This window comes from Trichosurus vulpecula, chromosome 4 (assembly GCF_011100635.1).
Source record: "Trichosurus vulpecula isolate mTriVul1 chromosome 4, mTriVul1.pri, whole genome shotgun sequence".
Taxonomy (NCBI): domain Eukaryota; kingdom Metazoa; phylum Chordata; class Mammalia; order Diprotodontia; family Phalangeridae; genus Trichosurus; species Trichosurus vulpecula.
The window spans coordinates 153,852,701-154,285,848 of NC_050576.1; the positions used below are offsets into that span (position 1 = coordinate 153,852,701).

At 40.0% G+C, this 433,148-nt stretch overlaps 1 protein-coding gene across 1 annotated transcript; it reads left to right on the top strand.

The window, feature by feature from the left end:
- The first annotated feature begins 117,400 nt into the window (after nt 1-117,400).
- GALNT2 (polypeptide N-acetylgalactosaminyltransferase 2) lies at nt 117,401-376,288 on the top strand. The gene is given in 20 exon segments (XM_036755282.1): nt 117,401-117,588; nt 253,964-254,057; nt 280,759-280,913; nt 322,191-322,288; nt 322,375; nt 322,443-322,476; nt 322,479-322,508; nt 322,715-322,731; nt 322,733-322,760; nt 322,763-322,780; nt 325,677-325,798; nt 329,633-329,720; nt 340,709-340,796; nt 341,670-341,773; nt 346,864-346,990; nt 353,104-353,196; nt 353,931-354,014; nt 357,106-357,232; nt 364,959-365,078; nt 373,049-376,288. Coding segments are annotated over 20 exon segments (1,713 nt in total). The 5' UTR covers nt 117,401-117,459; the 3' UTR covers nt 373,205-376,288.
- Nucleotides 376,289-433,148: the final 56,860 nt, after the last annotated feature.

A 433,148-nucleotide genomic window follows, 5' to 3' on the forward strand; every position in this document is an offset into this window, starting at 1 on the left:
AATAAGCCTCCAAGAAAAATATGAATTGGTCTGAGGCCATGGAAGAGCTCAAAAAGGATTTGGAAAAGCAAGTAAGAGAAGTAGAGGAAAAATTAGGAGGAGAAATGAGAGTGATGCAAGAAAACCATGAAAAACAAGTCAAAAACTTGCTAAAGGAGATCCAAAAAAAATACTGAAGAAAAGAGCACCTTAAAAAATAGACTAACCCAAATGGCAAAAGAGCTCCAAAAAGCCAATGAGAAGAATGCCTTGAAAAGCAGAATTAGCCAAGTGGAAAAGGAGGTCCAAAAGACCACTGAAGAAAATACCACCTTAAAAATTGGATTGGAGCAAGTGGAAGCTAGTGACTTTATGAGAAATCAAGATATTATAAAACAGAACCAAAGGAATGAAAAAGTGGAAGACAATGTGAAATATCTCATTGGAAAAACCACTGACCTGGAAAATAGATCCAGGAGAGATAATTTTAAAATTATTGGACTACCTGAAAGCCATGATCAAAAAAAGAGCCTAGATATCATCTTTCAAGAAATTATCAAGGAGAACTGCCCTGATATTCTAGAGCAAGTGGGTAAAATAGATATTGAAAGAATCCACCTATCACCTCTTGAAAAAGAAAACTCCTAGGAACATTGTTGCCAAATTCCAGAGTTCTCAGATCAAGGAGAAAATACTGCAAGCAGCCAGAAAGAAACAATTTGAGTATTGTGGAAACATAATCAGGATAATACAAGATCTAGCAGCTTCTACATTAAGGGATCAAAGGGCTTGGAATACGATATTTCGGAGGTCAATGGAGCTAGGATTAAAACCAAGAATCACCTACCCAGCAAAACTGAGTATCATGCTCCAAGGCAAAATATGGATTTTCAATAAAATAGAGGACTTTCAAGCTTTCTCAGTGAAAAGACCAGAGCTGAATAGAAAATTTGACTTTCAAACACAAGAATCAAGAGAAGCTTGAAAAGGTAAACAAGAAAGAGAAATCTTAAAGGACTTACTAAAGTTGAACTGTTTTGTTTACATTCCTACATGGAAAGATGATGTGTGTAATTCATGAGACCTTTTTCAGTATTAGGGTAGTTGAAGGGAATACACATATATATAGACAGAGGGCACAAGGTGAGTTGAATATGAAGGGATGATATCTAAAAAAATAAAATCAAATTAAGGGATGAGAGAGGAATATATTGAGAGAGGGAGAAATGGAAAGATAGAATGGGGTAAATTATCTCACATAAAAGTGGCAAGAAAAAGCAGTTCTGTTGGAAGGGAAGAGGGGGCAGGTGAGGGGGAATGAGTGAATCTTGCTCTCATCGGATTTAACCTGTGGAGGGAATACCATGCACACTCATCTTACCCCACAGGAAAGTAGGGGGAAGGGGACAAAAAAGAGGGGATGATAGAAGTGAGGGCTGACAGGGGGAGGAGGTAGTTAAAAGCAAACACTTTTGAAAAGGAACAGGGTCAAGGGAGAAAAATTGAACAAAGTGGGATAGGATAGGATGGAGGGAAATATAGTTATTCTTTCACAACATGAGTATTGTGGAAGCATTTTACATAATGATACATGGGTGGCCTATGTTGAATTGCTTGCCTTCTTAAGGAGGGTGAGTGGGAAGGGAAAAGGGCAGAGGATTTGGAACTCAAAGTTTTAAAAGCAGATGCTCAAAAAAAGTTGTTTTTGCATGCAACTGGGAAATAAGACATATAGGGAATGGGGCATAGAAATCTATCCTGCCCTACAAGAAAGTAAGGGGAAAGGGGATGGGGGCGGGGGAGTAGGATTACAGAAGAGAGTGCTGACTGGGGAATGAGGCAATTAGAATATATGCCATCTTGGAGTGGGGGGGGAGGGTAGAAATGGGGAGAAAATTTGTAACTCAAAATCTTGTGGAAATCAATGTTGAAAATTAAAATATAAAATAATAAAATAACTGTTAAGAGAAAAAAAGAAAAACATGGGTTGGAGTGGGCGAGATTCCTAGTGAGTCTGCCCTATTGACCAGATTTTAAGCATTTGTATCGCTAATGCAAGTGGACCAGATTCTTAAGGAATCTGAGCATTTGGTAGATGAAACTAATCTTTTTTATAAGGAGAAAACATGTGGGAAGATTTGGATGGAATCAAGGAGTGGCTAATAGCCTGAGGTGACCTAGAGGTAACAGAGAATGAAGGGTTAGGCGTGGAGCCACAATGAAAAGACAGTTGAAAAAAATTACTGGAATGGGCAATGTCTCAGGGGAACACCAGAGACTTGGCCATGTGGGAAAGTCGAGGGGCTTTCCCTTTTTGGGGTCCAGATCCCAAAGACATGGTCTTTTCCTTTTAGGGGTTCAGATCTCATCCCCATCAGAGTCATCCTCAGTGGGGAAAAGTAGGTGTTGTGTAGAGCAAGAACGTGTGTGTGTGTGTGTGTGTGTGTGTGTGTGTGTGTGTGTGTGTGAATGTACAATCATAAGGACAGGAAGGGCTGAAGAAAAGATAAAGTAAGTTATTGCTAAGTTGCTATTGACAAGTGTGTTTACACATACTTTAAGTTATAAAATTGATTAAATGCCAAATAAAAAATCATATACCAAAAGATTGTCAGTTGGGGAAAGCTTTGTGTAGCTTACCCTGTATTGCACACATCATCTCATCTGCCTGGGAATGAGAGACCTTCATAGCTCTACTTGTTGAAATTCTTCTCTTCTTCTAGGGCCCAGTCCAGGCATTACTTTTTTCCCATGACGTCATCCCTGACCTAACTCCTCTGAAACATTTTCACTTCCAGATGGAGAATGCAAATCTCTCAGGCCGCTTTGACTTTACTTCATCATAATCTATTGTTATTACTATATGTCTTCAAAAGATTGCATATTCCCTTTGGATTGTAAATGCCTTTATTTTTTATTTTTAATTTCCCAGCACAATTCCTTTTACATAATAGTTCCTTAATCAATGTTTGTTGAATTGATTTCATTCTATGAATAAGGGGTAGAAGTCAATGATTCAATTAGAGAGGATTGTTGAATGAAGTGGGAACTTGGACTTGACCTTGAAAACCCCTTCCAAATCAAAAATTCTATGAGGCATTTGAAGGTTTTCAAATTCCCAAAGGTCCTTTCCTTTTGTAATTGGGACCATCTCCGAAGATGCACAAAGCTTATCTTCCTGCTTCTAGCTGATCTCAAGTGTGCGACAACACCAAGGGGACTTGACACTTAGAGATGATAAAGTGGTCACCTTATTGGATTCTGGGTGGGAAGAGGTGGTGACTCTGTGGATGCTTAAAAATAATGACCTCACTCTCAGTTGTCTCTTCCCTTCCAGCTGTATATTGTGTCAAGATTACATTGAAACACTTCAAGGAAGGAGCTGGGCAGGGTCAATAAGCATCGTTCCCCACCCCAGATGCCATGCTGCCATGAGCACATGGCAAATGAAACAAATGTCCTACCTAGGCAAGCCTAAGTCCAGTCTTTGGGATGCCCCTTTTGTGTTTATTTTTTCCTGATGTTAGGTTAGTAAGTATCTGTCTCAGGGTAGACATGCATAACCTGGAGGTAACCTTGTGGTTTGAGAGGTCTGGAGATTCCAGGTCCTTTTGGACAGAGCTGTGTGGCAGCAACTTGAGGAATCAACTACCCAGTTTTCATGTTGAGGACAACCACCAATGAAAGGATGAACTTAAGTCTGACTCATTTTGCCAGAAGACACGGACTGGAAGCTTTTTCAATAGGACAGAACTAAAATAAAATATGGAATACCTTCTTAGTACCCCACAAGCTGCTTTATGTTCTGATCAGGTTTAAGTACAAAGACTCCTGTCTAGGTATAAGAGTAATTACAAGATGTTACTGAATCCTTTTTGAGTTATTCTGTCAATGTGCACTGTGAGTCTTTTGTATCTTTTAGAATTTCTTTCGTGTATAGGAAATAAATATCTGTCCAATAACTGACCCATATTATACACGGAGTGCCTTTTTTACTATCCCCTTTGGGGCAGCCCTAGCCAGGAGTTACGACCTAAGCTTTAAATTGTTTCTAGGGAAAAGGTGTGGGGAAAGGTAGTAGAAAGGTTTAATGAACTAGGGAGAGAGAGAGAGAGAGAGAGAGAGAGAGAGAGAGAGAGAGAGAGAGAGAGAGAGAGAAAGAGAGAGAGAGAGAGAGAGAGAGAGAGAGAGAGAGAGAGAGAGAGAGAGAATGTCCAACCCTCTCATTACAGGCAAATTCCCCCAGGACTAAACTGAAGTAGGAAGAATAGCTTTGAGTATGCCCACAGATGGCCTCAGTCATACTTTCTTGACAGTTACTAAACTAGCATAGTAGGAGAATGCCGTATGCAACATATTCCTACACTTCAGTAGGGTACTTTCAAAGCCTCTTACAATAGGCTAATGAACAAGTTAGAGAGAGAGGCTTTGGCTAAGAGTATGGCCAGGTGGATTCTAGAACTGGCAGAATGAGTAGACTGATGCCAACCTGAAGAGAGGTTTCTAGTGGAGTACCCAATTCGTCTGTCCTTGACCTAATTGCAGAAAAAAAAAATGAATCCTTTCTTCATCAGTAACTTGGGTGAAAGAACAGATGGCAAGCTTATCATCAAATTAGTGGATGACACAAATCTCAGAGGGATAGTTTATACATAGAATGATAGAACTGAAATCTAAACTATCACAATAGAACGATGGGGCAAATGTAACATGATAAAACTCAGTGGGAATAGATGTGAAGTCCTGAGATTGGATTAGAAAAATTAACTGCAGAAGAATAGGGTAGGGGGAAGCATGGTTAGATCTCAGTTCCTATGCAAAATACAAAGGGGTTTTAGTAAACAACAACAGCAAGTTCATATAAATCCACAACATGACATGGCAGTCAAAAAGAATAATATGAGATTTTGTATATATATATATATAATTACATATTATATTTCAATGGATATCTAGTGGAACTGAAATGAATATCTAATGGATACTTCAATGGGGCAGATCACAGCCCATCCACGCCTTTTTATGCTCCAAATTCAAGAGAGAGTACTAGAGTACCTAGCTGCTGTTAATGACTTCAAGTCACTAGGACCAGATGAAATTCTTCCCAGGGTAGAAGGAAGAACTAGAAAATATGACTACTAAGCCACTGTCAATGATTTATGAAAGATTAGAGGGAATGGTAGAGGTCCTATAGGAGTTGAAAAGGACAGATATCCTGATTTTCAAAAAAGAGAAAAAAGTAAAGTCTAAAATAAAGCTAGTTATCTTGCTTTTTTTCTCTTTGATAGATGATAGAGGAGTTTTCCCTCAAATTTTTCAACAAATCTTTTCCCTTATGTGTACGAACATGCCTATTGGCACCTTGTTAAGAGGACAGTCAACTACTGTTTGGTTTCCATGACTGGAGTCTTCACTGATTGCCAGTGACTGGGGTCACTTGGGCAGATAATTGGTTGCGGGTACTTATCCAACCAGTGACCAAGATTAAAACCATGCACTAGGGTCCTCCAAAGTTCTGGACTCACATGGACTGGATCTGACATTGGGAGCTGACTCAAATGGTCAGTACTTTCTCTTGGGCACATTGCTTTCACCCAGAATTTACTCTAGGAAAATCATCAAATATAGCTTTTGGCTTGGAATCTACAGCTGTCCATAAAAGGGATTCTCCACTCTTGTACAAGGACTAGAGGTAACATGTACTGTGTATGGAATAGTTTTTTTCCACCCCACAGAAAAATAAAAAGACACAAAGGACTTACATGAGCCAATAAAGAAATAGAGAAAATACATAAGGCACTCCAAGAAGTATCCTCAAGCACTGGAGACACAAAAACAATCAAACAAGACAGTCCCTGCTCTCAGGGAGCTTACATGTTAATAAAGGAAGACAAACCATAAAGGGGAGCTGCAAAGGAGGAGTAATGGGAGAGGAAACTAAAGGCTAGGTTGTTAGTGAGGGATGGAGTAGATCAGAGAGTGACTTCAGCTGGGAGTGAAATTCTCATCTCATTAATTCTCCTCAATCAATCAATCAACATTTATTAAATGCTTGCTACAGTACTAAGTGCTAGGGATACAAAAAGAGGCAGAAAAACAGTCCCTGCCCTCAAGAAGCTCACAATTTAATAATAACAAGAAGCTCACAATCCCAAATAGTCCTACACAGTCCCTTCCAATCTCATAATGCAACCAGTTGTTTGAATTCATCCTGAAAAACAATCATACTTTAGAGCAGAGGTGGAGAACCTGTGGCCTCAAGGCCACATGCCTTCTAGGTCCTCAAGTGCAACACTTTTGAAAAAAAAATCCAATTGGAGTCAGTCAGAGGGTGGCACTTGAGGACCTAGAAGGCCACATCTATGTCCTCAAGTGAAGCCCTTTGGAAAAAAATCCAATTGGAGTCAGTCAGAGGGTAGCACTTGAGGACCTAGAAGGCCACATCTAGGTCCTCAAGTGAAGCTTTAGGGCTATAAAACAGTTGCATCTCCACTACTAGACTTGCACTAATTAAATAATCCACTGTAATAGTGAGGGTTAACAAGGTCTCTATCTCTTTCCCTTCACCTCCCTCTTCCTGTCCATTAGTCACATTAAGTCCCCTACTACTCCTCCAGTGTAGAGGTCACATGACCCCTCCTCTCTCCAGGAGGGAAGCTTAAGAAGCTTCTCTTCTTGGGCTGGAAGGATGAATTTCTTCTCTCAAAAAGGAAGCTTCTCCTTCTCTGGCTAGAAAAATAGATCCTAGGACTTTCAACCTTACACAAGTCTCAAGGCTGACAGTGCCAAGCAAATCTCCCTGTTCTTATCAGAAGGCTACAATCTGGCATCATGACACTTAGGCAATTGAAATTTGTCCTCCACCCCACAGAAGGTTTGTTCAAGAATATTGTCCTTGATCTGAGTTCAATCTGGTCTCAGACATTTGACACTTACTAGCTGTGTGACCCTGGACAAGTCACTTAACCTCAATTGCCTCACAAAATGATAATAATAATAATAATAATATTGCCCATGAACTCCATTCTCAGGCAAGCACAGATCTGCTTCTGCCATGTACTTTGGTAGGAACTCTATTAATGCCCAGACTGCTGGTATCTCTTGCTCTGGGAAAGTACACTCTGAGAGCTGCAGCTCCAACCTGCATGCAGAAAGTTGTACAGGAGTGTATGTAACTCCTGTTTGTTTCTGACCTATAGCAGCCTTTATTAGTTCCTGTGAGGAGGATATTATACAAATGTACAGGCTTCTCCACTACCCCCACCCCGACTCCTCCTTAGAACAAAGGAGAGTAGTCTATCATTCTCTTTAACAGGCCAGCATAGAAGAGCAGCTACTCTGATTAGACTCCATCCTCCTCTTCCCTAGTTCCAGCCAACCAATCATCTTAGGAAAAACTCCATTACCTAGAAACAAGTCAGGAGTTATCTTTGCCCTCTTAACAAAATATCAATAGGCAAGTCCATATTCTATAGGGGGTCATATATATTCATCAAATTTGCCAGCAGACAACTTCTATGTTGACATAAAATCATTAGTTACTACTCTTTCGGAACAACCGTTCAACCAGTTACAAAACCAATTAATTATTCTAGTCTTATACTTCTCTCCAACTTTTCTTCAAGAATACGTAAGACACCTCATCAAATGTTTGTGAAAGTCTAGGTAAATAATTTCTAAAGCGTGCTGTCGATCTTTCAATTTTATAATCCTTTCAAAAAGGAAATAAGGTTAGTCTGCCCTGACCAGTTCTTGATGAAACCATGTGGGCTATTTGTGATTAACACTTCCTTTTCTAGGTATTCATTAATCATCTCTTTGATGATATGTGCTAGAATTTTGCCAAGAATCAAAGCAAATCTCATTGGATTAAAAATTCCATCTCTCTCTCTCTCTCTCTCTTTCTTTCTCTCTCTCTCTCTCTCTCTCTCTCTCTCTCTCTCTCTCTCTCTCTCTCTCTCTCTCTCTCTCCCCCCCTCCTCCTTGCCTCTGTCACTTTGTCTCTCTGTGAATCTCTTGGTCTCTATCTCTCTGTCTCTGTGTCTCTCTGTCTCATTCTGTCTCTCTGTCTCCTTCTTTCTCTCCCTCTCTCTGTCTCTGTCTCTCTTTCTCTCTGTCTCTGTCTTGCTCTGTGTCTCTCTGTCTCTGTCTCTCTCCCCCCTCCCTTTCTCTCTCTCTCTCTCTCTCTCTCTCTCTCTCTCTCTCTCTCTCTCTCGCTCTCTCTCTCTCTCTCTTCTCCTTTCTCTTTTTCACTCCCACTCTCTCTCTCCTCCCTCTCTCCCTCTGTCTCTTTCTCTCTGTGTGTGTCTCTCTGTCTCTGTCTCATTCTGTCTCTGTCTCTCTGTCTCTTTCTTTCTCTCCCTTTCTCTGTCTCCATCTGTGTGTGTGTGTCTGTCTGTCTCTGTCTCTCTCCCCCCCTTTCCTCTCTCTGTCTCTTTCTCTCTCTGTGTATCTCTCTTTCTGTGTCTCTCTGTGTTTTTCTCTCTCTCTCTCTCTTTCTCTCCCTCTCTCAGTCTCTCTTCTCTGTTTCTCTGTCTCTGTGTGTCTCTCTCTTTCTTTCTCTCCCCCTCCGTCCCTTCTTCCCTCTCTTTTTCTCTCCCTCCTTCCCTCTTTCTCAGAAAGTAGGACATTTGCCCTTCTTCAGTCCTGCTGTACTTCTTCCTTTCCTCACAATATTTGTAATATCATTGATAATGACTCAACCACCACCTCCATCAGTTCTTTCAGTAACTGGGGATTCCACGTGACTTGAACTCATCAGTGGAACATACACTTCCCTTACTTATCTTTGATCTTAGATCATATAAGCCATTTTTGTTCCATCCTTTCCAATCCAAATCACCACCTTCAATAAGCATGTATTAAGCACTTACTATGTGCCAGGCACCATGCCAAATGCTGCAGATACAAAGAAAAGTAAAAATACAGTTGTTTGTTGTTGTTGTTGTTGTTGAGTCATTTCAGATTCTTCTTGACCCCATTTGGGTTTTCTTGGCAAATATAGTGGAGTGGTTTGCCATTTCCTTCTCCGGCTCATTTGGCAGATAAGGAAACTGAAATCAACAGGGTTAAGTGACTTGCCTAGGGTCACACAGCTATTAAGTGTCTGAGGCCAGATTTGAACTCAGGAAGATGAGTCTTCCTCATTTCAGGCCGAGCACTCTATCCACTGCATCAACTAGCTGTCCTAAAAATAGAGTCAAATACATCACATTCTAAGGGGAGATGTAACACATGAACAACTACATACATATAAGATGTATATAGTGTAAGTAGAAGCTAACCTTAGAAGGAAGACAGCATGGGGGGCGGGGGAGGGAATGGGAAGGAGAGATTGGCAAAGGCTTATTGTAGCAGGTGGGATTTGAGTTGAATTTTAAAGGAAGCCAGGGAAACCAGGAGGAAGCCCTGAGAAGGGATAGCATTCTACACTTCGAGGACAAAGAAAAGGCTCAGAGAGAGGAGATGGAGTTATTGCAAAAAGGCCAAAGTTGTGGTATTACGGGGTATATGGAAGGGAGTAAAATATAAAAAGACTCAAAAGGTAGGAAGAAGCCAAGTTAGGAAGGGCTTTGTAAGCCAAATGGAGGATTTTATATTCTATCTTAAGAGTAATAGGGAACCACTGAAGTTCATTGGGAAGGGGAGGAGAGTGACATAAGTCAGATCTGAGCTTTCTGGCAGCTGAGTAAAAGAAGCAATGCAGTGGGGAGATACTAGAAGCATGAAGACAACCAAAAGGCTGCTGCAGTAGTCCAGGTATGAGGTAAGGAGGGCCTACACCAGCAGGGTGGCTATGTACATAGAGAGGAGACTTATATGAAAATGTCTATTTCCATTCTTGTAACCCTACTTCAGGTCTTTATCATTTTCTGACTTTTGACTATTGCAATGGTCTCCTAATTGTTCTCTTCAACTCAAATTTCTCTCCTCTCCAATTCATTGCATACATAGCTACCCAAGTGATTTTTCTTTTTTTTTTTAATGCAATTTATTTATTTAATATATTTGGTTTTCAGCATTGATTTTCACAACAGTTTGAATTACAAATTTTCTCCCCATTTCTGCCCTCCCCCCCCCACTCCAAGATGGCGTATATTCTGGTTGCCCTGTTCCCCAGTCAGCCCTCCCCTCTATCACCCCCCTCCCCTCTCATCCCCTTTTCCCTTCCTTTCTTGTAGGGCAAGATAAATTTCTACGCCCCATTGCCTGTGTATCTTATTTTCGAGTTGCATACAAAAAGTTGTTTTTTGTTTTTGAACATCTGATTTTAAAACTTTGAGTTCCAAATTCCCTTCCCTCTTCCCTTCCCACCCACCCTCCCTAAGAAGTTGAGCAATTCAACCTAGGCCACACATGTATTATTATGTATAACCCTTCCACAATATTCATGTTGTGAAAGGCTCACTACATTTTGCTCCTTCCCAACCCATCCCGCTTTATTGAATTTTCTTCCTTGACCCTGTCCCCTTTCCAAAGTGTTTGTTTTGATTACCTCCACCCCCATCTGCCCTCCACTCCATCATCCCCCTGCCTTTTATTTTTTTTTTATCTTCCTCCCTCTTCTTTCCTGTGGGGTAAGATACCCAACTGAGTATGTATGGTATTCCCCCTCAGGCCAAATCTGATGAGAGCAAGGTTCACTCATTCCCCCCTCTCCTGCCCACTCCCCTCCTCTCCTAGAACTGCTTCCTCTTGCCACCTTTATGGGAGATAATCCACCCCATTCTATCTCTCCCTATCTCCCTCTCTCAGTAAGTTACTCTCTCATCCCTTAATTTCATTTTATTTCTTTTAGCTATCTTCCCTTCATCCTCAACTCACCCTGTGTCTGCTCTCTTTCTTTTACATATATATATATATGCACACACACACACACACATACATATACACATATATACATGCATACATACACATTCACTTATATATATACATAAACATATATATATGCATATATATATATGCATATTCCCTTCAACTACCCTAATACTGAGGTCTCACAAATCATACTCATCATCTTTCCATGTAGGAATGTAAACAAAACAGTTCAACTTTAGTAAGTCCCTTGCAATTTCCGTTTCTTGATCACCTTTTCATGCTTCTCTTGATTCTTGTGTTTGAAAGTCAAATTTTCTATTCAGTTCTGGTCTTTTCACTGAGAAAGCTTGAAAGTCCTCCATTTTATTGAAAGTCCATATTTTGCCTTGGAACATGATACTCAGTTTTGCTGGGTAGGTGATTCTAGGTTTTAATCCTAGCTCCATTGACCTCCGGAATATCGCATTCCAAGCCCTTCGATCTCTTAATGTAGAAGGTGCCAGGTCTTGGGTTATTCTGATTGGGTTTCCACAATATTCAAATTTTTTCTTTCTAGCTGCTTGCAGTATTTTCTCCTTGATCTGGGAGCTCTGGAATTTGGCAACAATATTCCTAGGAGATTTCTTTTTGGGATCTATTTGCGGAGGCGATCGATGGATTCTTTCAATTTCTATTTTGCCCTGTGGCTCTAGAATATCAGGGCAGTTCTCCTTGATAATTTCCTGAAAGATGGTATCTAGGCTCTTTTTTTGATCATGGCTTTCAGGTAGTCCAATAATTTTTAAATTATCTCTCCTGGATCTATTTTCCAGGTCAGTGGTTTTTCCAATGAGATATTTCACATTGTTTTCCATTTTTTCATTCCTCTGGTTCTGTTTTATAATATCCTGATTTCTCATAAAGTCACTAGCTTCCACTTGCTCCAATCTAATTTTTAAAGTAGTATTTTCTTCAGTGGTCTTTTGGACCTCCTTTTCCATTTGGCTAATTCTGCTTTTCAAGGCATTCTTCTCCTCATTGGCTTTTTGGAGCTCTTTTGCCATTTGAGTTAGTCTGTTTTTTAAGGTGTTGTTTTCTTCATTGTATTTTTCAGTATTTTTTTGGGTCTCCTTTAGCAAGTCATTGACTTGTTTTTCATGGTTTTCTCTCATCCTTCTTATTTCTCTTCCCAATTTTTCCTCTACTTCTCTAACTTGCTTTTCCAAATCCTTTTTGAGTTCTTCTATGGCCTGGGGCCAGTTCATGTTTTTCTTGGAGGCTTTGGTTGTAGGCTCTATGACTTTGCTGTCTTCTTTAGGCTGTATGTTTTGGTCTTCTTTGTCACCAAAGAAAGAATCCAAAGTCTGAGACTGAATCTGGGCGCGTTTTCGCGTCCTGGCCATATTCCCAACCAACTAACTTGACCCTTGAGTTTTTCAGTGGGGTATGACTGCTTGTAGATTACAGAGTTCTATGTTCTACGTTTGGGGGGGAGGTGCCAGCTCTGTCAGAGCCACACTCCTCCTTCCCCAAGGACCCCCAGTCCAGACTGGGCTCAGATCTTCGGCAGGCTGTGCACCCCTGCTGTGATCCGCCACTTAATTCCTCCCACCAGGTGGGCCTGGAGCCGGAAGTAACAACAGCTGTAGCTGCCCCACCTCCGCTGCCCCCGGGGCTGGAAGCCGAACCGCGAACTCCTTCCACTCCCGCAGCTTTTCCCACTAACCTTCTCCGCAGTCTTTGGTGTTTGTGGGTCGAGGGGTCTGGTAACTGCTCACGTATTCAGGGCGCTAGGGCCCCCTCCGCCCGGCTTCCGGTCTGGATCGTCCACGCCGCTCAGGCTGGGCTCTGCTCCACTCCGTTCCCAGCTCCCAGCTCCCAGCTCCCAGCTCCATGTGGAATAGAGCTCACCCAGAGACCATCCGGGCTGTCCTGGGCTGAAGCCCTGCTTCCCTCTGCTGTTCTGTGGGTTCTGCCGTTCTAGAATTGGTTCAGAGCCATTTTTATAGGTTTTTGGAGGGACTCGGGTACGGAGCTCACTCTAGTCTGTGCTTACCAGCCGCCATCTTGGCTCCGCCCCCCCAAGTGATTTTTCTAAAGTACAGATCTAACCATGTTACTACCCTCCCCAATAAATTCCAATGGCACTCTATCGCATCTAGGATCAAATATAGACTCCTTGGCTTGGATTTAAAGCCCTTTATAATATTTCCCCAACCTACCTTTATATATTACTACCCTTCTGAAACTGTGGTCTAGTCAAACTGGTTTTTCTACTGTTCCTTACATATAAATCTTCCATCTCCCATTCCCAGATCTTTTCATTGCCCAGCGCCCATGCCTAAAACACATTCCCCCCTCATTCCACTTTGAAGAATCCTTTGATTCCTTCAAAATTCTGTTCAAATGCCACCTTCCACATGGAACCTGATCATTCCAGCTGTAGCACTCTGCCACTCTAAAACTTATTTGTTTATGGTTTTACATTTTTCACATTCTTCTTGATATACATGTTGTCTCTTCTCATTAAATGTAAGCTTCTTGAGAAATGGATTGCTTCTTTTTTTGGTTTTAGGTTCCAGGGTCTTGCCAAGGGTCTGGCATCCTTAAAATACTTGATTGATTGATTAACAACCAAAACTGGAAACGCTTTCTCATAAAATTGCCAATTCACTGGTCATCATGGGGGAGTTGGAATACACCTTATTCCCCATTGTCACTTCCAGGCTTTCCCTCTACCAAATCCAAGCTGCCTTGCTTCCTAGATCACACGTGTGCCTTCAGCCCATGCCAATGCTTTCCAAGTCTGGAACTATAATCAACCAATACAGCCATCACTACTGGAAAATAACCATCAATTTATTTCCCTGTGTCTCAGTTCACCATCCCTTAAACTTTCCATAGCAAAATGATCCTTCTTAGAAGACACAAGCCCCTATATATGCTACCTCTCTTATTAGAATGTAAGCTCCTTATGCTTTGGTATTCCCAGTGCCTAGGACAACGTTTGGCACATACTAAGTGGTTAATAAATGGTTTTTTTCCTCATTTGTTCATCAATTATTTACTGTACCTTTCATCAATTGTGTGACTATAAAGATGTGGTCTGATGAAGAAAACTATTTTTGAAAGTTGGCCTATTTATTTCCTTTCCTTTCCTTTCATCAAGAATGTCCCTGATGTGCATGTAAATTATTGTAAAAAATTTTAGATGGGCAGAGCCAAGATGGTGGCTGAAAAGCAGGGACTAGCTTGAGCTCCCTGCCGAGTCCCTCCAAAAATCTATAAAAAATGGCTCTGAACCAATTCTAGAACTGCAGAACCCACAAAACAGCAGAGGGAAGCAGGGCTCCAGCCCAGGACAGCCCGGATGGTCTCTGGGTGAGGTCTATCCCACACGGAGCTGGGAGCAGAGCAGAGCGGAGTGGAGCAGAGCCCAACATGAGTGGCACGGACAACCAGACCAGAAGCTGGGAGGAGCGTGCCCTAGCACCCTGAATCAGTGAGCTGCAGCAGTTACCAAACTTCTCAACCCACAAACACCAAAGACAACAGAGAAGGTTAATGGGAAAAGCTGCGGGAGTGGAAGGAGTTCGCGGTTAGGCTTCCAGCCCCGGGGGCAGCGGAGGTGGGGCAGCTATAGCTGCAGTTGCTTCCGGCCCCAGGCCCACCTGGTGGGAGGAATTAAGTGGCGGATCAGAGCAGGAGTGCACAGCCTGCTGAAGATCTAAGCCCAGTCCTGGTTGGGGGTTCTTGGGGAAGGAGGAGTGCCGGTGTGGCAGAGCTGGCACATCCCCCCCAAGTGTGGAACATAGAACTCTTTAGTCTACAAGCAGTCATACCCCGCTGAAAAACTCAAGGGTCAAGTTAGTTGGTTGGGAATATGGCCAGGCAGCGAAAATGCACCCAGATTCAGTCTCAGACTTTAGATTCTTTCTTTGGTGACAAAGAAGACCAAAACATACACCCTAAAGAAGTCAACAAAGTGCAAGAGCCTACACCAAAGGCCTCCAAGAAAAACATGAACTGGTCCCAGGCCATGGAAGAGCTCAAAAAGGATTTGGAAAAGCAAGTTAGAGAAGTAGAGGAAAAATTGGGAAGAGAAATGAGAAGGATGCGAGAAAACCATGGAAAGAAAGGTCAATGACTTGGGAAAGGAGACCCAAAACAATACTGAAAAATACACTGAAGAAAATAACACCTTAAAAAATAGACTAACTCAAATGGCAAAAGAGCTCCAAAAAGCCAATGAGGAGAAGAATGCCTTGAAAAGCAGAATTAGCCAAATGGAAAAGGAAGTCCAAAGACCACTGAAGAAAATACTACCTTAAAAATTAGATTGGAGCAAGTGGAAGCTAGTGACTTTATGAGAAATCAAGATATTATAAAACAGAACCAAAGGAATGAAAAAATGGAAGACAATGTGAAATATCTCATTGGAAAAACCACTGACCTGGAAAATAGATCCAGGAGAGAGAATTTAAAAATTATTGGACTACCTGAAAGCCATGATCAAAAAAAGAGCCTAGATATCATCTTTCAAGAAATTATCAAGGAGAACTGCCCTGATATTCTAGAGCAAGTGGGTAAAATAGAAATGGAAAGAATCCACCGATCGCCTCCTCAAATAGATCCCAAAAAGAAATCTCCTAGGAATATTGTTGCCAAATTCCAGAGCTCCCAGATCAAGGAGAAAATACTGCAAGCAGCCAGAAAGAAACAATTTGAGTATTGTGGAAACACAGTCAGAATAACCCAAGATCTGGCAGCTTCTACATTAAGAAATCAAAGGGCTTGGAATACGATATTCCGGAGGTCAATGGAGCTAGGATTAAAACCAAGAATCACCTACCCAGCAAAACTGAGTATCATGCTCCAAGGCAAAATATGGATTTTCAATAAAATAGAGGACTTTCAAGCTTTCTCAGTGAAAAGACCAGAGGTGAATAAAAATTTGACTTTCCAACACAAGAATCAAGAGAATCATGAAAAGGTAAACAAGAAAGAGAAATCATAAGGGACTTACTAAAGTTGAACTGTTTTGTTTACATTCCTACATGGAAAGATGATGTGTATGATTCATGAGACCTTAGTATTAGGGTAGCTGAAGGGAATATTCATCTATTTATATATATATACATATATATATATATATGTATATGTGAGCGTGTATGTATGTATATATGTATGTGTGTGTGTGTATGTGTGTGTACATATATATATATATATATATATATATATATATATATACAGAGAGAGAGAGAGAGAGAGAGGGCACAGGGTGAGGTGAAGATGAAGGGAAGATATCTAAAAAAAATAAAATTAAATTAAAGGACGAGAGAGGAATATATTGAGAGAGGGAGATAGGGAGAGATAGAATGGGGTTAATTATCTCACATAAAAGTGGCAAGAAAAAGCAGTTCTGTAGGACGGGAAGAGAAGTCAGGTGAGGGGGAATGAGTGAATCTTGCTCTCATCAGATTTGACCTGAGGAGGGAATACCATACATACTCAATTGGGTAACTTACCCCACAGGAGAAAAGGAGGAAGAAGAAGATAGAAAAAAGGGGGGATGATAGAAGGGAGGGCAGATGGGGGTGGAGGTAATCAAAAACAAACACTTTGGAAAGGGGACAGGGTCAAGGGAGAAAATTCAATAAAGGGGGATGGGTTGGGAAGGAGCAAAATATAGTTAGTATTTCACAACATGAGTACTGTAGAAGGGTTATACATAATGATACGCATGTGGCCTATGTTGAATTGCTTGACTTCTTAGGGAGGGTGGGTGGGGAGGGAAGAGGGGAGAGAATTTGGAACTCAAAGTTTTAAAAACAGATGTTCAAAAAAAACAACAAAAAAGTTTTTGCATGCAACTCGAAAATAAGATACACAGGCAATGGGGTGTAGAAATTTATCTTGCCCTACAAGAAAGAAAGGGAAAAAGGGATGGGAGGGGAGTGGGGTGACAGAAGGGAGGGCTGACTGCGGAACAGGGCAACCAGAATATATGCCATCTTGGAGTGGGGAGGAGGGTAGAAATGGGGAGAAAATTTGTAATTCAAACTCTTGTGAAAATCAATGCTGAAAACTAAATATATTAAATTTTAAAAAATTGTATATAATCAAAATTTTAAAAAAATTTAGATGAAAAAATAGGCATATGCATTGATATATTTTTAATCACCTCTGAAAATAACAGTTTCTATGATTTTTTCTAATTTTTTCAGTTTTCTCCCTCTTTCAGATATCTTAAGAATCAATCCTTAATACCCTCAGAACTAAGTCACTTCCAACAAAAATTCTACTGGGTATGCTTGCTTCACTTTTTCCATCCTTTTTTTTATTTGCACCATTTATAATGCTTCATAGAATCTAAGTATGGTAGCTCCGCTATCATTGACAGAAAAAATAATTTATTATAGAGACATTAATAGATTTTTTTTTCAGTTTTCACCTGTTTGTTGTACATCTTCCAGTTTCATCCCTAAATGGTCTCTATATGTCAACAACCATTTATTAAGCACCTACTATGTGCTCTAATTTTATTCTGTTTCATACTAAACATTCTATTAACTTATTTTCCCTTTCACTGCTTTTCCCACTTTATAAGACAATATTACTCACAAGCTGCATCAATCCTCCTCCATATGGTTTCCCAAATCAATGTATATTCTAAATTTATGTTGCCCTTGACTACCACATCTTTCCACCTGGCCAAAAGATCAAGCTTTTGCTTGCTCAAGCAATTTGCAGGTTCATTTTTTCCTATTCATTACAGCAATTGCTTTATGCTGGTTAAATTTCCATAGGAAATGCTAATGATCAATGTCACTATCTGTTCTTTTATCCAATTTTCATTTTTCAGCATCAAGGCCTTGTTTAAATAGGTTAAGCATTATCTTAGTCTATTTTAAAAGAGGCTTAGAGTCCCGAATAAAGAAGGTGACTCAATCTAGAATAATATGCTTGATCTTGTTTGCCACATTTTAAGAAGGCTACTGACAATCTGGGGCTCATATATAGATAGTCAATTAGGATGGTGAGAAAGAAATAAACAAACAAGGAAGAAAGGAAAGAATGAATGAAAGAAGGAAAGAAGGGAGAGAAGGAAAGAAAGAAAGAAAAAGGAAGGAAGGAAGGAAGAGAAAAAGAACAAGAGACAAAGAGAGAAAGAAGAAACAGGGAAAAAGAAAGAAAGAAAAGAAAGATAATAGCCATTTAATATGAAAGATGGCTTAAGACCTGTTTTGCAGTTACAGAATCACAGAAGCTTAAAATTTCAATGTGAAAGGAACTCCAGTGATCATTTCCCCCAGCCCATTCCTGAAAAAGAATCCTTTCTGTGATAAACCAGACAAGTGGTCATCCAGCCTTTGCCTGAAGACTTTTGATGAGGATTACCTTCCTTATCATGACTCCTACAGGTAAGATGCACACAACAAAAATTAAATTTAAAAAAAGAAAACAATGCTCTTGCGTCATTTATCAATAAAGGGCAGGAGCAAGAAGTAAAGAATAACCAGGGTTTCAAGTAGCAAAAAACATTTTGAGGTATTTGTAAAGTTAGAAAAGACAAATTACTATAATTTTCAAGTAGTTTATTTCCTATCTAAACTTCCGAAGAATTGGAGCTGTCCAAAAATGCAACAGACAACTCCGATAAATAGTAAATTCTCCATGACTAGAGGATTTCTCCTCAAGCATGTTCCTCGAAGGTCCTTTCCAACTCTCTAAATATGGTACCATTTAAGGAAAATTGTATTATTTTCTTCTTTATCTTGTGTGGTCCTTTCAGAAATTATAGTGCTTTTAATGACTCTAAGTTTCTTCCTGAAACAAAGGCCCACATCTTTTGCACCAATAACCCTCATAGTTCTGAATCACAGAATTGTCTACAAACAATTAGTTGTGGACTACCCAAAGGATAATGGAAAGATATATAGTGGCCATATTACGGACAAAGATAGCATTGGAAGACCATGGGGGATATAACCAGAAAGAAGTATGACCAGAAAAAGAGGTGGGTTGGTCATGCAGTGAAGGTGAGGGATGGTTGATAAATAGCAATGTGTTTGATTCACGCAATGTGGAAAGTTCTCGAGGAATGTTCCCAGTATATTGGAGTAGGCTCTTTCTGGAAGGCTTACAGGAGGATGTGGACATGAATTACATAGAATAAGAAGGCATGCATAGGGTTCCATTGGAGAAAGTGCCCATATTGATAGGTGGTCCCTGGGCTCTTCCCTGCATTCTTTTAGAGGGACAGAACTTCATTAAAGCTGCATCAGAGGACCAGCTATTAAACCAAGAAGAGCTACCCATTCAGATCTTAAAAGGAGTAATTCTATCCTTTGTCTCTCCCTTTGTTTCTCTCTGAAATGAATGGCATCATGTAACCTTGAGACATGCCATCAACATCTGGGAGAGAGGTGCCTTTCCCCAACCTCTTGGTAATGTGTCTGCAAGAACTTGCTAGCAGGCAAGTGTCCAGTGTAGGAGAGTCTGAGCTTGGTCCTTCAGTCTCTGTCCATCTTTTCTACTTTGTATTTTTTTTTGTCTGAGCATAGGCGAATAAACAACAATCCCAAGATCAATTCATCTAGGTCTTAATCTTCAAAAAAACAATGAAATGCAAAGCAAAACAAACATAAGAAATGGATTTGGAGGCCCGTCAAGATGCCTGCATGGTAGAGAACAGTACAACCCGGTTTCCTCCCTTTCCCGTCACCCTGCCATCAAACATACGACTAACCCAACAAAGGCCTAGAAAACACACCAGACCAAGTGCTGACCAGAAAATCCAAATAAAAAAAATCACAGTGACTCATATTTCTAGCTGAGATTTATATAGGGAGGCAGATAAAGGTCTTAAAATTCTGCCTGAGGACAAGGTCTAGCTAGGAAGACATCACACAGAGCTTTCCAGAATGGGGAATGAACTGGGCTATAGCTGTGCTCTATGGTAAAAAGACATCATAGATCCAACACAGAGGAGCTTCACACTGTGCAGGGAGTAGAAACAGGTGCAAACTGGCAGCTCTGTTGCTCATATCACAAAGCTAGGTTGCAGATCTGGTGCAGACTAGAAAGGAGATCTACACCTGGGGTGGTAGCACAGGGTAAGGAGTGGTCACTGGCTGAAGTTGTGAACAAAGTAAGGAGCACAAGCAGAAATGAGCAGCTGCTGTGTGGTTATGAACCTGGCATGAGGTCTTGGATCTAGCCCCCAGCCAAGGCTGAAGCCTGAAAGGGAATAACAAAAGCAGAGAGCTCAGACCAAGGAGGAACCTACAATTCTGATACTCTGAATCAGTAGAGCCTTCCAGCTAACTGATAGTGGCCAGGGCCAGCAGCAGTCTAGTAAAGATCCAACCAGAGACAAGCTTACAATTTTGTTGCCCAGATGCAATCCCAGACAGGGAACTTGCAAATCTCAGACCAAGACAGCAGTGTTCAGTTTTTTCCCTTGATCAGATAGCTTTCGGCCTACTAAAAACTTGCGAGTCCCCTTCCTGAGATGGCCCTGAGATCCTTGAAGAACACAGCACTCAAAAAAAGCAGAAGCAAGATCCAACAGGATACAAAAAAGGAACAAAGGTTAGACGTTCCTTCCAGTAGTTTACAAAGCCTGGCCCTAACACAAAGTCCCAATTTAGGAATTCAAGCTGGAAGAAAGAGTAAACAAACAAACAAAAAAGAACCCCATCATAAAAGGCTGTTATGGTGACAGTGACACCCAAGACACAAAACTAGAAGAGAATGACTTCAGAACATCTACAAGCAAAGCTTCCAAGAAAAATAGAGTATGGGCACAAATTCTACTAGAATTCCTTTTATAAATAAAGTGGCTGGATATACAGGGGCGGAGCCAAGATGGCAGCTGGAAAGCAGGGACTAGAATGAGCTCCCCGCTGAGTCCCTCCAAAAATCTATAAAAAATGGCTCTGAACCAATTCTAGAACTGCAGAACCCACAAAACAGCAGAGGGAAGCAGGGCTCCAGCCCAGGACAGCCCGGATGGTCTCTGGGTGAGGGTTATCCCACACGGAGCTGAGAGCTGGGAGCTGGGAGCGGAGCAGAGCAGAGCCCAGTGTGAGCTGCTCGGACCAACCAGACCAGGAGCCGGGCGGAGCGGGCCCTAGCGCCCTGAATCAATGAGCTGCGGCAGTTACCAGACTTCTCAACCCACAAACACGAAAGACAGCGGAGAAGGTTAGTGGGAAAAGCTGCGGGAGTGGAAGGAGTTCGCGGTTCGGCTTCCAGCCCCAGGGGCAGTGGAGGTGGGGCAGCTATAGCTGCAGTTGCTTCCGGCCCCAGGCCCACCTGGTGGGAGGAATTAAGTGGCGGATCAGAGCAGGAGTGCACAGCCTGCTGAAGATCTAAGCCCAGTCCTGGTTGGGGGTTCTTGGGGAAGGAGGAGTGCCGGTGTGGCAGAGCTGGCACATCCCCCCCAAGTGTGGAACATAGAACTCTTTAGTCTACAAGCAGTCATACCCCACTGAAAAACTCAAGGGTCAAGTTAGTTGGTTGGGAATATGGCCAGGCAGTGAAAATGCACCCAGATTCAGTCTCAGACTTTAGATTCTTTCTTTGGTGACAAAGAAGACCAAAACATACACCCTAAAGAAGTCAACAAAGTGCAAGAGCCTACACCAAAGGCCTCCAAGAAAAACATGAACTGGTCCCAGGCCATGGAAGAGCTCAAAAAGGATTTGGAAACGCAAGCTAGAGAAGTACAGGAAAAATTGGGAAGAGAAATGAGAAGGATGCAAGAAAACCATGAAAAAAAGGTCAATGACTTGGGAAAGGAGACCCAAAACAATACTGAAAAATACACTGAAGAAAATAACACCTTAAAAAATAGACTAACTCAAATGGCAAAAGAGCTCCAAAAAGCCAATGAGGAGAAGAATGCCTTGAAAAGCAGAATTAGCCAAATGGAAAAGGAAGTCCAAAAGACCACTGAAGAAAATACTACCTTAAAAATTAGATTGGAGCAAGTGGAAGCTAGTGACTTTATGAGAAATCAAGATATTATAAAACAGAACCAAAGGAATGAAAAAATGGAAGACAATGTGAAATATCTCATTGGAAAAACCACTGACCTGGAAAATAGATCCAGGAGAGAGAATTTAAAAATTATTGGACTACCTGAAAGCCATGATCAAAAAAAGAGCCTAGATATCATCTTTCAAGAAATTATCAAGGAGAACTGCCCTGATATTCTAGAGCAAGTGGGTAAAATAGAAATGGAAAGAATCCACCGATCGCCTCCTCAAATAGATCCCAAAAAGAAATCTCCTAGGAATATTGTTGCCAAATTCCAGAGCTCCCAGATCAAGGAGAAAATACTGCAAGCAGCCAGAAAGAAACAATTTGAGTATTGTGGAAACACAGTCAGAATAACCCAAGATCTGGCAGCTTCTACATTAAGAAATCAAAGGGCTTGGAATACGATATTCCGGAGGTCAATGGAGCTAGGATTAAAACCAAGAATCACCTACCCAGCAAAACTGAGTATCATGCTCCAAGGCAAAATATGGATTTTCAATAAAATAGAGGACTTTCAAGCTTTCTCAGTGTAAAGACCAGAGGTGAATAAAAATTTGACTTTCCAACACAAGAATCAAGAGAAGCATGAAAAGGTAAACAAGAAAGAGAAATCATAAGGGACTTACTAAAGTTGAACTGTTTTGTTTACATTCCTACATAGAAAGATGATGTGTATGATTCATGAGACCTCAATATCATAGTAATTGAAAGGAATATGCATATATATATATGTTTATGTATATATATATATAAGTGAACGTGCATGTATGTATATATGTATGTGTATATATATATAAAGAGAGAGAGAGAGAGAGAGAGAGAGAGAGAGAGAGAGAGATATTGAGGACACAGGGTGAGTTGAAGATGAAGGGAAGATATCTAAAAGAAATAAAATCAAATTAAGGGATGAGAGAGAAATATATTGAGAGAGGGAGATAGAGAGAGATAGAATGGGGTGGATTATCTCGTATAAAGGTGGCAAGAGGAAGCAGTTGTGTGAGAGGAGGGGAGAGGGCAGGTGAGGGGGGAATGAGTGAATCTTGGTGTCATCAAATTTGGCCTGAGGAGGGAATACCATACATACTCAATTGGGTATCTTACCCCAAAGGAAAGAAGAGGGAAGAAGATAAAAAAGGGGGGGATGATGGAGGGGAGGGCAGATAGGGGTGGAGGTAATCAAAAACAAACGCTTTGGAAAGGGGACAGGGTCAAGGGAGAAAATTCAATAAAGGGGGATGGGTTGGGAAGGAGCAAAATATAGTTAGTCTTTCACAACATGAGTATTGTAGAAGGGTTATACATAATGATACACATGTGGCCTATGTTGAATTGCTTGACTTCTTAGGGAGGGTGGGTGGGGAGGGAAGAGGGGAGAGAATTTGGAACTCAAAGTTTTAAAAACAGATGTTCAAAAACAAAAAACAACCAGATGTTCAAAAACAAAAAAAAAGTTTTTGCATGCAACTAGAAAATAAGATACACAGGCAATGGGGCGTAGAAATTCATCTTGCCCTACAAGAAAGAAAGGGAAAAGGGGATGGGAGGGGAGTGGGGTGACAGAAGGGAGGGCTGACTGGTGAATGGGGCAATCAGAAAATACGTCAACTTGGAGTGGGGGGGAGGGTAGAAATGGGGAGAAAATTTGTAATTCAAACTTTTGTGAAAATCAATGCTGAAAACCAAATATGTTAAATAAATAAATTTAAATTTAAAAAAAAAATAAATAAATGAAGTGGCTTATTGTTTTTTAAGACTTTTAAATTGATTTTATAATGAAGTGAGATTGCTAGGGAAAAGGATTAGAAACAAGGAGGAAAGAATGAAAAGGAGCAGGCAACGCTTGAACCTCCCTTTCGTTTGGACTGGTCAAAAGTGGACAGAATACACAAACACGGTAAGGTGCAAGATAGATTTCACCCAGGTGAGGAACAGGAAGAAAAAGGGGATATGGAAGAAAAGGAGAGAAAAGAAGAAGAGTGGATTCCAATAGAAATTAGTCATAATGAAAACAAACTCTAACAATGAAAGGTGGATCACAAGAGAAGTTTAAAAGGTGAGAAAGAAAGGGCAAGAACCTGTGACGAGGTTCTAGGTAAAGAAAAGAAAAGAGGGATCAGTAAACAGAAGCAGAGTGCATCAAGCATAGAATACTGGTGTTCAGCACACTCTCATCCATCACCCTCTTGTTTGTAGAGTGGAGGTGGAAAACAAAGAGGAAAAAAACATAAAAAGATAGATGAAGGGAAATGCACGACTGTAGAACACATAACTGACTGGGAATGGGATGAACTCACACATAAGATGGAAGAGGACAAAATAATAGATTATTCAGCAGAATCTAATGTTGTTCACAAGAAATACATTCTAAGCATAAAGATTCACGCAAAATTAAAATAAGAAGCTAGAGTAAAATTTATTTATGCTTCAGCTGAAGCTAAAAAGGCAAGAAGAGCAATCATGATCTCAGACAAGGCAACAACAAAACAAGCTTAACTAAGAGGGATAGGAAAATTACATTATACCAAAAGGTGTCATAAACAATGAATTAATATCAATACCAAACATGTGCACCATGTGGCAAAGCATCTAAATACTGAAAGGAAAAATTAGAGTTACAGGAAGAATTAGGCAGTGAAACTCTAGTGGTAGAGGACTGTATCCCAATGTATCCCTTTCAACCTTTGATAAATGTAAGCAAAAATAAATAAGAAAGAAGTTAAGAGCATATAATGAAATTTGAAAAATGTTAACTATGGTAGATCTCTGATAATTATTGAATGAGAATAAAAAGGAGCATACATACCATCAGTTGTGCTTGGAAACTTTACAAAAAATAACCAAGTATTAGGGCATCAAAACATCACAAACAAATGCAGAAAAGCAGAAATATTAAATAAAATGCAATATAAATTATATTCAGTAAAGATATTGTAAAATCAGTCCGGGGTGGGGGGAAATTTATATTTCTAAATGCTTTCATCAGCAAAAGAGAGAAAGAATAGATCAATGAATTTGGTATGCAAATAAAGTAGATAAAATATCTATACCTATTGACCTAAAGATTCCACCTCTATAAATATACCCCAAGGAGATCATTGATAAAAATAAAGACCTTATATGCATCAAAAATAGTCATAGCAGCAAAGAACTGGAAACAAAGTCACTACCCATTAATTGGGAAAAGGCTAAACAAATTGTGGTATATGAACACAATTGAATACTACTGTGCTGAAAGAAAAAACACATATGATTATTAGAAATGGACAAACACAAACTGATTCAAAGTCAAGTAAGCAGAGGCAACAAAATGGTAAACACAATGACTGCAACAATATAAGTGGAAAGAACAATCACAAAACAACTGAAAATTGAATAAATATTGCAAAATTACAAAAAATAAGCTTAGTTCCATACAAGAAATATAATAAGACACCTTCTCCCTACTCCTTTGCAGAGGTGATGGGTCCATGGATGTAGAACACTGTCAGATTTTTTTAATGTTATGATTGATATTAATAACTTATTCTTTTTTTCTTTGCCAAAGGATGACTCTTTGAAAAAGGTGAGAGGCAGGGATATGAGGGATAGGGGGAATTTAGACTATATAAAAAACAAAACCATAAATAAATTTTATTTAAGAATATAAAGTAACCTTATACACCTTCTAGTCCAATCAGCAACCCTTTCCCAGAATCACCTCTACAAAATTCCAGCATTTCCAAAGATAGGTAACTAACCACTTCAGAGCAATGAGCCTCAATTCAGATTTTTACAATTCTCTAAAGCATTCAGGGAATAGAGGTTAGACAAACCCAAAGTTCCTTTTAAGCCACAATGAAATAGGATTGCCAAGTCAAAGTTCTAACCCCTGTCCCTTGGTTTTTAAACAAAAAAGTGAACATTCCAATATTAATAAAAGAGGAAACAAGAAATTAGTATTAAATCACTACTTTTGGATCAGGCACTCATCCTGGCAAATCTTTCATTTTCTTAGCATGACTCCTGCCAAAGGGGAAAAACAATGCACTATGACTTTTCTTTTCTTATTTCACTCTCTCTTCTAAAGGTCAAATGCATTAGCCAAACCTCCTGGAGAAATACTCTTCTTCCACTAAAAGCTTTAACTGTCATCACTGAAAATTAGGTAGGTGAATTAAAGCGGAAAGACTAAGGCCAGTGGGGGTCATCATCATCAACTTCTAGCTGAAAATTTTCATTCTTGATAAAGGCTTTCTAAAAATATTGGCCAAAGCAAATACTGTAATTAATTTTGTATGATTTCCACTCCCCTTTGACTACATAGTTGATCTGAGCCCAGTGGTGAGCTTTCTTTCTTTTTTCCTTTTTTGTGGGTGGAAGTAAGAGAAAGTTGAAAAAAATCTACTCAGCCTCTGTGGACTAATGAACATGTAAAAAGATATGTATGGCAAAGAATTTTCACAAATGTAAAAGAGAAAGCATAGTTCTAGCTCTTAAGATCTTGTTAAAGTATAGATAAAAATCAAGAGATGGTTGTCAGTTATACGTAATACTATAAATATCATTAATGAATATTATACATAATAATATAAAAGCTTATTTCCTGCTTCTCTCTCTTCCCTCCCTCTCCCAACATCTGGCTTTTGTGTAATGGCTTAGCCATCTGCTAGAAAATATGAAAATGTGTTGGCATGGTGGATAAAGGGTTACAAATATTATCTCATTTGATCCTCGCCATAATTTTGGGAGGTAGGTACTATCATTATCCCCATTTTACAGTTGAGCTAACCACAGGCAGATAGAAGTTAAATGACTTACACAAAGTCATACAGTTAATAAGTCAAATTTGAGGTCAAATTTGAACTCTGCTCTTCCTGACTCAGGGTCCCATACGCTATGCCACCTAGCTGTCTCTAAGAGCTGAGTTTAAATCCTGCCTTTGATTCTTGCTAGCTGTAGGACCTTTGACCAGTCACTAAATCTCTCTGAGCCTGCTTCCTAGCCTTTAAATGAAGGTGATATTTATAGTACCTACATCATAGTATTGTTTTGAAGCTAAAATGAGAAAGAGGTCTATCTGCCAAGACAAACCCAGGGCCTACATGAACATAATTATAAAACACTTCTCATGCGAATAAAGTCAGATCTAAATAAATGGAAAAATATCAGTTGCTCATGGTTAGGCTGAGCTAATATAATAAAAATGACAATTTTACCTAAATTAATCTATCTATTCAGTGCCATACCAATTGAACTACCAAAAAATTATTTTACAGAGCTGGATAAAATAATAACAAAATTCATCTGGTCCAGAATATCTAGGGTATTAATGAAAAGAAATGCTAGGGAAGGTGGCCTAGCCATACCAGATATTAAACTGTACTATGAAGTAGCAATCATCAAAACTACCTGGTACTGGCTAAGAAACAGAGGTGTGGATCAGTGGAATAAGATAGGAATACAAGATGGAGAAGTCAACGACTATAGCAATCAACTCTTTGATAAACCCAAAGAGGCCAGCTTCTGGGCTAAGAATTCACTATTTCACAAAAACTGCTGGGAAAATTGGAAAATGGTAGGGCAGAAACTGGGCATAGACCAATATCTTATACTATATACCAAAATAAAGTCAAAATGGGTTCATGATTTAAGAATAAAGGCTGATACTATAAGCAATTTAGGAGAGCAAGGAATAGTTTACCTATCAGATTTATGGAAAAGAAAAGAATTCATGACACACAAGAGATAGAGAGCATTACAAAATGCAAAATAGATAATTTTGATTATGTTAAATTGAAATGTTTTTGTATAAAAAAGCCAATGCAACAAAGATTAGGAGGGAAGCAGAAAATTGGGAGAAAATCTTTACAACTAGTGTGTCTGATAAAGGCCTTATTTCTAAAATATACAGGGAACTGAGCCAAATTTATAGGAATACAAGTCATTCCCCAATTGAGAAATGGTCAAAGGATATAAACAGGCAGTTTTCAGAGGAAGAAATTAAAGATATCTAAAAGCATATGAAAAAATGCTCAAAATCACTATTGATTAGAGAAATGCAAATCAAAACAACTCTTAGATACCACATCTCTCCTGTCAGATTGGCTAAAATGACAAAACAGGAAAATGATAAATGCTGGAGAGGATGTGGGAAAATTGAAACATTGTTACGTTGCTGGTAGAGTTGTGAACTAATCCAGCCATTCTGGAGAGCAATTTGGAGCTATGCCGAAAGGGCTATAAAAATGTTCATACCCTTTGACCCAGCAATACCACTTCTAGGGTTGTATCCCAAAGAGGTCACACAAGTGGGAAAAGGACCCATATGCACAAAAATATCTATAGCAGCTCTTTTCGTAGTAGCAAAGAATTGGAAATCAAGGGGATGCCCATCAATTGGGGAATGGCTGAACAAGTTGTGCAATATGAAGGTAATGGAATAATATTGTGCTATAAGAAATGGGGATGATATGGACTTCTTAATAACCTGGAAAAACCTACACGATATAATGCTGAGTGAGTGGAACAGAACTAGGAGAACATTATACACAACCACAGATATGTGGATTCTGTGATGACTAACCCTGATTGACTTTGCTCTTCTCAGCAACATCAGGTGCAAAGACAACTCCAAAGGACTCATGATGGAGAATGCTATCTACATCTGGAGAAAGAACTATGGAGTCTGAATGCAGGTTGAGGTACACTTTATGCTTGCCTTTTTTTCCCCTTTCTTTTTTTTTTCTTTCTCTTTTGTTTTTGTTTTTGGGGTTTTTTTTTTGATTCTGTTTCTTCTTTCTCATGATTCATTCCATTGGACGTAATTCTTCTTTACAACTTGACTATTGTGTAAATTAGTTCAATGCAAAGTTATATGTAGAAGATATATCGGATTCCATGCCGTCTTGGGGAGGGGGGGGGTATTAGTGAATAAAAAAAATGAATAAAGAAAATCTGGAACTCAAAATTATGTAGAAAAGAGTGTTGTAAACTAAAAATAAAAAATTTCAAAAAATGAGAAAGAGGTAAAGTACTTTGCAAACTTCAAAATGCTATGTAAATGTCAGCTAGTATTGTTATTACTGGAGTTCAGAGACTAATGGTGTATGTGTGAGTTCTAAGCCCTTCTTTGCTATTCACCTACTTTGTGAAAATTAAATAGGTTATTTGAGTTACTTGAACCACTATTCCTATAGAAGAGAGATCTTACTAATCAATGAGTCATTAAAAACAAAAAACAAGTAAACTATACAAATTATAAATTATAAAGTATATGGTTTATTAATAGGAGACATTGGTATGTCTACATAGATGATGAATATCCCTTTAGGGAACCTCTAGTCCTCAATTTGTCATCCCAGGTGACAAAGTCATGTGGTCCTGGAGAGGATTGTGGGAGATTTCCCAATTGTTCGGCTCAGCTTACTTCAACATGTCAAGTGTCTGTGATTTCACTGAATACGGGCACCCATGTCAGAGATGCAACTTTCCATGGCTCAGTAGGCAGCCTTGATGAGTCACTGTGACCAAAAGCAATCATCAGTTGGTGTCCAGCTGTCTGGTGGTGAGCCTGTCCAAAGTAAGCCAACCTGGTCTTTGGACAAGATGTACAGTCCTTTTCTGGACCTGCACTCAAAACCTTTTTGCGCTTAATAGAGCTGTCAAAGCTTAGGTTCTGCTGGCATAGCTTTTGAGAATGATAATTGTTCATATCTGTATATATTAGCTCATTTTATCTGCACAACAGCTCTTTAAGGTAGATGCTATTATTCTCATTACAGAGATGAAGAAAAATAGGCTAAGGGAGGTTAAGTGATTTGCCTATAGTCACTCAGCCAGTAAGGGGTCTGAGATGGGATTCAAACCCAATCCTATCTACTAGCCTACATTGTCTCTAAAACATAAGGTTACTTCCATGTCACTACAAAGTGCCCAAATAGGATTTTGATGGAAGCTTATTTTCTTACCCTTCTTAATTTAAAATCCAAAGTACATGTCAAGCTATACATAATCAAGAACCAGAGTTTCACGTACAATCATATTTTTCTGCTCTATTATGTATATGCAAATGATCATTTTATTAGGTGTTTATTAAAATTTGGAAGAAGAATAAAAATGCAGTTTTCAAGTGGTAAGATTAAAATCAATAAGGAAACATATTGCTTTTAGATTTAAAAGATGAGATTTCAATGACACGGAATTTATAAGTATTAGTTTAATGTAAACACTGCATTTTAAAAGAAGGTGCATTCTTCTATATCCACAACTTGAGTTTTGTTTGGGGTTTTGGTGAATGATCACCTACTCAACTTATTGTTCAACTGATTTATAAATAAATTTTATTTTGGCAAAATGAAACAAAATGCATAGTAATATGAGAACGAAAGCACTATAACAGCATAAATCACTACTGTTACTCAGATTCCTCATGTAAGAGGCTATGGTTTTGATGGCCAAAAAAAATGTTAACTGGTGTTTACAACCAACAAAAACAAGTTAATACTGCAAGTAAAACAATAAGCATTTAATAAATTCTTAATCTATGGCAAGGATTGCACTAAGCTCTGGGGACATAAATAAAAATAGCCCTCAAACCTTGAGGGCTATTTTTATATCTGTTTTGTTTATACCAATATATACCAAAAATGCCCTTTTCTTCATTTGTCTCTAATAGTGTGTGTATATGTGTGTGTATGTGTGTGTGTATGTATGTATTATATATATATATATATGTATATGGAGAGAGAGAGAGAGAGAGAGAGAGAGAGAGAGAGAGAGAGAGAGAGAGAGAGAATGTTGTGTGATGAATGAAAAAACCCAAGATGGAGTTTCCATTCTTGGGATGGAATATACATTCCATTCAATTGTCTCTAATAGTAGAAAGGGGGGGGGAATATATATATGTATATATATATAATATGTATATATATATGTGTATATATATGTGTGTGTGTGTGTGTGTGCATCTATAATATATCTACAGAGAGAGAGAGAGAAAGAGAGAGAATATTGTGTTATGAATGAAAAAACCCAAGATGGAGTTTCTGGGTAATTAATAATCAATTTATTAATTGATAGCTAATAATCAATAATTGATGGTTAGTGGTTTCTCTCAGCAACCAAAAACAAAAACATGGGAAGCCTAAAAGCCTTAAATATTTTTTTAAAAGAGAATGCCCTAGACAAGTGAAAATCAACCCTGATTAGTGGAAATGAGGAGGTGAACTAGAAGTCTTCAGCTCCTCCTGCTGAGAACATGGTGTTAGAAATACACTTGACACTGAAATTCAGATATCAAGGGCAATGTATTATTATTGAGGAATTCAAAGGAATTGGCCAGGAGGGGATTCCACCCTTCTTTAGGAAGGGGGGGTGGAGTATACAGGAGTAAGACCAACTTTATTCTGTTAGACTGACATAGATTGATACACCATCAGCTCATACCTCCCTTCAGAGAATGGATTGGTCCACTCCCTTCTGGGTTACAATCTTCCCTACGCTCCCCCAACATGCAACTCCTTGGTATCTTCCCCCCTCCTCAATGTACATCCCATGTTCAAAAATGGCGGAAAACTCCTCCCTGTGGGTGTGTGAGGTAGTATTCAATTAGCCAATTAAGCATGCGTGGTAGCCATTTGACCCAGTTTTCTCTTCAACCCTGACCATTATCTGGCCAGTTTAGACCAGTTTTCCTAACATCCTGAAACTGCTGTTTCTGCAAAACCACAAACTCTATTCCCATTGGCTGGAGACCCTCATCCTGGTTCATTTTTACTCCTTCTTTATTCAAGCTGACACTTAATTAATTATTCTGTGGAACTCAATTAGCTCTTCTGTGGAAACATAACTTTCCCTAACTTTTACTCATCTCTCACAATGGCTTGATCATGAGACTCAGCCACCTCCAGCAATCAGGACCAGGGAATCCATCTCCATACAGACCACCCTGGTTGGTTTTCTCCTTCATGAGCTGGGTCACGCTAAACTCTAATGGATGAGTACAAGGACAGGGGCTCATTTCCTCGGGGCAGGAATTCACCTAAACTGGATTCTGTTTACATTCTAAACAGAAGTAAGGTCTCTTAGGTGGGGTCTGGCACAAGACCAAATGAGCATGTTCTCTGAGGGTTAGGGTTAATCTCAATCAGCTAGTCCTTCAGAGGTTGACTTTTTACAGAGGCTGGGCCTGAATTGAGAAAATAAAGGAGAAAAGTCTGGATTCCAAATAAATAATTGGTTATTAAAGTAATAGTAAAATATCTTCTCTTGTTGTTTAGTCAATTAGTTTTGCCTGACTCTTTGTAACCCCATTTGGGGTTTTCTTGGGAAAAGATACTGGAATGGTTTTGCTATTTTCTTCTCTAGATCATTTTACAGATGAAGAAACTGAGGCAAACAGGGTTAAGTGACTTGAACAGGGTCACACAGCTAATAAGTATGTGGAGACAGATTTGAACTCAGGTTTTCCTGACTCCAGGACCAGCACTGTATCTATTATTGTAAGGGATGATTGAATTTTGTTTCCACAGAAATTATATGAAACATGATTTGAAGTCATACTGGTGGCTAATGTAAGAGATAAAACTGCTTGTAGAGTGGGGGATGTTGGCCACCTGATAATCAGTATATCTAAGAGCAGACTCCTTTTCTTTGTTCAGAGAAAGCCTTTTTACTGGGTATAAACAAACTGTCCACCATATTCGATTCACAAAGGATGAGGACCAAGGTCCATTAACCCAGAGGCTGTCTTAGATAATGGGACTCTTATTATGGATATCTTGGGTTGGATATGGATATGGATATGAATATCTTCCACACACAACTTTTGTCAATTCTCCTAGCAATTGAGAATATTCCTTTCTCATGCTACCTGATGCGGACAAACTGGGAGAAAACTAAAAAAGCATTTATTAAATAAAGGACAGAGTATGAAGATAACAGGGGGAAGGGAGAATTGAAATGTGGAAACGGGAAGATGTAATCCGCAGGTGTAGACCCATGTGGGGGTGGGGTTTAGGTGTTTTCAGATAGGCTGTGAACTCTGACCTAACCAATAGGATGCAGGAGGGAAATTCAAATCAGGATGGATTATAAAAGGGCTTTTATAATTGTCTTAAGGTATGCTTGCATCTACAAAGCGACCCTTTTTCACAAGAGGTTAAAGGCCAGGTCACCTGTCAGAAATGACATGAAATAAAAATCTTTTTTTCTAAATTCACTCATGACCAGGTGGAATTCTTGGTAAGATGATTATTTCTCACACTGTGCCCCACCTAGCTGCATGAATAAATGTATATATATATATATATATGTATATATATATATGTATATATATACATATATACACACACACATACATACACATATATATTATAATATATAAATAGAATATATTTAATAATTCAATATATAAATATAATGTTTAATAAATATATAATAATAATAAATAATAAATATAATAGTGCATAAATAAATGGCTGAATACAAGACACATAGACTGTAGATACAAGATAACTTTTGGAGGTCAGAGGAGCCAATGGCAGACATGAAATCTGTTTTCTATGAAGGTAGTCCTTCATAAGACTACGCTATGATTTGGAGGCTTCCTTATGCAAAAGAACTTTCCATATCCTATAGAACAGCACTATTTCCTCAACTTGGTTCACATCTCCTTTTATCTTTCCATTAGAATGTCTAGCTTTCTACAAAACTCACCCCAAGCACCACTTCCTATATGAGGCTTTGACTGATTTTCCTCATTCAGCTGCTAGAGCTTCCTCTCCAAATTGCCTTGTGTTGTATCTGTGTGTACCTTGTGTGTATATTTGTATTGTACATTTTGTCTTGTTCAATAGAGTGCAAACTCCCTGAGGACAGGCAGGAACTGTTTCCGTTTTTTTTTTTTTGTCTCAGTAACCAAGGCACCTGGCAGGGTGCCTAGAATATAACGAGAACTCAATAAATGCTCGCTGATTGATTTGTTGATTTTAAAATTGAAATAAATTTTCCAGTTATCATAGGATAATAGATGTAGAGATGTGAATACAGTGTGAGGCTCCATTAAGAGGGACAAGGTTTCTGGGAATAGGGTGGCACTTTGCCCTCATCGGTCCTCATTTAGAGTATTGTCTTCACTTCTGACTACCACAGCATAAGGATACTGATAAGTTGGAAAATGGCCAGGGAGTGTAACCAGAATAGTGAATATATATAAGTCCATTTCATATGAGGATTAGTTGAAGGAACTGGGCATGTTTGGACTGAAAAAGAAAAGAATCAGGCAGGACGTGATGACTGACTTTAAGTATTTGAAGGGCTGCATAGGGAGAAGGAATTAGATTTATTCTGACTGGCCTGTGGAGGCATAGCTAGGAGAAATTGGGTACATGTTGCGAAGAGGCCAATATTGGGGGGAAAACAAAAACTTCTCAACAATGAGAGCTGTCCAAAAGTGAAATGGAGGTGGGGTGTTCCCCAAAATGGAAGTCTACAAGCAAAGGCATCTGACCACTTGTCAAGTACGTCATGGGAGGAAGTTCCTTTTCTTGTACAGATTGGACTAGACGACAACTAAGTTTCCTTCCAACTCACAAATTCTGTGATTTATGACAGAGGCAATGAGACAAATTGCTTCAGTTTTACTAATGAGCAGAAGCCGCTGTTATTTTTGGTCTCAAATTTCAATGTTTGAAAAACATTAGGGAAAGGACTACTGTTTTCACTCAGGCTTTTGTTTATTTTCTCTGCAAATGCTACTTTGTTTTATAAACAGAAGTAGGGGAACACTGAGCCCTGGGACTTTAGCGCATGGAGCTGGAGGGATGACCACAGCTGGGTTGACAGGACAAAGGAGGCCCTGTTGTCTCTTCATGATTCACCAAAGCAGAGAAAAAGGGAAGCCAACCCTGACTGAGAATTAGGACCCAGACAACTGAGGTTTCTTCCATCCCTTATGTAACTTGCTTATTTTCAGCTTATAAAGTTCATTTAAAAATATTATTAAAAACAAAAACATAATGTATTTATCACGTATTTTGTCTTCATCATATTGTGTAGTGTAATGGAACAAGAATGAGATTCAGAACCAGAGGACCTAGATTTTGAATCCTAACTTTACTACTTACCACCCAGGTGACCCTAATCAAGTCATTTCACTTTTATGACTTCTGTTTCCTCAACTGTAAAATGGAGGAGAACTAAATGACTTTAAGATCCCTTCCAGCCCTGAGCCTATGAACCTATGTTGTTGTTTTTTTCTTACAGTATCAAGCAACAAACATTTATTATATATCTACTATATAACAGGCACTGTGCCAGGTGCTGAGGACAGAGACAAAAGTGGAAACAGTCCCTGCCCTCCAAGAGCTTATAGTCTAGCCAGGGGAGATAGCATATATATATGTATGTGTGTATATGTGTGTGTGTGTATACATATATATAATGTGTGTATGTATGTGTGTGTATACACAGGTATATGTATATAGTGTGGGTGTGGATGTGGGTGTGCGTATGTATGTATGTATATACGTATGTATGTATCTACAAAAGAGATTTAAGATGATTTTGAAGAGAAGGATCTAGCTCTGGGGCCATGATGACTCTCATATAGAAGATGCTTGCACTAAGCCTGGAAGGAAATTAGGGATTCTGAGAGCTAGAAAGAAGGGAGTGCATTTCAAGCAGGGAGGAGTGCAAACACGGAGTGCAAAGGCACAAAGATGGGAGACCATTAGTCATGTACGAAAATCAGCCAACGAGCCAATTTGACTGCACCCCATTCTGCAGAGAGGCGAAGTAATGTACAATAAGGATAGAAAGGTAGATTGGGACCAGGTTGTGAAAAGCTTTAAATGTCAAAGAGAGAAGCTTATATTTGATCTTGGCGATAATAGAGAGCCACTAAAAATTTTTATTGGGTCAGATTTATGCTTTAGGAAAATAATTCTTCATTCCAGGGCCTTCTTAGTTTGACACGTACTTGGCTGTGTGACCATGGACAAGTCAGTTAACCTCTAAGTGCCCAAGCAACTCTTTAAGACTGTAATTTACACGTGGGTGGTCAAGTCACATCAGTGGAGGGAATTTCCATGCTGAGAGTTCCCCACATTGATTAAAACATAAGACCAATTTTTTTAAATGGAAAAAAGAACTTGTTTCCCTAAAGTCTCATTCTATGTCCTGGCTACCTCCATACCATACTGCCTTCACACTGTCTATCATCCTCATCCTTCTCCTACCAGAACTTTGGGCTCTGCCCCTGGATCCCTGGATTCTGACAGGGTAACTTTCACTTTATCTTCTCTGTAACCAGGCCTCCATGTGCAGGACTTCCCCCCTCTTCTGGCTTTCCTCATTAGAATGTAAGCTCCTTAGGGCAGGGATTTGCTTGCTTGTTTGTGTTTATATCCCCAGTGCTTAGAACAGTGCCAAACATATAGAAGCACTTAATACATGTTTATCTATCTCTCCACCTATCTATCTATCTATCCATCTATCTAATGTCAACCATTTACCAAAGGTTTTGTCCAAAGAAACCGAAAGAATCAATTTCCCCCTTAACCAAAGGTTTGTCCTAAGAACACACAGAATGGGGTTCTCCTTTACCAAGGTTTGTTCAGAAACAAAAAGAATGGAGTTCAGCTTACCAAAGTTGTAACCAAGGAACAAAGAGAATCAGGCTGTGCATATGCTATAACATGCTTATTTATTCTCATTAAGCCAGAGAATCATGCATTCATGGAGTCAGAAAATAATTCTAAACTCAGAGGTAAACAAGCTAAAGGAGATCCTTTATAAACTTAGAGTAATCCCAACTCAGGATGCCTGTGTGAACCAAAATTATAGTCTCTATATGTGTTACCCATAATATGAGAAAGTAATTTCTTTTTTCTTTCTTTCTTTTTGATGGGGGAAGGCAGGGCAATTGGGGTTAAGTGACTTGCCCAAGGTCACACAGCTAGTACATGTGTCAAGTGTCTGAGGTCACATTTGAACTCAGGTCCTCCTGACTCTAGCGCCGGTGCTCTACTCACTGCGCCATCTATCTGCACCCCCCCCCCCCGAGAAAGTAATTCCTTAATAGGATAGGTGGTAAATACAACAAGATAAGAGAATGTCAAGGTGTCCATTGAAATTATAGGTCCAGGATGTGAATTTATCATTATCATGGCTATATACATAGCATAACATGCATCCATAAAATACCAAGATAAGAAAAGTCTCATCATTCAAGGTAGTGTTCAAGGCATCTTGCCCTGGACGGTCATAAAAAGAAGTATGCTCCTGATCAGCTTCATCCAGCCTTGTAGTTGCTGACACAGGAAGGGGCATTTTGGGTTCACTCAGAGAGCAAAGCAAAGCATGTTTGTTATGCCAGAGAATGCAAGGCATTATGGCAGGTTAAGCTCAGAGTGGGCGAAAAATAACTTTCTCCTGATTGGCCAATCCAGGTATTAGCCCATTCTCAGGTGATGGGGGATCAAAACGGTCCACAATTATCTATCTATCTATCTATCTATCTATCTATCTATCTATCTATCTATCTACCTATCTATCTATCTATTATCTGTCTGTCTGAATATCTGACTTTCTGTCTGAACATCTATCTATCTTGAAGAAGGAAATGGCAAACCACTCCAGTATCTTTGCCAAGAAAACTCCAAATGAGGTCGTGAAGAATTGGACATGACTGAAATGAGTGAACAAAAGCAACAATATGGGATGCGGAGGTGACTCTGGATTCTTGAAAGCAATGCCAATGAAACATAAGCTCTGGCATCCCTACCAGGCTAGAAAGGATTTAAGTACAGCCCTGGGGACAGAATATATGCCATCTAGTTAAATTCAGATGGGCTCATTTTCAGGTTGTCCAGAGGGCGATGAATTTGACCACAACAGCTTTTATAGACTGCCAAGGCGTAGAGGAGTTGTAATCTATGATGTTGCAAAGACAGTCACACAGATGAATTCATAGATCCTTGATTTATTGAATTATAGAAGACTTGTAATTAGCACAATATAATTCCTTCCTAGAAATAGTGCTATTGAAGGCTCGTTTGGATTTTCCACTTCACCAATCTATCTTTCAAATTTCTCTGAGTTTGGAGCAATGACTGGATGGGAAAGAGGACAAGCTCTAGAGTCTGAGGACATTCAAATCCTGTTTCTGATATTTAATACAAGTATGACTTTGGGCAAGTTACAATTTCCCTGATTCTCAGTTTCCTTATCTATAAAATGGGGCGATTGGCCTAGGTGGTCTTTGAGGTCCCTTTCAGCTTTAGACCTAGGATCTCATGATTAAAGATGCTTATGTTAAAAATGACAAGCTACTTCTTAAATGCTAGTAGCTTTGGAGAACTAAAGAGTTTTAAGCTAAAACAAACCTAAATTTAATTTATCCACAAAGAAAGGAAAAGGAAAGAGCCAATGAACAACAGCATCCTCGTAAGAATGGGGTGGAAGTTTCCTGATGAAGGCCCAAATCGGACAAACTATATCTGACTTTCACTGCTGTGCTGGCAGCTGCAGGCAAAGAGGGAATTGGCCTGTGTAACAGCCAGTTGGATTTCCATATGTGAACCAAACTCACACTTGTTCCTTGTGACATGATCCTGGGGGGTCCTGGCATGAATCATTGCTCCATGTGGGAACTCAAGGAGAATCTAGGAAAAACCAGGCTCAGTCTGCTCAGTAAAGCAGAGACAAAGTCAGGTCAAGCACTAAACCAGAAGTTAGGGATCTTGAAACTTGGCTTCAGACACTTTTCCTACCAACTTACTCTGGGGTCTTGGGTGAGTCATACTATTCCCAGTCCTTCCAGATACATATGTTCAAGGAAAAGTAATTTATTTCTCTAGGCCTTTGTCTTCTCATCTGCAAAATGAAGTTACATAATCACATTATTTTAGAGTTGGAGGGGACCTCAGCAACCATGTAGTCTACCCTATGTCCCAAAGGAACCCCACAATATTATAGGCCCTTCAAGCAGTCATGTTGTTATTCAGTTGCGTCCAACTCTTAATGGCCTCTTTTAGGGTTTTCTTGGCAGAGATACTGGAAGTGGTTTGCTGTTTCCTTCTCTCAGTCATTTTACAGGTGAGGAAACTGAGTTAAAGAAGGTTAAGTGACTTGCCCAGGGTCACACAGCTAGTAAGTATCTGAGACTAGATCTGAACTCAGAAAGATGAGTCTTTCTGATTCCCAGCCCAGTGCTCTATCCACTGCACCAATGGTCACACAGATTCTGAAAAGCTCAGAGGAGGAGGAGGAAGCCACTATGTCCCCAGGCAGCCAATTCTACTTAGGAACGGCTTTAATTGTGAAGAAAGTCTTCCTGACATCGAGCCTAAACTTGTCTTGGCGGTTTCCAACCATTGCTACAGTCACAACCCTGGGGGCCAAACAAAATGTGTCTTAAATCTCTCTTCCACGTGACAGCCTTGCAAATACTTGAACATGGCTATCCCATTTCCAGAGTCTTCTCTTCTTTGGGCTAAACATCCCCAGCTCTCTCAACTGATCTGCCTCTAACATGGACTAAAGGCCTTTCACTCTTGTGATGGCCCTCCTCTGGGTGCTCCCCATTTTATCAAAGTCCTCACTAGACTACAGGGCCAAGAGCTGAGCATGACACTCCCAGTGTGGTCCAACCAGGGCAGAAGACAGACATCCTTATTCCTGTTGACTCTGGCTCTCTTAGTTTAAACTGTTTATACTGATCAATACACTCACCTGACATCCAAGGTATATGGGCCAATCTAAGCCAGCAAAATAACTACTAAAAATAGCATTTATATAGAACTTTGGGGTTCAAAAAACATTTACATATGTTATCACATTTGTTTCTCATAGCAATCCTGTGTCATGTGGGCTATCATCCCCATTTTACAGATGAGAAACCTGAGGCTAAGAGACATGAAGTGACCTGCTAGCATCACTCAGCTAGTATCAGAGGAAAGATTCAAACTCAGGTCTTCCTGAGTCAAGTTTAGCCCTCTATGTATTGCCCCATCTAGCCACCTTATACTGGATCAGCTATGCCAGTCTTTTAGTTGAGGTTCAGGTTTAGACAAAGAACGCATCCCTTGGTTGATCGAGGCTATATGTTGGCAAGGATGCCTTATAGAAACATACATACAAGAGTACATAGTCACCATTCCCAAACACTGGAGAAAAGCAGAGCACAGAGCCACTACATAGGCAGAGATTTTCCATGAAGTGTCCAAATGCACCATTGAGAGGGCCTGTAAACACAGTGTCCTATCTCCTGGTGATGTTATAGCTCTCAGCAGCACCACAACTTGGTCTAAGAGTCTAAAGCCACAAGGTATTTTTTTTTCTAGCTCTGGTACAGCTTGGGAGTCTCCTGCTCAAGTTGAGGTAGAACAAAAAAAGGTTGGTAAATGTACAGATTGTGGTATAATTTCTAGTAACATGAGCCATCAGAAGCCATTGTTTCAAGCCATTTAACCTCACTATTACAAAATCATCTATTGTTCAGCTGTTTTTCTGTCATGTCCAACACTTCACAATCCCATTTGGAGTTTTCATGGCTGAGATACTAGAGTGGTTTGATATTTCCTTCTCCAACCGTTTCAACAATCTGCTAGTGGCTGCTGAAGAGGTGTAAGACCCACCAACAACCAGCACACAGAAAGCTGCCAACACAGGTTCTTTTGATCTGCTTTACTAAGGAAAACAAAGTTAAGGGATTAACAATCTTACTTTAATCTAGCATACAAATATCATTCACTTAGTTCAGGGGGAAAAGCCAGCACCCTGAACTTCAGAACAAACACAAAAATTACAAACATCAACAGACAGACCTTGTCTGATTCAAATCTCAATGCATAGTTACCAGGGTTTAACAAAGTCTGAACATCCTGGTTTACAAGCTGGAGGGCTTTTAACTGCAGCTGCCCAGAGTCTCCACATCAGCACTCCACCAAAAGTGAGAGCCCCCTGCAAATAGCTCTGCTCCCCCTTTTTATACACTCTTTAACTGTCATCAAACGTCATCTGAGAGACCAGGATTTAGGCTCCTACTATTGGCTCTAGTCTTAGCAACTCCCCTTAGGACCCTGAAGGCTTCATGCCCACATAGGCTTAGCACCTAGTAGATAGGGGTTTGGGCCTGGGTTTAGCACCCAGTAAGACTCAAAGACACCTAATTAATCATTTTAAGACAGTAAGAAAGTCCCACCTTAATTGATATTATACCAACTCATTTTATAGATGAGGAAACTGAGGCAAACAAGGTTAAGTGATTTGCCCAGGGTCACACAGTTAGTGTCTGAGTCCAGATTTGAACTCAGGAAGATGAGTCTTCCTGACTCCAGGCCCCACACTCTTTTCAGTGTGCCACCTAGCTGCCCCTACAAAATCAACTAGTCCTAAGCAAAGCATTACAGAGCATTTCAATAATTGGCAAGCAATATGGAATTCTGCAATGAGAACATGCTCTTGTCTTCATCTTTCAGATGAGCTAATCAGGCCATAAAATACAAATGAGTAGGGTACATATTATTATACCCAATAGGACTTGTGTTGTGTTGGAGGCCTTCTCTGGGCCAGATATATAAAAAGAATTCCTAAAAATGGCAGGCCAGTTGACATAAGTGGGAGTTTAAATACTTGTCCCACCACCCCAACCTGCTACACTGCTGCTTGTAACAACTAGAGCCTGAAATTGGAGCGACTGAAGAAAAATCTGTTAATGCCTGAAATGAGGGTCAGAGGTGGGAAAGAGGAGTTCAACAAACATCCTGCTAAGCCCAATGTTAGTGGGGGAAGAGGGGATCCAGGAGACCGTACCACTGGTGATCAGGCAGCCAGAACAGACCTGGGCAGGAGGCAAGGACTTGTACGAACCTGAGCTGCTGATCCGTACACCCAGCAGCAGGTTGACAAGAATCAAGAGAGTTGGGGGAGGGAGATGTCTTAGGGAATTGATTGGAGATGAAGAGGCATCAGTAACAACTCCAGACTGAGAAAGACGGGTCTCATATTTCATTAGAGAATGAGAAAGAACAGAGCAGTTCCAAGATGAAAAGGACTAGCTGCGTTAAAAAACCAACAGAAAAAGAAGGGAGCAGCCGTAACATCTGGCTGAATAGCAGTAATAATAATAACAGCTAACATCTATATAGCACCTTTTATGTGTCAGGCACTGTGCTAAGTGCTCAACAATTATTATCTTACTATGATTGTCTCCATTTTACAAAAGGGGAAACTGAGGCAAATAGTGGTTAAGTGACTTGGCCAGGGTCACTGGGCTAGTAAGTTTCTATGGCTGGATTTGAACTTGGGTCTTCCTGACTCCAGACCAAGGGCTCTATCCACTGCACTGCCTAGCTGCCACCCAGTAGCTGGTGCTGGAGAAAGAAGTTACAATAAGAAAGATGGAGGTCACTGATGAGGCATCAGAGGCATCAGGAACAACTACAGAATAGAAGATGGTTGACAATGGAAGGATGTGCTGTGAGAAGTATAGGCAACGTGTGAATGTAGGAAAACATTCCTTCAGCACAAAGCACTATTCAAACATGTTGAAATAAGCTCTGGATGTGTGGAAAGGGTGCCAATGTTTTCTTTGGTGTCCTGTCCCTAGAGGAAGGATAGAATATTGGGAACTTTGTTACGGTTGGAATTTTAAAGTATAGGTTGGGTTGGATCGCTATTGAAGTCTCTTCCAACTTTAGAATTCTGTGATTCCAATTCCCCTTGGGGGAAGGCGGATAGCTATGCGGAAATAACATGCTATTTGTGCAGCTTTCTGCAATTATTAATTACCCTCAGGTCTATAAATAATATCAGGATATTTTCTAGATGCTAGTAATTGGTAGAGTGGGCATAGTTATAAACAAGACCAGTACAGGACCTAGCCAGTGAGCTCACATATGATCCGGGTGGTAGTATCAGTCCCCATGGAGTGATTCTAGCATCTGACGACAGTAGTAACAAATCTGACAGGTGGCATATTTCCAAACCCTCAATCTTTGTACCAAGGAAGAGAACATTTTGGAGAAAAGCAACAGGGAGGACACAAGTGGACTAAATACCCAGGGTTTGATCTCAGGGGCAGTGAAGAGTGAGAAGGGGCCCATGGTAGTTGGCAAGCATCAAAATCCTTTTCATCGCCACTAATCTACACTAATAATCTGACACATTTTAGGACTATTATTATCTTTACCCACTGCACATGGGGGAAATTTGTTGCTTGGGTTTACTACAGATACATTTCTGAATCTTTCAAGCAAACCCAGGTAGAATTTGAGGCCTTGGAGCAAACGCTGGGGGTAAATTGGCAGGGAGGAGAGACTGTGCCTGCCAATGTGGAGCTCAGCCAGATGTCTGGTAAGAGTAATATCATACATTTGTATAGCGCGTTTATCTATTTGCCAAGTCCTTTACAAATATCAATCTCATTAAATTATACTGGCTATAACAGATACATTAGTGATCAGCAGGTGAACAATGGGCCAGGGCAGGGGTGACAGGCTTGATCCTGACAGGTGTGTAATAAATAACAACAACTAACATGTATGTAGCACTTTAAGATTTGCAAAGCGTTTTACAAATATTATCTCATTTTGTCATCACAAAAAAAGCTGGGAGACAGATGTTAATATTATCCTTATTTTGCAGATGAGGAAACTGAGGCAGACAGCACTCAAGTGACTTTCCCGGGGTCCCATAGCTAGTAAGTGTCTCAGGCCAGAAGAAACTTCCCGACTCTAGGTCTACTGCACCACCTTGCTGCCTCCATTTACCTGCATATCTGTTTAACTCATGATTTGTTTATACAAGTGCTGATCTTATCACCTGAATTCATCAGCACTTTCTGGTTTCCCTTCAGAACATCATAAGTAACAGGTAGTTTCCATGTTAGATAAGCCTCACCTTGTAGGGAAGTATGTTTAGATGTCCAATCTCCTAAAATCAAAATAGTTTCTATAATATGATTAGATTCGCATCCTGAAGAGAAATTAAATAAGAATATTAGATTTCTCCTGTATACCACATTGTGCAGATTAGAAACCTGGAAACAGTGAAAATTTCTCCATCAGGAAAGCAAAAATGATTTCTCCTTGCTCCTCCCCGCCCCCCATCCCTATCATATCCCTATCCATAGTTGCCCTGATCCTTCAGGTTTCTATCCTCCTCTGCCCTCACATTCTAAAGCACTTTGGAACCTTTATTCTATTGTTAACCAACTCCCTTTCAAACTAGGTCTCTCTTATGAACAAAACAAAAAGAAGCATTTTAATGCTTTTTTTTTAACCCACAGACACGTCCTGAATACCCCAACCCCAACAGAATCCCACCTTGTCACAAAGTAAAACAGCTTAGCAAAACCAAGCAAGTGACCATTTGACAGTGTTTCAAACTCATAGTTCCCACCACCACCACTAAGAGGGAGGTGTTCTTCAACATCTGTCTTTGATTACCTTCTTTTTTCATTCTGGGTGTCTTCAAGATCTGAAACTAACATGACCTGGCTTTCTCTGGGAGATAATGGCATTCCTGAATAACCTCTGTAGTTCTAGGTACTCCATCTTTTATGTTTCTCTACTCATTGGGCCAGAAAGAAGAAATGTAGTCATTGATCCTTAAAGCCTCTTTTAAACCATCCTTCTGTCATCATCACTTGGCAATCCTTTTTATTTTGATGTTCATTCTATCTGGCTACATGACTGGATTCAAATCTTTGTCATTGTCATCTGCCCACCTCCAGGTCTTTTCCTCTGCTTCTTAAGGATTTCAGTAAATGATTTGTAGTCTTCTTCTCAACCCCCAACTCCAGCACTCATACCGGGGATTTTAATATGCACCTTGATTCCCAATTTATCAATATCCTCAACTCCCACGATCTATATCTTCACTCCATCTCAGCCACCTACAGAAATTGTCACATCTTAAGTATCACCATCTCTTAGAAATGTGCTACCACCATTATTCTCACTCCTCAGATTTCTCTTTTCTGTCATAACCTCCTAAACCTCTCATTCTTCTTCTTTTATGTGCCTTCCCATTCTTCAATTTAATCTCTCAAAAAACATTGATTCATCTGTAGGTGGCCATTGTGAGTTTTAGTCCATGATCTTTCAGTCCTGCTCATCTGCCTGTTCTTCCATTTATGTTCTGATTTCACTTTTGTCTCCTTATGTCTTTTTAAAAATAAATTTCTTAATGACCCCTTGGTTGTTACGTTGTTGTTGTACATAATCCTATGTCTCTCTCTTTCTAGTTTGTAGGGGTTTTTTTTGAGTAATTTATATGTTACTTGTGCCATCCTTGTTTGCTATGTGTGTTTACTTTTCTTATATTGCTGTTGTCTGCAGTGTTTGCAGAGCAAATAAGATGCTCATATCTGATTATCTTTGTAGGAATACAAGTGCTTTTTTATTGAAGATTATTTTTTTCATTGATGATTACACTCAGAGTTTGCATCTTAAGTTGCTTTAGTTCTTTGGAACGCATCATTCCATTATTTCTTGTGTTTCTGGTTGGTAAAACATAGTCTTGTGTTATTTGAATTTCCTTTCCTTTATACTTCAAAGTCATTCTACTAGTTACCTATAGAATTTGTATTTTATCTTAGATGAAATAGGAAACCACAGAAGATTCTTAAATGAAGATGTGGCATGATCAAAAGTGTTTGGAATCTGTAATGTTTTCTACTTGGGGAATATCATAAAGGGTGATCCCTTTTCTAGGTTGGCCTATAATTGCCCATTTGACTTGTAACATAGTTGATTTGTAGGCTGGAATAATGGAATGGAAAGACCACTGGATTTGGAGGTAGAAGACTTGAGTTCAAAATACAGTTCAGCAACTTACTGTGCATGTGACCTTGGGGAAGTCATGGCCTCTTGGGACTTTGTTTCCTCATCTATAAAATGAGAGAATTGGACTAAATATCCAAGGTCCCTTCCAGCTCTATGACTCTGCCTAGGACTAGTCATGGAACACAATCATGGCTAAATCCTGGTATGTACTTGTAAAAATGGTCCTAAGTTGTACCTTGGGAAGCCAGAAGCTGCCTATCCTGCTTCATATAGCAATCATCTGCCTATTTGCCACCAGCAACATGCTATTAGCCCAAGGTAATTTAATGAGGGAAGCCAAAAAGAAAAGTAGGGCAAATTTAAGTTTTGAGTTAAAGCCCTGACTCTGGGCTTTAGATTACATATACCACCATCTTCATTTGATCACCAGCACAATTAATCAAGAAAATTTTTTTTCATATTTTTGTTCAAGATGACTTGATTTTTTTCTCCCTACTCTTTTTTCAGGAATAACTTCTAAAGATAAACTTTGTCCAGACCATTTGTCTCCCACGTAACCTCTTCCCCATTAGACTTCCACTGTAATTTTCACTCTAACCTTGAATAGAGGTAAATTTGTTAGAGAAAAATTAAATATAAAGAAAACCTAAAAGAAAAAAATTCAGCTACATTTCCCCATTTCCCCCACTGCCTAATGGTATTGCTGCTATTTGTCATTTTTGCTGTTCCTCACAATTTTCCCCCTTTCAGAGGGGAGTCAGGAATAGTACAGAGCTCAGCAAATCATGTGTTTGATGGAAGGAGAAAGTAGTAATTCTTTTGTGGAAGGGAATGAGGACAGTGAGAACATAGGCAGTAAGAGAAGATCTCTGTATCTTTTCTTGGAGTGTCTTCTACAGCAACTAGAAGCACTGGAGGAGGGGATATGGAGCTCAGCTCACCTGATGGACTTTCAAACTATATTTTCATTGCCTGGACTGAATGAGCCCTTGTAATAGAGAGTAGGTACATAAGGCTAAGAGCCAGGGCCGAGATCAAGAGACATGAAATTATGAAATAAGTGCAATTTGGCCTTTGTTAAACCCTCCTTTTCTAATGCCACACATTACAACTATTCTTTCAATCCTCCATCCCCTTTTTCATTTTTAGCAGGTGTTTAATGTCCTCACATGCTTCCCCCTCACTTCCCAGGGTGGCATCCAACTTAGTTTGTCCTCTCCTAGAAAGCATTTTGTGCTGTGGATGTTTCTTTGTCCTCTCCTACCATGCTCATCATTATTATATCCCAACTTCATGGAGCTTTTTGCTTCCTGCTTTTAAATTTTCACTGATATCTTTTGCTTTTATATCACCTTCATTTCCAAATATATTTCCCACTTTCTCTTCTCAGATAGCAATCCTTTGTAAGAAAGAATAAAAAGGAGAGGGGGAAAACAGATCAGCAAAACTAACTGTCAATTAATTTTGACATTATAAGCAATTTTCACATCCAAACAGCTATAGTCTCCCACCTTTGCAAAGAAAGGAGAGAAATGCATTTTCTCTCGTCTTCTTCAGGGTCAAACTTGATTATTAAAATTACACATCATTTAGTTTCTTTTTTCTCATTTTACATTATTATTTGTTCTTGCTCAATCATTTCAGTTGTGTCTGACTCTTTATGACCCTAGTTGGGGTTTTCTCGGCAAAGATATTCCAAAGTTTACTGTTTCCTTCTCCAGGTCATTTTATAGATGAGGAAACTGAGGCAAACAGAGTTAGGTGACTTGTGCAGGATCACACAGCTAGTGAATGTCTGTGGCCAAATCTGAATTCACATCTTCCTGACTCCAAGCCTGGTGCTCTAACCACTGCCCTACCTAGCTGCCCTTATACTAATGAAGTCAATGGCTATATTGTTTTTCTGATTCTGTTTACTTCACTTTGTATCAGTTAATATATCTATTTAAAATGTCTGTATTTTTATATTCAACATTTCTTTACAGCACAGTAATATTACTTTATATTTATGAGTCCCAATTTGTTTAGTTGTTCCCCATTCAATGGACATCTCACTTGTTTCCAGTTCTTTGCTACCACAAAAAGTGGCTCTATAAATATTTTCATATGTATGTTACCTTTTTTAAAATCATTGACATCTCTGGGGTATATACCTAATTATAGGCTCTCTGAATCAAAGAGTATGGATGGTTAGTTACTTTCTTTCATAACTCCAAATTGCTTTCCAGAATAATTGGACCAATTCACAGCCTTACCCACAGTATGTTAGTATGTCTGTTTTCTACAACCTCTCCAACATTGATTATTCCATCTTCCATTATTTTGCCAAATTGTTGGGTGTGTTCCTACTTTTAAAAATGTAACTTAATCCATGTTAATGTGTTAGTGAGAATTAATAGTCATGTGTCATAACCATTTGCCGCCAAGTAACACAGCTGCCTTTTAACAGGATCTCTGAAAAGAGTGGCTTAATCCAAAGGAATGGTTCTTAAGGATGGGAATTTTAGGTCTGTGGGAAGCCTATGGAGGAGAAGTCAGGACTATGGCCAGAATGAGTAAAGGAGATAGAACTATGGTAAGGGAAAATACTTAACAATTGAACTTTTACACTAACACTATGAATTTAAGGGAATGAAGTGTAAGCGTAAATGTAAAGAAATGGGGTGGAGCCAAGATGGCGGCTGGAAAGCAGGGACTAGCATGATCTCCCTGCCGAGTCCCTCCAAAAACCTATAAAAAATGGCTCTGAACCAATTCTAGAATGGCAGAACCTACAAAACAGCAGAGGGAAGCAGAGCTCCAGCCCAGGACAGCCTGGATGGTCTCTGGATGAGGTCTATCCCACACGGAGCTGGGAGCTGGGAGCTGGGAGCTGGGAACGGAGTGGAGCAGAGCCCAGCCTGAGTTGTGTGGACCAACAAGACCAGCCACCGGGCAGAGCATGCCCTAGCACCCTGAATCAGTGAGCTGCAGCAGATACCAGACCTCTCAACCCACAAACACCAAAGACTGCGGAGAAGGTTAGTGGGAAAAGCTGCTGGAGTGGAAGGAGTTCGCGGTTCGGCTTCCAGCCCCAGGGGCAGCGGAGGTGGGGCAGCTACAGCTGTTGTTACTTCCAGCTCCAGGCCCACCTGGTGGGAGGAATTAAGTGGCAGATCAGAGCAGGAGTGCACAGCCTGCTGAAGATCTAAGCCCAGTTCTGGTTGGGGGTTCTTGGGGAAGGAGCAGTGCTGGTGTGGCAGAGCCAGCACCTCCCCCCCAAACGTGGAACATAGAACTCTCTAGTCTACAAGCAGTCATACCCCACTGAAAAACTCAAAGGTCAAGTTAGTTGGCTGGGAATATGGCCAGGCAGCGAAAACACACCGAGATTCAGTCTCAGACTTTGGATTCTTTGGTGACAAAGAAGACCAAAACATACAGCCTAAAGAAGTCAATAAAGTGCAAGAGCCTACACCAAAAGCCTCCAAGAAAAACATGAACTGGTCCCAGGCCATGGAAGAGCTCAAAAAGGAGTTGGAAAAGCAAGTTAGAGAAGTAGAGGAAAAATTGGGAAGAGAAATGAGAAGGATGCGAGAAAACCATGAAAAACAAGTCAATGACTTGCTAAAGGAGACCCAAAAAAATTCTGAAAAATACACTGAAGAAAACAACACCTTAAAAAACAGACTAACTCAAATGGCAAAAGAGCTCCAAAAAGCCAATGAGGAGAAGAATGCCTTGAAAGGCAGAATTAGCCAAATGGAAAAGGAAGTCCAAAAGACCACTGAAGAAAATACTACTTTAAAAATTAGATTGGAGCAAGCGGAAGCTAGTGACTTTATGAGAAATCAAGATATTATAAAACAGAACCAAAGGAATGAAAAAATGGAAGACAATGTGAAATATCTCATTGGAAAAACCACTGACTTGGAAAAGAGATCCAGGAGAGATAATTTAAAAATTATTGGACTACCTGAAAGCCATGATCAAAAAAAGAGCCTAGATATCATCTTTCAAGAAATTATCAGGGAGAACTGCCTTGATATTCTAGAGCCACAGGGCAAAATAGAAATTGAAAGAATCCATCAATCGCCTCCTCAAATAGATCACAAAAAGAAATCTCCCAGGAATATTGTCACCAAATTCCGGAGCTCCCAGATCAAGGAGAAAATACTGCAAGCAGCCAGAAAGAAACAATTTGAGTATTGTGGAAACCCAATCAGAATAATCCAAGAACTGGCAGCCTCTACATTAAGAGATCGAAGGGCTTGGAATACGATATTCCGGAGGTCAATGGAGCTAGGATTAAAACCTAGAATCACCTACCCAGCAAAACTAAGTATCATGCTCCAAGGCAAAATATAGATTTTCAATAAAATAGAGGACTTTCAAGCTTTCTCAGTGAAAAGACCAGAACTGAATAGAAAATTTGACTTTCAAACACAAGAATCAAGAGAAGCATGAAAAGGTAATCAAGAAAAAAACAAGAAAAAGAAATTGCAAGGGACTTACTAAAGGTGAACTGTTTTGTTGATATTCCTACATAGAAAGATGACAAGTATGATTCATGAGACCTCAGTATTGGGGTAGCTGAAGGGAATATGCATAAGTATATGTTTATGTATATATATGGGTGAATGTGTATGTATGTATATATCTATGTGTGTGTGTATATATATATATATATGTATACATATATATATATATATATATATATATATATATATATATATATATATATATATATATATATATATGGAGAGAGAGAGAGAGAGAGAGAGAGAGAGAGAGAGAGAGAGAGAGAGGGAGAGAGCGGACACAGGGTGAGTTGAAGATGAAGGGAAGATATCTAAAAGAAATAAAATGAAATTAAGGGATGAGAGGGGAACATACTGAGAGAGGGAGATAAGGAGAGATAGAATGGGATGGATTATCTCCCATAAAGGTGGCAAGAGGAAGCAGTTCTGTGGGAGGAGGGGAGAGGGCAGATGAGGGGGGAATGAGTGAACATTGCTCTCATCACATTTGGCCTAAGGAGGGAATACCATACATACCCAATTGGGAATCTTACCCCACAGGAAAGAAGAGGGAAGAAGATAAAAAAAATAGGGGGGATGATGGAGGGGAGGGCAGATGGGGGTGGAGGTAGTCAAAAACAAACACTTTCGAAAGGGGACAGGGTCAAGGGAGAAAACTCAATAAAGGGGGATGGGTTGGGGAGGAGCAAAATATAGTTAGTCTTTCACAACATGAGTATTGTGGAAGGATTATACATAATGATACACATGTGGCCTATGTTGAATTGCTTGACTTCTTAGGGAGGGTGGGTGGGAAGGGAAGAGGGGAGAGAATTTGGAACTCAAAGTTTTAAAAACAGATGTTCAAAAATAAACAAAAATGTTTTTGCATGCAGCTAGAAAATAAGATACACAGGCAATGGGGCATAGAAATTTATCTTGCCCTACAAGAAAGGAAGGGAAAAGGGGATGGGAGGGGAGTGGGGTGACAGAGGGGAGCGCTGACTGGGGAACAGGGCAACCAGAATATACGCCATCTTGGAGAGGGGGGAAGGGTAGAAATGGGGAGAAAATTTGTAATTCAAACTCTTGTGAAAATCAATGCTGAAAACTAAATATGTTAAATAAATTTAAATATATATATATAAATGTAAAGAAATGAGAAAAGTTGATTTCTATTGGCTTATAGCAGATTCATTGATTGGGAGGGGGTGTGACTATATTGTTTTGGATCCAGGGGAGTCCTCTCATCACATTCATGAACCCATTGAAAGGCAGTCAGTCAATGACAATTGTTGGAGGGTCTGTGGAAAAACAGGCACATCAATGAATTGTTGACGGAGTTACGAATTGGTCCAGCCATTCTAGAAATACTTTGGAACTATGACCAAAAGTTACTAAATTGTATTATTTCACATTTTTATTAATAATTCTTAAAAAGGCAAAGATGGCACAGGCCATAAAATTAGGAGTGGTAACTAACATATTTGGTGATAGATTCAAGATTTAAGGAGATCTCGACAGGCTAAAACATTGGACTGACTCTAATAACATGAAATTTTTCAAAATAAATATAAATTATTATTCTTGAATTCCAAAAATCAAATGGAAGGGGTGTGGTTAGACAAGACGTCCTGTGAAAACAAGTTGGGGAATTTAATGGACTGCTAGCATGAATAGTGTGATACGGTAGAAAAGATGGCTAATACAATTTTAGTCAGCACAAGAAAGACCTAGCTGGAAGGTGTTACCCCCCCTGCACTCTGTCCTGATCAGACCACATGTTGGGCATTATGTTCAGTCAGTTCTGGGCACCACATTTTAGGAAGGATATTGATAAGCTAGAGAGTGATTATCAATTAGTCTAGTGAGCAGTTAGGATATTGAAGGGTCTTGAATTCATACATACCACATGAAAATCATTTGAAGGAACTGAGCATGTTTAACTAGGAAAAGGAAAGACAAAAGGGTGTCAGAGGGGAGCAGATTTGAGAGATGTCTTCAAGTATCTGAAGGGCTCTCATATTTAAGAGGTATTGTATTTCTTTCCCAATTCTAAATCTCTGATCTTGAGAACTGGGAGAAGATGAAAAGAGGCCAATTTAGACTTGATAGAAGGAAAACATTCCTAACATTTAGACCTATCAAGAAATAGAATGGGCTACCTTGGATGGCAGTGAGTTCCCCCTTAATTTAAGCCTTAAAGCTGTATGACCATTTCTTTAGTATGTGAATATTCTCCTTCCAAAGCAGGTTGATCGAAATGGCCTTTCAGGTTCTTTACAACTCTGAATTTCTAAAATGCCATGACCTGTCTTCGGCCCTCTCCTGTTCAACATTTTTATCAGTAGATGCATAAGATAGCATACTTGTCCAAATTCCTAAATTTTAGAACTATTCCAAAGTAAAATGTGCTTCCTTGAAGGGAGTATATTCTCTCTCGATGGAGATTGACAAACAGAGCCTAGGCAATCACTTGTTTGAAATGTTGTAGAAGAGATTATTTGTCAAGCATAGATTGGGCTAGGTGGCCTCTGAGGCCTTTTTAGCTCTTAGATTTTGTGATTTAGTCTGTTGTTCATTAGCATCATAAACAAGATGAAGGCATCTTAATCTATCCAGCATAACCCCTACCCAAAGCGTGAATCAGCTCTATAACAAGACAGACAGGTGATCATCCATCTTCTTGAAAACTTCCTGCAATGAGGCAGTTCATACCATTGCTGGGCCACTTTCATTGTTAGGATGTTCCAGAGGCCCTGGGAAAAAATTTTAAAAAGAGGAGACTCAAACTAGTCAATTCGATTCTTTGTTGACAGCTTAGTGGAAGGCATTTGGGGAAGTGATGTTAGAAAAGTTGAAGTTTTTGGCAAAATGAGATTTTTGGATTATTTCTGGGTTTCAATTATCCAAGTTACATCTACCCCTTATCGCCCCTAACCCCTACCATTCCACAGGCAAGCAAGATCTACAAGGTTCCAAAATCTGAAACTCACAGTCTGATTTTATGAAGTCCTTCACAAAGGAGGACTCCAGCACTTGGCATGGAGGTGAACCTGGATTCTTGAAGGTTAGAGAATCAGAGCCCAAGCTGTGGCAGGTCCCACAACAGTTTCAAGTACAATCCTAGCTGTGCCTATTTCCAAGATCATCCCAACTAAAAGAAGGGTCATCCCTGGGAGACTGGACACTTGGTGATGAATTCTTTAGTCCATCAGTTCTCAATATGTGATCCAGATACCACTCAGGGGTCCCCAAGACCCTCTTATGGGATTCACAAGGTCAAAACTATTTTCATAATAATGCTAAGATGCTTTAATTTCTAATATTGTAAATATCAATGGATATAACTAAAAAAACCAAAATTCATTGGTCTCTTTAATAATTTTTAAGAGTCTAAAAGGGTCCTAAGACCAAAATTTTTGAGAACCATTACTTTAAACACAGCAACTCATGAAGCAAAGAAAAATACAAAATGGCCTGAGTTTTGAGATGACTCCTTTGATTTCTGTAGTGATAATGTCAAGATGGCAGAAAGTGAGGCTCACAGGTTATAGGTTTTGATACTGCCTAGAAACTTAGTTTTTAGTGCTCTAATCTAATGACCAGTAAGTGGACATCAACTATAGCAATTTCCAAAGAATCTTAAGCAATATGAATCAATAGTCAGAATGAGAAGCACAAAAGACCCCAGAAACCACTTCCTCCAGAAAACACTTGATCTCCTTGCCAAGACAGTGGTAATAGCAGTTAAGAATGCTAGTTTGAAAATCTTACAGACTATGATGGAAGACTTGAACAATAACACCTCATAACAGTGAGAAACTAGGAGGGAAAAAAAACACATAAAGAAAGGTTGGCAGGAGACCCAACTAAACAAAGTCACCCTGAGGGCATTTAGAGATGGACCTGGAGGGAGAAAAACAAACAGATAAAAACTGGAAAAGAGTTGTAAAGATTTTTATAACATCCTTTTCACTGTCAAGAGAAAGAGTCACCACATTTGGAATTTAACATCACAGTTAATGTGCTTATAGAGGAAGTAGAAATGACCCTGAAACAAAGAAAGATGGGAAAAGATGCTGTAATAGACAAAGCATACACAGAAGCAGTCTTTGCTGAAGGCAGTACAATTCTGAGTGCAGTGAGGGATGGATTCTCAAGGTGTCTGAAATGGAAGAAGCTAACAAAGGCATGGAAAAATTCTCAGACCTAAATTAACTCTCCCACCTCAAAAAATAAAAATAAAAAGATGACTGGAAGAACATCACTACACTAATTCTTTTCCCATCTTTAGAAAACTTTTATGTGCCTCCCATGGATAGATCAAAAATCATATGCATGTCCTTTAGAGGTGTAACAACAAAGATAACTTTGTTCAAAATATTTTTAGCAGCTCTCTTTGTGGTAGCAAAGAATTGGAAATCAAGGGGATGCCCTTCAATTGGGGAATGGCTAAATAAGCTGTGATATATGAATGTAATGGAATACTATTGTGCTATAAGAAATGGGGAAGATATGCAATTCATAATAACCTGGAAAGAACTACGTGATATGATGCTGAGCGGGAGGAGCGGAACCAGGAGAACATTGTACACAACCACAGACATATTGATTCTGTGATGACTTTCATAGACTTGGCTCTTCTCAGCAATACAAGGCTCAAAGACAGCCTTCATGATGGAAAGAGCTATCTACATCCATAAAGAACTATGGAGTATGAATGCAGCTTGAAGGAAACTATCTGCTCTCTCTTTTTTTCTACATCTTCTTTTTTTGGTTTTGTTTCTTCTTTCTCATGATTCACTCCATTGATCATGGTTCTTTATGACTTGACTATTGTGTAAATATGTTTAATGCGAAGGTATATGTAGAACATATATCAGATTCCATGCTCTCTTGGAGGAAGGGGGAAGGGGAGGGAGGGGAAGAAAATTTGAAACTCAAAAACCTGTGGAACTGAGTGTTGTAAACTAAAAATAAAAAATTAAATATTAAAAAAGATAACTTTGTTCAATGACTTGCTGATTATTAATGTCAAATGAGGCATAAAACTGGAAAATGTATACTTGCCAAGGGCATTTACTACTCTCATGGAAGAGTTCCAGTGTAGAATCCAAACTGAAAAAGGATTACCTATAGATGATGGGGTTCTTCAGACGGTCTCATTTGCATATGACAAACAATGCTGATTGCATCAAACCCCAGAACTTTGTAGAATATCCTAAGTGAGATGCATAATCTTTCAAAAGAATTCAACCTAACTAGTCACAAAAGGAAATCCAAGAAAATGAAGAATGCTTATTATCCAGACTATGCTATGAAGCTGGACAACCTATAGAACTCATCCATGTGTGTGTGTGTGTGTGTGTGTGTGTGTGTGTGTGTGTGTGTATCTTGGATAGACTTTGCAAATATATAAGGAGCTGGGTCCAGAACTGAACAGAAGGAGAATGGGATATATTGCCTTGCCTACATAATGAGAAGACAGGACTCATTGGAAAAGATTCTGATGTTGGGAAAGATTGGAGGCAAAAGGAGAAGCGGATGGAAGAAAATGAGATGGATAGATAGTGTCATGAAAGCAATAAATATGAGCTTGGACAGACTTTGGGAGACTGTAAAGGATAGAAAGACCTGGTGTGCTATGCTATGTGGGATCACAAAGAGTTGACTGCAACTGAATGACTGAACGACAGAATAACAACACCACTTATTTTAATGGCCCTATCTATGCTTCTTGAAGTGAATGAATGAATGATTGAAAAGTATTTATTACGCGCTTACTGTATGCTAAGCAAACAATACTACATACTAGGAATACAATTATAATCAAAAAAGGCAGTATCTGCCTTCAAAAGTTCTAAGAGGAAAAGGCTATACATGTAGCTAGTGGTAAGTAATATGGAAGGGAGAGGGTGGTACAGGATCACAGAGCATGGAAATGTTTAGAAAGTGGCATGCTGGGCCTAAACTTAGGATCATGGGGTAGAAGTCCAAGTTCTGGACAAAGGAGGAGGACAAGAAGATTGGGGCTACAATAGTCTTTATATCTTACTAGATAACTACAAATCATGGAATATTAAAGTTTTCAAAGAACTGTAGTTGAAAACCACCTGAAGAGTAACTGAGAAATTCATGGTGGGCATGATCAGGATACCACACATTATAAATAAGGAATTATGCAGAAATAGAATAAAGAATGTCATCAATGAAATGTATAGACAGAGAAAAAATGCAGCAAGAGCAAGAGATTGGGGAGGGGGGAGCTGAGGGGAGACAGCCCACCTGCTCCACTGGTATCCATGTACTATCTCCTATGGAAAATTTATTAGAAGACATAGGTAAGAGTGGAATAGAACAGATAAGGATGGATCCAATGTGTATTGTTGGAGGAAAGGCCCACATTAATGAAATTATAGATCCATGAAAAAGTCCATTGATACCCATATTCATTAAGGTTACTAGAGCTTATCTGATCCAATTCACCTTTCAAAAAACTTTATATAATCTGACACTCTTCCTGATGATTTTCAGTTTAGCTTTAGGGCACCTGGTTTAATTGCCCCAACTAGGAGCTTGTTGTAACAATATGAAATTTTGGACAGCCCTGAGTCCTCATCCTCTTTTAGCCGTGGCCTCAATTGCCCTGGGCCTCTCAGATTCCACCCTTTTGTTGATTCCATCTCTTGATACAGGGCTGCCAATCATGTCTAGAATGCCTTAGGCATGCCAGTGTTCTATGATATGCAGTGGGACATTTCTTGGCATGCAAAATCCGACACAAATCTTTTGGAGCCAGAGTGAGTTTTTGTGCCAGGGCAAAGTATTCCACCACACCAGGCACCACAGGGCTTGAATTGTCCAAACCCCAGCCACTGTTTCTAGCTTTGTCCTCGGTGACCTATTTCCAGAGTCAGGACAGGTTTTATTGTGGTTGATTTTAAAAAGAAAATATCTACCACTCATGGCAATAGCTGTTTTGGGAGAGGAATCAGTGTGTGAATACGCCTCCTGCTCCTGAAGAAGGCTGTGGCCTTCTTTTCAGGAGGATCAGAGGATTTTAGAGCTGGAAGGGACCTTAGAGTTATCTATTACAAACCTCTTATTTCACAGGTGAGGAAACTGAGCCCCAGAGAGAAACAGCGAGAAAGACAAAAAGACAGAGGCAGAGAGAAACAGAGAGACAGAAAGACTGAGAGAAACAGAGAGACAGAAAGACTGAGACAGACAGAGAAAGAAACAGAGGAAAAGAGAGAGACTGAAAGACAGAGGCAGAGAGATAGACAGAAAGACAGAGAGAAACAGAGAATAGAAGTCAGAGAGAAACAGAGGCAGAAAGAGGCAAAGAGAGACAGAAAAACAGAGACAGAGAGACAGACCCAGGTGAACTTTATTCCATTCTACTGGAAGGATTTTCAGATGTCAGTTAATCAATAATAAATATACATTTATTAAAAATACATTATTAAATATACATAAACATACATTTACACAGCAGATTGAGCACCAGCCTGGAATTAGGAAGACTCATCTTCCTGAGTTCAAATCTGGTCTCAGATACTTACTAGCTGTGTGATTCTTGGCCAGTCACTTAACCCTGTTTTACCTCAGTTTCTTCATCTGTAAAATGAGCAGGCGAAGGAAATGGCAAACCACTCCAGTATCTTTGCCAAGAAAACACTGAAAAAGGGGTCACAGTAAGTCAGACATGACTGAAATGACCAAACAACAACAACAACCAATGAATTAAACTGAATGGAGTTTATTTTGTCTACTCATTTCAGCAAATTACAATGATCATTTTAGCTATATGATTTCTCCATAAGGTTTGAAAATATCTTATTTTGGAGTATTAAGTCTTTTCCAAGTTGAGCATTTTTTGAACATATGGCCTCTTTGGCCATTCCTGGAACCTCTTGAGCCCTTAACTCAGATATACCATCTTGGGTCTCCTAGAAACTGTTTTGTAAGCCAAGATTTTCAGTCGATTTGCTCCTTTCTCATGAATAATTAATAATAATAATAATACCCTCCAGTCCCCATTCTTGATCTGGCCTCTGAATTCATTCCACCTTCCTCATCAGTGGTTTCCTCTCAGTGGGGAACAATTATTAGGCACTTTGAAAGTACTACTTATCCTGGTAAATATATTTTTTTCCTATTTGTACATTATGCAAAGAGTGGAAATCCTGGATTTCCATAGTGAGTTGATTGCTTCACCTGATTAAGTTTAAAATTAAATTTAGCCACTAGTCAGAGGGAACACAAATTAAACTGATGAACTGATTGGTGAATATATTGAGGATGTTTAGACGTTGATGAAGAAGGATAGTATCTAAGAGAGCAATTCCCTGTCTTTCTTACCTAGACATGATAATAATAACTAACGCTTATAGAGAGCTTACTACATGCCAGGCACTGTGCTAAGGTCTTTACAATTGTTTCCTCATTTGATCCTCACAGCAATGCTGGGAGGTAGGTGCTATTAACAATAATAGCTAACATTTACATAGTATTTACCATATGCCAGGCACTGTGCTAAGTGTTTTTCAATGATTAGCTCATTTAATCCTCATGACAACCCTGGAAGATAAGTGCTGTTACTAAATCCATTTTACAGATGAAGAAACTAAGGCAAACAGAGGTTAAGTGACTTGTCTAGGGTCACATGGCTAGAAAGTATCTGAAATAGGAACTGAACTCAGGGCTTCCTGACTTTAAGACTGGTACTTTACCCACTGTACCACCAAGCTACCACAGATACCCTGTTACTTTGGGTTTGGCTCTACAGGTAAACAGACTAGGACTGGTGCGATTTCAGAGTTGACGAGAAGACCCTTGGCGGAAAACATGCTCCATCATCACTCCTACCGAATAGCTGAACTATCACCACTAGAACATCTTTCCTTTAGCCTAAGCCAGATATTCTTAACTTTTTTGGTGTCATCAATTCCTTGACAGTTTGGTGAAGACTAAGGACCCCTCCTCAAAATAATGCTTCTAAACGTATAAAACCAAATGCATGAGATTAAAAAGTAAGCAAATTATGTCAAAATATAGTTATCAAAAAAATTAAGTTTGTTAAACCCTGTTAAGAATCACTGACTACTCTATTGATTCCAGTTAAAAATCCAAATACTCCCTGAGAATAACAACTTGTAGTTAATCATTTTGGTCTTAATCTGAATGAGTTTCAGATCCTCCTTGAGAGCAGAAAAAAATTTTGACAAAGGGATGGGTGAGAAAGCTTAGAATTACTGAATCATAGGATTTAGAGCTCAAAGACGCCCCTAGTCCAAAATCCTCACTCTACAAATGAGAAAACTGAGGCAAAAATGTTGAGTGCTTTTCCCAAAGTCACATGGTGGTAGGCAAAAGAAGCATGCTTCAGGGGCATGCAGTGCCCCTGAGGGATAAACAGAGAGATGCAGACAGATAGAGAGAAAGACAGAGACAAACAGAAATAGAGACAGAGAGAAACACAGAATAGAAGTCGGAGAGAAACAGAGACAGAAAGACAGAGACAAAAAGAAACAGAGAAAACATAGAGACAGAAAAACAGAGACAGAACAACAGAGACAGAGACAGACAGACCCAGGTAAACTTTATTCCATTCTACTGGAAGGATTTTCAGATGTCAGTGGCTCAGTGAGTAGAGCACTAGCCCTGGAGTCAGAAGGACCCCGAGTTCAAATGCGGCCTCAGACACTTGACATTCTTAGTAGAGCTTTGTGACCTTGGGCAAGTCACTTAACTCCAGTTGCCCTGCCTTCCCCCCTCAAAAAAACAAAGAAGAAGCATGCTTCAAATTCAGTGTTCTTCCCACACAACTATGCCCTGAATACCTGATAAAGAAAGGGAACTACTGAAGGAGAAAAGGAGGAGGTAGAAAAGGAAAATGAGGGAAAGCTGAAACAGACAAATGAACAAAAATTTTACTTCACAATTTTTCGTAGGGCTAGCCTTGATGAGATGACAATGTTGATGGTGATGATAACTAGCGTTTAAAGAGTGCTTTAAGATTCACAGAGCACTTTGCACAGATTGTGATTTCATTTGGTCCTCAACAACTGTGTGAGGTAGATGTTATCCCCATTTTACAGGTAAGGATACTGAGACTAAAGGGGGTTAAGCATTTGCTTGATTTGCCCAGGGTCCCATAGCTGGTATCAGGGGTAGAATTTGAACTCAGGTGTTCCTGAAACCAAGTCCAGGAACCAAAGGAAATATTTAAATAGGAAAAATCAACAAGTATATGATGGGGGCCCTATCCACTACACCCCCTGATACCACTCTTGAAGGTTACAAGACCCTTTTTGATACATTATCTCATTTGATCTTCACAATAACCCAGGAAATAGGCAATACAGACACTGTTACCCCCCTCCCCCATTCTACTGGTCATGAAACTGAGGATCAGAGCAATTAAGTGATTTGTCCAAGGTCATACAGCTGGTATTATTAAAGCCTGGACTCACCTGGAGGACACAGTAGGCCCATTACCCATAAACTTGGCTTCCATTCCAGGGAACAGCATGCTTTCCCCTTCCCCTCACCCCTCCCCCTCCCCCTCCCGAATAAGCAGATCAGCTGAAATCTCACAACCACGAAGAATGACTCAGGTTTGTACACTCTACACCTCCTCCACTCACCCTCACTTACCTCTTTCCTCTGATTAGAGGTCTGGAGGGTTGAGCGCTGAAGTCCTCCCAAAGCCTTCCTTTATAGAAGTCTCATAATTTCCCTATGTTGTTGTTCACTTATTTCAGTCGTGTCCAACTCTTCAAGACCCCATTTGGGGTTTTCTTGTCAAAGACACTGGAGCAGTTTGCCATTTCCTTTTCCAGCTCATTTTTACAGACAGGGAACTGAAGTAAATGGGGTTAAGTGACTTGCCCAGGGTCACACAGCTAATAAGTGTCTGAGGCCACATTTGAACTCAGGAAGATTGAGTCTTCCTGACTCCAGACCCAGCACTCTGTGCACTACGATTCCACCTAGCTTCCTTACAACTCAATTTTCCATCAACTGCTCTGCTTAGTTTCCTCTCTACACAGCAACATGGTGGGTGCTGGTTACCCCCTCCTCCCTTATTATCTTCTCCTGTTAGATTGTAAGCTCCTTGAGGCCATCTCCAGTCTTCCTGGTGAATATCAGGCCACTGGATCAGATGGTTCTGGAGGAGAAAGTGAAGCTGGGGACCTTGCACAGCCCTCCCTCACTCAAATAAAAGTCAGCTGCAAATCACGTCATCATCTCCCTGATGTCCTGGTCCTCTTGGAGAACAAAGGACAAACACAACAAGCTCCTTGAGGGCAGGGACTATCTCTTTTTCTTATTTGTATCCCCAGAGCATAGTACAAGTGCCGGGCACAAGGGGGAATCCCATTGAAAGTTCACAGCTCTTTCCACCAGACTAATAGTCCAATCATGCACGTTTTCCATTTTTCATACCAGACCATTTTAACAGGCCTTAGGTATAGCTTAATTGTATCTTAAGCCAGATTGTCCCCAAAGCTATTTCACTTATACTTGTCTCTCTTATGATGGCTTCTCTTTCAAATGCAATTTAAACAAATGCTGAATTTAACCCATGTGTTCACAAATCCTTCATTTGCCAGTCCCTTCATACAACTGTATCTCTGCCTGCCTTTCTAAAGAATCTGCTTTTCATAAACTTGTCCAAAGACTTCATGTCCCATTGCTCTACTATAGCCCCCGTTAGCTTTAATGACCATCCAGGATTGGAGGCAGACAGGAAAGAGATGTTTTGACTGCCTTACTGACTGTCAGAAGAGATTTGATTACTCTATTTGTAAAATTAATAGAGCCACCTCATAGAACTGTTGAGGTTATCTAACTCAACCTTCTTAGTTGATAAATGAGGAATCGAAGGCTCAGAGAGATGAAGAGATTTGGTCCCAATCACTGAGTTAGCTGCAAACCCAGGACAAGAATCCCAGGACTTCTGACTCCCACCTTGTTTAGGGATCTTTCTACTACACCAAATCTTTAGCCACTCCCAGTGCCCTCCTATGTAGCACCAAAATGCCTGATTGGCAAGTACACTTCTAAGGCAGGAGTTCTTAATCTATTCCTAATATTAACCCCTTTGGCAATCTAGTGAAGCCTTAGGACCCCTTCTCAGAACAGTGCTTTTAAATACATGGAAAATAAAAATATAAGAGACTAGAAAGCGAACCAATTATATTGATACAGTTATAAATTAAAAAAAAAAAGTTTATAAACCTCAGGTTAAGAATTCTTATAAAGTGGGCAGCTAGGTGGCACAGTGAGTGGAGCACCAGACCCAGAGTCAGGAGGACCTGAGTTCAAATCCGACCTCAGACACTTGACATACTTACTAGCTGTGTGACCTTGGGCAAGTCACTTAACCCCAATTGTTGTACCTTCCCCCCTCCAAAAAACAAACAAACAAAAAGAATTCTTATAAAGTAACTGGTACTCATATATAGAATATGTGCTTATTTATTTGTTTTAATCTTGCATCATAACAAGTCTGTAATGTCATATATCAGGGTCTCTCATTCAATTTTAAATATCTTTAACTGTACGCATGGAAAGGAAGGATGACCTGATTGAAAAGAACATGTCAGTGGTAGAAAAAAGAATCAATCAATGAATCAGTAAGCATCTATTAATTGACTGCCACGTGTCAAACACTGTGAAAGGCATTGGAGATTCAAATACAAAGAATGAAATAAGTCCTGTTCTCAAGGAGTTTACATCCTAATAGGCAGAAAACAAACACATACATATGTTCATACACACATCTATATGCATACCCGCATACTTATACACACACATAGACACACACACACACAAAGAATAAATATGAAGCACTCCTTCTGGGGTCACTTAGATGGGATGTGTCCTCAGAGAGTAGCTGACTACTACAGTAGTCAATGGCTTCTAATATTGTGGTTCTTGAGCCCCCATCAGTGTGCTCCCCATTAACAATTAGTCAGACTCCATTAACTTTTAGAAAGAAGATTTACTGAAAAGGCATAGCAAAACAGTTGGCACAAAACATTCTCACTAAACTAGGGAAGCACTACTTCCTTAAACACCCAAAGTCCCCATGGAGAGTGGGCTCAAACTTAAAGTACAATGATAATAAGGTCTGCATTTAAGAACACGTGACAAAAGAGTACCCCCGGATTCCTGGTGTCTGAAATCCTTTTCTCCCTTTGTAGAATCTTTATGATATGTTATTAGTATTAGGTGTAACTCTCAGCTGGATGTGTTGGAATGGATCTAGCTAGGCCACTTTACTCCTGATGGTACTTTCTCCCCCACTTCTGCTCAGGTGCTAGAGAAGGGGAAGATACCAGCTGACACCCAGCTACTGCTCTGACTCCTTGATGGGTGTGGCTGGTGTTGGGCCAAGCCACACAGCTGGCATCTTGCAATCTCTCTAAAACTTGCAATGCCAACAAGGTTGCTCCTTGTGCATGCCCATCTCGTATTTGCAGGTAATCATTTCCCAATGCCTCTTGCTACCGCTACCATCTCCTGTGAACTCTGTGGCTACTTCTGATCATTGGTGGGATCTCAGGATCTCCCATACTCACCATGACATCTATGCTCTCCCTTCTCAGAATACACATTCACCCGAGATCAGGAAAGAACAAACATAAAAGAAACGAAGCTACGATACGCTCCGAGACATGTAACTAGGTGGGGGAAATACAACCAGCTATCTCTCTTCTATGCAGCAACTCAAAGCAGTCCTTCTCACTCCAAGCTTCCAAGGAAAAGACTGAGAAATGGGTAGATAATACCTTTTGTACTTTTTTCCTTTTTTTAACCTTTATTTAAAATTAAATAATATTTTTAAGTAACAAAAATTTGCCTTCTTTTCTCTCATCTCCCCATTCAAAAAATGTTTTTAAAAGCATAAGTATTTGTAACAATTATGTATAGAGTAAAACAAATTCCAACATTAGCCACATCTGTGACTAAATAAATACAGATAGAGGGAGATGAAGATACAGATATAGATTTCGAAGACAAAACTTCTAAAACATCCTATTCTATTAGAAGATCACTTTTATTTTAGAAGTATGCCTTCAAAATCTTCATCTCTGTATCCATCTCTAGCTCTACGTCTTAGTTTACACTCTGAGTACATCGCTTCTCTATCAGGAGAATGTGAATCCTCCAGAATCATGGTCAGTCATTGTATTATAGATGAAAACTTTTGTAGCTCTGACTCAGCCACTCTTGAATCATTGTTTCTTCTGGTTTTATAGCCAACTAGGAGGTCTGGGGTTTGTTTGTTTGGGTCATCATATAGTATGAGGCCTGCCAGAAACTTGTATGGTCACTTGGACTGAAACCAGGCAGGAAATATCTATATGTGCTCTGTATAAGCCACTAGTAAAGGTTCAATCTAAATGCAATTGAGGTGACATTCCACTTATCTTCCAGTCCCCATTACACACACAAGCTTCCTCTTACAAATACAAAGAGAAAAATACAAGGTGTTTATGTGATAAAGAGGCCAGATGAGAGAAATGTGATGGAGAAAAGAATGGGGAGATACGTCAACTGATTGTAAATGTGAGATGAAAAAGAATATAATTAAATAAACATCATGCTTTTCCTCATGAAGCATACAATCTAGTAGGGGGATAAGACATATAGACGATAACTATAATTGGATATATAAATGCATAAGTAAAGTTGTTTGAATAGGGAAGTTATTACTGACTGTGGAATGGGCAAGACCAGTGAATGCTACATGGAAGAGGTAGCCTGTGATTTGGGTTTTAAAGAACAGGCAGAATTTCCCCAGGTAGAGTGAGGGAAGGAGAGGCCATTCCAGAAATAAGAAATAGAATGAAAAAATGCTCCCAGGCAGGAAAGCATAACACACGGATGGGAATATTGAGTAGTGCAGTTTGGTTGAGTGTAGCAGGCACAGAGAGGAGCAGCATGAGATGAGTCTGTCAAGGCTAGTGGCAGATTGAGGATGCAGCAGAATGTCAGGTTAATTCATGGGGAAATTCAAGGCCTTAATTTAGTAGGTAATAGGGAGCCATTAAAGGATTTTAAATAAAGAAGTTCTATGAATAGGTCTATACTTAAAAAGATTAATCTGGCAGCAATACGAATGATGGTTTGAAAGTAATAAGGAGTAGAGATATGAAAACTGTCTACGGAAATGGTCCATAGGAGTGGTAATGAGGCGCTGTACTGAGGTGGTGTCAGTGGTATTGGAGGGAAATAGGCCAGACGTATATGAGAATTGGTGTGGGACAAGAGTTGGCAGGACTTGAAGATTACCTGGAGGTGGAAAGATTCAAAGATATCACCAAGGTTTTAAACATGGGAACATGTATAGGATGGATGGCAGGGAAGAGCCTAGAATCTGGAAAATCTGTCAGGAGTTTATTGTAACGGTCTAGGTGAGAGATAACAAGGTTGTGAACAATGTACAGTGAAAGAGGGGGATGTGCTGAGCCATCTGGCCCCACTGTCAGGACAGGCTCAGGGACGGGGGGATGCAGCTGAGAATTCACCATGGTTCTCTCTGATGGATATAGTACCTCCTGCGCCAGGAAGAGGAAGTACTATATCCCATCAGGAGAGGAAATTTTCTTGGTTTGTAATAATAAATTGATCCAGGGAATAAAGCCAGCATTGCTAACTTCATTCTACCTTGTATGTGAAACAGAACTTTAATAATAGTAATCGTTATCAATTATATAGTGCTTTAAGGTTTGTAAAGTGTTTTTATAAATATCTCATTTTGTCCTCACAGCAACTCTGGGAGGTAGGTACTATTATTATCCTCATTTCACAGATAAGGAAACTGAGGCAGATGGAGGTTCAGTAACTGGTGCATAGTTATACAGTTAGTAAGCATCTGAGGTCAATTTTGAACTCAGATCTTCCTGACCGCAGGTCCAGCACTGTGTCACCTAGCTACGCAGAATCTCTCTCATTTGTCTACAGGGAACTAGGAACTAAGCACCTCTAAAATTTATTAGGAGGAATATGTGTTTCCCTAAATTTCTCTGTTGTAGTTATACTTCTGATTATATAAAAGCCTGCACTTGCACTCACCCACTGGGTCACCTCAGTCAGGACCATGACTGATGCTTCATCATCACCTGGTTTGGGAATGTGCTAATGATGCTTGTGCCACTATATTTTCCAGAGTTTGGGATTTCCAGAACGGGAGGGAGTGACCTCAGCAGAGATAGCACGTGTACTTTTTGTTAGGAAACTCATATTCCTCTAATTAATTTTTTTTGGCGGTAAATAGATCCCAGCTTTGACCTAAGATCCACTCATGGGAAGATAAATATCGTGGATTCCTGGCAGCTAGGTAGCACACCAGACCTGCAGTCAGGAAGACCTGAATTTAAATCCATTCTCAGATGCTCACTAGCTGTGTTAATCTAGACAAGTCATCTAACTTCTGTCTGCCTCAGATGCCTCGTCTGTAAAATAGGTGTAGTAATTGCAGATAGCTTCATGGCATAGTAGATAGAGCTAGACTCAGAAAGAATCATCTTCCTGAGTTCAAATCTGGCCTCGGACACTTACCAGCTGTGTGCCCCTGAGCAAGTCACTTAACCCTGTTTGCCTCAGTTTCTTCATCTGTACAAGGAGCTCAAGAAGGAAATAGCAGCATCTTTTCCAAGAAAACCCCAAATGGGGTCACAAAGAGTTGGTCACAACCACATCATCATCATCATCATCATCATAGCACCCACCGCTTGGGGTTGCTGGGAGGATAAAATGTGATAATCTTTGTAAAGTAATTATATAATGCTAGCGACTTACTCATAGCGTTGTTGTGTTTGTAAACAATTACTGCATAAGTGTATGTTATTATTATTATTAACTACCATCTTCCTTTTCTGGGAGTTGTTTGGAATTTTTTTTCTTGTAAGATTAATTAATTCCTATGGGCAACAGGCGCTGTAGAATTCCAATCAGACACTAACAGCTCATGAATGGTCATGGCTGGTCCAGAAAACCCAAGTAGCAACATTATAATTCCTAGCACATGCGGGTCCCTCTGCTAAAAAATTGTATTTCCCAGAGAGATTATAACTGCTTCTGATTGAAAATAAGTAGAAATACAAGTTGATTAAGGCAAGGCGAAACAACAAGCATTTATTAAAAACGAAATCGTAAACTTGGCTTAGGACATTGAACATAGAATCTTAGCTAGGATATTTCATAGACTGGGCTAAGAAAAGGCTATGCTCCAATGGACCCTCCCAGCTTAAAGTCATAGACATAGAATATTAATGATAGCTTCTATTTATATAGTTCCCCAAGGTTTGCAAAACATTTTATAACCATTATCTTGCTCAGTGCTGTAAAGAACCCTGTGACCTAGATAATTAAAGTATTATCATTCCCATTTTACAGATGGAGAAACTGTGGCTTAAGTGCAGTTTTTAAGAGACTTGCCCAAGGTCCTATGACTAGTAAATAGTGGATGTAGAACTCAAATCCAGGGCTTCTGAATATGAATGCAAGCCTGGGGCTCTTCCCACTACACCATGCTGTCAATTTTAGGAACTTTTAAAAAACAAAAAAATCTAAGGCTGACTGTTCTTTTTAAATAAGTTTCTGGAATCATATTATCTTAAGATAGCAGGTCTTGAATTTGTTTTTGTTCTAACTAAAAACAACAACAACAAAAAAAACCTTTAGCTGAATTGGATGTTTTTGTCCTGGTTGTTGTAGAGGTGTTTTAACATCCCATAATGGACACCAGACCTGGTTAAGATGGGAAGAAACTTTCTCCTTCAATGCCTTTTTTGAAAAACTGGAGTAAGAGGCATTTATCTGCTACTGTGAAAATGAGAAAGATTCAAGCTTTACCCTTGTGACTTTTCTGTTTCAGAAAATCTAGTGTCATGGCATGAAGAAACATTAAATTATTGAAGTTTGTGCTTAAGAAGCCTGGAAGGAGGGATAGCGTTTTACAAACACTGTGGTGACCATTCAATCCACTTTACTGTGGGCTGTGATTTCATTTTCTTAAATTCATGGTGACATGTTACTTTTGAATCAGGAAAGATAAGAGCCGTGTTTTTCTTGGGCTATAGCCCTAACCTATAAACAGGGGACTCAGCAACAAGGATTGGCCCGGTTCCTTGAAAACACTCAGAGGTAGGTGGTTGCTTCATACCCACTGACATATGCTGAGAAGGTTCAGCTTCATCTTTAAGAAATGATGGAGTAGACAGGATAATCTGGTGGCTGCTGGGTTTAAGAAGAGAAATCCAAGTGGAACTTGACTTTATCTTCTCTGACACTACAATAGGAGACAAAGAATTTATCTGTGTTCCTCTAAAGCTTACTCCCAGGGAGCATTCTGTTCGACAGCGATTCCTAACCATTTTGGAGTTACAAAACAAATGTTAGTTTGATTCTGCTATAGCACTTCATCTCTAGCTTTCTCTCTCTCTCTCTTTCTCTTTCTCTTCCCTCTCTCTCTCTCTCTCTCTCTCTCTCTCTCTCTCTCTCTCTCTCTCTCTCTCTCTCTCTGTCTGTCTGTTTGTCTCTTTTCCTCTCTCTCCCTCTGTCTTTTTATCTCTCTCTCTCTCTCTCTCTCTCTCTCTCTCTCTCTCTCTCTCTCTCCCCCCCCCTCTCTCTGTTTCTGTCTCTTTTCCTCTCTCTCCCTCTCTGTGTTTTTATCTGTATGTGTGTGTCTCTCTCTGTCTCTCTCTGTCTCTTTTCCTCTCTTTCCCTCTCTCTTTTTATCTGTCTCCATCTCTCCTTCCCTCTCTTTCTGTCTCTCTCTCTCTCTCTCCCTCCTTCCCCCCCTCTTTCTTTCCCTCTTTCCCTCCCTCCCTCTCTCTCTCTCTTTTCTACCAGCCATTGGTTTGAGGGAAGGTATGTCACTTCTCTGAATCTCAGTTTCTCTATCTATAAAAAAAGGCTTTAGATGGATTAAATGACCTCTAAGGTCCCTTCTAGCTTCCCCCTACTGATACATGGTGTGTCTGTAAGTGAATTAAAATTGATTTCCTTTGAGATTGTTTTTCAATCAATCTATCTCTCATCAATCAACCAAGAAGCAATTTATTAAGCACTTGCTACTGTGTTCAGGGATTTCTTGACATCTCTTGAGAAAAATGAAAACATTTTAGGTCAAGTAGTGGGTCCACAGCTCTCCAAGGGGTTCATGAATAGATTTCATGAAATCTCTGAACTTGCATGAGAAAAAAAATACATCTTTTTCTCACTAATCTCTAACCAAAATCAAGCATTTCCTTCATTTATTTAAAAATATTATTCTGAGGTGTCCATAAGCCTCACCAGACTGCCAAAGCAGTGCATGACACACACAAAAAGGTGACTATCCCTGTTCTAGGAGAAAAATGGAATCATGGTTATAGGATACATGCACCATATATACAGCTGATGCAAATGTATTTGTGTTCTTAGCTCTAAGAGAAAAGGAAGACCCATGAAAACCAGTCTTCCCATAACTCCAGTGGTATGAGGAAGCCCTGTTTATACCCATCCCTTTTTACTAAGCTCCCCTCAGTTGAGCCAGTCTTGTGTATATTGGTCAGTGTATGGAAATCTTTTTCTCTGGGCTGTTCTGCTTTTGAAAAACATTGTAAAGAAGTGCCCTAAAATGCTTAGTCTTGTACCTTGCTCTGAGTTCTGTGGGTAAACCTTTGGCAGTGGTTTTTCCAGGGTGTTAAAACAGAGCTGAATTTTTTAGTAATGGCTTTTTACACACCTCCTAAACAATTCTAGTAGTTGTCTTCAAATGAAAAAGATAGCCCAAATAACCAGGGCCTTCTGATTCAGGGACCGGGTCTCTTTTTCTTCTCCTTGCTAACTATGATATTGGGTATCTCACTGCCAAAACTTATAAGGTGGACAGAAGAGAAAAAAAGGTAGAGATCATGAAACTTAGATCAGCTAATTTTGATATTTGTGAGTTCTCCATTTTATTTTTTTTCAATTGGGGTGGGGAGAGATGGAACAGAGAGGAGGAAATTGATGACACTAAGGATTGGGGATTATTTATAAGCAAGAAATCTGCATTTATAGTTAATAGATCTGGGTTTGAATCTCAGCTCTGTTACTTACAGTCTATATGACTGACCCTGTACTTATTCACTTACTTCTGTAAGGTCAATGGTTCATCAGGCAATTTAAGCATACCCTTCCCCTTATAGAGAATGGACATGTGCATTGATACCTTGTTTAGGGGCAGCTAGGAGGTACCATGGATAGATCTTGGAATCAGGAAAGCTCATGTTCATAACTTTAAATCCAGCCTCAGACAATAGCTGTGTGACCCTGGGCAAGTCACTTAACCTTGTTTGCCTCAGTTCCTCATCTGTAAAATGAGCTAGAAAAGGAAATGGCCTATTACTCTTGCAAAGAAAACGCTAAATGGGGCCACAAAAAGTCAGACAAGACTGAAATGACCAAGCAACAACAAATCTTATTTAGAGGAAATAGATCAGTCCTTATTGATTATCAATGATTGTGGAAGAATATGAGATGGTTGGAATATTACGGTGCGCTATTACAAACTTTTTTTCAGAAAAACTATCAATCTTTCCAATTGACAGACAACTCTGCCTTTGCCTCTCATGCAGAGAAGACAGATCAGCATGCAACAAAATGAATCTGATCCTAGAGGAAGGGAAGCCTGTGCCAGGACAGTCTCATCTAAAAACTGGTAATGTCTACCTTGGGGCAGAAACACATGGAAGTTACATGTGCTCAACCATGATAACTGGAAACCTAAGAATGGGCTTTCCCACTCCAAAAGATGGCTGTAGCTGGGGGAAGGTGACAGATTTCCTCTATCAAAGCACATGGCAATAGTAGCTATGTATGTGCTCACTCACCTTGCTCATAGATAATTCTCCTGAACCCAAATCTCCTGTGTAGAAAAGGGAAATTCTAAAGTAGCAATCGTCCTAGAAAAGCTTAGATTAACTGCCTTGAGGAGAGGCTTAAATTGTTAAAGACCCTGAAAACTGTATTTCTTTCCAGCTCTGGAAGAGAGGAAGCTAATATAGGATCCAGCAGAGGATTCCTCTCTTCTGGAGCTGGGAATAACTATAACTCTCAACTTGGGCCCCTCTGCAAGGTAGCCAGTCCAAGCCTTGACAGAAAGCCTGTTTTACTGAACTAGGCACCATGATCTCAGAATCTAGCTATTTAGGCATAGAAAGATTTCCTGGGCGGCATCAGCCAGTCAAACTCTTGAAAACCCTCTTTGCTACCACCGACATCAACCTCTGACCAGTTGCTGTGTGTGGATCAGCAGGAAAACCCTAAAGAGTAGTAGTACCTCTGATAACTCTGGTCCTGTTTCCTGTCCAGCCTCCAAAGACATTAACTGGGGAAGCAGCCTTGTGGAAGTGCTCCCTGCCAACTGCTTCTGCAGGTGCTGTCGCCTCTGCCTCCTCCCCAGCTAATAAAAAAAGAAAAAGAGATCAAAGTCCTTGGCTCTCTCAAATGGTTTAAAATTAAAACAGACATCCTTTTATCAGTGAAAACAACAATAAAGATGCTGCATTACTATCTGATTTGCTGATGTACCTAATGGACCATGTTGTCTTTCCATCTGGCACAACTCAAACCGCTTGTATGTGTTGTTCCCCCTATTAGAATGTAGACTCCTTGGGAGCAGGGACAGTCTCTGCTTTTCTATTTCTATCCACAGCACTTAGCATAGTGCTTCTTGTTGTTCAATTGTTTTCAGTTGTGCCCTACTCTTTATGATGCCTTTTGGGGATTTTCTTGGCAAAGATACTGGAGTGGTTTGCCATTTCCTTCTCCAGCTCATTTTAGAGATAAGGAAAGTGAGGCAAACAGGGTTAAGTGACTTGCCCAGGGTCACCCAGCTAGTAAGTGTCTGAAGCCAGATTTCAACTTAGTCCTTCCTGACTCCAGGCCTGGCACTCTTATCTACTGTGCCAACTACCTGCCTGCTTTATACATATTAAACACATAATATATTATTTTTCATTTATTCATTTCTAATTGCTTCTGTGTCCTGTCCTGAGTCCTTTGCATCCTCTGCATTCCCTGCATTTCCTTTGAGGTGAATGCTTTCTGGGCAGTTGTATTCCATGCCTAAATTGAATTTATTATCATTAGCACTTATACTAGAGTTTGGGAACTTCCCAATCTTGGGATTGCTCAAAAGGCAATTTGTCTGTGTTCTGTAGGTGTGCATACATCCACAATGTCCAGGGAGAGAAAGAGGCTCCAACTGATTGTGGGATTTCCTGATCAAGCCCCACCCCACCTCCCTTATACATGACTGCTTTAACCTCAGTCTCTTCATCTGCAAAATGAGGGGGTTAGACCAGATGATGTCTGAGAGCGATTGCCCCAGTTAACTGAGAGCTGGCAGTTTATGCGCCTGATCTCCTCTGTTCAGTGCAAGCAAGTAGCACCTGTTCCTTTGCAAGCAGGTCGGTTGAATCTTTAAAAAAAAAAAAAAGAGGGAAAACTCTTGCTGATTGCATCTCTGCGTTTCATCCCAGATTGTACTCAGAAATGATTGATCTCCTTCTTTGTTTAACATGCAGCATTTGATACTCAGACATTTTTATTCTCCAACCATTCCTAATAATGTTGCTCTTGAAATATGCTAATAATTTCCTTTGAAATAACTGGCCTACTCATTTCAAAATGACATGCCTTCTCTTTCAGTCTTTTTGCTGAGTTTTTCTTTTTGATTAAAGGTGAGCTTTATTAAAACACACACACACACACACACATTCTCTCTCCACTTGCAAAAAGACTGTTGTCAGAGGAATATCAGATTTTTAGATGATTAACTCCATTCCCGTGCAATTGTTGGGCCTCTTACGTGACTGATCCAGAAGAAGAGCTTGATCCAACACTGAGCCTCTGTCTCTGTCTCTGCACACAGAGATTCTAAAACACAGGAGCTTTTTAGCAGGAGTGAATGTTCCTAGGGATGCCCATATTGATGCTCCATAGTGAGAATGCAAAAGGGGCAGAAGAGTTGGTGACGGCTTTGACGACAGGAAGAAAAACCATAGTAGCTATGGGGTAAAATGGTTAATGGGCCAAGATTGTTAATGATGTTCATAAACGATGTTTATGAGAGAACAGAGTGATTTGTGAGGCAGAGGGTAGGAAGGGAGGGAATGAGCATTTATTAAGCTAGGTGGCGCCGCAGTGGATAGAGCACCAGGCCTGGAGTCAGGAAGACTCCGGTTCAAATCCCAGCCTCGGTCACTTACACCTATTTGTCTCAGTTTCCCTATCTGTAAAATGAGCTGGAGAAGGACATACCAAACCACTCTGTCAAGAAAACCCCAAATGGGGTCATGAAGAATAGGAAAAGTGACTGAAGAAGCACCTACTATGCACTAGGCACTGTTCTAAGCACTTTACAACTATTTAATTTGATCCTTACAACAACTCTGTGAGGTGAGTGCTATTAAGATCCCCATTTTACAGATGGGGAAACTGAGGCAGACAGAGGTTAAATGACTTGCCCACGGTTACACAGGTAGTAAGTGTCTGAGGCTAGATTTGAACTCAGCTCTTCCTAATTCCAAAGTCTGTGCTCTTTCCACTGTGTGGTTGTTCAGTCGTGTCCAACTCTCTGTGACCTCATTGGGGTTTTCTTGGCAAAGATGCTGGAGTGGTTTGCCATTTCCTTCTCCAGATCATTTTACAGATGAGGAAAGTGGGACAAACAGGGTTAAGCAACTTCCCCAGGATCACATAGCTAGCAAGTGTCTGAGGCTGGATTTGAACTCAGGTGTTCCTGACTCTGGTCCCAGTGCTCTGTCCACTGAGCTATATGGCCACCTCAATTGTTTTCTTCCTCATTAGTATAGTTGCCCACTCTCAAGCAGAGAGTCAAGACACATTAGGATAATAAAACCAGGATGCAGGCAGAGGTCAATATATCTTAGAATAGCGAAATCAAGAAAGCAGCGTCTTCATTTACTCATTCAACAAATATTGGTTGAAAGTGTGCCCACTTCTTGTAGTAGCAAAAAAATGGAAACAAAGTGGATGCCCATCAATCAGGGCAAACGTAGTATGTGGATCTCATCAAATATTATTGTGCTGAAAGAAATTAGAAGAATTCAGGGAAACATGGGTAAACGTCTATGAACTGTTACTAAATGAAGAATACAGAACCAGGAAAACAATATAAACATCGGCTACAATGATGAAGTGAAAAGAACATTTGCAAAGCTGAATGCTGCGCAGTTAAAATGACCAATTTCTGGCCCAGAGAAGAGGTAAAGAAGTATAATTTCTATTTTTCCTTGGCGAGGCAGGGTACTACGTGTGCAGAAAGTTTCATTCATAGTCAGATGTGGTTATTCTAACATGTTGTTGGCTTTGCTTTATTGATGTTTTATAGTTATAAAGGAAAACTCATGGTGGGGTGGGGTGGGGAGGTATATCTGGCAATGGCTGATTTAAAAACCAAAGACACACGTAGTATTAATTACTGTTTTAAAAAAGAGTATGTTCATTGGTTTGGGAAGAACTGAACAAACTGTGGCACATAAATGTAATGGAATACAATGGCACAGAGGAAGAATTCAGAGATTTGTATGAATTGATGCAGTGAAATAAACAGAACCCAGAACAATTTTCATAGAGCCTACAATAATATAAAAACTATAACAATAATCAAATGATTATAAAAGCAATGACATAATGATCATAATAGGCAACAATCGCAATAACAAATTCTTAATGTTGAGAACAGACGATAGAAATATTCTCTACTCCTTTGTTGTTGGGGCTTTTTTTTTTGGAGGGGGGAATGCAGGGCAATTGGGGTTAAGTGACTTGCCTAAGGTCACACAGCTAGTGAGTATGTCAAGTAAATCTGGATTTGAACTCAGGTCCTCCTGACTCCAGGGTCAGCGCTCTACTCACAGCACCACCTAGCTGCCCCTTCTCTACTCTTTTGGGTTGTTGTTGTTTATCCTTCGTTCTTGAAGAGAACCATGACGTCAGGGAGGTGATGCCATGACATGCAAGTGAATTGGATTTAAGTGATGAAGGGCTATGCAAAGTAACCAGCCTCACTTTCTCCTCCAGGGCCAACTGGGTCCAGTGGCAAGATATAAGTCAGGACAACTGGAGATGACTCTAGATACAGTGGAAGACCTTGGCCTTTGAAAGCTAAGGTTTTCAGTAGGTCTCAGTTTGACTTAGGCAATGCCCATTCAGTAATTAAGGTTAGGTTAAAAAATGAGGAAAATAATGACCTCTTTAACCTAGTCCCCTCCCACTCAAAAAAATCAAACTGGGAAGGGAAGACCCTCAGGGTTTCTGACCAAAACAGAAATAATTCCTATTTGCATTCACTCTGAGTCAATCAATAGTCCTGATGAGTATCTGGCCACTGGGCCCAGATGGCTCCAGAGAAGAAAGTGAGGCTGGTGATTCTGCATAGCTCTCCTTTACTTAAGTCCACTTGCATGTCACAGCACCACTTCCCTGATATCATGGTCTTCTTCAAGAACAAAGGACAAACAACGACCCTGTGAGTAGTAGGAGCTGCTCCATTGGGGACCCGACTGTAATTGGCCAGTCAGGCCATACAGTTCCTCTCTCTCTCTCTCTCTCTCTCTCTCTCTCTCCCCCCACCCCCTTCAGAAATGTCACAAGATATCTTAACAACAATGTTGCTTGCCGCTACTATAGCTGTGTAAGGCCAATAAAACCAGCACACAGAAAGGCTTCTAGATCTGCTTTTCTAAGGAAAGCAACTTTAAGCAGTTAACAAGCTCGCTTTAATCAAACATATATACATACATACATACATATATATTATATATATATATATTATTCACTTAGTTCAGGGGGAAAAAGATAGCACCCTGAACTTCAGAGCAAATACAAACAAATTACAAGGACAGAAAGTATAAACAGAGCAAGTAACAAATTCAACAGACAGGCTTTGTCTATCAAGAGATCATGTACATAGTTAACAGAGAAGCATCAACATCTGGGTGTTTTCAAAGCCAGAGGGCTCCAGCGGCTACCCAGAGTCTCCATACCAACACTCTTCCAGTGAGTGAGAGCCCCCAAAGGCAAACCGCCAAGCTCTGAATTTATATACCCAGTTCAGGGTCAAAGGACGTCAGAACGTGTGACTCAAACCCATGTAACCTGAAAGTTTCTTTAGGGTCAAAGGGTATCACAAACGTGTGACTCAAACCCTTGTAAACTAGGCTTTCCCTTGAGGTAATCAGGTCAACAAAGACTCCCAATTTAATCAAAGAAACAAAGGCCAGACTCATCAAAGGCACTTGATTACCTAAGTGCTCCAAAAGAGAAAACAGTGAAAAAGTCCCACCCTGCTGAACACCACAATATCTTGGGGTTTACAGGCTAGATTTCTTTCTTAAGGACCATGCCTCAAACCCAAATCACTCTGGCTTTCACTGATTGGGCAACAACAGGTCTCAGGCCAAACCCCACTTGGTCATTGTTTGGGCCCTAATTGACTCAGAGTGAAAGTAAACTCTTTTGTGTAAAAGTGTGAAGGTCTATAGCAACAGATATATATATATATATATGTATATATATATATATATATATATATATATATATACATATATATATATATACACATATATATGTATATATATACACACACACATATATATGTATGTATATATATACATATATATAAACATATTTTGCACAATTTAAAGTACTATAAATATAACCAACCAATCAACAAGCATTTATTAAATGCCTACTGTGTGCTAAGTACTGGGCACACAAATCTATAAGTAATTCAATTGTTGCTTTTAAAGTATTTTACATTCTATTCAGAGGATATAATATGGTCACAGTTAAGTAAATACTGGATATTCTGCAAAATAAATACTACGTGATGGAGTGGAGGGCACTAGAGGTACCAGAAGAGGCCTTTTGAAGAAGGAGACATTTGAGCAGAACTTTGAAGGAAGCTGAGAATTGCAAGAGGTAGGAGAGAGAGAGAAAGGGGAGAGAACTCCAGATATGGGAGACTCCATGGGCATAGTGAGGGAAGGAGCAAGACGGAGAATAACAAGGTACAGAAAGTAGGGTAATTAGGCTGCCCCATAGAGTGAGGGAGGGAACCCCTAATCATCCCGCAAGATAGATCACCTCCTCAGGGAATGGCTGAACAAGTTGTGGCATGTGATTATGATGGAATGCTATGGTACTATAAGAAATGATGAGCAGGATGCTCTCAGAAAACCTTGAAAGACTTGCATGAGCTGATGCAAAGTGAAATCTACTGTGTACAAAGGAACAGCGATATTGTAAGATGATCAGCTGTGAATGACTTAGCTATTTTCAGGAATACAACAATCCAAGACAGTTCTGAAGGACTTGTGTTGAAAAATGCCATCCATCCTCAGAGAAACAACTGTTGGTGTCTGGATACGGAATGAAGTATACTTTTCTTTTTTTTTTTTACTTTATTTTTCTTGAGTTTTTCTTGTCTATGTTTTCTTTCACAACATGACTATTATGACTATGTTTTGCATGACCACACATGTATAACCTATATGGAATTGCTTGCTTTCTCAATGGGGGTGGGGGTGGGAAGGGAGGGAGAGAATTTGGAACTCAAAGTTTTAAAAATGAACATTAAAAATTGTTTTTACATGTAACTGGGGGAAAATAAAATACTAAATAATAGCTTTAAAAAAAGATCGATCACCTCTTGATAGTGAATACCAAACTGAAGGAGTTTATATTTTATCTTAGAGGTCAATAGGAAGTCACTGAAAACTCCTGAAGGGAGTGGGGGGATCATCCATGGTCAGTCTTATGCTTTAAAAATATCAGTATGGCAGCCAGGGGGAGGGAAAATCATCACCATCATCATCATTATTTAATCACTACCCCTGGTTTGGTTTCTTTAGTAATTTCAACAACCCTATTTATCATCACTGTTAAATATTTTTTGAAACCTATAAATATATTTTGTTGCATTGTAATCATCTGAGATTATAGAGAAGAAAAATGCCTATTGGTCTAAAATCACCACTTGTATTTTTTTTTCCAAAGTAGCTTTGGACAAAGCTTGTTTTCTTAGAAGAAAGCAATAAAACAACAAGATAACGATAACACGTCATTTCTGCAATTTAAAAGTAGGTCACATTTTAAGTGATAAAATAAGCCTCTCCTTATCTAGGTATCTGTCAAACAAGGACATTGAGCTAGTGATCTCTATGGTCCTGTTCAGTTTTTTTTTCAATGAGCAAAAATCTACCTTTTACAACTCCTTCCTACCTCCCTTCCAATTGAAAAAGAAAAAAAAAATCCCAGTTATAAAAAAAATGTATAGTCAAACAAAACAAATTTCCTCTTTAGTGCCATGTTCCAAATGTGTGTGTGTATGTGTGTGTGTGTGTGTGTGTGTGTGTGTGTGTGTGTGTGTGTGTGAGACCCTGCTCTCGGAGTCCTTTACCTCTCTATCAGCAGATGGGTAGCCTGTTTCATCATCAGTCCTCTGGAATTGCGGTTGATTATTACACTGATCAAAGTTGTTTGTCTTTACAATATTGTTGTCATTGTATAAATTGTTCTGGTTCTGTTCATTCTGCATCAATTCATAGAAAGCTTTCCAGGTCTCTCTGAAACAGCACAATTGTATTCTATCATATTGGAGCAATTTTTTGAGGCATTCCCCAGTTTCCAATAGAGTTTGTTTTGCTTAGAGCTAACTCCTCCCTTAATCTACTCTCCCTCTAATTTCCTTCTCCCTTCTCCCCTTTACCTCTTATTTCTCTGTTTTATTGTACTCACCTATGTGTATTCTTGCTTCCTTTGACCACTTCAGATGAAAATAAGCTTCAAGTGCTAGCCATTCCCTTAACCCCTATTTCCTTGTTTATATAGATTTCTACTTGAATATCCTGATTTTGTGAAATAATTTCCCTAACTTTCCTCTCCTTTTCTTCCCCTAGTATATTCCTCTTCTTCTCCCTTTCCATTCTTTTAAGATCAAGATATAACAGAACCACTCTCAGGCCTCTGTCTAATTAAACTCCCTCTATGATCTTTCATGGAGCTAGGATTTTATCCTTGTTTGAGTCCCTCCCGATTGTTCATTTGTGTTTGTTGTTTTGTTTCTCTTGACACCTGTGTTTGTGCTTTAAAGTTTCTACACAGCTCTGGTCTTTTCATCAGGAATTCTTGGAAGTCCTCTATTTTGTTAAAGATTCATTTTTTTTTCTCCTATAGGATTATATTCCGTTTTCCTGGGAAAGTTATTGTTTGTTGTAAGCTTATATTCTTTGCATTCTGGAATATGATATTTCAAACTCTCCACTCCTTTATAATGGTTGCTGTTAAATCATATAAGGTCCTGATGATGGCTCCGCAAAATCTGAATTCCTTCTGGATTCTTGCAGCATTTTTTCTTTGACCTAGTGTACTGGGAATGAAGATGGGCCCTTAGCACTTATTCAACCAAGTGCCCTTGAAGAGTTTGGCCTTTGTTTCCTTGATCAGATTAGGAGTCCTTGATGACTTTCTTGCCTCAAGGGAAAGCCTAGTTTACATGGGTTTGAGTGACATGTTTGTGACATCAAAGGCTTTTAGACCACATGGGTTTAAGTCGCATTTTTGTGACTATTTTAGGTCACGTGGGTGAGTCGCATGTGTGACTCTCCTTTGACCCTGAACAAGATATATAAACCCAGAGGTTGGCTTTCTCTTTTGGAGCTCTGAGCCACAGCAGGAGTGGTGCATGACTCTAGGCAAGCCATTGTTATGAGCTCCCCAGCTTTGAAGAAAACCCAGATGTTGATGCATCTCTGGTAACCGTATGTTATGATTTTGTCAGACAGAAATCTATCTGTTGAGTTGTGTTTATTTGTTCTGTTTGTATTTGCTCTGAAGCTCAGGGTGCTGGCTTTTCCCCCTGAGCTGAGTGAATGATATTTATATGTTGGATTAAAGTAAGATTGTTAACCCCTTAACATTGTTTTCCTCAGTAAAGCAGATCAAAAGAACCTGGGCTTGCAGTGTTCTTGTTGTTGGGCCCCTTTTGGTTTTTCACCCCCAAAGCAGCTGCTAGCCAAATCGTTGAAACACCTGTAAGCTCTGGATTTTGACTATCATGTTCTTGGGAGTCTTTGTTTTGGGTTTCTTTTGGGAGGTGACTGGTGAATTCTTTCTATTTCTACTTTGTCCTCTGGTTCTAAAAAATCAGGGCTGTTTTCTTTTAAATATTCCTTGAAATTTGATGTCTAGGCTCTTCTTTCATAATGACTTTCAGGTAGCTCAATTGATTTTAAAAATTTTTTCTCCATTATCTGTTTTCCGCATTGACTGCTTTTTGCTATGAGAAGCCTTACATTTTCTCTTTTCAGCCTTTTTACTTCGTTTCAGTATTTTTGGTTGCTTCATGGAGTTATTAACTTCTGTTTGGTTGATTCTAATTTTTATTAGGGAGTTTGTTGCTTGAGTAAGGTTTGTCTTATGCCAAGCTGTTAATGATCTTTCCAATTCTTTCTTCCATAGCTCTCATTTCTTTTCCAGTTTGTTCTGGGGTCCCTACCCTGGTTATCTCACTGAGAGCTAGAGGCTAGATCTGAGATGGCATTCTGCCCCTAGAGTATGAGTTACGGAGACTCTGCCTCTAAACTTGATCTTCTCTTAGTACACAGCCTAGAGTCCTTGAACCTTCCTTGAGGTCACCCCTAGGCACAGGCCTCCCCTCCCATCAGATCCCAGATCTGTGACTTGGAACTGGGTAGTGAGTAGCAGAACTACTAGATATCACCTGTTCTTGAATTGTGCTCAAATTTAAGCCTCCTTGTACTGTATCTGGAACATTATCTGTGTAAGAAAAGATAGTATGGTATCTGGTTTTCCTCCCACAGAAGCTATCCATATAGCTGAGTTAAAGTTTATTTACCAAGACAATGGCCATCCTGGTGTCAGGGAAGCTAGAGAGGCCAAACCAGTTGAACCAGTACAAGCTTATCATGTCAGTTCAAGGATTGGGTCTTGGTCAAGTGTCCAGGCCTACTGATCTGCATAATTTGCATATATTAAAGAGGGAAGGTAGGGAAATAAAGAATGTAGATTAATCCTAACTCAGACAAGGAAGATAGAACTAATTAACTTCACTTTCGCTTCTGTATCCTTACTATCCTACCTATGTAAACTGTATAACTTAAGAAAAGCATGTAGAAAAGTAAAGAATGTAAACTCACCCTAACTCAAACAGGGGTGGAGGAACTGGTTACCCTCACTCCTGCTTCTGTATCAGTGTGAGTGTTTCTAGTGAGCACTGCACCTGTGCTCTCTCTCTCTCTCAAGGAGCATAATAAATGCCTTCTTCTGCTCACTTTGGTCCTGAGTTCTTTGGGTGAGAATGGGGAAATCACATGGATCTTCCTAAGGTTGCACTATCAGGAAAGCAATGAGCTATGGAAGCACGTCTTGGCCTTACTTCCTGACCCTACCTTGGAGAGTCCTGTGATCCCCACATCGGTGTTAAGGGGGCTACCACTTGGGTATTCCTCAGGGAGCCCTGTGGTCTGCACAGACTTCTTAAGGGGCCATCACTTGGGCCTTCCTCAGGGTCTATCCCTGCCTGGGAAGCCCTGTGATCCCCTCAGATTAAGGGGGCCTACCATATAGTCTTCCTCAGGGAGTCCTATGGTCTGCACAGCCTTCCTTAGGCATTATCACTTGGGTCTTTCTCAGGGTCCAACCCTGGGGAGTCCTGTGATCCCCACAACCATTCTAAAGGGCCATCATGTGGTTCTTCCTCAGTGTTTGGCCCTGCCCAGGGAACCCTGTGATCCCCATAACCATGTTTCAAGAGCTCTATGAGGTATCTCGCTGGCTAGATTCCATCCCTAGCATTTACATTTATGTGCTTCTCTATCTCCCAAATCTATCAAGGACTGGAAAAAAATGATAAACTGTGGGGGGCTTTCATTGGATTTCTCAATTAGGATTCAATATGGCACATTTTCCAGATATGTTTTGTAGGAGTTTGGGAGGAATGAGGAGTTTGCTGTGTTTCTTGTTACCCTGCCATCTTGGTCCTCCCTCTGCTGCTAAATATTAAATGGCTGGACAAGATCACCTTTAGTTGATCTGCCAGTGTTGAGGCACGGAACTCTTCTACAAGATTTGTGCCAAGAATAGTCCACAGCATATGTCTAAACTGAAGTTCTTTGGCAAGGAGGACCCAATAAAGGCTTTGCTATGGGATCACAGGCTACATCATCTGGCCCTCAGTTCACCACCCTGAAGCTTGAACACTAATACCTCCCTGGATGAGTTTCTGTGCTAACCCATTCAAGCTCCTTCTCTGAAGATTTAAGGATAAAGAACAGTTGAAGAGCTGGGAAACAGGGTTAATCTTCTAATTAGCATTTCAAAGGGAAGTGATAAGAGATAATAAGAGCAATATTATGGAAATTCAACTGTTTATAGATAGGGCCTATTTGTGAATGGGGTGATCAGCTCAGTAAGACATTAAGAGCCATTCAAAATGAACTGAAATGTCAATACACTTTGAAGAGGTCTTTTAGGGATGCAAATGGAAAGTTAGCTGCACTTTTGATAAGCACAATAAACAAAACAATGAAATCCATTATAATGCCTCACATTTGTATAGTTTTACAATTTTCAAAGCTATATTTGTTCTAATACATTCTCATTTTATCACCAAATTACAGAATCACAGAAAAGGATCCTCAGAGGCCATCTGGTCCAATCCATACTTGAACAAGAATCCCCAGTGCCATGTCCTTGACAAATGGCCTGTAATTTGCAGGGAATCAACCTCCTCCTGCAACTACCCATTCTATTCAAGGATAGGTCCAAAAGTAAAAATCACTGAATTTGGAGTCAGAGGACAAATCTCAGCTCTGTCACTTACTAGTTTTACAAACAGTTCTCCCTTCATATAAGCAGACCCTTCTATAGAACTCTAAGTAAAGCTATTTTTATGTAAGGGCCTGTACAGAGTTCAAGGACATGTGGGGGCAAAGAAGCAGGAGCAGGAGAAGGAACATGTAGAAGCAATAACAGTTTGTCATTTTTTTCAGTCCATGATAACATTGGGAGACAGACAGAGAAGCATGTAAATGCTGGGGATGCAATCTAGCCAGGGAGACACTCTGACATATGTGAGGCCTAGATGAGAGAGGAAGAACATGCAAGGTGGCAGACGCATGGAAGTGGGGCACAGACACAGACAGCATCAATAAAGCTCCCAATGGTTACAGAGAAGGTCTAAATGAATTCTTTCACACCTGAACCAGCTCTACCCACTCCAAACTTTATCAGTCTCTTCTTATATGAAACAGAGGGGCAAGAGTGGAGAGTTGGACGGAGCACTACACGGTAAAGTTCACATAGGTGGGGTCTTTTTGGAATGCAGGTTTATTTCAGAATTCTTTACATAACTTCAATACCCTGTCAGATTTTTTTTTAGGCATATGGATTACAATGTGTCTAAATTCAAATACAAGTTTACATAATCTGTCTTTAAATTTTTTTAAATTCTTTACCTAAAGTCAAATTTATGTAAAGAGAGAACTGTGTATATGATCTTGTGCAAATTACGTCACCTCTCTGGTTCTTGATTTCATCATTTGTTAAATGAAAGGTTTGGACTAGAACACGAGATTATTTCTAAGGTGTCCTTGAATGCTAAATCTGGGTTCTTCTGATCCTAAGCCTAAATTTGCCTCTTTTCAGCTTCCACCCATTGCTTCTGTGGAAGCACTCTTGCCCTCTGGAGACAAGGAGCACAATTCTAATACCTCTTTCACATGTCCACCGCTACAATACTTGAGAAAAGGCATCATTCAATCCAATTTAGTAAACATTTATTGGGGTCAATAGATAAAAAGAAACAGTTTTCAATGGAATTGCAAATGATTAACAACCATTTATGAGCAAATGCCTCATGTTTTATTTTTGTTTTTTGTTTTTCTTGGGGGCCAAGGAAATCAGGGTTAAATGACTAGCCCAGGGTCACACAGCTAGTATGTGTCAAGTGAGGCCACATTTGACCTCAGGTCCTCCTGACTCCATGGCCTGGTGCTCTATCCATTGTGCCACCTAGCTGCCCCCCACCCCATATTGTTGTTCAGTCATTTTTCAGTCATGTCCCGCTCTTCATGTACTGGCCTCAGATGCTTATTAGCTGTGTGACCCTGGGCAAGTCCCTTAACCTTGTTTGCCTCAGTTTTCTCATCTGTAAAAGGAGCTGGAGAAGGAAATGGGAAACCACATTAGTATCTTTACCAAGAAAATCCCAAATGGGGTCATGGAAAGTTGGACATGACTGAAACTACTGAACGACAACAGTAGGGCAGTGATGTGAAACTCAAATGGAAACAGGGGATGTTTAACCATAATAAGGATCCCTTTGGGCCACATATCAATTTAGAAAACCATGTTTGGGGAGGAGCCAAGATGGCATCTGGAAAGCAGGGACTTGCCTAGGGCTCTGCCCCAGGACCCTCCAAACACCTATTAAAAATGGCTCTGAACAAATTCTAGAACTGCAGAACCCACAGAATAGTGGAGGGAAGCAGGGCTCCAGCCCAGGACAGCCTGGATGGTCACTGGGTAAGGTCTATCACGCACGGAGCTGGGAGCAGAGTGGAGCAGAGACCAGTGTGGGTTGCGCTCGGACCAACCAGACTGGGAGCAGGTCGGAACACACCCCAGCGCCCTGAATCAGTGAGCTGTGGCAGTTACCAGACTTATCAACCCACAAACACCAAAGGAAACAGATAAGGTTATTGGGAAAAAACTGCAGAAGAGAGTGAAAGGAGTTCTCGGTTCAGTCACCACCCTAGGGGCAACGGAGGAGGCGCAGCTACAGAACTACAGCTGCAGTTGCTTCCAGGCCCCAGACCCACCTGGTGGGAGGAATTAAGCAGCAGATCAGAGTGGGAGTGCAGAACCTGCTTAGATCTGAGTCCAGTTCAGGTTGGCAGTTTTGGGGGGAGGAGGAGCGCTGTTGTGGCAGAGCTTGCTGTGTAGAAATAGCTCTGAAAACAACAGCACAGCCCCTCAAGCTTGGGACAAAGTACTCTTTACTCTACAAGCAGTCATAGCCTGATAAAAAATTCGGAGGTCAAGTAGTTGGCTGGGAACATGGCCAGGCAGTGAAAATGGAGTCAGATTCAGACTCAGACTTTGGAATCTTTCTTTGGCGATGAAGAAGACCAAAACATACAGCCAGAAGAAGTCAACAAAGTCAAAGAGCCTACATCAAAATCCTCCAAGAAAAACATGAACTGGTTTCAGGCCATGGAGGAGCTCAAAAAGGATTTGGAAAAGCAAGTACGAGAAGTAGAGGAAAAATTGGGAAGAGAAATGAGAGTGATGCAAGAAAATCATGAAGAACAAGTCAATGACTTGCTAAAGGAGACCCAAAAAATACTGAAGAAAATAACACCTTAAAAAATAGACTAACTCAAATGGCAAAAGAGCTCCAAAAAGCCAATGAGGAGAAGAATGCCTTGAAAGGCAGAATTAGCCAAATGGAAAGGAGGTCCAAAAGACCACTGAAGAAAATACTACCTCAAAAATTAGATTGGAGCAAGTGGAAGCTAGTGACTTTATGAGAAATCAAGATATTATAAAACAGAACCAATGGAATAGAAAAATGGAAGACAATGTCAAATATCTCATTGGAAAAACCACTGACCTGGAAAATAGGTCCAGGAGAGATAATTTAAAAATTATTGGCCTACCTGAAAGCCATGATCAAAAAAAGAGCCTAGATATCATCTTTCAAGAAATCATCAAGGAGAACTGCCCTGATGTTCTAGAGCCAGAGGGTAAAATAGAAATTGAAAGAATCCATGATCACCTCCTGAAAAAGATCCCAAAAAGAAATCTCCTAGGAATATTGTTGCCAAATTCCAGAGCTCCCATATCAAGGAGAAAATACTGCAAGTAGCCAGAAAGAAACAATTTGAGTATTGTGGAAACACAATCAGGATAATACAAGATCTGGCACCTTCCACATTAAGGGATCGAAGGGCTTAGAATATGATATTCAGGAGGTCAATGGAGCCAGGATTAAAACCAAGAATCACCTACCCAGCAAAACTGAGTATCATGCTCCAAGGCAAAATATGGATTTTCAATAAAATAGAGGACTTTCAAGCTTTCTCAGTGAAAAGACCAGAACTGAATAGAAAATTTGACTTTCAAACACAAGAATCAAAGAAGCATGAAAAGGTAAACAAAAAAGAGAAATCATAAGGGACTTACTAAAGTTGAACTGTTTTGTTTACATTCCTACATGCAAAGATGATGTATATGATTCATGAGACCTCAGTATTAGGATAGCTGAAGGGAAGATACATATATATATATATATATATATATATATATATATATATATATATATATATATATATATATATATATATAGACAGAGGGCACAGGGTGAGCTGAATATGAAGGGATGATATCTAAAAAAATAAAATCAAATTAAGGGATGAGAGAGGAATATATTGAGAGAGGGAAAAAGGGAAAGATAGAATGGGGTAAATTATCCCACATAAAAGTAGCAAGAAAAAGCAGTTCTGTATGAAGGGAAGAGGGGGCAGGTGAGGGGGAATGAGTGAATCTTTGTCTCATCAGATTTGACCTGAGGAAGGAATAACATACACACTTGATTGGGTAACTTACCCCACAGGAAAGAAGGAGGAAGGAGATAAAAAAGGGGGGACAATAGAAGGGAGGGCAGATAGGGGGAGGAGGTAATCAAAAGCAAACACTTTTGAAAAGGGACAGGGTCAAGGGAGAAAATTGAATAAAGGGGGATAGAATAGGAAGGACCAAAATATAGTTAGTCTTTCACAACATGAGTATTGAGGAAGGGTTTTGCATAATGACATACATGTGACCTATGTTGAATTGCTTGCCTTCTTAGGGAGTGGTGGTGGGGAGGGAAGAGGGGAGAGAATTTGGAACTCAAAGTTTTAAAAGCAGTTGTTCAAAAACAAAGTTTTTGCATGCAACTAGGAAATAAGATATACAGGCAATAGGGCATAGAAATCTATCTTGCCCTACAAGAAAGTAAAGGGGATGACAGGGAGCTGGGTGACAGAATGGGGGGCTGACTGGGGAATGGTGCAGTTAGAATATATGCCATCTTGGAGCGGGTGCGAGGGTAGAAATGGGGAGAAAATGTGTAATTCAAACTCTTGGGAAAATCAATGCTGAAAACTAAAAATATTAAATAAATAAATAAAGTTAAAAAAAAAAGAAAACCATGTTTGAATATTATCTATTTTATATTTTTATTAATTTTTAAAAATATTTCCCAATTATATTTTACTCTGCTTTGGGTCTTACTTGGGAGTTTTGTGGGCTGCACCCAAACTTTGGGTCATCCAGGGGATGAAATTTTAGGTTTAAGCTAAACTCCTGAACATGAGTCAGGGAATAGTGGGACCCCCAGATTTATATCAAAGGCTTGACCTCTTTCCTGTCAGACACCCATTCCACAATGAACACACATAGGAAATAGTAAAGAACCCCCTTTATCCAAGTTAATAGCAAAACAGAATTCAGAAAAAGCATGCACTTGAAAGTATTTACCGAACAATTCAGATCGATAAGTCATGCCATTGGGAGTGAGGTAATTCAGCTCAACAAAGAGAGAAAGGAAGAAAGAAAAAGAAATCCAGAATCTTATCCAAAGGGGAAAATTTCCCTAAAATTGTAGTATAGTAAGTGTGCTATAGAGATGTGATAGAGAGTGCTAGCTCTTCTCATGTTGGCATCTTCCTAGAGTCCTTCTCCCTTCATGACCCTGAAGAGAGGTTGGAATTCCTCAAGTCTTCTCTCCTGATGCTGAAGGCCAACAGAACCCAAAAGGATTGACAAGAGCACATTTTTTTCTCTCCCACTCTGGTCAACAGCGCCCCACTCTTTATGCAGGTTGTGGGCATTGATCTCCACCAATGAAGTGAGAGACTCATACCAATAGGCTTGAAGGCTCAGGTTACACTACAGATGTGATCTGATTAGAGTAGAATTCAGCAGAAATACTTCCATCCTCATTTTGTAGTATGCTTCACAATGCAGATTGCATTGGATTTTTTTGGCTTCTATACTAAACTATTGACTCATGTCGGTTGTGCAGTCCCCTAAAACCCTCCGCCTTCTTCAGAAACTTTTGTCTAGCTTTATCTCCATCATTTTCTGCTTAAGAAGTTGATTTTTTAAAACCCAAATACAAGACCTTACATTCACTCTTATTGAATTTCATCTTATTAGTTTCAGACCAACATTCCAACCTGTCAAGATATTTTGGTATCCTGTTAGTTTTCTCATCTGGCTTTGTTCAATTTCAGATAAGATAGGAAAGTCATCTATGCAAGTCATGGAAAGAAATGTTAACTAGTATAGTTCCCTAAAACACTCTATGAGAGACCTTCTTCAAAGCTGACTGAACCATTTCTGATTATTCTTTCAGTATGATCATTCAACTTAATTGTACTCTCAAAAGAAATGTGGGATATGTGAATTTAGAGAATCCACCCCAAATGGCCTGTTTGTGTCTGACCTGTGGTAGAGCTCCAGAGCGCATATTGGTCTGATCAAACACAGTCGACACACACAGTCTAGGATACTTGCATAGTGATGCCATTTTGGTCCTCTCTGAGAACAAAGGACAACCACTGACCATTTTCTGGCCCACATCCCTCCTTCTTGTCTAATAGTACTAGGTATTTTGTCAAATGCTTTGTTAAAATCCATGTAAACTAGAATGACAATATTTTCCCTATCTATCAGTCCCGAAACCTTGTCAAAGAAGAAAATGAGGTTAGTGTGATGTAACGTCATAGGGTCAGTAAGTGGTATGACATGTACTTCATGAAGCCATGATACGTATTCTTTTTCTAGATTAACAACAACTACAAAAGCCAACAAACACAAGTAACAACAATCAACCACATTAATGTTGAGCTCTAAGATTCACAATGCGCTGTGTATATGTTCTCTCAATTCTCGAAACAACAGTACAAAGGTAGATTCTCTTCTTTTGATACAAGGAAATCGATCCCCGAAGGAGTTAGGTGAGTTGCTCAAAGTCCTAAAGCTAGTAAGTGTTTGAGGTGATTTGAGTCTAGATCCCCTGAGGACCTCACTATCTGGCCAGCTGCTCCAAACCTTTACTCCACACCACATTCCTTACTTTACTCCATACCATCTTCTTGCCAAGTGCCTTGCCATCCTTTCAGCTTCAGAATGCCTGCCCCGGTGTCCCAGGAGTCCTAACTGGTGAATGGCTCACATATAGACCATTATATGAGGCCAGTGACCCTGGTCAAGCTTTACTTTTCTTTCGCCCCCCTTCTTTTTTTAACTTTTTATTACCTTGACATCTTCTTATAAGCCTCCTTGACACTATGTATTCCCCCTTCTCAAACTCTCATCCTCACAGTCCTGGAGCCATAATCAAAACAGTACTGCCATTGCTACCAGAAAGGGAATATCCATCTTCTCCTATACTCTGCTTATCATTCTTGAAGACTTCCAATTCAAAATGCCAGTCCCTCGTCTGGTCTCCCCATCTTATAGAATGTAAGCTCCTTTTGTGTAAGGATTTTTTCATTCTCTGTATTCATATCTGTGGTGCAGTAGATAGAGTGCCAGGGCTGGAGTCAGGAAGACTCATCTTCCTGAGTTCAAATCCAGCTATAAACACTTACTAGCTGAGTGACCCTGGGCAAGTCACTTAACCCTCCTTGCCTTAATTTCCTCATGTGTCAAATGAGCTGGAGAAGGAGATAAATTACTCCAGTACCTTTGCCAAGAAAATCCCAAAGGGAGCCGTGAAAAGTCAGACATGGCTGAAATGACTGAACAACAAATTTATATCCCCAGCACCTAGTGAGCTATTTGTCTATTTGTAAGTTCATTCATTCATTCATGCCTGGCTCCAAGTTCATTGGTTCTATCCACTATCACTACTAGGTTTTTAATCAACCCATCAAACAAGCAATTCTTAAGCACCTGCTATGTACCTGGCACCATACAAGGTACCGAGGATACAAATACAAAGAACGAAACAGTTCAAGAGGAGCTTATGTACTAATGGGGAAGACAAGTATACTTTCATAATGCTTTAGGGAATTTTGCCAGGAATAAAAGTCAAGCTTACTGAACTATAGTTCGCAGACTGTCTTCTCTTCCTTGCTTTGAAAATAGGGTCAACATTTGCCATGTTCCATTCCTATGGCACTTCTTCCTTTCTTTACAATATTTCAAAGACCACTGTCAGCAGTCACATCTGTAAGTTCCTTTAGTACTCTAAGACGTAGCACATCTGTGTCTAGTGAATTAAACTCATCAAGGGCAAATAAGTGCCTTCTCACTACAAACCTACTTACCTTGGGATTCAATGATCTGTTAGTTATTTTTGTTCTGTCCTTTCTAGTACAAGGTTAATCTCTCTGGACCTTGGTTTCTTCACTTACGAAAGAGTCGGCTTAGATCATCTCTGAGGTCCTTCTAACACTAATTCAATAAATATTCTCTTTGGCAGAGAAAACAGAAACAGTGAGAATTAAACAGCTATACTTTTTCCCCATTGTCCATTATCATTGTCTCATTTAACTTGAGGAGTAATCCTATTCCTTCTTTTCTCTTCCTTCCTTCATCTTCTCCACAACCAAAAAGTTAGATGGCTTTTTTGTTGTTGACCTTAGCTTTCTTTACTAGGTCATTCTCTCTTGACACTAGGCAAGACACTATGACACATCTGTGCATCTGTATTCTGTTACCCATCTTTGCTTGCAACCATAAAGTAGGCAAGTCAAGTGTTCAGGGACTACAGTAGAATGTAGGCCTTCTGACTCTGTCAGAAGATTACTTGAGAGGAAGCCAAGTTTTTTAAACGTAGAAAGGCAAAGTAATATAGTAAAGCAAGTTCTCACTTGGGCAGAGGTTTGTGTTCTCTGAAATCAGTGCCAGTAATTCTAACATTCCCAAATATTTCTCCATCTTTAGCCAGAGCCAACAGGCATCAGGGGATCATAGAAAGAGTGCTATATTTGGGATCAGAGTTCAAATTCTCACTCTTTTTGCTTGCTACCTGTGTGATCTTGGCCAAAGCATTTATCGTCTTAACTGAAGCCCCTTAGCTAAGGGCTTGGAATCAATCACCTCTAAGTACCTTCCAACAATAAATCCATGACCCTATGATTAAGGGGTCTTCCTAATAATGTGCCAGTTTCTTCACATAAATCGTAATATGTTTATGTGCAAGTAAATAAACTTACAGGCAGTTAGGTGGTGAAGTGGTTAGAATGTTGGACATACTGACAGAAAATTCTGAGTTTATATCCTGCTTCAGCCACTTACTAGCTGTAACACTGTCTACTCTGCCCCCACTTCCTGAAGGCCAGAGATGTTACATTTCACCCATCCTCCAGAGTTCTCTATTACCTTTAAGGGAGTTTGGAGTCTCTCTACCATTGTCTTAAGCACCCATCAATGCTGTTTCCCCAGTTCTAGGGGTCCCCTGCATCCCAATTCCATTTAACCACTTAATAATCCAATTAGCTTTTAGAAAGGAATATATATTTCAATGGTATAGCAAGAACAAACACATAAACAGCCCTCCCCCCCAAGAGAGGATCATAATCCCCTGATGCAGAGTTCATTCTCTGGAGAGGGGATAGGAATTAATTAGGTTCACAGCTTAGCTCAGTTTCTGTATGGCACAGTCCCATTAAGTTGCTAGTACAAATCCCCTTCTTGGGCTCAAGTCCCAGTCACTCTGGCTTCTCAGGATTTCCTTGTTGGCCTGGCAGCAACATCTGGCATAGAATCCTTCCTCCAGTATTATCATAGTTCAAGTCTGGGTCCTGTGTGGGTTCCACTGCCTGCATCTAGAACTGAAAAGAACAAGTGAAAGAGAGGACAACAAAATCCCAAGCCCATTTCTTGGTTTTTGTTTTGTTTTTTTTTGGAGAGGGGAAGGCAGGGCAATTGGGGTTAAGTGACTTGCCCAAGGTCACACAGCTAGTAAGTGTGTCGAGTGTCTGAGACCAGGTTTGAACTCAGGTCCTTCTGACTCCAGGACTGGTGCTCTACTTGCTGTGCCACCTAGCTGCCCCCCAAGCCCATTTCTTGGGGCTATGGGGCTTAAAAGATGGGGGACGGGAAGGTAGTCCTTCTGATCCAGTTCAGTTCATGGTACCCATCTTTGGACGAACAAGGACTTTACCCTTTCTGGAAGCAAGTTGGGGTGGGGAGACAGAGAGAGAGAGAGAGAGAGAGGCAGAGACAGAGGGAGAGGGAGAGGGAGAGGGAGAGGGAGAGGGAGAGGGAGAGAGAGAGGGAGAGGGAGAGAGAGAGGGGGATGGAGAGGGGGAGAGAGAGAGAGAGAGAGAGAGAGAGAGAGAGAGAGAGAGAGAGAGAGAGAGAGAGAGAGAGAATGAAATAGAGGTCCTAGTCTGGTAGTTTTAAAGCATGTTCCAGCTATGGAACCAATGGAAAGAGGCTGGTTCCACCCACACAGGAGGGAAACACAGAATGTCTTTTCCTAGAAGATTGTCCCTCTGTCCTAGGTGATCTAGGCATGCACAAAGCCCTGTTTCAGAGCCATGTAAATGGACACATCAATTAACCTTTCTGATCCTCAGTTCCTTGATCTGTTAATTGAAGGTAACAATGTCAACTGCTTCAGAGGATTGTTATAAGGACCTGATAATATTTGTAAAGCATCTTGTAAATTATAAGGCATGAGATAATATATGCATGTATTTACATACACACATATATACACACACATACATATGTACATATACATACACAAAGAAACCAGTTTTTATATCATGGATATACCAAAAATTGAAGACTGCATTCTCTAGGATTCTCTTACACATTCCTGCAAGTACATAAAAGGAACTACTATAATAGAAACAGGTCCGCACTGGAGGGGGCATCCTTGGTTCCATGACCTTGAATATGTCACTTTACCTTGATTTAGTGCTCCGCGAGGGGGTTGAACTAGAGAAGGGGTTCTTAACCTGGGATCTGTGAACTTTTTTTTAACAATACATTTCCTTGGCTATATTCAATCTAATTGGCTTCCTTTGTAATCCCACATAGTTTAGTTTATACATTTAAAGGCATAATTCTGAGAAGTCTATATATGTTACCACTCTGACAGAAAGGTCCAAAACACTAAAAAGTTAACTCCAAAACTAGAGTAATTACTCTTCAGTAAAAAATCTCACAGAAATTATTATGCTTTAGGACCTGTCCTGCTCTAGATTGTGGTTCAATTTTTTTTTAAGTTTATAGTATATAGAGTTAATTTTAGTTTGGTCCTTTAAATCTCAGAGGTTGAACTAGTTTCTGTCTTGTCCTGTCACATTACATTCAATCATGTATAGAACTATTGAGAATATTACCTAGTCTAACCTGTCTCATCAGCAAAAATTTTACTTTCTGTTTCTATATCTTTCTGATTCTTTGCAGACCTCGCCTTTGGCACTATTTGATAAGTTTCTACTTCATTAATTCCCTGGCTCATTTCCCCACAGTGTTCATTCCAGTCTTTCTTCTTTCTCTTTAAATCCCTAACGCTCCCTTCTTTTCTTTTCCCAGCCCCATTTCCTCTATTTTCCCACCCCACCCTCAACCAACACCATTTCACTTTAAGAAAAATGAAGAACACTGTGAATGAATTCTACCTCATTTATCCCTAGCTTTCCTTAGTGTATCTCTTCCTTTTTTTTCTTTTCTATCTTATGTTATAGTCTCTTCTTGACCCCTGAGGAGTCTTGCTCCATATTTTCTTCTGAATTTTTGACATCTCCAGCCACTCCCTCCCAAAATGTCCCTACCTTCTTCTCTTCAAACATTCACAGGTCTCCCTATCTTAACAACAGCAACAATCCATTGATAAATATTTGTGAAGTGCCTATTGTATGCCAGTGTAACAATAATTTGGCTAGCAGCAATTGTGGCTGTGTAAGACCAATAACACCAGCACACAGAAGGGCTGCCAGCACAGGTTCTTTGATCTGCTTTTCCAAGGAAAACAACTTAAAAGGGTTAACAATCTCACTTTAATCAAACATACATATATCATTCACTTAGTTCAGGGGGAAAAGCTAGCACCCTGAACTTCAGAGCGAATACAAACAGAAAATACACACATGCATTGTACAAACAGAACAAATAACACAAACTGGTCTATCCATAGTAATATATAGTTACCAGAGAAGCACCAACATCTGTGTCTTTCCAAAGCCAGGGGCTCTTAACAACGGCTGCCCAGAGTTTCATCTAGTCAAAGCACGACACTCTTCCAGGGAGTAAGAGGCCCAAACAAAATGCTAACCTCTGAGTTTATATACCCTTCTTAGGGCCCAAAGGCTTCATACCTAAGCAGCAAAAGGGTGTGGGCATGGGGCTTCGCACCTAGTAAGACTTAATCAAAGGTACTTTATTACTTTAGCATTCTAAAAGAGAAAACAGTAAAAAAAAAAAAAAAGTCCCACTTTAATTACCAATACAGCCAGGCACTGTGCTAAGTGCTGGAGAGGTAGAAGAGAGTCTCTGCCCTCAAGAGATTACAATCTAATGGAACAGCATTAATAACAAATTTCATAACTTTTTGATGATTTCATTGACTGACACTTGCTTCAGATGGTTCCTGAGATCTTCTTTCTAAAAGAGGGGCGGAGCCAAGATGGCCACATGAAGGCAGCGTCTTACCGGAGCTCTCTCACAAGGTCTGTCAGATTCCCGTAAAAAAGTGAATTTGAACAGATTTGAGAGAGTCAGAAACCGCGAGCAGTCTGCGTGGGGCCAATTTCCGAGCTGGGAGAGTCTGAAAGGCTGAAGACACGATCCTGTAGGCTCGGAGAGTGCTCGGCTGCGGAGCTGCTCCAGACCAAAGCGGAAGCGGCCGGCGGGGAAATCCACGTGGGAGACAGATGGGGAGAAAGCTGGGCGCCCGAAACCGGCAGAGATCCCCAGGACTCCCAACACAGGACGGCAGTCTGTGGGAGCGACGAGAGGCAGCGCAACGCCACAGGCCGTGAAAACACCCACTCCTGACGCTTGTAAAACCCAGGAACTCGGCTTCTTGAACTTCCGGAAGACTCAATGGCCAGGTAAAAGGCTCTAATCCCTCCCCCCCTCACCCAGAGAATTCCTCGGAAAAAAAAAAAAAGAGAACTGAAACAAAGGAGAAAGTAATGGTGCCTCACAGGACAAATACTAGAAGCTCATTAGTCCCAGAGGGGCAGAGTCAGCAGGGGTCAACACCGGGAGCCCAGACGTAATCTTGCTCCCCCAGGGGAAGTGCCAGTCATCAGCTCAAACAACAAACAGCTGAGACCATTGCTGAAAAGCAAGTGCTGGAGAGCACCCATAGGGAGTGAGACGCCAGGGAGCCAGACCCCTCCCCCACACCTCAGGAAACTGAAGGTTATAATTCTAGACTCACAAGCCCCAGAACAAGAAAGCTGGGACAGAGAGCCCAAAGCTAGAAATTCGGGGTAAAGTCAGCAAAAGGCAAACCAACATGAAGAAGAACACAAAAAAACCTAGGACAATAGATTCTTTTTATGGAGACAGGCAGGATCAAAATACCAATACAGAAGAGGATGGTAATGACACTATAGACGTGTCTGATACCTCAAAAGGTAATGTGAACTGGTCTCCAGCCCAAAAAGCATTGCTGGAAGAGCTAAAGGAGGATTTTAAAAACCAAATTAGGGAGGTAAAAGAAAACATGGAAAAAATGGAAAAGTCCCTAAAGAATAAGATTGGCGAAATGGCTACGGAGATATAGAATCTAAAGAGAGAAAATGACACCCTGAGAGGTAAAATCAACCAAATGGAAAAGGAGACTCAAAAACAAAATGAAAACACTAACTCATTAAAAATTAGAGTTGAGCAAGTGGAAGCTAATGAATCTATGAGGCACCAGGAAGTAGTAAAACAAAATGTAAAGAATGAAAAAATAGAAAATAATGTGAAATATCTGATTGGCAAAATAACTGACCTGGAAAACAGATCCAGGAGAGACAATTTAAGAGTTATTGGTCTACCAGAAATCCACGATGAAAAAAGGAGCCTTGACAGTATCTTCGAAGAAATTATCAAAGACAACTGCCCAGAGGTCCTAGAACCAGAGGGCAAAATAGTCATTGAAAGAATTCACCGATCACCCCCTGAAAGAGATCCCAAACTGAAAACACCAAGAAATATTATAGCCAAATTTCAGAGCTATAAACTCAAGGAGAAAATACTGCAAGCAGCCAAAAAGAAGCAATTCAAATATCGTGGAACTACAGTCAGGATCACGCAGGATCTCTCAGCTTCCACATTAAAAGACAGGAGAAATTGGAATATGATATTCCGAAGGGCAAAGGAGCTGGGACTACAACCAAGGATCAACTACCCAGCAAAACTAAGCATAATTTTTCAGGCAAGGCGATGGACATTCAATGAAATAAGGGAATTCCAGATCTTCCTGATGAAAAGGCCAGAACTCAATGGAAAATTTGATCTCCAAATACAAAACTCAAGAGAGACATAAAAAGGTAACCTGGGGTAAAAACCCCACAAACCTTATTAACCAATAAGGCAGGTTGTTTACATCTTTATGTGGGATTATATCATCTTATGTATGTTTTATATGTATGTGTATATATATATATATGTATATATGTGTGTGTATATGTGTATATGTGTATATACGTGTGTATATATATACGCGCATGTATGCATGTGTATATATGTATATACATATATGTCAGTCTTGAGAATAGTACAGCTATTTTGACAATTGAAAGGGATATACATAGGTTGTGAATGCCTGTATAAATTAACTGATGTAAAGATATAAAATATAAGTAAGAGATATAAAGGGAGGGCTATGAGAGGAGCAGTAAGGAGGTAGCAGAAAAGAGTAAATTACACAAAAAGAAGTGGCACAAAAACATATTATAGTAGAGGGAAAGAAGGGAGGGAGAAGAGCAGTATTTGTGTTTTACGGTCATCTGATCTAGTTCAAGAAGGGAATAACATACCCTGATAAGTTTAGAAATCTAACTTGTCCTACGGGAAGTGGGAGGGGAAGGGGGGAAAAAGGGAGGGGGGTGGTCAGAAGGGAGAGGAGAAGTAGCAAGTGGAAAACGGTAAGATAAGGGAGGGGAATAAAGAGGGAGGGTAAACTGAGGAAGGCGGCGGTCAAAGGCAAAACTTTGTTGAGGAGGAGAAGGGGAAAGGGAGAAATAAAAGCATAAACAGGGGGAAATAGGATGGAGAAAAAGACACAGATAGAAATCATAACTCTGAACGTGCAGGGGATGAACATTCTCATAAAACAAAAGCAGATAGCAGAATGGATTAAAAACCATAATCCTACAATATGCTGTTTACAAGAAACGCATTTGAAACGGGGGGATACACACAGGGTAAAGGTAAAAGGCTGGAGTGAAATATATTGTGCCTCAGCTAAAGTAAAAAAAGCAGGTGTAGCAATCCTAATCTCAGACAAAGCAAAAGTAAAGATAGATTTAATTAAAAGAGATAAGGAAGGACACTACATCCTCCTAAAAGGCACCATAAACAATGAAGCAATATCATTGCTTAACATATATGCACCAAGTGGTGAGGCATACAAATTCTTAGAGGAGAGGTTAAGGGAGTTACAGGAAGAAATAGACAGCAAAACTATAATATTGGGAGACCTCAACCTCCCCCTTTCTGAACTTGATAAATCTAACCTCAAAATAAATAAGAAAAAAGTTAAGGAGGTAAACAGAATTTTAGAAAAGGCACATATGATAGACCTCTGGAGAAAACTGAATGGGGATAAAAAGGAATATACTTTCTTCTCAAAAGTACATGGCACATACTCAAAAATTGACCATGTACTAGGGCATAAAAACCTCACAATCCAGTGCAGAAAAGCAGAAGTAGTCGAAGCATCCTTTTCAGATCATGATGCAATCAGAATCATTTTTAATAAAGAACCATGGAAAAATAAGCGAAAAACTAATTGGAAACTAAATAATTTAATTCTAAAGAATGAGTGGGCCAAAGAACAAATCAGAGAAACAATTAATAACTTCATTCAAGAGAATGACAATAATGAAACAACATACCAAAACTTATGGGATGCAGCAAAAGCAGTTCTCAGGGGAAGTTTTATATCCCTAAATGCCTACATGAATAAAATAGGGAAAAAAGAGATCAATGATCTGGGCATACAGCTGAAAAAGCTAGAAAAAGAGCAACTTGAAAACCCCCAATTAAATACCAAATTAGAAATACTGAAAATCAAAGGAGAGATTAATAAAATTGAAACCAAGAAAACTATTGAATTAATTAATAAAATAAAGAGCTGGTTTTATGAAAAAACCAATAAAATTGATAAACCTTTGGCCAATTTGATTAAAAAAAAGAAAGAAGAAAATCAAATTACTAGTATCAAAAATGAAAAGGATGAGGTCACCTCTAATGAAGAGGAAATCAAAACAACAATTAGGAATTATTTTGCCCAACTGTATGCCCATAAATTTGACAACCTTAGAGATATGGATGAATATCTACAAAAACATAAACTGTCCAGGTTAACAGAAAAGGAAGTAAAATTTCTTAATAACCCCATCTCAGAAAAAGAAATTGAGCATGCTATCAATGAACTCCCTAGGAAAAAATCTCCAGGGCCAAATGGTTTTACAGGTGAATTCTATCAAACATTTAAAGAATAACTAATTCCTATACTTTGTAGACTATTTGGGAAAATAGGTGAAGAAGGAGTCCTACCAAATTCTTTTTATGACACAAATATGGTACTAATACCCAAACCAGGTAGAGTCAAAACAGAGAAAGAAAATTATTGACCAATTTCTCTAATGAATATTGATGCAAAAATTTTAAATAAAATATTAGCAAAAAGATTGCAGCAAATCATCACGAGAATAATACACTATGACCAGGTAGGATTTATTCCAGGAATGCAAGGCTGGTTCAATATTAGGAAAACTATTAGCATAATTGACCATATCAACAACAAAACTAGCAGAAACCATATGATCATCTCAATAGATGCAGAAAAAGCCTTTGACAAAGTACAACACCCATTCCTATTAAAAACACTAGAAAGCATAGGAATAAGTGGAACCTTCCTTAAAATTATAAATAGTATCTACCTAAAACCATCGACAAGCATTATCTGTAATGGGGATAAGCTAGATGCATTCCCAATAAGATCAGGGGTGAAACAAGGATGTCCATTATCACCCCTATTATTCAATTTGGTACTAGAAACTTTAGCTGTAGCAATAAGAGGAGAAAAAGAAATTGAAGGAATTAGAATAGGAAAAGAAGAAACTAAATTATCACTTTTTGCAGATGATATGATGATTTATTTAGAGAATCCTAGAGAATCAAGTAAAAAACTACTTGAAATAATAAACAACTTTAGCAAAGTTGCAGGATATAAAATAAACCCACATAAATCCTCAGCATTCCTATACATTACTGACAAATCCCAACAGCAAGAGATAGAAAGAGAAATTCCATTCAATGTTACTATAGACACTATAAAATATTTGGGAGTCTATTTGCCAAGACAAACCCAGGGCCTATATGAACATAACTATGACACACTTTTCACGTGAGTAAAATCAGATCTAAATAAATGGAAAAATATCAGTTGCTCATGGTTAGGCCGAGCTAATATAATAAAAATTTTACCTAAATTAATCTATCTATTCAGTGCCATACCAATCGAACTACCAAAAAATTACTTAACTGAGCTGGACAAAATAATAACAAAATTCATCTGGAAAAACAAGAGGTCTAGAATATCTAGGGTATTAATGAAAAGAAATGCTAGAGAAGGTGGCCTTGCCATACCAGATATTAAACTGTACTACAGAGCAGCAGTCATCAAAACTGCCTGGTACAGGTTAAGAAATAGGGGTGTGGATCAGTGGAATAGGATAGGCACACAAGTAGGAGAAATCAACAAGTTTAGCAATCTACTCTTTGATAAACCTAAAGAGGCCAGCTTCTGGGCTAATAATTCACTATTTCACAAAAACTGTTGGGAAAATTGGAAAATGGTAGGGCAGAAACTGGGCATAGACCAATATCTCACACCATACACCAAAATAAAGTCAAAATGGGTTCATGATCTAAGAGTAAAATCTGATACTATAAGCAATTTGGGAAAGCAAGGAATAGTTTACTTATCAGATTTATGGAAAAGTAAAGAATTCATGACCCAGCAAGAGATAGAGAGCATTACAAAATGCAAAATAGATAATTTTGATTATGTTAAATTGAAAGGTTTTTGTACAAAAAAAGCCAGTGCAACAAGAATTAGGAGGGAAGCAGAAAATTGGGAGAAAATCTTTGCAACTAGTTTCTCTGATAAAGGCCTCATTTCTAAAATATACAGGGAACTGAGCCAAATATATAGGAATACAAGCCATTCCCCAATTGAGAAATGGTCAAAGGATATGGACAGGCAGTTTTCAGAGGAAGAAATTAAAGCTATCTATAGGCATATGAAAAATGCTCTGGATCACTACTGATTAGAGAAATGCAAATCAAAACAACTCTTAGATACCACATCTCTCCTGTCAGATTGGCTAAAATAACAAAACAAGAGGATAACAAATGCTGGAGAGGATGTGGGAAAATTGGAACATTGCTACATTGCTGGTGGAGTTGTGAGCTGATCCAGCCATTTTGGAGAGCAATTTGGAACTATGCCCAAAGGGCTGTAGATATGTTCATACCCTTTGACCCAGCAATACCACTTCTAGGGTTGTATCCCAAAGAAATCACACAAGCGGGAAAAGGACCCATATGTACAAGGATATTTATAGCAGCTCTTTTTGTGATAGCCAAGAAATGGAAATCAAAGGGATGCCCATCAATTGGGGAATGGCTGAACAAGCTGTGGTATATGAAAGTAATGGAATACTATTGTGCCATAAGAAATGGGGATGATATGGACTTCGTAACCATCTGGAAAAACCTACACGATATAATGCTGAGTGAGCGGAGCAGAGCCAGGAGAACATTGTACACAACCACAGATATATGGATTCTGTGAGGACCAACCCTCACATACTTCGCTCTTCTCAGCAACGTAAGGTGCAAGGAAAACTCCAGGGGACTCACGATGGAGAATGCTATCTTCATCCAGAGAAAGAACTGTGAAGTTTGAATGCAGATTGAGGCACACTTCATGCTCGCCTTTTTTCTTCTCTTTTGTTTTTGTTTTTGGGTTTGTTTTTTTTTTTTTGGTTCTGTCTCTTCTTTCTCATGATTCACCCCATTGGTCATAATTCTTTTCCACAACTTGACTAGTGTATAAATTAATTCAATGCGAAGTTATACATGGTAGTTATATGAGTTTCCATGCCGTCTTGGGGAGGGAGGGGGGAGGGAGGGGAGAAAATCTGGATCTCAAAATTATGTAGAACCGTGTGTTGTAAACTAAAAATAAAAAAAAATTAATAATAAAAAAAAGATGATATTGTGAGACTACTCTTGAAAAGACCAACATTTGCTGAGGTGGATTGTGTGTGAGTGGAACTACAGGCACTAAAGTGTTTCACTTTAGCAGTTAGACTACCAGCTCTATCACTGTTTTCAGATAAATCTTCTCTTCTTCAGGGATGGTAGCTGAATTTGTCTGGATCCCTACCTGAAGTGTTATGCTTTTATGAGGCCCTCTGATACCACTGACCTCTAGGTTTTTTTATAAGTTTCCACACAGGAAACATGAATTTTCAGGGTGATCATGTATTGAGACACAGCTCACTGCTTGCAATACTCTGCCAATACCATTCATGAAATGGGCTGGAATTGGTCCCAGTCTGTGCTCAAACTCCAGAGATGTTGACTGAGCTTTCACATACCAAGGCTATAGTATCCATGCTCTGAATGATACCCATAATTTCCATAGGAAAGTTTTAAGTTCACATTGCTATAACCCCAAAATAAGGTTATATCATTCAATCTACAGAGGCTATATAGGTGTATGCTACAGGTGTCTTTCATAAAATGATCTTTAACTATAGCAAAATATAGCTTTACTTCTTCGGTCCCATTCAAGTTCACACAGTTTTCTAAGCAAATTGCTGTTACTTCAGGTCCCACACTCCTTTGGGAGAAGAGGCTCTGCCCTCCATGCCACCTTCCAATAGATTTGCCACTGCTTCTGCAGTAGAACCTGACTGGCTTGAGGCAGACTCTAGTCTTGAACACCCTTACCTGACTTATCAATTCCAAACACTCAAGAGACTGTTTTTTGATGTTCAGCCATTGCCAGGTGCCCTTATGTATTCTTGTCATTCATCAGCCCCAAACCTGTTGGTCAGACTAGTACTCTCAAAGAGACACCTATTAACAGGACTTCCTGGGTCATCTGTGCCACAGTCATTGCTTTTTTGACGATTACCCCTGAAAGGCAAGAGACTCTCTCCCCATCATGTTGAAGGGTACTGAGGACTGATGTTATCTTCCTTGTGCACTCTTTGAATGACCAATTAACCATTCAGCCTCCTCAAGCACTCTGACACTATGATATTGGGACACTATATTTTCAGGGAGTAGGGCAGTTAGGTGGCACGGTGGATAGAGTGTCAGCCCTGGAGTCTGGAAGACTCACCTTCCTAAGTTCAAATTTGGCCTCAGACACTTTCTGTGTGACCCTAGTCAAGTCACTTAACTCGGTTTGCCTCAGTTTCTTCATCTGTAAAATGAGCTGGAAATGGCAAATGAAGAGCTGAATAAAACTGAAAAAAAAGACCTAACCACAACAAATTTTCAGGGAGCAGATGTAGTCAAATGTGAGTCCTTTGAGGCTTTGCACTCTTCTCCATTTCTCTGCTGCTACTGCTGCCATATTACTTCTGTGCCATGTCTTAGCCAGGACTCAAAGGGTATCTCATTTGCTGAGTAGGGACACCTCCTTGGAAAAAACTATACCTTCCCATGTTGTATCCATTGTTTCTACACTGACAGGCTGACAGTCTGTGCTCAATTCCTAACTGTTGATAGTGCAACATGAGCTGGTATGAATGATGATATCATTGTGTCATGAGCATGACCTAGTGAAAGTGATGCTCTTCCTACCTGAAAGCCCCTTACTTCATCCTCAGCCAGATTTGTCAGAAAGAACTCAAACTTTCTCACTCATTTCATACCCTAGCTATCATTTTGATTTTACTTCTACTTTTTGGTAACATCCCCTTTATAGATAATAGTAATAACAGCTAGTATTTATATAACTGCAAGGTTTACAAAGTACTAAACCTGCGTCATCTCACTCATTTCATACCTTAGCTATCATTTTGATTTTGCTTCTATTTTTTGGTAACTTCCCCTTTATAGATAATAGTAATAATAGCTAGTATTTATGTAACGGTAAGGTTTACAAAGTGCTATTCATGCGTTATCTCATTTGATCTGCACAATAACCCTGGGAAGTAGGTTATTACGGTTATCTCCATTTTTCAAATGAGGAAACAGAGGCTGAGAGAGGTTAAGTGACTTGCCCAAAGTCACACAGCTAGTCTGAGACAGGATATTTTCTCACGTCTTCCCGATTCCAAATCCATCATTCTATCTATTCTGCTGGCTAGTGGCACTCTTTACATCCTCTCCAAACATTTTCTAGTATGGAATCAATTAGTCAATTGCACTTATTCCCATTTATTACTATGTACCAGGAACTGTACTAAGCCCCATGGATAAAAAAACAAAAACAGTATTAAAAAACCCAGTCCCTACCCTCAAGAAGCTTACATTCAAAGGTGAGAGACAACATAAAGAAGACCAAACACACAAGATAAATATAGAGTAGATGGAAGGTAACCTTACAGGGGATGTTAGTGGCAACTAGGGGAACCGAAAAAGGCTTCCTGGAGGGAGTGTCATTTGAGCTGAGTCTCAAAGATAGTCATGGAATCCAGGAAGCAGGAAATCATTCCAGGCATGGGGGCAGCCTGTGGAAAGGCATAGAGACAGGACATGAGGATTCATGTGAATGAGGAACAGCAAGTTCGTGTAGCTGCATTGTAGAGTGTGTGGAGGAAGGCGAAGTATGAGACAAATGTGGAAATGTTAAGGGTTTGTCTTACAATTTTGATCCTGGAGGTAATAGGGACTTATTGGAGCTCACTGAGCAGGGGGGTAACATGAGCTGATCCATGCTTTAGGAAAATTGCCTTGGTAACTAAGTGGAGGATGGTCTGGAGTGGGGAGAGAATTGAGGCAGAGAAACTGGCTAAAAAATCTATTGTAACAATCCAAGTGAAAAGTGATGAGGTCCTGAAGAGAGATTGTAGCCGTTGTGAGTAGAGAGGAGGGGACCTATGTAAGAGATTGTGAAAGTAGAAATGCTAATGTAATGTATTTGTGTGTATGTGTGTTGCCCATTTAAGTTATGTGTGTTCACATGGATCTGTTTCTATGTGGCTCACAGTAAGGCATGAATAGATATCTTTAGAGTTTCTTCCACCCAAGCTCTTCCAAGGGAAAATTTGATTCCTGCCAGGAGGGGAGCAGGAGATTGTCACCATAAGGTTGGCCACTCTGCTTTCCTCAGAGAGGGAGCGTTGGGCTGAAGTTATATCTGTCTCCCTATATCTTACTTGTTTTAGGTTTACTGTGCTCCTGAATCACTATCTCGTAATAGAGGAGTGCCTCAAACTATTCACCCAAGGCTTGACTCCCTTTCCACCAAATGCCAATCACATAAAGACAACATATAGTGAATAGTTAATAAACCCATTTAAGCAAGCTGATAGAAAATGGAAATCAGAAAAATTACACAGATGATAATATACCTGGCAATACATAGAGTGAATGAGATCTCCCACTGGGAGTGAGATATCCTCACTCAGAGACAGAGACAGAGATAGAGAGACAGAGACAGACAGAGACAGACAGAGATAGAAAGAGAAACAGAGGCAGAGAGACAGAGATAGACAGAGAAACAGAGACCAAGAAAGAGACAGAGACAGAGAGAAACAGAGAAACAGAGACAGAGACAGAAAAAGAGACAAAAAGAGAGAAACAGAGATAGAGAAACAGTGACAGAGACAGTAGAGATAGTCTTATTCTATAACCCTCTGGTTATTACTTACCAAGTGAGACATAAAACAGGGAACCAGATGCTCCCCAAATGTGCTTCCTATTGCCATTCAAGATGTCCAATGCAGAGAACAAGACAGATCTCCTAGAGATGAAGGGGTCTTCCAGATGCTCCTGCTTGTAGTGACCTTGCATTGATTGTATCAAGTCCTAGATGATGCCACTGTGTCCTGAGTGAATGACTGAATCCTTCAGATTTCCCACACCTATTTGAGAAAGCTGTGTTTTAATTAGCCAGTTTGCCTTCTTCCTTTAGGCAGCCAGCTGATGCAGTGGATATAAAGTGCTGGGGCTGGACTTAGAAAGACCTGTGTTCAAATTTGGCCTCAGACATTTACTAACTGTGTGACTCTGAGCAAGTGATTTAATTTCTATCTGCTTCTGTTTTTCCAGTTATAAAATGGGAATAATTATAGCATCTACCTCCCAGTATTGTTATGAAGATAAAATGAGATAATGTTTATATTATTGCAATTAAAACAGTTTCTGGCATATAGCAGGCCCTTAACAAACGCCTGTTCCTTTTTTGTTCAGTTTTTGAGTATTATTACAGAAGGTAGCCTGTTGATTTTCATATGTAGTAAATATCTAAACTCAATATAAAGTCGAAGCATTATCTGATCACCTCTTTAGCCACAGAAGTGAATTTGCCATTTTTTAATATAAAATTACTGGATAGTTTTTTAAGAGCCATCTTCACACAGATAAATCCCTACTCACTGCTAAAATTCATGATTTCACATAAAATTTCATGCAAAATATCAACTGTTGGCACAGCTTGGTGTGACAATTTTATGCTTGGAACTTAAAAAAAATTAAAATCAGTACAGCAGGAGATTGAAAATAAACCTTTCAATTTTTTAAAGTGAGAAAAACCAAAGTCATAGGAAAATTGACTAGTCTTATTTCCATATACACTTTTTAAATGTTGGTGTTTTAAGATCATTTTATATAGCATTTTAAAGACAATTTATGTAGCAATTCTTGGTTACAAAGTACTTTGTACACCTTGTCTTACTGGATCCTTAAAACAACTCTGCAAGACAGGTTTGATAAGTATTATTATCCCCATATTTCAAATAAAGATACTGAGCTACAAGAAGGTTAATTGATTTGCCCAAGGTCACATAGCTAGAGTTGGGACTGGACCTCAGGCATTCAGATATTTGACAGTATATTACCCTTTCTGTCTCACCATTCAGCTTTCCCAGAAGTATTCTGAAGTTTACTTTATGGAATTCAAAGCATAATTTAGAACAGAGATGTCAGACTCAAATAGGAACCCTGCAGGTAGCATATTAACTTGGAAAACCACAAATGAACATTATCTATGTTGTATTGCATTTTTACTTATTTTATTAAACTTTCCCAATTTCATTTTACTCTGGTTTGGCTTTTGGCACTTGTAGCTTAGGCTCTGAGTTAGACACTTCTGATATAGACTACCACAAGTAGACGAGTTAATATTACTCCGATCGTGGTAAACTTTGTGCTGACTGACTTGATTGTTCAATTGAAAGCAATATTTGTATTTGAATATAATATTTACATTTTGTTTTAATAACAGAGACTGGCCAAGCCCAGCTCTTAGGAACGTAGGTATTGTGTATAGCTGACACAATTGCCATGCAGACTTCAGAGCATATACAGGTAGGTATTTTTTTTTTTACCACATCCTCTTACCGTGCTAAGAATTCAGTGCTGAATCATTCACCTCAGCAGCCTGAACTGAACTGAATGAACTGGAAATGCATTCCAAGGGCCAGCCAAGCATTTGCTTTTTCCAGACTGGCTGAGTCAGAGTTGAGGAGGCAAGGACTGCTATAAGGCCTGAGGCCTTCATCTCCCTTCGTCTCCACTGTCAAGCAGCCCATGAGAGCATGGCCCTGCTGTTACACTTGTTTGTTTTGTCCATCCTTATCTGTGCTTCCTGGCTCTCTGGCTTCCTTCAAGTACTCCTAAAATCCCACTTTCTGTAGAAAGCCTCTCCCAGTCTCTGTTGGTTATTTTCTATTTATTCTAGATATTGTTGTGGGTTCTTGGGGTTTTTTTTTGGTTGGTTTTTTTTTTTTTTTGGTACATAGTTGTTTGTATGTTATTTTCCCTACTACATTATGAGCTCCTCAAGGACAGACTTTATTTTTTGACTTTTTTATTTGTTCAGTTTTTTTTTAGCACTTATCACAATGCTTGCCTGGCCCACAGTAAGTGCTTATAAATGATTGTTGTTGTTCAGTCATGTCTGATTCTTTGTGACTCCAAGTGGTTTGCCATTTACTTCTCATTTTTTTTAACGGATGAGGAAAATGAGGCAAACACAGTTAAGTGACTTGCCTTGGGTCACCCTTCTAGTAAGTGTCTGAGGCCAGATTTGAACTCGTGAAGATTAGGCTTCCTGATGCCAGGCCCAGCACTATGGTACTACCTAGCTGCCCCAACAAATGATTGACTGCATCTATTCTTTCCTGTTCTTAGGTAAGAGTGCCAGACCTTGTGAGCTTTGAGTGACTGAGAGAGTGAGTTGCTAACAGTTTAAGAGCTATGGTTCAGGCCAGAGTTTGCAGGCTACAAGAACAGGCCTGGGACCCAGCCTAGCAGTGGTTGATCCCTAAAGCCAAGATACTGGACAGAAGAGGGAAGGACTTATCTATCTGCTATGCCACATTCAGAAGAAAACTTTGTAGGACAAATGCTTTGTAAAAACATCTCCTCCCCTCCAAAACCTGGGGGTATAGTCTCCTTTTCCACTTTGATTTCTATATCACCTTTTTCTACCCCAGGAGGCTTAGAAAAGTCTTTGCCTCCTAACTCAAATGCATCCAGGAAAAAAAGAGAAAAATACCTTGGTTCATTGATGTCTTTTGAATGTATACTCAGTTCGGGTCCAGCAGTCTACAGAAAAGCTTTTGTTCTTCATATGGCAAGCAGACTGGAAACAATACTTGTGCATTCTATGAAGTCCACATGAGGATTACATCAAGTAAGCAGCCTGCACATGCTCATAAAGGCTGTGATTGGCCAGTTCTCCAGTATACACAGTCATATTTTATTGGGTAGACATACAACTCTAATGGGCCAGAGTCCTAATGAAGACCTTTATGTTGTGTTGTGTTGTATCTTTAAATAACATCTTTTTTTTTCTCTGTATTTTTTCTCTGTATTAATTCATGAGAGATTACCAGTTCTTATTGCGTGTCATAAGAACAATACTTCAACCTTGTACCAGGGAAGATTGGTTTATAGCTGACATACAATGATGTGGATCAAGGTGACCTTTGAAGGGAATTAGAGGGAAAGAGAAATTTTAAAAACCTCAGAATTGGAAGCCTTCTGGTTCAACTCATACATGAACAAGATTCCCTTCTCCCGATCTCTAATAGGTGGTGATCCAGCTTTCTTTGGAAGACCTCTGGTGGCAATGGAGATGAGGAAACCATTACTTTCCAAAGCAGGACAATCTACATTGAGGTAACTAAATTTGTTAAGAATATTTTCCCTATACAAAACGTAAATCTACCTCCCTGCAACTTCTACCCATTCTTCTTAATTATATCCCTAGGGTCCAAGAAGAGCAAGTGTAATTTCAAGTATGTGAAAGACTTCCTGATTCCAGGCTCAGTGCTCTATAGGTGGCATTCACATAAAATCCGCCGAGGACATACATCTGGGAAGCACAACCAGTGTGGTGAATGGTACAAGATCCCAAAAGATCCCAAGAGGCCAGAAAAATGGACTAAATCTAATAAGGCCCAATTATGACTCTAGGAAGGAGTTGTGGGTTTTTTCCAGAGTGGAGAACTCTATTAGATTTCATCTCCTTTATAAGAAGATTAGTCCCAGTGAGTTGGCTGAGGTACAATCAGATTCATAGCAAGGATGTGTAGATTCAAAACAGGTGAGGAATAAAGATTGGGACTGGACCTGTGTTTTCATAGATGTAGGAAACTCCCAGATGAAGAAACCCCTTCTGCCATTTCAGAAGACCTTTTCTGCAACTTCTAGTCTTAGAGAGTTGCTTAGAATCCTCAGGTAAGGATTTCCCCAGGGTCACTGAGGCAGGATGTATCCTTGGTAGTACTTGAACTCAGATTTTTTTTGGCTTCAAGGTCAGCTCTTTATCCACTTCAAAAGTACAAGACAAGGAATGTGTAGCTAGACAATAGTTCATATGAAAACAACCAGAGATTTCCATGGGCTATAAGGTCAACAGTATGACATTCAAGTCCCTTTAATTTAATAAACGTTAAGGGCCTACTATGTGCATATAGTAGGCATCCAGATATTCTGTGGATACCAAGGCAGAAAAAAGCAAAACAAAGAAATGTTTTACATGATTGCTCATGTATAACGTATATCTGATGACTCACAGTCTCAGAGAGGGGGAAAAGGAGGGAGGGATAGAATTTGGAACTCAAAACTTAAAAAAAAGTGTTAAAATTTGTTTTAACATGTAATTGTGGGGGGGAATAATATATATATTTTAAAAATCAAAATGATGACTGCCTTCTAGAAGTTGTTCTACTACCCTACCCCCAACCCTCATGCCCAAAAAAACTAATTAAAAAGGCTGCCTTGAGAGGTTCAGTATCCAGAATGAAGGAGGTAATAGTCCCCTTGCATATTATTCTAGTTAATCTAATGTAGAGTACTGCATTCAGTCTTGGGAACTGCATTTTAATAAAGACATTGACAAGCTGGAGAGTAATCTGAGGAAGAAAACATTTGGTTAGAGACCTTATGACCGTGCCATAAGAGACTGGAGCTTGGCACAGGGATTTAGGACCATAAAATGAGGTGAAGGAACTGAGACTGTTTAACCTGGAGAAGAGAAGACTGAGAAATGACCTGGTTTCATTATCCTAAAATGTTTTAATTCTCTGCTTGAGAGTGAGCAGCTAAGTGATAAAGTGGGTATAGCACTAAGCCAGGAATCAGGAAGACTCATCTTCCTGACTTCAAATGTGGCCTCAGGCACTTAGGAGCTGGGTTGACCCTGAGCAAGTCACTTAACCCTGTTTATGTTAGTTTCTTCATCTGTAAAATAATCTGGAGAAGGAAATGGCAAACTACTCCAGCTTTTTGCCAAGAAAACCCTTAAAGGGGGTCATGAGGAGTCAGACACAACTGAAAACAATTAAATAATAACAACGAATTATAATAACTCAAGTGTGGCCCGAAGAGAGGATATGTGAATGCATCTCCCTCACTTCTTTGCAGAGGTAAGGGATGATGGGTTTGGAACACTGTATATACAATTGCTCTTAGTGGCATATATACTTTATTTTGTTAAAAAATACTTCCACCCTCTGCCCCTACTTCCCTCTTTCTTTTGTATTCTTTGTCATAAGGGATGGTTCTCTGGGTAGTGGAGGAGGGATATATTGGGAAGTGAAGGTGTTATAAAAATGAAACATATTTATAAAAAAAATTAAAAGACATTTAGGGATATTTTGTGTGTACTCTAGAGCAGGGTGATTGGAAGGGTTGGTTTAGAACACCAAAACTTTGCTAGAGAAGTCCTGAATCCCAGTGCCAGGCTCTAATGTATGATGATTTATCCATATTGACTTCCTGAGGTTACTGAAAAAAGTTCTTAGAATTACTTCTTCTTAGGAAAGATTCCTTATGCTTTTACCAGTCTAAACCTGCAACTCCAGGGCATATACAGGGGCAGACTGATTTTTGGAGGGGTGGAACACAGGTCTAGGAAATTCACTTTAATATATTGAATGATTACAAGCCCTGTGCCAGGGACTATGAGTAAAAAGATAAAAGTGAAATTGTCCCTGCCCTTAAGGAACATACATTCTACTTCAATGTGTTGTTAAAGGCATTAGACTAAGGCATTCTCCTTGGTGGGTTAACCCCAGGGTCTGGTCCTCAGCTTTGAAAGTGCAGAAAGTTGAGTTTATTAGTTTAGTCAAATAGGAAATATAATCAGGCCTCCATCTTCCCTTTGCCTCTGCTGGATATGTGTATACATGTATCTGTATGTGTATGTATAAGTTACTATGGGATCATGATCACAAATCATTCCACATGACATTGATTATAAATCAGAATACCAATTCATTTATGAATTTACATGCAGAAATCTACCTGCATTGACAATGAAATTGCTTATCTGCAAAGGGTGTGTCATTTCTTGGTAGGTACCTACACCCAATAGACTATAGATTAGAAGCTTATTTGGTGAGCACAGAATTATGAAAAGTCTTTTTGATTTGATTTGATTCAATATTTGTGATTTTAAAAAAATATTTTTTGTTTGTGCATTTTGTTTTTATGTCACATTTATTTCTGAATAAATCTCTCCTTATTGCCTCCCCAACAAATCATCCATTAGAATACAGGTATTTTTTTAAAAAAAAAGGAGGAAAAAGTCAATTTAGCACCACCCATATACAATATTTCATATCCATAGTCCTCAACTTCTGCAGTGGAAGGAGTGAGGTGGTACATCTACACCAGTCTTCTCTGGGGCCAAGCTTGGTCATGATAATTATACAATAGTCAATCTCATTTTATTGTTGTGGTCATTTTAGATATTTTCCCCTGTTTTTTACTCTCATTTACTGCCTTAACCCTGACACTAGAAACTATGACCTGAGGACTTAAATTCTTTCATGTCTAAAACATTAATGTAATTAATTACATATAGTACAATTAATTACATTAATATACTATAATGTTACTGTAATATTACTGTGCCATAAGAAGCATCATACATGAAGAATTCAGAGAAGCATAAGAACGCTTATATAAACTGAGTGAAGTCAGCAAAATCAGGAATGAATGAGTGAATGAATGAATGAGTGAAAGAATGAACGAATAAAAAGGCATTTATTAAGCACTGACCATGCACATTGCCCAGGGGTCCACCTACCCTGACTGTTGAACATCTCATATGACCTACTACAGCCAAGCAGATTCTAGACATACTTCATTTTACTCTCTGACCATCCTCTCACTTCCTGCTCTAACTCCATCACCATCTTTAAACAATTTTCTAGTCTTTATCCATGATTAAATCAATGTTATCACTTTTTCTTGAGTTTATCTCCCTCCCCGTCTCCTCACTAAGACTTTCAAACAATGAAGCTTTTCCTGAGCTACAACTGCCCTATTTATGTTGTCTCTATATTACAATATGAAAACTCCTTAAGGGAAGAGAATGTCTCCTCTTTTTGATTTGTATTTTCAGAGCTTATGATGCTTGGCACTGATCAGTGCTTAATAAATGCCTTTTCATTCACTCATTCATTCATTCATTCATTCACTCATTCCTGATTCTAACTTCACTCTGTATCAGTTTGTATTAGCCTTCTTATACTTCTCTGAATTCTTCATATTTGATGTTGCTTATGGCACAGTAACATTACATTATAGTAACGCTACATAATAGCCATTCCTCGATAGATGGGCACCTTTTTTTCTCTCAAGAAACAATAATCTATTCTGATCTGAACAATTGCTGGATAGAACACTGGGCCTGCAGTTAGGAAGATCTGAGTTCAAATGTGACCATACACACTTACTAGCTGTGGGACACCATGGTCAGGTGACTTAACACTGCTTGCCTCAGTTTCTTTATCTGTAAAAGGAGCTGGAGAAGGAAATATCATACCCCTCCAGTATCTTTGCCAAGAAAGCCCCAAATGGGGTCATGAAGAGTCAGATAGGGCTCAAATGACTGAAAAATAACTTTAATTATATTTCCTTTTTATTATATTAAATATTTTAAAACTCTGAACTTAAACCTCTCAAAAGGAGGCGTTGTTCATCCTTCATTCTCGAAGAGTACCAATACATATGGGTGCTTCCAAAAAGAGCAGTTCAGATATAGAACACAAAAAAGAGGACTCTCTATATATGAAACTGTGACTATTTCATATTACTTTTTAAAAAGTATATAACAAATTAATGGTACTTTCAAAGCTATCCTGATTGTCTGTGCTTCCTTCTGAACTTCCTTTTGTTCTCTCCTGGGTAGTTTTAAATGTGTTACAATTGTCTTTTTTTTTTAATCACCATTGTTAACCTTTTCTCCCTACTGACTTTCTTCTTCTTTCTGTTAATAGAAAGAGAGGAAGGAAGAAACCTTGTAACAAATAAGCAAAGTCAAGCAAAAGGATTCTGCACAGCATATTTTTCTACCTTTAAGTATATTACCTCTCTGTCAGGAGGTGGGTTTCATGCCTTGTCATAGGCCTGCTGGAAGTATAGTTGGTTATAGCTTTGATCAGGGTTCCTAAGTTTTTCAGTTTTTTTTTTTCAATAGTTTCATTGTCCATGTATAAATTGTTCTCCTGGTTGTTCTCACTTCACTCTGTGCCAGTTCATACTAACCAGGATTTTTTTTAAAATTCTTTTATTATTTCTACTAGCACCATAATATTCTCTAGGGGTTATTACTATCTAAATAATGTAGTCATCAGGATTCAAGGCACCCTCTCTTTTGTTGAGTGATAGAGAGATACTGACAAATTCTTACTCTCTTGTTTCCTTTTGGGAATCATAGCTTTAGAGCTAGAAAGTATCTTAGAGGACATCTAGTTTAGCCTCTTAATTTTACAAATTAGGAACATAATAGATACCCAGAGAAGTCACATGTTTTGCCCAGGGTCACAGAGGTAGTAGCAGAGTCAGAACTTTAACTTAGCTCTTATGATTCCAAATTCAGTGTTCTTTACACTGTCTCATGGATTTGGGGAGTTGGAAGGAACCTTAGATATCACATAATCCAACCTCCTTTTTCTTTATCAACAAAGAAAGCTTTCTAGACTCTTCAAGGATTATCCATTTTGTCCTTTTCATGTGCCATTAAAAGATACTCTTATAACTTGTTATTTTCCCAGATTATGGTTTATTTTACATTAATTGCATTTTAGGATGGCTATTTCCTGGAACCTTAATCCTATCAAAGAACAATTTTCAAATGACATTGTAGGATGGATTATTTCTGGGAAGGTCCCAGCAGAGGACTAATCTCATCCATTGTGCGTGGATTGTTGCTAGCTTCAGTTCCAGAACCTGGTACTCACTGACCAAACATTTTGTGAGTTCAGCTTATTTGGGGTTGGAGTGGTGGGGGGTGGCGTGTAGTCCTCTATCCACAAACAACTAAGTATCAATCCCATCTACCTATCTGCTTCACTTACAAGGTTACTTTGAAAAGACTGAAGATCAACTTTGCTGCATGGTTCTGTGACCTACTGGTAGTACGACATTGGTAGTCTATAATTGTACTGTTTTTCTTTGGCTTTCTAACAATATGGTTTTAATACTTTCAATAAGGTGCTATTTAACAGTTTAAATGTTTAAAAGGTACGTACGTGCGTGCATGTGTGCGTGTGCGTGTGCATGTACGTGTGTGTGTGTGTGTGTGTGTGTGTGTGTGTGTGTGTGTGTGTGTAGGGCCAGCTTCAGAGTTAGGAAAATGTAGGTTCAATTTCTGTCTCTGATACACACTAGTTATATTTCCTTGGGCAAATCACTTAAATTTTCAGTGCCCTAGATAATACTCTAGGACGATAAATTGCAGGAGTTTCACATCTGCACTGGTAGACGGAATTTCCTTAGAGGGAGCTCCCTACACAGATAAAATCACAGGCTCAAACACATACATATATGTATACATGTGTATATGTATATACAGACATATACATATATGCATATCCATAATATTACCTTTGGCTCCTCCAGTGTTTCCTTGTTAAGGAATGTTCACTGGCTGGTTAATTGGAAAGTAACATCCTTTTGTTGTTGAGTGGTTTCAGTCATGTTCGACTCTCCGTAACCCCATTTGGGGTCTTCTTGGCAAAGATACTAGAGTGGTTTGCCATTTCCTTCTCCAACTCATTTTACAAATGAGGAAACTGAGGCAAACAGGGTTAAGTGACTTGACCGAGGGTTACACAGCCAGTAAGTGTCTGATGCCGGATTGGAACTCACAAAGATTCATCTTTGGGACTCCAGGCCCTCTATCCACTGCCACCTAGCTGCTCCTAACATCCTAAGCTTTCATTTTTATAGGATATCTCCTGAAATCAGTTGACTAGCATTGTGAAAGTACAAAAGAAATACTCTAGCCTTATTTATGGGTACCTACAAGTAGCTGAAGTTACTATTGTGTATTATCAGAAAAAAAGCCCTAAGGGCCTTTGGGATGAAAATATTACATTGATAGATGACAGCCATGATCCTATTCAGCAGGGCATTATGATCGAAGGGTAATCAGGGTAAAACAACACCTATTGAGAGTTTATTACACAACCCATTACATTAAAAAATGCTACAAGAAATACAAGTTGTTTACGAGTAAGGAGGAAAGGAGGAGGAAAGGAAAAGGATGGTGAAATTAACTGTGTGCTAAAAACACCTTGTTCAAACTGTTAAATTATACTTGCTGCCAATATAGAATAGAGTAGGTAGTAGAGTGCTAGCTATTTTAGTGGAAAGAATGCTGGAAAGGGAAATTAGGAAAGCTGGGTTCTGCTCCTGGATCTAGAATTAGCTAGCTGTGTGACCTTGGAGAAATCATTTCAATGTTCTGTAACTCAATTTCCTCACTTGCAAAAGGATGATGATAATTGTATTGTCTCATGGAATTGTTAAAAAAGAAAAAAAGCTTTTGGAAACATTACAGCACTACGTGAGAAACAGAATGTCTTTTTCCTTCAAACTTAGGAAATCTGAATTCCCAATAGACCTGGTTTGAAGGACAGTCTCAAAAACTGATAGTTTTTAATCTTAACTGTGGTTCCTTTTCTCTCCTAGACAGGGTTCTGGTCGAAAGATGTTAAATTTGCTAGCTACTATTTTGTTGGGGGAAAAAATCGATCTCTGAGTTATCTAAAGAAAAGATTTTTTTCGTCCCCTTTACTCCACATTCATTAAAAAAAATATCCATGACCCTTAAAAAAGTTAGCTCTGAGAAATTACTTCCTTAGCTTTTACCCACAAAGTCTCAATATCTCTGCCAAAAATGCAACACCTGGAGGAACTCTGCCCTGTGGGGGAAGGAAGAAGAGGAAACGAAGATAAGCTAGGGGAGAAGTGGTCGTGGTGGGGAAGTCTCGTCCAGACGGGGGCTTGCACAAAAGAATTTAGGACTCCTGGCTAATAACTGCAAAGCTCTCCGAGAACTTTCAAAGCACGCCCGAGAGGCGACAGTGACCCGAGCCTACGAAAAGTGTAGCTGGAGGTAGAGGGAGGGGCCAATCTTCCCGAATCGCTCGCGTGCTGCGTTCTGCGTGCGGTGGGGACCTCCTGTCATTCACCCTGGACGAATGTGTGCGCGTGCAAAAGAGAAAGGACTGGCTGGCGCGTGTGCGGGAGCTGGGAGGGGGAGGGGAAGAAGATAAGAAAAGAGGGCAAGAAAGAAAGGAGAGAAAATGAGAGAGCAGAGGGAAAGAGTAGAGAAGAGAAAGAAAGAGGGAAAGAAAAGAGAAAGAGGGAGGGGAGAAGCAGAGAGAGGGAGAAGAGAGTAAGAGGGAGAGAAGTAGAGAGGTGGAGAGGAGATGGAAAGGGAGAGGAGATGGAAAGGGAGAGGAGAAGCAGGGAGAGGAGATGGAGGAGAGGAAGGGGGTGGCTGGGGAGGAACCCATTGGAGAAGGGTTGGGGAAGAGCTCTTCTTTTCTCCTCCTCCTGTCTTGCTGCCCTCCCCCGGCTGAGCCCCAGCGTGCTGCAGCCATGGAGACACCTCTAATCCCCTCCTCCAGTCCCAACCCACCAGCCCCCACAGCAGCCGCGGATTGGTCGCCCTTTGCTCCCTGACCCCTCTCGGTGCTGATGTGGGCCGCTTCTTCCTGCTTTGGCCGCTGCCGCCGCCGCCGCCTCTGGCCTGGGAGGGAGGGGAGGAGGGAGGCGGGGGAGGCTGCAGACGGCAGAGCCGCTGCGCACACCCGAGGGGCGGGGGGAGCTGGCTCGGGCGCCGCCGCCGCCGCCGCCGCCGCCGCCGCCGCCGCTGCTGCAGGAGGAGCAGCCGCCGCCAGCGCCGCCACGGCCGGAGGAGGAGCCGCGGGAGCCGCTGCCGCCGCCCTCCGCCCCCTCCCCTTCTCCCTTCCTCCTCCTTCTTCTCCTCCTTCTCCCCGGCCGGAGGGAGGACTCCCGGAGCAGCCCCGGCGGCCGGAGCGCCCCGCCGACTCAGGAGAATGCGGCGGCGATCGCGGATGCTGCTTTGCTTCGCCTTCCTCTGGGTGCTGGGCATTGCCTATTACATGTACTCCGGGGGCAGCACGGCGCTGGCCGGCGGCGGGAGCAGCGGCGGAGCCGGCAAGAAGGTGGGTGAAGAGCGAGCCCCAGGCTCCCGGTTCCCGGTGCCTGCGCACCCCGGGTCCTGGCGCTCAGGGCACCCGCTTCTCTCTCCCTTGGGAAATTGACTTGAAATGGGACTCCTTTGATTCCCCCCCTTTCCCAGCTTCTCCTGGGTGGGGGCTCGGGATTCTTCCTGACTTGCCCCGAGGTCCGTCCTGCCCCATTCCGTCCTCCTTCCACTTCCCCTGGACCTCATCCCCGAAGACTCCTGTCTGTCTGATTTGCCTCTCAGTCTGCACCATGCCTGACTTATAACCTCCCCTATCCCCGGGCTGTTTGCGGGGCGGAAATCAAGGAAGAAACCTTTTAATTCAATTTATTTTATTTTTTCCTTTGACTCCTCTCTGACAGAGAAAGTATTGGAGACTTAATTTCTCCCCATCGTTTTAAACCTATTTCTCCTTCCTGCCCTTCACTCAGTAGGGTCCTCCCTGAGCACCAAGGAAGAATTGGCCCCTTTGCTGTAATTAGCTGCTGAGATATAGAAACTGCAAGGTGGAGGCACATCAGACCCCAGGGGCCTTTTAAAGGCAGATTGCTTTCTCCTTCCCTTCCTCCTTCCCTCCCTCCTCTTCTTGGTCCCCTTTTCATTCAAGTGGATTCCCTTGTTCAACTGCAGCAGCTTCAGCCCAGCTCCTTGGAAAGTTTCTGGGAAAGAGGGTCGGGAAGAGACAAAAGCCGAAGGGGAGGAGAGGAAGAGAGAGGCTGTTGCCTCTAAAATGCTATATATTTTGTAGAAACAAGAGTTTAACTTGTTTCTTAGAGGTCCTTTCAGCTGCATGACACTAGTTGCAGTCTCTCCTCTCCTCCTCCCCTTCCCCCTCAGCCTGTCTCTTTTCTTTCTCCTTTCTCACTCTGCGGGGGGAACCTTAGTTTTTATGCCGTATACTGTCTACACTTTTTCTGTTTCTTTTGGGGAGTGGGTCACAACGGCTTATTCTGTAACCTAATTCCCCCTAGAGTAGAAACTTGTCATGTGTATGTCCTTCCCCTAGGAGCCAGTCATGTTCATGTTTTCTCCCTTTCTCAATTTCTTAACAACTGGTTGAGCTGTTTCCTTTTGCTTCATCCCACGGCTAAGTGAAACATGTTCCCTCGTGCGCCTTAATTTTCCAGGGCCTTTTCCTCGTGTTGTGCCGATGTTTGCTTTTCTTTTTTAAATGACTGAGGGATTAATATATATAGAAATCATGAAAACTAAACTAGGCACACATTATTTTACTGTGCAGGAGATTCCAGCTTTCTTTATCCATATCCGTATTGAAATGTTACCTTCAGTGTGAACCAAATTCAGTGCTCCCGATGAAACAAAATGCAATGAAGCCACTATTGTAGAATGCATTGTTGTATGCTGGCACAGATTTTGTGTTTTTATTTTTTTTAAATGGTTTTCTAGCTTTTAAAAATGGTGCTATCCTTTGCAAAAAGCAAAGAACCGTTCATTATGCTGTGAAATTGTGCTGACATTCAGTTAAATTCTGAGTTAAAGCTATTTGATATATTTCAGTTTCCCTTTAGTTGTAGCATTTGAGTCATATCTTGTAACCAAACAGAGCTAATTAGAAACTGACAAGTTTTGGCACTGAACTTCCTCCTTTAATCTGACCCTTGAATATGTAGCTATTTAGGTATGGTTGCTTCATTCATTCTCTGTTGGAGGGGTTACCAGATGTATCTAGGCTGTCTGTTGGACTCTTGGCCACTTAAATCAGTTTGCCCCATCTAGAGGGACTGAAATGAAAACTTCAGCTTTCTACAGGCTGATTAGCATGCTTCACAGTCCAGTTCCCATTCTCTCTGTATTAGAGTTTATTTAAAAACAATAACAATGCATGAATGAGTGATTGAAAAAGCATGTATTATGCCATTAAGAGCACCAAGAGCAAAGCATTAGGAATACACATAGTATAGCAAGATAGTCCTTGTTCTTAAGGAGCTCACATTGTTATAGGGAGAGAAAACACAAATACTGTGCATGGAGAAGTGATTTCATATTTTTATGAAAAGCTTTAAATTGGTTGCTTTCCCTAATCTCTTTCACCAGCTAAAGAGTGATCTCTCCTTCTTGCAGTTTTTCAAGCTAGATATTATTTGAATTCTATGCTTTTAATAGTTTCCTAACATTTACTTGGAAGGAGGAAACAAGCATTTTTAAGTGCCTACTATATTTCAGGCAGTGTGCTAAGCCCTTTACAAATATGATCTTATTTAATCCTCACCACCACAGTGGGAGGTAGGTGCTATTATTAATTCCCATTTTATAGTTGGGAAACAATGTAATATAGGAAACTCATGTTGACAGGTTAAGTGACAAAGCTAATAGGTGTCTGAGACTAAACTTGCACTTGGGTCTTCTGACTCCAGGCCCAGGGCTTTCTCCACTGCCACATAGCTGCCAGTATTTTTGAACATCCCTGGAAGGCAGAGGCTGTATTTTTGAATATATGTGTCATCAATTCCTTGCATATAGTAGGTGTTTAATATTTGTCGAAATGAATCTGGATCTTGGGCAAGTCACCTAGTTCTCAGTTGATTTGTAAAATGAAGAGATTGGACTTAAGGAGTTGCATCCTCAAGCTCCTTTCCAGATCCAAATCTATAATTAATCTATAATCCATATCTATAATCGTATGAACTCTTTTTAATTAAAATTTTTTTTTGATATCTCTTGTTTGATCTTGTGAACCCTTAAAAGTGAGATACTATGCAGAAAGGCAGTGAGCAACCTATAAGTGGCAATCAGTCCATTACACTGTATGATATTAAGCTGGGATTTGTTGAACAATTGTTCATTCAATAGGTAATCTGCTTGTCATGGGCAGAGTACTAGGACAGGGAGTGAGGGAGACACAAAGACACAAAAGTTGTGGTCCCTGTCTTTAAGGAATTTATGATTTAATACGTAGGAATCTTGTGCCTAAACAGGTTAGGAAGTACTGGTATCCATAGAGGAAGGACCTGAAGATTGGAAGCTTGTGGTGAAGAGATAAGCCAGTCAAGTGCTGAGTACCATGTAGAAAAGCTGATGATATTCTCTTCCATCATTTTGCCTATTTTATTAATTGATGTGATGCTTTCTCAAGACCTTGTAGTCCTTCCAAATAGCTAGTCCTCTGTGATTGCACAAACTGGCAGATTCAACTTAGTGATGGTCACATACAGATCTTCTCTGTTAACCCCAGAAGCATAGCCCCAGATGAAAAATTCAGGAGGTTTGTTTTGGGCTGGTGGCAGGAGGAAAGTACGGAGACCGTGTAGAAACAAGTGGGGGGAAATTAACAATTATACATGGGTTGGTGATTTGGGATTCTATTCTTTCTGTCAACGAACCATAAAATTTAATCCCAGCCCTCAGAATGGTTTAGTGATTGTCTGTAGAGGAAGAGGTGTGTAAATGAAATAGCTTCTGAAATTGCAGTAAAAGACTCATTAACTTCATGTGTTGGACCCTGATATAAAAAGTAAAAGAACTAAGAGTGTTTCTTGTGGAATGAATAGAATCTCCTGCTGTACTGAATTTCCTGATGTAGTAGAAAATTGTGTAATCCCAGTTATTCTTGAATTGTCTCAGTGGATTTATGGTACTGGGAAATCCCTCCCAAATTCACCTTCTTGATTATTAAAAAATTTTTTCTTTGAGCCTACATGTAAAGTGCATAAGAAAGGTCAGTATAAAAAAAAACATGGAATGAAAGTTAAGGTAAGATTTAAATAATTGCATATAGATATTCTTTGTGTAAACGGATCTAGATTTTTTTTTTCGCACAAGAATACAAATCCAAATTTTGTCAATTTCTTTTCACCATGAGTTTTTCCATCGTGGGAAAACAGGGCTTGAGTTGTTTGCCTTTTTGGAATTGTCTGACATACAGACTGACTTGTATTTCTGCTGCCTCAGCTATCCAGCCAGAGCTTGTCATTGTGTGCCCTGCCTGTTAAATAACTTATCACAAAACAGTTATTCCCCCTTTAGCAGGAGTTAGGAAACCAAGCGGATCTCGGTTTGCAGATTAAAAATATAGGTGCTGAAAGCCATCATGGATATTTCTCCAGAACAGGGCTGTTAAAACTTTGGCTGCTGGTATTTATTTATTTATTTTTGGATATGAATGCGTGTGCCAAATCAAATTCTGCATGACATTGTTTAAAATTACATTTCATTTACATTTATATGGAATTCCCCCCCCCCCCCGTTCTGCTCTATTCCAAAAAAATTGATGATTTGTATTTCAAGGATGCCTTTGCTGTGTGCATCTCTGATGCTTTAAAAATGTAATCATATTAAAGCTCCCATCTCTTTTATGTTGTTGGCAGTGGATGGGGTAGGAGAAAGGGAAGGAGAAAGGGAGGGAGGGGATTTGTGAGAACTTTACTTTGAAATGCAGCTGCCTCTGGGTAGTGCTATTGTTTAGTCCGGGAGAGTGGAGCCTACAATTCCTGAAGAGTGAGCTGTACTTAAGTAGTGCCTTTTACCCAGTATCTCAAAGGAACAGCTTATAAGACTCTTATTAATCAGCTCAGCATCCTTGTGAGGTAAGTAAAAGATGCTAGCTAATGGAATTAATGGAAACACACAGCAGATAATTGACTTCCCCAAGGTAACACCACCAATTTTTAACTTTGTCAAACCTGATGCTTCTACCCTTTGCCCCTGTTCCAGGCAATAGATCAAGCCTCCTTTCTCTATCTAGTTAAAGAAGTTAGAGTGGTGGTTTAATTAATTAATTATTTAATTCCCTTATATATCAGATAATCTGTTTTGTTTGGTGAGACTATGATTACTTGAGTCTGACACTAGTTTTTATCTACTTGTTTGAAGTATTCTATCATGTTTGTATGATTCATTTCTTTCTTTTTTTTAACTAACAACTGGGTATCCTTGTATTATTTGGCATATGGGGCTATATATAGGAGTCATCAAGGAAATGTAGCCCATTGATAGCAAGGGATGTTAATGCTATGTTAACTGTTTGCATGGGTGACCAAAATGTGCTGAGTAGTGTATGTGTACCACTGTTGATAGGTGAGATGTGAATAGCTTGGATGAATAAGTAGCAAACAGGCATTTGAACTTTGACCTGGGTGATTTTATAGTGGACTTCGGCTCTCTCTGTGTCTCTGTCTCTATCTGTCTCTTTCTCTTTCTCTCTCTGTTGTGGCACATGGCTGTTAGAGGTAGAAACCAGCCTTTACTCTCAGCATCTACTTCCACAACAACTTCTTGTTCTACCTCTCCTTGATCAGCTTGGATGTAGCTGCATTTTTTCTGGGATGATTGGAATTGATTGATCAAGCTGGAACCCTTATCAGGACTGAATGTTTTACAGGTTGCCCCAGATTTTTTTTTTTTATTGCTTGCAGTATCCAAATCAAATGTTAGCAGAAGTGGGCTGAACCAGAGAAGGTATTGAGGGAAGTTGTAGGGTAGAGAGGACAATCCCTTCTCCTTCAGGATGGGTCAAGAAAACCAGTTGGAACAGGTAGGTATATGTACTCTGTCTCCTCAGACATGGAATGTCCTGTGGTTGAGAGATCAGACCACTCTCCCCCATTTAGGCCCTGGTCCTACCTCCATATGCTTTATCTATTGTTCAGTCTTGCTTGTCTTGTCAAAAAGGTAGTGAGTGCAGTATAATCACTGGGTCTGTGTCTAACTTGATGTCGATCCAATAGTTTTAACCTGTGTCAGCAGCACATCTGGGGATGTGACCACTGTTTGGATGCAAAAGAAAACACATGCTATGTGTAATCAGTTTTTCTTTGCAGTCAGGAGATTTAAAGCAGTGCCTTTTGAAAAGGAGGATTTGGAATGGCGATCGGGAGAACTAGAGAAAAGGGGACCTTTTAGCCAGGGAATGTAGTTAAATGATGACACAATCTAAATTTGTCTTTTTTTAAAAAAAGAAAGTTTTCCAATTTATAAAGTTATGTTGCTCAAGCCTCTGGGTGCTTGAACATAATGAAAACAGATTGTGAGTGATAAACAACACACAAATAATGAGCTATTCCCTTGACCCTCTGGCAAAAATGGAGAAGATAAGATTTGCACAGCACGGAGTGGGGCCAGCTACTGGGAATCCATCAGATACCACGCCATGGGGCGTGGAAGCAAAGAGGGAGAGGAGTTAGAGATTGTGAAGGGAATAGCTATCCCCTCAAGTTCCCCATCCCAATTGCTGAAGTCCTAAACTTAGGTTCTCTTAACTAGAGAGCCCTCAAGGATAATAGGAGTTTTCGCAGAAGCAACCAGAATAATGATTTTTTGGGGGGTGGTGTGGTTAAGAGAAAGACACATACTGTTTCTTCTTGCCATCTTTTTTCCTACAACCTCAGAGGTTAAGGAATGCATTTTTTTTTGGTAATAGTTATAGGTCTAAATGCTAAACCAGGGAATCTTTTTTTTTTTTTTTCTGTTTCCTGGTGAGCCAGGAGGTTGTGGCTAGCTTACTGGGAGGCATGGTGAAACCTGCTTTGGGCCAGATAAGACATGTGGGCAGATTTATCTTTGAGGCCATGACTGTAGGATTCTTGAAAGCTGGAGAAGTCATAAGCATGGGAAAGTCAAGCAGTCTTCCTTATAGAAGAAAACAGCTAGACCTGTCCCCAGACTGTTCTGTTCTTTCTCTGTTGCTGTTTTCTTCTTTTTCTAAGGCAGAAAGTGTGTGTCGTGGTGAAGCCCTTCTCAGAATACCATTTTTAAGTGCATTAAATAAAATACCTAGGATGACAAAGGAAACTAAATTTATTGATATATAATTATCAAAATGTTTTTAAAAGCATGTTAACAGATGCTAGGTTAGGGAACTGCTCCAGGGTTGTAGTTGTGGTACCTGCTCTTTAGGCTGTAAGGTTAGAGAGGATACTGAGGTGCATCTAGGAGCCTCATTCTGGTGTTGGGTAATGGGAGGTAGGATTCCTTCTTGTGGGACCTGACTAGGTTTTCTCTTGGATGGGTAGGAGGAATCTAAAATGAATCTACCTGATGCTGAATTCCACTCTCTAGCAAAGAGCAAGGCTTCATTGTGCCCAGTTTTCTCCGCTAGAATGGCAAAGATTTGTCCTTGATCTGTGGCTAATGTCAAGATTATTTGAGCATTTATATTGTGGTGTTTCTTCTGGGGAATCCTTAGGTATGGATATAAGGAATGTTTATAGTTGGTTATCTATAAATTTAAACCATCTGGTCTTCTTTAAGTCATGTTGGTAGTGCGGTACAAGTCATATGCTGTGACTTTGGATAAGTCACTTAACATCTCTGCCCTTCAGGTTCCTCAGATGTAAAATTAGGGGATTGAAATAAGATGATTTCTTAGGTCCTTAGAACAGTGCCTGATGTGTAATAAGTGTTTAATAAATGTGTTTTCTCCCCACCCTCCATTTATTCATTCATCGCATTCTGGCTTTTACAATCTTGTGGTCAGAACATTCATTGGTTTAGGAATCACAAGGTGGTCTGGGTTTGAATTCCAGCTCTCTCAGTTAATCTCCAGGATTACATAGGGCAGTTAGGTGTACAATGACTAGAGCATTGGGCCTGGAGTCAAGAAGACTCATCTTTGTGAGTTCAAATCGGGCCTTGGACACTTACTAGCTGTGTGACCCTGGGTAAGTCACTTAACCCTGTTTGCATCAGTTTCCTCATCTGTAAAATGAGCTGGAGAAGGAAGCGGCAAACTCACTCCAGCATCTTTACCAAGAATCCCCAAATGGGGTCATGAAGAGTTGGACACAAGCGAACAACAAAATCTCCAGGAAGTCACTTGAGCTTCACTTTTGCCGTGTGTAAGATGAGGATGATAACACTAACAAAACAATAAAAAAAATGTACTAAGCACCCTCAAATGACCTCTGTGCTTCTGTCATGGGCCTGTGGTGATAGTATACAAGGCAACATAATAGTCTATGGCTTTCACAGAATTCTTGAGATGATCCAGTGAGATGAATACATGGGAAGCTACTTGTTAAAACTGTAACGTTTAGCCAAATGTAGGGCAAGAAAAATGGTACCTCCTTCTAAAATCTGCTGACTCTGAACCTTGGGAAGTAGTAGGTACTCCCCCATTAGCTGGTAGAACATGCTTTCCTGCTACCGATCCTTGAGTGCCCTGCATTTCCCTGTTTCTAGGCAGGTACAGCTGGGAAATGTTTTACCCTTCTTCCTCTGCTGACTTTTTCTTCCTTACGTCTTGTGAAATACTTGGCATTTCTTACGACGTTTAGTCATGTATTACTGGCTTTGGGAACTTGTGTCATTTTATACTGATTGGGTGTCTCAGCCTGCTGAAATGTGGATGGCAGGGAGAAGCAATGAATTATCAGCTCGGAGTTTAAAAAAAAAAACCACAACAGAACCAAAAGCAAAACCAATGATGTCTAATCCCACTCATAGGCTTAAATTTAAGGAGAATTTATATGGTTTAGAGGTCATGAAAGCTTGCTGCCTTGAAGAGACCTGTAAGACTAAAGAATGCAGTGGAGAGCTGTTACTTGGGGAGTTTGAAATGGTTTGGTTACCCTTGCTATGGCAGTCTGATAGAAAGATGGGGTGAACATCGTGGTGAACTCCTAGCCCCTGTGACTTTTGTACTCCCCAGAAATTATTCTATCCTGATGGCAAAGGCCTGATTCTGAATCATTGTAGCTTGACTTGAGTAGTCTTGACTTGAGTAGTCTTCTGACTAGAGATTTTCTTTGGAGAAGAGGGTAGTTGTGAGGGTTATAGGTGACCTTGACTCATTCATTTGTTCTTTCCTCCATCTCTTCTTGAATTCAGTCTTTATAAGTAAAGATCACCTGGCCACATGGCCCACAGTAGTCCTGCCTCTGAAAACCTCCCAGGTGGAATATACAGGAGGGATTTTTTTTTAAAAGAAAAACTGTTTTTTATGGTATAATTCAAATCCAAAAAAACTGTAACTACAAATTTAAGGTTATCAGACACTTTCCTTCTTTAAATCTCCAGGACCACATCTCCATTTCCTGTTTAAAACATTTTAAAAAGTTTTATTGATGCTTTCTTGTTTTTACTCATACCTTGATTAATCTCTCTTCCTTCCCCCACCTTTAAATCCTTCCTTGTAATGAAGGAAAGAAACAGTTAAACAAAAGCTAAGTGTTATTGTACTCACATCTGGCAACATATGCAGCAGTTCACCATAGTCCCCTATTTCTCTATGAATCAACAGAAACATGGAAAGTTCCTCATGGGTCTTCTTAAGCCTTTGGGGATACTTCCTAAGTTTTCAAGACCTTCCAAGCCTCCTGAAGGGCTGTGTGAGCAGGATCACATATTCCTAATACCATTCCTGGTGACTTTACAGGAAAATTTCCCCTGCCTGCTAGGCCCTGATGCTGCAGCCTCGTGTTAGTGACCCACTAGAAGGCCTTTGAGAACAGATGTCATCCTGTTTGCATCTGCAAACAGAGTAATGCTATTTGATACATAGTGCCTGTTTAACGCTAGTACCTGTCATTTTGATTTTTGTTGCTGTGGAATTTTGACATTTTGCTATGAAATTTTTTTGGGGGGGTGGGGGGAGTTCGCTCTGCTTTTCTATCCTTGCCATATATATGTTTCCTTTGGTCACGTAGGTAGTTTTAAATGGCACCTCTGTGCTGAGTGCAGCAGTGAAACCAGGCTCTTGCCCCATGGCTCACTTTACTTTAAATGTAGGTCACAGAATTCAGCCTTGTCTTGGCTCTCTTTTCATTTTCATTCATACTCTGGCCCTTGCAAACAAACAAACCAACAAACCAGGTCAACCTCCCCCCCATCCCTTTCCTAAAGGATGTTGGCTGGGCTTGGACTTTGTTCATTCTTTGATGGTTTTATTCCTTCCATCACATGAAAATACAGATCCACTTCTTTGTCTTCTAGTCCCCTTGCACACTTTGCAAATTGACTCTCTGGTGTTGGTGTGTCCATGAGTGGAGTTTAAAATGGCAAGCTCCCCACATTCTTCCTGAACCCTCAGAATGGCAGATAACTACTTTGGGTAATGATAACTAATAATAATAGCTAGCATTTACATAGCACTTTGAAGTTTATAAAGCACTTCATGTTTGTTCCCTCATTTTTTCCTACAGGTTAACTTATAGCACAGCCCCTCTTTTAGTCAGTAAACCCCAGCACCCTATTACCTCCAAGATCAAATATCAAATCCTCTGGCTTTTAAAGCCCTTTATGACCTTCCTTCTTTGTCTTTTTACACCTTACTCCCCTCTGTGTACTCTGTGATCTAGTCATACTGGTCTCTTTGCTGTTCCTTGAACACACAACACTCCATCTCTTGACTTTGAATGTTTTCCCTGGCTCTTCCCCCACTTCTGGAACTCTCTTCCTCCTTGCTTCCACATCTTAGCTTCCTGATTTCCTTGAAGTCTCAGTTAAAGTCTCACTTTTTGAAAAGTCTTCCTTAATCATTGTGCCCTTCTAGTCCTCCTTTCCTAGTCCTTCATAATCTTAGTGCCTTCTCTCAGAGATTACCTCCAATTTGTCCTCTTTGTATCTTATTTGTACATAGTTGGTTCATCCATTAGGCAGTGAACTCTTTGAGAGCAGGGACTATTTTTTGCCTTTTTTTTGTATCCCTAGCACTGTGCCTAGCATAGAGTCTAGACTGGGTGTGGGGAACCTGTGGTCCCCTTGAGGACTCCTCTAGGTCCTCAAGCGCAGCCCTTTGACTGAGTCCAAGGGCCAAACTTGACCTAGAGGGCCACATGTGGCCTCCAGGCCGCAGGTTCCCCACCCCTGGCCTAGACATAGTGGGTGCTTAATAAATGCTTGTTGACTTGACTAATTTAACAGAACATTCTGATGGTCTGATTTTACCACTTGGATTTTATGGATGGCCTCTGTACCATTGTGCCTTGATATATGTGCTGTTAAATCATCATGTCTTGTATGGTACCTTCATAAATTATCTTGGTAGAATCCGTATGCTTACTTTATCGATGAGGGCTTCTGTCCTCATTTAAGGGCCTTGAGAACAACAGATTGGGTGATTTATGTTTGCAGAACACTCCAGTATTATCCACAACTCTTAGATTCTGCTTATGTTGTGGTTGGCAGTGTATATTGTCTTCATTGAATTGGGTCTATAGTAAATATGATGCATGCATAAGATGTATGAAAATGAAAGGGTAAGGTTTCTAAATACTTCTGGCAACTTGGTGGGAGGTGAAACAGCAGAATAGTCTTGTGGTAGAGTATATAGGGCATTAGGCTTGTAGTCAAGAAGATCTGAGTTCAAATTTGGTCTCATATACGTCCTACTGGCAGTGTAGCCCTCAGCAAATAAGTAAACCTCTATCCATCTCAGTTTCCTCAAATTTAAGATGGAAGTAATGCTAGCACCTACTGTGAAGGGTTGTTGAGTCAGATGAGATAATATTTATTTTTTTAATGAGATTTTTTATTTTTAGTTTACAAGACTCAGTTCTACATGTTCTTGAGTTTCACATTTTCTTCCCTTCCCTCCCCTCCCTTCCCCCCTCCCCCCCAAGACGGCATGTAGTCCGATATAGATTCTACATAAGCCTTTGCATTAAACTTATTTACACAATAGTCAAGTTGTAAAGAAGAATTATGACTAATGGAATGAATCATGAGAGAGAAGAAACAAAACCAAAAAAGAAGGGGAAGAAAAGAGAGCATAAAGTGTGCCTTTAGACTCCACAATTCTTTCTCTGGATGTAGCTCGCTTTTTCCATCATGAGTCCTTTGGAGCTGTCTTTGAGCCTTGTATTGCTGAGAAGAGCCAAGTCTATCAAAGTTAGTCATCACAGAACTAATATGTCTGTGGTCATGTACAATGTTCTTCTGGTTCTGCTTCTGTCACTAAGCATCATATCATGTAGGTCTTTCCAGGTTATTATGAAGTCCATATCTTCCCCTTTTCTTGTAGCACAATACTATTCCATTACATTCATATACCACAACTTGTTCAGCCATTCCCCAGTTGATGGGCATCCCCTTGATTTCCCATTCTTTGCCGCTACAAAAAGAGCTGCTATAAATATTTTTGTACATACAGGTCTCTTTCCCCACTTATGTGATCCCTTTGGGATACAGCCCTAGAAGTGGTATTGCTGGGTCAAAGGGTATGCACATTTTTATAGTTCTTTGGGCATAGTTCCAAATTGCTCTCCAGAACGGCTAGATTTGTTCACAACTCCACCAGCAATGTAACAGTGTTCCAATTTTCCCACATCCTCTCCAGCATTTATCATTTTCCTGTTTTGTCATGTTAGCCAATTTGACAGGAGAGGTGTGGTACCTAAGAGTTGTTTTGATTTGCATTTCTTTAATCAATAGTGATTTAGAGCATTTTTTCATATGCCTATAGATATCTTTAATTTCTTCCTCTGAAAACTGCCTGTTCATATCCTTTGACCATTTCCCAATTGGGGAATGGCTTTTGTTCCTGCAAATTTGGCTCAGTTCCCTGTATATTTTAGAAATGAGGCCTTTATCAGAGACACTGGTTGTAAAGATTTTCTCCCAATTTTCTGCTTCCCTCCTAATCTTTGTTTATACAAAAACTTTTCAATTTAACATAATCAAAATTATCCATTTTGCATTTTTTTAATGCTCGTATCTCTCCTTGGGTCATGAATTCTTCCCTTTCCCATAAATCTGATGGGTAAACTATTCCTTGCTGTCCCAGATTGCTTATAGTATCAGCCTTTATTCCTAAATCATGAACCCATTTTGACTTTATTTTGGTATACGGTGTAAGATATTGGTCTATGACCAGTTTCTGCCATACCATTTTCTAATTTTCCCAGAAGTTTTTGTGGAATAGTGAATTCTTAGCCCAGAAGCTGGACTCTTTGGGTTTATCAAAGAGTAGATTGCTGTAGTTGTTGACTTCTGCGTCTCGTGTACCTAACCTATTCCACTGATCTACCACTCTGTTTCTTTGCCAGTACCAGGTAGTTTTGATGACTGCTGCTTTATCATACAGTTTGATATCTGGTATGGCTAGGCCACCTTCCCTAGCATTTCTTTTCATTAATTCCCTTGATATCGTGTACTTTTTGTTCTTCCAGATGAATTTTGTTATTGTTTTATCCAGCTCTGTAAAACAATTTTTTGGTAGCTCTATTGACATGGCACTGAATAAGTTATTTATTATTTTTTTAAAAAGTGGTTATCACAGTGCCTAGCGTGTAGTAGGTACTGTATAAAGACTTATTCCTTTCCCTTCTCTCTTTCTAAAGGGAATTTCTGAAAATATGGGTAAGAGCATTCTAAAAGTCATTACCTAAAAGTCATTAGGTTTTTTATGTAGCTCATTAGATGGCTCATTGCTATAGATTTACAATGTCTGGATGTGTGTGTAGTACGTCTCCATTGCTAGTAACTGACAACAATTACCCGGGAAAGAAAACCAGCGATGGTGCAGGCTAATTTTAGAAGTTTGGAGTCTAAGCGTAGCTTCTGTGCTGATTCACAGATCAGTGAGGGTAATGGCCACAGTGTCTCTGAAAGGATGCTCTTCCAGACAGGTGGCATGCACTTTCCATTAAAGAATACTTCTTAGCTAAGCTGCTCTGCTAGGGTTTAATGACCAGGATGCAAATTAAAGGCTTGAGCTCTGGGATGCCCATAAATTAAATAGTCTGTTATCAGGATTTATGATGACTCTTGATGCCTTATGCAGGGGTGTGTGTGTGTGTGTGTGTGTGTGTGTGTGTGTATGTATGTATGTGTATGATTTCCATGACCACCCTCTGAGTGGTTAAGCCCAGTGAAAAGCTGAACACTGATGGAGGCTGCCCTGAAATTTGGTTCTTTAGCTCATTTTTGCATCTGGAACTTGGACTTTTACATGCCTCCTCAAAACGCTTAATGGATTCCCATAGTGTTCCACATCAAATTGTGACGATATAGCCGTCAGTACACTCAGTTCTGCTTCACTTTGTGTCTCCTGTCTGTTCTCTGAATGTTAGTTGTTGTTGTTTTCAGTTGTGTCTGACTCTTTGTGATCCCATTTTGGGTTTTCTGGGGAAAGACACTAAAGTGGTTTGCCATTTCTTTTTCCAGTTCATCTTATAGATGAGGAAACTGAGGCAAACAGGGTTAAGTGACTTGCCCAGGGTCTCACAGCTAGTAAGTGTCTGAGGCCAGATTTGAACTCAGCAAGAAGTCTTGTTGACTACAGGCCCGACACTACCTACTGCACCACCTAACTCAGGGTTAGGGAACCTGTGGCCCTCTAGATCCCCAAGTGTAGCCCTTTGAATTCAAACTTAACAGAGTAAATCCCCTTGATTTAAAACCCCTGTCCTAACTCAGTGTTAGACAAACCTGCTTATTTGTTGTCACTCAGTTGTATTTTATCCAATCCATTTCTGATTCTGACTGATCTTTCATGTTTGGGTCATTTGGTGCTCCCCGGCCCACATCAAACATCCCTTCTTCAACACCAAGCCTCAAGCCAACCAACCTCATGTCTCTTAATGAAATGGCAGACCCAGCCAGATGAGGATGTGTTGTCTTCAGGTTATAATACAAACTTCCGTTCGTCTATAATCCTAGTAACCGGAATAGTTTTTTTGTTTACTTCCCCTCATCTTTACCCTTGTCCTTCTTTACCCCCTCCGGGTTCTGATTTTATAAGAGAAAAAAAGACATAAGCAGACAAATTAATATCGGGGACTTAGTCAAGTTGAGTAACTTCTAGGATATGGCTTAATATGGGGTACCTGCATAGATTTGGGGGGGTCTTTGAACTTGGATGGGGAAAAAATCACATTTTTAATTCAATATAATTGGTTTCTTTTACATTTTTTGCATTTTAGACATTCTGAGTCTTGCAGCCTCACCAGCACTGACAAGGTGAAGAACTCCAATCTAGGGTCAGTGCAGCTTTAATCAGTCAGTAAGCATTTATTCCATGGCTCTTATGTGCCAGGCAGCGTATTAGGCACTGGGCGGGGCGGGGCGTGACAAAAACCAAAAATCCAGTTTCTGAAATCTTCTATGTCTATAGGATTGACTGGTATTTCTTGGTGCTGTACCTTCTGTATAATAAAGAAAGGATGAAGGTCAGTATAGTTTAATATAGTAAATGTATCTTTTTTGAAAATTGATAATGTATGATCTGGCACCTATGTATATGGCATACTTCAACACATAGCCTAGTGTTGGTCAGTAAGCATTTATTAAGCACCTACTGTGAGCCATGCATTTTGCTAAGCACTTGGGATACAGAGAAAGGTAAATTACGGCCTCTGATCTCAAGGACCTCACAGTCTAATAGAGGAGACTACATCCAAACTATGTATGAAGAAGATATAAACAGTATAAAGTGGAGATAATCACAGAGAGATGTCACTTGTATTAGGGGTATTGGCATAGGCTTCCTCTAGAAGGTGGTATTTTATCTGAAACTTGATAGAAGCCTGGGAAATCTGAAGGTGCAGGTGAGGAGGGGAGTATTCTAGGTGTGGGGGACAGCCAGGGGAAATGCCCAGAGTCACGAGATGGAATGTTGTTTGCACAGTAGGCGCTTAATAAATAGATAATGAATTGACTTACTTTCAATTAGCCAGAGGACTGCATTTTTCAAGTTCTATAGTTAAATGGGTTTACTGTATATGTTTTGATATTTTGGTTACATGTTTCTCATTTGACAAGTTCCTTTAGGGTATACAATTCAACTTTATACTTCTTAGCCAAGCTTAATACTCACCCTCAGCAGGTTTTGTTTGCTCTGAGCTATCAATTTTGAATTGTGGATGATTTGGGAAAATAAAGGAGAGCCTTGGCAAATATATAGTATTGCATGTTTTACATAAGGTATTACTATGGATACTTCATATTTACATTGAGCTTATGACTGGGAGAATCTTGGAGAGTATGTAAAAATATGGTTTATTTGTACTTTATTTTTTCCTAATTACATATAAAAAACAGTTTTAAATATTTTTTTAAAGTTTAGAGTTCCAAATTGTATCCTTTCCTCCCTTTCTTTTGCCCCCCAGACAGTAAGCAGTCTGCTATAGGTTGAACATGTACAGTCATGTAAAACATATTTAATATGGTTTGTTTTCCATAAAATATTTTTATTAATATTACATTTTTAAACCAGCACATCCCAATTCTAAGCTGTTTCAAACATTTAAAAGACGTCATCTAATTTCTCTTTCTTTTCAACATTTTTTGAAGTACATTAAAACCTGGTACTGTTCCCCAGTTTTAAGAGTAGGTAAATAATAGATTCACAGATTTTTAATCTATCCCAGGTCACGTGATCTCATTTCAATTCAATAAAGTATGTATTTTTTAAAAAGTTTTTTTTTTAAGGAGTTAATTTTCATTGATATCTTTTGTTTTTATATCATACTGAGTTCAGAAAATATATTTCACTCTTGGTGTCCAGAAAATGCCCTCTTGTAACAAATAAAAAAGGCAGTTTAAGAAAACTAACTCATGCATCAACCAAACTCAGTAAGCATCTATTAAGTGCTTACTCTGTGCAAAGTGCAGTATTAAGCTCTGAGGATACAAAAATAGAATGAAAAATAGCCTGTATGTTCAAGGAGTTTATATTCTTCTGGGTTGATATGATATTTGCAAACATGTATACAGGTAAATACATGATAATTTGAGGGAAGAAAAAGCAGTAATACTTAGGAAGATGAGATAAGGCTTTCCATAGAAGGTAGCCCATCAGCTGAACCTTGAAATGAAGCCAGGGATTCTAATGGAGGAGAGAGTTCTCCATTAGATCAAGCACCTTGAAAGCAGAGATTATCTTTTGCCTTTCTTTTATCCCCTGGCATTTAACACAATTCTTGGGACATAGGTGGTGCTTAATAAATGCTTATTAGCTGACTGACTAACTGAATGCCAGGTAAAGGGCAAAGTCTGAGTAAAAGCACAGAGATAGAAGGTGTTGTAATGTTGTCTTTGAGGAACACTAATTAGGTCAATTTGGCTGGAACATAAGAGTATATGAAAGACAAGTAATATGAAATAAACCAAGAAAGGTAAGTTGGAACCAGATGCTACATATAGGACCTGAGGTGTCAAGCCGAGGTGTTTGTATTTTACCCTAGAGACAATAGTGGACCCCCTGAAGGAACAAGGGCCTGAAATTTGGTTGCTTTGACATGGTTTCCCTGAAACATGGAATTGGAGAGTGCTGGGTTCAGCTGTTTAGATACTGGAGCTACTAGTTCTCTTCTAACATAAACCAGTCTCAAATAGCAGGTTTCGCCCTTATTGGCAGAGAATCTAACTCCTAACCTGAAAGGTACTGATTATTGGGTGTTGATGATCATCGCCTTTTACCTTCATGAAAACTGCTGGTGCTGATGAGTGGGTAGCTAATAAGGTACTGGTGAAGGATATAATCGTGGTTTATAGGGTGGTCTAATGATCAGGTCTGGCGCTGGCAAATTATAAAAAGCCACATTTCGTGATTATCCCAAACAATACACAATGGGCTTGTGTAGACATGTAGAACTGCCAGACAGGACATTTCTGTCAGGGGGCTCATGCCAGCTCTGAAGTTTAAATGTAATTTAAAAACCTAGAGGGAGGTGAGACCCTCCTACAACCCTTCTCTGTGAAATTTGAAGATAGCATGTGCATCTAGAAATTCCATACTGCTCTACAGGGGTGCCAAGGGACAACTTAATTCAGTGTTTTAAGTTCTTAGGAGGTTGTTTTTCTTTTTCTTTCAAATGCTGTGTGTGTATGAAATTCCTTCCCCTACCTCTCTACCCCACCACAAAAATGAGAATTAGCATGTATCATTATTACTATACTGCATGTAACCAAAAAAAGTATTTTTTGAAGAATTGGGCCTCCTTAAATAGTGACATAGTAGGTCATCCCCCCCCCCCTTACTGGCCCTGATAATCTACTGAATTTGTTTTCTCATTGATCATAGGATCATAGATCTAAGTAGAAAAGATGTTAGAGGTCATCTGTCCAGTCTCTTCATTTTACATGTAGAAAACTGAGACCCAGAGGCTAAATGTCTTGTGGAAAGTCCCACTGTGTGGAAAGCATTGAGAGGTTTGTACCAACAGTCCCAGGGATCTAAAAAAATGTGAATGTTCAGCAGCATCATGATTTTTGATTGTTTTTTAAATGCCTACATAGAGGAAAATCCCCCTGGCTTTTATGGAGTGTTTATTCTTAACTGAGGCACTGGGATTTTCTGTATTTTCTGGGCAGAGTTGCAGTTTAATGGTGGATGAAGCTGTGACCATATTCTATGGTGAGAATAACCTCGTAGAGTATAAACTTGGTACAGATATATGAAGTTTTGGACAGTAATGGCTTGGGGTTCTTTGTCACCTGAATCTTGCTATCAGAAGGAGAGGTCTCGGGATGGTCTAGTCCTCTTAAAAAGTCATGGCTGTCAATTCTGAAGCCATTTTTCTCTATTTTGATTTTCCTCTGTGTTTGAATCATGAAGAAATTGTGATGTTCACAGCCTGTCTGCTCTGGGTAGGGATGGCCAGGTTGGAGTCTCCTCTTTTTTGTTACCTGAATAGGAAATCTGATCAGCATTTGGAAACTGGACAGGATTTAGATTGCTTAGGTGTTGCACAAGGTCAGTAGGTACTAACACCGGCTCCTTGCACTGAGCTTGTGTTGCTTGTTGCTTCTTTAGATATAGTGGGTACTTACACATGTCGCCTGTCTAGAACAAATCACTCTTGTGTTCAGTTTGTAACGAGGATGCTTTCTATGGCTAGGCTTTGTAACTAGAGTAGATACCATCCTTCCTGTATAGCAGCAGCCTCATGAAATGAGACCGAGGTCCTGATGGCTCTTCACCCTCAGGGGAGGGATAACACAAAGACCCTTTCCAGGCTGATGCCCATTAGAAGAGGCCATATCTGCCCATAAACATTTTAGAATTGGACAGAATCTTGGAGATGATCTAGTCATAGGATAATACATTAAATAGTTGGAAGAGAGCTTGGAAATCATCTGCCTTTTTCTCCACCCCAACCCCCGCCCCGTCCCCATTTTACAAATGGCAAACCTGAAGCCCAGAGAGGTTGATTGTCTTGTCCAAGGTCAAATCGCACAGGTAAGAGATGGAGTCAGAATTCAAACTTAGAACCTTTGGCTCCAAATCTGCCATTCTTTCCAGTGCACCATGTGCAGTGGATATTATTGTCGCTACATTGTTGTCATCGCATCTGTTCGCCCATGCGCTTACCACAAGACCAGCCCTTCTTTTCCATTCATAATTTCTTTGCTAAATCCCTTTTAAGCCGTTCCTTGCATGCAGGTCACCACTGATGATACACTGTATTCTTGCACCCCTTCTCCACCCTTAATTCTCTACCGGGCTTTGGATCATCCACAGTTTTGATTCTTCATTAATTGTGATCTATGGTTCACAATTTTAGAGCATCACCAGGAGACTTTTGGTGTTAAAAGGTGTATTTTTGTATTTAAAGAGCATTTCAGAATAGTTGGAAGTACTGCATAGTTTCCCAGATGCAATCCAGCCCGCCTTCTTCCTCCTAATTGATTCTGGGCTGCTCATAGTCCTTCTGCAGTGTCTGTCTGTTGTTATTTAGATTCTGTACTGACCCAACACACTGCCCAGCCAATTGCACGTCCTAATATAGACAGTAGGTATTCCTCCATACGTACCAGCTGCTGGGTAGGGCAGCACATAGAGAACTGGGCCTGGAGTCAGGAAGACTTGAGTTAGATGTGGCCAGAGATGTTTACTGTCACTTCACTTCAGTTTTCCTCAGTTTCCTCCACTATGAAATGGAGATAATAGTAGCACCTTCCTCCTGGGATTGATATGAGGCTCAAATGAGATAATATTTGTAAGTACCTGGCGTATAGTAGGTACTTAATAAATGCTTTTTTTCTTCCTTCAGCCACTTGGTTTTTCCTGTCTAGATTCCTGGGCTGATCTCTTCTGAGTCATTACAGGTGTCATAGAAGAGGCTGAATAGTGTTCTGGGGCTGATGCCATCAGTATTCTTTGCTGTCTTTTCTGTCTGTTCAAGTCACCTGTTAATAACTTGCTGGTACCCTGATGCAGACCATGCCTTTTCGTGTCCTTTGGGTTTATCCATATTTTATTTCTCCTATAATTGTGGAATTTCTTCATTCAAGGCCATATAACATTGTCTAGAGAATATTGGTATTAGAGACAGGCTTTTGTGGAGGCTGCCCAGTTCCTAGAATGTAATCTAGCCCTATCTCCTCAGTTCTGGACCCGGTTAATTGTCTATCTATAGCACCTGTTCAGGTTATACATATTGATGGACTAATTCAAAATGCTGCCTGTTCAGCTACACATCATTATCCCAGAGGAGAATATAAGCTCTTGGAAAGCAAGGGGCCATTTTGTTTTTGCCTTCGTAGTCTCAGCTGCTGGCATAGTAAGGGCTTTATCAATGTTTGTTGTAAGCCCAGTATGTTTTTCATCCACTTTCTTTTTTCCACTCTTTCCAGTTTCTGTGGATTTCACTAAGGATGATTTATAGTATTCTGGGAAAATTAATACGATATTGTCTGAGAATAACATCATTTGACGAACCTTGTTTCAATAAGAAATCCTTCTTTTGCTTGACCTTTATATAAGGAATATTTCAATATCCTGACCAACAGCTTTGGTGAACTTACATCTCCCCAGCTGGCTATAGATTTCCTTTTAAAAAATTGCTTCATTGTACCATATTTAGTGGCAGTGGCTGTCCGATGATACGAGTAGTTCAGGATTCATGGCTGGCTAATTATTTCTTGAAACCTAGCTTCTATAATAGTATTTTTGAGGTCTTATTGTTTATAGACCAAAAAAAGATAATTTTCCCATTCCCCACTCAGATCACTCCCATCTCCTCCTGCTATATAACCATGAAAATTCCTTTGGGATGAGGTTCTTAACTATATAACTATGTAATTAATTTTTAACTCTAATTGGCAGCTGATTTAACAAAGAAGTATCTTACCCTATCATTACTTGAACACTCTATATTATTGGAAATTCTCTGCCCCCAAGGTTTCAATTAGTAAATGTTCCTTTAGCTTCATCACTTCTGTTTCTAGCTTTCTTTTGAAATTATAACTCGATGACAACTGAAAGACAAAATAATAACTTTGGCCAGTACCACAGAGGCCCCCTGTGAGAGCTGAAAAATAGTTTTGTCACTTTGGAAACACGTATTCTGTGGGGTTTCTTTGATACCTCTAATTAAGGTAGCTTGTTACCAAATTCCACATTGTTATGATGACTTGATATCAAGGAAGGACCAAATTTTTAAAAATTGACTTTACACAGTCACCTCCTTCTCCCTGTTTTCTCTTCACTAACTGATTTTCGTTTTGTTCTGTACATTGTATCTCTCTCATTTCTTGGCCCTTTTGGATCTTGTTTTCACTCTGGGTAGCCTGGATTATCTTTTTTAATGGGGGAAGGTCACAGGATCATAGATTTAGAGCTGGAAGAGATCTTGAGGGTCCTCTAGTTGAGCTATTCTCAAACTTTTTTTGTCTCAGGACCCTTTATGCTCCTAAAATTATTGAGGACCCTCCCTCCTGCAAAGAGTTTTTATTAATGTGGATTACAGGCATACCTCACTTCAGTCCACTTCACTTTATTCAGCTTGACAGATATTGCTTTTTTTTTTTTTTTTTAACAAATTAAAGGTTTGGGGCAAATGAGCAAGTCTTTCTGGCACCATTTCTCTAACAGCATGTGCTCACATCATGTCTTGGTGTCACATTTTACCTCTTGCAGTATTTCAAACTTTTTCATTATTATTTTCATTACTATTAATTGTTGATATTTCATTATTATATCCGTTACGGTGATCTGTGAGTTGTGATCTTCAATGTTACTCTTGTAATTGTTTTGGGGTACCATGAACCACCCCCATAGAAGACTGGGAACTTGATTGATAAATGTTGTGCGTCCTGACTGCTCAGCCGACCAGGCACATACTCCATCTCTCCCTCTCCTTGGGCCTCCCTGACACAACAATATTGAAATTAGATCATTTAATGACCCTATGATGGCCTCTGTGTGTTCAAGTGAAAGGAAGAGTCATGTGTTTCTCACTTTAAATCAAAAGCTAGAAATGTTGGCTTACTGAGGAAGGCATGTGGAAAGCCAAGACAGGCTGAAAGGAAGCTAGGCCAACCGTTGGCCCCGATCAGTCAGCATCAAGGCAAGACCATCCACCAGCAAAAAGATTACTCACTGAAAGATGAGATGATGGTTAGCATTTTTTTTTAGCAATAAAGTTTTTAATTAAGGTATGTACATTGTTCTTTTAGACATAATACTGTTGCACCCTTAATAGACAATACTATAGTGTGAACTTGACTTTTATATGTGTTGGGAAACCAAAAAATTCATGTGACTCACTTTATTGTGATATTTGCTTTATTGCGATAGTCTGGAACCAAACCTGCAATGTCTCTCAGGTATGACTATATCTGTATGAAATATTAGAAATTAAAACATCTTAGTATGATTATTATAAAAATTGTTTTGATTTTATGACCCTCAGGGGTTCTTTGACCACACTTTAATAACATTGAGTCCATCTCTCCCCATTTTGTTGTTGTTGTTCAGTCATTTCAGTTATATCCGACTTTTCATGACCCCATTTGGGGTTTTCTTGGCAAGGATGCTGGAGTGGTTGGCCATTTCCTTCTCCAGCTCATTATACAGATGAGGAAACTGAGGCGGACAGGGTTAAGTGACTTGTCCAGGGTTACACATCTAGGAAATATCTGAGGTTGGATTTGAACTCAGGTCTTCCTGACCTCAGGCCTGGGCGCTGTACTATGGCACCTTCTAGCTGACTCCTCATTCTACAGTTGAGGAAATTGAATATGAGAGAGAAGGGGGCGGGGAGAGAGAGAGAGATCTGCTCAGGTAATTAAGTGTCAGATCCAGGATTAATATCTAAAACATTTTTTTAAAATCTGTATTGTTATTAGCAATCATTTCTTCTACTGTAGGCATAGAAATGTCTACCAGATATTTCTGTTTTGTTTTTATGGATTATTCATGGTTAGCTTGCTTCCATTGCCCAGGCAATGGTCATTAGGAGAACTGAGTTGTGAAAATAATAGGGCCAGGTGCCCATCATTTATGCACAATTCTTTGGGTTGAAAAGAGCCTCCAGAATCATCTGGTGTAGCTTCCTGCTTCAAGGCAGGTTAATTATATTTTATAGATGAGTCAACTGAAGGCCAGACAGATGATATGATATGCTTAGGGTCCTATAGCTAGGAACTGGTAGAGTGGGAGGGAATAAGCATTTGTGTAGCACCTTCTATATGCCATTTAAGAATTTTTTTTGACATTTGATCATCAATACAACCCTGTGAGGTTTGTGTTGTTATACCCATTTTGCAGATAAGGAAACTGAGACAAGTTAAGTGACTTGCCCAGGGTCATACATCTAGGAAGTGTCAAATCTGTTTAATTCAGGTCTAACCCCCATCTTCCAATCCCACCCCAGGGCAGCTAGGTGGTGCAGTGGTTAGAGTGCTGGGCGGGGAGTTAGGATGGCTCCTCTCCCTGGGGTCGAATCTAAGTCTCAGACACTTGCTAGCTGTGTGATCCTGGGCAAGTCACTTAGCCCTGTTAGCTTCAGTTTCCTCATGTGTAAAGTGAGCTAGAGAAGGAAATGGCCAACTACTCCAGTACCTTTGCCAAGAACACCACAGATGGGGTCATGAAGAATCAGACATGACTGAAAAATGATTAAAGAAAATAAGACTCACCCCAGGCCCAGCTCTCTGACCACTGAGGAACTAGCTGCCTTTAGTGTAGATTAGAATCCAGTTTTCTTGTCTTCTGTAGAGTTGTTTCTATAATATCATACTATTCTATAGTGTTCTTTCTATAATACCAAATTATTTGCTGAGTAAACTTCAATTTAGCCTTTCTTTTTTACTTTCATAGAAGTAATGATCAAAGCCTAAAAACTTTTATAATCATGATCACAAATTTTTGATATAAAAGTAAATTCAGTGAACATTTATTAAGAACCTCCCCTTTGTAAGGTACTATGTTAGGTGCTGGGAATAGAGACAGAAAGAAAGCAGTTCCTGTCTTCAGGGAGCTTCTATCCTGGAGAAAACGTGTATAAGATAGATATCTAAGTACTAATTAGGCAGAGTAATTGGAAAGAGTGCAGAATTGAGATTAAGGTGACCAGAATGGTGACATTTATTTTATTTTATTTTAAATAATATTTTATTCCTTCCCCCAATTACATTTTAAAACAATTAAAAAACCCCTTTTTTAAGGTTTTGAGTTCCAGATTCTATCCCTCCCTCACTCCGCCCTATCCCAAGCAATCCAATATAGTTTATACATGTGCAGTCCTGTAAAACATTTCCATAGTAGTCATTTTGTACAAGAAGAATCAAAGAAAGAAAGAAAGTGAAAAATAGCATGCTTTAGTCTGCATTCAGACATTTTTAGTTCTTTCTCTGGAATTGGATAGTATGCTTCATCATGAGTCCTTTGGGATTGTCTTGGATCATTGTGTTTCTCAGGGTAGCTAAGTCATTCACAGTTCTCCATCGTACAATATTGCTATTACTATAACATTCTCCTGGTTCTGCTGACTTCATTTTGCATCAGTTCATGTAAGTCTTTGTAGGTTTTTTTTTAAATCATCCTGCTTGTCATTTCTTATAGCACAATAATATAGAATGATGACCTTTAAAGTGCTCTAACAATTTTTTGATATACATGTTCTATGTGAAAATATTCCAAGTCGAGAGTTAATGTTTAGTCATTGTACTCAAGTTCAGAGCACATGGGAAAAAATAAAAATTCCCTCTACAATTACAGAGTTTTAACAATATGACCTGTATATCTGGATTGAGCAAAATCAGGCACAATTCTGATATATTGAATTGTGAATAATCTATAGAGGAACCTTAGGGCTCTTCCCTTTAGCAGGAAGGAGAATGCATGTGTCTTGCTCCATCAGCTTACACATTGTATTCCCCAGAACATTTATGGTAAATTCAGTAATCTAGAAATGGAGAAGAAGACCCTGAACAGCAAAGTAATGCTGTCCATTGAGCATTTGAACAAACTGGATCTGGTTAAATAATGTGATACTGTATGTACATTGTTACAGATTTCAAAGTCCTCAACAGATGTCAACTGACGGAAAGTATTTCGCCATCATTTTATTGTGGCTAGAAACTCATCCAAGGTCCCTTCATTCTGAGTCATCAGTAAAAATGGTGAGCCTGGTTTTCAACACACAACTCAGTCCATATTCAACCTCCCAGTCTCCCTCTCCTCTGTCCTTATATAGCACTTCACATCTCCCTTCTGGGCTATTTTCCTCCATTCTGATAGGAGATTCCTATGGGTGAATTGTTCAAAGACTAAAAGCCCTCTGGCTTGGCAGTCTCATTCTGTCTGTCAAGGTGTGCTGGCCATTGTCTCTTGGTTTTAATCTAGCCCTGCATTTTGTTTTTTTTTTTTTTCCTTTATGTGTAGTGTTGGAATGAAGAGATTTTTTTTTAATACTCTCTTTGCTGTTAAAGCTGCAACCTTACTGCAGCTGCAGAGGCAACAGCTGTGTTTTATTGTGAAACAATTAAGTCATTGTCTGCTTCTATTCTAGTAAGAGAAGGTGAGCCACCTCCAGCCTGTGTGTTTGGAGAGCAAAGTCGGTAGAAGAATGGTGGGTTAGGGGAGTGATTGAGACATGGTGATAAACAGACAGAACCATGATTTTTAAAGGGCCCTCCTCCATGCTGGACTCTTATAACAGATAGTCTTGTTTGAATATCTTTTTTCTCTTCACTTCTATGGACAGGGTTCTGAGACTTAAATATTTGGAAAAGAAGGAAAATTTAGAAACCACTGTTTGAAAACTGATCTGCTTTCAGACAGTGGTCTTTAGAAAACAGTGCACGCTTGTGTAAGGAAGCCTGCTTGTTTGGCTTGAGAGGCAGAAGAATGTCTACTGGATAAAGTATTGACCTGGGGCTTAGATATCTAATGCTCATTTCTCTTTTCCATTTCTTACTTTTCTAACCTTGGACAGATTATATTTCTGTACCTTAACTTTGTAATGTCTATTTTTACATGTTACTCATCTGGATGGAGGTGGTGATGGTGGGTGAGAGATTGTGAAGCTCTCTGTGATCCTCAGGGGCAAATGCGGAACCTAGGGCAATTATTCATTTCCGGTCTCTTGAAGACATTTTTCTATGCTGAATGAAGAGTCAATCAGTAAACATTTATTAAGTATTCACTACATGCCAGTGTTTCAGTAATCCGGCTAGAAGCTGTTGTGGGGATGAAAGACCAACACAAGCCCAACAGCAAGCACGCTACCAGCACGCTGCAAAAGCCCAGGTTCTTTTGATCTGCTTTAGTAAGGAAAGCAATGTTAAGGGATTAACAAGCTTATTTTAATCTAGTATATAAATATCACTCACTTAGTTCAGGGGAAAAAGCCAGCACCCTGAACTTCAGAGCAAATGCAAACAAATTACAAACATCGACAGACAGACCTTGTCTGATTCAAATCCCAATACATAGTTACTAGAGTTTAACAAAGTCCTAACATCCGGGTTATGAGCTGGAGAGCTCTTAGCTACAGCTGCCCAGAGTCTCCATACCACCAAGAGTGAGAGCCCTGCGCAAATGGCTCTGTCTTCTCTTCTTGTACCGTTTCAGATGTCATCAAATGTCATCTGAATGACCAGAACTTAGGCTCCTATGATTGATTGGCTCTTGAATTAGCACCTCCCCTTAGTACCCTGGGAGCTTCACAACCACATAGGCTTAGCACCTAATAGGGGTTTGGGCCTGGGGCTTAGTACCTAGTAGGACTCAATGAAATATACTGAATTAATCAAAGGAAACAAAAGCCAAACTCTTCAAGGGCACTTGGTTGAACTGAGTGCTAAGAGCCTGTTTTGCTTACCAACACAGCCAGACACCGTGTTAAGTGCGGGTGATAAAAAAGAAAAGAGGCAAAAGATGATCCCTGCCCCCAAGGAACTTACAGTCTAACGAGGGAGACAACATGCAAACAAATGTAAAGCAAGATATATATGTATGTATGTATGCATGGTATGCATGTGTATGTATATGTGTATATATGTATATACACACTTATATACATACACACACATGTGTACATATACACACACACACATATATATATACACACACATAAGTGTGTGCATGTATAGAGAGATATAAATGCATATATTTACATGAAAATAACAGAGGGAAGGCATAGGAATTAAGAGGGATTGGTGAAGGCTTCCCGTAGAAGGTGATGTTGTCCTTGGGACTTAAGCTAGGGAGGTCAGTAGTCGGAGCGGAGGAGGGGGAGGATTCCAGGCATGGGGGACAGTCAGAAAAATACTGGGAGCTGAGAGAGATAGTAACTTATTTGTGGAACAGCTGGGAGGCCAGTGTCACTAGATCACATGGTGACAAGTGAGGACTAATAAGACTGGAAAGGTAGGAGGGGGCTTGATTATGAAGGGCTTTGAATGTCAAACAGAGCATTTTATATTTGATCCTGGAGGCAATAGGGAGCCATTGGAGTTTAATTGAGTTGTGGATGACATAGTCCGACCTGGGCTTTAGGAAAATCACTTTAGTGTCTGAATGGGGAATGGACTTGGAGTGGGGAGAGACTTGATGCAGGCAGACCCACCAGCAAGCTATTGTAATAATCCAGGTGTGAGGTGATGAAGGCCTACACTAGAGTGAAGACCAAGTTATAAAGGGCTTTGAATGCTAAGCCTAGAAGTTTATATTTGATCCTTGAGGTGATTGGTTTCCACTGGAGTTTATTGAATGGGGGTGTGACATAGTCCTTCACTTTGGGAAGATTAATTTGACAGTTGAGTGGAGGGTGGACTGGAGTGGGGAGAGACCTGAGGCAGGGAGACCAACCAGCAGCTATTGCAGTTGTCTAGTTGTGGAATGCTCAGGGCCAGCATCAGGGTGGTGGTAATGTCAGAAGAGAGGAGGGGGTATGCTGGAACCAGCTGTTAACCTTTGTTAACCTTTCAGTGTGAACATTTGCACCTCAGAAATGAGTAAACCACAAATCGAAGCTTGGTTTATTGTTTTGTTGATTGTCTAGACCTAAGAAAGGGATGGAGAAAAAGTCAATGATGGTGGTGCCCTTGGTCTGTTGGTTGTTGTCCTTTGCCCTCGAAGAGGACCAAAATGACATCACTGTGTTGGGGTCAAGGTACAAGGTGTCTTACTGTGGCTGCTCAGATCAGTGTGAGCTTGGAAGGCTCTACCACAGGTGGGACACAAATAGTCCATATGAATATTTGGAGAAGAGATGTCTAAATTGGCAAAGTTCACATTTCTTTTGAGTCTTACGTTTCTTTTGGTGCCCTTGGGCAGTAATAGGGAAGTTAGGAAGGGGTCAGAGTTTAGGGGGAAAGAAAATAAGTTCAATTTTGGACATGGTGTGTTTAAGATGTTTATTCAAGATGCCCAATAGGCAGCTAGAGATTCAGTTATCATCTTTGTTTGTCCAGCCCTAACCTCCAGGCTCTTATTTCCAGCTGCTTGTTGGGCATCTTGAATGGACATGTCTCTGAGATCGCAGATATACTTACCATGTATTATTGTGTGTAGTCAGTACTGGTATAACACTTGTTTTGAAAGCTGTAATCTGTTCCAAGATTGACATATTAGGGAATGATTTGCACATAATGCAAATTTTGTGTTTGCAGAGGTGAGGGAACACCAAAAACTGCACCACTTCACACTATCAAGCTGCAACCCTTCCAGTGCCCCATTACACAAGCAAACTTCAGGTCTTTTTCAATTTAAAGTGCCTTATTGATTGTTCAACTTATGGTGCACTAGGCACTGTGGGCTGAGGAGGCCTCCTCTCATTCTATCCCCTCTCTTACTTTCCCCACTTGGAGATTCAGTCACTAAAGCTAGTTTTTCCTCCAAAGCTCTTTGACTTTGCCAGCCTGGGCATGCCACCATTATTTATTGTAGTATTTATGTATTTCTTAACTATTTAATATGTATAGAACTGTGCTACCATTTTGCTAAGTTCTTGTCTTTTGTGTGTCACTGATGAAGTTTTTGAGTGGGATACCCTAACTCTATTTCTCCCTAAGCCACGTGGTTTTTATCGCTCAGTTTTGCATGGTAAAGCATATGTATTATATAGCATTATAGTAGAACTAACTGCATTTTAGCTGTTCCTGTATATGGCATAATCACCCTACTAGATTCCCGTTAGCACAGTGCGTGCCACATTTTGTTGTTCTGTCGTTTTTCAGTTGTGTCCAACTCTTTGTGACCCCATTTTGGGGTTTTCTTTTCAAAGATGCTGGAGTGGTTTGCCATTTCCTTTTCTAACTCATTTTACAGATAAGGAAACTGAGGCAAACAGGGTTAAGTGACTTGCTGAGTGTCACAAAGCTAGTAGTGTCTGAGGCCAACTTTGAACTCAGTTCTCCCTGACTCCAGGCCTGGCGCTCCTATCCACTTTGCCACCTAGCTGCCACATAGTAACTGCTTAATAAATACTCTGTCCATCCATCTATGAGGGCAGGGGCTGTATTTTATGTGTATTTTCTCTTTCCCTCAGTGCCTAGCAGTGACCTCCATACAGTAGGTACTTAATGTTTTTTTGAATTTAGTCAATGATACAAATTTAGGTTCAACTCTGTGGCAGAAAGATTACCTTTAGTGTCATTTATAATATTACTCATCCTTTTTAGGAGCAGTACAAATTATCTGTTTTGAGTCTGAGACTTTCTTTAGATCAAGAATTAAGTTTTTCCCTTCCCTTCTTTCCCTTTCTAACTAAGTGTTTTGAAAAGTAACCAACAGAGTTAATGCAAATTACTTCTGAATGAATGAAAAATTCCCTGAGTAATATAGATTAGCCTAACACTAGTGGTGGTGTTCGAACTTTTTTTCTCCCACTTGCCAATGAATAATTCATTTTCTCTGTTCAGGTATCAAAGCCAGAAAAAGTAATTTCAGAGTAGTAAAGCAGGTCCTAGGCTGGTCCGGTATCTGCTAGATTAATGTCCTCATCTTCTAGAGTGGTAACCTCAAAACTAACAGCCACTTCATAAATGATATACTATGTTGTAGAAGACTTGGTCAGGGGAGTCATAAAGAGTAACATTTACCAATAAAGTACCCTGAGATCCTCAGACTAGACACTTTAAGAGCTGGCTGACCAGGTGGTCATTCTTTGTCTTTTCAATCCACAAATGAATAAATTGAAGTGCAGGGTGGAGTCAGAGGAATGATTTGCCCCTGGTTGTACTCATAAGACATAACTGTCTTAGCTAGAATTAAATTTCAGTATTTCTGATTCCCAGTTTAGTCTTTCATCTGCTGAATCCAGATCACTTTTCCTTGCTTTCTTCTCTCTAATTTTACTACCTTTCTCCTGCTCCTTTCCCACCCTATCCCTTTAATTCATCTCTACTAAGTCTTTCTTCCCTATTACTCTCCCAAACCAGAAGCTTTCCAGGTAGCCACTATGCAATGTTGCCACCTGTTGATGCCAACTGTTAGGAGTCATTGATTCCTTCAGTATGAGTTGGGTCTGTTTTGTGGTTTGCAAGCTCCAGTTTGATCTCCCCTTCTGTAAGCTTACATTTGTGCCCAGAATTAAATATTAACAAGCATATAATGAAGTGCCTATCTGACCATTAAGCAGGATGCTTTTAGCCATGTGGAGCTATTTTGGAATAGTCAGGAAAAGATTTCTGGTAATTCATGTCTGTAATAAAAATGGTTAGCTAGGTAGGAAGAACTATAGTTTAGAGCTTAGGAAAAGGGCACTTGGAATGTTCTCCAAGTGGCATGAACCAAAGGGCTGCCTAGCTTTAACTTCCATCGGGTGTTATTGATGGCATCCCTCCCTTTCTCTCCACTCACATGGCCGACACCATGACTCAGGGCTTCATCACCGCTAGCCTGAGCAGTTGCAGCAGTCTTCTGATTATTCCTCCTGCCCCAAATCTCTTGCATCTTTAGTCAGTCGCCAGAGTGATTTTTACTAAAGCACAGATCTGACCACGTCACCCTCCTACTCAAGTACATTCTAGTGATTCCTCTAGGATCAGCTGTATACTTTTTTTGGCATTGAAAGGTCCTTTACAGCCTGACCCCAACTTACCTTTCAGCTTCATTATACAGTACTTTCTTTCATACACTTAATTTGTTTGGGCCAAATTGGCTTTCCTTCTGTTTCTTATGTAGAACCCTCTGTCTCCCATCTCTAGGCCTTTCCTTTGACTCTCCCTCCTGTCTAGAATGCACTCCATTCCTACATTCACTTCTTAAAATCCCTAGTTTCCTTCATGGCCCAGCTCAAATGTCATCTTCTCCATAAAGCCTTTCCTGATTCTTTCAGGTTCTGGTGCTTCCCTCTCTCCCCTTAAAAAAAATTCCCCCCAAATCATCTCCAAAGCTCCCTTGCATTATTTGGGACAGACTTCGATATATACTTTGTTGCTTCCAATAGAATATAAGCTCCTCGAGGGCAGGGGCTATTTCATTTCTATCTTTGTGTCTCCAGTACTTAGCACAGTACCCTTCATAAATTCCTGTTGATTTCCTTTATATTCTTGTCTCCCATTATTCTACTTGGTTGGATTTTTTTCTTTTGGTGTTGAATACTAGAAGGCCACTTGGTTTGTATTTAAACAGATCTTTTTTTTTTTTAAGTATGAATTAGTTGTGATTGCAGAGAATGCAAGAAACCATTATAGACCATCCATTTCATGCCCCTTCTATTCATTTCATGACAGTAGAAGCCCTCTTCACTTTAGGATGATATAGATACTTGTTGCTACTTAGGAAAATACTGCTCAACTTTTGCAAAAAGCTGTGTGCCAAGGCAAAGCAGGAATTTGTTGGCATTCTCAAGCAATTCTTCTGTGCCTCATTGTGGTGTGGATGTGACTCTGGGATCTCAAGGGCTGTGCCAGCAGAGTAGAGGTTCAGACAGACCTAACAAGGTGGGCAGGCCCAGAGGCAGACTGAGTGTTGTTGGAGGACCAGCCTAGCCAAATTACTCATTTAATTCAATTCAGCACTCACTTATTTTGCGCCTACTGTGTGCCAAGCACTGTTCTTAAGCATCGGGGAATACAAAGACAGAAACAAGAAGGTCCCTCTTCTCATCAGCACATCAACCACAGGGTGATGACTCTTTTTTTCCAGCAGCAGTAACTCAAAAATTCTCTGCTGAGGCATGGAGAGATTGTGGTCTCCATTGGTGGAGGGAGGCCTCACACTGGTGAAATAAAGGGTTCTTGGAATATTAAAGTAAGTTTCAAGTCTTTCATGATGGAGTGCTCTGCCCCCTCTCTGGCAGGTCCTTTTTAATGTCCATCAAGTGCAGTATGAAATGAAGGGTAGACTGAGCCTTTTGACAGCATCCCTTCCCGTTCTTTTCTCTAGTGTTCCTTTTATCACTCTCATTTTTTGACTCTTAGGAAGAAAAAGACTTCCTGTGTATGTGATTGGAGCAAAAGGTTTGACGGGACATGGAATTGGGTAAAGACTGCTTGGTGTGCTTCCAAGGTTTGTGGCAGTTTTAGGAATTGCTGATTGTACATAGCGACATTTGGATATTGGCTGAAAGTCAGCTGGGGGGTGGGGCGGGGGGGGGGGAGAGAGAGAGAGAGAGAGAGAGAGAGAGAGAGAGAGAGAGAGAGAGAGAGATTGGTTTGTGTGTGTAGGTATAACCAAGAGGCAAGATGAAGTTGCAGTTAGTTTTTGACTTTCTTTATCTCTTAGATACATTGTTAACATGAATGTGTGTTCATATAGTGCAGTAATGTATGTGTGTAATTTTAACTAGTCCTTTGATTTATCTGGCCTCCTTTCTAGAAAAACTTCAAAAAGTAATGTGTGTACCTGTAATATCAATTAAGTTGGGTATCTTTGATTGAGTCTTACTAGGTGCTAAACCCCAGGCCCAGACCCCTATCTACTAGGTGCTAAGCCTATGTGGGCATGAAGCTCTCAGGGTCCTAAGGGGAGTTGCTAAGACCAGAGCCAATAGTAGGAGCCTAAGTTCTGGTCACTTAGATGACGTTTGATGACTGCTAAAGAGTGTATAAAAAGAGAGAGCAGAGCTATTTGCAGGGGGCTCTCACTCTTGGAGGCCTGTTGAAGTGGAGACTCTGGGCATCTGTAGTTAAGAGCCTTCCAGCTTGTAAACCCGGCTGTTTGGACTTTGTTAAGCCCTGGTAACTATGCATTGAGATTTGAGTCAGACAAGGTCTGTCTGTTGATGTTTGTAATTTCTTTGTGTTTGCTCTGAAGTTCAGGGTGCTGGCTTTTTCCCCTGAACTAAGTGAATGATATTTGTATCCTGGATTAAAGTAAAATTGTTAACCCCTTAATGTTGCTTTCCTTAGTAAAGCAGATCAAAAGAACCTGTGTTGGCAGCTTTCTGTGTAATGGTTGTTGGTGGGTCTTACACGCCTTCAGCAGCTGCTAGCAGAGTGTGGCAACAGTACATCACATACAATGAAAAATCATGGTGGTTGAATTGGTGAGAGACACAATGTTGTTTAGACCGAATTTTTTTAGATTTACTTTGGTGCAATCAGGAAGGATTAAGAAGCTAGTCCTTAGCTTTGTATATTCAGAAACTTGAATTTGCCAATTTGCTAAGTTCCGAGAGTAGCTAGGTGGCGCGGTAGACAGAGTACTGATTATGAAGTCAGAAAGACCTGAGTTCAAATTTGGCCCCATATACTTACTGGCTGGGTGACCCAGGGCAAGTTACTTAACCCTGTTTGCCTCAGTGTCTTTACCTGTAAAATGAGCTGGAGAAGGAAATGTCCATTCCAGTATCTTTGCCAAGAAAACCCCAAGTGGGGGTCACAAAATGTCCAACATGGCTGAAAATGACCAAACAACAACAATCAAGCTCTGACAGAGTGGTTCATGTTTACCAAAGTCTAAGAAATTGAAAAACTCGGTGCAGTTTATTAATTTACAGTGGAAGAAATGCTTGGCCTGAAAACTTGGACTGGTTCATTGCGTCAGATACTCCCATTTTTTAGGTAGGTCCACTCAAGAAAACTTTCTCCAGAAGGTTGCTTGACAAGCATATCATTTATGGCAAAAGAAGTTTGATAGGTTACAGAGAGTTGCTGATCTGCATTGGGGAAGGAGTTTCCATGCTGAGAAATCTTTATAGTGATGAAATAACAGGTCTAGATCCTCCTCTCCACCCCCTCAGAAAGCCCCCCCACCCCCAAGTCTGTTATATAACACAGCTCAGTATCATAGCTCCAGTTATAGTCATATAGTATATAGGTCTCCAGGTCATAGGATTTAGGGCTAGATGAAAGGACTTTAGATATCATCTGTTTCCATCCTTCATCTTACTGATGAAGAAACTGAAGGCTGGAGGTTAAGTGGCTAGAATTAGCGAATGTTCCAACTGGGGGAGACTTTAGGAATCATGCAGTCCGACATCCTTGTTTATTTTGCAATCCAGTGGCTAGAGATGGCCATCTAGTCCAATCCCTCACTATAAAGTTGAGGAAACTAAGACTCAGGAAGGCTGTGACTTGACCAAGATCTCAGAGTAAATGGTACAGGTCAGATTTGATTCTAGGTTCTCTGACATCAGAGATTCTAGAGCACTGATTATTCTCCTTCAAGAGAATGTAAGCTCCTTGAGGGCAGGGATTATTTCATTTTTGCAGTAGGCACTTAACAGATACTTCTTGCCTAATAGATTGGGTGGATATTCTTAAAGGATATTTCCATAAAGCTACGGCACCATCATTCTTGGGACATGTTCCAATCTGTAATAACAGTTATGGTACTTAATGGAACTTCACAGGGTGGTACTCCATGTCCAGAGCAGAGACAGCTGGCTGCAAGTGAACCATATGGGTCTTAGTCCCACAAGCCCCAAGAGTTTTTGGACATTTACGGGATATTTTTGTCTAATTATTTGAACTGGTCATTTGAAATAAAAACCCAAACTCATGTTTATTTAATACTTAACAGTTTATAAAGTTATTTCCTCAAAATATGAATTCCTTTTCCCTGAGACAATGTTTGAGAAATACTGATTAATTCTTTTGTTTTCCATCTTTCCTTTTTCCATACTCCTTATCAGTTACCAAAAATTTATATCATTACAGCATTACCTCATCACCATACCTGATACAGTTAATTATATTACAGTGTGTTGTGTTCATTTCTAGATGTCGCTGGTTAAGAAGGACATTAATAAGTTGGAATGTGTCCAGAGAAGGGCATCCAGAAAGGCCTCGAGAACATGTTGTATGAGAGTCTGTTGAAAAAACTAGGGATTTTTAGCCTAGAGAAGATTGAGAAGGATATTGATAGATACGTTCCAGTGTTTGTAGGGCTGTATGTGGGAGAGAGTAGAGACCTGGTCTGTTTCTCACCAGAAATCAGACCTGGGGTAATGGTGGAAATTGCCAGAGAGGTAAATTTAGATTTGATGTGAAATAAAACTTCTTAGCAATGAGAGCTGCCCAAAGTGGCCTGGGTTGCCTCTAGTGGTGGTGGTTTCTTTCTTCAGGCATAGAGTTGTTGGGTGTGTCACAGTAGGATTTCCTTTTCAGGTATGGGTAGGACTAGATAGTCTCCAAAGGTCCTTCCATTCATTCAGTAGATATTTATTGAGTACTTAGTATGCAAAAAGCACTGTGCCAGGTGCTGTGGGGGAGAGAAAGGTGAAAGCTTTCAGTCCAACTAGAAAGAGAAGAAATGTACATTAATAACTATAATGCATGGTAGAATGGGAAATTGAAATAAGTGGCGCAGTGGATAGCGCACCGGTCCTGGAGTCAGTCCGACTCCTCTTCCTGAGTTCAAATCTGACCTCAGATACTTACTTGGCTGTGTGTCCCTGGGCAAGTCACTTCACCCTGCTTGCCTCAGTTCCTCATAAGTAAAATGAGCTAGAGAAGGAAATGGCAAGCCACTCTGGTATCTTTGCCAAGTAAACCCCAAATGGGGTCACAAATAGTTGGGCACGACTGAAGTGATTTAACAACAAAACAAAAAAAGCCATCTGTTATTGGAGTTCAGAATGGAGAGAAATTGCTTCTTAGTATTTTCCTACTGAGATTTTCTGGATGGATTCTAGGCTGCCTGATTCTACATTCACTAAACGTTTCCAAATTATATTCTGTGCAATATAAAGTGGTTATTATTAAACTTGAGAGGTAGGTCTGTCTCTTTCAAGCCCTGGTTGAACCAAATGAGTGTTGCTTTGCTTATTTTTCTGATATATTGATTTCGCCACTGAATTTTACAAGATCATGGAATTCCAAGAGGGATCATCTGGTCCAAATTCCTTCCTAGTAGAAGAACCTCCTTGATAACCAAAGATGCATTCTGCAAACTGAATAATTCCTTCACTCCCATAAAAATGATGTACTCGAAGACAGAATTAAAATGATTTTCTGTTTTATTCTACCTGTCATGAGAACATTAAAATTGTACATTAATGATTATCCAAGGTTCTGTGTTAACTAAGGCTGAAAAAAACAAGGAATGAGGGGAGGGTTGTTGGTGGTAGTGAAAGGAGCAAAACACCTTTCACATTTGATATTGCTTCCAATGCTAAGTGGCATCTTAGAGCTACGACATAATATAGTAAGTTCTTAGTTACCCGAGACTTCGAACTGTGAAATTGCCCTCTTTGACCTTAATTTCCTGTGCTTTCATCTCTTTTGCTTCTTTATCCCTTCTAAAATTGTTCTCCATCCCCATCATCCCATTGAACCTTTCCTGTTGTCCTACTCATCATTCCTTTTATGGCCTCACCCTCTCACCTACCTAGTCTTGACCCTGTGATTCAACAGTGCATTTCCCTTCACCTTGGAATCCTTTATCTCCTTTCCCAGTTTTGCCTTTGTAAACCCATTCTAAATAACAGCATCATTAATAATAATTACCACTTATAGAGTGCTTGAAGATCTACAGAGCAGTTTACATGTCTTCTCATTGGATTTTCATAGCGACTCTGGGGTGTTGGTGCTCTTATTAGCTTCATTTTATAGATGATAAAACTGAGGCTGGAAAAGTGACTTGCCCAGGGTCACACAGTAAGTATCTGTGACAGGATTTGAATTCAGGTCTTCCTTCCTTGACTTCAGGTCTCATGCTTTATCTACTACACCCCCTAGTTAACTCTTTAGTAGATTCATTTCCACCTCACCAAATTGCCTACTAGACATCTCTGTGTGACTGTCCATAGGTATGTCAAACTCAGTATGTCCAAAACTGAGATTATTTTTTCACCAAAATCTTCTTCTCCTCCTAACATTCTAGGCTTGTGGTCTAATAATCATAATTGACAATTCACTCTTCTCTAGCCCTTCCCCTTATTCTTGTCTCCCCTTCCCCCAACCAGTCAGCTGCCTAGACTTGTCTATTGTGCGTCCATCTTGTATGTCCATTCCCTTCTCTCCATTTATGTGGGCAACACCCTAATTCAGTCCTCATCACTTCTTTCTGGGGTTATTTCAGGGGTCCCCTAACTGTTCTCCCTGCCTCTAATCTCTCCCCTCTCTAATCCATCCTCCATATCTGTTCCACTGATATTTGCAAAGTACTGGTCGTGACCATACTACTCCCCTTCTCAGGAAGCTTCAGTGTCTCTTTGTAGCCTCCAGGACAAGGGTCCTTAACTTTTGTTTGACCCAGACCCCTTTGGCAATGTGCTGAAGCCTGTGGATCCCTTCTGAGAGTGATGTTTTTAAAGAATTAAAGGAAATGCTAAATTTCATTCAGTTAGAGGCTAGTGAAAATAAAGATGTAGTTTTTTTTTTCTATCCAAGTCCATGGAACCTCTGGGAAATCGGATCCCAGGTTAAGACCACCTGTTCTAGAAGGATTTTTTTTTCCTGAGGAAGGGCATTTAAAACACCTCTCAGCTAGCCTATCTTTCCAAACTGATTTCATGTTATTTCTCCTTGAACACACATTATGTTCAGCCAGACTGACCTTTTTACTGCTTCCTGTCTATTTTACCTCTGACCACAGTGTCTTTGCACACAGTGACCACAGTGTATTTTCTCCTCACCTCTTGGAATTCCTAGTTTCCTTATAGGCTGAGATCCCATACCAACTCCTACAAGAGGTCTTCCACCCCATTTTCTAGTCCTCTCAAAGATCACTGATAATTTTCGCTATTGCAGTTGTTCCGTGATTGATGGGGTCGGAAACCAGATTGCAGAGGGTTGATTAGAAGAGAGGGCAAGAAGTGTATACAGCTTTTTCTGAGTTTAATTAAGAGAGGGAGAACTACAAGATAATGTCTTGAGGGTAATGGTACAGTGTAGTGAAGATAGAGAAGGGGAGAAGAGTTCATTTCATTTTTGGACTGGTCTAACTGGTAGGGAGTTATTTAAGTTGAGTAAAAAACATACCTCTCTATATCACATTTTACCATTTATTATAATTATTTGTGTGCATTTCTTAGATAAATCCTCTCATCCATTTGGTCTGTAAACCGTTTGAGGAGATACTATGTGTCTTATTCCGTCTTTGTGTATACATGCACCCACATATGTAATTGTACCTGGATTTTTACAGAATCAAATACACTTGATTATACTGTAATGGTAAAATTATTGAATATGATTTAATCTTTGGTGATTTAGAAGGCACTTTAGTGTCTCGTAATGCCTTAGAATTATTGTAACGAACATCAGTCATTCAGTGTATCATTGTATATAGTTCTGTTCTGATTGAGTTTTCTGGTGACTTGGATTTTGGATAAATGGGCTTTACCCTAATGATGTTGTTAATTCATCCCTCCATAAGAGTTGACTGCATTCATACTAGTCATTCTTATTCACCTATAGTTCAATTATTTAAGTTACTCTTTGTACTATAGGGTTTGAAGTGATGCCCAAGCTTTACACAGATCTTAGATAATCTCCTTTAGAAATGCCAGGGAAGGAGACTCTATATAACTTCAATGTAAGCCTAGTCCAATCCAACCCAACAAGCACCTGTTATATACAAGGCACTGTGCTAGGCACTAGGGATACACTGGGTTATAAATGCCCATCCACTGCCCCTGAGCATATCTTGCCTATTGCCTCTTTTCTCTCAGCAGTGACTATTCCAGAAAATTGGAAGTTCTCCATTGTGGTTTGGCTTTGTTTCTAGCCTGTTCAGTTATTGAATGTGTCGCTTAGTTTACAGATTTGTATTGAAGCTCACCAGCCGGCTGTCCTGTCCCATTTCCAGCCCTCCTCTTGCTGTTCCGGGAGGGAACCTTCTTGCTTCTGCAGGTGTAGCTTATGACAGGATGACTGCCAGTAAAGCTTTATTTCTAAAATCTGATTTCTGAGTTACGTGTGATGAGAGGTGCTGCTTACATCCTGGTCCTGCAGGTGGCTGGGCTCACTTGGACAGAGCCCATCCTTGATTTCAGGCTGGTGTCTGTAGAGAGCTCCTGGTTAGCTCTGAGTGGCTACAGTGTTTGCCTTAACTTTTAGCTCCCGCCGTGGGCTCACAGGGTTGGCTCTGGCTATTGCCAAGAGATAGGTGGGGCTGACATATCCTTTTGGTTTTCCAGTTCAGGTTCTGGTGATGTTACCATTACCGCCATCTCATTTGATCCTCTTAACCTTGTAGGGTGGGTGTTACAGGGATTTTTATTATCATTGTTCCCATCTTAGGCTCTGGGGAGTTGTTACTTACCTAAAGGTCACATAGCTTAGTAAGTATCTAAGACAGGATTTGAACCCAGTGTTTCCTTACTTCAGCTACAGCATCTTCCGTATCTACTCCATTCCACTTCACTCCACCACATTTGCTCAGATGTGAGTCAACCAAATGGCAAGATAATAAGGACTCAGTGGATAGCAGCTCCAGGCATTGGAATTTTAAAGTTAAAGAATAACCCTTGGTTAAGTAGCTCTTAGAGCCCTAACATTTTAAAGTTTTGCTAGTCTCCATTTTTAGCTATTGTAAAAATCATCCCTCTTTTTGTAAGAGGAGGAAGTCTAGAAAATTTGCTTTGTGAGAGCTTCTGTTCCTCATGGATACAGATAAGAGTTGTGGTCTTTTTCTGTTCTAACAGTTGTTCTTGGTGCCAACAAGCTCAGAATTCTTAGTAGAATTTTAATAGGGTTCTTGGATTCTCTTTCTAGAGCAAGTAATTTTCTGGTTATGGTGCTTCTCCTTTTTACCCTGATTTATTTTGTAGCTGGGAAGAATTTCTGAGTATAGCTGGGTATTGGGATGCTCTCAGAAAACTCTTTCCCTTTTCTGATGAAAAAAAAAATGGACAACACTGCAAAATGAAACAGAAGAGCTAAACAGACTATGGTTTTAGACCCAATCCGATTAGAAAACATTTAAGCGGGGTGTATGCCAAGTCTTATACTTGGGTTCAAGGGCAGGTAGGTGGTGCAGTGATAGAGCCCTGGGAGTGGAGTCAGAAAAACTCATCTTCCTGAGTTCAAATTGGGCCTCAGGCACTCACTAGCTGTTTGAATCTGGACAAATCATTTAACCCTGTTTGCCTCGGTTTCCTCATATGTCAAATAAGCTGGAGAAGGAAATGGCAAAGCCGCTCCAGTGTCTTTGCCAAGAAAACCCCCAAAGAGGGTCACGAAGAGTTGGACATGACTAAAAAACAGCTGAACAGCAACAAAAATTGCCTATTATTGCCCCACCAACTGATTCTGTAATTTTGTGTTGAGTTCTTTGATCTCAGTGTTTGTGAAGGAATACTGATTGACTTTGCTCTGTAAGATTCTGAGGCAAATTTATGAGGACTCTGGAGGATGTCAGCACAAGTGAAGTCACCAGAGTATCTATTTCTGCTCTTTGGAAAGAATAGTTTTTGTTCAGTTTTATTAGCTGTAGCTCCAGGGAGAATAAATGTTGTTTTTTTTTTAAATACATACTATATTAAAGCATTTGGGGTTAACCAGGATTTGGCCCTTCTTCTGGAACAAGTTAGCTAGTTTAGACAAACCCTCTATTAGGTAATGTTAGTTATTTATTCTTCTTTCCCTTAGTCATTTGCTCTTTTGAGAGTTACTCCTACCTGGTTTTCACAGTTTTGCAGCACTATAGCCATGTCTAAAGTGACCAGGTCCATCTATAGTCACATGTTCCCTGTAGGAATATGGGGGCCTTGTCTCCAAAGAGTGTGTATTTCCAACATCATCCTCCGACCCTGTCAGTTGTGCCAAATTTGTTCTTGCAAATTGGCTAGAAGGGATATGTTCCCAAAAAAATTGGTATTAACAGATGTTAGATGCACATCTGGAGCACTGAGAGGGGATAGTGGGGTAGCAAAGTACTTCCAGACTCCAGAGAGCTTGGTTCTATTCTCACAAATAAATCACTTTGGACAAAATAGTCTCTTGGGCTCTAGTGTCCCCCACTGAGAGGGTATACTGTGTACATTTTTAGGATGTCATAAAGCTTAATAGGATTCCTGTCTAAAATAATGGGAATCATGTCTTCTGAATTCATGCATGGTGCAGGGAGAGGGTTTGATCTCCTTGGAAGAATTCCTTTATAGTCGAATAGGTCACCAGAGCTAGTATATAGGCACCCATTTATGAGTTTATCATTTTAGCCTGATAAGTGATTAGACGTTCCTTGGCTTTCTAGCATCTGAAATGTGAAATTAAAAAAAAATTCCTGCTTAGTTGGATGTTAGTTGAGTCAGAGAATAAATGTAATGTGTTTGAGGGCCTGGGGAGGAGGGAAACAGGTGGCTGGGGCTGCTTTCCACTAGCCACCCACTCAGACTCTCATTTTTTAATAGGCTTCAGAAATCCTGGAATGCATAATTCACCAGCCCCTGAGCTCCATCCACCCTCCCCTGTTGTTTCAAAATGTAAATGAAATTTGCAAGAATAACAAAAAGGGGGCCAAATTCCTGCTCTTTCCCTGAGTGTGGGGAGGTGTTGGCCAACTTGCACGTGAGCTGCATTTGACCCTTTATTCCTGGGCTTTGCAGCTCACTGATCTAATAAAAAGGGCAGAGGGAAAGCAATGGAACGGAGCACAGGGTTTTTGCCAGCCTGTCTGAGTCACAGCCGACTTAGGGAAATGCCACCCAGGATGTTTTCAATTCCCCCATGTTCTCTAAATGTAGGTTTGCAACAGGCATGCTTAGAAAATGAATCTCAGAGCAAGAGGGGAGATGAGAGAATCCACAGAGGAGAAACTCAGCCAAGATGTGAATATAGGAGGGCATTTCTCTCCTATTCACATATTCTTTTGGGGGTACCATTTTGGCATCAGAGACTGAGGGAGAGGGAATGCAAAAGAGACTTTAAATTCAGACCTGTTCATTAACCTGGGCATGTATTTCACATTGGCTACGTCTGTTAGAGAGTAAAACATTCCCCTGTTTTTCAGCTCCTTAAACCTAAGAAAGGGTAGGAGCTAAGGGCTGCCATGGGAGAAAATGAGAAGTGGCAAGATAGAATTGATTCCCATTTTGTCTTTTGCATTTTGCGGAAGTCCACACATGGGGGAAATTGGATTGGCTACTGAATGTAGTGAGGCCTTTTCTTCTGACTTCAGGTCAGACCATGTGGTACAGTGGGATATCAGGAGACTCTTAGTTGTGACTATGTGACCATGGTTTAATGATCATTTGGCCTTTGTGTCTCAGACCCCGCCCCCTGCCATATTTGTAAAATTATGATCATGAAAACAGGATTGTGATGGGAATCAAATAAGATGTGAAAGCTATTTGAAGAGTGTAAAGTCCTCTGTAGACAAAAGGTGTTGGTTTTATTATCATAGCTTAACCTCATGTTAAATACAAACCAAACCTATTAGCCAGTCTAATTTATTTACCTTATTGGTATTGTATCCTTCTTCCTACCTTTGCTCAGGAACACCTAGAAATATAATTCCTGTATGGGTGGTTTACAATAGGCTCAGGATAAATTCTTAATGACCTTTAAAGGACATATTTTCTGCAAAGCTGTTGTTATGTAATGATTGCATATTATCCATTTTATGACACAGGATCTTTCCCCTGTTATTATACCATCTTCCTATATGAAGAACAGAATTTATCGGGCAGTATTTATATTAAGGGAAGCCTAAGTGAAGGAGAATCGGGGTGAAAATGGTGTGTGTGTGTGTGTGTGTGTGTGTGTGTGTATGTGAGTAATGTATTGTTTTCTCCATCAAGACTGTTGTTGAGTAGCTGAATCAAATGAAACTCCAGGGATGCAATCTCTGTATAAATAAAACTGTTATCTTTGAGGGATTAGCTCATATTTTTGTCATCTTTATAGTTCCCGCCATAGGATCCAGGTTTTAACAAGGCCATGATGTCATGATATCATCATCACTAAAAGAACTCTGATGCTCATTGATTATTTGGGGAATTGGCACATGGTCAAGATTATAGTAAACATGCTGTATGACCCTAAAGGGCAGTAGGCCCAAAATGAAACTGTTTATGGTTTAGCTGAGATATCATGAGAGTTCAAACCACTTGAGTCATGACTGCTCAGCTACTTTGAAGAGGAATCTGTTTGTAGTCATGCCTGTAAGGTGGTTTTTGTTTATGTCTGAAATGTATTAAATGGAAGTAGCAGAGGGAAATTTTGAGAAGAGGAAGGAAAAGTAAGCTGATGTGAATTGGGTTTACCAAAGCCAAGAAAGAAGGCTGGAATCCTTGGATTTTCCCCTAAAGTGACTGTATATGGTTAGCAGAATATGGACTCTTAAGAACATAAAATCTTGAGTGTTGTAGTAGGGGGACCTGAGTGGTAGAAGATAAGGGGTGGAAATAGCCTCAGCTTCTCTAGAGGCAGTGCTTGATCAAACTAATGACTGTCACTTTCTCCTTGTGGGGATAAACAGTTGCTTGTATATATTCTGAGAGATGGCTGTAGTGAGGGAAAATAAATTCAGGTATCTCCTAACTGACTCAATCTTCAATCTGTCTTGAAAGCTTTTGGTTAGGGAGAGGAGAAAAAATGTGAAGCACTTTAAACTCAGGCTACAGATTCCCTAAGAATAAAAGTAGATTGCATATTAAAGTTGAAGCAGGGATTTTTTTTTGAGGGGTTAGGGAGGGTGGTTTTATAGGAATATATAATTCTAAGAAACTAGACTTAAAATTCTTAATGGGACAGGGCTAGGATTAGGGTTCAATAGAAAACAGAATGAGGGTTCTGATAGTAAGTGTTCACAGTAAGTATTTGTCAAATTGAATAGTTGAAGTGAAATTCTGAAAATGAGGAGAGATTATTTGAGGGTGAAAGGAAAATACAGCCTCAGAACTGTGTCTGATAGAGCAGCTATGTGGATGGTATCTTTTGTGCTGTTTCCTTATTCATTCTGGAAATAAGTATTTTATTGAGTGCCTTTTCTCTGCCTAGCATTGTACTAGGTATTTGGGCAGTGGGAGAATACAAAAGAGAGACAAGGGCTCTGTTCTTTTGCCCCTGGAGAGCTTATGTCTGGTTGAGGTGCCAGATATTTGCCCATGAAACAGTCATTATACACCCAAGAGAGCAATTACAAATAAACATGTAAGTGTGAGACAGCATGGTAGACCATGGGTAGATGAGGACTCAAGGCAAAGGCAGGGATCAGCTGAGTATAGTGGAGCTATTCAGGAAAGGCTTTTTGGAAAAGGTAAGTTTTGAGCCAGATCTCAGGGGTAGTGATCGACCAGGGAAAGTGCCAGCCACAAAGGTGCAAACACTCACCTTGTGGCTGTGAGCAGGTGCTTTAATCTTCTCATCTGTAAAATGAGCGAATCAGATCAGATGACTGGCCTCTGAGGTCCCTTCCATCTCTTGATCCATGATTCCATAAGAAACCTAGAATGTCTTCCGGAGATGCTATCTAGAATGGCTCTGTGCCCCTGGCTGTTTCTTGGGCCATGCAGTGTCAAAAGGGGCAGACTCAGGACATATTGGGCAGGGGTAAGTAGAATTCTAGGGCTATAGATCTAAAACTAGAAAGGATCTCAGAGGAAACTGAGGCCCAGGGGAGTTAAAATGGCTTCCCCAAAGCCATAGAGAAAGTGTTTATAAATTGTTGATGCAGGAATGTATGTACTGACTGAGAGTCATGCGTTGTGTGGCAATTGATTATGGCCTGCAAGGGGTAAGAGGCCTTTGATTATGGCTTTCTCACCTTTCTGTTCTGGCTAGAGCTGGTTTCCACAACAGCATTATGCCTGGATTATAGGTGTGGCTAAGTCTCTTTTCAGCCGAAGAACTATGACATGATATCTAATAAAATTCAAATATTTTAGCACTCGATACCTGCCAGTGACTGTATTGAAGGCCAAAGGATTTTAGTCTGAACCAACAAATGCTCAATTTTAGGAGTGGCATAAAGGAAAATACATGTGTATAGGAACTGGCTCTGATGATTAACAGCTGTGTGACAATGAGATAACCCTTTAATATCTTCAAATCTCTGTTTCCTCAATGGGGATAGTAGTATTTTTTTTTTATTTCCCTCACAGGGTAGTTGGAAGGAAAGTGTTTTGTAAACCTTAAGGTGTTATGTAAATATGAATAATTCAGTATGAATTATTGTGTAAGAAGAACAATGCTTACTCTATGTGGCTTCTCTCATTGCAGATAACCCACAGTCTGATTGCAGAATCATTCATTAGGGTCAATTAGTAAATATTTGAGCACCAATTATGTGGCTCACACTATGCTAAGTGCCATTTCCTTATTCCATGCATGGGTTATCCTTCATGTTTAGAACACTCTTCCTTACCTCCAAGTTCTGGCTTCTCTGGCTTTTTTCAAAACCCACCTCAGATCCCACCTTGTGCAGACCTTTCCTGCTCCTCCCCTCTTCCCTCCCCCTAATGCTGTCCCTTTGATATTATGTTCCATTTATTTTGTATATATCTTTCATGTACATAGTTTATACATTTTCTCCCCCATTAGGATGTGAGTCCCTTGAGAACAGGGACTGTTTTTGACCTTTCCACTCCAGCACTTAGCATAGTTCTTGGCTTTAATAAATATTTATTGACCGATTGGCACTTAATAAATGCTTACCCTCTGACCGTGGGGCATACGTTTAATCTACTGATATATAGGAAAGAATTCAAGAAAAATATAAGATGGTATGTGAAAGAGTGCTATATGTGAAAGACTGCTATATGTAGAACAAAATTATATGGAGAGAATGACCCACAAGTGCCTGAGACTAATTAAAGTGGCAGTGATCTTTTAGGGCTGGGACTCTTACATAAATATTAACAAAAACTTAGGTGTTACAATTGAGGTTTTCATAAGCATGCTACTAGGAAATTTAGTTGTCTGAAAATAGTCTGAGAACCTGAGTTCAAATCCTGTTCCTGCCACTTACTATATATATGACCTTGGACAGGTTACTCCTTTCTGGGACTCAGTGTCCTCATCTATAAAATGAGTCATCTTGTGGGTTGTATTAGGTGACTTCTGCAGTCTCTTCCAGCTCAAAATCTATAATTCTATAGCCCTAAATGGAATGAATGGGCTATTTCAGGAAGTAATGAGTTTCCCATCATTGGAGATCTTTAAGAGGAAGTTGGATGGCCCTTTGTCAAGTATGTTCTAGAAGGGGAATTCTTTTTCAGGCATACGTTGGATTAAAGGACATCTGAGGGCTCTTCTAGATTCTGGGATCCAAGCCTGAGAACATTTACTCAGTCAGCTAAGCAGCCTGATAGTGATTCTGAATCATCACCAGCTATCTTTGGTGTGAGTACCAGTGCAACCGTAGTACACAAGACACCCCAGGGAGAGGAAATGCAGATATCCAATAAGCATTCCTTTGGCTGCCTTCCCAGCAGGTCAGCATTCCAATGAAAGGCAAATGGAGAGAAACATCTCAGGTCACCAACACACCTGCATCTGTGCTCCTCCCTGGATTCGCAATCTTACTCCCAATCTAGAAATGGCCACAGAGTTTTCGAATCAGTCTCTACGGAGCAGCAAAAGTAATCACCCCCTTCCTTGCTTAAGCTATCTATGTACCCTAGCTGAATGATGCTTCTCAGTTGGAGATGGGTCATTCACACAACAACCATACCTCCTCCCATCAGCCTTTGAGGCTGTGCTGGGTTACTGTAGTTATCATAATGATGTAAGGTTCTTGCCAGTGACCTTACTCTAATTGGATGGGCCTTCTGCAATCACAGAATCTCAGAGTTGAAAGAGTTCAGAGGACATTTATTCCAGCCTACCTCTGAACAGGAACTGCAGCGTAACTTGATAGCCCAAGGTCATCCAGCCCTTCCTTAAAAACTTGTGGTAAGAGTGAACTCACTAGCTTCTTTAGGTAGCCCATCATGCTCGGAACAGCACTCTTGCTGGGAAGATTTTCATTACAGCAGGCCTGTGTGTTCCTCTTTGTCTCTCCCACCCATTTGGGTCCTGGTTTTTTCCTTAGGGGCCAACCAGGACAAATAGAATCCCCTTTATACATGGATTCCCCCTTCAAATGCTTAGAGCCAGCTGTTATATCCCTTCCTGAATGTTTTCCTTCTCTAGACTCGATATCCCCAGTTCTTTCAGTGAAACCTCATAGGGCATGCGTGCCCTCTGGGCCCTTCACCATCTTAGCTTGTGGCCTTCCTAAAATGGAGTGCCCAAACTGAACATGGAAAAGGGTTACTGATAAAGGAGGATGACCTGACCTGATCTGGCAACTAGAAGGTGAGGTCCGAAAAATTAAATTGTAGAAAGTTCAAGGCGGACAACTATACAGCTGTGAAGCTAATTTGCAAGACTGGGAATGGTGCTTTTATTAAAATAATGGGGCCACATACAATCAAGTTAAACTCATCAAATATGTATTTATTAAACACCTACTATGTACAAGGCCCTACAAATAGATAAATACAGGCAGTCCATGTTTGTTAGTTATTGTTGTTTGTCTAATTTCGTTTTTCCACTTCACTTTGAGTATAAGGCTTGATACCAAAACTTTTCTCCAAGCATTAGTAGTATTTGTATCTCTTAAGTATTTTGAAGGCTGACCATTGTTTAGAAATTATGGGGATTCTACTATGAAAATTCTCTCCTTGTCCTGTTTTCCTTCTCACTGATTGGTTTCAGTGAGAAACTTGTGAGAAAAGAATAAAAGGAACATATTCATTTAATTTAGCCATAAATAAATGCATGCCATTTGTACTTAGTCCAGACTAGGCTACATCAAGGAACTTGATGAAAAGGTGATATTTTATAATGCTGCAGATTCCCCTTACAAATAGCAGCTGTTGAATTGAAAGTCGATTTGAAACACTCTCGCTCTATCTGTATCAGTTTACTACCTGCATTGGGGTTTAGTAGCCAAATGGCCAGAATCCGGCCTGAGATGAACCATAAAGGCAGAGTTCTCTCCCTATAGAATTTCTGGGTGACTGTTTCAGATATTAGGTCTTGTACTTAACTTTACGAGGCTCATGTCATATACTGTATGATGTGATACTGATCCATCTGTGATGCTGCGGTGCAGAGAATAACTCTCTCATGTCTTGCTGTGGTTCTCCCATTCAGAGTGGAACTGTCTGGAGAAATCAGTTAAGATCCTCCTCACAGCTGCCAGATTGGTATCTCCAACACTCAGGTCTTCATTGGGTCAGTCCTCTGCTCAGCAGCCCTTGGTAGTTCCCTATTAGTTTGAAGATAAAATAGAAACTTTTCTGTTTGACATTTTAAAACCTTTCACAGTCTGGTTCCAGCCCTTCTTTACCGGCTGCTTATATATTCCACCCTCTTTCATACTTCCGGTCAAGGTGTAGTACTCATTGTTTTGTCTTCATGAAATGCTGCTTGCCACCTCTGTGTCTTTGGATAGTCTATATCTTCTGTACTTAGAGTGCTCCCCCTCCCTACCTCTGTCCTTGGAATTTCTTCAAGGCTCAGCTCAAGTACTAATTCCTTTGAGAGGCCTTTCTTGATTCCCCCTAATTGCTAGTACTACCCTACTCCCCCACTCCCATCACTGTGTTTATATTAGATCTTGGAATATATTTACTTAGCACATATTTACTTAACTCTGAGAATATTATATTACCCCAGTTCCACCCAAAAAGAATGCAAGCTCCCTGTGAGGGCAAGATTGCTTTTGTGTTCCCTGTATGTAGCATGGAGCCTGGCTTGTAGGAGACTCTTCATTTTTATTTTTTTTTGGATTTATTTTTGTTTTCTTCCCCCTACTTAATAGTATTTTATTTTTTCCAGTACACGTAAAGATAATTTTCAGCATTCATTTTTATAAGATTTTGAGATCCAAAATTTTTCCTCTCCCTCCCTCTCCTCCACCTTCCCTAAGACAGCAAGTAGTTTGACATAGGTTATACATCTACAGTCGTGTTAAACATATTTCCATTTTAGTCTTGCTGTGAAAGGAGGATCAGAACAAAAAAGGCAAAAGCCATGAGAAAGAAAAAAAAGTGAAAATAGTATGCTTCGATCTACCTTCAGACTCCATAGTTCTTTCTCTGGATGTGGATAGCATTTTCCATCATCGAGTCTTTCAGAATTGTCTCAGATTGTTGTATTGTTGAGAAGAGCAAAGTCTATCATGGTTGATCATCACACAGTGTTGCTGTTACTGTGTACAATGTTTTCCTGTTTCTGCTCACCTCATTCAGTATCAGTTCATATAAGTCTTTCCAGGTTTTTCTGAAATATGTCTGCTCATTATTTCTTATAGCACAGTGGTATTCTATTATATTCATATACCACAACTTGTTCAGCCATTCCCCAATTGAGGGCCATCCCCTCAATTTCCAATTTTCTGCCACCATAGAAAGAGCCGCTATAAATATTTTGTACATGGGGGTCATTTTCCCTTTTTTATGGTCTCTTTGGGATACAGACTTAGTAGTGGTATTGCAGGATCAAAGGGTGTGCACAGTTTGATTACCCTTTGGGCATAGTTCCAAACTGCTCTCTACAATGGTTGGATAAGTTTACAACTCCACCAACGATGTATTAGTGTTCCAATTTTCCCACATCTTCTGCAACATTTATCATTTTCCTTTTCTGTCACATTAGCCAACTTGATAGGTGTGAGGTAGTACCTCAGAGTTGTTTTAGTTTGCCTTTCTCTAATCAATAGTGATTTAGAACATTTTTTCATATGACTATAGATACCTTTAATTTCTTCATCCGAACACTGCCTGTTCATATCCTTTGACTATTTATCAACTGGGGAATAACTTGTAAATTTGATTCAGTTCTCTTATATAGTTAAATGTTTGGTAGAATTCACTTGTAAATCCATCTGGCCCCGGAAATTTTCTTAAGGAGTTCATTGATGGCTTGTTCAAATTTTTTTTTTCCTAGAAGGGGGTTAAGTATTTTATTTCCTCTTCTGTTAATATAGGCAATTTATATTTTTGTAAATATTCATCCATTTCACTTAGATTGCCAGATTTATTGGCATACAGTTGGGCAGAATACCTCCTAATTATTGCTTTAATTTCTTCACTGGTGGTGAATTCACCCTTTTCATCTTTGATACTGTTAATTTGGTTTTCTTTTTTAAAATCAAATTAACCAAAGGTTTATCTATTTTATTGTTTTTTTCATAAAACCAGCTCTTAGTTTTATTAGTTTAATAGTTTTCTTTTTTTTCAGTTTTATTAATCTCTCCTTTGATTTTCAGAATTTCTAATTTGGTATTTAATTGGGGATTTTTAATTTGTTCTTTTTCTAACTTTTTTAGTTGTGTGCCCAATTCATTGATCTCCTTTTTCTTTTTATTTATTCATGTAAGTATTTAGAGATATAAAGTTTCCCCTAAGAACTGATTTGGTTGCATCCCATTTATTTTGGTATGGTATCTCATTATTGTCATTCTCTTTGATGAAATTATTGATTATTTCTATGATTTGTTGTTTGGCCCACTCATTCTTTAGGATTAGATTATTTAATTCTAATTAATTTTTAATCTATCTTTCTATCTCCCTTTATTACACATTTTTTTTATTACATCATGATCTGAAAAGGATGCATTTAATATTTTTGCCTTTCTGAATTTGATTGTCAGGTTTTTATGCCCTAACATATGGTCAGTTTTTGTGTAGATAAATGTACCACTGAGAAAAAGGTTTTTTCCTTTCCCCATTCAATTTTCTCTAGAGGTCTATCATATCTAACTTTTCTAAAAATTTCATTCACCTCCTTCACTTCTTATTTATTTTGTGGTTAGATTTATTTAGTTCTGAGAAGGAGAAGTTGAGGTCCCCCACTAGTATAGTTTTCCTGTAACTCACTTAACTTCTTCTGAGAATTTGGGTGCTATACCACTTAGTGCATATATATTTAGTATTGATATTACTTCATTGTCTGTGGTACCTTTTGACAAGATGTCGTTTCCTGCCTTATCTCTTTGAATTAGAGCTATTTTTGCTTTTGCTTTGTCCGAGATCAGGATTGCTACCCCTGCTTTTTTTTTTCTTTACTTCAGCTGAAGCATAATATATTCTGCTCTAGTCTTTCACCTTTACTTTGTGTGTATCTCTCTGCTTTAAATATGCTTCTTGTAAATGACATATTGTAGGATTCTAGTTTTTAATCCATTCTGCTATCTACTTCCATTTTATGGGAGAGTTTATCCTATTCACATTCACAGCTTATAATTACTAGCAGTGTATTTCCCTCCATCCAATTTTTTCCCATTTACATTTTTCTCTCTCCTTTCACCCTGTCCCTCCTTGCTGGTGTTTTGCTTCTGACTACCACCTCCCTCAGTCTGTCCTCCCATCTATTAGCCCCACCCCCTTTTTTCCCCTTTCCTTTCATATTTCACTATAGAGTAAGATAAGTTTCTACACCCAACTCTGTGTGTTATTCTCCCTTTTAGCCAAATCCAGTGAGAGTAAGGTTCAAACAATTCCCTCTATTGTATTAGGTCTTTTGCTCCTCTTCATGTGATGTAATTTACCCTATTCTACTTCCCCCTTTCCTCTTCCCCTTGTACAATCCTTTTTTTTAATCACTTAATTTTTTTATGTCATCACATCAAATTCAACTTATTTCCACACCATATGTCTATGTATACTCCTTCTAACTGCCCCAGTAGAGATACAGTTCACAAGAGTTACAAGTATCATCTTCCCCTGTAAGGATGTAAATATTTTAACCTTATTGAATAACATGTTTTTTTCTTTCCTGTTTACCTTTTTATGCTTCTCTTGAGTCTTGTATTTGAAGATCAGATTTCCTGTTCAGCTCTGGTTATTTTATCAGGAAAGTTTGAAAGTCCTCTATTTTATTGAATATCAATTTTTTCCCTGAAAGATTATATTCATTTTTGCTAGGTAGTTGATTCTTGGTTGTAATCCAAGTTCCTTTGCCTCTGGAATATTACATTCGAAGCTCTCTGATCCTTTAATGTAGAAGCTGCTAAGACCTGTGTAATCCTGACTGTGGCTCCTTGATATTTGAATTGTTTCTTTCTGGCTGCTTGCAGTATTTTCTCATTGACCTGATAGTTCTGGATTGGCTACAGTATTCCTTGGCTTTTCATTTTGGGATCTATAAGGATATGATTGGTGGATTCTTTCAATGACTATTTTACCCTTGGGTTCTAGGACATCAGGGCAGTTTTTCTTGATAATTTCTTGAAAGATGCTGTCCAGGCTCTTTTTTTGTTCATGGCTTTCAGGGAATTCAATAACTTTTAAATTATCTCTCCTGGATCTATTTTCCAGGTCAGCTGCTTTTCCAATGAGGTATTTTACATTTTCTTCCATTTTTTTATTCTTTTGACTTGGTTTAACTGATTCTTGATGTTTCAGAGAGTCATTAGCTTCCACTTGCCCAATTCTCATTTTTAAATAATTATTTCCTTTAGTTAGCTTTTGTATCTCTTTTTCCATTTGGCCAATTCTACTTTTTCAGGAATTATTTTCTTCAGTCAATTTTTTGTGCTTCCTTTCCCAAGGCATTGACTCTCTCTTGCAGAACTCTCACTTCTTTCCCCATTTTTTCTTCTACTACTCTTATTTAATTTTTAAAGTCCTTTTTGAGCTCTTCCAAGCAGGCTTTTTGGTCTTGAGACCGATTCTTCTTCCCCTTTGAGGCTTCACATGTAGGCACTTTGGCATTGCTGTCCTCTTCTGAGTTTGTGTTTTGATCTTCCCTATAGCCATAATAGTTTTCTATGGCCCAGGCTCTTTTCTGTTAATTTGTTAGTCTATTTCATGACTTTTGAAGTTGAGTTCTGCTCCTGGGGCACAGGGGGCACTGTCCCAAGTTTCATGCGCTAAAGTCCACTGGCTTTCTGCACTGGGGCCTCTGGGCCTGGCGGCTTGCTCACTGCACAAGGGTGGCCCAGCTTAGTCATGCCTGTTGTGCTGTGGGTTCCCACACTGGCAGTTTGCCTTCTGCTCTGAGGCTGGAGGCCTCACAGCTGGCCTGCTGAGGCAGGACTAAGGGGCTTTGGTTGCTGGTCTGTGCTGTGGCTAAGAGCCTCCTGCTGGCTTTCCTGGACATTGTCTGCGCTGGGCTGTGCTCTCCTTTTACGCAAGTGAGACAGACCTTAAGTTCTGTAAGTTACCCTAAGCTGCAGAATTGTTTCACTCCATCTTTTTTGTAGGTTTTGTCACTGCAGGATCCATTTAGAGGCTTGATTTAACAGTGTTTTGAGGGACACTGGTGAGAGCTCAGGCAACTTTCTGGCTTTTCCCCACCAACTTGGCTTTTTGCCTTTCATAGCAGACTCTCAACAAATACTTATTTATTGATTAAGGAGTGCTTTTCATAGTGAATAAGCTTTATTTACATCAGGTAGCGTTTTTATTCAAGATAAAGACATTTCTATTGCTTGGTTCATAGAATCATAGGATTTAAGGTTAAAAGAAAATTTACAGAACATAGGCTAACTCCCTCATCTTATAGATGAGGAAGCTGATGCCCAGAGAGGCCCAAAGTCACACAGTAGTAAGAAGTGAGATTTGAGCTCAGATCTTCCAGCTGGCTATAGGACTAAAGTGTGCAAAGGGCACTAGCAAAGAAATCATTGCTCAGTAAGTAGCAGGCTCCACAACGTATGCCCTTCCTTGCCAGCATTAGTCATTGATCTTGTTAGTGGTTTTGACTTTTTTCAGCATGTGAGCTGACTCTCCCCTCTTCTTTACATCACCTTCTCTGCCCCTCCCCCCGCCATTGCTATAGCTCCCTTTTACCATTATTCCCTTGGATTAAATCGATTGTGTTAGGCTGCTTGAAATTAATGTTGCTTTAAAGAAATCTGCTTTGCTCTAAAAAAAATTTACATAAGAATTCATCTGAAGGACATAAAATTAAAAGATTTCCCTTTAGGGAAACCGAAAAAATCTCAAATACAGAGCTTACGGTTGTTCACTTCAAGTTTGAGTGTGTGATTTATGACTCCTGGGCCAGGCTGGTTGTAATATGTGACAGAATGGGGCAGCCTTAGCTAATCCTCATTTGAGTCACATCTATGAGAAAAGGGGATGGGGGAAGCAGGGATCCATTTCTATGCAGTGTCGCTCAGCATATGTTTTTAAAGAGCACATTTGAAACCTGTAGATTGGGCTTAATTATTATTATTTCCACCCTGTCCCCCGAAGGCCTTGTCGATTAGAAGGCATTTAATTTTCATCTCATTGCTAAGTACTGTCCCACTGTAAATCACTTTAGATTGGGGTGGGATGGGGGTGGGTGGCAGGAGCCACAGCTACATTGGTGGAATGGTCCTATGGGGGATGCTGTCTCTGCCAATGTGAGAGCTGCCTCTGGAAACCACCTCCTTGCCTTTTGCAAACCGACTGCATTTCTGTCCTTTCCTAAATGAGTTGGGACATAAATTTTTTCGCCCTGTCTGAATCTGCTTCTGGGGAAGGGAAGGCTAGGAAAACAGGGAAGCCAGAATTGGAGAAAGGCATTATTGTGTAGTAAGGGGATTTTTGGCTACATACTTCACAGATTATTTTCCTAATGTGCTTACAGAGAAAACAATGTAGTACACTGAGTTCTCACCATGTTTTATATTCCACTGCTGGGTTGTAGAAGAGGAGAAACGGTTGTACGTGTACCAATCTAATTTTTTTTTTGTAAAACTAGAAGGTCTCTTTACACATCTATGAAAATTCCTAGAGTGATCTATACATATGTTATATTTTTTTCTGATTTGAATTCTATTTCTATGAACTTGTCAGAGTGCTGAAGATCTGATAGACAGAAAGAATAATGGATTTGAAGTCAGAAGACCATTCTGCCACTTTTACTAACTGTTTGACTCTGGACAAGTGACTTAACCTCTTTGGGACCCAATTTTCTCATCTGTAAAATGAGAGGGTTGAAATAGATGGCCTCTCATGCCCTTTCAAAGTCTAAATATGTGATCTTGTAACTCTTCTAATAGAGGCCCAAGCTCCTAATGGCCAAAATTGTTGCTGAATCAACTTCACTGAAGAAAGCCAGGAAAATAATGTCTCTCTGTGTTCTTAATATATTCCTCCCTTTCCTTTGCCCCTCCCCCATCATGTGTTTATTTGGGAGTATTTGTGGCATATTTTATTGAAGTGGGTTATGAGCTATTTCAACACCCACAGGATTTGGGTGCCAGCAATATACAAGCACCTGCTTTTGGATGAATTCTGAAAGTCAATTTTGCTGCTTTTAAAGATGGTTGTTGTACTTTTCCAACACAAGAGGAAAAAACAGATTTGCTCTGCTTGGCCCTGGAGAGCTTAATGAGTAGTAACAGGTAGAAGTTACAAAAAGGGCAGATTGGGCTGAATGTCAAAAAAAAATATCCTAGCACTTAGAAGCTTTCCATAAGGGAAATGGGTTGCCTCTTCATCTCACTGGATATCTTCAAGTGAAGGCTGGATGACCACTTATCAAGGGGATTCTTAGGCAGGTTTGCACTGGACTAAATGGCCTCTGAGCTTTGCTCCAGCTTTGTCAACCTGTGATTTTGTGTTCTAAGGGAATAGTGTTTAATATTTATGTAGCCACAGTATCTCAGGAAATCTTATGCCGGATTCATGGCCTCAGGAGCCATTTGCAAGCAATGACTGTAGCGAGAAAAGGAGAATTTGGACCAAAGTAAGTCTTTTTGGACTTCTGCACTTCTCATAGTCAATATCCTTTGTTTTTTTTCCTCATATTCTTTTTTTTCCCCTATAGCTCTCTCTTTTCTTTTTATTCAGTAATCAGTTTAACAAATACTTAGAGAGTACAGAATCTATGGGCGATGTGCATAGACAACATGTGGGGGAAAAATCAACATATTAGCAGCCAAAATATCAGATGTGATCTTAAGTTAGCACAAGAGGCGTAGTGTTTGGAATGAAGGAGGTGACAATCCAGCTGTACTCCACCCTTCTAGACCCTTTGTGGTGTTTTATATTCAATCCTGAGTTCCACATTTTAACAATATTGCTTGACAAGTTGGAGGGTGTCCAGGAACTGCAGAATTTTAGCCTGGAGAAGAGAAGACTTGTATATGTATAGGGTGTGTGTGTGTGTGTGTGAATATGATAGCTTCAAGTATTTGAAGGCTACCCAGTGGAAGCAGGATTAAATTTATTCTGGGGGCTGGGGGAGTAGGGTCAGAAATAAAAGCATGGGGTAGAAGCTACAGAGGCAAATTTCAACCGGTTATAGAGAAGAACTTCCTTCTTGTTTACAAATATCACATTTTATTACTGCTTGGGGGTGGGATTTGTTTAAATTTTTTTCCTGTTTGTTCCCTAGCACAGTATTTGGCTGGTATGTGTTTTTTATTTAATTTTTATTTCCAACCCCCCCCCACTACTTATTTTTAACATTCATTTTAAAACATTTTGAGTTCAAATGCTCTCCCTTTTTGCACTTTCCCTCATGCATTAAGAAAGCAAGCAGTATGATATCAACTATACGTGTAAAGTCATGCAAAACATTTTCATATTAGCCATATTGCAAAAACAAAGAAACCAAGAAAAATAAAGAAAATGAAAAAAGTATGTTTCAATCTTCATTTGGAGTTCATCAAGTCTTTCCCTGGAGGTAGATAGCTTTTTTTTCCTCATGAGTCCTTTGGAATTATCTTGGATCATCATATGGCTTAGAGTAGTTTAGTCTTTCACAGTTGATCATCATTGGAATATTGCTGTTACTGTTTACAATGTTCTCCTGGTTCTGCTCTCTTCACTTTATATCAGTTCATGTAAGTCTTCCTTTTCGGAAACCATCCCCTTCATCATTTCTTATATCACAATAGTGTTCCATCAGAATCACACAACTTGTTCAGCTATTCCCTGATTTATGGGCATCCCCTCAATTTCCAATTCTTTGCCACCACGAGAAGAGCTGCAAAAACATTTTTGTACATATAGGTCGTTTTCTTTTTTCTTTGATCTTTTTAGGGTACAGACCTAGTAGTGGTAGGTGTTGGGTCAAAGGCTAAAAGCACAGTTTTATAACTATTTGGGCATAGTTCCAGATTGTTCTCCAGAAGAGTTAGACCAGTTCACAGCTCCACCAACAGTGCATTAGTGTCTCTTTTTTTCCCACCTCCCCTCCAGCATTTGTCATTTTTCTTTTCTGTCATGTTAGCCAGTTTGATAGGGGTGATGTGGTACCTCAGAGTTGTTTTATTTTTATTTTTAAATTTTTTTTGGAGGAGGGAAGGCAGGGCACTTGGGGTCAAGTGACTTGCCCAAGGTCACACAGCTAGTCAGTGTGTCAAGTGTCTGAGGCCGAATTTGAACACAGGTCCTCCTGACTTCAGAGCCAGTGCTCTACTCCCTGTGCCACCTAGCTGCCCCCCCCTCAGAGTTGTTTTAATTGGCATTTCTCTAATCAATAATGGTTTAGAGCATTTTTTCATATGACTATTGATGACTTTGATTTCTTCTTTTGAAAACTGCCTGTTGAATATATTTAATAACATGTTTGCTGAATTGAGTTCTTATTAATAGTGCAGTTCAGATAGTGGAGGTAGTGAATTCTTCCTTACCATAATGTTCTAGCAGAGAAAGGAAAGAAAGAAGGATTTCTTAATCACCTACTATGTGCCAGGCACTTGCTAAACACTTTATTCTATTAGATACTTAGAACAATCCTGAATGCTAGGTGCTATTATCATCTCCATGTTATGTTTAGGAAACTGAAAGAGACAGTGGTCAAGTGATTTGCCCAGGGCCACATAGCTGGATTTGAACCCAGGACTTCTTGACTCCAGATCCAGCTCTTTACTGCCTAGCAGCAGCTGAATAACCACTTGTTGGGGATTTTGTGGAGGGATTTTTTAATCCATCACGGGTTAGAATTGATGAGTTTAGAAGCTACCTTCTAACCTTGAGATTCTCTGTGATTCTATGGATCCCTATCATATGACCTAGCAACATCCTGGACATCGTATATGCCAAAGAAGTAGCAGCAATCAACAATGATTTTAAGCTTTGGGGAGATCATGCATTTACATTAACAAAAATTAATGTTGTAATTATCCTTGCTCTCAAGGAGTTTAAAATTAAGTTGAGGAGATTAGATTTAGACAGGAAATGGAGAACATTTCAGTGCTAAACCATGTGCTGCTAACTATAAATATAGTGAGAGTTCAGAATCTTGGAGGTTGGAATATTTGCAAAAAAAAAAAAGTTTCATAAAAAATGTAGGAGTTAAACTGGATCTTGAAGGATGGATAAGATTTGAATGGAGAAGTGGGGCAAGGATTATAGATGACAGAAATGTGGGCCAAGGCGCAGAAGGGGGAACAACGTGTAGGGAGAATCAGTGAACAGACCTGTCAAAATGGAATGGAGGAGTGTATGTTGAGAAAAAATGGGAAATAAGAGAAGGAGGGGCCAGATTATAGGGAGCCTCAGAAGCAAGGCAAAGCTGTTCAGATTTGAAATAGGAGGGAATAGAGTCATCATAGGCTTTTTATTTTTTAATTCTAAATTTTTCCCTCCCTTCATCCTTCCATCCTACTATGCATTGAGAAGGCAAGAAATATGATGCCATCACACATATGAAGTCATGCAAAACAGATTTCCAAGCAGATTGTTGCCATGATGAAAGCTCTTTAGGTTTGTTGGGAGAGAAAACAAGTGTATGTGAAACAATTAGGTAATAATTCCAAAGCAATGGTGAAGCGCATGTGTGTCCATCTGCTTGCGATATTATCTGTATACTTGAGGGTGTGAGATAGGTCTGCGGGAGAAGATTTCATGGAGGAAATAGCATGAGCCAGAAATTAAAAGAAGAGTGCACTTTGGTCCTGCAGAAAGGAGTAGGAAAGTATGTTTGGGTAAGTCACTCCACCTTTAGGGTGCTTGGTTTCATCTATAAAATGATGTGGTCTGCCCACATTGGTGTTGTCACACTCAAATAGAAACGGATCCCCTTGGGCTTCAATTTGACTTAGAAAACCACAAATTAACATTATCTATGTTGTATTTTTTGGCAGGTAGGTGGCACAGAGGATAGAGTGCCAGGACTGGAATCAGGAAGACTTATCTCCCTGAGTTCAAATCTGGCCTCAGGCACTTACTAGTTGTATGACCCTGAGCAAGTCACTTAACCCTGTTTGCCTCAGTTTCCTCTTCTGTAAAGTGAGCTGGAGAAGGAAATGACAAGCCATTCCATTATCTTTGTCAAGAAATCCCCAAATGGGGTCAAAAAGAATCAGATACTACTGAAACTGAAACAACCGATTGCATTTTTATTTATTATGTTAAACGTTTCCCAATTACATTTTAAGCTGATTCTGCTTCAACTCTTTTGCTGCTTTGAGTTTGACAGCTTTGGACTAGATGATCCCTAAAGTCTCTCCCAACACTAAACCTGTGATTCTGGTTATCTTTTCTGCAGGCAAGGAAGCACTCTGAACAAAGGTAAATTCCCTTGGTAACTTGGCTAGATTTAGAGAATATCAGCACCAAGGATCATTATTAACTTGAGCTTTGTGAACTTTAAAAAAAAGTTTCATAATTTATTTCAATATAATTGGTTTCCTTTTTCATGCCGTCCATTTTATTTTACACCTTCAAAAACATTCTGAGGAGTCCGTAAGTTTCATCAGACTGCCAGAGAGTCCCCAGATACAAGCAAGGTTAAGAACCTTTGATTGTGACCTTTATAGGACGATCGATTTGGAGTACTAATGGATCTTGGAGGACGTTCATCTAGCCCATTAACAGATTGTAAACTGAAATCTATTGAACCTAAGGGACATGTCCAAAATTCATCCAGTAAGTGGCAGAAGTGGAGTTTGAACCCAGGTCTTTTGCATCACACTGCCTTTCACTCAGCTTTCAGGAAACAATTGTGTAACACTACAGGCTTGTACCTGTTGTGCTTTGTTCTAGTCTCATTTTCTCCCACCCAAGGTAATGAACTTGTCAGTATTGGTACTAATAAAAAAGACCACAATAGCTCACATTTATTTATTTATCACAATTAGTGTTGTACAGAGCACAGTGTAACCCTGTGAAGTAGATAGCAGGCTAATGAGTTAGACTGGGTAAATCAAAAGCTGTTTACTAGTAATTATTGCTACTCTTTTTCCAGCCTTTCCAAGTAATTAGCCCTGCATGGATAGACTTTTCATTATCCATTTCCAATACAGTAAGCTGCCTTGCCAGGGTATATATTCACTGTCTGCTTTCCTGTTAATTTTGCAATGATCTCTGTGGGCTTTCTTGTCACACCTTTGGGGCCATAGGGTTGATAGATGAGATGCATTTTCCCCCCTCCCCTCTTGTTTCTTGGATTCAAGTGGTAGCAATCACCTGCATTGACCAGTTTGCAAGTTACAGGAAAGGTGAGAGCTATGTTTGTTGAGAGGGCCAGGGTAGACAGGATCACTGCAGGAAGCACGGAGGAGGTCCTAAGAACATGGCATTCAAGAAGCTGGCATGGCCTAGAGATAGAGATTCAGCAGTGGTAATTCATCTTCAGTTCATGTCTACAAGATATTTTATCCACTTCTATTTGGCCACAATCCAAGTATTTTAACTCAGGTCTGTACACTTCGCATAATTATCTATGAAGCATACATTTGGTATTTGTCAGTTCCTGAACATCTGATTTCCCTGAATGTACAGGGTACCGTCCCATGGGCTGTTTGTCTCTCTTAGAATGGAGGTAAGTAGGGTGTGCATGTGTGCACATAGGGAAAGGTGGTGTTTATGGTTAGGTTTAGTAAGGATAGAGAGTGAAGCTTCTTGCTGTAGTAGCAATTAGATTTGAAGATCTTTCTCACCCATTAATGGTCCATGTGACCTGCTTAGCCTAAGACACATGTGTTTGGAGGAGTTTCCTGACAGGAAAAGGAAGTTATGTCACAGGAAAATGCAGAGAGAAAGCAGTTATGGCTGCTAATGGCCGCCCTCGTGATAATTAGAACTGAACAGGCTGACTTAGTTGTACTGTGAGTTTGTCTTTGAGAAGACTCCAGCAGTGGATTGGAGAGGTTTTGGGATGCCCAGGCTTCAGGCTGTGATATTGTATATTGAATGTTTTGGGTTCCTTGCTGTTATCATAAAGTGGGCTGACTGGCTGTGGGAGCTGAACATTTGGTTATGGGATATGATTTTCAAAACTACATAGATACATTCATGGTTATCGGTGATGTTGTGTTTATTGCCTTACTGTTTAACTTGCCCAAAGGCAGAAGTGCCCCATGCTTAATAGTTTAACCAAATCCAGACATTTATTAAGCACATATGTTGTGCAGATAATCAGTGTGGTATAGTGGATAGAGCACCCCTCTCAAAGTCGGGAAGAATAGCTCCCGGCTGTGTGATCTGGCTAAGTCACTAAACCCCTCATGGTGTTCTAGGCAAACAGCTCTTGGCTATGTGATCTGGGCAAGTCTCTAAACCCCTCCTGGTGTTCCAGGCAATTCTCTGAGACTTTAGCAGATAAATTACCAATCTGTATTGGCAGAAGGAATTTCCTCACCTGGAATTATCTCTGTACCAATGAAATCTTAGATTCGGTTCTTATCCCTCTGTACAGAATCTTCTGTTGGTAGAGGGAGATGCCAAAATCATTACATTCATGGACCTTACCTTCTAGTGGGAAATTGTGATGGAAAGACAAATCATAATTTTTTATACGTATATATATATATATATATATATACGTTATATATATACACACACACACAGACACATGTATGTATGTAATAATGTAAATGAAGATATAAGAAAGCTGCAAAGTTTGAGATCGAGAGAGAGGGAGATGAGTCAGTTAATAAACACTTATTAAGTGCCTACTATGTGCCAGGCACTATAGTAAGCACTGAGAACTCAGAGAAGGGCAAAAGACAGTCCTTGCCCTCAAAGAGTTCATAATCCAATTGGGGAGACTGTACAGAAATGAAAGGAATACAGGATAAATAGCAAATAATATGCAGAGAAAAGGCTCTAGAATTAAAAGGAATTGTGAACAGCTTCCTGTAGAAGGTGGGATTTTAGCCAGGATTTGAAGGAAGCCAGGAGGTGAAGATGAGGAAGGAGAGCCTTACAGGCTTGGAGGACAGCCAGAGAAAATGTCCAGAGCTGAGAAATAGAGTGCCTCCTTCAAGGAACATCAAGGAGGTTGGATCAAAGACTATATGGGAGTCAAGGTGTAGGGCAGGGGAAGGGAAGGGGAGGTGTAAGATGTAAGATTGGTAAGATGTTGGGGGAGGGGCTGGCTATGATGGGCCTTGAACTTCAAACAGAGGATTTTGTATTTGATCCTATAGTTTCTCCTGGGGTTTATTGAGTAGGGGAGTGACACAGTCAGATTGGTGCTTTCGGAAAATCACTTTAGTGATCCATGGGAGGGTGTCTAGAGTGGAGGAGAGATGAGAATGGTTTGGGGAAATAAAATGAGAGAGGTAGCATTTGTTTTGGATTTTAAAGTATGTGTAGAGTCTCGACAAGCAGCCAGGATGAAGGTGGAATTTTAGTTAAAATTTTGTGTGTTGATGTCAAATTTCAAGCTTCTTCCCTCTCCTAATGGTTTATCTGAGAATACTAAGTTCTCTTCAGATAAAAAAAAAATAACAAACCATGTCATGTTTTTGTAAAGGCCCTTAATGAAGTGGGGTTCATGAGGTTGCCAGATGTGCTGGAGCAAGTCTTAGATTGGGAGGTGGGAGGTCTGAGTTCCCGGCTCTGTTGATGATTCATTGTTTAACTATGAGCATGTCATTGAATATTTGCCTTTACATTGTGGTGTCCACATGTAGTTCTCTCTCTGACTCAGAGGTGATGTAATGGATGAAGGAATTCTTCTCTGTATGGTGCTTTACAGTGCCTGAGTGAAAACTGTACTGGAAATACAGGATGATATTGCTGCCTGAGTTTACAAACTTTATGTATCAGGGCCTTATCTTAAGGAGTACCAGCTTTAACCTTGGTCTGGCTTCAGTGAAAGTGAATTCAGATTCCATTTACACAATTCAGGGGGCCTGAGAGCACGCTTTAGTCATTAATCTTATAAGTATATCAGATATAAAGTTTTCATTTGAATTTACCTACTTTTATTTCCACTTTTCATTTTAGTTCCAGATCTGTTATCACTGTTTACAAATTTATTATCATCACTCTAGTTTCATTCTTACCAGGGAGTTGAATGCAAAATAAATTGCCTTGTGAAACTTCCCCAAAATATCTTGGTTTTAGGGGAAGGAGGATTCCATTTTACAATTTCTTATCCTTTAATCTGAAGTTTATATTAAGGTTTTTTTTTAACCTAGGATTCATGGAGAAGGGATCTGTTAATAGAGGGAGGGATGGTTAAATTTTTAAAAACCAGCAATGGGGGAGTATAGTGGATAAAGGGTTATCCATGGCATGAGGAAGATCTAAATTTAAGTTCCATCTTTGATGTATACTGGCTGTGTGAGCTTGGGCAAGTTACTTAACCATTCAGTGCCCCACGCAACTATCTGTGCCCATGTGTGTTGGCACGGGGTGTTTTGACATTTGGAGTTCCCTATACCAGTAAAATAATAAATAGAAAATATACACAAAGTATTTATTTTGGATATGCAAGGTATAACCAAGCATGTGTGGGTGCACGTTTGGGGGTGGGGATGGGGTAGAATTAGGAAAGGAAGTAAATATGAAGGTGATGAAGCTGACCCAGAAAGCTTGTATTTAATCATTTCTTAAAGTCTAGGACAAGGAAATTAGGTTGGTCATTTGAGCTTTTTGCTGTAAAGGTGCTATAAATGCAAAGTGGTGATATTTATTATTAATAAGCTAGGTGAGTCATGTCTAGTGACCAGGCCAAACCACTTCCTGCACGTTCCGGATCTGCTGGAGCTTGTGAAAGAATATTTTGTTGAGGCCTGTGAATTTAATAGGTTATTCTGAAGGCATGTGTTTTACTACCCATCTATGACCTTCAGACTCTTTGATAAGATGAATCTTGGGTAATTGAGTGTTGGTGTAGACACTAGATCAGAAATAAGTTGATTTCAGTTCCAGGGCTCTAATCTTATAAGCAGAAGTTATGATCAGCTCAGGCACCAAATGTTCAGCCATGGCATCTTAAGTTGACTTAACTACCCTTTCCTCAGTGCTGTCTACCCTGCCATAATCTTTCAAGTGATGACATAATATGTAACAGGCATCTGCCCATAATAGTCAGCATGACTTAACTTGAACTTGCATACCAATCCTATTTCAGTCATGGAATTAATTGCCCATTTGGATCTAGACATAATCTCCAAACTCTTTCATCTTTTGCCCTTGTATAATTTGGGGGCATTATGTAAACAGTAGCTTCTAAATGTTGTTGAAGTGTTAGCACTCTGTGGGAGGCATTTCCACATGTGTATACATGTTCTCATACATACTCTTGAATTTTCCTTTCTTTCCCTTTGCCAGTTTCACATCTTTTTCTTCCTTCTCCTTGTCCTTTCCTCCTAGCTTATTCCCTCATTTTTATCAGTCAGTGGTCTGGAGAATTGGGGATCAGATAAAGAATAATTGCTACCCTAAAGAACTGGCTGATTACAGTGATGCCTGGGCGTAGTTTTAAAAGGAAAAATTTTGACAGAGCATATTTTGTTGGACTTTGGTGTTTGAAGAAATAGTTTTTGTTTTTATTTTCTGATAATATATCCAAAGCTTTTGTCACTTAAAGATATGCAGTCTTCACTGTGGAGCCAAGTAGGGGAGAACGCTTTTTCTGGTAGAGGGTTTTGATGATGTCAACTGTAAATTAAAATTAACAAATGTATATTAATTAAGTGGCTAGGAGGTGCTTGATGCAAAGATGAAACGCAAAATAGTCTCTGCTCTCAGAGTCTAATGAGGGAGGTGCAAATAATAAGATTTACAGATAAACATGACCCAATATAGGATGTGGGAACGGCAAAGCTAGGATTTAACAGACAAAATGCTTTGCAAAATGAGGGGGTGCAATTGAGAGGATCAGAAAGAGTCGAAGGGAGGAGTTATAGTACATTCAGATGTAAGCTCTGAGCTGGGACTTAATAAATGAGAATTGATAGGTGGAGATGGAGAGGGAGGGACTGTTTGAAGCATGAGGGATGGCCTGCACGCATGCAGAGGCTGAAGACCCTAGGATGGGATGGGGAACAGCTGTTAATCCAATGTGGCTAGAGTGTAACATGTGTGAAGGAGAAAAGGGTGAAATAAATCTGGGCAGGTGGGCAGATTGTGGAAGGCCTTCATCCAAAACTCAGTTTTAAGAAGTTTGTTTTTTCTTCTTACTAGGGAATTCATACCAACTCAAAAACATTGATTTGATCTTCGCTCGGAAGCTACTGAAGGTTTTTGAGTATTATGATAGCCTGATCACATAGTTCCCTTAGAAGGAATCATTTAAGAGCTGTATGAAAGATAGATTAGAGAGGGAAGCTACTCGAGTTAGGGAGACCAGTTAGGAGACTCAGTTATTGAGGTGACAAGTGATAGATAGGGTAGGTGGTAGGAGTCTGGTTGATAGACAGATGCAAAAGATTTTGAGGACTTAGTTGCTTTGAACTAGGGAAATACTGTTTATCTTATTCATGTTTTTACCCCTGAAGTGGTTTGCTTTTTGGTTGGTTTGTCATGCTGCATTCCTTTGGCCATTTAGAGTACGTGGCCAAATGGAGGACTTTGGGTGTGATTTGGTAGAAAGAGCACCACCTCCGGAATCAGTGGAGCTGGGTTCAAGTACTGCAGCAGAGGAGACCCAGACAGGTAGAATTTCTTGCCTAAGGTCACACAGGTATAATAAACAATGGAAATAAAATTTGAATCGAATGAACTCAACAAGCACTTGCGAAGCATCTACTGTGTGCCAGGCACCGTGCTAAATGTTGGGGATACAAAGAAAGGCAAAAGACAGTCTCTATTCTCAAAGATCCCACAGTCCAGTCAGGGAGACAACATGCGAACAACCGTGTACAAACAAGCTATAGACAGGATAAATTGGAACAGCCCCAAGGGAAAGACTTCTTATAGAAGGCGGAACTTTATCCGAGAAAAGTGGGACATGGAGGGAGTTTTAAGCATGGAGGACAACTAAGTATAGGTGGTGGAGTGTTGTGTTGAAGCAACAGCAAAGAAGCTTTTGTCCCTGAATGGCAGAGTATGTGGGGGGTAGAAGAGGAGTGAAATCCACATTCCCTGAACCCAAATCCAACGCTCTTTTCCTCTGTAGAGCGGCCTCCCTTTTTTTATGTATCCCTAGGCTGCATGTTATCCTGTCCTGGTGACAGCCCTTGGTTGTTTCACCTGTACAATAATCTTATAGAGTACACAGAGAGATGTACTTGACCTCCACCTTAACGATGACTCTGCCCACACATGTAATTGGATGAAACAAACTAGGTTGGTTAGTAAATCACAAACAGTAGGTTTTTGTTTTTTGTCTTGTATAGGCATCCTACAGGTTTTATGCTAAATTTGGGAATCCTGGCTCTACCACCTGTTGCCTCTCCGACCTTGGACAAATTGCCTTAACCTCTCTGGGTCTCAGGTGCCTCACTTTGGTAATGGGGAAGTTGGAGTAGATGACCTCTGAGGTCTCTTTCAGCCCCAAATCTCTGATCCTATATACCCTTTCCTTTACCCCATAGAATTGTGAATTTTTAAAGCGGGAAGGAGCATGAGAAATTGACTAGGCCAGTGATTCTTAACAATTTTTGTGTCATGGACCCCTTTGGTGGTCTAGTGAAGCCTAAAGAGCCCTTTTCAGAATAACGTATTTAACTGCATAAAATAAACGGAATTACAAAGTAAAAGAACTGCATGGAAATACAATTATCAAAATATTTAAAAACAAATTCACAGACTCTAAGTTAAGAACCACTGGCCTATTCTAATGTCCTTACTTAACAGGTCAGCTTCTGAATGCTTTTAAATGATTATTGATCTCATTTAGGATGCTCTGTGATGTTCAGGCCTCAATGCAATCAGCGCTGTGTTATCTCCAAGCATGAGCCTCTGGCATGAGATTTCTTTTTGTGGATGACTTGGACTAAATGGGGGCTTTAAAATTCTATGATTCATTATATATGGCAGAAGTTCTTCACTATGTTCATGTCATGGGTTCCTTTGACAGTCTGGTAAAACTGGCAAACCTCTTCTCAGAATATTGTTTTTAACTGTGAAATAAATGCATGGGATTACAAAGGCAACAAATTATATTGAAATATAGTTCTCTCTATCTGTCTGTCTGTCCATCTGTCTGTGTAAACCTATCTAGGCCTCAGGTAAACAACTCTTGATCTATAAAGAATCCTACTTCCATTTGGAAGATACCCTTCATGACGGTAGCAAGCCCTTTTAGTGATCTATGTCCTTATTTATCCTCACCTGCTGTTAATACTCAGGATTGTCAAACATGATCACCTGCCTGTATGTATACCTTTCAAGGCATCATATTAATTTAACATGTGTGGGTGACATCTTGTTGGAGGAGAGCTTTTTAGACTTCATTTTGGTCTAGCAAATCCAATGCTTTTTTTTAATATACCAAAGATAATGAGCTTTGTATTTTCCATATCTTCCATTCAGTTGTGATGTTGTCAAAGATGAGGTCTGCTGGAGAAGAGATGCCTGTTCTAATCATTCTCGTAAAGATATTGTAGAGATGGGAAAAGAACCCTGTAAGCTGCCACTGGCTTGTCAAGGACTCTTGTTGCCTTCTCCTCCCCGCCACCCCCCCCCCCCCCCAACTAATAACATTCGAGACTTTTCCAGGTGTTGGCTGTTCTCTTTTCCTTCAACTCTTCAGAAATGATTCCTTTAGTACCTTTAAAATCGTGTCTTCTCCAGTGTGGACCTCCTCTAAGTAAACAGTGTCCCAAAAGTCTGTTTACTTGCTCTGGCCTAACTATTCTTGTCCCCCTTTTTTCCCTTTAGTGCTATTTCTGTTTCTTTATGTTACATACTAGATCCTTTGATTAGAGTCTCAATGCAGTGGCTTCACTGTCATCACTAGAGAAAATAATTATAGGAATCTTGGCCGATTTTTTTCATTTTTTGCCTGTTTGAATTTAGATAAGTGAGAATCTTTCTGAATTTTAACCTTTTAGATGATGACTATGGAAAATAATGAAGTAAAGTTAAATGAATCATTCATGAGATAATAGAATATGTGTTTGTATTCTTGACTTTTTTTTAAATTCAAGGTAATGTGATGTTGGGGAAAGAAATCAGGATCTAGAAGCCTGCATGGTTATATAGGTCTGAATCTCACCTCTGACACTGAACTACTTTTGTGACCATGTGTGTCACTCAGGCTTTGACCTTCAGTTTTCCCATCTGTAGAATGGGCCTAATGGTATCTGTGGTACCTGTTCCACTGAGTTGTTAGGAAAATTAAATGAGATATATACAAAATCCTTTGTTAACCTTAAAGCATCATATAATTGTCATTTTTTTCTGCTTTCAACGGTAGGATTTTTTTTTCTTCTTCTTTAGTTTAGGGAAACTAGAAATAGAGGTCAGGTACTAAATCTTAGAAAACAACAGTAATTAGTTCCATTTGGAAGAGATCTGTGTGAAAGTTGTATGCTTTATTTCCTGGGAGTTTTGAAGGTCTCTGCTCTCATTAACATTGAATTTATTAGTTATACTTAATTTAAACCTACTAAAGATGAGTTGGGAATAAGCTGTAAATCTGTGTGGGAGATATATATGTGTATATTTATATACACACAGATACACATTTCTGGCATTATTTTGCCCATGTGTAATGCTGTAGACTTTGAGCAGGTTTGTGATTTATGAAAGCTTTGGATTAAATGTTAAAGTTTACTGCGTTCCATCATTGATAATTATATTCATTCCACCACTTATTCTTTGGCTTGTTCAGGTGTGATTCGAGGTGTGACTATAAAGTGATGAGATTGATTTGGGGTGGGGTAGAAGGGGAACAAACCCTCTAGAGCTTATAAATTGAGATGAACGTTGTCCTTTGAAGTAGTCACCTTGGGAAGTCATTCCCACGAAACTGCCGTCGTTAAAACATTTTGGAGACTCCTCTTTTGGAATTACCTGCAGAATCACTTTAGAAGACACATTTAAAAAATCAGCCACGTTTCTTTATAGTCATAGCTCGTTTTTGTTCAGAAACTATATTGCTTAATTTGACCATCACCTTCATTTATCAGACTTGGCTTGCTCCAGGTGGCACACGGTTGTTTCCAAAAAATTAAGTCCAACCTCAAATGACAAAGTTATGCCATCGATGAAAATATTTTTAAAACCCTAGTCTTTGAATTTAATTCCAGAAGATCGCTAAAAGTATTCTGATTAATAGAAATGTCATTAAAATAAGTCTGTGGCCTCCCAGGGTGACCACTTTGAAGGGGCTATTTAAGTTCCATTATGCTTGTTGTCATTTTTTTCAAGGCAGGTACAAACTTTTGTCATATCTCATAAAGAATTATTGTCTTAATGTCTTTTTAAAATAAATTTTTATTGGTATATTTTGAATTTTATATCATTAGAATTTCTTCTGGTATTTCTCCTTGTCTGCCTCCCAGAGAGCCATCCCATATAACAAAAAATTTTTTTGAAAATTGAAAAAGGAAAAAAATCATAAAAATTGATCAATATCTGGAAAATGTCTGAAAATATAAGACCATGTCCATGCCCTTGGGCCTCCCACCTTTGCAAAGAGTAATGCGGGGATACCTTCTCATATCCTTTCTTTGGGGCCATGCTTGTTCTTTGTAATTTTGCAACATTCACTTTTGATTTTTTGGAAGATGTTTTATTCAATTTACATTGCCGTAATCATGGTACATTTTGTTTTCTTGGCTCTGCTTACTTCATTCTGTGTCAAATCATGTAAGTCTTTCCATATTTCTATTATGCATCATGTTCATCACTTCTTAAAGCAGTTATATTCCCTTACACTCGTGTACTACAGTTTGCTTTGTTCTTGTCCAATCAATAGGCATCTACTTTGTATCTAGTTCTTTACTACCTTTATAAAAAGCGTCCCTATAAATATTTTGGTGTGTATAGGGCCTTTCTCCTCATCACCGACCTCCTTGTAGTATATGCATAGTAGCTGAATCTCTGGGGCAAAGGGTAAGAACATTTTAGTTGCTTTATTTGCATAATTCCAAATTGCTTTTCAGAATGGTTATACTTATTTACCTCTACGCCAGCACAGCATTGGTGTGCCTATCCTTTTATAATTCCTCCAGCACTGACTATCCTCATCCTCTGTCACCTTTGCTAATTTGCTGAGTGTGAGGTGAAACCTCAGAGTTGTTTTGATTTGCATTTAGAACATTCTTTCTTATGGTTGTTAATAGTTTGCTGTGGTCTGAATTTCAATTCTAAAATGTTTCACAGTTAAATATAATCAATAAAAAAGTTACTTAATCGTGAAAGGTCTCTATTTCAATGGTATTTCCTTAGTCCCTTGTTTCCTTTTCCTCTTTTGGCAATGCTATTTGTAACCAGGCTCCCCTCTTATAGTAATAATATACATTATTTTTGGGATCTGTGGAATCTTGAAGATCATCTAGGCTGTTCCCCTACCCCCATTCTGTCACATTTTATGAATGAGGAAACTGAGTTCTTGCCCATAGTCACATAGTCCATAGGGAAGTAGTAGCTAGAACCCACATCTCTTGACTCCTGGTATAACATTCTTTCTGTGTCTCCCTCCTCATTCCCCCTTTTTTCTTCCCTTCACCTGTTAAAAGCTGTTCTCAAGAATGGATCTGGTTTTAGTTCTTTAGTGTGCATATATTCATTAATACTACTTCTGCCAGGGTTATTAGCATTCTAATCAAATTGTTGAATTATAGAGTTGGCAGGAACTTCAGGTGACCTAGTCCAGTTAGACAGTAAGATTCTCTTTTCCACTATACCTGACGAGTGGTCTTACAGCTTTGGCTTGGAAGACCTCTATTGGGGAAGAAGTCGTCAGCCCTCGAGGTGGCCTTCTTCAGTAAATTTTGATAGCTTGGATTGTTTTTGTTATACTAAGCCTTAGCCAATTTGTCTCTTCCTTCCATTTCTCCTAGTTTTTTTGCTCTGGGGCCAAGCAGAGCAAATCTAATGCTTCTCCTATGTGATAGCGCTTGGGTCTTCCCTAAGTCTTCTTTTCCCCAGACCAAACAGCCCAACTTCCTTCAACTAAACCAGTGTGCCACGATCTTGAGACCCGAGTTGCTCTTCTTTGTATGATCTCCATCTGACCAATATTCTTCCTGAAATAGGTTACCCAGAACTGAATTGTGTATTTCAGATGTGGTCTGACTGGCAGAGCACAGCAGGACTATCACCTCTCAAGTTCTGGGCACCATACCTCTCTTTAATGCAGTCTAAGATTGCTTTAACTTTTTTTTGATGGCCGTATCACACTCTTTACTTCTATTGAGTTTTTTTCAGAGGCGGGGTGGGGTTTCCCCTCAGTCATCCTGTGTTTTTGAAGTCTGTGCTTTGAACCCAAGTATAAGATTTTACATTTAGGTCCAATTAAATTTTTTCTGTTTGTCCAAATGTTCTATGTGATGAGATCTTTTGCTTAGCTTTGCATTGCTAGGCATTTTTTTTTTTCAGAAGAGAAATCAGGGTTGCCTTGAAGCAGGTATCTCATAGGTAGCAGCTTGTTCTATCCTCTATGCTTAAACCTCACCCTGTTTTTTCACTAGGTTGAGTGATGCGTCATTTATCTTTAAGAGTTGGAGGATGAAGGATGTGAATGAATGAGAACATTTTCTAATTTCTCATTAATATCACCAGCACTTTAAAAATTTTAACCGTTGGTGGAAATCCTTGTAGAATTTATTACACATTTCCTTACATTGCACATGTTACTTCCATTGTGAGTGCAAGTGTATAAAACATATGTTAATAACCATAACAGGTATAATTATAACTTTTATTGAGAACTCAGGGTCACCATCATAGATGGAAATTAGCCCAATGTACTGTGATATAGTGATACCCTTGCAAGCTGTTGCTAAGTCTAGGTTTGTTTGTCCGTACATTTAATGTCCTGCCATAATTTTCCAGTGCTGAGTTTTCTGGCCTTTCCCTCAGTGTAAACTTTTACTTCTCATGTACCCAATGCTTTTAGCTTCTCCCTTTCTTTTGTTTTACTTCAGATTTGAGAGTGTGGTCCAGTGTTTTCAATTGGAAGTGGGAGGACCAGATCTAGGGTCAAGCCTTGACTTTGCTACTTGCTATCCCTTGGAACAATCTATTTGGACCTTAATTTTTTCATCTTGAAAGTAAAGGTGTTGAATTAAAAGACCTCTAGGGACTCTTAGTTCCAAATTCTGTGAGTCAAAAAAAAAGTGAATTGAAAGTTAAAGAAATCAAGTGAACTTATCATATCAACAAACCTTTAATTTTATATATAATTCTAAATCATTAAGTGCCAGCCTGATTGCAACTCCATTCCTTTCCTAGTGGTAGCTGTTTTCCTTAATCCAAAGAGATGTTTTTTGTTTAATTCCTGGTTCAGCCCTGACTTGTATAGTTGAGGTTTCTGTCAATGACTTCTGGGTAAATGAAGTCACTTGTACTTTCTCATTCAGCATTAACAACATGAACAGTGATATTCTAATTGCCGGTGATAGTCCTAATTGCCATTATGGCTAGTTAAGTGTAATGATCATCTGTTTCCTTCCCCTACCCCCTAAATCCCCCCCCCCGCCCCATTTCTCACATGATTTTCCAGCCTTTGCAATTTTGAAAATGACTTGTGATTTCTGTATTGAGCAGATGTAGTACACAAACCCAGACCCCTCCCCGCCCATACCCCTGAGTACAGCTGGTTTCTTATTTATTTTTAACGTCTGAATTTTTGCTTTAAAGTCAAAACGCAAGACTCTCACCACGTGTCAAAAATGGACCGGAGATAATCTAAATCTGATTTTCCCCATTCATCCCTTTAAGTCTTCTAGATTAATTTTTAAAAGAATTAAGACTGCTACCATTAATGTTTAAAGATAACAAAATAGTTCTCAATGTAGATTTGGTTGTAATTGAAAGAAATGTATACATTAGTGAAATTAATTAATTGGAGTTAATTATGTTTGTCCTTTCCAGTCCAATTTAGAAGCATTTTGTTTTGGGTGTGGTTGGATCTTCTTAAGCAGAGCTTAGCATTTAGCACGGTATCTGGCTACCTGGCACTTAGCTGTGCTTTAATTATGCTTGTCGACTTGACTAAAGAGGGTGATGCACCACTTTGAGAGGCATCACCAGCTAGTGGAGCGCCAGTCTCCAAGATGGAAGACCTTCTCCTAGAGAAGAGAAGATATTAGAAGGGGGAGGGGAAAGATGAAGCATTTACGTTGTACCTACTATGTGCCATGTGCTGTGCTAAGTGCTTTTTACTCAATATATATCTCATCTGATCCTCACAACAACCTTTTGAGGTAGGGCCTGTTATTATCCCCATTTTACAGTTGAGGACACTGAGACAACTTGGCCAGGCTCACTCAGCTACTTAACGTCTGAAGCCAAATTTGAACTCAGGTCTTCCTGACTCCACACAGTGTGACATCCACTGTACCTCCTGCTTCCTGGGAGGGAAAATAGCTGTGTTCAAGTATTCGAAGGGCTTGTAAGATACAGAAATGGTTTCATTTGTTCCGCCTGGCCCCAGAGGGCAGAACTGGGAACAACGGGTAGGAGTTGCAGTTAATCCGTATTTATTAAGCACCGACTGTGTGCTAGGCACTGAAGAAAGTAAGATCTCCAAAAATCTATTTTAAAACAATTTTAATAATTTTGCTCCCCAAAGTTATCATTCAGTCTCCCAGCTCTGATTGTGTAAGGTGTAGGTTTACTGTACATTTCTTTAGCTTTGCAATCTACAGTCAAGCATCTGGGGTACATTAAGTATAATGGAAGGAAAAAAAAGTTCTTAATACTCAGAATTGTTCTTTGATGGAATGGGCTGCTTCAGAAAAGAGAGGGTGTTCCCCTTCATGGAAGGTCTTCAAGCAGAGGCCAGAGGATATACATTAGGGATATTATAGAAGGACCTCTCAGTCAGGTATGGTCAGATTAGATGGCTGCAGATATCCTTTCAAACTCGGTGATACTGTGATTTTGGGATGTGAATAGTATTGAAAACTTGTCCCTTTACAGACCCATCATGAGCAGTAATAATACAAATAACTCATTTATTTAAAGCCATAAGGTTTACAGAGCATTTTCCTCAGCACACCCCTCTGAGGTGAGGAGCATATATTTTATTTGGCCCTGTTTTACAGATGAGGAAACCGAGGCTCAGAGAAGTTAGTGACTTGCACACTCATGTCTAGGTGTCAGAGGAGGAATGAGACCACAGGTGCTCCCTCCTCTGTATCAGACTTATCAAATCCATGAGTGCTGGAGGAACCAGATGCAAATGTAACCGTTTTAACAAAATAAATAAATAAAAACATAATACAGCATAGATAATGTTAACTCGTGGTTTTCTAAGTCAATATGGAGCCCTATCAGATATTTCTACTTGAGTTTAAGACCACTGGCCTGTGTCACACTGCCTCAAGTTGCCTCAGATAGTAGTATGTTCGATACGAGTTCTCTTAATTTTTTTCTATTGATTATAACTCATTTGTATTTAGTCAGTTACATAATTTTGTCCTCTTTGTGACCAACAATTTAATTTAACAAACATTTATTAAGCGCCTATTGTGTGCTAGGCAGGCAACACAGAAATACAGCCCCTACCCTCAATGCACTTATGTTTTACTGGAGAGGGGAATACAAATATGCCCACAAATTAGTAAAATGCAAAAAGCATTGAGGAGAGAGTAAGCTCTACTAGCAGGGGAAACACCTCACAGAAGAAGGAGCCCCTGAACTGAGCCGTGAGAATACATTCCAGGCATGGGTCATATGTGAATACACAGACCTAGGAAATGGAATATTAATGTCCTAGAACAGGTAGTAAGCCATCAGCAGTTTGTAAAGGGGAATATTATGGAATAAAGTTGGTGGCATGTGTCCATGAACAGTTTTGTTATTTAAAAAAAACTGTGGTGAATAGAGTATTTGACTTGGAGTCAGGAAGATGAGTTCAAATCTTACCTCAGACACTTATTAGCTCTGTGACCCTGATCAAGTCATTTAATCTGTCAATTTAGTCTGTAAAATGGGAATGATACCACTTCCTTCATGAGGTTGTTATAAGTATCAAATGAAATAATATATGTATTTGCAAATCATAAAAGTGCTATAAAATATTAGCCATTATGCAAATATAATTTTACCAAATTACATTAGTTTCCTTGAAAATCTCTCCTTTCTGCAAACATAGCTAGTTTCTGAGCCACATAATAGAATTTCATTCCCGAGTTCAGGGAACTTGGGAGTGATGAGAAAGTTGGGAAGCTCCATTACAATGAGAGTAAATTGGAGAGATTTTTTAAGAATTGTCTTCACCTTCCCCTCCAGTCCTATCTCTGAATAGAAAGTCTTTTCCCTCTGTGGGCTCTTAACCTGGAGTGGGGGGAAAGGGAGTCCCATCATATCCGAATAGAAATCCTGATTCTCTCTGGCCTGTGTCCACTTTCTCTGGGCCCAAGTTGCTGTTGGGTCAATGGTTTGTAGCTAGAAGTTGCTGTACGTATTTGCCTGGTGGTGTGCTAGGGTCACGTGGTTATGGAACATGAACCCAACTATATCAGAATTCAATCCATGACTGTGGCCATGTTAGTAACCTAACCTGGTGAGTTTTCTGGCCTGGACTTGGTGGAATTATTTGCTCTCTAAACTATCAGTTTACCAAAAAATAGCTATTTTTTTCAAATTGAACCAACCAAATCTCTACCTTTAGTTTGATTTTCATTTTCATTTTTTCCAAGTAGGTGAAATTGAAAAGATTTGACTGTGACCTCAGAGTGAGATGAATGCTCATATTTTCCGTTGTCATCTGATTTGAAAGTGTGACCTTCTGACTTCTTCTCTCTTGGCTCTTAGCACTCACAAAATACCATTGAAGGATTCCTAAGTAAATGCTATACTAGATTAAACAAACATAAGCTAAAGTTGTCATTACACAGAGGCCCTCTTTCCTGAATCCAAACCCATATGATGGGATCAAGGAGGTATGAAAACCTGGGAATGGGGAGGGAAGGGGAAAGAGAGGAAGGAAAAATATAGCTGGTAATAGTCACTGTGTTTTTCAAATTTGGCAGTTTGCTTCTGATATCAAAGAGTGACTCCTCCCAGAGGAAGCCTCCAACTAAGCTTGCATTTGCATTTGATAGCATCATGTGTTTTAAATTAAAGGAGGATTGGTTATTGAAAGATGAAAGGTTGGCTGTGTTTAGATTATGAGCCTCGCAGCCAAGATTGTATTTTAATTTTGTGGCCTGTACTACAGTGACTAAAACGATGTTGATCTCGAAATGGGAAATATGGCCATGTCCCAGAGCTGTTCAGAGGGTGCAAGAATTCTTTTAGAGAGAAATTGGGTAGCTTCTTCCTAGCGGTGAAGGATGAGGAAGATGAAAAAGGTTAATTTGGTTCATTCGAATGCTTTTATGCTCCTTTCATTTTCTAGATCAGTTGTCTCCTAAGTAGGGTGTCAGGGCCTTCTGGGGGGCCCTAACATGAATCTCAGGGCCACGTGATCAACTAATGGGAGATTTAAGAAAGTTGCTTATATTCCACCCTCCATTCCATAGCCAATATTGAGGCTTCTATCCAACACAACCAGCAGTCTGTCCCTCAACCATTACCATCCATCGTTCCTTTCCTCAACCTAACCTCATCCCTCTGCTTTGCAAACTTCCTTCTGAGTCCTGTGTTGGCCTCCCAGAGCAGTTATATAACCTAATTGGACACTCAAAGCAACAGCTGCATTGGGAAAATTCCCCATATCCCCGAGTATATATCAGGAAAACAATGAAAATGACATTTACTGATGGGGGATATGGTTAAAAAAAGTTTGGAGACCATTTGGCTAGGTTTTCCTCTTCCGTATGTTCCAGATCATGTGTGTAAGATAGGTTTGCCATTAATCAACAAGCACTTATTAAGTGCCTACTATGTGCCAGGCACTGTGCTAGACAAAAATGAAACTCTCTCTACTCTCAAAGAGCTTAAAATTCTCTTGGGAAGGAGGCAACATATATAAGCATGTACAGGATGTAAGGTGGGGGTAGGAGGGAGATTTGTAATTTCATTGATGTTGGGAACTCTCAAATGAGGAAACTTCCCCTTGTCATTGCAGGTCTGCATCTTCTCTGCCACTTTTAGTATTACAGTTGCCTTCAGTTAAGTGATATCCCGGGTCACACAGCTAGCATAGGTCAAGGGTGGAATTTGTACCCAGGGCTTCCTTGCCCTGGGGCTAGCCTTCTCTCTGCTATGCACCACACTGCCTCTATATAGAATACATGCAAAATAAATACGAGCAACCAAGAGGGTCAGGAAGATCTTCATATAGAAAGTATTGGTTGAGCTAAGTCTTACAGGATTGAAGGAATTCCAAGAGATGGAGGTGAGAGGGGAGCACATTCCCATCATGGCAGCAGCCACTGCAAAGTCACAGAGACAGTGCCACAGTGGTGGCTTAGGAACCACAAGAAGGCAAGCTTGTATGGGACCTTTAATTTTGGGAAGGGGAGTAATGTGTAATGAGACTGAAAAGGTAGGTTTGGGCCAAATTAAAAAGGGCTTTAGATGCCAGTGATCTGTTTATATAGAAATAATAAGGAGGAGCCAATGGAATTTATAGAATAAAGGAATGATGCTTACAGTCTCGCAGTTTTTGAAAACCCTTTGGATTGTGGAATATGGAGGAATATGGAGGATGATTGGCCTAGAGAGAGACTTGAGGCACAGAGACCAGCCAGGCTTAATTACAATAGTTCAAGAGAGAGGTGATGAGGATTGGAACTAGTGTGGTGGCTGTGTTTGTTGTGAGAAGAGGGTCAGGTGTGAGGAATGGGGATGAGTAGGGGATAGAAACATTTGGCAACTAATTGAATATTTGAAATGAAGAATAGGGAGTCAATGGGACAAAAAGTAGGTAATGTAGGCAGCTAGATGCCTTGTGTGCCAATGAGGGGACACAATGAGAGATACACATTTTAATGCCAGAAAATTCTGCACTTTATGGCCTGTTTGGGTTTGTTTTGGGGGGTGGGGGTGATAAACCAACATTTTTTTTGAAAGTATATTTACCGACCCTAGGTTAGAAATCCTTGGCTTAGAGAATATCTAATCTAACCTTATTTTACAAATCATAGAATCAAAGGATTATAGATTTAGATAAGAAAAAAAGTTTCTAGAGGCCATCCAGTCCAACCTTCTTTATTTTATAGATGAGAAAACAGAGTCTCGTTAGATGAACAAATAAGATCTGAAGAGGTTTAGTGGCTTACACAAGGTCACACAAATAGTGACTCTCTGTAGTCCCTTCCAAAGCTAAGATTCTGTGATAATTTTCTGTAGAATGGAGCAAACCAAGAAGAATCTTGTATTTTGGGGGATCTTTATGTACATTTCAGTTCCTTCCTAGGCCTTCTTGGGTACCTCTGAAGTTACCTCTCCTTGGCTATCCATTTTGCCACATTGAATGATATTATAACAATTTTGGTAGTTGATGGAATTTAATGTCAGAGTCAGGTTAGTTAACATGTTTGTTTCCTGGGGTAGGCTGGTTGTGTCCCACTGGCACATAAGGGAGTGTGAGCTGGTACAGTGCAGCTTATATAGCCTCGAGGACAAATTAGGGAGTAAGGGTTCTGAGACAAAGGAAATGGGAAAATGGGGTAGATATGATAAAGGGGGAAAATAACTGTCCTCTTGTCTTAGTTCCCTAATCACGTGAAAACCTCATTGGGCAAGAAAAAGCACCTTTAAGAATATGCATTGAGTTCTAAAGTCTTTCAAAGTTGTCTTCCATCTTTTGTTTTTGTCATAACATAGATTACTCCCCAGTTGTGCTTATTTCATTCAGCATCAGTTTGTACACATCTTCCCATGATCCTTTGAATCTACCATATTAATCATTTCTTACATTCTTTTTTTGCCTATTGACACATTTTTCTTTGTCAATAGTTGTTAAATTGACAGTTAAAAGATTTTCTTTCTTTTTTGTAACAGCATGCATTGGTGCAGTCTAATGTAAACTCCATGACTAGGCTATAGGAATGCTTTAGGCAGCCAGGTTATGGGCTTATTAGGTTCCATGAAGTTCCTTTCAGAATTAAGCAAGAATGAGGCATGCCCAGGGGCAGGCAGATGATTCACCTTGAACTTGTCTTGGGCAACCAACCATCTATTTGTGTGCATGGAGGGAGGAGACATAGTTGTAAATGGATGCTCTCTATATTCCTTGATAGGAATCTTTTCTGCAAAGCTTCATTCTTGCAACTAAATGGATTTAAGATTCCTCCTGGCAGATTGGTTATGGAATAATCTTTTTTTGGTGACTGTTAGCAGTATTTTGTACTGCAGGAGAGCCTAAAAGAGAATGCTAAAATAAATGTTTCCTGCCCTTCCGTAGTGCATCTGGCATGTTGCATGGGTGGCGCATTGATTGAATTTGCAGTTTATTTGGAAATAGGGACTCGTGCAGGGTTCAGAGCCTGCCCGATAAATCTGGCAGTGAGCTGTGCAGATGTTAGCATTGTATGATAAACAGACTCCTCATTGTTCTTCCACCTAGCTTTCCTATTTATATGTTGGCCAGTAAACCCTTCTCTTCACGTGGTGTCCAACAGTTTGATTTAAAATTCATTACGAAAATAATTTTTTTAGAAGTTGAACATCTACAAGGATTTTGCTATGAGCATGACAGATGCTTTAATATTCCTTAATGATATGCTCACATTATAAATACATCAATAACATTTTTCTTCCCCCTTGTGCTAAATATGCAGTGTGTGAGTTCTGGCAAGGTGTGAATTATTGCACTATAACTCATGCCTTGTTGCTGAAGTATTATACACCTGACATACACCTTGTATAATGCCAAAATTTCACATGCCATGGAAAAAGGAGGCAAAAGAACCCCAATCTATAATTCCTTACCTTCCTAGTAATGCCTCTGTGCAGAGTCTGTAGATTCTGACAAATAATTGATATGAGGATGATAATAGATAAGAAATTCGCCAACAGTGTGACAGGTTGTCTCAGATATGATTTTCCTTTTCCTTCTGTAGAGTTTTGCATGAAGAGTTCAGGGATAGTAGTGAGGGAACTACAATTTGCTGGTTTCTAGGGCATGTTCACCTCATTTTATTTCGTGTAATTTATTTTATTCAATTCTTCCATGCCCACTTCAATAGTTTATCAGAACTGGTTTCTACTTCTTAATCCTGAGAAACAGAAATAGATTGCACACGGGAAGGTTATTACATTTTGGTTCGTTGTGGCATGTTAAGACAGTGCCCTTCACAGGCTGTCTGAGGCCCCATCTGTTGTGAATTACAGCTACTCCTTCCCGACTCAGTCCTTGCCCCCTCCCCACATGCCATATGTAGATATTTGTAATTCCGGTTATGCCTCAGTGTGAGTGTAAGGGGAGGGAGGAAGGGAGTGTTAGAGAGAAACATATTCACATTTTTCCAGGACCTTTAATTGTAATGATGTTCTAGAAGCTACTAAATGCCAAGTTTGACATTGGAAAGCAGCTACTTCTTGGATGTGGTGCTCAAAGAGGAAGGGAAGAAACATATATCTATTAAGTACCTGCTATGTGTCACGTGCTTTACAGATACCTCATGTTGATCCTCATGACAATCCTGGGAGGTAGGTGCTGTTGTTATCCCCATTTTACAGTTGGGGAAACTGAGGCAGACAGGTTAAGTGACTTACCCAGGGTCACACAGCTAGTGTTAGAGACCTGATTTGAACTCAGGTCTTACTGGTTCCAGGCCCAGTGCTTTATCCACTATGCCACCTAGCTATCTAGGAGAAGGGAAAGTAGAAGTCACTGTAAAATGTGTAGATGGAAGTTACCATAAATTACATTTGAAAAAGGTACTTTGGATAACTGACTGACAGCCCATGTTGCTCCCTTGGTATGCTCATCGCATCAATGAGAAAGGTCCCCCCAAAATTCAATGACACGCCCTCCTTTCCTGGTGAGTTTATGGGAGGGTGTGGACATCAGAATGGGCAGCCATGGGTAGGTTGAGATCTGTATCAGTGGAGGGGCTACCCCATCATCGAGATGACGGATCCATTGGAATTTGGTTTGCCTTCACGTGAATCTCTTTTCTTTTACTTGAATGATCCTCTACTTGACGTTCAGATTAGCCGGGGCCTTGCTCTGTTAAAGATTTGGCCCATGGGTCATTATTTATTCAGCACACTGAGGAGCATAGTACGTAGCTTCTGTAGGGTCATTCTAGAGAAAAGAAGTTATGCCTTTGCAGTAAACATGAATTCTAAACAAAGAGAAGCTAAGATCTGAGAATCGAGGGCAAGTAAGTAGTCAAGGGGGATGAACCTTCAGCTGCTACTGTTCGTTACACTGTGGGTGTATAACACTATCGGCCCCTGATCTTACAGGGAGGGGAAAGTAACTGGGGGAATGTGGCACATAACCACTTTAAAGCTTAATAGGGATGGGAAGGAGATGAAAGTAGCAGCACTGGCAAAAGTTCCCCAGATCATCTTGTTTGTTCTTGGTCCCCTAAAAGTGATTAGGAACTTCCACTCTCCTGTCTGATTGAGAATAGGATCTCCTTGGGGATCTTATCACCCTGACTTCCTCCAGTCCTTTATCCCTGTAAAAATTTTCATTACTTAGATCTATAGCTAGGGCAGGGTGATTGGGGCTTTGCCCTGCGACATCCCCCTACCCCAAATCATTGAAATTCACAAGGTGTTGATGACACTTTTAGTTCCTCAACTCATAGAAACACCTAGTTAGAAATAATCATTACTTAAAATAGGAAACTACCAGATGTTATGTTTCCCCTACCCCCAACTAAATTTCTCTTAAAAAAGAGTTGATATGAGATTGTGTATTATGTTGCTTGATCCAGGTACAGTTTGCGATGCTTGCCCTGGGTGCCTGGATTACTAGTTACAGTCCTGAAAACATTTTCCTGACATGGGCACTCTGAACTCTGAAAGGACTATAAGCTGCCTCTGTTACTTCTAATTGACACCTGCTATGGATGTAGCACCCTGAATCTGCAGTCTCTCTGTATAAAATTCATCCTCTGCTCCCACTAAAAATAATTAGGAATTTTTATCATGAGTATTTTGACCCAGAAAAACTCATGGAAATTCATAGGAGACTGTTTGGGAAGGTTATTGGGTTACCCCTAAGTACACATACAGGATGGAGGATTTTCCCTTGGGATATTCTGAGACTTTCCCTTCAGACTGATTTAGATCTATGTGAGTTGAATTTTGGATAGCTTTGTTGAAAGCTTCCATTTCTTGTTTTATTCAGGGCATGTGCCTTTGGCATATTACACAGCACAGCAGCTCAGAGTGTGGCATTTGATGGATCTCTGAATCAATTGGGGAGAGGGGGTGAGAAGGGGATTTTCCCAACTTCAAATAAGAATACACTACTTCCAAATACCTGTCCTCTCCAGAATGATAGTGAAACTTTTCAGTAAGTGCACATGATGTTTTTTACTTGGTAACTACATACTTATATTAGTTGTGCATGAGTAATTGGTATATTTTGGGCACTCATAATTTTGTGATGAACTTGCTCTTCATTTGTAGTCTGTTTCTAATCTAGCTCATTAGAAATTAGCAAACCCTTCTCAAGCTCAACATAGATCTCAGTGCCAGAATTTAAAGCCAGATTCTGACTAAAGAGACACTTTGAACTTTTCCCTGTTTCTTAATATTTTCTTTCTTATCTCCCCTCCCTTCTTCCATACAACACAGTGAAGTCCTGCTTTGATACATCATTGAGGGTGGAGATGACTTTGGGTTTTTCGAGTTTTGCCAGTGTCAGTCAGTCAACAAGCATTTCCTGTCCATCTCCCCACCATGATGCCTACACTACAGCCATCATTCTCCACCCTCTTCCCATGGGAACTCTCTGCGATAGGTGATCTTCATCTATGCTTCCCTCCCTCCCTCCCTCCCTTCCTTCCTTCCTTCCTTCCTTCCTTCCTTCTCTCTTCCTTCCTTCTTTCCTTCCTTATTTTCTCTCCCTCCTTCCATCTTCCCTCCCTCCATCTTCCCTCCCTTCCTCCCTCTCTCCCTCCCTTCCTTCCTTCTTTCCTTCCTCCTTTCCTTCCTTCCTCCCTCCCTCCCTTCATGTATAAGTGGACCCATACAAGATAAAAAAACAGAGTTGTAGATGGAAAGTCATGTTAGAGAGGAAGCATTACCATCTGGGGAGGCAGGGGGCTGGGCTTGAATTCAAGTTCACTGACTCCTGAACTAGTCTTCTTTCTGTTGCCCCTCCACAAAGCCTCAGCAGCAAAGTGGTTAGGAAATTCCCTTTTGCAGAAAAGTGGCACTTGAGCTGAGTTTAGAAACTCTAGTTTCCTTCAAGGTGGAGGTGAGGAAGGTGTGGATTCCAGGTTGTGCAAAGAGGTGAGAGAGAGGAGTATGGTCAGGGCAGTTGTGAGGCCAAAGTGAGATAACGGATATAAAATACTTTGCAGACTTCAAGGAGCTATATAATGTCAGTTATTATTACTTTTGTTATTAGCTTCCAGTCACCGGGACTCCAGTCTGATGACTTTATACCCAGAGCCTTCTTTCTACCATATTCCTGCTGAACTACACAGGTGTGCTGGTAAACTTACTGAGCGGCTCTCTGGGAGAAAGCATAAACACACATTTTAAAGTTTAATCTGCCTCATTAACACTTTCTTAAGTCCAGGCAATCAACAGAACAATAAATCAAGCCCTATTTGTGGCAGTTGACTTCTGAAGTGTAAATGTAAATGCTTACACTGAAAATTTAACAAGGCTGTTAAAGCTGACTTGAGGACATGTCTAAGTGTGGTGTAAGAGGAAAAGCAAGACTGCTATTTTGGCCTACCATGCCGGAAAGGCTTCAAGTGTGGGCCTAAGTTGTAGAAGGCTGGTCACCAAGTGACGACTTTTCAAAGGGGTAGGTGGGAGGCTACAGCAACATATGAAGACCATGTACAGGATGGTGGGGTTGGGCTGTGTATCAGTGGGTGAAATCAATGAAATCAGAACCTCGAAGTTTAAATATTAGTTGTGTGGCCCCAGGGAAATCAGTTCGCCTCTCTGGGCCCTAGTTTCATCATCTGTAGAATACAAATAATATTGCTTTCACGACCTACCTAACAGAATTTTTATAAGGAAAATGCCTGCGTTTGTGGTTTGACAGAGTATCTTAAGGCATGCCAGTTTGGCAAAGAAGCAGGTGTGGTCATCATTCATTTGGAGGAAGGTAGAACTGTGAACAATGACTATATTGTGACTAGCGTGTACTGAACCTCAGATTGGCTCAGCTCTTTCCTTCTTATAGTGGGGAAGGAGTGAAGAATTGTCCTTGGGCCATCTTCCTGTCTTCACATAGAAGAACCTCAGGAATTCACCTAAAACAATTGAAGCAGTTAATAACTTAAACAAAGAAACAGGATGTAAGAACCATCTTCATTTTTCTGGTAAACCTTAATGCCTTGAGTTGGAAATTATATTTGGTCTCTGTTCTATATTTTGACAATTCCTTTTCACCGCCTTGAAATGCCTTAATTCCTTGAACAGTCTCCCTCCTGGCTTCCTTCAAGGCTGCTCATATTTCAACTTCTGCTGGAGGCCGTTCTGTCTCCTCAGGTGCCTTCCCTCTGTACATATGTTTAACGTACATACTCATTGTTTTTGTCTTTCACGTTAGAATGTGAGTTTCTTGAGGGGAGCGACTGAGTCTTTGCCTCTCTTTGTCTTCCTAGCCCTTAGTACAGCGCTCGACACATAATAGGCACTTAATAAATATTTCTTAAATGAACGAATGATTACTGAATTGAATGAATACAGTGAGAGCTTCATGCTTGTTGACTGGAATTAAGGGCTAGTGGAAAAAACAGATTTGGGGGCAAACCTAAGACACTTTCTCCTTACCTCGAATTCAGCTACTGAGGTTCTTTCTGAACTTTCTATTTAAATGTCAGGCCTGCATAGTTGAAAGGGTTAGAATCTAAACATCTTGGAAATGTTATGGTAAAGTGTTGTGATAACCATCACTTCTCTATGCTCCCTTGCCCATCCCTGAAAGATTGTACTCCGTCACAGTGTAATTTTACAGAATGGGTTTAAGCTTTTTTTTTTTTTTTTTGTAGCAGTGGTAAATGACCTTTTCAATTTTCTGCAGCTGAATTTGTGTCCCTTCCTGAAGAGGTGTGGTAATATGGAAAGAGTCCTGCACTCCAAGTCTGAAAAGATCTCATTTGATGCTTAGCTTTCCCATTATCAATCTAGGTGACTTGGACTTAAACTATTCGAGTCTTGTTTTCCTCATGTGCGTGAGGAAGATAATCCTTGCATTTGGTACCTTATAGGGATATTTATATTTATGTTATTGCCTTTTAGGATTGTTCTGAGGCAAGTGCTTTGTAATCCGTAAAGGCTAAATCAATCCCTCTACATCCGTATTTATTAAACACAGTCGTAGGCGCCAGGGTTGCAAAGACAAAAATTAAATAATCCTTGCCCTCTAGGAGCTTCCATTCTCTGGGAGAGATAACAGGTATATGTATAAATACATACAAAATAAAATACAAGACAAATTTGGAGACTGAGGAGGAGCTTAGTCTAGCAGGTAGAAGAGGACCAAGAAAGACTCACATAGACCCAGAAAGGAGAGAGTGTCCAAGAAGATATGCTTGTCAGTAGAATCAAATGCTGCAGGTAAATAAATGTTGGTTGCGATTTTTATTCCTTAACAATGTAGTCATGATGGGAATTTGCTTAGCGCTAGACCTCACTTCTGTCTTTGTGCCGTACCTCACTTTTTGGTCTGTCAGCTAGTATTTATCAAACTCTACTCTGTGCCGATTGTTGTGCTAGGTGTTAGGGACACAAAGAAAGACAAAGATGAAGTCTCTGCCCTCATGGAGCTTATGATGGAATGGTAGAGATATGCAAACAACTATCTTTGTACAAGACATTCAGGTAATCAAAGATTGTCATTCAGCAAATGTGTCTTGTCAGCATCCATACCCTATATGGCATTGCTCTAGCATTTTCCAATAACACCATTAAAAGAGAGATTGGGGTGGAGAAGGGGGATGGGAGACTGGAGATGCCTGTTTCTCTAGATTATTGGTTTAAGATTTGGCCTTGAAACATTTTTCATTCTGGAGAGCAGCATAAGAAGAGAATATATAAAGACAGGATAGAGCCATTTCTTGGCTTGCTTCTTCTACTGAAATCCTCAGAAATGATATGCTGCCATTAACTCACAGGAGTTGGTGAGAATTCAGTAGCGAGAGGTTGGTCAGTGGTTTTGCTCTTTTAAAAGATACCCCCAAATGCCCTTTACTTGGCTGAAGGTCATTGAGCAAGTGTGGGATAACATTGAAATGCAAGTCTCCTGACTGTGCCTCCTTTTCTCTAGCTACCACCCCATATCCTTCTCCCCCTCTTCTCTATTTTCAGCTTTCTTTTTCTGTGCCTGTATGGAGAGAGAGGGCAGGCACGCAGGCAGATAGGAGGATTTTTGGATGAGAATGATACGGAAATTGCCAGTCCGTTGTTACTAAATTAAGAGACAATTTTATTAAAACAAAAGGCTGTTTCTGTCTCAGAGCTACTGTATTATGTCCCATTTCAATTGAAACAAAGCTCCCAGGCGTGTGGACTTTCCCCAATGTTTTACAGGGTGGAACCAAATGGCATTGCTCATGCACACATTAATGTGTTCTAGGAGGTACAAATGCTTTGTGGAAAGGAAGCAAATGGGCTGTGTCTTGCTGCTCTGCCTCTCCATTATTGGAAATCATGTAGGCTTATATCTCTTCAGTGCAGCCCAGGGCCTGTGAGGAAGGCCCGGGTGGGAGGCAGAAACAATCATGGGGTGATACTCAGCCTCTTCAGACAACCTCTTCCTGTTGGCTTATGTGAGTACTCTGTGGACACTGATTTGATTCCTAGAAGGTCGGGACATAGGTCTCCAAGCTGAGCTTGGTCATGGAGTGGCCTAGAGTTAGAAGCAGATCACCCAATTTTATCATGGAGATTCCAAGTCCTTGATGCTATTGTAGCACCTTCTCTGAGAGATATGGGCATACCTCACCTAAATGCCTTTAATATCATCATTGTGGAATCAATTAATAATAGAGCAAACCAAGGGATCTTAACCTAAAGTCTGTGGATTAAAAAAAATGTTTTTTATAATTATATCTCAATATAATCAGTTTCCTTTGTAATCCCATTGATTTTAGTCTAGAAACTTAAGAACATGTTTCCAAGAGGGGATTCACAAGCTTTATGAATTGACCAGAGGGGGCACTATCATAAAACAAGTTAAGAATCCCTGGACTAAGCTGTGAATGGAGTAGAAAAGTGTCTAGAGTCTCCCCAGTGAGGCTGGGCTAAAGTCAGTAGCAGGTAGGGAAACTAGGGGCTGCTCAGGTCTTCCCTTGAGAGGATTTGGATGGGACATTGCTAGGGGAGGTGGGATGTTTGTGAAGTGGGGCCTACCTTCTTTACTGTGAAGTTGGTTATGCTATAGTTTGGATTGGACTTTAATGACCCTGGTTGAGGCAACTTGATGTGCGGGTGCTCTTTACACCAGTTTTTAGTACTGTGTTGGCCAGATCTCTTGTGCGACTAGTTAAAGCTGTTCAAGTCACATGTAGTGCACATAGTAGGTCCTGAAGAAATAGTGGTGGTGCTTAAAGGATGAAAGGAAGCATCCAAACAGTTCAGATGCCACCTTTTTCAGGATTCCAAAGTTATTAATGCCTTCTTCCTCCAGATCACTTTGTGTTGACTTTTTATTAGCTCATCTTTGTATATGATATTTGCACTACCTTGTAAATACCTTGAGGGCAAGGAATTTTTTCATTTTAGTTTTTATATTACCAGTGCCTGTAGCGCACTGCCTGGAAGATAGTAGGTACTTAATAAATACTTATTAATGAAGGAATGATTTATTTAATTCCTTGTTAATATTCCCCAACCACTCATTCTCTCTGATTGCTCATTATCTATCCCCTTTAGGTCCCAAACCTTCCCTCTATTCTTTCCATCACTCAGATTTGTATCCTCAGCACTGCACTATACCTCACTGCTCTCTTCCCAGACCAGATCAGCTGCCAAATCTTGTCAATTCCATTTCGTCAATATCTCTTCTGTCTTCCCTCTTCTCTGTACTCAAACTGTAACCTCCCTAGCCTGGGTCCTCATTCCTTCTTGCCTAGATGACTACCAGGGCCTCCTTAATTTAATTCCTTCCCTCTGAGCTTATTCACCACTTTTTCCTTTATTTATCTTGTGTGAACATAGTGGTATGTGTGTTCCCTGCCCCACTGGGTTGTGAGCTCCCTGAGAGCAGGAACTCTGTCTTTCCTTTCCTTTGTATTCCCAGGGCTTAGCACACTACCTGGCATATAGTAAGTACTTAATAGACATGAATAAGCTTCTAATTGGTCTCCCAGGCTTCAGTCCTTCATCCACACAGCTAGCCAATTGATGATATTTCCAAAGCACAGGTCTGACCATATCAATCCTCTGCTTAAGAAACTTCACTGGTTTTCCATTGCCTTGGGGATCAAATTCAGACTTCTCTGTTTGGCATGTAAAGCCTTTCAGTTTGCCTCCAGGCTTACTTTCAGGCTGATTACATGTTATTCCCCCTCATGTCCTCTACACTTTCAGCCAGACTAGTTGCTCATACATGACGATCCATTTTCTACCTGTCTCCCATGCCTGGAATGCTCTCCCTTTCCGCAGCCTTCTTGGAACTGCTCCTTCCCTTCAAAGCCCAGATCAAATGCCACTACCTTCAAGAGATTTTTCCTGAGGCCTCCAGTTTTTACTGTTCCTACTCCCATTATCTTTCTTTTGCATATAGCCTATATTTACTTCTTTGTGAACATGTATCCCTCAAGAAGAATGAGGGTAGGAACTTTTCCCTTTTCAAATTTGTATCCCCAGTGCCTGGCAGTTAGCAGGTGTTTTATTATTTTCCTTTAAACATTTTAGTATTTTTCCCAATTACCAGTAAAAATAATTAAAAAAAACCATTTTTGACTTCTAAATTTTCTTCCTCCCTCCCTCAAATGGTAAGCAATTTGATACAGGTTATACATGCACAATCATGCAAAACATTTCCATATTAGTCTTCTTGTAAAAGAAGACAGACCGAAAAAACAAAAAACACCCAAACCCCACAAAAAAGTGAAAAATATTATGCTTTGATCTGCATTCAGACTCAGTCAGTTCTTTAGCTCTAGAGGTGGATAGCATTAGTTTTAATTTGATTAAGTTTTAAAAAATGATTGATTGAGACCTTAATCGGAGCATTAGGATCTCACTTCCAAGTTACCTTGGCATTTCCCTATAGCATAGTCAACAGGTACTTACCGAGTATCTTCTATATACGCTAATTTCTCTGTGAGTCTGCATATTGTAATCCACATAATTGAGCAAGAGAAAGATAAATCTTAGTTTGACCCCAGCCCAGTGGAATTTATGGTTGTCTGTTGTTGTTGTTTTGAAAAGCAGGGCAGAAGCAAGGCTTCATAGTGTATAGAAAGCTAGCCTTAGAGCCAGGAAGACCCTGGGTTAAGTCCCAAGGTCTGGCCCTGTGTGACCTTCAGCAAATCACCTTGGCTCCCAAGGCGGAAAGAACTGTGCATACCCTTGAGTCAGAGGCCCAGACACACAGCTTGTGATGAAACACTCTTGAGTGCACCAGGACCAGACTAAGATACAATTGGGAAATACTTTACAAAATAAATAGAAATACAATAAAATATAGATAATGTTAATATGTTTTTCATAGTCATCATGCCCCCCTTTTAGCTTCTCTTTGAGTTTGACACCACTCTTCCAAACAACTCTCTTAAGACTGTAAGTTTCAGAGCAGGTGCTGACTTTCATTGGTAAAGAGAATTACCTGACCAAGGAGTTCTCCATGGTAATGAAATAACCTGCCCAGTCCCTATCCCTGAAAATGGTGTAGAGGCAGAGCACCCTTCTGTAACTTTGGCTTGTGTCTTGAAATTGATGTTTCCTTCCAATGCCTTCATCCCCTCAATCTTTTCTAATATGATTAATGTGTGAAGCTTCCTCACAAGGAATATCCCCAGTTTTTCCCCACCTTCCTGACTCCCATTTTGTTTAGGGAGTCTCTTTAAAAATGAATCCATTCTTTGGATCTCTGGCCATGTCCCGATTGTGCCCACACATCCTTTGGATATTTGCAGTTGCTGCTTAAAATTGATGAATCTCAAATGTCTCCTCCTCAGTGAAGAGTTCAAAGTGTCAGTTCTCCTTAGACAGCATTGCAAATCTAAAGCCTAGAGGGCCACAACACTCCCCATAAACTTTAAGTGGATATTTATGAGAATTATTTCTGAGTTGTTTCATCCATCCAGATATATACAGAGTCATTCTTCTCTGAGTTGGTGATGGAGGCAAATGTAGCAAACTTTAATTAAGCTTCCGCTTTGTTGAAGGGGCTATATTCCAGGCCTTGGGTGATGCAGAGATGAGCCCTTGCTCCTCCAGAATGTTACAGTTTAATAGGGAAGATAAAACAGGCAAACGTGTTTATACTCTGATTTATGTTGTAGTTAGATGCATGGGAGAGGCACAGAGAGTTAAGAGAGGTCTGAGAAGGAAGGACTGACTGCCTGTAGCTGGGGAGATCAAGGGGGGCTTAATGCCAGCACATCCAAAGTGAGCTTGCTATCGCTCCCCCTAAATCTGCTTTTCCTTCTCATTCCCCTGTTTCTGTTAATAGTCCTGCCATTCACCTCATTTCCATAGTCTAAATGCTTGTGTGAGCTTCAAGAGTTTCCCCTCACTCATTTTGTATCTATCCAGTCCATCCCTAAGCCCGTCATTCTCACTATTCCCACCGCTGCACAGCCCCTGCCTATCACCCACACTATTGTAATGGTCTGCTGCTAGTTCTTCCCATCTCTTTTCTAACTCTCCTGCAAACTACCCTTCACACCGCTACCAGACTGGTTGTTGTTGCTCAGGTGTTTTTCAGTCACGTCCAGCATTTTGTGACCCTATTTGAAGTTTTCTCAGCAGAGATAGTGGAGTGATCTGCCATTTCCTTCTCCAGGTCATTTGACAGATTAGGAAACTGAGACAAATGGGTTAAGTGACTTGCCCAGGGTCACACAGTCAGTTAAGTGTCTGAGGCCAGATATGAACTCTGGAAGACGAGTCTTCCTGACTTCAGAAGACACCATCACAGTGTGAATTAATAGTATCAGTAAGCACCTGAGTTGGGCCGGAAAGGGTGGGTAGGATTTCAACAGATGAAGATAAGAGTTTCAGAGGATATATATTCTAAGAGTAGAGAATGAACAAAGAGTTGGGTACAGGAGAGGGTGGATGAGGTTTCAGGAATGGATGAGTGGTCTAGTTGGGATGGATAAAGTTTATCATCATCATTTTCTCCTCCCCAATAGCCTCCCTCCCCTCTCCTCGTTTTAACCATATTTTACTTAATAAGTGATGGCCCTACAGCAGGAGATTCGTTTATTAATCTACACATGAGATAGAGTGTAAGCAGGTGTTAAAAATCTATTAGCATCAAGGAAAACTGGGACAAACACATTTTTTAATTAAAATGGAGCAAAAAGAAGTGTTGTGTGTGTGTGTGTGTGTGTGTGTGTATTTTTATTTTCCCATTCTCTAGATCTCTAGAAACCTATGTGAGGGGATTTAGGTCTTTAACCTGTTTTTAAGTTAGGAATTGATGATTCTACATCTCTGAATTGTTAACAGATAGAAGATAACCTTTTCTCATTCTCTAACAAACAGAAATAGATCTTCCCCCTCCATGGAAACCTACATGCAGGAAAATAATCTCTAGCCCTTTGGGTAGATTTGCTGTAGTCATTTTCCACCTTTTTTTTTTGCTTCAGAATCAAGTAATTGTTGGCATTGCAGAATCGTTTTGGAGAAGACCCTTTAATAGAGCAAACCATAATTTCCTACAACTCTTATGCCTCTGCTCCTGGGATCATTCGGGTTTTGTCTGGCTTGAGTAGTTGAATCTTTGTTGATAAATTCTCCCCTTTCCCTTTCCTCTCCCCTTTCACCCTCACCCTCCACTCCCATCTCACCCCCTTTTTAAAATTCCTAGTTACACTAGAAAACTCTCTTAAGTCTTGTTGGTCAGGCTAGGAACAGCAACCTGCTGCTTTATCCCCAAGCAAAAACAAGAATTGTGAGAAAATAGCCAGCAACTGAAAGGCACTAGGTAACATTGAGGTTTTTTAAACAAAACCCCAGGAAATAGAAATACTGATCACAGATGTTTAGGGAATGAATAGAGTGTTAGTTTGGTAGCATAAAAAAAGTCTATTCTATTATCACTGCAAATTAATTCAATTCAACAAGCTTTTATTTACTTGCTGTGTGTCAGGCACTGGCTAAATGTATGATTTAGTTGGTGAATGGCAGTCTTCAGATTCTCTTGTCTTTGCTTCATGTGACACCTCAGATGTTTACACTTGGAATACTATTCCTCATATAAGCCTGAGGAAATTGAGTGGTAACCACAGTGCTTCTTACCCTTGATTTTTCCAGGAGCTAGTTACCTGATCATGGATTTTTCTTGTTTCTAAAACTAGCAGGCCAGAAAGATGAAATTCAGAATCAGTTGGGATGACTTAGCAACTCTTATAATGAAAGAGAAGTCAGAAGAGCAAATAAAGCCAACAGCTGTAGTGAGGATTTGACTTTTATTGGGGATACTGCTTATCATTGCTGTTTAACCCCATTGCTGTGGACAATCAAGTAAGTACTGTAGTTGAGCAAAGGGTCCCCGAAAAGTGATTCTGAATGAATAACCGCATGGTCTGGTAGCTCCGTCTAAGAATGCTGTGTTTGGTCCCTTCTCAGCTATGGTCTCTGCGCAAATTCCTTCCCTATTGGACATCAAGTTAACCCCTCTGGAGGGCATTGCGCAGAAGGACATTATGCAGACTGTGTGAACACTGGATACTTGGAGGTTTCATTGTTTGTGAAACACAGCTTTGCTGACAGTCACTATGGAAATGCAAAATATGAATGTATTCACAGGAATAAATTGTAACCAGGAATGAGGTCAACAGTATTCCTTAAAATGGTATTTTCTCTTTTCTGGGTTTCCTAGAGTTCTCCAGTTCTGCAGTTGTGCAATTCCTTGCCAATTTATTTCTACATCTGCTTTTTTTCCCTTTTATACTTAATTCCATCTGTGTCAAGAGTCTGGATATCATCTCTTTCACCTACATTTCTTTTTTGCCCTCTTCCTTTGGAACATGCATGTATGTGGTTTAAATGGTAAGAGACTAATTTAAACTCTCAGAGTATTTTTTGCAACACAAGATGAGTTTGCTCCTAATGCTATATTATCTTGAACCATACTCAGTCAGTTACTATGTAGCATTCAGATTTATTTCATGGGTGTGCATTTCCTGAGGATTTGAACTAAAGGGTGAGAAAAGTAGGACTCTGGCTTTAAAAAAAAAATGCTAGCAGTTCTGATATCATGAAATCATTCTTTGTTTATTGAACCATTCTAGGATGTCTGCCAGTTGAGTAAATTGTTACCAAATATATTCACAAGTTAAAGAATTTTAGAGCTTAAAGGAATCATCATTTTCAAGATGTAAGATCTAGTTAGAGTGGCCATAGAAGAATAGTAGTAGGAACCTTAGACGTAAAATCTCAGACGTCTCAACAAGATGCTGACTCTCATGGACCAAAAATGGTTCCCTAATCCTGCCCCCAAAATACTTCAGCCCATGGTAAGGTCAGGTTGAAAAGAATTATCTAGCAAACTTCTTACTATCCCTACTTGCTTCTTCAAATCACATTGTCTTTTGAATGGACCCAGTGGATGAGTTCTCTCTTAATTCTAGTGCCTTCTGTTGTCTATTTCTCCTGTATGTAGCTTGCTTATATATAGTTGTCCTCCCATTAGATTGTGAGCTCTTCATGGGTGGAGACTATCTTTTGCCTCTTTTTGTATCCCTTGCACTTAGTATATAGTGCCCGGCACATAGTAGGTATTTATAAATGCTTATTGACTAACTGAATAAAGCTCTAGATAGGTATCAGGTAGGTAGGTAAATGGAGCTGTGTTTCAGAAGTTTTTAAGATTAGTTAGTAAATTAGAACTTGTCATACATTTCCCCACAAATATTCAACAAATATTTGTTAAACACCCACTGTGTGAAGACCATTGTGCTAAGTTCTGGAGGGAGTAACAAAGTTTAAATAAGATGCAGTGCCTAGCTCCTTGGAACTTCTAATCTAATAAGGTGATATGGGATCTACATAGATAACTGTAATAGGAGTTATGAACTAGAGGGTTCAGGGAGAACTGGGGGAGGGGACATCTGTAGTGGGCTTTTTAAAAGATGTCTGGGAATTCAGCTCATCAGTGTAAAGAGGGAGGGAGGGAGGAGGGAGGGAGGGGGAGAGAGAGAGAGAAAGAGAGAGAGAGAGAGAGAGAGAAACATAGCCCATGTTTGGGTGACAGAGATTGCTAAGGATGGAAGAGAGGGCGATGATGCCAGATTATGGAGTCTGGCAATGGAATTTGAATTCAGTAGTATTCAGTCCTAATGTGTTGCAGATGCTATTGAAAGAAGAAAAGAGTAAGACTAGCACTTGAACACAATAAAGAAGTCTTCCATGGCCAGGGACTTTGCACAAAACAAATTGTCATTCATTAATGCTTCCTCTCCTTTTATTTGACCTACTCTCTTCTGACTTTAGTGAAATTTGATACGGGCATAAACATAGCCTTATGCTGGGATTCAGAAAGTCAGCTTTGTGCTGTAAGATGAAGTCATGGTTAAACAAGGGTTTGTCTGAAAGATCTGTGGGTTTTGGTGGACTGCAAACTCATCGTGAGTCAGTAGGTATGATATAGAAGCCAATAAAGCTGAGTATAGTGGAAAGAGCTTTGGTTTTGGAGTCAGAAGATGTGGGTTCAATTCTCACTTCTGCCACTTATTACCTGTGTAAGCTTGGGCAAATCACTTAACTTTCTTGGACCAGATGGCTCTTCCCAGTTCTTTGATACTGTGATATTGGGCTATATCAAAAGAGGCACAACTTCCAGAGATAAGGAGGTGATCATCCAATTGATTCCACCTTTTTTATACTGTTTTGGAATCTTGTGTTCCATTCTGGGAATTACATTTTACCAAGGGTATTGGTAAGAAGCTGAGGAGGGCACCCAAAAATTCATAATATGAGTCCTATCTGAAGAACTGGTTGAAGGACTCTTGATGTTCAGCCTGGAAAAGCTAGGACTGGAGGGGGGCCATGACAGCTGGCTTCAAGAATTAGATAGATTGTCCTGTGGATGAGGGACTAGACCTTAAAGGGCAGAAGTAGGAATGATGAGTGAGGTTGTAAAGGATCAGATTTAGGCTTATCGTAAGGAAAAACCCTCTAAAAGAGTTATCTTAAAGTGGAATGGGTTGCTTTGGTTTGTCATGTCTACTGCTCGTTGGAGACCTTGAAATAAAAACCATTCAATGACTTGTAGAAGGGATTGTTGTTTAATATAGCCATACCTTAGTATTAATAATGCCAAAATTCTGAGCCCCAAAGTGGGAGAATGAGGAAAGAAAAAATTGCTAGTACCTTCTGAGTGCCATTTACACTCTGTATATTTTATATGTACACATTTCTCACTTGCATTAGAATGTGAGCTACTTAAGGTCAGAGACCATCTTTTTTAACCTTTCTTTGTATCCCCAGACCTTAGCACGGTGCCTGGCGTACAGTAAGGGCTGAATAAATGCTTGTTGACTGAGTACCCCTTTATGGTGTAGGGCAGAGTCTAGGTATAATTTGGAACAGGCAATGTTGCTTCTGGTGGCTTCTCATCTCCCTTTCAGCACCTTTTCTCTTTGTTTTTGGTGCTTTTCTCTTTTCTCCTTGCTGCCAAATGCCCCTAGGCTATCCTAAGATTCCCCACAAGAGTACCCCAATTTTGGGAGGGTAGAGCAACAAACAGCATGAACCAGATTCTTCTGCGTATGAGTGTTCCTGCCCTACATTGCAAGGTGCGCCATACTGCGGAGGCATTTTACGTCCCCTCCACCCCAGTCTGAAATCCTATTTGTTTGTGGAGTGGCAGAGGAAAGGAATAGAAATCTTTCCAATTTCCTCATTTTTCTTGACCAAAGGGATGGTGAGTAGGTGAGAAGCAACACAGATACCATTAAGGGATAGGTTTTCACTAAAAGTATTGGAATGAGGGAATTAAAACCCTACATGGAAAAATTGGAAAAATGACCGTTCTCCTCCATTCTGTCTTTCTCAGTCGAACTTAGGGTGTGGTGATGTTTTGGATCCTAATGTGTAAACTGAGCAGAACACATCATTTCCGAGTTTGGGCTAGGCACTAAAATAGGACAATGGTGACTGCACCTCTTTTTACTCTGGGTCCCAATTGTTGATTCCCTCAGCACCCTGACCCTCCGACATAGCCAGGACAAGGCAATTGTGTACCTGAGGCAAGATTAGAAAACTTATTCGAAACCTCTTGAACAGTAGCATGATTCACTGGAAAGAGTGCTAGATTTGAAGCCAGAGGATTTGAGTTCACATCCCAACCCCTATCACTGCCTCTGACTTTTGGGCAAGTCAGATAGCTTCCCCTTTATTGTATATTGCACCCTATTTAGCCTTCTTTGTTTATGCTTTATCCTGGTGCTGTCCACCGATTGATACTGCTCAGAACAGCAGCAGCCAGCCAGCAGCAGAGGCCTTATCCTCTTGTCTCTCCTGGAATGGAATGATCTCTGGCTATTAACACTGGGCCTTAGGGAAGGCGTGGAGAATTAGCATTGGTGGACTGGCAAAAACAAGCGTAAGACAAGTTTAGGTCGGAACCTCAATTTTTATACACGGTGATCTCTGAGTCTGCACCTTTCTATGAGCTGATCCCTTATAGCTCCACAATATGTCGAACCAGTGAAATTCTTCAGGAGGATAACGGAATGGAAGCTAGAGCAGAATGGTCATTCCCAGGTCCCTTTGCTAATAAGAGGGACGTAGGGGGAGGGATGCAGTACTTGCTTCCAGGCCGTTGTTGCTGACGAGAGGAGTGTGAAAATGGTCAGCTGCTACCATTAGTGAGGGCCCTTAGCAAAAGAAAATCCCATGCCTGGATATCAGATTGCCTCAATTCAGCTGCTGCTTCAACCTCGTGAATATAGTTGAATGTGCTGTGAGGACGTATGCCAATATGTAATCCCAGTTAGAATTTAAATGTCGAATGGAGATTTGACAGATAATGGGAAAGTGCTCTGAAGCAAACCTCTTCTATCACATCCTAGAAGACTACTTAATTATAGTAGGCACTTGATAAATGCTCGTTGACTTAATTTAACTTTACTTTTACTGGTTGGATTAAGGGGTTTGGGTGGGGCGCAGAGAGGAGAGACATTTTTACAATGTATTGTTTTTCTGGGGAAAAGAGATTGTTTGATACCCTTGCTTCTCCAATAATCCAGTTGATATCGTGCTTCCCTTTATCTTTGACATACATGTTGGTGAAATCAATAAGGTTGCTATATTTTTCCGGCTGTGACAGTCTGTTTACTGAGGATTCCTTCAAACAGCAGTGACTATGAGTGTATTCAACAGTAAATAACTTGCATTTCCTTTTTCTCCCTGAATGTTTTTTCTTTTCCTCACCGTTTGTTGGACTGAGTATATTTTTTTTCTTTTTTAAAAATGTAAATCTCTTCCCACCCCATTAAGTCATTTAAAAATGTATTTGCCTTGCAATTAATAGGTATTTATTTATTTTGACCTCCTACTGTTCCCACACATTGGAAATTAAAAAAAAAAAACCAAACCAAACCCCAGAGCCTTATAATAAGTATACATAATCAGGCAAAACAAATTTCCGCATTGGCTCTTTCCAAAAAACATATGCCTCTTTCTGCATCTTGAATCCATCCCCTCTTTGTCAGGAGATGGGTGGCACGCTTCTGTTAGAAACAGGGTTTGTCATTGCATTTGTCAGAGTTCTTATGTCTTTCAAAATTTGTCTTTACAATCTTTTTGTAAAAATTGTTTTCTGGGTTCTACTCACTTCTCTGCGCATCAATCATACAAGTTCCCCCAGGTTTCTCTGAAATGATCCCTTTTGTCATTTCTTATGGCATAATAATGTTTCATTACATTAATTTGCCACAATTTGTTCAGACATTCCTCAGTTTCTATTAGTGAGCACCCTGTTAGTTTTTATTTCTTTCTACAACAAAAAGAACTGTTGTAATTTTTTTTTGCACATGTAAGTACTTTCCCTTATTCTTTGATCTCTTTGGAGCAAAGGCCTAGTATAATGGTATTTCTGGATCAAAATATATGACAATTTTGTGACTTTTGTAACTTTTGGGGCATAGTTCAAATTGCTTTTCAGAATGGCTGGATCAATTTATAGCTCCACCAACAATGCATCAATGTGTCTGTTTTCCCTGAAGTCTCTTCAAGATTTGTCATTTTCTCTTTTTGTCATCTCTGACAATCTGTTGTCACTTCATGTTTCTTCATAATTATGTTGAAAATAGTGCCTTTTCAAATGCAAATGATGAGATTCAAATAGAAACCCACAATGCCCCCAAATTAATGAAATCTCTGCATCTCTTAGAAGTCCCCATTGGTCTGGGGTCCAGTGATGAGGGAAGTGGTACCAGACCTGCATCAAAATTCTGGGTGAATGAAATAATTTATTACTGTGTTGCCTATTTGCCATACAGCAGAATAGTATTATAAAGATAACAGTAGCTATCATTTATAGAAAGATTTTGAGGTTTACAAAGAATTAGGTGTATCATTTCATCTCCTTACAGCTACCCTGAGAGGCAAGTAGTAGCAGTCTACATATCTGCATTTTAAAAATGAGGGTACTGAGGCTCAAAAATGTTAAGTGACTTGCCCAGTCTCTTGGCTAGTACATGGCAGATTGTCCTAAGATTATTAGCAAAGACCGAACCTAGGTCTTCTCTTTCTAAATCTTGTACTTTTTCTGAGCCCAGATGTAGAACAGCTATAACCAGACTCCTAGAAACATAACTACATACTGTGCAGTAAAAATTGGATACAGTACCTCACCTATGACTTAAGTGTTAGAAATAACCTCAAGAATAAAGTTATTAGAGGTTTCCAATGTCTTTAGTTGTTGTTCTAAATTTGGGACCTTAAAAATAAATTCTTTTCTTCTGAAATATTTTTCAAAGTATCATTTATTTGCTCTGTCAGAAATAGTCATGCATTTTGTGGGGGGTGGTTGGAGGTTGTTGGGGAAAGACATTACTATGAGCTGTGAAATACCTTTATGAGAGAATTTTAGGGCAGCTAGGTGGCTCAGTAGATAGAGTGCTGAACCTGAAGTCAGGAAGACATCTTCCTGAGTTCAGATTTGGCCTCAGACACTTACTAGCTGTGTGACCCTGGGCAAGTCACTTAACCCTGTTTGCCTCAGTTTCCTCATCTGTGAAATGATCCGGAGAATGATATGGCAAACCACTCCAGTATTTTTGCCAAGAAAACCCCGAATAGGGTCACAAAGAGTCACACCTGACAGAACAACAGCAACAAAATGAGAGAAATTATGATCAGGGGATTGACTTGAGTTAGAATATTGTAATGAATATTTCTAAGGTGGTGGTGACCTCTGATCCTTTGAGAGGACAATCGACTGTCACTTTTCAGAGGCTTGAGAAGGGGTAGGTTGAGGATGCTGATATCCCTCAGTGGAATTGTGGGAGATTCCTTACAGGAAAAGCTCTGAGTTTTCTTCTGTGCTTGGTCTCAGCAGTGGAGAGGTGAGAGAAGGGTAGATGGCAACTGGCTCGAAGACCTACTAGGTAATGTTTCACTTGGCATAGTATAAAGAGCACTGGATTTGCAATTGGAAGACCTGAGTTTGAATCTTGGCTCTGCCACTTATTGGGTAATGGAGGTGTTTCGTCTAGACAGACTGTGAAAAAAATAAGTATTGATTTATTTTAAGCTCAGTATAGAGAGGCAGTTGGTGTAGTAGATGGAGAGATGACCTGGTAGTTAGGAAGACCAAAATTCAGGTCCAACATAAGCTGCAGCAAGTTGCTGATATAAATTGATTGAGGGAGTTTCCTCATTGGTAGTTCCTTATGATGAAGACATTACTCTGGATGTGATCTATTTAGGGCAGAAGGTAGCAGAATTATTATCTTAATCATTCTATACACTCTAACTCCTCTTAATGTAGCCTACAATAGCATTAGCTTTGGGGGCCACCACATCCTACTTTAATGAGCTTTTCTTTTTGTCCAGATCTATGATTTCTTTGATATAAGGATATAATTTAGGGTTAGCCCTAAGAGTCCGTACTCCTAGTACTATAGCTAACAAATCCCTATCAGTGTACTTCTCATTAACAGTCAGCCAGGTGATACAGCTATCTCTTAGCAAAGGCATTTACTAAGATTCTATAGTAAAAGCAGTAGTTTTCAACATTCCTCTCATAACACTGAGGTCCGCTCAATCCCAAATACACACAACATTCACGGCAACCAGAGTGGGCTGAAATTTAAAGTACATCGGTAGTGAGATGTGTAGAATGCACAAGGATCTGTAAGCCCTCGCTCTTTGTGTTGACCTCAGGTTAGTTTCCCCAGAGTCCATTCCAGTTGCCCACCTAACTGCTGATTGCTAGCGATTATGCTCCTTCAAACCACTTGCACCCTCTGGTGACTGTATCTGTGTCTGGAGAGAACATCTCTGCTCTCTGCTGGATATAGTAATTCCTACTGATCAAGTTGTCCCCCTTCAAAGTTACGTGGCCTGTACTGGGGTGAGTGTGGGAGAAATCCCTCCACCCCCTTCTAGTAGTAGGTCTCACTCCACAACTGCTTCCTTAGTCTGTCTTGTTTTTCCCTTCCTGACTTAGAATTGTTCACACTTAATAAAGGAATAAGGAAGGACATAACCCACTTTTTTACAGTTAGTTCATTAACCTGTTGTGGTTATATTATTGGGGGGGCGGGGCTTCTCTGACTTTCAGCTGAGCTGAGTTGACATAATCATCTCTTCTCCCTTACAATCTCTTTGCTTCCCACCCCCCACCCCCAACCTCTCAGGGTTGTGAAGATAAAATGAGATAGTATTTATAAGTGCATAATAGTAATGATAATGAGAAGAAGAAGACATTTACCATTCCCAGCAAATCAAAGCGCTTTCTTTGTAAACTTTAAATCATTATGTAAATATGAGCAAGGATAATTCTTCTCATTGCTTTCATCTTACATTCCATGGTGTTCAGAGGGAAATCCTCCTGGGACAGATCTCTCTTCTACCATTCTTTTATGTTTAATGTTGGATGCACTCTTGCATAGGTATATAAAACAGCCACTTTTTGTAATTGAATAAAAGCATTGAGATGTAAGCTCACTTTTTGGAGGCCCACTGAAAGCATCTTTGGAACAACCCTAGGAGTAGGCGAGATGGGTGATAGGGATGATACTCTGTCTTTCCATGGTTTTGATTTCCTATGCTAGATCTCTACATCTTGAGAGTTTTTTATTCAACGTAGTTTGGAGATATAGGAGTATTCGGTGCGGCAACATCTATTGAAAATATCGTTTTTAAATTGCTGTTGGTTTTTGTTACTATAATTAGAACAGTGCAGTCCAACAGAGCTTTGAAGCCGGGTTGAACAGTACCAACTAAAAAGATCAAGAAAGGCTTCCTTTAGTAAATGGCCCATGGCTAGGGATTTTTTTCTAGGGAGAACCTCAGTAAGACACTAAACCTCTGAGGAGTTCAGTTTCTTCATCTATAAAATGAGAGGATTGGACAAGATGATCTCTGAAGTCCCTTTCAGCTCTGAAATTCTGTCATTTGTCAATTTATCACAACTGACTGAGGACTTCTCTTTTGAGGTAAGGGTAAGAGGCAAATGAGGCTGACTAAGAGCTCTCCACTTATGTCTTACTCTTTCTCTTCCACTACATTGGAGATTACAGACTTTGTTTTTAGAGTTTGTTAACTCTTTCTTCCCCTCTTGCCCTCCCTGTCTATTTAAGACAACATCTCTTCTTATTCCAGTACTTCCTGAGATAATGAAGAGAGAGGAGTCACTGAGGCTCAGGTGGATTCATAGCAGCCATCAGCTGCCATCTTAGTGGCAGTGGCCCTGTCTGGTGCCTATAAATTTCTTGTTTTAGTAAAGCTCACTTAAAGTGACTCAATTAAGGCAAAACCCAGGGTTAGCCCTTCTTGGTTTCTTATCCATTTGCGAACTCCTCTGGGAACAATGGGTTTTCAAGGAAGCTTCTAGCATGCATTTTCATTATCCCAAGATTAATTGAGAGGAGATTAACAGGGTCTGCTTGGGTCTTTGTCCTTGCTGCTTGAGACTGTTTGCTGAGGTGTCCCTGGTGTTATTTGTGGGCTTTTGCTGTGGGTTCTCTTCCTATTCTAGAATTATCTTTGCTTGTCTTTCTCCTTATTGATCTGTAAATGCTTATGCTTTTTTGTCTAGGCTAAAAATAAGCATAGTTTAAAAGAAAATCCTTGTGCTTTACTGTGTTTGAAATTGGACATGAGAAATTAGTAAAAGAAAGACTGCATGTGTGTGTGTGTGTGTGTGTGTGTGTGTGTGTGTGTGTGCGTGTATGTATGTGTTTTCTTTTTTAAATAACCTGTTAGGGAGACCTATGGTGACAAAGCCAGGGAGGATTCTTTGTCTTGTCTGCCTTAAGTCTGAGAATTTATTCACGTCTGTTTATTCCATTCTCTCCCTGCCCCCCTCCTACCCCCTTCTCCATCCCCTGTCACTGAGCAAGTGGAAATTAAAACACACATTTCCAGTGTCCCCAGTTGAAGTGTTTTTTTTTTGTTTTGGGTTTTTTTTTCCCATTTGGTAAGTGATGACTTCATCCCACTCTCCCTTCCCCCTCAAACCATAGAGACCTTGCGAGTAAAATAGATTATTTGTATGTATGCTGGAGGTGAAGGTGGTAAGGGAGGCATTGGGGAAAAAAATACATTGCTAACCAAAGATGAAAGCTACAACTGATAGGCAGCTTGTTCTCCCACATTATATCTTATCGAGGTTTGAAGATGTATTTTTTTTCTGTTTCTTTTCTTGTAGATTCTTTCTGAATTTTTCCAAGATGCAGCTTCTGGGTATATGCTATTTTCCTGACCTTTTCTTCTAGGCACTCCCGAGTTTAAATTCATCAGGACTTATGTATGTTTTCATTGCCTTGTTGAAATAATGATAAATTATGGGGCTAGCAACATGGCCAAATCTTGAGGTTTGAACTTGATCTTACTGTATTTACCTTGCCTTCTCCATAACTCAAGCCAGATAGCTTTCCAGCCAAAGATTAGTTCTTCTGTCATGACCTCAAGGTTACAGGGTCCCTGGCAGTTTCTCTTTGATTAAGGTTTAATGGTGGAACAAAAGTCCTTTCTGGAATGCACCTGGTTTATCCCCTGGATCTGTTTTCTCAGTCCTGTGAAGCTTTAAAAAGGACAATCTCAGGCCAAGATCACTCCTATTTAACATTCTTTTTTTTTCTCTCTCTCTCTTTTTTGAAGGGGGGAAGGCAGGCAATTGGGGTTAAGTGACTTGCCCAAGGTCACACAAGCTAATGTGTGTCAAGTGTCTGAGGTCAGTTCAAAACTGACTCAGGTCCTCCTGACTTCAGGGCCAGTGCTCTACTCACTGCGCCACCTAGCTGCCCCATCTATTTAACATTCTCAACTCTATCTGTGTTAATTTTATAAACAGCTCATAAGTTCTTACCTCATTTGTACACCCTGCCCCACCCCTATCCCATCTCTTTGGAAGTGAATGGGGTACTGAGCAACTTTTTTTTTTTTGCACTGTGGTACTATGGTGCAGTATAGACAGTGGGCTACTGGAGTCTAGAGATGGACAGTCTCAAGCTTTGCCTGTGTTATGTGCTACTAGCTGTGTGACCCTTGACAAGTCACTTAATTTCAAAGTGCCTGAGGAACTCTCTTAGAAGCTATAAGCTGAGGGGCAAGTCTTGATTTACATTGGCCAAAGAAATTTCCTCATTCATAATTTCTTATGCCAATAAAATCATAGATCCAGATGGGGGAAAAAGGTGCTTAATAAATATTAGTTGAATTGGATAGCTTTCTTGATTTTCTTCAACCCATTCATCTTTTCCTTTAGGACGTGCTATCATTCTCTTAAATTAAGGAACTCTTTGCAGACTGTGTCTTGTATGGAGCTAAAGGTATTAGTTGGGCCTTTGGAGTTGAGATGTTGAAGGAGCGTTGACATGGCATGGTGACCTAATATCAATAAGCAAGCATTTTTACAGCACTTACTATGTGCCAGGGACTGTGTTAAGGGCTGGGGAGACTAAGAAAGGTAAAACACCATCCCTGTCCACAGGGAACTCAAGTTCTAATAGAGGAGACAACATGAAAAGGAACTACATACATTTAAGATAAATACAAGGTAAATAGGCAGTAGTCTCAGAGAGAAGGCACTAGAATTGAGGGATGAGAGAATGAGACTTGGAAAGGTCCAGTTAGAAAATTTCTATTTAATTTTATTCCATGGTTAGGTAGGAAATAGAGGAAAACAGCAAGGGGGTGTTGCTGGGGCATATCTTAATTTTGTGATTTGCAAGTGATACTGTTATAATCCCCAAGTAAGACATTCTGTCTGCTGATTTGGAGTTTTTTCTGCCCTAAATGCTCCTCTTCCTCACCTGTACCCTGTGGCTTCCCTGGCTTTTCTTTGCCCCAGCTAAAATCTCGTCTTCTATAGGAAGCCACTTCTGATGCCCCTCAATTCTGATGCCTTCCCTCTGATGATTATTTCCAATTTATCCTGTACGTAGCTTGTCATAGTTATTTGCGTGTTGTCTCCCCCATTAGACCACAAGCTTCTTCAGAGAAGGGATTGTCTTTTGCCTTTCTTTGTATCCCTACCTAGCACATAGCACAGTGCCCCCAGCACATAGTAAGTGCTTAATCAATTTTGATTGACTGACTGAAGATTATGGTGATGTTTCTCGGCCAAGAGATGACAACAACATTGATTAGGTGTATCTGTGTACGTACTTGATGTGGAGCTGCTTGGGGGGTTGTTCAGGCCACGCCCAGTAGACGTAGTTTCTGGCCTTTCTAAATGCTTATGATCTAAAATAGATGACATTGACCTAGTCAGACCACAGCTTAACAAATAGATAGTGGACAACAGAGACTGGATGCTTGCACAGAAGTAGAACTGAGTAAAAATAGAAAGCTAAATATTTACAGCGTGCATAGTCATGTAGCATGGTAGGGTAGTGATTAATTTTTCTTGCAGAGGTGAAAGAGGGGAAACTTGACTGGTATGACAATGGCCTTTTTTAGATCTAGGGTATTAAAACACAGTCCCCTTAGGACTTGGAGACCTATTCTAAATTTGGTATTCAGTCAGCAATCATTTATACTATTCACTGCTTCACCTTCACTCACCGAGATCGCCAGATCATTGAGTAACACTGCCCCTCCCACCTCCCTTTTTTTTTTTTTAAACCCCAGGCAGGACTAGATCCAGATTTCCCTTAAGGCAGAGCTTGCTGTCTCTTTCTTCCTTTAGAATCCTGGAGAACTAGGCAAGGAAATTCCATGCCTGCCTAGATAATCCATTCCAGTGTTTAATCTTTGGAGAGTTGTTTTCCCCTTATGCCTGACCTTTGATTCCTTGTCTGAGAGTCTATTTAGCTTTTAGGCCACTAAGGGACATTTCATGCCCCAGGACCTTGTTCTCCTGAGACAGGGAAAAGGGGAGGTGAGAGAGAGCACTCTGGGATCTTGTTTCCCCTGTGATAGGGAAAGGGGGAAGTGAATGGGACCTAAAAGTGATGGGGGAGACCAAGAAGGGAGCTCTGGGGAGCCTATAGTGCAAATTTTGTATTACAGTCTTGTTCTCAGCTCTCGCACAGGTATTCCAAGGTTGTTGTTACTGTTGTTCGGTCACTTTCCAGTCACATCCAACTCTTTTTGACCCCATTTGGGGTTTTCTTGGCAAAGATACTAGAGTGGTTTGCCATTTCCTTCTCCAGTCATTTTACAGATGAGGAAACTGAGGCAAACAAGGTTAAGTGACTTGCCCAGGCTCACATAGCTAAATGTCTGAGGTCAGATTTGAACTCAGGAAGCTGAGTCTTTGTGACTCTAGGCCCTGCTCTCTATCCCCCACGCCACCTAACCTGGCCCTGGTCTTGCTCTAGGATGATTCTAACCCTCAAGAGCTCTGCTCTTCGTACGTTCTGGACCATAGTATTATGTTAGGAAGTCGAGTATGCTGGGAAGAAAGTTAGATTAGGAGCCAGAATACCAAGTAAGCTCTCTTTGGCTTACTAGCTACGTCCTATTGTAGAAATCTGGACACACATAGCCTAAGTTGCTTTAATAGAGAAAAAATGCAGTAATCACAGAAATATAATCTAAATGGAAATCCCAACTATAATTCTGTATCTAGGGAGATAGGACCCAATTAGGGCCTTGCATTAAGTATTGGGTCAATGGATAGGGAAACAGTATGGAATAGTAGAAAGAACATTGGCCCTAGAGTCAGAGGATCTGAGTTCAGGTCCTCCATCTGATCTTGGGTAAGTCAGTTAACTTCCCTTAGTGTTTTCTTCAGTAAAACAAGTGGGTTGATCTAGATAGCCTCTGGGGTTCCTATTGGCCCTAAATCTATGGCGTGATATGATAATGCTGTAGTAGAATGCTCACCAAGTCGCTCTTGGGTTAAAGATGAGTCATGGAATCTCGTCACTGGAAAGAACCTCAAAGGACGTTTTGTTTCATCCTGTACTGGTGCAAGAACCCTCTTTCTGCCCTACTCTACCTGTGGTGAGCAAGAATCCTTTCTAAAACTCATCAAACAAGGGTTCAGCTGGTCTTTCCCTAATAACCTCTAATAGAAAGTCATTAATAATGAGACCTTAATAGTAGAATGTTAATAATGAGACCTCCTACCCTAAAAGCAGCCCATTCCCATCTCTAGTCTTGTTTAAATTAGAATTGACCAGTTCAATTAGACCAGCATTTATTTAGCACCTACTATAGTGAATGGTATTGTGCCTGCCAGTCCACATGCTTTCTATAATGTTATTGGTTTTTGAAGCTGATAATGTTAGAGGATGCTGGAAGGTGATCTCCCCAGGGATCTCTTCTCTTTTCCTTGGTGTTCTGTAAGGTGGTCTTCTGATAAGATTAACCTCCATTATCTCTGAGGTATTTCTTTGAGTCAGCTAATCTTGTCCTTTTGAGGGTAACTTCAAATATCTGGACATCCTCTTTTTGGTTATTGATTTGGTCATTCATCAAGACACAACATCTTACATGATTATTGGATCATGGTGGGTGATAGTCATGCATGTGTGGCTACTTAACCAGCTGTACTACAGGATGGATGGGTGGGCAAATGGATCAGTGTTCAGTCAGAAGGCAGTGGTCTAAGATTTCAGTCCCTTTGCCTGGAGCCTTCTGGATAAAATTATGTCTTCTACACATAGTTTAGACAGGAACAGTATGAAATGGGATGAAGCCTTATTTCCATTCTAGGTCTACCATGGGTTCATTTGGTGACCCCAGGAGGAAGGTGTCTAATCCACTATGTTTCAGTTTCCCCATATAGGATATTTGCTTCTGTCTTGCTTCACAGAGGGAGAATAAAAGGTTGAGATAAAATATCTTGTAAAGGGCATTAAGCTCTTGATAAAAGTAATATGGCATCTCCCAAATATATTTTCCTGTACGAATTTATGCTTTGATAAAACAAAACAAATACTCTACCCCTCCCCCACCTTGGCTCCCCACTCCACCACCTATCTGTGAAAAACTACTGAAAAAAAATGATTAAACCAGCTTCCCCAGCTTTTGTCTTTGCTTATTCTCAGTTTTTGTCTATAGCCTTCATGTAAAAGTGCTTATTTCCATGGAGGTTTATCCCTTGAGTTGGGGTTAGGGAAGGGATGCCGGTATTGATCTTGTTCTGAATGGTAAAATCTCATCTGTCCTATTTTGCTGCACAGTGATGGATTTAGCCTTTCTCATGTAGGTCTTTTTTTTTTCCCTTTCCTTAACAATGCTCTCTGAACTGCCTCTCCTAGCTACTTTGAGCCCCACTTACAATTCTATTCAAGACACCTATTTTAATATGTATGACAATGTTTGGCTTACTATCAGGGGACACAGTGAAGATGCAACCCCCCACTTTCAGTCATCTTTTTGTGTAGGCATGTTCCTTTTGAGAAACAGATTTAACATGCAGAATAAGGACTGTGCATTCTCCTCTCTGTCTGGGCAATTTTGTGTTGTGTTGTTTTGTTTTTCAGATGGAACTTTGCCATCCTATCAGCAGAGAGAAATCTAGCTTTTGCCTTTGTTACCCCCATGGAATCTGTCCCTAAGGTATCAAAGCAATTTAGCGATACCTGAGCTGGGGCTACTAATTCATATCTGTTCCAGACTAGCCTTGATGAATGCAGTTTCTTTCTTTCTCTTTTTTTTTTTTTGTTCTCGTTCTTTGGCACAACTTTCTTTTAACTCTTTATTTTCCAAATGCCTTATTCCTAGTGTTTTCTGGGCCCTCATCATGATATGATTTAGGGAGCACTGAACTCGCAAGACCACAGCATACTAGCCCTGTCACTTTCACAAGTCACATCATATCTGAACCCATGTCTCCTCATATGAAAAATGGGGGATGATGGGATCATAGGTTTAGAGCTGGGAGAGACCTTAGTGATAATCTAGTCCAACCCCTTTCATTTTATAGGAAATTGAATCAGAGAGAGGTAGCCTGCCCGTGGTTCAAAATCTGCCCTCTGGTACATCCAGACATACACCATGGCATTGTTGTGAGCTTCCAACAAGATGTACGCGAATGGACTTTGAAAACTCTCAAAGGATCTATAGATGTAAGAGTGATGTTACCGTTGCTTTGCTTTTTAAGGTGATCTCTCTGCTGGATTATTTTACTTGGGCACTATTTCCAACTGGCCTTGATCTTTGGTAGCTTTGCCAGGACTGGGATTTTGCCAGAACTCCTTTTCTTTGTCAGTGACACCCTATTGCCTGCCAGTTAAGGTTCAGACTCCTTTGTCTGGCATTCAAAGCCCTCCCCTGTCTGGCACCACTATTCTAGCCTTATCTCAGGCTACTCCTCTCTTTATATGCTCCTACGAAACCAGACTCTGCTCTGCCCCTTGAACACGCCCTACACTCTTTTGCCCTTCTGCCTTTGGCTTCTTGTACTGTTGCTTATGCTTAGACAGTTTCTCTCTCTTCCCTTTCCTCCTCACCATCTTTTATTTTTTTTTAAATGTTTTTAGTATGCTTCAGGCTGTATTCAGACACCATCAGTTCTTTCTTCGGAGGTGGATAACATTTTTCATCAGGAGTCCTTTGGGATTGTCTTTGATCATTGTATTGCTGAGAATAACCAAATCATTCATAGTTCATCGTGCAGTATTGCTGTTACTGTTTATAATGTTCTCTTGGTTCTGCTCATTTCACTTTGCATCAGTTCATGTAAGTCTTTCCAGGATTTTCTGAAATCTGCCTGCTCATCATTTCTTATAACAACAATAATTTTCCATTACAATCATATACTACAACTTGTTCGACCATACCCCAGTTGAGGGGCATTCCCTCAATTTCCAGTTCTCAGTTACTACAAAAAGAGCTGCTATCCACATTTTTCTCACCATCTTTTAAAACCCAAATCTTGCCTCAAAAGAACTTTGATTTCAGAGGACCTGGCAGCCTAACCTCTCTAGGCCTCAGGTTTGTCATGTAGAAAATGAGCAGTTTTGATTACATGGTCTTCATGGTGTTTCCTGGCCCTAACGTTTTATGATTTTATGCTTTGATTTTATAATATACCTTAGAATGCTTCCTTTCTTTCCTTCCATTTTCTGCTTCCTTGAGGTCCTTTGTCACACAGAGAACCTGGAATTATGTTGAAATTGCAAAGGTCCTTCCAGACTAAAGAGGACCTTCTATTCTCCAGACTGGGTCAGAAATGCTTTGGCCTCAATAATGAGGGTCCAGAGGTGGGTGACTTATCGTATGAATTATGCTGATGTCGCAATCTGTTAATTTTTTTAAAAACAGAATTTTAATTGATAGCTCTTCTTCACCTACATTTCTAATGTATCCCTCCCCTTTTACTCCTCCCAGAGAACCACTCCTTATAACAAAAAATAATTAAAAAGAGAAAATAAAAAACATCCCAGCAAACCTAACCAACATATTGAAAAAGTCTGGCTTTAGTTGCAGGATTCCATGCCTGTAATGCCCATAGTGCTTCACCTTTACCAAGAAGAGAAGGAGGCACTTTCTCATATCTCTTCTGTGGGGCCAACCTTGGTCATTATAATTTTACAGCATTTGGTTTCAACTGTTTTGTTATTGTCCTTTCCATTTACTTTGTAGCCATTGTGTATATTGTTTTCCTAGTTCTACCAATTTCACTCTCCATCAACTCTTATGTCTTCCCATAATGCCTCCCTCTACTCATCATATTCGTATTTCTTACAGCATTTGTAATATTCCATTTTATTCACATAATGTAATTTGTTTAGCCATTCCTTAATTGATAAGCATCTATTTTATTTGTAATTCTTTGCTGCTACAAAAAAAAATGGAGCTTTACATATTTTGGCTTATGTGGGGCCTTTTTTTTTTTTTTTTTTGATCATTGGCCTTCTTGGGATACATACCTAGTAGTGGACTCTCTGGGTCACAAAGCATAGACATTTTAGTCTCCTTATTTGCATGATTTAAATTGCTTTCCAGAATGGGTGGACCAGTTCACAGCTCTCCCAGCAGAGCATCGGTGTGCCCATCTTTCCACAATCTCCACCATTGCCATCTCTTGTCATCTTTGCCAGTTTGTTGGCTATACGATGAAACCGCAGGATTCTATTTATTTTCATTTTTCTTATTATTGGTGATTTGGTGTGCTTGTTAATGTGACAATCTAAAAATTTTATGATGATTGCAAACTTAATGCAGAAGAAACACACTTGGAAAAGAATTCCCTTAATAACATACTTGACAGCTACAGACCCGACCTTAAAGAGTCTCCCATTGGTCTTTCAGGGAAAAAGCTAAGAACAAGGAAATTTATTTGCTGAATCCAGAAAAAGACTTTCTGAATGTTGGATGGCATTTTTTGCTGGGGTCTGTAATAAAATGTTGTGGTTGAGATGCCTCCTGTGGGCAACCTTGGTTATTTATCTTCCAACTAGTTCAGGGCTTCTTAAAGTTTTTCACTTGTGATCCCTTCAGTGCTTTATAAACCCATATGGGGTTCTAGTCCATGCTGGTGTTTACTGGGTAAGCATTAGACTCATGGAATAATAGAATCATACAATTTTAGAGCTGCATTAGATATTTTCTAGTCCAGTCCTAGCTTTGTCTTCTAGCTTTATATCTGCCATGACTGTCCCATGTGGTTTTGGATAAGCCATTTCACCTTAGATTTTTCATTTGTGCAAATGATCTCTCAGTCCTCCAACTCAATGGGATATGCTTTCATGGGCTGCTCTTTCAAACTGGGGGACCCACAGAGCTGTCACTCTGGAAAATGCTCCAAGTTGCTGCCGAGGATCCTGAAGAGATCATGGTGTTCCGGGACACTCTGTAGAAGGAAGGAAAATTAGACCCTATGCCTGAAGGAGTAGAATACACCCTCGTTTTTGAGGCTGGAAGCAAAAGAGTTCCTTGCTTTCTAAGTCTCAGCTTTCCCCAGAAATGTGGGAATTCATCCCAAAGAAAACTAAAACCCTCGAGAAGCCTTTCCCAATTTTCTTCACTGTGGATCTAGTCAGCACTGATTCGCTTCCTCTTCTGAGCTCTTGTAATTGTTGTCTGTAAGACTCAGAGCTCCTAGAGCAACTTTGAGTATCTGGCAGCAAGCCCAGAGTGGTGATGATTAATGAACAGTAACTCAGGTCCTGCCTTAGATTGTGACTTAGCAGTAGATTGTAAACACCTGGAGGACAGTAACTAGCTAGTACTCAGCTCGGTGCTTTGTACATAACAGGAGCAAATGACCTAGAGTTTGTAAAGCACTTTGTAAACTTTGAAATGCTATATAGAAATGTCAGTTATCATTGCCATTGGTACAGGTTCTCAGAATCATGGTTAAATGAATATATGTTCAGAAGGAGAAATCAGATGTTTTTTTTTTTTTGGAGGGGGGAAGGCAAGACAGTTGGGGTTAAGTGACCTGCCCAAGGTCACACAGCTAGTGTCAAGTGTCTGAAACCGGATTGGAACTCAGGTCCTCCTGACTCTAGGGCCTGTGCTCTATTCACTGTGCCACCTAGCTGCCCCCAGATGATTTTTTAAAAAATGCTTTTAGCCCTCTGCAAAGCCATTCAGTCAATCAATAAACATTTATTAAGTGCCTACTACATGCAGCTAGGTGGTGCTAATAACCAGTGAGGGAAGACCTGATACATAGCTAGCTAGCATAGCAAACCTGACATACGACCTAAATTTGCCTCTTTGCAACTTAGCACCATAGAAATAGGGGCAGCTAGGTGGCACAATAGAGTGCTGGACCTAGAGTCAGGAAGACTCTGATACTCGAGTTCAAATCTAGCTTCAGACACTTACTAACCAGGTAATCCAGGGCCAGCTGCAGTTCCTCATCTCTAAAATGATCTGGAGAAGGAAATGGCAAACCACTCCAGTGTCTTTGCCCAGAAAACCCTAAATGGTGTCACAGAGAGTCAGACACAACTGAAAAGACTGATCAACACCAATGTGCCAGGCATTATGCTAAGTCCCTGGGGATGGGAGGAGGAATATACAAAGAATGGCCAAAGACCATCCTTGCTCTCAAGGATCTTACAATCTAATTGGGGAGACAACATACAAATAACTTTGTACACACAAGTTATGTGTAGGGTAAATGGGAAACAATCCACAGAGGGAAGGCACTAGAATTAAGAGGAATTCCTACAGGCTTCCTATAGAAGGTGGAATTTTAGCTAGGATTTGAAGGGAGATGGGGAGAGAGCATTCCAGGCATAGGAGACAGCCACTGGAAATGCCCAGAGTTGGCAGAGTGTGTGTTTAAGGGACACCAAGAAGACCAGTGCCATTGGATCACAGACATTACATAGGATATTGGCTTATAGTCATATTGAGCAAAACAACAACAAAATTGTGTTTTCGTTCACATTCTTCGTTCCTGCGTTCACCAGTGCCCAAGTTTATCTTTCCCAGTATCACATATACTGCCCCAACCCCCACCCCATTTTCCTTACACAATCCCTGTCCAAAGTTCTCAGCTGTGGAAAAGTTCCTTTTGTTTGAAACACTAAGCACAGCCACTCTTTCCATTCCCCTCCCCCCGCCACCATGCCCCCTTCTTTGAATGGAGATGGATGGCATGCATTGTTTTCTCTTATGGTACTGCTGGCACACAGACAAGAGGCATCTGGCCATGGGGGCCTCTTGGGCCTCCAGATGGGTGGTGTGCTGGTCATTTACTTACTTTTCTGCTTCCATTTCTCTGAATCAGTGGAATTGATACATTAATGAAAGCTGCTGGTGCCTAAGCATGCACAGACTAACTTACTCTATATCCTCTGTGTGTGTGTGTGTGTGTGTGTGTGTGTGTGTGTGTGTGTGTGTCTGTATCTGTGGCTATGTTTGTCTATAGATTTGTCACACAGAGGCATAGAAATAATTTTGTGTTTCATGTGCTTTGGAGGAAATAGCACATTCCTGTCATCACTTTTACTTGCAGGAGAATTAGGCCTTGGAAAGAAGACTGCACAGAGAGTTATTTGGTGTGCCGGTTTACCCAGCACCTTTTATTCGTTTTTAATGAGTTACATACAGATACTCCTTAGGCTTCAAGGACATCATTTTCGAGTCCTGTGGATAATAATAATTATTATCATTTAGAATTTTCTTTCATCCCCTAATTTAGCAAGCTCCCAAACAATGAGTCCTGTCAGTCTATCTAATCTTAGATAGCTCGATGATGCAGTGGATAGAGCACCCGGACTAGACCAGGAAGAAATGAGTTCAAATCTGACCTCAGACACTTACCATTTCTGTGACCCTGGGCAAGTCACTTAACCTTGTTTACCTCAGTTTCCTCATCTGTAAAATGAGCTGGAGAAGGAAATGGCAAACCTTCCAGTATCTCTGCCAAGAAAACCCCAAATGGGATCACAAAGAGTCATACTTGACTGAATAACAGCAAAAGAAAAATGTTGTCTTTTGGTGTTGCTTCTTCTTGCTGTGGTCATCATCTGTCTCATTTTCCAGCTTCTGCCTTCCTTCTGTCTCAGTTCTTAGAAGCTTTCTCATATTCTTCTGTATTCCTCAGTTCATTGATCTAGAGCTGGGCGTGGGGAGAGGGGACCTTAAAGGTCATCTCATTTAGCTACTCTTTGCCCCATTCATACAGGAGGAGACTGAGGCCTAGAGAGTTCCAGTGACTTACCCAAGGTCAACTAGGCAGTAATTGTCAGAGGCAGGATTAAAGAGTCCAATATATTAATGCATCCCACTTTGTTTAGCCATTATCCAAACTCTGGTACCTGCTTTGCTTCAAGTGTTTTTGTTATCACAAAAAGCACTGCTATGAATATCTTGGTATATATTGGTACTGGCAATATTGGGAAGCGTAAGCATGAGTTTTCTGAAGAAGAATCAGTGCCATTATCCTTAGTTAACAGATGGAGAAAGCATAAGGCACAAGAAACACAAATGAGTGTCAGGTCAGGTCAGTAGGAAAGCCAGAAACTGAACTGAAGCTTCTTGGCTCCCGTTCTAATACTCTGGCACTATTAACTAATCTGGTACTCTGACATATTGGCTAGTTCTTGAGGTGAATTTAGTGCGCATTGTTTAATAAAAGAAGCAGCCCTGGCACAGTACAGGGGTCAACAGACTGCAGCCAGTGGGCCAAATGCAGCTTGCCACTTGCTTTTGTGTGTCTGCTGAGCTGAGAATGGCTTTTATATTTTTTTAAAATGGCGTCATGGATAGCTGGCCCTGGAGCCAGGGGGATCCAGGTTCAAGTTCTGCCTCTTGACATTAGCTGACAGCATGTCCTTCAGTAAATCAATTAATGTCTCAGTGGTTGAGGCAACTTCATAAGATTTTAAGTTGGAGAGAAGTTGACTTTCGTTGGTAGAAATCACAGGTTCAGGCCCTATCTCTGCCGCCATTTATTAAAAAAGCATTGGAGTCAGAAAAACTCCTCTTCCTGAGTTCAAATGTGGCCTCGGACACTTACTAGCTGTGTGACCCTGGGCAAGTCACTTAACCCTGTTTGTCTCACTTTCGGAAATGGCATCTTTGCCAAGAAAACCCCTGTGGGGTCACGAAGAGTCAGACATGACTGAAAAGCAACTGAACAACAAATTAGAGTCCATCAAGGTAGCTGTTTGTGATTATGATACTCTTGTCTTTTTATAAGGTTAGGTTTTCAATTCTAGCATGCAAGACAGATTCTTTATTATTCCGGTATACCTTACACTTATTGAGGGCATTCTGCATGGAAGTAAGCAGTGGTGTCTTGATTTAATCTATATTGTCTGTGTGTCAAAAAGTTAGCCTTTCCATAGTCATGGACCATGTTGTTCTACTCTATCCTTTTTCCTCCCCTTTATTAATTTTATTTGATGATGAAACGATAACCCTGAGTTTTGTGATTCTTGTTTTAGAGTCTGGATAAACCTTAGTCTAGATATCATTTGGTTTGATACTCTGATTTCACAGATAGCTAGATAGATAAGGCATTTATTAAGTGCTTACTATGGGCCAGGCTCTGTCCTTAGTGGTGAAGATACAAAAACAAGCAAGCAAGACAGTCCCTGCCCTCAAGAAGTTTACAGTTAAATGAGGGAGACAACATTAAAGCAACTGTGTACAAACAAGTTATGTATAAGAGGAACTGGAGGTGAGGGGAGTAGTCTCAGAAGGAAGACAGTAAGATTAAGGAAGGCTTGAAAAATCTTCTTGCAGAAAGTGTCACTTTAGCTGAGCCTTGAAGAAAAGCTGGGAGGCAGAGATGAGGAAGGGGTACGTTCTAGGCACGGGAGACAGACAGTGGGGACAGAAGACGGTCACTAAAGCTCTAGTATTCTCAGGACCTTTTCTCAGGGCAACTTGAGCAGTCTGGCAGTAACCATAGAGGGGTCATATTTATTGGAAAAGAAATCAAGAAACTTAATGATTATTTTGTATGTCATATCCTAGTAAAATGTTTTGTTCCTATTATCCTTAGAAGCCAGGTGCTGGTGAAGAAGTTGTATTCTCTGTCAATCAACATAGCATAGGTTAACAGATGTTGCATTGAAAGGGGCTTTGCACGTCTTCTAGTCCAACATGAATATTTTATAGATGAAGAAACTGAGGCCCAGAGAGGTGATGTCATTTGCCTAAGGTCACACAGGTGGTAAGTGAGAAAGCCAAGATTGGAACCAAGGTCCTCTTTCTCCAAATCCAGTTCTTTTCCTTTGTATCATGCGGTCAAAGAGCCATACTAGGTAATGAGGGGAGTGTGGAGAAGTCTAAAAACAAAGGACTCTCCAGGGTTTTATGATCTAGATGGGAAACTGAGGCTAATACGTTCATGAAATAAGGAAGAATACAGGAAGCCTGTGATATATCCAGTGGTGGGATGAGTAAGGATGAGTGTAGGAGTTCAGAGGTGGGGAGGTCACGCAGGTCTGGAATTGTTAAAAAAGCTTCATGGAGTATGGGTAGGATTTTATTAGAAAGATGAAGAGTCAGAACATTCTAGGCAGAGAGAATGGCACGAGGAAAGGCATGGGTTCAGGAGTGCTCATGGCACTCTTTGGAGGTCTGTGAGAAAGATTGCTTCATTAAGAATAGTGGGTTTATGTTGGGGACTATTGGGAGATAAGAGTGGAAAGGTCATTTGGGGCAGCCTTGAATGCCAGGATGAGGAGTTTTGACTTTATCCTCTAGATAGTATGGAGAGTTATTGGTTATATTTTGAGCAGAGGATTGACAAGATGGAAGTGTGGATTATGTGGCTAAGAGATTGAAATCAGTAAGTCTAGTTAGATTATTTCACTAGTTAGATAATTTCACATGAGGTAAGAGTCTGAACCAAGGGTGGGCAGAATTGGAATAAAAAAGAAGGGTTGAATTTGAGAGAGATGGCAAAGCAAAAATGGACAGGACTTGGGAACTGATTAAATATGAGCAGTGAGGATGAGGGAAGATTAAAGATGACTCAGGTTTTGAGCTTGGGTAGCTGGAAAAAAGGAAAATGCCACTGATGGAAGGAAAGTCAGAATGGAGAGACATTTTTATATTTGGTTAGAGGTGGGGATGATGGAATTAAAGTTTGATATGTTGGGTTTGGGGTGGTGGCAGGACATCCCGGTGAAAATGTTCAGGAGGCAGTTGGAAATATAGAACCAGAGCTTGGCAGAGAGAAGGAAATAAATGCCAGAGAGAGAGAGATTTGCGAGTCATCCACATAGAAATGATAGTTGAATTATGAGAATAGATGGTTTCTCCAAAAGACAGCAAAGTGAGCAGAAAGCTGAAACCTGAATCTCTGTGGGAAAACAAAACTGTGGGAAGTACAGAAGAGAGCAAGTTGCCTATTTTAGAAATGTGTGTTCTTACATGTTATTACAAAGGCTATAAAATAAACATAATAATTAGTTTGTCTTCATTGTCTCTCCTAAGTGTAATGGGATGTCACAGATGATGAAATTCCTATGGGCTTGAGGTTCGTGGATAGTGGTGGGATTCGAGCTGGGTTTTGAAGGATGAGTAGAATTTGAGTAAGCAGAGAGGGACCACTGTAAAGAGAAATTGCAAAGGCCCAGATATTAGAAAAAAATGATTGTGGGGTTTGCAGGGAATGTCAAGGAGAAGAATTGTTTGGAGTAGAGACTGTGTTGAGGAGGAGTAGAAGGTGGAGTAACATTGGGTAGATGGATGGAGGCTTGATATGGATGGTTTGAAAAATGAGGATTTTAGACTCAATGTGATAAACGGTCTTGAGCCATTGTAGATTCTTAAGCAGTAGTCATGTGTCATAGGCCAATGACTATGGCTGCATTATACAGAACGGCTTTTGGGGGTGGAATTGGTAAAGGACAAATCTGGAGTCAGAGAGACCGAGTGGGAGGGAGTTTGGTTATCTAGACTAAAACATGACTTGAGAAGGAGCTACATCTGAGTGACATCCCAAAGCAAAAATTGTGAGTCTTAGAGGGTCACAGTGAACCCTATCCCTTCTTTTACTGTCATTTTGGAGAGGATTCCCAGAGCAGCAATGGAACCCAGGCCTTTAAATCCCCTCGTCTTCTCGTATGCATAAGTCTATACTGCCTGTTGTTCCATTTTATGCATTCTATATCTTTCCTCTTTCCATAGCTATGAAGTCAGAACTGTGAGTCAGTAGTTTGTTTTCCCCTTTGGGTTTTGCCATCCCAGTCTTAGGTAAGGATTTTTATGGCATCTACTACAGAATTCTTTGGAAGGATGCTGCGTAAAGAAAGAGGGGCTTTACTCATTCACATTCCCACACAGCGTTAGTTTAAGAGAACAGAGCTTTAGAAGCAATGCTACTTTTAGTAATAATACACAGGCTTGTATAACACATGTATACCCCTGTGCTTATAGCAAGTTTATGGAGTAGGTGAGGGGGCAGGTTTCATCTGTCTGGTGTGATTGCTGACACTGTTCTCAGATGAGACACGTAGAGTGGTGGTGGAAACAGGATGCCAAGAAAAGAATATGCCCTGAGCAGCAATCTGTAAACATTTTCTCTGAATTTGCATACACAGGAAAGAAAACTGACTATATGCCTAGCTAATTGGCTAACCATTTTGTGTGAATTGGCCCTTTTGTGTTCCCCGGGGAATGGTCTCCTTTTCTTCTGCTAGTGATTTTATATCAGATCACAGCTCTAAAGCTAGAAGAGACCCTTAGAGGTCATCTAGACCGACCCTAACATTTGACAGATCAGGAAACTGAGGGCCTCCCCCAAGAAGTTCACTGAGTTGCCCAAGATCACACAGGTACTAAGTAACAAAATCAGAATTTGAACTCAGTTCGTTGGGGTGCTTTAAGTCACATGGTGCCTAGAGTAACTCATTGGATGTTAGAGCTGAAAGGGGCTTACCTTTTGTGTGACCTTGGACAAGACTTCTTTGAGTCTGTCTACTCATCTGTCCAATGAAGGAATTGGACTGAGTGACCCCAAGTTCAGACCTAGGAAAAGACTGTGTAGCTCATCTATTCCCATTTGACAGTGATTGAGACAGAGAGGTTTAGTGACTTGCCCAAATTGGCAGTGGTGGAACTTGAACTCAGGCCTTTACTTTACTTCGTTTATGTATTATACACTATATTTTACAAACAAGGAGACTGAAGCTTAGAGAGCCTCCAGCTCTAAATACTGTTATCTTAGAGACCAGTTAGTCTAACCCTGTCACCAGTGATGAAGCTGATGTTCATATTTGTTCCTTCCTTCACAGCAGGTTTAAGCCACCTTAACAATTCCTTAAAAACACAGCCAAGAACCTCAATTAGTGCAAATAAGAAATCTCCTGAAGTGGTCGCATTATCAGAACCACACTGCGTATTTACATTAGGTTGGAACCAATTACCATATTTTATATAATTATAACTTTTATAATTTAAAAAAATTATAATTCAAATACTTGCAACCACTTCAGAGGAGTCATTATTTGTTCTAATTTGGATCTAGCAGTATTAGGCAATAGGAAAAAAAACTCGTGTTACTTTTCTTTTGATGTGACTAGAACTACATTGGAGTTCAAAAGGATTTATCTTTAGGAAAGATTCAAGGCACCAGAATTAGGCACATGATACTTTGAGGAACAGAAGGATTTCAGCAGTGTGCCTCACTCTTTGGACCATTGATATATAGGCTCAGTAGCTGTTATGAGAGCTATTTTAAATTGAAGGTCATTCTAGGGAAAAGTGAGTTGACTGTCCTCTGTGCCTCTTCAGGGATTAGGGGAAGAGAATGTTGCATAACTGGGGTTCAGCCTAGAGTTGCTAGAGCACAGCCTTCTGTATTTGGGTGGTGGAATGGAACATTCATGGCTGCCCTGATCAGCATTGCCCTTCCTACCCAACTGCTCTCCAAAGCGTTCATGGACTGTCTTTGGCATCAGAGGAGTATATAGTAGTTGGGTGACTCTAGTTAACCTTTCCCCTCATCAGTCAAGGTGACTACAGTTTTTAGGTTCCACTTCCCCCTCTATCCCCAAGGGAGAATTCGAGGTGGCTATAAATAGCACCCCTAGGTTAAATCAGGGCCTATACTAGGAATTCTTTGCCTAGGGTCTGTGAATTTTTTGTTTTTGTTTTTTTAAAATTTTGATAATTGGATTCAACATCATGGATTTCCTTTGTCATTCTAGGAATTTTATTTTCTGCACTTATTTTTCTGAGAAGGGCTCCTTAGTTTCATCAGACTGCCGCAGGGGGTCCGCAATACACAAAAGGTTATGTATCCCCTACTCTACACCATGATGTACACTGCCTGGGTTATGTCATGATAAAATGGTAACCATGTGTGCAGAAACTCAGGTTGGATGAGAGGCTTCTGTTCTGAACTTGCCCTTTCCCTTGCCTTTTCCTTCATCCCTCAGGGTGATCTTGATTTCCTAGCAGTGCCTCGAGGTGCTGTTCCCTTGGGCAGCTAGAGACACGGGTGCAGCTGCGAAATCTCATAGACCTTTGGCTGTACTTTGCTTTATTTGAGCTTTGGCATTGGTAGGATTGCAATCATTTGCAGTTTTTTGGCCTCAGAATCTGTGTTTTGGAGTGGCAGAGGTCACTGATTCTGGCCCATCACCCTGTGAGTCCAGTACAATATAGATTAGTCCCTTTGCCCAAATTGTTTATTTTTTTTCCAACTCAGCTTCCAAGATTTTTCTTTAGACCTGTTCTCCCTTGGATCTTCCTTAATGGCAGAGATGGCTTCCTTCTGATTGGCTGGTACACAGATTCTCTCCAAAATTGTACTTTTGAGGTCAAAGAAAAAATTTTCAAAGGGATTTGGGGTTCACTAGCACATCAAACACTTCTGCAGATTTAAGGAGAGGAAGGAATTCCCACAAGAGGCCACTCGATAGTTTTAACTAGGTGAAGTTTGTCTCTCCCTCTCCCTCACCTCTGCCTCCTTTTCTCTCCCTCTCCTCTTTCCCCTCTCTCCACCTTTCTCTCTTCAGCCTCTCTTCCTCCCTCCCTCTTCCTTTCCCTCTTTGTTAGACATCAACCCCAAAGTGTGTGTGGGGTGTGTGTGTGTGTGTGTGTGTGTGTGTGTGTGTGTGTGTGTGTGTGTGTATGATTGTAGGGCACAAATACTATGTTTCCTGAATCCAAAACAGGGATTGCAGAACAAGTTTAAACCTCACACTCCTATCCAGTTCCTCCAGAAACTTTTATCTTAGGCCCTTCTACCTAGAATAACTATTCTTCCCCAATGTTGGGGACCATTTAGAGCAGCAATTCTTAACATTTCACGTGCCAGGGGCCCCTTTGACAGTCTGGTGAAGCCCATGGATCCCTCCTCATAATATTTTTTTAATCATAATTGAAGAAAATGCTGAATTTCAGGTACAGGTTAGTAAAAACAAAAATGTCACTTTAATCCCATCTAAATTCACCAACCTCCTGAAATCTATACATCTTTGTTTAAATCTATAAATCTTTGTTTAGAAGAAGCTACTGAGTGACAGCGTAGGGGGACATGGATGTTGTTCCAGTATCAGAGAAAGAAAATTAGCCCTGAGCCTTCATAAGACCTTACCTTACTTGTCTTGGCACCAGCTTTTTGGATATAGAGGATGTGACTCAGGCACCCCATCGCTTATATGTATGTAATATCTGAGTAATACATTATATCTGTATAACCCTTGGCAGGTTTACAAAGCAGTGTCACGTACTTGTTGTTTGATTGTGGACAGGTCAGTCATCCTCATTCATTTTGCCCCTGGTGACTCTACCAGTTACACAGTCAGACTTCTCCCAAAATAAACACACAACACAAATACAAAAACTCAGCTTATTTAATCTTCACAACAACTTTATACGAAGTAAGCTGGGAAGGTAGTATTATACCCAGTTCAGAGGTGAGGGAAACTAAGACTCTGAGGCTTGTGACCAACCAGGCATAATGCCACTCACTAGTAAGTGGGGCAGGTAGACCTGCAGCAGCTCTGATAGCAGGGCAGGTGTACTTGTCATGACAGTTGTACCTCAATGCTAACTCTTCCCTTAACCCCTTCTTCACCAGAGTTTCCATCCTTGACTTGCTGGATGTTTCATTCTGAGAGAATGTAGCTCTGCTTTAATCAAAATAGAAGCTAGTGGAAAAACAGATTTTTCCTTTAACCAATTTTGGTGGAATGCATCAATCCCAGTATAATGTAGCTCCTTGATGACTGACCATTTTTTGTCTCTCCATTTTCAGTTCCAGGCATGTTGCCTTACATATATTTGGAGTTTAGTAAAGCTAAGTTTTTGAGTTGAATTGCATAAAGCAAAGAAAACCTTCATCCTGGTAGTTGGGATAGGTACTTGAAGAGCTTGGGCTAAAGTGACTGGCTGGGGGCTACAGTTCAGTAAGAATGTGGTATATTGGAAGCAAACCTGCATCTGGAGTCAGAAGACCTGAGTTCCAATTTTGACTTTGCTATTTATTACCTGGGTGACCTTGTACAATTCATTTACCCTCTCTGTACTCCAAATATACCTGTAAAATGAAAGGATTGGACATATGTGACCATATAATGATATGTAAGGTATCTTCCAGCTCTGGAACTTGATGACAGTATTATAAGGTTTTCGTTGTCATCATCTCTATAGCATTAACCCCCTCTGTCCCCCAAACAGTTGCCACCTGTGTGTTTATAAGAGGAAAGTGACCAAGCCTGAGGTTGCGGTAAAGGATGGGTGAATGCCCCTCCTTAAAAAGTAGTAAGTGCTTACTTATGGACTTTATAGCCTCCCTTCCCCCTGCATTAACGTTGTCCTGTGTCCAGTAATATTTGATGGGCAGCCTCCAAGTGGCCTTGCCTCATAAACTATCATTTAAGACGAGGGAATAAGGATTGGCTGTGTTCTGATTGCTTGCTACTTTTGAGCTTCAAGTTCAAGTGCGCCTTTAATTTCAGTCATCTGCTTTTAGACAGCAGGATAGTTTCAGATTGATTTGTTACACTTGAAAAGAGAATTGTAGGGGTGAAATAGATTACAGCTGGGCTTTTCTCTCCCTCACTTTTCCCAGAACTGTGCTGATCATTCTCACTGGAAAACTGGTCTCAAAATCTGTTTTTATCAAAGAGATTTGGACCTCAGTTCCCTAAAAAGGGAGCGAGGTTTTTAATTGCTTTTAGGAATTGATATCTGAGAAATAAATACATAGTTGGCAGATGATGCCACTGGCTTGTGTTTTGTAATTATTTTCCATTTATGTAAATAAAAATCTAAGCATACTGTTAAGTGAGTGAACTAATCATATAAGGGGAAAAAGCAGGTTTATTAATTTACATTGTATAAAGTAGAAAAAGAGAAGCTAGTGGGTGGTGGAGTAATGGGTAGAGTGCCAGGCTTGGAGTCAGGAAGACCCATCTTCTTGAGTTCAAATCCAACTTCAGACTTACTGGCTATGTGACCCTGGGCAAGTCACTTAACCTTGTTTGCCTCAATTTCATCATCTGTCAAATGAGATGAAGAAGGAAATGGCAAATCACTCTAGTATCTTTGCCAAAAAAATCCTGAATGGGGTCACAAGGAGTCAGAAATGACTGAAAAGTGACTGAAAAACAACAAAAAAGCAGAGAGGAAGTGTAGTTTGAACCAAGACTGGTATCTAAGATCATGAGTGTTGTTAACAGGCCTAATTGTGCTAATTTTAGCTTGCATTTGTGGGGTTTTATGCATTTATTTTTTGTCTATATTTTTAAAATATGTATTTTTTCATAGATGTAGGGAGCTCCCAGTGAAGGACTTTATCTACCAATTCAGATCAGTATTTTCTCTGCAACTTAATTATAGTTGCCTGGGTCACTGAGAAGTTAAATGACTAGCCCAGGGAATAAAGCCAACACTGTTTTAGGAAGGAGGGAGAAAATTTGGAACCGAAAATTTTATTTAAAAAATGTTAAAATTGTCTTTACATGTCTAATTGGAAAAAAGAAAATACTGTTTAAAAGAAAAAACACTTATTGATTGTTTCTATGACCTGCTCTTTTAAAAATTTTTAATATATTTTTATTTTGTTAAATATTTCCCAATTACATGTAGACAATATTTCATTTGAAATATGGTAAGTCATATGAGAGGGTTTTTAGAAGCCAATTACGTGTAAAAAAATTTAACATTTTAAAAAAAATTTTGAGTTCTAAATTCTCTCCCTTTCTCCTGCCCCTCCTCCCTTCTTGAGAAGGCAATTTAATATCTATCTATTGTACATGTGAAGTCCATAACCTAGTCTTGCTGTTAACTCCCAAACCTTTCCTCTTCCTCTCCCAACTATTAGTTTTCAACTGAATTGATAAGCACTTATTAAGCACCTACTGTGTGCCAGGCACTGTAAAGCAGACCCTCCTATAAAGGAGCTCGTATTCTAATGGGAGGCAACTTGTAAATTATTAGAGACATACAAAGTATATACAGAGTTGATGGAAGGTGGTCTTAGAGGGGAAAGGTCTCCTGTCAGAGGTGGGATTTGAGTTCAGTCTCGAGGGAGAGCCTGACGAGTATGGCTCTGCCTAATGTGGAGGGTGATTATAAGAACAGGTTATTTTTTCCATCACTCTCATTTTACAGATGAGGATACTGAGGCCTAGGAACAAAGAGGGACTTAAAGTTCAAGGTCACACTGGTACTAAGACCCTCTGACTCTAAATCCAGTGCCATAGACAGGACAGAGTAACATTTGTACTAACAGCTCTTGTGGGTTGGAATGAGGATGAAGTAAAATCATGTATATAAAGCAGTCTATAACCATAATGTGGTATATAAATGTCACTTTACTATCATGCCCATTTTATAGAAAATAAAACAAGCCCAGAGAGTAATTGTGACTTACTCAAAAATACAAGGTATTCAGTAGCCTACCGCGCTCTGTTCCCTACTGGGCTCTTACCTCATGGGGTAAACATGCAGTTTACATGATAACTTCATTATATATTTAAAAGGAATAGCAAATTGTACATAATAGAGTTGTTTCATGTGCAGTCATCTTTTTTATTATGATGTGTTACGGAAATGCTTGTTTTATTGCATATATGTAAAAAAATTTTTTTTGAATGTGAAGTGCACACTTTACCCTTGGAGTTTCATTAGGATTTCTCTGCCTCTGTCTCTCTGTCTCTGTCTCTCTGTCTCTCTCTCTCTGTCTCTCTCATCTTGATTTTTTGTGCTTATAGTGTCTTACACATAGACACTTTAATAAATCTTTGCTGAATTAGCAAGGATACCATATTGGTAAAGTTCTTTGAACTCTTTGTAAGCAAGTTGTCTCCAGGAATATAAATTATCACTCCTAGTGAATGTGATATAGGAAACTTCAGCTATTTTCCAAACCTGTCCATTGATTTAAGATTGGGGGATGAAGGTTAATGGTTATCGAACAATTTTAAATGACTGTGAAAATAGAAAATTGATGGACAAAAAAAAATTTAAATCAAAGCCTGTCATTCAAATGATATTTTTAGTCCCATAATCTACTTCTGAGCATATGGTCTAGTCAGCTGAGATAATGTAACAGTGACAAGGAGTATTTTGGATTGGGGGGGTGGAGATTAAATACAGAAACAGGCCTATTTATATCCTTTTATTCTGCCAGCAATATTTTGGCATCATTATGGAATATTAATGATTAGAATTCTATAGACAGTGATACTGATGACATGTAGAGGTGTAGGGCAAAATCCTAACGACTAACAAGCGTCTACATTCATACATATGTAAGCTATACTTCAGACAAAAGTAACGATAGCCATGCTTAATGGCTCTGATGAGAGGTCTGTAAGCTGGACAGAGCCTGACACTGTTTGCAGGGCTCTTAGACTCCTTGTCAGTCAAAAGGGTTGTTGTTGTACTTGTTTTTTGTTTATTTAAAGAACCGTTCTGTCTCGAGTTGCTTTGTATGAGGTTAACCCATCTTCTGCTGGTGAAGGGGGAAGAATAAGCATTTAAATAGTACCCACCATGTTTCAGGTGCCCTGAGGGCTTCACAAATATTATCTTAATTGATCCTCACAACAATCCTGGGAGGTAGATGCTGTTAACACCCCCGTTTTGCAGTTGAGGAAACTGAGGCAAACAGAGGTTAAGTGACTCGCTCAAGGTCTGAGGCAAACAGAGGTTAAGTGGTCACACAGCTGGTAAGTGTCAGAGGTCAGACTTGAATTCAGATCTTCCTGATTCCAGGTCCAACTCTATCCACCATGATTACCTAGCTTCCTCGAAATGGGAAGTGAATGATAAATAGTAAATGGGGGTAGGGAGAAAAGGGGAAGAGGAATTTATTAAGTGCCTACTGTTTGCCAGGCACTGTCCTATTGTCCTCAGATTCCTCTGTAAAATTAAGGAGTTAGAATAAATCTGCGGTCTCCAGAAGGTTCATTTTGATCTACCGGTAGAGCTAAAAGCCTTAAACCCTCCTCCCTGAGTCAGCATCCCCTCTCCCCTACTGATTATCTTCTGAGATCATCGTAAGGCTTTGGATATAGCAAAAGATGAATAGCTACTCATTCAGAAAAGGCTGGGGACCCCTTGATTTTATGAGCTTTAAGGTTCTTTTCCAGCTCTGAAATACTGTGCTTCCAAGTATCTTCTTATGCCACAGTATTTGAGACTGCTTCTGAGCAACCTGGAAAGATTTTTCACATTCTTGCTCCCCTGCCCCCTTCCTCTCATTGCATAAATGTTACAAGGACAACAAAAGCCTGGCACTTCTATTTATTAAATACCTACTGTATGTAGAACATTGTGCCAGGTCCTGGAGCTTACAGTCTAGTAGATAAAATCTATAATAAGTTTTTAAAAAGTCATCTTTAATTTGTTCCTTATTTTGGAGCAATGTGTTAGAAGATTTGGATGCCATGGACTGGGAGAGTCAGAGGTCGAACAGGACTACAGATTGCTTATATATGGCAAAGTAGATCATGGAGCCTTTGTGCCAGCCTTTATGTGGCAATATTGGTGAGTCATGGGATGTATGCATGAGTAATTATGCCCAGCTCCTTCTAATCCTACCCCTAATTCAATGAATAATTCCACTCTTGCCCCTAACTCAATGAGTAATCCTTTTTCCTGGGTTTCAGAAAATTGAGAGAGTGCCAGGAAGGAGTAGGGGAATGAGAGAGATCAGGAGGAATTGTTGAGGGATTCTGTTTTACATCTTCTCCTAGCATTGTCATTCTGGTGGGGGGCCCGGGGAGGGGTGTCCATTCCTATTGGGATTCATGGCTCGATTGCTCTCGTACCCTTATACAACATACATAATTTCTGGACAAGAGACAGTGACAGCTGTGCAGTCAGATGTAGCCAGAATTATGTCAACTGAGCTTCTCTGGGTCCCCATCCTTGAGAAGTATGTCCCTGGGGAGAGAGACCCATACATCAGAGACATGCATCAGTCAACTTTACAGAATGAAACCCTTGACAATAAAACTCTTTTTTTTTCAAAGTGGGGCAAGAAGTAAGAGCTTTTGTAGAAAGTAGGAGAAGAGAGGTTGCTACCTGTGGTAAGATATTTACCATGTTGCGTTTCAGTTCCCCCATTTGTAAAATCAGTGATTTAAACTAGATCTCTAAAGATCCATTCAGATTCTCAATCTTGTTTCCTGTTCTTTTTAGAGTTGAGCTTTGTATTGCAGCTGGCGGACATTTACATGACATTATTTTTCATAAGTAGCCTATAAAGCAAATCTGTTGGAATTGCCTATTCTGAAAATATGCCAATTTGCTGGAATGCCAGTGGCATTTTAGATAGAAATAAAATTAACATAAGACTTTTGTTATACCCCATGGATATGGTCTGGCCCTCAGCTCTGAAATCTCAGAAACTCCATTTTATTAGCCCACCCAGATGTAGGAACTAATTCATTTGAACCCAACTGACACGATTGATTAATAAACTAGAATATCGATTTCTTAATTTTCAATAAGAAATGTAACTGAGATACTTGTCAGCCAGGCCATACATTCTCTTCCCAGTAGGAAAGGCTATTTATAAAAAAAAAAAGAAGAATGTTTGGTGAAAATAGTGAAAACAGAAGAGATTCAATCATAAAAAGTATATCATCTTGGATTTCTACTATGTACAGGCACCTTCCTGCTTATAGGCATATACCCGTTCTAATGCTTGTGTCACCTGGTCAGAACATACTTTTTTCTGTGTAATAGAGAAAGTATTGGAGAGGCAGTGATGAAATGTGGCCAGCTAGGTGGTGCAGTGGATGGAGCACCTGGCCTGGAGTCAGGAAGATCTGAGTTCAAATTAGGCGTTAGATACTTACTAGCTGTGTGACCCTGGGCAAATCACTTAACCCTGTTTGCCTCAGTTTCCTCATCTGTAAAATGAGCTGGAGAAGGAAATAGCAAACCACTCTAGCGTCTTTGCCAAGAAAACCCCAAATGGGGTCATGAAGAGTCAGACATGATTAAAATGACTAAACGACAACAACAATAAATGCCTGCTGTCGGGATCTTTCATTTTCCAGATTCCATGAAGGCCTCCACATTTCTGTTATAACAATAATACTGTCAGTGTGTTACAATGCAGTCTAGCAGATTAGCCGTATATTAGTTACGTTTTTGATTGGCATCTCCTGAGGGAACTTAGAAGAAAGCCCTTGTCTCATTGACAGCTCATTCACTGGATTACTTCCAGCTGAGCATATCCATAGTATCCTAGGATTTAAAACAACAAGGGTCCTTAGAGATCATTTATTCCAGTTCTTCTCATTTTACAGATGAGGAAACCGAGGCCCATGACCATACTTCGTGACTGGCAGGGCCAGGATTTGAACCTAGGTTCTTTGGCTTAATTTTGTATTGATTTTTTTGAAAGCTTAGCCATCCTTAAATTCTCAGATTGTACCCTGTTGGGGACTTAAAGCACTCTGTGTCTGACGGCAGTTACCTCATTCCAGTTTCATAGAGTAGAGAAGGGTTGGGGAAGAGAGCAGGCATTTACTAAGTACTTTACAAATCTCTCTTTTGATTCTCACAACAACCTTATGAGGGAAGTGCTGTTCTCAACCCCATTTTACAGTTGAGGAACCTGGAGCAGGCAGAAAATCAAAGACTTGCCCAGGGTTGCACGGCTCCCAAGTTTCTGAGGGCAGATTTGAACTTAAGTCCTTCAGCTCTAGTCCAGCTCTCTTTCTACTGTACCACTGGCCCAAACTCCTTATCTTCCACATGAGGAGACAGACCTGAAGCGGTTACGTGACTTGCCCAAGGTCCAAATTCAATCTAGCAAACATTTATAAGGTCCCAGGGATGGGGAACCTGTGGCCTCGAGGCCACATGTGGTCTTCTAGGTCCTCAAGGGCGGCCCTTTGACTGAATCCAAACTTCACAGAACAAATCCCTATATCATTGTACTAGTACTGAATATACATAGATGAAAGGAAAAAAAAAACAGCTCTTGCTCTTAAGGCATGTATTTAAATAAATGTTTAAGAAAATGATTAAGTACATAGGAAACAGAGTAGCCTGAAGAATCCAAGAAGAGAGAGGTCATTATTAGCTGATAGGAATGAAGATCAGGGAAAGGGTCATGTTTAAAGGGCCAAAGGTTTTCCATTGGCAAAGTGGTGCAGAATCAGCTTTCCCTGCTAGGGAAGTTTCTTGACGTGGTCAACCATGCATTTTAAAAGCATCACCCGCCTGTATTGTTGTCACTATGTATTCAGCATCAACACTTCTCCACCCTCAAACCCGACATTGATCTGAATCATAGAGAATAAAAGCATCCTCATTGGTTTAGGGAGTCAAAATTCTCTGCCATTTTTGACCCGGCGTCATACTGAACCATTCCTCTTTAAACCAGGTGGTATATACTTGTTACTAAAAGCAAGGAAGACCTGGCCGTCAATGTCAGTTTTCTTCTGACAAGGCAAATATAATCTGATCTATTGGGAGGGACTGAGACCTGAAGATACCTGCATTTGGATAATAGGGAAAGCTTTTATCCTGTGTATTGACATCTCCATTTATGAACTGACACCACCCATTTCCTGTGCATTGATATCTTCCTTTAACCACCCATTTCCTTGTCAACATATGTAAATATATGGGAAAGAGGATGAAGAGGTCTTGTGAGAGAGTTAGCCTGAGACTACAAAGCAGTTCAGACAAACCAGACATCTAGAGAAGTCAGATACACATTTATTTCTTTCTAGCAAGTATTTATGGAGCACTTTACACTGTGCCTGGTTGGAATTTTCTTTGTCCTATAGGGGAATACAAGAAAAACATATGACTTCATCCCTAGCTTTTTTTCCACCCAATCAACAAGTATTTTTAAATGAATATTTAGAAACAAAGGAAAGGAAGATTCATAGAATAATATGGTTAAACACGTCTTCCAATAACGTAGAAATCCTCTACAAATAAAACCACTAGAACAGGGTGTTCCACCTACTACTCCCTTTGTTGTGAGCCAGACTCCACCCCTTTTGCTACGTAGAAGACAGTAAAGGAAGCATCTGCCCAAGGCTTCTCTCTTTGGAGGATTTCAGTGATCCAGACCTCTCCATAAAGTAGTGTAAAACTTTTGTGGGAGACAAGACTGACTTAGAGGAAGCAAGCAGTATAGGACAATAATATAATGAAATGCTAATTGGCAGAGCACCTATGCATAAATCCTAGTTCTGGTATTTATTACCTTGGGCAAGACATTTTACTGTTGAGTGCCTCAGTTTCCTCACCTGTAAATTAGAGGTATTGGACTAGGTGACCTTTGAGGTCCTGTCTAATTTTAAAATCTGTGATACTAATTGAATTAGCCAAGAGTCGAAACAGCAACTGCATGGGCAGCTATGATAGAATGGTGTTTGTAATTGAATAGTGCTGAGTGACAGAATAGAATTTTCAAAGCTGGAAGGGACTTGAGAAGAGTGCAGCCCCCCACCCTCCTTTTTTTTTTTGTAACAGTCAAGGAAATTGAGGCCTAGAGAGTTTAAGGGATTTGCCCAAGCCAACAATAGTTCCCAGATTCATTGATTGCCAGCTGTAGTGCTCTTCAGGGAAGGATCATGGAAAAGGATGGGCTTAAGATAGGTCTTGGACAGTAAGGCTAGGCAGTGAACTAGGTTGTGCTGTATCCACAGGCATTGACTTGCTACTTGGTTGACGTATCAGTGGACATCAGTCACTTCAATGAACTTAATTGAATGTGATCATTTACTTTTTTGGGACAGATCTGAAATTTGTTGGTTCACTATTATCTTGATTGTTCAGGTAATAGTTAATTTCATATTCAATTCTTAACTCTGGATGCAAATAGTCAGTTCAGCTTTTTGAAACACAGTGGAGTTTTTACTTGAGATACCATAACCCTGACAAGGATTTCTCAGAACTCTACTTTCTTTTCTGGTATGGGATTTTTTTGTTTTTTGGTGTATATGACTCCTACAACTTTCCTTAGATGAATTCTTTGCTATAGTAATAATATAGTATATTACCATAATATTATTAAGTATGAAATAAATTAATAATAATATTTAATATTATCACTATTACTACCAGCACTTATAGAATGCTTTATGGTTTGCAAAGCACTTTACAAGTATCTCATTTTGTCTTCCCAATCACCCAACGAGGAAGGTGCCATCATTCTCCCTGTTTTGCAGATGAGAAAACTGAAGCAGACAGAGATTAAGTGAGTTTTCCTAGGTCACACAGCTATTTAGTGTCTATGGTTAGATTTGAACTCAGGTCTTCCTGACTCCAGGTCTAGGCTGCTAGCCATGGTATCCAGCTGCCGCTGTCATGAGTGTTTTGGTTGTGAAGATCAGCGTAGTCATGTAATGGGCCATTTTATGCACAAATAGAAGGGCATCCTTACGCATGGATGGAGAAGGCTGTTGTCAAGTGGTGTCATTTCAGGGCACCTCAGGAGAGACCTTACCGGGCTGACTGAGCAACCTAATGCTTTAAATTTTACAACTAGAGGTTGTTTTTGATAGCTTGGGGGCCCAGGGGGTTCTGTGTCAAGTGTGTTTGGAGGAAGTCATCAAAGAATCTAAGTAAAAGACATGTGAAGGAAAGGCTTAGGGGTGCTAAAAGCAGATTTCTCAGTTTCACATAGGGCTGTTGTAATTTCCTCTTGCCTCCTATTTTCAAACCTTGCTTTGTGAGGGATATGGTTGGGTCATGTTTAACTTTGGACTGTGGCAGATCTTGTCTCTGAGGAAAAGGGAAGTTCTACCCCCTGAGCCAAGGGGTAGATGATCTGAAAATACAATCTGGTGAAACCTCATTGAAGATGTTAACATTATCCTTAAATCTGAAAAATGTGGCCAGTGACTTGTGACATTTTTGTGGCAAGATGGACTTCAGGTTGTTTTTCTGCAACCGGGCAGATCTGGAGTGACTGCTGGCTCTAATCATTCAGCTCTACTCAGCTCAGCGGGGGCCATCTCCAGTCGTCTTGATCTATATCTTGCCACTAGACTCAGATGCTCCGGAGGAGAAAGTGAGGCTGGTGATTGCATAGTCCTCCCCTCACTTAAATCCAATTCACTGGCAAGTCATGGCATCACCTTCCTGATGCCATGGTCTTCTTTGAGAACGAAGGACAAACAACAACAGCAACTCAACTCAGTATTATGAAGGCCCTCTTATACGCCGGGCACTGCACTAGGCAATGAGGATACTATCCCATGGAAGTGTGCAAATCCTGTGCAGAGATACCAAGATAGGAGATAGATTATACAGGGAATAGCACATACACCGGGAATGGGAAGTAGAGCTAGATGAAATCTCATAGCCATCTTGTCCAGCCCTGTCATTTTGCAGATAAGAAAACTGAGGCTAGGGGAGGTTAAAGGACTGCCTGAGATCACACAGGGAAGAGGTATCAGAAAGGGCATTTAAACCTGGGGCGTCCAACTTCTGAGCAAAGACTCTTCACAGATTTTGGAGGACCTGAAATACCAAAGAGATGAGCTTGTATTTTATTTTAGAAACAATAGGGAGTCACTGAAGCTTCTTGAAGAAGAGAATTGACGTGGTTAAATTTGTGTTCCCATAATCATAGGATCCATGGAAGGACACAGGTCACCACTTGCCACCTCTTGCTTGAAAGGTTGCTGACACAGGATTGACTTTAAAACAAAAAGATCCAGGTTAACTAGTTAAGATTTTTAAAGGCTGGCTCCCTCCTGAACCTTGGGCTTTTTCTGCTCAATTTTTCAGCGAATTCATGATTCTACAAGTGACACAGTAGCCTGTTATTTCCATGACAACACTGATTTGGCAACTTTAGCTCGATAGCTTCATTGCAGGATTAAAAACTAAAGGAAAACTGAGCTCAGAGGCAAGGGGCTTAGGTACTACTCTCTTAGTAAACACCCGTATCACTTTTGAATGGAAATGGAGCTCTGGGTTGGCAGAGGAATTTGCATTTGTTTTAAAAAAAGAAAGTCTGTTGGCTTGATTGCCAAATTATTTCACTAGTTGAAAAGCCCACTGTGTACAGTGTAATTTAAAGAGCTAAAATGTTTCCAATGAGAAAGTTTTCCAAACCTCATAGCCTGTAATGTTTTAAATATTCAGATCTGGCTGAATGAGTTCATGCGTTTGGTTGGTTGGTTCTCTCTCTCTCTCTAAGTTGGTTTGTTAACACTGATCAGATATATATACATATACATATACATATACATATACATACACATAAACACACATACACACACATATATACATATATACACACATATATACACCCACACGTATATACATATACATATATACATATACACATACATATATAGACATATAGATAGACATATATATATATATATATATATATGAACATCGATTTTCTTTTTTTAAAATGGCTAGATGACAATGCTTGATGTACAGTAGCCAAAATGAGAAAATTGCTAGTCATGGGATACTTCTCATTTGGGCTGTATAAGAAGGAAATGTGAATAGGCCCCATTATATTTTGGTTTCAGGAGCCATATTGAAGGTACATGGGAAATGCATTCAGCTCTGTGATAGAGGTATTATTATTATTTGGTCTATTTTGCATTGATAAAACTTTTCTAGAAGTAAATTCACTGAACAGAAAAAGTGTCAAAGCACCTCAGACTTCTGTTTTATCTTCCATTCATAGCTTCATTCCATTGGCTGAGAAGTAGTTCTAGAGGGGCCTTAATGAATGAACCTTAGGAAAAAACAAAACAGTTAGTTTTTCTCCTTTGGTTTGTAGAATACGGGAGCTAGAATGAATTTAAAGAGCATGTGTAGCATTCAGCCAAACTCGAAAGAAAGAAGAGGCATTAATAAGAACGAACTAACAAAGGGCTGGGTTAGATTAATAATAGCTCTGGTTTATAGAGGTAAGGTTGCAAAGCTCTTAACATTATATTATCTCATATCTCATGCTATGAGAAAAATCTTATTAACCTCATTTTGCAAATGAGGAAACCGATGCTCAAAGAGGCTTAAGTGACTTGCCAGGAATTCACACCCTGGTCTTTCTGACTTCAAGTTTAAAGGAGAACCGGTATATCATACATAGTGCCTCTTGTCAAGGCCACTTCTAGCTCTCATAAGTGTTTAACACTCAGACACTTACTAGCTGTGTGGTCCTGGGCATGTCACTTAACTCTGTTTGCCTCAGTCTATATCTCCCTGATGCAATCTTGCTGATCTGTAAAATGAGCTAGAGAAGGAAATGGCAAACTACTCCAGTATCTTTGCCAAGGAAACCCCAAATAGGTCATAAAGAGTAAGACATGACTGAAACGACTGAACAGTAGCAACAGTGTCCAGCACCTACTAGGCATTTAGTAAATGCTTATTTTTGTATCAACTTTAGTAACTCTATTTAGTTCAAGGAACCATGATATTATCAGTGTAGGTAATCCCTCCACAAGTATAAACTGAAACTCCTTAAGCTGTCTTTACTGTTGTAGACTATTGTAGTAGAAAAAAAATCTTCATTTCCTGTGACTTATGGTAATGAGAAATCTCAGAACTTTGCTCCACTAATCTTTGGAATATCGCAATAGCTTGTCATTGGTTCCACTTTGGAAGTCTATCCTACTGGGTAGGGCATTCCAGTGAGGGCCTTTGGGAGCCAGGGGCTCCAACCTTTGATGAGACTTAAGAGCAGAAATTGCATAGATAAGAATCTGACAAGTGTAACTTAAAAAAAAAATATAATACCTTGTGGACTTAAAGATTTCTTCTCCCTGGCTTTCCTCACGCCCCACCCCTACCCTGCCCAAATAGTGTTATCTTTGAGTTCCTGAAATTATTTCTGCTCAGAGCCTGGTGTTAAAGGATAATATGAACCAACAAAAAGAAAAATCACTGGAAAGAAAATAATTCCCACCCCTCTCTACCCTTGCAATCTCAACACTTTGATGAGGCCTGGTGGGGGGTGAAGGTGGGTGGGGTATACGTTTGAAGAGCAAAACAAACAAACAAACCATTTTGGTATCTTTTTTTCTTTTCCTCCAGGAGGACTGGAATGAAATTGACCCAATTAAAAAGAAAGACCTGCACAGTAACAATGGGGACGACAAAGCACAAAATGTGGAGACTCTCCCTCCAGGTATTATGTTATTATCCTTACTTGGCCAGTTCCAGCCTTTGGAGCTGATGATGGTAATTCCAAAATAGAGATGGCAGAGTCTTGTCGTTTTGCCTACAGAGTTCTAATCTGTGGCACTTGGCAGTAGACTATACAAGTAGGCCATGTGGGGTAGGTATGGACTTCACAAATGAGATGGATCGGATGACTTTGAGAGCTCTAGAAGAATTAAGTCTTAAGGATCCTAGGATTAGATATCTCTTTTCACTCTCCTCTCCCCTCTTCGTTGTTCTGTCCACTTGAGAGAAATGGCTCAGTCTCTTTCAGTAAGTGTATTTTCTTGGGATCCATTGGTGTTTAGATGACCTTTAGATCCCTATCCTCTATTCTTTTTTGCTGGGTTCGTAGGTTCTTAGATAGCTCCAAGTGACAGAAAGTAAATTTCATTTAGAAAACAGGGATTACCTTCACAATGACTGCTACCCTGTATATAATAGTTACTGAATGAGTATTTCTTTATAAGAACAATAACATAGACCTGGGATTCATTTTTTTATTTTGTGGATCAATTAACTTGCCCCAGAATGTTTTTTTTTAATCTGTTCAGATATCTACTGTACTTAAATGGTGTTAATTTTATAGCTTGAAGATTTTTCCCATCCTAATAAGAACAATCTTGAAGGCACATGCTATCCCCAACCATTAAATTCTAGCTCTCTTTATATTGGATTGTAAAATAAAATGAGCCTTTTCTCTATTAGCAAATATGGCCAATTATGTGGAGTATCCACTGGCCAGTAGCTATCATCCTTCCTTATCTATTGTGCATTTAGTTATCTTAGAGACAGGATTGTAATGATTTCTCCCTCTTTGAAATATTGCTAATAGCTTTTGACTACTACTTTTGGTCTAGGTACTTTAAGGTTGCCAAGAACCTTCTTCCTTTTTCCTGTACCAGCTATAATAAATCCTCTTCACCTCTCTCTCTGTCTCTCTCTCTGTCTCTGTTTAACATTTTTGTTAATTACTGGGGTGGATAGCTTTATTGTCAGATTTGTAGATGATACAAACTTGGAAGGGATAGCTTTATACCCTGGATGGCAGAGTCAGCATTAACACTATTGGGTCAGAGATTTAGGACTAGAAGTAGTCTTTTTATTTTTTTTGGAGGGGGGAAGTCAGGGCAATTGGGGTTAAGTGACTTGCCCAAGGTCACACAGCTAGTAAGTGTCAAGTGTCTGAGGCCGGATTTGAACTCAGGTCCTTCTGACTCCAGGGCTGGTGCTCTACTCACTGCACCCCTTAGCTGCCCCATAGGAGTAGTCTTAAAGGCCATTCCCTTCATTTTACAGATGAGGAGACTGAAACCCAGAGAGGTTAAATGACTTGTCCAAGGTAATACAAAAGTCAGAGGTGAGGTGGGAATGCATTCCAGGCATGGGAGAAAATACATACAAACATACACACGCACACACACACACACACAAATAAATGCAAGGCTGTTAAATGCAACATAGTTAGGGACTGAGGGCACTAGCAAGTGATAGCATGAGGAATGGCTTAAATGCTTGAGTTGAGTGTTAAAAGAAGTAAGGGATTTTGGGGGGCAGAAGTGAGGGGACATTGCTTTCAGTCAAGGACAGCCAGTACAAAAACACAGATGGGAGATGAAATATCATCGAGGGGAAACCAAGAGAAGGCCAGTTTGACTGGTCTTCCTCTATATTTGGAAAAGAGAGTAATGAATAATGAATAATGAGTAATGACTCAAAATGAGACTTGGGTTGTGAAGGACTTAAAGCCAAATAGAGAAGTTTATATTTAATCCTAAAGAAAATCGTGAGGTAACTGAAGTTGATTGAATAAAAGAGTGACAGATTAGCTCTCAAAGGATATCAGTTCCATAGCTGTATGGAGGAGGGGTGGGAGTGGAGGGGGACTCAATTAATAAATGAGCACTTTTAAGCGCTTACCATGTTCAAAAGTATATTAAGCAAAAATAACCGAGGAGACAAAGCACTGTCTCTACAGAGGAAAATGAACCTGCCCCGCCTTCCAAATCAGAAAAATAAACAATGTTAGAGACAAAAAGAGGCAAATAGAAACCTAACTTGCATAACTTTAAATGGAAATATATTAAATAATACAGAAAAATAAAAAGAGTGACAGATTGAATAAGAAAACAAAATGCCACAATCAACTTCTTACAAGAAACGTACCTCAAAAGCAAAGACATACATAGAATAAAAATGAGGAGTTGGTACAAAATTTACTATGCATCAGGCAAATTAAAAAAAAAGCTGCAGTTGCAGTTATGTTATCAGACAAAGAAAAAACAAAATTCACCACCTAAAAAGAGATAAACAAGGAAACTACAGGAGGCCAAAAAGAAACTATAGACAATGGATCAATATTAACATTAGCTTAACCTGCTCCAAATAACTTAGCATCTAAATTCATAAAGAAAAATTAATTGAATTGCAAGAAGACATAGACAATAATATAATAATAGCAGAGGATTTTAATGTCCCCATCTCACTCTTGGACAAATCTAACAGAAAAATAAAAGGGAAAATATAAAATTGAGCAAATTGATGGAGAAACTATAACTAAAAGACTTACAGTCTATTTTAAATGGGACCACTAAAAATATACATATTTCTTAGCACCATATGGAACTTTGACCATCTATTGACCAAAATTGACCATCTGTTAGGGCATAAAATATTGCTGAAATAGCAAATATATCCTTTTTACACAAGTTTGATAAATATAATAATCATTTCAGGGAGTAAAAACTAAAGACACAGACTCAGATAGAGACTTACAAAGAAATCCTAAATAATGAGTAGGTCAAAGAATAAATCATAGAAATAATTAATAATTATATGGAAGAAGATGATAATGAAAAACAACATATCAAATTTTCAATGCATTCCTCAGGGGAAAATTTATATCCTTAAAAACATGTATTAACAAAGTAGAAAAAGAGAGGATTAATGAACTGAATACAAATTTAATAATTAGAAAGTCAGCAAATCCAAAATAATCCCAAATGGGGTGATATTAAAACTAAGAGAAGAAATAGATAAACTGGAAACCAGTTTTAAAAATGAAATAGTCCCTATTCTCCAAGTGTTTACATTGTGTCTTTGGAGACAATGTGTACATGTATAAGTATATACAGAATAACTATATGCAGAATATATTTTTTTAAAAAGTAGTTAGAGAGGGTACTTGCTTTTGGGGAAGATCAGAAAGGGCTTTGTATAGAAGATGAACTGGGTCTTAAAGAAAGAGAGATATTCTATGAGGCAGAAATGATGTTGGGTTAAGCAGGAGGAGTGCCCAGTACAAAGACACAAAGATAGGAATCCAAGTGTTCTATTTGAAGAGCAGAGAGGAGAGTTTGACTGGACCATAGAGTGAACAAAGAGGAATCGTGTATAATGACCTTAGAAATATTGATTGGGACCAGGATATGGCAGACTTTAAAAGCCAATCTGGGAAATTTATATCTTATCCTAGGGCAGTAGGGAGCCACTGGAATTTATTGAGTAGGGGAATGTTACAATCAGCTCTGCACTTAAGGAAAATCGTGTGGAGAAGATTGGAATGGGAGAGACTTGAAGCAGGGAGACCAATAGTCTAGTTGAGAAGTGATGGAAACCCAAACAAAAGTGTGTAACTAGAGAGAATGAATCAGTTGTGAAAGATGTTATGGAGGTAGAAACAGCAAGATAGGTCAACTAATTGAACCTGCAGAATGGAGACTTAAGGAGTCTACGGTAAGGCTGAGGTCGTGAATCTAGGAGGCTAGATCCAGAAAGATCTTAAAAGATCTTCACTCAACAAGCATTTGTTAAGCACTTCCCATGTTCTAGGTACTGTTTTAGGCTCTGAGGATACAAAGGCAGAAGCTAAACAGCCCTGCCTTTAAGGTACTTATATTCTGTTGGCAGAAAAAACCTGAATTTTTTGACAGGCTAGAGCATTGAGTTTGAAGCTAATAAGATGAAATTCAGTAGGGGTAAATGTAGTCTTAAACTTGGTTTTTAAAAAACCAGCTTCACAAGTATAAGATTAGAGGAAGCATGCTTAGATTTGTCAGAAGAAGACCAGAGGGTCTTAATGGAGAGCAAGCTTGATAGAAGTCAGCAGTATGATCTGGCAGCCCCAAAAGATAATGAAGTCTTGGACTACATTAAGAGAAGCATAATTCTTAGGAATAAGGAGCTGGTGAGAGGGCTGTGTTATACTCTGAGTGAATAAAAGTGCCAGATTCAGGGTTATAAAGAGCTAGGGTCAACTCCTTTTCTGATGCAGACTGGCTATGTGACCTTGGACAAGATATTTAACCTCTCAAGAACTCAGGCAACCCTTTAAGACTGTAAGTTGCCAAACAGTTGCTGATATGCATTGGTAGAAGGAGTTTTCACCTTGGTAATTTCTTATACTAATGAAATCACAGTTCTGGACAAAAAAAGGGGGTGATGATCCTTCTACTCTCCTCTGTTCAGAACACGTATGGGTCATTCTGTTCAGTTCTAGACACCACAGTTTAGGAAGGGCATTGATCAGTCAGTAATAATTTATTAAGCACCTAGTATGTGCCAGGCACTATGCTAAGTGCTGGGGATACAAGGAAAGTGAAAAAAAAGCAATGGCTGCAGCTCACTGTCAAGTGGCTGTATCATCCAAAGGAAACAAGAGTAGTGGAGGACCTTGGATCCTGGTCTTATGTGATTTGGCTGAAGGAATCCTGGGATGTTTAGCCTGGAGAAGAGAAGGCTGGGGGAAGGGAGAGAGAAATGTTCAAATATTTTAAGGACTGTCACGTAGAAGGATTAGACATTCTACAGGCAATATGCTGAAATGTCTCTATGTTAAGAAAAGCTCCTTAACAATTGGGGAGGAGAAAGGAAAAGGAAGGAAATTTTATGCACCTACTATGTGCCAGTCACTGTATTAAGCACTTCACATTATTATCTCATGTGATCCTTACAACAATCCTGGGAGGTAGGTGCTATTATTAGCCCCAGCTTAAGTGATCTGCCCAGAGTCACACAGGGCTGGATGTAAACTCAGGTCTTCTTGGTTCCAGGCCCATTACTCAATCCACTGTACCACCTAGCTGCCATTGACCTGTCCAAAGTGGAATGGACTGCCTGAAGAGGGAAGGTATTCCCTTTCCTTGGAGGCTGGATGACAACTTGTTGCAGATGTTGTAGTGGGAATTCCTATTTGGATTAAATGGTTGCTGAGATCTAATCCTACTCTCAAACTCTGATTCTCTGTTCTATGATCACATTGGCTACAACAAACTTCACCCTAATGAATGGATTGTTTAGGAAATCCAGCAAAATATTTTCATATTAAAGACCCTTCACAATCTGGCTCCAACTTACTCGGCCAACTTTATCCAATCTTTCAGCCAAACTCTATTATTGCTCATCCTTGGTCTTGCTCTGCTGCCTCTCATCTTTGATATCCTCCGCTACCTCCCTTGCTGTCTCAATCCATGGTAATCCTTTCCTTATTTCAAGGCCCAACTGAGAGATACCATCTTGGCCATTAAATGTTCTCTAACCTCCTCCCAGAATTCCTCATAGCACTGTTTTTGGACCTCTCCTTTGGGGTTATTTCAGTCTTCCTTGTGCCAAAACTATCTTGTGTACTCCTCCTCACCTTCCACAGCTAGATTATATACTCCTTAAGAGCACAGATTGTTTTCAGTTCTCTGTATGGAGAACCTAGTTTAATACTTAGTGTATGCCGAATTGAATTCTCATTCAGATTCATAGATTTCCAGTATTAGTATATAGATAATTAGGGAAATAAAGTAATGTAAAGTGGCTTTGAGCAGAGTTCCTGAACCTGGGTCCTAGTCCAGGGCATTAATATTGCCCTTTTGGTCATCATGGGACTTCATAAGGTCAGATCATGGCATATGCCCTTTTTCAAACTTCCCCTGCCCCTGGATCATGGGATCAGAGATCATGTATTGATCTCTGGATCAGGTTGAGCCTCCTCATTTTACAGATGAGGGAAATGGAGCCCAGGAAGACCAGGATCACATATTTGGGGGGATATTTGAATTCAGATCCTCCTAATTCCAGTTCCATCATTTTATCCTCTATATTGAATTGTTTCTCACTACTTCAAATTGCATACACTTCTCCATTAATATAATAATAATAATTAACAATAATAAAACTAACATTTACATAGCATTTTAAAGTTTGCAGAGTGCTTTATATGAATTAACTCATTTATTTGATCCTGACAACAACCCTTAGAGGTAGGTACTATTGTTAACCTCATTGTATAGTTCAGGAAACTGGTCTCAGAGGAGTTGAGTGACTTGCCAAGAGTTTCAGTGCTAGTAAGTATCTGAGGCAGGATTCAAACTCAGGTCTTCCTGATTGCAAATGCAGAGCTTTATCCACAATTAAACAGTGCAATTAAGCAACGATGGCTCAGCTTTCCAGCTCTCTTGCCCCAGATGGGAAGCTATGGAGAATAAGATCCTTGACCATCATATTTTTTAAAAGTTTTTATTGATGTCTTTTGTTTTTTTAAACTATCATAGTTTTTCCCAGTATCCTTTTTCCCTCCCAGAGGACCATCCTATATGACAAATAATATTTTTAAATACAAAAAAAGAGGGTAAAAATCAGCACAACTGATCACTTCAGTGAAAAAGTCGGAAAACATGTGTAATGTGCACACCTGTGGACCTCCCACCTCCAGGAAGGGTTTAGTTGGAGATGTCTGATTATAACTTTTCTTTTGAGTCACACTTGATCTTTGTAATTTTGCTACATTCACTTTTGATTTTTGTCAATTTCCGTTGACATTGTTATTAATTGTTGTATGCATTGTTTTCTTGGTTCTGTTTACTGTATTCTGCATCAGTTCAAATATATCTTTCTATACTTCTCTGTATTCTTCACATTCATTATTTCTTACAAGCACAGTGATATTCCATTAAATTCATGTACTACAATATATTTAGCCATTCTTCGATAGGCATCTTCTTTATTTCCAATTGTCACAAAAAGTGCTACTATAAATATTTTGGTATACCTAGGGATTTTCTTCTTATCAGTAGCTCCAGACTAAGGAGTATCAACACTTTGCATAGTAGGTACAAGCTCTGGAAAGCTCTTAATAACCAGATTCCCCATTCAAATCCAACCCGTGTCAGTAGAGACCAGGAAACAGCTGTCCTCCCTTTGTTGACTATTATAAAATTGCTTTACTGTGAAATGGCCTCTGTTCACAATGTCAGTCACATGTTTCTGTAACAAAGCTTATCAGTATAATTGTAATTTGGTGTCCTTTGGTAAGTAGCTGGGGTTGGAATTTGCAGAGCCTCCTTTCCCAGAGGGGATGGCTTCCTGGAGATCAGAGTTGCAGTGCCTTAAGACCAGGGGCTCTGCTCCTAATCTGTGCTGAGATGAACTAAGGTTATCTCCTGGATGGGAGCCCAGGGGCTGGGTAGAAGGAAGACTATTGCTGCCTTTGAGTGTAAATGGTGAGAGTGAGCTTCCTAAGCCTGTTAAGGAACTGATTTTGGTTTCCTTCCCTGGAAATATAATACCTTGGGATCTCCAGGGGCTACACTTGCTCTGCCAAGGCTATTTCCACAAAGTACCAAGTCAGATGGGAGACATCCACCGCGTTCTCACTGGACTCTCCATTTGGAGTATGGGCTTCCTGGGCTCATAGGTGTATTGAGTTTCTTGGGCTGGACTTCCTGCCCTGCTTGGAGGCTATACCTATTCTATCCAGTAACAATACAGCAGCACAGCAGCCCTCCATTTACCACCAGGTATGCAGGCAGGTGAAGGCCTTTCATTAACACTAAAGCTCATGTCCCACTATCTACATTATTGGTTCTGGAAGACTGGGGCTGATCAGTCAATCAATTAATCAGTGATAAGCACTTATTAACCACCTACCATGTGGCAGACACTCTGCTAGGCACTAGGGCTACAAAGACAAAAGTGAAGCATGGTTTGCTTTCAAGGACCTTATAACCTAGGTGAACATGTATGTGGAGCCTAAAAAGTATGACACAGACTCTTACACTAACTTTTTGGCTTGGCTCACTGGTCCAACCTGTATTTACACTGCCAGATCTGGGGTTCCTAGAGGAGGGTTCACCGTACTACTACTCAGCTTTTTTGGTATGTGTGCAGATGAAGGATACATTCCACCTACTTACTACTTTATCTCCTGAGCCCTTACTAGTATGCTTCACATTTATACAAAATCAATTAGTGAGTCTTAAACATAAAAAAGAAAATTACTAAATGGTAAGGCATAGGCAATAATAACCATAACATTTACTCAGTAGAAAGCAAAATCAGAAATAATCAAAGTATCACAGACCACCCATAAACCTGAGTCATACTCCCCCTTCAATGCATGAAATGTTCTGGCAAAGCAAATCTTTCCTGAGAGGCCTGTCCTCTCAGTCTGTAAATGGCAACAGAGAGCAATAAGCTAAACACTTCCTATTACCTCTAACTGCTAGGGCCCTCCGCAGTTATCTTGTATATATGTATTTAAGAATATGTTGTCTCCTTCCATTGAATGTAAGCTCCTTGAGCTTTCATTTTTGTCTTTATATCCCCAGGTATTAACATAAATGCCTATTGATTGATTGGTTGGTTTCTTGGCCTCAGAGGATAGAACTAGGAGTTATTAGGTAGAATTATTAAAGAGTCTGATTTAGGTTGGATGTAAGAAAAAAACTTCTCAACAGTCAGAGCTATCTGAAAGTAGAATGGGCTACCCAGGAGGATAATGAGTTCCTCCTCATTAGAGATTTTCAGTTAGAGGTTGGAAGGCAACATGTTAGGGATATTGTAGATGGGATCATAGTTCATGTACAGTTTGACATCTGGCATCCCTTATAACCCCTGAGATTTCACAATAACATTTGTCATCCTTTCCTACAATGTTTATTTATATCTAACATCTTTTGTCCAATTAAATGTAGTCACCTAAAGTAACTAGTTATCAATAACTCTTGCTTCTTCTAATCTGGAAATCTTAACTATAAGTTTGGTTTCTTACTCTCTTACAGACATATTTTTTCAAAGTATTTATTAGCTAATCTTTCATTAAAAAAAACCCCTCTTGGCTTGGTTCAGTCTCTTCTTCTTTTTCTTATCTCCCAAGATCAATGTCTCATAATAGAAAATAAAACTATGACTTTTCCATTGAAAAAGATAATTATATTTCTTCCAGTAGCTCTTTTTCCCTTCCCTGCACCTCAGCTCTAAACCTGACCAATGAGATTAATATAGCAGGAAGGAATGTGACCCAAATAAATTTGATAGAAAAGCAAAGGCTAGAGGAGGGTTTAAAAGGTCAATAATATCTTTCTGACAGCATTTACAACTCACTTTGTGTAGTAGCAGTATTTGTTGGGTGGCTGTTCTTGACTGGTAAATCATTTTCTCAATTTAGATATTTTCTTTTTTGCCTTTATGAGATCTTTGTTGCTTTGAACTATTAAAGGTGTGAAAGGCAACCATAAACTCATTTACTTCATTGTGTGGTATTTAATCCCAAAGATTTATCCTCTTAACTTTTTGCTGTGTCACTATAAGTAATCTTGCCTAGTGGAAAGAGGTGGTAGAGTATACGGTGAGTGGGTACAGGATGGGAAATAAGTTATTAAAACATACCTAAGTAAAAAGTTTTGTACCATCTATGAATTATCCTTCTCCTTTGTTTTAAAGATGTCCTTTCAACTTGACCTCCCCACCTTCTACGTTACCTAAGCAGTTCATCTCTCAAAATAGCATTAGCCTTGGGCTCCTACAAAGCAGCTTAAAAAAGGAAAGGGGAAATACTTAATGGGATTTGAATCCAAAGCATGAATTATCATTTTTTTATAATTGAAGTTGAGGTTGGGTTTTTCCCCCCCCTTTTTCTTCTCTCTCCCTTCCCCCTACTAAAACAAAGAGCTAACTACTTGTGTATTTATCCAGCATTGCTACATAGACTGCAAGAAATTTTTCCTTGACCTTTCTTCTTTGAAGAGATTAAATTGGGTTTGGCATTGTGAGTTTTAAAAGGCTGATTATAGAAACAGGAGAGGATGGAGTACCTTTAAAACTCTGCAGTTCCTTCTCAAATTACTTTTTTAAAGTGAAGGGAGTAACATTCACATTCCTTGACTTTGAGACTAAAGCAGTTTGGGAAGCCTAATAAAGTGTATCTGGCGGATAACTAAAATAATAACAAGAATAAGACACCAGTAAAGTATATTATAACAATTAATAATAATACGCCTAACAAGGTATATCTAGGGCAATAATAAAGGGCTAGAGGGACAGAGCATATTGGTGCTGTGACCTTTTGGCATTTGATGATGACGATGATTATTTATCCTCATCACTCTTAATTTCTCTAGACTTTGAGGGTGACAGAACACCTTCAGGCCAATGAAGTAGGTGGTAGATAGAACCCCATGTAGCATAAAGTATCTACCAGGCATTCCCTGCCAAGTTTTGGTAGGCCTTCTGTATTGATTAAAACTTTAAAATATTCTCTGGGGACATGGACTTGAACCCTTTTTAACCGCCCTCAGATGGCATCTTGGTGGGCTTAGTCTAAATCAGGTGTTATTGGAACTGGAAAGACAGAGTTAAAGCAGATTAATGTAGCCCCTAGGGCAGGAGTTCCTAACCAGGGGTCCATGAAAGATTTCAAGGGTTCTTTGAGCTTAGATATGGGAAAAAGAATTACATCTTTATTTTCACTAACCTGTAACTGAAATTTAGCATTTCTTTCAATTCTGAATATAGGCAACAAAACATTATCCTGGGATGACTCAGCTGCATAAGCTTTACCACTAGTCAAAGCTATAGGCTTATTGTTAAAGCATTCCTCATAGCGTTGCCAGGCAGTTTAGTATTATTGTCCTCCTACAGGGGAGAAAACTAAAGTGAAAAGGACCCTTTGGTCCAAAAGCACAGCTGTGATCACATGACCTGCACAATAGCAAAATAGAGGCTTTCTGGAAATCTCCACTGCAAAGTTGAAAAGAAAGGAATTAGGCCTTTCCACCTCCTCCAATGATTATAGGCTACATTAATAAGAGTATAGTGTCCTAGTCAAGGAAGGTGATAGTTTCATGGTGGTCTCTGCTGATTGCATCACATTTTGGAGTACTGTGTTCAGTTCTATTTTTCTCTCCCTGTCTGTCTGTCTGTCTCTTTCCTCTCTCTCTCTCTCTCACACACACACACACACACACAGAAAAGAAAGTGAGTCTGTCATAATAATGAGAGACAATACATGGACAGCTCGAGTGCTACATTGGATGCCCCAAGACATCCAACAGAAAGCCTCTACTCTAGGCAGATTCATTCATTCCACAAGCAACCACTATGATCAGGGCGCTGTGACAATGAAAACGGTTTCTGTAAAGAGAAAAGATATCAATAAGACATATTGATAAGAGAAAGAAAGAAATGAAATAAATCCCTGCCCCAGTAGCTTACAGTCAGGGCCTCCTTGGAGGATTTATGTAGCAACATAGGCAACAGTCACTCAGGATGGGGGACAGTGGGAGGAGCATCTACACCAATGAATTTATAGATCCATCAAAAATACACTCTGAGGACAAACTTTCAAGCTGTCCAATAATGAAAGGAGCTGCCTTGTGAGGTACCCAACTTCACAAATATAAGATGGGGAAAGTAGACTTTTTGTTCAAAAAAGATACAGATGTTTTAGTGAACTGCAGACTCAGTGAGTCAGCGTTGTGATGTGGCAGTGAGGAAAGCTTGTCTGAGCTGAGGCTGCATCAGGACAGGTACAGTGTCTGGAAGTAGGGAGAGGATAAATCCCATTGTATTTTGTCCTGATCAGTCCACGACTAGAATATTGTGTTTGGTTCCAGGAACCACGTTTTTAAAAGGACGTTGATAAGCTTGAGAGCATTCAGAAGAGAGTAACCAAAATAATGAAGGGACTTGAGGTGGTTCCATAAAAGTCTTGGTTGAAGGAATTGGGGATAATTAACATGGAGAAGAGAAGACTTGGGGCAGGTTTGGAGGAAGGATGGGATAGCCATTTTCGAGTATTTGGAGGGCTGCCCAGTGGCAGAACTAGGAGCACTGGATAGATGTTGCAAAGTGGTAAATTTAGGATTAATGTTAGGGAATATTTCCTAGACTATATCAAGAGGAAATCACTTTACCGTTGCTGAAGCAAGCCATAGGATTGAATTACCACTTGTCATTCATGTTTTAAAAGGAATTCTTATTCAACTATAGGTTGGACTAGAATTCACAGGTGGGGAACCTGTGGCCTTGAGGCCACATGTTGCCCTCTAGATCCTGAGTGCAGCCCTTTGACTGAATCCAAACTTCACAGAACAAATCCCCTTAATAAAAGGATTTGTTTTGTAAAACTTGGACTCAGTCAAAAAGCTGTACCAAGGACCTAGAAGGCGGCAGGTTGTCTACCCCTGGATGGTCTTAAGTGGTCCCTTCCAAATCTGAGACTCTCTAATTCATTGATTCTCTAATGAGCACACCATTCCTAGAAGGGTTCAAACTTAGATTAAGTGACCACATAGTTCTGCATGGTCTCAGAGTTTGGACTAGATAATTCCTAACATCTCTTCTAGCTATAAGAAGTATAATCGGATGATATCAGAATTCTAACAAAAAAAAATTTGCCGAAGTAATGGAAACTCTTTGACTAATTGCCTTAGGCAGGAAGGCTTGTAAGTTTGAATCATTTTAAGGATATTTGCATTTAAGAAATGTTGGACCATTTGGGGATGCTTTTTGTTTGATGAAGGTAAAAATAAAAATTAGGGACAGGACTAGAACTGGACCTGTGTTTTCATTGGCATAAGAAACTCCTTCCAATACTGGTCAGCACCTTCTGTGCAACTTAGGGTCTTAAAGAGTTGCCTAGAGCATGCCCAAGAGTTCAAGTGATTTGTCCAGATCACACAGCCCATATTTATCAGAGGTGTCAGAGGACCTGAGGTATTATTAGGTTTTCTTCATCTGAATTTTACTTTTTTTTTTTTTTGAAGGGGGTGGATTTGTGATTTCCTTACTTTTGGGAGTTCCAAGTCTTGAAATTCTCTCCATATATGCAGATCAGCAATTTGCCTGTAACTTATCGTCTTAAAGAGTTCCCTGTGACTATGAGAGGTTGCACAAATTGACCATTCTGACATGCAGTCAGAATGTGTTAGAGATAATACTTTAATCCAGGCTGACTCCAAGTCAAACTCTTTAGCCACTAAACCATAGTTCCTCTCCTCTCCTCCCGCATTTTTTTTCTTTACACAGAATGATTTTGGGCAATTTTTGAGTGGTATGTTTGGGAAGCTAGAGTTATGAACTCTTCTTAACAGGAAAATGTTTGCTGTAAAGAGAATGTACCATGCATGTTTAGAAGAGAATCTAAAGATGGACAGCCAGGAGTGAAGGGCCTTGAGTGCAGGATACATGAGGATTAGCTGAAGGAGCTAGCATCTTTAGTCTTGAGATGAGAAGACCCAGGAAAGCCATGGTAGCCTTCCTCCATGTGGAGGAGGGATGAGATTTGTTTTGTTTGGTCTCAAAGCATAAAAGTTTCAAAGAGACCAGTTTAGTCTTTATGTCAAGAGAATCTTCCTAAAAATTAGAACTATCCCGGAGTAAAGGGCTACCTCCAGGTGATGGCTTCCTCTTCCATTAAGGACTTCAAACACAGACTAAAGGACCACTTGAGTATGTTACAGTGAGGATTCATTTTTGTGCCTAAGCTAGACTAAATGATTGCTAAGGTCTCTTCCAACTCGTATATTCTGCCATATTGGGATTTTTTTAAACTTAAAATTTGAGCAAATTGAGAAAAAGGAAAATCACATCGTTGTCAGAACAAGTGCAAACTCCGTAATTGTAAATGAGTTTGTAATAAAGACATTTTATACTTTGCAGACCTTTGCTAGGTCTTCTCTTCATTCAGTTTTAAAAATGAATCAACTAATAGCAATAAAAATTTCAAAGTAAAAAAAAAGTAGTGGAAAAAATAGAATGAATTGAGAAGTTCTTAAGAAATGGTTAAGAGAGAATTAGAACTTCTGGTAGCAGAAGGCCCAAACTAGCCCATTATGCTTTACCAGTATGACCTACTGTGCCATGTGCCCAGAGAGAGTTTTAATTTATTTTAAATTAATTTTTAAAATTAAATTAAAATGTTTTTTAAAAATTTAATTTAAATTCCTGTGTTCCTTATATGTCTTGGAAATTGAGATCTCTCTGTGTTAACAATTTCTCATTTGTGTATGGGTCCCCTTCCTTTCAACAACAAATGCTTCGTGATCTTTCATATGAAGAAACTTCGTTCTTTTTTCCTTTAAACCATAAAAATCCAATCAAGTTGAGACCAACAGAAAAGTTAAGGTAAATCTAAGTACCTTTTGTTTTGATTTAAAATACATTCTATGTCCCTTCCTTGGCTGCTTTCCCAGAACAGGTTACTCTCTTTTATACTAGGGTAACTTTAAATTTGTTTAAGCCAACCCTCCCTGAGAGGATTTAAATGAGAAATTGCAAGACGGCCATTGCTTTTGATGTAGATTCTAGCAGTCTCCTGCTGCCCCTCTTCCGTCAAGATTGCTGATTCACTGGCCTAACGTAGCCTAGCCTCAAAGGAAGACACTTACCTTTCCTTTTTACATTTAGAAGTGATAGATTGATGCAATTTATCCTTGAGAGCATATGTCAACGGTGTCCTGATCTGATGTATGATCAGTAGCAGCAGAGAGTTATCTAATTAAAGGGCCACCCTGACATTTTTATGGTAAGCATTCTTTAGCAATTCAGTTTAATATAGATGGTACCATCTTCTCTTCTCTCTTTCTCTCTTTTTTTTTGAATGTGTGTTTGCTGGAGGCTGTTCTATGTTTTTTTAAAAGGAGACAGACTGCTTGAGACACTTGGTTTACATTCATATATATTTGTGTCTGTGTATATATGTACATATATACACAGATATGAAATATAGCTGTACATATATACTTTTATATTCATATATACTTACAAATATACATATTTGGAACTTTGCGTATGACTTCTTTTAGATTCGAAATGTGTTTTAATTGGTAGAAATACGATATAGTCCTAATACATAGCTTGGCTCTGTTTATGAAGCCTTATATGGCCTTGGGCCCTTCATTAGTAACTGCCCTGCTTGAGATTCTTCATTTTCCCTATGACCAAGATAATTTGAATTTAATGTTAGCCTTGATTTAAGAGATGAAACCGAGATGGCATACTAATTAAGGGTGTGGGTGGTTGGAGGGTAGAATTGGGGAAATGATTAGAGACAATCAGGTTTTTAAGTACCAAGTGCAGAGCATTATGGTTTGAAGGGAGAAACAGCCTACATAAGTCTAAATTCAGTCGTTGGATTATTAGAGACAACCTGGCCTAATGGAAAAAATATCGGAGTTAGTTAGATTCAAGTCCTGATTCTTCCATTTGCTAGTTCTGTAATCATCAGCAAATCACTTGACCTTTAGCCCTCAGTTTCTTAATTTGTCAAATGAAAGCGATATGCCAAGATGATTTCTGAAGCCCCTTCCAGCTAGCTCTAATAGTGTGTTAAAACATGATGGGAAAATATTTCAGAAGCATAGTAAACCGTAATATGTACTAGTTGTATGATCTTGGGCAAGTCATGACTGAGCCTCATTTCCTCATGTGGGAAATGGATTAGATGACTTATCCGGTCTCTTCCGCTGTTAAATCTATGACCAAGGGTAAGAGATGTAGGACAGTTTTTAAAGAGTTAGTACTTTGTATTCTTGTTGCTTAACCCATAATTGGTGTTTAATAAATGTTGAATCAACTTAGTAAATGTCTAAGTGGCAAATATGTATTAAACACTGTGTTAGGTGCTAGAAAAGAGACAAAGGTAAAATAAGGCATTTTGTGTTATGTTATGTTATTGTGTTATGGAAGCATTATTGCAGTTGTATTAAAGGAGAAGAGAAGGCAGCATGCCGCATCCCTAGGAAAGATGTCACTGCTGTGACATGTATCATTACTATTCCACAGCCTTCTAGGCTGTATTCCAACAGAAGCTGGGTTGAAGGCTAGGGGTGCTGGCTTTTTGACATTGTTAAATATCTTCCTTGAAGGATTCGGGTTTTTATAATGGTGTCCATTGTGGGGCATCGCAACTTCTGACATGTGAGTCAATGCCCCCCAAAATATTTAATGAGCACATGCAGTATGCCATCACTGTGCTAAATACTATGAGAGGTACAAAGAGATATGGGTGCCCTGCCTTCGAGGAACTCATAATCTAATTGGAGAGATGGAAGACCCATAAGGCAGCATTACAGGAGGTTCACAGGGCAGTGTATCACAAGTGACAGCTGGGCTTATGCAGTGCTATGAGATTTCAGAACAGAAGGAGAGATCTCTGTAGGCTCATACCCTGTTCTACGAGGGATTTCCACATCCAGTATAATGGACAACTTGGAGCCTGAGGCATCAGAGACAGTTGCTTTACTAAAATCTTACTCAGGACTCTGAGGTAAAAACATCCAACAGAGGTTCCATAGAGATCTCAAAAGTTCCCCCTTCAAGGTATAGCATAGAATGTTCATACTCTTGCCTAAATGCCCCATGGTCAGGTCAGTCCACCTGGGGGGCAGAGTTGAAACAGACTTCCCAAGTCTTTCCCACAACATCCTAGCTCACAATAGCCCTGGTTGGCAATGTATGTGTGGTTGGAGGTAGGAAAGAAAGAAGGCAGTGGTTACTGGCCTACAACATATATCATGGATAGAGTTGGAAGAGACCTTGAGGGAATTTTGCCTAAATCGTCCATTTTACAGATGAGGAAACTGAGGCCCCAAGTGTTAAATTGACATGCCCAAAGTTGCACTCTAGCAGAGCTACAATTTGAATTTAAATCCTTTGACTCCAATTAAAGTGTTCTTTCCACTAAAGCATTATGATTTTTCTTGTGGAAGCCATGGTATGGTGGCTATCAGGATGGGCAGGAATTGGAGAGGTATAGAAGAAAGTAAAATAGTGAAAGGTTGTTTAACTTTGAGCCACTAGCATAGTTTGCTTTTATATTTAAACCTGTGGTACAGTCTGGCTTGTTTTATCCAGGCTCCTGGAACATTCCCACATTCCCTGGGTTTTAATCCCAATTTTGAGTGGCTGTTTAAATAGAGTATAGAACTTTAACACCTAAGACTTTCGTTTTCAAAGACTGTTATGGAAGGTACATAACCCCTAGAGGTAAGTGCAAACAAGCACTGGCCTCTAGGAGAGATGATGCCTAAGGCATTGAGAAGTTATCTCATTTTTACCACCGGCTTCAGGAAGGTAATCTTACATTAACCAGAACAATATTTTCTCTTTAATTTATCTGTCTGTTTATTTCCAATCAGATGTGCCTTTTTATTCATTTTTAGCCCATTTGCCAGTGTTCCACCTTCAGTAGAAATGGAGCTTATTTCTGCCCTCTGAATGTTTTATGTTTTTCAAATATTAAGTCACCCATCATCCTTTTCTAAACTAAGCAGTCCCAATTTCCCTATTTTTCCTCATATATTTTATTTCTTAAAATACCCAGTCCCCTGTGTTCTCTTTAAAGAGTTGTGAGATTTTGAAATATGACAGAAGTGCAAATTGATTTATGAACATCATTTGAAAAAATGTCAATAAATTCAGCTGTTCTGTCTATTGTTTTAACTTTCCCTCCTCTCCACATTATTCCTGGCAGATTGTGAATTACCTATAAATCCACCTGCGAAGCCTTCTACTCAGGATCTTGGTTGGGGTTTGAGTTCCCTCTAAACATTTTTGGAGGTGGGGTTCTACCTCCTCCTTGATTTTTGGGGTGCCTCTGAAGTCTTTGTGTTTTCAAATTTTAATATAATATTTCTGGAGTCTAAATAAGTTATTATTTCAGAAGAAGAAACATAATGATAGCCTTTGGAGATTAAAGTACTTTCGGCTTTAGGGAAATAAATGGGGGAAAGTCATGGAGTCAGAGGTGACATTGAGGATGCTTATGTGACAACGGGGTGGCAGAGTAAATAGTGTGGCATATCTATGTTTCATAAAAGCTTTGGATGTCACAGGACACCTAGAAAGTCAAGTCAACGAGTTCAAGTCAAGCATTTATTAAACACCTACTAAAGAAGAGATCCTACTTTTAAAAATCCCAAAGGATGTGGGCCCTGGACAAAATCCTTGTATCAGAGAACAGCTGGTGACTCTTCTGCCCTTCAGATAATGAAGTCTGGGATCCTGTCTGATGGATTTATCTCATGGTGCCTGTTCTTGCATAGCTTGACAGCAGAGAGGCTCGGTTCATAGGGTTCAGATTGGGAGTATTCTGAGAGGTTGCCATCATTTTCCTGGCAACACAAGGGGCTGGAGAACCCTACACTTTAGTCAAATCACTCATCCCTTCTAATACCACTCCCCAGCCCCCGTTATGTATCCGTTTTCCTCTCCCCATTCCCATACATATATACACTAAAATTACATAGTGCCCTCCTTCCTTGCCTCTCTATACTCAGGAAAAACCAGGACATTGATATATGAGGCAGAGAGTTATAAATCCTGGCAAATGTTCTATGCTTTGGGTGAAACAGTTAAAGGCTCTACCAGTGGAAATCGTTATGAGGAAGAGGAAGGAACATTGACCTAGGAATCAGAATATCCAAGTTCAAGGTTCAGCTCTGCCATATACAAACCAAGTAACCTTGGACAAATCACGTTACATACCCAGGCCTCAGTTTCCCCTTCTGTAAAATGACTAGGAGGCCTCTAAGATTTTTTTTCTAATTTTAAAGTCTTATGATCATCTGAGCCCCATCTTTGCTATTCATGTACCTGTCAAATAAGGTAAATTATAACGTTAACGCAGTGGTAATTAGCTAATGTTCAGGCCACGTCCCTAAAATTAATTTTAAACAGAAAGACAAGTCAGGCATAGCTATAGTCCAGATTTATTGAAACTTGCTCATTTGAACTCTGTAGTAGGAGCTCTCTCTATAGATTTTTTGGCTGAAGCACTAGGCAAATGCCCTATTTTATATTATACTCTGGCAAGATAATGTCAGTACAATGAAGAGTTGAAGGTTGTACATTGTCTGGTACAGATGTGTGGTTTTTCTAAATGTCCTTTTCCTATGGTAGTTAGACGGAAGGGATGGGATTTTAAATGGGTAATTTGCATCCGACAACCTACTGATGCTCCTCTAATGCGAATTACTGTGAGAGAAAAAAATGTCAACACCTTTGTTGCTGAACCAACTAGATATTTGTCTGAAAAATGAAGTCTTTCTGTATCCAGAGGATTCATTGGTTTTTAGAGCCTATTTCCCATCTGAGAGGAGAGCCCTATGTGACCCCAGCTTCATTTCCACAGCAACCAATTGTAACATGACAGGGGTCACAGCCTCAGAAAGCAATAGCAGCAAAAGTGGATGAGCTTTAAATAAAAATAATATATTATTTACTCTATGACCTTAAGTCTTTTTTTTTTTAGTACACCATATCTTTTTCTTTCCCTGTGAATTGTGGGAAAATACCTGGAAATTTGAGAAATCAGCATTGACTGTGTCTGTGTGTGTGCGCATGGGTGCGTGTGTGCATGTGTGCATGTGTGTGTGTGTGCCCACATTTGTGTGTAACCTTGAATGAGTTACTTTTCTGAGCCTTAGTTTATTTATCTATAAAATAAAGGTATCAGATTAGATTAATGGTTCTCAAACTTTTTGGTCTCTTGACTACACTCTTAAATTATGGAGAACTGCAAAGAGCTTTTTTTAAATGTTGATTCTGTCTATCAATATTTACTGTATTAGAAATTAAAATGATAAAATTAAAAAATTTGTCAACTCATTTAAAAAACAAATCCATTGCATATTAAAAATAAAGAACACTTTTTGTTGCTTTTTGTTTTATTATTTAATATTTCAGTTTTCAACATTGATTTCCACAAGATTTTGAGTTACAAATTTTCTCCCCATTTCTACCCTTCTCCCCACTCCAAGATGGCATATATTCTGATTGCCCCATTCCCCATCATCCTTCCCTTCTGTCACCCTACTGCCCACCCCCATCCCATTTCCCCTTTCTTGTAGGGCAGGATAGATTTCTGTGCCCCATTCCCTATATATCTTATTTTGCTGTTGCTTGCAAAACAACTTTTTTTTTTGAGCATCTGCTTTTAAAACTCTGAGTTCCAAATTCTCTCCCTTCTTCCATTCCCCCCACCCTCCCTAAGAAGGCAAGCAATTCAACGTAAGCCACCTATGTCTCATGTAAAACACTTCCACAATAATCATGTTGTGAAAGACTGACTATATTTCCATCCATCCTGTCCTATCCCCCTTTATTCAATTTTTTCTCTTGACCCTGTCCCTTTTCAAAAGGGTTTGCTTTTGAATACCTCCTCCCTCTATCTGCCCTCCCTTCTATCATCCCCCCTTTTTTATCCCCTTCCCCCTACTTTCCTGTGGGGTAAGATACCCAATTGAGTGTGTATGTTATTCCCTCCTCAAGTCAAATCTGATGAGAGCAAGATTCATTCATTCCACCTCACCTGCCCCCTCTTGCTTTCCAACAGAACTGCTTTTACTTGCCACTTTTATATGAGATAATTTAGCCCATTCTATCTCCATTTCTCCCTCTCTCAATATATTCCTCTCTCATCCCTTAATTTAATTTAATTTTTTTTAGATATCATCCCTTCATATTCAACTTATCCTGTGCCCTCTGTCCATATATATGTATATTCCCTTCAACTCCTGTAATACTGAGAAAGATCTCATGAATTACACACATCATCTTTCCATGTAAGAATGTAAGCAAAACAGTTCAACTTCAGTAAGTCCCTTATGATTTCTCTTTCTTGTTTACCTTTTCATGCTTCTCTTGATTCTTGTATTTGAAAGTCACATTTTCTATTCAGCTCTGGTCTTTTCATTGAGAAAGCTTGAAAGTCCTCTATTTTACTTAAAGTCCATATTTTGCCTTGGAGCATGATACTCACTTTTGCTGGGTAGGTGATTGTTGGTTTTAATCCTAGCTCCATTGACTTCCGGAATATCATATTCTAAGCCCTTTGATTTCTTAATGTAGAAGCTGCTAGATCTTGTATTATACTGATTGTGTTTCCACAATACTCAAAATGTTTCTTTCTAGCTGCTTGCAATATTTTCTCCTCAACCTGGAAACTCTGGAATTTGGCGACAATATTCCTAGGAGTTTTCTTTTTGGGATCTTTTTCAGGAGGCAATCAGTGGATTCTTTCAATTTCTATTTTACCCTCTGGTTCTAGGATATCAGGGCAGTTCTCCTTGATAAATTTCTTGAAAGATGATGTCTAGGCTCTTTTTTTTGATCATGGCTTTCAGGTAGTCCAATAAATTTTAAATTATCTCTCCTGGATCTATTTTGCAGGTCAGTGGTTTTTCCAATGAGATATTTCACATTGTCTTCCTTTTTTTTCATTCCTTTGGTTCTGTTTTATAATATCTTGATTTCTCAAAGTCACTAGTTTCCCCTTGCTCCAATCTAATTTTTAAGGTAGTATTTTCTCCAGTGGTCTTTTGGACCTCCTTTTCCATTTGGCTAATTTTGCCTTTCAAGGCATTCTTCTCCTCATTGACTTTTTGGAGCTCTTTTGACGTTTGGGTTAGTCTATTTTTTAAAGTGTTATTTTCTTCATTTTTAGGGGGGTTTCCTTTAGCAAGTCATTGACTTGTTTTTCATGGTTTTCTTGCATCACTCTCATTTCTCTTCCCAATTTTTCCTCTGCTTCTCTTACTTGATTTTCCAAATCCTTTTTGAGCTCTTCCATGGCCTGAGCCCAATTCATATTTTTCATGGAGGCTTTTGATGTAGGCTCTTTGACTTTGTTGACTTCTTCTGGCAGTATGTTTTGATCTTCTTTGTCACCAAAAAAAGATTCTATAGTCTGTGTCTGTTTTCTCTGCCTGGCCATGTTCCCAGCCAACTACTTGACCTTTGAGATTTTCATCAGCGTATGACTGCGTGTAGAGAGTACTTTGTCTCAAGCTTTAGGGGCCATTTGCTGTTTTCGGAGCTACTTCTACTCCTGCACCATCACTGCAAGTTCTGACACAGCAGTGCTCCTCCTCCCCCAAGAACTGACAACCAGGACCACGACCCAGATTCAAGTAGGGCACAGCAAAAGAACCTGCCTCTGTGCCAGTAAAGTGCTCCTTGCACTCCTGCTGTGATCCGCTGCTTGATTCCTCCCACTATGTGAGCCTGGGACTCTGGAAGCAGTTGACACTGGAGCTCTGGAAGCAGCTGCAGGAGCTTCCTGCTGCTGCCACAACTACAGCACCACCTCTGCCATCCCCAGGGCTGGGGCCGAACCACTTTCACCCCTATCCAGCAGTTTTCCCACTAACCTGCTCCTTGGTCTTTGGCATTTGTCGGTTGAGAAGTCTGGTAACTGCCACAGCTTAATGATTCATGGCCCACGCTGGGCTGCGCTCTGCTCCCAGCACCATGCTATAGACCCCAGCAGCCATCCAGGCTGTCCTGAGCTGGAGCCCTGCTTCCCTCTGGTATTTCGTGGGTTCCTCAGCTCTAGAATTTGTTCAGAGCCATTTTTACAGGTGTTCAGAGGGATTTGGGGGAGAGCTTAAGCAAGTGCCTGCTTTCCAGCCACCATTTTGGCTCTGCCCTTCCAAGAACACTTTTTAAAATGAAAAGTAACTGTATTTTCGGGAACAAAAAAAATAGTGAGAAGAATGGCACTATTTTACTTATTTTTGCAAATCTCTGGTATGTGGCCTATTGGAAGGCAGCTGGATTCTCATGTCTGCTTCCACATTCAGTCTGTTATAGTATGTCACTTTGGTTGGAGTATGTGAAGAATATATGCAGAAGTCTATGGCTTCACACAGATAGGTTGTTGGAAAAAGAAAGAGTATTTTAGTAGCAAATGAAATCTTCTCACTGTTATAAAAATAGTTTTGAATTCACCTACTCCTTGGAAAGGTCTCAGGGACCCTTCAGATGTTCATGGACTATACTTTGAGAGCCACTATATTTGATGATCCAAAGCTCTGATTTTCTAGCTCTGAAATACTGATATTATGTGTGTGTGTGTGTGTGTGTGTGTGTGTGTGTGTGAATGTCTTTTTATGAACAGATACTTTTTTCATTGTCATTGAGTCATTTAAATCATGTCTAGCTCTGTAATCCCATTTGAGGTTTTCCTGGCAAAGATACTGGAACACAGCTCATTTGACAAATAAGGAAACTGGGGCAAACAGTGTCAAGTGACTTGCCCAGGGTCACATAGCTAGTAAGTGTCTGAGGCAGGATTTGAACTCAAGTCCTCTTGACTTCAGGCCCAGAGCTCTATCCCCTGTGCCACATATCTCTGCCTACCTTTTTCATAAGTGACTTTTATCTAGAATGTTTCAAAAGAAAGGAAGCAGCATGGAAGACCTGTTTTTATAAATCAAATTTGCCCAGAGCGTTTTGCATTAGCACCTTTTTAATGTTGAACCAAGCCTTTTCTTTTTAAAGTTACTAACACATGAAGACTAAAATACTTTAAAGGGTACATTTCCACTATGACCAACTGCCAGTATTAATTGAGTGTTTAGTATATGGGAGCTTATGATGTGTTAATGGGCTGTCATAACTAGGAGAAAATATAGTATTTAATGTAAACATATGCATAACACAAGTTTCTCTTAAAATCAAAATTCTGGCTAATGTCAACAGTAGCCAACTGTTACTACAATTTAGCTCTAGAGAGATGACCTTAGAACAATCCAAAATTTATAGTATCGTTATCAATAAATTGGCATTATTAAATAGAAGTAATTGGTATTCAATTGCATCTCGTTTGTGAGTCTTACCTCTTTGTTCTTTGAAAGTGTCCACATAAGACAGATAGTGTTAAATTTAGTTAGCTAGTGCTGATATTAGCCAGAATATTGATTTTAATGCTACATAAATGCATTATATAAATACAGTATAGAGCGTAGAATATAGTAGTAACTACAATTATGTTTTGGCAACAGTGGAATAGATAGGATGATAAATTAGAGGGATAGTACTAAAAATAATATATTTTAGGTCAACCCCTACCAAATTAGGAAAAGCTTAGTGGAATAGGCTTGTTTTTGTTTTTGTTTTCTTTTGTTTTTAAGATTTAAGGTAAAAAGAGAAGGGGCATACCCTGGAAATGTGGGATAGCTTATAATAAGCCCTTGAGATGAGAGTACATGCTTTGGATGTAAAAGAACTTTTCCCAGCTGAAACAGAGATACAGTGTGGGTCTTCCCTAAGTTAAATTGCTATTTTTTTCTTCATCAAACATTTATTTAGTTCTTAGTATGAGTATTCTGCTGTGCTAGATGCTATGGGATATATTAGGATATATAAAGATAAATGAGATATGGTCCTTGTGCTAAGGAGTTCACAGTCCAGTCTTCAGTGCCTATATATGTGTGTGTGTGTGTGTGTGTGTGTGTGTATATATATATATATATATATTCTTCCATTCCAGCTCCCTCCATCCCCATCCTCTTCCTACCTCATTCTCTTCTTTCTTAATCCCAATGTCTCCTGGCTTTATGGCTTCCTCGTTATCCTCTGAGGCCTATCTTCTGGACTTTCTGCTCCACACATCCCCTTCCATTTGCCCCTTCTCTGCTTCTTACTTTTACCTGTTCTGTGTCCCTTTTTGCTCAGACTTTGGATATGTGACAGGTGACTACTTGTATTAAGACTAGAGTGTAAGTGTGACAAGGCCAGGCCCATCCCTGGCTTTTTCCTTTCTCCCAGAGTAACGTTTTAACCCATGACCTGCTGTGGGCTTCCATAACTTCTTTATACAATCAATGTCATTCAGTTTTTCCACCCTAATTTTTGTAAAAACAAAAAGTAAGACAGAGGAAATTAGGTGAACAATTTATTAACCCTCTGCTCCAATACGGGGGCAGTGCTTACAAACGGATGGTAGAAATTTCTATAGTGGAATAGAGAAAGAGAGTTTAGAGTAGATAGATTTTTATGATGTTTCTCAAATTAGAGAGTTAGGTTACCTCCCACTCAGGAATGATATGAATGACCTCACGATATAACAAGGAGGTGAAAACCCTGAGTGCATCTGCTCAATCTCCTTAGTTCCATGTCTTATGCAGTCAACTGTAGTGGGATTCATTGAGACTTCTCATTAGGTAGCCAGATTGTATTATAGTGGATGGAGAGCTTCCTGGAGTCAGGAAGATGTGAGTTCAAATCCTACACCAGGAACTTAACTAGCTGTGTGATCCTGGACAACTTGCTTCTCTATATTCATCATCTTTATCATTTCTTATAACACAGTAATGCCCTATTGCATTCATGGACCACAGTTTGTTTAGCCATTCCCCAACTGATAGGCAACTACTTTGTTTCTGATTCTTTGTATATCACAAAAAATGCTGCTGCAAATATTTTGGTATATGTGGGAACTTCTTATCAGTGACTTCCTTTTTTTAAAAAAATTATTTCATTAAGTGCTTCTCAATTAAATTTCTTTTTAAAAATTTAATATTCATTTTTAAAATGTCCCCATCTAAATTTTTACTCTCCCTCCCTCTTACCCTTCCCCCACCTCTTGAAAAGACAAGCAATATATCGATTATATAGATGAAGTCATGCAAAACATTCCCATATTAGCCATGTTGTGAAAGAAACACACACATACACAAAATGAGAAAAATAAAGGAAGTGGAAAACGTATATTTCAATCTGAACTCAGAGTTCATCACTCAGGAGGTGAATAGCATTTTTCATCATGGGTCCTTTGGAATTGTCTTTTTGGAATTGTGCAGGCCTGGTGTAGGGCGTAAGACTGGAAATGTGGGGCTGTGGGGAGCAGGTTATGAAGGATTTTGGATGCCAAACAGGATTTTATATTTGGTCTTGGAAGTGATAGGGAGCCTGGAGTTTATTATTTAAGGGGCTGACATGGTCAGATCTTCACTTTAAGAAGATCACTTTGATGGCTGAGTGGAGAATGGACTGGAGCAGGGAGAGAAAGCAGACTGTTACAATGGGAGGGGATAAGGGCCTGCATCAGGACTGGGCCTGTAATTTCACTGGTATAGAGAACTACCTCTACCAATGCAGATTGTCATCTTCCCTGAAAATTATAGTCTCGAGAGCTGTTCAGAGCAATGCTCTTAAATTGAGAGCATTGAGAGGTTAAGTAAATTGCCTGGGGCTACATAGATAGACTTGAAACCAGGTCTTCCGGTTCTTCAGCTGGCTCTTTATCCCCTACGCCATGCTGTGCCCCTAAACTATCCTTTTTATGGGGCAGAAATAGTGCAAAGTCATGTAGACTTTAAGCCTGGTAATATAGTTTTAGTTTAGAAATTGTTGCTATTCACTTTTTTCTGAGATACACACCTATGCAGTTTTATAGTGATGGAAACACACTTAGATAGATGTAAATGTGTATACATATCTATATAGATATAGATATGTATACACACACACATACATATTCTTATATGAAAGTATGATGTAAATAAGAAATCCTGGACATGATTCCTTAGGCTAAAACATTGCTTTGGTAAGTTCTGTTTTGAGAAGCTTTATTTAAACTTTGCTTTCTCTCTACTCCTTGCTCTGCTACCTTGTAGGGAAGGTTCGGTGGCAAGACTTCAATCAGGAAGCTTACGTTGGAGTCACTATGGTACGATCTGGTCAAGATCCATACGCCCGTAACAAATTCAACCAAGTGGAAAGTGACAAGTTGCGAATGGACAGAAACATACCTGACACCAGGCATGATCAGTAAGTATCGAGCTGAATGTCAGCATGGAGTTAGACTTGCTTATTTCCAAAGGACGTACATGACTGTTGCTTCCTTGTGCAGCTCTCGATGCAAAGGTTCTTGGATATATTTGCAAACACTCACCTACATGGGGAAAATAGTTGTTGACTATGGGAAGTAGGGGAACATTTGCTACATATTTACATAGAGCTGGGAAGGATTCTCAAGCACGAGGCTGTAGAACCATTCTTTTGCATGAGGGTAATTGAGATTTGGTTTTGGTCTTTTAAAATTTGTATGTGGCATGCATGGGTGGCCAGGTTGAAACCTAGTTTTCTAAAGAGGCAATGGAAATTCATAGTCTGTTAATCTGTAGTTTTGCCCACATTTTGCAACACATTCTCAAGCAAATCAAGACTCCCCCTTTGCCAGCAACCTCATTGGGAAGAAACTGAATTCATATTTTTAAGGTAGAGATGCACTCTGACATAAAGGCAAGGGTATGGGGATTAGGAGACAAATGAATTCAAGTCCTGCCTCTGACACTTGCACTAGTGTGGCTATGGGCAAATCACTTACTTAACTTTGCTCAGGCATAGTTATCTGATCTATAAAATGGGGATGATACAATCCAGTACTTAAATCCCAGAGTGCTTATAACAGTCAAATGGAGCAATATGTGTAAAGGTCTTTGTGAACTTTAGCTATAAATGTTAGTTATTATCATTCATCATTGTAAGGCAGCTCTTAGAATTAGAAGTAGACTATCTTTATGATACTATAAATGATTCTTTCCTCTTATTTCCTCCTTGATTCTGTGAAGACTTTTTGTCTAAGGGTGCAGGGTTTGAGGCTTCCACAGGTATGAAGCTAAGCTTGGGTCCTTGGGTATGTTGAAATGCATCTCACCATTGCTAAACAGGTAAAGAATTTGAATTCTTGGTTGTTTTTACCCATTTACTCCATCCTATTTGCTTGAGCTCTGGCTGGTGTTTTTTGCCTAAAGAAGTCCTTGATTTAAAGTAGTATGAAAGGGGATGTCCTTGGTGACTAATTCTAACTTCAGATTGAGGGATGAGGAGGGTTGGATGGTTCTTTCTACTATAGAAACCGCTTCTGTAGCCTTCTCTGTGAACTAGGAAATACTTGGTTCCAAAGTGACTGGACTAGTGCCTGGTTTCCTGAGGCATTTTGATTTGGGGAATGTAATTTACTTCTCCCTGTAATTTCACTGATGGCAGGTAAGAAAATCAAGATGAATCAACCTATAGTTATGTCACCAGTTAATGTACACCTGAGTTGTCTTCATTTTATAAACAGTCTTTATTGAGGAGATAATCATCTGCCATTCTTTAAGTATCCTCTTATTGTGAGGATAAGTAAGATAATATTTGTAAAGTGCTTTGCAGACATTAAAACACTATTTAAATGTATTACTATTTTTGTATGCATTTTAATAGCAGGATTATAGTCATGTAGAAAATGTCTAAGATGTCATGTAGCTCAACCCCTTCATTTTATAGATGAGGAAAAGAAGGCCCAGACAGATTGGTTAGTTGACTTGCCTATATTCTTTCCTAAAATTGCTGAAATATCCAGTAGGCACAATTAGCATGTGTCTAGGAGGACCCCAGAAGTAAAGTTTCCTTTGGTCCTTTGTAGCTTTTCCCAGGGACTAGGGAAGTGGTGGTGAGGGGAAGAATTGAAGGAGGTGTGCTGGTCCCTTAGTGCCCCAGGGAAATTTGCCCGCTACTGCTTACTAACACAATAGAGATTCCAGTTCACTCTGAGCAGCTAGGTGATGCAGTGGATAGAATGCCCGGCCCAGAGTCAAGAAGACTCATCTTCCTGAGTTCAAAAATCATTTCAACATACCCAAGGACCCAAGACTAGCTTCATACCTGTGGGAGCCTCAAACCCTGCACCCTTAGACAAAAAGTCTTCACAGAATCAAGGAGGAAATAAGAGGAAAGAATCATTTATAGTATCATAAAGACAGTCCACTTCTAATTCTGACAGCTGCCTTACAATGATGAATGATCGTAACTAACATTTATAGCTAAAATTAGACTCTTAATAGCTGTGTGACCCTGGGCAACTTAACCTTGTTTGCCTCAGTTTCCTTATTTGTAAAATGAGCCGGAGGAGGAAATGACAAACCACTCCAGTATCTTTGCCAAGAAAACCCCAAATGAGATCATGAAGAGTTGAACATGACTGAGAAATTTGTAAGATGTCTTCTTTGGGGTTCCATTTATTTCTCTTCCCCATCTATACTTCACAGAGTGAAGAAAGAACCCTAGACTTGGAGTCAGAGGACCTGGGGTTGAATCCTGATTCTGCTACATACCTACCTTTGTGATTGTAGACAAGTCTACTAACCAACCTATCTGAGTCTTCTTTCCCTCATCTATAAAATGAAGGGGCTGAACTAGATGTATCAGATATGTTCTATATGCCTATAATCCTGTTATTAGAATGCATAGAATAATAATAATAATAGCTAGCATTTATGTAATGTTTTAATATTTGCAAAGCACTTTGGAAATATTTTCTTCTTTATCCTCACAACAACTGTGGCAAGTAGATGCTATTATATTATTGGGCCCATTTTATAGAAGAGGAAACTGAGGCAGATAGAATTTAAGCACCTTGCTCAAGGTCACTAAGCTAAGAAATAGTATCTGAGGTTAAATTTGAAATCATGTCTTCCTGATTCCACGTTTATCTCTCCATCCACTCTGCCACCTGGATGCCTCTTATATAATGTAATATTACAGGCCACGTGGTATAGCAAATAGAAAACTAGAATTAGAGTTACGAAGAACTGCTTTCCAATCTTACCTGTGGCACATCCTGTCCGTATTAACAGGGAGAAGTCATTTAACCTCTTAGTGTCCCAGGTAACTCTCATGACTAGAATTTGCTGAACAGTAGCTGTTCTTTATTGGTAGAAGGGAGCAAAAACTCTGGTTGTCTCAGTATATTGGTCTGTGGTTTATTTGCTTCATGCTGAATGGCATGAGTGCACGTGCACATGTGGAACCTGTAGAGAAAGAGGTATTAAGCATTTGGAAAGTCTCTTTTATCCAGACTGATGGACTGCCTCAGTTTAATATTCAGAATCATGAATTATTATTTTCGTAACAGTCTGGCCCATTGATTAAACCAGATTCTGTGGTTGTAGGCAAACCATTATCCTAGTTATTAAATAGAACCTTTACATTCTGAAAGAATTAACACAGTTTCTAAAAGTGCCCAACATGCAGGAAGGAAAGTAGTAGCTGAGGGACAGAGGCTCTGGCTCCAAAAATGCTAATGACATTGATCTTTGATCGACTGACAATGAAATATGGGCTTAAATCTCATCGGTATTCTTAAAAATGAGTATTCCCCCTTTGGTGTCTGAGGGCTAATATTCCCCCAGGCTTTTGACCATGCTTTCTTGTAGCTTTTAGTTAGAAATGGAGAAGAATGGGCCATGTCAATTCAGCTCGACTCATTAATTAGTAGTAATAATAATAATAGTTAGCATTTATATATGCTTGTTACATGCTGTTATGGTAATTAGGGTGGGACTTTTTTTGCTGTTCTTCTCTTTTGGAATGCTAAAGCCATCAAGTGCCTTTAATGAGTCTTGCCTTTGTTTGAATGGGGCAGGTAAAATGAGATCCTTTTGTCTTTTGTTTTGGGCTGCTTCTCAGCACTGAGGTAATCAAGTGCCCCAGGGCCCTGAGACCAGTTTTGTTTGGGGGGCACACTCATTGAAAGAGTGTCGGTGATGAGACTCTGGGTAGCCATTGAAGCAGCTCCCCCAGCTTTGAAAACCCAGATGTTGGTGCTTCTCTCTGGTAACTATGTATACAATGTGATTTGGTCAGACAGATTAAAACCTGTCTGTTGATCTGTTTGTGATTTCTGTTTGTATTTGATCTGAAGTTCAAGGTGCTGGCTTTTCCCCTTGAACTAAGTGAATGGTATATGTATGTTTAATTAAAGTAAGATTGTTAACCCCTTAAAGTTGCTTTCCTTAGAAAAGCAGATCAAAGGACCTGTGCTAGCAGCCCTCCTGTGCGCTCCTGCTTTTGGTCTTTCACCCCCATAACAGCTACTAGCAGCTTTATTGTTACAACGTGCCAGACACTATGCTAAGCACTTTACAAATGTTATCTCATTTGAGCCTCAGGACAACCCAGGGAGGTAGGTTCTGATACCATGCCCATTTTACAATTGAGGAAACTGAGACAGATGGATGCTAAGTGACTTGACCAGGGTCTAACCACAAGTGAATATCTGAGACAAGATTTGAGTTCAGGTCTTCCTGACTCCAGGCCCAATGCTCATTCCACAGCACCACCTAGCTAGTTAAATAAATTATTGACAGAACACAGTTAGGGGACTCTTTGCTTTTAAGTTCCCAGATTCTTGTTCAAATTTCTGAGCACCTCAGGTTGGTTGTTTTTTAATTCCTTTTTATCCTCAATGTTTTTGAAATACGTACCTCTTTGCCTTCAACAGAGTTTGAGTATTACAGTCACCACCACATCAGAGTGAATTTTAAAAGGTTTTAAATTTTCCTTCCAGATATTGTGGCATGCTCATTTGCAAGTGTTGAGGGAGAAACTTGGCTGTCGCCCATGTTTATTTGATTAGGTAGGCTTTCTTTCCACCATAAAGCAAAATGAAGTGATCTTAATTAAACCCAATTAACAAACCGCAGACAGTGAATTTGAGACAAATGATGTGAAAGGCAAATTTTTCTCATAGCGAAGGGCCAACTTACCTGTTTGAATTTTCTTCTACAAATCCCAGGAGTAAGTCTACTTCAGCTGGTGCTGTTAAAATCTTTGACCTGCCTTTAGAAAAATCGTTTCTTTGCCTTACCCTGCCCTTATTGTTGGCCCAATCATGACTTTGTAGGTTTAAATGATTGTCCAGGGAGATTCAAATCTTAACTGGTGGTAAGACAAGAAGTATTATGAGTTACTCTGAGGGAGATAAGAAACAGCAATGGCTTAGAGATGTGATTGTATTAGAGGTGTGATTGTGATGTCCTGGTTGTAGAAATCAGATACTCCTATGGGTTGAACTGTCATTTTTATTCTTTGATTCAAAAGTGGAAAAAAAAGATCTACAGGGAAGGACTCAAGGAATTGGGGTTATTTAGTCTACAAATGAGAACAGCTTACTCGGAGACTTTATGTATAAGAAGAGATCCTGTGCTGCCATTTTGATTCCACCAAGGACAGCTTAAAAGGAAATACGTTAAAAATGGAATTAAAAGAGAGCTAGGCTAGACAGTTGGAGGAACTTCTAACACCAAATCTTATGAGACAGTAGAACATGCTATTTGGAAACATTTTAGAATACTTTTCAGATTTTAAAGTCTTGCCTGGAAACAGGGGAATGGACTGCCAGACCACGGAGATCATATTTTATCCTAGAAACCTTAGGGAACCACTGATGATTTTTTTTTTTAACAGAGGAGTGACATGTTCAGACCTACATTGTAGGATCATTAATTTGGCAGCTTTATGGTTGAATGAAAAGAATTTAGTTATTTCTAGGAACCAGTCCTAGGGATCGTTTTTTTGTGTTTTTTTGGATACCATCAATACTGTTTTTCTGATCCTTCTGTTAGCATTCCTAACCCCAATTTCTAATTACACAGGTGTTTTCTTGCTTGCATTACCCATCTGTTGCTTTCCTTGTGAATATATGCAATCTCAGGACCCAAGGGAATGGGGTCTTGAATTAGCATTTTGGTTTCATCCAAAAGATTGTGTTTCATTTTCAGCAGGTATTGGGTTATCTATTTTAGTTTCTTTTTGGTTGTTGTGTGATACTAATGGGGTATAGTTATGGTTGGTGAATGTTCTGCATGATAATAAGGGAAGCCACCCAAGGCTGGCTGATGCATTGGAGAGATGAGAGAGACTAGAATTGAGGAGACATTTGGTAGATGTGTTCTACCTCTGAAAACATTTTCGTGGGGAGTGCCTTGGTTTATTTCGCTACTGTTAACAACAATAATATTTTACAGCACTTTGCAAAAGTTTTCAAAGTGCTTTCATCTCAAGTAGGCAGGGCAGATGTTAGAATCTCTATTTTTATAGACTTTGAAACTAATGAGGATGAAGAGATGTTTCTGAGGTGAGGAGAGGTTAGATGATTTTTCCAATGTCACATAAGTGGAGGGTCCAACTAGTAAGTGCAGGGTTTGCTTACTTTTAGGTCAGTTGTCAAGATCTACTGTGTTACCCTGCCTCAGAAACTAGTGTTCTTTCCTTTTCTATGAAATTGATGGGTGTTTCTTGTTTTTTGTTTTTCTTTATTCTCAATGATCACCATTCTTTTGGTCTTCTTATGTTCTGATAATAGCCCTTAGTGTCATTTCTTTAATTCTATGATTTGGCCAGTCTGGCATGTTTTTCATATAAATGTAGTGCAACATGAGTATTTTGGTCACATGGTAGACACTCAGTGGCAAATCGTTTGTTGGTCTGATTTACAGTATGAAGGTCTTGGAATATTTCTTAATGGTTTATCTTAGGATCAGAGATTTTGATCTGGAAGGGATCTTAGAAGTCATCTGATCCATCTCCCTTTTATTACAGGTGAGCAAACTGAGGCCCAGAGGAATTAAGGGACTTGTTCAAGGTCATCCAAGTAAGAATTAGAAAAACTGGGATTTAAACCACTGTTCCTTGACTCAAAACCCAGTGTTCTTTCCAATTTAACTAAGTCCTTTAGAAAAGTGACTGGGAAGAGAATGCATTTCTTCTCAAAAGAATAAAAGCAGTGGTGGAGTTTGTGTTTTTCTTTTTATTATTCTTTATCTCTCTAACTTAATTAAATTACACGCATTTTTTTTTTTGCATGGAAGAGGCCCTATACTTGTAGCTATTTGGACTATGGATGCTTGAGATTACTGGAACATGGTATTATTGCTACTAAGTTGATATGTTTCATTTCCATGTAAGCCAGTTAGCTTTGCTTTTCTTCATGGCCAGAAATAGCACCTATAACCCTGGCTGATATGTCTTACTCTTAAGAGAGACCGAGAGAGAGAGAGATTGTGGATAGATCAGCAAATCCCTCCTCACTGAGTGAAAAAACAGTTAAAAAACATAGACTCTATTCATAGTGAATGTGGTCAATATAACTGTGAAAATAGCGATTAATGACCCCTCGTCTTTTCTGCTGAATACTATGGAACCTCTTTATAGTTAGTTCAGAACTAGAACTAACAGTTGCCTAATTGGTTGGGTGTATTCATAGGATCTTAGAATTTCAGAGTTACAGAGGACATTGCTGATCAAGTAATTTGAGTTCCTGTGTGCGTGTCATTGCTAGAGAGAAGATGTGTAGAAAAAGATTATAACATAAGGTAGGTAGTGCTTAAAGAGAGGTTCAGACAAAGTAACATAAGTATTGAGAGGATTTTGAGCTGGGTAAAGGATCAGAGAAGTTTTCATAGGAGTGGTGGCATTTAAAGGATTGGTTCAGAATTCTGGTAAGTAGAAATTGAGGAATGAGGATTTGTGGGGAAGAACATTGTGAGGAAAAGTAAGACATCAGGACAGTGTAGTCCACGTTTAGGGGAGCTTGGTGAATGGTTCAAGTTGACTAGGTGAAAAGGAACCCAGCCAACTTGGCCATCTATTCAAGCAAATTGGATCAAAATATCTTAAAGCTTTGGGAACAGATCCTACCCGCAGAAACCCCTTTAAGAAGCGCTGAGGTGAGACGAACAAAGAAGCTCTATATTGTTGGGCCTTTGCGGGGAACCAGACATGTATGGCATAAGTGGCTGAGCATTTTCTTCTTTGTCTCTCCATTTTCCGGAATCTTGGGTCACTGAGTGTTTTTGTTGGAAACGCTTTTGACAAGAAAGCAAAGTGTAGAGGAAATATGGGCAACTTGGAGGATTGATGAACTTTCATTCTGTCTACTGAGGGGAGCCTGAGATTGTTTACTTGGAGGTTTTATTTATGTAAATGAAATAAAGAAACTTAGGGGGAGTAGAACTTACCTCATTACCCACTTTTCTTCTCTCTTTATTCAGCAAAACTTTTTTCCATTCATATTATTAAATCCTTTAGATTTAACTGGGAAGGGAATGTGTTTCTTCTCAAAAAAAAAGTGGTTGAGGTTGTAAGTTGTTTTTTTTTTTTCCCCATTCTTCATCTTTTTTTAAGTGAATTGCTCTATTGGATACATTTTTTTTAAATGTCTGAAGCTGAAATATTATTCTCCCGACAATAACATTGCCTTAAAATCATCCACTGTTAAAGAGATAAATCTTAGAACAATCTCTATCCATGTCAATAAATGGGGGTCTACTGCAGGGATGACTTTTAAATCAAGAATAGAAATTTTGCCTTTATACAGTTTTGTAATTTTGTTTTGCTTTGTCCTTAAAAGAAAATGTATTTTGGGGGGTGGAGCCAAGATGGCGGCTGGAAAGCAGGGACTTGCGTGAGCTCCCTACCACATCCCTCCAAAAACCTGTAAAAAATGGCTCTGAACAAATTCTAGAACTGCAGAACCCACAAAATAGCAGAGAGAAGCAGGGATCCAGCCCAGGACAGCCTGGATGGTCACTGGATGAGGTCTATCACTCATGGAGTGGAGGGGAGGAGAGCTCAGTGTGGGAGGCAGCAGGACCAGCCAGACGAGGAGCCGGGCAGAACAGGCCCTGGCGCCCTGAATCAGTGAGCTGTGGCAGTTACCAGACTTCTCAACCCACAAACACCAAAGACAACAGAGAAGGTTAGTGGGAAAAGCTGCGGGGGACAGAGTTCACGGTTAGGCCACCACCCCAGGGGCAGCGGGGGAGGTGCAGCTACAGAACTACAGCTGCAGTTACTTCTGGCCCCAGGCCCACCTGGTGGGAGGAATTAAGTGGGGGATCAGAGCAGGAGTGCAGAGACTGCAGAAGATTTGTGTCAGGTCCGGGTTGGTGGTTCTTGGGGAAGGAGGAGTGCTGGGGTGACAGAGCTGGCACCTCCCCCCCAAACGTGGAACATAGAACTCGTTAGTCTACAAGCAGTCATACCCCACTGAAAAACTCAAGGGTCAAGTTAGTGGGTTGGGAATATGGCCAGGCAGCGAAAGCACACCCAGATTCAGTCTCAGACTTTGGATTCTTTCTTTGGTGACAAAGAAGACCAAAACATACAGCCTAAAGAAGACAATAAAGTCATAGAGCCTACAACAAAAGCCTCCAAGAAAAACATGAACTGGCCCCAGGCCATGGAAGAGCTCAAAAAGGATTTGGAAAAGCAAGTTAGAGAAGTAGAGGAAAAATTGGGAAGAGAAATGAGAAGGATGCGAGAAAATCATGAAAAACAAGTCAATGACTTGCTACAGGAGACCCAAAAAAATTCTGAAAAATACACTGAAGATAACAACACCTTAAAAAACAGACTAACTCAAATGGCAAAAGAGCTCCAAAAAGCCAATGAGGAGAAGAATGCCTTGAAAGGCAGAATTAGCCAAATGGAAAAGGAGGTCCAAAAGACCACTGAAGAAAATACTACTTTAAAAATTAGATTGGAGCAAGTGGAAGCTAGTGACTTTATGAGAAATCAGGATATTATAAAACAGAACCAAAGGAATGAAAAAATGGAAGACAATGTGAAATATCTCATTGGAAAAACCACTGACCTGGAAAATAGATCCAGGAGAGATGATTTAAAAATTATTGGACTACCTGAAAGCCATGATCAAAAAAAGAGCCTAGATACCATCTTTCAAGAAATTATCAAGGAGAACTGCCCTGATATTCTAGAGCCACAGGGCAAAATAGAAATTGAAAGAATCCATCGATGGCCTCCTCAAATAGATCCCAAAAAGAAATCTCCTAGGAATATTGTTGCCAAATTCCAGAGCTCCCAGATCAAGGAGAAAATACTGCAAGCAGCCAGAAAGAAACAATTTGAGTATTGTGGAAACCCAATCAGAATAACCCAAGATCTGGCAGCTTCTACATTAAGAGATCGAAGGGCTTGGAATGCGATATTCCGGAGGTCAATGGAGCTAGGATTAAAACCTAGAATCCCCTACCCAGCAAAACTGAGTATCATGTTTCAAGGCAAAATATGGACTTTCAATAAAATAGAGGACTTTCAAGCTTTCTCAGTGAAAAGACCAGAACTGAATAGAAAATTTGACTTTCAAACACAAGAATCAAGAGAAGCATGAAAAGGTAATCAAGAAACAGAAATTGCAAGGGACTTACTAAAGTTGAACTGTTTTGTTTACATTCCTACATGGAAAGATGATGTGTATGATTCATGAGACCTCAATATTATAGTAGCTGAAAGGAATATGCATATATGTATGTATTTACATATATATACATATGTGTGTGTCTATGTATGTATATATGTAGGTATATATATGTATGTGTATTTATACATATATGTATGTATACACACACACACACACAGGGCACAGGGTGAGTTGAATGTGAAGGGATGATATCTAAAAAAATGAAATCAATTTAAGGGATAAGAGAGGAATATATTGAGAGAGGGAGAAAGGGAGAGAGAGAATGGGGTAAATTATCTTGCATAAAAGTGGCAAGAAAAAGTGGTTCTGTAGGAAGGGAAGAGGGGGCAGGTGAGGGGGAATGAGTAAATCTTGCTCTCTTTGGATTTGACCTGAGGAGGGAATACCATACACACTCAATTGGGTATCTTACCCCACAGGAAAGAAGGAGGAAGAAGATAAAAAAGGGGGGATGATAGAAGGGAGGGCAGACAGGGGGAGGAGTTAATCAAAAACAAACACTTTTGAAAAGGGACAGAGTCAAGGGAGAAAATTCAATAAAGGGGGATAGGTTAGGAAGGAGCAAAACATAGTTAATCTTTCACAATATGAGTATTGTGGAAGGGTTTTACATAATGATACGCATGTGGCCTATGTTGAATTGCTTGCCTTCTTAGGGAGGGTGGGTGGGGAGGGAAGAGGGGAGAGAATTTGGAACTCAAAGTTTTGAAAACAGACGTTCAAAAACAACAACAAAAAAAAGTTTTTGCATGCAACTAGGAAATAAGATACACAGGCATTGGGGCATAGAAATTTATCTTGCCCTACAAGAGAAGAATGGAAAGGGGGATGGGAGGGGAGTGGGGTAACAGATGGGAGCGCTGACTGGGGAACAGGGCAACCAGAATATATACCATCTTGGAGTGGGGGGAGGGTAGAAATGGGGGAAAAAATTTGTAATTCAAACTTTTGTGAAAATCAATACTGAAAACTGAATATATTAAATAAATTTAAAAAAAAACAGAAAAAAAATTTTAAAAAAAGAGTTAAAAAAAAAGAAAAATGTATTTTGACTAATTTTATCTTTTTAACATAATCCAAACTGATCTAATTTTCCACTCCCCTGTCAAAGTAATTTTCCTAAAATTCAGGCAGGTACTCATTAATCTCCAGTGGCTTCCTATGACCTCCAGGATCATAAAAGTCCCCTGTTTAGCATTTAAATCCCTTACATACCTTTCTGATCTTATACTTTCTCCCCTATGCATCCTCAAGTAAAGCTGCTCTGGTCTACTTGCTGTTCCTTGCTGTGTGGGGTGAGACCACCCGCCAGCAATTAATTAAAAGAGTCAGAGGTCTCTCAAAGTAGAAACAGAAAACTTCTTTATTACAATCTTGAGAGAAAGGAGGTCATCACCACCAGCAGTAAGCTAATAGGAGAGGGGCAGTACAGGAAGTAAAGCATGATTATATACCCTAGAGCATTCCATCCTCATCCCACCGCTGGTGGAGCTCAGACTCACAATCTCATGAGAAACCTAACCAAGGTACGAGGAACAAGGAAACACTAATTTAGCCAATGACAATTCTTTTTTTTTTTAATTTAAATTTATTTATTTAACATATTTTGTTTTCAGCACTGATTTTCACAACAGTTTGAATTACAAATTTTCTCCCCATTTCTACCCTCCCCCCCACTCCAAGATGGCTTATATTCTGGTTGCCCTGTTCCCCAGTCAGCCCTCCCCTCTATCACCCCCCCTCCCCTCTCATCCCCTTTTCCCTTCCTTTCTTGTAGGGCAAGATAAATTTCTACACCCCATTGCCTGTGTATCTCATTTTTTAGTTGCATGCAAAAACTTTTTTTTGTTTTTGAACATCTGATTTTAAAACTTTGAGTTCCAAATTCTCTCCCCTCTTCCCTTCCCACCCACCCTCCCTAAGAAGTCGAGCAATTCAACCTAGGCCACACATGTATCATTATGTATAACCCTTCCACAATACTCATGTTGTGAAAGCTAACTACATTTTGCTCCTTCCCAACCCATCCCGCTTTATTGAATTTTGTCCCTTGACCCTGTCCCCTTTCCAAAGTGTTTGTTTTGATTACCTCCACCCCCATCTGCCGTCCCCTCCATCATCCCCCCCCTTTTATTTTTTTTATCTTCCTCCCTCTTCTTTCCTGTGGGGTAAGATACCCAACTGAGTATGTATGGTATTCCCCCTCAGGCCAAATCTGATGAGAGCAAGGTTCACTCATTCCCCCCTCACCTGCCCTCTCCCCTCCTCCCACAGAACTGCTTCCTCTTGCCACCTTTATTCGAGATAATCCACCCCATTCTATCTCTCCCTATCTCCCACTCTCAGTGTGTTGCTCTCTCATCCCTTAATTTCATTTTATTTCTTTTAGATATCTTCCCTTCATCTTCAACTCACCCTGTGTCTGCTCTCTCTCTTTTATATATATATATATATATACATATATATATATATATATATACACACACACACACACATACATATATAAAAACACATATATATACACATACATACACATACATACATATACACATAGATATCTACATACATACACATTCACTTATATATATACATAAACATATATATATATATATATATATGCATATTCCTTTCAGCTACTATAATATTGAGGCCTCATGAATCATACACATCATCTTTCCTTGTAGGAATGTAAACAAAACAGTTCAACTTTAGTAAGTCCCTTGCAATTTCTGTTTCTTGATTACCTTTTCATGCTTCTCTTGATTCTTGTGTTTGAAAGTCAAATTTTCTATTCAGTTCTGGTCTTTTCACTGAGAAAGCTTGAAAGTCCTCTATTTTATTGAAAGTCCATATTTTGCCTTGAAACATGATACTCAGTTTTGCTGGGTAGGGGATTCTAGGTTTTAATCCTAGCTCCATTGACCTCCGGAATATCGCATTCCAAGCCCTTCGATCTCTTAATGTAGAAGCTGCCAGATCTTGGGTTATTCTGATTGGGTTTCCACAATACTGAAATTGTTTCTTTCTGGCTGCTTGCAGTATTTTCTCCTTGATCTGGGAGCTCTGGAATTTGGCAACAATATTCCTAGGAGATTTCTTTTTGGGATCTATTTGAGGAGGCCATCGATGGATTCTTTCAATTTCTCTTTTGCCCTGTGGCTCTAGAATATCAGGGCAGTTCTCCTTGATAATTTCTTGAAAGATGGTATCTAGGCTCTTTTTTTGATCATGGCTTTCAGGTAGTCCAATAATTTTTAAATTATCTCTCCTGGATCTATTTTCCAGGTCAGTGGTTTTTCCAATGAGATATTTCACATTGTCTTCCATTTTTTCATTCCTTTGGTTCTGTTTTATAATATCCTGATTTCTCATAAAGTCACTAGCTTCCACTTGTTCCAATCTAATTTTTAAAGTAGCATTTTCTTCAGTGGTCTTTTGGACCTCCTTTTCCATTTGGCTAATTCTGCCTTTCAAGGCATTCTTCTCCTCATTGGCTTTTTGGAGCTCTTTTGCCATTTGAGTTAGTCTGTTTTTTAAGGTGTTGTTATCTTCAGTGTATTTTTCAGAATTTTTTTGGGTCTCCTGTAGCAAGTCATTGACTTGTTTTTCATGATTTTCTCGCATCCTTCTCATTTCTCTTCCCAATTTTTCCTCTACTTCTCTAACTTGCTTTTCCAAATCCTTTTTGAGCTCTTCCATGGCCTGGGGCCAGTTCATGTTTTTCTTGGAGGCTTTTGTTGTAGGCTCTATGACTTTGTTGTCTTCTTTAGGCTGTATGTTTTGGTCTTCTTTGTCACCAAAGAAAGAATCCAAAGTCTGAGACTGAATCTGGGTGTGCTTTCGCTGCCTGGCCATATTCCCAACCCACTAACTTGACCCTTGAGTTTTTCAGTGGGGTATGACTGCTTGTAGACTAACGAGTTCTATGTTCCACGTTTGGGGGGGAGGTGCCAGCTCTGTCAGACCCGCATTACTCCTTCCCCAAGAGCCCCCAGTCCAGACTGGGCTTAGATCTTCAGCAGGCTGTTGCACTCCTGCTCTGATCCGCCACTTAATTCCTCCCACCAGGTGGGCCTGGAGCTGGAAGTAACAACAGCTGTAGCTGCCCCACCTCCGCTGCCCCCCCTGGGGCTGGAAGCCGAACCACGAACTCCTTCCACTCCTGCAACTTTTCCCACTAACCTTCTCCGCAGTCTTTGGTGTTTGTGGGTTGAGACGTCTGGTAACTGCCGAAGCTCACATATTCAGGGCGCTAGGGACCCCATCTGCCCGACTCCAAGTTTGGTTGTTCCACGCCACTCAAGCTGGGCTGTGCTCCACTCCGTTCCCAGCTCCCCGCTCCCAGCTCTGTGTGGAATACACCTCACCCAGAGACCATCCGGGCTGTCCTGGGCTGGAGCCCTGCTTCCCTCTGCTGTTCTGTGGGTTCTGCCATTCTAGAATTGGTTCAGAGCCGTTTTTTATAGGTTTTTGGAGGGACTCGGGTACGGAGCTCACTCTAGTCCCTGCTTACCAGCCGCCATCTTGGCTCCACCCCGCCAATGACAATTCTTAAGAACACTTTTATCCTTATTTGGCGACAACACAGTACAGGTGATCCTTAGTAACTGGAAACTTCAGCCTAGCTGTCAATCAGAAGCCCTGAGCCATGCCGAAAAGTCCCCTCCTCCGTTTAGCCCACTCAATTCATAGAAAGGCTGAGACTCAGATTCCATGAGAGGTCCTCGCTATCCCACTCATTGCCTATGAAACTCCCTACTCCTCATCCTCGGCCTTTGCATTGTATGTCTTTATTTACATGATGGGCAGCTGGGTTTGGAGTTAGGAAGATTCATCTTCCTGTGATCAAATCTGGCCTCAAACATTTACTAGCTGCTGTGTGACTCTGGGCCTGTTTACCTGTTTCCTAGTCTGTAAAATGAGCTGGAGAAAGAAATAGCAGACTACTCCAGTATCTTTGCCAAGAAAACCCCAAATACGGTCAACAGTCAGACACAACTGAAGCGACCGAACAACATTTGTGCAATGTCTTTCTCCCCCTTTAGAGCTCCTTGAGGGCAGGAATGGTTTTGCCCTTTTTTTTTCCTGCATAGTGCTTAGCATAGATCAAGTACTTAATAACTGACTGAGTGTGAGGATTTGATGATCAAAGTCTTGGCAGGGAGGGTGGGAGACAGAAAGGAAAGACACAAAGAGAGAGACAGAGACAAAGGGTTGTTGGGGTGTGCACATGTGTGTTTAAGGCTTCAGGAGTTTTTTTAAAAAGACCTTTAAGTATTGGTTTAGTGTTGTTTACTTTAGATTGGATGTCAGCATTGATGTAAGTTATTTTAAAAGAATGACTGATCAGGATTAAGAGCCTTGTTGGGGTTGAAACAATCCAAACTTCTCATTTTAATCCATGAAGAATAAATATCATTGGAGCCAAGAAAAAGTTCTCAATATAACCCCAGTCAGTCTTAAATAATGGTTTAGGTATAGGTAAATACTACAGAATTTTACTTTTATTTCTAGGAGAGTGAAAGGCCCAGCGAAAAAAAGTCAGAAAGCTTAACAGCAAACATCAAACTTTTCTTCCTCCTGATTTGTGAAAATCTAAATGTAGAATTAGAGTACCCACTGGTTTCAGTTCATTGTACAACTTTCTTTGAGGAAATCCATAGGCCTATATAACTATTTGTTGACTTTATATCTGTTGGTTGAAATGAGCAAAGAGAAAGTGCAGCCATAAGGTGAGAAGGAAGTTGAAATGACTTATTTAAGTGCTGCCTGGTGGTCGCCTTAGCCAAAGAAACTCGAACCTTTCAGATTCTTAGTCTTATGTTGACTTTGTTTGACCTGTCTGAGCTTTGCTCTTCCAGTTCTTGTGCCTGCCCAAACCGTGCCTGCCATAGGTGGTGAGAGCAAGGTGCAATAGAGGTGACCCCTGATTGTGGGATTCCCCGGTAAAGCTAGAGTACCTGCTGCTCTTCTCCTTGTCATAAGCAAATGGTGTGGAGTTTAGGGACTCTCTCTTATTTATCTTTCTCCCCCAGCACTAGTACAGTAATACACTGTATGTGTATTTGTATGTTGTTGGGTCGTTTCAATCATGTCTGACTCTCTCTGATCCTATATTGGAAGTGTTTAAAATTCAAATGAATGAATGACATAAGAGTGAATATCTGTCTTTTTGTGATATTTAGTCAGTGATGTTGAGCAGGAGTGGGCTATGCCAGGTAGCACTTGTGATCATACCTCCCAAGGAGACTTGGGGTATATCTGTAATTGTTAGCTTAAGACTTTTGCTCCTATCGCCTTAACAGCATCTTGTAGGACATGACTAATCCCCAGAAAAACTTTCTTGAAAGTCCCTCCTTCATAGTGATGAGGTTAAAGAAAAATGATGATGTAAGGGAACCATATGTTTCTAGGGGTACTCAAGACCCCAAAGTTCTGACACTTCCACTCAAACCTCCTCAGCCAAGGAAAAGCAAAGTTTATTAAAGATTCGCCATGTTGGGTTGTCTTAAGAAATCTTACCCTTTGTGATGCTTGTTTTCGCCAGCGGGCCAGATTCAATTTGAGCTAGATTGAATCTGAGCGCCTTCATGGAGGCATGATTGTAGGAGGGATTGAGGGGTGGTCTTGAGTAGTCTGGGATGACTAGAGGAGGGGTTTAGAGTGGACTGGGGTGACTGGGGTGAGGTCAGATTCCAGGGTGAGAAATAGCTGAAGGCTACCTGGAGATGAAAGACAACAGAAAGCTGGGGTAACAGAGCTTAGGGTATAGATATTTTGATCAGGATCCATGGTGGGAAGCAGCTGGACAATAGAGGGCTAGGCTAGGTAGAGATTTGGGCCTAGATAATGAAAGGCCTATTGCCTTTGGCAAAAGCTTCATCTAGTGGGAAGATTCAGGGAGAGTTCAAGGGGGCTCCCAGAGACTGTACTCCAGGTTCAAGGGGATTCCCAGAGACTGTACCCTCATCAATAGGATAGAACCCCAGATGCCCAGTGGCATGTCACCATGGGAATTTGTCTCTTCTTGCTAAATGGAGATAGCTTATAGATGAGTGTCTGCTTTTAGGTCCGCCCAGCTTATGTAATCAACAGACAGTCCTAATCAATGTCATCAGCAAACCTTTTTTTTATATTGTTCTTTAGCCTTGACTTTGGTGGCTGTTTTCATGGTTCACAGCTTTTCTAAGACTTCCTTTCTTATGCAACCCTGGTCTGTATTTTCCCATAAATTCTCACAGGGACCCTACCAAACAGGCCTTTTACTTTTACTTTTCCGACCTTGGGAGTACCAATATACCCCTGGACCAGCCCTTTTGTTATTTTAGGGATGATTAAGCAATGACAGAGCCTGGAAAAGGCATTTTGCATTCTAGGCAAAATTTGATAACTACATCCCTTGTGTATTATTGTCCACCAGAGGCTGTGAGCCTTCATTGTAATCCATTCAGCTTGACATCAGAAAATACAGTCCTACTTGCTGTGGAAAATGGCATTTAGGGGCATTTGAAATGTACATAAAATGTTTGTATTTATTAATGACATATACCCTTTTGCATATATGTGTGCATATCTATACCTGTCTATCTGTATATAACATGGGTGTATACATACATACATATATTTACAGAAATCCTAAAAAATACCTCTCATTGTGCCTTCTTGTATATTTCATTATTGGTGTCTGCTCCTACTCCTGATTCTATATTCGGGATCTCTTAAATTTTAAAAATAAGATTGAGTCCACTTTTAAATAGTCTTTGCTCTTTGATCTGTTGTATATACTGAAAGTATATTTTTTAAAAAGTAACTCAGTCCGTTGCATAAGACTCCCTTTTGCCTCAGTGTCCCTCCATAGTCAAAACAGTCTTCGTTCAAGCTGATTGGACTCTTTTTTTGCAGTCTGCTTCCGTTAAAAATGTAGGTAATATCGGTGCATCCACAGAGTAGTCCACAGGTTGAATATTTACCATGGGCCTGACATTACTAATGTCCGCCACCTTGAATCTAGAGAGCCCTTCTCAACAAAGAGCCCAGAGAATGTTTTCTGTTAGGTAATTGACCTTTACAATATCCCCATGAAGGCCATAGGTAAGCTGAGTCCCAGAAGTTGAGAAATTTGCCTAGAATCAGAGAAGCATTTCAAAAAGGAATTGGTCTCGTGACTCTCCTCTACTTGATTCATCTTTTTCCTCTGGAAGTTTTCACTTTTTTAGGTTCAGTTGTTGGGCACAAGTCGTTGGCGCATGGCTTGGTTGTACCTGGAAAACTAGGACAGTGGAGTATTTGTTATATTTGTTGCTAGCAGAACTTGTGAGGAATGGAAGCTGCATTCCCAGCCAGCCATACAACCACTGAATACTGAAAAACTCGTAAGTGATGAGGTTTTTACTGTCAGACGCTTGTTTTAGGCTCACCACACAGACACACATCACACCCCAGTGTGCAAGAATGAAGCCTATTCTTGTAGAGCATTGCTCATTAAATTCTGGAAGATAGCTTTCGCTCCTACTGTTATCTTTTCGGTTAGTTTACCCACTAATACAACGTTCTTCTGCTGTGAATGGTAGTGGTAAGTTTGTGGAGATGAATTCGATGTAGAGGTCTTAAAGTGGACTGGCTATGTTAAAAGCATTGGCTTGCAGTGATGGATTCCCCTTTTGGCACATTCTGTCAGTGGATTCTTATACTATCTATAAGAATGTTAAGGGAAGCAAAGGGATCCTTATCTATCCGTGTGTGTATGTGTGTGTGTGTGTGTGAAGGAGAGAGAGAGAGAGAGAGAGAGAGAGAGAGAGAGAGAACACCTTTGAGGAGGAAGGACTTAATCTTATTCTACTGGGCTTTGCTGGGGACTGGGAACACCAGTCATGATCTGTGACTTGGCAGGCAGAGGTCCATTTTCTAGTATATATATGCTTGAATTAAGCTGCAGAGATGGACAGTATTTCTCCCTATAGCACCCCACTACACGGTTACTGAACAGATTGAATCTGGATGAGGGAACAATTAAGAAGTATGCCATTTTCCTTATTCCAAGAAGAAATTAAAACAGGACAAACAGGGCCATCAAAACATTGTACACTCAGTCTTCAACATTCACAGGGGCAATGTTCCTAGAAAACATTGCAAAAATAAAACAAATGTTGATACATTGAACCTATGGAAAATAGGAGGTTGGATTCCCACAACCATTTAAAATTGGAATCTTCACCAGAGATTGCTGAAAATATACTTTTCTGCATACAATTCTTTATGACAAAACATTAACTCTGGTAATATGCACTTTTCATAATACAGTAACCATGAAATAACCCATAAAATGCAGTACACAAAATAAAATTGGTAACATGCAAAACATTTTTCTTGCTAGTAATTCCCTAGAATTGTGACCTTTTGTGCTAACATCTAAATAAAAAATATTGATTTCAAGCAATATTCACTTTTCATAACACATGAAATCTACAGTACCATAAATACTGTACACCAAATAAAATTATTAAAACTAAAACCTTTTGTAACCTGAATCCTACTTTCCACTGGGTCAGATAGGAGTGTGAGGGCATTGTGCTGTGTATTATACTGTTGTAAACTTTTCTACCTTGGCAACTCTCTGAAAACCAAGGGAGAGGTTGCTGGGATGTTATTCATTGCTGTTGGAAGATCCCAATACTGGCAAGGTCTCTGACATTCTGTCCTTCACATCTGGTGAATGGTGTTGGAGATCATGAAGGACTTATGAGCTTGAAATAATCCATCAGTGACATTATACTGTTTGAGAACCTTTAAGGGTCTGGGAGTAGGGGAGTATAGCAGAAGAGAGTTGACTTTTAACCTTGAGGCTGTTACCGAAGAGACCATTGGCAGTCACAGTATCTCTAGCCAGCTGATTGATTAGACTGACAGTAGGCTGTAGACATTCCGGCAGGAAGTTTATCTAACACCTTTATTTTTTCCCTAAGACACATCACTGACTTTTTCATGTTTGGGTGCGGAGCCCAAAGGACTTGCACTATGCTTTGGGGGCATAATTGCAACACAGAACTTGAGTTTTATAGGCAAACAATGAAAATATGCAGTAAATGCATGGAGGCCTCTTTATTCTACAATGGTATGATGAACAAGACCAGTGAAGGGCCCAGTAAGATACCAGTTGCTCCTCAGACTTGCACACATTGCACCTTCTCATTATTTTCTCTACTGTGCATAGCCATGAATGTGGCAGTTGCCCACACAAAGGTGAAAATGAAGTTACCAATAAAATCACATGAGTGCTTGAGGTCATGAAGGTTAGATTTTAGAATGTTGAGTATTGATTGTATAAGTAATAAATCAGTCAATAGATGCAAATAAACTAATCAATTTAATTTTAATAAGATACATTGAGGAGCCCTGTGCTCTTTTCTCCCTCAATCTCCCTGTCCCAAACATGGAAGAGTCACAATTACATGCAGAGGGACAGCCCTTTACATCTCTATTCTTCCTTGCCTGACTTAGAGAAGAGACAAACGAAGCTAAAGTACATTTCAGCTCCTCTAGTCTTTGCTTGTGTCCATCTCACTCTTACCTTATTTCAAAGATTATTTCTGGCCTTCTTTAGTGGCACTGAAGTATCTGTTGATGGTATACATTGCCTCATATGAAAGAATCTGTCTGCTCACTGGCATAATTGATCATTCAGTAGCACATCTCCTCTCTTTTGCTGTAGCTTTCACCATAAGTGTCTTTTTCTCCACCCACCCCCATCCCACTCTCACCCCCCGTCCTGTTTCAACCAACAAAATAAAAATACTCACTTTAAAAATACCACCAACCTTGAAGATATTGTTATATCAATCTTTGGGATATTCTTCAATATACTGTAATGAGGAGAAAAAGTAAAATCTGAAACTCAAGTGTATCTTGTAAGAAGGAAGTATCCCATGGTTTCTAGCTTCTTGAAGTAGCTCTCAAAGCAGTAGGAAACTTCCTCTAGAAGTTTAAAATAAATCTTTAATAGCCATTTCTTTTCAAATTATTTTCTCCATGAAATAACAAATGTTAGGTGAAATAAGTTCAGAAATTCCATATTCATTATCCATTTCTGAACATTTATTTTTCCATCTGCAGATTCCCCAGTCACCAAGGTAGATGTGTATTGTATCAAGTGTGGGGTTTCATTTTCTTTCAAGTCATAGTTTTACAGAGTTTCCTGTGACCTCTTTCCTGTGGATCTTTTAATCCATTGATAGTTCTTGACAAGTAGTTGGCAAATTACTCCTAATTACATGCAAGGAAATTGAAGTACATTTTGTTGACTAATTTATCTGCACTCATGTAGAAAGTTATTGAATTTGATGTCTTATTTTGCCCTTTGCTATATTAAAAAATATTACTTTATCTGTTATCTCTAGAGCTATACGAGAGACCCCTGTGACTTGCCTCTTCTTCCTTTGAAAGGTCCTTCACATTCATGACTTTGTTTCCATTTCCCATTTCTTTTAACCTAGTCCAGGGTTTCATTCTCTCATGACTAGATCGAGGCAGTCGTTAACTGACCTTCACCTCCCAGGTTCACAGAATTTTAGAGTTGGAAGGGATCTCAGTCCAACCCATGCCTGAAAAACAGTTTCCACTATCACATAACTCAACAAATTGACATTCAACTTTTGCTTGAGTACCTATTTTGAGGGGGAATAGATCTACTTGTTAGGGTTTTTTTTTTTCTTACATTGAGCCTAAATCTGTCACTTCGCAACTAATTGTGCTTCCCAGGGTCAAAAAGAAAAAGTCGAATCTCACTTACATATGGTGGCCCTTCAGATACTGAAAGACAGCTCTTATACACCCCATAAGTCTTCTCTTTGCCAGGTTAAACATCCTTCAAATAGTCCTAATATGGCAGGAATTCAAGACCCTTGACCATCTTGGTTGTCTTCCTTTGGATGTTCTCAAGCTTATCAGAATCCTTCCTATAACGCAGCATCCCAGACTGAAAACAGTATTCCAGATGTGGGCCAACACAACAACATTATTGCTTCTTTGTTCTCAGTGCAGCCAAAGATGGTATTTGCTTTCTCAGCTGCCATATCACACTCTTGACTTATACTGAGTCTCTTGGCCCCTAGATCTTTTTCAGATTGCTAAGCAGACCTCTCCTGTCCTGATTTTTTTTAACCCATTGGGTTCAGACTCTACATTTGTCCCTACTGAATTTCATCTTCTTAAATTTAACTCAGTGCAGCAATCTGTCAGGAATTTTGGGGATTGTGTCTTTGTTATTCAGGGTGTTAGCTATCCCTCCCAGTTTTTTATCATCTGCAAATCTGATAAGTATGCCATCTCTCTCTTCATCCAAGTCATTGATGTAAGAAATGGGAGGAGGAGTTTTGTTTCCACAGAACTGAAGATGTACTTCCACCCCCCCCATCTCCACCCCAGCTTTACTAGAAACCAGGTCTCAGGTCAATCAGGTGAAAGGTCAGAGGCTTGTACGCATGCTTAAATGAGCCATTTGAGGAGAGCATGACATAGGCAGTCAGGGGAACTAGAGAGGCCAAACCTGTTGAACCAGTTCAAGCTTATCAGGGGCCTGGTCTTGGTCAAGAGTCCAGGCCTGCTGATTTGCATAATTTGCATATGTTAAAGAGGGAAAGTAGGGGAAATAAAGAATATAAATTAATCCTAAACTCAGACAAGGAAAATCTAATTAATTTCACTTCTGCTTCTGTATCCTTATTATCCTACCTATATAAACTGTATAACCTAAGAAAACTATGTAAAAAGTAAAGAATGTAAACTAACCATAACTCAAGCAGGAGTGGAGGTGATGGTTACCCCAACTCCTGCAGTTGTGTCAGTGTGAGTGTTTCTAGTGAGCACTATACCCGTTCTCTTGAGGAGTGTAATAAATGCCTTCCTCTGCCCACTCTGGTCCTGAGTTCTTTGGATGAGAATGGGCAAATCACATGGATCTTCCCAAGGTCATAGGAAAAGGAAAGCAATGAACTGTGGAAGCACGTCTCAGGCTAACTTCCCGTGTTAAGAGGGCTACCACTCAGGATTTCCCTGGGGAACCCTGTGGTTTGCACAGCCTTCTGAAGGGGACATCACTTGAGACTTCTGGCCCCGTCTGGGGAGCCTTGTGATCTTACTGCCGTTCTAAGGGGCCATCACTTGGGTCCTCCTTAGGGTGTCACCCCTAGGAGCCCTGTGATCCCCACAGATTAAGGGGGCTACCACTTGTTCTTCCTCTGGGAGTCCTGTGGTCTGCACAGCCTTCCTTAGGGATTATCACAGGGTTCTTCCTCTGGACTTTGGCCCTGCCCAGGAAGTCCAGGGATCCCTAAAACCGCATTTCTCACAATTTGGGGAAGTCCAATGATCCCCAAAACCACGTTTCTCACAATTGATAAAATGATGTGGCTAATCAAACAGTTCCAAATCCATCTAATTGTACTATCATTTAGTCCGCACATCTCTGTCTTTTCTGAAAGAGTAGCTAGGGGAATTTATCAAAGGCTTTGCAAAAATCTCAGTAAACAGGATCTACATTATTCCTCAATCTTCCAATTTAACAACTTAAATGAGGTAATGCAAATGAAGTACTTTACAGACTTTAATGTACTACATAATTACTTGATGATGATGAATATTAATTACATCAAAAAAGGAAATAGCTTCCCATGACCTGTTCTCAATGAAGCTATGGTGACTCTTCACTATCATTGCTTCCTTTTCTACACAGTTACCAACCATCCCTTTAATAACACATTCTAGAATTTTGCCAGAAATTGAAATAAAATTCACCAGCCTATAATTTGCAGGCATCATTCTCTTTCCTTTTTGAGAACCGGAACATTCACCCCTTAACACCTACATCTTCGGGTTGTTTTGAGGCTGAAGAAAAAATTCCATTCATAAGAAGAAGGGACAGTTGTCTTAGTAGTCCAGTGTGGGCACACAGAGACTTTGACCAGCCTGACACATAACAATCATAGATTCAGAATTAGAAGAGAGTTTACAACTCATCCGTTTCAAATTCTTCATTTTAAAGATGAAGAAAATGAATCTCAGAGAGGTCAGTGAGGGTCTAACTGCCTCATCTGTTATTAGTTTATAAGAGAATCTTCAGTTATTTTTCCCCCTGCTAATTAAGGATTGGGGAGAAACAGAAGGGTTTTACTTGCACCTATTCTTCCTGTTTCATAGAAGCATAGAAATTTGCTATAACCAGCTTTGGGTTGGCTGCACAGGCTTGTGACCAGTAAAAATGCTCACAGCCTTTGTGAGGCAGCAGACTACTTGCTTTTCATGCCTAGTTTAATTAATTCCTGATTTCACTGTTCTTTGCCCTTGCTAATCTTTTTTTTTCCTCTGTGTAGCAACTAATTCTTTTCTCCCTCTTCCTCCCTGTTTTTACTTACTTCCCACTCACTGTCATTGTTTCAGTACTCCTGAAATGACTGTTACTTAAATCCCCTTCATAGAGAGCCTTGGGAATTGGGCGCTATATAAACAAATAGACCCATAAGAACAGAATGAAAAGGAGGCAAATTATTCTGTAAAGTAAAAAGCACTGATATTACTTGATGATTAGAGCCCATCCCTCTACTTAATTTTTCAACTAATGCCTCATTGTGGTAGAGTTAGGATCTTGGGTTATGCCATGCTAGTGGCTTATAGACTCTAGGAGTTCTCCTGCCAAACTCAAAGGTCTTTAAATGATGATGGACCACGTGTCTGTTATCCAAGGATCAGCCTAGCTAAATTTGGAGAATCTCATCAATAGGCTGTCTGGAGGGTAACGATCTTTGAGCATCAGCAACACTAGGAGGCCATGTACTAAATCATGGAGAGGTTGCAATGTGTGTTAGTGGAGAGAGCAGCCACACCAACAAAACTATATATCTTTGAAATGTTAAAGAAGGAATCCCAGAAGTCTTAGTTCCAGATTTTCTTTTCTAATACAAAGCAAATTCATTCATGTTCTCTAAATTCATTCTGTTTACTAAAGATAATAATAATAATACTATTTTGGAGACTTGATTTTGGCTTTCAGGGGAAGTGATAAAGTAAACATTCCAGAAGTAGAACTTTACCTAGCAAGACACATGCCGTTCCCGTTGTTTAGGGCTCAGATGTCATACATCCACCTCCTTCTCCTTCACTCCATCTCCCACTGCAATGGTGATACCTAAGATCTTACCATCCTCCAATACTGATACCTTTATGACCTCAAATTTTGAAATGCCTTCCTGGTAATAATCTTCTATAGTTCTATTCCTTTCTCTTCCTTACTCCTCCTAAACCTTTTCAAAGCTATCATCCTGGTTGAGGTTCTTCGCCTGTCACCTAGACTGGTTGTAATAACTTCTTAATTTATCTCCCTTCTTCCAGTCTCTTCTTTTTCCAATCCATCCTCCACACAGCTGTCAAAATGATCTTCCTGAGACGCAGGTCAGGCCCCATCACTTCTCTCCTTAAAAACCACCTGCAGTCTTCTGTTGCCTCTCAGATAAAGTACAGATGACATCCACTTTACTTCCCACATACTACACATTCCAGGCAAACCGGACTACTAGTTTGTCTTTTTTTCCTTCATTTTTTTTTTACTTTGAACTTAACAAGCACCAAGTAATAGCATCATCATGTACATTATAGAACAGAAGGAGGGGATTATACACGAAACTAGAAATATTCTGTAGAGCATGTTTTTCTTTTCAAGTATATAATAAATTCAACATGTAACTTTCAGAGCTATCACCCTTGTCTGTGATTCCTTCTGTTCTCATTGGGGAGAAGGAATGACCCTATCACTACCCTCGTTCTCCTGCTCAGTTAGAAAAAAAGAAGAAAGGGAAACAAAACCCTTGTAACAAAAATGTGTAGTCAAGCAAAACAAATTCTTTCATTTACCGTGTCCAAAAATGTATGTCTTATTTTGTATCCTGAATCCATCATCCCTCTGTCAGGAGGTGGTTGATATACTTCATCATGGGTACTCTGGAATTATGATTGGTCGTTACATTGATCAGAGTTCTTAAGTTTTCCAAAGTTGTTTTTTGTATATTTGTATTGAAATTTCCCCCCTCCTATTTGTATTCTGTATATCTATACAAACCGTCCCCTAGACTGGCCTTGTAAGCTTTCTTCAACTCTGTCTCTTATCATTCTTCTCTTCCTTCAAGGTTTAGCTCGAGGGCCACCTGTGACACCTAGCCTATTTCCACCTACCCAATGAGTCAATGAATTCATGAAAAGTATTTTTTAAGTACTTAGAATGTGCCAAGCACTGGGCTAAGCCCATCTGGAGTTACAACGATGGCAGAGATCTCCCTGTTCTCATTCTCTTAAAAAAAAACCCAATGACAACAACAAATTTTATTGATATCTTTTATTTTTACGTCACCTAGACTTCCCCCTGTATCTTTCCTTTTTCCTCCTGCCAGAGACAGTGCTTAAAGATTTTGATGAAAAAGAGGAAAGGAAAAAAATGAATCAGAAAAAAAACTAGCAAAACCGATCAGTACTTTGGGAGGAAAAATCTGATTATATATAATTTTCTGCATTTGTGGATTAGGGCATCCATGATCTCTCTATGAATAGAGAGGTATTGTCAGCGTGATCTGCTCTTGATAAAGCCATGCTGATGAAGCTTACATTCTAATGGGGAATACAACAAACATAGAGTAGTGGTGGCCAGGAATGGGGATTTGGGTTTGGAAAGTTACAAAGATGGTGAATGGAGCCATTTTGTTGTTATTTTGTCATGTCTGACTCTTTGTGAACCCATTGGGGTTTTCTTAGTGATGATACTAGCTCATTTTACAGATGAGGAAACCGAGGCAAATAGGGTTAAGTGACTTGCCCACGGTCACACAGCTATGAAGTGTCTGAGGCTGGATTTGAACTCAGGAAGATGAATCTTCCTGATTCCAGACCCAGTGCTCTATCCACGGAGCCACCTATCTGCCCAAATGGAGCCATAGGAGAGTAGATTGGGATTCACTTTCCAGTAGCAGTGATAGTAATGATTCCAGTAGAAGCAATGATTTATTATGGTTCCAGAAGAGGAAAGTAAGGGCAGGGGGAAGATACATGTGCAGCACTAAGACGGGGGTGAGAAGACATCAGGGAATTCAAGCCATCATGATGTAGAGGGCTTCACATGGAACTCTCACTCATCAGGACCTCAGCCAGGGGCTCTGGGTCAGGAGGTCTAGAACTCAAAGGGTTAAGTCTCCGGGGTATAATCTCTGGTGGCAGGAAGTGGCAGCTAGCTTAATTATAATGATAACAACAATAAATAATGATAATAAAGCATTTATATAGTGCCTTAAAGTTTGCAAAGCCCTTTGCACATTATTTTATTTGCTCATCACAACCGCCTTGTGAATTAGAAAATGTCTAAAGCAGAATTTGGATTCAGGTCTTCCTGATTCTAAGTCCAGCACTCCATCTCCCGAACCACCTGACCACCTCATAGTGGGCCCACTGTGCCTAAGTCCCCCACCAATCAGGACTTGGAAAGGGAGGGCTTGAGAAGGCGTGGTTAGACAGGGCCAATGCAGCAAAGGAGTTCTGGAGATCAAAGGGTTAAATCCTCTGCAGCTTAGAGTAAACCACTTCACTTCCCAGTTGTTAATGTTTTTTCCCCATCTTTTTTTTTTTAACCTAGTTACCTTTCCCAAGCCTTCTTGTCCTTCAATGAAATGAAAGAGCCTTGAGGCCAGGGGTTGGTTTTGGTGTTTTCACCTTGGATCCCCAGCTGGCTCAGTGCCTTGCCCATCCTATGCACTTAATAAATGTCGGTTGAATTAGATTGAGGTTAAGGGTTCTGAGGTCTGTGGAATTCTCTTTTTGCTGACCATTCCTAAAAAGATTCAAATGAACTGTCTCTGTATAGTGGATGAATGGCTTTTAGCTAGGAGAGCTAGTAATCATTGACTTTTAAGACCAAAAAATCCCCAAGAGAGTAGAATGTTAGAGCCAGAAGCTACCTCAAAGACCACCTATCCAGCCACGTCATCACCAAGATGAGCAGATGAAACTAAAGGAGATAAGGTGATTCACCCAAGGACACAGAGTCCTAGAATCAAGAACACTTGAGTTCAAATCTAGCCTTAGATATTTACTAGCTGTGTGACTTTGGGCATGTCATTTCACCTCTGTCTGCCTCTGTTTCTTCATCTGTAAAATGGAGTAAAAATAGCTAGTACCTACCTCCCAAGTATGTTTTGAGGATCAAATGAGATAATATTTGTAAAACTTAGCACAGTGCCTGGCACATAGTACGTACCATATAAAAGTTATTTTTAATAGTGATGAGTTTCAGAAGTATGCCTTGGCCCTAGATCTATCCATTTGATGCTTAGGCCTTTTCCCAATTTTGCCACATTTCTCTTTGATCTCTGCCCCCATACACACAAGTTAACTAGACGTTGTCTTTATCTGACTGTTGCTGAAGGGATTTCTGTGGACTTTGGAATGCAGTTATACATGAAGAGTTGAAGGAATGGAAATTAAAAACAAGAATCTGTGTCTGGAAGGGTGCGCTCTTAAGAAAAAAAACAAAAAACACCTTGTCTGGGTTGTTATTATATATTTCCATTTTGCCATTTATTTATTCAGCAATTAGAATAAACTTCTCTCAGGGTTCCAGAGGAAAGAATGTTCCATTTTGTACTGACAAAATTTCCAGGGAGCAATCAAATTATGCTTTTTGTTGAGTCAGATAAGAGAAGATCCTTATGGCTTCCTTAAAGCAGATTTAAAACATTCATGTCAGCAGCGGTACTCAGTGCTGCATTGCTTGTGTGAGATTCTGATACACTGGGACATACGAAGGGTCACATTTGTTCATTGTTCACCTTACAGCTATGTTTCTGAAAATTATCTTGCCATCCACAGCGTGTTTGTTTTCCACCTTTAGAGACCTGGCTTAAAAATGAAATAGATCTTTAGTAAGAGATAGGGTTATATAGTAGCCAGAGGATCAGTCTGGGTTCAGTCCCACCTCTGACACATACAGGTATCTGACCCAGGGCGAGTCACAGATTGCAGAGAAGGTGTGGACCTGCCTTGGAGGAGGAGGTTTTCTCATTAGGTACTTTCATCAACATTGAAATCACAGGTCTCATCTCTACCCATCTACCTTTGCTACTGGCTGGATTTATTTGTTTTTCAACCTTGGACACCTGGTTAGATACTACTATGGGTTAGAAATAAAGTAGATATTTAGTGATCCATTTATGTTTTCAGCATATCCATTGTATCCAACACAATTCACTATGATGACAATGACAAGGATAATAGTAGAACTGAAACCTATAAATAATGCAAAAAACCTCATCTGAGCCAATAGCTTATTCCCTGCTGTACTTTTTTATCAAAGCTTCTAGGAACTGGTCAAATAGCTCCAGATGTTCTCTCCACATTCTGTGAAGAACATGATTTGTGATTAAAAGGTAGTGGGAAAAGTGGACTGAATAATAGATCATAATAGACAATTTAGAGTTGAATACATACAGTGGTTGATTTCTACGAGAAGGTCTCATGCCAGAATGGTGAGCAACAAGTAATGTCTGAAATGTGTTGAGGTGGGTCGTGGGATGGCTTTGTCAGTTGTAACAGGGGTTATTATCTTTTCAACTTTCAATAGCTCTTGATTGTCTCTTGAAAAAGTTTCTGGTTAAAATGTAGTCACTAAAAAACTGGCTTTGATGGGCAGATAATGTTCTTAGTATAAGAGAAGGTTTTTTTTTTATTCCAACTAATGACAGATTATTTAAAGTATCAGGTGTAACTTATGTGGTTTTTTTCCCCTTCTTCAGGTAATATACTTATGCATGTAGGGGCAATTTTCCCATAGCCTGTATTCCATGCGGACTGGCTTTTCTCTGGACAAGATTTATTATTTCCTGCTTCTATATTCCATGCCTGAAAAGCACTCCCTCCAAGCCCGTACTTCTATTAAGACTCAATTCAGTTACAGTTTCTTTCCCATGGCCTTTCCTGATCCCCTTCCCTCCTAATTATTTTGTCCATCCTTTCCATTGACTTATGTATATACATCTAATAAATACACGTTCAATTAAATTGGTAGATGTTGGAACCACTAGCATCTCGTGGGTATATTGGGAGGGGGTGGTTGAGACAGACAAAGAAAAAGAGAGAGATGGAAGGAGGGAGAGAGAGGAAAGAGAATGTGTGAGAGAAAGAGGGAGAGAGAAGGAGAGGGAGATGGAGGGAGGGGAGAGATGGAGAGAGAAAGAGGGAGGGAGAGAGAGAGAATATAAATACAAGGATGCTTGTGATGTCATTTTGTGCTCCTGTCAAGGGGATTTGCTGGGGCTGAAGGGAGTTCCCCCAGAAACCTTGGCTTTTCAGATGGATTAGAACACTTCAAAGGGAGTGTAAAGTACAGAGAAGACAGGCCTGGGTTCCTCATGATATAAGGAGAGTCATTTTGTTTTCCAGGCTCGCTCTTGTCCAGTGTTGCATCATAAGCCGCATTGTAAGAGGTCCTGCTCTGTGAGCCTTTTCTAGCTCTGTTAATTTGGAAGAGAGACAAACTTCCCTGATTAATGGGACGTATTCAGATTTCTCACCAACGAGATTTTAAGCAGCTTAATTTCAGATGGGTCCTGCAGAGATTTTAAGTGTCTTGGGATTTGGTTCTCTTCAGATTTAAAAGAGTGCTGTAGACTCAGCTCTTGGGCTATTAGGGTTGATCAGAAATGAGTTGATTAGGTGGAATATTATGCCATTATCACTGTTTGGAGGATTAGGGAGAGTGTGTGTCGTTAATTAAAGAAACATTACACAACAGCTACTTAGTCCTGTCTCCCCCGCGACCCCCTTCTAACTCACACTCTGAATCTAATGATAGTATAAAATATGGCTTTGAATGAACCCACATAGAGAACTCAAAACAACCACTTTGCAAATAGCTTTGTGTATCAGGGTATGAAAAGCTAATCATTTGATGTTTTCGGAAGGCCTCATCAGTAGCCTAGACGAGAAAAGAGTGTAAGGAAGGAACCAGGGAGAACACACAAAAATAATCTGAAAGCCCATGGATATTTCCTTCCCTCTCTACTCTGTACTGTTAGAGGTGATTTTGAAGAAATGGTATCCCGGAAGTATATAGGCAACACTGGGTCATATTTCAAGATACCCTGAGGAAGTTAGACCATAATTTGACCCCCTTTCCAGAGTTGTCTCAAGGTGGCTGGTTAGGTCCAAATCTCTTGTACTGTAACTTTTTAGGGAATATTAAAAACTCCCACAGTCTGGGATCATTGGCCACTACCTTGCTAGGCTTAGGAGGACAAGAGAGTTAACCCTATAACCTGCCTCACCTCTTAAGAGTCTCTCCAAATCATACATGGTTGTTTTCCTGGGACTATCTTTTGCTTTTCTTTGTATCTCCAGTGCTTAGTACAATACCTAGCACAGGCCCTTAATAAATGTTTGTTGACTGACTGATGCTTAGCTTGGCATTCAAAGCCCTTCACAACCTAGTCTGATCCTACCTTTCCAGTCTTCTTACGCTTTACTCCCAAACACGTACTCTTCCATCCCATCACACTGCCCTCCTGGCTATCCGTGAACAAGTCACTCCATCTCTCAGCTCCAGGCATTCTCTCTGCCTTCCCTCATTCTCTCTCTCTCTCTTTCATCTCCTCTGACTACTGACTTCCCCAGCTTCCTTTAAGTCCCAACTAAAATCCTATCTTTCACCAGAAACTTTCCCCAGGCCCCCTTAATTCTACTGCCTTCCCTCTGTTAATTACATATCCTGTAAATAGCTTGCTTTGTATATATTTGTTTGCATGTTATCTCCCCAATTGGATTGTAAGGTCCTTGAGGGCAGGGACTTTGGCCATTTTTTTATGTCCCCAGTGCTTAGCACAGTGCCTGGTGCATAGTGGGTGCTTAATCACCATTTATTGATTGATAGGCTGCCTGGCTATATCTCTAGAGACGGGTCTCTGCAGCTCCACAGCCATGGAACTAAGAGCAACTGCCCCAGAAGCATCCTAGGGCCCCATTAGGTTGAATGTGCACCTGGGCATATGCCAGGCCACAAAGGGCTTATGTATAGCTTGCATTTAATATTGCACTGCTCAGCAATAGGGCTAGGGCTAGGGACTAGATCAGTGATTTCATTTTTATAGAAAACTCCCTGGATGAGGAAGCTCTACCTCTGCCTATACAAATTGACCCTTCTTTGCAACTGCCTAAAGCACTACAAGGTTAAGTGACTTACATGGGACCACATGGCCAGCTTATGTCAGAGATAGGGCTTTGGAACTTCCTGACTCCCTAGTTTGTGTCCACTGCAGTGGACTCAAATAGCAGCAGGGCCACTACCCCATATACTGCAGGCTCAAGTTAACTTAGAAAACCCCGTTAACATTATTTATGTCCTATTGTATTTTTATTTATTTCGTTAAATATTTCCCAGTTACATTTTAATCTGGATCAGGTGGCACTGGGTATGTTGCTGGGACACTAGTGTCTGCCATCTCTGCACGGCTGTGTCTGGCCAAGCAATATATTCATTAAAAATAAACCTGCCCTGTCCTTTCCTTTAAAGTAAACCTGTGAAAAAAAATTTTTTAAAGAAAGTTGTCTTTAAATAAATAAAAGATCCTTCTTTAGGACATCCCCATTAAAATGTGAAAATACTCCCAGAAAAGACATGGCATCATATTTTGTGGATTGTGTTTTCAAAGTGCTTTTTTTTTTTTTTCAGTTCCCAGCCAATCATCAATACAAACAAGGACAAATGGAATTAGGGAGATAATTGTGCCAGCTTAAAGCTCATTTTTGTTTTTCTTTCTCTTCTTTAATTTCCTGACCTGGTTTATTTGCTCTCTGAGATTGACCCCTGCTAGTTACTTTCAGGTCTTGTATCTTGATTTGTTCCAGTAGGGCCCATTGGGCAGGTGGTGATTGGAGAACACTTTTAAGTATCTTATCATTGGTGGAAACCTGAAATTGGCTCTCAGTACAAGAGACAAGTGAAGCTACAGTTTGCCTCTGCTGCTGCATCACTGATAGAGGCCCAGTGACCTGGATCCCACAGCAGCCATGTCATAGGACACCATGCATTGAGAGATTTACTGCCCCCTGCATTCTTGACAAACACGTGGTCATTTTGGCTTTTCCTTCCTTTCATCACCAGCCCTCTGCTAAGCACAGTGGGCCCTGTTTCACAGCAGTATACTGAATATGATTAAATTCTGAGTCCAATGATTAGGGACAGGTGGTAGTAGTAGTAGTAATATTAGTAGTAATAACTCACATTTCCATGTATAGCACTTAGACATTTACTAAACTCTTGCCTCACAGCACCCTTTTGGGGTAGGTAATATAAACATTCTTATTCCATTTTAGAGATGAGTAAACTGAGGCTCAGAGGTCTTCAATGGCATATCAGATCCACATGCTGCCCAGGATTTATATATTCTGATTCTAACATAGAGTACGCACTTCATGGCATGTTGCCGTCATACATTCTTCACTTGGTCATTTGATTGGCCTGTGAGGCTGGATTATAAACTCTTTGAGGGCAGGGCTATCACTTTCTGTTTCTTTTTGTGTCCTCTCCCAGTAGCAGGTACTATATTTTTCACATTGTCAGTGCTTCATAAATATTGATTGTGTGGGTTTTATACAATGCTCAGTGTACTGGGGCTGCTAAGTGACCAGTCATGGTTATTGATGAGGAGGACTGTTTGAGGACCCACAATAATAACGTTGCGGCATACAGGATTTAAAATCATTAGCAGCGGATCATGTTGACTAGACACCCTCCTGCATGGGATGCCATGCTACAGATTATACAGAATAAATTGGACAGACTTAGGCTTTAGCTCAATGAGACAGTCTCAACAGAGACAATTAAAACTGAGAAGCCCAGTTCTCTTCATACCTAACAGTTGCCTGGCAATATGATAGACTCTGGGAAAGAGGAGAGAGGAGCTAATAGAAAGGAGAAAACCTTTTGTCTTAGACCAAAGATTCTTAACTGAGGGTCCATGGACTGTCCCCTAGGGATCTGTGGATAGAGTGGGGTCTACTAATTTTTCCTTTTAATATTTGGTAATTTTATTTCCACATAATTGATTCCTTTGTAACCCAATTTGTATTTTATGTATTTAAAAACATTCTCAAATGGGGTCCAGACTGACCGCAGAGTCCAGGACATAAAAAAGGTTAAGAATCCCTGTCTTAGATCATCTCTCAGGTCGTTCCTTTAAGCTGGTATTTATGCCTCCTTTCACTGAAGAGTTCTTAAATTTTCCTGCTGCCATTGCAGTGAGGATACAGAGAAAGTTGACAGGTGGGTTGCATGGTTGGTGGTGCCACAGCGGCAAGCAATAATGTGGCTGGACAAAATCACCTCCTGCAAGCCTGGGCCATGCCCACTTTGGCTGAAGCAAGTTTGTGTCTGAAACACTTTGTTCTTCTCCACCAGTAATGAGCTCTGGTTATGCTGTTATACTTGCATCTTCTCTTTCCTGTGTTCTCCTTCTCCATCTCCACCCAAAACACACGTGTGCGTGTGAGCTCGCCCTCTCTCTCTCTCTCTCTCTCACTCTCTCTCTCTCTCTCTCTCTCTATCACACACACACACACACACACACACACACACACACACACACACACAGATCAAGGCTAATTCAGAAACACAGGCATCTCTCAATTATCATTGGTAACTGAGAAGAAGGCAGAGCTTAGGTAATGGAAATCCACAGATCTCATTTTAGTCGACTGTTTGCTGTTCGGCTTTTACTCCAAGCCATTTGCCATCACCACCACCAAGCAATGAAATTGAATAATTAAGAATTTCTCCTTCTTCCATTTCTTTTCTATCCTTAGATGGAAGTACACTTGAGCAGTGAAATGTAACCAGAGAGCTAAGGAGAACCAAAGGGCACAGGCTGGATGAAGCAGCTAGCTAACCAGTCCCCAAATCAAAGAAGTAGCTGACAGACAGAATTATTGGGGGGGGAGGTGTGGGGAGCAGGGGAAGGAAGAAGGGAAAGGTACCAAAAGAGAGAGAATAGCTTTGATTAGCATTCATTCGTGTCATGTTTTAGGATCTGTAATGTGCATGGATTTTGGAAGGACAGTTCTAGCATCTTGCTTGTTGGGAAAGTTTGTCAAGGAGGTGAGATTTCTAGAGGGTCTTTGAGGAATTATTACTAAGGTGTTTAGGAGACCATTGCTAAATCTTAACCTCTCCTACCCAGTCACTCCTGAACCCCTTGAAATCTGTCTTCTGCTTCCACTACTACCGACACAACTCTCTCTTAAGGTCATTAATAATATCTTTATTGCCGAATTCAGTAGCCCCCTTTTTGTCTTCTACTTGACTACTTTACTGCATTTGACACTGTGGACCTCTCAAAGCCATATTTTAGACCGTCATTAGAATCAGAGTGTGATTTATAAGGGGGGAAAACTAAGCGGCTGTTGTATGGACCAGCATTGTGGACTAGCCCTATGCATCATCTCCTTCCTTTGTTTCTATGACACTGCATTCTCCTAATTCTTTCTCTGACTGACCCTTCTCTGTCTGATCTGTCAATTCCTCTTTCTCCTTCCATTTTTTAAATGTAGATTGCTCTCAGGTTTCAGTTCTTAGCCCTCTTCTCTCTGCTACCTCCCTTGAATATCTCTTCCATAAATTATTCACTCAATAGGCATTTATTAAGCATTTACTATGTGCCAGGCACCATGCTAGGTGCAGGGAATACAAAAACCAAAGGGAAATAGCCTCAGCACTCAAGGAACTTCCATTCTAACTGGTGAGACCATTTATACCTACAAAAAAAGTAGAATGAAGATAATAACCTTGAGGGAGAAGGCACTAGTAGAGGGTGAGGACCAAGAAAGGCCTCCTGCACAAAGTGGTTTGGGGGCTGAGTCCTCTATTCCCATGACATCAGTTACCATTTCCACACAAACATGTCCCAAATCTTCTTTATCTGCCCCTTCCTCTTTCATTCTGTTTGGATATCTTGGCAGCATTTCAAACTAAGCAAACCAAAGCTAGACTTATTTTCTCCCCCCCCCCAAAACCTCCTACACCCTGACTCCTCTATTTCTCTTGATAGCACTTTCATCAATCCCAGTCACTCAGGCTCGTATATCAGTCACCCTTGATTCTTCATCACCATTACTCCATGCATTGAATCACTTGCCAAGTCCTGTTGAGTACACCTCAGTAACATCTCTTGAAATCTATCCATTTCCATTTCCATTGCAGCCACCCCAGTGTAGACCCTCCTCCCTTTTCACTTAGACCAGGGGTTCTTTGTTCCAGACCCCTTTGGCAGTGTGGTGAAGCCTATGGACCTCTTCTCACAGTAGTGGTGGGTTTTTTTTAATGCATAAAGTAAAATACGCAAAATTACAAAGAAATTCAATTATATTGAAATATTGTTATAAAAATATATAAAAAGTTAATAGACCCCAGGTTAAGAATCCTTAACCATTGTAATAGCCTTCTAACTGGTATTCCTACTGCTTACTCAATCCATCCTTCACATTACTATTTGTATAATCATTTTAACACACTATTCTGATTACATTCAGTTCAGTTCAAATAGAAATGTATTAAATGCCTACTATACACCAGGCACTGTGCTGATATAGAATCCTGTCATTTATCCTCTCAAAGATCTTAAGTGGCTTGCCATTGGCTATCAAATAAAGGATGTACTCATGATCCCATCATTCAGAACCCCTCACAATCTGGGTCTAGCCTAAATTTCCAGACATCTCACATTACAACTCTTCATTCTGCGTTCCAGCCTAACTGCCTCCTCTGCTGTATCCTTAAGACACCATCCCTGATTTCTGGAACACTCAGCCCAGTTCATCTCCACTTTTCTCAAGGTGGTCCCTTTTCCACAAAACCTTCCCCCCCCGGGTCCTAATGAAAATCATGGCTCCCACTTTAAAGTTCTCCTAAGTCTTTTTTCCTGAGTATTTATGTAGGTGTCTCTTCTGTACTCCCCCACCTCTTCCCGTCATCGTTTAAAAATTCCTTGAAAGCACACTTTGTATCCCTCGTTCTTAGCCCAGTGTCTTGTGTAGTAAGCACTTAAGGAATGTTTAATAAATTGTATTGAATCACTAGACTCAGGCCACCATTCCAAGATCTCCTCCATAGGGCCTTGTATCCCATATCTGATGTCTCTTTCCACGTCTGCCACTTCCTATCTTCTAAACTGAATTTTCCCTAGGCACCAGAATTCCTAGGTACAGATCTGTTAGATATCACTCGGATATCATTGACAAGCAGTCCCTAAACACTGAATTAGGCCAATCATTCTTCCTCTTTTGGCACCAGAGAACAGAACTGATTATAGGCTTTTGCTCTTGCCGACTTCTAATAACCAACAGTTACCATTAGAGAAGGCTCAGGTATAAAAGTGGATATGAGCTAGACTCTGGCTTCTGTCAAATTACCAGGATTCATTGTTGCCCCTCCTATTAGACATTCTTTTCCTAGCTACAGAATGATGAAGACTGGTTGTCAGGGATACCTCTGTTTAACTGATAAATGTGCTCATTCTTCAGCCTCTTTTTATCATCATAAAGAAGTTTTCTACAGCCAATGACATTTTTGGCTGGATATTAAAGCTTACTGCATGTGTGCATGTGCGTGCATGTGTGTGTGCGTGCATGCTCTATTAGGCAAAATGATTTTTAAAAATTAACGTCTAGTTAACTTAATTGTTATGACATGAATGGCCCTCTTCCCTGTCCTTTTCTCTCTCCCATTTAAATGAAATGACCATTATAATTTACATCTGACAGTACCTAGCAAAACTGGATTCACAATTGCATACCCAAGTGGCAGATATCTAAGAGGAGACAAATGTGTGTGCACTTGTGTGCATGCATACATGTGATTTAATACTTTGGTGTCAACATAGTACAATGGAAGGAGTCCTGGATTTGGAGACAGAGGACAGGGGTTCAAATCCTGTCCTTGTAAACCACTGTGTGATCTTGGGCAAACCTAGTTCCTCCCTTGTAAAATGAGGAATAGACGGTCTGTAAGGTACCTTCCAGCTCTAAACCTGTGGTGCTTTGGATGCATGATTTCATCAAAATAAGTACTCCCTACACTGGTACAAATAGCCGCTCATCTAGGTCTCTTGTCCATGGGGAAGCCTTTCCACAAATCCTCCCTAAAGGTCCTATCCAAACACTTAAGAGTCTTTCCACTGGGTATTTTAATAATTGATGAATAGCAGAAGCAGATTTGGGCTGTCCCATATGTGAAAGAGAGAGAGAGAGAGAGAGAAAATGAGAATGATACGGGTGTGTGCGCGCGCGTGCGTGCGCACACACACACACACACACACACTCTGAAAGGATGCAAAATGCTCGCTCCATGTCTTCTGAACAATGCAACGAGAGTTAGTGCCTCCTGACTTTCAGTTACTCATTGAAGCTGTGATCCCTGCAGGGAGAGAATGAGAGTGAAAGAATATGAGGTTGATTGGGTCAACTTTGTATGCTCTTGGCATGAGAAATACTCCTCTCTTTGTTTTAATTCCAATGCAGATGTCTAAGCCCACATTTTGTAAATCATTCTGTTTCTGGCCCACTCATCTTACCACTTCCCACTGTGCTAAGTGGGGCCTAATTGCACTGGATATCCCAGCCTCCTCATAATATGAAGTTCTTATCCTATTAATATCATAGATTGGCTCCTTTTAGATGACTTTTCTTTTGTTAATTGGTTTACAGTTGAACCTTGCAGATTTTTGCTTACTTAATCTACCAATATGCTGATTCTCACCAAGAAAGCTAGCCTGTACATTTGCTTTCCAGTAAATATTTAGTGGCCAGAAGCTATAACGTGGTACAGTGTTCAACCCAGATTCCTTTTTTTTTTTTCCTCTTTTTAATGAAGAGTGACTGGTGGTACATTATGCTGCCTTCTCAAGATTAATTAAAACCAAGCTACCCACACAACTAAATAAACAGAGGAAGCCCATTCCATGATCCTGGTGTTATTGCTTTTTAATTGTGCTGCTTCTCTTGCTGATTTACAAAATTTGCTCATCTGAAGGAGATCTCCCAGTTGTTAGTGCACATTAGCTGGGGTCTGCTATACATTTTCCTTTACAGTGCACCCATGCATAGAAATTTGCTGGATATTGTCCAAGCACCTGTTTAGAATGACCGCTTTTATTCTTTGTTGATTAAATATTTCTTGGTCCTGTCTGATTTCAAAAGATAATCCTTATCCCTTTTACCATCCTTTTGTCCCCCAGCAACTCCCATTTATTTAAATCGTAGATATCATAATATCGTCAAATTATGGGCCAGACATTTGAGGTTGGAATGGAAAGGTAGTGAGCTGCATATGATTAAAAACTGGAGGAGAGGACCCTTTGTAAATTTTTGGTCCCGTGGGAGATTTTTTTTTTCTTCCTCAGTACTTTGAGTTGCTATGAACCCCTTGTAAATGCTGGCAGAAGTACTCACACTGAATGATGGCAAACTATAAGAAAAGTGAATAACTGTTGGCAACCTGCAACAGGCTGCCCCCCTCTTTCTCATATTAATCAGTGGTTTTCAAATGACTCTGCTGGAAAATTAATTCACTAGGGTAAAAGATTCCTGGGATCATTTACCTCATCCACTCATGTGGGATTCATCTGTATGCTCCTCTTTTCATGTTGGCAGTGGAGAGTGGTAGCGTTGCCACCATTGATTCTGCCTAATGCTCTCCAAATGCAGTCTGTGTGTTTCTTTCCTATAAAAGACTTATCATTAAAAGCAATTCCCTCCCTCCACTTCTCCCTCCTTTTATTCCTTAGACCGACTGGGACCTCACCCAGACATTATCAGATCTTTTCTTTGCACCTAAGAAACCCATAAGCACCATCCATGATCTACGAAACCCACGTAGGACAATTGACTTAGGATGAAAGAGATTGTATTTGAGGCCGGTGAGACTATTCATTCTTTCCTTACTATGTGGTATCGTCTATTGATGACTTTCAAGTACTCTAACAAATCTCTGATTTCATCAGAATAGGTACTCATTTCTATAATGCAAATCACAAGTCCTCCTTAATCACCTTGTAGCTAACTTTCTGATGATGGACCTTTTCTGAATTTAGATAAATTGGTACTTGGGCAATAGAAATACAGTCCATTGCCAGACAGTACTTGTAGCCTTGCCAATTGGGAGGACATGCTTGTACTATTCTGGCATAGACTTTGACAGCTCAGACTGACATCTGTGCCACAGTGCAACATCAGCGCATGTTTACAAAGGAAGGTAAATCTCAGGACTTTTTTTTTTTTCAACTAAAAATGCACCAACAATGTATTGTCCTTCCAAGCCATTACACACAAACCCAAATTTCATTACTCTATTCTTATCCTATAGATAAAGATACTAATGATAAACAAATATTTCCATGTTTGTTGAGACTTGGTTTCTAAATTGTCTGGCCCCAGCAGAGTTCTGCATCCTCACCTGGTAGGCTTGTTCCTTAGGCTAACTTCTATTTGAAGATTTGGGTTGAAAGTAACTCCATTGCTTCTAGCAATATTGATTAAAATGTCAAATTTCTCTTCATTATTCACCTTCACTTTTTCCCCTAGGTTTAGCCTATATGCCTAGGAATCTGGTCATGGCCTGATGAGAGTAAAGGAAATCTGCACCTTTGTTGGCCAGAATAGAAATTGTTACCTGTGGTGTGTCTGGTATCTTCTCTTTAGAGCCAAATACCATACATGATATTTTTAATGCAGAAATGCTCCAAAACAGAAAGAAGTCCCACTTTATCAACAGACATTGGTTTTCCTCTCTACCTTGGAAAAGTTTATAAAGAAGTTTTATAAATGTGAAATCCAGCAGCAGTCATTTTTCTTAGCTAGATGACATCTTCCTCCCTTTGTGAGATTATTAATATCTTCTGATTTACTCATGATTGTTGCCTCTCTTTATTTTCAGGTTGTCAGCGAAAGCAGTGGCGAGTAGACTTACCAGCAACCAGTGTCGTAATCACTTTCCACAATGAAGCCAGATCGGCCTTGCTGAGAACCGTAGTCAGGTAAGGCAGTCCAATCCATTGTCCTACGTGATGCTTTCAGAAGGCATTATTTGACTAATGGGTGTTGGTTGGATTGGGGATGGAAGGGTCAGTTCAGAACCAATAAATTCCATGCCCATGGAAGATTGTATAATATTTTTTCTTCCCTCTTCAGTGGCTTAAGAAAAGTCCCCCTCATCTTATAAAAGAATCATATTGGTAGATGACTACAGTAATGATCGTAGTAATATGACTAATTTTTTTTTCCCTTGCTGTTAAAATGAATAGTAAATAGTCAAAAGGGAGGGAAGTGGGTCAGAGGTATGACTGACCGTGTGATGTACAGGCTGTTCAACAGCCCTGAGATAATCAAGAACTGATTATACTTGCAATAAAACACATCTTTATAAAGCTCAGTTTCAAATCTGGATTTTTTTTTCATTTCAGCTGAGGATGGTGCTCTCTCTTGGAAAGATTGAGAAAGTGCGGGTTCTTAGAATGATCGGCGAGAAGGTACATTGTTTATTATTAGCTGATTTTTCTAAACAGCCTGATCTCTTTCACAGGGCTTCGTTTTGCCAACAAAGTATAAAATCGTGTCTGTATTTTTAGTTATTATTGAACTCAACGTATTTTAGCTTAAGAAAAAATGACCACATCTTGGCTTCCTGTGTCTGGTCTGTGTATGTATGTAGCACCCAAAACTGTTTTCAAATCACATAAGTACATAAAAAGCTTAATCCATTGCATAATAAAACCTCACTCTTAATTATAACAGCAATTCTATTTGGATTTCCCCTTTTCCCTTTTGGAAAATTGTCCCTTCTTCATCACGTAGGAAGCCTTTATTAGTCAGCAGTCCCTCAGGTATTAGAATTTAGATGAAAACCCACAAGATTAAGAAATGGCAAGCCTAATGGCTTCTTGGTTCAAGCATCTGATTTTTATTTATAAATGGTGTTTGAGTTTGACCACTAGGTGAAAGTGACCCATCTGAAGAAAGGAGAGTACATTCCTTTTGTTTGCCTTTTCAGTTTTACAAACTCCTGCCTTATGAGCTGCTGTCAGTCTTCCCTGTGCGGTAGATAGGATCATTGAACATTCTTTATTGACAGCCATAAGCAAGATTTTCTCAAAGGCAGCAGTAAAACATGGAAAAATCTAGAGAAGAAGCTTAAAATACTGTGCAATTAACATCCAGTCAGCTGCTCATTTCTCAGAGCTGTTTGGGAGCCTGATGATTGGATACCTTGTTCATTCACAGTTTGGAGACATTTCTTAGCTGTCGAGTTTTCTATGGAAGACTATCCTACACAAAGATGACAGAGCTAAGATTCTGTCTTCTGTTTCCCCCCCGGGGCCAGTAGTGCCCATTTACAAGATAACCAGTTAGGATTAGAGGTCAAAGCTATGTCCAGGGAAGAAATTTTCCCCTCCACCATGTGACACTGAAAGAGTCCATAAATGGATTGAACCTGTTACATGGGCTTCATTAACTCTGTATCCTAGTCAATCTTCTTGGTTTGGAAAGTACATATTATGCTCAATGCCTCCTCTTTGAAACAGATCACTTTCCAAAGCCTCAAACAAATCAGAATTCTATGACTGGATGCTCCATTTCATGTTTCAAACAACCTAGATAAAAAGATACCTTACTTTATGATTTTTATTATCTACCGAAGCTGAGACCTATTTTCCTATCTTGGAAACTACTTTCTGCTTCCCACTACAAAGGAGTAAAGTGACAAAAATTATTATTTTTACGCACTGATAATTTAATATAGTAACAAAATTAATAGCCGCTTTTTTCAGTGAGTGCTATTGGGATAAAATATTTAGAAATTAAAAGATTGCTTTTAAGGCAGCGATTCTTAACCTTTTTAGTGTCCCAGACCCCTGTGACAGTCTGGTGGAACTTATGGACCTCTTCTCAGAATAATGTTTTAAAATGAATAAATTAATCATCTAGGATTTGCAGAGGAAACCAATTATAATTTCAAATACATTTGCCACGTTATTTAAAAAACAAATTCGTGGATGTCAGGTTAAGAACCCCGTCTTAATGTGTACATTTGTTCACAATTTTGGTGAGTGGCATAATTCAAATGGGGAGACCCCCAGTCAGCACAAAAAGAATCAGATTTTGGTCAAGGCTTGTAAAGTACATATAAATAGTCAATCTTTTGTGTGTAACCAGGTAATTTAGTGGGTTTGAGTTTGTGTTACTGAGACAAAGCTCATGAACTTGACCTTCAGGTGGAGCCAACATAGTTCCCTTTGTTTCAGGACCAAAGACTATCTCACTTAGGAAGGTGTGCCTTGTCACAAGAAGGGCCAACTAAGCATCAGAGAAAATGCATCTCGCTCCAGGGGCGGGGTGGATGGGAAACACTTAAAATATGTCCTGCCCTTCTGATAGTGAATCAGTAGCACAATTTATATATGAAGGCCAGTATATGCAGTAGGAATCCATTGTGACTGTGGGGTCAGGGAACAAGTGTAGTTGTTCTGAAGGAAATTATTGTAATAGTAAGAGATACATGCTCTATTACAATGGTGTCAAACTCAAATAGAAGCAGGAGCCAAGAATCCATACATGAGGATCCCTGAGGGCTGTATATTGACTTAGTTTTAAAGTGTAATATAGTGTTATCTGTGTTTTATTGTATTTTATTTATTTTGGTAATATTTCTCCAATTACATTTTAATTAGGTTCCTGCCTTACTCTGCAGTGTTGTGGGCCTCATGCAGTGGGGCCACATGTCTGACAACTTCTGCTCTACGTCGCAGTCTACAATTGCATGATTTGACACGCAACAGAATTGATTTTGTGTTATGGCAAAGGGGCCTTATAACTGAATCTTAATGTCGGAATACACACACCTACATATACATATCATAGCATGTGTATACACGTCATATGATACATATATAAAGCTGATATATGTTAAATTTTAGAAGAAAAATTTGCAATTTCTATCATCATATTAGCACTATGAAAGATCAGTAGTTACTGACACTTCAAGTGTGTAGATAACAGGTCTCTGAGCCCAGTTAATGAGCAAACCCGCTCTTTGCAAGACAGTTTTTTAATTATTATTTCTGTTGATATATCCATCTGCTTTTAATTATGTGACAGCCTTTCTCAGAAGACAGTTGTTCTCTCTGTAGGTTCTTTACCTTTAAAAAAAAAAAAGCTACCAACAGTCTTCTGTCCCAATGACCACAGGGTGGTATTGATCCTTCCAGCCTGACACAGAATGTGAAACCTCTAGCCCTGCAAGTTACCTGTAAAGGTTTTGTGGGGGGAAATGTATAGATGGTGTCTGCTAGTGTACATTACTTTTGTTGTTTTTCACAGAGAATATAGATTCCCTCCCCTGACAAGCTTCTGAACTCTCCCCGACAGGCTTGATGCGCTCTCGGGTCCGAGGGGCGGATGCAGCACAGGCTAAAGTCCTGACGTTTTTGGACAGTCATTGTGAATGCAATGAGCACTGGCTGGAGCCCCTCCTGGAGAGAGTAGCAGAGGTGAGTGAAGAAGAGCCCTAAGGTGTAAAGGCTTGGAGGGCCACTCAGTTCACAATGTTTGTTTATGTTGGGTGAAGTGAGGCAAGAAATACCTTTGGTGGCATTCATTTAATTATATCAATTATATCAATAATTATATCAAATAAAAAAAAATTCTAGCTAGGGGAGGGAAGGAGCAAGTCAGAACTCTCACCTGTTGGGATTGAAGGCAGGGTCAGAGCCTCCATTTAATTTACAGCAGTTCTGTTCTGTTGGGAGGCTCTCTTTTATTTACTTGAAGTTTTAGGGTGAACTATGGAGTAATCTATTAGGGATGGAGTCAAGGCCTTTATTTACCCTCAGGGAAAGGCTACAGCTAGAAGGAGTCTTTATGAGTATTTCAGGTAAGAAACAAGTCCTGACAATAGCCTCCACCATGCAACTACTTTCTTCAGCCCACGTGGGCTCCATTTTCTACCATACCCCCTTCTTGACTTCTTGCTCTTGCTCAGTTCTTCATGACCCTGTGAACCATAGCCAGGCCCAGTACTGTTTCTGGGGTTTTCTTGGCAAAGATGCTGGAGTCGTTGGCCATTTCCTTCTCCAGCGTGTCCCCATTTGTCAGAACTCTCCCTATGACCCATCCATCTTGGCTCATCAATGCACGGCATAGCTCATAGTTTCATTGAGTTATGCAAGCCCGTGACAAGTGATCCTTCTTGCCTAGAAGCACCCAAAGACAGATGCAAAGAGAAAGGAAAGGAGTCTAGTTGGGTCTACCACCCATCAATAGGTCACCTGCTGATTTACCTCATGTGTACTCTGAGTCTTAGAGCAGTGGTTTCAGACTTAAGTAGAAGCCACTAATCTGTATTGTAAGGATCCCTAAACGCCACAAATAAGTTTAGTTTTAAAATCTGTATTTCATTATATTTTTATTTATTTTGTTAGCTTATCTCCCATCTACATTTTCATGCAGTTTGGGCTACATTCAGGATCACTGTGGCCCACATGCAGCCCCTGGCCCATGAGTGTGACACCTGTCTCACAGCAACTAACATTGTTACTCTGGCATCCCCTCATTTCTCTTTCTGCCATGCTTCCCATTCTGCTTAATTCCTCATTCACCACAAATGCTTGACAAGAAATTTGCCAGAGATTAATAAAAAAAAAAAAAAGGATATTGTGAAAGTACAAAAATAGGACTAGTTTGTCTTTGGGTAACTATGGAAGGCATTGGTGGGGGATCAAGGGGTCACGACATGAGCAAGATGTCAATCACTACTCTAGCTCTGCAACTGAAATTATAACCAGGGTACTCATGGGCATAAGTGACATGGAATTCTCCATGCCAAAACTGTAAACCTTAAACAAGTAGCACAGGTGATCAAAATGTCAGGTGATTAAGATGTTAATGTTAACAAATTCACATTTTATTCAAAGTGGTGAGTAATTGACTTAATTGAGTGGTGGTTTTAAGATTGAAGTGGGTTTCACTCTTCTAATAAGGGAGCTACTTCGCTCCACTTCTCTGCCTTAAGACTCTAAACAAAGGCTTGCTGGCCACTCATGGGCCATGTCGTATAGGGTACTAGACCTCAGAAGGCCCTTCCAACTCTGCAAATCTGTGACGACACTTAGGACAATTCTAGTGTTGTCACAAATAGTTCTGCCCGTTCCACTTTTGATGATTACTTTTCTTTCTGGCTTCTAACCCCATGGAACTTCTTATGATGCCGATCCTGTGTTTTTCATCTGAGTTCCAAAAGAAATGACTGTATGATATTGATAGCAGAGTCTGGTTCTAAAGGTGGTGCAGTAAACAGATCCCTAGACCTAGAATTAGGAAAACCCAAATTCATATCCTGCCACAGACACTTACTAGATGTATAGCCCCAGGCAAGTCACTTAACCTCTGTCTGCCTCAATTTCCCCATCTGTAAAATGGGGATGATAATGATAGTATTTCTGTAGCACTTTCATATTTGCAGAGCACTTTAAAAATATTATCTCATTTTATGCTTACAATAACCCTAGAAAGCTGGCACTATTAAATATTATTTCCATTTTGCAAATAAGGAAACCGAGACTGAGAGATTAAGAGATTTGCCCACAGTGGCACAGCTAGTAAGTATTTTTCCTGACTCCAAATCTGGCATTCTAACCACTACACCACCTAGCTGCCTAATAAGGCCTACCTCACGGGGTTGTTGTAAAGATAAAAGGAGATAATATTTGTACCGCACTTTGCCCACCATAAAACACTATATATAAATGTGAGTTATCATTACTATTATATCATCATCATTTCATTATTATCTTTACTCTGGGGGGATCTTTTCTTTGCGGTACAATTAGTTTACTGGAGAAGTTAGTGACTTATGTGAACAGTTGCCAAAATAAACAGAAGTCCCTAATAGATCATCAGAGACTACAGGAAAAATATTATGTCTACTCCAGCCATCAGTATTCTGTCCTCTCCATCTTAGAGAATTTAGATCGTGGCAGGCCTTAATCGTAATTTTAGAAAGTGCCCCTTGTGCATCTCTGTGTGTTGGACTCTAGGTGGCTGCTTATAATGCCTCCCTCTAGGCCTCTTATGAAGAAGAATGATCAAGTAAGCGGCTCTCGTCTCAGAATAGCTCTGCCAGAACTAGACAGAACATAGGTCAGTCTATGCAGTCTGCAGAATTTTTACCACCAAAAGTCCTTCTCAAAACCTATAAGCTTCAAAAATTGACTATTAGTTGCCCCCAAATTAAGTGTAGTATTTTCAAAATTCCAAATGATGACTTGTGTCTTTCTATTTCAACTGTTTCTTACTCTTTTCAGCCCATCATTCCATGATTCTTTTCCTCTCCCTATCTCCCCACCCTCTATATATGATTTAATTTTCTTCCTTGAAAATGTCCGTCTTTGAGACAGTTCAGAAGACTCCTAGCCCTCTTTGCCACACTACCAAGTCCTTGCTTGGCATTACCAAGCATTCCTTATTAATTTGTTTGACCAAGTCCTTTATCATCCTTCTGGCTAACAAAACGGCCCTTCAATTAATTGCTCTAGAGAGAAAATTAACTTTGTTGTCCTTCCAAGCTAAGCAGAGTCTTACTGTTTCACGTTTGCAGTCAATGTCAGTTTAACGTCAAAATTTGGAAAGGTCAGCAATTAAAAGTCATTATGAACTCTTATCAAGAAAATGACAGCAGTAGGATGTGAAACGACTAAGAAAATATTTTCATAAAATCCTGGGAAGACAGGCTGCCTTGTTCATTTTCTGTCACCGCCACTTATCACGTTTCATATCACAGATGTGCCCATGGAAGTTTGTTCTTCGCATGGCTGCATCTCTGTGCTGCCTGCGTGTTCATATCAGATTGTAAGTCCAAGGAGTGGCGTCCTTGCTTCTGTTTCCTATCGGCTAACACACTGTTGAATTCAATTAGTTCAGGTCGAGCCTAAATTCTGTCAAAATGAAATCTACTTTCTGACGATAATTTAGACATTTTGGAAAGCTCCATTAATTTATGTCACAAGAAAAGGTATCTGGAAAGATAGCCTAGTCCAGCCCTCTGCCTTCAGGCAGGTGAATATCTGAATCATCCAGCAGAGATTATTTTGTTTTTATTTTCAATGAATTATTATCAGTATGGTATTCAAATGGCAACAAATAACATAAATGCGAGGGAGGCAAGGAATGAACATTTAATGTGTATACACCAAAAGGGCCTGCTAGATAATGGGTTCGTTGATTTGCGTTATTTCTGTGTAACATTAGTAAAGCTTTTCTCTATGTTGCATTTTGAGTAACTTATTTACTTGTGGTTTTTTTCCCCCAAATTCAATATTTATTTTTAGGACAAGACCCGGGTTGTGTCACCTATCATTGATGTCATTAATATGGATAACTTTCAGTACGTGGGGGCTTCAGCTGATTTAAAAGGCGGTATGTGTCTGTAATATGAAGTAAGGTTCAATCTGAATCCATTTTGATCTGTGTCAATTTAACATCCCATTGCTGTTATTCATTCCATAATCACTTCTTTAGTGTCTGCTATACTCCAGGCCCTGGCAATACAAAGGCAAAAGCCAAAACAATCCTTACCATCAGAGAGCTTACGTTCTATAGGAGATGAAGTTGTCATCTCACACTGATAAATCAACGGGTTGAAGGAAGGTGAGAGAGAATGTCAGGAAAGGCCTCAGGAAGAAGGCAGCCCTTGGGCATAGCCCTGAGGGGGATTGTACTGGGTAGGGGTGAGACATAAGGAACAACTTGTTCAAATGCATGGGGATAGCAGATGGAATGTCGTATATAAGGAATTGCAAGTGGCCCATTTGGGCTTGACTATATAGTGCATGATGGGGAGTAATGTGAAATCAGCTTGGAAAAAATGTTGCAGCCAGATGGCAAAGGGCTTTCAGTACCAACCAGAATAGTTCCTATTTAATTCTAGGAACAGTAGGGAGCCCCTAAAGCTTCTTGAACAGGGGAGTGACGTGATCAGATCAGGCAGCTTCATTAGGAGTATCAATTTATCAGTTATGTGGAGGATGGATCTGAGAGAAGAGAGTTTTGAGACTGAGAGACTAGTTAACAGGGGATTGCAGTTGTCCGGGTGAGGGAATACTTCCAATAAAACTTGGCCATTGAGTGGCAATTAGGGGAAGAAGGGAAAGTGAAGAATCCAGGAAAACTCTAAGGTTGTAAACTTTAGTTTCTAGAAGGCTGATGGTAGCCTCAGCAAAAATACTGAAGTTTTACTGAAGAGGTGAGTTTTGGTGAAAAGATAATGGGTTCTCTTTTAAAAAAAAAATAAATTTATATATTTATTTTTAGTTTTCAGTGTTTACTTCCATAAGTTTTAAATTTTCTCCACCTCCCTCCTCTCCCCCCTCCTCAAGATGGCATGCAATCTGATATAGACTTCTACATATGCATTCTTATTAAACATATTTTCACATTAGTCATGTTGTATAGAAGAATTAGAAAGAATGAGAGGAAGCATGAGAAAGAAAAAACAAAACAAAAAAAGAGAGCAAATTGTATGCTTTGATCTGCATTGAGACTCCATAGTTCTTTCTCTGGATGTGGATGGCATTTTCCATCATGAGTCTTTTGGAGTTGTTTTAGGTGCTTGCATTGCTGAGAAGAGCTAAGTCTATCAAAGTCAGTCATCAAACAATGTGACTGTTACTATGTACAGTGTTCTCCTAGTTCTGCTCACTTCACCCAGCATCAGTTCATGTAAGTCTTCCAGGTTTTTCTGAAGTACACGTGCTCATCATTTCTTATAGCACAGTAGTATTCCATCATATTCATGTACCACAACTTGTTCAGCCATTCCCCAGTTGATGGGCATCCCCTTAATTTCCAGTTCTTGACTCCCATAAAAAGAGCTCCTACAAATATTTTTGTACATGTGGGTCCTTTTCCGATTTTTATTATTTCTTTGGGATACAGCCCTGGAAGTAGTATTGCTGGATGAAAGGGTATGTATATTTTTATAGCCCTTTGGCTATAAAATGGTTAGATCAGTTCACAACTACACTAACAACACATTTAGTGTTTCAATTTTTCCACATCTTCTCCAGCATTTATAATTTTCCTGTTTTGTCATATTAGCCAATCTGATAGAGTTGTTTTGATTTGCATTTCTCTAATCAATAGTGATTTAGAGCATTTTTTTCATATGACTATAGATATCTTTAATTTTTTCCTCTGAAAACTGCCTGTTCATATCCTTTGAGCCTTTATCAGTTGGGGAATAATAAATTCTCTTTTGAACAGCCTATTTTAATTCATTTGCCACAACAGGCCGTCCCATCCACTTGGAGATGTCTCATATGTATTTGGTGATGTGAGAATGGAGTTCAGGAGAGACACTAGAGCTAGGAGTCATCTGCCTTAGAGATCATAATTGAATCCATGAGACCTGATGAGATCACCAAGAAAGGGTCATAAGATCATAGATTTAGAGCCAGAAAGTATAAAAGGAAAAAGGAAGGCCCAGTATAGAGCTGTGTTGGATGCCCGCAATTAGGAGTCAGGACATAGAACTACAGCTGGAAAACCCCCTGAGGCCATCTAGTCCAATAACTACCATCCTGCCCTGCCCCTCCCCGCCCCCTCAGTTTTACAGATAAGGAAGCTAAAGCCTAGACTGATTAAATGACTTGCCCAAGGTTATTTCAGGTATTAAATGACTGCCAGCATTTGAACCCACATCTTCCAACTCACAATGCTCTTTACACTGGCCTACCTTTCCTCATGGAGGAAGATCCAGCAAAGGAGATTGGAGCAGCAACCAGACAAGCAGGAAGAGAGCCAGGAGAGGGTGTCATGAAAACTCAGAGAAGGGAAGGGACTTTTAAAAAAAAATTTTTTTAATTTTGAACTTAAGACAAAATGAAGTCAAAAAGCTTTTATGAAGCACCTGTGGTATGCCAAATACTATGCTAAGCACTGAGAATTTTTAAAAGAAGGGAAAAATTGTCCTCGCTTTCAGGGAGGTCACAGTCTAATGGGGCAGACAGCTGTGTACTAGATAGGTAGGTAGGTAGGTAGATAGGTATGTAGGCAGGTAGATAGATAGATGTGCGTGCACACACAAACACACTAGAAATAATCGACAGAGGAAAGGCACTAGCATTGAGGAGGGTCAGGAAAGGTTTCCTGTAGAAGGTGAACTTGAAGGCTCAAGGGAATAGGGAAAGCATTACAGGCCTGGGGGACAGCATTGCTGTATACAAAACAGAACAGATGAAAAGAGGATTGCACATGAAACTACAGGTCACTCTCAAGTACAGCTTGCTTTTCTTTTAAAGTATATGATAACTTCAATCAATCGACAGAATGTTTATTAAGCACCTACTATGTGCCAGGCACTATGTTAGGCACTGGGGATACAAAGATTGAAACAGTTTAAAAAAAAAAAGATTGAAACAATCCCTACTTGCAGTGAGTTTACATTCTAATGGGAGAAAAACAATTACATATAAAAATATATACATAATAAACATGTGGGCACATATATAATATACACGCACAATGTATTTAGATACAAGATTATTGTTGTTGGGTTTGTCCTTCGTTCTCAAAGAGGACCATGACATCAGGGAAATGATGACATGACGTGCAGTTGACTTTGATTTGAGGGAAGGAGGGATTAGATAGAGGGTAGATAGGGAAGGGGAGAGTATTAGCACTTGGAGCCTTGGAGGGGCAAGGGAAGGGGGTTGGCAAGAAAGGTTTCAGGTGGAAGATTTCAGGAGGAAGGACATCCGGATGTGGGGAATATCCAATGCAAAAGGTACAGAAATGGAGGATGGAACTTCATGAATAAGGAACAGAGAGAAGGTCAGTTTGGGTAGATCTCAAAGTACGTGAGGATAATGTCTGTTGAAGCTGGCAAGATACGTTCGTGAATTTAAAAGCCAAACAGAGGAGTTTATTTTTGACCCCAGAGGCAATAGGAAGTTGGTTGTGTAAGGGAGGCAAGGTCTGATTTGCATTTAAAGAAAATTACTTTGTTAGCAGTGTGTAGGATGGGCTGGAGTGATGAGATACTTGAGGCAGAGAGACCAATTAGGAGGCTGTTGCAATAGTCTAGGTGGGAGATGATGAGGACCTAAACAAATGTGGTAACCAAGTGGGTGGAAAGAAGTCATCAAGTGTGGGAGATTTTGTAAAGGTAGAAATGGCAAGATCTGACAGTTGGATGCATGAGGTGAGGAAGAGGAAGCCCAGCATAATGCTGAGATGATGAGCCTGAGACACTGGAAGGATGGTGGTGCTTTTAACAGAAACAGGAAAGTTTGGAAGACAGGAAGGCCTGGGCCCTAGCGAGGTAGACTGATAAGGAGTTTTGTTTTAGATGTGTTCAATTTAACATTTCTCTGGAACATAACAAATTAAAATGTCCCGTAGGCATTGTCGGCAATTGGTGACGTGGGACTTCAGCTCATCAAAGGTACTAGAGCTGGCTATATAGTTCTGTGAAATAACTCACATAGAAATGATGGTTAACTCCATGGGGATCAATGAGGTTACTGATAGAGACCATAGAGAGACAAGAGGGCGTGGGAGAGAACCATGGGATGCCCCCCCAGTTAGGAAGGCTGATGTGGATGATAGGTCAGCAGAAGAGATAGAGGAGTAGTAGTCAGACAGGTAGAACCAAGAGAGAGGAAAACTGCATAGAGGAGAAAAGATCTGAGAGGAGAGCGTGGTCATTAGTGCCAGATGCACTAGATTGAGAAACACCCTATGAAAGAAACATCGGATTTGGCAGTTGGGATGTCATAAAAAGGTTTACACCGAGAGATGAGGTCAAATGCCAGATTCCAAAGGGTCACAGAAGTGGAGACAGTGAGTGTAAACAACTTTTTCAAGGAATTTGGCTGAGAAAGGGAGGAGAAATATGAGATCCCTCCTGAAAGAATTCTAAGGTCTAGTGAAGGTTTTTTAAGGAGAGGAGAGACTTGGGCGTATTTGAAGGGAGGAGGGAAATAGCTGATACGGAGAGGCTGAAGAGTAAATGAGTGATGATGAAATAGCTTCCAACAATGTTATTTTCCAAGCTATCTTGCTTCTCTATAGTATTTCCTTCTGGTTTTCCTTCTGTTCTTTTCCATGCATTTTAAAAATTTTATTTTATTTTTCATATATGGAATAAAAGATGATTACGCGTGAAACTGCAAATCTGTTATATACAGTTTGCTGTTCCTTTTAAATGTGTGATAAAGTTATGTAAATTTCTTTTTTCCCTTCCCCCCCCAACAAAGAACCTCTTTTATTTTTCTTTTTTAGTAAACTTTCCCAACTCCCTTAAGTCCCCCTGACCCTTACCTTCTGTCACCCAAATGAAAAACAAAACAAACACTTGTAATGTGTCTTTTCTTTGGGGTGAGTGAAGGGCAGGGGGTAGTTAGGAGGTAGGGGGGTGTGAAAGCAGAATTAGCTGTGCCCAAAAACATATGTCTTCCTCTGCACCTGGGGCCCATCCCCTTCTCTGTCAGGAGGTGGGCAGCATGCTTCATCCATTAGTCAGGGAGGAGGAAATGGTCAGTAGGGTCAAAGGTCGCAGATACGTCAGTCATCAGTCAACAAGTCTTTATTCAATCCAACAACAAATGTTTATTAAGCACCTACTACATTCCAGGAACTGTGCCAGGCACTGGCAATACAAATATAATGAACGAAACCCTATTTAAAAGGAATGTGCATACATTCTAACAGGGGAGACAAAAAGTACATATGTAAGCACAGGCAAAATAAACTTAAAGAGATATATACAAATAAAGACAAAATAGTTAAATATAAAGTCGTTTGAGAGGGAGGGCACTGCCATTTGGAGTGGGAGGAAGGAGGATCACGGAAGACTTCAGGTAGAAGGTGGTATTTATCAAACACCTACCAAGCGCCAGGCATTGTGCTAGGGGAAGAGAATATGCATTTATATAGTGCCTACTGTGTGCCAGACACTGCTTGAAGCACTTTACAAATCGCTCTCACAACAACTCTGCAACGTAGATAACGTTATTGTACTGAGAAAACTGAGGCAGACAGGTTAAGTGGCACAGCTTAGTGAGTGTCCGAGGCCACGTTGGAACTCGGATATTCCTGAGGCCAGGCACAGAGCTCTAACCACTGCCCCAACTAGCTACCTCAACTGGTTCTTCCTCCTTTTAGAAAGGTAGCAATTTCAGAATATTTCCACTGTTGAAGTTCTAAGGGCTGTTCCCCAGTGCCAAAAAGGAGGAAAGAAATGATTAGTTTTGGAGTGGGTTTTGTTGTTAGTTTTTAGAGACAGTGTCCCAGCAGAAATGGGAGGTGTTTCAATTTTTAAAATTAAACAGATTTCTTTTAAAATTTATTTTATGTCTTCCGCTTTCAGATTACCTTAACTGACTCTGAATATATTTTATACGTGCCTAGTTACTTACATGTTGTCTCCCCTCGAGGCTAGGGGCTTTTGGTTTTTTTTGGTCATTATTTGTATCTTTGCACGTAGCACAGTGCCTAGGACATGGCAAGCATGGTTGTTGGCTTACTATTTTATTAACAGGTAGGGAGTAATTGCCTGGGCTGCTACCCAGCCTCACCTTGGAAGCAAAGGAAGGAGATCTTGAGCATTAGGCTTCTCTCATGCTGACCACCTAACCAGTCCTCTGTCTACCACAGAGGATGCTACTCAGAATTCATGAGATTCACCTGACTGGCCCTATGGCCTGGTTTGTCCTTCAGCACTCCATACCCCCTCTCATGCTCTCGCTATCCCATCACTCCCCAAGTACCGCAGGGCTGCTCCCTGACACCCAGCCTGTTCCACCAGTCCTTCCTGCAGTTCCTCTTCTCTGTTCATGTAGGAGACCTTTGCTTCCTCCCTATCATTCTGTTCCCTCTGGATGATGTACTCTACTAAATGACACTGAATTAATTAGATATATTAATCCATGCTAACGTGTTAACTGGTTAACTGTATCAGAGCATGGTACTATAGCTCAAAGGCAGCAGGATGCCTTAAACCAATTAAAATATACAAGTTTCTTGTGAAGATAATGGTGATCATTTCAGTGCAATAGAGGGCAGATAATTTTGATCAAAGAACCCTTTTTCTATCAGATCATGTCGTGTTGGAGCTTTTCTTTTAATCTATATGTAAGACTAGGCCAGGGGACAAAAGACTGTTTTTTTTTTTATGAGAAACCAATGAGGTGATTTCTAGTTATTATTTTTTCCTTAAATATCTTAAGTAATTAATTCTTTCCAGAAACTAAAATACAGACATTTTCATATTATAAACATTAATATTAGGAGAGAACAGCCGATGGAGCACCTGTGGAATTCTGCAGGAGCCAACGAGGCCACCCAAACCACACTTGGAGAATTTCTGTTCTGACATCTAGTACTTCTTTTTACAGGATGGGTGAGACCACAGGCTCTCAGACCTGTAGAGCTTATTAAAACAGCCTCCTATGGATCATAGCACTTTGGTCTGTTCTAAAAGGGCTTGGATATTTTCTCCCTCTATAATTATGAGAGAGACACTGGGGTGGTTTTTTTTCATTACTAATTTTTTTAGGGAAGGAGTTCTATGCTCTTTATTGGGAGTATTTGAATCGTTTCTAAAATAGCCATCATTTTGTGGTACAGAGGACCTTCTTTCATAACACTGGTTTTCAGGTACAGGACTAACACACTAATCATGTTATGTCTAGACTGTGCTGCATGTAGTTATGTCCCAAGATCACGATGGAACCTATGGCGTGACTGAGTCAATGTCTATAATGAGCTGTGCTGGAATGGGGTTCCACTTTAGAATACTAATGTCTCACCTTAGAGGAATTTGTTATCTAAGAATCTCACCCACCCAAAACACAGCAGAGGGCTAGGAAGTAGATGTTTCTTCAGAATAGCCAAAACAGTTTTCACTGAATATGTATGAGAGGTCATCTATTTCACTCATAGAATGAATTGCAATAGCCTTCTAATTGACCTTCCTGCCTCAAGTCTCTCCTCTGTACCCCAAGTCACACTACACACAGCTACTAAAGTGATTTTCCTAAAGGTCAAATCTGCCCACATTCACTCTCTGACTCAATAAACTCTACTGACTCCCCATTACCTATAGGAGCAAATATGAGCTACTCTGGTTAGCATTTAAAGCCCTCCCCAGTCTCACCCCAACCTGCCTTTCTAATCTTATTACACAGTACCATTCTTCACTCTACAATCCAACCAAACTATCATTCCTGACACGTGGCTCTCCATCTTTGGTCTCAACACCTTTACATTGGCTCTTCTCCCATGCCTGAAATATACTCCCCTCACACACACACCATTCTCTCTTAGGATTCATAATTTCCTTCAAGGTTCAGCTCAAAGATCACCTTCATCAGGGTTTCTTAACCTTTTTTGCATGTTCAACCCTTGTGGCAGTCTGATGAAGCCTGTTGGTCTCTTTTCAGTGTGTGTGAGAGTGTGTGTGTGTGTGTGTGTGTACACACATATACCTATACATACATACATACATACATGTATTTCCAGGCCAGGCTGTGAGCTTCTTGAGAGCAAGAACTGTTATATTTTTGACATTGTCTTTTCGGGGCCTAGCATAATGCCTGGCACATAGTAGGTACTTAATATATGAGTGTTGACTCTAGATCCTCAGAAGCCTCTCAGGCCAGTAGTCAGAGCCTACTTACACAAGACCCTAACAAGCTTACATACTTGGCTCTTGGAACCCACAGTGGCTTAGAAGAGAAGAGAGGGCATGGCCAGGCATGCTGACAGCTGTGAGAAGTGATTGCTGATATCCTGACAGAAGGAAAGACATTTTAAAACTATGAACCTCTGACAGGACAATTCAGAAAGGCCCTCAGGCTGAATCGTGAGGGCCAAGAGCCCTGCACACTTCAGTAGACAATATGGGTCTCACTGTACTTAGAGTATGATTATTGGTGTCCTTAACTAACAATAACCCTGAGCCCTAGAGAGGAGATTAAGTGTGTTCAGAGTGTAGTGAATAAAGGCAAGATAACAAGAAAGCCTTCCTCAGAGACAGGAAGACCTGGGTTCAAGTCTGACTGTGTAACTGGGCAACTTAACCTATCTACCAGTGCTCTAGGCAACTGTCTAAGATTAGAAGTTGCCAGGAAGATGCTGCTCTACGTTGGTAGAGGGAGTTTCCTTACCTAAGAGTTCCCCAGACCAGTGAAATCACAAGTATAGTCCTTATGACTGAAGTAATAATCATGATCATAATAATATGCAAAGTTTACAAAGCATTTTATAAGCATTTTCTCATTCGACTCGCAACAGTCCTATGATGTAACCTGCCTATTTTGCAGGTGAGGATACTGAGGCCAAGAAGTTAGATGACTTGCCCAGGGTCACAGAGCCACAAAATATCTGAGTTAGCATTTGAACTCAAATTTTCTTGTCTCTACCTGACTGTTTATCCATTAAGCCACCCACATGCCTGTTTTAAGAAGGCAGGGGGAGCATATAGTATTTCTTTAGGATTTTCATCCAAAATGATTAATAAAAGAGATATTTTTGATGTCTAAAGTGGCAAGCCTTCTGCTGTCCTGAGCAACTCATTCACCAAGTTTTCCATATAATTGTGGTTCTTCTGCACTCGATATATTCAAAAAGTGGTTTTTTGTTAACAGCACACATCACTACAGTAAAGATTCTTCTTTTGCAGCAAATTTCTGAAACCAGCAGTTGGAGCTGTTTTAAGTTATTTGTCTGATCAGGACAGAGAAGGCCAAATTGACGCAGGATCTTGAGGAAATCACTTTAGGGGTAAAAATCAAAGGAAGCAGATTCTGAGAAAATTTAGTCCTTATCGTCCCATCCTTGGCACCAGATTTAGAAAAGAGGAAGTCAGTATACAAGGCGGTTTGGCCAGTTGAGTTTTCTCTGAATTAGCCACAGTCTCCAGGCTGATTTTCTGGTTTACATTAATTTTACACATAGGGAATGTCTTGGATACAACGTGGCAGGTTTTCTGCCCTAGGCGTGTAACAAACAGGTCTGGATCAGATGAGCCAGAACCCGCCGACATGCTGGGATTCTCAGTGCAGTAGCTGGAGTTTCTGTGGCAGAGAGTGCTGATTTTTTAAAAATCTTCCTTTGTGCATCATCCCATTTCTGTCACCTGCCTACCTGTCAGCCAGGTGCTTTCTTTGTACTCAGGCAGGTACCACTGTGAATCTGCAGCGTGATTAGCTCACTAGAAAGGCCCTATGATGGGCTGGCCCCCAGAACACCCTGGGATCCCAGTGGGCAAAGCCACCAGGCTGCCCTTTTGTTTTCACTCTTTCCATCTCAATGCACCATAGCAAACAGTATAGACAAAGCCCTGAATACAGAGTACACAGGAGTGAGAAATTGCATGTAAGCGTAGCTAAAACACTGTGACCAAAAGAGAGAGAAAATGGGAATAACTTAGTATGGCTGCCACATCAGTGGAAGCTAGAGCATGGGAGTTTCTGAGTTGCAGTGTTGGCCAAGAGATCACTTGATATGTCTGGAGAGAATTGACAGGTGGAGTGAACCTTATGTGCTTCTATGGAACAAATGTTTGCTAGAGATTATCCTGTGGATTTAAAGATAAAATCTCAACAGGTGTGTAGATAGAGGGGAAGGGAAGGCAACAAGCATTTTTAAAGTACCTACTATGTGTCAGTCGCTGTGCTAAATGCTTTACAGACATCATCTCATTTGGTTTTTATAACAACCTTATAAAGTAGATGCTATTATCACAATTTGGAGGAAACTGAGACAAAGAGAGGTTAAGTAGCTTTCCAAGAGCCCCAGAGTTAAGACACACCTGAGGCTGAATTTGAACGCAGGTCTTCTGATTCTGGGCCTATACTACATAGCATAGAAGTATATGTTTATTTCCAGAGATACTTAATTTTCTTGAAAGCATAAGCTTCCCTAACTTTAGAGTGTAGAACAAGTAGTTCTCAGCAAGTTCCAATGAAGTTTCTTCATCCCCTTTTTGTCCCTTTTTCAGTCTTATTTTCTCCTAACCCCTTGTGCCTTTATTTTTATTCCATCCACTCTAATTCATATGGGTGCTTTCTTTTAGGGAGGGAAGTAAAGAGGGTGTTGTAGCAGCAGCAGGGTTTGAATTTGGCCTTAGACACTCAGTAGCTGTGTGACCCTGGGCAAGTCACTTGCCTTCGATGAGGAAGACTTCTAAGAGTGCACAGAGCTGGGTGCTTCGGGTGATAGGGGGAGAGGCAGGGAATGTTTAAGATGTATCCTTGTTTGTTGGGCTTTCCTTCAGACATATTCACAAGTAAAAGGCTTTTGACTGTGAGAGAAAAAGAGTAAAGGATAAGAAGGCGTATGCCCACATTTCACTTTCTGACTTGTCATTTATCCTGTGTTGGTTTTTCTCTCACCTGCAGGTTTTGACTGGAATTTAGTATTCAAATGGGATTACATGACCCCAGAGCAGAGGAGAGCACGCCAAGGAAATCCAGTTGCTCCCATAAAGTAAGTTCTTTCACAATCTTTAAAAAAGATGTAAAAAAAAACAACAACCCAGTTCTAGCCTCATATCCAACCACTGAGTTGCCATATGACCCTGGCCCAGAATTTCACCTCCCTGTGCCTTATCTTCTCACCCAGGGTGTAGACATCTCCACCACTAGGTGATAAAGTGTTTTGAAATTTTTAAAAGACACCCGACCTGTCTGTACCCACCAATTTAGTTTGCCAGACCTGTTTTTCCTTACGTACTATGAAAATATACTAAGCACCACAAGGGCTGTAAGTAGTACCTTGCTGTTATAGTCAGTGCTGTCCTTAATTGTTCCCGGGCTTGGCTTCCCTATGTCAACAAGTTATGTTTTGGACTTCCAGTAGTGATGGTGGCTTGCCTTTTAACTGTTTGCCTCCTTTTGTTTTGTGACATGCAGCCTACATATCATAGGAAATCAGTAAGTAGGCATTAGGGTGTCTTCTCTGGCTAGCCTTTAGAGATTGGATTGATGTTTGAGCACATTGCGTACTTACTGCTGGTAACAACTTAGGTGAGGAGGAAATGTCAGATACTCCCCATTTTGCAGGTGAGGAGACTCAGAGAGAAATGACTTGCCCTGAGTAAGTCAGCAAATTTTGCCCCGTGGTTTTCAACATCCCTAATGGACCGTATAGTGTCAGGGCAGTAAATTGCTAACCTGCTGTGCCTGCCGTGGTAGAGGATAAACCTGAAGTTGCTTGAATCCTGAGTGTGGAATAATAGCCAGAGTTTATTTTGAAAGTCAGTTTGTAGTTCAGATATTATGGACAGCTCTGAGAGAACACTTCTGACTTTGACCTCCAATCTCTTCCTTCCTTCCCTCCCATCCCCATTTCTCCTTCTAGAACCCCCATGATCGCTGGCGGGTTGTTTGTGATGGATAAATTCTACTTTGAAGAACTGGGAAAATACGATATGATGATGGATGTATGGGGAGGAGAAAACCTGGGTATGTGTCTTGTTTCTTCTGAATACCTAGTCTCTTGATAGAAAGCAATTTCTAATTTATGTGAGCATGGGATGCTTGGCTTCTTAGCGCTGGAGAAATCTAATGGGAATGGACTCGTGGACAACAGACTCTCACCTAAGAGATGTTGACAAGGAACGAGAATGGGAGTCTGGACTGTGGGAAATGCAGATCTGACTAAAGAAAAAGCATGGTCTTGTTAATGTTGGTCTTGTTGCAAGTAAGGAGCTGGTGGGGACAAGTTACAGAAGCACAGATGGTAGAGATTTAGAGTGAAATTTGAGTTCAGAGGAGTAGTAGATTTTCTACAAGTTTTGTAGGAGACCATTCCTAGGGAGAAAATGCACAGCAAAACCTGGAAAAATGGCCAGTTCTCCATCTCTCAAACAAGATAGTATCCTTGAAATGTGATAGAGTCTCAGTCATCAAATGAGCTAGAGTTGAGGTCAATGAGTATAATCCTTTCCTGAATATTTGTGCAAAAGCCTCCTAGCTTTATTTGATTAAAAAAAATTAGACCTTGTAAATCATTATTACCTGGATGCAATTTAATTTCACAGATCTATATCTGTGATTCAGTAGCTGCATCACAGTTAGAACAGAAAAGATTTTTTTGCTCGAAGCCATTAATTTCGAGTACTTACTTCTTCTGAGCTAATTATCCTTGGCCACTGAGTTTTCTTTTATTATCTTTTGCCTCTGGGTGAATCCTTTTGCTGGTGCATTTGGGAAAGGGAGAAAAATCTGATGAAACTATTACTTTGAATAGTTTTTTTTTTAAGTTATAATACAGAACCAAAGATGGTCTTTTCCCCCTTCATTTAAGAAACTGGCATGATGTTTGTTTTTTAATCATTTTGATGACTTGAAACTTTTGCTGACATTGTGCATAATTTTTGGAGCATTTCAGCTGCCGAAGAAATTTTTATGTGCTGAAGAAATTTGTTCATGAAAACTTAATGACTAGATTAAAAAAGGTCTAAAAAATTTTTAAATACGGTTGATCTTTTGAGCATTTTTGAATATGAAGAGATTTGAGTTCAGTATTAGAAAAATAGCTGGTTTTTCTAGAACTGTATACAGTTGATTAAGATTCTAGAAGGAATTCCAAGTCATTCAACTTTTATGGAAGGACCACTTCAGAACACATTTCACCATGTGATGGTGACTATGCACCCGATCAAAAATACCATGTCTTAGAAAACAAGGCAAGGCCTTGAGAGTAGCTATGTCTGTCAACATCGGTATAGACTGGGTGTGCAGCACTGTGCTGTATGTTGAATAGTTCTTCCAAAGTGAATCTGCTTCTTGCCAGTTCAGATCTTGTGACATGATGCAGAGACAGCATTTACCCCAAAATGAAAGGAGACCTTTCACTCAAATGCCAGAGTGAAAGACAGAGATTTGTTTACAGTTGCTTACTTTACTCTTGCTTTGGTTTCTATGTTTCTGTACTTGTGCTGTTGAAATTAGTTGGCTGGGATGATAGGTCATGGAGTCCTAGTTCTGATGTTTACAAATTGTGTGATCGTGGGCAGGTACCCTAATCTCTCTCAGGTGCCTTCATCTGTAAAATGGGTACACGAAGCTGTGAGAACAAATACTTTGCAAAATTAAAATACTGTATAAATGTGAGTTACATCACAGAATTTTGTACTAAGGTGATTGGAAGTGGAATAAGGTGTATGCAGAAGGAAGACTATTAGGAAAGGGTCAGTAGACCAGGAAGAAAGCCAAATCCAAAGGCTTATCATTTCATATGCATGAAAGCTCTTTCTCCTCTTACTCTTGGAGCCAATAGGGTATCTCTCTAGGAGTTTTCTGCTCCAGATTTTCTGATGGAATTAGGCCCTGCCTTTCAAAGAATGCATAACCTACAGACCACCTCCCTATTCTTCACTGTTGCTGTGGACTTTGGCTGGAAACCACACATAGCACAGGTAACCAGTCATTGGATTGTTACCCATGAGCTATCTGTGGTAATTGTGCAGCAATATATGCCCAAACCTAATTAGAATTGGAAATTTTCAAACTTTTCCACCTAGACTAAGTAGTCCTTCCATTACTTTTTTAAAAATGTTTAACTATTGTACCGTTTGGTAATTAAAAAAAAATTATTTTATTACACTCTTATGTTGCAGAATCAGAATTTCATGGGACAAAGGAATAAATGGGCAGCTAGGTGGTGCAGTGGACAGAGTGCCAGGTCTGGAGTCAGGAGTCAGTCTGAGTTCAAATTTGGCCTTAGACACTTATTAGCTGTGTGACCTCGGGCAAGTCACTTAACCCTTTTTGCCTCAGTTCCTCATCTGTAAAATGAGCTGGAGAAGGAAATGGCAAACCACTCCAGTATCTTTGCCAAGAAAACTCCAAATAGGGTCACAAAGAGTTAGACATGACTGAAAAATGACTGAACATGTATTTTTCCCATGCGGACTAGACCGTAATTAATCCTCAGTGTGGAAACCTTCTTGCCAATCTTGAAGTTTTATTTAGTTAAAGTAGGTATTATAATGTAAATCTAGTTTTATGGAGCCTTAGAAATCATTAATAGTATATTCGAATATCATGGAAACACCATTGAATCTGGAGTTACAAGGGCTGGATTCAAATAATGACTATGCCACTGGATACCTGCATATCACAGAGAAGTCACTTGACCTATTTAGGTTTTTTTGTTTGTTTTCCTCATCTAGTTCAAAAAAAAAAATAGGAGGGAGACCAAATGGTCCCTAAGTTCCCATCTATCTTTAAAGCCATGTTACCAATAATCTTGTAATTATTTAACTTTTAAGATGACTTCAGTATCCAATACAACCTTATTAATTCAGACCCAGCTAATTCAGAATGTCTTATAATTTGTGTTGAGCCAAAATTTACTTTTGCAATTATCAAGAAAGGGTTCACTAATCACCCAATGCCTTTTGAGCACCTACTAACATATTTCTACTTATGCACATATGTATGCCTTTTATGCAAGCCTCTTGGGTGCCTGGGGATGAATTATTTTATCATTGTGTTGCATTATTTTCTTGTTGATGGGAGGCAAGCCAACTTTTACATGAGGTGAAAGTAAATAGGTTGGAAAGTTGTCAAATAGTAAAAGCCTGTGGGTGGGTAGTAAGGAACAGGCATCTTTAAATCCACAGTCTAGTGTCAGTGCGAGCCATGAGGTTGTGTGTAAACCCTTCCAGATGGAGTGAGGTGGAAGGGCGCAGCAAAAAAAATTTCTTTATTCAAATTTTTAAAAATACTTTCTTTAAGTTTTTTAAATTTTAAATTACAACCTTTTCTGGGTGAAAAAGCAGAAGCACAGGCTAGTGCTCAATTAATATTAAACAGTAACATTAGAGGGAGATGGATGTTTAATTATCTTCTGTGTCTAATTACAAAGTTTCATGCGGACACTTTAAGAATACTTAGGTCTTTCTGTCATTTTGAAGAGTGCCTATTGCTTAGTTTTGCCATTGTTTTCTGGTATTGCTGACCTGCCCTCTTAGAATATCATTATACCCAGGATAGAGAAATATCAGCTAGACACTAATTAGTACAGCTATGTGGATTTGTAGCTGGTTGGGCAACTTTATCCATAGAGGAAGGGGGCGGGAGGAAAAGAGAGCGAGAGAGAGTGAGAGCGCGCGAAAGCGAGAGAGCGAACTGCTCTGGTGGCCCTTTTCTGGTCAATGTTTTTCTTAATGACTTGAATAAAAAGCCAGTAGGCACACTTATCCAAGTTAAAAGTTTGACCCAAAGCGGAGGATGATGGATAATGCATTGGATGACAAAATCAATATCCAAAAGAATTTTGGCCCATCAGAATGATAGGCCAAATCTAATAAGATGAAATTCAGTAGCAATAAAAGTGAAGTGAGAATATCACCGACTTTTAGAGGTGGAAAGGGCCTTAGGAATCATCTGGTCCAATGGTGTCAAACTCAAATAGTGTACCTACTAACATAATTATACTTATGCATACGTATGCATGTTCCTCTTACACAAATTTATTTGGTGCCTGGAGATGAATTGTTTCATCCCTTCCCTACCAGCTGCACATTGACTTAGTAAACCACAGATTAAGATTATCTTTGTTTTAGTGTATTTTTATTTATTTTGTTAAAGATTTCCTGATTACATTTTAATCTGGTTCTGACCACACTTAGGAGGCTTGGGTGGTAGGTGGCCTGTGAGTTTGACACCTCTGGTCTAGTCCAACCTCCTCATTTCCTGCATTTATCCTTGAAAAATTCAGCTGCCTAGGCAAAGGATGGGGGGAAGAGGTGGCATTTGATAATAGTTTGTATGAAACAAGACTTAGAGGTTTTAATTGACTGCAGGTTCAGTGTGAACAAGTAACGTAACATGATAACATGATTGCAAAAAAGCTGACATCCTAGGCCATACTCTGAACTTGGTCAGACCACATCAGGAATATAGTGGGCATTTACAAAGTGGAACACATCCAGAGAAGACCATTGGTGGCAAAAAGCATTGAAGCCCTTTCATACAAGGATCAGCTGAAAGAATTCAGGATATATAGCCTGAAAAAATAGAAAACTAATATGTTAGCTATCTTTAAATAATTTTAAAGTTGTTACTGAAGGAAAGAAGGGAAGTAAGACTGTTTTTCCCTCTGAGTCTAGAGAGTACAACTAGGAGCAAAGGGTAGAAGGTAAAGATGGATTTCACTTCAACTGAGGAAAAATGCTCTAATAATTAGAGCAATTTTAAAAAATGGAACGAATAGCGTGAGATAGTGACTTCCCTTTCACAGAAAATATTTGAGAGACACGATGACCAGGGATATTTTATGAAGAATTTCTGCATGAGGTAGGAGGTTGTATTAATAATGTCTAAGGGTCTTATCAAAGCTGAAGATACTGTAATTCAAAACCTCTGTGTTAATTGTTTTAGTAAAGTTCTTCCGGTCAATTAACATTGCATTCAATGGCAATGTTTCACCAGTCAACAAATAAGGAGATCTGGGAGCACATCTAGTGTAGGAAATGTCTGAAGGATGTTGGACCTTTATCTCATTCTTTGAATAGTCACTTGTTCTCAATTTATTACCACAGAAATTTCATTCCGAGTGTGGCAGTGTGGCGGCAGCCTAGAGATCATCCCGTGCAGCCGAGTCGGGCACGTGTTCCGGAAGCAGCACCCCTATAGTTTTCCAGGGGGCAGTGGCACTGTGTTTGCCCGGTGAGTAACACATTTTTTTTTTTAAAGAAAAAGTCCGTTGCTGAGTTAAATCTTCTGCCTTTCTCCTGAAAACTTAGAGCTACCACACTCAACTAGACCCTTCCCTGGAAGACCAGGAAAATAACTTCTGAAGGAAAATCCTGAGCCAGGTTTTGTTGTTTTGAATAAGGAGAGGATCTTCGGGCTCAGTGACTCAGATACTAAATTTTGTATTGTCAAATAAAATTTTGAAACTTTTTTTTAATTCACAGGGATATTTGTGCTACAGATTTGGAAACTAAGTTAACTTAAAGACTCAGTGTTTCTCTGTAGAATGCTTAATTTAAGATGTGATTAGATATTTGACCTTGAGCCATTTACTTAATTAACCTCTCCATGTCTCAGTTTCCTCATCTCTAAAATGAGGATCCTGAGCCAAACGATTGATTCTATGTAACTTTTTAACTCTCAAGTTCTGTGATTCAGTAACATTGAATTAAGAATATAGATACTTAGAAATTACCTGTCAGCACTATGGCTAGAGGAAGAGTTCTGACCAAATAAAATATTGTGCGGGTCATAGAAAGTAAAATGGACAAATTTGATTACAGAAAACTAAAAAGATTTTGCACAAGTAAAACTGGTGCAACAAAATTAGAATAGAAGCAGGTAAATTGGGGTGGGGAAAATCTTTGCACAAACTTTTTAAATCGAGACCTCTTTTCTAAGCTATATGGCACTGATTCAAATTTATAAGAATAGGAGCCTTTGCCAAATTAATAAATAGTCAAAGGATATGAACAGGCAGTTTTCAGAGAAAGAAATGTTGGGGGGGGGAACAGAAAGGAGAAAAGGCAGAAGAGAAAGATTTTTGTTAATTAAAAAATATGTAATTGAAAAAGGAGGCAGCCTGGGGAGGAAAAAAGAATATAGGTATTTTAATTTTTAAAAAATAATATAGATATCTAATGTTATAAAAATTTAGGTTTGCCACTCATTTGAAATGAGAACAAATGAAATTTGAATTGCCTATGGATTTGCAGACTTCTTAACAGCTCCTGTCTCGTATTTCTACCCTCCTATCCCTAGACTTAAATTCTTTCCACCACTAGCAGCTCCTGCCCATCATCAAAGGTTCAGTAGAGATGCTAACTGCTCTGTGAGGATTACCAGATCTTTCCTAACATTTGATTTGTAACTCATTTATGCACTTATTATGCTCTGCTTTCATTTATTTATGTGTATGTCTTATCTTGCCTATTAATCGAAGACCTTAGGGACAAGATCTATGTCTTAGTCATGCTCATATCCCCATAGTGCCTTGCAGTAGGTTTCAAAATGCTTTTCAAAAGGATATAAATAATCATAACTCACACAGCATTTAAGCACATGCTCTCCCAACAGTTCGTGGGGTAGGTAGCACAAGTATCATTAACTCCACTTTGCACACAAAGAAACCAAAATTCAAAGAAGGTAAGTAATAATATCATAGGTTTAGTGTAGGAAGGGACCTGAGCCCAACTGCCTCATTTTAGATGAAGAAACTGAAGCCCAGAGATGATAATTATTCCTTTGCCCATACAGTAAGTGGCCAAGGTGGGATCTGAACCCAAGACCTCTCACTCCAGTGCCAGTATTCTTTCTACTGTACCGTTTGACCAAGGTCACACACAACCAGTAAGAGTTTGAACTAGAATTTGTTCCCAGGTCTCCTGAATCCAAGGGTAGAGGGCTTTATTCTATGCCCTACTTCCTCCCTTAAATGAGTCAATGTAAGCATGCATGTCTAGGGAAGGAGAAAGATCTATGACAAAATATGGATCACACAATAAATACAGGAAGAAGGGTGAGATTGTGCTGTGTGTATGAATCTTTGCATTGGATGTGTCAACTGAATTGGTTGGTCTTTTCATTTAAATAGCTGGTTTATCAGGTTGGGGTTTTTTGGTGGAATTGTTTAGTTAGTTGACTGAATTGGTTATCTTGACATATCAGACATAACAGCCACAAAGCTTCTGAAGTTTCCCACCTGAGTCTTATAACCAAAGTTCTGTCATGCATTAGTGTTATTTTCTTGACAATGTACGCATGGGCCTTCACACCATTCGTTCACCTTGAGATCCTACCCATACAGGATCCCCAGCTGGTTTTCTTTTTGCTTTAACTGGTTGCTTGCTTTTCCTTCTTATTTTTACTCTACTTTCCCCTAGTGCTCAAAGACTGAAATTATTGGAACTAAGGAACCACTGACAGATTCTCACAAGTTCCTTCCCCACCTAAAACACAGATAAGCCACTCAGTCTCAAGCCCCTTCTCCATTTGTGATCAAGTTGCCATAATGTTTACACAAACCACTTAATACACATCAAACTGGAAGCTGTTTTTGCTCAAAGTTATGTCATAAGTGCAAGGTATTGCATCATAACTTTGGAGACAGGAAGTTTTATCTCCTGGGACCTTTTCAGGCAAAAGGGGATATAGCCTTTACATTGTTTTCCATTACAGAAACCCCCAGATCCTCGACAGTTATATTTTCATTTCTCTTAGCGTTTTGTAAACTAGGAGGCACAGTAGGTGGAATTTGGGGGCTGAAGTCAAAAAGACCTAAGTTCCAGTATGACTTCAGAGGGTTGCTAGCTGGGTAACCCTAAGCCAGTCACTTTGAGCACCTCGCTTCCTCTGCTGTGAGATGGGGATGATACTAGCACCTACCTCCCAGGGTTGCCGTGAGCATCAGATGAGATATTTGTAAACTACTTTATACAATGCCTGTCACACATTGTTGTATAGTCATTTTCAGTTGTGTCTGACTCTTCATGACCCCATTTGGGGTTTTCTTGTTAAAGACGCTGGAGTGGTTTGCCATTTCCTTCTCCAGCTCATTTGACAGATGAGGAAACTGAGGCAAACAGGGTGAAGTAACTTGCCCAGAGTCACACAGCTACTAAGTGTCTGAAGCATGATTCAGCTCTTCTTTAGTTCCAGGACCAGACACTATCCACTGTGCCTCCTGGCTGCCTCTGCCTGGTTTCTTTATTCCTTTCAGAAAAAGAATAGCTTGGAGACAGATAGGAGAGGAGGAATCAGTTAATCAGTCAATCAGTAAATATTAATTAAGCACTTACTATGTGCCAGGCTCTGTGCTAAGTGCTGAGAGGTTCTAAGAGATTTTTAAAACCTTCATATTGTGAGGCTCAGTGGGCCAATTGGTAGAATTTAGAATCTTCTCGTTTTTCCCACAGCAAATGAATACTTCTCAAAGGAAGCATTTCCCTGAATAGATAGCATAGAATTCGGACTCAGGGGGGCTCATGGGGGATCCAAGGGGCTGTTAGGCTCAGCCTGCCCTTGCTTATCCATAGCAAAGGACAACATGATGAAATGAAGATGCGCGTCAGACCTCAGAAATCTCATCTGAAACAAATTTTAACTCCCTTCACTTAGGAAACTCCCCGCCCCTCCTTTTTTTAAATGGCTAATGAGAATCATGAACTGACTGATTTGAAATTCTCTCCATTCTCCCTGACTTTGTCTGAGTAGAGGCTGGCAGTAAAATGACCAGAAAGTAAAGAGGGAAAAGATCTGGACCACAAGAAAGCCAAATAATCAACTTTTTAGGAAATTAGGCTTGGCTGTATATAATCCTTCAATGCACAGCCTTGTCCATGAAGCTTTCCCTCCTCCCAACCCCTGTTTGGAAATTATTTTTCGGTCTAACCTCTCATAGTGTTCTATCTATCTTATGTTTTTATAATAACATTCTTCATTATAGTTCTTATGTCGTTTTGCATATTTATGTATGGGCCACCCAGCTTCCTCTCCCCCTACTAGATTATAAGGTCCAGGGGGGCAGGACCATGTCTTAATTGGGGTATGTGTGTGTGTGTGTGTGTGTGTGTGTTGATCTCTCTCAGTGCCTAGCATAGTAATTTGCACACAGCAAGTACCTAATCAGTGGGTTTGGGATACATTAATTGAATTGAATGAATGAGTTATACACAAATATTAGAATCATAGAGTGTTAGTACTAGAAGGAACAACAGAGATCGTCATGTTCATATCTTTCACTTCCCCAGTGTGGAAACTGAGGCCCAGAAAAGCGAAATGATTTTTTCCAAGTTACTCAGTAAGTGGCAGAGCCAGAGAATGAAAGATGCTATCCCTTCGACCCAGTAGAAATGTGGGAGGCCCACAACATTCCCAAAAGAAATGATAATGATTTTTTTTCTGAGATTTCTTTGTGACCCAGCCTCTCATAGCTGTCTTTTAAATGTAATTGATATAATTATCACCAACCGACCTTCTCTCACAGAAATGCAAATACCAGGGTACCACCACACCATGTGAAAGATATGGTCCTCAAAAGCTCCATGGAAATCAGATCATCTTAGGATCATTTGTTGAGTTTTTCCTCAATCATTTCTGATTCTTTGTGACCCCACTTGGGGTTTTCTTGCAAAGATACTAGAGTGGTTTGCCATTTCCTCCTCCAGTTCATTGTACAGATGAGAAAACTGAGGCAAACAGTGTTGTCACTTGTCCACAGTCACACAGCTAGGAGGTATCTGAGGCCAGATCTGAACTCACAAAGATGAGTCTTCCTGGCACTGTATCCACTGTGCCATCTAGAATTTAGAATAAGAAGGAAACTGGACTTGGAGTTAGGAAGACCTAGGTTCAGATCTTACCTTAGATACCTGGCTAGCTGTGTGACTCTGGGCAAGTGATGCAGACCTCTCTGGGCTTCAGTTTCCTCATTGGTAAAATGAGATGATTGAACTGGGTGATCTGTAAGGACTCTTGCAGGTATAAAAATCTACAATATTCTTATCTCTCATCCTGTTCCAAACTGTTCTCAGAATGAGGAAACTGAGGCCCGGAGCAGTTATGACTTGTCCAGACTCACACAAGTTATTACTGGCAGGCCCAGAATTTGAACCTAGCTCATCTGAGTACAAATCAACTCTCCCTCCACTCTTCCTGGCATACCTGGAAAATGTTTTATTTAAAGAAATGTTCCAGTACGTCAGTTTTTAAAATCAGGGAGCACTTTTATAATGCAATCAATGTTTGTATTCCTAGGTTTTCTTAAAATTGAGTCTACCTTTAAAGTCACAGGTGCTAGGAGATTACCAGCATTCTCTGGTTTAGGCCTGTGATGTGAGGAGCCAAGGCCGTCTGTTTTAATGTTCTACAATTGTTTCAGAGAGAATCTTTGTTGCCTAGGATGGAACGCAGGTTTGACAGTCTTTAATAAATGTTGCACATTTAAATTTAACCGGCCCCGATATCCTTGAATCTCATGAATCTTCGTATTTCCATGCTGTTTGGCCCATGATTTAACCTTGCATTAGCTGCAGAGCCATGCGTGATTGTGAGGGTTAGGGATGTATGGTTTTTCATCTGACAGATGAAAGCTCAGATCCTTGTCTGTGTTACCCCTGTACAATGCAAAGTGAGCCCTAGAGATATGTTCTTAAGGTCATCTCCTTTTAATCTATATTCCTTGTCAAAACAAGACACCAATTCACCTCAGGCAGACAGGAAGAAAAGAATAATGTAAACACTAAATCATCTCTGTTTTCTTTTCTTTCCTTTTACTTTCTTTTTTTTTTTCCTAAAGAAATATGTCTGTTGTTTCCATACCCTTAACCTGAATACCTGGAGAGTAAAGCTGTTATTGCATATAATAAGCACCATGCCTAGCACTCTGTGTGGATGATAGGAATTCTTTTGTGTTCTTTAATGTAATACTACCCTAGCCCCTCCACATCAAAATGTCTCAGCCAGCCCTCTGGTCTCTCCTTTCATTCTTGGAAAATTAGTATGCTAGAAAGAAAAGCAACAAGAATTCTCTTGCACTCAGGATAGACTGATTGATTACCTACCAGAAGCACAGCACTGTAGTGGGCATTTGGAGGGACAGGGTGCTATCTGTAGCATAGACCCTGCCCTCAAGGAATCTGAACTCTAGAAGGTTCTGTTCTGTGGGGCATTCATTATAGCCTGAGCCTTCCTTTGCTGGCAGGTTCACGGAAAGGCCCTGGTAAAGAGAAGCTGTCACCACAGGAGGAGTTCACACAGGGATGATGGCAGGAAGCTTCTCAAAACACCTTTGTTTTTGTTGTTCCTAGGAACACTCGCCGGGCAGCAGAAGTCTGGATGGATGAATATAAAAATTTTTACTATGCAGCAGTGCCTTCAGCCAGAAATGTTCCTTATGGAAAGTAAGTACTTTCCTCTCTTTCTTTCCTCTATTTCATCCAAAGTATCAGTGAAGCGTTTGGGGTATTTGCTGGCCGATGCTCTGGCCCCCAAAGCCCAACAGCTGCCCAGCTGTCAAAGAGTGAATCAGCCTCAAGGTAAGGCAAAAGACCCTAGAGCTACAATGTCTAAATCAGGGGCATGAGCCTCAGTCACAGTGACCCCCTGAGAAGTCATACTTCCTACCTACCATAAGAAGGAAAGGGTATCTTCCACCCAGTGGTGCAGATTTTAGTGTTGGGTAGAGGGAGGCTGTATCGAGTTCAGCTCAACAGCAAACACTCATTGTCTAATATGCATTAGATTTCTGCGATAATGAAAGGACAAAAGCACAACAGTCCCTACCTTCTAGGAGCTTACAGTCTGCTGGGTACACACATAAGCAGATACAGAGTAGTTTAAGGAAGGGGAAAACACTGACAACTTGCAGAAGTGGGGGGTTTGGGGTAGTGATACTATTGGAAAAGGCTCCACATAAAAGGGGGCACCTGAACTCAGTCTTAAGGTACAGATTGTAAGCGGTGAAGGTGAGGAAGGAGTGTCCGTGGGGGAACAGTCTGGGTCCAGCAAGTTAGCTGGAATATAACATGTATAAAGCAGAGCGATATGTAATGAAGCTGGAAAGGTAAGTCGGAGCCAGATTGGGAGTGGCATTATATGTCCTTCAATAATGGTGGTGGTTTTTCTTTCTCCCTAGTATTCAGAGTCGACTGGAACTAAGGAAGAAACTTAGTTGCAAGCCCTTCAAATGGTACCTTGAAAATGTCTACCCTGAATTACGGTGAGTCTCCAATGGTCTGGATTTTGTTTTGTAGGTATGCACTTTTTCTGGCTGAGAAGTTTGCCCAAAGAGTTTGTCTTCCATGTTATAGGTCCTCCCTCCAGATTGTACCCTGTCATTTTAGGGTTCCATTTTTCTTTCTAGAATTAGTAGGGATTTGGAGACCCCTTAGTCCACCCCCCTTTTCCAGTTAGCATTGTTATATGGCTGACGGTTATGGAACCCTGGTTTCTGAAGTGTTGAAATTGAGGATCACCCCAAGAGTATTAGAGAGGCAGGTTGATACACACTTTCAAAAAAGGAACTAAAAAAGAGAAGTGACGTAAAGGATGCCATCAAAGAAATGTGTGAGTGAAAAAGAAGATGAGTAAAGCCTGTGGTTAGAGCAAGGGATAACCAGCAAACTACTTACATACTCCATTAGTGTATTCGGGATGTCAGGAGAAAGCAAGAAAGACCCTTGGCACACTGGGACCCCGCCCTGAAGTGAATTCCCTGAAGGACATTGATGAGAGCTGTGTATTGTATATACAAAATCCTCGGGCTTAAATATATTGCTGTCTGCATTATCAAAAGGAATGGCCCCATGAATGAGGTCAAAGATCCATTAAAATAGTACTTTGCCTAAACCATGCAAGATAGATCCTGTTCTTTAAATTATTCCAGGGAGATTCCACAATTTCCCTTCTAGTATTCTAGCCTTCCCTCTGTTGTCTAAACAGTGCCATGCAAAGCAGGCATTTCATCACATAATTCAGGAAGGTCATCAAAAAGAGCCCTTGCAACATTACTGTGTCTGACTTACTCTCGACACTTCTATGCATTGCCTCCATACTTGCTAGTAGGCTTTAGGAGGTAAAGTTAGGGCTAAGCCAACATTTTTTTTTAATTTATGGTAGATGTCACCCTCCATTAAAAACTGTCTAATGGGTTCAAGAACCTTGCTTGGGTTCTTGAAGGATCTGCTAATAGAGTGTGAGCTAACTGGACCTAACAAGCTAGAAACCTTCATTCCTGGCCAGGTGATGGACTCTATGTCTGCTGTCCAAGGACCAGCCCAGGAGTGACAGATTATTTAGCTGCAGCCATTGTCTAAGACTTTATCTACTGAGCTGTTACAGGGATTATGGCCTGTGTTGGTGAAGGAAGTACTCATGCTGGTGAAGTTATAAATCCTTTAAGGATTTTTTAAGAAATAAATTTTTTGGATACATTTGGTTTTACATCACCCACATTTCTGAACTTATCTCTTACCCCTTGCTGTTTGCCCTCCCAGATACTCATCCTTTGTAATACAAGAAGAAAAAAAATGTCATCAAAAAGTAACCACATGGGGCAGCTAGGTGGCACAGTGGGTAGAGCACCAGCCCTGGAGTCAGGAGGACCTGAGTTCAAATCTAGCCTAAGACAGTTGGTAGCTGTGTGACCCTGGGCAAGTTACTTAACCCCAGTTACCAAAAAAAAAAAAAATAACTAGTATATTAGAAGACCCTGATGTTTTGCATTATTCCATACCCGTAGTCCCCTACCTCTGCCAAAAAAAAAAAGGCCAAGCTTGGTCATTATGATTTTGCAGTATTCATTCTTTGTGTTTTTGTGGTTGTTACCTTTCCTAGTTACCCTCAAATATTAAAAGAGTTGCCTATCATTCCTTGCTTTTTTTTCTTTTTTGGCTATAGTAGGCCAGCACAATGGCCTTTTAGAGAAGCCTGTCAAACTAAGTCTCAGAAAACATGAACTATGGTCCTAGGCTTACCACTGGTCTTTTATGGCAGCAGATAAGGTGCTTCACTACTCTAAGCCCCACTGTTCCCCATGGGAAAAGTGGGAGTTATAATGCATATTCCATACCTACTTCCAAGAGCAGAGAAATGGCAGGAGAAATCCCCCTTAGATCCCTCTTTCTAGGCCCAGCCCTATAGTTTAAATTATTCTTAAGTCCTGTGTCCCAAGGGACTACTACTGATAACTTTACGTATAGACCTGAAGATCTGCTCTGTTTCAGAATATAACCTAAATTAATCTTCCTAAAGAAATGGTTTGGAGAGTTTGGGTTTTCGTGTGGCATATTCCTTATTCGGAATATTCCTGGAGCATTTTGTAGTAAGTTATAGATCCTCATACAATGATTGTATACACTAAAGCCACCATATTGTCTTCTCAGTGAAAGCTCTTAGCGATCACTGCACCTGAGATTTATTTGTGGCTTAGGTAATGCTGTTCTGTTTTTACTTTTGCTCTTGACATATATAGCTTTTCCCAAATCTTTTCACTGCTTGTAAGTACTAAAATGAATCATCAGCTAAGGGGAGTATAGGCATATCTTAATTTTTTTTTAATTTCAGAAATATTAAAAAATATTCTTTCCTCTTTCTCTCTGAAAAAGGAAGCCTTTTATTTGGGAAGTATCTGCTCATTATTAATGTAGTGCCCTCTCTCCAACTATATATACCCCCATGTTTTATAGTTTGGAGTATGAGTATCAGAGCTCCAAAGAAAAGTCCTCTTGGGCCCCGCTGGCTGTTCCTTCATCTAAAGGAGCCTTAGGCTGACTCTAACTTAGGCCTTGTCTAATAGCATCTCTTAGCCTCTGTATAGAAATTGCAGTTAGAACCTCCACCCCCACCTCTCACTATTTAAAGGCCAAATGAAGATCTGTTGAAAAATATGAGACGACAGGAATTTTCCTTTGATCTGAATTCACTAATTGCATTTTTAATTACTCTTATGAAGCCAACACTGAAACATCAAGAACCTTGTCCTTTCCTGAAAATTGCAGAAGGAAGGAAGGAAGGAAGGAAGGAAGGAAGGAAGGAAGGAAGGAAGGAAGGAAGGAAGGAAGGAAGGAAGGAAGGGAAAAAAAAAAGAAAGGAAGGAAGAAAGAGAAAGAAAGATAGATATATAGATAGATAGATAAAGATGGTTCAGTCTCACTGACACAACCCTGTCTAGGGACATAAGACACACCATTAAGCATTTTAACTTCACTAGGGTGATCATTATTTAAGGTAAAACCAGTGAGATAAAGAATTTCATGGAAAAGAGGAAGGAGAGATGAAATTAAAGTAGTAATTTCTACTTTGCCTTTCAGGGTTCCTGACCATCAGGATATAGCTTTTGGAGCATTGCAGCAGGGTAACAATTGCCTGGATACTTTGGGACATTTTGCAGATGGCGTTGTAGGAGTTTATGAGTGTCACAACTCTGGGGGAAACCAGGTATGTTTTCTGGGTCAAGGTTGATAGTCTCTGAGGCCTATAACGGGAAGGATGATGGGGGATGGAGGGCTTAGAAAACCCTTTTGCCAACTTTTCACTGGCAAACAGAAACTTCCACCTCATCATGAGGATTGGAATTGCAGGATTTTCATGGTACAGGAGACTTTAGTTCATTGCTATTTTAGCATTCAACCTTGGAGACAAAGGAAAGTTGTGGTGTTACAAGCCCACCACCTTTAATGGGGAGCATAGACTTTGAGTTGGAAGTGACCTAAGAGGTCATCTAGATCAACTCCTCCCCTCCTCTTCTCTTCTTTTTTTCTCTTCTCTTCTCTTCCTCTTCTTTTCTCTGTTCTCTCTCTCTCTCTCCTTCTCTCTCTCTCTCTCTACCTCCCTCCCTCCCTCTCCCTCTCCCTCACTCCCTCCTTCCCTCCCTCTCTCCCCCAAAATTCCATCTCTGTTACTTATTACCTGTGTTACCTTGATCAAGTCATTTTACTTTTCTAGGCCTTTGTTTGCTCATCTGTAAAGTAAAGGGATTGGGCCAGATGACCTCTAAGATCCCATCCAGCTCTAATTTTATGTTCCTGTGAATTCTCCATTCTTGAGAATTCCCCATCCTTTACAGACTAAACTATTTTTCCTGTTCAGAAATTTGTGTCCTTCTTAAACCTCCTACCAAATTTCTAGGGGCAGCTACGTGGCACAGTGGTTAGAACGCTGACCCTGGAGTCAGGAGGACCTGAATTCAAATTTGGCCTCAGATACTTACTAGCTATGTGACCCTGGGCAAGTCACTTAACCCCTTTTGCCTGTTTCCTCATCTATAAAATGAGCTGAAGAAGAAAATGGCAAGCCACTCTAGTATCTTTGCCAGGAAAACCCAAAATGGGATCACAGGGAGTCAGACACAACTGAAGTAACTTAACGGCAACAAAACCAAATTTCTAGATGACCTTTGGCTCCCACCTCACTGTCTTAACAGATAACAAACCAACTCCAGGGACCAGTGAGTATTTTGTACTCATCCAGTTACCAGCTTCATCAGTTTCCCTGTGTTTTTACTCAAATATTCCTCTCTCCTGGAGTAGTGATTTCCTAGACCCAATTGGAGTACAAACTTATAACAACAAAAAAAATACCTTCTATCTCCATCACCATACCACAGATAAGGTTAGAGTTTCTGAACCTGATGCTTTCATCCTCAGTTCTGGGAGCTCAGTGTCCACCTGATGGGCCTGCCTGGTGATAAAGGTGTTGCATAAGCAGATGCATCACCCAACTGGTCCAAAGTAAAACCTAAGTTGGAAAAGCTTATCTTTGGAGACCCTGGTCTCCTTGGCAAGCCTTTCTCTCTCTCTCTCTCTCATTCTCTCTCTCTCTCTCTCGCTCTCTCTCTCGCTCTCTCTCTCTCCCTCTCGCATTCTCTCATCCTCAAAACTTCTTTATTACATCCTGTTCTTCTCTGTCAACTCATCTCTAGCAAGATTTAGCTGATAATTAGGGTGTTAACACTGGTTTTAGGGAATAATAGGCCTAACTGATAATGTTATGATTTGACCCCTCCTAAGAATATTTGCATTTTAAAAGGGTCCTCTTAAAGGTATACCTTCATAGACCTCGGAGAAATCTGAGACATCATGTAGTCTAATCTTCTCTTATAAAAGTAGAAATTATTAAATCCTCCCACCCACTTTCCCCCAGACAAGAACAACAAAGACTTGACATACCTACCTCTGGTCCAGGGAGGAGTGGTAGAAATGGGTTTTAGAATAAAGGAAGGCTTACGTTGGAAGGAAGGAAGGAGAAAGTCCCAGATCCCCAATGAACTTTTGGCAAGAATAACCAATTTTATTTCTATTATCTTTTTCAAGTATCTAGTTGGGAGATTTTTAGGGTTTAAAACTCTGGTCTGAGGAGCTGCTGTTGCCCTTGGATGATATCACTGTTTCCAAAATAGGGAAATGTGTGCCTTCTTCCATAGGCTGCCTTCCCAGTTATGAACAGAGAAAATGGACTCCTGGCTTCAAATGTGTTTTGGCTATTTTCTTAGGGTCTGTTTAGCTGAATATAATCCTGCCCTAAGATATGACACTGAGGATCAGCAAAGCCCCAGTGCCAACAGCAATATATAACACCCTCAACACAGCCTTTGCTAGTTTCTTGGCTAGTCAGTGGAAACATTGGGAGAAAGTATGCTTGCCAGTGTCTTGACAGTTGAGTTGTTGAAAGTACCATCTCACCCTGCTGGAGGTTGATTACTAAAGAGAGCGCCAGTCCCATAGTAAATGTTGTAGGACATTCCACTTAAAAATGAAGCTTTCTATGTAACTTTACCTTTGGGAAATTAATTCCAGAAGTAAAATGAAAATTTTGTTGTATTAAAATAAGCTTCATAACTGTTCGTGGAAGTATGTATAATGATACCTCTGTGGTGGTGGCCATAAGTGTGAAAGATGACCTTATGTTAGAACATTGATTCAGTATTTGTGAGATCCATTTAACCGTAAAGCAAGATTCTCACCCATGCGAAAAGACATAAGTTCTAACAATTAGCAAGCTTGTATTCAGTGAAATGCAGGTAGAAGTAACTGCATGAGACGGGTATGATGTATTCAGGACACTCCATTATGCGTTGGCTGCTGTGGCTTACATCCTATATTGTTGGGAATGGAGAATGGGCAGAAAAATAGGAGAACAAAGGATAAGGTATCAGTGTAAAGAAGGAGGACAGGGGAAACTGAAATAAGATAAATTAAGGAAAAAAGACTTAAAAGGGAAGGGAGGAAAAACACATGTAACTGGTGGAAATTGTTAGGTAGATTGTTACATGGCAGGAAAGGGAAAAACCGAAGAAGATGAATTTGTTGCTACCAGCCTAGTATGGGCTCACCATACTCTTGTAAACTTTTATCTGATACTTCCTAAAATTTTATTTTCAGAGTGCGTCATACTTTATTCATATTAGAACTAAGATATAGTAAGTCTGAAGGCCTTATACAAGGTCCCTAATTAAATTTGTGTTCATTAAGCTGGGACTTGTTGAACTAGCATAGCCAACAGCTTTTGTATCCAAATTCGCACAAGGGTGGTAATTAGAGAGCCCTCATTGTAGCTGGGATGGTCTCTTTTCAGAGATTCCACATACGTTTCTTTGGCAGATGTGGAACCGTATGAATGAAGGGGCCAAAGGATCAATATAATTACTTATTTCCCCTTTTTCTATACCTCTTTGTTAATATCCCAAGTCCGAGAATATTCCTTATTCCTTTCTCCTTGTACCTTCAAATCAAAGGTACTGTATCAAAAAAAAAAAAAAACCTACAGAGAGAAGAGAAAGAAAGTTACTAGATCTCAATTTCAGACTTAGGAATAAAAAAAAAATATAGGAAGAAAACTACTTTTTTCAGAACTTAGAACCATATGTAGTAAAAATTCATTAATTCAGACCCCTGCCAATTCAGAGTATATGATAATTAAAAGCTAAGTTTACTTTTGCTCTATTTTTAAAGGGTTTTTTTCTAAACCAATTAACAATGTAAATTTTTTTTTAAAGCTTAAAGAGATATTTTTAATCATTTCAGAAAGATTTCAGTTTCATGTAAGGAAAAACTTGCTAACAACTCTGTCAAAAAAGGGTTTAGAGTATCTGGAGAGATATTGAGTTATTCCAGCCTTGACCATCTTCAGGCAGAGACGAAATGACCACTAGAAATTAGATCAGCACATATTGGGGATCTTGTAGAGAGGATTCCATGCCCTAGGTAGGGATTAGAATAAATGGAAGGTACCTTCCAATTCCACCATTCTGTGATGCCTTAGAAGCAGCCGTTATGTATAAATGGTTGGCATGATGATTACAAATCATTCTCACATATAAAATAGGTACCATGAGGACATTGTCCAGACTACATTTGGTTGGCCTAATTACATTGTTGTATGTCTTTGAAAGTATTAAAAGTGTATATCCTTTTTAAAAATTATTTTTCTATTTACTTCATTAAATATTTCCCAATTACATTTTTAAAGATTTTAACATTCATTTTTTAGAATTTTGAGTTTCAAATTCTCTCCCTCCTTCCGCTTGAGAGGGCAAGCAATATATTGATTATACATGTAAAGTCAAAAGTGCATATCCTTTTAAAAATTCCACAATTCAGACTTGTCCTCTAATATTTGAAAATATTTTACCTATTCAATTAAACCAAGGAAAGGGGGAAGAAACCTCATTTTAAGACATAGGAAGTGATTCATTTCTGTGCATTCCTTTGTATGTCTTAAAGCAGACCCATAAATGCTCTTGCTAAAGAATCACCCACTACACCTCTCTGAATGAATCTTTGTTGTATAGATCCTGGTGCCCCTTGATTTTAATGATTCCCTATGTAGCTTCAGCTCGGGAAATTGATCGCTCCTTTTACCCCAATGGTGATAACGTAAGACAGAGTGGGTCCAGGGAGTAGTTGTTCTATCCTCAGGCCTGTTGGTAAAGTTCTTCTATAATTGGTTTCCCATTCTTTCTTGAAGGGTTAGTATTTATGTCTTTGGTAGTAGTGGCAACTTGCCTGATGGTCCTGCCTCAGTTAATAGTTGGTCTCTGATTACTCCTTTCAGAATGCCTCTTGGTCACTTGTCAGTGCCTTCCCCAGCCTAGCCACTCTCGGGATGCCTTTCATGGGGAGATGTTGATGCACTGATGCCCAGAGAGGCAACCCAGAGCTCACTGTCCATGCCCCAGCTGATTTCTGCCTGCTCTCATAAAGGGACAGTCTAATCAGATAATGCATTTCTGCCTTGAAAACAGAAAACAGACAAACTCCTTCAAAGTAATTACAATCTGGTCAAGATCAGTCTTTTTAGTCCCTGGATGTAGCCCCTCCATTAGAATTCTTTTTCTCCACTTCAGATCCAAGGGGCACTGTGTTAAACACTGGTGATCCAAATATGAAAAAAAAGGAATCAGCTCCTGGCTTTAAGGATTAGTATTTACTCTCCTACAGGATAAATAAAAAATATATACCATATAAGGGTAGGGGTCAGGTGCTAACCAATAGGAAGATCAGCGATGGCTTTATGTAAGAGGCGGGACTTGAGAGAGCCTGTGAAAAGGACCACATTATTTATTGGGAGGACAAAGCCAAATCAAAACAAAATTGTAGAAAGGCAGAAAGCAAAGCCAAGGATAAATTCTTGATAATATTCAGGTGCCCCCTTGTCAGTGATTCAGTCAACAGACATTTATTATTATGTGCCAGGCACTGTGCTAAATGCTGGGGATTCCAAAAAAAGCATGCCCCCTCCCCCAAATGATTAGAATTGAAAGGTTCCTGTCTTCAGTGGAGTTAGTTGCTCTCAATAGAGAAGAGCCATTCCTTTCTGAAAAGAATGAGAATGAAGCCTTTGGGCATGATATATCACAGGTGGGGAGGGTGAATTTGGAAGAATATTTCCTAACAGGAAAGAGGATGGCGCTATGAAAGCCAGTTTTGTTATCAGGCTTCTAGCTGAGGCTCAACAGACACACAGGAAATGAGGAAATTTGTGGCCAAGTTTTAAGAGTGGCAATTAAAAAAAATAAAAATGATTCCTTAAATATTTATGAATTTTGTTACAAATTCAGAGAATTGAAATGCAATGGAAAGACCAAAGTGGTAACTTGCTCTGTTGTTTGCATAGCTAAATTAGTTTTGCTGGGATTCATCTGAAGTATGCTTTTAAAATAATTAAGCGAGAGATAGCAAGGAGTTACAGAAACATCACATATGGTACTGAGCCTTTTATTGAGTCTCAGGAAACGGCACATTCCCTATGACCCCTTTTCATATGTGCTTTCAGAATATAAAATTCTTTCCAACACATAGATTCTACTGAACCACCCTTCTCTTCTCTTCTTCAAGAAAATCCCTTCAACTTCCTCCTCGTCCCCCTTATTTCTTATCAAGAACCTAAGTCTCTCTGTGATTGAGTTCCTATATTTATGAAGTAACTCCACCGAAGAGAAAAATGCTACAAAAACACAGCGTCCACAAGTGTGTCATCATGTTGTCTGATGCTAAAAGGCTGTAGTTTTGGCAGTCATCCTTAGTGATAGAAATTTCCATAGAGCCCTGGCTTGACTTTAGCACTGACAGTTAATACTGTTGGACATTGAGCATCAATCAATCAGTATGATCTCGGTTGATACGGGAAGCAATGTGACTTATTACTAGAGGACCAATCTTGGATTCAGGGATCCCTGGGTCCATTCCTGTCCCTGGATGCATACTGGCGATGTGAACGAATCACTGAACCCCCCAGTGACCCCAACAACTCACTAAGGCTGTCAGTTACAGATGGATTACCAGTCTGCCATGATGGAGGGAGCTTGACACCAGGGAGCTCCTGATGGTGAAATAGCTTCCGTAGTACTTTAAGGTTTACATAGGTTGTCTTATTTAATCTTCAGGGCGATGAGGGGGACGCGAAAAACCTGTGAGGTGGTTGTTACTATTATTTCTACTGAACAAATGAGGAAAATGAGACTTTGAAAGGTTAAGTGACTTACCCGGGCTCCCACGGCTGGTGTCTGAGGCTAGATTTGAACTCACTTCTTCCTGACTCCACGTCTGGCACTCTGTCCACTGTGCTACCCAGCTTCCAGTTAAATCACAAGAATAACGCTCCCCCCCCCCCCGCCTTCAAAACAACGAGGTTGAAGTAAATATCTCCCTCATTTTGCTGGTAGAAGGGAAAACTGAGACCAAGAGGTTGATATTTCATAGGATCATCATGTTTCAAAGACGGTGCATCCCCTTCTTTTTTGAGAAAGGAAACTGGGGCCCAGAGAAGGGAAATAATTGGTCAGGGTCACACAGTTAATAAGCCTCAGACTTGGGTTTTAAGTGCAAATTCTGACTGCAAATCTGGTGTTCTTTACTTTAGTGCTTCTGGTCAGTAGTCAAGAAACATTTATGAAGCACTTACTGTATGCTTAGCACCGAGGATACCATTTTTTTTTAAAAGAGAGGCAGTCCTTTCCCTCCAGGAGCATGTGATCTAACGAGGGAAGACAACATGTAGAAGAAAGCTGAAAAGGAAGGGTACCGGCATGGGAGAATGGTGGAGGAGGCAAAGAAATCCAGCATTAATGCAGCCGAGTGGGAAGTAAAGAGGTGCCGCTTCTCTTCCCTCTGCTTAAATAGAGGAGTTCATGGCTCTCCCCTCCTGTGAGAGGGACAGAGGGTACTGATGAGGGATGAGTAACGCGGCTGATGGATCCAGTGAGATTATGACATTTCACAATGATGAGTTTACTGAGCGCTTCTTTGTGGTTCAGTCGACTCTTCATGACCCCATTTGGGGTTTCCTTGGCAAAGATACTGGAGTGGTTTGCCGTTTCCTTCTCCACCTCATTGTACAAATAAGGAAACTGAGGCAAACAGAGTTAAATGACTTGCCCAGGGTCACACAGCTAGCGAGTGTCTGAGATAAAATTTGAACTCAAGTCTTCCTGACTCCAGATTTGACTTTTGCCAAAGAAGTCAAAAATGATTGTAGCCGGGTGGGAAATGAAACATCAAAAGAGAGATTATATTAATGGCTGAGCAAGAGATTGAAGCTACAAGTCCCAAGTCCGTATTCCTAGTATTATCCCATGCCAAGATTGGCCTTGGAATCCCCGTTTGTCTTTGTGTATGAACAAATACTATGGCCAGGCATTTATTTTGCTTTTGTATGTGTATTTCAGGAATGGGCCTTAACAAAGGACAAGTCAGTGAAACATATGGATTTGTGCCTTACTGTGGTGGACCGAGCGCCAGGCTCCCTCATAAAACTACAGGGCTGCAGAGAGAATGACAGCAGACAGGTGGGTACATCCAAAAGAGGGGCATGCACCTTTATGAATTCAAAGCCAAGCTGGCTGGTTTCTCAATCCTGAGACATTTGATGGGTGAGCGGCCACTTCCATTCCCCTTCTCTTTGCCTGCAAAACTCTGCCGTGTTTCAAGGGAGTAGTTGTACCTGTCCAAAGTTTGCATCTTTACATCAGGTGTTTTGTGTTTTGTTCTGATGTGTTTATCCCTTATATCCCTCATATAAACTTCTTAAGGGAAGGGACCATATCTTACGCCTCATTGTGCCTCCCACTCCTCACATGATCCTTAAATATACTATCATACTCACTGAATTTGGAATAGACCTTAGGAGTCAGTTAGTCCAACCATCCAGTCTTAGTGAGTTAACTGAGGCACTGAGGAATTGACTTACCCAAGACCACACCTCAAAAGCAACCCACCCCACCACAGAGAACACCTTCTAGAAAGTATCCAACAAGTGGTCAGTCATTCAGCCTCTGCTTGAGAACCGCCACTGAGGGCATAGCCACTACCTCCCCAAGCCTGTCCCTTTTGCTTGAGGATAACTCCAGTTCTTAGGAAGTTTTTCCTGATACCAGATTTCAGTTTATCTCTACCACGCCCACCCATGGCTTCTAGTTCTGCCTTTGGGGGCCAAGGCTAATCACTCTTGCCCATATCAGCCCTTCCAATACTTGAAGATAGTCATCATGCACCGCCCCCCCACCCCCAGTCTCCTCTTCTCCAGTAGGCACTCAGTATTTGTTGAATGACTAATTTCATACTAATGACCACAGTACAGAATTAATGCACGACACATAAACTTTGGCTGCCTAGAAAAACCTGCTCATGTTATAGGTGCAGGATCAGCAAACAAATAGATAATATTCAACTATTCTGTAAACCCTTGCCAAAATTTTAGAACGAGGGAGAAAAGACAGCTGTCATGTTTCACCAGTTGGCCAAACCATACAAGAGTAACCTTATATAGCAAACTGATTTGGTGAGAGGTTAGGTTGAGTTAATAAAAGGTCCAATTTCTGGATGGATGGCCTTTAAGAAAAATGAAATTTTTAAAAAGATGAAATTTTATTACTTTTAAGTAAGACACACCCCAAACTACAATCAGTGTGGGTGCTAATAGTAAAATGGACTAGACTCATGAAAAACTAGAATTAATCATATAGAACCTTGCTATTTATGTTACATTATTGGGGATTATATTTCATTTATTTCAAAGTACATGAATTAATTTTTCAACCCATAAGCAGAAGGAATGTTTATTTCTTGAACCGTGGCATAATATTGTAGATTCTAGACTATGTTTTCCTTTCTTGTAAGTGACAACTCAGCTGTTTCTACAGAGAGAGAAAGAGAGAGAGAGAGAGAGAGAGAGAGAAATTATTTATAATTTTTATAGAACGTATGATTTCATGTGGGTAGGAAGCCCCCTGGGAAGGAAGAGCCTCCTCTACCAATTTATTTTTTAGTGTTTCTACTTTGGAATTCATTTTATTTTGCTCTGGGCCCTTTATTTTTTTAAATTAGAATAAACTTTTAAAAAAATTTTTAATTAAATTTTATTTTTTACTATTTAAAAACTATAGCACATCTGGATCATTGAGATCCAAATCAGTAGGATATGAAGACCTGTTTCTTACATATTTCTCTGAAGATTGAAGAGTTTTTAGGACTGAAACAGAGGTTAGCCATCATACTAGTCCAATGCACTCCTTTTACAGATGAGAAAACTGAGAGCTAAAGAGAGGAATTGTTTGGTGATGGTCACACAGGTAGTAAGTGACGTGACCAGGATTTAAATTCAGACTGATTGCTCTGGTACATCTACTAAATTTTGCAGCCTAGTCTGGGATTTCATATATGATCAGAACTAGCATTTCTACGACGTAAGCTGTTTTGTATATTACCTCTTTTTTTCTTCATCTGACTCCCTAAATACAGCTTAGAGCAGGAGTTCTTAATTCATTTGGTGTCATGGATCCTTTTGGCGGTCTAGTGAAGCCTAGGACTCCTCAGAATAATGTTTTTAACAGTAAAATAACAAAGGAAATCAATTATGTTGTTGCCATTGTTCAGCCATTTTTCAGTTATTTCCATCTCTTTGTGACCCTATTTGGGGTTTTCTTGGCTGAGATACTGGAGTGGTTTGCCATTTCTTTCTCCAGCTCATTTGACAGATGAGGAAACTGAGGCAAACAAGGTCAATGACTTGCCCAGGGTCTCACAGCTAGTAAGTGTCTGAGGCTGGATTTGAACCCACCAAGATAAGTCTTCCTGACTCCAGGGCCGGTGCTCTCTCCACTGCTTGAAATATCAAAATTTTTTAAACAAGTTCACAGATCACAGAGTTACCATTTAATTCTAACGTGCCCAACTTACTCTCACCGACAAACTAAGGCATTGACTCATTCTTTCATTAGTCTTTATTATGAGGTGGACGGGAACGTAGACGTTGCAAGATGAGTATTTTATCTTACCATTCAGTAGCACATATTTAACTTCTGGCTCTCAAATAGAATTGTTCAAAAGAGCCTCCTTCCATTTCACCACCCAGTTAAGCTTTTTAACCATTTCCCACCCCCCCACTCCCACCTCATGATTTAGGCTCCAATCCCTATAAGGACTGCCTCGGTGGCAACTAGCTATGATGCATTGCTGTGTTCATTGCAGAGGTCAATAAATATTGATTTTTATGAGGGAACTTAGTGATTTTCTTAGTGTCATGGAGCAATTCTGAGCTATTACATAGTAGCTGTTTACTTTCAAAGAGCTGCAACCCGTAGGGAAAGTCTTCCTGAAGTGGGTTTGGAATCCTTTTTTTTGTAGATGTTTACAAGTAAGATAAAAATGGATCTGTCTCTGCTGTGGGCGTTCCACCCATGGTAGAAATAGGTTCCTAAGTTCTATATCCGCTCAAAATCCCCCAAACCATTTCATATATCATGTCCATATAATGAGTACACATGTCTTAATATTGACTTGACGTTCGGTGGCGCCAGCTCATCAGATTTTGCAGATACTACTAGTATACGTCTGGCTATACGCTCTCTCCTTTTTTTCCCCAACCCTGACAACTTTCAGAAAAATTCTTACGGCTTTTACACAACCACTTTTGGTCACCACCATCCTTCAGGTACCCAGGTTCTCAACCCTAGCATCATCCTCAGCTTCTGCCACCCTCCCACCCTCACATATCCAGTCATCAAGTCTTGTCAAGTCTACATTTGCAACATCTCTTGCATTCTTCCCCTTCCCCCCCACTCACGCAGCTACCGCTCCAGTTCATAGCCCTCATTACCTCTAGCCTGGAGTATTTTTAAGATTGTTTTTCAGTTAATAAGCATTTATTTTTTTTTCCCTCCCAGCCTACCCCCAACATACATGCTTATAATTTAAAAAAAGAAAAAACCCTGCCACGCAATGCACACACTTAAATTTTTTTTTAAAAAAGGAAAAATAAGCCTTGTAACAAAAATAAGTAGTCAAACAAAATGAATTTCCATATTGGCCACATCCAAACGTGTGTCTCATCCATCGCATCTCTGATAGGAGGTGACTGATATGTTTCATTGTTGGACCTCTGTAATCATGATTGATTATTGCACTGATCAGAGTTATTTGGCCTACCTGCCTCAAGCCCCCTCCAATGTACTCTCCACACGGCTGCCAAAGTGATATTACCGAAGCACATGTCTAACCACATCATTCCTGTGTTCAAAAATAAACTCCATTAGTTCCCTGTTGTCTTTAGTATCAAATGCAAGCTCCTCTGCTTGGCGTTTATGAGCCATTCACAACCCGGCTCCTATCCTACCCTTCACATGTTCTAAAATTCAGTCCAAGTGGCCCTCTTGGTCATTCTCATGTATAACATTCCATTTCTCACTATGCCTTTCTACAAGTGGTCTATTCCCTAGACCAAGAACGTCCACCCTTCTCACCTCTGCCTCTCAGAATCCCTTCAGAGCTCAACTCAAGCACCGCCTTCTGCATGATATCTTTCCTGGCTCCCCCTAGTAGCTAGTGCCTCCCCCCACCCCAATTACCTCGTATATATTTTGTATATCTGTCTTGAGGAAAGGGATCATTTCATTTTTATCTTTGTATCTCCAGCAACTGGCATATTCTAGTTGCTTTTAAATGTTTGTTGATTTAGTGGTTAATTGGCTTTTTGGCTATTACACTATTTGGGACACCCATGGGCTATGGTACCCTGGACAACCATCCATCTTTGCTTTGTTCATTTGTTCAGCCGTATCTGACTCTTTGTGACACCACTGACTCATCTGTTGGGTTTTCTTGGCAAAGATGGTGGAGGGGTTTGCCATTTCCTTCTCCAGTATGTCCCCATTTTAGATACCGAACTGAGGCAAATAGTGGTTACATGACTTGCCCAGGATCACATAGCTAAAAGTGTCTAGGGACAAATTTGAACTCAGATCTTCCTGACTCCAGGCTCGGTGTCCTATCCACTGTACCACCTTGCTGCCTCACAGTCTAGAGCTGAGTGAAACCAACAATGATCTGGCTCCTAGACAAAACTTTAAAATCTCTTTCTCCCTTGGAAATAATGAAGAGAAAACATCTTGTTTCTGTACTAATGTAGAGCAGTCATAAACTTCTTTGGTCTCATTCACACACACACACACACACACACACACACACACACACACACCCCACATGTTTTCTCTGCAATTTATTTTTTAGCATTTTTTTTCATTTTGAGTTCTAAATGTTCTCCCTCCCTCCACCCCTCCCCCACCCGTTGAGAAGGCAAGCAATATGATACCCATTAGACATGTGAAGTCATGCAAAACATATTTCCATATTAGCCGTGTTCTCATATCTTTTTTTAAACACATGGAAATTTGGTCTTGTTGGACCCAATTTTTGAAAAAGCATGTTTTATTCAAGTGGCCAATATGTGGCTCCTACCCTAAATTGCCCATACTTGAAAGGAGAAACAGCATTCATCACTAAAATTACAAATAGACTTTATGAGAAAGAAAGAGGTTTATAGAAAAGTCAGCTCTCTGTGGTATATGGTCTGTATCAGACAGGATTGGTTTGGTGGTTAACACTGAAAACCAGTGTGTTGGTTGGAGAGAAAGCATGTAGACCTTTGCAACAGTCAAAACCAGCAGCTTTGACTGCCCCATAAATAGGTCAGCCTGGCGGAGGTTTGTATTATAACATATCAGTCTGAGCTGTCAAACCACTTTCAAAAGATGGATCTGTGGTGGGGCTTTTTTTTTAAAGGGTCCTTCATTTAGTTGATGCATTAGAATATGACAGGCTAATTCCCTAAGGAGAATGGGACCAGATTCCAACTCTCTTTGGCAAAATGAATTCTAGCCAGTCTGAAATGACATGTATATCAGTGGCAGCCAGATAAAAAACTTTACATGACAGTTGGAGAGAGGGGAAAAAAAAAGAAAAAAATAACAGGAGAACAACGTGGTGAAAGTGATTGACTACAAAACAGGAAAAACTGCCCCTAAAAAGTTACATTTGTGTCCCACTATTCTCTTCTCTACACTCTCCATTTGCATTTTATTGTTAACATAATATGAATCAGGGTGATGATTTTTTAACAGTAATATGTTAGTGGTGTTCATAAGAAATCCCAGTTAAAATAAACAGAGATTTAAAATCATAAGTAGAAAATCCATTAATGGGTCATCAGTCTCATTTTAAAGACCAGGTCTGTGATGAGGTTTTTCTTTTTTTTCCTCTTTTGTTTCCTTGCCCCTGTTCTGCATCTTCTTCCTGCCTAGTTCACTTGTCCTTTGAGACTGAAACTCCTTAGCGAATTTTATCTTGAATGCTCTGCTTTCATGCCAGTTGGAATATTTGGTTTCAGAGCACGTCACCGATCACACATGTGTTGTGTATGCATTTGCAGAGTGAAAGGAGGAAAGGAGACAAGAGTGAGAAATGTTAATTCCACCATAGTATGAGGATTTGGGGGTGGGGGAGGAAAAAATTGTATGTATAGGAACGTTAGCACATATGGTGTAAAAAATTAATTAGAATCACAAACTACAACCTTAATGATGAAAGGCTTTTAATGCTGTGTGTTAAATTTTTTTTCTTTGAATAAGACAGACACTAATTGGAGAAAATAATTGGTGATATTTATTTTCTATAACCTCCTAAATAGCTGTGGGGTGTTAAGTCCCCCTGGAGGCTAGTTTTTAGAATAAGAAGGTGTCCAGGTATTCAATGTGTACTATGGACTTCAGGGGAGGAATAGCAGACTGTATTGGTCCTGAGAAGGAAGGCTGCTTAGCAGAATTACCTTCCCTACCTCTTCCTATTCAGTCCATGAACGAAGTCCAGTGTCTACCAGTGTCAATGCCATGCCTATCCAGAGTGACATAGATTACTGGGTACATGAAAAGACATAAGTGCCCTCTAAGCCAGTCTGTTTTACTTATAAAAGGCAAAATACATAGCTCTTTAGGTGGTATGACTGGAGGGGCAGCCAGAAACGCCCTCTGTTCCCCCATAGCTCCCTCTGTGATGTTGGAACTTCTACCATTAGCCACTCATTCCTTTGTGTCCGTCATTCTCTTCCCCAAGCTTTCTGATTTAAAATGCAAATATCCGTTACTGAGCTCACTCATCAATTTATTCCCACTGAAGTACTAAGCTCTTAATCAATTGCTTTCCTTCCTTTCTGACTCAAGTGACCAATGAGAGAAGTGGCAAGAGGCAGCCTTAGGATAATGGGTCCCTGTAGGGAGAAGAGACATTAAGAGTGAGGGAAAGGGCAGATGGGAGAGGTAGCAGAGGTTAACTGTCCTATCAGTTTGTCCTCAGATTCTAGGAGGAGATTATAAGCTGTGAGGAAGGCCGATGGAGAGCAGTGGTTTCCTTTGTGAAGCATTCAGGCTCCTGGTGTTTTTTTTTTCTTCTTTTTAAAATTATGATGAATTTTCTTTTTTGCTCTTAGGCCTCCAAATATGTCCCTGTCCCCTGTAAGCTCCTTGTAGCAAAGATTTAAAGGAAGGGAGGGGAAGGACAGTTCCATTAGATCCAGCATTTCTGACAGGATATGCAGTACTTTACCACCTCTAACCAGAAGGGAGGGAGAGGCATCCTCTCTTCTCTTCTTGGGGGTCAAGCTTGGTCATTATTATGCCTATCGTATTATTATTATTATTATATAGTTATAATCGACAATGTTCTATAACAAAGATAATGATATAATATTGTCTGGTATATAATTGCCCATTATACTGTCATTATAATTGCCAGCTTCATTTTTATCATCCTTTCTGTTGACAGCATTGTAGTGATTGTGTGTGGTTTTCTCCTTGGTCCTGCTTACTTTACTCTTCTTCATTTCATACGCTTCCTCCATGCTTCTGAATTCTTCACATATATCATTTCTTAGGTTGCGGTAGTGTCCTTTTCCATTTCCCAAACTGATGGACACCTGCTTGTTTTCCAGTTCTTTGCTACCACAAAAAGTGCCTCTTAGGGGAAAGGATGTTTTGTGTTTTTTTTTTTAAATCAGTGCTTAGCATAGTGCCCAGCACTCCAAAAATGCTTCATAAATGTTAGCTGACTCACCTAGGAGTGGGCATGCATGGGACCATTCTTTCTGACTTTAGCCTCCGTGGGAGTCAGTGTCCAGCAGTCGAATCTCTGGGCCAAAGGGTTCGGGTGTTTCTGTCCCTCAGAGGCATTTTCTTTTTTATTTTATTTTATTTTATTCTTTTTTAAAATTTTATTATTTATTTAATATTTTAGTTTTCAACATTAATTTCCACAAGATTTTGAGTTACAAATTTTCTCCCCATTTCTACCCTCCCCCCCTACTCCAAGATGGCATATATTCTGATTGCCCCATTCTCAGAGACATTTTCTAATGCAACAAGAAGAGTTTTCTCCAAGTATCTCTTTTCTTTTATACTTATGTGTTTATCATTTTTCTCTTCCCTTTTCGTAGAAATGGGAGCAAATTGAGAGCAATTCTAAATTGAGGCATGTCGGAAGCAACTTGTGCCTGGACAGCCGTAACGCCAAAAACGGAGGCCTGAGCGTGGAGGTCTGCAGCCCGTCCTTATCGCAACAGTGGAAGTTCACACTTAACCTGCAGCAGTAGGAGGGCTGAGGAAAACCAACACAACACCCAGTGAATGCCGTGACGTTTCCGACGCATCGGGCAGAGTTTTGATGATCGCATTACCGATTCTATTTCTTAAACTTTCCACAGAACTATATACCTCAGTATTCCATCATGGTCTGAAAATAGGAGAACCGCAACAGCAAGGCACAGGGGAACTGTGTGGACCAGGGGAAGAGGGGAAATGCTGCTTTCCTTATCTCACCAAACACAGTCGCAGCCATGCTCCCTCTTCTCTGTGAGCCCTTTCCCATTTCTTTCCCCGCTCCTGCTTAGCACTCGCACAAACAGTCGATTAACATCCCTAGCAACAACTGACATACTGTAGGAAAAATGGATCTAAACACATACAGTTTGGGGAATTAGGGAGGGAGAAAGGGGTGTAGTTAACTTTCTCACTGAGAAGATCATTTTTAAAGCTCCATTTTTTCCCCATAAAAAGCATTATTTACAGTTTCTGAAAACTGAACTGTCATTTTGAAGGTTTATGGGGTTTGTTTTTTTTTTCTTTCCCTTCCCAGCCCTCTCCAGTCCTGAATCCCCTACTCCCATATAATGTACTTGCTATATTTGAATATGAACTTTTCTATGATGGGACACTAAATATAAATATATATTAAAAAAAATATGGTCAGTTCCCAACGGTTTATATGGGTCATCATCATCATCATCATCCTCATCCTCATCCTCCTTGTCAGTTCTCCAGAAAGCTGTTCACACATGTGAAAAGGAGAAGAGGGGCTTGAACCCAGTCATGAAATGGAGCTCTGTTCTGACAGAGGGAAAGAGCCTCACCTGTTTCCTAGGGTCTTCACATGAGTGGATGCTTCTCGGCCAGCCAAGGACACAGGAGGCAACAGAAGAAGAAAGGGAAGCATCATTCAGGGCCAAGACCCAACCCTCCTCATCCCAGCAGCATCCGTGTCTGGCATTTACTTTGGGTTTGCTGCTGTGACTTGGAGCTCACTCTGTGTGCTGTCAGTATCTGTAAACCTGTATCAGTTACTTGTATTGAAGAATATTGCTTTTGGTCTTTTAAATTAAATTTTTTTCTTTAAAAAATAAAAACAGCCCCACAGCTCCCAATATGAGTAATGGCACAACTTGCCGTAGTCCTTTGACAGGTGCAGACAAATTATGTTACATTATGTAGCCGTCACAATACCAGCATTGGTCTAATTACTTGAGTCCATAAGACTTGGGCCTTCAGAACTAATTGAGCTGCCAGCTGAATGTTTGCGATTAGTTGTGCCGCCGAAAATAAATCCAGTTTACAGATTTGGTCTAATTGGTGTCCTGATATGTGAATGGCACCATCGTGGTTAAAGTGGGCTCTGAATTTCAACCTGCCTTCTCCCTAGCAACATTTTTGAAGTCCTTATATTGAAATACATCATGTCTTTTCTTCCCCCTCTCTAAATGACTGCATCAGTGAACTTTGGGTAAAGAAAGAAAATGAATGGAAAATCAATGCCAGAAAACTTACTGTAATGAATTTGTGCACACGGTGAGAGCCTTTTGGTTTAGGAAGAAAATTTCTATTTAAACCATGGAGTGATTATAACCAGTAGTAAAGGGTGTGTGTGTGAGTGTGTGTGTGCGAGAGAGAGTGTGTGTGTGTAAGGAAAAATGACTGGGCAGTTACCTTAAGAGACAAAATATCCTTCTGGTTTGTGTGGTCGATCCTTCTCTGGGAGCTTTGTCTTTGTGATGATATGGAAAATGATGACTATTAGCTCACCCCTTGTAGTAGATGGGTCTTTGGTCCTCACAAGTTCCCAGACTCAGAAAGCTTGGGGTGACCAACTGGAGGAGGTGCTGCTGACCTCTGTGTGTTCATCAGGTCCACATGTGTGTCCGTTTTGAGAGGTTGGGGAGTTGAGGAACAGGAACGGGTGGATTTGGGATATGGGGGCAGGGCAATGGTAAATCAACTCTTTGGCCTTTTATCTCATCCTTACCCAATCCACCTGTAGCAAGGAATGGAAACTTTTGTCCCATTGTTCCTCTCCCTTCTCCCCCCACCCCCCATAAAACACCAAATTTGTGAGCATCTATTAGTGTGGTAATACAGCGGAGAAATTTTCTAGATTGTTTTTGGCCTACAGCCGTTTCCCTTCCACTCTGTCAACCCAGCCAGATGTATTTTAAAGGAAAGGGGCTGGGGGTTCTGAATTCATTCTGCAGCAGGATGCAGGATGCTGTAGCACGTTTCCATCTTTGGAGAAAAAAAAATGTACTCCAAATAGATCCTTTGGAGGAGGCTAAGGATAAGCTTCAATATGACGTACGTGTGCAATCATATTGAACAAATACTTATGAGCAGGAAGCTCCTGCCCAGATGCACTTATTTCTGGATTCTGTTAACTGAAATCCCAGTCACTGATGAGCTACTGCTACTGTAAAGGGGCCCCCCATAAGTATAGGGAAGTGTTTCAATTTGGCAGATATTTTTTGGAGGGGGGAAAGCCAGGTTTCTTAGTGAATCTCTGACTCCCTCTCTACCCAGAGTTCTTAATTGTCAAACCCACTGTACTGTAAGGATGTATCTACCAAACTCTGTGTTGTGGCTACTGCCCAAAGAGGAGGTAGCCTTGCCTGATTTCTTTCTGAGCTAGCAACCTTCTGTGATATCATGAGCAGAACAGAGAAGAGAAAGAAGAAAAAAGAAATAACAGGTGTCCTATGTTATAAGCTATGTTTACATGACACAGTGTGCCAAAGTTACTTACTGTGATTTAATTATTTTTTAAGCATAGGGATTATCCTGCCCCGATTTTTAAAAATTAAAATTAAAAATGCCCCTCTGCAAACCCTCAAAACAAAGTGTGACAAAGTTAGTCGTCTTCTCTGTGGTGGTCTTTCTTACTGTCTTCATAAGAGCTAAATGATGGTATATGTGAGTATGTTTTGCAAATTTCAAAATATAGTTTGGTAATTTTTTTTCCAGTTGATTTTTAAAAAAAGAACTGCTGTACAGAGCTTGTACTTTGTTCATTTTATAGATGGAAACCATCCTTGAAAATTGTTTAACTTAAATAAAGAAGATACTTTATAGATAAAGGTCTCTGCCTGCTGTGGTAAAATCGTTCTTGGTGCTTGAGTAACCTAGATGTGACTAGTGTTTGCTGTGGTGATTTCCCATACTCCCTTGCTGTGTCTCCATATTTTTTAATTACATTCCCTACACTTTGTCCTGCCCTTTCGTGGTTCAGCATAATAATAGCCAGCATTTAGAAAGCACCTACTATGTGCTACCAGTCACTATGCTAAGTGCTTTGCAAATTACCACATTTGATCTTCACAAACAACCCTGGGAGTTAAGGTGCTGTATTATTATCCTTATTTTAGCATTGAGGATAAGTGACTTGCCCAGGGTCACAAAGCTAGTAAGTGTCTGAGGTGGGATTTGAATTTAGGTCTTCTTAAATCCAGACCCAGCATTCTATCCACTGCACCACCTAGGTGCATACAACTAAGCAATTACTACATTTTCTTCATTTTGAAGCATCTGAGAAATTTAAAGGGCTTAGGTATGTCACCTCCGGCTTTGTGCAGACAGACTATGGCCATGCCAATCAAAGTCCTTGCCTTAAGAAGGCACTAGCTTCTCTTTAGGCCTCCCTTTTAGGATAGATTATGCCTGCTTTTGGCTACTTCTCAGCTAACTCTAGAGCACTACCCAAGCTTGAAAAGGGACATAAGAGAGAAGATGTTTTATTTTTTCTAATTTAATAATTTTAATCAAAGTTGTGGGGAGAGAGGAGCATAGAATTGAATCACCCAGATGAATATTTTGGGGTTCTTTGCTAGTGCAATTATGCACACTCTTCCTTTTCTTCATTATCTCAGACATCCAAAATTTGGCTATCCTGTCTTTCCCCTGAGAAACAAAAAAGACGTTACCTAATTATGTAGTATTCTTCACAGTGCCTCTGAGAGAAGGGAGTGTAATCCCTGTTTTATTAAAGAAGTGAGTGGAGCCAAGTGCCATGTTCGTCTGTGAGATGGAAATTCTTTGCCCTAATTCAATCCTTTGATTCTTCAGTATGACTAGGCATTTTTCTTTTCAATTTTTCTTTCAAGTCACTGCCAGAAAAAAAAAAAATCTGTTCGTAGCTCTTCCTGCCTATTGACTTAACACTCAGGGAAATCTCTCTTTTCATATCTACCTTCTTATACATTTCTTGATACTTTACTAATAATACTCTTTGTGTTTGTGTTCAGAATATAGAGAGGACTTTTCTTCAAAGAACTTTCACATCTGAGAAGTGTAGACCATATTCCCATTTTGTAAACTGAGAATGAGACACAGAAAAATTAGTTCCTCCATTCCAATCACAAAAATCACACTTTGGCCATCTGAAAAACCCTTTTTAACCAGAAATTACGTATGCAAATCTATAGTCCCCTCAAAGTAGTCACCTGGTTCTTTCAATGTTGCTGCCATTTCTAGAAATTTTTTACACTCCTCTTTGAATATGGCCTTCAAAGAGGCAGCCTGGTGTAGTGGGGTAAAGAGCCAGCCTTGGAGACCCAAAGATTTGGGTTCAAGTCCTGACTCAGATGCATGGCATCATGTCCCTGAGCAAGTAAATCACTTAACTGTTCAGTATCCCCAGGCAACTCTATGAATCTTAAACTGCAGAATAGTTAGCTATTGAACCTTATTCACAGAGGGTGTTTGCTCACCAGTAATTTCCTACACCCATTAAATCACAGGTCCAGAAAAAAAAATAGCATGTCCCTAAAAAGAGATAAAGATATGAAAATGCCTCGTCCCTTCATTGGGGAGAAGGAAGGTCTATGGGTGCAGATGGAACATTATTGCATTTACTCTCATATTCAGTTGATGTGTTAATTTGGCCAAAATGCTTCCTTTTTTCCTCTTTTTTTTATTACATGTGATAGCGGGGAAGTTGTTGTTTAGTCCTTTTCATTTATGTCTTTGTGACCCCATTTGGGGTTTTCTTGGCAAAGATATTGGAATGGTTTGCCATTTCTTTTTCCAGCTCTTTTTGCAGATGAGGAAACTGAGGTAAACAGGGTTAAGTGACTTGCCCAGGGTCACACAGCTAGTAAATGTCTGAAGCCAGATTTGAATTCAGGAAGATGAGTCTTCCTGACTTCAGGCCCAGAACTCTATCCACTGTGCTACCTAGCTGCCCAAATCAGGAAATAGGGAGGGATATATTCAGAAATGAAGGTGGTGTAAAAACAAAAAAAAATGTCTATAAACATTATTTCAGAAGAAAAAGAAAATTGCTTTAAAAGCCCGCACCACTTCCTTTTGAATTTTCTCAGTTTCTTGTGGGTGGGAAATCGAAGAAAATCACTTTCAGTTTGGAGGACCAAGGGGGTCAATGGTTAGAGAAAACTTTGTGGAGGAGGAGGTATCTGAGTTGGCCCTTGAAGATAGAGATACACATGGAGGTGAGAAGAAGTCTATCCCAGGCACAAAAGGAGCATGTTAACTGTATGGAGACACAGGAGAACAGGACAAATATGGGATAGAAAGTGCTCCAGTTTGGCTGAAACCATGGGGGAGTATAAGAGAGGAAGTAATTCCCATAAAGGCTGGAAAGATAGGTTGGAGCTATATAGTAGCAAGCCTTGACTGCCAGAATCATGAATTTATACCTTAGTAGGCAGCGTGAAGCCATTTAAGATGTTTTAGGAAAGGACTGAGATGATTAGATATAAGGGAAATGATAAGCCACAGAATGAAAGCTGTATTTTGCACTCACGACACCCTTTTCCTGTTTTGGCAGCATTAGTTGGCACTGCGTGGGCGTAAAGGCCCGTGTGGTACAAAGTGCACATGCTGTGTGTTCAGAACCAAGGCTGCAGTAAAGTCTCGATGCAACACAGACAAGCACTGCCAGAAACACTGTGGATTCATTACGTGTTTGATTTTTAATTAATTTTTGATTGTTGCACATTCACAGACCAGACCTTTTACTGTTGCCAAATTTTTTGTGACCCCATGTGGGGTCATGACCTACAGTTTAAGAAGCGTTGGAGAGAGTGTAATAATTATGGGAGGAAAAGTGCTAATCTCATTAAAGGTGTTGCAGTGGGAGTGTAAACGTAAGATGAAAGATAATTTAGAGATAGAATTAACAGGACTAGATAACTGATTAAGCATGGGGAGTTGGGAAAGAGTTTAAGATAACTCTAAGGTCACCATCCTGAGTGAGTGGGCTGAAGGTGGGTAGGCAAGTGCCATTTGGGATTGTGTCGAGTTAGAGGTCTAGATAGATCTAATCAGAATGCCGAAGGAAATAGAGGAAATGGAGTTCCTAAAAGGAGATTTAAGAGTCATTTGCATGGAGGTAGCAGCTGAATCCAGGAATGAATGAGATCACCAAGGGAATACGTAGAGAGAGGCTCAGAAGGCCAAGACCATGACCTGCAGGGGAAGGTCAGGAAGGAATGACTCATATTTAAGGCAGTTCCAAAAGAGGAGTCTCCACAGTGGTTTAGCAGTGGGAATATCATTGGATGTTCACGGAATGTGTAGGCTCCCAAGGTGACTATTTTGAAGGGAATAGCACTGATTTAGGTGCTATTGTTTTGGTATTTAAATTTAAAGACCCAGTTCTGTTACTTTGCAGTGACATCTCAGTATTTCCTTTGATCACCTCAACAAACGCATGACTTTAAGCATGACGGTGTTGTACACAGAACCCTAGTTTGGAAGTTGCTCTGCATTCAAATCCTGACTTTACTGCTTACTACATATGTAACCTTTGTCTTGTGAAGACACTCAAACACTCTGGGTCTCACTTTAGGGTCATGGACCTTAGAGTGAGAAGGCATCTTAGAGGCTATTCCTCATCTTACAAGTGAGGAAACTGAGACACAGAGAGGTTCCATGACTTGCCCAGGATCCCACAGTTGTAAGTGTCTGAAGTGGGATTTGAACCTAGGTCTTGCTGACTCCATATCCAGGAACCCATCTAATATACCAGCTGTTTCCTTTTAATCTCTCAGGTCCTTTCCAGCTCTAAGTCTATGGTTGAGGCTACAAGGTGGGGATTCGTCATTACGATTATCATCATTATTATTATTATTTCACATTTATATGTTTCTTTGTTTTCCAAAACACATTCTCCACAACTTCGTGAAGTATAGGTAGTGTAAATGTTACCATGACCACTAACAGATTAGGAAAATGAAGCTCAGTTAAGTGATTTGCATAGAGTCACCTAGCTATTAAAGGCAGCTAGGTGGATGGAGCGCTAGGCCTGAAATCAGGAGGACTTGAGTTCAAATCTAGCCTCAGACATTTATTAGCTGTGTGACCTTGGGCAAGTCATTTGACCTTTATCTGTCTAGGTTTCCTCAATTCCCAAATGGGGATAATAACAGCATCTACCTGTAACCAGAATGGACTTTGTTTTCTTTGAATGACTCAGCTTACCTCACTGAGCTTCCCTGGATACTGGGGATTGCTCTTCTGGGGCAGGAAGCCCAGTGACCAAGCCAGGAATCAGAGAACTTCCTGTGTGATGAGTCATGGGGCTGGCTGAGGGGAGGTGTGTTAACCTGGTCTACGCTAGGGGGAGGGGCCAAGTCAAGAACCAATCAGCCCTGGTCGTTCAGGCAGCGCTTGATGATGTCAAAAACTCTATAAGAGGGGAGAGGACAGCTTGAAGATCCTCTCTTACTTTTCGGGTTGGAGCCAGAGACACCTACAGCCGAAGCTGAGCTGCCGGTAGCAGAGCTGACTGGAGGCTAGTGGGTAATCTTCTTACCGTAGAGGGGAAGCATGTATACGATTTTGCCTTATACCGTCTCGCTTCTCTGTGGCCTCCTGGTTACCCTTGTGAGGCGGACTTATTGGGCCTGGAAGCTTTTGATCAAAATATCAAAATGGGGACACTGGTTTGTGGGCTTGTTACTGTGGAGTGTAAATACATGTTTTAGTTCTTCTGCCTTCTGCCTAGAGAATTCCTTGTATCCTGCGGTTCCAGACCTTTTAGGCACATATGAGATTCTCTTTGAAATCATAAATTCTGCCTTCCTAATATATTTACCTCTTCCTTTTATAGAGTCTTTGACATCATCAAGCGCCGCCTGAACGACCAGGGCCGATTGGTTCTTGACTTGGTCCCTCCCCCTAGCGTAGACCAGGTTAACACACCTCCCCTCAGCCAGCCCCATGACTCATCACACAGGAAGTTCTCTGATTCCTGGCATGGTCACTGGGCTTCCTGCCCCAGAACAGCAGTCCCCAGTGTCCAGGGAAGCTCAATGAGGTAAGCTGAGTCATTCAAAGAAAACAAAGTCCATTCTGGTTACACTACCTCAAAGGGCTTTTGTGGGGATCAAATGAGACAAAATTTGTAAATCTCTTATCATGGTACCTAGCACATAGTAGGCCCTTCATAAATACTTGTTCCCTCCCCCATTAATAAATCTGGAACTGCCTAACCATTCAATAAATATTTATCATGTGCTACGGCCAAAGCTCCGTGCTAGGTACAAAGTTGCCTAAGATATTGTCATGGCATCATAGATTAGGGTGAGAAAAGACCTCAGACATCATTTTAGAGAGTCTAATCCTCTCATTTTAATGTTGAGCAAACTAAGACCCAGAGATGTGAAGTAATTTGCCTGGCTCCTAGATCAGTGCCTGACACATAGTAGTCACTTTTAAAATACTTGTTGATTGATAGATTACCAAAGTCACATAGGTAGTAAATAGATAACCTAGGATTTGAACCCAGGTCCTCTGATTTCAACTGTATCACCCCCCCCCCCATTGGCCTTCAAATAGCTTAAAATCTGGTAGAGGACAAAAAACAGATATACACTTAATCTACAATGTAAGGCAGCACATGATAAGTGCTTTATGAGTGAAACGGTCTCAAGTGCTGAAGTTCTTCAGAAGAGGAAGTCCACTTCTGATCCAGGTGATTGGAAAGGATGTCACAGAGAAAATGACATTCCCGTAACTAATAAATCCCATTAGTTCCCAATAAACTCTGAAATAAAATATGTTACTGTGATTGGTACTTGAACTGGCCTTCACAAATTGGTCCCCATCTTTGCAGCATTATTACACATTATGCCCCTTTGTATACACTACATTCCAATCAAGATGGTCTTACTATTGTTCAATACGACCAATCAATGTTAATATTTTGGTGTATTTATGTGCACCAAATGGCATAGCATCTAAACACTTAAAGGAAAAGTTAATTGAATTACAGGGAGAAGTAGTCAGTAAAACTCTGGGTGCCTCAATTTATCTCTTTCATCCCTAGAAAAACCTAACAAAAGGATAAACAAGAAAGAAATCAAGAACCTGAACAGAACATTAGAATTATATTATATTATAGAATAGAGATTACATATTTCTCAGCTTATTATCTCACCTTTATAGAAAGTAACCATGTATTGCAATAGACATAAAAACTTCACTAACATAAGCAGAAAAGCAAAAATACTAAAGACTTCCTTTGGGGCCCACAAGGCAATTAGATCATATTACATAAAGGGCCATTGATGAAATGATTCAAAATTAATTGGAGATGAGATTATTTAATCCTAAAGAAATTGTGTGTCAAAGATCAAATCACAGGAACAATAGAAAATCTCATGAAATAAAATGGCAAGACAACATACCAAAATTTATGGGATGCCATAAAGCAATTATTAGGAGAAATTTTATATCTCTAAGCTTATGTCTTTTTTTTACATTTTTTATTTTTAGTTTACAACACTCAGTTCCACATGTTTTGGGGATCCAAGTTTTCTTCTCCTCCCTCTCCTCCCCCTTCCCCCCCAAGATAGCATGGAATCCGATATATGTTCTACATATACCTTTGCATTAAACTTATTTACACAATAGTCGAATTGTAAAGAAGAATTATGACCAATAGAGTGAATCATGAGAAAGAAGAAACAAAACCAAAAGAGACGAGAAAAAAAGGAGAGAGCAAATAGTTTGTCTCAATTTGCATTCAGACTCCATAGTTCTTTCTCTGGATGTAGACAGCTCTTTCTATCATGAGTCCTTTGGAACTGTCTTTGAACCTTGTGTTGCTGAGAAGAGCCAAGCACTATACTACACCATACTAATACTATAGCACAATAATATTCCATTACATTCACATACCACAACTTGTTTAGCTATTCCCCGATTGATGGACATCCCCTTGATTTCCAATTCTTTGCTACCACAAAAAGAGCTGCTATAAAAATTTTTGTACATATGGGTCTCTTTCCCACTTGCATGATCTCTTTGGGATACAGCCCCAGAAGTGGTATTCCTGGGTCAAAGGGTATGCACATTTTGTAGCCCTTTGGGTATATTTCCAAATTGCTCTCCAAAATGGCTGGATCTGTTTACAACTCCACCAGCAATGTAACAATGTTCTAATTTTCCCACATCCTCTCCAGCATTTATCATTTTCCTGTTTTGTCATGCTAGCCAATCTGACTGGCGAGATGTGGCACCCAAGAGTTGTTTTGATTTGCATTTTTCTAATCGATAGTGACTTAGAGCATTTTTTTCCTATGCCTATAGATATCTTTAATTTCTTCCTCTGAAAACTGCCTGTTCATATCCTTTGACCATTTCTCATTGGGGAATGACTTATATTCCTATAAATTTGGCTCAGTTCCCTATATATTTTAGAAACAAGGTCTTTATCAGAGACACTGGTTGTAAAGATTTTCTCCCAATTTTCTGCTTCCCTCCTAATCTTTGTTGTATTGGCTTTGTTTATACAAAAACTTTTCAATATAACATAATCAAAATTATCCATTTTGCATTTTGTAATGCTCTCTATCTCTTGTTAGGTCATGAATTCTTCCCTTTCCCATAAATCTGATAGGTAAACTATTCCTTGTTCTCCCAGATTGCTTATAGTATCAGCCTTTATTCGTAAATCATGAACGCATTTTGACTTTATTTTGGTATACAATGTAAGGTATTGGTCTATATCCTGTTTCTGCCTTACCATTTTCCAATTTTCCCAGTAGTTTTTGTGAAATAGTGAATTCTTAGCCCAGAAGCTGGATTCTTTGGGTTTATCAAAGAGTAGATTGCTATAGTCGTTGACTACTGCGTTTTGTGACCTAACCTATTCCACTGATCCACCACTCTATTTCTTAGCCAATACCAGGTAGTTTTGATGACTGCTGCTTTATAGTACAGTTTGACATCTGGTATGCCTAGGCCACCTTCCCTAGAATTTGTTTTCATTAATTCCCTTGATATTGTGGACCTTTTCTTCTTCCAGATGAATTTTGTTATTATTTTATCCAGTTCTATTAAATAATTTTTGGTAGTTCGAATGGTATGGCACCGAGTAGGTAAATTGATTTAGGTAAAATTGTCATTTTTATTATATTAGTTCGGCCTAACCATGAGCAACTGATGTTTTTCCATTTTTCTAGATCTGATTTTATTTGTGTGAGAAGTGTTTCATCATTGTGCTCATATAGGCCCTGGGTTGGTCTTGGCAGGTAGACTCCCAAATATTTTATAGCATCTGCAGCAACTTTAAATGGAATTTCTCTTTCCATCTCTTGCTGTTGGGCTTTGTTAGTAATCTATGGGAATGCCAAGGATTTACATGGGTTTATTTTATATTCTGCAACTTTGCTAAAGTTGGTTATTATTTCAAGTAGTTTTTTACTTGATTCTCTAAGTAAATCATCATATCATCTGCAAAAAGTGATAATTTAGTTTCTTCTTTGCTTATTCTAATTCCTTTAATTTCTTTTTCTTCTCTTAATGCTAAAGCTAATATTTCTAGTGCCAAATTGAATAATAAGGGTGATAATGGACATCCTTGTTTCACCCCCTCACTCCCCGCCCCGATCTTATTGGGAATGCATCTAGCTTATCCCCATTACATATAACGCCTGCTGATGGTTTTAAGTAGGTGCTATTTGTAATTTTAAGGAAGACTTCATTTATTCCTATGCTTTCTGGTGTTTTTAATAGGAATGAGTGTTTTATTTTGTCAAAAGCTTTTTCTGCATCTATTGAGATAATCATATGGTTTCTGCTAGTTTTGTTGTCGATAGGATCAATTATACTGATAGTTTTCCCAATATTGAACCAGCCTTGCATTCCTGGAATAAATCCTACCTGGTCATAGTGTATTATTCTTGTGATAAGCTGCTGCAATATTTTTGCTTATATTTTATTTAAAATTTTTGCATCAATATTCATTAGGGAAATTGGTCTATAACTTTCTTTCTCTGTTTTGACTCTTCCTGGTTTGGGTATTAGTACCATATTTGTGTCACAAAAAGAATTTGGTAGGACTCCTTCTTCACCTATTTTCCCAAATAGTCTATAAAGTATGGGAATTAATTGTTCTTTGAATGTTTGATATAATTCACATGCAAAAACATCTGTCCTTGGAGGTTTTTTCCTAGGGAGTTCATTGATGGCTTGCTCAATTTCTTTTTCTGAGATGTGGTTATTTAGGTATTTCACTTCCTCTTCTGTTAACCTGGGCAATTTATATTTTTGTAAATATTCATCCATTTCCCTAAAGTTGTCAAATTTATGAGCATACAATTTGGCAAAATAATTCCTAATAATTGTTTTAATTTCCTCTTCATTGTAGGCGAATTCACTCTTTTCATTTATGATACTCATAATCTGGCTTTCTTCTTTCTTTTTTTTAATCAAATTGACCAAAGGTTTATCAATTTCATTGTTTTTTTTTTATAAAACCAGCTCTTCATTTTATTTATTAGTTCAATAGTTTTCTTGATTTCAATTTTATTAATCTCTTCTTTGATTTTCAGTATTTCTAATTTGGTATTTAATTGGGGATTTTCTTTTTTTTTTTTCAATTTATTTATTTATTTATTTATTTATTTATTTAATATATTTAATTTTCAGCATTGATTTTCACAGGAGTTTGAATTACAAATTTTCTCCCCATTTCTACCCTCCCCCCCACTCCAAGATGGCATATAATCTGTTTGCCCTGTTCCCCAGTCAGCCCTCCCTTCTGTCACCCCACTCCCCTCCCATCCCCTTTTCCCTTTCTTTCTTGTAGGGCAAGATAAATTTCTACGCCCCATTGCCTGTGTATCTTATTTTCTAGTTGCGTGCAAAAACTTCTTTTGTTTTTGTTTTTTGAATATCTATTTTTTAAAACTTTGAGTTCCAAATTCTCTCCCCTCTTCCCTTCCCACCCACCCTCCCTAAGAAGTCAAGCAATTAAACATAGGCCACATGCGTGTCATTATGTATAACCCTTCCATAATACTCATGTTGTGAAAGACTAACTATATTTTGCTTCTTCCTAACCTATCCCCCTTTATTGAGTTTTCTCCCTTGACCCTGTCCCTTTTCAAAAGTGTTTGTTTTTGATTACCTCCACCTCCTTCTGCCCTCCCTTCTATCATCCCCCCTTTTTTAATCTTCCTCTTTCTTTCCTGTGGGGTAAGATACCCAATTGAGTATGTATGGTATTCCCTCTTCAGGTCAAATCTGATGAGGGCAAGATTCACTCATTCCCCCTCACCTGCCTTCTCTTCTCTTGCTACAGAACTGCATTTTCTTGCCACTTTTATGTGAGATAATTTACCCCATTCTATCTCTCTCTATCTCCCTCTCTCAATATATTCCTCTCTCATCCCTTATTCATCTTCAACTCACCCTGTGCCCCCCCCTCTCTCTCTATATATATGTATATATACACACACATATATACATACATACACACTCACATATACATATATATACATAAACATATATATATATACATACATATATATATGTGTGTATATATATATACACATGCATATTCCCTTCAGCTACCCTCATACTGAGGTCTCATGAATCATACACATCATCTTTCCATGTAGGAATGTAAAAAAAACAGTTCAACTTTAGTAAGTCCCTTGCAATTTCTTTTTCTTGTTCTTTTTCTTGATTACCTTTTCATGCTTCTCTTGATTCTTGTGTTTGAAAGTCAAATTTTCTATTCAGCTCTGGTCTTTTCACTGAGAAAGCTTGAAAGTCCTCTATTTTATTGAAAATCTGTATTTTGCCTTGGAGCATGATACTCAGTTTTGCTGGGTAGGTGAAATATCATATTCCAAGCCCTTCGATCTCTTAATGTAGAAACTGCTAGATCTTGGATTATTCTGATTATGTTTCAACAATACTCAATTTGTTTCTTTTTGGATGCTTGAAGTATTTTCTCCTTGACCTGGAAACTCTGGAATTTGGCGACAATATTCCTAGGAGATTTCTTTTTGGGATCTATTTGGGGAGGCAATTGGTGGATTCTTTCAATTTCTATTTTGCCTTGTGGCTCTAGAATATCAGGGCAGTTCTCCTTGATAATTTCTTGAAAGATGATATCTAGGCTCTTTTTTTGATCATGGCTTTCAGGTAGTCCAATAATTTTTAAATTATCTCTCCTGGATCTATTTTCCAAGTCAGTGGTTTTTCCAATGAGATATTTCACATTGTCTTCCATTTTTTCATTCCTTTGGTTCTGTTTTATGATATCTTGATTTCTCATAAAGTCACTAGCTTCCACTTGCTCCAATCTAATTTTTAAGGTAGTATTTTCTTCAGTGGTCTTTTGGACCTCCTTTTCCATTTGGCTAATTCTGCCTTTCAAGGCATTCTTCTCCTCATTAGCTTTTTGGGACTCTTTTGCCATTTGAGTTAGTCTATTTTTTAAGGTGTTGTTTTCTTCCGTGTATTTTTCAGTATTTTTTTGGGTCTCCTTTAGCAAGTCATTGACTTGTTTTTCATGGTTTTCTCGCATCCTTCTCATTTCTCTTCCCAATTTTTCCTCTACTTCTCTAACTTGCTTTTCCAACTCCTTTTTGAGCTCTTCCATGGCCTGAGTCTAGTTCATGTTTTTCTTGGAGGCTTTTCTTGTAGGCTCTATGACTTTGTTGACTTCTTCTGGCTGTATGTTTTGGTCTTCTTTGTCACCAAAGAAGGATTCCAGAGTCTGAGACTGAATCTGGGTGCGTTTTCGCTGCCTGGCCTTGTTCCCAGCCAACTTACTTGACCCTTGAGTTTTTCAGCAGGGTATGACTGCTTGTAGACTAAGGAGTTCTACGTTCCAAGCTTGGGGGGTTGCACCAGTTCTGCCACACCAGCACTCCTCCTACCCCAAGAACATCCTACCTGGACTGAACTTAGATCTTCAGCAGGCTCTGCACTCTTGCTCTGATCTGCCACTTAATTCCTCCCACCAGGTGGGCCTGGGGCTGGAAGCAACTGCAGATCCCTGTTCAGTTTTTTCCAGAGGTATCTGCCTTTTCTGAAATTCTATTCACCTCCTTAACTTCTTTCTTGTTTATTTTGAGGTTAGACTTATCAAGGTCAGAGAGCGGGAGGTTGAAGTCCCCCACTAGTATAGTTTTGCTGTCCATTTCTTCCTGTAACTCCCTTAATGTCTCCTCTAAGAATTTGCATACTATACCACTTGCCACATATATGTAAAATAATGATGTTTCTTCATTGTTTATAGTGCCTTTTAGCAGGATATATTGTCCTTCCTTATCTCTTTTAATTAGATCTATCTTTGCTTTTGCTTCTTCTGAGATTAGGATTGCTACCCCTGCTTTTTTACTTTAGCTGAAGCACAATACATTCTACTCCAGCCTTTTGCCTTTACCCTGTGTGTATCCCCTGTTTCAAAAGTGTTTCTTCTAAACAACATATTGTAGGATTATGGTTTTTAATCCATTCTTCTATCTACCTCCATTTTATGGGAGAGTTCATTCCATTCACACTCACAGTTATGATTACTATCTGTGTCTTTTACTTCATCCTGTTCCATGCCCCATTTATGCTTTTATTTCTCCCTTCTCCCTTCCACTCCTAAAAAGAGTTTTGCTTTTGACCACTGCCTGTCTCAGTTTACTCTCCCTCTTGATTCCCCTCCCTTATCTTACCCTTTTCTCCTTGCTAAGTCTTCCCTCCCTTCTGACCACCACCCTCTTTCTTTCCCCTTTTCCCTCCAATTCCTTGTAGGACAAGTTTGATTTCTATATTTATCGGAGTACATTATTCCCTTCTTGAACCAAATCGGATGACAGTAAAGGTCAAATACTGCTCTTCTCCTTCCCTTCTTTCCCTCTACTATAATATGATTTGTGCCTCTTCATGTGATGTAATTTACCTTTTTCTACTACCTCCTTACCTCTTCTCCCAGAACCATCCCTTTACATCTCTTAATTATGTTTTTTATCATTATATCAGTTATTTTATACTGTCACCCACAGTCTATGTGTATCCCTTTCAATTGTCAAAATAACTGTACTATTCTCAAGATTGACATATAGATATATATGTATATATATATACACATATATATATAAATATAATCGTATATAAGGATGTAAACAATTTGCCCTTACTGATTAACAAGGTTTGTTTTTTCCCCCATTTACCTTTTTATGTCTCTCTTGAGTTTTGTATTTGAAGATCAAATTTTCCATGGAGCTCTGGCCTTTTCATCAGGAAGGTCTGGAATTCCCTTATTTAATTGAATGCCCATCTCCTTGCCTGAAAAATTATGCTCAATTTTGCTAGGTAGTTGATCCTCGTAGCACAAGCTCCTTTGCCTTTCAGAATATCATATTCCAATTTCTCCTGACTTTTAATGTAGAAGCTGCAAGATCCCGAGTAATCCTGACTATAGTTTCATGATAATTGAATTGTTTCTTTCTGGCTGCTTGGAGTATTTGCTCCTTGACCTGGTAGTTGTGGAATTTGGCTATAATATTTCTTGGAGTTTTCAATTCGGGATCTCTTTCAGGGGGTGATAGGTGGATTCTTTCAATGACTATTTTACCCTCTGGTTCTAGGACCTCGGGCAGTTATCCTTAATGAATTCTTGGAAGATACTGTCCAGGCTCTTTTTTTCATTATGGCTTTCTGTTAGACCAATAATTCTTAGATTGTCTCTCCTGGATCTATTTTCCAGGTCAGTTGTTTTTCCAATCAGATATTTCACATTTTCTTCTATTTTTTCATGCTTTAGATTTTGTTTGACTGATTCTTGATGCCTCATAGAGTCATTAGCTTCCACTTGCTCAGTTCTAATTTTTATTTATATTTTTTTATTTCATTTTTTAATTTAATTTAAATTTATTTATTTGACATATTTAGTTTTCAGCATGGATTTTCACAATAGTTTGAATTACAAATTTTCTCCCCATTTCTACCCTCCCCCCCAATCCAAGATGGCGTATATTCTGGTTGCCCTGTTCCCCAGTCAGCCCTCCCCTCTATCACCCCCCTCCCTTCTCATCCCCTTTTCCCTTCCTTTCTTGTAGGGCAAGATAAATTTCTACGCCCCATTGCCTGTGTATCTTATTTTTTAATTGCATGCAAAAACTTTTTTTTTGTTTTTGAACATCTGATTTTAAACCTTTGAGTTCCAAATTCTCTCCCCTCTTCCCTTCCCACCCACCCTCCCTAAGAAGTTGAGCAATTCAACCTAGGCCACATGTGTACCATTATGTATAACCCTTCCACAATACTCATGGTGTGAAAGACTAACTACATTTTGCTCCTTCCCAACCCACCCCGCTTTATTGAATTTTCTCCCTTGACCCTGTCCCCTTTCCAAAGTGTTTGTTTTTGATTACCTCCACCCCCATCTGCCCTCCCCTCCATCATACCCCCCCCTTTTATTTTTTTTTGTCTTCCTCCCTCTTCTTTCCTGTGGGGTAAGATACCCAACTGAGTATGTATGGTATTCCCTCCTCAGGCCAAATCTGATGAGAGCAAGGTTCACTCATTCCCCCCTCACCTGCCCTCTCCCCTCCTCCCATAGAACTGCTTCCTCTTGCCACCTTTATGCGAGATAATCCACCCCATTCTATCTCTCCCTATCTCCCTCTCTCAGTATGTTGCTCTCTCATCCCTTAATTTCATTTTATTTCTTTTAGATATCTTCCCTTCATCTTCAGCTCACCCTGTGTCACACATATATATACACATAGATATATACATACATACACATTCACTTATATATATACATAAACATATATATATATATATATGCATATTCCCTTCAGATACCCTAATACTGAGGTCTCATGAATCATACATGTCCTCTTTCCATGTAGGAATGTAAACAAAACATTTCGACTTTAGTAAGTCCCTTATGATTTCTCTTTCTTGTTTGCCTTTTCATGTTCCTCTTGATTCTTATGTTTGAAAGTCAAATTTTCTATTCAGTTCTGGTCTTTTCACTGAGAAAGCTTGAAAGTCCTCTATTTTATTGAAAATCCATATTTTGCCTTGGAGCATGATACTCAGTTTTGCTGGGTAGGTTTTAATACTAGCTCCATTGACCTCCGGAATATCGCATTCCAAGCCCTTCGATCTCTTAATGTAGAAGCTGCCAGATCCTGGGTTATTCTGATTGGGTTTCCACAATACTCAAATTGTTTCTTTCTGGCTGCTTGCAGTATTTTCTCCTTGATCTGGGAGCTCTGGAATTTGGCGACAATATTCCTAGGAGATTTCTTTTTGGGATCTATTTGAGGAGGCGATCGATGGATTCTTTCAATTTCTATTTTGCCCTGTGGCTCTAGAATATCAGGGCAGTTCTCCTTGATAATTTCTTGAAAGATGATATCTAGGCTCTTTTTTTGATCATGGCTTTCAGGTAGTCCAATAATTTTTAAATTATCTCTCCTGGATCTATTTTCCAGGTCAGTGGTTTTTCCAGGGAGATATTTCACATTGTCTTCCATTTTTTCATTCCTTTGGTTCTGTTTTATAATATCCTGATTTCTCATAAAGTCACTAGCTTCCACTTGCTCCAATCTAATTTTTAAAGTAGTATTTTCTTCAGTGGTCTTTTGGACCTCCTTTTCCATTTGGCTAATTCTGCCTTTCAAGGCATTCTTCTCCTCATTGGCTTTTTGGAGCTCTTTTGCCATTAGAGTTAATCTATTTTTTAAGGTGTTGTTTTCTTCAGTGTGTTTTTCAGTATTTTTTTGGGTCTCCTTTAGCAAGTCATTGACTTGTTTTTCATGGTTTTCTCGCATCCTTCTCATTTCTCTTCCCAATTTTTCTTCTACTTCTCTAACTTGCTTTTCCAAATCCTTTTTGAGCTCTTCCATGGCCTGGGGCCAGTTCATGTTTTTCTTGGAGGCTTTTGTTGTAGGCTCTATGACTTTGTTGTCTTCTTTAGGCTGTATGTTTTGGTCTTCTTTGTCCCCAAAGAAAGAATCCAAAGTCTGAGACTGAATCTGGGTGTGCTTTCGCTGCCTGGCCATATTCCCAACCAACTAACTTGACCCTTGAGTTTTTCAGTGGGGTATGACTGCTTGTAGACTAACGAGTTCTATGTTCCACGTTTGGGGGGGAGGTGCCAGCTCTGTCACCCCAGCACGCCTCCTTCCCCAAGAACCCCCAGCCCGAACTGGGCTTAGATTTTCAGCAGGCTGTTGCACTCCTACTCTGATCCACCACTTAATTCCTCCCACCAGGTGGGCCTGTGGCCAGAAGCAGCAGCAACTGTAGCTGCCCCACCTCCGCTGCCCCCGGGTCTGGAAGCCGAACCGCGAACTCTTTCCACTCCTGCAGCTTTTCCCACTAACCTTCTCCGCAGTCTTTGGTGTTTGTGGGTTGAGAAGTCTCGTAACTGCTGCAGCTCACTGAATCAGGGTGCTAGGGCATGCTCTGCCCAGTTGCTGGTCTTGTTGGTCCATGCCGCTCAGGCTGGGCTCTGCTCCACTCCGTTCCCAGCTCCCAGCTCCCAGCTCTGTGCGGGATAGACCTCACCCAGAGACCATCCAGGCTGTCCTGGGCTGGAGCCCTGCTTCCCTCTGCTGTTCTGTGGGTTCTGCCATTCTAGAATTGGTTCTAGCTTTTTGGAGGGGCTCGGCAGGGAGCTCAGGCTGGTCCCTGCTTTCCAGCAGCCATCTTGGCTCCGCCCCCTCAGTCCTAATTTTTAATAAATTTCTGTCTTCATTTTGCTTGTGAGTCTCCTTTTCCAGTTGGTTGATTTTACCTTTCATGGTGTCATTTTCTCTATTTAGGTTCTGAATCGCCTTAGCCATTTTGCCAATTTTACTTTTTAAAGATTTGATTTCATTGGTGATCTTTTTTTCTATTTTTTCTTTTGCCTCCCTAATTTGGTTTTTAAAATCCTCCTTTAGCTCTTCCAGGAATGTTTGTTGGACTTGAGAACAGTTGACATTCCCTTTTGAGGTATTGGATGTAGATACAGTGTCAATGCTGTCCTCTTCCGAATTGGTATTTTTATCTTCCCTGTCTCCATAAAAAGAATCAATGGTCCTCGGTTTCCTCAAGTGTTTCTTCATGTTGGTTAACTTTTTCCTGACTTTAAAGTGGATTTCTGCTTCTGGGGCTTGGGGTGTTCTGGGAATTGTGGGCCTACTTACTGGCTTTGTGTGCTATGGCCTCTGCTTTCATGAGGTGAGTGGGGAGCGGTGGTCTGGCTGCTGGAAGTCTCCTCTTCTCCTAGTGCTGTGCTAGAGCATGGGTGGTCTCAAGCCTTTGTCTGTGCTGGTGTCTGCTACTTCCCCTGGCTGTGCAAAGGCACCTCTGGGTTCCTGGTGTTGACCCTTGCTGGCTCCACCCCCCCCCCCCCGGGGCTCAGAAACTACCACTGTTTGGCTACTGAAGCCCCACTTCTGGCTCCTTTACTTCAGGGTTTCTCCCAAGGGGCTATTATCTGGGTGAGGAAGGGAGGGATGAGAGCCATTTTACCTTATCATTATGACTCCCGGAAGTTCAAGAAGGCAAGTTTCAAACCTTTAGACTGTGGGCTGCAAGGCTCAGGAGTAGTTGTTCTCACGGCCACAGGCACTGCACTGCTGCCTCCAATATCTCCTACAGACTCCTGTCCTGGACTGAGAGGCCTGAGGATCACCACTGGTTTTGTGAGCCCAGTGTTCTTCCAGCATGGATCGCTGGCTCAGTTCCACAGCTGCTTCAGCTTTGGTGTGGTCTTGTGCAGCTCTGCACACTGGGTACTCTCCCAGCCTACAGATCCATCCTGTTGACCCTGCGGACTCTCCTGGCCTGGAAATTTGCCCACTCAGTCTACTAGTGGCTTCTAATTCTCTCAAATCTGTTTAGATTCACTTTTTTAGAGGTATCTGATAATTTGTGAGAGAGCTCTGGTAAGAAGCTGTTTTCACATCATCATCTTGTCTCTGCTCCCTAAACTTGTGTCTTTGAGAACCAAAGTGGAAATTCTGAAAATTAAAGAAGGGATTAACAAAACTGAAAGAAAAAATTGAATTGATAAATAAAATTATGATTTGGGTCTTTGAAGAAGAACAAAAAAAAACTATTTAAATAGACAATTATCCAGTCTAATTTAGCTAGTTTTTTTAAGGAGTTAAACCGAATTGCTTGTATCAAAAATTGAAAAGGAGACTTTACAATGGAAGATGAAATAGAGGAAATTATCAGATGTTACTTTGGCCAATTATATACTATCAAAACTGTTAACTTAGACGAAATTGATAAAAATTTTCCAAAAATATCCCAGATTAAGAGAAGAGCTAGATTATTTAAATAACCCAATATCAGAGACAAAAAAACTGAATAAGCCATAGGTGATATTCCCAAAGAAAAGCAACCTTGGTCCAGATGGATTTACAAGGGAATGCTGCATGGTGGGATTCAGCTGGTTCATACTGATTCAGTAGAACTGGTACCTTATTTTTTGGTTGAGTTTGGTGAATGGGTTGTTAGTGGGGGCAGTGCCTCGGCTCTGCTCCATGGCGAACTAGTTATTAATTCATTTGAATCCCACCACCGTAATGCGATCAAATGTTCAAATAATAATTAAGTTGAATATTATACAAATTGTAAAAATGGGAAAAGAGGGGATGTTATCAAATTGGTTCTACAAAACAAATATGATCTTTATACTTAAACCAGGTAGAGTCAACCTTTCCTTCTTACATTGTGTCACTTTACAAGGATGTCCTCAGGCTTTGGAGAATATTCACCATTTCAGTGGCAACATCATCAGTCCAGAGAGCACTCAACTCCAGTTTCGCAAAGCATTCAGCTTCCTAACTTTCAAGTATGGAATGTTGCAAGGTCAGCCCAGTACTGGTGCTAGACAGCTATTATGCTCACATCCAGTGGATGAGAAATGGTGTTATAGATATGCCTATGCTAAAGAAACACTACAGTTTTAATGCCCACAGAAGCTGTTCCTAGTTTAGAAGGGGCAAGGCTGCCTAGGACTTGGAAGAACATAATGGCATCATGCCCAAAGTTCAGCACCTGTAGGAATACTGAAATCTCTCGGTCACCAATGGTGTTTTAGAATCTATGCTCAAACTCTGGCATCAGTAGAGAGGAGAATCCTCAGTGTCTACAACCTTGTCAGAATACAGCAGGTGGGGAGGGAGACAGGGGAATCCTTAAGTTTGGCCTCTATTTCTCCTTTCTTTTCCTCCTGCTTCTCCTGTGATTCTTTCAAAAACTCCTGCTTTAGAGCTTTACCCTCCTGGAACAGACATAGCCTTTCTGGTGCCAAAGTCTTGTAGGAACATCACAGCCAACCAGAAAAGTTCTTACACTTAAAGAGTTGTTGATTGCCTCAGAAACACAAACATTGCACAACTCCTAGCTGATCTATACAGAAATGGTTTATTTAATTTCCATAGCTCCTGAAACTCAAATTCTTATGGGGGCAGATCTCCTGAAAACTCTCTCTGATAACATCCACAAGGAACTGCCTACTATTCTCCACTCTTCTTCCCCCCCCCCCACCAAAAAAAAAACAAATAAAAAACAAGTCAAGATGCAATCTCGGTCACTGACTATTTTGAAGATTCCCCACTGGAGAAAGTCCAAGCTCTTCTATATACTCTTAATGCAGTGTTTGTCTTGCTTACTTTACAGGGATATTTTGGAAATCAAAGAAGATAAGTCATGAAGAGGCAGTATGGTAGAGATAGACCATTGGATTTGGAGTAGGAAGACTAGGGTTCTAATCTTTCCTCTGCTCTTACTACCTGTTTGGCCTTGGACAATGAATGATTGAATGAGTGAATATTTATTAAGTTCTTACTATGTGCTAAACGTTGGAGACTCAAAGAGTCCCTGAGCTGAAGGAGTTTAGATTCTAAGGTAGGAACAACACACTGGATTGGTGGAGGAGGATACTTTGGTCTGGAAAGTCACTGGGCTGGTGACTAGGTCCATAGAGGAGAAGGTTGATATACCCCATCCAGGAACAATCATAGTGTTGTTTTGCTCAAGGTTCATGATTCCAGGAAAGTGAGGGGGAGGGCTGTGACAATGCAGATGAAAGATGAGATGATGAAGAGGAAAGGTTATTGTTGATAAGGAGGCTGTGAAGAGGTCTCCTTAGAGGAAGTAGTAAAGGGATGTCAGAAATAGTGTTCTGGGAATGGCAGTCATCAATCAGGAGATCAAGGCATTAGAATGAAATTTCCTCTGGTCATGGTCTCTAGTGTGATGCTATGGAAGAGGTAGTCAGAAAGAAGAGAGAAAAAGGGGTGTGAAAAGTTTAATGCCTGAAGCTAGTAGCCCTATACACAGGGGCAACAGGCAAGCTTCTCCCTTCCTAGCTTCCTAAGACAGGATGGTAGGAAGCCAGGTTCCTCTTTGTCTCTCCTCCTCCCCAACAACAAACACACATTTCTGTGCCTCCATTTGGCTCCTTCCTGGTAGATAGACTGAACCACTGGAAAAAGCGCTCGACATTTAGGGATTGAAGAGAAGAAAACAAAATCTCTACCTGTTATTCCCTGACCTCTCTGGGCCTCAGTCTCTTTATCTATAAAATTATGGAGAGACTTTAGATGATGACAAATTTTCTTTCAATTCAATATCCATTACTGTGCATTTTGGAAAAAAAAACCAAAACCAAAACAAAACAAAACTACAGCTCTGTGTAAATGTAAAATGACATTTTTTATTATATATTGTCAAACTAAAGCAGCAGTGCTCTATAACTTTCTCACTTCTCCACCCCCTGACAAATAGACAGCATGAAATTTAGGGGAGACAGACAGCATGAAATTTAGGGAGGGGGCACCTTAGCTGTCTTCAGGTATTTGAAGTGTTTTCACATGCAAGAGTTGTCAAACTTTCTGTACGGTCCCACAGGACACAACCAGGAATTGTGAGTGGAAATTGTGAGTGAGAGCTAGATTTTGGCTCAAGGTGAGGAAATTCTTTCCAATGATTAGACTTGTCCAAATGTAGAATGGGCCGCTTCAGAAGGTAGTGGGTTCCCCCTTCCTAGAGGTCTTCAGCAAAGGTTGAAAAATACCTGGCATTATCGGAGAGAGGATTCCTGCACAGGTGGGGGTCAGATTAGATAACTACTCTGAAGTTCCTTCCTCCTTACTCCTAGGATCCTAGGATTTTCTGTTTGGGGCTATCAGGTGATGTAGTTGAGATGTGTATGGGTCTCTTTGCCGCTATAGAATTCTTAGTTTCAAGTGCTTTTTTTCAATTGAGTCATTTAAAAACGATTCAATAGACCTGCAGGTTCTCAATATACAGAGCTTTCCAAGCTACTATCATAGTAGATGTAAGACACAGGCCACATTTTCTCTTTTTCTGGAGGTGTATTCATATGGCTATTGACCCATGTTGAGAAATTAAAAAAAAAATTCCCATGTGTCAGTACAGCTGAATTGTTAGGTTAACATATGGAAACAGGAAGCAGGCCAGGGTTAGCCAACCATTCTTTGACATCCTCAGCATATCTGTAGGGTCATTTTTCACCCATCCTTAGATTCCATTTCTTACCTCCTTTTTCTTTTCCTTCCTCCAAGAAGCTAGCTATAATATTTTTAATTCTTTTTTTATTGTGAAATGAACAATCATCAAAATCTACAAACATTTCAAGACATGGAAAGCAACAACAATAGGGAAAAGGATTGTATTCTAGCTATAAACTTAAATGCCCCTTCAGCCTCTTAGTAAGCAGCAGATTTCTGAAAAGAGGAACCAAATAACAGGGTCGGGGTAGCTATTCTGCTTTGGCCTTTTTTGCTTCCTCTCTCATCCAGCCTTCTCACATGGATCTACTTTATCAGAAAACCTTCCCCCACCCCCTCTCTCCAACTGCTGGAGGAAATTTAATATCTAGGAACTTCACTTTGTAATTTCATTTTGAGTCTTTGGGTTCAAGGACCTTAGAGTGCCAGAACTTATTTAAAAAATCAAAATAGGTGATGAAATGGATAATGATTGCATAAGACATCCAAATAGCACATGTTAAGAACAGCATGGAGAAAAGAATCACCCACTGTTCCCTGCAAAATAGAAACACTAGGGAAGACTGTACCTCAGGGACTGTAGCTTTCTGGTCTCTCTTCTAACCTCAAGAATAAGAATAACAGCTTCCATTTTGCCAAGGGATATATGGATATATATGTGTGTATGTATATGCATGCATGTATGTAAGTATGTATGTATGTCTATATGTGTGTTTCTAAGGCTTTATGGCCACTTGATAAAGTAGGCACTATTACCATCCCCGTTTATAGATAGGAGGGTAGTCTTTGACCAACTTTAGGTTGCTCCCCTAATATTAGCATCCTGGCTTCCCTACATGAAGTATGAACATTTTTGATGTGATGGAACCTGAGAGGATAGCTTGGGACTGGCTGGATGAAAATCAGCTATACCCCTAAAAGGACCATCAAAAGCTAATCTCCCTAGCTCCAGAACTAGACATGACTGGGAGGGTCATACTTGTAGGTCTATTTTATTAGAAAGGAGGTGGAATTTGCATCTCACCCATATCACTCCACACTATCAGCCACAGATGCTGTGAATTGTAGATACTTTCTCAGTCAGAAGCAGCAAAATCATTCCTCTGCCAAGTTACTCCCTGCTGGTTGTAGCAACTCCTCTTTGGGAGGAAACATATACATATACACATACACGTTTACATATATGTGTATGCATATTTATATATATATATGAAAATGGAGCATAAATATATAAATAGACATAAAATCAGAATGTAGTATGTATAGTATATATGATAGAAATATACATAGTATATAATGTTAATATAATTATATATAATATAAAAGCATATACATGCACACACACATATACATGTACACACACATGTTATCTCTCCCAATAGAATGTAATTTACCTGAGAGCATAGTTAAATTTTTGTCTTTTAATCAAATAGTAAGTGCTTCACAAATGCTTAAGTGACTTGCCCACATCCATACAGCTACCTACTAAGTGCTGAAAGTAGGATTGAAACCTAGATCTTTCTGACTCCATTTTCCACTGGACAGAGAGCACAGGTGGGAAATGGAATCCAGTTTAGTCTCTCTCAAATCTTCTTCCATCCTACCTGAAAGGGAAAATGAGTATGGGAATATAGTTAGTTGATTTCTCATAGGTTTTTTTTAGTATTTTAATATGCATTATCTCTTCAAATCCACCCAGCTGGGCTTATCTGAGTTGATATTTTGATTGTATACTTAATATGCTTCTGTTACCTTTTTTGGGTTTGGGGTCAGCTTTCTGGAAGAAAAAATTATTTGATTTGGCCACTGCTCTTTCTTAGATTATTTAGGAGTAAGCTTTCTAGGACAAGAACTGATAGTTCCACTCGATATGGTCTTCATTATGTTCATTGCAGAAGATAAGAAGGCACAGAACAAAAAGAAAACAATTTTTCCTGAGGATGCAGTCATGTTGACTGATTTGTTTTTCTCCTCAGCAGGTTCTACAATGAATGATTTCATGGCTTTTTCTTCCTACCAGTTGACAGCAGGGTCTCAGAATATGGATAAACTTTCCTGCAGAGGCACATTCCAAAAAAAGTGTGGAGGATTGGCATCAAAGTTACCAGATTTATGCACTTTTCTGGGTCTAAAATCTTCATTTTGAAAGATAATTTTGAAAGACTAGCCATTGAAGGTTATGGTCTCAATTTCCTAATCCTACCTTCTGTGATAGGCCCCATTTTCCTTTGAAAGAAGGCTTTAAAAGAGGGAGCTAGGTGGCACAGTGAATAGAGCACTGGCCCTGGAGTCAGGAGGACTGGCCCTTAGACATTTGATTCTTACTAGCTGTGAGACCTTGGGCAAGTCACTTAACCTCAATTGCCTTGCCTTCCCCCCTCAAAAAAAAGAAGGCTTACCATTTCTTCCTTTCCCTATCTCATCCAACCAACATGAACTTCTGCCAAATCATGGAATCTCAGAGTTTACAGGGACCTCAGAGGTCTTCCAAAAATCCAAATCATATCTGAAAAGGACCCCCCCTTTCTATTACAACAACATCCCAATTGGTATGAATATTAAATTCCATGAAGAGGTTCCATGTTTCCCTTGGGTTAGAACAAAATATTATTTTTTTTACACATAAGTTTGGATAATTCAAATCCAAATGATGCTACCACTTCATGGGATCCATTATTTCCTATATTTGAATCCTAGAGGTAGCTAGGTGGTACAGCAGATAGTGCATTGGCCTGGAGCCAGGAAGACCTGAATTCAAGTCTGACCTCAGATAATTACTCTGTGATATTTGTCTGGTCAATGCTCCTCCTAAAGTGTGGCACCCAGAACTGAGCGCAATACTTCAGAAGTGGTCTGTCCAGGACAGATCACTTTTTATTACATTAATGTATTTTTACTTAAATTTACCCGAAGGACAAAGAGAAATCCAAGCTGGAAAAGATCTTACGCATTTAGAAATAAACAAAAATTCATGAAGATGAGGGTTACTGAAGCATCTGCTCCAGGAGGCTTTCTGGAATAATTATACAGACCAGTAATACAAAGAAACAGGTCCTTTATTTGTTGCATTTTACAGAAGCCTATGTAGCTTCACTAGCAATACCTAAGATGGAAGATAGAGAAGGGTAGGAATGAGGCAAGGATATATCCAAATCACAGTCACTGACAAAACAAGGATTACAACTGGTATTCAGATGAGGGCAGATCACATGGATTCCTCATGCTGGGTTCTTACCAATCTTTTGGCCTGCTATCAAGAAGAGGATACAATGATACTCCTTAGATGGGATGCTCCCAACCTTAACATTCTTCTAATCGATGTGGTTGGGTCTCATTTTCTCTACCAGGGCAGCTTGCTGAACCCCACCTGCTCCTAGGACCACAAGCTGACCCCCACACAAACTGAGGGGTCTCTGCTTCAGTTTAGGGTGGCTCATCTCCAGGAGCATGAGTGAAATCAGTAAGTATTAGGGGTTTTCCAGGAACAAGCCAGATCTCAGATCACAGGAATGTCTGATTGTTTTCCCAACTCTGATGTCAGGGACAGGGTCATACCATTTACTGAAATTGCATAAGAAATGGATGTTTGTGGACTGAAAATTTCCAGGCATAGCCAATCTGGGAAAAGAAATGGCAAGAGATAAAGGAAGTCTCGTCTAGAGAGTAGGAAAAGCATATTTCTGGAAAGAATAAAATTCAGAGAACCAGAGAGGTTTTCTGGACTATCATATGATCCAATCCAACCCAACAAGCATTTATTAAAAACCCATAGTACATAATTTAAGGCAGAGTAGAGATATGTCCCTGCCCATAGGTGAGGAGCTTACATTCTACTGGGTAGATACAACACATGAGATAAATACATGCATGATATTTTAAAGAAGGTAGCTACAAAAAACTAAGTTGGGGGTGGGGAAGGACTAAGAAAGACCTTCTTCGCCTTGTAGCGACTCTTATTGAGTATCCCGTGGAACAAGCATCAGTCAGATTCTCCCATGATCTCCTCTTCACAGTCCTTGAACAAAATGCACAGATGGGAAGATATAAACACAAACTGAATGATGCTAGTTTTGTACATTTTCAGTGGATGGGTCCAGAGCCAGCTCTACACATAGGCAAGTTACCTAGGTGATATATTTTGGGGAGCACAGAATGCCCTCCTCCACCCGAAAATATCTTCCTCATCAGCCTTCAAACATGTGTCTAAAATTTTGCCATTAAAATTCCTTAAGGCATTATTTCTAGAAGGTCTCTATTAATTAGCCTAGCACATTATCCTGCTAGAAGGGTTTAGCACCCCCAAATAAATCCAAACTAATACTGATTATTTATGTCCTAATAGAGAGAAGAGTCCTGAGAGAGTGGGGACATGGAGCAGATAAGTTCTGACAAAGGAAAGCATGTAGCTGCCTAGATACATACATATACACATACATACACATGTAAATACACATATGTATAGGAGACATATTTTTATCTCTAAGCTGATAAATTTTATTTTGCCATACTTAGTTATTAAAATAACTTTAAAGCAGGAATTAAAAAAACGTGAATTTACTTTAAGTTCAATTCAGTAACCGTCAACAAAGGCATTAAATAAATTAACAAAGCAAATGATTGAGCATTAAAACCATAAACTCTAAATTGTTTATAATTTAAGAGATAACTTTAACAAACTAATAACAACCACATCTACTGATATATAGTTACATACATACACACATGTAACACATATATACACACGTATGCATCTATGTCTATAAGATGATGGTCGCTGAGAAGAGCAGATTTGGGTGAATTATATTAATGGAAGCAGGGGAGTCTGGGTACCAAGGAAAGGCACCAAAAAAAGAAGTACATTGAATATGAAGGTGGGAGAGACCTAAAATTCAAAGTCTCTGAAATGGATTAGCCTTGGATGAGTCTCTCCCACATCATCCTATACCTTATGGAATTCTGATACTTTTTCTGGGCCTGAATTTCATCCTTTTGAACTCCATCACAACCACACTAGGGATTTGGGGCACATTGCCTCATTTATAGAGACCTAAGCCCCCAGCTTGGAAGCTCCTCTTCCCTAGTTACTTATAATTTTAAACACTCTCTAATTATTTCCCAGGGCCAATTTGCACCAAATTCTTGATTTGCATTTTAGATACAATAAAAGCTACAAAATGTTTGCATGTTTTGGCCCATTGATTCCACCACAGAGCCATGCCCTAAGAATGTTATTGAAAAGAGAAATAATCCATTAGTGGAGTCAATAGAATCCAATATGAAAATATTAATAGCAGCATTATTTCAACTAGTCACAAAAAAGCACCCTGTAAACAACCCACAAGCCTAAAGATTTGGGAATGGCTGAACAAATTGTGAGATAAGAAATATGACAGAACTCTGAAAAATACAGAGACTTAGATGAAATGATGCAAAATGAAACCAACATAATGGGCACTATATACATACTAACTACTAAATAATCATGAGGATAACAATGACAACTATATAAATCTCTCTTCCCCCATTAAAAAATACACAGAAGGGACATTGAAGAAAGCAGGATGCAGTTGTTATTATTTTGTTAAAGTTATCTCTCAACAAATTACCAACAATTTGGAGTTTATGGTTTTAATGTGCTTTAACTTGCTTTGTTTATTTATTTAATGACTTTGTTGATGGTTACTGAGTTGAATTTAAAATGAAGTAAATTCAGGAAAACTTTTTAAAATTCCTTCTTTGATTTTAATGACTGAGTACGGCAAAATAGGACTGATCAACTTATAGATAAAGATATATGTCTCTCCTGCATGATTTTTCCCCTGGGTAACTTGTTTCTGTTCCAGTTCCTCAGGGAACCTAAGTGGCAGAGTAAAGATAAGTCCCTGCCCTTAGGTAGGGTGGTTAGAGTGGCTAAGAAGCGGCTAAAAAAGTGTAACTGAAGTGGATAAAAACAGTGCATTATAGGTGGCTTACCACCACACACACTCACTACTACTACTACTACCAAAATGCCATTTGTGGGGGAGATACAAGACTATTTGAGGAGAGGAAACTACTATCTGGGACCTGGCTGTAAGGATACTGTGCCCCACTTACCAGTCCTCAGGAAATGGCCCTAGAACTTTGAAGAATGTCACCATCATCATTGGAACCTGGACTAAAGTTTCAACCCAGTGGAAATGGACTGGACTTTTGAAATATTTATATTTAGATCTTAGAAAGTTAAGGAATGAAACAGCTTGGAGGTAGACATAAGTCAAGATCACAAGGTGAGTGCAGTCTTAAAGCTCAAAGCTGGGTCCAGAAAATATAGAGACATTTGGGAAAGATTGCTTATGCTGGGCTTATTTGGGAGGGGCCAGGTGACATGAACTTGAATGTCTGAATCATCACAATTTTATTTGGAATATACTGCATTTGAAACAGCCCACCAGTGAAGAAAACCAGGCCTGCTACGATGAACTCACTCAAATATTTCAGGGCCCATCCCAGGCAAAATTGTGGAATAAGTTAAGGTTGCCTTTGATACAGTTCCATCCATGTTGGCCCCAGTCTGATGACTTTCTTAGCTGCAGCAATTCCCGAAAAACATCTAAGCAATCTTCTCAGGTGAGGGAGCAGAACGTAAGCTCCTTCAAGATAGGGACTTTCTCTCTCTCTCTCCATCTCTCTCTCTCTCTCTCTCTCTCTCTCTCTCTCTCTCTCTCTCTCTCTCCTTCCTTCCTTCCTTCCTTTCTTTCTTTCTTTCTTTCTTTCTTTCTTTCTTTCTTTCTTTCTTTCTTTCTTTCTTTCTTTCTTTCTTTCTTTCTTCCTTCCTTCCTTCCTTCCTTTCTTTCTTTCTTTCTTTTTCTCCTTTCTTTTTTCTTTCTTTCTTTTTCTTTCTCCTTCCTTCCCTCTCTTCTTTTCTCTCTTTCTTTTTTCCCTTCCTCTCTTCCTTTTTTTCTCCCTTCCTTCTTTCTCTCTTTCTATTTATTTATTCATTCAAATTTGTTTATCAATCTATTTTTGGTTTTGTATCCACAGCTCCTTTACTTCATAAATCCTCATCGAATTGAATTTAAAATCCACAGGCATAACTACCTAACAGTCTTGGGTCCCATTCTCTTTCTTCAATTTGATAAATTCATCTGTGGCCATGTGTATAGGTACTAATGAGTGCATGTACTAGTTCTCCTAAGTGATATAATTTATATCTTAATGGACTTTTGAATTTATAATGCCTTCACCAAAAAGAGCAATTTTTAATGACAGAAACCGAAAGCACTATCAGCAGGTGAAAAAAGATATTTTGAGAATATCTCATAGAGATGCATCTAATGGGAAAGAAAATTACATTTCTCATGAGGCCCTAGGCCTCAAGGAGGTGATGACTGAGATGCCTAGGACTTCAATACCTATGAAACTAAGTACATGGGTGTGGGATGATTGCATCATGAGGGGAAGGAAGTAATGGTGGTAGCCATCACTGGTGGAGACTCATGTTTCTGAGCACAGAGATGACCAGGGCATCCAACTAGGGAAAGTAGTACCGGAGTTCAGCCATGACAAGAATTGTATAAAGACACAGAATGACACAGTGGGCAGTAGATAGCAGTTGAAGCAGAACTGTCCCTCCTCACTGAGAGCCTTGACGTTTCCTCACCCTGGAGCTGCAGTCTTAGGGATAAAAAATTTCCCAATTTTTTTTGGGAGAAAAAGAGGGAGATTATGCCTACTCAGAAATGTGTTTAAGTTTTTTTTCTGTTATTTTACATTTGTTTCAGTTCCAATAAAACTGATTTACTATTTCAATGCTATTTTTTTTGCCCAGGTTCTTGATAAACTGGTAGGCAACTGAATATCTGGACCTGAGTGACTTCAGAAGTTCTCAGTTCCAAAATGGTGCAAGGCAGGAGGAAATGAGCTGGATAAGAGAAACTATAATATTTCCCCCTCTCCAGTCCAGAGATGAAGGGCATCATGGGTTGGGGCCTTTTGTTACAATTCATCAGGTTACATTACATAGGCTGTAATTAACTATACCTATGAGCTGGCCTTAACATAGGATGAAAACTTCAAATGGGATATACCAGTAGGTTCTTTATTTCCTTGGGGTATGAAAGGGAGTATGCAGTTTGATGAGGGAACACAGAGCTTTTAGAAATTACTACTGTTAGATTGATATTTGGTTACTTTACCTTTCAAAGGGAAATCTCTCTCTCTCTCTCTCTCTCTCTCTCTCTCTCTCTCTCTGTCTCTCTCTCTGTCTCTCTGTCTCTCTCTCCCCCCCCCCTCTCTCCCCCTCTCCCCACCACATCTGTCTCTCTGTCTCTGTCTTTTTCTTTCCGTCTCTCTCTGTCTCTCCATCTGTCTCTCTGTCTCTCTCTGCCTCTCTGTCTTGTCTCTCAATCTCTGTCTCTGTCTCTCTGTGTCTCTGTCTCTGTCTGTCTCTCTGTCTCTCTCTCTGTCTCTCTCTCTGTCTGTCTCTGTCTCTATCTCTCTCTCTCTTCCCAAAACATTTCAACACTCAACTGTGCTAGGAATTAGCCCAATTTGGGAAGGGTAGGAGATAGTTTTCTTCAGAGAAGTAGGTGAACTTTTAGAAAATGAATTGCATGAGTGGTCCTTCCAGCCTCTAAGCAGGTTGGATGTGTGTTGGGCCTGGGGGGAGGGATGTAGAGAGAGAAGAAAGAAGGCTAGGAAAAGAGTGCTATAAAGGGAACTCCCCTGGGAGGGGAGCAGGTGAGGTATATTCTCTAATGACTTACTCTGAGAGAAGAAGTCATCTACTCCAGCTGTGACCACTAGAATCATTAGTAAACATTTTTTTACGTATAACTCCAGTAGCTGGATGAGGCCTCCTGCATCCTCTAACTCAGGGGTTCTCAACCTGGGATCCATAACTTAAAAAATATTTTGACAATAATGTTTTAATATTATTGGCTTCCTTGGTAATCCTATGTATTTTATTTTCTGCATTTCAAAACATGATTCTGAGACAAGGTCCATAGGTTTCCTTAGACTGTCAAAGAGATCTGCAACAGAGTAAAAGGTTAAGAACCTCTGCTCAACTAGAGCATACTCAATCAAGTAATCAATCAATCCACAAGCATTTGTTAAGAATCTACTGTGTGTCAGGTACATTGCGCTAAGCCTTTAAGCAATGGGCAAAGATGTTGTTATGATGATGATCCCCTCGTGGCTTCAATTCTGAATGTATAGTAAATACAGTGCTCTGTTTTCCCTGACAACTGGATCCGCAGGAAGGGCAATGATCATACTAATGATGACAATAATACCTATGGAGCATATAACAGTTGACAAAATAGTTCCCCTTTACCAACACCTTGAATTAGGCATTGCAAGTACTATCACCACTTTACAGATGAGAAAGGCTCAGAGGTCAAAACTAGGAAGTAGCAGAGCTCAAAGTTGTGGTTTTTATACGATGGAAAAAACATAAAACCTTAAACTCTTACTCAACTTCTGTCATAAGAATGACCTAGTTAGAGGGAAGAATAAAAGGTGAAGACAAAAAGAAGAGGTAGGAGACAAAAAAAGACAGAGAAAGATGAGAGCCAAGAATGGAGAAATCAACGTGGAACGGTGGAACTGGAGGAGAGGGACCTGGGTGCCCATTCTGTTTTTGATACTTGCTGTCTGAGTGACCGTAGCAAGTCATGTCACCTCCTGGGGCCTCATTGATCATCTGTAAAATGAGGGTCTTGGGCTAGATGGCTTCTGGGGCTCCTTCCTAACCTAGATCCGTGACACTGTCAAATCATCTTGGTGGTCGAGATGAGGTGGTAAAGCTACCTCCAGACATCACATGCCACAGGGCAATTAAATAAATTAATCCGTAAATGAATTAGACCTTGCTCTGGGCCCTCTGTCTATTAGATGGAGGAAAAGAACTTCCTCAATGTTCTTTCCAGTTTTCTCTGAAATTAATTAAATCCTTCTCTGAAAGCTTTCCTTTGTGGCTCCAAGGAAATCACTGGACTGGTTGTGCTGTCTTTGATTGCTTAATTTCCCACTTTGAGTTAAGCAGGCAGTGAAATAATCATTATAGTTCAACTCCAAGATGACCTTGGGGAAGGGAAATGGGAGATGTAAGGAGGGAGAGCGTTGGACTAAAATTTCTTAATAGGAGGAGAAGTATGGGTCCTTCCTATCCTTGGGCTTAGAAAAGCCAAGCAAATGAAAGCCAAGTATCTGGGGGACAATTGGTAGGTGTCTTCTTTTGGACCTCTGGTGATATGACTCATTATGGTAACACTGACCAAGTCACTAAGCTTCTCTCTTAATACCTCAATTTCCCTATCCATACATCAGAGGTATTAATTACAGCCTCCCAAGGCATGCAATGATACCAGCATTCTAGTCACAAGACTCTCCATGAGTCTATTTGTTCAGTTAATTTCAGATCTAAGCAAGGAGGCTTAGGAACTGGGTCTAAATCCAGACAGCTGTATTTAGAGTTGGGGGTCTGATTTCAAAATCTGGCCCTGCTACTTGCTGTGTGACCTTGGACAAATCACTTTACCTCTTTCAGATCCAGTTCTTTCATCTGTAAAGCAAGAGTTATTGAATTTGATGACTTCTACTATCTCGGTTCTAAATCTGAGCCTCAGATCACCCAGCTAGCTTCTCTCCCCACTCCCCACCCCCAAAACGTAATCCTAGATGGGATAGTGTCAAATTGGCCTTTGCCTTAATAGACTCTAGAGGGCAGTAGAGTGTGATGATGTCACAAGGAGGATAAAACAATTTTAAAAATTACTCCCTAAAACTTGTCTGTTTGGGATTTTTTTTAAAAAAGCTGGAGTTTATTGTCTTGAGTCTGGTTTATAGGTGCAACAGGGAAGAACAATCAGAAGATGTGTGAATTAGGATTCTACTTGCACTTCACATTTTAATGTTAATTATTTTCTTAGAGACCTTCTAACTCGAGGTATCAGCAAATGAAAGAGTTGGTTGTGTCTGGCTTCCTGGAGTATGCCATACAAGACTTACAAAAATCAAACAAACATAATGTGAAGAAATACAGTTTTATTTACCTTTTAAGGAAATACAAGACTTATAAAATCAAACAACTATGTGTAGAAATACATTTTTATTTACTATTAAGAAAGAAACTGCTCGCAAACCATTAACTTTGGAACAAATGTCTAAGCAGAATCACAATTTATCACTTCACTAAGTATTCTTGTGATTTTGCCACAAGGCTGTGGAGAAAAAAAAGAGGCACATAAATGAGTGTCTTGCCTGCCTGTGGCTTTAATTGAAGGCATTCTAACTGCTATACAATTTGTCTTGAATCTATTCTGCTGGAGGTTAGAGACCTCCAGTAAGAGAACCCCTCCTGATGAGTAGAAATTAGTATCCACTAGGTGCAAGCTGTTTACTTGCTCCTCAAGAGGAAACACAGACTTTGTGACTTAATCTTTTAAAAATAAAAGGTTTATTCTTTTACCTTTTCTTTTTCTTGACCTCCTTAAGGAATATACAATCCAGATCCAAATTATACATTTATATACTTAATTACATGCTATTTGGTATTGTTATCTAATTGCTTCATATGTGTATCTCTTGCTCCTCCAACTAGATTTCATGCAACTTAAGGGTAGTGCTTACAGTTCTTCTGTATCCCCTACAGTACAAAGTACAGTCTTGGGGATGGCGGTGGAGGGAGAGAGTATAGAGGCACTCAAGAAGTACTCGTGTCAAAGACACCAATGTAACATAAAGGCCCCAAGCACATTTTGGGAAATTTCCTCACTTGTCTTGATTCAAGCTTCCCCATCCCTGGAAATCTAGGACCTCTAGTAAACAGACCCTAGCTTGCTACTTGCAAGTACAAAATCCACAATGCTAAAGAGAAAGGGTTTATTAAAAGAGAAAGAAAGTAAAAGTCCTTTGAATGAGTGGCCATTAGTTCCCAAAATGCATAAAGTCCAATTATCATTTACAATCCTGAATATATGCGCTTCTCTAAGGGGAGCATCTACTACCACCTGTTCTTGCTAATCTTTGTGGGATATTCTCTCCCTCTCTGTCTCTCTGTCTCTGTCTCTGTCTGTCTTTCTTTCCCCCTCTTCTCTCTCTCTTTTTCTCTTCTCTCTCCCCCTCTCTTCTCTCTCTCTCTCTCTCTCTCTCTCTCTCTCCTCTCCTCTCCTCTCCTCTCTCCCCTCTCTCTTCTCTCTCTTTCTTCTCTTCTTTCTCGCTTTCTCTCTCTGTCTCCTCTCTCTGTCTGTCTGTCTGTCTGTCTGTCTCTCTCTCTCTCTCTCTCTCTCTCTCTCTCTCTCTCACACACACACACACACACACACACACACACACACACACACACGGATGAAAGCAAAACCTCCAGTGTCCCTTCAGGTGAGACTATCCTCTATTCTTCCAAATAAGAAAATATTAATTCAAAGGGGAGAAGGACTATAAAAGAGAAAACAGCTACACTCAATCTGCAAATATTTTATCACGTACCTCTCATGTGCCAGGCGTTGTGCTGTGTACATGGAGGGGGAAGTTGGATGGCTTCTCATTTTCCCTCTAAAAACTAAGATTCTACTTGGGCTTCTGTTTGCTCGTGAGCAAGAAAGTCAGCTGATCCTTGTTTAAACTATTAGCCTTCTTAGCAGTGTTTGCATTTTGATTTTTGTTGTTCAGTGATTTTCAGTCATGTCTGACTCTTTGAGACCCCGTTTAGTGTTTTCTTGGCAAAGATATTGGAGTAGTTTGCCATTCCCTTCTCTGGCTCATCTGATAGATGAGGAAATCTGAAACAAACAGGGTTAAGTGACTTGTCCAGGGTCACACAGCTAATAAGTGTGTGAGGGCAGAGTTGAACTTAGGAAATGAGTCTTCCTGACTCCAGGTCCACTGCACCACATAGAGAACTCTTAAGGAACACATTTTCAGAAAGATGTTGACAACTGAGGACCATGAGTGGTGAGGACACTGGGTATTATATCATATGAGTATCAATTGACAGAAGTGTGTGTGTGTGTGTGTGTGTGTATTGGGGGTGGGATGTCAGTGCAGTGTGAAACATGTCCTGACTCTGGAGTCATAGGATCTGGATTAAAATTCCACCTATTATAGTTGTCATTTATCTGACTTGGGCTAGTTATCACTTATGTGATAACTCTCTGGGCCCCAATTTCTTCATCTATAAAATGAGGAGGTTGAACTACATGGATCTCTAAGGTTCCTTCCAGTTCTTCCTATGGGTTTTGTTGTTCAGTTCTTTTCAGTTGTGCTTGACTCTTCATGGCATCATTTGGGGTTTTCTTGGCAGGGATACTGGAGTGGCTTGCCATTTCTTTCTCCAGCTCATTTTGCATATGAGGAAACTAAGGCAAACAAGGTTAAGTGACTTGCCCAGGGTCACACAGCTAGTAAGTGTCTCATGCCAGATTTGAACTCAGGAAGATAGTCTTCCTGACTGCAGGTCCGAACACTGTGCCACCCAGCTGCCCACTACCTGTAAGTAAAGTGAAGATAAAAAGCCAGTATAATAACTGACTTAAACTATTTGAAGCATTGTCATATAGGAGCAAGATCAGGTTTGTTTTGCCTCAGGACACAATCTTTGGAAAGGCATCTTTAGGCTTAGTATAAGGAGAAAAACTCCCTAGAGATTAGAGCTATCCATGGTAGGGTGTGATGCTTTAGTTGACAGTGGGTTTCTATTCATGAGAAGTCTTCAAGAAAAGGCTATGTAACTATATGGGCATACTGAATAGAGGATTCCTGTTTAGATGTGGGTTGAAATAAATGGCTGTGAAGGTCTTTTCTAATTCAGGGGTTCAATGATCATATTATTACTAATGGTGGAACTTCAGGGATAGGGAGATATTTTCTTGGGCAATGAACCTTTTGGGGGACTTTTTGATCACAACCAAGGTGAATCCTGCCTACAATTTATTTTGGATTATTGACGCATACTGTCAGAAGCTAATTTTATAGCCCATCTGTCTCTCTGTTTGTAAGACAGCAAGAATGAATATTCTGGATTGGTGAGGGAGTAGGTTCATTGAATAAAAGAGTTTTGAGAGACCATCTAAGCTATTTACTTATCTCTGGGCAAGATGGCACTTTAGTGAACACATATCATCTAGAGGAAATGGGGTAGGGAGACAATCCAGAAGCCAACTTTTTTTTTCCCATGGATTGACCAGAAGTCAGATGATCCACACAGAGATAAGTGATAGGATGAATTATTTGTAGAAAAGGAATTACTTCAAAGCACATGCCAAGAGAAGGATTGTCCATCCCCTTCTAGAGAAGGGCAATCCACTTAGAGATCTGTTTGAACTTTCCACCAGGCTGATCCTACCACTGAGTAAAAAGTCAATCAGTTGAAAATACCTGTGTGATGGATAGGTGTTTTGTAGACAAAATAACCAGGTGATGATCTGCGTTTAAACTTAAAACCAGTTGTGGCTACGTATAGGTAAGAATTCTTCCTAATTTGTTTTTTTATAAACTTAATTTTTATTTTTAGTTCCAAATTTTCTCCCTTCCTCCAGGCCTTCCCCTACCCATTGAGAAAGCAAGAAATATGATTTCCATTACATACATACATATGTATTCTTAATTTCTAAATCATTTCCCCCTGGATTTTGAGACAATTCTTTTATAAACACATACAGTCCATGGCACATAAAAGTAGCTTTTGATTATTAGCAAACCTTTATCTATTTTATACTTGGTTCAGGATAAATTTCCATCCCCAACTGGTTTTCTCTGTTTTTCAGTAAACTTCTGGGTTATCTTCCCCAGGTCTTTCAATTACTATGTCCTCCAGGAATGAAGTAATTTGAATATCATCCTGAGTAAGATGGTCTAGAAGGCAAATTTGATGCAATACCAGGGAAATCATGTTATGCATCTCAAAGATGATAAATTATATCTGGATTTCCCACAATTTGGGGTCATTCCGAACATTGCTTGCCTCCATAATAAGCAAAATAGTACAAGTGAAAAGAGCACAGCCTTGGAGTCTGAACAGGTCTGTGTTTGAATTGTAGCTCCATCTCTGTTACAATCTGGGTGACCTTTGGGGAAATGACTTTACCTCTCTGTCTTCCTAGTTACTACTCCATTCTGCCTCTGGTGCACACAGTAAACACTCAATAAATGCTTTTTCATTCATTCATTCATTCACTGATTCATCATTGGTAAGATAGTCAACTGATGAGACGTATTTTCTCCCTGATAGTATTCCTGCTATTCTAACATTCTGTGATCATTTCCTTGGGCTGTTAAACTCGATGTGATTTTTTTTGTGGCTTCCAGCATATGCATGTGTGTGTGTGTGTGTGTGTGTGTGCGCGCGCAGTTGAGGATGGGGAAGAATAAAGGGTAAAACCAGGGAAAAGAAGAAAACAAAATTACAAACTGACTGAGCAGACAGGGTTCTTGTTATAGACCTTCAATCCAAACGGCAACTCTTTTCTTTCAATTAAGCCAAGCTTAATTGGGAGATTAATTTATTACTTTCAAGCCTTTTCTGGGCTAATAGGGGTGACATGTGTAAGAAACAGATTGGAACAGCCTGTAAACAGTGCACAGAACTCCTGAGCTTGCTGTCTTGCTGCAATGATGTTTCAGTTTTCCCTTTTCAGATCACAAAGACTGTAAATTAGACAGAAATAGGGATGCCAGATCAAGGGAAGATTGGGGGAAAGGGTCATCCTCTGGCTAAAACCATGAGAGGCTTGTCCTCCATGTCCTCTCCCCTGTCCTCACCTCCTTTTGTGTTGCCCCCGACACAAGCTCTGCTGTTCATTTTTCCCCCTTGCTTGACATTTCCCATCACCCTGTAGCTGTTCAGGGCCCCCTACCAGAGTACCCGGACAGGCAGAACTCCATGTCCTCTCTGGACCTTTCCCAACCCTGCCCTCCCATCTTCAGAATTCTGCTGTCTAATTTCCCATCCCCTCATGCCAATGCCAAAGGATTAACCCTAACATGAGGGATTTCAGGCACCAGGGCTGGAGGAGATGTTTTGGAAGCACCTATGTTTCCCACAAGCACGACCAACCCTTTCAGAGCATGTCAAAAGGATGTGTGAGACTCGTGTTTCGGTACAGAAAAGATCAACATGGATGGGGAATAGAAGGGCATATCAAGGGGAAGCCTTTGGCAAAAGCTATATCCATTTGGGGATATTCCTGGAGTCTGTGCGACTGCAGGCAAATCACTTCATGTCTCTGGAACTCACTTCTTTCATCTATGAAATGAAGAAGGGGATTGGTCTAGCTGACCTCTAACACTAACATTCTGAGTCTTTCATTCTCCTTTTAGAGCCTTGTCAAGCATTCCCTTGTCAAGCATGGGAACATAAGGTGTATTCTGCTGCCATCTGCTGGGTTCAATTGGATAAGCTTTGCTTGGTCTTTTCCAGATGTAGACCACTGTAATGAAGGAAAGAGGGGTAAGGGAAGAATTTGAGTTAATGGACATTGCAGGTGAATGATCTGAGAGCAGAACAGGTTGTCCTGGGAATCCTCAACAAAAATGCAGATGGACATATTTTCCGTTTGTCTGTGCCCCAGTGATGTTGGAGGTAAACAGGACTGACCCTAAGCAAAATCTAGCTATATTTGTCATCTGTACTCCAAGTTTTTCTTTGGATATTTCCTTTTTTTTTTTGAGGGAGGAAGGCAAGGCAATTGGGGTTAAGTGACTTGCCCAAGGTCACACAGCTAGTAAGTGTCCAGTGTCTGAGGTTGGATTTGAACTCAGGTCCTCCTGACTCTAGGGCCGGTACTTTATTCTTTGGGTATTTCCAACCTTCATCATGGGGAGCCCTCTTCCAATACCTTCCTGCTCTCTAACTCCTACTCATTATCAAAACTGAGAAGAATCTGATATTATGTGTACTTGATCATTGAAAAGGAGTATAGATGGCTTGTTTAGAATCAATGGTTTTTATCCCCATTACAGGAAAAGAGGTAGGGATCTGAACTCCCCCTGAACCCACTCTTATCTCCCCCCCCATAAGTGATTTGTATCCTTAGAGCTTAGCACAGTGCCTGGCACATAGTAGGCATTTAATAAATGCTTGTTGACTGACTAGAGGGAAGAAGTATCATACATTCCAATCATACTGGAATGTCTCATTGTAGTATAGTCAGATCACATTCTGAGTTCTGTGTTTGGTTCTGAGTGCCACATATGAGGAAGGACCTTGATAAACTGGAGGGCCTTCAGAGGATGGCAGCCAGGATAGCCATCTTGAGGTCTCAAGGTCAGGCCTTATGAGGATCCATAGAAAGAATTGATGATTTTGTGTTCAGCCTGGAAAAGGAAAGGCTTATAGGGGATATGATAGTTCTGTCAACAAGGAAGGCCATAATGTGGAAGAGGGATCTGACTTATTTGGTTTAACCCAAGAGAAAAGAAGTAGGAGCAATGGTTAAAAGTCACCAAAAGGCAAAGTTAAGTTTTATATCAGGAAAGACCTCCCAACAATTAGAATTATCCAAATGTGGAATGGGTGGCCTGGGGAGGTAATGAGGTTCTCCTTAACTGTGGTTCTTTAAACAACGACAGGATGATCACTTGTCGAGTATGTGGTATAGCAGGGTCTTTTCCAAGGATAGGTTGGACTCTGTAGTCACTGAGGTCTCCTTCTATCTTGGAAATTCTGTGGTTCTGTGATTCATTGGATCTTCAAGGCTGTGTGAGCAGAGTATAAGTTCTGCCAGAAATCTTTCAAGCAAGGACTTGGCTTAGCATTGAGTGTTGGTTATTTGAGGGCCAACCTTAGCTATGTCTGATGTAAAAGGCTAATCATAGGAAGGCTGGGCCATGATAGAACGTACTGTTGGGCCACTGAAATGTATGAAGACCATCTACGACAATGAAAAAGGGTTACATCTGTACCAGTGAAAGGAATATTCACACTGAGAAATTATGCATCATTGAAGGCTAGTTATTTTGGCATGTGGCAATTCTACAAGATTGTAAGTCCACTAGATCAAAGACCACATCATTTATACCTTGCATCCTGCTGATCAATCAGTAAGCATTTATTAAATATTTGCTACATGCCAGGAATTCTGATGAGTTGTGGTAATAGGAATGCAATCTCTGTCCTCAAGAAACTTACATTCTACAGGGGGAGATAAAACCTGTACACAGAAAAGTAAATGAAGAACTTAAGCAAAATACAGACACAGAGATTTGTGGGGAGGGGACATGGTATGAACAACTAGAGGAATCAAAAAAGGATTAAAGGTGGCAGCACTTGATGTGATCCTTGAAGAGAATTAGGGGTCCTAGGAGGAAAGGAAGGAATGCCCCGTATTCATTACCCCCACTTCCTTTCCTTTCACTCCTCATCTCTTTGCAATCTGGCTTTGGACCTCATCATTCAATGGAAACTTTTCCCTGCAGAGTTTCTAGTGGACTCCCAGTGACCAGATCTGACCTTTTATCAATCCTCCTCCTTCTTCACCTCTCTGCACCAGTTGACATGACTGTCAACTCCTTGTGTATATCTCTCCCCCCTGAGTTTTTGTGACATTGCTCTCTCTCTCTCTCTCTCTCTCTCTCTCTCTCTCTGTTTTTCTCTCCTACTACTACCTCTCTCACTATTTGTCTTTTTTTTTCAAATCATATCCATATCCTGTCTTCTAACTGTAGGTATATCTCAGAATTCCATCCTGGGCCGCCTTCTTTTTCTACATACACTTCTCTTGGTGACCACTAGTGAGTTTCTAAAGGGAAGGGATTGTCTTTTGCCTCTTTTTGTATCCCCAATGCTTAGCATAGTGCCTGGCATATAAGCTTAATCACTATTTATTGACTGACTGATCTCAGTAGCTCCCATGGTGTTCAGTGATCATCTACGTGTGCGTGTGTATGTGCGTGTGCGTGTGTGTGTGTACACACACACACACACACACACACACACACACACACACATATATATATATATATATATATATATATATATATATATATATATATTCATTCCCTGGTATCTCTCCTGAGCTCCAGTTTTGCATATCAGCTATGTATTGGATTTTTCAAGTTGACTGACCCATAAGTCCCTCAAACGCGTCCCAAACACAACTCTTTATCATTATCACTGTCCCTCTTTGGAACTACACTATTTCTGTTGAAGACATGCTGTTCTCTTAGTCACCAAGATTCTCAACTCTGGTGGCTTCCTCCACTCCTCACTCTCTTTTACCCACAAATCTAATCAATTGCTAAGCCTTGTTGATTCTATCTCCATATCCCATGCATTTGTACCCTCTTTCCATTCACATGAACCATTTACATGTATGACCTCATCACCTGTCACCTGGACTACTACAGTAGTCTCCTAATCGGATAATCCTCCAGTCTCTCTCCTCAAGTCTGTTTTCTGCCCAGCTACTATATGATGAAAGCACAGATCTGACCATGTTTTTCTGGTATTCAAGAAGCTGGTCCATGGATCCTTCTCTAAATCTGTGGTTGCTACTGACTTTCTCTCTCAGACTTCATATGACACTTTGTTTTGTGACTCTCCAGAGCACTAATACTATGCATAATTAGCTGTTTTGGCATTTTATCTCTATTGCTCTTGTTCCCTGAAGGGAGGGACAATGTCTTGTCTAACCTTGATACCTCCCCAAGCAGTCAGTGAAGTGGCCTATACCTGGTACGTATAATTGTCTGCATTGTAAAGATTCTCAAAGCATCACAGAGGAATGTCATTGTTTAGTGAACTATTTATTGCAGTTATATTTTCCTATGATGTCATCTAATCTCTTCATTGTTGAAGCTTAAGGTTTTTTTTTTTCCTTGGCCCTCTCCATTTATTATTATTCTTTCCATCCAGGTTTAGAAGGAAACAGCCCTCCTGTGATTGGTCCATGTATCCTGTAAGTAGACTTATCATGGAAGACCATAGGATTCAAAAGTAACAGGGGAAGAGTCTGAATTCAGGCTCATTTGCATTCTAAAAGGGGAAAAGATAGATACAAGTAGATATGAAACACCTACACATTTGTTCATTCATTCAGCAAGCATCTACTAAATGCTTATAAATATGGCAGTGTGTTAAATGTCTGGGATAAACATGTTTTAAACCTTGAGAAGATCAGGGAGGGCTTCATGGAGGTGGTGCTAACTAAGGTGGACTTTCAAGACAAGATTTGGACAGATGGGGTGGAGATCCTTTTCAGACATGGGGAGGTAAAATGAACCAGGGCATGGAAGTGGGTGAGAGCATCACAAGAGAGGATGTAAAGCAGTATTGTTTGGCTGGAAGGGAAATTATGTGGGGAAAAAAAGTAGTATGAAATAGGGCTAGAAAGGTAAGCTTGAGTCCAATTGTGGAGTACCTTGAATGCCAAGAGTGGATACTTTATTCTATAGGTAATGGGAACCATAGAAGGTTTTTGAGTACAGGAGTGACATGATCTGAGCAACACTTTAGAAATAGTGTATAAACAATATGTAATGGCAGCCAACCAATCAGTTCTCCACATATTTTTTAAAGAACATACTAATATATGTATGTTTATAGATCTCAATGTGTGTGTATATATGTATGTATATATGTGTATATCCACATATATATGTATATGTAAGTATATGTGAGCATTATATATATGTGTATGTATATATATGCATATATATGCTTAATTGTAGTCTTCTTTTGGGGAGGGAGGGAGAGAAAAAAAATAAACTAAAAAGTGCACAACAGAGAACAAAAGAAAACCTACAAGGAAGCAAAGCTAGCCAGCTTTGAAAACAATGTGCAATATTTATTATATAGGTTTTCTTGAAATGGAAATCTGTTACTTTATATTGAATCCTCTCTCATGTTCTGCTGTGTAGATGGCAATTTTTTTTCTTTTCTTATTTTGTTCTTAGTTTTAAAATAAATTCTTAAAAAAGGACATACTGCATACTAGGCCTTGTGCAAAGTGCCGGTGACACAAAGAAAATTAAGAACATGTAAGAGATAGTGTAGAAGCAGGAAGAATTGGTTAGGGAATTATTATACTAATCTAGTTAAGAATGCTGATAATTCATATTTATATAGCCCCTTAAGATTTGCAAAACATTTTAAAAAATTTCTCAACCAGGTGAGGTATGCTATTATTTCACAGATCAGGAAACTGAGGAACAGAGAGAGGTTAAGTGACTTGCCCAGGGTCATACATCCACCAAGAGTCTGAGGTGGGATTTGAGCCCACAGTCTTCCTGACTCAAAGGCCTTTGCACTATCCGGCATATCACAGAGCCTCTAAAAGAAGAGACTAGAGTTTGAACAAGAAGCAGTTATACTGGGAGTCAAGAGGAGAGGGTGGTATTAGAAGCAATAAGATTTGACAATTAATTGATGGCTGTCAAAGACTCCACCATCGTGAGGCTAGGTGAGTGAGAGGTGCCATTAACAGAAAGAAAGAAGTTAAGGGGTAAGGGGCAAGGAGCAGCAGGGATAAAGGCATGGCCTGGGTTCAAAGCCTTGGTTCAAACCCTGCCTCTGACACACCCTAGCTGTGACCACAGCAAATCACTGAACCTCCCAGCTCCCACAGGAAACTCTCGATGATGGCAAGTTGCAATTGAATTGCTGATAACGATTGGTAGTTCACATACTGTGGCTTCCCTACAGAGATGAAATCATAGTGGAGAGAAAGAGAGAGACAGACAGACACAGAGACAGAGACAGAGAGATAGAGACAGAGAAACAGAGACACAGAGACAAGAGAAAGAGACACAGAGACAGAGGCAAGTTTTTTTTTTTAATTGTGGAGAATATTTTTTTTAAATTTAATTTAAATTTATTTATTTAACATATTTGGTTTTCAGCATTGATTTTCACAACAGTTTGAATTGCAAATTTTCTCCCCATTTCTACCCTCCCCCCCACTCCAAGATGGCTTATATTCTGGTCACCCTGTTCCCCAGTCAGCCCTCCCCTCTATCACCCCTCCTCCCCTCTCATCCCCTTTTCCCTTCCTTTCTTGTAGGGCAAGATAAACTTCTATGCCCCATTGCCTGTGTATCTTATTTTTTAGTTGCATACAAAAACTTTTTATGTTTTTGAACATCTGATTTTAAAACTTTGAGTTCCAAATTCTCTCCCCTCTTCCCTTCCCATCCACCCTCCCTAAGAAGCCGAGCAATTCAACCTAGGCCACACATGTATTATTATGTATAACCCTTCCACAATACTCATGTTGTGAAAGGCTAACTACATTTTGCTCCTTCCCAACCCATCCCGCTTTATTGAATTTTCTCCCTTGACCCTGTCCCCTTTCCAAAGTGTTTGTTTTGATTACCTCCACCCCCATCTGCCCTCCCCTCCATCATCCCCCCCCTTTTATTTTTTTTATCTTCCTCCCTCCTCTTTCCTGTGGGGTAAGATACCCAACTGAGTATGTATGGTATTCCCCCTCAGGCCAAATCTGATGAGAGCAAGGTTCACTCATTCCCCCCTCACCTGCCCTCTCCCCTCCTCCCATAGAACTGCTTCCTCTTGCCACCTTTATGCGAGATAATCCACCCCATTCTATCTCTCCCTATCTCCCTGTCTCAGTATGTTGCTCTCTCATCCCTTAATTTCATTTTATTTCTTTTAGATATCTTCCCTTCATCTTCAACTCACCCTGTGTCTGCTCTCTGTCTTTTACATATATATATATATATATATATATGAACACATATATATATATACACATACATACACATACATACATATACACATAGATATATACATACATACACATTCACTTATATATATACATAAACATATATATATATGTATATATATATATGCATATTCCCTTCAACTACCCTAATACTGAGGTCGCATGAATCACACACATCATCTTTCCATGTAGGAATGTAAACAAAGCAGTTCAACTTTAGTAAGTCCCTTGCAATTTCCGTTTCTTGATTACCTTTTCATGCTTCTCTTGATTCTTGTGTTTGAAAGTCAAATTTTCTATTCAGTTCTGGTCTTTTCACTGAGAAAGCTTGAAAGTCCTCTATTTTATTGAAAATCCATATTTTGCCTTGGAACATGATACTCAGTTTTGCTGGGTAGGGGATTCTAGGTTTTAATCCTAGCTCCATTGACCTCCGGAATATCGCATTCCAAGCCCTTCGATCTCTTAATGTAGAAGCTGCCAGATCTTTGGTTATTCTGATTGGGTTTCCACAATACTCAAATTGTTTCTTTCTGGCTGCTTGCAGTATTTTCTCCTTGATCTGGGAGCTCTGGAATTTGGCAACAATATTCCTAGGAGATTTCTTTTTGGGATCTATTTGAGGAGGCAATTGATGGATTCTTTCAATTTCTATTTTGCCCTGTGGCTCTAGAATATCAGGGCAGTTCTCCTTGATAATTTCTTGAAAGATGGTATCTAGGCTCTTTTTTTGATCATGGCTTTCAGGTAGTCCAATAATTTTTAAATTATCTCTCCTGGATCTATTTTCCAGGTCAGTGGTTTTTCCAGGGAGATATTTCACATTGTCTTCCATTTTTTCATTCCTTTGGTTCTGTTTTATAATATCCTGATTTCTCATAAAGTCACTAGCTTCCACTTGCTCCAATCTAATTTTTAAAGTAGTATTTTCTTCAGTGGTCTTTTGGACCTCCTTTTCCATTTGGCTAATTCTGCCTTTCAAGGCATTCTTCTCCTCATTGGCTTTTTGGAGCTCTTTGGCCATTTGAGTTAGTCTGTTTTTTAAGGTGTTTTCTTCAGTGTATTTTTCAGTATTTTTTTGGGTCTCCTTTAGCAAGTCATTGACTTGTTTTTCATGGTTTTCTCGCATCCTTCTCATTTCTCTTCCCAATTTTTCCTCTACTTCTCTAACTTGCTTTTCCAAATCTTTTTGAGTTCTTCTATGGCCTGGGGCCAGTTCATGTTTTTCTTGGAGGCTTTTGTTGTAGGCTCTATGACTTTGTTGTCTTCTTTAGGCTTTATGTTTTGGTCTTCTTTGTCACCAAAGAAAGAATCCAAAGTCTGAGACTGAATCTGGGTGCATTTTCGCTGCCTGGCCATATTCCCAACCAACTAACTTGACCCTTGAGTTTTTCAGTGGGGTATGACTGCTTGTAGACTAACGAGTCTATGTTCCACGTTTGGGGGGGAGGTGCCAGCTCTGTCAGACCCACACTACTCCTTCCCCAAGAACCCCCAGTCCAGACTGGGCTTAGATCTTCAGCAGGCTGTTGCACTCCTGCTCTGATCCGCCACTTAATTCCTCCCACCAGGTGGGCCTGGAGCTGGAAGTAACAACAGCTGTAGCTGCCCCACCTCCGCTGTCCCCGGGGCTGGAAGCCAAACCACGAACTCCTTCCACTCCTGCAGCTTTTCCCACTAACCTTCTCCGCAGTCTTTGGTGTTTGTGGGTTGAGGGGTCTGGTAACTGCCACAGCTCACATATTCAGGGCGCTAGGGCTCCCTCCACCCAGCTTCTGATCTGGATGGTCCACGCCGCTCGGGCTGGGCTCTGCTCCACTCCGTTCCCAGCTCCCAGCTCCCAGCTCCGTGTGGAATCGACCTCACCCAGAGACCATCCAGGCTGTCCTGGGCTGGAGCCCTGCTTTCCTCTGCTGTTCTGTAGGTTCTGCCGTTCTAGAATTGGTTCAGAGCCATTTTTTATGGGTTTCTGGAGGGACTCGGGTACAGAGCTCACTCTAGTCCCTGCTTACCAGCCGCCATCTTGGCTCTGCCCCCAGAGGCAAATTTTAAGGGGAAAATGAGAAACTGATTTGAGTTGGAGGTGCTAGTAGGACATCCAACTGATTACTGGAAATGAGGCACTGGGCCTCTAAGGAGATTTTGGGGCTAGATGTGTAAATTTGGGATTTATCTGCATGTAGAAGTGATAATTGAAACCATGGGAGTGGATGAGATCACTAAGGAAGATAGCGTAGAGAGTAATGAGAGGGGCCAAAGACAGATAGGCTTTTTTTTATCCTGACAAATATTGGCCACTAGAAACACACCGGATCTATATGCTCTCTCAAACATAAGCACTTCATACATCCTTTTTAAAGTAAAGGATCCCCCTTCCACTGTCTTCCTCTCCTCTTGCCTTTTCTACAGGGATCCATCTGTCCGAATTTCTCTTCCTGTTACCCCCTCAGTCCTCCCTTATCTTTCTGTTCGTTTTCACTACTAGGTTTCTAAAAAGAATAGTTCCCTGCCATCCTCCCTCCTCAGTCCTTGCAATCTGCCTCCCATCTCACTGCTCTACTGAAATTGCTCTAAGGGCAGCTTTGTATTGTGAAATCCAGTGGCCTATTTTCTGTCTTCATCCTCCTTGACCTCTCTGTGGCATTCAAAACAGTGGCTCCCTCTCTCTTCCTCTGGATTGTGCGGCACATGGTTCTCCACCTGCTCCTTTGATAGTGTTGGCTTTTTTTTCTCTGACTCCTTTATGACTCTTCTATTTCTTTCCCCCACTTCTATGGTGGCAGAAAATGAATCTTCCTTATGAAATGTTTTGGTCCTTTCACTCCTGTGTTTAACATGTTGTGGAGAAAAGTCCCGGAATCCAGGAACTAGAAGCAAAAGGAGGTCTGCAGGTGCTGACTATCCTTTCCTCTGCTTCTTAGAGGGATGGTGCTATTGGGTGTGAGGAACTGTACACTCTCTATGTGGATGTTGATATAAATAACCCCATGAAGTCACATGCATAGCTATCTGCTCAGTGGAAGCTGTGTATGCATACTCATTCTTACAAATTTTTCCTTTCCTATTGGGAATCCTGTCTTCTATCTTTACCAAATGAAAGCCAAAAGAAGCAGGAGGGCTTCTAATGGCAGATATTTGCCATTTTTCCAAACTCTATATCCCACTCCCCCAGTGGAAGGGTCTGCAGGACAGTATTGGCCAACTAAAATGTGGACAGTAGAGGGAAGGCTGCATTCCCCTAATGCCTCTGGCCATGGTTGACTCCAATCTCCATTCACTGGAAAAGATGAAGATAGGAATCTGTGAGGTCACTGGGGTGGGGGGGGGTCAGATCTTTCTTTCACTTTTTTTATTTAGACTGAGCAGTAAAAGTGAGGAACACCAGAGTACTGGAATATCATGGGAGTGGGAGGGTAGGTATATTAGGAATTCTCTCATACCCTCCTTCCCTGTTGCTTCTTTTCCCTCCCAAATGTGATCTGCTTAAATGTGTGCCCTGGGCTTAGCCCAATCTCTCTTCTTGTTCATGACACTGCCAATTCATCTCACCCTAAGTTGTGTGAATTTCTCATCACAAACCCAATCCACCCAAAAAGATGACACCAGAGAGAAGCAGGTGGTAATATATTTAACTGTATTTCAAAGTTGTTGACTGTAAACAAACCTTGTTGAAGAAATAAAACCACATGACAAGATATCTGAGTGACACTATAAATCTTTTTTTTTTTTTGGCCACACTTCACAACTCAGAATTTAGCTCATGGTGTACAAAATTCATAAAAAATTTATTGCAAGCGTGCCTTAGTGTAAAATCAAAGCTTCACAGAGATATGTTCTATGGCACCGGCTTGGAAATGCGATTGGGTGACAACCCCCACGTGGGATGTGTATGTATGGTTCCTGATTAGACTCATGTATAGACAATTTCTCCTAAAGGCTCCAAAGTAAAAATCAGAGAAGAGAAAAAAAAAACTCACCAGAAACTTAAATCAACTTTATTCATATATTTCCATGTAATAGCTTCCTGGAAGAAAATGAGAGTCTACAACTAAATAAGCAATTAGTTTTTGTGTTTCTTGGAAAGGTCCATTGATAAAGATGGACTCCACCTTTCTACCTTCTTAACCCTGTATTCTATGAACACAAGTCCCTTCCTTTGACAGAAAACGGGTTCCCAAGGGGAAAAGGTATGCAACTGGTATGTACAGGATTTCCCCTGGAGCAGGGGTGGGGACCTACAGTCTTAAGGTCACAGTATACCCACCCCTGCTGGAGAATGTCAACTATTCAAAGTTTTATTCCCTTTTCCACCTAACTAGCACATCCAAGTTACTCTTCAGACTCCCTTGAAAGCTTTGCCTTATTGCTATTTATGGTTCCTAGGAGAGAGGGGAGATCACAACTCACTGGAGCAGATGTCTTGTCTAAAATGATAAAATCCTAAGCAGAGAGGCCATCTAGTCCATTCTCTTAATTCCTAGATCCACTCTAGGACAAATCTGACAGTTGGTCATCCGGTCTCTTCTTAAACACAGCCAGTGATAGCGAGCTTGCCATATCACATGGAAGTCCATTTCATTTTTGGATAGCCCTAATTGATAGGAAGAAAAATGTTTTCTTTGTAGTAAGTCCAAATCTAGCTTCTAGTCATTGGTCCTGGTGTATCTTCTATGACCTAGATACCATATTTCTATTAATGTAGTCTGAGATTGCACTGAGTGTCATAGAAGATACCCTGCATGGGATTCAAATTTTAAAAAATACTATTGATGATAAACTTCTCCAAAATTCATTCTTGGCTATTATATGAATTGCATTGGGCCCCAGAACCCTAAAAGCTTTCTCAGTGAAATACACAGGGATACGAAAGAGATTTGTCTAACCATTTGTACTTGAGAAACAGAGGGAATAAGAATGCTTATTATGGAAATGCACCTGGAAGGGGCAGCCTATGGAATTAATCCATCAATATAATGTATTGGGGGTAAGCAAAGAAGATGAATAAAGAGCTAGGCTCAGAACTGATTTAGTGGATGTAAGACATGAGACTGGGTCACATTTATTAAATGGGGTGGCACTTTCAGTGACTCCAAACTGGACATTTCTGCAGATGCTCCAAGAGATGCTATAGTGCTATGACTTATGAAATACAGTGATCTCAGAAGAATTTAAATTAGAAATAGCCATGAAGGCAATGGAAAAAATACATGGCAGATATAAGCAGATGACAGCATAGTACCAATAGTCATCTCTCTCTCTTTTATTTTTTTTTTTGCAAAAATTGGGTTGAAAGATATTATACAGAATATGTATGATTAGGAGAGGATATGAACCAGTCACATAACAATAGTGAATAATGGAAGACAACTTAGCCCATGTAGTGCAATATAGTGTCCTTCAGATACAGCACAAACAAAAGAAGTCATCTAATGCTCTTGATAATTTCCCTGCACAGTGGAGTTTGGGAAAAACAAGGAAAAAAATTCACATATGATGAAAAGGAGTGGAGGGGTTGCAGCCTTTGTTGGAAGTAGATGTCTCCCTCTCATTCTCTCTCTCTCTCTCTTCCTCTCTCTCTCTCTCTCTCATACACACATACACAGACAGACACATACACACAGACACACACACAAAATGATAAATCAAAGTATTTCAAAGTAAGACCACATTCGTTCTTTTCTTTTCCCTTCCTTTCCATTAGCTTATGCTGAGCCTGTGGACATTTCTAACACCCACATATCTTTTTTTTACAGACACTAATGTCAAGCCAGATCTTGCTATCACTTGTTATCAACATAGCAGGATTGAGTTTTTTAGCCTAAATATAACACTTATTATCCCTGTTGAATTTCATAATATTGGTGTCAGAGAACTGTGGCAGACTAATAGGTTTTATCTTTTAAAACTTTAATTCAGCCATTCAACATATTAGCCATCCTTCCCAATTTTATTTAATCCACCAATTTGCCTTTTATGTCTTTCATAAAATCATTAATAAAAATGTTTTCTAGGACAGGGCCAAGGGCAGAGTGTGGTATGCTACTAGAAAGCTTCTTCCTCATTATCAACCAAGTAATTAATATTGTTTCAGAATAGTGATTCAACCAGCTATAAATCCCCCTGTCCTACCAGACATACTATCACCCAGTCCATATTTCTTCATTTTTCCTACAAGGATGACATTATTATTGAAGACACACTTGATGGCTTGGGCTTTTGATGAAGTTATCTGTCAATGACCCAAACCAAGGGTCATTGTGAATTATCAGAATGAGTAGGTAGAACTTGGCCCTTCTCTTTGCTGCTGTAATACTATCTGAAAACTCCTAGCCTCCAATAAACATTCTGTTTCTTCCCATATGCTTAGATAACTATCATCCCTCTTCTTTCCCACTATATATCTCTAACCTCATTACAAGGACATTTAGGGACTAAATTGGAAGGACAATAAGCAAATGGAAAATGGAAAAGATCTGTCAAGATTTCTCTAACAAACCCTTTTTTTCAATCAGTGACAGTGGAATACCATATTTGGATTCTCACACCATTTCATAAGAAAAGGAAAATGGAACTAAAGAAAGCAGTTAGTCTAGAGTCTAGACTCTGAATATCCCTCTGTTTCTTCATCTGTAAAATGAGCTGGAAAAGGAAATGGCAATCCATTCCAGTATCTTTGCCAAGAAAACCCCAAATGGGGTCAAGAAGAGTCAGACGTGACTGAAAATGATTAAACAACAACAAAAACAAGAAGTATAAAGAAAGGAGGCTAGTGCTAAAAGCAACACAATAGCATTGAAGGATCTATTATCAAAATATCTGAAAAAAGATGACAAAATTGTTGGGGGTGGGGAGGAATCTCAGACCTTATCATTGCCAAGAAGATGACAGAAGATTTCAGAAAAACCTGGAAAGACTTACAGGAACTGATGCTGAGTGAAGTGAGCAAAACCAGGAGAACATTATACACAGTAACAGTCACATTGTGTGATGATCAACTTTGATAGACTGAGTTCTTCTCAATAATGCAATGATCTAAGACAATTCCAAAAGATTCATGAAGGAAAATGGTATCCACATCCAGAAAAAGAACTATGGAGTCCGAATGCAGATCAAAGCATACTATTTTCTCTCTCTTTTTCTTTCTCCTGGTTTTTCCCTTTTGTTCTGATTCTTCTTTCACAATACGACTAATGTAGAAATGTTTTAATATGGTTGTATATTTACATAAAAAGGTGACTGAGAAAATATTAGTAACTATGAGCCATCAATGCCTATTTTTCTATCTCTACACACACAAAAAATTGAGACTGACCTAAACACATTTCAAAGACATCCTTGATGAAGGTACAAGAAGGGAACAGGCAGGCTGATATTCTTATAGCAGACCACATTTCCACAGTCTATAATTGGCTGAAAAGAGCAGTGAAAAGATCCCATACTACTTATTGTTTGTTGATTATAAAAAGTATTTGAATCAAAAGAGCAAAACACTGTCCTACAGGCTCTCCCCCAACAAGGTGTCTCCCACGTATATCTCAAAATTATACAAGACTCCATGAAACATGTAACATCAGAGAAAATTTTGTTTAGCAACCCTCCGATTCCTCACAACAAGCAAGTCATAAAACAGAAATGTACATTCGCCTAGAGTGTTTGCCTTTGTTGCGGAAGGTGACCAGCACAGAGTCTAATGGAAGAGATCTTCCTTATATATGGCGACATTATCCAGATACTCTTGTTTTCAGATGACATCATATTGATTGCATAAAGTCCCTGAATACTACAGTCAGAGCATAAATCAGATCCATAACTTCTCAAAGGAGTTCAGACTCCTTATAGTGGAAAAGCCAAATGAATGAAGAGGGCACATAGTCTAGGCCATGATTTACAGCTGCATGGAGAACCCATAGAGCTAGTCAATCAGTATATATCTTGGACAGACACTGCACATAGACAATAACTTGGGCCTAGGACTGAACTGGAGGACAGCAAGCTGGATTGTCTCTAGGAAACTCTGTAGTGCTTCTAATAACTCCAGATTTCTTCCTGAAGAAAAAAAGAGGGGGCATCTTTTTTGCAGGGGGGAAGGCAGGGCAATTGGGGTTAACTGACTTGCCCAAGGTCACATAGCTAGTAAGTGTGTCAAGTGTCTGAGGCTGGATTTGAATTCAGGTCCTCCTGACTCCAGGGCTGGTGCTCTGGGGGTACCTTTCTTAAAAAAAAACATTATTCTTCTGGTAATGCTTTATATCTGAGTCATGGAATACTACAGTCATCAAAGAATTAAAATTGAGAGGCATTCAAAGGAAATATGGGGGGCATCAGTAGGCTTTAACACATTATCCATGAAGAACTGTGCAGGAGAAGTGGGGTAATGGATGTCTTGAGAAATATATGATCAGAAAAGAAGATGGGCAGGCCAAGTAGTGATAAAGAGAGAAAGAAAACAGTTGGACCACCTATGTGCTCCACTGGTATCTGTGCAGAGTCAAAAGATTGAGAGGAAGGTCTCCAAAATGTTGAGTGGGTCTCCTATGGAGTATGTACAGAAGAACATGAAAAAGAGTTGCCTAATTGCTCTCTACATTATGGAGGTGAGTACCTATATTGAGCAATTCAATGACCCACTGAAATAATGAAGCAGCCTAATCTCAATACATGTGTATAAAGGGTCAAGACTGCATGCAGCATGAAAAAATGTGTTAAAAAATTCACATGGTGATACCCTAAACACTTGACACCTTATAGGAATCACTTTATTTTTTACTGTACTTCCATACATGTACTAAAAGGATAGCTATGCTTTATTCCTATAGGGCACCATTAAGATAACAGAAGTATGGTTTCAAATATGGCACCTAACTATGGATCATGTACCACCCAAACATGTTGTCAGGTCCTTATTAAAGGAGAGATTAGCACCCACTGAAGACTTTACTGGAAAGAGAATGGACATGAGAAGCTGTATGTGAGTGGTAAGATGGATATATACATAGATAGGGTGGTATCCTTTGGGGATGTCATGCTGCCCAGATAGCCTGTTGAGGTCTCTACTAGAGTTTTTTTGTTTTATAGCAATGTTTTGTAATAATAACAACCCTAAATCAAATAATTTTTGTGTATGATACCTTGCTTTGTTCCACAAATTGGGAAGAGGCATAGGGTTCTTGGCAGCTAGGCCTGGAGTCAGAAGATTCATCTTCCTGAGTTTAAATCCAGCCTCAGATTCTTACTATCTGAGTGATCCTAGACAAATCACATAACTCTTTTTGCCTCAGTTTCCTCATCTATAAAATGAACTGGAGAAGGAAATGGCAAACCACTCCAGTATCTTTTTGCCAAGAAAATCCCAAACGGGGTCATGAAGAGTTGGACACAACTGAGAAACGACTGAACAAGAACAATATAAGATTCTTGGAAGGAGAAAAGGTCTGCAATGGAGGAGAAAGGATAGAAAGGTGTGGAGAGAGGGAAAGAATGAGGGAGAGGCAGGGGGAGACATGGGAGAGAAAGAATCTGAACCCTCTAAATCCAAAAATAATAACAAAAAGAGGCAGGAATGAAGAGTCCTAGAATCTACTAATGCTTGGCAAAGATAGAAGCTATGGTAGAGAACAGTAGCCAAGACTATACTGAAAAAAAGGCCAGAATTAGGTATGGGTTGTTATATAGAGTTTCCTATTCCAAATCAGGCTATAGAGACCAGTTGTTTATCTATCTAGACAGATAGATATACAGATATATGTATATATCTATAGGTATGTGTGTATATACATGCACATAATCACACACATGCATACTAGAGTTGAAGCTTAGTTATTTTTTGCATGTTTCCCTGGTGCTCTCTTTCTACTTTGGTAACATGAATACTTAAAACTCTAGCTTTTCATACTTAATACTTTGACTAGTCCTTCTTTGAGGGAAGGGTGTGGGATAGAGCAACTCCACAAGAATTGCAGAAGAGCTGGTAGTTGGCTAAAGGTCAATTTTAATCCTGGCCATTTGGGGCCAATAAAAGTAAGTTTTGTCTCATCTCTGAACAACGGTCAACAGAAAAAAGAAATGCCACACCCTTTGCCCTTTTGGGAAACAGGTCCCAGTGGCTCTGGATGAAAATCCTGCAACTGTGTCTTACCCTTCCTGAAGTCATCTGGACCCTATTTGTAAGAAATTGTATTTTCTTGATAGCTACATTCCAATGTTTATTGTAGTATAGAACTTTCTTCCTCAACTCTCTCTCTCTCTCTCTTTCTCTCTCTCTCTCTCTCTGTCTCTCCATGCTACAACCTCTCCACCAGTACAAGGATCACCCTGTCACAGACAAAAAAAAGTGTAATGTATTGGGTCTCATTTTAAACATTTGCATTGTAAAAGTAAAGTTTAGCTATTAATTTTTTTTAAAAAACTACATCTAGCGAAGTTTTAGGTTCTATAGAATTTTTCGTGAGTAAAAATAATGTCCTTTATGATCGAGTATTTAGTAAATGTTTCCCTTAAAAAAATAAAATTCCCTGGGTGCTCATGGCACATACATATTTCTACCAGTGACTAGCTAGCAATAGGGCACTACAGGTAAAAACTAAAAGAAGGATTCATCAGATAAACTCTTAGGAGGGAGTGGGTGAAAACTCAGACACACACACACACACACACACACACACACACACACACACACACACCCCAATACGGTAAGTAAAAGGGAAAAAATGAGTAGTGCTGCTGTTGGCTTGCAATATGCTGGGTTTGAGTATGGGGGCTGAAGAAGTCATTCTAGTTCCCTACTATGCCTTATACAAAAATTAGGAAAACTACAAGAGCTTTAAATAGATTGTGAGATATCATAATTCCTTTAAAATTTAGTTTGTATTTCTCAAATTACTCACTCCCAAGGAAAATATGGGGGTGGGATTGGGTGATATTTCTGGTCTTTTCTCCTGCCTCCATCAGCATAATAATGGTGAATCATCCGTATTTCCAACTCAGTAAAGTCTGAATATTCCTGGTATGAATGGATTGGTCAAAACGCACCTTAACAATCACTACCTCAAGGAAGGGGAAAAGGCTAGGATAAAGATTCTCCTTTAGCTAAGTGGCACCACAGTTTGACTTTTGGACAGCTGTGAAACAATTTCACATGATGAGGTATGTAACTACAGAGTACAGAGCCCATCCCACACATGTAGACCTTTTCCACTCCTGACTCACTGCTACTTTTTCCCAACTCTTACTGACTTTTCTTTTTGCTTCTTGCACATTGCAAAGCTAGATCTATTTTGGTAGCCTGGCCTCATACCCAGTTTGGAGTCACTGCTGAGCTCCTCAAAACAGCCCAGTCACCAACACCTTCCTCTAAAACAGGAACTTGGAAATATTACTGTAACATTCCACTGACCAGAGTAAAGAATTGTCGTTAGTTATGGGGAGCACACACAAATCTAATAAGGAGTAGAACAACAAAGGAGACAGAAAATGTAATTAGGAATTTATTCATTTAAAGCAAATTGTTATTAAAGCAAATTTATTATTAAGAATTACTAAAGCATAATTTGGTGTAATTCTTGCCTATTGTGATTTAGTATTTCTACTAAATGTAGAAATTTCCTGTGGAGGAGCTTTGTTCACATTTCTTTTTGTTGCTTTTCTGGGGGGGGGGGCATGTGGTCTGGGAAGTTCATGAGTCAATCTTTTTTAGACCAAGTGATAAAACCATCCCAAAGGAAATCAGGACAATATGGCAGCAGCAGCCAGCCAAAGCACAGGAACTCACTGTCATGAAATGTAATAGAGTATGTCTGTCTCTTACCCCTTTGCCAACCAGACATCCTTGCTCCCTCTTGTAAGAATCAGTCACCAGGTTGTTTCCCTGTCACAAATAATCATCCACTACTGTGTCAGACTCTGCCACAAGCAAATTCAAGTGACATTCTGACTGTTGTCAGCCCTAGGGAACAGTGGAGCCAGATAGATTTTTAGCAAGAGAAATTCCAAAAGCTACCCCAAAATGCCTATAAGGCAAGGGTGTGTGTACTGTATGTGTGTGTGGGTGGGGGGGACACACAATTCCTCAAAGAGGAGTCCAGTGCTAGGATATCTAATGGGGAATTCTCCTGATCTCCAATCCCCTGAGGAAATTGGCTGGATTACTTGCAACCTCTGCTAGAGGGCATGTGATATAGGCCATACTGCCTGACTTTTTTTTTTTTAACTATCAATTTGTCAGAAATCAGTTGTCTACCATTTCGGTTACAAGGGCACTAATATCATCTAATTACTCTCTAATTATCTGGTAATTTAATAGCATACACAACTTCACAGTAACAGGGAATGACACAAGGTACAAAGTAAAAGTAATTAGAAAATCATTGCTTTAGAAGGCAGATGTGTATTTATCCCCCAAAATGATACAGGCACCTGAATCCACCTAGACTGGGGGTGGGCAAGGGGTTTGTTTGATAAATTCGCTTAGTCAAAACTTGAAAATTAAAAAAAAACCTTCTAAGAACCTCACAAGTCTTTGGACA